The sequence below is a fragment of the Geotrypetes seraphini genome, chromosome 5, assembly GCF_902459505.1.
Source record: "Geotrypetes seraphini chromosome 5, aGeoSer1.1, whole genome shotgun sequence".
Taxonomy (NCBI): Eukaryota; Metazoa; Chordata; class Amphibia; order Gymnophiona; family Dermophiidae; genus Geotrypetes; species Geotrypetes seraphini.
The window spans coordinates 52921143-53449250 of NC_047088.1; the positions used below are offsets into that span (position 1 = coordinate 52921143).

The 528108-nt window shown below is 41.5% G+C and overlaps 2 protein-coding genes across 9 annotated transcripts; one reads left to right on the forward strand and one right to left on the reverse strand.

The window, feature by feature from the left end:
- Nucleotides 1-31911: 31911 nt before the first annotated feature.
- POU3F4 (POU class 3 homeobox 4) lies at nt 31912-63499 on the forward strand. Of its 2 annotated transcripts, none has more exons than XM_033945980.1 (2): nt 31912-33317; nt 63071-63499. In XM_033945980.1, exon 1 carries the CDS (start codon nt 31912-31914, stop codon nt 32995-32997), a length of 1086 nt encoding a protein of 361 aa, XP_033801871.1. In that variant the 3' UTR covers nt 32998-33317; nt 63071-63499. The 2 variants fall into 2 exon arrangements, with proteins under 2 accessions (XP_033801871.1, XP_033801872.1); XM_033945981.1 differs by having other exon boundaries at nt 63117-63499.
- A 176488-nt stretch (nt 63500-239987) lies between these two features.
- On the reverse strand, nt 239988-487158 carry RPS6KA6 (ribosomal protein S6 kinase A6). 7 transcript variants are annotated; one of them, XM_033946591.1, is made up of 22 exons: nt 486759-487158; nt 413698-413757; nt 398592-398708; nt 391200-391281; nt 389762-389842; nt 380852-380931; nt 369272-369378; nt 368951-368988; nt 358129-358271; nt 337154-337224; nt 334665-334753; nt 325392-325450; nt 321183-321285; nt 306382-306506; nt 295844-295966; nt 281728-281817; nt 270170-270331; nt 269824-269985; nt 252792-252868; nt 251629-251746; nt 247912-248052; nt 239988-242961 (listed from the first exon to the last, which is right to left on the reverse strand). In XM_033946591.1, exons 1-22 carry the CDS (start codon nt 486819-486821, stop codon nt 242836-242838), a joined length of 2217 nt encoding a protein of 738 aa, XP_033802482.1. In that variant the 5' UTR covers nt 486822-487158; the 3' UTR covers nt 239988-242835. The 7 variants fall into 7 exon arrangements, with proteins under 7 accessions (XP_033802482.1, XP_033802481.1, XP_033802480.1 ...); XM_033946590.1 differs by having other exon boundaries at nt 295844-295969; XM_033946589.1 differs by having other exon boundaries at nt 325392-325456.
- Between the last annotated feature and the right edge of the window lie 40950 nt (nt 487159-528108).

Below are 528108 nucleotides of genomic sequence, written 5' to 3' on the forward strand. Positions count from 1 at the left end.
TCTCTACCCTGTTTTTCTTCCTCTTTTTTTTTTTTGCCATTTCTGATTGGATTTCCATAATGTTAAGGATAGATGATTAATGTCCATTTACATAAATCACAGATGTGATATACAGTGGAGTATGCATTATGGGTTACCCTTCATCTTCCTTCATTAATATGTGGTTGCCCTGTTCCTAGTTTTGCATTTATGGAGATTACTTAATAGAGTTTTAGTAATAGTGAAAGTTGTTTTTACAGAAGCATAACAGCAGTCACACTTATTAGTTCTTTAATTATTAGTTACCTGGGTAAAATAAAATCTTCCAAAGCATAAAATTGGGGGGGAGGGGGGGAGTTATAGATCCAATTCTGATGTTATGTTTCTTAGGCCTGATATTTAAAAAAAAACAAAAAACCTAAGCTCTTATATCTATTGCTCTGGGTTATGTTCTTAAATATGTGCCCTATTTTCATACAAACCTAGAACCCTAAGAGATTAAAAGGTATTCTAATAAATTTAGGGTCCACTTTACTAAAGTACATTCTGCACTTACCCCCAAATTCTGTATTTAGCACCATATGTTATATGTGCAAATTAGCATCAATAATTGGCAATTAATTCCTCATAATTGATGCTAATTGGCACTAATTAGAAGTTATGCTGGGTAGCCATATTCTATAAAGTGCTTTGTGCAACACCTAGTGTGAAAATCTAAAAAGGAGACATGGCCAGGGGAGGAACATGGGCAGATTGTGGGCGTTCTTACAAGTTATGTGTACTGATTTAGAATGCACCCAAACCATGACCAACTTTGGTGCAGGTATTTAGGCCTGGTTTTCCTTGGCCTAAATGGGTGCACCAAAATGTTATTTCATGTACAAGCGATAAGCATGATTCTATATATGCTACAAGTGTATTCCTTTTATAGAATCACGCTAAGCACCGAAATGATCTTTTTTTTTTAGGCACTATATATAGAATCGGACCAATAGGGGGGATTCTGTATATGGTGCTGAAGAAATCATTGCTGAGCCCCTATTCTATATATAGGGTTCTCCACACTTATAGAATTGGGAGCTCAGTGAGTAAGTTGCACCTGTGGACACAGGACTTACGCTTCATAGAAGCTGGTAAAATTCCCTCTCCCAAAGTTATTTGCAGATGGCCATAATTTTGTTTTTTTGTTTTTTTTTACTTTCTTTTTATTTCTTTTATCAATTAACAATCACACAAGATAACACTGATAATAGAAATAAAGGAAAAAGAGAACTTCCAAAAAAACACAAACAGGAAAATAAAATTTCTATTTCGACCACCATTTGGGATCCAAAATTCACAAACAGTATAAAAAGGAAAAAATATTCAAACATAACACATTTCTATTACCATCTGCCTATCAGCCAACCACGGTAGATTGTGGAAGGGTTACAGAAATCCTCTGCTCTTCCCTTGCCACAAGAAACTCAGACCGCTGCTTAGGTTTAAAGAACATGTATGACTTATTCTCATTAAAAATAACACACAAAAAGCCTCAGAGACCTTTAAAAGCCACAATGTCACTTGTGTGAGGCTAAAAAAGCAGGTCACGCCTCAATCACTGGTCAAAACCCCCAAATGCTTTCGAAAATAATTTTCAATGCAATAAATTCAGTGCAATATTAAGTGAAAAATAACTTCAGTTTAAATCATTGCAGAGACAAAAAAGATAGCGCTAAAAATATAAAGAGGCACTTATCTTTGTTAAAATGCTTCTGACCCCTCATGCTGTATATTGGTTCGAGCTGTAAAGCATCCCATAAAGACTCCACAGTGACTTTTTCAGGCTTTTGCAACTGCTGCACAGCAAAACTGGCTGCACTTTGCACTCCCGATCCAGTGGTTTTAGTCTAATTGAGCTGAATTGTTAATCCAGAATCCATAAAATTTAAAGGTATCTGGGGTAAGGAAATCACCAGGGGTGATACCTCCATCAGAAGAACAAGAGGAGACACACTTCTTCCTGCTGCAATCTCTCCCACTGGCATCGGGCTTCACGGTTGCTGTGAGTGAAGCTTTTGCAAAGGACTAAAGGAGACCCCGCTTCCACTGTCTCCAGACAAACTCAGCTCCAGAGCAGTTGAAGAGAAGATGGCTGCAGAAGAACCAGCTAGGGTCCAACATGCCTCCAGCATGGTTTGTCTCAACAGTGGGCCAGACATTGGGGCTGGAGGAACCTGCCAAACTGATCCCTTCCTCTTCCCCATATTGCTACAGAGCTCTCTAGATCTCTGTCATTGTCAACACACTAGCAGGTATGGAACTCCCATGGCCATCTTGGATCCCAGTGGCCATCATTTTTTAATACCGCACCTATGAAGCAATAATCTGTGGTACTATTTTACATGCTAAACCTCCCCCTGATAAATTTAAAAGCCATCTTTTCTTGATTTTAAATGGAATTGCGGTTCAAATGATCACAACAAACTGGAAAAATCATGACAGGTTCAATTATACATTTTGGTGGACAAATGTATGTAATACATATAAATATGAGAGAATGAACGCAGAATGTTTAGGGTTTACTGTTTTATTTAACAAAATATGGAGTCCATTGGCTTTATTTGCTGTTTTACATTAAAAGATAATATGTTCCCTTCTGATTTTTTCATTACACATCTGGGATGGGATGGGGGGTAGGGTAGGGAAAGGTAATGAAAATATAGATATTAATTCTTCATATTAAAGATGTTTAATATTGTCAATATTAATAATTGATGGAAAGGGGTTGGGTATAGCTATGATTCTATAATATTATTGTTTGAGATAGTGTATTCTTTGTTATATTTTGTTATTTTCAATCTAAATGTATTACACTATTGTAACTAAATAAAATAATACAAATGTTTTAAAAAATATATATATATATATATATACCACGCCTAACTTCTTGGACTGACCCTGATCTATCCATGCCCCTCCCATGGCCATGCTCCATTAAAGATGAACACAAGAACAGTTTGATGTAGTTGCTGAGAAGCATACAGATCCAAGATCCATATGTAAACCCTAGTTGATGGCAGTAATGCATGGCTAATGCACACAAACAAGCTAATACATAACTGCGTTAAAGTGTTTAGTGGTAATATGCCTTTTATCACATGGTAAACCAGGAGTGATAAACCAAGTGTTGCTGAATTTCTCTCACAGGGGGCATGGTATAAAGGAAATGGGCGTGGAAACTTTATTCAGAAACATATTAAACTTACCATGTACTAATGCACAGTTAACGCAGGAGCTCAGCACCCACTAAATTGGAGGTATTAAGATCTTGATTCTATAAAAGATGCCTAAAGTTAGGCCCCTAGATCGACACACCTAGCCAATCTTGGTGCCTAACTTAACACTCCCCCCCCCCCTTTTTATAAAGCCACATTAGGGTTTTTTATCGCCGGCTGCAGCGATAAAAGCTCTGACACTCAGAATTCCTATGTACATCGGAGGTTTTATCGCCATAGCATGCAATAAAAAACCCTAATGTGACTTCATAAAAGGGAGGGTTGATTATTGAAAAAGCTTAATCAGTGCCGATAATTGGCAATTAGCAATTCATAATTGGCTTAAATTAAAATTAATTGGGTAACTGACACCTAACTTGGTAGGTGCCTACGGCTTTCAGGTAGGCACCTAGTAGAAGGTACCTACCAGAAAGTGGGTATGGTTAGGAGTGGATTGTGAATAGATCTTGAGTATATTTTCCATGTAGGCATGGAAACAGGAGTTAGGTGCCTAACATAAATAGGGAGTTCCTATGGTTAGGGTGCCTACTGGCACCTAAGTCCAGTTTAAGTGCTGCTAGATGCAATTCTATAAATGAAACCTAACTTAAGATTTACAGGTGATAAGTGTGCTCTCTCATTAACTGAAAGCATGTACCACACACTAATGAGAATCTTAATGCAAGAGCTGAATTTTTAAAAATACCACAAAGGTCTCCACTTATTGCCACATTAGATTTGCAACTAAAGCATGGTAAAATCTGATGTTAAGCCATATTAACTGCAAATCTTAATGCATTTTAGTAAAAAAAAGGTCCCTACTATACCTGAATGTAATTCACCTTGAACTATCACTGGAAAGGCATGCACCAAATACTAAGAATATACAAATAAAAATAAATATTTGCCTAGACTTGCGAGCCTAGTGCTGAAAAATACATCCCCCAAATTTTTTTTTCCGAAAATCATCTAACTATACATCCTACCACCTGATCATCCAGATCGCTAAATCGTCCATCGTTATAATAGAAAATGGCCATGTTTTATGGCTGTAGTAAAAATGGTCTTAGCATGCAGGAGAAAGAATTTAAAAGTTAGAAGTGGATATCAGCCTCCATGTTTTTATTTTGGAGAAACAAGGGTTTTGACGGGTTTCTTTTTAGGATAAAGAGAGATTCCTTTACTAAACTGTGGCAAAAAGTGGCCTTAGTGCACCCCATACATGGGTCTTTCTCACACGCTAAGGCCACTTTTCCCATGACCAGAAAATGGCCGATTTTTCCATTTTCCAAATTAATGGTCATGTACTAATTTCACCATTACCATGTGCAGGAGCCCCTACTGCGTCCTATTTTGCAGGAGGTAAGGGCCCCCGTGCTAGCCCTACACTAATCAATTACCAAGTGTCAATATGCCACATGTTAACTGATTTGCACTGTCACACTTACTCCCCCATCAGACATTCTCCCTTTCACATAAATAAATGTATTTTTCTGCATGCACTGCATACGTGTAAAGTATACATTTTATTATCGGATGCACATTTTTAACTTGCAGTAAGCACACGCTAATGTTTACCGCCGCTTATTAAAAGGGCTCGAGTCATTTGTCAACAATGATTCACTGAATAAAGGGAGCGGAGTTGATGGTATATATATATATACTGGCAGACAAAGTGGCCCAAAGTTAGAATTTCCCAACAACAACATCCCTAATTGGAACCAGGGCATATTTATCACAATTCACAAACCACTGCATTCATTTCGCTTTTTTGTTTCTTGGTAAAGTACTTTCCACTTTCTTCTGTATTTTAGAAAGTTATCGTTCAACTTATCTTATAAAAACACAATGTTTTCCCTGAGCAGAACAGAGTCTAAAACTGGAAACAGATGCAGTTGTGTCGGGACAGTACTTCACATCTTGCCTGTCTTCTTAAAACTGCTGGAGAGAAAAATACAAGCATAAATGTTAACTGTAGTTCTTTTTCTATTTCTATACACCTCTCACATTCTGAAAGTACTGTATGTTTTAAGAACAAAGTCACTGTCTAGCAATCAAAATAACCAATGTTTTTGGATCAGCACAAAACTGTACAGCATCTAACATCATCCCTTGGTATCATATATTCCATTTAAGAGATCACATCTGCTTTCTGGAAGCTAAATCATAAAGAGTCAATGCTGGTGGTGTTGATTTCCTGCTGATATATTTTTCATATGTTATGCCCTAATGGCAATCTGAATATTTCAAAGTGGTCATTTCAGAAATCATCGGAATTTCAGGTCTGTAGGAGTACTAAAACAACTTGTGCCAAATAAAGTTTCAGAACAAAAAAACCTATGTTTCCTAATTCTATTCATGTGTGTTTGTCCTCAAGACTACCACAGCCTGGTCTAGTAGAAAAATCTGGCATTCAAATTAACCGCCTGCATGTATGTTTGTATTGGGCCACTCCAGCACCTGCTAATCTTTGCAAAGGGCTTTTCCCCGCATCATTTTAGTTGCACAGTTGGATAAGATTTACTTCAGCACTGTGGCTACCGCAGTCTTTTCATGCATAGCTAGTCTTGAAGTAACGGCATGGGAAGAAAAAAAAAAAAAGCAATACAGTTAACTGTAATTACTGTGCAAATAATTTCAAATCAGGATTAACCACGCGGCTGCCCCAAACAAAATATAATCATCACACCAGAAACCTGAAGCAGAATCCAGCTCATGTGACAATCAAAGAATGCAGCAGGTCTGTGCTCAGTCCCTGGTGGATGGTACAGTACTTTTCATGGCAAAACTGTACACAAGTCTAAAACCAGAAACTGCATAGAGTAAGAGTATAGAGTTTCACCAGAGCAAAGAGGGTTTTCAATGCCAATTTTGTAAGAAGTTTCTTATTTAACAAATTGTGAACCCTGCATTTTTTATTTAGCCTTTAAAGTGAGTACTTAACCCCTCTTCTACGAACGCTTAGCATGGAGCAGTTACTGCCGCTGCTGGCATTAAAACCCGTGCTATGTGTTTGTAAAAGAGGGTTAGTGAGTAGAAGGCTTTGCATTAATTTTTCAGGTTGTAGAAAGAAAAAAAAAGGGGAGCTTTTACTGTTTGTTCAACAGGGCCTTTTTAAGTGTTCCTACCTGCACAAATTGTGGCCTTTCTGTGAGTCAACAAGCAGCTAATCCCACATTGCTAGTCTGTTTCTAAACCAGGGAGCCACATGCAGTTATACAAATTACAACTTTTTAAGATATACTAAAAAGTGAGTTAGTTGGAATCAGGGTTGAATTCCAAGAATAAGAACAAGCTTTTGTTTATGTATTGATGGCAATTATTCCATTCCCTCAATAGAACAGGGAAGTGGGGGAGAGAATCTTATTGATATTGCTTTCTCTTGTTGCATGTGTGTGGAGCGGGGAGGGTTATTGAGTGGGGGGGTTGGTTGAAGGGTAGAGTGGTACATTGTACTTATTTTTAGATGGAACTTTTGAAAGCGTTTGTTTTTAAAAAAACCACTCTGATTTCAAGCATGTAGGTAACATGCAAAACTTTTGAATAAACACTCAGTATTATGCAGTCTTGAGAATCGTCCAATAGAGTTCCTAGGGAAAAGATTGCAAGATGCTTGACCCAAGAAGTTGATTCCAGGTCCTGAACTCTTGCAATGCTAACAGTCATCAAGATACCTTTAGATAATTAATACATACACATTAAATAATTTATACAAATGTATAAAGTCCATATACCCTTCCATGCACAATCAATATTGACTATTTATATAAAACATTTTTATACTGCATAAAACCTACACAGTTTACATAAAAACAAACTGCCAACATGCCTAAGATAATCACTAGATCATCACACCAACACCTCTTCAAATATATTGCATCACATAAAAGCATCCACAAACAATTGTACCTTCAACAATTCCTTAAAATCCAATCTAGCTGCATATAAACGCAAAGATCCTGGCAGAGCATTCCAGAGTTTCACATCCCCTACTCTAGTCCTAAAGTGAGTTATTATCCTGTTGTGTTGCAATTTAATCTCATACCTGTTTCTGACCTTAAACTCCTTCTTGGATGATACATTTCTAGCAACCCTTGTAATACAATAGGAGATACATGATTCAGTACCATACCATACCATTCAGTGTTTTATATCCCGCAATTCTCTACAAGGAATCTATGCGGTTTACAATAAGAATTAAATCTAGCTCTTCAAGTTACATTTTTAAGTGAGATCTTGTGGTTGTTAAAGGGACGAGGTGAAAGATAGAAGGTTGGCTATAGAGAGAAGAGATATGTCTTTAGTTTCTTCTGGAAGTCACGATAAGTGGTGAGTTATCTTAGGTATGTTGGCAGTTTGTTCCAGATAAAAGTCTTTGGTATTCAAAGGTAGCCTCAAACATCTTCTTCTGCAGAACTTGTTGAGGTGTGAGAAGTATAATTTGAAACTGTGAATTGAAGTAGTGTGGGACTTTAATAACAGAAGTTAGTCCATTTGAGTTTTCTCCATAGATCACTTTGTGAACCATACAGGCTATCTTGAATCGGATTCTCTTTTTATTGGCAGCCAGTGTAGTTGTTCTAATAGCAGACTTGCCCTCTCATACTGGTTCATTCTGAAAATTAGTCTTGCAGCAGTATTTTATTGTAGTTGTAGGCTCTTGAGTTCTTTTTCTGTAATGCCACAATATAATGAATTGCAATAGTCCCAAGTATGGTATTAACACAGATTGTGCTACTGTCCTGAAACTGACCTGGGTTAGGATTGATTTTATTGTCCTTAGTTGTCTCATCTTACAGAAAATTATTTTCACTGAAGAGGTGATATGTGTGTTGAAGGCTAATTTCAAGTCTAGTGTAACTCCTAGTACTTTGGAGGAATTTTCTGTCTTTAGTCTCTCGCCTATGGACAGTTCTTGTTCTGTACTAGGTAGAGAGTTATGGTCTCCAAACCATAATATTCTTGTCTTTGATTTGTTTAGTTTGTGGAGGTTTCTCAACATTCATTCACTTAAGTCATTGATAGTGTTCTTCAAGTGATGTAGGGTATTACTGAAGGATTCGTTGACTGTACGAAGATATCATCTGCATAGGATAGGATGTTGTCTTGGGTCGAGAGCAGATTATTTCCCAAAGCTCTCAAATAGATATTAAACTGTGCAGGTGATAGTGGAGAGCTTTGTGGAGCACCACAGATGGCCTTATATATTTATTTATTCATTCATTGTTTTCTATACCGTTCTCCCAGGGAAGCACAGAATGGTTTACTTGATTTTATTCAGGTACTCAAGCATTTTTCCCTGTCTGTCCCAGTGAGCTCACAATATATCTAATGTACCATTGCTAGGATTTCTTGTCATCTTTCCAAACTTCATATGTTCTATTTTTAAGAATTGAGAGAGCCATTGTAGTGCAACACTATGAGGAGCATTTTCGACAGGACATCTAAGTCTGAGGTTAGATGTTTGGGGCAAGACGTCCACAAAACCAGTATATTTTCAGAGCTGCCAGACGTCTATCTTTTATTTTCGAAAGCAACCTATGCATAAGTTTTGGTCTTTATAATGTCTATCTTCTTTGGCCATTTTCAAAAATAAAAACTTCCACTTGAAAAATGCACAAAAGATAGTTTTATAGACATACCCAACTACCTTGCCTGATCATGGCAGGGGAATCCCTATCAGCTGAGCCAGTTTAGGGATTCCTGACGGCTCAGCTTATGGGGATTCCTCCTACCAGGATCAGCTGAACTGGCAGAGAGATTCCTTTCTCCCTCCCTTACAGGCATTGATCTCCCAGTTCCCTCCACAGAGAGCCCCCACACTACAGCCCTCCCCCTCAACACCCCTGACATCACAGGCAACACCCCACACACATATATCACCAGACACTCCCATACCTTGCTCTGCAAAATAGGCTGGAGGGAAGCCCATTCCCTCCTACCTACAGGGCCATGTGCTGCGAATAACGGGCTTTCTTTCTCCCATTGCATCTTGGGATATAGTGGGAGGGGCCCAAAGCCTGATTGGCTCAACATCGCAATAGTGGGAAGGGGTCATTGACCACTGGGGGAGTAAGGGGAGATCATGCCTTAATCCCTCCAGTGGTCATCTGGTCAGTTTGGGCAGCTTTGGGGCACTTAGACACAACAAAAAGAGGTCTAACTGATAGCGTCAAAGTTCCCTCTAGGATAGCTTTGATTACTGCTACAGTACATAGAGGTTTAAGCCCACCTGATTCCTGCCCATAACACACCTCCCAACATGCCCCTTTGAGCTCTGGATTCACAGCAGCTTAGAAGTGCACTGCATGTCCAGAAAGTTGGTTTTGATTATCAGCACTTGAATGTCCCTGCTATTAGGATGTCCAAGTGTCAGCTTAGTCTGTTTTTTTGACTTTCAAAGTTTTGATTTTGAGCTTTCATGTGTTCCAAGTTCATTTAATTTGAGAAGAGGGAGTGATCCACTGCATTGAATGCAGCTGAGATGTCAAATTGCAGTAGAATGAATTGCATGCCTTGGCTGAGTTGCTATCTTACTTTAGATGTTAGTTGAAGTAATAGGGATTTGTTGTTGTGCATTGACCTGAAGCCATGTTGTGATTTGTGGAATCCATCTATTTGGTCTATGAATTAAACTAGTTGCATGCTAACACAGAATTTTAGTAGTTTGGCAAGCCATGGAATCCCTGCTACCGGCATGAAATTTTCTACTTTAGATGGGTCAAGCTTTGTGGCTTTAGGTATGGGTAGCAATGCTATAGCTGATATTGATTGGGAATAGAGTCTATTTTCTAAGCATGCGTTTACTAGATTTGTCAACCAAAGCAGAAATTTAGGGGGTACTTGAGTTAACAAGCTAGATGGACATATATCTAAGTAACAATACTTTCTAGATATTCTCTTCAGTCAGCATGAGACCTCTTGTGGGTTGACTGGGTTGAATTTTGACCAGCATCTGTCAGCAGGAATCCCTTCATTCTCATTGCTTTTGGCAGGTTATAGTCCTACGTTATCTTCTGGATTGTGTATAATTGATTTCCTCACAGTTCTGATTTTTTTTCTTGAAAGTAATGTGCTAGATTGTCTGTGTCGGGTTGTTGTAAGGCTAGATCTTCCGTTATGTCTTTAGTAGAGACCAGCAAGTTGAAGATGCTAAAGAAATATTTAGAGCAGTTTTTAGATCGGGCAATTAAGATATCATAGTATGATTTATGATTTTTTTTTATTTGGTTACTGCTAGTTTGTATTATTTTATTTATTTCCTCCAGTTAATGTTCTTTTCTAGTTTTCTAGTTTTTGTTCTTTTCTCCAGATCCTTTCTGCTTTATTTACTTATTTCCTCATGGCATTTAGTTGCTCTGAGAACCATGGGTTATTTTGCTGTTTCAATTTTCTGTATTTTATTGGTACAATTTTTCTAGAACTGTGCTTGCTAGATTTTGTCAGGCAGCAATGCCTTTGTCTATGTCTTTGCTCATTGGCTCTAGTTTTTCAGAAATTTCTACTTCCAGAATTTTTCTGTGGGAATTTTACCACCGAAAGAACGGTACGGTTTAGGGGGTGAAGAACTTAGGTGCACAACAGAAGAGCAGGACTTGGGTGTGACTGTACATGATGATCTTAAGGTGGCCAAACAGGTTGAAAAGGTGACGGTGAAAGCTAGAAGGATGCTAGGGTGCATAGGACGAGGTATGGCCAGTAGGAAAAAGGAAGTATTGATGCCACTGTATAAGTCTCTGGTGAAACCACATTTAGAACATTGTGTACAATTCTGGAGACTGCACCTTTAAAAAGATATAAAAAGGATGGAGTCAGTTCAGAGGAAGACTACTAAAATGGTGTGTGGTCATAATCATAAGGCGCATGGGGACAAACTTAAAGATCTCAATATGTATTCTTTGGAGGAAAGGCAGGAAAAGGGAGATATGATAGAAATGTTTAAATACCTATGTGGCGTAAATGCACATGAGTTGAGTCTCTCATTTGAAAGGAAGCTCTGGAATGAGAGAGCATAGGATGAAGTTGAGAGATGATAGGGTCAGGAGTAATCTAAGGAAATATTGGTAGATGTGTGGAACAGTCTCCTGGTAGAGGTGGTGGAGACAGAGACTGTGTCTGATTTCAAGAAAAGTGGGATAGGCACATGAGATCTCTTAGAGAGGAAGAGATAATGGTTACTGTGGATGGGCAGACATCTTACTTCAGTGATCGTACATCCACAGTTATTTTCAATGAATCTTCATCCCTACCTTCACAGATTTCACATGGGGTTCCACAAGGATCTATTCTTTCACCTTTGCTTTTTAATATCTTTCTGGCACCACTAATGACATTATGCCAATCCGTAGGTTTTCATGTTTTTGCCTACGCCGATGATATACAGCTATTGCATCCATGAAATAATAATAATATAAACAAAATTTCGGCTATTAATGGAAAACTTGATCAAGTTCATCATTGGCTGGATAAAAACAGACTGGCTCTTAATATCAAAAAAACTAACGTTATGCTCTTTCCATGGAAGGATAGTTTTCCTCTTGTTACTCCTATTTCAATTCAAAACGTTCCCCTACAATCAGTCAAAAATACAAAAATTTTAGGGGTAATCTTCGATAATAAACTTAATTATCATGATCACATCAGTAACATTGTGAAAACTACCTTTTATAGGTTACGCAAAATTCGCTCCATCTCTAAATTTCTTTGTCCCAAAGCACTTAATATACTGATTCACTCTTTGGTGATGTCTAAAATCGACTACTGCAATTCTTTATTTAAAGGAATTGCGTTACACGAAATAAAACGATTACAAATTATACAAAATGCATCAATTAAATTAATAACCAAGTCTAAAAAATTTGATCATGTAACACCACTTCTCAAAAATGCTCATTGGCTACCAGTCATTCACAGAATTACTTATAAATTATGTATAATTATTTTTAAAACCCTATATAATAAGACCCCTGCATTTTTATTTAGGTTTTTAATTCCATATACTGCAAAGAGAATTTTACGATCTAGTGAACAAAATTTATTATCTATTCCCTCACTAAAAATTATTAATACGAGACGACAATTTATCTTTTCTTGTACTGCACCGCAGACTTGGAACGCCCTCCCTATTTTTTTACGGGAGGAGAAGGAGTTTGGGAAATTTAAAAATGAGTTAAAAACCTTCCTTTTCAGAGATGCCTTCGCAACTTAATTTTACTACTTTATTGTCTTATTTAACTTTGCTATACTTTTGTTAATTATTACCCCTTTGTATTTTCCCTTTATGTCTTCTCTTTACTTTAAGAATTGTATTTCTTCCCTCCTTACCCATTGTTTAGTAATGTTAATTTAATGTAAATTAGCTTTATTTAAGTATTTGTACGTATTGTATTGTCCCCTAAACAAATGTGAATTTTAAAGTGTACATCGCTTAGAAATCCTGATTAAGCGATTAATCAAGTCTCCTAATAAACTTGAAACTTGAAACTTGATGGGCCATTTGGCCTTTATCTGCCATTATGTTTCTATGTTTCTATGTATTGTTGTTCCAGGGAATTTTATATAAAAGTTCAGGAGATGGTGATCTGAAGGTTTGTGTTTCAGATCTTCTGTTTACTGGTGCCATTTCACTGGATTTTTACGTGGATAATCATTAAGCAATGAAAAGAACATGTCACTTTTCATGAATGAGTAATAGTAAAATATCTCTATCACCAACATGACCAAGGAGCCCTTTAACTAAAGCTTTATATGTAGTATGCAGTAAGAGCTTAATTGGTCATCCCAAGGCCACATAGTAGGAGCCTATTCGGTAATGGAACCTTTGTGCCCAAGTTTTGCTATAGAATACTAGCGTAACCTGGTATTGGTATACCTAACATTTAAACACCTGCATTTATACCAACCATAAAGCTAACATAAGTGTGGGCACCTAAGTGAAGCAGGAACCCACATAGGTAAGGAGTGGCCCAGTGGTAGATCAAATCCCAGCACTGCTCCTTGTGACCCTATGTAAGTCACTTAATCCTCCACTGCCCTATGTACAAAATAAGTACAGTGGTACCTCGGAATCCAAACGCCCCAGAACTCGAACAACTTAAAATCCGAACTTTTTTTTTTTTTTTTAATTAAATTTTGCCCCAGAATCCGAACACTGCTTTGGAATCCGAACGTACGGGAACTGCAAGCTTTGCTCAGTCCAAAGTTTCCCCTCTGACACAGCTTCATGTTTCCGCCTGGGAGGGAAGCTGTGGCCTGAGCACTGCTTGCAGTTGCTGTTGCCAATCTTGCTGCCTCTTCCAGGTGGACCCGATCTTGCTGTTTCTACCACGTGTGCCTGATCTTGCTGTCTCTGCCAGGGGGACCCAATCTTGCTGAGTTTGTGGGACCAAGGAACGGATTAATTCAGTTTCTATTATTTTCATTGGGAAACATTGTGTTGGAACTCGAACGTTTTGGAACTCAAACAGGGTTCTGGAATGGATTAAGTTCAGATTCCAAGGTACCACTGTAGTACTATATATTTAAACCACTTTGAATGTGTAACTACATAAAAGCAATATACAAGTCCCATTCCCATAATTTACAACATTCTATAAGTCATGTGGCAAATAGGATTCCTGCCTATGCCCTGCCTAAGCTCCACCCCTGTGTATGCCCCCTTGCAAATACAGGTATAGTCAGGTATATATGCAGTCAGGTATATATGCAAGTATAGTCAGGTATATATGCAAAATAGCTCTTAGGCAACACATATAATAGAAATCACCTATATACATATAAGCTACTATTATAAACATTTACATGCACAATGGATGCTTAAATGTTAGCATCCTGTTTATAGATTTGCCCTTCATGCAATAAGTACAATTGGAAAAATTCCTTTCATCTTCCCATATATACCCTGTTTCCCTGAAAATAAGACCTCTCCTGAAAATAAGCCCTAGCATGATTTTTAAAGATGCTCCTAATATAAGCCCTACCCCCAAAATAAGCCCTAGTTAAGATCAACCCCCGAAGACCCCCACCGAATGTTCCTGACACTCCCCGACTCCATCCCTGACACCACTAGTGCTGCTCGAATCGCCCAAAAAATCGGACTTGTCAAGTCAGCGATCCCCACCCTGGTGAGACCTGACATACCTCTGCTCTGAGTCCTCCAAAAACAGCTGCCTTCGCTGCTGTTTTTGCAAGCCTTGGAGCGGAGGTATATCAGTCTCATGGTGGGAGGGTCAGTGGGATTCTGCTGCACAAGGGGATGGGTGACAGGGGAGGAAAGATGCTGTACATGGTGAGGGGGCAAGGGAAGGAAAGAACAAGAATTGGGGTGGAGGAGAGGAAGGGAGATATGATTGTTGTACATGAAAAAAAATAAGACATCCACCAAAAATAAGCCCTAATGCGTTTTTTGGACCCAAAATTAATATAAGACACTGTCTTATTTTCGGGGAAACACGGTAGTTACTGCACAGAAAAATCATTTACCACATGGTAAGTATAGTGACAACATGGGTGCACTTACCACCTTCTCTTTAGGGGACACTATCTGCAACAGTGCAGGCTTTACACATTCCCACCTATAATCTCATGATAGTCCACCAGGTTCTATATAGATCAGCCCCGGCATGTTTTGGCACGTTGTGGGAGATCTATAAACCTGGAAGGACACAGATCAGAGGGGGGATGAGATTAACAGTAATTACAGAAACCGGAGTGTGCTAGGTAATTGCAAAAATGAAAACATTTTGTATTGCTGGTGTACATCTGTGGAACAATCTGCCTGGATATCTGAAATTATGCATAGATTGTGTTAACTTTAAGAAGCTATTAAAAACACAACTGTTTGTTGAGGCCTATATGTAAGATGTATGAAAAATTCCCATGTCACTTTGGGCATATGGCCGCCATATATACGCAGATAATGAATGCTGTTTATGTCTATGAATTTTATGGAACTTTATGAATGTTTGATACTGGAAACCACTTAGATTTTAGACAGTATATAAATGTGTCAAATAAATAAACCTCCCAGTTTCTACCCCATAGCAGGGTATGAATTTAGTTTTTTAATTAGTGCATGTCATTATGCTAGCAAGGTAGCAATTATGGCAGCCACGCATACTAATTCACTCAGTAAGGGCCTGATTCTATAAATGGTGGCTTAGTTGGACACTGCTAGGAGCGGCAATTGAGGCCACCTAGAGATGCCTAACTAAAATTCATGCCTAACCTAAATTCAGTCTATTAGCTTAAATGGCATGGTAATTGTCCACGTCATTGAAGTTAATTAAATTTTAAAAAATTAAAAGTTAGGCGCAGAATTCCACACGGTGCCTAGAGACGCCTAAGTGCAGGCGCCTTCTGATGCCTAATGACACCTACCTGAAAAGTAGGCATGGTTAGGGGTGGTTGACATAAGTATGGTTGACATAGGCGACATTAGGCATCTGAGTTAGGCGCTGATATATTAGGCCAGGAAACCCTGGTCTAATATCCCAGCACCCACCACTAGAATGCCTAGCGATGCCTAACACACTTAGGTGCTGCTAGGCATGATTCTGTAAATGGAACCTAGTGGTTGATCGACAATCGTGCCAAGCAGCACTTACGATGTGGGTGCCGCTAGGCGCTGTTTATAGAATCAGGTCCTAATTGCTTGTTACACTTTAGTAAAAGGCCCCCCACCAAGTGGGCTTTTTTTTATTTCAAGATGCACAGAATTTCTGTCAACAATTTTTATATTTTACTATGGGGTCCTTTTATACTTTTTTACTATGGGGTCTGATATAGCGCATACTAAATACTAAGGCGCCCATAGAATATAATGGATGCCTTAGCAATTAGCACACGCTAAATCATTTCAAGTGCCTTAATAATAGGACCCCTATATATTTGTAGTAATCATATTATATGAGAAGAATACAACAATTTTGTATGCTTCGATTATAATTTACTGTAGTCTACAGTTTCAAATTACAAAAATAAAATTGAAGTAGAAAGTAGAAAGAGTTTTTGTATAGTTTCGTATTGTCCAAATGCAAGTACAATACTGTTAGATGAATTACTAAAAAGCTAAGTTTATATCATGAATACCCACAACACATTTGATGTAAAATTTATGTTATCTAAAGATTTTGTCCCTAGACACCACCTAAGAAAGAGACACCCCTAATGCTTCTAGATTAAGACACACACACAAATGCACTTTGGAGTTACTGAAATGTTTTTGATTGCTTCTCAAGAGCAGCCCTGCCATAGAGGTTCAGGTGGTACACTTAAAAAAATGAAGTTTACACGCTCAAGGATTTTAATCTACTTTCCAATTCTGGTCACTGCATAACAAAATAGATGTAGTGGAATCAAAAGAGTACAGAGAAGGATGACCATAATGATAAAGGGGGTGGAATGACTTCCGCCTAAGGAAAGGCTAAAGAGATTAAGACCATTCAGCTTGGAGAAGAGACAGCTGAAGGGAGATATTATTATTGTTATTATTGTGAGCAACCGGTGCCTTGTGTAGTCAGCTGGCCAATAGCAGCCTCATCAGCTCTTCACAGTGCTGCCAAACCATTGTCCAGCTGGGTCAGTGGAGAGGAGTCGTTGACATAAGACTCTGTCTGCATTTCTCCACAATTGCAAAGGTTGCTGTTTGCCATTCCCCATCTCATGAGGCAGGCTGGGCAGTGATGCTGTCCTGGGTGGAAGTGGTTGCAGAGAGACCGTTGGCAACAGGGGAGATTGAATGGTAGAGTCATAACGGAGCTATGACAGAGGTCTATAAATCATGAGTGGAGTGAAACAAGTAAACACAAACTGATTGTTTACTTTTTCAAAGAGAACAAAGGCTAGGGGATATGCTAGGAAGTTTCTGAGGAGCCCTTTTACCTAATAATGACCACATGCCAATTTTTCCATTAGTGTATGATCCCCTACCGCTACCCATTATGTAGGCAGTAAGGACTCACATGCTAATGTACCCATGATGATTACTGCAGAACACACCCACTCTCTGCCCCCAAACCCACTCCCAGTGCTAAAAAATACATTTTACTTTTTAGCCAATGGGTAGTGTACGCCTATCCCAGGATTACCGCGGGAGGCCTCAGTACCCCTCGGTAAGCTTTTTTATTGTTGCTGTGGCAAGCACACATTAATGCAGTGGTTCCCAACCCTGTCCTGGAGGACCACCAGGCCAATCGTGTTTTCAGGATAGCCCTAATGAATATGCATGGAGCAGATTTGCATGCCTGTCACTTCCATTATATGCAAATCTCGCTATACCACGATCAGCTCAGCAACCATGGAAGGAAACCCCCAGCCACGATGTCGGCCGACAGGAGAAATGCCCAGTGGTAGGAGCAAATTTTCCGGGGGGTTCCAGCAAGAGGGACTAGGCATCCCTTCTGCCATTGATCTGAAACATCTTTTAATTATTGTAAACCGCATAGAACTTCATGGTCCTGCGATACATAAACTGTTATTATTATTATACAGGGGGGTTGGTTTCCTGCAGGAGTGACTGGGCTTCCCTCCTGCTATTGATCTTCGAAGGGGGTGGGAGGGTTTCCAGCAGGAGGGACTGGGCATCCCTCCTGTTGGTGATCTTTGGTGGATGGCGGCAGAAGGAATTGGGCACTCCTCCTGCTGTGGATATTCTGGGGGGAGGACTTTGAGTTTCCAGCAGGAGGGACTGGGCATCCCTCCTACCATCCGACTTCGTGGGGGGACAGGTTCCCTGCTACGGCTGCTAAACTGACCACGGCAGGAAGATTCCCTTGCCGCGATCAGTTCAGCAGCCGCGTTTATTTGAATTGTAAGCCAGCATTTTGCTGTCCTACATTTCAGACACTTATTGCAGCCCTAGGGAGACACCTAGGGCCACCTAAGCTCGCCTAAGGCCACTTCCGGGTGAAACCTCAACCACAGCTAGCCTTGGGTGAGCTTAGGTGGCCCTATGCATCTCCCTAGGTTCACGAAAATGCCTACAACGTAGGCTGCCTGCCTCAGGGTGTTTTTTGGGTGTTTTTTTTAGACGTGCGACCCAATTGCCTGATTAGACAGCTGTAGCACGCCTACCGCCACCTACAATCAGGACACCATTGATAGAATATGCCCCATAGTTCTGCAAGTTTCCAGTTTTTTTGTAAGCTATTTTTGCAATGATACGAAAAAAACAGGAAACTCGCTGAACTAAGGGTTCCTTTTACTAAGGTGCACCAGCGATTTTAGCGCACCCAGCAGATTAGCGCGTGCTAACCCCGCGCTACATGGCTAGAACTAATGCCAGCTCAATGCTGGCGTTAGCGTCCAGCACATGCAGCATTGTAGCGCACTATTCTGTGGATTAATGCCCTAACGCTGCTTAGTTAAAGGAGCCCTAAGTGTATAGCACTTGTTGGAGAGTATATTTAACTTGTTGTTTTTTTGTTTTTTTTACCAAGCTATTCAAATCAGTCTCGTAACTGCAGACACCTAGATTTTCAGTGCCCACTTACTGAATTGCTTCCTTGTTGTCCTATTCACACCAAGTCTTCATGACATGTCAGGAGGCTCTAAGAACTCTGACAAGGTTTTCATTTTTCAGGTCCTCATATATCCACAAATCGCACACGCATCTCTCCTGAAACATAGGCTCCATTGGTTCGCAGTGTAATGTGTGTGCATTTTAATATTGTTCATGCGAAAACACAGGCCCCCCCTTTTATCAAGCCGCACTAGGGGTTTTTTATATCGCTGGCCGCTGCGGTAAAAGCTCTGACATTCATAGAATTCCTATGAGCGTCGGAATTTTTACCGCAGCGGCTAGCGATAAAAATCCTTACCACAGCTTGATAAAAGGAGATCATAAAAGGGTGATTTTTTTTTTTTTTTTGACAAAATTTTGAAATTACTTTTCAGACATGATTGAACTATGAAGCTATGGGTTGCTATTTTCATCATTGTAATTCTCATTTTGAGAAACCCTGTAGGTAATGAGGGGCAGATAAATAAGAAGACTGGAAAAGTCAACATCTGGGCGCACAAAAGGCATTTAAAAACACAAAACTGCTGGAAAGGAAGATGACAGAAATTCCTTAAAACCTCAGTTTCATTATGAGCATAGCTGAGGGAGAATGCATTATGAAAATAAGTTTGATGACTACACCAAAAGAACAAAAGGCATCTTCAGTTGTCTCCCTTCTGTGTGTATTTTATAATTTGATCTGCCATCACTGCCTCCTGCCACTCTGAGCAGTGTATCACTTTGATCATTATGCATAGACTACTAGTAGAAAGGTTTCCTTTGGAGTAGTAACACCTCTACGCAGAGAGCTGCAAGGATGCAACAATGGCATTAATCAGATCAAAATAGTAATAATAATAATGACAATACAGGTGAAATGCCCAACATTGCCTTAAAATATATTGTAAGAGCTTGAAATAGGCTTTCAGCAAAGCACTTTCAGTGTATCGTTGGACAACCTTGTGGTTTTCTGTCTACGAAAATATACTGTTTCCCTTCTGGGAAACGTGAACAGAGGTTTCAGAGAGAAAGGAAATTATTAAGCATTCTAGTGGGGTTTTTCCAACAAAAACTAAGATAGAGGTCAATGAATAAGTATGTGCAGGCTGGAACTTAAATCCTCTGGGGTGACTGTAGGCTAATTAATAATTAATGCCAGAGACACAGTGTTTGAAATGCAGATGTGATAACTGGAGGCCTGGCAAAGCGGTTCAGAGGAAGCAGATTTAGATGCCATGGGGAATAGGCACTCCCTTGCCGGCTGGCTCTGAAAGCAGACCTGGGTGCAAAGCAGTGCCTATGGTTTAGATTATATTCCCCCTCAGCTGTTAATTACCTGAACCTACTTTGAAGTTTGTCTCTTTTTATCCTGTGCATGAAAAGAGATTGGTTCAGCCAAGGGACTTAGTGGAATGATCAAATGCATGGGCGGGAGAAAAGGGGATAAGAGAACCTGAAATACAGCTAGAAATATAAATGTAAATAAATGTATATGTTTGTGTATGTGTGTGTGTGTGTATATATATATATATATATATATATATACTGTATATACATATGTCTATCTTTCTTTTTATGTATGTAAACAATGCTTGCTTGTATTACTTGTAAAAGAGGTCCTTAAATATTTCTACTCCTCTCATATGAGGAAAGACTAAAAGGGTTAGGGCTCTTCAGCATGGAAAAGAGATGGCTGAGGGGAGATATGATTGAAGTCTACAAAATCCTGAGTGGAGTAGAACGGGTACAAATGGATCGATTTTTCACTCCGTCAAAAATTACAAAGATTAGGGGACACTCAATGAAGTTACAGGGAAATACTTTTAAAACCAACAGGAGGAAAAAATATTTTTTCACTCAGAGAATAAACTCTGGAATGCATTACCAGAGGTTGTCGTAAGAGTGAAACGCAATGCCAGAGGTTGTGGTAAGAGCATACAACATAGCTGGTTTTAAGAAAGGTTTGGACAAGTTCCTGGAGGAAAAGTCCATAGTCTGTTATTGAGAAAGACATGGGGTGAGGGGGGGGGGGGGAGAGTTGCCCTGGATCGGTAGCATGGAATATTGCTACTCCTTGGGTTTTGGCTAGGTACTAGTGACCTAGATTGGTCACTGTGAGAACGGGCTACTGGGCTTGATGGACCATTGGTCTGACCCAGTAAGGCTATTCTTATGTTCTTATTCTATTCTAATTGAGTAATAACAGCATTAATAGAAATGTAGTTTGGGCCACAGAAATTTGCTGCAAGTCAAGCACCCTGGAATCTGTGTAGCCTGCTTTGTTTAGAAGTACTGTACTACACCTATCTAAGGATGCAGAATTCAGTATAAGTTTCTTTTGTTTACTTAGTGTAAAAATGAGTACCTCTGCTCAGCCTAGGATTAACCATTAAACAAAATAAGCACATGCCTAGGACACCAAGGGGAAGGGGGGCACCACAGAATCTTTCCCCTAGCTATCACACCCTTAACTCTTTCACTGCCGTCTGCCACACCCAATAAGCAACATGAATTTCAGTGTGTTTATAATAATAATAGAAAGACATGACGTTTTATTTTGTGCAATAATGACATTTTTTTCAGCAGTTATTGAGTCTTAAGGTCTTTTCAGTTAAGCAATGGAAGGGTCGAGGAGCACCATTGTTGGGCTTTGCTTAGGGCAGGGGTGTCCAATGTCGGTCCTCGAGGGCCGCAATCCAGTCGGGTTTTCAGGATTTCCCCAATGAATATGTATGAGATCTATTAGCATACAATGAAAGCAGTGCATGCAAATAGATCTCATGCATATTCATTGGGGAAATCCTGAAAACCCGACGGGATTGCGGCCCTCGAGGACCGACATTGGACACCCCTGGCTTAGGGCATAGGTTAGACTTAAACTGGCCCTGCCCCTGCAGTAACCACGTTTAGAACATTAAGCCATGGATACATTTCCAAACCCATGCTTCTATACTCCACTGTTTCTTTAATGTTTTTTCTATGAGGGGGTCGCTGAAAATTTCTCAGCCCAACCAAAAAAGTTGGTGCAGACTCCTTAGAGGGCTATATACTGAGTCCCTCTTTTACAAAGGCACGCTAACGCGTTTTAGCATGCACTAAATCAACACGCGCGCTAACCGCAAACGCGTCAATAGGATAACATGCTTGCGTTAGCATTTAGCGCGTGTTTAGCGTGCGCTAATATTTAGCACACGCTATAAAGCTTAGCGCGCTTTTGTAAAAGAGGGAGTTAGTCTAGTGATTTTCCACTTTTTTTCATTCTGTCAGAAAAATACAGAATGGAAAAAAAAGAAAAAAAAGTGGAAAGTGGCTGAACTGAGTGTATAGCCCTTGATGGAGACCGCCTCAACTTTGTTGGGTGGGCCGAGAAATTTTCTGCGGCCCCTTGTATCTCTGGCTCTATATGGATAGAGATAGATAGAACATTAAAGAAAATAGACCCAAAAACACACACCCATATTATAATAACACGATATTATTTTTTTATGTAAACAAGTGAAACATATACAGCAGAAACTGTCAGTGCTCTATTTGTGTCTGCAAAACCCAGGTTTTGAATTAAAAGAGGACCTGTGATTACTGAGGTCTAAATGAATCGAGACTGGGGAGGGGGAGGGGTATAAAAGATTGGCAGAGAATGAGCAGGCAAAGTTTTTGCACGGTTAAAGAGCACTCAAGTTTGTTTCGAGATGGGAGGCAGTCCCAGTTTGTAAAAGAAAAGAAAATGCCAAATGAATGAAATATCTTCAGCCAAGAGGCGCACACCTGGAGTGAAAGGCTGATTTCTCTTTCACCTTTCTTAGGCATTTACTTCAACTCCTTGAGGTCAAGTGTTTCACTGAGACACAAGTTGCGCACACGAGCGGTGCACTGTGCTCAGATGTGCAGAGTAGAAACACTTAATTCCACAACAGTGAGAGGTATCTCTGCATCTTTTGACAGCGTTCTGGAATTGATACCGACATCAAAGGAAAATATGTAGCTACATTGAAATCGACACCTATAGCTGTAGGATGATGTGAACAAGCGGAATCAGCTGTACACAACCACCCAGTCAGGTGATAATCAGTCAGCCCTGAAGTGGTATGTGGGATTTCAGTCTTACTCCTCTCCTCTATGCCAGCTATTGGGCTTCTTAAGACAATATAGAATTTTGCACTCGAGGTCCCTCTAATCTTGACAGTTTTAGTTGATATTGGGAGCAAAGGCGTCAGAACAATAAAGTCGCGAAAAATAGAACAGAACAAAACAAGCTGTAGAAAAGTGAGGGCAAAGGTATTAAAGCTCCAAACTTTGAAGCTGTCCATTTTGGGAATTGATTTTCTGTCTTAAATTACAAGGTGTTCATTCACTGTGGTAACCGAGTCCCCATGTGTCATATTATATTTGTGCATATTTTCTCTTCACAAGTTAACCATATTGTGTGTCTGTTATACGAGGGGGGGCCACAGAAAAGTTCTCAACCCAACCAAGAAGAGAATGACGTGGAGCCATGAAACTGACAAGTTATTCCACGCTTTTCGTGATACTTTTCGTTTCAATGATAACGAAACGAAATGGAAAGCGTGAAATAACTTGTAAGTTTCGTGGCTCCACGTCATTCTCTTCTTGGTTGGGCTGAGAACTTTTCAGTGGCCCAATGTATGTGTGTGTGTGTATGAATATGAAATCACAGTAATCATAATACAATGATTGCGATAAAATGGCACAGGTTAAATGTATGAAGATGTCTTTTTTGTTTTTCCTGGCAAACTCCTAACTGGGTACAAAACTTGCTTAGGGCATTAACCTGAAACTAATACAAATTGAACTCAGCTAAAATGCTTTAAGGAAGACAGGAAAGGGGAAGGGAAGTGATCCATGTCTGAAAAACAGTTTGGGGGGGGGGGGCAAAAAGAAAGAAAGAAAAATCTTTCTTGAAAATGTAAGAGAACGACAAGAAGGGGATATTCCCACAGGTTCCTACTAGACTGATAATTTTGAAATAATTTGTGTATTCCTATTCAGCCAAACCTGTTGGATGTACAGTATTATTTGCTAATCTCTGTTATCCAGAACTGATTTTCATTATTCCATGGAAAGGAAATGAATCGAAATGAACTTGCATCTTTCTGGAAGACTGGTAAAGAGGCAATTTGAAGTCCTGGAGGATTAGCTACAAGGCCATTGCTTAAAGGTGGTGATGTTTACTTACTGTTAAATAAAGAAGAAAAAAAGAAGCTTCAGAAGCTTAATTAGTAAAATAACTGAAAGAGTATATTGATTTCTTAACATAAATGTTTTCTACTGCCCTGTGGTAGTGTGCAAGGTGGTATTGGGTAGATGGCGTCAGATAAACCAAGCCTTTGCCTGCACAGAGGAAAGCGCTGTGCTGACAGCGACATTTTAATGAAATCGTACCGCTAACACAGACACTGGTCTACGTTAATCCTGCTCACATTGGAAACTGGGAAGGCGAAAGTGGGAGAAACGTGACGAAAAAGGGGAATCGAATTTGCAATTCCTTATGCTACTGGCACATGTTTACATGACCTTTAAAATAAAATTAAAGCTATATCATCAGCAGCTGTAGGCAACTCGCATTAGGAAGGCAATCAAATCAGAACACTAGACTATGAAACATAAATTAAACTGAAAGGGAATTATTCTAATTTACTGGGCTTACTTTCAATTCACTTGTGTACCTCTGGTGATTCCAGGAGAGCTGGTGGCAAAAGCGCACAGATAACATTTGGACTCTGAAGAGATGAGTGACCAAGTATATGAAGTAGATCTTAAACTACTTTAAAGTGATAGATATATAGTCTAAATGGACACGAGGAACTGAAACTATCCGGGGAAGTTTCACCGTATTAACTTTGCCAATGGCGTTTGCAAATCTGTTAAATCATTCAACACCCAACGACTTAATATGCTAAAAAGAGAAGGGTGTAAAAGATGCTGCCCAAAATGGAGGACCAGTATATATAGATTTGCATTGTATGGCAGCAGGACTGATAAACTCAATTTATTATTGAAAAAGAAAAAGATGCAAGACGTGATAACATAAAGCGGATTGATTTGTGTTGGTACATAAAATTCCAGAACTTTTGCGACTGAAGGAACACATTTGGTATCATGCAATTTATCTATCATATTTATTTAAAAAAATAATAATAATTTTTATGAACCTCATCTTTTGCAAATTATTACTTAATAAGAATTTCAGTATAGATGTATATTCATCCGGTTGCTTTTCAAATACTGTTCAAATAGCTGAGGCATATGACAAATCTATAAAGCTAGACATTTCAATCATATTTAATATTTTTTTAATTGCCTACAAACTAAAAAAAAAAATCCTTCATATGCATTCATAAGTTTGGGTCTTTCCAGACTACTTGAGAATACAAACCTATAATCCAAGAAAGCAAATTATGGGCTGCGCTAGCATTTTTAGCATGTGCTAACCCCGCGCTACGAACCAAAAACTAACGCCAGCTCAATGCTGGTGTTAGCATCTAGCGTGGGGAGCAATTTAGCGCACGCTAAAACCGCTAGCGCAGCTTAGTAAAAGGAGCCCTGTATCTTAGAGAAATTTCTAGAGATGTCCCTATTTTTCCGTAGATTATGGTCTAAGATTACAACATGTGGAATAAAATTCCATGTTTCCCTAAATTATGCCCAATTTAAAAAGTTTCAATCAGACATTTAAGAAATACATTCCCAAAGCACTCGGTCACCCTTCTTCAGTGGAAGAACACATAGCTTATATAAAGGAACTTTATTGTCCTTCGTTATTCGAGTGCATTTTAGGTTTCTTCCTACTGAGATAAAATGTCTTACTTAAATAAACTCTTGCGTCCACTACGGATAGGAATGTAATATAGGATGTGTATCAAACAGTGCAAGCCTACACTTAAAAAACTGAAGGAATAGGACCCTAATGTATGAATACATATCCTCATAACTACACCAAATTATTATATACCTTTTTCCTAGAAGTGAAAAGAAGAGAGAAAACGTAAAACGTGCAACAATGGAAAATGAGACCCACGTGAAATCTGTGAAGCGGCCCTAAACCACTAATGTGTGTCAAAAACTACTCAATTGAATGTGGTTTCTATAATATCCTTCTTTAATTCATTTTTGAGAAGGGTCTGCATTGGCCAACCATTGGCTTGGATTTTTAAGGGAGTGGCCACGGGCTAGTGTTAATTTGGCCTAGAATACTAGAAATGCTTCCGAGGTTCTGCCTTTCGCACACATTAGAAAATAAAACAGCAACAAAATCGTTAAACTACTAGTACGCGAAAACGGTGTAGTCTTTGAATCTGATACAGAAACAGTTAAGCTGAGAGAGCTTATAGGACGGTACAGTGCCTTGTCCGGCCTCTGCTGTAATGCAATCCCTGGCCTGTTCTCCTGTTTCATGGATCTCCCAACAGGGAAAGGGTATTATTTGCGTTCCTGTCATTGAATTATCTAAAAAGAAATGCAGAGCCGTATTTGCTCATTTGGCCTACTCTAGAATAACGGGAAGAATCTAATCAAGGCGAAAAATGCTCGCGCGTTTCCTTATTCTCTGCAAAAGGTTCATGAAAACTGGCGAGGGAGCTGTGGCCAACGTCAGTAAGGTATAATTTTACATGGACGCGTGCTGGGTTTTTTGTTTTGTTTTGTTTTTTAATGTGTACGTATACAAGTTGGAAAGAGAAGCGGCCTTCTTAGACCCCTTTTCTATTGCTGTGTAATTCTGTTATAACTCTAATCATTGTCTCAATGCATTTAGGTTCCAACCCATCATTTTAAGGTTTGACAATATGCTCTAAGTTTCATGCTATCTTTTCCCCAGTTTGCCTCCTCATCCTAAACATTAAACTGGGGCTTTTAAATGTGAAAAGAAAAGAAAAAAAAAAACCCACCAAAAACGTATTTAGGATATCTATCCACAGTACCTTCAGTCTACGTTTATGGTTCAGAATCGCCACTGAAATTCAGAGTATTCTGTTCTCTCACTACAGTAGAAGATTTTAATCACAAATGAGATGCAATTTGACTGGAATGACGTCGTGAACTAATAAACAGCCATTTGTTGTGTTTAGGAATAAAGGTCTACTTTGTCCTCTCAGTCAAACACCAACCAAAGAGAAATAGTACAAGCTTGTCAGATGTTGCATTTCAGTTTCGCTAGATTTTGTTTTCTTTCCAAGACCGTTTTTTTTTTTTTTCTTCCCTTAGCCTTTACAAGAAATCTATTCATGCTTTGCAAGTATGATGCCAGCCCAGTATGTCATTATTTAAAGAAGCCTGCACAGAGACAGAACATAGAACCCCTAACGGTGTTCTATGACATTTATATCATAACATATATAGGATGTATGTTTTATATTGCTGCTTGGCTGGCATAAATTAAACAATGCTAGATGTGCGTTTACTGCCTATGCATCAAATGCATCCTCTGTGCTCTTCTGCAAAACGTTTCACAACGGCTGTGTGGTAGGGTGCATAATTTCTGGATGAAATGTAAAAGTGTCCCACAATTGAGTTATTGAGGTCGGTTAGAATTGCTAGGGGGGGGGGGGGGGGAAATGTCATACATTGGTTATACTGAGAGGCATCAACTGGATTTTCGCCTTCCTTTCAGTGGTTTCCCCTCAGAAACACATAATGAAGAAACCTTGGGGGACAAATAAGGCCCTCAATCCTGGAACGTATCTGTAATGCTGGTGAAAGCTTCATGACATGCACATTCTTTCAGCGCTGTTTTGATGGGCGATGGAAATACTGGACTCTGTCAATGTTCTTTCTGGACTGCTTAGCACTGGTTCAGTCGTAGAAATCGATCTTAGCCTTACTTTAAAAAAAATGTGCTGGTGGACTCAGCAAAAAGCACTTTGCAATTTTTTTTATTTTTTTTTTGCATATTATTGGATGTAATGGCAGGAAATAAACGACTTCAGGGCGCAGTCGCTGCCGGCTCAATGTTTCCCCCCCCCCCAAAAAAAAAAAATAAAAAATACTGCAGTTCGAATAGAAACGCCTGCCTTATCAATGAGTGTATCTCCCTTCTCTAAAAGCAGTTTCCACCAAAACAATGTTTAAAAAACAAAAACAAAAACGGACGAGGGCGTATGATTAGTCAGATCAGTCTAGGACTATCCTAATCGTTGCATTCGATTTATAAGGCATGTTATCTAGCAGAAAATCTCCCTCTTCCTATTGGTGCCGGGGCCTAGTGTATATTTCTTGGAAACGAACTGCCTCGAGTAAAAAAAAAAGGAACGATTTTATCGGTTCTGGTTGTCATCTGCTACTAAAATTCTAATTTTTTTTAAAGCGTGTTTACTGTTCTGAGATCATGATTTAAAAGGCTGCTTTTTTTTTTTTTTTTTTTTCCTGGGAGTTAGGTACATCTGACAATGTGATGGGCAGCTGTGTTTTCAGACTAAAATCCCTAACATCCCAGCATACGGGGGTGGAAGTGAAGCACCGCAGCCTGGGCTCAACAGAAACAAATAAAAGATAACTTTTTTTTTTTTTTTTTTTTACGCTTATGATTTCTTTTGTTTTTAAAATGTGCACTTGTTCCCACAAAGCCTCAGCTAACTCGTCCTGTTTCCAAAGTGAACTTGTGCTGAAGGTGAAGTTTTCCGAACAGAGGTCATGACACAGAGTGACAGCTTACTGCTTGGAGCTTCATGCTGTATTAAACACAATCAAAACAAAGCCCTTTTAGGCTCCCCCTCCCTTCCAGATGAATAGTGAACAAATCTTTTAAAAATATATATTATAAAACCTGCAATGAAAATAAACTTAACCTTCATGAGTCTACCTAGCTTAGTAATCTAGTCTTTAATGGAAAACGTTCCTATGCAAGCACATTAAATATGATTTTGTTGTCTTTGGCTTCGATTACAATGCATTAAAAAAAAATATAAAGATATAGAAAGTGTAACAATGATTTTTAAGATGGCCCTTTGCAGTACTTCTAAGACCTCTTTCTATTTAATAAGTAACTTTAAAAGAGACTTTCTGTGTACTTTCTGTGACCCAAAGGCTGGACTCGTCCTGGCCTTCACAGAGAAACTCACACAATTGCAGCTCCTAAACTTCAAAGCTACGTTTCACTCTATAGCAATTTCTTGCAGCTCCTCAAATCCTGTATAGGCTTATTTTCCTATTGTGAATGAGCACTGCTCTTATTCATATCACACATTTGGAAGAAAAAAAAATATATATAAAATGTTCGTATTTCTTGTAATAGACTTAGTTCTATACTAGGACCCAAAAACTGAAAAGCATATTTTATATCCAGAAAATTTGTTGAAGATGACTCATTCTCTGGAGAGAGAGAGAGAGAGAAAAAAAAAATAAGTTACAAAATCTCCAGTTCTTGCAACAGTAGCTTTGCCTGGACTTATTTCTCTCCCATGTCCAGACCGGGTCGTCTATTGAATAAGGTTCTTTTATTCTCAATGGGGCAGGGGATTTGTGGCCATGGTCCCCCTTTTATTCCTCTCTCTATGGAAACCCAGATCATGGGGAGAAATATGCAAGGCTGAATAAAGAAAAGCAGCAGAAAGAACCGCTTGAGAGCGGCATCTGTTACACTTGGGAAGTTAGACTGACAGGAGAGAGCTAGAGAAACCCTCTTCATCAGCTTAGCTAGAGCAAGCAAGATTTAACTATAGGAAGATATAGCCCTTGCAAAAATCCTACCTTCCTGCAGACATCAGAATGTTTCTGCTAGGTAAAGGAATAAGTCACTTCTCATATTTTCTTGAATATGTTTAAATCCATCTGGTGATTCGATAAACGATAATGGACTATGTTCATAAGATAATTTTCAGAAGGTATTTATTATTCAAACGATATTTCAGCACAATGCAATGCCTAATACTAATGTATATACAAAGGAAACTTCTTTTTGCAGCAATGTTAACGTTTTCTAGAACGGTTTATTTTGAGATTAGTATTTTTTTAACATTTAAAAAAGCACTATTTATTGTCTTCATTTACTCCTGTTTCGTTTGTTCTATACTGACCTTTAAATAGACCCTATACAGACTTTAAAATAACTTTCTGACTGCTTACAGAGATTACCTGAAAACTTACAATCCTTTGATCAAGAAGTTATTTCAAAACATGGCCAATGATGCAGAAGAGAATAAAAAAAACCCGCTAACTATTGTTTTAAAAAACGTATATTCCTTCAAACAATCCATGCCATAGTTAAAGTCCTAAATTTTTATACTAGATCATCTTCATGATTATAAACAAATATCAACTTAAGTTGGGAATAAAATACTATTATTCAACTAGAAAATAAATTGTATTTGTACTATAGTTTCTGAGCTCAAGTCTCAGATAATTAATAGGCATTTCAGCCGAAATCCAATTTTATACAAGAAAAAGCTCATTTAAAAACTGCAAACAAATACTTGCCGTTTATGCGAGTCCTTGGCTTTGAGTAATAATCTAAGGAGGAAACAGATGTATAGATATGAAGTGATGGTAAGCTCACCCGATTTGGGGGTTTATTTTGCTTTGTTTTTCCCCCCTCATTTCCTTGAATTTTCTTCAGATCTGTCTTCTTAGGGAAACTAATGCCTTAATGACTTTCTGGTAGCTGCAAGCCGTCTTTTATTTCTGCTAAATATATGAAAATGTATGCAAATTTAAATCAAGCTTAACCTAGGAGCTCTTGCAATATATTTAATGGAATTTCAAACCAATATGGGAACTCTGATGCAGTCTTCTATAAGTGCAAATATAATTACGCAGTCAGGTTACCTTCAGAATTATGCAGGAAAGGTCATTTTTTAACTTCAGGGATTTTCTAAGGTATTAGGTGTTTAATTTTCTTGGCTTGGCCAGTGCGAAAAAATCTAGCATACTTCCATCCCTTGCTTCTTGCTGATAAAACTGAATTATATTGGCCTTGCTTCATTTTTCTGGAATTGAAAACAATACCAAAAAATGCGTTGTTTTTTTCTTTTGTTCTTCACTGTCATCAGTGTACATGAAGTCTACAATATTGCTTTTCTCAATAAATAAAATATATGTCTAAGCTTCCTTTCATAGCTCAATCGATTGTAAAGCTTTTCCACACTATACAGCGGACTATTTTAAGTCTTTAGGTTTCGTTTTTTTGGACAGTCTCACGACCATTGCTTTCGATGGCAAAACACTAGTAGATGCCTGATTCAAGGATCTCGGGAAATGTTTTGCATTTTCTTTCCTGAATAGAAATAACGTCGATGAGATAAGTAAAATCTTCAGATAAGTTGTCATGACACGTGAGCAAGTTTGTTTGGTTGTTTTGTTTGTTTGTTTTTTTCCTTTGAAGAGTGACTTCTTGTGTGACAAAGTTTTGTGGTATATACTGACCTGAAATTACATTTAGCTAGAGTAAGGCTCAAGCTAAATTAAACCATAAGAACAGATTTTCTTATAATAGACTTTTATCGTTCTCACTTCTCCAAACGTTCCCTTTAGGGTTCCTATATATACATTTTCACTCCAATAGGGTTGCTTTTCAATGTTACACTTTTTGAAAAGGCATATAGTTTGCTTGATAAAATAAATTTTAAAAATAAAAACGACTCGTTTCATGTGAATGAGCTGGCGCATTTAAAGTAAATGTGTGTTGTTGTTTTTTAAATCATACCTTAATTGTCTTCATATTTACATTACCATGAGGCTTAGAGAATGGCTATTAATAATATTGATGTTAATTAATCTTGGGTGCAGATATTTAGCCTGTACATGTAATTCTGCTGTACTAGAAATTAATCATAATCATTGCAGTTTTTAAACCGTGCAGTGTCATACTTTCTTTTTCTCTTAATGGAGCTTTAAAAATATACTCGGCCTGCAGTTCGGATTGGAAAGAGTTAAGAAAAGAAGCGCGGCCAGCAAGCACGTAGTAACCAATGGAGCGCTAAGATTGATTCACTTCCTGCTTTAGGAGCGCTTAACTCATGGGTCTCGCGAACCTAATTTGGAACGTGTCCCGCCTGCTCTCGCCCCATTGGTAGAAGGCGAAGCTTCTCCAAGCAAGGAGCCTCGCGGTTGGCCGGCGAGAATGCCACTAAACCGTTTGCCGATTTGGTTCCCTTGCCTGGTAGATGTCAAAGGCTGAAGCTGCTCCCTTTGCCACATTATAACTAGTAGGGGATCTACACACCAACCATGGCCACAGCTGCTTCTAATCCCTACAGCATTCTCAGTTCCAGCTCCTTAGTCCATGCTGACTCCGCGAGTATGCAGCAAGGGAGCCCCTTCCGAAATCCCCAAAAACTTCTCCAAAGTGATTACCTGCAGGGAATTCCTAGCAATGGGCATCCTCTCGGACACCACTGGGTGACCAGTTTAAGTGACGGCAATCCTTGGTCGTCGGCTGTCCCCGGCAGCCCTTTAGACCAGCAGGATGTGAAACCGGGAAGAGAAGACCTTCAACTTGGCGCCATCATTCATCACAGGTCGCCTCACGTTACCCACCATTCGCCCCACACAAATCATCCAAATGCATGGGGAGCCAGTCCGGCTCATAACTCATCGATAACCTCCAGTGGACAGCCTATTAACGTCTATTCACAACCTGGCTTCACAGTCAGTGGCATGTTAGACCATGGGGGTCTGACACCACCTCCACCTTCAGCCACCACGCAAAGCTTGCACCCGGTGCTGCGGGACACCCCAGATCATGGAGATATGGGAGGCCATCACTGTCAGGACCACTCTGACGAGGAAACGCCGACATCCGACGAATTGGAACAGTTTGCAAAGCAGTTCAAACAAAGGAGAATCAAGTTGGGATTCACTCAGGCAGATGTTGGCTTAGCACTGGGGACTCTGTATGGCAACGTTTTCTCTCAGACTACCATCTGCAGGTTCGAAGCCCTGCAGCTGAGTTTCAAGAACATGTGCAAACTGAAACCTCTGCTAAACAAGTGGTTGGAGGAGGCAGACTCGTCCACAGGTAGCCCCACCAGCATTGACAAGATAGCAGCCCAGGGCAGGAAGCGAAAGAAGAGGACCTCCATCGAGGTGAGTGTCAAAGGGGTCTTGGAGACTCATTTTCTTAAGTGTCCCAAACCTGCGGCCCAAGAGATCTCTTCTTTGGCAGACAGCCTGCAGCTGGAGAAAGAAGTGGTCCGTGTCTGGTTTTGTAACAGAAGACAAAAAGAGAAAAGAATGACTCCGCCAGGGGATCAGCAGCAGCACGAGGCTTACTCTCACAACGTGAAAACAGACTCGTCTTGCCACGATCTTTGACTATAGGCTGCGCTCGCAGTCGGGACTGCGGAAAAAAAAAACAAAAAACCACATACACACAAGGATTTTTTTTTTTTTTTTTTAAAGAGGATTTTAACTTATATTCTGGCGGAAACCACCAACAATGGTACAAAACAAAAACCGAAGACTAAGCAGGAGCTGAGCACTCCTCCCCCACTATCTGGCAATATTACTCTGCTGACAAATACACAGTGTTTACTATAAAGCAAGGTTTGTTTTTGATCTCCACTAGGAAGAAAATACAGATGCGTGCCTATGAATAACCATCCAGCGCCTTGGTTATATCAGCTGTATTTCAGGTGAATCTCTGTTTTACAATGGACTAGTTTTTTGCAATTTTTAAAGTTATTTGGCGTATTTAATGTCCGGGGTGTTTTACTACAACCTGTACACAATATTTGTGGATATAATTTGTATCTCTCTAATCGGTTCGGCTATCCATTTTTTTTTCCTCCATATATGTGTTACTTTAGTCCTAGAGGGAAATCGTTATTATTTCCATGAAAACAATGATATGTGTGAGTTCTTATGTGTATCTAACGCTGTGTGCACTCGAAAGCAGGAAATATATATATATTTTTCTTTTCAATCCAGGTTTCTTCATGCGTACAAAGGCAAAAATAATAGCTTACATGTATTGTGTTAATGTGTTACATTTTCTCCCACACTATGTTGGTGTCTCTGTTTTGCGCCACCAAAACGGTTATTTTCGAATAATCTATAAGCATTTCCGGCCACAATAGCAAAACCTATAGAGACAACCCGTGTAAAGACAAGAGAGTGGTTATTTTATTTTCTTCTGGGATTTTTTTTTTTCCCCCCTGGAAAATAAAATACTGTTTAAGTTTTAAAAATTATTAAGCAGGGATGCTCTGTAGTAAAACACCTTCAATTGCGTTTTTCCTTTGGAACCCATCTTGGACGTATTTTAGTTTCAATATTGGAAAAAAAAGCATTCTAATGAATTGACAGGTCCCTGAATTGATTAATGTTGATCATATGTTGGTCTCGTATTCAAGGGTTTCTGAACCTTTATCTTTATTCCAGAATATGGCAAATATTATAACCATTATGACATAGTGCACCTAAAGGGTTCTATTCCACTGACCGTGTGTGCGTGTGTGTGTGTGTGTGTGTGTGTGTGTGTATATGTGTATACACTACACATATATCTATCTCTGTCTAACCATGTGATAGATATAACTGTAGAAATACACACACACACACACACACAAACACACACACATCACTATACTGTAGATATACAACAGAAAACTACATAGTAATTCATGTATCGCTACACTTTCAGCAAAAGACTATATCACAGTATTATTCTGGTTATTAATGTATGTGCACATACCGAGTCTTCTATATTAATGCAAAACCTTATTTACCTACACGTGTGCGTGCGCGTGTGCATGTAGCTACCATCACACATGCAGCCGGTGTTACACACGAAACACACATATCGATTCAAACAATAGGACTCATGCAGGCACATTTTATTTTCGCTAAGATGGAGTAGCCCCTTTAAGCACTTGGCAGCACCACAGCTCAGTTCCAGGCCTCTTAAGCTCTGCTGCTTTGCCTCTATGGAACTGCTGCTGAGAGCCTCAAACCTGCATTCCGCATTCGCTTTCCAGTATCCGATTATTTTATTTCATTTGATATTTATATTTTTCAAGGTTATTTTCGGTTTTAGCGCTAAATCTCAACATTCAGAACCTAGATATTTCTGCCAACTTTATAATTGTACAGTTTTGTATATTAAACGTCTTTTGACGTTATTAATTTAAAGAAAGATCATTTAGTTTATTCATTTAGTAACCGATGTATGATAAACGCTATTTTCATTAAAGGTTGCTTTTTTCAACTATTTTATTCAAATTGCCTATTGCAGTTGCCAACGATTATTTATTTTCAATAAATTCTGCATTATGTTAAAAAAAAAGTTTGAAAAATCAAATGGGTGTTAAAAAAAAAGAAACAATTCTCTGTAATATTTGATTGTTAACCAGTTTTAGTTAAGGGGTTTATATTGATGCAATATTTTATTTGTAGTTAAAGAGCGCGGTTTAAATAAACATTTTTACAAAATGTTGCCTAATTGTGTGGTGTGTACCTGGACAATTTAAAATAAACTCTAGAACATTCCAGATAATACGAATAAGTCTCTTTCGGCTCATTCCATACATTTTTCATATTTTTTTTCTTTTAATACGGACTGGATTTTTGAATATTGACACTATTATTATGTTTAAAAAAGCCGAGAATTGCTACTGTTATTAACAATAGTCAAAACAATATTTTTAAATATCTTAGGCCAACCCATTTGAAATTCTCTTTTGCAATGGAAAACTACTTTTCATGGTTATGATCTGTATTTTCCAGACCATTTACAATTGTATAAGGTAATGGACGTTTGTATTTTTTTCTCCATTTTCATTATTTTGGGGATTTCAGCACGCCTGTGTTTAATATTTGGGACAATCAGAAGAGGGATTTCATCTAAGTCCTTTTGCTGGAGTTTAGAGATCCTGTTCTCCAAACCTTTACTCCCATTTATTTTATTGCCCATGGATTTTTTTTTTTGGGGGGGGAGGGGGAGCAGGAAATAGAATTCTAAGGTTTAAGCAACCCCTCCCCCACCAAAGGAAGACCTGTTTGTTTTAATAACTTGATTTAATGGAAATAGTAATACTTATTTTAGGACTGTTCATATTCGGAGAATTATAATATCACATTTATATATTTACATACATAGATATAGATATAGATATAAATAGATAGATAGATAGATGTATATATACAGTATATATTTATAATTTTTCTAATCATATTGCCCAAGCTTTTAAGAATCCAAAATGAAATCATCCTTGCATGCATGACTATATCTAAAATTGAATATTTTAAATACTTTATGGTTTTAGGTGGCTTGTTCTGTAGAGAAGTACTAAACCAGTACTTTGCATTTTTAAATTCCATATTTACTGTAGGAAATAATGCATCTTTAATCGTAAAGCTTGCTTCTAGCAGCATACTATTATATGCATAGTTGTGCAGTCAATACCTGCATAAATAAATACATTTAATAGGAAGGAAACATGCATGCATCCATTTCAGGATCCAAGCAGTAATCCTTCATCAATACTTAAAGGATCTGTGGTTCGTATAGTATTTGAGCTCATACCAAATGTATCAGTAGGATTTTAATTTTTCAGCTAAGTGTCTCCTATAACAGGGAACAATAGCTGTAGAAACCCAAAGGACCCTATTAGTCAATGCTTTTGTCCCGTGCTGTGCATAAAAAAAAAAAAGTCCATCCACATAGAGCTAGTCAGAGGTCAGCACACCTACAAGGATGAGCTTCCAAAAGAGTTTAAATTCCAAAGATGTTATTCTTACAGATGATAATAGGGAATATGATAAGCTTATGTTGCTATAACATAAATAGGTAAATTATGAATGAATCTTTTGTTTCAATTATCCCTCCCATCTTCTTTCATCTCTACACATTTATTATGGCAGCGATTCCCTCCCCCGTCGCACATATACAATGCACACTTACATACTTCACATACATACAAATTGATCTAAAGGGGGTGGGGAAGGAAAAGAGGAAGTAGAAGGGATGCAAACCAGATTTTCTAGCACACCACTGCTCCTTCTGGCCTACAACTAAAGCATGAATCTGTTTCACTGAGATCTTTAATAGTTTTGTCCCAGGTGAGCAGGAATTGGAATGCTCTAAAGGAACATGCACCAGTTAATCATACCTAATAGGTTGAGACAAAAAAACGCCCCATCTGTATCATCAGTTTACAGCACACTATGAGGGGGTGCTGAGAAGTTCTCAGCCCAACCAACCAACTTCCTAAATTCTGAGCATTATTTTGCCGCTGGGGCTGAAAAGAGAGTGTCATCTTATTTCGTGTAGTGCCAATTTGCAGAAACCAAATTCTACGTTTTGACATTGGCTCAGACCATTGATTGAACCCTATCTAGGTGGTTCTCTTCTTGGTTGGGCTGAAAACTTTACCGCACCCCCCTCCTAAAAATGCAAAGATACGTGGCATTTGGATAGTCAAGAGATATATGAGAGTGTTTTGAAAAGTTTGGTTAAAAAAAAAAAAAAAAGCAAGTTAAACAACGTAGTGTCCATCAAGGGCTATACATTTAGGGGTCCATTTACTAAGGTGCGCGTTAGCATTTAGCTCGCACTAAATCAGTTAGCACGCCTTAGTAAAATGACCCCTTAGTCCAGCAAGTTTCCAGTTTTTTTTCCTATGGTTGGAAAAATAGCTTAGGAAAAAAATGGGAAACTTTCTGGACTAAGTGTATAGCCCTCGATGGAGACTATGTTGCTTAACTTGCTTTTTTACCAAACTTTTCAAACCACCCTCATAAGATCTACCAGAAGTTACTCTGTTTTATGTCTCTAAAACATAGGGCTCCTTTTACTAAGCTGCGATAGCGGTTTTAGCGCGCGCTTAGCATGTGCAGAATTGCCACGCGCGCTAGATGGTAACGCCAGCATTGAGCTGGCGTTAGTTCTCGCCGCATAGTGCGGGTTTAGTGCGCACTAAAATTCTGTGCACGCTAAAAACGGTATCGCAGCTTAGTTAAAGGAGCCCATAGTAATTAAAATATTCTTCAGGAAAAAAAAGTAAACTGTTTTTCAAAATATGTCTGTTCACTGACTTCCCAAATCCCATGTTGTAACTGATGAATGCCTTCATTAAATCAAATGTGCACTGGTACATTATAATATGTTTTAATATCATTTTCTATTATTCTGCTATCCAATACTGTCTACAGGAAGATACTGACTTATAATACCTATCAAATTTAGCTGTGCTTTTAAAAAAATAACAACAGGATTTAGTTTCCTGAAATATGAAAGAAAAAATTCAGTATTCGTTTTTGACAAAAACACCAAACAAATGATATTTTGCATTTAGGAAGTTACTGATTGAATTCTTGTTAAGCTAAAAATGCTAGAACTGGAGCGATTAAATTTATAAGAATGTGACAAAGGGTTTCCTCCCATTTTCTTCCTATGGGATGTACTGTAATTCTTAGCACCGAAGGCCTCAAGGGAATCCGTGAGCAAACTGCATGGATTTTCATGTCATCAGAAGACAGCTGAACTAAGATGAATTTTCAGGCACCTTTCATTAGTATACAGTACTGTAAATCATTCTACTTAAATTAAAAAATATCCTACAGTTTTGAGCTAATCAACAAAGAGAAAGAAGCTCTAGGTTATGGTGAAAATCATGCAAAGCAGGAAGCACTGATGTTATTGCATAAGCATAATAACATATTTCTTTGTGTATGTATCCTTTCAGCTAGCAATGGAAAAGTACACATGACTAATTGTAGAGGCAAATGCACTGAAGGGGTTTTCTCATTTTCTGTCTGGGAAAAAACCTGCTTAGTACATCCAGGCCTGAGTCTGAGTACAATCCTATACTATAAGGTAGGATGCAAATAGAGTGCATTTTGAGCAAGCGTTATATTAGTTTCCACAAATTAAAGCCTTCACGATTCAGAAGGACCAGCGGGGAGTGCGAGTGCATTTTTGGGGGTGGACACAAAGATTTTTACAATCAGTTTGCCACCATGGGAATTGATCAGATCATTATGTTTTGGGAAGTAATGAACTTTCCTTATCTGATTAATAATTATATTTCCTGAAGATCATCAAGAGACTTGCAATTCAAAGGCAAGTAGAAATATTTCATACAGCAATGTGTCAGCAGGGGGGCAGGTGCAACCAGGGAATGAGCAAAGAAAGGAGTTGAAAAGTCACCTATGAAACAGCAACTGTTCATTGGACCATCATATCTAAAAAATGTGGTAGCTAGATTTATTGTAACTGCTTATACCTATTAAATGCTACATTTATGAAGTGCTTTTTTTGTTGTTATTCTGTAAGCAATTTGCATGTCCTGTTGTAATTTTAAAAGCTATTATATAGGGGGTAAATTTATAAAAAAAACACCTAATTTTAGGCACAAAGGCTCTGATTCTACTTATGCCATCTAAAATATCAGTGCCAACTAGTATGGTGCTAAGTGCAATTCTATAAAAGTTACATGTACTCTATAGAGCAGGAATGGGCAACTCCAGTCCTCGAGGGCCGTAATCCAGTCGGGTTTTTAGGATCTCCCCAATGAATATGCATTGAAAGCACTGCATGCAAATAGATCTCATCATGCATATTCATTGAGGAAATCCTGAAAACCCGACTGGATTCTGGCCCTCGAGGACCGGAGTTGCCCACCCCTGATATAAAGCCACGTATAGCACCGCCTGAGCGGCCTTAATCATTGCTAGGCATCCTAACTTTTAGGTGTGCCATATTTGTGCCAGGATTTTCTTGGCCTAAAGTTAGCCACCTAATTTAGGCACACAACAGCCCCTAATCCAAAAATAGGTGACTAACTCAAAAACAAACCCATGAGCCACTCCTAACCATGCCCCACTTCTAACTGCACACTTTGGACTACGAGGGGGGTGCTAAAAGGTTCTCAGCCCAACCAAGATGAGAATGTCTTGGTTATGGTTCAGTCAATGATCTGAAATAATGACAAAACAGAGAATTTTGTTTCTGCAAATTGGCCCTTAATGATATAAGATAATGCTTTTTTCAGCTACAGTGCAAAATAACGCTCAGAATTTTGGAAGTTGGTTGGTTAGCCTGAGAACTTTTCAGCCACCCATCACCCTCCCCCCAAAGGCACCTACTTTTTATAGAATCACATTTTTTGAGATAGGCGCCTACCTTTCAAGTAAGTCCAATTGACGGCAATTATGAGGTGTTAGGTGCCAATTACCTGCACTAATTAGACCTATCAATCAAATAAGGCGCCTACATCTAGGTGCACCTATATAAGCGCCTAACTTTAGGAAGACTTTATAGAATTTGGGGGGTAAAAACACAAATGATATTGTAATCATTTATATGCATAAGTAGCTATTTGCATGCATAAATGTTTATGTTTAATGGTATGTATGTTCCACTCTTTGCTACATCAGTGCGGTTTACAAAATTTAAGAAAAGGAAAAGAACACCAATATTAAAAGATCAGATTAAAAGAACAGTCTATACAAAACAAACAAAAAATCATCTAATGTTTGCTGCAGAATCCGTTAACCAAAGGTTAAGGATACAAAGGTGATGGTGAAAGCTAGAAGGATGCTAGGGTGTAGAGGGAGAGGTATGGCCAGTAGGAAAAAGGAGGTATCGATGCCCCTGTATAAGACTTTTGTGAGACCTCATTTAGAATATTGTGCACGATTCTAGAGGCAGCACCTTCAAAAAGATATAAAAAGGATGGAGTCTGTTCAGAGGAAGGCTAGTAAAATGGTGTGTGGTCTTCATCATAAGGTGTATGGGGACAGACTTAAAGATCTCAATATGTACTGTATACTTTGGAGGAAAGGCGGGAAAGGGGAGCTATGATAGAGACATTTAAATACCTACGTGGCATAAAAGTGCATGAGTCGAGTTTCTTTCATTTGAAAGAGAAGGCATAGAATGAAGTTAAGAGGTGGAAATACTTTTTTTTACAAAAAGGGTGGTAGATGCGTGGAACAGTCTCCAAGAAGAGGTGGTGGAGACAGAGACTGTGTCTGAATTCAAAAGGGCCTGGGATAGGCACGTGGGATTTCTCGGAGAGAGAAAGAGATAATGGTTATTGCGGATGGGCAGAGTAGATGGACCATTTGGCCTTTATCTGCCGTCATGTTTCTATGAGATCAAATATCCAATAAAACATAAAAATAAGAGAATTAAGAGAATTCCAGTCCAAAAATATAAATGGCCTCATACTTCATAAAAGGGTACACAATGGTGCATACTTCAGTGTTTGGGTGGAATATATACAGTAAAAGCAATCACATATATTGATTCTAAAATGCTATCATTTGTGCATGTATTTGCATAATGCAAGCACATTAATTTGCAGCACCTCTCAAATATCAATAATCTGGTATGATTAACATGAAGGTCACTCTAATATCCATATATTGCTAATCAACTTCAGTTCTTATCGCAAATGTATAAGCATGTAGATATAAGTTTCATATAACATGCACTTCAGATTGGAAAGGTGTATATTCTCTTACCCCTCCTAACTCTCTTCACAGTAAATAATACATTTATAGATCCTCAGAAGTACCAACTAGTACTCATACAAATTGATTGTCTCAGGCTTTATGTACTACTTCCTCACCGGATCTTCCATACTTTGCTATTAAATTTATAAATACTTTTTTCCACCTTAGTGTATAAATAGTTTAAATACTTAGCTTAAAACTTGTGGTCATGCTTTCAGGGATTTATACTGCCAACATGTTAATTTTTGAATTAACTATTCAGTGATCAGTTACAGCGGCGTTAAACTTTAGAAAGGGATATGGTGCCTTGATAAAACTCCTTCGGGTGAAACAGGAGAAATCCCTGAAAGCATGACCACAAGTTTTAAGCTAAGTATTTAAACTATTTATACACTAAGGTGGAAAAAAGTATTTATAAATTTAATAGCAAAGTATGGAAGATCTGGTGAGGAAGTACACTTCTCCCTCCATATTCGCGGTTTCAGAAGTCACGGTTTCGATTATTCACGGTTTTTAGCTTGCTGGCTCCTCCCCCCAAATTACATCAGCTTGCATAAAGAAATCGCTGATTCCAAGTATTTACAGAGAAAATCACTGATTCCCAGCACTTTGTTCACCATGTTTTGCATCTCCTTTAGAAACAGGCCAGGTCTCCCACCATGTTATTCACGGTTTCGCCATATTCACAATGGTTTCTAATAGAAAACAGCAAATAACATATACAAAAGTTATTCGCGGTTTTTCAGTATTTGCGGTTCTGTTAATCCCCTACCACAGCGAATATGGAGGGAGAAGTATAGTACATAAAGCCTGACACAATGAATTTGTATGAGTGGTGGTGGTACTTCTGAGGATCTATAAATGTTGTATTATTTACTGTGAAGAGAGTTAGGAGGGGTAATCTGAAGTTGGGCTATACTCTCACAGAAAATTTAACTTGAACTGTTGTGCTGTTTGGTCAATTGATCATATAACATACAGGCATAGGATTCATATGGATCAATGCCGCCACCATTTTATATTGAGCATAAGAATAGCGAGCATTGGCATTGAGCGATGACATCTTGGCCCTGAAGAAGAAATTGAAACGTGTGTCGGAAGGCGTGGTGAATATGGCTTTCTTCTTCTTTGAACTCAGATAAGTTCCTTTGACCATTTTCAAAAAATATACAGAAAAAAAATATAACAAAATATAAGGAAATTTGGATCAATGAAGAATTGTGCTGTATGGAGCTATTAACTCTGACAATTATCTGATGATCCATATGAATCCTATGCCTGCGTGTTATATGAAACTTATATCTGCATGCTTATACATTTGTGATAAGAACTGAAGTTGATTAACAATATATGGATATTGGAGTGATCATGTTTGGCTATGTTTACTAGCACTATAATGTTTTTATAAAATTAAGTAAATTATAAAGATAAATAGGCACCTGCTTTTCTTTCCAAAATAGACTTAAATAGGTGTTTTTTGGGTGCCTTAAACTAGGCGCCTGAATATAAAAGTACACTTAGGGCAGGATCAAGCCAAAGACAAACTAGGCACATGCCTAGTACCCAAATATCTAAGAGGGACCCTCTCAGATATGCTGATTCCCAAGTTAGATTAATTGATTGATTTCCACAATTTCTAGACTACACTGTTCAAAGCTCTCGGCGGTTTTGCGATCTTACATTCATAATAATAAAATTACAAACATATAATAATAAAACACTCATAATCATAAAATAAAAGTCACCTTATATCATGCAGAATACAGTACAGCAACAAATGAGCGCAGGACAATTGCTCCCCATGAATCACGCCCCCGTCAAATACGGGCACTGACAAGTGCGTGCAGGGCAATGGTGCCCCGTCAGTTGTGCTAGTGTTAGGGTAAGGTTTCGATGAGGATTAAATCCTCATCTAAACCTTACCCTAACACTCAATACCAAGTGAATATTTTAAATGTAGTGGGGGGGGTTCTCCCCCCACCTCCCTGAAAAAAAGAGGGTTACTTTGTAACCCTCAAAAAGACAAAATAGTACCTGCTGTATGGAGTTCAATTGACAGGACGGGCCGTGATTGTCCTGCACGCATTTGTCAGGCCACAGCAGGGGTTCCCGTCACCCACCCGGGTTCCCCCCACCCCACCCTCAAAAAAGAGGGTTACTTTGTAACCCTCAAAAAGACAAAATAGAATCCGCTGTATGGAGCACAATTAACGGGGCACCCTTGTCCTGCTCACACTTGTCGGTACGCACATTTGACGGGGCGCGATTTCCTGCACGCATTTGTCAGGCCACAGCAGAACACATCAGACTTACCACCAATTAATAATAATAATAATAATAATAACTTTATTCTTATATACCGCCAACAATCTTGCGCCTCAACATCTTGAAAAAGAAAAGCTTTCAGCAATTTCTAAAATCTCAAATAGTCTTTCATAGTGCATAGTGTTAAGAGAAGTGAATTCCATAATTTAACCCTTGCCACATAGAACATCATAGATCTATACTCCTCAAGACATATATGACCTAAAGGGAGCACATCCAGCATCAAGAACGTGGGGTATAATAAATCCTCAGAGTAGTGGCCGGTGTCAAATTTACATCATTGTTTATAGCTTTAAAAATAAGAATTAATACCTTAAACTGTATGTGTCATTTAACTGGCAGCCAATGCAATTTACTTAAAATTGCTGAAATTTGCCCTAATATGTCAGTTATTGACAGAAAGATGTGGTGGTGGGGAGCATTCAAGACTACATTTAAGATTTTGTTGCCCAGAAGCAGGACGCAAAAGAGTGGAGGTGGCAGAGGTTAGAATATCGCAGGAGAACCCTTTTGAAGTGCACACACCTTTTTAGCCTGGCTATTTGACCCCTTCAAAATTTGGTGCCCTAGGCAGTTGCCTAGGTTGCCCAAGCCTAAATCCAGGTGAGACACCACCACCGCCTACAATTGTCTGAGTCTTTTTTCTACTTCCTGTATATTGTCCTCCAGCGTACAGGAAGAGTTGGCACATGGCCCTTCTTACCTGCTGTTTCCTTCTCTGCTGGTTTTCCTCTGCAATCAGAGCCATATGCGGCACCGTTTGTGAGAGTTTAAAAAATGTATCTATACTGCTATTTTGGGCCCAGTGTACCTGTTTGTTTAAGGGTCATTAATAAGGTTTATCCTGTCCTGATCATATTTTATTTCAGTTTCACTCATCTTTCAATATTTGATTGCCTCAATACATCAAAAATAATATTTTTCCAAAGTACAAACTGCATTTTCTCTCTGCCCATTATTTTCCATTTACTTTAGACAAGTTTTACAGTTTATACATTTGCTTATGTTTTTATCCCACAGAAGACAGATTTAACATTCTGCTTGTTAGTTGCTTATTAGCAATCACTGCTTAGTGTTATGTTTACACCACAGTATTTCATGGCTCAGAAAATTGGAACAACAGTACAGTAATGGAAAAAAATGGTGTCCTTCAAAGTATGACTTTTCTGAAGAAGAGAATAAGTCAATTAGTAGTAAAGGAAGACAAACTTGGACAAATGAGAGTGTTTTCTACTAATGCATTCAGAAAATAGAATTAGTTAGGTTTAGCTGCTACAAAATGGAAGATTGCCCATTTCAACCAATAAATGGGACATAGCAATACACGAGGGGGTGCTGAGAAGTTCTCAGCCCAACTGAGAAGAGAATGACGTGGATACGGTTCAATCAATGACCTGAAACAATGGCAAAAGATAGAATTTAGTTTCTGCAAATTGGCACAATAAAATAAGACACAATACAGTATACCGCAATTTTCTGCAAGGAATCTGTGTGGTTTATAATAAGATTTAGATCAAGTTTTGGAAGTTACATGGTTAGATAATGCTCTTTTCAGCTACAATGGGAAAATAATGCTCGGAATTTAGGAAGTTGATTGATTGGGCTGAGAACTTTTCAGCACCCCCCTTGTACAGAAATTAATACCAGCTGGAGAAAGTGACTAAGTAGAATCAATGAAAGAATAACAGGTCTGTGGAGTAACTGGGAGCAGTGACTTCAAGCCAGTCGAATACAGCGAGGAGACATGGAGCAATGGCAGCTGATCCCCAGATTAGTGAAGGCAGGAAAAAAAAAAAATAGTAAGAAATAAACTATCATTTCAAATGATTTCAAGTACGAGCAATTTTTTTTTTTTTTTTTTTCATTTCCACCATCAAATCAATATGCCAAATTAGAGGTGTTGAGAACCCCCTCCATTCCGTTTTTGCAGGCCTATTTGCATTAACGGATTAGGGTCTTTTACAAACAATAACTAGTGATCTACTCTGTGGTGCTGCAGCGCGGCCCAATTGAAATTCCACCAGCAGGTGATGGAAACAAAGCCTGAGATGCAAAGAACTGAAGTAATTATTGCAGTAAAACTAAAAACATAATTGCATGGCGTGTCATAGAAGAATATTATAACACGGACATGACAACAACCAAAAAGTTGGTCATGCATCTCGGAATTAAGATGTGGTTTTGTACAAAATCACTATATCCAACTGTATCCGATAAAAAAATTGGTGGTGTTTGGTAATGCTCTTTATCTGGAATGTTCTTTCAGTGCATTTCTACTCCATTTGGAATATCCTTTTAAAAGCACGCTGCTTGCATTCTTCCAGGACTCCGAGTTCCAAAGTCAGTTCTGTTCTATTGGGTTTGTACTTTAACATACTAATATTAGAGAAGAAAAATAATCAGCATGGCTTAATTATACTTCACTATGGGCTCTTTTTACTAAGGTGCGCTAGCGTTTTTAGCGCATGCAGGAAATTACCGCACACTACACTGCGCACTACGCTTTTAGAACTAACGCCAGCTCAATGCTGGTGTTAAGGTCTAGCGCACGTGACAATGTAGCACGCGCTTTTTCGCACGTTAAAGCCCTAACGTTGCTTAGTATAAGGAGCCTTATTGCCAGGCAAGCATTCAAATTAAACCAGACATGTTGTTTAGATACTTGGAACATCTAATAACTATTTGATATTGTAGTATCCTGAGCTCCAGAGTTCATCCGCCAAAGACAGATTTCATAATAAATCACTTTGCTACTATCTCAGACTCAGTACATAAGAAAAGTAATAAAAGCTGCCAAAGTTTAGGTCTCAAGATGCCAGGAATATTTAGACACAAAAATGTACCATATTTTCACTCATATGCCGCGCACCCGTGTAAAACGCGCACATGGGTATACCGCACGGGGAACACAAATTTATGTAATAAAATGTTAATTTAGCATGCACACGCGTATACCACGCATGCTAAAACCTCCTCCCGCCTACTCCGAACCGGCATCCTCCCCCCCGCTCGCGTCACCCCCCCCTCCCCCTCTGATCCGAGATAATCTGATCCGGCATTCCCCCTGCGAACCAGCATCCTCCCCCCCCCCCGCTCGCGTCACCCCCCCTCCCCCGCGATCCTACATCCCCCTCAGCACCTCAAATACAACTTTTACCCAATTGGGCACCGGCACCAGCACCAATGCACAGCATGTGCCAGTGCCAGTGCCCGAAGATCCTCCCTCGTTGGTTTCGGCTGGGCTGGGCTGGGCCGGGCAGTGCGAGAGAGATCCTCCTTCTTCCTCTGCCGGGCTGGACTAGGCTTTGAGCATTTGCGCATGCTCAAAGCCTTCTGGTCTCGCTCTCTCCATATTTCAGCCAAATCTTTTGAAGGAGAAAGCCCTAGATATGAGGGGGGTGCTGTAAAGTTCTCAACCCAGCCAAGAAGAGAATGGCATGGCTATGGTTCAATCAATGATCTGAAACAATGTCAAAGCATAGAATTTTGTTCCTGCAAATTGGCACTTAACGAAATAGCACTCTTTTCAGCTATAGTGGCTGAAAACCTTTCAGCACTCCTTTGTACAAGCAAACAGATGAATGGAAAGACAGACATGGCAATAGATGTTTGTAATGAGTCCCATAGTGTTTCAAATAACATTTTTGATCATTTTGAGATGAAATCTGGTAATTTAATCCTATAAACTGTGCTTTTCGGTTGTGCACTGAAGCAGCAAAATATATGTCTACAAATAAAAGTCAAAGTTTTGTGGAATGAAGCTTGCTCATCACCATATTTGCCTGTCTGCTTGTCCTTCCATCAATACATATGTATCTGGAGTCTTCTCCAGGAACAGATCTAGCTGAAACTTGGTAGAAGGGTCTTTTCAAGTGCCAATATTTCTTCCAAATTTCAAATAAATCCAGCAAGAAGTTGAGTCCTTGATATGCTGGGAGTTCAAGATTGCTTTAGATTTGCCAGGAATGGATGAAACAGAGTAAAAAATACAAGGAGATCAATATTTTGTGTGACCGCTAGTGCATAGGAAGGGGGTGCTGAAAAGTTCTCATCCCAACCAGTTTCCTAAATCTGATGTTATATGATTGATTTATATCCCATCCTCCCAGAAGAGCTCAGAATGGGTTACAAGTTAACATACATAATAAAACATAACCAGGTTTACATAATAAAGCATAGCAGGGTTTACATTTTGTCACTGTAGCTGAAAAGAGTGTTATTTTACTTTTGCAAAGTGCCAATTTGCAGACTCTAACAAAATAAACTACAATAACACTCTTTTCAGCTACAGTGGCAAAATAACATCAGATTTACGAAGTTCGTTGGGCTGCAAATTTTTCAGCATCCCCTCATAAAGTGATATGGTTACTTTATCTATATAGCTTTGTGCAGATTTTTGGCTATGGTATACTGTACATTCAAGCTTGAGCACTGAAAATAAACTTAAACTTTTGCATTTAAAGCTATTCATGCTAGTTCTGCATTCAGGTTGGAATGCATAAATTCTTTAACTGCATTGATGCCATGTTCTAAGCACCAATTCTATAAATAATACCTGTGCGTCAAGATGCCATTATAGAATGCCAGCATAAATCAGCATCTGTGTGGCCACTTTTAGACATGCCTATATAAACCGGGACTGCAGCTGGTGTTAGCACCAAAAACACTCTTTCACCAGAACAATGTGTTGGGTGCAAACTTCACTACAACATCTGCCCACAAATCACAGCATGCACAGGCTGGTTCAGACTCAAAAAGGAGGGAAAAGGGAGGTTTCTGAGGCATTTTCCTGCTTTTGGAGTTTGAACCAGTCTGTGCATGCTATGATTTGTGGGCAGATGTTATAGTGAAGTTTGCATCCAGCACGTTGCTCTGGTGAAAGAGTGTTTTGTTTTGTTTTTTTAATATTTATCACTTGGTTTTTACTAACCTGTGTTTTGGGCTATAAATGTTAGCACCTACATGTGGTCCATATGCTTAACTGGGAGTCCCAGTCATACCCTTCTCATGCTCTGCCATGTATATACACCTTGCATTTATTCACTAAGGCAGATGCACATGCATTTTATAGAATACCGCTGGACACTCTGCTAGAATTTATGCAGATTAGTGCTAGTATTCTATAAACTCACATGCATAATCAGCGCATATATTTAAATACCGTATTATACAGTAAATTTTGCCCCATTGAAAACACAGGGCCCAGTATTCAGAAAATGCCATGCCTCTAAATTTATGCTCCCGTTAATCTTCTAAATGTGTGCCCTATTTACAGCCAAACTTAGGTACATAACTTTTTAGCTGAAAATTCATCTTAATTTAGGAGCTTTCAATATATGCTCCTAAATTTAGGCCTGCCATCCATTTGCCTCTTTGGCTTGTCCGCAGGCTTACCAGGGGTTCCATTTCTTTAAAAAATCATTTTGGCCCTCTTTTACTAAGCTGTGGTAGAGGTTTCTACAGCGGTCCGGGACGCTAAATGCTCTGACGCTCATAGGAATTCTATAAGCGTCAGAGCATTTAGCACCCTGGGCCATGGTAGAAACCTCTACTGCAGCTTAGCAAAAGGGGGGGGGAAGGGCATTTTTTTTTTTTAGCATGAGGGGCTTATTTGGGGTCAGAGAGTGACATGTTCGCCTAAATTAGTGTGTGGTCATTAATAGGAAAATGGAAATTGTGGCCATTTTGAAGCCATGCTAAAAAGTGGCCTTAGTGCTTGGGTAACACATGCACTAAAAATAACGTAGGCCACTTTTTAGCACAGCTTTGTAAAAGGGCCCCTTACATTGCCCACAACCACTGCTGACTGAATATGTGCTTTTGAGTAAGTGGAGCAAGAAGCCCCCTTCCCTGGATTAAAAGTGTATACTCAGTGGCATAGAAAGGGGGGGATCGAGGGAGGCGGTCCGCCCTGGGCGCTATGTTGGTGGGAGTGCTGTACCCCCTCCTCCTCTCCATCCCCCGCCTCTTCCCAGTCTTCCCTCCATGTGCGCGACCCCCTTCCCTTCCCCCCATACCCCTACTTGAAGTTGCTGTTCATGGTGATCAACAACGTGCTCTTTGCGCCCCCATTAGCTCTCCCGCTAACGTTACTTCTGGCTGCCGCTCATAGGAAGTGACGTCAGAGGGAGGGCCAACGGGGTCACAAGGAGCGTGTCATTGAGCGCCGCGAGCAACAACTTCAACTAGAGGTGTAAGGGAAAGGGGGCATGTGCAACAGGTGGGATCGGGGAAGGAGCGAGGGGGGGCACTAACCCTCACTACGCCACTGTGTTTACTTATCTAGAACGTTTACTGCTAGTTTTGTTCTGATGATGAAGGGATAAGGACGGTGCATGAAAGCTTATCAGTATTTGCACGTTGGTGTTAAGAATGTTAATCATGTTTGCTGCAAATTTAAAGAGTTCTTGACCGAAAGTTGTCATTTTCAACCTAGCCCCCCTTTTATAAAACTGTAGCGTGGATTCAACGCCGGCCGTGGCGGTAACAGCCCCGACGCTCATAGGAATTCTATGAGCATCGGAGCTCTTGGCGCAGCAGGTGGTGCTGAAAAACACGTTACAGTTTTGTAAAAAGGGGTGGGGCTTAATGTATATCTCAGGCCCCCTTTTATCAAGCTGAGTTAGGTTTTTTTTTATCATCAGTTGCTGTAGTAAAATCTCCAACATTCGTAGTGAGGAAAGGTGTGGCTCACTGGCAGAGATGTTGCCTCTGCAGTCAGATGCTATCAGATCAAATCCCAGTGCTGCTCCTTCTGACCCTGGGCAAGTCACCTAAAGGAAAATTCTATAAGAAGCACCCAAAAGTTAGGTGCTGATATAGGCACCTTTCATCGTGATTCAAGTAAAATTGGGCGCTGTTTAGGGAATCGCACTGAGCGGCACCTATTTTGGAGGCGCCCAATAAATAGGCCAGCTCTAGGCACAACTAAAAGTTAGGCGGCCGTGCGAGCGCTTAAGCACGCTTAAGAGCGGCGGTTCTGTAACAAGATGCCTAACACGAAGCCACGCCCACGCCTGACATGCATTGCGCCTATTTTTTCAAAGGCCGCCTAAATTTTTAGAGGCGCCTTGTTACAGAATCACTCTTTCTTGATAGGCGCCCTAAGTTTCAATTATTGCTGATTAAAAAGCTTAAATGAGCTTGTTATTCAATTTAGATAGGCACCTATCTAGTTGGGCGCCTCCAAAATTGGTGCCTAACATTAGGTGCCGGTTACAGAATTTGGGCCCTAATCCTCCACCACCCTCCACTTTGAATGTCAGCCTTGAAATGCAAAGCCACAAAAAGGCAATGTACAAGTCCCCATTCCCTTCCCTTCATAAGAATTCTATGAGTGTTAGAGCTTTTACCACCGCAGCTAGCGTTAAAAAACCTTAACACAGCTCGATAAAAAGGGGGGGGGGGCCCTTTCGGGGAGGGCCCTTACGGATGTACCCAGATTTAAATATTGTGTCCAGTACTGGTCTCCGCACCTCAAGAAGGACATGGCAGTACTTGAGGGGGTCCAGAGAAGAGCGACTAAACTGATAAAAGGTATGGAAAACTTTTCATACGCTGACAGGTTGGAAATACTGGGGCTGTTCTCCCTGGAAAAGCGGAGACTTAGAGGAGACATGATAGAAATCTTCAAAATCCTGAAGGGCATAGAGAAGGTGGACAGGGACAGATTCTTCAGACTGTGGGGAACCACAAGTACTAGGGGTCACTCGGAGAAATTGAAAGGGGACAGGTTTAAAACAAACTAGGAAGTTCTTTTTTACCCAGAGGGTGGTGGACACATGGAACGCGCTTCCAGAGGTTGTGATAGGCCAGAGCACAGTACAGGGGTTCAAGGAAGGTTTAGATAGGTTCCTGAAGGATAAGGGGATTGAGGGGTACAGATAGAAGCAGAGGTAGGTTATAGAAATGGTCAGGAACCACTTCACAGGTCACAGACCTGATGGGCCACCGCGGGAGCGGACCGCTGAGCGCGATGGACCTCTGGTCTGACCCAGTGGAGGCAACTTCTTATGTTCTTAAATCAAGGCAAAACATGGGGAAAAATGTTTCATCAAATGTATAACAACAGATTGCCTTCTATGTGCTCCAAGTTTATTGATAGTGAAAAGAGGTAAATTTGGTTGCAAAGGAAGTTTGCAAAGTAAGAGGATTGCATACAAAATTTTCTGTTTGAAACAATTTTGTAAGGTGCCCTGTTAAGAACATAAGACTTGCCGCTGCTGGGTCAGGCCAATGGTCCATTGTGCCCAGCAGTTTGCTCAAGCAGCGGCCATTAGGTCAAAGACTAATGCCCTTACTGGGTCTAGCCTTACCTGCGTACGTTCTGATTCAGCAGGAACTTGTCTAACTTTGTTTTGAATCCCTGGAGGGTGTTTTCCCCTATAACATGCATTTGACATAGCTCTTTAGTGTCTCAGCAGCTTTGGGCGAAGTACGAGGGGGTGTTGAAAAGTTCTCAACCCAACCAACCAACTTCCTAAATTCTGAGCGTTATTTTGCCACTGTAGCTGAAAAGAGTGTTATTATATTTTGTTAAGTGCCAATTTGCATAAACAAAATTCTATGTTTTTTTTGACATTGTTGCAAATCATTGATTGAACCAGGCTCCCTCAGAAATCACTTCCAGGTCAGGGAGCCAGGAAGTGACATCAGAGTGAAAGCCAATACCAGCGCAAGCACAAAGCCAGAGAGGCTGCTCACACGCTGGTGAAGATGTAAAGAGGTACACAGTTGAAAAGCGAGAGCATGAGTGTGGCATGGGGATGCAAAAGGAGTGAGGGGGGAGAGGAGGGCACGAGGGGGGTGCCTTGGCGCCTCCTACTCTCGCTACACCACTGCAGGGGTGAATACTTTGGTGGTGAGCTTCAGAGTAATGCAATTTTGTGGCGTGTTGTTTCTAGCCCCTATTTTATACATGAATCCTGCAATCTTATACCTTTGCAATGGTTGGACATGGTGTTTCTTTAAAAGGATATTTCTAAGGGCAATAATGTGCCTATTTCAGAAACAGCTCTTGTGTTTTAGATCTATACAAATTATCACTTAAACAACGAAGCTCTTATTATGCAAAGTTGGGGTATAAATATCTAAAACTGAAAAACCCTGAAATGGCAAGGGGATGTCAGCGGATCCTGTTCTAAGATACTAGCGAAACTGGAGACGTCCCTACCTGGATGCCTCAGTTCCAATTGTGACTATGACTAGAGGCAATGCATTTGTTATTCTTGAAATGTCCGCTCAAGTATATGTTTGAGCCATTGCGTACGCTTTTTAAATTTGTTTGAATAGATGAGACAGAAGAGTCTTTTATATCGTCACAGTTTCCCCTCGACCGTGAAGAAAAGTTTCACTTGAAACATGCATGTCGGGAGAGGTGGTGTAAAGCTATAAAGCTAAGGGCTCCTTTTACTAAGGTGCGCTAGCGTTTTTAGTGCACGCTGCAGATTAGCGCACGCTAAACCCGCGCTGAGCATAAAAACTAATGCCAGCTCAATGCAGCGTGCGTTAAAACCACTAGCGCAGCTTAGTAAAAGGAGCCCCGAGTGGCACTCTAGTATTTTAGATTAAATATCAAAAGTGAGAATATTAGATGAATTATAAAATGAATTAATAAAATTCAATAACATTTGGTGCCCGGCTGCATTCTGAAGGTCCGTACAAAAATATAAAAAATCAGTTATATCTATCTGTAGCTCAGTTGAAAAATGGATCTGAGCTGCAGTGCTATGATTAATTAGCAGACATTGTTGTGTGTGTCAATTCCAATTCGAACATCCTATCTAAAATGCCACTCTAAATGGCCCTTTTACTAAAGCATAGCATGGGCTAATAGCTATTACGGTGCACAAAATGCCATATGATCTATAGCAGGGGTCTCAAAGTCCCTCCTTGAGGGCCGCAATCCAGTCGGGTTTTCGGAATTTCCCCAATGAATATGCATGAGATCTATGTGCATGCTCTGCTTTCAATGCATATTCATTGGGGAAATCCTGAAAACCCGACTGGATTGCGGCCCTCAAGGAGGGACTTTGAGATCCCTGATCTATAGGTATTTAGGACCAGATTCTATAAACGGCATCTAAAGTTAGGCACTTCTTAGGCACCTAACTTACCCTCCCCCCCCTTTAAAAAAAACAACAAAAGAAGTTTTTAGTGCCATGCTCGGCACTGTTCTGACGCTTATAGGAACTCTATGACGATCGGAGCAGTACAGAACATTCCGCGTGCCGGCCGGTGCTAAAAACCTCTTGCGGAGCTTTGTAAAATGGTGAGGGAGGTTAATTGGCAAAATACCTTTAATGTTCCCAATAACTGGGAAAAAATTAATTAGGCAATAGGCACCTATTCAGTTCTATAACAGATAGGTGCCTATCGCCTGGCGCATAGCGGCACCTGACGCCTAAGTGGGCATTTCTATGGGTGGAGCATGACTTAGGCACTACTAAGCATGATTCTCCAAAAACTTAGGCCCCCCTGAAATGTAGGCCTTTAAAACCCTTGCCTAAGTTTTTACCTAGGCGCTGTTAGCTGTGGTTCTGTAAACGGTGCCTAAGTGTGATTGAAACGCAGCCAGCACCATTTTTCTAGGTGCTGGATGATTTAGACATCATTTATAGAATCAGTCCGGCAGTGTACACTGATTCTGGGCCTCTCTTACATAGCCATGGTAGCAGGTTTGCTGCAGCAAATGCACCGAAGCCCACAGGAATTGAACGGGTTTCAGTGCATTTGCTGTGGCAGACTCGTTATGAGCGTCAGAGCATTTAGTGCTCCAGGCCATGGTAGAAACCGCTATCGCAACTTAGTAAAAGAGGCCTAAGAGATGTAGCCAAATATTCTGATAGCAATGCTGAATATGTAGTTCATTATTTTGGAAAATACTAATAATTTGGAAAAGCTCAAACTGTTACAGCAACAAAAAGCACTTCGAAAATCTATTTATATAGCCAAAAAAAGTGATTTAACCAACAGACTTAGGCCCTGTTTTATCAAGCCATGGTAGAGCATTTTAATGCTGGCCAGCGAGGTAAATGCTCTAATGCTCATTCCATTCCTATGAGCGTCGGAACATTTACCTCATCGGCCAGCGCCAAAACACTCTACTGTGGCTTGATTAAAGGAGGCCTTAATGCAGTTTAGTATTGTATTTGCTCATTTGTGGCATTGTCTAAAATACGCAATTTCTACTGCCATAGTTCCTAAAGTAACTGCAGTATTCGGTGGCATCTGAGAAAAGTAGTCATAGTCTAAAAATTAGACCCTTGAATGAGATGAAGCAAGGATGCATAGAGGAAATGTTGGGGTTTGAATTTTTTTTTAGTTTTTTATTGCATATTTATAATATATATATTCCAAAAAGAATACAGGATATGAAATGAATAGAAAAAGTAATTACATAGAATACATTTCAATAACACTTCAATATTCCATCAAGCCTACATCTAGAAAGATAATACCAAGATACATTATAGTAAATATGTAGGAAAATTATTGGAATTAAATCCAAAAATAAAAAGCATATTTCAATTAATAATCCTTAAAAAAAGTCAAGATTTTCCTTCTTCGTGTAATTTAAGAAATTGCTCCAATTGTAATGGATCCCATAAAACAAAATCTTTATCTTGAAGTTTCAACAAGCATTTGCAAGAAAATTTCAGAAAATATGTGGCTCCCAAAGCCAACACCCCAGTCTTTAATGCCAAAAAGGCCTTCCATCTAAGCTGTGCAGCTTTGGCCACATCAGGAAACATAAGAATTTTTGCTCCACAGAATATAGCATTTTTTATTTTTGACATAAGTTTTCACAATTAAAGCCTTATCACTTTTAGTGGAGCATACCATCAAAAGGGTGGACCTAGTCTGGATTACATTTTGAGAGTCTTCTAACAAAACCTGTAAGATCAAAATCTAATCAATTGGTCCACCCATTGCTCAGTAGGAAACATCTTTCCTTGAGGAATATAATAACAATTAGAAATAATCATTGAATCGGCATTTTGTAACCCTAAAACCTGCTTGAGATATTTCCTCAATAGAATTTCAGGGGATAACAAATGAGCAATTAGAAAATTTAATAATCGCAGGCTCTTAGATCGTGCATTATTCTCCAGCATTTCAAATTTTAAATGTAGACTAAGGAAATCTTTAACTGATGATGTGGAGACAGCTTGCAAGGCTGAAACCTGTGTTTCAGCCATAGATAACCGTTTATCCAGGGCAGGATTAATTCATCGAGGGTCCCTAGGCATACAAGTACATTGGGCCACCTGCCCCACCCCACCCCACCATGCGCCCAGGCGGAAACAGGAAGCTGTGTCAGAGGGAAGCTTTGGGCAAGCAGCACCGCTTGCACAATTACAGTTCCTGTTGCTTTTCTTACCCACATTGCTTGCTTGTCTTACTTTCTGTCGATGGAGGTGGGGGCTGCGTTGCCGATCGGGGTGGGGCCGCGTTGTCAATCGATGCTGGAGGGGCCATCTTTGTTTGGAAAAAAACAATGTTGATGTCCTCCTTCATCGGCCCCCCCTGACCATTTCGGACCCTAGGCACGTGCCTACTTGGCCTATTGGTTAATCCTGCCCTGCGTTTATCTAGGATCCTTAAATTAGAGTTTACATTTTCTAATTTTCCAACAACTTCCTGTGAGAAAACCTGATTTTGATTAATGACTGATTTTAACAACACAATGATCATCCAAACATCTTTTAAGGAGATTTCCTGTGCAGCCTGCACTAATCCACAATCTTCTGACACATTTACCCCCTCCTTTACAAAACCTCATTAACTTATAGTGCCGACCACCACAGTAACAGCTCCGATGCTCATAGAATTCCTATGAGCATCAAAGCTGTTACCTCCGTGGCTAGTGTTAAAAATGCTAGTACGGCTTTGTAAAGGAGGGGGTTACTGAAGTAGTAAAAACTTTTGGCATAGAACTATATTAAATCACTAAAGATGTCTGAGGTTCTGGAATACCTAGTGGAGAAAAACATAGAAAAAATGTTGTTTTATTTTAGGGGGAACGAGGAAAATGTTCTTTTTTGCTATACACAACAACCTCAAACAAGTTTACAAAATGAATGCTAAAGGCACCTTCTAGCTCCAGGACATAAGGAGGACAACAGTATTTCATGCATGTATTAACTGCTGATGCATGCAATGCAAATGAGGCCTGTATTACTGCAAATGCATTAAGGCCAATAATAATGAAACTATGATAGCAGTTTCTAGTGCAGAGAGCTGCGCTGAATGGCCCGTGCTGCTCCCGACGCTCATAGGAACTCTATGAGCATCGGGAGCAGCGAAGGCCATTCTGTGCGGCTCACCACGCTAAAAACTGCTAGTACACTTTAATAGAAGAGGGGGTATATCTTTCTGAAATGCAGTCAAGTTTTTGGTGTTAATGCATCTATGTTACCTTTTGTGCATTTTAATTCTCTAAGGTGATTATTTACTGAGCATCACTAAGGTTTTGTATCTAGTGCATGATAGCAGCCAAAATTAAGGTGCATTACACGAGAATCTTCTTTTTTAACTGTTGGGGATATTGCCAGAACTTAGGGGAATCTGCAAGGTGTCCAGAAAAAAAAAACAGGACCCCAACATTTCTCCAAAAACAAATGTACAATTATTAAAAAATTATTACTATTATTGACAGATGTTACTGAAGATGCTGCAAAAACTGGATGATCCCTGTTTTCAGAATGGCATCATTCAAAAGTGACCATTAAGATCTGTTTTAGTAAAATGGCATTTAAAAAGGAGAAAAAAGTCACAATTAAAACTTTGCTGCAAATTAAGGCATACAGCACAAAGCATTTGCTAAGGGAGTTTTCTAATAAAGGATAGACTAATGTATTTTCCAAAGTCTTACTAAATATTTAAACAATTGCAAAGCATTTTGAAACTATGAAATGAGGGCCATAATCAAAAGTAATGTCTAAGTCTGATTTGGATGTAGGGTGCTAGTCACTCAAAGTCGGCAGCGGCAAAATGTCCATTCTTGAAAAGAGCGTCTAAAATATATATATTTTTAAAAATTGTCTCTCTCTACGTCCAGGCGTTTGATTGTCCAGATTGCCACGACGTATAGCTTTATATCAAATTCTCAACCAAAAATTTGTCCAACTCCCAAATGCCCAGAACAAGACCTTTTGGATGTGGGAGGGGCCAGCATTGTGATGGACTGGCCACCCAGACATGGCAACAAAGCAGAGGGGAACTTTATAGGGCACTGCTGTGAACTTCACAAAAAAGGTACCACATAAACATCTCACCAGAACTCCCTTATAGGCTATGGTGAGCCCTTCCCCCAAATACCTCCCAAACCCACTATACCCACCTGTCTACAACCCCAATAGCCTTTATGGCTGCAGGTGGTGCCTATATGGTAGTAAACTAGGGTTGGGGGGGTTTGATGGGCTCACATTTTTACCATTAACATAGTGGTTAGAGTGGCTTATGGACCTGGGTCTTCCTCTCTATGGTTCAGTAGCCCACCCCCCAAAATACTTAAGCCACCTCTATGCAGCTCTACTAGGTTTTCTACAGCAGATACTTATATTCCGGAGGCAGATATGTACGTTTTTATTCTGAACTTTGTGGGGGTGCGAGGGGATCAGTGAACACGGGGGTGGGGGAGTGTGGAGGTCTTTACTTTGTCCCTGCAGTGGTTATCTGATCACTTTCAATACCCTTTTATTTATTTTTTATTTAATTTTCTATGCCATTCTCCCAGGAGAGCTCAGAACGGGTTACATGAATTTATTCAGGTACTCGAGCATTTTTCTCTGTCTGTCCTGGTGGGCTTACTGTCTAGTGTACCTGGGGCAATGGGGGAGTTAAGTGACTTGCCTAGGGTCACAAGGTGCAGTATGGGTTTTTTTTTTTAACCCACAACCCCAGGGTGCTGAGGCTGTAGCTTTAGCCACTGCGCCACACTCTCCCCCTTTTGTCACTTGTACCTGCTTTTACATCATCTAACTCACAACATATAAGTTTCACCTAGGAAGTCTCGTCAAACATTTGATTATCCCTGCAGGATGACTAAGTCTAGGTCGGTCCACATCCCGCTCACATCCAGCCTAAACCACTCCTCCAGAAATGCCCCTTTCAGCTCTGGGTGCACAGCGGGATTCAGAGGCCTAAAAAGTCCCTGGATACGTCCAAAATGCCATTTCGATTATTGACACTTGAACGGCCTGTCTTTTAGGAAGACCAAGTGCCAACTTGGATGGGTTTTTAGACATGTTTAAGTTTTGATTATGAGCCCCATAGGATATATGTAGTTTCCTGAATTGGAGTTGAATAAAATGATAGCAACAAACCAGTCAATTTTTTCATCATAGAGCACTACTAATGGCAATTGGTATGAGGAACCCTGATCTTCTCAATCCCTTGAGCTTTAAAATTCTGTTGCAATTTATGGTATTGTGGATCTGTGGGACTTACATTTAAAGACTTGTCATAGAGGGTATGTGCCAATTAGGTGCCCTCTGGGTCCTCTATATAGGTGCATTGTTACAGAATTTCTGTTTTGTTGTTTGATGCAGTTCTCATGCATAACAGTCAAAGTGCTATAACTGTTAACAAGTTACTGCACTCGTCAAATGTGAAAAGTTACACAACTAACACAGCTTAGTAAATAAGCCATATAATTTTGTGTTCTGTTAATAGTGAACTACTTTTTCATGCATTTGCATCCTTTTACCTTGATAGCACAGATTTGATGTTAACATTTTCAAGCTAATATACAGTAGCTGTGATAAAACTGCTGTTAACATGCATTAATCACTTGTAATCGATAACACAGCCATTTAAGCGGTAGTTATTAAGGTGCAGTAAAGGTCAGGCAAAGCCACGGCCCGATGCACCAGGTCTCCTCTCCCCTTCCCCCATCCCCTTCCCCTTGACCCTTCAAGTACTTCCATCCCATGCCAAAGAACTCCCCCTCCCACAGCACATCCTTCACCTGACACCTCCCCAAATAATTCCTCCTACCCCAAAGGCCCCCAATTACATATCCTCTGCCCAGAATCTCCCCTATTAACTTACCCCTCTGGTTTACCTTTTAAAATCTGCTAGGGATTGCTGGTGTCATTTTGAACCTAGCCCAAGAAGGGGCAGGAGTGAGTGGATCCTGCCCCAAACCCACTAGAAATCAGGAATTTAAAAAGTGAGGCCTTGTGGGGCAGGGGAGCTGAGAGAGGATGGGGGGTGCTTTGTGTCAGAGGTTTAGCAAGGGAGCATAGTGCCCGGGATGGAAGGTGAATGGTGCCCGGCATCTCACCCCCATTGATGAGACGGTCTCTTAAATGCATTCCCTCACATACCTCTTCAAGTCTTTGCCAGCACTAAGAAATGTCTCTTCCCTGCTGCTCACACTGGCTCAAGCCTGTCCTCTGATGTCACTTCCTCAGATTGCCACCGACTTCTGCATTAAAGGAAGCTTCACCAGGAGAAGGGAAACTGGCTTGTGGGGTTTCAGCATCTCTGCTAGCAAAGGTATCTTTAGAGCATGCAGGAGGGGAGAGAATGTGTTGGAAACCCCCCCCCCCCCCCCCAGACCATCCCTGGGCTAAAGTTGGAAGGGCTGACTATTCTCCTGCTTGAGGGGTTCTTTGGGGGGAGTGGATATACTTGGAGGGTAGGAATCTTCAGGATAGGACAGAAATACTAATGGGGTTCTTTGGGGTAAAGGGGATGTCATTGTAGAGTGAAGAGAAGGAGACAGCTCCTGGGATGGGAAAATGCCACCAAGGATTTTGCTGGTGGTATTTTCGAGGAATAACATAGTTTATTGTGTACATCACAAGCTGTTTGGTTGCATTTACATAGTAATGAGCTGTTTTGCATGAATTTGCTACAGTAATACAAACTTGCATTAGTGGTCGTTAACATTCCTTAGGGTGAATCTCTTCCTAAAAGCAGTTTAAAATCCCAATAAATAATTAATTTAAAAACAACATGCATTAAGGGACAAATAACGCGTGTTAGTGCCATAATTGAACCTTCATAACTACCCCCTTATTTTAACACTAACACCACTATTAATGCAATGCAGTTTTTTGGACCACTAAGGCTATCATTTGCCTTCTGGGGCTCAGGTATGCCTCCTTCCCCCTAGTCCTAGATGGGTGAATTTGAGGTTGTGCAGCCCCCAATTTTTTCCTTTCCTTCCCTTTAGCTTCATTTTATTCTGTGCACAAATGTGTTGTTTGCATGCATAAAATTAGCTTATAAGCAAATAAATCACTGTGCAACCTTATATCATTAGTATTTAATATCTTCTAACTACCATATTAGCTGGACCTTCAGCAGTACATCCAATTGGTTTGTTTACCACATTTGGAGATTTTGCATTAAAATTGTCATCGATCCAGATGATATGGTTTTGTTTTGTTTTTTTATAGTTCATCAATTATTATTTTAGCCATATCTTTAGATTTTTCTTAACACTTATCTGATTTAAAAGTTGTCAGCTGGGGTTCTATCTGGCATGTTTCGCCACACGTCTCTATCAAAGCTGTCCCCTGTTTTCACACCGCCCCTCTGTCTTCATCTATTGCTTCTTCACAGTGTGAAAACAGGGGACAGCTTTGACAGAGACGTGTGACGAAACAAGCTAGATAGACCCCAGCTGACATCTTTTAAATCAGATAAGTGTTAAGAAAAATCTAAAGATATGGCTAAAATAATAATTGATGAACCATTAAAAAGAAAACAAAACTATATCATCTGAATCGATGATGATTCTAATGCAAAATCTCCAAATGTGGTAAACTAACTGATTGGATGCACTGCTGAAGATCCAGCTAATAATGCATATACATGAATATACAGTAGGATGAGATTTTTGGGCTAAAAAATGGCCCAAAAATGGGGGTCTCATCCTATATTCGGGTCATCATCTGGCCCATTCCTGGACTTGATGCAGGCCATTGGTAGGTTGAAACGGGATGGATCCCTCCTGTCCCGGCCGATGCTAACAATTTTTATACCCCCCCTCCCCCCACGTACCTCATCTCGCATCCCTGGTGGTCCAGCGATGTATGGGCAGGAGCAAATTTTCCACGCTCCTACCTTGCACTGTGCCCCTCCTTCTGCACCCCTCCTTCTCGCCCTCTGATCTCGCAGCCAGCAGTATGCAGAAGCAAACTTCTTCAGCTCCCGCCCGGCCCTGTGCCACTCCCTGAATGGCTGCCACCAGTTCTTGTGAGACTCATGAGAACTAGTGGCAGCCATTTAGTGAGTGGTGCAGGGCTGGACGAAAGCTCAAGAAGCTCGCTCCTGCATACCACTGGCCACAAGATCAGAGGGCGAGAAGGACGGGCGCAGTACAGGGCAGGAGTGCGAAAAGTTTGCTCCTGCCCTTACACCGCCAGACCACCAGGGATGTGTTAAGAGGTATGTGAGGGGGGGGGAGGGGGGTAAAAAATTGTTAGTATCAGCCAGGACGGGAGATGGGAGGGATTCCTCCTGTCCTGGCCTACCACTAGACCACCAGAGGGGGAAGAGGGGACAGGGCAGGGAGGTGGGACATGTGCAGCGCCTGTAAGGGAGGGGCACGAGATGCAGAGCCTGGCAGGTAGTAAGGGGGGCTGGGTTCAGAGCCTGGCAGGGAGTGGGGCAGGCTGCATAGCCTGGTAGGGCAGGGAGGGAAGGAAGTTGGGTGCAGAGTCTGGTAGGGAAGGGGACTGGGTTCACAGCTTTGCAGGGCAGGGAGGGAAGGAGGCTGAGTGCAGAACCTGGCAAGTAGTGAGGGGGCTATGTGCAGAACCTGGCAGGGAGGGGGGCTGAGTGCAGACTCGGCAGGGGAGGGCGTGAGGGAGGGGACACTGGGTATAGATCTTTGCAGGGCATGGCACTTGATTATTAAGCCCCCCGTCTTATATTTGAGTCAAACATTTTTCCTCCTTTATGTGAGAAAATGGGGGTCTCGACTTATATTCAGATCGACTTATATTTGAGTATATACGGTAGTTGATATAAGATTGCACAGTGATTTATTTGCTTAGAGAGTAAGTGCTGCCAAAAAATATTGGTGTCAACAGAGGACTTTGATAATAAAATTAGCTTATAAACATTTTAAAAAAATGTATTTCCATGGCTAAATGAAACGAAAGAGAAAAAAAAATATATGCCCCTAGATAAGCAGGTTACTTTTAGGTCTCTGTGGCTTCTAAGTGAAAAAGTGGTACAGCGAAACTTCATAGCTGAGGATGACTATGAGATGCATTCTCAAGTGAGAATGGGAAAAGCAAATGTCATTGTGATTATTGTTATCTTTTTATTATTATTATTGTTGTTTTTATTTCATTATCAGTGTCACTAGAGCAGATTACGGCATGCAACGTCTTGTTCTTGTTAGGATCTGTGTCACAAAAAAATGATTTCTGAGCTGTAATGTTTCATACGTTTTTGGAGAACAGTAGATTGCCATAGCATGACCTTTTCAATGTTACAAGGTTTAGGGCTGCTTCAGTAACCTGTAAGGAAGAGGTTTAAATGGACAGCCAATCAAAACACAGAACATTGAAAAGGTTAACATCTATGTCCATAAGTCTATTAAAAGTTTATTGTCTTTCACTTGACTCAGTGGGCATAAAAATCGTGATGTTTCTCTCTCATAACATGGATTGCAGCAAGCAAAGTAAATGGCACAACATGAATCCATCCCAGTGACAAAGACTGCAGTGGAAATACAGAATGGCAGTGCACAAATCCATCCCGCTGACAATGATTGCAAAGGGAAATAAGGAAGGATGCAAATGAAACCTCTGTCTGCGCAGTGCTGCCACTGAAAACCCTGCAGCCGTTCTCGAGTTGCCTAACCTTGAGGAATATGAAGCAGGCGGAGACCAGACTTCTAAAATTCATCTTCCTTTTGAAGCGATTAAGACAATAAACAAAGATATGACATTGCGATGTCCTCTCTGAAGCAGTGCAAAATGTTCCTGTCCTGCTTTGACAACTGTTGGCATAGAAATCCAACAGAGCAAAACGCCCCGTCTACTTATATGTGAAAATCTGCTTCCTGGAAAGTGAAGCATTTAGTATTGTGAAGAATTTAACTAATGAAAAAAAGAAAAAGGATACCCAGAAATAAAGAACAATAAACAGGTTGTGGGTGTGACTTTTCTATTGGAATTCAGATGCATACATGCCTTTGAGTTGAAGTGGCTCTAGGTCAGGGGTCTCAAAGCCCCTCCTTGAGGGCCGCAATCCAGTCGGGTTTTCAGGATTTCCCCAATGAATATGCATGAGATCTATGTGCATGCACTGCTTTCAATGCATATTCACTGGGGAAATCCTGAAAACCCGACTGGATTGCGGCCCTTAAGGAGGGACTTTGAGATCCCTGCTCTAGGTGATCACAAAGTGAGGAACACTCACCCCCCCCCCTCCCCACACACACACACTTGTGGTTTTGTTGGTATGATACAGGAGTGTTTTGTCATTGCCTTCTCTTGCACATGTGAGACACTGCTATAGACATTGCTGAAACTGTCCAGCTTCAGACAAAATGCAATGGAGGATTACTGTAAGTGACTTGCCCCAAACCACAAGGAGAATGCTATGGCACTTTGGCACTACCTTATAGAATGGTGCCTAGTACACATAGAGGGGCATTTTTGATATAACATCTAAATCCAAGTGTAGACATTTTCAGAAGTGTGTCCAGAAATAAGGTAGAAAAAATGGCCATTTTGAAAATGACTATTTCTAGTTCTGCATAGAAAGTCATAGGTCACTATCAGGCTCATCCAAAAACATAGACGTCCAAAAAGCATCCTAAATCGGCACTTGGACGTCCCAAGCGCCAGGACATCCAAGCGCCGATAATTGAAACTGTCTTTCTGTACGTCTAGCAAGGTGTTCCACCCTCTGTACGCTCAGAGCATGAGATGGGATGGTGGAAGCATGTTATGGGCGGGCTTTGGGCGGTCTTAAGGGCAGGTTAGACATGGACGTCTTGTAGTGACAATCAAACATTTTGTAAGACATCCTAGATGGAACTTATACGTTTGGAACTAGACCTATTTTAGAAGGGTCTAAGTGCCACAAAGGAGCCCAAACTGACTAGATAACCACTGCATGCATAAAGATAAGACACCCCACACTCCCCCAGTGCTCACTGATCTCCTCACACCCATAAAGATCAGAATACAAACGTAAATACCTGTCTCCAGAACATCAGCACCTGGTATAGGAGAGCCTGGTATAGGTGTCTTCAGTAGGCTGGTTGGTGGTCTAGTGAACCATAGAGATGAGTAGCAAGTCCCAAAAGCCACTCTAGCCACTATGTTTATGGTGGAAAAAGGTGAGCCCACCAAAAAAGCCCCAAATCCTACTCTTTTGCCATATACGTGCCACCTGCAGCCATAAGGGCTATTGGGGTTGTAGTAGGTTTTTGGGGCAGAGTGGGTTTTGGGGGGCTCACCATAACCTATATGGGAATTCTGGTGAGATGTTTATGTGGTACCCCTTATGTTCACAGCAGTGCCCTCTATGGTGCCCATTACAGGACTGACCCCTCCCACATCCAAATGGTCTTGTTCTGGGCATTTGGGATATGGACAAAATTTTGGTCAAAAATGTGGTATAAAGATAGACATCCTGGTAGTCTGGATATCCCAATGGCTTGGACATATTTCTAAGGGCAATAATTTCATAAAATATATTTCTAGACGTATGGTGGTTTGCCTTTCAAAAATAGGCATTTTCTTATTGCCAACTTTGGACGTTTGGTGCCCTAAGTCCAAATCAGACTTAAATGTATGTTGTGAAAATGCCCTTCCACATCTCTAGAAATAGCAGGACAGTTCCAATTAATACCAAATCAACAACCAATCCTGCACTGATATTTAATATGTTGTTTTTATGGCACCTCAGAAGTAGAAGTTGTCAGCTAACTTTTCTTACTGGCGTCAATGGCTTTGCACCTTAATGCATCTATCTTTTTTAATCACTATCGAAAAAAAAAAAAAAAAAAGTCCAAAGGAAGAGTACACAAAACAAGCCATTTGGAAGTAGGAAGGGCCAGCAGTTTTAGTAGACTGGCTACACTTGTCACAGGTGAGCAGTGGAGCACCTTAGGGGGCACTGCAGTGAATTTCATATAAAAAGGCCCAGATACATATCTTACCATAACCTACTGTATGGTGAGTATTCTATAATTTATCCAATACCTACTGTACCCAACTGTACACCACATCAATAACCCTATTGTCTGTGGGTGTCACCTATATGTATGTACAGTGGGATTAGAATAAATATTAGAAGGCTCATATATTGTAAAGAAAAACAAAAGGGGAGAACTGTGGTGCTCAATCTTGTTATTCACTCAAGACCCGACACATACGTGTTTCGGCTGTGAGGCCTGCTTCAGGGGTCTCTTCCTTAAAGTAAAATGCTGTTTGTAATTGCCCTTTTATAATATACAAACAATATCTGAATTAACGATGAGTGATTCAATAAGATGACTTCAAAAACCAAGCCACTGTGTGCAGGGACAGTTATTTCTCTCCCCTTGATCAAAAGCTGGGATCACTATGGGGCAAAAGTGACTGCGTAGAAGTCTGCACTACTTGCATACATCATTGGTGCCAAAAATCATTAATGATTCGTATTTATTGATTTTAAACATTTATAGACCACCTAAAACTAAGCGGTTTACAAAGATACATACATATAATAAAACAAGACAGCATATAAAACAAAGACATATCTGTTATTCTCTTTCTAACCATCTATTTGTTGTATATTGCCTAACCCAGGGGTGTCCAATGTCGGTCCTCGAGGGCTGCAATCCAGTCGGGTTTTCAGGATTTCCCCAATAAATATGCATGAGATCTATATACATGCACTGCTTTCAATGCATATTCATTGGGGAAATCCTAAAAACCCGACTGGATTGCGGCCCTCAAGGACCGACATTGGACACCCCTGGCCTAACCGCATGACTATCATTTAACTATCCACTTCTAACATATTACACGAAGGCACTGACAGCTGAGTTTTTAATAATTTCTTAAAATTCACACAACCTGTGCAGAGTGGCAAGTTCCCTGGTAGTGCATTCCACAATTTCACACAAGCCATCGAAAACATTGCAGCTCCCAGTTCTCTAACTGCTGTCAACTTCATCCCTCCCTCAGACCTCAACACTCTTCCTGGTTGTTATATTTCCCATAAATTTTGGAAACGCATTGGGGCCAACCAATATAAAACTTGGTGCACTATAGATAACACCTTGCTATTCTAGAAGGTAGCACCTACTGTAGATGCTGTGGATGATGTTGATATGACGTCTAAATCCGCACAAAAATCCAGTGCCAAATATGTCCGTCATAACTGCAAAGTGTCTGTCTTGGTTTTTTTTTTTTTAATGGCCATTTTGCAGATGCATGTTTATCTGTACGAACCACTTTTGAACGTCAAATTCATTTGAGATGCAGGAGGGGCCAGTATGTTTAGTACTAGCCACACTCACATCTCAACAGAGCACTAGGGCCACCCTAGGGGACACTGCAGTGAACTTCACATAAAAAGGCACAGGTATACATCTCACCATAACCCCCTTATAATATATGGTGAGCCCTCCAAAATCCACCCAAAAACTACTGGACCCAATTGTACATCACACCAATAGCCCTTATGCTTACAGATGTCACCTATATGTAGGTACAGTGGAATTTGGGTGGGCTTTGGAAGGTTCATATATTCCACCGTAAGTGTGGTAGTTAGAATTAGAGAATGACACGGTGACAAAATTCATCACCGTTCCCGTCCCCACGGATAACCGCGGGAAATAATCCCATGTCATTTTCTAGTGTCTATTTCAACCTCAGTCCTTCTACACCAGCATTCTTCAAAGCAAAGCTTGAGGTTCAGTGGTTGTGCCCAATTATACTCTGATTCTTCCCTCTCTCCTTAAAGAATGACATGAAGATGGTTTCCCGCGGTTTTCCGCGGGGACGGGAACGGTGATGAATTTTGTCACTGTGTCATTCTCTAGTTAGAATGAGATATGGGCCTGAGTCCCCTTCTTCGCAGCCTACTGCACTGACCACAAGGCTACTCCAGGAACAATTTGAAGCTATTATACAAGCATGTAGGTACTGTTTCATTTACATATTTGAGAGTTGGGAAGAGCTCAGTGATCACTGGGTCACTGGATCAGTGGTCATCTGGTTAGTTTGGTGGTATAGCCCCAGATGTCTTCTGGATGTATTCTTAAATGTTTGATTATGGCAGAAAAATGTCCAAGTCACAAGCCTGCCCTAGTATCACCCATACCACACATGCCCCCTTGAGATTTAGACGCACTGCATACAAGCACCATAGAAACCCATCTTTAGAATACATTTCAAAAACAGTGAATTGGAAGGATTTGGTAAGAAAAACATTCATCTGCACCTTTATGCCACATTTCAGACATTTTTCTTTATTGAAAATGAGCCCCGTAGTGCATAACTACAAGAGGGGTGTAATACATAGGTGGAGCACGGGATGGGCCATGGGCATGTCACAAAACAACAGGCAAAACTTATAGAATACTATCAATTGTGTGCAATGATTGCTGCACCTATCTGAGCCCCCTTATTCAAGTTTTCAAGTTTCAAGTTTTATTAGGATTTTATATACCGCCTATCAAGGTTATCTAAGCAGTTTTTACAATCAGGTACTCAAGCATTTTCCCTATCTGTCCCAGTGGGCTCACAATCTATTTAATGTACCTGGGGCTATGGAGGATTAAGTGACTTTCCCCAGGGTCACAAGGAGCAGCGCGGGGTTTGAACCCTGAGGTTATGGGTTCAAGCCCAGCATTGCTCCCTGTGACCTTGGCCAAATCACTTAACCTTCCATTGCTCCGGGTATTATTAGGTATACTGTGAGTTCACCAGGGCAAATAGGGAGAGATACTTGAGCACATGAATATTAAAAACTGCTTAGATAATCTCCATTGATAGGCAGTATATAAAATCACAAATAATCTCGAGAGAGAGAAAATTCTCAAGGACTAATAAATGCAGTTGGAGATCAGAAAAAAAAAAAAATTATTTCCATCATTTTGGGTGCTACAGCCCTTAGCGAATAGATTTACAGTGGTTCTTAAACCTGTCCTGGGAGACCCCCCCCCCCCCCCCGCCAGTTGGGTTTTCAAGATATCCCTAATGAATATGCATGAGGCAGATTTGCACATAAGAGAGGTGACAGACATGCAAATCTGCCTCTTGCATATTCATTAGGGATATCTTGAAAACCTGACTAGCTGGGGGTGCCCCAGGACAGATTTAAGAACCACTGGAATAGAATTTTCACAGGCATCTGGAAAAGTTCCCTAGACATGTTACATCTTATGAACTCTGCAAGAAAGCTCTCTTTGGAACAATGCAAGTACTATAGCAAGACTCAGCAGTAAATTTGAGAGACTGAGATCATACTCCACATGTCCTGGCTTAGGAATGAGGTTCATTACTGTCATGGTATGTGCAAAACTAACCCAGTGGGAGACATTGCACCCAAAAGAAATGTTGTTTCAATAATAACATGGGCAAACAGCAACACTAGGAAAGGACATTATTTCAGTAGAGTAGGCAGATGACAGAATGGTACTCTGAAGTTAGTGACAAATATTAAAATGAGAAAACAAAATGTATCATTTTTAACTTGTTTGTTAACCTTTATTTCTCTGTGTCCAAGTGAATTAACCTGGAAACTGCTAAATCTCTAGCAGGACAGTATGGAATGATCATCATGGAAGAGATATTAACCACCTTTAGCTATAGGTTGCATCCTGTATAACCATATACAGTTGCAAACTGGAATTGTAAACAAGTGAGTTGGCAGTGCAGAGCTGCCAATTACTAAGGATTTTTTTTTTTTTTAAACAACTTTCATTTTTCTCTCAGCAGAACAATACTGCAAATCAAAAGAGGAGTCATTGAAAATGGCCAACAAATATGAGTTGGGTTAATTCCAGTCCACACTGAAATAGCTGCAAAATGATCTCTTCCATTTTCCAGTAGGTCTGAACATGCTTAATTCAAACTCCACCCTTATCATGGAGTGGCTGACAGCAGGGAGAGATAGGCAGAGCCACTCTTTGTGTTCTGGGAAAGCAATGGGCAGAAACTTGTGTTAATCCGAGACTGGGGTAAAGAAGAGAAAAAAGAAGCAGCTATATGAGTAAACCACACACACTGAGGTCGAGGAAAGCTAGCATTTACATGTGTTATTGGCACCTTAAAGGGGATAGGGCTTTACCCACTGCTTTTTGTGTGTAGTTTACACAATTAAAGTGGTTTACATGGGCCAATGAAGTGTTAAGTGACTTGCTCAGAGTCACATGAAGCTACAGTGGGAATTGAGCTCTCAACCTCAGGGCGCGGAGTTAGCTGCTCTAAACACTAGGCCACTCCTCCATCTTAGCTTTAGGTGGCTCTTTATCGAATTAACTCCTTAGTGCTTTGAATATCTTAACATTCTTTGTGTGAGACTGAGCTATGAATTTGACATTACATTAGGAATTATATTACCTGCATGTACCGACAAGAGGTCATGCAGGGTACAAAAAGAATGCAGAGCATACTCTGGAAAAGACATTAAATAAAACAACCAAAGAAATTATATATTTCTAAAGTGAAGGACTGGCCTAGTGATTAGAGCAGCTGCCTCAGCACTCTAAGGTTGTTAGTTTAATTCCCACTGCAATTCCTTGTGACTCTGGGTAAGTCACGTAACACTTTATTGCCCCAGATACAAAATAAGTATGTCTAAAATATTTAAACCACTGTAATTGTGTAATCACACAGAAAAAGCGGTATACCGTCAATAGCACGCAGGACAAATGTGCCCCGACAATTCCACTCAGTCAAATGCGTGCACCGATAAGTGTGCACATGAAGGGAGTGGGATTTTTGGGGCACAACTGTAAATTTAATGTGTGTGTGTGGGGGGGGGGCGTTGCGGCAATCTTCAAATTGAAAGAGCGTCGATATTCCCATGAAGGAGAGCGTGATTGTGGTGGGGAGTTCACACACACACCCTCAGAGTGGAAGAGCGGAAATGGGAAGGCTTCAGGAGGAGAGCGCGAGTTCTAAGTGTAGTGGGGGGATCCCCCCATACATCCCCCAAATGAGAGCACGAGTGTGTTGCCCCCCCCCCTCTTAGAGCGCAAACAGGAAGGCATAGGGGGCAGTGTGCATTTGTCCTGCGTGCAAATGTCAGGGCAGAATTGTTGGTGCGCTAATGTCCTCGCATTTGACAGGTCACCGAAAAAGCAGTATATCAAGTCCCATCCACTTTACCCCTCAATAATCTTCTAAATAAGGATTAATCATTTGCTAGTCTAATAGATACAGGTAGGGAAGTCTACATTGATATGGCCTGATACACAAAGGCAGTGGGCCCTGATCCTCTCCTGGAAGACAACCAGGCTAATCAGGTTTTAAGGCTAGCCCTAATGAATATACATGAGAGAGATTTGCATATAATGAAGTGACATGCATGCAAATCTGCTCCATGCATATTCATTAGGGCAATCCAGAAAACCCGATTGGCCTGGAGGTCCTCCAGGATAGGGTTGGGGACCACTGCCTAAGGAATAGAAAGGAGGTGGTCTCATGCACTTTTGAGAAAACTAAGTAACATTTGACTTCTAGTAATATTCACTCTATTACTATTCAGAGACTGAAAAAAGCTAGCCAAGATTGCTGGCATATCCCCATGAAAAAATTGTAAAATTAACTCCACACCTCTTTTTACAAAACCGTAGCATGGTTTTTAGTGCCAGCTCCGACGGTCATATGAGCGTCAGCATTCTTACCGCAGCGGCACTATAGGCGCCTCTATAAAGTGTGCCTAATTTTCAAAGACTCACACCTAAGCACCATACTACTCAATATCATTTATAGAATCGGGTCCTTAGTGCTGAAAATCAGAGCCTATATTGGACCCGCCCCTGAAACACCCCTGGAATATCTCCAGGATCACTGGCTAGCATTCAGGCGCTAATCAATTATTTTAAGTCAAGATAATGGGTTATCTCCTGCTGAAAATGAGCAGTTAGCCGCCAAGACACACGTTAACTGGTCATCAACCACTGCTCTGAATATCAGAGGGGATAGCATTTTCTGAATATTTGGCTCTATAAGATTAGGCCTTCCATTCGTTTGCTTAGATTTATGAGCCTAATTTATAAGCCTTGTGCCGAAAATCAGTGCTAAGATTTTAATTTATTTTCTGTACTCTAAATCCACCCCCTGTTGCCATCCACTTTTTATGCTCTTAAATCTAGGAGTTTAGTGAAATTTCTGTATAAAATTATGCCCTCAGCCCTAGTAAATAATTTTCAATGAGGCCAATTTAGGAGCACAGCTCTCAGTGCTAGGAGCATAAATCCTTTGAATATTTGTACCATTATTTATATGCAACTGTTGAACCATCCACCAATATGGTATTTATTATCTAAGATGTCTGACTTAAGAAAACAAAACAAAAAAAAGCAAAGGTTTGACACTGTAGCTATATACCAAAGCAGGGTATTGAAACAGAACTGCCAAGTTCAGGATTATCTCCACATGCCTCAGCACCGAGGCAGGCCTAGAAGAGTCTGCCAAGTCTGTCAGTATGATATCCCTAGAGGCCTATAGGCCTCTCATGTCTTAAACAAACATGTAAATTAAAATGTTTAGAAAACTCTCAGGACCTTGCATCTCAGTACAGTTAGTTATGAAAAAATAAAACACTAAAATGTTAACTTTTTAATTTAGCTTATTCTTGTTTCTTGATATGCCACCTTTCTCACCATAATGTAAAATAAAGCTGTTCAAATGGTTCAAAATGTAAGAGAAAGTGCAAAAATGTTTATAAATGTATTAATAGGAAGAGTTAGTTCTGTTGAAAGGGTAGAAGGAAGGAAAGGTTGAGAAAGGACAGCAGGAGAATAGTAAACTGCTTTAGAGATGTTCCATTGTTGGGTGATGTCCTCATACATGCCAGAGGAGTCAAGTGTCACAGTGGTTAAAGCTACAGCCTTAGCACCCTGAGGTCATGGGTTCAAATCCATGCTGCTCCTCGTGACCCTAAGCAAGTCACTTAATCCCCCCATTGCCCCAGGTACATTAGATAGATTGTGAGCCCACTGGGACAGACAGGGAAAAATGCTTGAGTACCTGAATACATTCATGAAAACCAGCAGTCTCAAACTCAAACCCTTTCCACATTATGGATTTGTAGGTACTTGGAGGGCCTCAGAAAAAATAGTTCATGTCTTATTAAAGAAATGACAACTTTGCACCAGATAAGTACCTACAAATCCAAAATGTGGATTATCTGAAATTATCAGAAGCAATAAAGGAAATATTTCGAAACTATTATAGTTTATAAATCTTTCTTTAATTGCTTCTGATAATTTCAGCTATACGCAGCTGAAAGAAGTGCAACATGCAGAAAGTGAAAAAACTATCAAAGTATCAACTGCAAGAGACAAGATTTTGGACCAACTATTTGGGACCAACTATTTTGAGGCCTCAAAATAGTACCTGGTGGGCCGCATGTGGCCCCCGGGCCGCGAGTTTGAGACTACTGATGTCAACCATTCTGAGACCCCCTGGGAGAACAGTATAGAAAAATAAATAAATAAGATGTAAGTCTTTAAAAAGGCCTTTGAATCTAGCTTGGTTTGTTTCTTTCCTTAGCTCTGGGGGAGGACATTCCAGAACTGTGGGCCAAAATATGAGACGTATGTTCTTCTGGTGCATTCTAATTAGCAGAAGGATGCTGAAAGAAAGGCAAGCAGGTTCTCAAATTCGTATAAGCTGGGTGAAGATGGATTTTCAAAAGGACACACAAATTGGAAATAAGGTATTCAGGTCAGGACATAAGAAAAGCCTTACGGGGTCAGACCAATGGTCCATCAAGCCCAGTAGCCTGTTTTCATAGTGGCCAATCCGGGTCACTAGTACCTGGCCAAAACCCAAAGAGTAGCAACATTCCAGCATCTCAAAGAATAGCAAGATTCCAGAACTCCAATGAGAGCAACATTCCAGAGCTGAGATTGTGATGTCATAATGCCTCATTCCACAGTGCCTCAGAGCCAACCTCATCAGTGATGTTACATAAGAACATATGAATAGCCATACTGGGTCAAACCAATGGTTCATCAAGCCCAGTAGCCCATTCTCATGGTGGCCAATCCAGGTCCTAGTGCTTGGCCAAAACCCAAGGAGTAGTAATATTCCATGCTACTGATCCAGGGCAAGCAGTGGCTTCACCCATGTCTTTCTCAATAACAGACTATGGACTTTTCCTCCAGGAAATTGTCCAAACCTTTCTTAAAGCCAGCTGCGCTATCTGCTCTTACCACAACCTCTGGCAACGCTTTCCAGAGCTTAACTATTCTCTGAGTGAAAAAATATTTCTTCCTATTGGTTTTAAAAGTATTTCCCTGTAACTTCATCAAGTGTCCCCTATGTTCCATTAGTGTTTTAGCAAACAAAACCAATGCTGCAAGAAAATGTACGGGGTACAGTAATTTATTAAAATAGCAAAAGCAAAAAATTAAAATCAAATTGCTTAAAATGCATGAAAGGTATATATGCAAAACAACTGGCCCCAATATTCCTGTGGGCCGGACCCAACACGGTCCATGTTTCGAAGAAACACTCCTTCCTCAGGGGTCCCTACTGGTGGTACACAGAGTATCAGAAAACCAGAATGAATAAGGTAAACAAAATCGGTAGTGAACAGGCAAAAAACTCTCCTGTACAACGTGCTGCACTCAGTGAATCAGATGAAATGGACATCTATGTGCTGGTTATATGGTACAGGAACCTCTGTTTTAAAATCATAAACAAATTATGAACCAGGTCAATATGGGCATATAGATATTTATGTGCTGGAACATAAACACTTTTGTCAATCAATTTAGAAACATTTTTCCAAAGCTGTCATAGAAGCTGATATCCCTTCTCAATTTTGCTTTTAGGGGGTATATCAACCGCTGGGAATTAACCCTTTCAGTGAAGCACTGCTCAATAGGAGCATTCTTCTGACATCTAGATGTTCTGAGGTTTAACCCCAACATTAAGGGCTCCTTTCATGAAGGTGCGCTAAGTGTTTTAGCGCACGCATCGGATGAGCGCATGCTAGCTGAAAATCTACCGCCTGCTCAAAAGGAGGCGGTAGCGGCTAGTGCGGGTGGCAATTTAGCGCTCTATTCCACGCATTAAGGGCCTAGTGCGGCTTTGTGAAAGGAGCCCTACGGTGTTGGGGCACAGATGTGCATCCCCCTCCTGAAATGGTGAACCTCTACCTAGAACATACCCAGAGCACACTCTCTTGCAATATACACATTTTAGAGTTTTAGAGCATATAATGCCAGTATTCAAAAGTCTCCATTGGCTGCCAATCCAATGTAGAATTGATTATAAAATTTTGATGATTGTTCACCAAGCAATCTATGGGGTAACGCCATGGTATTTAAGGCGGTCACTGAAACAATTCTCGAACGCTAAGGTCAGAGTCTGCCATGAGGTTATCAATAGAGGTGTTTGGTGAAACTCACCATAAAAAGACGCAAACAACAGCCATTTCTGTGGTGGGTCCTCTGAAATGGAATGCTTTACACTTCCCCCTCCCCATTCGCGGTTTCTTCACTCACGATTTCACATAATCGCGATTTTTTTCTGGGGAGGGGGAAAATATAAAAAACCCATATTTTTTTACCTCTCTGCCACCTTCCCAGCCTTACCTGGTGGTCTAGAGGGCTTTCGGGGCAGGAGCGATCTTCCTATGCTCCTGCCCCGTGCAGATTGCCATGAGGAAATGGCAGTAGGGAGTTCCCGTCGTAGTCTAGAGACTACGGGAACTCAAAGCAGCCATTTCCTCATGGCGGCAGGGAGGTGGGGGTGGGTCAGAGCCGGATAATTGCGGTTTTTCGCCATTCTCGGTCCGGCTCTGCCCGTATTCCCCGCGAATAACGAGGGAGAAGTGTACTGGGACAGATGGACCCCTGGTCTGACCCAGCAGAGGCACTGCTTATGTTCTTATGTTCTTAAAAAGAAGCAACTGAAAACATATTTGTGAAAGCTTTTTACCAGGTAACTATGTTTTAGACTTTGATAATCTGTTTTATCTAAGTTTTATTAGTCATGTGCTAGTTTTAGTAACAGTTAGAAGAGTTGGGAGGATTAGGTAGAAAAAATATTATTGATTACATGTGTGTACATGACTCTGTTTATGTTTACATTGTAAGCCGCAAATAAATTTTTTAAATAAATAAATAGACATATATTTCATTGCTTTGTAAAATCTGAATTTAGACATTTTTGCATTATACATGCCTATTGTTTTTGCACATCTAAAACCTGAAGAGCAGTTCTAAAACAAAGACTTTAATGTGGACTGCTTTGAAAGACCAATAAAGAGTCCAGAAACCATATAACATAACATAAGGCTTTATTTATATACCGCAAAATGCCTTTCGGTTCAATGTGGTTACAGAAAAATAGATATAACAAAGAAGAAAAAATTTTTAACATTAGAAATTAATAGAACCATTTGTATGCAATACTAAGGCACAAGGAATTTCCCTATCTGTCCAAGATTGGGATCTCAATATAAGCTAAAGTGCCAAGGAAGTAATGGATTAAACTTTGTGTAAGGAAGAAAAGAAAAAAAAAACCTTATATGGTATAGCTTTAGACAGTATATTAAGTGGTAGCTAAGCAATGCAGACAACTCATTTTTTCTTTATCCTCTATAATAATGCGCTTAGCGCACATGCACACTTCAATCTTCATGGCTCCATGCGTCCGTAGCTCCATGGCCAGAGAAATGTTGGAGAGTGCAGCGCATGTGAGTTCGGCGCATGCGCACGTTGGGAGCATGTGCGGTGTGTGCGCATGTTCTGAGCTGACATCAGGGAGAGAAGGAGGCGGCGACGACCGAGCTACGGAGCTAGGGGAGGGAAGGCCACAACCACTGCCGCTCCCTGGTCGCACGGCCTTCTCCTCTGCCTCCACTCTCCCCTCTGGGTGAATTTCAGTTCGTTGGGCTGGTCGAGGATGAGGATTTGTTGGAGGCTAGTGGCACTGCCGCAGAGGGGGTGGGGCGGCCAAAGGAAGGAGAGTAGGGCACAGGTGGGGAACGGGAGGGAGGGAAAGAGACAGAAAGATGGACACACAGACGGTGGTCAAGGAGTGAGAGAGAGAAAGAGACAGAAAGACACACAGACAGCGGCCAAGGGGAGAGAGAGAGAAAGAGACAGAAAGACAGACATACACAGCGGCCAAAGAGAGAGACAGAAAGACAGACAGACAGCGGCCAATGAGAGAGAGAGAAAAAGACAGAAAGACACATAGACAGCGGTCAAGGAGAGAAAGAGACAGAAAGACAGGCAGACAGACAGACAGCGGCCAACGAGAGAGAAAGAAAGAGACAGAAAGACACACAGACAGCGGCCAAGGAGAGAGAGAGAGAGACAGACAGAAAGACAGACAAACAGACAGCGGCCAACGAGAGAGAAAGAAAGAGACAGAAAGACACATAGACAACGGCCAAGGAGAGAGAGAGAGAGAAAGAGACAGACAGACACACACAGACAGCAGCCAAGGAGAGAGAGAAAGAGACAGAAAGACAGACAGACACACAGCGACCAAGGAGCGAGAGAGAAAGAGACAGAAAGACAGACTGACACACAGACAGCGGCCAAGGAGAGAGAGAGAGACAGAAAGACAGACAGACACACAGAAAGACAGACAGACAGTGGCCAAGGAGAGAGAGAGACAGAAAGGCAGACAGACACACAGACAGCAGCCAAGGAGAGAGGGAGAGACACAAAGGCAGATAGACAGCAGCCAAGAAGAGAGAGAGAGAAAGAGACAGAAAGACAGACACACACAGAGAGCGACAGAGGAAGACAGAAAGATAGACAGGCAGTGGCCAAGGAGAGAGAGAGACAGAAAGACACCCAAACAGTGGTCAAGGAGAGACACAGAAAGAAAGAAAGACAGCGGCCAAAGAGAGAGAGACACACAGAAAGAAAGACAGACAATCACATCTATTCTAGCACCCGTTAATGTAACGGGCTTAAAGACTAGTGTGATAATGTGATATCCAGAAAAATACACTCCAAGACACTATGGAATCCTGATAATCTTGTTCTAATCTCATGTCTAATGGTAAAGAATTTCAAAAGTAATATGAAATAGTAAGAAACCCCAGGCAGACAAGTGTAATAAAAAACAAGCTCATTATTGTAGCAATGTGGTCACAGGACTCAACACAGGTCGTGTTTCGGCAAAAGCCTTCTTCAGGAGTCTGTGGTAGTTGTAAACAAAAATACAATGAATACAAAAGGTATATGACAATAATTTCCATGATAATTCTAAATAAAAATGATGAACTTAAAAACACCATGAACAACAAACAATGATTACAATATTCATAATGTGCAAGTGTGAGTGACATCAGTTAAAAGACTGTGTGACATGACTTTGTAAATGTTCTTAATGTGACTTGGAGAAGCAGAGCGAGTGATGTAACAAAAGGATCAATATTGTGTGACATGAGTGAATGAGGCTATATGATATAAATAAACAAGTGAACTAAACTGTAAAGTATGAATCAAAAAGTGACTGAGATACATGCTCGATAAGTTAAAAAAATGATTCAGACCAATATAAGCATTAAAACTGACACAATTACTAATTTATGAAGCACTTGAGTTAACAAGGGGCTGTTACCTTTGGCAGAGCCGAGCACAAGGTCAAGATGTTGGGGGGGGGGGGGGGAGAGGTACGAGTGAAAGAGAAGGGGAGTGATTAAACAAAGAAAATTATTATTACTATAAATGGTTAAAGTGGAATGTGAGGGAAGAAAGATTATTTCTGGGCAGAGCAAGTGGTTGTGGGAGAAAGAAGAGTCTGATAGGTGATTAGGAGGGGTGCAGGTGGTCCTAGGGTGGTGACAGGTTTTGTCAGACTGAGGTATTAGTTGGGGATTAGGAGGTGTGGGGTGTGAGATATTTAGGGGAGGTTTGTGGAGCTTTTCTCAGCGCCCACCCAACTACCCTGAGGCACTATTTGGGGAGGTTGGTTGGGGGGGGGGGGGTTAGTTGTTGGGGTTGGAGTAGAATGGGATTTCTTGTGGGTCACAGCTGTGCAGGGGTAGTAGAGACCTAAAGCTAGGCGGCCATTTTGTTTGAAAATGGGGAATGGAAGTTTAAGGCTCAGATGCAATACCGCATTGAGCCAAGGCGAGGTCTTGAAGTCACCACAAGGCTTGCTTCAATTTAAGTCAATTAAGTTGATTTCAGTATTATGATGTGTTGTAGGATCATTTTTGGTAAGTTTAGAAGCTAGTATATCACCAATTAGACTTTAAAATAAAGGTTAAGGGTAAGGTGGAGGCCATCTGGCAAGAAGTGGCTGGGATGTTAACATTAATGTAAGTTCTTGTTTGAAATTGTTAAAAGAAATTGCAGCCAATTTAATCCCAGTAAGTTTATTCTGTGATTGTCTTTGGGTGCTTTACAAGTGCCAAGGTTATGATATTTCAAAACCCAATAACAGAACATCAATTAATGATTTTGATATATGCATTACAACCCACTAATTCCATTTAAGCTTTTATAAGAACTACACAACAATGTTCTGTACATATGGCTAAGCCGATATGCATCTTACAAAGTACATTTCATTCTTTTGACATAAATCTGAGTCATATGGAAGTCTTGATAAAAATAGCACAAATGATGATTTAAAACTTGTGTTGGACCATCTAAATGTAATAAAAACTTTTCATCTGTTAATAAAAATATATACAGAGATTTAAAACATGATAGGCAAAAACATTGGTTTAAGATTTACAGCAGAATGAAAATATAAAGTACTGAGCACTAATAAAAACAGTTTGAAAAATATTTTGTGGAACAGTCAAAACAGTTTGAAAATCAATCTCAGTGTTTTGCAGGACAACCAAAACAGTTTAAATGCTCCATTGCCAAAACAATTGAAACACTCTAAGAGGCAATAGAATTTAAATCCTTTGTAGGACAATTGAAACAATTAGATATTCCACAGGACAATAAATATTAACTCCCCCTTTTCCCAAACCATAGCGCAGTTTTTAGCGCCGGGTGTGGCAGTAACAGCTCCGACGCTCATAGAATTCCTATGAGCGTCGGAGCCATTACCGACGTGGACGGTGAAAACATCGTGCTTTGGTTTTGTAAAAAAAAAGGGGGGGGGGGCTAAATGCTTTGCAGAACAATTAAAGCAGTTTAAATGCTCCATGACCAGAAACACCAATGGGTATGTGTAAAATCTAAGAAAGCAAAGCAAGAATTAGAACATGCTTTGTAGGCTAAAAGTCTATCTAAAACACATTGAGGCCTCAACTGGCGGCAATCGAACTGAAGACCAAAAAATATACCGTATTTGCCGGCGTATAGGACGACTGGGCGTATAAGACGACCCCCCAACTTTTAGTTAAAATATAGAGTTTTGTGTTATACTCGCCGTATAAGACGACCCCTTCTTCCGCACACCTTCTCTACCGCCCCTGGTGCAGCACAGCCGGCCAGGTTCCCTTACTTTTGTGGCACTTCCCCGACCAACCGACAACAGCCCCGGTCCGACAAACCTCCCTGCCCTTAACCGCGAATCTAAATTACCTTCTTACAGCTGCTGTAAGAAGGTATTTAGATTCGCGGCTACAGGGCAGGGAGGATTGTCGGACCCGGGCTGTTATCGGTCGGTCGGGGAAGTGCCACAAAAGTAAGGGAACCTGGCCGGCTGTGCTGCAACCGGGGCGGGGCGGCCGCCCCTCTCTCTTGGTAGCCACTCGAACCGCGAGGCTACTCTCCTTCTCCTTACCTGCCATACCTGCAGCACAGAGCCGAACGGAAGTCTTCCCGACGTCAGCGCTGACGTTGGAGGGAGGGAGGGCTTTGTTTAAGCTTTGTTTAAGCCCTCCCTCCCCTCCGACGTCAGCACTGACGTCGGGAAGACTTCCGTTCGGCTCTGTGCTGCAAGCAGAGAAGGTAGGGAGAAGAAGAGCCGCGCGACTGAGTACATCCAGCCCCGCAAGTAAGGGCATGTAAACTGTACCCGGCGTATAAGACGACCCCCGACTTTGGGGAGGATTTTAAGGTACTGAAAAGTTGTCTTATACGCCGGCAAATACGGTAAGTTGATTTCAACCTCAGTGTTTGTTATTATGTCAAGTTTGTCATTATGGACTGAGTGAGGCATAATCGTGACCAGACCTCATTAGAATTAGTGTGGACATATAAGCAGGACAGTTAGAATACAAAATTTAAGAAACAAAACATATTAGTTTAAATTTCATCAAACTTGTAAAAAAATTGGAATAAAACTATCAAATTTGAACTTGAAAAGTATTATTTTTGCTGCTGTACTTTCAAGTAATTGTAACCTTTTCGTTGAATTCTTAGAAATACCCAAATTTAAAAAAAAACCCTTTTACAAAACCACGGAAGCAGTTTTTAGTGCAGGCCGGCACGCTGAATGCTCTGCCCTGATCCCGATGCTCTTAGGAACTCTGTGAGTGTCGGGAGCAGTACAGAGCATTCAGCGTGCAGACCTGCGCTAAAAAAAATGCTTTTGCAGTTTTGTAAAAGGGGGTGGGGGAGTGAGTTATAGTAATCTAACACAGAATAAAATCATTGCATGAACAATTTTTTGAATATACTTTAAAGAGAATCAAGCTCAAATCTGATGTAAGAAGCGCAATTGAAGGTACACAGAAGTCAGGAGTTTAATTTGACAGTCTCCTTTCAAGGAGGAGTCTATCCAAAATCCCAATTTCCAAATTGTTCCCTAAACAGCAATCATAAGAACATAAGAATTGCCACTGCTGGGTCAGACCAGTGGTCCACACGGCGGCCCCCAAGGTCAAAAGACCAGTGCCCTAACCGAGACCAGCCCTACCTGCGTTCGTTCTGGTTCAATCATTTTATCATCCAATATGAGGGGCCGCTGAAAAGTTCTCAGCCCAAATAAGAAGATAATGATGTGGAGCCATGAAACTTACAAGTTCTTCCACACTTTTCTTGACACTTTTTGTTTCAATACTAAGAAAAGTGTGGAAGAATTTGTAAGTTTCATGGCTCCACATCATTTTCTTCTTGGTTGGGCTGAGAATTTTTCAGCGGCCCCCCTCGCCTTCCCGCAGGAAGAAACAGATCATGGAAACCTGGGCAAGCAGGCAACCGGTGAAAGGAGACATGAAGCCTGTGATGGGTAGTGCAAAAGCCTTGCTACCTGCAGGTGAACTGGAGAACTGGTTAGATTTCCTAGTCAATACTGGAGGAGGTGGGGCTGCAAACCTCCCTGAGCAGTGCTGGCTCCTTGGATATATGCTATCCAATATAATAGCATGGAGTCCTTAATACGTCCATGTTTTCTTGTGCTATCACAGTGTCTAATGAAAAATTACAGCAGTAGTAATACCAATAAAATTTATAGTACAATTTAATGTAGAAAAAGCATGTTTTTGCTGCTTTAGAACAGCATCCAGAGAATGAATTGTTAGCTATCTTTGGTCCTATTGATCTATCATATGCCTATTAGATTTTTTTTTCTTTTTCTTCACAGTTTAACTGCACAGCATAGGGACATGTTTGTTCACTCCTGTTCTATCGTAGTTCATTATGTGGCTGCCTTTGAAAGTCCATCAGAATGGGTGTTACGAACAGGAATTCACAATGATATAAAGCTAGGCTGGCAATGGTTACATGCAAAGCTCTTGGCTGTACAGTCAATCTGTGAAGGTATTTTTTTCGGTTTCCACCTCCCTGCTTGCTGCTCTTTTGAATTTAAGCTACTCAGATTCCCTTTAAGCCTGCTACTAGCTGCAGGAGATATGAAGCAGCTAGGTAATTAACTGAGCAGGAAGCAGATCAGTAAAAGCCAAAGAAAACCCAACACACTAGTTAAGACTTGAACACCATTGTCGGCTATCCCTCTACCACTCTTTCTACACAATAAAACTGCAATACTTTTCATTAAAGGCTCAACATTATCAGTGATAATTTAAGAAAGATAGATACCGAAATGTAAGAAGAAAGGAGGCATAAAAACCTGTAGCTGATCAATAATCACTGTTTTCATCATCAGCTTTTATCGATTGGTCTCCTTCTTCCTTGAGTCTTAAGCCACTTTTGCACTTCCTCCTACCACTAACATATCTAAAAAAAAAAATAAAAAAAAAAAGTCTTGTCCCCCATTTTACATTATTGGCTATTTTTTGTCCTCCATTTGCATCTTTTCTTCTCTGACTACTTTACCAGTATCTCTTAGCTTTTCCAGGTACTGATACTTGCCTTCTTCTTTCTGTTATCTGAGGGCCTGATTCTATATACAGCACCCCAAAAATCAACACCAACTAGAATGGTGATTAGCTTGATTCTACGAGGTGTGTAGACCTTTATAGACTCGTGCTTAGTGACTGTGTGTGTCACACAACGTAGGCCTGAATGCCTGAGTCTTAGTTGTGTGCACATTAGACGTATTCTGTAACAATGCACATAACTTTTAATAATGCCCACAATCCACCACTAGTCATGCCCCCTTTTCAAATTTGTGCACTTTGATCAGCATATGCTTCTTATAAAAACACACTTTCTGAGTTGTGCATGAAACATTTAATTAGTATTAATTAGCATCAATTAGGAGTTATTACTTGTCAATTATTGACACCGATTAGGCCAATTAATCAAATTGGGTGTGCATATCAGCTCTGCGCACCGATGTACAGTACATGCATAACCTTAGGTGTCATATACAGAGTTTGGGGTAAATGCGCTTAACCATCATTACAATTAGAGTTCTCTTTCATCTACCCACTTTTGGTAAAGCATCAAAGACATATTTATTTCAGAAATGTATTAATGATTTTTCTGTTTCAAATAATCAATCATACAGTAATACCTTTGGCTTAAAAGATACAGTTCCTGTTCTAATCTTATGTAAATGTATTCATATTCCATTAACTGAGAAGAGCCCTCCTGTTGGGATGAATCGTATACAAAATCAAAGATTAGATTAGATTAGATATTTGCAAAGGCAACGAACACAAGGGTGAAGCATGGATGGAACATAGGTTGGGCTCCCACTTATGACTGTAATTTACAGAACACTGTTAGCTATGGGTGTCCCCCTGCCACACTTAGATGTGTGTGTGTGCTTATGGTTGTGTAAGTGCAGCTCCTACATTTTAGGTACATTGATAGCTGGTTATGCTAGTATTCTATAACAGAAGCTACTGTAGATGCCTAAGTTCCTTTATACAATAGGATCCTATGGCAACTCCCTAGTTACCTAAATGTAATTGCCCAGTTATAGAATTGCCCCGTTGCATCCAGTCTGCTTAATAAATGCAAAACTCAATCATTTTAATATAGAAAATCATTTCACAAGCTTCTTCCACAGACTGACTCTCTGCAAAATGAAATATACTGTAAATTATTGCAAATGCAATCATTCATCCTTCAAAGCTGGACGAGGGTGGCCTTGCGGTTCTACATACCTTTAGAGCATGATTTACTAAGCCTTTTCTCCCATTCAGTATCTATGAGCAACATTGCTTAATAAATCGAGCCCTAATTCAAACAAACAGAACACAGCTGACTGAGGCTAGTCCTTAGTCAAACGGAATATGTTCCATTAGCATCCCCTGCTGGTCATGTGACAAACATATACTGCTCAAATGAGAACAGCAGAATAGGATTAAGATTAATGGGTAGAACCACCTTTCCTCCTTTCATACAAAATAGCAGAGGAAAATGCCAGAATCATCATCTATATTAAGGACTACAACTATAACAAGGAATTCAAATTAATTACTTTATCATCAAAGGCTGAAATGATTCAAGTGGACTAAACAAATGATCTTTTAGTTGTCCCTGCTGGGCAAAGGTTCTCTGTATTCTCTCCTATTATACAGTAAGTTACATCATATTATCCACTGGGAACAGTTTCCCATTCCCTAACCATACATTTTGGTGGCCTTTTCTTTTTTTTAAGTGGGGATCCTCTTTTTAGGTGCCCTGATGTGACATAGTGAGAGTTTATTCTATAACTATATATGGAAGCCGAGATGAGGCAGGAATGCAAAAACGGTAACACCATTGTTATGGGAAACTTCAACTATCCAGGGATAGAAACATAGAAAAATTACGGCAGAAAAGGGCCTCGGCCCATCCAGTCTGCCCACACTAATGACCCACCCCCTAACTACCTCCATGAAGACATCCTACATGCCAATCCCTTCTTTTCTTAAAATCTGGCACGCTGCTGGCCTCAATTACCTGTTGTGGAAGATTATTCCAGCGATCAACCACCCTTTCAGTGAAGAAATATTTTCTGGTGTCGCCATGAAATTTCCCACCCCTGATTTTCAACGGATGCCTTCTTGTTGCAGTGGGTCCTTTAAGAAAAAATAGATCTTCTTCCACCTTGATACGTGACATATTTGAACGTCTCGATCATGTCTCCCCTCTCTCTGCGTTCCTCGAGTGAGTATAGCTCCAACTTACCCAGTCGTACCTCATACGGGAGATCCTTGAGTCCTGAGACCATCCTGGTGGCCATTCGCTGAACCGACTCAACTTTCAGCATGTCTTTTTGATAATGTGGCCTCCAGAATTGTACACAGTATTCCAGATGGGGTCTCACCATTGATCTGTACAACGGCATTATGACCTTGGGCTTACGGCTGACAAAACTTCTACAGATACAGCCCATGATTTGTCTAGCCCTGGATGAAGCTTTCTCCACTTTATTGGCAGTCTTCATGTCTTTGCTAATGATCACCCCCCAAGTCACGTTCTGCTACAGTCCTTGTTAAGATCTCACCATTTAGGGTGTAAGTCCTGCATGGATTTTTGCCACCAAGGTGCAAGACCTTGAATTTTTTGGCATTGAAATTTAGTTGCCAAGTCTTTGACCAATGCTCCAGCAGGAGTAGGTCCTGTGTCATACTGTCGGGCATTGAGCTTTTGTCGGGCACTGTGCTTTCGTCTATTGTGCTTTTGTCTACTATGTTGCATAGTTTGGCATCATCAGCAAATAATGTAATTTTACCTCGAAGCCCCTCAACCAAGTCTCTTACGAAGTTGTTAAATAAGATCGGGCGCAAGACCGAGCCCTGCGGCACTCCGCTTATCACCTCCGTCGTATCGGAGAGGGTACCGTTTACCACTACCCTCTGAAGTCTACCTCTAAGCCAGTCCCTAAACCATGCGGTTAATGTTTCACCCAATCCCATTGAGCCCATCTCGCTCAATAACCTGCGGTGAGGGACGCTATCAAATGCTTTGCTGAAGTCTAAGTACACGACGTCCAGGGACTCCCCTATATCCAGTCTTAGAGTTTTGGAAATTCAAAATGCGCTAGGGAAACCTGATTCCTGGAGGCTATACAAGGCTGCTTCATGGAGCAGCTTGTCAGAGAACCGACGAGAGGAAATGCCACTCTGGACCTAATCCTCAATGGGCTAAGAGGACCTGTAAAGGAGGTGGAAGTAGTGGAACCGTTGGGAAACAGCGATCACAATATGATCAAGTTCAAAGTTGAAGTAGGAATATCAAAGGGGAAGAGAACCACAGTGACAACTTTTAACTTCAAGAAAGGAAACTATGAAGAGATGAGAGTAATGGTAAGAAAGAAACTTAGAAACATCTCAAAGAAATCGCAGACTGTGGAAAAAGCTTGGTCTTTATTTAAGGATACGGTGAGTGAAGCGCAAAATCAGTATATCCCCAGATTTAGAAAAGGATGCAAAAAGAACCGAACAAATGACCCGGCGTGGATAACTAAAGAAGTAAAGAAAGCGTTAGGGGATAAGAAAAAATCATTCTGGATGTGGAAAAAGGACAAAACCGGGGAAAACTGGAAAGAGCACAGGAAGCATCAAAAAGAATGTCACCAAGTGGTTAGAAGAGCAAAAAGAGAATATGAAGAGAGGCTAGCCAGGGAAGCACAAAATTTCAAACCGTTCTTCAGATATGTTAAAGGGAAGCAGCCGCCAAGGAAGGAGGTGGGACCACTGGATGAGGGAGATAGGAAGGGAGTGGTGAAGGAGGAAAAAGAAGTGGCGGATAGACTAAATATGTTCTTTTCATCAGTATTTATGAGAGGACACATCCAACTTGCCGTAACCTGAAAAAATCTTCAAAGGAGATCAAGCAGAAAAATTAACATCCATAGAGGTAAGCCTCGAAGACGTACTCAAGCAGATAGATAGATTAAAAACTGACAAATCTCCGGGCCCGGGTGGAATCCACCCTAGGGTACTGAAAGAACTAAAGGAGGAAATAGCGGAACTTCTACAGCAGGTTTGTAATCTATCCCGGAAAACAGGCGTGATCCCGGAGGACTGGAAGATAGCAAATGTTATGCCCATCTTTAAAAAAGAATCGAGAGGTGACCCAGAGAACTACAGACAGGTAAGTTTGACTTCGGTTCCGGGGAAGATGGCGGAAGCGCTGATAAAAGAAAGCATCAACGAGCATCTAGAAAGGAATAAACTGATGAAAACAAGCCAACATGGCTTCTGCAAGGGAAGATCGTGCCTAACGAACTTACTGCACTTCTTCGAAGTAATTAACAAACAAATGGACGAAGGGGCCCCCATATACATCATATACTTGGATTTCCAAAAAGCCTTTGATAAGGTACCCCATGAACGCCTACTATGGAAACTGAAGAACCATGGGGTGGAAGGAGATGTACATAGATGGATCAAAAATTGGTTGGCGGGTAGGAAGCAAAGGGTAGGAGTGAAGGGACACTACTCGGACTAGAGAAGGGTCACAAGTGGTGTACCGCAGGGGTCGGTACTCGGACCGCTGTTGTTCAATGTATTTATCAATGACCTAGAAACAGGGACGAAGTGCGAGGTTATAAAATTCACAGATGACACAAAACTTTTTAGTGGGGTTAGGACTACAAAGGACTGTGAAGATCTACAAAGGGACCTGAACATACTGGGAGAATGGGCAAAAAAATGGCAGATGAATTTTAATGTAGAGAAATGTAAAGTCTTGCATGTAGGAAACAGAAACCTGATGTACAGCTATACAATGGGAGGGCTGGTAATGGGTGAAAGTAGCCTAGAGATGGACTTGGGGGTACTGGTTGATAAAACAATTAAACCATTGGCACAGTGCGCAGCGGCCTCAAAGAAGGCGAAAAAAATTCTAGGTATTATCAAGAAAGGTATAACAACCAGAATGAAGGATGTTATCCTGCCATTGTATCGGGCGATGGTGCGCCCGCATCTGGAGTATTGCGTCCAATACTGGTCGCCGTACCTAAAGAAGGATACGGCAATACTCGAGAGGGTGCAGAGGAGAGCAACACAACTGATAAAGGGTATGGAAAACCTTTCATATGCTGAAAGATTAGAGAGACTGGGGCTCTTCTCCCTGGAGAAACGGAGGCTTAGAGGGGACATGATAGAGACTTACAAGATCATGAAGGTCATAGAGAAAGTGGAGAGGGACAGATTCTTCAAACTTTCAAAAACTACATTTGGAAAAATTAAGAGGGGACAGATTCAGAACCAATTCTAGGAAGTTCTTTTTCATCCAAAGGGTGGTGGACACCTGGAGCGCACTCCAGAGGGTGTGATAGGACAGAGTACGGTATTGGGATTCAAGAAGGGATTGGATGATTTTCTGAAGGAAAAGGGGATTGAAGGGTATAGATAGAGAACTACTATACAGGTCCTGGTCCAGATGGACCGCCGTGTGAACGGACTGCTGGGCGCGATGGACCTCTGGTCTGACCCAGCAGAGGCATTGCTTATGTTAAAAATTGATTTACCACCTTTCTTTCTTGCATATCAAAGCAGTTTATAATACATTGAATAATAATCAGGTACTCTTAAGTATTTTCCCTATTTATGCTGGCAGGCTCGCAATCTAACTATGGTACCTGGGGTAATGAAGGGTTAAGTGATTTACCCACGGTTACAAGGAGCAGCACTGGGCTTGAACCCACAATCTCAGGGTGTTGAGGCAGCAGCATTAACCACTAAGCCACACCTCCCTATTGTAAGACTGCACTGGCATGCCTACATGTGCACAAATGCAGTTCCATGAGCCATAGACCTGGCCTAAGTGCAGTCACATAAATGCAACAGGGACTCGGTATTCTTTAAGTTATCCCCAAGAAGTTTAAGAAAATGCTCAAGACTACACTTTTTATAGAAGCATTCCAATGAATGATGTTTCTGGATAAATATATTATGGAGAGCTGTGAACTAACTGTCTGTATTGAATGATCTGTGATCTTTGATGTTTGTACAAGTCTTGTTTGTTTTACTTTATGTATGTTATTATCTGTAAAGTCACCTAGGAATAGGCGGTTGAGAAATCTTTTAAATAAATAAATAGATTCTATATATGGTGCTCAAAGTTGTACGCAGAACTTAATTGATAAATGAGCTCTTAACTAGCAACATTTGGGTGCTGACGACCAATTGCAGTTCATTGGCATCCTCATAACGTGTATCTGATAAGGAGGCGTGGCCAGTGGCGTAATAAGGGGGGGCAGGGGAGGTGGTCTGCCCTGGGTGCTGTCTTGATGGGGATGCTGGCATCTGTCCTCCTCTCCACCACCCCTATCCTTCCATGCCCTCCCCCCACTACCACACGCGCACGCCCCTTCCCTTCCCCGTACCTCTTTAATGTTCCCGACATGAACAGCCTTCTGCCCTCGCCAGCGTCGGCTCTTCCTCTGACGTCAATTCCTGGACCCGCTCCTAGGGCATGGCATCAGAAGAAAAGGAGCAGATGCTGGCGCGAGCAGCGGAGGTTGGGGTTGCTGCTCACGCTGGAAATGTTAAAGAGGTTACGGGAAAGGGAAAGGTGCACGTGTGTGCATGGCAAGAGGGGGCAGGAAGAAGCAGATGGGGTGGGGCAGAGGAAATGGCGGTGGAGGGGTGCCGACACCCCAGGTGCCTCTCACCCTTGCTACGCCACTGGGCATGGCCAGGGGCATGTCAAAGGGGTTCTGAAAATTGGCATGTGGAATAACAAAATACAGTACTCCCCTAAAATTTGCAGGGGTTCTTTTCCAGGAACCCCCATGAATCTCAGAAAACCACGAATGTTACATAATTCAAATATGCTCTCGTAATGCTTGATGGTTTTTATTTCAATCTACCCCTTGACAAGCATAGATGCCAGTTATCGATACTCATAATTCACCTATTCTTCATTTTCTTATTGATTATGGTACATTATTGTGGTATGTGCTCATTTCTTAACTGTATACAGACATTACATCATTATATCAATATAAGATATTCGGATCTGTTTGTTTCTCCCTTTTACTTTTCCCCCTCTTCTGGGTATACCAACCCTGTATATTATTGATCACCTGAAGTGTAGCATTGATCCCTGTATTTGATATGTATTATCCTAAGTATTGTTGCAATGCTTTGTTGTCATTCTTATGTATTTTCTTTTTCACTTCTGTGTTATGTAAAAGCCTTAATAAAAACTTATTGAACTTAAAAAAAAAAAAAGAAAACCACGAATGCGGTTTTTCGTCTGTCAAAAGGCATGGGAGGCAGGAGAGGGCAGCTAGAAAGACGGGAGAGGGCAGCTGGAGCGCCGGTGGGTGAAGAAAATCACTCGCGATCTGCTCCGACCGCCTCTTCCTGTAGTGAAGTCAGGCTACACCAATCAGGAGCTGCTGTGACACGCAGCTCCTGATTGATGTAGCCCAACTTTACTACAGGAAGAGGCGGTCAGAGCAGACCGCGAATGAGTGAGTCCGCGATTCGTGAACCGCAAATTCGCAGGCGAACATTGTACAGCCTTACTGAGTTTAGCTTGTGCACCAGCATTTACACCAGATTTTATGGTGCCAAAAAAGTTAAATGTGGGATCCACGCTAGACGCTTTTCTAAAAAAAAAAAGTGCAAGCCCTTTATTGCAGTGGTCCCCAACCCTGACCTGAAGGACCACCAGGTTTTCAGGCTTGCCCTAATGAATATGCATGGAGTACATTTCCATGCCTGGCACCTCCATTATATGTAGATCTCTCTCATGCATATTCATTAGGGCTAGCCTGAAAACCCAACTGGATTGGTGGTCCTCCAGGACAGGGTTGGGGACCACTGCTTTATAGAATAGTACTTAGGCCCTGATTCTATAAAAGGCATTTACAGTTAGGCACCTAGATTGGTGAACCTAGCCAATCTAGGCACCTAACTTAACTTTATTAATTGGCTTAATTGGCACTGATATTTGAAAGTGTCATTAAAATCTAATTAAAAATGATTTAAAACAACAACAATTTATTATTTCTATAGCACTACCGAGTGCACGCAGCACTGCACATTGTACATGTAAGAGATGGTCCCTGCTCAGAAGAGATTACAATCTAATTATGACACACAAGACACACAAGACAAAAGGGGAGTCAGAGCAAGTGCTCATGTAGAGGGGGGGGGGGGGGAGAGATGAGGTGGAATCACATAGGACAAAGGGGAATTTGAACTTAGTGCTCAAGAAGAGAACTGGAAGGGGTGAAGAGGTGGTATGGGACCACTGAAGGGATGAAAGATAGATATGTTGGTAGGATTAGGATTTAAACGCAGCTTCAAATAAGTGGGCTTTCAATCTGAATTTGAATACAGCCAGAGACGAAGCCTGACGTAACGAGCCAGGCAGGTTGTTCCAGGCATGCGGCGCAACAAGAAAGAAGGGACTGAGACGGGAGTTGGCAGTAGAGGAGAAGGGTACCGAGGAGGGTAATTTGCTTGTAGGCGCCTACCACTTTGATGTAGGTGTCTACACTGAGGCATGTAGGCATGATTAAGGGCAAATTTGGGGTAAATTTGGGGTGGAGTTTGGCGCTGGTTAGCTGAGGCACACTCAGGCCAAGAAAAACCTGGCCTAAATGGCAGCGCACTTAAGGATTTAACAGCTACTGGCACCTAAGAACGCTTAGGAACCACTAGACATGATTTTATAAATGGCGTCTAGTGGTTGATTAACAATAAAACCTGGAGGTTAGACACCATTTATAGAATCAGGGTCTTAGCACTCAAATTTTGATGTCATTTATAGAAGTCCCTCATCTGTGTGAAAGAGGCAACCCTGGCCCTGCTTCTCCCATGCTCACCCATGTACCCCTTTGCAATTTCTACACTATGCCCACTTACAATTGTCATTACAGAATAGTGCCGAGTCTGCTGTCACTTAAGGACATAAGGGTACCCTTCCCCTTGAAATTGCTAGTATTCTGTACATTTACATACTCAGCGGACATAAGTGGAGGCACCCAGTTATAGAAGGGCTCTGTGTGTGCTATAGCACACGTTACCCACGGAAAGCGGTGCACGTTAATAACCGATATCTAGGAAAGCTAAAATACTGTGCCATGTGTCTTAAGACTTCAAAATTACATTTCAAAGAAATGTTATGGTAAACAGTTGTCATTGACATAGCTTTATAGTTTACATTAAAGGTGGGTTTGCTGTTATGAAATATTGGAAGTAATATTTTTTTTTTTTTCAATTTCAGCTGTAAACCTATTCAAGTAGCCTATTCTGGAGCTTATATAGAAAATAAAATATACTCCATGTGCCTTTTAAGGTGAAATGGAAAATCCAAGCACATTATCTTAGTACTGATGTGATGCACTGATTAAACTACATAATTCACATTGCACACTCACACTGGAGATATTGCATTCAGCGCTTAAATTGGACATGTAACGTGTAACTGCCATGTTACTCATTTAGGGACCTATTTACGACCTGATGTTAGGAGTCTGGTGTGAGTTTTAACACTTGTTAAAAGCTTAAAACATGTTTAACACAGATAATTTTATTTTATTTTTCCTCTAACTCTACTTTTCACTTCTCTATTACCCTCCAGGTACTTTAGTTAGATTGTGAGCCTTCGGGACAGTAAGGGAATTTTTCAAGTACCTTTCTTATTTCTAATCTTAATGTATATTTTCTGTAAACCGCTTAGAACCTAACGGATGTAGCGGTATATAAGAAATAAATTACATTACATTACATAATACAGAGTTGAAAAACTTGAGGAAATTCTCTATAAATTGCCTAAAGTTAGGTGCTGGGATGATGCACACTAACGGGCAGGGCAGGATTAATTCATCGAGGGCCCCTAGGCACAAAAGTACACTGGGCCCCCTGCCCCGCCCCACCCCACCATGCGCCCAGGCGGAAACAGGAAGCTGCATCAGAGGGAGCTTTGGGCAAGCAGCACCGCTTGCACAATTACAGTTCCCGTTGCCTTTCTTACCCGCATTGCTTGCTCGTCTTACTTTCCATCGATGGGGGGGGGGAGGCCAAGTTGCCGATTGGGGTGGAGCCTGCATTGCCGATCGGGGGGGCCTGCATTGCCAATCGATGTTGGAGGGGCCCATCACCATTTGGAAAAAACAATGTTGATGCCCTCCTTCATTGGGCCCCCCTGACCATTTCAGGCCCTAGGCACGTGCCTACTTGGCCTATTGGTTAATCCTGCCCTGCTAACGGGCCTGATTCTATAAAAGGCGCCAACTGGTTGTCACCTAGATCAGGCAGCCCGACTGATCTAGATGCCTAACGTAATTTTTTTTTAAATTGGCGCTAATAATTGAAAAACAGCATTAAAAACGGATAAAAAAACCAATATAACCCCCTCTTTTACAAAAGCCAGCAGCACGGGCTGGCGCGGTAAATGCTCCAATGCCCGTAGGAATTGAATGGGCATCAGAGCATTTGCCAGGCGGCACTCGGCTATGAGGCTTTGTAAAAGGGGGGCCTAAAAATTAATTAATCGAGTCCCATCTAACTCGGTAGGTGCCTATCACCTCGCGCTAGGCATCTACACCAAGGTGCCTACCGGCAACTACATGGAAAATAAGCATGGTTAGGAGCAAAGTTTGGACATGGATTCAATTAGGCACCGGTAGGTGTCTATCTTAGGTGCCATTATATTAGGCCAAGAAAAGCTTGGCTTAAAATACCAGCAGCTAAGTTGATTTAGGCACCACTAGGCCCGTTTCTGCAAACAGCACCTAACTTTGATTGACATGCAGTAGGTGCCCCTTTTCTAGGCATCTGCCGAGTTAGGTGCCATTTTTAAAATCTGGCCATAAGTGCAAATTCTATTTCGGCAATTGCATGTACCACTGTCATTATAGAACAGCAGCATAAATTTGCAGGTAAACGATTAACTTTAGGCATGAACACTTATAGGTATGTATAAATTCTGTCAGCCATTCCAGGACAGAACCTGAAAATCTTAGTTCAGGAGTAGGCAATTCCGGTCCTCGAGAGCCAGAGCCAGGTCAGGTTTTCAGGATATCCACAATAAATATGCATGAGATAGATTTGCATCTCAAGGAGGCAGTGCATGCAAATCCATCTCATACATATTCATTGTGGATATCCTGAAAACCTGACCTGGCTCCGGCTCTCGAGGACCAGAATTGCCTACCCCTGGCCTAGTTCATTTAGCCCAGGTGTCCCCAAAGTCCCTCCTTGAGGACCGAATCCAGGTTTTCAGGATTTCCCCAATGAATATGCATGAGATCTACATGCATGCACTGCTTTCAATGCATATCTCTTTGGGGAAATCCTGTAAACCTGACTGGATTTGACCCTCAAGGTGGGACTTTGAGGACCCCTGATTTAGCCTGAAAACCAGGACTCAGTGATCTAAGTGTCAAAAGCAGCAGAAATGTCAAATTGTGAAAGAATCATATCTTTCCCTTTGCTGAGGTAGGGTTTAATCTCTGCTACCAAAGTTAGCAAATAAAGTTTCAGTGCTATAAAGAGTGCCAATTAACACCAATTATAGTCCATAATTACCATTACCCATGATTTTAATAACACTGCTGCCTAGATAAGGTTTGGGACTTTCCACGTTCTGTTCTGGTACTATTCGCTTTAGTGTGTGTGTGGGGGGGGTGCCTCTCAAGATATTCAAAGGCACTATCCGGAGAATGCCGTTTCATCAGCACTCATCAGGATAGCAGGTGTGTTATTCAGATAAGCACTTTTTAATACTGAGTCGGTTAATGCCTGCATTAAACTCTTGAATGAATTTTATTGAAACGAGATGAAGAAGATGGAAAGGGGCAGGGAGCATACCTTACCGTTACATAGGTTTAGCTTAACATGTATTAAATGCAAATCATGTGGGTAACAGATAGCAACTAATTAAACCTTCAGAGGTTTCAGAGGCATATTCAACTGTAATGGACTTCACATAAAAGGTCCCAGGTACACTGTATAGGGTTACCATATGACTTCAGAAAAAAAGAGGACGGATTGAGACATTAAAAGTAATGGAAGTAAAACCCACATGTCTCAATCTGTCTTCCTTTTATTGATTTGTTGAATGAACATCAAAGAGCTTGAAATCACAGTGACACTAGTGTGCGTTAAGACCATGGTGGGTTTTCTGAAGCAGCCTTGCAGCGAAACGTGTCAAAACCCATACGGCAGCCCAGCTCTGGCACAGATAAGTTTTTCAAAAAAATATTTTGATAAGCGTATAGTAGCAGATGAATTTACGGCTATAATTTGATGTTTCAACAAGTGCTATGATTGAAAAAAAGGAAAACAACCTTTATAGCTGGGGCTGGGGCCCAAAGTCTGGTCTCTTCAGAACTTTTTTCTGAGCACTTAAGAAGATGATACAGTGTATATAATTCTCTACAAATCAGGAATTGGTCATTCTGTTACTTTGTATTGCAATGTCCTTGGTGATTACCCAATACCTAATCTCCCCAGTGAGTGTTGGATATCCTTTTATTGGAGCCATATGGTAACCCTTACACATCTCACCATTACCTCCTTACAATGTTTGGGGAGCTCTCAAAAACCCACCAAAACCCTACTGTACCTAACTATACAGTAGAACAATAGCCCCTATGCCTGTAGGTTTGGGGTGGGTTTTGGAGGGCTCATGTGTACTAGTTAGAGTGGGATATGGGCCTGGGTCCTTATCTCTATAGTCCACTGCACTAACCACTAAGCCAGTGGTCCCCAACCCTGTCCTGGAGGACCACCAGGCCAATCGGGTTTTCAGGCTAGCCCTAATGAATATGCATGAGAGATATTTGCATATAATGGAAGTGATAGACATGCAAATCTGCTCCATGCATATTCATTAGGGCTAGCCTGAAAACCCGATTGGCCTGGTGGTCCTCCAGGACAGGGTTGGGGACCACTGGCTTAGTGGTTAGTGCAGTGGACTATAGAGATAAGGACCCAGGCTCATATTCCACTCTAACTAATACACATGAGCCCTCCAAAACCCACCCCAAACCTACAGGCATAGGGGCTATTGTTCTACTGTATAGTTAGGTACAGTAGGGTTTTGGTGGGTTTTTGAGAGCTAGCCTGAATACCCAATTATCCTGGTGGTCCTTCAGGACAGAGTTGGGGACCACTGCACTAGGCTACTCCAGGAATTAGCTTGTTGCTCTAACAGGACAGGCCATAACATATGAAGCTCTCATACAGGATGGTATATTCTGCCTTTTTTACATTTTTTTTTTGAGGGTGGGGAGTAAGGGGGTGTTTTCAATTACCAGTGGTCATCTGGTTAGTTTGGGTACTTTTTGGCGCTTATTCATTATTGAAGTAGGTCTAGCCTGAAACATCCAATTTTTGCCCTGGACTTTTTCTGCAATGTTCCATTATTGCAGAAAAATGTCTAAAATTATAAACCTACCCTTGTCCCACTCAAAACATGTCCCCAACAGGCTTTCTTGAGATTTAGATGCACTGCATACAAACTGCATAGGAAACCATCTTTAAAAAAAAAAGGTTTCGAAAATAGCAATGTCGGTAACAAAAATCTTATACACGAATACAGGATGTCCGGTGCAGACAGATTCAAAACGAATGCTAGGAAGTTCTTCTTTACCCAATGTGTGGTGGACACCTGGAATGCGGTTCCAGAGGGCGTAATAGGGCAGAGTACAGTACTGGGGTTCAAGAAAGGATTGGACAATTTCCTGCTGGAAAAGGGGATAGAGGGGTATAGATAGAGGATTACTGCACAGGTCCTGGACCTGTTGGGCCGCTGCGTGAGTGGACTGCTGGGCACGATGGACCTCAGGTCTGACCCAGTGGAGGCATTGCTTATGTTCTTATGTACTCGGAGAGACCCCCCAGGAAAGAGATTTGGGAGTACTGGTCAACAAGTCGATGAAGCCATCCGCGCAATGCGCGGTGGCAGTGAAAAGGGTGAACAGAATGCTAGGAATGATTAAGAAGGGGATTAGAAACAGATCGGAGAAGGTTATCATGCCGCTGTACCGGGCCATGATATGCCCCCCTCCCCCCCCCCCCCACCTGGAATACTGCATCCAGAACTGATTGCCGTACATGAAGAAGGACACGGTACTACTAAAAAGGGTCCAGAGAAGAGCGACTGAAATGGTTAAGGGACTGGAGGAGTGGCCGTACAGTGAGAGATTAAAGAAACTGGGCCTCTTTTCCCTTGAAAAGAGGAGACTGAGAGGGCACATGATCGAAACATTCAAGATAATGAAGGGAACAGACTTAGTAGATAAAGACAGGTTGTTCACCCTCTCCAAGGTAGAGAACGAGAGAGCACTCTCTAAAGTTAAAAAAGGGGATAGATCCCATATAAACGTAAGAAAGTTCTTCTTCACCCAGAGAGTGGTAGAAATCTGGAACGCTTTTCCGGAGTCTGTTATAGGGGAAAACACCTTCCAGGGATTCATGACAAAGTTAGGCAAGTTCCTGCTGAACCAGAACAAACGCAGGTAGGGCTGGTCTCAGTTAGGGCACTGGTCTCTGACCTAAGGGCTGCCGCATGAGCAGATGCTGGGCATAATGGACCACTGGTCTGACCCAGCAGCGGCAATTCTTATGATCTTATGTAAAAATGTCCACCTGCCACCTTGTGCCAGTTTGCTCACATTTTTCTCTTTTGAAAACGAGCCCCTAAGCCACTTATCACCTAATTCTTTAAACTCGCAAATCCTTTATTGTATTTAAACGTAGAACAGACGTCAAAACTTGTCAGACAGCGGACCCAGGGGTCTGACAAGTTTTGACTTCTGTTCCACGTTCAAGTACAATAAAGGAATTGCTGCTGCCTTCCTGGTCATTCCTGCTGGCCTCTGCCCTGTGGGAGTGTTTTTGTTTTTCTTGTTTGTTTAAGCTGAATATTACCCTCTAGATCAGGGGTGTCAAAGTCGGTCCTCGAGGGCCACAATCCAGTTGGGTTTTCAGGATTTCCCCAATGAATATGCATGAGATCTATGTGCATGCAATGCTTTCAATGCATATTCATTGGGGAAATTCTGAAAACCCGACTGGATTGCGGCCCTCGAGGACCGACTTCGACACCTGTGCTCTAGATAGATAGATAGATATTAGGGTTCTCAACCCAATCCTCAGGATATACCCATCCAGTTGGGTTTTCAGGATCTCTATAGTGAATACACATGAAATAGATTTGTATACAATGGATACAGAGCAAATATCTTGTGGATATCTTGAAAATCAGACTTGATATCTAGATAGATAGATATTAGGAATTATACATTTCTTTTTCTCCCTCTATTGGCTATGTCACAATCCTCATAAAATGTTGCTGCCAAAAGAGAACAATTGTTTACACATTGGTGCTTCAATAGCTCTATCATTAGGAAGTATGACAAAAATAGAACACACATATTTGGAAAGCACTAGCTAAAAAAAGAAGTCTAAAAAGAAGCATGAACCATCCTGATGGCTTTTGAAACTGAATTATGAGTGCAAAACAATATGTAAATTAAGTCATCTTATCTCCATGAGAAAAGCCTCCCAACCTTTCCATATTCCTCTCAATGCTCTGGGGTACTGTTATTATTTGTGGATTTATACAACACTGAATACCCTTTATAAAAACATAAGACATGACCAGATTGAATTGTTCATGTATAGAATTTTAATCCTCCAGCATGATTTCTGAAAAATGCTCACTGGGAAAACCGCCCCCCCTCAGTATTTAAGAATCAATTTATTCCCAGCAATCTAGGCCTCCAAAAGGTAAATAACAGATAAGTATAAAGTTTTCTCAATTATCTGCTGTCATAAAGGATATATTTAGCTACAATTTGGGAGTTTCACAGTTTTTAAAAGGTTACTTCTAAGTGTTCAAAACAGCTCTGGGGTTAGACATGCTGGAACCTAGAGAAGCAATTTGGGAAGGCTCCTCTGAAGCCCTATCAGCAGGATTTCTCTTTTTCAGTTTTATACTGTACAAGTTTGGCATGGGAGCCTAGGCCTTCTAATACCATTCCTGGTCCAAATAAAAATATTTGGGACAAGCAAAAGGTGAGTTGTAATGTCTATTCTCAGAATCTTCTCCACGTTTGTTCCTACCTACAAATGGTTATTCACCCAATTAGATTAGTTGCTTGTATGTACATCTGAGAGGCCTCTACCCTGAATACATCTACTGTACACTAGCTCAAGACAGATTTAAATTTAATTGGCCTTCTTTTCACTCATGTACCTTTCGCTATTTCCCATAGTACAGGGGTGTCCAATGTCGGTCCTCGAGGGCCGCAATCCAGTCGGGTTTTCAGGATTTCCCCAATGAATATGCATGAGATCTATTAGCATGCAATGAAAGCAGTGCATGTAAATAGACCTCATGTATATTCATTGGGGAAATCCTGAAAATCCGACTGGACTGCGGCCCTCGAGGACCGACATTGGACACCCCTGCCATAGTATAAAATCATGATAGCTGACCCCAGTAAGATTATTTTATCTACTATACTTCTCCCTCCATATCTGTGGTTTCCGTATCTGCGAATTCGCTTATTTGCGATTTTTCGGCTGCTAACTCCACCCCCTAATTTTCATCACTGAACCCGGTGTTTCACATTGGAAATAGCTGCTCCCGGTGGTTCCTGAAGGAAATCGCTGCTCCCTGCATTGTATGGAGCAAATTAGATTATTCACGGTTTATTATCTTTTTCAGGTCTATTTTACTGAAAAGCCACAAATAACATGCAAAAAGTGATTCGAGGTTTTTTGGTATTCACGGCTATGTTCTGCCCGCATCCCCCGCAAATATGGAGGGAGAAGTGTATATCCAGTTTCATTGGAATAAAGTTTTCAAAATGAGTCTGACAACAGTTGCACAAAAAAAGAACATTTCAGGAGTCATTAATTTATAGTGCCCTAAGTATTTGGCACAGGGTAACTGTTTGTTAGTGCGAGGTCACAGTAACAGGGCTGGCATGACAATATGAACTACAGTAATTGCACACCCTGTTATGAGACAGGAAATTGGTTGATTATGGGCAGTGAAGAGAAATGACTTACACATTACAGTTACCCCCCAAATTCTGTATATGGCATCTTAAGCACCGATAATTGGCATTTAACACATTGTAATTGACGCTAATTAGCACTAATTAAAAGTTATGGGGTCCTTTTACTAAGGCACGCTAGCCATTTTAGTGCATGGTAAATATTAGTGCGCACTAAACGCTAATGCATCCATAGACTATAAAGGACGTGTTAGCGTTTATTTCTTTCTTTAGATTTTTATCCCGTCGTCCCAGTAGCTCAGAAAGGCCTACAAGCAAACATTCACAGTGGAGTACATTTGGACAATACAAAGACTATACAGTAGTTTAAGTAGAAGGACTATACGGCAATTTAAGTACAGGTTAAGAATAGACTATACAGCAATTTAAGTAGAGGTTCAGAATGGAGAAGAGAAGGTAGAAGGGAAGGGGAGTTTAAGGGGGGTGAGGGGTAGATTGCGGTTGTAATTTTAGTTGAAGAGGAGGGTCATCCGGAAGGACATCAATGAGTTCTGTAATCTGATTTTGCGGGGGGGAGTTGGTTCCAGAGTTGGGAGATGAAGTGGCTGTAGGAGCATTTGCGGGTGGTTTCTGACAGTAGGGACCTTCCTGGGGGGATGCATAGGCATTTCTCCATTTCCGAGCGGAGGGGGTGGGTGGGGGTGTACAGGGTTAGCTTGGATTCTATGTAGGCAGGGGTGGTGGCGTAAATTCTTTTATGCGCTATTACCAGGGCCTTGAATGTTTGTCTTCTGCGGTCCTGCTCCCGGCGCTTCAGCCGTGATCACAGAACTGAAGTATTTGTTAAGCAATTCAGCCTTTTCTTTATCAGCTTCTACGTATTTCTCCCCTTTAACTTTGAGTCTCACAATGCCACTTTTGCACTTCTTCCTATCATTACTATATCTAAAAAAATGTCTCGTTTCCCTGTTTTACCATTTCAGCTATTTTTTTTTTCCATTTGCATCTTTGCTTTCCTGATTACATGACCAACCTCTCGTAACTCTTATTGCTCACCATCTCAGCTACTACTTTTGAGAACCAAAGCGGCCTTCTTTTCCTCTTACCTTTACTTACTTTCCTCACATAAAGGTTTGTCGATTTTACAATTACCATACTCCTTTCAGTTTTGCCCACTGCATTTCCACTCCTTCCAGACATTCCCATCCAGACAACAATTCCTTGACGTAATCCCCCATCCGAACAAAGTTATTTATTTTTAAAGTCTAGAACCTTTGCTTTTGAATGAGCCCACTCTATACCCATCTTAATATTAAACCGGACCATGCAGTGATCACTGGATTCCAGATGATCACCCACTGTACCATCAGAAACACTTTCCCCATTTGTAAGCACCAAGTCCAGTATGACCCATCCCTTGTGGGTTCCATTACCAACTGCTGGAACAGTTCTCCTTGTAGAGAATCCAGGATCTCCCTACTTCTAGAAGACCCTGCAAAAGGGATACTTCAATCAATATCTGGCATGTTAAAATCACCTTATTAATAAAACGTCCACTTTTACAGCTATATTCTGAATGTCTACAATTAAATCTCTATTCACTTCTATCTGTGAAGGAGACCTGTATATTACAACAATGTAAATACATTTTCTCTTTCTAGATTGGCCCACAGTGTCTCTTCCTTACCCTGTAGATCCTGCAATCATGTGGCATTAATATGACATTTAATATATAATGATATTCATATAAATTATTAAATGGTGCTCAGACCCACAACCTTAAGTGTTTAAGTGTATAAAACAAAACACAGGCTGCCATCAGACCATCAATGTCTGTACCACCTGATATCTTTTTAAATGCACTTGTTTAATAAAAGCAAAATGAACTTATCTTTTATGGTGGTAAATTAGCATTCGAAGGTCATGCGACAGGCAGCTCCGTGTTGTAAAGTGCTTGTGCCAATTATAAAAGACTCCTGGAAGCCATAAAGTACAAATCTTCCCTTCTACTCGAGTTTCGCAAAAAGTGCTTCCTCAGGAAGGGATATCTAGTATTACAAAACAAAACAATCCATGTACCATATTTTCTACCACTTATGTTAACCACTATACCTCTTGATCATACTCAATACTCATATATCTTAATACATTCTTTCATATAAATAATAATTAACATTTACCTTAGTTTAGCCACCAGGGAGGGACTAACCCATACTGCTTCAACTACACAGGCAACTGACAAACAAAGCAACGCCGTTCCTCCCCATTCAAACATATAAACGGGGGGGAATATGTCACTTCCGTTGTCACCACCTATTGTTTATTACCTACTTATCCCCCTTAAGCCTTACTCCATAACTGGATAGCAGCCCTCAAATTTGAAACCAGTCAATCTCATTATTAAGCCAATTCGGGCTTAATGTGTGCCAGTTATATATAAACTGGTGTTCCTTTTCCATCAGAATCTGAGAAACATCCCCCTTACATTACATTACATTAGAGACTTCTATTCCGCCTATACCTTGCAGTTCAAGGCGGATTACAAAAGAGCTAACTGGACATTTCCAGTGAAGTTCCAACAGTTTTGGGGGGGGGGGGGGGTTTGGTTACAAGGGAAGAGAGGTACCTGGATAAATTCCGGAAGATCTTGCAAATTGGATATTAAATTGACTGTACGTTACTGTGTGATATAACAAATAGATTACAGTTAGAGTACAAACAAGATTACGATAAATTTTAGGGATCTGAATACTTCGTTGGTGTTTTGGGGAGGAAGAGATTATTTAAGTGGAGGTTTTGGGGGAGAATTTATCTAGGAGGAGGGGGGAGGGTTGGGTTAAGATATCTGGATAAATTTTTTGAAAAGTAGGGTTTTGATTTCTTTTCAAAAAGTTTTGAAGTCGCCCGTTGCCGACTTGTCGTCAACAGATTGGAGATGGAGTGGTTAAGTTTTGCTGCTTACATAGAGGTAGAAGCACCAACATAGTATAACCTAGATCATCACCCACATGATCCGCTTTGCTCCAATGGGAGACTAGTGGGGCCGATAGACGGCTACATCAAATGTTACTTAGATGTTCTGCTATTCTAATTTTTATAGGGCGCTTGGGGTGACCTATATACAACTTATTACAGGGTCACCTAATAAATTACACCACTGCCTCAGAGGAACAATCCATATTTGTGAGTAATTTAAATTTTTTTCTAGAATGAGGAATATTCGATTCTTGAATTTGTAATATATACCGTCACTATACACACCTACCACACCGTTTATGACCATTCCCCCCCTGAACATTAACTCCCCTGCATTCCACAGGGGTATCCCAGTGACGCAACATTTCACCTACATTGCGTCCCCGCTGAAACGCAAATTTAGGGTATTCTACCAAATTCGGAATTACTTGTAATACAGATATAGACGTAGTGCTTTAGTATATTATCACAATTATAGATTCATATTTATCCCTATTGGTAGTAATATTAAATATATAATACCACTTTCCTCCTTTTCTTCCTCCCCTGTATTTCCTGAACAGATTATAACCTGGTATAACTACATAATCCCAATCATGGTTCTCTCTTCCACCATAGCCTCTAGATCCAGAACCTTGCTTCCCATACTTCAAACATTAATATATACTGCTTTCCAGACATTGCTCCCTTTTCCTATTTCTTTAGAGGTATTTAGTGCTCACTCTCGTATCTGAGGGCTTATACTCATCTGAGGGCTTTGATCACCCTGCCCCAATGATTCTAGTTTAAAGCCCTCTTCAGTAGGTTTTTTTCTGTATTCCCAAAATCATTCATTTAAAATAATGAAACTTTTTTCTAAAGTGTTTTGCCATGATGTGTTGCTTAATGTGCTAAAAGCTGGCATGCATATGTTCATTTGTTTTATTGCTAACAGTTATGATGAATTCCGAATGTTGCTGCTATTTATGCTAGAAGAAACAGAGCTGCAAAGCCTAGAGATAATATGGTCTGAACCATAATGAAGCTTTCTTAAGAAAGCATAGTATATGAAATGCAAGATGGGCCAAGAATGGATAAAAAGTAGGTGTGATTAGGGGTGGAGAATAGTCATCACTAGGCATCCGAGTTAGGCACTGGTAAATTAGGCCTTGCAAGATGGGCCAGGGATGGATGAAAAGCAGGTGTGGTTAGGAGTGGAGAATAGACGTCAGTAGGCATCCGAGCTAAGCACTGGTAAATTAGGCCTTGCAAGATGGGCCGGGGATGGATGAAAAATAGGGGTGGGTAAGGGTGGAGAATAGACGTCACTAGGCATCCGAGTTAGGCACTGGTAAATTAGGCCTTTTAAAACCTGGTCTAATATAGGTGCCGTTAGGTGGGATTCTATAAATGGTACCTAGCGGTTGATTGAAAATTGCACCGAGCAATGCCTACAATGTAGGCACTGCTAGGCACCGTTTATAGAATCTGGCCCTAACTGGCTACTGCAAGGTTAATGTAGGAGCTCTTACTGCATTATTATTTAACAATGACCAGATGCTAATGGCAATATTAACGTGTGATCGTAAATGAAACAAATGCGAAAAAGGCCTTTTCACAGTCACATAATAAGTTGGGAAAGACCTGCATAAAGGTGTGCTAAGCCTATTTCTTTATGCAGCTTAGTAAAAGAGTCCCTTTTCTTATGAACAGAATTTATTTCAGTGTAGCAACAGTAAAGAGAACAAAACTGGTCTATATAAACAAAGACATGAAGAGAGAAGCAGGAATGTAGTAATTTCTCACTAATCAATGTGCATTGATTATATGAGAAACCTTTAATGTTTTGAACATAGAGGTTGATTCTTATGAACAACCTCATGACACCATGGTCTCCTGGAGTTTTTGCCTCGATTGAGCTTGGAAAATATTATTACTGTACCTCCCAGTGTATAAATACATAGCAAAATACTCTTCGATGCTATAATATGAGATTGTTCATGGGATTTTTCCACCTATAGTAGCTGCCTCATCTGTAGAAGACATCTTCATCTCTAGAAGACAGTCGATCAGTCTCTTTTCTATATGTTCCACATTAATTCATTATCTATGCTGTTCACTCCATTAATTCTGCTAGTTTTATTAGCAAAGTCCTCGTGTCTGGTCCTGTAGCAGTGACAAGCGTTTCTAAAAGCTAATCTGACAGCTAATGACTCCATTAAGTGTTGAATACTAATTGGTTTACATCAGGGGCCTGAAATTAATTGATGTAAATAAATTAGCACCTGAGCATGCATTACCTCAGTTATGGAGTTTCAGAAATACCAATGATTTTAAAGCTTACATTTCAAGTGAAACGTTGTAGAATATAAACAAGATAGCATGAGTAATTAAAACACATCAACAAACTAGAAATAAATTCAAAACATGCCTAATAAGGATTATGAACCACTCAATAAAAAGGGCAATTTCTACTCACAAACTCTGTTTACACGGTAATCGCTTGCATACGAGGAGGTATGCCTGACAATTTTTCAGCAGCATTTATCATTCTTATTAATAATGAAACAGTTTACCTCATCGTGAAAAAGCAGCATTCTGATTAAAAAGTTCCGCTGAATATCATTAACAACAGTAACCTTAGGCAAGATAAGTCCCTATAAATGATGGAGAGTAATAGGATTTTTGAAAAAGTATTTTCAGACTTCCAGTGTCAATAAAGGGATGATGTACTAAAGTGTATTAAGAACAGTGCAGTGCTAATCTGTACAAAGCATGCATTAATGTATTTAATGTGGGTCAGTGCTGTGTTAGTTTCGAGAGGGGAAGTTATCAACTGGACTACCATTAAGATTTGTTATTTTACTGTAAACCCAAGCTATTAGTAAGTACCGTAATACTCAAATATAAACCAACCCAAATATAAACCATGATAATCTTTTTTCCCCCCAAAGAGGAGGAAAAAAGATTGACTCAAATATAAGCCGGGGGGGGGGGGGGGGTTATATTCAAGTTCCCTGCCTTGCACCCAGCCTCTCTTTCCTCCCTCCTTCTTTACTTTCTTCCCTTCCTATTCAGCCTGCAATGCCCACTATAGGCCTGCCTGAAGCCCTGGTGGACAAGCAGTGATCTGGGACAGAAGCAACCTTTCCCACATCCTGTCCCGGTTGATTCTAAGCCATTACACCTACCTCCCCCCTGTAGACCTTACCTTTAAAGCCCCACCAGTCTAGCATTGAAGCAGGCCAGGAGTGTCCCGTGAGAGCCACAATCAAAAATGCCTGACAGGAGTTGCTGCTGTAGTCTTGCGAATTCCCGCAGTCTAATGAGACTGCAAAAGGATCTCATGGCAGGCATTTTTGATTGCAGCTCGCACAGGGCAGTAGTGTAGGAAGATCGTTCCTGCCCCGCTTCACCATTAGATCACCAGGGCTTTAAAGGTAAGGTCTACAGGGGTCAGGAAGAAGGGTGGTTTAGAGTCGACCAGGCAAGGCGCGGGAAAAATCGTTCCTGTCCTGACTCACCACTGGACCACAAGTGCTTCAGGCTGACAGGAGGCCTGCAACAGGTCTGGATGGGGGTAGGGGTAGGGGGGGACGCAGACCAGAGAACTCAAATATAAACTGAGCCCCCCATTTATAGTCCCAAAATTCTTCGTTTATATTCAAATACATACAATACGTCTCATTGCATAAAATGGGATCTGTGCTACAATAGCACACATTTATGATAAAATAACCCATCTTAACAGTAACCCACATTGACACCTTCCCCTTTAATACATGTATGTGCTAGTTCATGTTAATGTTAATACATAGTTAACATGTCTTGATGTGCTAAAAATGTCAATGAGCTTTGTTGCATATAAAGAAGCTTATGTGGAGCAGTTCATTAAAGTTAAAATGCATGTACAAGGCAAAAGACCTCTTGAAGCAACATTTTGGATTATGGTACTGTTGGCTCAAGAGAAAGAATGCCTCCCTCCTCCCCCACTTTAGGGAGGCAAACTTAAGTGTATGAAATAAGAAAGGGTTAAGGCAAATCACATGTTTTGCTGCAATTCATATTAACCTCACGTAGGGGCATAAGAACATAAGAATAGCCTTACTGGGTCAGACCAATGGTCCATCAAGCCCAGTAGCCTGTTCTCACAGTGGCCAATTCAGGTCACTAGTACCTGGCCAAAACCCAAGACGTAGCAAAATTCCATACTACTGATACAGGGCAAGCAGTGGCTTCCCCCGTGTCTTTCTCAATAACAAAACTATGGACTTTTCCTCCAGGAACTTGTCCAAACCTTTCTTAAAGCCAGCTACTCTATCCGCTCTTACCACATCCTCTGGCAATGCGTTCCAGAGCTAAACTATTCTCTGAGTGAAAAAAATGTCCTCCTATTGGTTTTAACAGTATTTCCCTGTAACTTCATCGAGTGTCCCCTAGCCTTTGTCATTTTTGTCGGAGTGAAAAATTGATCCGCTTGTAGCCGTTCTACTCCACTCAGAAGTTTGTAGACTTCAATCATATCTCCCCCTCAGCTGTCTCTTTTCCAAGCTGAAGAGCCCTAACCGTTTTAGTCTTTCCTCATACGAGAGGAGTTCCATCTCTTTTACCATCTTGGTCGCGCTACTTCGAACCTTTTCTAGTGCCACTATATCTTTCTTGAGATAAGGAGACCAGAATTGAATGCAATACTCCAGATGAGGTCGCACCATGGAGCGATTCAGCGACATTATAACATTCTTAGTCTTGTTAACTATCCTTTTTAAATAATTCCTAGCTTCCTATTTGCTTTTATGGCCGCCGCCGCCGTACATTGGGCGGAAGATTTCATTGTATTGTATTGTTACTAATTCGGGCTACCATTAAGATCTGCTGTTTTCTGTTAACACTGGTTATTAGTAACTAAGAGATCTTTTTTAAAAAGCTGCATAAAATGGGATCTATTGAAAAATAGCACAAGTTAGCAGTAAAATAACACGTAACAATAGCACAGAATATTAACTGTGCCCCTTAATATGTATTTATACTGTATATGACATAGTTAACAAACTTACCGTGTCATTAATGCAGACTGACACAGAAGTGTATTAAGACTAATACAGTGGTAAAATGAATTTTATGAGTGCTAATGCCACAATAAGCTCAACTCACATTAGTGCATTGGCCCTTTAGTTTGCTGCATTGTCTTGCAGTTTTTTTTAAGATCTTTTCTTTCATAATGACAAAAACTCCGATTAGGTGGAGATATTTTTCCAGCAGGCTCTCGTAGAGGTTCATAATGATGGCTTAAATCGGAAGCGCAGCACTCCTGCAGGGCAATCACATTTTTTAATGCATTTCCACGCTGGATAATAGTTTAAGGGCTACATACTGAGAGACTCGAATAGCATCTCTAGAAGCCTTGCTGATCCTCTTATTTATTTCAGAATGAAAAGGGCAGTTTGGAAAATGTCCAGCATTGCTTGCGCAACAGTCAGTTCAAATTTGAACACGTTATCCGTATGCTCTTGCGATTTGGATCTTTAAGTTCCTACCCCAAAATGAACTTAACAGAATTTGATCAGATTCCTCTTCTGGGTACCGCAACATAAATAATATCACCTGGACAAATGTTATTTAAAAATTGACAAATGGAATATGCCAGCAAAGTTAAGAGGTTTTCTGGAGACGGGGAAAAGGGATTGAGATGGATAAACATACAGGTCATCCTGTTTTCATCCTCTTTCACGTATTAGCAGATTAACAGCCCTGCTTTTTACTTAACATGTCTTGATGTGCTAAAAATGTCAATGAGCTGCATATAAAGAAGCTTATGCGAAGCAGTTCATTAAAGTTAAAATGCATGTACAAGGCAAAAGATCTCTTGAAGCACCATTTTGGATTATGAAGAGAAAGAATGCCTCCCTCCTCCCCCACTTTAGGGAGGCAAAATTAACCCCCTCTTCTACTAAACCGCGCTAGCGGTTATAGCGCGGGGAGCCACGCTGAATGGCACGTGGTGCTCCCGACGCTCATAGGAACTCAAAGAGCGTCAGGAGCAGCATGGGCCATTCAGCGCGGCTCCCCACGCTAAAACCTCTAGCGCGGTTTAGTAGAAGAAGCCCTAAGTGTATGAAATAAGAAAGGGTCAAGGCAAATCACATCTTTTGCTACAATTCATATTTACCTCACTTAGGGGCATAAGTACATAAGAATAGCTTTACTGGGTCAGACCAATGGTCCATCAAGCCCAGTAGCCCATTCTCATGGTGACCAATCCACGTGTTTGGATAGCAGTAAAAATGGAGGATAGGATCTGCTTTTCCTCAGTCACTTTAACCAGGGTTTCCCATCCCAATCCTCAGGACACACCAAACCACTCAGGTTTTCATTATGCCCACAATGAATACGCATGAGTGAAATTTGCATGCAACACTGCATGTAAATCAATCCAGTGGCATAGTAAGGGAGGTGGGGTGGGGGGGGGGACAGTCCGCCCTGGGCGCCATGTTGGTGGGGACACTAGCACCCCTCCTCCTCTCTGTCCTCACCTCTTCCCACTCCTCCCCTCGCCATGCGTGCGCCCCCTTCCCTTCCCTTCCCCCCTACCTGTAGTCATTCGCAGCCACGAGCAAAAACTTTAGCACACTCCTCGCGACCGCATCTTCTCTCCAGCTGACATCACTTCCAGATGCCGCGCAGAGGAAGTGACGTCAGCGGGAGAGACGATGGGGTTCGCGAGAATGTTGACGTTCTTGTTGCTCGCGGCAGTGAACAGCTAGAGGTAGGAGGAAGGGAAAGGAAGGTGGCTTGTGTGCGGCAGGGGGCATTGGGGTTGGACTACGGGGGGAAGGGCAGGGAGGGCCACCACCACCCTGGGTGCCTCTCACCCTCACTATGTCACTGAATCAATCTCATGCATATTCTTGGTGGATATCCTGAAAACCGGACTGGCTGGGTGTGTTCTGAGGACTGGTTAAGAAACCCTGCTTTAGTCACATAAATTCACTTCAATCTCAAAAGAGTCCCTTATAAGAGTAATAACGTGTACAGTGCTCCCCCGAAATTCATGGGGGTTCTGTTCCAGGAACCCCCGTGAATTTAAAAAAACTGTGAATGCGCTTTAGGAGCTGATCGAAGGCAGAAGAGACAGGAGAGGGCAGCTGGGGCACCTGCGGGTGCTGAAAATCATTCTCAGTATTTTCCGACCATCTCTTCCTGGTACTAAAGTCAGGCTACACCAATCAGGAGCTGCTATGACACGCCAGAAAACAGTGCAAATTACTGAGTCTGCAATTTGCGAACCATGAAGTCGCGGGAGGTTACTGTAAATTACCACCAGACCCCTAAATAATTGCACAAAATATTCTGTGAATGAACACTGAGTGAAATAATACTAAAATTAATGTATTTTAATGTGAAGGGGAACTTCGGGAACTTCAGCAGTACCCACTGCTCAGACAACTGGATGCGGCTACATCACCATGTTCCCTCTATTGCATTGAAAACACCACTACGTGAAAACTAGGTGGTAAATAAAAATGTCCAAATCTTTTTTTCTCCATGTTCATTCACAAATTATACTATTACTAGTGTTTAAGCCCGTTAGATTAACGTGTGCTAGATGTCTCCTGCTTTTGAACCTGGGCAGGGGCAGAGGCCGAGCCGGGGTGGGAGGGAGTGACGGTGGGAGAGCAATTTCAAAGCCTCGGCAGCGGCGGCTCCTTGACCAATCCGCGCTTACAACGTCCCCACACTCGCGGTCTGGCTGGCTCCCCCTCCAAAGCCCTTCGCAGCGGCAGCCCCCCCCCCCCCCGCATCCGTCCCTGCGTCCCATGCCTCTCCGAAGGCCGGCTCCCACGAAAATGGTGCCCCTCTGTCCAAAGCCGCAGCGGCAGCCTCCCTCAAGACACATTTCAAATCTGACATATTGTAATCACAAAACAGAAAATAAAATTAATTTTCTTACCTTTTGTTGTCTGGTCATTATTCATACCATGTAGGGGTCCCAGGCTATGGTTGGCTTTTGATAACTCGCTTGCCAGGGCCCCTTCTTTCTTCTTCCCTCCCTCCATCCCTGCAGCTGAAGACAGGCACCTCCCCCCAGTGGTCTGAGACAGAAGGGAGCAGTTAGGAGAGGGTCTGAGGGCAAAGAGGGGCTCAACAGCGCACAACCACCTTTCCTTCCCTCCCTCCATCAGGTGCAGTGAATCCACCAATGTTAAAAGGAGCCGCATCGAAATCGGAGGCCTGCCACTGCCGTAGCACTTTCCCCTCTGCATTGGTCCCGCCCCTTCTCTGACATATGGGACCGCGGCAGAGGGAACGTGTTATGGTGGCGGCAGGGCTCCAACTTCAAAACAGCTCCTTTTAACACCGCCACTGCTGAACTGTACCTGATGGAGGAAGGGAAGGGACGGTGGGGCAAATTTCAGCAACGGCAGGAATTGTTTGGCGGGCCAACACCGTGAAACTTTGTTTCTTTAGACAGCCCCGGTTGTTTACTTGGATTCAATGTCAGCATTAGGGTTCGCCGGCCGTCAGCCGTGAGAGCCGGGTGAGGAAGGCCTCCACAGGCTCGCGGCTAGGTAGGGGGACAACAATGGCGCTTATGCTCAAGCCCCCGCCGCAGCTCCTCTCTCGATCCTGGTGCGGTTCGAGTGAGGAGTCGTGGCGGCGGCTTGAACATAAGCGCAATTGTTGTCCCCCTACCTAGCCGCGAGGCTGCGGCGGGGTTTCCATGGCAACCCTGATTGCGGATCTCAGTGTAGGGCCGGGTCTGGCGGCGCCGTGTAGGGCGGAAGCGGGAGGCGGGACCTCAGCACAGCGCCGCCGGCCCCCAGGAGCTTGAGGCCGGCGGCGGACATGCCTGGCATGGCATGGTGCAGGAGGAACAGTGATCGGTGGCGCGAGGTGGAGAGTAGGTGATGACGTAAAACGCGCGCATGCGCACTCGTGTTTTCGCGACGGATCAGGGAACACGTTTTTTTAGTGCGCATGCGCGGCCTAGCATTTTATTATATTAGATAGCCCTTTAAAGACTTTGAATGTCAATGGAAGGATTATTGATTCCGTTCTCACAGTTGCATTCAAATATATTCAGCGTTTGTAAATAGCAAATTATCTTGATGTTGGCTTGTTCTGAATAAGTCCGATGAGCGCCTCATTTTGACATCTGCTTCGGGGGACTGTAAAAATCTCCTTCACATTAAAATACATTTATTTTAGTATTATTTCACTCAGTGTTCAATCATAGAATATTTTGTGCAATTATTTAGGAGTTTGGTGGTAGTTTAATCACATAAAAGACCTCAGTATCTTTTGGCACCTCTCCTACCACTAAGATTTATTTACATTCACCTAGAATTTCTCTGTGTACAATGATATTGTTTTGATATGGTGCAAGATGCAAGACAATTTCACATAGTCACCGCATCTCATAAAGCATGCAATCAAGTTCTTATCACCATTGCCACTTAAGTGCTGAAATTTGATGCCTGGAAAACATAAGATGTGACCAAGAAGGAGAGATGGATTTGTTAAACAAGTCTGACCTGAAATTGTAAGGCCAATACCCCTCTGCTGACCTGCCACATAAAAGATAATTTGAAATATGCAGGAATTGAGCCATGCTGTGATATGACATTTGCTACACATATTTCTGTTTATCCACACAACATGAGTAACTGTCAGATCCCACAGTGCATATGTACACAGATATAGGATTCTTTGTTTATGCTTTGATAAATTTGCATGTGGTATATATATATATCTTTAATTATAGATAGATAGATATGAATATCTATATCTATCTATGTATCTATCTATGTGTCTATGTATCTATCTATCTACACTGAAAAGGCTTGAGCTAAATCCAAGTGATAATAATAAAAGGAGACTCCAAGAAAAATTTTCTTCCACAGAACAGTAAAATAAAGTTGATCCATTTTAGGGATTCCCTGTATTGTACCTTTCATTATACCAACTCTACTTTCAATATCATTTCTACTATGCTTGCAGGTATTAAGGTTCTTTTAGTCTGTGAGATTATAAATAATTTGCCTTTTTACTTCCGTTGTTTGCCTTCTTATAGCCCTGTATCAGATACCTGCGTGCCTGAATTCACTAAAGAAGCCAACTCAAAATATGATTTACAGAGAAAACTAGACCATGAAGACAGTTCAGAGAATGAGGTTCATTATGACTGCCTTGTGCAACCAATGTGTGCAAAAAGACTGTATAACTCCCCCCCCCCCTTTTTTTTTGTAAGGCACTCTCAGGAAGAGCAAAGAATCTACTTTCAGAGGCTGCAGTGTGTAAGAAAAGGATTGGATCTAGTGTCTGGGACTCAGCTTACAACAGGGGCGTCAAAGTCCCTCCTAGAGGGCCACAATCCAGCCGGGTTTTCAGGATTTCCCCAATGAATATGCATGAGATCTATTTGCATGCACTGCTTTCATTGTATGCTAATAGAGCTTATGCATATTCATTGGGGAAATCCTGAAGACCCGACTGGATTGCGGTCTTCGAGGAGGGACTTTGACACTCCTGGCTTACAACAATTACTGATTGTAGTTCTCCTCTTCTTCCTTTTGTTACTTTTGTTTGTCTGGTGGATGTATGTTTGTTTTTACTGCCATATCCCCATAATGATATATTCTGTTTTTAATCAATTATTTTTATGTCATTGTTTGCTGATAATGAATTTTATTGTTTTATGTCATTGTAAGCTGACAATGAATTTTATTGTACACCACTTTGAATTTCAGATTAAGAGGTAGGTATTACACATATTTTTAATAAACCTTGCTACTCAGAATCATCCCATAAAAAATAGTCCACAAAAGGAGAAGTCAATGTAATAAGCTGTGCAATAGAAATATTCACTGAGCTGCTGTGCAGTCTCCTAAAATAGATGCTGAAAAGGTTTTCCGCCTGATGCATAAAGTAACAGCATGCAGATTACTGCAGTGTTTTAAAAAAAATGTGTGTATTCAAAAATCCTGAAAGTATTGTCATGGTAATATATCAGTTTTCTGCTCTTGGCGTAAGCCTTCTTTTCTTTCTCATTTCCTATAGGTTGAAGAATACACTCTACCTAAGAGTGGTTATTTTGTTAATATCGCCCCAAGAACAGACTGGAAAATCATCCATTACAACTCAATGAACTCTAGATTAACATCTAAACATCTGCTGGTGGCAGGACTTACGTTCTGCAGCTCCTTTGAGAGTTCATTCATTCATCAATAATCAGGAAATACTGAACGGGAATTATATTCATGGGAGGATACCTAGAAAGAAATCACTGCTCTCTTGAAAGAACATCATTGCCTACCTGAGGTTTGCCAAGAGCATCTGAATATCCTGGAAGACTTCCAGAGTAATGTTCTCTGGACAGATGAGTCTAAAGTTGATCTTTATGGTCTGGTCATAATTATCCAAACACTACCTTTTCCAAAGTTAAAACCTCATACTGTCAGACATAGTGGTGTGGAGCTGCTTTGCTACATCAAGTCCTTGATTGTTTTGCTATCTTTGATGGAGCCATAAATTCTGCTTTATATCAGAAATGCAAGCTAGACAACAGCTTGAAGCATTCAACTAAATGACTGTACAACAGATTTTGGTTTTCAGATTGGCGAACACAAAGTCTTTACTTAAACCCTAATGAAATGTTGTGTCAAAATATGAAGCAAGGAAGCCTTTAAATGTCACAGAGTTGAAATAGTTTCGTATGGGAAATGAGCAGAAATTCCTCAAGGGAACATTTGAGACTCATCAAGAACTACAGGAAATATTTGGAGGAAGTTCTTGCTGCTCAAGGAGGCACCATCAATTAACAAATATGTAAAATATTCACATTTTTTTGACAGAAGGATACTTATCGTTGAATCTTTGAAGGTCATGACAAAGCCCAATTTTCTGGATTTCTATAATAAATATTGATTAGAGATATCTTCATACATTGGCCCAAGATTCAGGCTAATTAGCATAGTTAAAATCAGACTTGGATGAGTAGCCCAGTGGTTAGAACAACAGGTGGAGACTAAGGAAAATCAACATTCCAGTTTCATTGATTCCAGTTCCAAGTTCCATTTCCTTGGGCAAGTCACTTTGCCTTCCATCACCTCGAGTATAAATGGAGCTACATTTACTAAAAGGTGCTAGGGTGTATTATTTTACTATAAATCCCATTTAATGTTGAATCTTTGGCTGAATAAACAATCAAAATACATATTTTTTGTCCACGTTTGTTTTTCAATTAAATTACCGGTATCTTTTATGCTTATCAGGATTTAGATTAGAATCCAATCATGTTTTGAGTATAAATTGTGCTACAATACAGAAACCTTTTCTCAGTGATGTATTTCAAATGCCTGCATTAGCCTGTGATATTTACAGAGGATATTTTGTCGAAGTCTCATTCCAAAGCTCAGGATAAGAATGTTTTTGATGAACTCTAGCCAGCTTATATACCAAACAGAAATTGGCCATGTATCTGTCTTCCATGCTGGCCAGCCTTTGAAGCCTCTTTCCCATGTGGCTGTCTTTCCTGTTTTCAGGAATCTTTTGGGACTTCTTTGATGCTTGTTGAACGACAGATTTCATCTTCTAGAATGCAAAGTAGGTTCTTAGAATGGATATTTCTGGGGGGAAAAAGAACCGTTTAGCTGTAATGTGCAATGTTTTTTTAAGTATTCTCCTGGAATGATAGGGGGTGGAAGAGACTGTTGTGTTTGGGATTTTTTTTCTACAAAATGAAATTCAAAGTACGTTTTTTGTTAAAACACATTTATTTTGCAAGTTAAACTATATCCAATTAACTCAATATCATTCCTGTAGAGAAAATAACATAGCCACAGAGGACAGACTTCACTAAGAAGCAGGGAAAATATTACAAAGAGCATTGAGCCTTCACCAGACTTCAAAGACAGAACAAATGCCTTGCACATACTCACCAGAAAATAAAGAAAAAGATCACAGGCCCATAGACTAAAAAAATTCACTTCAGAAGTAGAGAGCCAAGACAAAGAATCACTATAGCCTAGTACATTGGCTTTCACTCTTAGTCTTCAAAGGCAGTCCACAGATCAGGTTTTCAAGATATCCCTAATGAATATGCATGAGAAAGATTCCAACCTTACTACCTCCATTGTAAGTATATAAACCTCTTTCATGCATATTCATTAGAGATATCCTGAAAACATGGCCTATTGGTGGACCTTGAGGACTGAGAGCAAATGCCAAGGGCCGCAATACAGTCAGGTTTTCAGGATTTCCCCAATGAATATGCATAAGATCTATTTGCATGCACTGTTTTCATTGTATGCTAATAGATCTCATGCATATTCATTGGGGAAATCCTGAAAACCCGACTGGATTGCGGCCCTCGAGGAGGGACTTTGACACCCCTGGTCTAGAAGGACTAAGACCCTCATATCTTATCATTTTTACATAAACTTAGTAGATTGCGAATAGGTACATTGTTCTATTTTCAATAAAATTAAGATGTTGCTTCTTTGTGGCTAGTATATACTGATGTTTTTTTTAGCAGTTGTACAGCTAGAACATTTGGGACCTGTGGGAAAAATATTGAGGGGGCCCCAAAGAAATATAAAGACTTCAAGAAAAAATGTAGTTTCTCAATGTGTTCCCCTGAGCAGCAGCACATCAAACTCTCACCCCAAGTATTAGCCTCTCTGAACCCCACTTTCCCCAGAGTAACAGCCATTTTCACCCCTATACCACACAGTAGTCTTTCTTATAGACCCCTACCTTTACCCTAAATCAAATCCCACAAAGTGGTCTCTCATGATTCTCTCACCCACCATTGTCACTCTCATGGCCCAGTTCCTCATCCCATAGTGGGGTCTCTCGTGACCTTCACCCACATCAAATCCCACACAGTAGTCTCATGACCCCCCCCCCCCACCTCCCCAACCATCTCTCTCATGGCCAGCCCCCTCTATTCCCTCTGGTATCCAGTGTTGCTATGGCTGCTAGGCTGCCACTGGTGTCGCTACTTCTGCTTCTGCTGGCAGATAGAAGGGCGTGCTCTGCATGTGGCTGGCATCAGCAATGACTCCACTGACTGAGAGTAAATCAGATGAAGCCCAGAGACACAAGGAAATGTGGCCCGATTAATGTCTTTGAGATGTGTCAGCAAACGAACATGAGAAAACCACTCAGACACCTGTAGTCAACATTGCTCTGAGCCTGAGAAGACAGCAACCATGCCCAAGGCATGGTACTGAGGCACCATACTCTGCTCTCTGAGGAACCAAATAACTGCACAACTGCTGCAACTAATTGAAGCAACGGTAATAAAGTTAGCTCCCCAATCAAGGGAACAGTCACAATGACCACAACTACCTATATGACTATTGTCACCATCTGGGCGATAGATGTAAAGAAGCCTATTGAAGTCATGTAGGGATTCTGATAGAAGAACTTCCTACTCTGGGACTATAATCAGGAGCTCCTACTCTGGGACTATAATGAGGAGCTCTGACCCAAGAAATCAGTAGAACACTGATACTGTGAGTAAAAGCCCAATGTCCATGTCACTGGCTAGTGATAATCATGCCCTTCATGAAGTAGAAGCTCACTTTGATTAGCAATAGAAGATTCAGTAATCCGCATATTGTATGAATATCAGGATTGTCATTTTCCACCGTGTAAAGGATGCCATGGATGTTTAAGAGAGATATACTGTAGTTGGATACACATCCTTACTCTCAACTTTGTCCTAATCACTGGAAAGTACAATACTGTTGCAAGAAGCTGGGAGGAGAATTTTAGAATTGTGCACAAAGTCCCACATGCTTTTGGGCATCAACTGCCACATTGAGTCACATTGTGAAGGAAGTCAAGCTGGTAATATTACTGTCTCATTGTGGTCACAAAGCAAAGTAATCCCTAACTCTTTTTCACCCCCAAGAGACAAACCATGGTCTTTAAAACCTGGAGACCATAGACTGAATGTGAGGCAAAGCTGTGGCATTGCACCACTGCCCCCTCTGTGGCCAGATCTTTCCACCACTGACCATGATCAGGACCTGTGTACAGAACCACTGACCAATCAACCCTCCAGGATAAAAGGAATAGGGTATGGAAAGAAGAACACCCTTCCCCCCACTGTATCCAAACTCTCTGCCCACAAACTGAGGACAATACAGAGGCTGGCTGAGAGAAGCATACCAGAAGGGTCTAGAGAAACAGGGCTGTCACCTTCCAGTCTCTATCAATGCTATGAAACCATGGATATCTACCCTGGAAACATGGTAATCAGTTACCAGTGGATCTGAATAGGTAGAAAAGTAACACCTATGGTCCCACCTTACCTACAGCACTGGCCCCTGTGCCCTCAAGATATAACCTAGAAAGTCAAGTCCATGGATTTAAAAAAAACAAGAAACAAATCATAAGATCTCATCACCAGCTGTCCAAGAAAGAAAATAGAAAACCCAAGCAAGTAGTAAAAGAGTAATAAAAAGAATGGAAATAATTCAGAAATAGAATGAAGCAGTCAGGGATACTGCTGATGGAGAATCATCTCTCTAGGGAGCAAGTAGCCAGACTCAGCCTCTTTATTGCTTTCATATCACTGATAAGATGCTGAAAGTGAAGAATGGAAGACTTCCTTATCATATTAATGACCTTCAAAATGTAATTATAGAACTCTATTAGAAATTTGCTCAACTATTATAAAAAATAAAATTACGGAACAGGTAGACAAACATGGTTTAATGGGATAGAGTCAGCAGGGATCTTGCCTCTCCAATTTGCTTCACTTCTTTGAAGGAGTAAATAAACATGTGGTTGATGTAGTGTATCTAAATGTTCAGAAAGCTTTTGACAAAGTTCCTTATAAGAGACTCCTGAGAAAATTAAAGATTCATGGAATAGGAGGTAATGTTCTATCGTGGATTAGGAATTCATTACTGGACAGAAAACAGAGGGTAGGGTTAAATGGGTGATTTTCTCAGGGGAGGAGGGTAAATAGTGGAGTGCCGCCAGGATCTGTACTGGAACTGGAGCTATTTAACATATTTATAAATGATCTGGAAATTGGAATGAAAAGTGAGTTTATTAATGGCCCCTTTTATCAAGCTGTGCTAGACATTTTTAGCATGGGTTGGCGTGGTAAATGCTCTGACGCTCATAGAATTCCTATGAGCATCGGAGCACTTACCTCGCTGGCCCGTGCTAAAAACCTCTAGCGCAGTTTCATAAAAGGGGGTGGGGAGGGGGAGATAAATATGCAGAAGACAGAAAACTATCCAAAGTTGTCAAAATACATGAGGACTGTGGAAAAATTGCAGGAAGACCTTAGGAAATTGGAAAGCTGGGCATCCAAATAGCAGAAGAAATTTAACGTGGACAAATGCAAAGTGATGTACATAGTTACCTTATGTTAGGGTCCATCTTAGGAGTCAGCACCCAAGAAAAAGATCTTGGTGTCATTGTAGACACTACACTGCAATCTTCTGCCCAGTGTGCAGTGTGGCAAAAAAAAAAAGCAAATAGGATGCTAGGAATTATTAGGAAAGAACATAAGAACATAAGCAGTGCCTCCGCCGGGTCAGACCATAGGTCCATCCTGCCCAGCAGTCTGCTCCCACGGCGGCCCAAACAGGTCACGACCTGTCTGAATCTCCAGAAGGTGTCCCCTTGCCACCTTAGTTTCCCATTTAAGTCCTAGCTTCCCATCGAAGTCCTAACCCTCCGGTCTTGCACATGCACGACCTGGTTGGGTTTCTATACTTATTACCTGGTTAGCTTTCTATACCTGTGATACATCCCAGCACCTCTCTCAGTATCCCACGATCCCTTTATCCCTCAGGAATCCGTCCAATCCCTGTTTGAATCCTTGTACCGTACTCTGCCTGATCACTTCCTCCGGTAGCGCATTCCAAGTGAGAATATTTTAATGCTTCTGTATGCTCTATAGTATGACCTCATCTTGAGTATTGCACACAGTACTCAAAGAGATGGATGAGGGGGAATTCAATTGAGGTCCACAAAATCCGGAGTAGTGTAGAAAGGGTAAGAGTGAGTTGATTTTTCACCCTTTCAAAAACTACAAAAACCAGGGGACGCTCAATGAAATTACATGGAAATTCTTTTAAAACAGATAGGGGGAAATATTTTTTCACTCTTAGAATAGTTGGAACTCATTGCCACAGGATGTGGTTACAGTGGTTAGCACAGCTGGGTTTAAGAAAGGTTTGGACAAGTTCCGGGAGGAAAAGTCCACAGTCTCCTATTGAGACAGACATTGGGGAAGCCACTGCTTGCCCTGGATCAGTAGCATGGAATGTTGCAACTATCTGGATTTCTGCCAGGTGCTTGTGACCTGAATCGACCACTGTGAGAAACAGTAACTGAACTAACTCCACCATTGTTCTAACCCAGTGTGGCTATACATATGTTCTTATATTCTTAATGTGAAAATTGTTAATGTGATCGGAAGGTCACAAATGCAGCTTTAAAAAAGTTTCTATAAAAGGTACAACAGTTAGGGTCTTAGGAAAAAGAAATATTAACTGTCTTACCCTCCCCCCCTTTTACAAAACCTCAAAGGCGACTTTTAGCGCAGGCCGGTGCGCTAAATACTCTGTGCTGCTCCCGATGCTCCGAGGAACTCAATGAGTGTTGAGAGCAGCGCAGAGCATTCAGCGTGCCAGCTGGCACTACAAGTCACTTTTGCGGTTTTGTAAAAGGGGGGAAGGGGGTTAATGCTTGTGCCTGCAACCTTTGTGTGGCATAGTTACAGTACGTAGCTAGTAGAATACAATTAAACATAAAGCCAATTTGGTTAAATTATATCCACTCAAATGTCATGGCTCATGCGTAAACTTTTTTTTTCTGAATGCTTCAAGGACCTAGTTCAAAGGTCTTTTGTACTTTTGAAATTGCAACATTTTAATGATATCAGGCCCTTCTACAAATTGCTTGAGCATTATTCTTCGTTCTGCTATCATTTGTTATATGTTAAAGAGCTATGTAGAGTGGGTTAGCAATCAGTTCACACAGGCTCAAAATTCATGCAAATTGACATGTAGATATTTTTCCTCTAATCATTAAATGTTCTTTAATAAGACATTAAACACTGCTCAGGATGGAGACTTGGTACATCTCAGCTTGGGGGGTGGCAGAGAAAGAAGTATATTGTCTACCAAACCCGGGACCTGATGTTCAAAAGCTTTCCGTGCCAGTAAGACTTGTTAAAGCAATCTTACTGGCAGGGAAGCTTTCTTCCTAATGCACAAAAGGGATCTCTGTGGCGGCTACCAATCCTTGTAGCAGTCACCAAGAACCCTATGCAAATGCATTACAAGGAGTTCATTAGTATTCTAATGAGCTCTCCTTGTGATGCACTAAAGGGAGTGCCCCTCCTTTTATGCACCACTGCAGCTAAATAAAAAAATTAAAAAAACAAGCAAAGCCACAGTTGAACTGGCTGCTCTGCTCTCGCCCTGCCAGCTCATTTGATTGGGATTCTGGAGCTACGATCAGCTGAGCCAGCAGGGAAAGCCACAAACAGCTGAGCTGACAGGATTCATCACAGCCGCTGATCATCTGAGCCGGCACAGGGAAAACAGAGCTGCAATCAGCTGAGCCAGCACCACCACCAGATCAGTTCATTGTGGCTCCGGAGCCCCGATCAGATGAGCCAGCAGGGGAGAGCAGCGGTGATAGGAGAAGAATTGCACCCATGACAGGAGAGATGGGGAAGGAGTTTTGCTTTTCTGAGCAAGGTACCAGGCACAGTTCCCCCCTCTTTTACCCGGCTATTCTGCACAATTAGCATGCATATGATTTGCATGCTATTGTACTGAACATAGCTTGGTAAAAGAAAATTGCTCCCAACCCAACTTTCTTTGCCGGGTTACTCAGAGTTTTGTGCATCCATTCCATTGTGCTCAAATTCCTGAGTATGCAACTTCAAGGGGGTTGTGGATCTCGGAGGAGCATTGGCAGGTCAGGGGTAGTTCCAGGCATGGGATATAGAATACTAGCATTAATGTGCCTAACTGTCTACAGTTAGGCAAATATAATAGAATAATATCCCCCAAACTCCTTAGTTATCCCAATTAATAGATCCTCAGCTGGTTCTCTGGATTTCTTCATGTGTTCACCACATTAGCCATTGTTGTTATAGGATCTATGCAAAATTTTTATTTTTAATTTTTAATTTTCTATCATATATATTTTTAAAATTTATATCATGATTTATTTTAAACAAAGCCACTTATCTGCTTTGAACCATTGTGACCATGTTTCAATTATACTTCCTCAGGGTCGAGGCTTCTCCAGCATTGAAAACAGAAAATTCCAATTAAAAAACATTCCAGCTTCAAGGATACTTATTCTATATAGTCAGTATTTGCTAACTCAAGAGAAATACTTATTTATCTTAAATTTAAAGTTCTGTCTCATCATTTTTTGTTTCTTATCTCTTTCACAGGATTTTTGCCCCACTCAACAGTTTTGCTCCCCCCCCCCACCATCACCACCACTGCCATAAAAATCAGAATAAAAATGTACATACCTGTCTCCAGAACTTGGCATAGGAAAGCCTAGTAGAGCTGCACAGAGGTGGCTTAAGTAGTCTGGGGGAGTGGGCTAGTGAACCATACAGGAGAACCCAGGCCCATAAGCCACTCTAACCACTGCATTCATGGTGAAATATGTGTACCCACCAAAACCCTATTGTACTGCCATATAGGTGGCACCAGCAGCCATAAGGGCTATTGGGATGGTAGACAGGTATGTCTAGCAAGTTTTGGGGGGCTCACCATAACCTGAAAGGGAGTTGTGGTGAGATGTTACGTGACATCCTTTCTGTGAAGTTCACAGCAGTGCCCTGTAAGGTGCCCCACTACTCTGTTGCAATGTCTGGGTGGCCAGTCCATCACTTTGCTGGCCCCTCCCACATCCAAAAGGTCTTTTTCTAGGCGTTTTTTTACTTGGATGAATTTTTGGATGAGATGGGAATATAAAGATAGACGACTTAGCGGTCTGGACGATCAAACGGCTAGACGTAGAAGTAGACGAATCTTAAAAAAATATATATTTTGGACATATTTTTTGAGAATGGACTTTGGACATGTCCGACTTTGGGCAACTAGCGACTTAGACATATTTTTTGATTATGCCCCTCCACGGCTTTTATCCATGCTGAGCTACCAGAGCAGGTAAGTGTCAGAGAATTTCACGAGGACTCTGTACGAGAGTCTGTCATTGGCCTGGAATCCATGCAGACTGTGAGAAGTGCTGCAGGGATGTGTCTGGGCTCACAGAGAATAAAACGGAAAAATGATCTATGCCTGAGAAATGGGAAATTGCAAACTGAGAAGCAAGCTGACCCTGCAAATGAAGAGGGTGGGGTCTCATCTGATGCATAGATGTGAGGGATAGGAAAAAATGGAGGAACAGGTAAGCCAAGGCTATAAAGGAAGAGAGGTGACAATTGAGGACAAACCTGCTGGAAATGGATGGGAAGGGGAAGGGGAAGGGAAAGGGAAAGTAGGGAGCAGATCAAGCTAAGGGAGGAGTGGAGCAGGCAAGAGGATATTAAACTTCCTATTTCCAAAGAAAAAAAAAAGCCAAACTATGCCCAGCAGGAGGGGGGAAAGTGGAAGAGATCTGGAGAATTTGAGACCGCAGGGGGCTTGAAAAAGGTTAGTGGGTCTGGGATGAGCAAGAGAAAGTGTGATGTAGATGGGTTTGGGGGGAAAGGTTAGAGAGAAACCGATGAGGCCCAGCTGGGGGAAAAGTGTGGCATGGATTGCTGGGAGGGAGAAAGACAGGATGGTATGGACAGGCTGTGCAGGAGGAGATAAAGGGAGAGACATATAGATAGAATTGAGGGAAAACTATGGCACTTTGGGTGTTTTTCTAACAGGGTTTTCCCTCATGAGTGTTCCTGAAGGCTGCTTCTCCTGCTTTGCTCTTTTACATCTGGTCAATTACACTCACACAACCCTCCATGCTTTGTTTTCTTGTTTTTTTGTTGTTGTTTTTTTACTTTGGGGGAGAGAGGGGAGGTTAGGCTGTACTGCATTTATGGGTTTAGCATCCCCAATCATTTTGAAAAGTCAGCTTCTATAACTCCTTTGAAACATATTCAAGTATTACCCTAAGTCAGTGCTCCTTTTCAACCCGTTCACTTTACATTGTCTCACCAAGCCATGCAAAATGCACACATCCTGCGTGTCTAAAGCATATGTGCTCTAGGGGGAAACACTTGAAGAATCCCTTGTGTTCAGGACTGTAAATGAGATAGCAGCAGTCTCTCACCAGTTCAGGTATAACATCCCTGCAGTGTATTATATACGCTAGAGCTCAAAAAGGGTTACTTTTAAATGCAAACACAGGCTTCTTATATTGTCTCACTTAGAAAATATGAAAGGAAAGAAGAAAAGATGTCAGAAATATTTAAAAGGGAAACTTTCCAGGGGCAAACTTCTTTTGAAAAAGGACAGTCTACCCATGCTTTAAGCGATCAGAAGCAGGTGCTCTGGGAATGGGAACTTTTTGAAAGAGAGGGGCCCTTGAGCCATGAAGACTCTTTGAAAGGAAGGGAAATTTGCCCATGAGTGCAGACTTTGAAAGCAGAAAATCTCAAAGCAGTGTGAAATCTCTGAAGTAGCACCTTTGGCAACAAAATCATGTATGCATTGCACTGCTAAACTCCTGTATTAACCCATCATTTCCACTGAGGCGGAACGTGAAATAGCACATTCTTGTTGGCCCTTGGAAATCAGCACCTCTAAAGAGGACATCGGTTAATGGTTGATGCCCTGACGTGCCATGTGAATAAAAAGCCAAGGCACAGTTTGAGGAGTAGAAATAGGCATTTTTATTCGATCATATTCCTTTGACCTCTCAATGTCCTCCGTCTCCTTTATACTTCCCACTCAATTGGATCTAGAGCCCTTTGATATGGCACATTCATTTGCAATTACTTGGGGATTTCTTCCTCTGTGCTTTTATATTTCTGTCCCCCCCCCCCCAGTCACTACAGTTCAGTCATTGCACTGATGGTGCGGGGTCAGGGTCTGTGCACCAGTGCTCCTTCTGGAAGCTGGCAATCGCAGATCCCGAATCCAGTTATCCTTAAATAATGAGCATGACGCCCTTATGTTTGTTACATTTCATAATATCAGAGGAGTAGCTTAATGGTTAGTGCAGTGGGCTGAGAACCAGGCACTTGTGATCCTGGCAAGTCACTTCGGGGTCCTTATACTAAGCTACGATAAGAAATGGCCTTAGTGTGCTCCTTCATGGGTCTTTCTCATACGCTCAGGCCATTTCTTCTGTGGCTGTATACTAATGATAGTATTAACGTGTGGCAATTTATAAAATTTACTGTGACAGCACTTAGGCTCGGATTCTATAAAAGGCACCTAAAGTTAGATCCCTAGATCAGCACTCCTAGCTAATCTAGGCACCTAACCCTCCCCCCCCCCTTTTTTTTTTTTTTTTTTTTTTTACTAAACCATGGTAGAGGTTACACCATGGCCCAGGGTGCTAAATGCTTTGACACTGCTCTGACGCACATAGGAGCACGTAAGTGCATATAGTGCCCCAGGCTGCAGTAGAAAACTCTACCGCCGCCTCAAAGAGGGCCTTAATTTTCAGCACTGATAATGGAAAAGTGTCATGAAAATCTAATTAAAAACTGATTTTAAAAAATTAAGTATTTGCTAAGCACCTCTCGGTAGGCGCCTACCACTACAAGGTAAGCATCTACCCAAGGTGCCTACCAGAAAGTAGGAATGGTTAGGGACAGATTGTGGGCAGATTTGGGGCATGGTTTGACTTAGACACCAGTAAGTGCCTAACTCCCTCCTTTACAAAGCCACGCTAGTGTTTTTAGCACCAGCCATCATGTTAACAGCTCTGACATAGATTTCCTATGAGCACCCGAGCTGTTACCACCACGGCCAGTGCTAAAAGCGCTAGTGTAGCTTTGTAAAGGAGGGTGTAACGTAGGCCAAGAAAACCCTAGTCTAAATGGCAGTGCACCTAAGGTTTCAATGCATACTGGCACCTAAGAGAGCTTAGGCATCACTAGATGTGATTCTAGCAGATGTCTCCTAGTCCTAGTAGTTTTATGAATCGCTTGTTCACTCTTTCCAAAAATACTTGGACTAGGGGACATATGATGAAGATACTAAGTAGTAGATTTAAAACAAACCGTAGAAAATATTTCTTCACATAATATGTAATTAAACTCCGGAATTCATTTACTGGAGAATGTGGTGAAATCAGTTAGCTTAGCAGAGTTTAAAAAAGGTTTGGATAATTTCCTAAAAGAGATGTCCATAGGCCATTATTGAGATGGCTTGTGGAAATCCACTGCTTATTCCTAGGATAGGTGGCATAAAATCTGTTTTATTACTTGTTATCTAGCTAGGTACTTGGGACCTGGGTTGACCACTGTTGGAAACAGGACACTGGGCTTGATAGACCTTCAGTCTGTCCCAGTATGGCAATTCTTATGTTCTTATGATTGACAATTGTGCTCAACAGCGCCTACAAGTAAGGCACCATTTATAGAATGAGGACCTTACTTCCAACCATTTCAGAGGTGGCAAGGGGTTCTGCCCTAACCAGTTAGCATGTGGTAATGTAGATATAATATCTGAGAGGTCGTGGCAGCCATTTTGGTCCAGCAGTCACAAAGGGCAGGAGTGAGAGGGCTGTGCTCCTGCCCTCAATGACCACCACTGGAAAACTAGGGATTAAGGTTGGCCTTTGGGGCCTACTTGAAAAATAAGAGATTGGGGTAGGGGGTGTTTTCAAGGGGGAGGGGAGTGGCTTGTGGCCACTGGCTGAGGGGAGGGGGAGAAATGAGAGGTATGCATAGGGGACTTGGGAAGATGCTCAAATTTTTTTTTATAGAAGCTTATGTGGGTCCTGGTCTGATCCATCTGGGACCTGCAAAAGCTATTTGGGTGAATTTAGAACAGTTTATGTGAACTTCAGCTGAATATCGCTAGCACCTGTATAAATGCTGGCTCCTCCCCAACACTGCTCCTTAGCCTACCCCAGACTGGCCCATTTTTTGGGGGGTTGGGTAGTGACAGACAATTTAAGCAGACCACATCCTCTCCTCTTTGCTTAAATCGCTGACTATTGGGCCTTTCTTTTTTTAATTAATTTATAGACATAAATTACTTCTATGCATTTAACTGCAAAGTTTGTGCACTTATACCGCTTTCAAGCCTTTTTAAAATGACTTACTGAAAGGCCAGACAGTTTCAGATCCAAAAGCTTGATTATCATTAAATTATAAAGTAATATTATTTCAGTTTTACCTAGGTTTAGTTTTAGGAAAGAAGAAGAGTGCCAATAGATGAATGTCCTGGGCCTCCAAAATACAGGAGCCTTGAACTAGTAAGAAGCTGAAGGAAAATACAATTTGCTGGCTGGTGGACTTTGGGCCTCCTCCCAAATCTCTGCCCTGGGTCCCAGCGTAATTATCACCAACTGTGGTTTTGATACACAAGTTTTCATATATTATTATTAATGTGCCTTAGTTTCCTAAGATCAAATGCTTATTAATAACGAGTGTATTTTCAAGAATAATAAAATCAAGATTCTGGAATGTTCTTTGTGTTCTCTCCCCTCCCCCCTCCCCCCACCCCCCCGCCCACATACATATACAACTTCCAGTAGATGTTTCCTTGGTTAAATATTTCACTATAGTGAACTTGTTGTTAAACTGTATTGATTGCCATTTGTGAACACAGGGAGTTTTGTAATAAGGATGAGCTTGAAAGTTAATCTGTCATCACCACATCATCTCTGTATTGTGACACAATGCGGTGATGTCCTCTGATGATGTCAGCTGACACAGATCTTAGATGTTGTTTTTTGTTGTTTTTTTTAATGGTTGGTTTGTTTTTACACATGAAGTTCACAATCTAGGTTGTTCTGTTGAAAAACGATCACTGATAGTCACTAGACAATACAGGAAATATGGATAGGCTGCAAGTGTAAGTAATATATTTTATCCTTAAGATATCACCTAGCAATAAGGCTTAACAAAGAGAATGGGATTTCCTTCATAAGCAGTGAATATATATATATATATATATATATATATATGTATGTATGTATATATAAGGTTTATAAATCAGACCCACAGAATTAGAAAGTATCAAATAATGTCTTTGCTTTTTTGTTGGATCAGTCCTACCTGCTTCCCATTCAGTTGTCCAGTTCACTTGGGCCAGAGGACCTTCATGTCAACATTTGGGCCAGAGGACCTTCATGTCAACATTAAGTGTCCTGGTACTAGAAGTGAAACATACCTAGAGCAAAAGAAGTATCTTCCTCTATCAGAATCTAATGTGGTCTCTAATGTGTGGCCCCAGGATAACTTTTTGGCATTGATCTCTATGTATTTAAATATTGATGGCACATGTTTTTAATCTGTTTACTAGGAAGGCTTTCTTGCACAAAAGTTTGCGCTACTATTTACGAGTATCGTAAATAATATGACGTAATAAAGGGACAGTAAGAAGGTTTTGACGACTAGAGCGCAATGTTCTTGAAAGATTACATGGAAGAAGTAATCTGTATATAAAAGCTGGAGAATAATGTAAATGTTGTCATTAACATATTTTTTAAAATACTAATCAAGAAAATTAAATGTTGACCCATTAATGTTCTTCTTTTCTCAGAATTGAGGAAATTTTTGAAACTATGCCAGAAGAACTCCAGTCTCCATGGGAACAAAATAATATGGTATTATGGAACAAATGTAAAGATGAGAAATTTTTCAGTGCAGCAGAAGCAGAAGCCATGGAACAGGATTCTGAAAACATCTTTTACCTTTCGCAAGGAGAATTGGGTCTCCAAGAAGAGAATGATCATGCATGTATGGAAAATAATTATTGGATAGAGTTACGTGGAGGGGCATTTTCGATAGGACATATAAGTCTGAGTTTGGAAGTTTTAGAAAAGATGTCCAGAAATCCTGTAGAGAAAATGTCTATTCTCAAAACAGCAAGACTTCTATTTTATCTTTTCTTTTTTTGAATGGCCTATGTAGACGTTTTGGTCCTTTGAACGTCTATCTTTTTAGCCATTCTTAAATATAAATACATCCTCATGAAAAACATGCAAAAGAAAGTTTTCGTCTAGACATTCTTAGCAAACTATTCAGACAGTTGAGCATAGCAGAGGGGCTCTTCTAAAAAGTACTGTAGTAAATTTCACATTAAAAGTCCCAGGTACAGATGTCACTATATCTTGCTTATATTGTACAGTGAGCCCTCCAAAACCCACCCAAAACTTACTGTACCCACCTGTCCACCACAACAATAGCCCTTATGTCTGCAGGTGTCATCTTAACGTAGATACAGAAGGTCTTTGAAGGCTCATCATACAATATAAGCAAGATATGGTGACATCTGTACATGGAACTTTTAATATGACATTCACTGTAGTAATCTTTTAGAGTGCCCCTCTGCTCTCTGGGCTCAAATGCCTTTGTTTATATCTGAAGCTGCTTGGGCTGAGAATTTTATAGCACCCCCTCATAATACAGGTTAGAATGTACTGCTTATTTTTAACATCTTTGGGCGATGTGAGGGGGTCGGTGCCCACTGGAGGAGTAAGGGGGAGAGAGTTATGCCTTAATTCCTCTAGTGGTCATCTGGTTAGTTTTGGCACCTTTTTAGCATTTACAGGTCTAGCTTAAAAAAAAAAAAACCAGGACCTGATGAGCATCCAAATCCTAAGACTGCTCTAAGCCTACAGAAAACACGCCTCTAGCAAACCCCCTTACGATTTGGATGCTCTAGAGTTAAAACAACCAGAAAGATGTCTGGAAAGTCTATTATGAGAATGCCCACTTGGACGTTTAGACTTGGAAGACGTCCAAGTGCTGGTTTATGCTCTCTATTAGACATCTATCTTTTAAAAAAATGAGCTCAATAGTAACATAGTAAACGAAGACAAAGACCTGGACATGTCCATCCAGGTTGCCCAACAGTCACTCTCATTATTAATTCATGATTAAATAGTCTTTCTATGGCATTTCTGGTTTATATGAGGGGGTGCTGAAAAGTTTTCAGCCCAATCAAGAAGAAAATGACGTGACTATGGTTCAATGAAGGATCTGACACAACGTCAAACAGAGAATTTTGTTTCTGCAAATTGGCACTTAATGAAATAAGATAACATTGCTCAAAATGTAGGAAGTTGGTGGCTGGGCTGAGAACTTTTCATCACCCCCTTGTAGACCCTAGATGTCTATCTGGCACTGTCCTTAGGTTGTGTTGACAGTCAGGGAAATAAACATTAGTGGTTCTCAAACTCTCATTTAGGATTACTCTTTAATCTCAGAAGATTTCAATTTCATTACATAGCCCCATCCTGTAAAAAAGCTCAAGGGCAAAGACAGGACTTACAGGCCCTTAGCTAGACTGGAATGCTACTTTAAAAATAAAAAAAGGCAGTAAAAGATCACAAGACCCAGAAGAGGAAAAGCAATTTGATTATTTTGATAGCTCAATGACATTCCCAAGTCAAGCTTCTGCACCTTAGGCAGGTCATGACTGGGGATAATGAAGAGACAGGGTTCTTGGTCTCAGAGAAGGGATCCCATCTCCACCACCCAGACGTTGTACAATAGACATAAGAACATAAGAATAGCCTTACTGGGTCAGACCAATGGTCCCTCAAGCCCAGTAGCCAGTCCTCACGGTGGCCAATCCAGGTCACAAGGACCTGGCAAAACCCCATAGAGTAGCAAGATTCCGTGTTACTGAACCTGTTTCTTTAATAAAATCTGGTTCTGAATGAACTTGAAGCTGTAAGAAGCAGGGAGAAGTAAGTGCTGCTGAATATCCACCCAATTAGTCGGTTCAAGTTATACTTGTTATTGGTGAGGCTTACCTACAGTAGACAGACATTTTACAAGTTGTACAGCATCAGTGTGTATAACTGCCAATTCTACAATGTTCTTTGATCATAAGAGACAAAATGGTTTTAGGCCATGTTATTCATGGACTTGTACTGTATCTTAAATAGAGTACAACCATGACTGAAGCATGTTGGAATCCCTACCGCAGCAGCTCCCACCCCCACAGAAGCTGGAAGATCCATTCAGTAATAGTTTGGGGGGGGGGGAGGGGTTGGCTCAAAAGGGAGTTAGAAGGCAACTAAGGAATGTAGTTATCATCATGGATTACCGTTAGGAAATGGTATTTTTACCTCTAACTCATGTTATTTTAACACAGATCCCATTTAATGGAACGAGACCTAGTTAGTAATAACTGGGACTAACGGTAAAATAACACATCTTCACAGTAGCCCAGGTTGATAACTACGCCTATAAGCGTATAGAACTGGAAGACATCCCCAAAAGTTAATTTAACCTCTGGAAATATATAGCATTACAATTTAGTGATACATATCCTCGGGCAGCATTCAACCTAGTTAGCTATAAGTCAGGTTGCAGTGCTTCTTTTAATCAATACTTCAGTCGTAATGACACACAAGAACATAACAGATAGATGCTTTATTGCATCTACGGTATAAATCTAGCAAAAGATTGTCTGGTACAATGTAAATTCCATATTTGGTGGAAATCCATCATTTTAATATAGCTTTAAAATAAGTCCTGGATGAAAAATGTTTGGGAATCACAGATCCGCATTATGGAGGGAAAAAGAGGGAGGCAACTTGCAAAGAGCACATTTCTTTTTTACTTACAGACTTTACATCAATGTTGCAAGAGGAAATTGTTCACTTAAAAATTTACTTGGGAAAAGTACACACAAAGGAGTGTACCTGTATTTTTGTGCGCCTACTTTTCTCATGTAAGTCTTCTACATCTATACTCTGCTTCCTGAGAAGCTTCCAGAATATACTTGCACAATTATTCACCTATTTATTATCAACATGTAATTGTGGATATTTGTTATACACACATAATTGTGTATTCTACATGAGAGGAACAATTATCAAAACCTCCATTTCCACCCATAAAAACCTGTTTTATGTGTAGTAATGCATAGACGTTTTGTATTTTATATATAAAAATATATAAAAATAGACCATTGTATAAAAATATGCCATCAGCCATTAATGAGTGTTAGTTCGCTTGCAATAACAGACCATATTAATGGCAGTGTATTAATGCTGATGTTATTACAACGACCTTCCTGAGATATAGTTAAGTTTATTGTGTAGAATCTGTTCTCACTTTTGAGTGTTTTAAAACATATTAGGGCCTGTTCACTAATGTGCAATGTTTGAACTTACAAATTTTTAATTGCCAAAAATAATCATCTTATCTGTGATCCACTACCATGGGCTGCAGCAATCAATCCCTCATCAATAACTTGACCTCCCCTTGGGGCTCCTTTTGCAAAGGTGCGCTAGCGGTTTTAGCACGCTAGCTGCTACCGCCTCCATTTAAGCGGGCGGTAGTTTTTCAGCTAGTGCACGCTATAGCATGTGCTGATCTTGTGCATGTGCTAAAAATGCTAGTGCACTTTCGTAAAAGGAGCCCCTAGTCATTCACGTGGCTAGTTTTGATCAATGCATGGCTCCTAGCATAACACTTTTTATTTCCCATTGTATTTGCACATTTCCTGCTTGTTTTTGTTTGTTGATCCAAATCTTTAAAGGGATATTTCTTGGTTTGGCAAATTCCTGTAGGTGCTGGTGGTCTAGTTTTCAGAATGTTTGACCTATTTTAAGTGTAGAGACTGACTTTGGATATTTATTTTCATACTTCAGTATCTTTTGCACATTTGAATCATTTGATGCTGTTAAGTACAGAACAAAAAAGTGGAAAATATCAGGACTAAATGTATAGCCCTCAATGGAGACAGCTCTAACTTTGTTGGTTAGGCTTAGAACTTTTCAGTGGCTGCTCATATATCTGGTGGCCTATGACTGTGGCTCTGTATAATCTGTTTCTATAAGACCCATTGCTGATTCTTATAAGTTACCTCATGGGCATGGAGAGTTTTCTTGTTCTTATTCACAATTTTTCAAGGTTTTTCTGAAGCCAGTCTATGATCCCAATGCTATATGAATGCACAGGAATTGCAAACTGTTTGATGACCAGAACCTTACTCATTGCTGCTGGCATTTTTCAATCTCACCTTCAGTCTCTTATATTCTTTTCTGATCTTTTCTTTCAGTGATACGTGCTAGATCATGTCTCCTTCCTCTACTCCTATATATATCTTCCTGCTCAAGTTCCTTTTTATTACAGTTTTCAATCAATGAAATATTTTCTGTTTTAGTTAGCTTAGTCTCAATAAAGGTTTTCTTAGCACATTTGCTCTGGTAAGAAATCATTCCTGACACCACCAGGAAAATGTTTTACCATTCTAAATTGTTCTCTTGCGTGATGATCGCTGAAGTTTTGAAGTTTCAAATCACTTACAAATAGCAGGTGTCATATCACCTGTGGGTCCTCAGTATCTTCAGAGTTAAGGCTAAACCCATAAACTCAGATAGTTTATAAGATGCATTCATCACTAGAAAAAAATAAGGGCAGTGACAAAGAATCTCCCTGAAATACTTCTTAATGGATCTTGATGTTAGAAATGATAATTTGTCCATCCTCATTGTTCAAATGGAGTCTAGTTTGCCACAGTTTCAAAGTGAACTTCCTCAGTCAGTTGAGGCAATGTATTATCCAAGAATGTGGGAAACTATCAAACACTTTCTTATAGTTAATCCAGTCTAGACTAAGATTTTAGCCTGTCTAACAGTTAGACTTAATGGTTTTATTCAGCATCAGCTGTTATTTGGTTCAAAATTATCACCTTTCATTAGAGGCCACCAAAACTATCTGAATACTTTCAGCTGAAACTTATCACCTGGTTTCAGCCAAAGCCAAAACCAAAATTAAAGCTTGAGTTTGGTTGTGTGAATGTGAACTCGTTGGTGGATTGTCAGAACCTGCAGTCTGCATCCCCCTGCTAAACCCGAGAGTATCTAAGCCAGAACATCATAATTTAAATAATGTTCTAAATCTTTTGTAAATTGCTAGATTCCTTGCAGAAAATTGTGGTGTATTGTAATGAAATTCCACATTTTACCTCCAAACAAAATAACTTCCAAGCACATGGACCACAGCTAAGGAAAACTGAAAACTAAAAGCCACATTGTTTTTACAGTGGCTGACTTTCAGAGCTACAGCTGACATCATAACTACAGAAAGTTGAATTCCTAAGGAGCACATCATCTCAAATTTAAAGACTTCCTATTAAAATTGTATATCAAAAGCATTTATTTGGAACACTCTACCAAATAACCGGTTGTGCAAGATCATAATTGAATTACTTGCAATCAGATGTAAACAGGACAGGAGCGATGCCCCGTCACAACAGTTATTTTGGAAGCAGAGCTGAAATGGGCAGAAGTAACTGGAGACCAATCCTGCCCCTGTAACACCCATAGACCCCCATGGATTATAAGACTGGCCCAGGGGAAGGGGCAGTTAGGAGGGGTTTAGGAGAAACATAGAAGCATGATGGCAGATAAAGGCCAAATGACCCATCTAGTCTGCCCATCCGCAGTAACCATTATCTCTTTCTCTCTCTAAGAGATCCCACGTGACTATTCCAGGCTTTCTTGAATTCAGACACAGTCTCTGCCTCTACCACCTCTTCTAGGAGACTGTTCTATGCATCTACCACCCTTTCCGTAAAAAAGTATTTCCTTAGATTACTCCAGAGCTTATTATCTCTTAACTTCATCCTCTCATTGCAGAGCTTCCTTTCAATTGAAAGAGACTTGACTCATATGCATTTACACTACGTAGGTATTTAAGCATCTCTATCATATCTCCCCTCCCCACCTTTCTTCCAAAGTATACAGATTGAGATCTTTAAGTCTGGTCCCCATGCACCTTATGATAAAGACCACACACCATTTTAGTAGCTTTCCTCTGGACCAACTCCATCCTTTTTATATCTTTTTGAAGGTGTGGCCTCCAGAATTGCACACAATATTCTAAATCAGGGATCTCAAAGTCCCTCCTTGAGGGCCGCAATCCAGTCGGGTTTTCAGGATTTCCCCAATGAATATGCATTGAAAGCAGTGCATACACAAAGATCTCATGCATATTCATTGGGGAAATCCTGAAAACCCGACTGGATTGCGGCCCTCAAGGAAGGACTTTGAGACCCTTGTTCTAAATGAAGTCTCACCAGAGTCTTTTACAGAGGCATCAATACCTCCTTTTTCTTACTGGCCATACCTCTCTCTATGCAACCTAGCATCCTAGCTTTCACCATCACCTTTTCAACCTATTTGGCCACCTTGATCATCACATGCAATCACACCCAAGTCCCACTCTTCTGTCGCGCACATAAGTTCTTCACCCCTAAACTATACCGTTCACTCAGGTTTTTGCAGCCCAAATGCACAACCTTGCATTAAATTTTAGCTGCCAAATTTCAGACCATTCTTCAAGCTTCGCCAGGTCTTTCTTCATGTTATTCACACCATCCTGTGTGTCTAGTACAGATTTTGGTATCATCTGCAACTCCTATTTGGGAGAGGGGAGGGAGCCAAACAAATGGGACAAAGCGCAGTTTTTCAATTTTCACCCAAAACACATGCTCATTTACAGATGAAACTGGCCAAACATTAAAAATAACCTTTTTGGCCAAAACTGGACAGAAAAAGCATTTGGGGGTCAATTCTGTAACCAAAACCAAAATGTGGTTGGCCTCTACTTGCCATTCAATCTATAACCATGATGTTGATATGATCATACATTCTATCAATATCTTTCCAGCAAACACTTTATAAATTGTGGGTTGACAAGTTATTAGGCAATAATCTATGTGAATATTACTTTGAGTCTCCATTCAGAAGCAGAAGTGTTTCTCCTATTGTATTTCCCTGGTGGTGTTACATTAGGCTGCCTGATTAATTGATTCTTGCAGGTTTCTAGGTCCTGGTAGAGAGATGTTAACTGAGCCAGAAACTGAGCACTCCATCAGGTTCAGCATTTTTTCAGTTTGTGGCTCTTCTTAATCTGTTTTCTAATTCCTTTGTTGTTATTTCATGCCTTTCCATTGTTTTGATATATTTATCTTTTTCAGTTTCTGTCCTATTAGGTGGCATTAATGCTCTTCCCCAATTCCAAATAATATGACATTGGGTTCTCACTAAGGGGTCCTTTTGCTAAAGTGCGGTAGGTTTTGTGAGGTCAGGCACCCTCATATCTGTTAGATGTATTCATAGTCTCTAATTCAAAATACTCTCGTAAAGCATGTGCTCTTTTCATCTACCCGTCATTGAAGGGTTTCAAGTTTAAAAGATGTCACGAACTTACACTGTCATAGCAGGCTGCTCGCTGGGACAAAATTTGAAAAAAACTATTCTCTTCGTCTATTTCATACTTAGATTTCAGAAGGCATTTAAAGACTTACTTATTCTCTAGATTTCTGGGTAATTAATTTTTTTTAAGAGTTCCATTTGCATCTTTTGTAAACTATATAGATCCTCATGGTTATGCAGTCTATAAGTTGATTTTTATGTTATGTTATGTAACTGCAAAGTCATTAAGCCCTCTGCCCTATCCAAGTGGTACCTTGGATTACGAGCATTATCCGTTCCAGGAGCATGCTCGTAATCCAAAAGGCTCATTTATCAAAGCGATTTTCCCCATAGGAAATAATGGAAACTCGCTTTGATACGTTCCCACCCCCCGAGGCCAGCGGTGCTGCTCTATCCCCCCTCCCCCCCATGAGAACCGGCATTGCTCCCCCCGAAGGCCCACCCTGCGATCCGACACCCTCCCCCCCTCGGCGATCCGGCATCCCCCCCGCTGCGATTGGGCACCCCCCCTCTGCTGCTTACTGTCATCTGGGCACCGAATGACCTGTCCTGTGCGTTGGTGTCCGTGCCCGAAGATCGGCCTCCTCTTCTTGCTGGGCCTTGAGCATCTGCGCATGTTCAAGGCCTGCGAGTTCACGTTCTCTCCATGAACTCGCAGGCCTTGAGCATGCGCAGATGCTTAAGGCCCGGCAAGAAGAGGAGGCCGATCTTCGGTCACTGGCACCAACGCACAGGACATGCTGGTGCTGGTGCCCAGATGACAGTAAGCAGAGGCAGAGGGGTGCCCAATCGCGGTGAGGGGTGCCCTATTGTGGCGGGGGGGGGGGGTGCCCGATCACGGCAGGGGGGAGGATGCCGGATCGCGGAGGAGAGGGTGCCAAATCGCGGGGGGAGGGTGCCGGATGCGGGGAGGGGGGGGGGCGCTCGTAAATCGAGCCATGCTCGGTTTCCGAGGCGCCGATTTTGCGAATGTTTTGCTCGTCTTGCAAAACACTCACAAACCGGTGCACTCGTAAACCGAGGTACCACTGTATAATTTATCACACAGGTCAAATACTTACAGCCCAAGTTATGTGCAGTTGCAGATAGCAGGGGAGCAACTGTGCTACCTGCCACTGACTTGTAGATTTTTATATCTTGTAAATTAAGTAATGAACAGAGCAAAAAAAAAAAAAAAAAACAACTGTCCTGCTGGTTTTTCACAACTTTTATTTTCTCTTTGTGTTATTTTACATTAAGGGCTCCTTTTACTAAGGTGTGCTAGCAGTTTTAGCGCGCTTAGCGCACTACAATACCGTACGCGCTAAACGCTAACGCCTCCATAGAGCTTGCATTAGTATTTTTCGTTTAGCGCGTGGTTAGCGTGCGCTAATCTTGCTAGCGCACCTTAGTAAAAGGAGCCCTAAGAGTCCCTACCCACGACGCATGCCATACTTTTTGTAAATAAGATTTAAATGCTTTTTTTTTCTCATCGTGAATTTAGCATACCAGTCTGTTGCCAGTGTAGTAATTAACATTTCAAAAATAAACAAATGTGGGCTAGTTATAAACAGATCTTGAAAATATAAACAAACATATGCAAATAAAGCAATGATATTTATCAACACTGCTGGATGAAGACAGCACAACAGACCTGGAAATTGAGTTTATTCTAGCACTAAAGATTAGTTTATTCTTAGCTGTTAAAAAAACCACGGTTTAGAATAGTCTGGTAGAGTGGCAACAAGAACGAGCACCCCCATCCTTTCATCCATTTTCTCTATAAATGGATGGTGTGATAGGAATTTGCATGCATTTATTTATTCAATTTTCTATACCGTTCTCCCAAGGGAGCTTGGAACGGTTTACATTAATTTATTCAGGTACTCAAGCAATTTTCCCTGCTTACATAAATATATTGGAGTAATCTGAAGAGCAGTTCAGTCTATAACAGCGGAACCTGGAGCGGCCCCCTTCCCCAAAGCAAACACTTCCTCCTCACCAATCCCAAAGGAGACACATAAACCTGTGTGGTGAAACCTGGCCGCAGCCCTGTTTATTGCAAAATAAACATATTTCAATAACATTTTAACATATCATAAATAACATATTACAAACAGCATTAAATAACAGATTATCAAATTACACCAGCACAATGGTATCCCCATTGTGACCCTGATCCCGAGCTACCGTCACAGATGTAAATGGCCCCCGACCCCTCCGTCTAAGCAAGGGTCCGAGGGGTGGCATGTGCCCCACATGCCCCATTGTCCAGGGTCATCCGACCCACCAGGCACGGCTCCCAGGAAAAACTAACGCCAGCTCAATGGAGGCGTTAGCATCTAGCGTGCGCGGCATTGTAGTGCGCACTAAAACCGCCAGTGCAGCTTAGTAAAAAGAGCCCTTAGTTTTATAGACCGAGTCATCAACCAAGAGAGGCTCAACTCGGTTTACAATAATGTAAAACATAATACATACATTTGATAAGAAAAAGTAGACTGAAATAGTTAATTTCCCAAATGTTTAGCAAACAAAAAAGTTTTCAGAACTTTCCGGAATAAAGCAAAAGAACCCTAAACTTCTTAATGTCAGCGGTAAAGCATTCCAGAATTCGGTTAATTTAAAAGCAAAAAGAATGACTAAAAGCTCCTTCTACGAAGGTGCACTAAGCGTTTTAGCGCACCCACCGGATTAGCGCATGCTATAGCGCGTGCTAGCCGAAAATCTACCACCTTCTCAAAAGGAGGCGGTAGCGGCTAGCACGCGCAGCCATTTAGCACGCACTTTTCCGCGCGTTAAGGCCCTAATGCGCCTTCGTAAAAGGAGCCCTAAATCAAGACTTAAAGGTTCTGTTTTTACCACTGAGAGAGGGAAATGTAAGTTTTAATTTTTGAGAACTTCTGGCAAGATGAGATCTAGGAATCAAAGTGGCAAAAATGCCAAATAGGATCGTAAATGCAATGCAAAGGCACTTAAACTGAATTCTGAGATACACTGGAAGCCAATGTAATTGCATCTGGGGTTATATCATTCTTGTTCTGATGTTTCCTTTCCTTTTTTCCTAGTATATTTTATTTTACATTTTTAATTGTAATAATTCTCCCGCCCTTTTATCAAGCTGCATATAGGGTTTCTTTTATTACAGACAGACGCTCTTAGGAATTCTATGAGCGTCAGAACTTTTACCGCAGCAGTCTGTGATTTAAAAAAAAACAAACCTAATACAGCTTGATAAAAGGGGACCTTAATTTTTTTGTTTAGATTTATTCAAGTGTTTACATTGTTTGTTCAAAGTGAGTTACATTAAGGCACATGTGAAGCCAAAGTTTGCTTAAGGAGTCTAGATAGGAAATATGGGATCCAGGTTGGGACATGAATATTTGCCTAAATGGAGCCATCTATGAAAATTTATAAGGATCCTTGAATAACACTTGCAAGTACTTACATATCCAGTGTTAACAGTGATTTTGGTATGAAAAACATTTAAAAAAAGAATAACATCATTCTGCATAGGTTTGTGGATGTCCCCAGAACGTCAAAAATCATAGTGGCGCATCTCCAAATCTATATCCCCCGACAGGTAAACAATCCCATTCCACCCTCCCCCCACCACCAAGAGTTCTGATCCCCCTCTTGACCCCCCCTCTTATCATGTCTGATCCATCTCCAACACCCCATTTAGCAAACCCTGCCCTGGCTACAACAACAGCAGGCCCCCCAGGGTCCTCTCCCATCCCCCATATACACCCACCAGGACTTACCCAAGATAGGACAGCGCTGCTGGATGGCAGCAGTACCTATTCGCAGCTGTTCAGGATATCACCAGGATCTAAGATGGTGCCTCTGCCAGGATCCTGGAAGGCAGAGACACCAGCTTGGATCCTGGTTTCCATCCTAGGCAGCAACAAAGAAGCACCACTGCTACCTAGGAACACTGCCATGGTCCTGGATAGGCCCAGTAATTGTAGGGGGAGATGGAAGAGAGTAGGAATCTGGGGAGCAACCGCTATCATAGCCGGGGTGGGGTTTGGCATATAGGGGATCCACACTTAAGGGGGGGGTGCTTCCGGAGGTTGAGAGGTAGATCAGACATTATGGTGGGATCAGGTGAGGGCAGGCATCTAATAAATAAACTGAGTGCTTTTGGTATGGGTCCAAAAGTGATAGATTGGTCATGAATTGGTTGAGTGGAAGGCAACAGAGAGTAGCGGTCAATGGAGATTGCTCTGTGGCAGTGGCGTACCAAGGGGGGGGGCGGGAGGGGCGGTCCGCCCCGGGTACCAAGCCCTGAGGGGGTGCTCCCGGTCCGGTCCAGTTCCCCCCCCCTGCGCCGGGTGTCGCGTCTGGAAACAGCCTGCAGCAAGATCGCGATGCCAGAGATCTTTGCCTACTTCGACTGTTTCCTCCGCCACGGTCCTGCCCCTCCTCTGATGTCAGAGGAGGGGCGGGACCGCGGCGGAGGAAACAGCCGAAGCAGGCAAAGATCTCTGGCATCGCGCGATCTTGTTGCAGGCTGTTTCCCCAGGGCAGTAGCGTACCAAGGGGGGCGAGGGGGAGGTCCATCCCGGGTGCCGCCTTAGGGGGGGGGTGCACAGCTGGCCCGGTCCCTATCGCGCTCCTACCCTCCCAGCGAAAGCAGCATCGGCGCCATTATCGAAAAAGGTAATGGCGCCAGGCCTTGGAGCACCAAGGCAGACCGCTTCTCCCCCCTCCCAGCCGAAACCCCCGCTGACCATCCTATCTCTCCTCCCCCAAGTGAACCTTTCCGACCCTCCCAGCGAAAGCAGCAAACCTCCCTCCAGTAGCGTCGGCTTTATCCTCCCTCTGCCGCATCACTGATGACGTCATCAGTAACGCGGCAGAGGGAGGAGAAAGCCGCGAAGGAGGTTTGCTGCTCTCGCTGGGAAGGTCGGAAAGGTTCACGGGGGGGGGGGGGAGATAGGAGGGTCAGCGAGGGTTCGGCTGGGAGGGGGGAGAAGCGGACTGCCTCGGTGCTCCATTACCTTCTTCGGGCAGCAGCAGCGTTTACAATTCGCTGCTGTTGCCGGCTTCAGGCCTTGTTCTCTGCCTGGTCCTGCCTACTTCCAGTTTTCATGAAGACAGGACCCGACAGAGAGGAAGGCCTGAAGCGGGCAACAGCAGTGAATTGTGAATGCTGCTGCTGCCCGATGAAGTTCAGGACATCAGGACATCGGGGAAGGAGCAGGAAGAAATCGGCTGCTGGCTTGGGGGTGAGGGTAGGGAAAGAATCGTGGAAGTGGAGAAATCGGCACGATGGCTTTGTGCGGGCTAGGGGGAGAGAGAAAGAAAGGAAAAAATAAAGAGGGGGGGGGCCAGGGGGAGAGAGAAAGAAAGGCAGAAAGAAAGAGGGGGTCAAGGGGGAGAGAAAGAAAGGCAGAAAGAAAGAGGAGGGCCAGGGGGAGAGAGAAAGAAAGGCAGAAAGAAAGAGGGGGACCAAGGGGAGAGAAAGAAAGGCAGAAATAAAGAGGGGGGCCAGGAGGAGAGAGAAAGAAAGGCAGAAATAAAGAGGGGAGCCAGGGGGAGAGAGAAAGAAGAAGGACCAGAAGAAGGACCAGAGACTCATGAAATCACCAGACAAAAAAGTAGGAAAAATGATTTTATTTTCAACTTAGTGATCAAAATGTGTCCGTTTTGAAAATTTATATCTGCTGTCTATATTTTGCACTATGGCCCCCTTTTACTAAACCGCAATAGAGTTTTTTAGCGCAGGGAGCCTATGAGCGTCGAGAGCAGCGTGGGGCATTCAGCGCAGCTCCCTACGCTAAAAACCGCTATCGCAGTTTAGTAAAAATGGAGGGGGAATATTTGTCTATTTTTGTATAGTTGTTACTGAGGTGACATTGCATAAAGTCATCTGCCTTGACCTCTTTGAAAACCCGCGGAATATAAATGATAATTAACATTTTCTCTGCGTACAGCGTGCTTTGTGTTTTTAAAATTTTATTGTTGGTAGATCATTTTGACTTGGCCACAAAGGTAAGGGGGAGGGAGGGAGGGGAACTGCTGAAAGACATCTAGTAATCCTTGCAGGCTTGACTGCAGGGAATTATTTTTGTAAAATCATGTTTTGTTATGTGACTGGCATTATCTAGACTTTAATTTCTATGAATGAATAGAATGAAAATGATATAAAATTACTTGCTTGTTTTTATGTGCGTGCGCTGAAGGAAAGTGGAGAGAGAGTGGGCTGAGGATGCTGAAGGGAAATGGGGAAGAGAGTGGGGAGAAGACGCTGATTTATAAATTGACAATTGTACAGAATATTGTTTCTTTTTATACTTTAATATAAACAATTCAAGGCTTGTGTGGATGGAATCAGGTGGTTTGCGGGGATGGGGACCGAGCTTACGGGGATTAGTCCAATAAAATGGTATTTTTTTATTTCTCATTATTTGTTTTATTTTTATTTGTTAATTTATAAAGTGGTGATTGTTATGTATCAGGTTTTTCAAATTTACATCTACTGTCTTTATATTTTGCACTGTATTAGAGGACATGTGTTACTGTTTTTTGTGGTGTTGCATTGTATCCAGGGTCTGGTTTCTTGGCGGATCAGTTTAACTTTTGTCTACATATTTCTATTTGTAGTTTGTGATTATTCCATTTTGGGCGAGGGTGTATCTCTGTTCTGTGTGTTCTGAAAAAGACATAGTTTTCAGTTGGCATTGACTACAGGACCAATTGACTGTGCGGGATCTGGCTTGTTTAGTTTTACAATGTATGTGTTGGTGTTCTAGTGCTCACTGCAATGTTTAAGATGCAGCCTTTTCCTAGGTACACTCTTGTGGTGCGATATGTAGATTGGTACTAAAAATCATATTTTTCATATAGATGGGGGGGGGGTGTCAAAAAATGATGGGCCCCGGGTGCCACATACCCTAGGTACGCCACTGCTCTGTGGAAAGAGATGTTACCAGTAGTGTGCCTCAAAGTTTGATTTTTGGGCCTGTTCGTTTTAACATTTTTGTAAGCGATATTGCTGAAGGACTGACTGGTAAGATTTGCATTTTTGCAGATGATATAAAAATCTGCAATTGAGTAGACACCCCTGATGGTGTGGAAAACATGAGGAAGGACCTACTGAAGCTTGAGGTATAGTCTGAAATTTGGCAGTTAAGATTTAGAACATAAGAAGTTGCCTCCACTGGGTCAGACCAGAGGTCCATTGCGCCCAGCGGTCCGCTCCCGCGGCAGCCCATCAGGCCTATGTCCCTGACTATTCCTATAACCTACCTCTACTTCTATCTGTACCCATCAATCCCCTTATCCTTTAGGAACCTATCTAAACCTTCCTTGAACCCCTGTAGCGTGCTCTGGCCTATCACAACCTCCGGAAGCACGTTCCATGTGTCCACCACCCTCTGAGTAAAAAAGAACTTCCTAGCGTTTGTTCTAAACCTGTCCCCTTTCAATTTCTCCGAGTGCCCCCTTGTACTTGTGGTTCCCCACAGTCTGAATGATGCTAAAAAATACAAGGTTGTGCATTAGGGCTGCAAAAACCCGAGGGAACATACAGTTTAGGAGATGAAGACCTTTTGTGCACTCAAGAGGAATGGGACTTGGGTGCGATAGCAAATGATGATCTTAAAGTGGCCAAACAAGTTGAAAAGATGATGGCAAAAGCTAGAAGGATGCTTGGGTGCATAAGGAGAGGAATGGCCAGTAGGAAAAAGGAGTTATTGATGCCCCTGTATAAGATTCTGGTGACTCCTCATTTAGAATATTATATCCGATGCTGGATACCACACTTTTAAAAAGAAATACACAGGATGGAGTCAGTCCAGAGGAAGGCTACTAAAATGGTTGGTGGTCCTAAAGATCTCAATATGCATACTTTGGAGGAAAGGCTGGAGAGGGGAGATATGATCGAGACATTTAAATATTTATGTGGCATAAAGGCACATGAGGCAAGTCTCTTTCAACTGAAAGGAAACTCCAGAGTGAAAGGGCATAGGATGAAGTTAAGAGGTGATGGCTCAGGAGTAATCTAAGGAATTGAATGAGCATCGGAGCATTTATCACGCTGGCCTGCGGTAAAAAGCTCTACTGCTGCTTGATAAAAGGAGCCCTATGTTTGTTAATATTTTGGGACTGTTTATTGTTTAAAATTTTTATGTATCACTGGTTTCATGTTTGCTATTTAACTGTTAATTATAATTTTTAGAACTCTATTGCATCTTTCTCCCCTGCTGTATTCTTTGGTATGTACACTATGTAGTAGTTTGCTACTGTTTATGTTCAAAGACAGAACTGTCCATGCTCAAACCCCCAAAAAATCTGAGTTCAGCCAACCTGATATAAACCAGCATCTGAGTTAAGTACAGTCTACTTTGAACTTACAGTTTACTTCTGGTAGAATTCTGCACAAAATATCTGAAAATTCTGGAAATAATATTTCAGAATTCTGCAAAGTTTTTTTTGTAGTGTTTTGCGTAGAATTTTCCTATCCTGAGGCCTGAAATTCCTTCCTGCCTTTTCCTCTCTCAGGTTCCAGCCTCCTCAGTTCTCTCTATCACTCCAACTGCAGTTCTGTCTCCCTCTAAATCCCACCTCTAGCTTATCCTTACTTGGCCCCCATAGTCTGGCATCTCTCTTTCCCTCTCTCCACTGGCTAAGAATTTCTTCCTCCCTTCCTCCCTCTCTGGTCTTGGACACTCTCTCTTCCTCTCTCTACCATCCCCCCCAACCAATGCAGGTCCAGCATTCATGTCCCCTCACCTCATTCACCTCTCTCACTTGCACCCTGAATCCCTTCCCCACTCCCATGGTCTAGCATATCTCTTTCCCTCTCTCTCTCCCTCTCTCTATGATCAAGCATTGTTTCCTTCTCACCCCTTTCTGACCTAGGTTTCCTTCTCATCCCCTTTCCCTTCTACTTAGTGGTCCATCATCCATGTCCTCTCCCCCCCCTCCCCACACACACACTTGCAGTCCATCATACATGTCCCCTCCTCTACCCTCACTTTGCAGGCTGCTTGAATCCTTTTTTAGGCTGTTATGTGGTATAGAAAGTGTTTAATAAATATAAACATATCCCCTCCTCAACCCCCCCCCCCCTTGCAGTCCAAAATCCATGTCCACTTCTTTTCCTTCCCCCTCTCCCAAGGGCCTAACATCCATGCTTCCTCCTTCCCCCTCCACCCCAAATTGTAGTCTAGCATCCATTCCCCCTCCCCTGAGCAGATCTGGCCTCTCTCTGACTGACCTACCCTTCCCCCATCTACTCCTTGAGATCCAACATACCTGTGGGTTTCCCAAAGCAGCAGCAGCAGTAGTGGCAGCCAGCCAGCAGAGGTAATGTTATGAACAGGCCCTGCTGGGGCCTTCTCTCAGCCGAGTCATCCAATTACAGGAAGTAATGTAGCAGCTGCTTCTTTGGGTGGCCCGTTGGTATGTCAGATCTCATGGCGGGGCGGTTGAAGGGAGAGAGGCCAGACCTATGCAGGGGAGGAACAGGGGATAGGAACAGGGGCAGAACAGAAGGTTTGTGCAGAATTCTGCACAGATGGGGAATTTTGCACAAATTCTGCACTGCGCAGTTGCGCAGAATTCCACAAGGAGTAACAGTTACAACCAAAATGGTAACAGAGCAAGAACAATGGATTATAAATATGATAGCTCTATGTTTATTGGGTGAATAAAATAAGATTTACAATTTAAGGAAATATTTTTCAGAAGGATTTGTTCACTGGCATTCTGAAAAAAACTGAATTAGGCATGGCCATGCATTGTATTTTGAATTTTTTGTTATACACAAAATAATACTTTTAATGGAAAAGTTAATGATAATTTGATTGAATTAGACTTTATTATGGCCTATTTACCTTTTAACCTCTACATTGCTACTTCGCCATAGTTGTGGATCTGTTTTGTTTGTTTGTTTTATAATTCCTCTGCTTGTTATACTCGAGATTGTCATGTCAGGTTCCATTATGTCAAATGACATCAGATAAAATAGTGTGATATAACATGATTAATTTAACCCGACACGAGGAGGAATAGCATCATGCATCAAAATTGAAAGTAGGTGAATTTTTATTATTTCTCTAACACTCATGGTTGCACCCATGCAAATCATTTTTTCTATTTATTACTTTTTTTTATGAATGTCAAATAGAAACATGATGGCAGATAAAGACCAAATGGTCTATCCCAGTCTGCCCATCTGCACTATCCACTATTTCCTCCGCTCCCTAAGACATCAAACATGCCTGTCCCACACTTTCTTAAATTCAGACACAGTCTTGGTCTCCACCACCTCTACTGGAAAACTATTCCACGTAGCTACCACTTATTCTGTATTTCCTTAGATTGCTCCTGAGTCTATCACCTCTTAACTTCATCCTATGCCCTCTCATTCCACAGCATCCTTTCAAATAAAAGAGATTAACCTCATGTGCATTTATGCCATATAGGTATTTAAAGGTCTCTATCATATGTGTGTGTTTCTATTCTACACTGCACACAGGCAAGAGGGAATCCAGTAACAGAGCTAAGGCTACCTGACTTTTGAAAGATGCTGCCTCAGACTGGGTATTTCATACAAACAATAGCATCTTAGGGTCAATTTGTCAATCTATATCAGCCTGTCTGTCTATTCTATTGTACATATAGGGGGGGTGTCAATATTTACCATATATACTCAAATATAAGTCAATCTGAATATAAGTTGAGACCCCCATTCCCTCCCCCCCAAAAGGAGGAAAAATGTTTGACTCGAATATAAGATGGGTGCTTAATATTCAAGTGCTCTGTCATGCCCTGCCAGGTTCTGCACCCAACCCCTTCACTCCCTGCCAGGCTCTGCACCCAGCCCCCTTCTATCCTTGACCTGACAGCTCTGAACCCACCCACTCCTCACTCCTTGCCAGGATCTGCACCCTGTCCCTCCTCCCTCACTGCCCTGTACCATCTTCTTGCCTCCCGATACCTTGCAGGCCTCCACAGGGCCTGCTGCGGGACCTGGTGGGCCAACGGTGGGCCAGGATATGAGGGATCTCCCATCTCCCATCCCAGCCGAATCAAAAAATCACCAGCAACCCCCCATCTCCCTCATGCACCCTGACTCTTCTGCAGCTTCGTGGTGTACAGGACTGAAGGAATCCCTTCTACATCTTGTGTCTGCCAAAATTGACAACCACACCTCCTTCCCATCTCCCCCACATACCTTTCGGATCCCTGGTAGCCAGCCGGTGCACAGAGCAAAAGCAATCTTCCTGCCCTCCTGCTCCATTCGAGGCTGCTGGCTGATTGGCTGCTGTGAGTTCTTGCGAGTCAAGGAGGCGGGGGGGGGGGGGGTTATGAATTCAGCCAGGACAGGAGATGGAGGGATCCCTCATGTCCCAGCCCACCGCTAGACTACTGGCTCTTGTGGCAGGCCCTATGGAGGCTTGCAATAGGTCCGGGGGGGAGGGATACATGATAGCCCAAATATAAACCAAGACCCCCATTTTTGGACCATTTCTTTGGCCCAAAAATCTCGGCTTATATTTGAGTATACACAGTAAAGTTATTGAAGCGGCATGAGACTCCTGCGCACTTAAATTGCACTCATCGGGAGCTTAACCAGGCAATGTTGCTAAATATCAGCAGTAATTATCTGTGTAAGAGTGGAAAGAGGAAGGACAGTGGCAGAGTGAGGAAGGAGTCAGGGCTACACAGGCGCTGGCTAGATTCTGTGCCAGTACCTGCATACTTAATCGATAAATATAAAATCCAAATCATAGACTAAACTAAACTAAAACTTAGTTTTATAGACCAAATCATCAACCAAGAGGAGCTTGACTCGGTTTACAATAATGTAAAACATAATACATAAATTTGACAAGAAAAAGTAGACTGAAATAGTTAATTTGGAGACAGAGCAGGCATTACACAGGGTACATGTGAAAGGCAGAGAGGAGGCATGGAAGAGAGGAACAGGAATAAAATTGGTTACTTTGTGATGTGACCCATATGAATAGGGTGAGGGTTGATTGGGAGGACCAGGATTGGGATTGATATCCCCAGCAGAGAGCAAGAGAAGGAGTAAGAGAATATGGGTGAGTGTTGAAGAGATATGGTGGGGAGGGCATGTCCTGTTTGAGATGCACACTGGAAGAGTTGAGATGGCTGGATGAGAGGGAGAAAGTGTTGAAATTTTAGGGCAGAAAAGACAGTGGAAGACAAAAAGTAAGTGATGTGTTCATGGGGGGTTCAGTGATTTGGAGTGAAGAGAGAGATTGAGAAAAGTCAGTAACAGGAGGAGGAGGTGGTGCACAGGAGTCGGGGTGGGGGGGCGGAAGGAGTGTGCACTAGGCACCTCCTCGGTGGACAATGAGATTTATCCTAGATATGGGAGAGTTTCCTAGGCCTAGATTGGTGACATTAGTCAGATTTGTGGGGCTTATGAAACAATGGTGGCATGGTCTAAATTGCCTGGGAGCTATTGTCATAGGATGAGGGTGAGAAGTGACTTATAAGAGCAAACTTACCAGGAAGAGTTCGTGTGTGAGAGGCATGGTTATTTTAGTGCTGAGGGTAAGAAGGTAGGGTTGAGAAAGGGTAAAACTAAAAGACAGAGGAGGAAGTCAGCTACTGTATAAGCACCTTATTAAAAGGAGGCTCCAGAAGGGGTCACTTTGGAGTTAATGAGCAGCAGGTAACAAGCTTGTGTTGAAGCAAATTTCTGTGAGACATGGAAGTTCTTGGGTGATCAAGGTAAAGAAAGTGATGAGTACATTAGTGAGGCAGCTGATTTCCTCACGAGTGACAGATCACATTTCATCTTTACCATTTATTCCTATGGCTGGAGGTCTTTAAGGCTTCATCATTACCCAACTCTCTTTAACATCTATGGGCCTCAATTATTGGATTTCACGCCTTTTATGCATGCAGACAATATTCAGGTCCTCTGCATTATAGACCCCACTGACCCATACCAATTTCTAGTTGAGGGAAGATGAGCCTTTGATATATGAGGTATAGTTACTTTGTTATCGTTCTATGATCTCAATAATCACCTTGGAGCAGCATGTTATACTGCCTGACTTCCAATCAGGATTTTGACCACTTTTTAGCACCTGAAAGAGGCAGTGAATGATATATATTCAATAAACTCCAAACTAACACAACTGACTGATTGACCACTAATAGGCTGATACTTAACCCTGACAAATCCAAATTGCTACTCTTTAGCAGAAATCAGAGCTCAACACTTGCAATTCCTATCCTGCTATCTTCCACACCCATTCCCTTAGTTACCTCCACCAGGGTACTTGGGGTAATTCTAGAATCATCCCTGTCCTTCATGCCTCAGATCTCAGCTGCTTTCCAATAGGCATTCTATAAACTACATCAAATTCACTCTATTCGTACCCTCTTACAACCTTCAGCTCTAAATGTCCTTATCCACAATTTAATCATCGGTCATCTTGAGTATTGTAACTCATTATACAAAGGCATCAATCAAGGATCATAAACGGCTGTAAATCATTCAAAATACTGCCATTAAGCTGATCACTGGGCATTGATCATGTCCCCCTTTCCCCCCCCCCCCCAGTTAAAGCAGTCCACTGGCATTACTTATATGATTCTATTGCTTGTCTTCAAAATTCGTATTGTTGAGGCTCCTAACTCCCTACTGATCATCAAGAGCCCTCAGATCTTCACACCAGAACTGACTTGTCATTCCATCATTTTGCGAAACCATTCTTGACACCACTCATAGTTCTATATTTTCGATATAAGCCCCGGAGATGTAGAACATGTTGCCACCAGCAATTTGGGCATATAACTGACTTTCAGTGCTTGGAAAGACTCTGTTATTGTAAGAAGTGGTGCAATTTGAGAGGTGATTGTGTATATATGTTATCATCTATATGCACTGTATATCAGACTCAAGATTTAGCTTTTGATTAATTGTCCCTGACACAAGCGCTACAGTACTGAAACATAGTGGGTGAGTTTTGAAGTCCAATTTCAAGTCTGAATATATCTACCTGGGACCATCTGTTTTTTGTCACTAATAAAAGACTGTTTTGAGCCTATGTATATCTTCTGATTTTATACTTTGCTATGTTGTTTGCAGCTTATTTTTTTTACCCTTTTTGCTATCCGGTAAATGTGATCCCTCCAAGACCTGAAAAATAACTACTGTACCTGAAAGTACACCACTTCAACAGCCTTCAAGCTTGCTCTTATATATTTAGGTGCAACAGGTATTTTTCTGTTTCTGGAAGGGAGTGTGTGGTGCAGTGGTTAGAGCGGCAAAGATGAGAAGAATGGAATTGTCCAAAAAGAATGATGTGCACTGAAATAGTGTCCACAAACTTATCTGTAGATGTACAAAACTTTTTATTCTTCCAATATCATCGTGGTACAATCAATGATTCAATGACTCGACATGTACATGTTTCGGCCAACGGGCCTGCCTCAGGAGTCTTAAGAATCAATAAGACACTGCATAGATTGTGGACACGACCAGAAAATCGCGTGTTGAATAGTCTCACATCGCAAAAATATGGCGTCTCACGTAAATTTACATGTCGAGTCATCGAATCATTGATTGTACCATGATGATATTGGAAGAATAAAAAGTTTTGTACATCTACAGATAAGTTTGTGGACACTATTTCAGTGCACATAATTCTTTTTGGACAATTCCATTCTTCTCATCTTTGCCATTCTTGCTTGTGGTTTTGTTGTTCCCCTGTTTTAGTGTGCAGTGGTTAGAGCTACAGCCTCGGAACCCTAAGAACATAAGAATAGCCTTACTGGGTCAGATCAATGGTCCATCAAGCCCAATAGCCTGTTCTTACGGTGGCCAATCCAGGTCACTAGTACCTTGCCAAAACCCAAGGGTAAGCAATATTCCATGCTACCAATACAGGGCAAGCAGTGGCTTCCCCCGTGTCTTTCTCAATAACAAACTATGAACTTTTCCTCCAGGAACTTGTCCAAACCTTTCTTAAAACCAGCTACGCTATCCGCTCTTACCACATCCTCTGGCAACGCATTCCAGAGGTTGTGGTTTCAAACCCACACTGCTCCTTGTGACCCTGGGCAAGTCACTTAATCCCCCACTGCCCCAGATACATTAGATAGATTGTAAACCCACCAGGACAGAGAGGGAAAAATGATTGAGTACCTGAATGTAAACCACTTAAGTTATAAGTGGTATATAAATACTAAAAGAAAAAATAATTATTAAAGATAAAGCAGCTAAGTGGGATTTGTATCTAGAGTCCTTGAATCCCAGCCTACTGCATTAACAACTAGGTTGCTCCTCTAGCTTGGTGAGAATGGCCATAATACCTGGCATAGAATGTGGTTTTCCTTTCCAGTTCACTTATAGGGGAGAGGGAGAGGGACAGCAGCCACTGGGGGATTAAGGAAGGGTCATGCCTTAATCCTTCCGATGGTCAGTTGCTCAATTCAAGCAGCTTTTTGTAACTTGGATGTAACCGAAACAGGTCTCGATAGAAATGTCATTTATAGACATAGATGTTTCTTCCATTTGAAAATCCCCATTAGATGTCTTACTTTTGGGCCTTCCCTAGTCCTGCCCACAACACACACCCTCACTTTTGGATGAACAGTAATGTGAAACATCCAAATTCTGACGTTCTAAAATCAGGATTTGGACATTTTTCACAGATGGTTCGTTTTTTTTTTTTAGACATTTTAAGACATCCATCTGTTTTGAAAAGGGGCACCATGTGTTCCGCAGAAGAAAGTGGTGTAGCCGATGCCTTCATTTGATGGTTTTTCTTCATTTTTTCTCTACTTTTTTCAATTTGAATCTCTCATGTTTAGGGACTTTAGCTATTTGCAGGTTAATTTGATTTCTGTTACTCAACTCTTCCTCTTTTTTTTTACTTTATATCTTTTCTGTATAAGGCTTTGTTACTTGATTTGAAACTAGAAATGGTTAAAAATAACCCCCCCCCCCATCCTTTTACTAAGCGGCCCGGAGTGCTAAATGCTCTTACACTGCTCTGATGCTCATAGAAGTCCTATGAGCATTGGAGCAACATTGGAGTATTTAGCATTCCAGGCCGTGGTAGAAACCTCTACCGTAGCTTAGTAAAAGAGGGCCAAAGTTTTTTTTTAAATGAATTTACCCCCTCTTTAATCAAGCTGCACTAGAGGTATTTAGTGTGGGCCAGCAAAGTAAATGCTCTGACACTCATAACATAAATTAAAATTTTATTTATATACCGCTAAACACCTGGTAGTTCAATGCAGTTAACAGAATTATCTAAAGGGTGAGCAAAACTAGCATGTAGTACAGGAACAGCGATCTAAAGGCTGGGGAGATCTGAAGAAGTATACGGATACATAGATCAATGCTCTATCACAAATTTATTGTACAAATGGGTTTTTAGGTTATGTCTGAAGTGCATGTACAAGATGGAGGACAATATAATGGAAGCAGCTCCTGGTTTAAATGGGCTGCCTGGAAGCATAAAAGTTTTGACAAATAAGTTTTTCGCAATTTCCCTTGCAAGGAGGGGGAAGGAAAAGATGGAGTTACTGCGCAAAGAGCGGGTAGGGGTAGCAAATTCAAACACCTCCATCATGTAGCTCAGTAGAAGGCCATGGAGGGCCGTGTACATGAAGCAGCAAAATTTAAAGAGGGGTGGGGGCCTCGATGGGGAGCCAGTGAAGTTGCTTATAATAGGGTGTGACGTGGTCTGAATTCTTCAGCCCAAAGATGAGATGTTCAGCTGAGTGTTGAATCATGCCCTCAAAAGCATTACAACAGACTTCGAATGATTCATCACTCAGCTGAACTTCTCATCTTTGGGCTGAAGAATTCAGACCACGTCACACCCTATTATAAGCAACTTCACTGGCTCCCCTTCTGGATCCTCTCTCAATCAAGGTTCCTTAGCATCTTGGACTACTGTAACACAGTGTTACAGAAGTCCAAGATGCTAAGGACCCGTGATTGAGAGAGGATCCAGAAGGGACGAGGATCAAACTAAGAGCAAATAGATAGCATTTTCCAGAGAGTGGCAAAACCTTTACGTATAACATCATCTACTTGGGCGGTAATGATAAGCTTACAATCTAGTGTCAGTCCCAGGATCTTAATGGTTGATTGTACTGCCAGGGGCTTGCCCTTAACAGTGATGCTGTAGCTTCATTTGAGGTTGAGGGATTTGCGAAAAAGAATTTAGTTTTTCAGAGTTCAGTTTCAGTGTATGATCCCTCATCCAGCCTTCAATTATGTTGATAATCTTATCGACTTGTCAAGTCTCTTTTGAAGGTATGGAAGGAGAAATGTGATGTCATTCGTGTAGCTATAGCTTTTTACTCTTATGGATGCTAGTCAGCTCCCCAGTGAGCACAGGTAGATGCTAAATAAGAGTGGTGACAATGTGGAACCTTGAGGCACTCTGCAGTGCGTGGTCCAGGCAGAGGAAAGTTTGTTGTTTGAGCCCACTTGATATGAGTGGCCCCAAAACCAATACCAATTTCATCTAGGTAGGATAGGAGAATAGTATGGTCAACAGGTTAAAGGCACTGCTGAATAGGTGGTGAATATATATCATTCATTGCCTCTTTCAGGTGCTAAAAAGTGGTCAAAATCCTGATTGGGAGTCAGGCAGTATAACATGCTGCTCCAAGATGATTATTGAGATCATAGAACGATAACAGAGTAGCTATACCTCATATATCAAAGGCTCATCTTCCCTCAACTAGAAATTGTGCATTTTTCTATTTGGTTCCAATTTTATGGAATAGTTTACCTGTAGAATTGAGAAAGGAAGAATGTTTCCTAAATTTTTAAAAGATATTTACAGGCACATTGTTTTAAATTTGCTTTCTTATATTGACAGGATTTGAATTCAATCTGCATTAATTAATTAATTAATTAATTAATTAATATTAAAAAAAAAAAATTAGATTAGATTAAGTATTATGTATTAGAAATGTATTTTATTTCTTTTTTCTTTACTATTCAAATGGAGCTCTTTTCATTACCTTGATTGAATTATGTTGTTAACTGCTTTGATCCTTTTTTGGCTAGTTAAGCAGTATATAAAGATTTTTAATAAACATAAACATAATGGGACTCATAATAAAAATTTTAAAAAACATTCAAAAAGTGGCCTAAATTGGTACTTAGACGATCAAAAAGACAGATTATCCAAGTACTGATAATCAAAGTTGGTTTTAGATGTATCTAAAATAGAGGTCTGCACGGGAACGGGGATCGCGGGAATCCCGCGGGTCCCATGGGGGTCCTGCGGGAATCCTCCCCTAACCCATGGGACTCCCACGGAGACCCCCTTCTGGCCCACAGGACTCCCACGGGGACCCCCCTCTAGCCAACAGGACTCCCACGGGGATGGAAGGCTTTGAAAGCAGGGTTCGTCCATATAATATAATGGACACGTCAGCCTTAGTAAAAGAAGGGGTTTATAAGTTAATTGCCTGAACAGAAAACAAAAAAAGGGTTCCACCAAAGAGATTCCACAAGGAAAATAGCAGCACAAAACAAAAGAAACTGTGAAATTGATGATCCTGTCAGAAGTAATTGCTGCTTTTTATGGGGATGGGCGGGGATGGAGGTAATTCCTTGCGGAGATGGGTGGGGACGGAGAGGATCCTGACGGGGATGGGTGGGGACGGAGAGGATTCTGGTGGGGACGGGTGGGGATGGAGAGGATCCTGGCGGGGACGGGCGGGGATGGGTGGGATTTCTGTCCCCACGCAACTCTCTAATCTAAAACTAGCTTAGGCCTTTACCCTGCCTCTGAATGCCTAGAGCGAAGAGAGGTGTTTTTGGAGGAGGAGAAAGGGTGGGAGGTGGGCTGACCTAGACTTAGTCATACTGCAAGTATAACCAAAAGTTTAATGAGATTGCACAGTCAGAATTTATATGTTTTGACTTAGACCAAGTCAAAACAGGTATAATTTCTGAATAGGGACTGCTGAGATGATCGCAGCTGCTGCGATCAGCTCAGCAGCCCCGGAAACCTGCCCACCCCCCACCCCTGATTGGCCAAGGTGCCTAAGGCCCGCCCATAGGAGGGGCCTTAGGCACCTGGGCCAACAGGAATTGGGCAAGTTGCCTAAAGCCCTTCCTATGGGCAGGGTAGTGGGGGTGCGTTTGGGGGTTCAGGGGGATTCACGGGGGGTGGGGATACATCTTTGGCAGGAGGGCTTGGGATCCTTCCTGCCAGCGATCATGGCTTTGTTGGGGGTGCTGGCAGGAGGGCTTGGGATCTCTCCTGCCAGTTCACGCCAGTTTGAGGGGGGATTAGGCATCTCTCCAGCCACGATTGTTACGGTGGAGGGGGGGGGGGACAGTTACAGGATTCTGCAACCAGCATTGTTTTTTGACAGACGCCGGCTACAGAATCCTGCTTTTAGGCGAAGGACTGGCCCTTCCTTTGCCTAAAAGGTCTGGGTTTGGGCGTTTGGGACTTGGGTGATTTTATGGTCGGGAATGTGTTGTAGGAAAGACTTAATGGCTGTCTGGGTGAGTAGATTGCTGAACATGGAGGCAGGCCATTCTAAAAAAAAACCCCTCATTTTGGACATTTTTTTTGAGAATGGACATTTCCCTGCTGCCAACTTCAGCGTCTAGTGACTTAGGCCAAAAGGGGACTTAGACAGTTTTTTTGATTATGCCCCTCAATAAGCATAAACACGATGATACACAAGACCTTTCAGGAGCTTCACAAAGAAGGGGATAGAAGTGATTGGGAGGTAATTGGTAGGAATTCTATGAGCGCTGGAACATTTATTGTGCCAGCTCGTGCTAAAATCCTGTAGCACAGCTTGTTAAAAGGGGCCCTTAGTGAAGCAAAATAAGTAATTTTACATTGTGACTTTGCAAACTTCAATATACATATCGCCCTAATGACAATGAAAATTGTGATTTAAGATTCATTTAACTGATCGTAAGTTCTTCTACACTTCAATACCTCTAATTTGGTAGGGAGGCTACAAAAGAATGCCCTCTAAGGCATTAGACTGATGTGTATAATCTCAGTGATAATATGGAACTATAATTTCAGTAATATAAAATACTCCTCCATCAAAAACCAAAGTATACTCTGTTTTTTTCAGACCTGGATTCCATTTTTGGAAAATTGCCCCCTACATCAGTGATCAGGTATCCGCTCCACTTTCCAAAACCTCCACGCCAGAAAAAACCTCATTCTGAACATATGCTTCGAACCAGTAAAAGTGTAAGTATTCCCTTGACAGCGAGAATAGACTGAGGTGATCTAATACAATAATACATTGGATACACCATATTAGGTTTCTGCAAGCTTCTCCTCTTAATTTTGTGATGTCATGAATGTCCAAGATTGCGTTGTGCTCACAGTTTTTGTATCAATACACATGTGTGAAACAGCTTAAAGTTAATCATTGTTTTATACATTTTTACTGACAGAAAATCTAGGAGCCGAATGCAATCTTATGCTTTTATGACATCACAAAATTAATGATCATTAGCCCTGGTCTTTAAAATGAATAAATGAGCCTATGAGAGGGAAATCGTGATAATCTGACCATAGGCAGCGGAATACTTTTTTGTTTGGGGAGGCCCAAAGGCTCCGCCCTAGCCCCAGCAGGATCCTGTGGCATGACCTCTTTCTCCAGCTCCTAAGGCCACTTCTGGTGTTAACCACATCTATGGTGACCTTAAGCACCACAAGGCGCCTCTTTAGACAGGACTACGGCATCATTTTAGAAGGCACCTATGGGCACCTCCATTTTTTCAACATCTTTTTAATTGGTGCAGTTAATTACTGCGCCTATTGAACCAATTAAACCAATAAAGTTAGGCAGGGGTTAGAGCCATTAATAGAATTTTCTCCCTTGTGTCTAGCTAAACTAATGCCTGCAGGACAGGCAATTAACGTCATGTTCTCTTAGGCTTCCGTGGCTGGTATCATGCTTGTTGCTGTTTTCCATGTCTCTTTTGGTGGGAAAGTTCATTGGTCACAGAATTTTGTGACTTGAATTTTGGTGACTAGTGAACTATCCCACCAAAATTCAAGTTGGTGACCAACAGATTTTCCTGCCTCATTCACCTAAAGCCCCAACCAATCAGGTTTGAGGACCTACTAGATATAAAGATAAACTGCAGACCTCACAGCATACCATGAAGAAAGCCTCAGCATGATGGCTGAAATGTTGGTTCTACCTAACCATACACAGCAAAACCTGGAAAACTGCAACAAGAATGCAGATAATATTGAATGCAACGCAACCAAGTATTTAAATGATGTCTTTTTGATGGCATGAAAAGGTAAACTGCTGGCACTAAAGACATGTAATTTGTGCCCCAACATTCTTCTACTGGATGTGATTTGTAACAGTGGCTGTTCTTGGCCCATCTCTCTGTCCATTACTGTTTCCACTAAATGTGATATTTGTTCCATATATACCTGATAGGCTTTTCTCTCTATCATTTAAGATTACTATAGCTAATAAAATGATGCAGAAACCTGAAGGGTCAAGATGGACATCAAGGCAGCCAGGAATGGAAGGGAAGAATGAAGGGAAAAAAAGGAGTTTCTTGCGATTTGGTGGGATGTTAGTTGTGCCTGTGCCTTCGGAAAACATAATCTTCAAATGAATGCAAATTCTTTGTGAGTCCTAAGCAGTTGGCGCAACGGCAGCCTTAGATACTGTGCTGCAACTTGTGCAATCAATACAGTGGGAACGAAGCTCCAGCAGGTGTTCAAGTTCTATTATTATTCCATTGGGTATTTTAAGTCCCTCCTTTGAATGTTCTTAAATCAACTCCTACTGTACAGTCCCGAATTCAACACTCTCCAAATCATTAGCATTGCATTGAAGTCTGCGTGGAACTGAAAAATTCCACCTTAGAAATATATTTATTAATGTGGTACTAGTATTAGGCTAGGATTATTCCGGAACTAGTAAGATCATTAACTACACTATATACGGCCCCTTTGTTGAATATGCATTACCTTATTACCCTTTGGAAAGAAAAAAAAAACCATTGGGGTCCTTTTACTAAGGTGTGCTAGACCAGTGTTCTTCAACCTTTTTACACCCGTGGACCGGCAGAAATAAAAGAATTATTTTGTGGACCGGCAAACTAGTAGGACTAAAATTTAAAAACCCAGTTTACGCTCCATTTCCGCGAGCTCAGTCCCTACAAACCATCTGATCCCATCTGCACAAGCCGCAATTATGATTTTATATTGAATGTATTTTATTAAAGTATAAAAAGAAACAATATTCTGAACAATTGTGATTTTATAAATACAAATATACAGAACACGGACCAACAAAACCCCTGTCTCCCCTCCCCTTCACATATATCCCCTCTACTATCAAGAAAACTGAACAAGCCAAGTTCATAGAAATATCATGCTAACAGAATACTGCAGTCCCCAGTTATATCTCTAGCAGGATATATATTTCAAATCTGATATATTCTAATCACAAAATAGAAATAAAATTATTTGTTTCTACCTTTTGTTGTCTCTGGTTTCTGCTTTCATCTTCTTTTCACTCTCTTCCTTCCAGCGTCTGCCCTCTCTGTCTCTTCAATCCAGCATCTGCCCCTTCCATCTACTGTCTGACCTCTCCCCCTTTCTATGCCCCTCTCCCCTTTCCATCCAGCCTATGCCCCTCTCTCCTTTTTACACGATTCACTCCAGCTTTACTGCTCTCTTCATTTTTATCTCTCCTACACCAGAGCTAGCATCTTTGTCCCTCTCAATTTCTCTGCTGACCCTCCCTTCCCATCTCATTCCTATCTCTCCCCTTCCCCTCCTCTAATCTCCCTGCAAACTGTTTCGTTCCTTTTTTCTTCTCCCTTCCCTCCTCCCCCTGTCCAGCAGCATCTCTCCTTCTCCCTCCCTCCAGGTCCAGTAGCAGCTGTCCCTTTTGACCCCTTACCCAGCAGCTTCCCAGACTCCTTTCCCTCCTCCCCTCCCAGCAGCATCTCTCCTTCTCCCTCTCCAGGTCCAGTAGCAGCTGTCCCTTTTTCCCCCTTACCCAGCAGCTTCCCAGACTCCTTTCCCTCCCCCCTCCCAGCAGCATCTCTCCTTCTCCCTCTCCAGGTCCAGTAGCAGCTGTCCCTTTTCCCCCTTGCCCAGCAGCTTCCCAGACTCCTTTCCCTCCTCCCCTCCCAGCAGCATCTCTCCTTCTCCCTCTCCAGGTCCAGTAGCAGCTGTCCCTTTTTTTTTTTCACCATGCCCAGCAGCTTTCTCTCCTCCCAGCAACTCTCCTTACTTGGCAGCCTCTGGTCCTTTGTTGGGTCGCACCGCCTCTGAGGAAAGCGGAAGTTGCATCATCAGAGGCGGCCCGACTCAGCAAAAACTCCAAGGCTTCCTTCCTGAATCGCTGCGCTTGTAAGGAGAGCCGCTGGGAGGGAAGAAAGCACAGTCGGAGGCTCCCCATTCTATCTCCGGCCCTGTGCTCCTCGATCTTGCCGGTCCTGCGCGGACCGGCAGGAAATTGAAGAAGTTAATCTCGCCGGTCCTGCACAGACCGGCAGGAATGGACCGGCGGTTGAAGAACTGTGTGCTAGACGATTTAGCACGTGCTAAATGCTAACACATCCATTATATTCTATGGACACGTTAGCATTTAGCATATGCTAAATTGACTAGCGCGTCTTAGTAAAATAGGGGGATTGTAAGTTATTTGTATCTTGGGTAGTGACCAGTTTATAACTCTAATAAATACTAGGCCTCCAGATGGTCAAAGGGTGAAGCAGAGTATCATGGAAGATATGGATCTATGCACCTGTAATAATGAATCTAGTTTTATATATTCATATTATCCCTTCATGTTCAAGATGCCAGATCCCTATATAAGGGGCTATCCTCTGTCCAGAATTTAGAACACACCTTGTCTGCCTTTATGACTTGCATGTCCTCATATATCGATATATTAATAAACAAATTTGGGGAGCCTATTTGGATTCTTTACCTCCTAGAGGTCGTAGCCTCCTTTTGAATTATTTTGCTTAGCTTTCTTAGTATTCCCTGTACTAGGTCTCCCGGTCAGTCACTACCTATCTTCCTTTTTTTTTTTTTTTTTTTTAGGGGGTGGGTTCTTCTGGATGTAGCCCATGGGCCACAAGAATACTGGCCTTTGGCTTTTGAGAGACCTTTGGGTCGTTATATATTTTGCTGGTGGGGGATCCCGGAGGGATAGTTCAATTTTGTTTTGTTTTGTTTTATTTTTTGGGGGGGTTGGGAGGGGTGGTGGGTGATTGGATTAGCTCTTTGTATTGTTTCTGAAACTTGAGTATTGCTGGATGTTGATTCCTTGTTCTTGTTCTGTTTCTTGCTTTTGTTTTTTCTCACGTTCATAATAAAACTGTTTTTGAACATAATAAACAGTTGTTAAACTAAGCACAGGCAAGAATATATTTATTTCTACATCTGCACTTTAGCCAATATCTGGAAGTTGACCAAAAATGTGTTTTGATCTTTAGAAAAATCAATAGTTGACATCTGCTTCATGTCTGAAAAATCTTCAACAAAATCTAGAAAGCCCTTGATAAGTATGAATGTTGGACACTTTGCTCTAGTTTTGCTTCGTAAAAAGTAGGGACCGTACAGGTCACAGGTCAACCTAGAGAGTAAAGTTCAAGTTGGGAGTTACAAATCCGCTGTGGTTTACATTACTGGAATGAGTGAGCGGACAGTCTGATGCTAGCTTGCATGATCCCCCCAGCTTCAAAGCTGGTCCCAGCCCTGATCCTGACAAATACATTTCTTTATGTGCCCCTTCTGCCATCCCCAAGGCAGGGTCTAGGCAGTCACCTAGCACCTCATATAACAAGGGGGTTTACACTTGGAAAGTACCTTCTTGATGTATCTTCAGGTTTTTGCAGGTCATGTATTAAAATCCTGCATTATAGCATGTTAAGGCTGGTGTTAGTCATCAATGAGTTCCTACCCAGGACAAAGCTAAAATGTACAGTGGACTGCCCGTACTGATGTATTTCTGTTAATTTTTTTTTTTTTTTTTTTTGTTAAGTCCTCATGCTGATGCTTTCTTAGCCTCTCTTTTACTAAGGTGCACTAAATGCTTTTTAGTTCAAAATTTTTTTATTGAGTTTAGTAGATGAAGTACAATAAATGTTAACAAGGCATGAAACAAGCATGCCGTACCAATGCAAAGATTCACAAAATATTATCTACATAATGTAATACAGCAGGCAGACCTATGCCTATCTATAAGGAGGAAAGTAGCAGCACAACATGCAGCCAAAAGTACATGTAAAATCCAAAACACAGAGCACAGAGAGACATCGAAGCCATAACCTATAGGAACATTGGGAGTGAACCATAAAGCAAGAGCCAGGTATAGATGATGATATCCATCTTTCAGCACATGAACTGAATGTCGTCAGCCTGAGTTGCAATAGGAGTTAACCGGACTCCATATTTTAGTATAGGAACTCATGGCCTTATGTTTTTCCACAATAACACTTTCATATTTTACTGTGAGGCATAGCGTATTCCACCATGTGTTGTAATTCACCTTAGACATGTCTTTCCAGCAATGTAATATGTTTTTAAGGGCTAGAAATATCAATATGTTGAGCAGTTGCGCATTGTGATCAGGCAGCGCATGCGGGAGGCCATGATGACCTAGTACAATAATGAACGCGTGTATGTTAGTCTATGGAGACGTTAGCGTTTAGCGTGCACTAATTGGTTAGCACACTTTAGTAAAAGAGGGGGTAAATAGTTTTGGATTGGATTGGATTTATTAATTTGATATACCGCTATTGACAACCAGTTCAAGTTCAATTTATTTAATATACTGCAAATATAAATCAGTTTACAATATAAACAAGTCATTTATTTATTTTAGTAAAAGAGGGGGTTAGTGGGAGGTAAAAGTTAATGCCAAATGTTTTTTGGGTTATTTGACAATATTATTGGTATTCAGTTTTTGGTATTTTTCACAGCCAAGTCCAAAACTTAACACACTTTAGTAAAAGGGCCCCTTAATGTAATTAAAACAGGTTAGCACTGAATGAAAGATTCTTATACCAGCCATATATTTCCATTGGTTTCACCCAGGGAAGAGCAGAGAGTGCATGGCTACTGCGAAATAAAAGCAAAATCCATGATGTCTATATGGAAAATAAGAACATAAGTATTGCCTCTGCTGGGTCAGACCAGGGGTCCATCGTGCCCAGCAGCCCGCTCCTGCGGCGGCCCTCCAGGTCCTTGACCTTTAAGTTCCCACCACCTGAATTGTTTATGCCCTAATCCTGAAGTACCTTGTATAGTACCCCTCTATCTATACCCTGTAATCCCTTTCTCCTTCAAGAAGTCATCCAAGCCCTTTTTGAAACCCATTATTGTACTCTGTCCTATCATCTCTCCTGGAAGCGCATTCCAGGTGTCCACCACCCTCTGAGTGAAGAAGTACTTCCTAGCATTCATCTTGAATCTGTCTCCTCTCAGTTTTTCCGAAGGCCCTCTTGTTTTTGATGTCCCCGCTAGCCTGAAGAGTCTGTCCCTCTCCACCTTCTCTATACCTTTCATGATTTTATAGGTCTCTATCATGTCCCCTCTAAGTCTCCACTTTTCCAAGGTAAAGAGCCCCAGCTTCTCCAGCCTTTCGGTATATGCAAGGTTTTCCATGCTCTTGATCATTTTTGTTGATCTTCTCTGGACCCTCTCGAGCATCACCATATCCCTTCTTAAGGTGCGGCGACCAGTATTGGACGCAGTACTCCAGATGCGGGCGCACCATCGCTCTATACAGCGGCAGGATAACTTCCTTCGTTCTGGTAGTGATACCTTTTTTGATAATGCCCAACATTCTGTTCGCCTTTTTTGAGGCCGCTGCACATTGTTCCGCTGGCTTCATCGTTGTATCCACCAATACCCCCAAGTCTTTTTCAAGTTTGCCTTCCCCCAATACCCTCCCTCCCTTCGTATAGCTGTACAACGGGTTCCCTTTCCCTATGTGCAAGACTTTACATTTCTCTACATTGAAGTAGAAAATCGCTGGACTAACCCCCTCTTCTATTAAACTGCGCTAGCAGTTTTTAGCGCAGTGAGCCGCGCTGAATGGCCCGTGCTGCTCCCGACACTCATAGGAACTCTATGAGCGTCGGGGGCAGCATGGGCCATTCAGCGTGGCTCACTGCGCTAAAAACTGCTAGCACAGTTTAATAGAAGAAGGCGTAAATGTAGAGCCCTCGATTGAGACTGCCCCAATTTTGTTGGTTGGGCTGAGAACTTTTCTGCGGCCCCTCATATGCTACATTGGATGAATTTCTTCAAAAAAATGGTTAAAAAATTCTAATAAAAAACATGAATGGAAGCAGCATGTGGCAAAAACTGAAAACTTGATCCTTTCCCAATGGCCATGTCTCTGACCCTTGCTAAAATTTCAAAAATGAACTTGTGATTTCAATGATCTTTTTAACTAAGGGCTCCTTTTACTAAGCTGCGATAGCGCTTATAGCGCACGCAGGATTTTAGCGTACACGAAACCCACACTACGTGGCTAGAACTAATGCCAGCTCAATGCTGGCGTTAAGGTCTAGCGCGCACAGCAATTCAGCGTGCGCTAAGCGCGCACTAAAACCGCCATCGCAGCTTAGTAAAAGAAGCCCTAAATTACTGTATACTGTATGTTTTAACTGTAAAATGAATTTATTTTTGTTCTTGTGATACAATTTTAAAAAAAAAATCTGGGTTTATCTTTTTTACTTTATTTTGCATTGAAACTTTTAAAGGGAAAAACCACACTGTAATCGTGCTTTATTCTTTCCTTATCAGGCTAAGGTGTTTTAAGAAGAATTTGATCCATATTTTTAGAGTAGAATCTTCTGTTATTTGACTAAATGATGCTACAATTTTTTAGATGGCAGAGCTGATTGAAAATGACTGTTGTCTGAACTGGAGACCCAATATCCTGACCCAGGAAAAGCCTATTATTCAAGATTTGTTGCCCATTTTCAGCACTGTATACATTCGCTCTGACTTCTTTTCTTTTTTTTTTTTTAACATTTCAGAGATGTCCCCTGGGCAATAGCTCAGCACTCACACAGCCTGCAGCCCAGCATACAAATCAAATTACTGTCTGTATGGAATGCCAAAGCAGAAAGCAGCTTGGCATTTCATATTGAAAAGGATCTTTTTACACCATGCCAGTCTTTTTATCCTTCCCTTTCTCAGTCATGATATTTAAATTGAAGAAATTTATTAACATTGGGTTTTGTCATTCACTTCCCACCTGCTTAATTATGGAAGGAGAAAAAATAAAACCCTCTTTTTTTTTTTTTTTTTTTTTTTTTTGCAATTTTAACCTCCACCCCCAATCCTGATGTATATTTCCAGCTGACTTGAAACCAGGGCTGAGATCTGGCAGCATAGGCTTTCTTTTGCAGGAATTTGCCCTTATTTTTAGGCAATTCCCAGTTCATTTATTTCAGTCATTCCAGCAACAACAGAAGGACCAGCACTTAAAACCAAGGGACCTTACAATCATAGGTCTTACAACTGACCTCTAGGATCTGCCAATGTACAAGAGCTTGGATTCTTTCCTTCAGGTACTATGAGTTCTGCCATTGCAATTTCCTTAGCTCTTCCTGAGCCAGGTACTGGAGGCCTGACCTGGAAACCACACCCCAGTCCTCTAAATGCTGGTGCAAAGCATTCCTATTTAGTTACTGGGCTGCCCTTTACAAGATAGTTTTATGAACTGAAACTAAATAGTTTTGGATTGGATTGGATTGGATATACCACTATTGATATACCACTATTTGATATACCACTATTGACAACCAGTTTAAGTTCAATTTCAAGTTCAATTTATGTAATATATCGCTAATATAAAGCAGTTTACAATATAAACAAGTCATTTATTTATTTTAAAAATTTCTTCTCTGTGGATAAGTCACAAAAAAAATATTACATCAGTAAAAGACAAATACAAAACCTTGATTGTTTAATTAATCTGTACTTTTATATAATTATTCTGTCATTTCTCAGAAGGTAGGGGGCTTTGTTCCTTGTGAAATTCTTAATCATCCACCATCCAAGTTTCCAAAGATTTGTGTTCAACAGCATCTAGATAAGGGAAATATAGAGAGACAATGAGAAATCATCAAGCAAATGAATATATCACATGACATAACAGGCAGTGGCAGATGTTACTGTATCAATATACAGGAGCAAAGAAGGGCCAGAGTACAATGACATGATGCATGAGGATACCACTGTTTCCTTCCTCAAAGATCTTATAAAGAAACAATATTAAGGACGAAAATACTGAAGAATGCAATGGGCTAGGGATGTACAGGGTAAGGTAAAAATAAAACTGAAGGTTACTGTTTTTTGTCTCACCCTCTACATATGTTGGTGTGAATTCAGCTCATTAGTATGCTTTAAAAATTTAGCACATGCTAAAGTAGTGATTTTAGAAGATCTATGTACAATTTGTACCTGTAAATACTGCCATTTACATGTGCATATCACACATAGAAACTCTGATTTTAGAAAGCCGGTTGTACTTGTGCAGATTACAAACACACACAAGGAAAACAGTGGGAATGGAAAATGAGCAATCCACAGGAGCCAGCAGGATAAAACAATGCTTGTTTATTTCAGTCCAAGATACACAGTAAAGTGGACCCGACACAGTGCTGTGTTTCGGCGAGCCAAACCGCCTGCATCAAGGGTCACTGTATATAGGACTCCAATGAATCTAACATCACATTTGAATGATGAGATATCAATCCAAAACAAGCAAGAAGTCACGAAACTCATATGTGCAGGTGGTTTGGCTGGTGCCTGGAAAAAAAAAAAACAGGACCCCCTTACATAGTTTCAAAATATTTTGCAATTATTTTATTGATTTGGTTTTATATCTTCTCCTCCCCAAAGAACTCAGAACAGGTCACATTTAGTTTCAAGTTTCAAGTTTGACCTTTATTTGATGAATCGCTTATAACAATATCTAAGCGATGTACAGTGTTAAAAACCATCAGAATGTGGTAATACATTTAATTTACAAAAGTCACTCAAAAGACAGACAGAATTGGACGAACAGGAGGGGGTGGGAGGGAAGGGGAAAAGTTACAATGTTGTTCTTTGTTAGAAATTGACATCTAAGGGAAAGCACATTGGGTAATAATGGGTTAAGATGAGATAGGAAGAGTATGGGAACCTAAAAAGTGATATTTCATATGTCAAACGCGTCTTGAAATAAGTATGTTTTTAAAATTTTCTTAAACGCAACGAGGTCTGTTTCGTTTTTAATGAAATTTGGAAGGGAGTTCCACATTGTAGGGGCTTTTACAGAAAATATATCATTTCGTCTTGTGCCTATGACTCTTAGCGAAGGGACTGAGAGCAATTGGGATGAAGAGGATCTTAAAGAACGAGAAGATTTGTGTGGGACAATCATTTTTGTAATATATTGAGGTTCATTGAAGGTCAATGTTTTGTAAACCAGAAATAGAATTTTAAAGGTAATTCGATGGGTTATAGGAAGCCAGTGTGATTTAATCAGTAAGGGGGTAACATGGTCAAATTTCTTTGCATTATGAATTAATTTGACTGCTGTATTTTGGATGATCTATGACATTTACTATGACTTTCGAATATATATCAGTATAATGTTTTTTTCCTAGTTAATTCATAATTTGTGTGGGCATCTTCGGTCCTTGAGGGCCAGAATCCAGTCGGGTTTTCAGGAATTCCTCAAAGAATATGCATTGAAAGCAGTGCATGCAAATAGATCTCATGTATATTCATTGAGGAAATCCTGAAAACCCAACTGGATTCCAGCCCTCGAGGACCAGATTTGCCCACCCCTGGACTAGACTCTATAAATAGTGCCTAATTCAGTAGGCACCTAGAAAAGTGGTACCTATCATATGTTAATCAAAGTTAGAAACCATTTGTAGAATCATGCCTAGCAGCACCTAAATCAACTTAGGCACCTTTAGGCATCAAAATCTTAGGTATATTAAACCAGGGTCTTCTTGGCCAGGGTTCTCTCCTATGACCTCTTCTCTCTCCATCTCTTCCCTCAGGCCTTGATCTCCTCCCATGGCTTCCACTATCACCTACATGCCAATGATTTTCAGATATACCTCTCCACACCTGAGATTTCACCTAAAATTCAAGAAAAAGCCAGCCTGTTTGGCTGACATTGCTGCTTGGATGTCCCACTGCCACCTGAAACTAAACATGTTCAAGACTAAGCTGCTCCTCTTTCTTCTAAACACTCCACTCCCTCCATTCTCAGTCTCTATAAATAATACTGTTGTTCCTGTCTACTCTGCTCATAAACTTGAAGTCGTCTTCAACACCAGCCTCTCATTTTCTAGGCACATCCAAAAGATTGTTAAAACCTGTCGCCTCTATCTCTACAGCATTATCAAAATTTGCTCCTTCCTCTCTGAGCACACTACCTGGACACTGGTGCACACCTGCATAACCTTATGCTTAGACTACTGCATGTACTTTTAGCAGGTCTCCCATTGATCTGCCTCTCCCGCCCTGCAATCTGTGCAAAACTCTGCTGCATGACTTATCTTTTGCCAATCTCGCTACACATTACCCCTCTCATATCACTTCACTGGTTCCCTATCCACCTTCACATAAAGTTCAAACTCCCCATTACTAACCTACAAGTGTGTTCATTCTGCAGCCCCTCAATATCTCTCCTCTCTTGTCTTTCCTCATAAGCCTCCCCGAGAACTCCTTTCCTCAGATAAGTTGCTTTTATTTGTACCCTTCTCCACTGCCAATTCCAGACTTCACTCCTTTCATCTTGCTGCCTCGTATGCCTGGAATAAATTACCTGAGTCTGTGTAAAACCTACCTTTTTGAGATAGCCTTCAACTCATAAGCCTACTCCCCACTGCCCTTTGCTCACAACCCTAACTGTAACCCTTACTCTGGCATCCTATTTGTCTAGATCAGACATGGACAACTCCGGTTCTTGAGGGCCGGAATCCAGTCGGGTTTTCAGGATCTCCTCCGTGAATATTCATGAGATCTATTTGCATGCACTGCTTTCAATGCATATTCATTGGGGAAATCTGATTGGATTCCAGCCCTCAACCGGATTTGCTCACCCCTGGTCTAGATTGATTAGATTGTGAGCTCATTCTTGACTCTGCACAGTGCTGCGTATGTCTGGAAGTGCTCTAGAAATAATTAATAGTAGTAGTAGAGTTAGGCCTGAAATACTGGCACCTAAGTCAATCCATGCCCAGACTCTGCCACAAATGTGCCCCCTAGCCATGCCTACTTGCTGGTAGGTGCTTCCATGTAGATGCCTTCATTGAAGTGGTAAGTACCGAATCAAGTTAGGCACCTACTGGCTAATTCATTTTTGAACGGTTTTAATTAGATCTTACTGGTGCTTTCAATTATTAGCACCAATTTAAAAACAAATTTGTTAGGTGCCTAGATCAGCTAGGCGCGTTGATGTAGGCACCTACTGTAACCGGATGAGGCATCGTTTATAGAATCAGGCCCAAAGTGTCCTCCTTCAACCTTGACACATTCATGACGTCTTTGATGCTACTGAGCTTTTGGTTGAATGAATTCTGGGATTTCATTGAGAGACCACTTAAATAAATTGAGGAGCATGATAATAACATATATTGAAAAAGCCTGCCCCTTAAATCAATATGTACACAGGGTACCTGGCTAGTGCTATATACCCTCAGGAACATTGAGAGCCCAACTGTTTTGTGAGCTCGAGGTGCAGGAGCACAATTCTGTTGAAAAATAAAGTACTCGGAGATGTTTCAAATTTCAAGCTGAAGTTTCTACTACAGTAAGTCATGTTTGGATTGTTTGGAAAAATATTGGGGTCCCTTTTTTTTCCCCAGACATCATGTATATTCTGAAATACTAATATATACGTATAATTGTTGGCTTTTAAATGTGTATGTTGCCAGGTTGTGCAGGTGGTGTTCTTCTCAATCCTCCCCATCAACGGTAAATGCCAGTGCAGCGAAACTCACATTCTGGAGATGAACGGTGTCATTGAGAGTATTTCGGCATCCTGGAAATGGGATGATTTTCCAAGGGCTGCCAAGCAGGGATCATGTGCATCTATTAAAGAAGAGAAGAAGTGTCTTCAGCAGCAACCTGGCTAACTTACTGAAGAAGGCTTCAAACTAGAATCATTGGGGTCTAGAAGGATGCTAGGGTGCATTGGGAGAGGTATGTCCAGTAGGAAAAAGGAGTATTGATACCCCTGTATAAGATTCTGGTGAGACTTCATTTAGAATATTATGTACAATTTTAGAGCCTGCACCTTCGAAAACATATAAACAGGATGAAGTTAGTCCAGAGGAAGGCTACTAAAATGGTAGATGGTCTTTGTCAAAAGGTGTTTTAAAGATCTCTATGTGTACTTTGGAGGAAAGGTAGAAGAGGGTAAATATGATAGAGACGTTTAAATACCTACGTGTCATAAATGTGCATGAGGCGAGTCTCTCATTTGAAAAGACATTCTGGAATGAGGGGGCAAAGGATGAAGAGGTGATAGGCTCATGATTAATCTAGGGAAATGCTTTTTTATAGAAAGGGTGGTAGATGCCTGAAATAGTGGTAGAGGAGATGGAGACAAACACTATGTTTAAATTCAAGAAAGCATGGGACAGGCGCATGGGATCTTTTAGGAACACCAGGAGACAGTGGATTCTGTAGATGGGCAGACTGGATGGGCCATTTGGCCTTTATTTGCCATCGTGTCTATGTTTAGACTTGTGAAATGGATACTCCCACCAAGCATATACATCAATTCCTGCATTATTATGGAAAAAGCTTTGTATCAGCAAATCCTGGAGGAATGTGTGATGCAGTGGTTGGATCTACAGCCTCAGGACCCTGGGGTTGTGGGTTTAAATCCCGCACTGTTCCTTGTGACCCTGGGTATGTCACTCAGTCCTATAGCTCCAGGTATGTAAGATAGATTTTAAGCCCACCCGGACAGATAGGGAAAATACTTAAGTGCCTGATTGTAAAACCACTTAGATAAACTTTGATAGGTGGTATATAAAAAAACTAAATAAAAAAAAAAATTATATATATATATATATATATATAATTTTTTTTTTATATATATATATATATATTGCCAGAAATTAACACATCCTAACTTGGATGCCAGAATTCCAATGTCTACATTTTGCATAAATTGGGGCTTCACACCAAGCGTTAAACTGCAAAATAACATGATAAGTTTATTTTAATTAAAACAAATTTGTAAAACAAATCCAAAAAATCTGACAATCAGTGGGGGAAAAAAAAGCCCAAATGAACCTACTACATTTGTCCTGTGTTAACTCTTACATGTGTTATAACAGCAACTAGTAGTCTGGAAGGGAGAGTTTTAATATTCTTTGACATGCTCAAGGTACATTTTTACTGTAGAATGGATGACTTAAATACTCTTTGATTTATATATTCAAGGCTGATACAAGAAGTCAGCCCTCCTAGAATAGGGGTGAGCAACCACAGTCCTCAAGAGCCACAACCCAGTTGGGTTTTCAAGCTTTCCATATACAATGGAAGTAGTACATGCAGAGCAATGTCATGCATTGTGGAAATCTTGAAAACCCAACTGGGTTGAGGATCATGGTTGCCCACTCCTGTTCAGGAAAAGTCTTCATCGGTGCCCTTTTCAATTTACTATCAGACACTTAGGGCTCCTTTTACAAAGGCACGCTAGGGCCTTAATGTGTGGAATAACGCGCACTAAATTGCCGTGTGCGTTAGCCGCTACCACCTCCTTTTGAACAGGCAGTAGATTTTCGGTTAGCTTGCGCTATAGCACACGCTAATCCGGTGTGTGCGTTAAAAATGCTAGTGCACCTTTGTTAAAGAAGCCCTTAGACTTCCCATCCTCTGAAGTTTATAATTTAGCCCAAGTAAAGCATATATATCATTGCAAGATATGAGGGGTGTTCAATAATTTATCTACCTGTCCTGTTCAATAATTTATCTACCTGGCCTGTTTTTTTTTAAAAAAAATTGTTTTATTTTTCAATATAGTCCCCTGATAGCTCCAATAAGTCATCTACTTTTCCTGCAATGACTTTAACCCCTTTGAAAAGAATTCTTCTGTCTGACTTTCAGAACAGGAGGTCAGAACTTCCTTGACATCTTCATTACTTGAAAACTGCCGTCCACTGAGAGATTTCTTCAAAACTCAGAACAAGAAATAATCTGAGGGAATAGGTTAGGAGTGTAGGGTGGATGTTTCAGCTTCTGAAACCCTCATTCTCAGATGGAAGCCTGTGATTGTCATGACATGTGCACTGGCGCATTATCATGAAGAAGCTGCTTAGAGTTTTCCTTGTCATTTCTCCTTGATTGATCATTGTGTTGGCGTAACTCTCCCCAGTTAAGGTTGTCTTGTGTGGCATGAACCCTGGAAGCAAAACTCCTTCATCAGCCCAGAAGAGAGTTGACATGACTTTGACTGCTGATTTTTGTCTTGAACTTTTTTGGGATGGGGCATGACTTGTGCTTCCACTGCATTGACTCCATTTTGGTCTCAGGATCTTTGTGATAGACACATGTCTCATCTCCAGTTACCAAATGATGAAAAAAATTCACTTGATCTTCACGAAGTATCTTCAAGTTCTCCAGATTGCACTGGAGCCTTGTGGCCTTCTGATATGACCTCAGCATTCTTAGAACCCATCCTGCACTAACCTTGAATAAACCAACTTTTCATTAATTATTTTGCAAACTGTACCTGCCGAGATGCCCATTTCTTCATCTATTCTGGAAACCTTAATTCATCTGTATTGACAAAATTAAATCCTCGACTGTCTTGCACTTGTAGGTGGAAGTTGTTTCCACAGGCCATTCAGTGTGAGGGTCATCTTCAAAGGACTCTCTACCCCACTTAAACTGCTTGCTCCAAAATTTTACTTTGTAAGATGATGGGGCAGACTCACCATGAACTGCATTCATGCATTCATGGATCTCCTTTGGCTTTCACCCTTCTTTTGTGAGAAATTTTATCACTGAACAGTGATCCAAATCTAGCAGTTTCTTACTTGATTTGCATGAAGACTCTCCTGACATCCTATCTCTTGGAATGTTAGACTCACACTGAGCCACAACTGTGCATGAGTAACCTTGAGACATGTCACAACATGCACAGACTTGTTTCAACACATTTTCTACTCAGTTAGATAAATTATTGAATGCCCCTCTTAATAACACTAAAACTGAAAGGTTGCAATACTAACAAGTTATCAGCAGTACAATGAAAACTATGATTGCACACACTATTCTCATCCATCCCAGAATCATCCTATAAAAATGCATAGTTCAACATCATAGCTTTAAATATATAAATAGTATACATAAAGGCCCATTTTGGATTGAACATAGAAATTAGAATTCAGTCATCCAGGTTTGGACATGTGCAATTCTGGTAGGATTTTAGAAAAGGATCTGCCAGCATAAAACCTATCCTAAAATACATGCAGGAATGCACATAGATGTACAGGGTACAAGCAGTGGGAGCAGCCATTTTACAATTCTCAACATCTAAAAGGCAACTTGGCAATATATACGACTATTCTCAGTGTCGGCACATGCAAATGTAAGCTTGTATTTCTAAACCTAGTCATGTAAGTTCCGATACTTAGATGTGCAATTTGGAAACCTGCATGTCTAAATGCTCCCAATACACTGAAGGAATAGGGGGTGACTTCCCCTTGTCCCTCCTGTGGAGTGTTGCCCAAAATTAGCATTTACAAAAACCTATGCTTACAAGGGACCAGTTGTAAATCCCACTCATAGTTCTCACTCATCATAGACATTCATTCCTTTTTTGAAATGGGGAATGCATGTGTATTTTCGATTCCACCCTAGTCTCACCCAAACCATTCCCACATGCCATATGTACTTATTATAGATTAACATATGAAAATCACAACTTTAAAACTGTTTTTTTTCTGTATTTATATACATATATATATTTACATGTCTAATCTTGAATAAGGCTTCTAAAATAAGTTTCATTTTATTGGCAGCAATCTTGAAAAGCTGTTGACCTCCTAAAATGGACAATTTGAAAATTGCTGCTCACCTTCCCCTACAGGCACAAATATGTGCTGATGGGGCTTTGAGCTTGTGTGGCTGTCAAGATCTATTATTTTGACTGCAGCTGCTCTTTGCTCCCCCCAGAAGCTGCCGCCCTGGACATATACTTTGGGATCCTTTCATTAAGCTGTGGTAAGTGCTAGCGCGTGCTTACTGCAGCTTAAAATGGCTTTGCCATGCGATGTGCTCAGGTGTCCTGTGGCCATTTTGCAACCTGTGTGCACAAATCACAAGCAAAAAAATATATATATATTTTAAATCACAGAGGGGGCAGACGATGCACATTCCAGTGCTAGTCAGTTAAAGGTCAATGATCCTGAGAGGCGTTTGCAAATCAATTGGCTAATGAGCCAATTAGCACCAATAATTGGGTGCTGGCAAATCAATTTTGATGTAAATTAGCAACAATTTGGATCTGCATGTGCAGTTTGCTAGGTGCTATTCTATAAAGACCCACGCACAAATCTTATAGCATGCAACTCAAAAGGGGGCATGGCCAAGGGAGGGGAATTGGCGGGTTATGAGCATTCACTAACGGTGCACATAGTATTATTGAATACAGGGGATCAGTGCCTAATTTATATGCCAGGATTTGCACCAGGTTGCAGTTGGTGTAAATTCTCATGCCAAAATTTGTTGCAGAAATCAGCTCTAAGTGCTATTCTATAAATGGCACATATCTCAGGGCACTATTTATAGAATAGTACTTTGCACTGGCTTTTTTTCATCACCCAAAAGTCCTTAGTATGTCCACATTGCTGCACATTAACAGACTAGCACAGGATTACTCCGCCTACAAAACAGGTGTCAGTGCTCATGTGATAAGTTTTTCTAATGGCTGCATGCTGAAGACCTAGGGCTCCTTTTACTAAGGTGCTCTAGGGCTTTAACGTGCAGAATAGTGTGCGCTACATTGCCGCGTGCGCTAAAACTTAACGCCAGCATTGAGCTGGTGTTAGTTCTAGAAGTGTAGCGTGCGTTGTAGTACGCGGTAATTTCCTGCGTGCGCTAAAAACGCTAGCACATCTTAGTAAAAGGAGCCCCTAATTCATTTTTAAATATTGTCATTTAGGTTATATTACTTTAATGTTAACTTTCTGATGATTCTTAGTACTTAGTCTTGACATTTTTGTATCCTGCCTTGCACCTTATTTAGCAAGTTGGCAGGTAATAAGTACAATATAACACAGCATAACGTTAGCCATTAATAGGGGAAATGAAAAATCAGCCTCTTTCCAGGTGCAGTAAAAATGGCCTTAACACCTGGGAAAAAATCACATAAGAGCATGCTCTGGCCACTTTCTACTGCAGCTTAGTAAAAGAACCCCTTCTTATTGGATTATTATGACCTTTGTCATGATTTGTTAATCACAAATCAGATGTAGGCAGCTTAAACCAGTCCTTTATAGAATCAGTGAATTTCAGCTCATATGCTCAAAGTGGCCTGTTTGAAGATCAGTGTTTTAGTAACATGTTTCAGTTAAAGCAGAAGTACTAGCCAGAAATAAAAAATAAGCACATACATACATAAAACATTTATTATATGTTAGTTGGCAAGTAAAACATTCACATTTGTGTTTCAGTTTATATTTCACTCAGAAAGAGTATTTGAAAGCCATTTTTATTATACGGTTATTAGATAATGCTTAGAGAAGATAAACTCATAACAAGACTGTGAAGGCGCATATGTTACACCTTTAAAAAAAAAAAAAAGGACATGTTTGCTTACGTAGCTTTAGAAAAAGTGCCTCGCTGAAAGCTGCCAAACAAAACTACAGTACATCTGCTGCAATACAGGAGTAACTGTACATGCTCGTAGGTGCTGGTAATAGGTGTGCTTGTTTAATGTATATGTTCTTTTTTTTTTTCCAAATGTATTTTATTGAAGATAATGCAGATGATCATGTTAAGAAGTATCAAGGTCAAAATACAGCAACTACTATGGAGAAGAAAATAAAAAGGTACAAACATTTTCTTTTTTAGTCTCCTGCCCTGCCACCCCCTACCCCTACCCATGATATCCAAAAGAATGTTCAAGCTTGCACCTATATATATATATATATATTCCTGTGTATAGATAGATAGATAGATAGATAGATAGATAGATAGATAGATAGATAGATAGATAGATAGATAGATAGATAGATAGATAGATAGATAGATAGATAGATAGATAGATAGATAGATAGATAGATAAATAGAAACTGATCACAGGTTAAGTAATCTACTATGGGCAATTGGTGTTAAGGAGTTCCAAAATGGTTCCCAAGTACACTGTAGCCTTCTTCCTCCAGGAGTGTCCAAGTTAGGTAGTCGTCACCATTCCATCTGAAGATGCTGTATGAGCAGTGCCCTCCATTGTAATAGGGTTAACCAATGCAGCAGTATAGTCCAAGAGAAGAGATATTTTAAGAAAATCATGCATACCTTTGGGAAACATAGCGTGCCTGCCTCAGAGATATGTTTCTGGATCCTCTTCCAAAAATGCTGGATAACCGTGCAGAGATAAAACATATGACCAAGAGTGGTGTTGGAGTTACCACGTTTGGGGCAGTTCAAGTCCAAGCGAAGGGTCATGCCCGGCTTGTAGCTGATTTCCCAGAGTGGAACTGATAGGTGTAATTGTGACATCATGCGGATGTAACGTTTGAGAGAATCAACCAAAATGACCACACCTAAGTCCGCAGACCAGTGCACACTAAGACGCGTATAATCATAGTTTGGCCATAATTCCTGCAGACTCTTGTGGTGAAATCGTAGGGGAATAGTATCCTGTGAATCTAGGCAGAGCATCTCTTTCAGATGCTCATGGGAGTCAGAAGTCAATGTTAAGAAGGGCAAGGAAAGTACATAGTGATGCAATTGCCAATATGCATATAAGTCCTGATTTGGTAATAAGAACTCCGTTTGTAAAGCCAAGAATAGTCTAAGGGCCCCCCTCTTCAATGAGAACATGATAAAGATAACATACTGTATACTCTGGGTCTTCCAATGTTGAAACGCTCGGGAAGACCTATCTGGCTCAAAGTCCGGATTACCCCAAAGTGGCATCAAGAATGTGTTCATTTATTATTTAGTGGTTTACTAAACTATGTTAGATGCTAATGCAAACCTAACGCACATTAGGTAGCATGTAATATATAGACAGTAGACCTTCCTACCATAACCGGTTAATGCATCTATGTTATTGTGTATAAAAATACCTTGTGATCCCTTACTGCCTACAAAATGTGCGGTGTTAACGGCAACATTAGCTCATAACCATTACAATAAAAAAATCTTTTTAAATAGGGTAGTTTACAGCTGCAGAAAAATTGGCAACGAGAGGGAAAGTCCCATGTACATTTAGGAGGAAATTCTATATAAAGCACCTACAAAATCAACACCACACACACAAAAAAAAGTGCTATTCTATAAGCCATTCTTAAAATTCACCAGGATTCATTCCCTTGTCTCTCCAGGACCTGTAAATACTTTTTTGTAGCATCCCAGGGTACAGATTCCATCATCTCAAAATCGAACTGCAGACCTTTCAAGGCAGCATGGAGTGCTACCACGGAACCATTGGGCTATTCCTAGCAGGTGATTTCATTATTTTTTTACAGGTATGGCCAATTTAATTCTTAAGAAGTGCAGACTGGTAGAAAACAAAATATATTAGGAAGGAAAATTAAGAAACCTAGAGATACATACCACAGAGAAAACATAAGTTGCTAGTTTGAAGAATCCAGCCAATATTTATTTGATGATATCAATCATATCTTAAGCTTCCCAACACAATACAAGAGGGTGTAATGTAATGTAATGTAATTTATTTCTTATATACCGCTACATCCGTTAGGTTCTAAGCGGTTTGAAGAAAATATACATTAAGATTATAAATGAGAAGTAAGAAGGTACTTAAAAAATTCCCTTACTGTCCCGAAGGCTCACAATCTAACTAAAGTACCTGGAAATTAATAAAGAAGAGAAAATAAAGATGGTTGAAAAAGGTGCTGAAAAGTTCTCAGTCCAACCAACCAACTTCCTAAATTCTTAGCATTATTTTGCTACCGTAGCTGAAAAGAGTTTTATCTTATTTTGTTAAGTGCCAATTTGCTGAATCAAAATTCTATGTTTTGACATTGTTTCAGATCATTGATTGAACCATATCCACGTCATTCTCTTCTTGGTTGGGCTGAGAACTTTTCAACACCCCCTCATATAAACCAGCAGAAGAATTTTGAATGAAAGGGAAAGTGATCACTAAGGCAGGGTAAATTTTACTCAAAGATCAACAGAATGTGCCAATAGCATTATTTCACCGCAAAGGCAGTATTTCTGTCAAAATATTAACTACATAGCCAATAAGAATATTTTTTTAATGGGAGATTTAATCCTCTCAGTTTAGCCAGGGGCTAGAGTCCAAATAGTTCAATATTCTCATTGGGGTCAGGTGGAAGACCCATTAATCTTTCTCCCTCCTGTATTATAGAGGTGCTAAATCTCAGGGAAGAAGTAATTGTCTTCAGCTCTTGATTCATGCTCTACATTTGATCTAGGACACAAGAAAGCTAAAAATTCTTCTCATGCTTTAAAATAAAATAAAAATGTTATTGATAAAACTTACAAGGTAATAATTTGATATTTTGCATCGAAGCTAAAGGGAAATTCAGACGCACATCATTAATGTAGCATGAAACATTTTTTTCAATTACAAAAAAGTATCAATTACATACTTTGTTATAATTGCCTGACTGCATAAGACATTCAGCTACTGTACTTACAACTGAACAAGGTTAAGTTAGATTCAGTGATCAAAAATTAGGTACATTATTACTGAAAGAAATCAAATTATATTAAATTTGACACAAAATATAACAATTCAATAACACAGCTATTTTAACCGTCAGTTCACATGAGGCAATTACACTCAGTCAGTGAAATTAAAAACAACTACTGGCAGTGTTACAGCATAAGAACATAAGAACATAAGAAGTTGCTTCCACCGGAATCAGACCAGAGGTCCATCGCACCCAGCGGTCCGCACCCGCGGCGGCCCGTCAGGTCCATGACCTGTCAAGTGTTCCCTGCCCTAAAAAACCTATCCTTACTTCTATCCGTATCCCTCAATCCCCTTATCCTTCAGGAATTTATCCAAACCTTCTTTGAATCCCTGTAGTGTCTTCTGCAAAGGCAGGGGGGGACATGTGGGTAGACCATAAGTGCCATCAGGACTCCCATGTACGCACACGAGTTGCAAAATACTGTAAATTATGCACTATAAGAGCCTAATTCTACATATACCCAAAAATTCAGCACCAACTAGAACGGTGCTTAGCGCAATTCTACAAGGTACGTAAACCTTTTATAGAATTGTGCTAAGTGCTAGTGCATCACATAATGTTTAAGCACACCTATTTAGACCAGCTAAAACCAGGCCTAAATGCCTAAGCCTAAGCTGTGCATGGATCGGCCCAATTCTATAACAATGCACATAAGTTTTAGGAACACCCATGATCTGTCCATGCCCCTCCCCTGCCCACGCCGTGCATGCTTTTTATAGAATTGCGCTTTCCAAGTTGAGTGCATAACTTTTAATTAATGCCAGTTAGCATCAGTTATAAAGTGTTAATTGACAATTATCAGCACTGAAAGCCAAGTAATCAATTAGATTATGAGACTCATTTTCAAAGTACTTAGACACACAAAGTACCAGAGAAACCTATGGTACTATGGACTAGATTCACTAAGGGCATGGATCCGATCCGATCCGTGTCCAGGGGGCTGATTCATGAATCACCCTCATGCAAACGAAGGTGATCAGAATCACGGCTCCAACCAAGCGCCTGGATCACTCTATAGTGATCCCGACGCATGCGCAGACCATCTGCACATGCTTAAAGCAGCAGCGACTTTTTATTTTTCTACTCTTTTCTAACTTTTGCAAGCCCAGCAAGCCCATGGTTTTAACCTGCTTAAACCCACAGGTTAAAACCATGGGCTCGCACTGTAGGGAAGGCGATCGGGCAGAGTGCTGGAAAGTCGGAGGAGGGGGGGAGAGAGAAGGAGAGTCGGGGCAGACAGAGCTGGAAAGTTGGGGGCTGAGAGCAGGAGATCGGGGCAGACAGAGCTGGAAAGTCGGGGGCTGAGAGCAGGAAATCAGGGCAGAGAGCAGAGAAGCAGGCCAGAGAGCAGGGCGGCAGAAGGCAGGGCAGTCAGAAAGGACCTGAGTGACTGGTCCTCAGCAGTCACTTATTTTTGGATCAGTCAGCCCAGTCGGTGTTCTTCATTTTGTTTAGTGAATCGTTGGCTGCCTACATTTGAACGCCCTTCCCCCTCATTTGCATCGGAGGATGATCAGGACAGAGGTTAGTGAACTGGGTCAGAGAGAAATCGGGTCGCAAACCGATCGGTACAAGATTGGTTTGCTTAATGAATCTAGCCCTTTGTGTGTCTAAGCATAGGTGTCAGCATGGAGGAGGCCACAGGGGCCTTAGCCTCCCCCAAAATTGGTGCCTGCCCTCCCACCCATTTCTCGACATTGTATTGTAAATCTTCAGGACAGCTGCTGTGCAGTGTCAATGAGCAGGCCTGCCCTGGAAACCTTCATTCTACTTCTGGGGGAAGGCCTTCTCATTGACGCTGTGCAGCAACTGGCCCGAAGATTTAAAGTACAATGCTGGGAGGAGGAAGTGGGTGGAGGCAGGAGCTGGTGACAGGTCTTGCCTCAGGATTCCGTTGGGGCTAGGACACAGCTCCTGGGTCCCCGCAACCAAACAGCATTCCACTGCCTATGGTCTAAGTGCTTTGAAAATGGGCCCTTGTGTGCACAAATTGATTGGGTGCACCCATTTGCATGCAGAACTTAAGGTGCCATATACAGAAATTCAGGGTAAAGTGACACATTTATGCATGTGCATTTACACTTGCTATTGACACAGTACAAGTGGGCACACCTTAATGTAGGCACGTAAATGCCAGCATAGGTTAGTGTTCTATAATAGAATCTGGGCACCCAAATTCTGTCTAGAATTAGCACTCTGCACTTTGCATCTAGGCATCTAACTTCATATTTCATATTTCACATTCCAATTCGATTTGATATACTGCTAAATCAAAATATATGTACGAGGAGCTACTTTTAGTCTGAAGTTCCCGGCAAAGTGTTGTGTGTCGTATAGTGGGGAAAAAAATTTCTTTTTCTTTTTTTTTGAACCAAAACAATTGCTGGACTGTGTCTGAATTCAAGAAACTGTGGGACAGGCACATGGGATCTCTTAGGGAGAGGAGGAGATAGTGGATGCTGAGGATGGGCAAAATGGATGGGCCATTTCGCCTTTATCTGCCATCCTGTTTCTGTTTCTAACAAAAAACAAAACTCAAAATCAGCATGCCCCATTAATATAAATAAAACTGGCCCAAAACTCTATGCTATGTTCACTGTGAACCACAGACCTATAAAAAGAAAGAAAGCCTTCGCCTTTATATGAAACAAGCAATTCAGGCAATAAAACACAATCACATGCTGAAACTTTAAAAAGGAGAATACGTACTGATTGAAATAATAAATCACTGAATAATGAGAAGGCAGGTAAGTGACTGGAGGGATAAATTGGTTATTTCAATTCTAGATAAAGGAGAAGCAGTGCTTCTATTTTTCTCACGTATATGCTTTTCAGAATTTTAACTTTCATTCCATGGTGCTGGGTGATTGTTACATTGAAATGATATCAAACTGGTGCAGGAGGCAAAAGTCTCTTCCAAATGTGCAAGCGTGCACAACTGGAAGTGACTTTTGCATCCTGTTTCTCTGGTGAAACGCTCAGTTTGTGGATTACTGCCTACTGTTTGTCAATCTCACGCCTTTGAGAGGATTCATAAGGACTCCTGATGAAGACGCCTTGTTTAGGTGTTGCTTAGAGTTGGATGGCGGCGGCATTTGTAAGTAGAAGGAGTTTTTAGATTTTTATAGATTTGTGTAGAGTAATGGCATATGGGAGGAAGACCTGACTAATATATTTACTCTAGGACAGACCCCTGAAGAAACAATTGTGAAACATGTCGGGTCTTGCCGCCAGTCTACCATGAGAACTGATAGTTCGCCATTACTAAGATAAGTAAATTTAAGTATAAAAATTGGAGGAATGATATAAAATTTAAATTAAATAGACCGGTGAGGAGTGCACCACTTGCATCTCCCTGTGATTACACTTCGGTGGGACGGAGGCGTGGTGGTTCTGAGGTCTATTAAACAGACTAGAAAATTATTGAAAACATTCATTAAGATGACATAAGATGTTTACTGAGCACCTTAGAAACCATTTATTTATATATTGAGCCTTGTTTAGGTGTTGAAGCACTGGCCGTGTCGAGCTGAGCTGTAATCCATTTCAAGTGATTCTCCAATAAAGACTGTTTGTTCCTAAGGAAGGACTGTACTTTCGACCTAACTTTTTTTCTGCTTGTGCATTTACTGCGTGGGGTACGTCTTTCCTGTTTCCTTTTAGATCTTTACGGCAGCCAATGTGCAACACCTGATACGGCCGATATTTCAGCATCTCAAAGTGCCTGCCTCAGGTGCCAAACAGCAGCTTGAAAATGTGTACCTGCAAAAATGAAAATTTAAAAGTAGGGTTACCAGATTTTCCTTTTGGAAAATCCAGACCCCCCTAGGCCCGCCCTCAGGCCCACCCATCCCCGCCCCAGTTCCGCCCCCATCCCACCTCAGCCTAACCTCCAATCCCACCCACCCCCTGCCTCCTCTTGTCGGGCAGGACATCCGCACGTGAGCGGATAAGACGCAATGACATCACATCCGCGCGTGCATGTGATGTTATCGTGTCATATCCGCACATGCGCGGATGCCCTCCTGCCCGAAGGAAAGCTTTTCAAAACCTGGACTAAGTGCCGGGTTTTGAAAATCCGTCCAAACCCCTCAAAAGAAGGACATGTCCGAGGTAATCCGGACGTCTAGTAACCCTAATTAAAAGGCTGTTCTTCCTTATTGACGTAGCAATAAAAACAAATGCTGAGCCAACTTATAAGTCCTCGGTTGGGCTCACGCATCTTCATGCTTAACAACCAGCCTGGGATTCAGTGTGACATTTAAAGAGTTTCACCGACTTAAACAAGAATCAATGATATATCTATCACCATTGCAGATTAGCCAAATGATAACTATGGGAGGTCAATAAATTAAAGGCACTTGATTCCTGAAGGAGTGCAACCTGCCTAGCGTATTGGTGCAGCTCGAACCGCCTTGTTGGACAGATTGAATAGACATGTAGGGTTTTTTTTAAAACCGCTTTCATTTACTATGCCGCTAAATTTGGTGACGGGACTAAATCGTGCGAGACAACGGCGCACCGACAACTGAGCGCAGACAACTGAGCACAAGGTTGACGGCGCGCCGAAGAAAAGCACTATTTTAAAGGGCTCCGACGGGGTGTGTGGGGGTGAACCCCCCCCCCCATTTTACTTAACAGACATTGCGCTGGCGTTGTGGGGGGTTTTGGGGGTTGTAACCCTCCACATTATACTTAAAACTGAACTTTTTCCCTAAAAAACAGGCAAAAAGTTTGGTTTCAAGTATAATGAGGGGGGTTACAACCCCCCGAACCCCCCCACAACGCCAGCCCTTTAAAATAGTGCTTTTCTTCGGCGCGCCGTCAACCTTGCGCTCAGTTGTCTGCGTTCAGTTGTCGGCGCGCCGTTGTCTCGCGCGATTTTGTCTATGAACCGCTAAATTTAGGTCTACCATTCATTTGCCCAAATTTATGAGCCTAATTTAGGGATCTTCATACTAACAAAAATGGCAAAAATGTTGTTAGCGCACCCTTGCATTGGATGTTTCCTGGGGTTACCAGATGTCCGGATTTACCCGGACACGTCCTCTTTTTAGAGGACGTGTCCAGGCGTCCGGATGGCTTTTCAAAACCCGGCACTTTGTCCGGGTTTTGAAAAGCTTCCACCTCGGGACCACGTCGGGAGGGCAGCTGCGCGTGCGCAGATGCAATACGGTGATATCACACCTGTGCATGCGCAGATGTCCTCCTGACGCGGCTCCGAGCATGAGAACAGATTGAGGGGGGGGGCAGGGTTGGGGGCGAGGCTGGGGCAGAATGGGGCATGACTTGGGCAAAACGGGGCAGGGCTGGGTGGAACTGGGAAGGCCTGGGGGCAGGGCTATGGGTCCAGATTTTACAATAGTAAAATCTAGTCATCTTAGTGTTTCCTGTATATTAAGGCCATTTTTACCACAGCCTTTAAAATGGCCAAATTTCTATTTTTTATGTTAATGACCATGTGCTAATGTTGCTATTTAAACACAAAAGTCAAGAGGAAGAGAAGCCACCAACCAGGAATATGTCATCAAATGGAGTCTATATTGTGTCTGGATGCAACACGGCCAGTGTTTTGGCACCTCAGTCCCTGTTTTACTAGGGTGCACTAACTGATTAGCGCATGCTAATCGATTTAGCACGCACTAAACGCTAACGCATGCCTGTTAGTCTATGGATGCATTAGCGTTTAGCGCATGCTAATTTGATTAGCACGCACTAATTAGTTAGAGCACCTTAGTAAAACAGGGGGTCAAGAGTCAACCACTTGTTTTTAGCACACTCGATGGCTATGTAAAGTATAATATGTAATTTTTTGTAGAACGTTGTGCAATGCATTTGAGTGAACAGTTAGCTGAGAAGAACACTGAAACAAGTTATCCGAGCTTTTGCAAGAAATCGAAGCTTTTGTGAATATGTATACCCTAGAGGAAAGGAGGGACAGGGGAGATATGATTCAGACGTTCAAATACTTGAGAGGTATTAACTTAACTTAGAACAAAATCTTTTCCAGAGAAAGGAAAATGGTAAAACCAGAGGACATAGTTTGAGGTTGAGGGGTGGTAGATTCAAGAGCGGAGAGGGTGGTGGATACCTGGAATGCGCTCCCGAGAGAGGTGGTGGAGAGAAAAACGGTGACGGAGTTCAAAGAAGCATGGGAAGAACACAGAGGATCTAGAATCAGAAAATAATAGTAAATATTGAAGAACTAAGGCCAGTACTGGGCATACTTGCACGGTCTGTGTCTATATATGGCCTTATGGTTGAGGATGGGTTGGGGAGTGCTTCAATGGCTGGGAGGGTGTAGATGGGCTGGAGTGAGCTTTAATGGAGTCTTCAGCAGTTGGAACCCAAGCACAGTATCGGTTAGAGCTTTGGATTCTTGCCCAGAAATAGCTAAGAAGAAAAAAATTAAAAAAAATTAAAATTGAATCAGGTTGGGCAGACTGGGTGGACCATTTGGGTCTTTATCTGCCGTCATCTACTATGTTACTATGTAACAAATTTTATTCTTTTTATCAAATTTGTTTTTTTAATGTTTGTATATTTTTTTATATATATATATTGCTAATTTCTCCATACAGTTTATGGGTTTTTTTTGCAAATCACCTAGAATCTGAGAGGCCCAGAGTAATCTAGAAATTATGATTTAGGTTAGATTAGATTTTGGAAAATGTGCCATTTTCTGGCTATGGCACAAGTGGCCTTAGCAAGTGGGGGGGGGGAAACGCTACGCTTTTAGGGCTCCTTTTACGAAGCCGCGTTAGCGGTTTAACGCACGTAATAGCATTCGCTAATTTGTCGGCCGCGATAGCCGCTACCGCCTCCTCTTGAGCAGGCGGTAGTTTTTTGGCTAGCGCGGGGGTTAGCGCACGCTAAAAATGTGCGTGCGATAAAGCCGCTAACGCGGCTTCGTAAAAGGAGCCCTTAGTGTGCAATAAGATCACTGTTGCTGTGGCTTTAGTAAAAAGACTCCGTAGAGTGCATTTTAGTAAACTGAATCCACACAAAATTTAAATTATTTTCATTTGAAGCTTGGAAAGACTTTACAGATATTAACATTTCACCCTGCAGAAAATGATCTGCATCTTTCTTACGAAATAATAATAAGAAGAAGAAGAAAACTATATATGGGAAAATAAATGTGACCTTCTTTTGTCTCTAGAATTTTAGTACATATTAAAAAATGCTTTACATCTACAAACCGTATTATTTTACACCCCCACAAAAAAATTTTTGATTCAGAAATCTGATATAAATTTCAACAGAGGGTTTCACCAGCTTCAGCAGTATGATAAATGAGCAGAAGGAGATCCTACAAGCGGAAGATTTAAAATCAAGATGGTGAAACACATCCTTCACCTCGAGAATAGCCACTGCAACTTCCGGCAGTCAGCTCTATGCAAGAGCTCAATAAAATAAAATTAGCTGTAGCTTGTGGGTGAATAAACTCCATCTATTCTGCATGCTGGTGGGCTGTCGATGATGAAATGGTGGATAATTTAGATAAAATCATCAGATTAGAATTGTAGAGGCAGGAGATACAACAGTGTGCATTGAATTCTAATAGCTTCATCACATCTCTCCTGCAGCAGCTGGGCATCTCATCTAATTCCGATTAGAAGAGTGAGCACATGATTCCTTCTGCATAAACTAATGGCTGGTTTGAACAGATTTATACACCTTTTGTTTGGTGCATTGTGAGAAATGATGGTTTGCAATTAGTGAAAGTAGAGCAAAGTCTATAGCTCCTGTTACTGTTTTTGTTGAAGGGGGAAAAAAAATATAACACAGATATTGCACAGCATGAAAAGTACAGTAAATCTTCAAATGAAACTCACTCCACTATACAGCCACATCGGAATTTTATCCCGTTAATAAAATAGGTAAAGTCCCATAGAATGTATTCTTCTCACACTAAAAACAACTTCTCTTTTTAGGAGGTTTTTAGTGAGTTCAACCTAATTACTCAAGTACTAAAAGGTGCCCATGGTTAGAACCTACAGCCCAAAATTTTAATATGAATAGCTGAGGCTACAACCACAAGAATGATTTATATAACATACTAGCAGTAAAAAGTGGGTCTTTCTCATGTGCTAAGGCTATTGTACCACTGGAGTAAAATGGCAAAATTTCCTTCTTTTTTTAAATTAATGGCCATGTAAAATTTTTCAAAGACAAAAAGAACCTGCAGAGGAAAATGTACAAGTTGCAGGAACTTTATTTAAAAATCAATAAAATATTATCCAAAGGATGGCTCTCGTGTACATGGGGACCAGATCCAACACGGTCCGTGTTTTGGAGAAACACTTCTTTCTCAGGGGTCCGAGTTGTCCTTTGTTGCACTAGTTGAGAACCATATGGATTACAGCAATATTGAGTAAAATCCATACACACTCCTGGATAGCGGATGCTCAGTGGTTGCAAAAGTGTTGGGTCCGGTCCCCATGCACACGAGAGCCATCCTTTGGATAATATTTTGATTTTTTAATAAAATCCTTGCAACTTGTACATTTTCCTCTGCAGTTTCTTTTTGTCTTTGTTCTACCTGTTCACTGCAGATTCGTTGGATTTTTCCTTGTTTTTGCTTCATGTAATATTATTCACCAAGCAAACCTCAATGCTCTACCAACAAAAACAAAGGGCCACACAACCAAAAACAAATGGTGGAGTCAATGGTCTGGAGCAGCAAAGTTTATTCAGACAAATTTATCAACTATTGGTTCTGTTTTTAGCCCATTTGCTTGACTAAACTTTGTCACTCTAGACCAGTGGTCTCAAACTCAAACCCTTTGCAGGGCCACATTTTGGATTTGTAGGTACTTGGAGGGCCTCAAAAAAAAATAGTTAATATCTTATTAAAGAAATGACAAATTTTGCATGAGGTAAAACTCTTTATAGTTTATAAATTTTTCCTTTTGTCCAAGTCTTAATAATAATATTGTAATTTATAGCTAAAGAGACATATGATCAAGAAACTGTTTTATTTTACTTTTGTGATTATGATAAACATACCGAGGGCCTCAAAATAGTATCCTGGCGGGCCGCATGTGCCTCCCGGGCCACGAGTTTGAGACCACTGCTCTAGACCATATAATAATGTTGCCATGAGTGCATGGCCATCAAAACAGACTAGCATGTGAGCCCCTATCACCACTCATTTATTAAATGGCAATGGCTCATGTGCTAATCACTTGCTATTAATGGGATTAGATAGTGGAATTGTATCCAATGAGATTATGTTAGGATGTGAGAAAAGGGTGGCAGCTTTGAATTATTTACAGAAGATAAAGATAGTTTTGAGAAGGGAAAAATCTGGGCCCCCATCTTTAGATGTTTGTCTTATGTATGTGGCGAGATGATTGGAAGGGCCATGATTGACCTTTCTGACAGATCTTATTAATTTGTCATTGCCATCAGGGTTGGTTTCAATTGAATGGAAGTATTTGATTATTAAACCAATTCTGAAGGGTAAAGGATATTGTAAATTATAGACCTGTAGCAAATCAGCCTTGGATTTCGAAGTTGGCTGATAAATTATAAGGAGCAGCTGAAAAGTTCTCAGCCCCAACCATCATTCTCTTCTTGGTTTGGTTGAGAACTTTTCAGCTGCCCTTGTAGCATGTCTTTTTTGGAAGATTTCTCTAAATTACCATAGATCAGGCCCAATCAGGCTCAGCTGATTGGGGATTCGCCTGCCACGATTAGCTGAGCCAGCAGGGAGATCCCCGAATCCTCTCTCTCTCCCTTCCACCCACCCACCAATCCCCCCAGTACCCCTCTTAGGAGAGCCCCCTTCACTGAGCCTGACACCCCACACATCCCTCCACACACACACACCAACATCCCAACATCCCCCTTCACTCCCCCCCCCCCCCCTGTACCTTACCTCTTCCTTACTTCCAGTTTTGTTGAGAGGGATCACATCTGTCCTTTTCCAGTTCTCTGGTACCACTTCCGACTCTAAAGAAACATTGCAAAGGTCAGTCAGCAAAGCCATCAGAACTTCTTGAAAATTTCGCAAGTGCAGCACTTTATAGTAATTCTATAACAGTGCCCCTAAATGTAGGTGCCTAGAAGATGCCTATATGTGCCTCTTCTATAAAAGAAAGTAATTGTCTATTTTTATTTATGGAATACTAGCATAAGCAAGTGAAATGTGTACCTATGTATAATGTAAGCATAAGCACTCAAGCACTCAACACTAGCTGTATGACCAGCCTAACTTATAGTATTCTGTAAGTAACCTGTGTAAGTGGTTGTCCTGCCCAGGCTCCTCTCATGTGTACACCTAACTGTATAATACACATTTATGCAAGATATACACATGCTAATAGAAATGTGATTTGGTTAAATTTTGGCATTTTGTGTAAATATATGCACTTATATGCCATTATTCTAATCATTTACATGTGTATTTTCTGCATAAATATTAGCACCTATTACTCCGTTCATGAGACGGATGGGTTTGGAGGTTAGGTGAGGAAAAGAAAGGGTACTTTTGGAGCATATCAGAAACTAACCTAAAAAGGATGACCATCATATAGAATAGATTTATGAGAAGGGAAGGGTTTAAGAAATGTAAGTTTATGAGGAGATGGGAGAAGACTTTAGGGGAAGAATTTAGAAAGATGAAATGGGGAGAAGTATTTGAAGAGGTGGAAAAAGACTTTGGTATTCCGATCAAAGAGAATGCATAGGATCTTACATAGGTAGTAATATTGGCCATCAAGAATTACAGTTATGTACCCAGAAACGGAACTTTTCTACACATATGGTGGATTTGCCTGGAGATTAGGCTTTTTGGAAAAGCATGGTGGAGATATTGAGGGGGCAGGATATAGGTAGATCCTAAAGTCTGTCTGCTGGGATTGGGATTGAGAAAGATTTTAAAAGGGCAGAGAAAAATGGTGAGGATGGGATAAGAAGTAATTTGGGATTGATAGGATTGTTGGATAAGTTAACAGATATGCATAATGATAGATTTCTAAGAAAAGGGGAACACATAGTTATAGAATATTGCTTCAGCACACCTAACTTAAGTGCCAGCATTTACATAAGGTTTCAGCAGGTGTAAGTTTGTTGCCCAAAGTTAATCATATAGGACCAGATTCTACAATATGGCACCTTTATTGGCAGCCAGCTAAAAAAAAAAAACAGCCACAATGATGCTGTATGGAGAATCACAGCGATGTGAAAGGTAGGCACCGGAAATGTACGCCAGGGTTTTAAAGGCCCACATTTCTGGCGCCTATCTTTCACAAGAATCGCGTCTAAAGAGGCACAGCGTGGTGAGCAGGGCAAGGCAAGGCGAGCGGCAAAAGCCTTAAATTTTACCTCGGGGAAGCGGCGAGAGTAGCTCCGCCCACCCCCAACGCATCAGCAGTAGGCGCTTGGGCCCCTCCATAAAAGGAGGCGGGCCAACGGCGCGCAGCCGTTCGGCGCGCGGCGAAGGCGAGCGGCAAAGGCGCTCGCCTTAGCGAGAGCGCCTTTGCGAAGGGCCTCAAGAAGGACCTCTAAACAGAGCCCTTCCACTTTTAACCAGATACACTCCTTTCTTCTCTCACACGAAAGCAGATACTCTCCTTTATCACTCAGGCAAACACACTCAAGCAAACACTCAGACAAGCACACTCTTCTCTTTCCTCTTCTCACATTCAAACACTGTCTTAATCTCAGACACACTCCCAACTTTTATCCCTTAAATTTCTATTTTTAACATTAAAGCTTTCACACTTGGAAATGGCAGGGAGAACACGGAGCGCCAAGACTACTATCAAGTTCAACACTCCAGTATCTGGAGAGACCCGGGGAATGGCCAAGGACTCTACAAAGAAGGAAGAGAGTGCCACTGAGCGGAGGACAGATGTCTCAGTGCTGACCGAGGCCACCCCCTCCCACGGTACGCTACAGTCTCTACGCAGACAGAGGAGATGAGACAGGTAGAAGTAGACGAGGACATTATGCAGGAACTGCGGAGCCTCAGGGAGGAGGTGAAACGCTTGAGGTGCATCAGGGAGGATGAGGCCTTCATCGACGATGCCATCCAGGAACTGTCTCACATCACAGAACGAACCCACGACAAGTCCATCCTTGGTACTCCCAAACCTACAGCTCTAAATTCTACGATTGGAATACAGGAAATGATTGGAGACGCCGGTCCCTGGCAGCTGGTAACCTCCTCTACTGGCAAGCAAAGAACCCCCCCCCCCCATTCTCACTTTCTTCTTCTTTTTCTCTCAAACAGGGCAGTTCTACACCAACCCCACAATTCTCCCTGAAGAACAGATTTCATGTCCTTCAAGAAGGAACTGTCGAAGATGAAACAGAAGGGGCTCAGGAGGATTTCAAACACAGAATATCGGCTACAGTAATCGCTGATCGACCCCCCTCGGAAGGAGCGTAGAGTGGTGGTCATCGGGGACTCCATGCTAAGAGGCACCGAAGGGCCAATTTGCAGACCAGATTTGCAATCAAGGGAAGTCTGCTGTCTCCCTGGAGCCAGGATCAGGGACATCACCATCAGTCTAGACAAACTTCTGAAACCTACTAACCATTTCCCTATGTTTCTTATTCATGTAGGTACCAATGATAACTGCCAGGAGCACATCAGACAGCATCCCTAAAGACTTCGAAGCCCTGGGAAAGAAGCTGAAGCAGACAGGAGCACAGGTGGTCTTCTCGTCAATTCTCCCAGTAAGAGGCAAAGGCAGAGACAGGGAAGAGCGTATCCATTGGACCAACGAGTGGCTTCACGAATGGTGTTTGGAGATGAACTTTGGATTCCTAGACCACGGAGAGGCGGTACAAGGACTACAGGGATCTGACGGACTACACCTGACCAAGAAAGGCAAGAAAGTATTTGGACATCGACTAGCACGCCTACTTCGGAAGGCTTTAAACTAGGTAAGTTGGGGGAGGGTACATACACACATTCCAGAGCAGCAAGGATCCACCCTGGGGAAGCAAGTAGCACCCACACTTCTAAGCCTAAGGTAAGTACCCATAGTATACACAAAAAAATAGGAGCCATACTAACAGGGACAGGCATCTCTTCGCAAGTTTGGAGAGCTATGTATGTTAACGCACACAGCTTGGGCAACAAAATCCTGGAACTAGAAACAGAGATAAGGAATGCTGACCTTGACGTAGTAGCGATATCCGAGACCTGGTTCACAGATTCGCATGGGTGGGATATGGTTATACCAGGCTACAATTTACTTCGTCGGGACAGAGTGGGCAAGTTAGGAGGGGGGGTAGCACTATACACTAAGGATAATATCATAACCACCAGAATCACAGAGGTTAGATACACAGGGGAATCACTCTGGGTGAACCTGGCCAGAAGGAATGAAAAATGCCTTTACCTCGGTGTGGTATACAGGCCTCCAAGACAACAGGAAGACAAAGACAAGGAATTGATAGAAGACATAGAGAACATCACTTTGCGTGGTGACACAGTCCTGTTGGGGGACTTCAACATGTCAGATGCAGATTGGAACACACTCTCTGCAACTACGTGTGGTAGCAGAAGAATATTAACCTCCATTAAGGGTGCACAACTCAAACAAATGGTATTAGAGCCCACAAGGGAACAGGCAATACTGGACCTGGTACTCACCAACGGAGACAGTGTCTCGGAGGTATCAGTGGGGGACACGCTGGCCTCCAGTGACCAAAACATGGTATGGCTCAACCTCAGGAAAGGCTTCTCTAAATCAAACACAGCGACGAGGGTCCTCAACTTTAGGGGCGCAGACTTCGACAACATGAGAGACTTTGTCCATCAAGAGCTGCATAACCATGCAGAAACTGACAATCCGGAAACTATGTGGTCAAATCTGAAATCCATCCTGAACGAGGCAACTAACCGCTACATAAATACAGTAAGCAAACGCCGGAGAAACAAAAGACCACAATGGTTCAGCAAGGAAATTTCGGACCTCATTAAAAAGAAAAAAGAAGCATTTATCACCTACAAACATCTTGGGAAGAGGGAGGCAAAAGAAGACTATCTGGTCAGATCTAAAGCTGTCAAAAAGGCAGTCAGAGAGGCTAAGCTCCGAACAGAAGAAGATCTAGCACGGAACATTAAAAAAGGGGATAAATCCTTCTTCAGGTACATTAGCGACAGGAAGAGAAACAAAGATGGGATAGAACGCCTTAGGCAATCAGACGGAAACTTCACAGAATCTGATTCTACCAAGGCAGAACTACTAAACGAATACTTCTGCTCAGTATTCACCTGTGAAGCACCGGGAGCTGGTCTACAACTACAGACAAGAGACGGCCAAAATGACCTGTTTCAGGATTTCGAGTTTACGCCCAGTAGCGTCTACTACGAACTTTCAAGACTCAAAGTAGACAAAGCCATGGGACCAGACAATCTACACCCCAGGTGCTCAGAGAGCTGTGTGAAGTTCTGGCTGAACCACTATCCGTGCTCTTCAATCTCTCCATGCGCACGGGAAGAGTACCCCTGGACTGGAAAACAGCTAACGTAATTCCACTCCACAAAAAGGGCTGCAGAACAGAAACAGAAAATTACAGACCGGTGAGTCACACATCCATAGTGTGCAAACTCATGGAAACACTGATCAAACAGAAACTCGACAAAATTCTAGACGAAGAAAATCTACGTGATCCCCACCAACACGGATTTACCAGGGGAAGGTCCTGCCAATCAAATCTGATTGACTTCTTTGACTGGGTGACTAGTCATCTGGATGCCGGGGAGTCCCTGGACATGATATATTTGGACTTCAGCAAAGCTTTTGATAGCGTCCCACACCGCAGGCTGTTGAACAAACTAAAATCGATGGGATTAGGGGATACACTCACTACATGGGTTAAGGATTGGTTAAGCGGTAGGCTTCAAAGGGTGATGGTAAACGGTACCCCCTCCAAAACGTCAGACATGACGAGTGGAGTACCACAGGGCTCCGTCTTAGGGCCGATTCTATTCAATTTATTCATAGGAGATATGACCCAAGGGCTTAGAGGAAAAGTATCACTGTTTGCCGACGACGCCAAACTATGCAACATAGTAGGTAAAAGCAGTGTGCCTGACAGTATGGCACAGGACCTACGACAGCTAGAACAGTGGTCGTCAACTTGGCAGCTAAGCTTCAATGCTAAAAAATGTAAAGTGATCAAGTTTCAAGTTTCAAGTTCAAGTTTATTAGGATTTTATATACCGCCTATCAAGGTTATCTAAGCGGTTTTTACAATCAGGTACTCAAGCATTTTTCCCTCTCTGTCCCGGTGGGCTCACAATCTATCTAACGTACCTAATGCACCTAGGTAAAAAAAATCCACACAGAACTTACACACTAAATGGTGAAACCTTGACCAGGACCATGGTGGAACGTGATCTAGGAGTGATCATCAGTGATGATATGAAAGCTGCCAATCAAGTGGAGAAGGCTTCGTCCAAGGCAACACAAATGATGGGCTGCATCCGTAGGGGTTTTGTCAGCAGAAAACCTGAGGTCATAATGCCGCTGTACAGATCCATGGTAAGACCTCATCTGGAGTATTGTGTTCAATTCTGGAGACCACACTACCGGAAAGATGTGCTGAGAATTGAGTCGGTTCAGCGAATGGCTACCAGGATGGTCTTGGGGCTCAAGGATCTCATGTATGAAGAAAGGCTAAAAAAACTGCGGATGTACTCACTGGAGGAACGAAGAGAGAGGGGAGACATGATTGAGACCTTTAAGTATATTACGGGACGTATAGAGGTGAAAGATGATATCTTCTGTCTTACAGGGCCCTTGGTCACCAGAGGGCACTCGCTTAAAGTCAAGGGAGGGAAATTTCATGGTGATACCAGGAAGTACTTCTTCACCGAAAGGGTGGTCGATCATTGGAACGAGCTACCTCAGCAAGTGATTGAGGCCAACAACGTGTCAGATTTTAAGAGAAAATGGGATATTCACGTGGGATCTCTAGGGGAGTAAAAGTCATGGAGTGGGTCATTGATATGGGCAGACTTGATGGGCCGTGGCCCTTTTCTGCCGTCAATTTCTATGTTTCTATGTTTCTATTAAGAACACCTAAGGCCACTTCCAGCGTTAACCAAGCCTACAGTAGCTGTAGGCGCCTCTTTAGTCAGGACAAGGGCACCTTCATTTTTTTTTTACACTGTTTTAATTGGTTTTTAATTGGCACAGTCAATTACTGTGCTGATTAAATCAATTAAAAAGATAAGGTTAGGTGATGACAGAGCGCCTACCACCACCTATAAAATCATGCTTAGCACCAGTTTTTTCTGGCATTGCATTTAGAGTGGGAGATTATATTGCTGTGAAGTGTGGGTAGGCCGAGTATCAATGGTCAGCCACCACAAGTTATGTTAGGGAAAGCTGAAATGTATCAGAGGCAGTTGTAGAACTGGACTTCCCATTTTAGTTGGCTCAATACCACATGGGATTGCTATTCTATGACAATACCTAGATTCTGTTTCAGAATATTGGCACAGAAACTAAACTAAACTAAACCTTAAGTTTGTATACCGCATCATCTCCACAAAAGTAGAGCTCGACACGGTTTACAGGAATTGATATAGAAAGGAACTCCAATGAAGAGAGGAAGGACTTAGTAAAGAGGAAGATAGAGGGACTTAGCATATCGAAGAGGGGGGGGAGTAGTTACATTTTAGAAAAAAGCCAGGTTGGAGGGAGGTCGTACTCCGAAGAGGGGCAGTAAGGCCGTTCCACAGCTCGGTGATCCTGAAGAGGAGGGATGTCCCTAGTTTTCCTGTGTGGGATATGCCTTTTAAAGAGGGGAAGGATAGTTTGAATTTTTGTGTAGATCTGGTGGAGTTAGGATTCGAGGAGATCCAAGATAGTGGGAAGAGAGGAGGAAGGATGCCGTGTAGAGACTTGAAGGCTAGACAGGCGCATTTGTAGTGAACCCTAAGGATTACTGGGAGCCAGTGAAGCTTAGACAAAAGTGGGGAGACGTGGTCGAATTTGCTTTTTGCGAAGATTAGTCACTAAGGGTCTCTTCTATTAAACTGCACTAGCAGTTCGTAGCGTGGTGAGCCGCGCTGAATGGCCCGCGCTGCTCCCAACGCTCATAGAGTCACCATGAGCGTCGGGAGCAGGGCGGGCCATTCAGCGCGGCTCTCTGCGCTAAAAACTGCTAGCGCAGTTTAATAGAAGAGGGGGTAAGCATTATTCTATAAAGGACACTCAGCCCACAGTGCCCTTTAAGAATAGTGCTTAGCATGGATTTTTCCCACCACCTAATTTTGGGCTCCGTTTTACAAAGCTATTCCCAGCTTGGCAAAAGTGACAAAGGCCACAGGAATAGAATGGGCTTTGTCACATTTGCCAATTTGGAACCACAGCCATGGCTTTGTAAAATGAGCCCTATGAGCGCCATTTACTGAATTTGGCTCTTTATGTTTCACTACTCTTTTGGATGTCTTTTTTGAAACCAGGATTATAAAATAATAATCCCTTTAGAAATATTCCATTTTGATTGCCTCCCATTTCTATACACTCATTCTCAGTGATGCAGACTTCTAGCAAATATCTATTTTGTTCTTATGATTGGATACAATAAAAGCTGTCAAACTTTGCACTGAAGCCACAGAACAAATAGGTCCCTTCACTGTCAATTCTACAGTAACATTGCTATATTGGAAAAACAATGACATTATGATCATCTTAGAACTTGGAAGCGTTAAAGTCTTAACTTGATAAAAATGCATCTACCAATAAATTTTGCAAATGGGTAAAAAGAACAGTCACAATAACTGTCATGTACCTTTCCTTTTATTTGACTTCCTTACACATCCAGGGTGGGTGGGTGGGGGAGGGGACTATATTCTTGTCTGCTATACTTAATTATCTATATTATTGAAATTAAATATGTACTCTTCTATTAATTATGGAGAGGAGGGGGGAGAAAATGATTATTTGAATTATTTGAGTATTTAAAGTGTATTCTGTGTAGTGTTTATGTTTAAATTAACATACACTTATTTATTAGCAGTAGGTCGGTCTGATTGGTTTGCTTGTCTCTATCCTCCATTTTGTTCTATTGGGTTAGGGGGAACTTTTTGGTTTTGACTGTCTTTGCAGTTTTCCCTATTCTCGGTTTTTGCATCGTTCTTTTAAATTAATTGTATGGCATTGTTAACATTTGAAAATTAATAAAGATGTATTTAAAAAAAAGAACAGTCAGATACCTCAACCTTTGGGATTTGTTATAAAAAGAAATGAAAGTTGGAATTAGGCCGATTTCAACTCCCCCCCCCCCTCTTTTACTAAACCGCGATAGTGGTTATTAGCGCAGAGACCCATGTTGAATGCTCCGCGCTGCTCCCAATGCTCATAGGAACTCTATGAGCATTGGGAGCAGCGCGGAGCATTCAGCTTGGCTTCCTGCACTAATATCCGCTATCACGGTTTAGTAAAAGAGGGGCTTAAGCCCTCTTCTTTCAAACTGCAAAACAGTTTTTAGCGCGGGGAGCCGCGCTGCATGGCCCACCCTGCTCCCAATGTTCATTGAGTTCCTATGAGTGTCGGCAGCAGCGAGGGCCATTCAGCGGGGTTCCCTGCGCTAAAAACTGCTATCGCAGTTTGATAGAAGAGGCCCTTAGTCACACCTTGGTTTAATTCTTTTGAGGATTCAGTTTGTGCTTTAATACTGGAGGGTATGTTTTTTGCCTATGACTGAAACAGGAAGCTTTCAAAAGTTGTAAAGTTTTTTTGTGAGACTCCCATATATTTCTGAAGCTTTTCCTACACCTCCTCCCCACCCCCAAGATGCTTTAAGATTAGTAGTGGTTACAATAAAAATTAATGAGCAATGGGTATGCTCTGTTTGAACTCTCCTGTATGTTTGATTAGATTATTACCCATTATTCCCATTAATGATTTTGCTTAATATAATAGTCATAATCTAAATGACAGCATAATATAAGCTTAAAGAATTCAAATAAAGATTTATTCCATACCTAATGGCCATTAAGGTAATTCTAGCAAACTAGTTGTGTCTGAATTTCTCAAGTTTCAGTAAGCAAATTATGACTTCTATTGAAAGTTTAAAAATGATAAAACACAATCGAATAAAAGAAAGTATAATATTTCCTATGTGGATATGCAATGGAAACAGTTTGAATTTAATTCAGTTTCAGATTTTGATTTTCATTCACTTTTGGATCTCTTTCATTTGCATCCTTTGAAGTCAATGGTGAAACATTTTTGAACTCTAACAATGGAATTTTCTGTTACCATATATACTCGAATATAAACCGCGATTTATGGACAAAAAAAAAAGTCCAAAAATGGGGAGTCTTGGTTTATATTAGAGTCTTCCCTCTCCACCGCTGCAGCAACCCCTCTGAACAAGCAGACATTTACTGCCGCGATCATCGCATGCCCGCACCCCCCCCCTATGCCCCCACCAGAACGTCAGCTAGTGCTCCCTCTCTCCCAAGCAAGAATAATGCTCACACCCCCGCTCACGCTCCAACCCCCAGCAGAACATCAGCTACTGCTCCCTCCCAAGCCAGAGGAACACCTGCACCCCATCTGCCCACCACCAGAACGTCAGCTAGCGCTCCTTTCTTCCCTCCCTAGCAAGTGAGACTGCATCATCTAGTGGTCTAGCAGCGCGTTGGAGCAGGAGTGATTTCCACTCGCTCCTGCCCATTCTTCCTCCACAATAAAAATGGCCACCAGGACTTCCAGCAGCAATCTTGCCTACAGGAAGTTGCATCAGAAAGTTGAGCTGCGGCACAGAAAAGGACCTGGTGGGGCTGGCCTACAGGCAGTCTGTTTTCACAGTTGCCTCTGTCGGGGACTGCTGCATATCAGTGGATCACAGGGGATGGGGCAGTGAGGGAGAGATGATGGACCTGTTGGGGGGGGAGCAGAAGTGATGGAGAGATGTTGTATCTGTAAGAAGGGAGGAGTAAGAAGCAGAGGAAAGTGAGTGAGAGATCCTGAAGGAAGAGGGGAACAGGTGCTAGAGCTAGGGAAGGGAAAATTGAGGGAAGAGAGAGACAAGTTTGAAGCAAAGAGGAGTGGGGAAAGGGGGGGGGGTCCGGTGCTGCATGAAAGAAAGAAAGAAAGAAACAAAGATGAACTGGATTTGGACCAGGGAGAGAGAGGAGAAGAGATTTTGGATCAGTGGAGGAAGGGATACTTTTAGTTTCATTTATTCATATTATTTCATATCATTGAAACAAAAAGTTTCAGAAAAAGTGTGAAATAACTTGTATGTTTCATGGCTCCACATCATTTTCTTCTTGGTTGGACTGAGAACTTTTTGGCGGCCCTTCATACACCACTGCTGAGAGTGTTGGGGCAATACCAAAACCAGAAACCTTCTTTGATGGTTGTGATTCAGAGCAGCTAAAGCATAAGTTGACAAACTCAAGAACAACAAATTGTCAGGACCATATAGCATTCACCCCAGAATCCCAAAAGAGTTCAAAAATAGAATTGCTAAACTGTTACTAGTAATTATGACGTATCATTAAAAACAGCCATGATACCTGAGGATTGGAGGATGGTCAATGCAACACTTTTTTTTTTTTTTTAAGGATCCCATAATGATTTGGAAATCTATAGAGCTTTGAACACAATTGTGGTGCTGGTCAAACTATACTAAACTAAACTATACTATACTATATTATACTATAAAGAAAACAAAACTGCAGATGATATAGTTGGACACAGCTTAAAGAGAATGAGTCAGCATGGGTTCAGGAAAAGGAAATTTTACCTTAAAAATGTATTGGATATTTTTGAAGAAGTAAAGAAGCAAGTAGGGAGAATGAAATAGCAGAGACACTTCAGCAAATATGCAACCTATCCCTAAAAACTGGAGAGATCCCGGAGGACTGGAAAATAGCTAATGTCACGCCCATCTTCAAGAAGGGTTCGAGGGGCGACCCGGGAAACTATAGGCCGGTAAGCCTCACATCGGTCCCGGGAAAGATGATGGAGGCACTGATTAAGGACAGCATCTGTGACCATATCGAAAAAAATGGACAGCTAAGGTCGAGCCAGCATGGGTTCTGCAAGGGTAGGTCGTGCCTCACAAACTTGTTGTACTTCTTTGAGGGGGTAAACAACCAGGTGGACAAAGGAGAACCCATAGACATAATTTACCTAGACTTCCAGAAAGCCTTCGATAAGGTACCACATGAGCGGTTGCTCAGGAAGCTATGGAACCATGGGGTGCACGGGGAGGTCCACCGATGGATCAAAAACTGGCTGGCAGACAGGAAGCAGAGGGTTGGTGTAAAGGGCCATTACTCGGACTGGCAAGGGGTCACGAGCGGGGTTCCTCAAGGATCGGTGCTGGGACCGCTCCTGTTTAACATATTCATTGACGACCTGGAGGCGGGAACAAAATGCGAGGTCATCAAATTTGCAGATGACACCAAACTATTCAGCAAGGTTGAAACCACGGTTGACTGTGAGAATCTCCAAAGGGATCTTACGACATTGGAAGAATGGGCGAAAAAGTGGCAAATGAGCTTCAATGTAGGGAAATGCAAGGTCATGCATATAGGGAGAAGGAACCCGATGTTCACTTACAAAATGGGGGGATCAATGCTAGGGGTCAGTAATCTGGAAAGAGACTTGGGAGTGATGGTAGACACGACATTGAAGGCGTCGGCACAATGCGCCACAGCCTCGAGGAAAGCAAACCAAATGTTAGGTATCATTAAGAAGGGTATCTCGACCAGAACGAAGGAAGTCATCCTGCCACTGTACCGGGCTATGGTGCGCCCGCATCTGGAATACTGTGTACAGTACTGGTCACCGTACCTCAAAAAGGACATGGCAATGCTTGAGGGAGTCCAGAGAAGAGCAACTAAACTGATTAAGGGTATGGAAAACCTTACATACACTGACAGACTGAAGAAGCTGGGGCTGTTCTCCCTGGAAAAGCGGAGACTCAGAGGAGATATGATAGAGACCTTCAAGATCCTGAGGGGCATCGAAAAGGTTGACAAAGACAGATTTTTCAATTTGAAAGAAACCACAAGAACAAGGGGTCACTCGATGAAATTGAAGGGGGACAGGTTTAAAACAAACGCAAGGAAGTACTTTTTCACACAGAGGGTGGTGGACACATGGAACACCCTTCCGGAGGCCGTGATAAGAAATAGCACAGTACAGGGTTTCAAGGATGACCTGGATAGGTTCCTGGAAGACAAAGGGATTGAGGGGTACAGATAAGAGCAGTGGAAGGTTTAGAGATAACTGTAGAGGTAGGCAATAAAATTAGTCAGGGACCGCTGACCAGGCAATATGCCTGATGGGCCGCCGCGTGAGCGGACCGCTGGGCTGGATGGACCTCTGGTCTGCCCCGGCGGAGGCGACTACTTATGTACTTATGTACTTATGTACTTAAGTAGATAATGGTTAACCAGTTGATATAATGTATTTGAATTTTTAGAAGTCCCTCATGACAGGTTCTTTAAGAAAATAAAAACCATGACCTTTTATGGATTGCAAACTGTCTACAACAGTGTCTCGTAAATTATTTTAGCTCCAGCACACGGAACGGAGCAAATGTTTTTCGCGGCACATTACAATTGAAATTATACCTCTGTAAATGTTCAACGGCATGAACAGCATCTTCCACCTGCTGCTTGTGCCGCCCTCGGTTCCCTTCTGATGTCATGTCCTGGTCCCATGACAGGAAGTGACATCAGTAGGAAGCGGAGGCTGACGTGAGCTGCAGGTGGAAGATGCTGCTCGTGCTTGCAGACATTTACAAAGGTACGTCGGGAGTGGAGAGGCACCGGCGCCAGTGGTGACAGACTCTTGCCCATACACATCAAGACATACACATCATCTATTCTAGTGTATATTTATTTTATGAATTATTTCATATGAAAGAAATTTTTTAAATAAATTCTGGAATCTCTCGTGATACACCTGGAATCTAGCACAGTTTAAGAGACACTGGGCTACAAGATAGGAATAGAGAATAGGACTGAATGGTCAATTATCCACATGGAAAGAAGTCTCATAGAGTTCCTCAAGGGACTTGGTGCTGTTTAACACTATTCATAGATGAGCTGAAGATAGAAGTGATGAATGATGTAATCACATTTGCAAATGGCACAAAATTATTCAAAGTTGTTAAAATGACTGAGGGTTGTGAGGATTTGTAGAATGATCTTGTGAGACTAGAAGACTGAGCATTGAAATGGGCAGATGATTATAGAGATGTCAGTCTCAAGCAATTACTCTGTGAATCCTGTGGCGAAAGGGAAGATCCTCAAGTACCAAGAACTGCAGAAAGATACAGAAATATTCCCCATTGTTTTGGGTGCCACAGGTTTGATTAAAAAGAACTTCCACGTGCACCTGGATAAGCTGCCTATACACGTTACATCTTATGAACTCCAGAAAAGAAGCTCTCTTTGGCACATGCAAGTATTAAGGCACGAATTAGCAGTAAATTTAAGAGACCGAGATCATACTCCACATGTCCTGGATTAGGAGTGAGGTTCATTTCTGTCACAGTATGTACAAAACTTGGAGAAATTGCCTCTAGGAAAAATAATCCCAATCAGGTACAAAATACTGGGTTCTGAGTCAGTGACGTACCAACAGATGGGAGGCACCCAGGGCGGTGGCACAGTGCATGCTCCCCTTCTCTTCTTCCATATCTTTTTAGCTCCACGGCAATAGCAGCATCTCTAATATGCTGCCCGCATCAGTGTTGGCTTTCCCTCTGATGTCACTTCTTAGTTGCGGGACCCAGAACTCACGTCAGAGGGGAGCGCCTCTGAAATAGGCAAGACAGCTTTTTAAACAAGTACTTTGAAAATGCCAAACTGTAAAATCCAAACATTTCAGAGCTAAGGATTTCTTTATTTAGCATATAAACTTTTACTGCAAGAAAGCCCCGCCTTACATCATCTCTTCATATGCATGCAGAATAAATCCAAGCAGAGAAAGAGCCCTTTAAGTAGAACAAATCATAGCACAATTAAAATAAAAAAAAAAATCCAGTCCTAACTATTAAACTTTTTATTGGTAGTGTTGGTGCTCGATACCTGCCTGGTGTATTGATTGTGGCTTTTATTACGATGAGCAGCAGTACAAGTAGGAGAGAGCAATTAGGAATTCCCATCTGTGCACATCTCTAATGGCAACATAACACATCATAAATTAAAGAGAGGGCTTCCAGTTTTAAGCAGCATGGAAGCAAAAAAGCAACACATTTTCTAGGCATTTTTATGGAATGTCATAAATCACGCGATTCTGTCGGGCTTGTTTCCATGCCTGTCATCTTCTTTTAAATCCTCTCTCCCTCAGTTTCAAATAACACCTTTGAACGAAATGGTCCCAAGGAATGTTGGATCAACCAGAAGAATAAGGAGCTATGGTCCATATTCTATAAATAACGCCTTAAGTTAGGTGCCGGTAGGCGGCTAACTTTAAGTGGGAAAAGTCATTTAAAATTGTATTTTTTTTTAAAAATGTATGCGCCTACCAGCTCCTAGAAAACTGGCATCTGAATCGCAGCTACAGAGATGCTTTATGATACCTAACACCACTGTAAGTGTGGCTAATGACGATAACCGCGATTCACATGAAAAGTAGGTGCCAGAAATGTAGGCCTTTAAAACCCTGGCCTACCTTTCCGGTGCCTACCTTTCATGAAGACGTTATTCTATAAACGACACCATTGCGTGATTCACATGTCATCGGAAGCTATTTTTTTAGGTGGCCACTGGCGCCATTTATACAAAGGTCCTACAGATAGGAAAAGTTATATGGTTGAAATTTGGACACTGTGCACTTGCAGTTATACTTTAGATCTATTGATAATGGGCCTGATTTTATAAGAAAACACCTATGTGAGGTCAATAATGATACTGTTTTATTATTCTTTATTTATTCAATTTTAATTGAATTATAACATATTACATGCCTCAGGAAACAGAAAATAGCTATTACATACAAATTATAATACAAACATAAAATCATTAAAAACATGTGTCAAAAATAGTCATATAGCTAAATCCCCTGTAAGTCCTCAAGTAAAGGGGGAGAAAATTAGGAAAAAGAGGCACAACGAAATTAAGAAATAATACTAAGCAATTGGCAGCATCTCAGGTAGGACTGGAACGGAACCCCCATGAGTTTCGGGGGAGTACTGTATATCCAAATGATATCTCTGAAGCCATTAAAATAACTTTTACTAAAATGTAAGACCCGCTTGTCTACCCAAATACAAAGTCACATAAAGGGTTTGGTATAGCCCAGTCACCCATCTGGAATGATTTTGCTGAGACATGCTGCTCCTCATGGACCACAGATAGGTCTACCAGGGATCTCAGAGTCCGTCCTTGAGAGCCGCAATCCAGTCGGGTTTTCAGGATTTCCCCAGTGAATATGCATTGAAAACAGTGCATGCACATAGATCTCATGCATATTCATTGCGGAAATCCTGAAAACCCGACTGGATTGCGGCCCTCAAGGAGGGACTTTGAAACCCCTGGACTCTAAACCATACCCCCCCTCCTTTTTACAAAGCTGTGCTAGCGGCAGCCATGTGGCAACAGCACCAAAGCCCATTCATTCCCAATGGTCTTCAATGCGATGACCATTGGGCCACCACAGTAAACGGCATTGTATAAGAGGGTCAAAGCTTTTGAGAGTGCCAAACCTGGCAAATTAACTTCTCTCTGATTTAAAGTGTAACCGTTCTGCTCTCTCTATTATCATTCACACAGTACTACTGAGCAGAAATGCGGTCACATGTGTGATCTGTGGTCTTTTTGGAAACCCCTGCCATAAGTCATTCTAAGAATGATGCTTGAATGCTGGTTTATTTAAAACTAATGCAATAATATAGGTACTTCCAGAATTACAGGTGCTGCAGGCAGGGCAGGATTAATTCGTTGAGGGCCCCTAGGCACACAAGTACACAAAATTACAGTTCCCGTTGCCTTTCTTACCCGCGTTGCTTGCTTGTCTTACTTTCCGTCGATTGGGGGGGGGGGTTGCCAATTGGGGTGGAGCCCACATTGCAGATCGGGGGGGCCCACATTGCCGATTGATGCTGGAGGGGCACATCGCCATTTGGAAAAAACAATGTTGATGCCTTCCTTCATCGGGCCCCTCCCCCCCCCCCGACCATTTTGGGCCCTAGGCATGTGCCTACTTAGCCTATTGATTAATCCTGCCCTGGCTGTAGGCATAACAGACTATGTAGATAATCTTAGAATATAAATACTACTGTTTGGAGCTATCAAGAACAAGAGGAAATATATACCAGTAACCTGACCCATGGCTTGATACATCAACTGAACTGTGCCTAGCTCCAAACAGTGTAGACTTAGTCAATCTATGAATGGAGGAAACCACACTCAGTGAGGAAAAATGGTTCAGAACAATTCAGTAAAAATTTTATTTAATACAAAGAAATATGATCATGTCACACCTCTTTTACACAAAGCTCATTGGCTACCTATAGAGCATAGGATCACTTATAAAATTCTACTACTAATCTTCAAAATGAAAGTAAATAGCCAGCTAGAATCAATAATAATAAAATGCTAGAGGCGCATGCGCTCTTGAAAATTTGTGAGCGCTGGCGCCCTGAGGTGTGCTTCTGTGGCAACATTCTAAACCTCAGGGCGCATGCGGGGGCTGGAGGCGCACGACTGTGCTCTCTCTCTCTCTCTCCTAACCTCCCGGCTCCAGGGGCATAGGCAGCACCAGTAGTAGCAACCGAGTGGTGGACAGCAGCCCCGCTCCAGCCGTTGACCCTCCACAAACCTCCCGGCTCCAGCGGCGTAGGCAGCACTATAAACACGTTGCTTCGCGCCCTTCTACTGCCGATTTCCTCTGCCGCGTCTCTGATGACATCATCGGAGACAGATGCGGCAGAGGAAATCGGCAGTAGAAGGCCGCAAAGCAGCGTGTTTAAAGTGCTGCCTACGCGGCTGGAGCCCCGAGGTTTGTCGGCAGTGGGAGGGTCAGGAGCAGGCTGGATGGAGCAGGACAACGGCAGTAAAAGAAGGGGGAGGGGCCGAACGGAGCAGGGAAGAGAAGGTAAGAGAAGGGAAAGGAGGGGTGTGGAAAAATGCTGCTACTGTTTCTGCACAGGAAAGGGGGGGATAGGAGGGAAATGCTGTTTCTGCTGCATAGGGAAGTGGGATGGAAATGCTGCTGCACAGGGAAATGGGGAAAAATGACAGACAGACAGCGGGAGGGAGGGAGACAGAAAGAAAGAAAGACACAGGGGCAGGGAGAGGAACAGAAAGACAGACAGAGAAAGGGGACCAGAGAGAGAGTCAGCAGGAGAGGGAAAGGGGGCTGCTTTGGGGGGAGGGGTGTGCTGGGGGGAGACAGAAGGGGCCATGGAGAGATAGGGAAAGGGGGCTGCTTTGGGGGGAGGTGTGCTGGGGACCGACAGCTTTGCTCTGGGGTAGGAAGACAGAAGAGGGCCATGGAGAGACATTTCGGGGGGAGGTGGGTGCTGGGGGCAGACAGCTTTGCTCGGGGGGAGGGGGAGACAGAAGGATACAGACAGCGGCCAAGGAGAGAGAGATAAAGAAACACAGACAGACAGATATCTATTCTAGCACCCGTTAATGTAACGGGCTTAAAGACTAGTTAATTAATAATTTGCTTAACCCCTATAATCAAACTAGGACTCTACGATCTACTGCGCATAATCTCCTTACTGTTCCCTCATTGAAACATATAAATACAATGAGGATCACTATTTTTTCTGTTAATGCTCCTTTTCTCTGGAACAGTATCCTAAATTTAAGGTGATGCTAAAGACATTCCTTTTCCGCGATGCCTTTGTAACCTAAACTGTCCTTTTAAGGACGACTTAGTTTTAAGAAATGTTTCTACTTTCAGTTCCCCAACCTCTTGTTCTTCCCCTTAAGTGTTCTCTTTTCTTTCTATCAATTGTAGTTCCAATCCCTTCTTTCCTTCTGTTCCTGTTCGTGTGTCCTTAAATTGTTTTTTCCCTTGGTTTGTTTTAGGGCTCCTTTTACAAAGCCACGCTAGGGCCTTTAACGTGCAGAATAGCGGCTACCACCTCCCTTTGAGCAGGCGGTAGATTTCCAGCTAGCGTGCACTATAGCACGTGCTAATCCAGTGCGTGTGATAAAACCGCTAGCGCGGCTTTGTAAAAGGAGCCCTTAGATTAAATTATATTTTAATTGGTATATTGTTATGGCATTTTTGTGCACCACCTAGAAGGTTCAAGTGGGTGGTATAATAAATTCTAAATAAACTTGAAACTCAATGAGGGTGAACTATACTGATATGATATCAAGAACAAAAGTCACTCCTATGTGAAAAATGCAAAAATATAAACGTAATATTTTTAATGTGCATAATTCTTGTTTCAAAAAGCGGAATATGCTCAGAGACTTGAAGGCAAAAACAAGGGCAAATCCCAAGAATATCGCCTCACCACCCAGTCATCGCATATGCTTTAAGTACCATCAGAAAAACTTCATATTTGCTGAAAAATCAGCGCCTAATGATAGGCACCGTTTATAGAATTTGCCTGTGATAGCTTTCCCGCCTTTTTCATAGTGTAAATGTTGGCACCCAAATACCAAATTAGGCTCTATTCCACAATGAAATCTGGGCACCAAGATGCTGTTATAAAATACTATCTTAGCATGCAGATTTTGTGTTCTTAATTTTTTAGCACCTTTTATAGAATTAACCTGCACGATGCTGTAAGTCAGGGGTAGGGAACTCCGGTCCTCGAGAGCCGTATTCCAGTCGGGTTTTCAGGATTTCCCCAATGAATATGCATTGAAAGCAGTGCATGCAAATAGACCTCATGCATATTCATTGGGGAAATCCTGAAAACCCAACTGGCTCTCGAGGACTGGAGTTCCCTACCCCTGCACTAGATGGACACAAAGGGAGCAAAGGATAGATTAGAACAATGCAAGGTAGAGACATAAATTCCAGGGATGGGCATCACTGTTCCCTCTAAGCCAGGGGTAGGGAACTCCGGTCCTCAAGAGCAGTATTCCAGTCGGGTTTTCAGGATTTCCCCAATGACTATGCATTGAAAGCAGTGCATGCAAATAGATCTCATGCATAGTCATTGGGGAAATCCTGAAAACCCGACTGGAATACGGCTCTTGAGGACCGGAGTTCCCTACCCCTGCTGTAAGTGAATAATTTTGACTTTGTTAAATAGAAAGCCATGTGAAAGTGCAGAAAATTCAGATTGAAATGACTTAATATAAACTACATGTTTGGAGTCTGGAGAATGAAGAATGATGGTGAAATTATTACATTAAGGGATTTTATATTTTTATTTTATTTTTGTTTTTATTGAATTGTCCCCCTCCTTTACAAAGCCACGCTAGTGTTTTAGTGCCATCCCAATAATAGTTCGGACACTCATAGGAATTCTATGAGCGTCTGAGCTGTTACAACAGCGGCTGGCGCTAAAAATGCTAGTGCAGCTTTATAAAGGAAGGGGTTTATGGGGGGGGGGGTTAGATTTGATTGATGAAAACATGATACCATACTGTGGAGGGGAGCATAACAAAAGAATCATTTAAAACAAATCTGCATTGTGGGTGCAAAAGTAAAGGAGTAAGTGGTGATGTTTTAGTAATGCATTTAATAAAATATGGAGCCTGTTGACTGCATTTGTTAATACGCAATAATAGTAATGTATTTTTCTTTCTTAGATTTCCTTACACATCCAGGGTGGGGGGGAGGGGAGGGAAGGATATTTTGAGGAGGTAATTGAGTATAATGCTATATAAATAATATGATTTAATGTATTCATAATTGAGAGGGGGTGGGAGAAATGGTTGTTTTTGATATTCTATTTGTGTATTGTGGTGCATTTTATGTAATCTTCTAATGTTATATTATTTGTCATGCACTGTTAAAGTTTGAAAAACAATAAAGAATTTATTTATTTTTAAAAAAAAAAAATCTCTTGCAAGCACCAGTTCTTTTGGAGAAACTGCATGAGCTGGCTCTGCCAGTGTTTTGGATCCCCCAAACCCCTCTTTCATGGCAATAAAAAAAACTTTTGGGATTCCTCTTTGGGCATAGCCCAAAGCCATTCCTGAGACCAAACAGCTGCTGTTCCTATGAGCCTCCTATAAATCAATCTCAATTTGTATTCATCAGTATCACATCAACGATGGCTTTCCTCATATATCAGCAGTGGTTCCCAATCAACACTCTTGCTCATTCCAGGAAGTAAATTTTTGGCCAGTCCTGATTTTAAATTTACATCCTAAAGCAGTGCAGTATGTGTACTCCATAATTCTACATACTGAAATCAATGCTACACGTCACATAAAGCAGCTGATAGAGCTGTCAGAGATCCAGGACTGGTCTAAAATCTCCCTCTGACTTGAATCAAACAAGCCCCCATTCAAAGGCTGCCAGGGCACTTTTCACCCTAACACTTCTGTGAGTCTGCAGCTATTTTAAATGTGGTCATAGAATTTCCAACCAAATATTAAAGTTTCATATTGTTGTCTTTTAATTCTAATAGTGAATAAAGTTTGATAGCTTTGCTCCACTGCAAGCTGTTCTATCCTCTAATACACAGTCATACTCAATACAGAGAACTTAAAGTGCCAGAATGTTCTCACCAAAACCATTAAAGTTATGAGAATTCTATAGAATTTTCTGAGAAAGTATAGAGGAGAGGATGGCTGAAGGAACTCGATAAAATCCTAACAAAATAGAGGTTCAGTAAGCTTTATATACTGTATGAGTGTCAACCCTGCTGTAATCTAGTCTCAATTATGCAAAAGGCACATTTAGTACTGGGGTTGGGAGATAATAAGTTAAAATTGAATGTCATGAAAACAGAAATTTTGATGGTCAGCAAAGATGTCTCGCTATGGGAGAATTTAGTGTGTGATTTTGCTGATGAAAAGTTAGTAGTGAAATAAGCTTTTAGAAATTTAAATGTTTTGATGGGTTCTAACTTAACCTTGAAGAATCAGTTATTCCAGGTTGTGCGTATATCATTCTGTCATCTCTGTAGGCTGATGCGATTAAAAACGTCACTTTCACCTTATGATTTAAATTGGTGGAAGTTTGGTTATCAATGATTTATTATGAAAATTAGGTTTAATAATTACATTCCAGTTATTTATTTTAATTCTTTATTTTTGTCAACTTTCATCCAGGGTGAGGGATTTCATTTAGGGGAAGATAGTGGGTAGGGGATGGAATTAAGGGGGGTGTAGATAAGATTGAATTAATTCATATGGAAATTAAATTTGAAAGAATGATTTATATTTGTATGAAATATTATTGTAATTCTTATTGTATTGAATGTATTTTTGTATTATCCTATTGTATTGATTATTTAAGAACATAAGAAGTTGCCTCCGCTGAGGCAGACCATAGGTCCATCCTGCCCAGCGGTCCGCTCCCGCGGCGGCCCATCAGGCCCATTGCCTGAGTAGTGGTCTATACCTATCTATACCCTTCAATCCCTTTTTCTTCTAGGAATCTATCCAAACCTTCTTTGAAACCATTTAATGTTTTCTTGTCTACAACAGCCTCTGGAAGCGCGTTCCATGTATCCACCACCCTCTGAGTGAAAAAGAACTTCCTAGCGTTTGTTCTAAACCTGTCCCCTTTCAATTTCTCCAAGTGCCCCCTTGTACTTGTGGTGGCCCATAATTTGAAAAATCTGTCCCTGTCTACTTTTTCTATGCCCTTCAGGATCTTGAAGGTTTCTATCATTTGATTCTTTCAATAAAAATTGTTATACATAAATTGGGGGTTCAAGCATTTGGCGCTTAGTAGGTTGGATTTTTGCAATGCGCTGTAACTGGGTGTGGGAAAAGTGACATTGAATGCACTTCTGTCACAGTTACTCTGGAAGGAGGTCATTTTGATCATGTTTCTCCAAAATTACATTAGCTGTACTGGTTACTAATTCAATTTAGAATACGATTTAAAGTCCTTGCGCTGATTTTTAAATGTTTGTTCTTGTCAAATCCAGCAATTCAGTTGCATGAACTGGTCTGTGAATTGAGATCTGCAGTAACCAGACAAGCAGTTGTCCCAGATATTTGTAAAATATGACATATTAATACAATATCTTGTGCCTTCTCCATTTCAGGCCCACGGCTATGGAATAACTTGCAGAGCAGTTCTGCTTTTGTACATCTTTACAACAATTCAAGAAAGTTTTTAAAAAGTATTTATTTTCAGAGGCATTTGCTTGTCTATGAAAAGCCTGTCCATCAAATAAAGAGCATTGGAGAGGCAGAAGATAAAGCATACCACGGAGGAGATTAAGGACATTGATTGTAGAGGTGTCAGTCCCAAGAGATTACTCAGTGAATCGCACTGACAGAGGGAAGATCCTCAAGTACCGAGAAATGCAGTCTGAGACTATAGTATGAAAATGTGGCAGAAAGACAGAAATACACTTCTCCCTTCATATTCTTGGGGGTTAGGGGCAGAGCTGGCCCGTGAATATGGAAAAATCGCAAATAACCTTTAGGGACAATTCTGATCCACCCCTACCTCCCAGACCTCTCCACACCTTACCTGGTGGTCTAGCAGTGAAACGAGGTAGGAGCAATCTTCCTACGCTCCTGCCCCTTGCAGAGCCGTCAACAAAAATGCCTGCCTTGAGTTCCCGTGGTCTCACGAGACTACAGCGGGAACACAGCAGCCATTTTTGTTGATGGCTGTGCACGGGGCAGGAGTGTAGGAAGATCACTCCTGCTCCGTTTTACTGCTAGACCACCAGGTACGGTGTGGAGAGGTCTGGTAGGCAGGAGGAGGGCGGGGATGGGTCAGAGTTGGCCACTTAAAAGGAGGAAAGGAACTCAGAATTTTCATGGCTCTGCGCCTTTACAACTTATAATCGCGGGTCACGGCACAGGGCAGGAGCGTAGGATGATCACTCCTGCCCTGATTCACCGTTATGCCACCAGGTATGGCGTGGAGAGGTCCGGGAGGCAGGGGTAGGTCAGGGTTTAGAAACTCGCGAATAACCAAAGTTGTGAGTCCTAAACCTGCAAATTTAGAGGGAAAAGTGTATTTCCCATCATTTTGGGTGCTACAGACTTGATTACCCGGATCACACCTGGATAAATTGCTTATGCACAATGCAAGTACTATGGTGATCATTAGCAGTACATTTGATAGACTCAACATATCCTGGCTTAGGAGTGAGGTTCATTGCTGTCATGGTATGCACAAGCCTAACCCACTTGGAGAAATTGCCCCTGAGATCAAGGTCTTTAAAAGCTTGGAACCAATTTGAGACTTTTTGCCATTATTTTATTTTCTTTTACGAACTATAAAGGAAATTCTATAAACTAGACACTAATGCTGTTTATGTATGCTTTCATTTTTAGAATGTTAGAATATATGCACATATACGCAAAGATTCCACCTAAACTCTATTCTGCAAATATCCACATAACTTACCTAGCACCTATTTTCAAAGTGAGAGTATACAAGGGTGGTGCTTGGGCAGTGTGACATCTACCTATGTGTATAATGTATGGAACACTCAGTTAAGAAAACAGAGGGTAGGGTTAAATGGTCAGTATTCCCAATGGAGAAGTGTAAATAATGAAGCTCCCCGGACCTCTGTTTTTTCAACAAATTTATCAATGATTTAAAGATGGAAATAACTAGTGAGATAATTAAATTTGATGATGACACAAAGTTGTTCAAAATTGTTGAATCGCAAAGGGTTCCACCCAGGAAAAGGATCTAGGTGCTCTCATTGATGATACGAGTGTTGAAGCCCTGTCTTCATGGCGCAGTGGTGGCTAAGAAAACAAATAGAATGTTAGGAATTATCAGGAAAGAAATGGAAAACAAAAATGAGAATCTTATAATGCCTTTGTATTGCTTTATGGTGTAACTGCACCTCAAAAACTGTGTGTAATTCTGGTCACTGCATCTCAAAAAAGATGTAGCTGAATTAGAAAAGGATGACTTTCCTATGAGGAATAGCTAAAGATGTTAGGGTTCTTTAGCTTAGAGAAGAGATGGCTCAAAGGGGATATAATAGAGGTCTACAAAACGCTGAGTGGAGTGGAATGGGTAGATGTGAATTGGTTGTTTACTCTTTCCAAAAATACTAAGACTAGGGGGCATGTAATGAAGCTACTAAGTATTAGATTTAAAACAAAATAGAGAAAATATTTCTTCATTCAACGTGCAATTAAGCTCTGGAATTTGTTGCCAGAGAATGTAATGAAAGGGGTTAGCTTAGAAGGGTTTAAAAAAAAAAAAAAGTTGGATAATTTCCTACATGAAAACTCCATAAGCCATTATTAAGATGAACTTAGGAAAATCTTCTGCTTATTCTATCATAAGCAGCATAAAATCTGTTTTACTCTTTTGAGATCTTGCCAGGTACTTGTAACCTGGGTGGCCACTGTTGTAAACAGAATCCTAGGCATAAAGCAGGGATCTCAAAGTCCCTCCTTGAGGGCCGCAATCCAGTTGGGTTTTCAGGATTTCCCCAATGAATATGCATTGAAAGCAATGCATGCACATAGATCTCATGCATATTCATTGGGGAAATCCTGAAAACCCGACTGGATTGCGGCCCTCAAGGAGGGACTTTGAGACCCCTGGCATAATGGGCCTTTGGTTTGTCCCTGTATGGTAATGCTTATGTTCTTAAGTGGGTTGCTGCTGCATTAGATGCTCACACTTACAACAGGTCTATGACAGAACCTTGGTTCCAGTATAGAATGGGATCCTCTAGAGCAGTGGTTCCCAACCCTGTCCTGGAGGAACACCAGGCCAGTCAGATTTTCAGGATAGCCCTAATGAATATGTATGGAGCAGATTTGCATGCCTGGCACCTCAATTATATGCTGATCTCTCTCATGCATATTCATTAGGGCGATCCTGAAAACCTGACTGGCCTGATGGTCCTCCAGGACAGGGTTGGGAACCACTGCTCTAGAGCAGGGGTAGGCAATTCCGGTCCTCGAGAACCGCAGCCAGATCAGGTTTTCAGGAAATCCACTATGATTATGTATGAGATGGATTTGCATGCACTGCCTCCTTGAGAGAGAGAAGGAAAAAGGGAAGGGAAGGAGACCACAAGAATAACTGGAGTGGCTGACCCGCAAACTCATAAGAACATAAGAATAGCCTTACTGGGTCAGACCAAAGGTCCATCAAGTCCAGTAGCCTGTTCTCACGGTAGCCAATCCAGGTCACTAGTACCTGGCCAAAACCCAAGGAGTAACAATATTCCATGCTACCAATCCAGGGCAAGCATTGGCTTCCCCCATGTCTTTCTCAATAACAAACTATGGACTTTTTCTCCAGGAAATTGTCCAAACCTTTCTTAAAACCAGACAATTTATCAAGTAATCATCAGATAACACATGGACCTGCTATTGCCATTTATGCACACAGGTATGCACTAAGCCAAGTGAAGACCAGTATTCTATACATTTTAAAATGAGGGGTTTTATGGCTCATTATTTTCATAAGTTCACTTTTCTGTGGATTCCTGCCTGGTTAAACACAGCTGAGTTAGCCATCCTCTGACATCAAGAAGCACTTAAGAACCGAGCAGTGCTGCTGGATATCATCACTGACAATGATGGCACTGTCCAATTAGTCATGGATGGAGCTTGGAAGGAGTCATACTTAACTGGTTAACAGTGATATATGTAGTCCACCAACTGGTTAAGTAATCATGTTAGGATAGCAAAAAGGCTGGCCTAACTTAATTTACCAAGCTAACCATACCCTGGTCTGAATATCGGCTGGTATGCAGTTAGCTTCCCAGTGGCCCCTGTAACCCAGATATTCAATGCTGATACCCAGCACTGAATACTGTATCTGGGTTCAGCTGAGCCTGTGTATGTATGTGGCTTAAAAGCCACAGATTGCTGCAAGCTGAATTTTGATTCCTGAATTTTTATGTTTTTTGGGAGGTTTTATTCTAATCCATACCAGCTTCCTTCTGTCATGTTTTTTTTTTTGTTTTTTTTTTTTAGGGGGGGGATTTTGTGTGCTTGTCCAGAGATTACTGTGTACTCCAATTATATAGCCAGCTGTCAGGGGACCCTAATACTTGTTCTGTGTTCCGAATCATACAAAACTCTGCAGTGAGACTGATCTTTGGCATAAAAAAATGGGACCACATAACCCCCTGCTACCAAAAACTCCATTGGCTGCCATTAGAAGCAAGAGTGCTGTTCAAATTTGCCTGCCTTTGTTTCAAATCTGTCCTTGGCATGGCCCCGCTTTACCTGGTCTCCCACTTTAAATTCGATTGTTCCACCAGACCCACACGTAGAATACGTTTGTTCAACCACCCTTCAATACAAAAGATTCCTAAACAGAACGCTAGCCTTCCAAGCAAGTCAACAAAACAACTGGCTAGGCAACTTCATCAAACTCTCCTCATCCTACCTTAACTTCAGAAAACTAATTAAAACAAACCTGTTCAACCGATTTGTAACCAAGAACCCTTAAACCCTCTACTGTACCCCTTTTCACATCTTCCTGTTTCCCCACATTGTGTATTTATGTAACCAAAATCCTCACTGTTATTTTTTTCTACTCGCTGTATCCAAAATCTCAATTGTTATTTTCATTCGCTGACTGTCCAGCTCTTCTTGTTATAAACCGCCTCAAACTACTATGGCTTTGGCGGTATATAAAAATGAAATTATTATTATTATGAGAGGATTTTGGAAGAGACTAATTTTATAGCCATAGACACTAAAAATCATCCATGTACCCACCCCTAGGAGCCACCTTCAGTCCACTGCATCAGGATACTAGTTCCATTAAGGTAGAGAGTCTTCTATTAGAAATGTATATTACTGTAGTGTCCCATGTAGAAGAAGACTTTAATCCCTACAAAAACCCATGTTGTATTATGCAAATAGACTTAACATGTGATGAAAAAAAAAAATCTGATAGTTCTTGAAAGAAGGTGGGATGGGGATTGATACTGAAGGACAATGTTTTATACTGGTCAACAGACATTCTTGAGTTGTGGTAATGTCCTGAGATGGCTAACATCATCTTGCAAACTGAGCAATTTTAAGCAGCAGGGCCTAAGTAAACAGGAGATTTTTATCATATACTAGCTGAAAAGATATCTAGATATGAAGGTATTTTCATATTCCACTTCTGAAACCTAACAGAATCTTATTATGTATCAATATAAATTAGGTAAGCTAATGACACCATCTTGTGGTCAACTGTAAAACAGATATACTTGAGACATCACAGGGTCTTTAGTGCCTTATATTTTTCTTTTATTTACTGCCATTATTAACAAATAATGTTGCTAATAAATTATGTCATCACTTGAAATTGTATGACTATTCTAAGTGATATCAGCCTGCAAAGGATTCCACATGGCCTTTATCTTTCTTTCATAGGATCTAAGTTCCAATTTAATTATGTCTGTTACAACAGCAGCATAAAACTTACATATCCAATTTAAGTTTTAGTATTTAGAACACAAAAATCTCTCAACCTTTTGTGAGCATTAAAAGCCACATTATTTTCTACAAAGAACTACAAACTGTGAAATATTGTCAATGTGAAAGCCCAAATCCCAAACTTTACTGCATTTGCACTGGATATTCCAAACAATTATTTCACATTAGGATGCTCAAATCATGCTTTTCCACAAGCCTTTTTTTTTTTTTTTACATAGAACACACATAATACGATCATATTGTCATGGTATTTGCAATTAGCTTTGCATCTTCTCCTCAGAAAAAAAAAACAATTTCAGCCATGTTTAACCAAGATCCTTACGGATCAAAATCTAGGACTGAAGCTTAACCTAATAGCAGACAAGTTCAAACCTTCTGTCTTCTTTAGGATGTCTATGCATGGAAACTCCCACTGTGAAAACACTTCACTCAAAACAGCACAGATTAAGCTTTTGATCTTACACAGCAGCAGAGATCAGACTTGCAATGTAGAATATTGAAGCTCAGGAAGGGAAAGATATTTCTCAAGTTGAAACTGCGATTTTCTTTCTTCAGGAGTTCTTTGAGATTTACTCAAGTAGTTAGGAACAGTTGCCATCCAAAGCCATTCAGAATGATAATCAGTTTAGAAGGTGTGAAATCAGGTATACTAAGGATGATTTTTAAAATATTTGTATACTGTAACACAGTGGAGAACATTGCTTGCAGGGCTATAGTTAGCAAAGGCAGTAGAATCTGAGGTGCAGCAAAGGGCAGATGTAGTTAAATGATATAATAGGGCCTGACAGCCAAACCTACTCAAAGAACCATCAGCAAAGAATTTTACACTCAGAGAGCTGGAAATTTTCAAATAACCCATTTACCATTTTAAGTTGCTGAAGACATACAGTCCATCTAGATTACAATGAGTCAAGAACATCTGCTGGAAATTCCAAAATTACATGAGGCAAAGTTAAATTATACAAGAAAAGCATCTCTGTTTTTTGTGCGGGCCCAGCATTATGGAATTTGCTTCCACGGTCAATGAAATTGGAAACTTCTTTGCCTAGGTTTAAGAAGTCTTGGAAAGCGTATTTATTTCAGCAGGCTTTTAGATGACAGTTATAGGCTTTATTAGTATGAATGTGGTATGCTTGGGTGTTTGTTTGGGGACTGACTATGGGGAGGGGCTTCCTTTTTTGTGATGGAATCCTCTTCTTTCTTTTTTTACTGTATTTTTTTTTTTGTAAATCTTTATTAATTGTAAAATATAAATAGTGCAATACAATGAATTTAACATAAACAAATCAAGAAACATACTTTAAATATGCAAATAATTTAAAAAACACTCATTTTCTCCCCCCTCAACTAATAAAAGTAGATATACATTTATAATTTCCATACAAAAGAATGCTCCACTTTTGAAGTTGAAAAGCTCACTCTCAACGGAAGAAAAAAGCCTCAAGTTTTTTTTAGGTAAGGCATAAAGCTCAAATCTGCTCCACCAACATCATCGGCTCCAAAAACTTTCTAAGAGGGTGTAGCTTTGCACACCCTCTCCGGAAGTTTTTTGAGCCGATGATGTTGGTGGAGGAGATTCGAGCTTTATGCCTTACCTAAAAAAAACTTGAGGCTTTTTTCTTCCGTTGAGAGTGAGCTTTTCAACTTCAAAAGTAGAGCATTCTTTTGATTCCTTTGATTATTTATTTCCCACTTTCACCAATAATAGATATCATTTCCATACAATAAATAAAATAGAAATAACAAACAATAATACATTTCCCACCACCCTCCCTCCCACTGTATTTTTATTGTAAAACACTTTAGGGTACTTTTATCAAGCTGCGGTAGGGGTTTAATGCGCGTAATACTGTGCATTAAACCACCTGCCGCGCTAGCCGCTAATGCCTGCATTGAGCAGGCGTTAGTTTTTTAGCCGGCCGCGGGGGTTAGCGCGTGATGAAATGTCCAATGCGCTAACCCCGCTAGTGTGGCTTGATAAAAGGAGCCCTTTATTTGCTTTCAGTGAGCATATCAAATAAACAAAACCTGTAACCCGTAAATGAGTTTGAAAAACTGATCATATATCTATATTTATCTCTGTCTACATAGGCAGATATATACGAAGATAAATCAAAAAGTAAAGGCAAAATACATTAATAGTCCCTTTGCAAGGCGACACATTTGTTGTATCGTTCAACTAGTTTCGGCATTCCAGCAGAGAAGTTTTGCAACTGCTTCCGAAACCAGGTTAGCACTGCTTCCTTTATTTATTTATTTATAATATTTATCTGCCTAAAACCTAGGCAGCTTGCAAATAAAACATTTATAATCACTTGAACAAAGTAACATAAAAAAAACCCACCTTTTACATCACCCATAAGCTGTAATAATAATACAGAAAGCTCAGTGGCGTAGTATTGGGGGACACATGCAACCCTCCTCCTCTCCACCCCCACCTTTTCCCACTCCTCCCCTCACCACACACGCGCCCCCATCCCTTTCCCCATACCTCTAGTTCACTGCCATGAGCAATAACTTCAACGTGCTCCTCACAACCACGTCATCTCTCCTGCTGACATCACTTCCGGGTGCTGCGCATAGGAAGTGATGTCAGAGGGAGAGACGATGGGGGTCACAAGGAGCATGTTGGAGATCATGTTGCTTGCGGTGGTGAACAACTAGAGGTACGGGACAAGGGAAGAGGGTGCGCACAGCAGGGGTGATCCTGGAAGGAGTGGGGGGTGGAGACAAGGGCCGGTCAGGGGGAGGTTTGCCAGTAGGAGGACTTGGGATTCCTACTGCCACAATTGGGGTTTTGGCGGGGGGGGGGGGGAGGGTGCCGGCAGGAGGGCTTGGGCTTCCTCCTACCGGTCAGCTATTCGGGGGAGAGTTACTGGCAGGAGGACTTGGGATCCCTCCTTCTGGTAATCGCAAAGTTCGGAGGGGGGATCGCAGCAGGAGAGATTAGACGTCTCTCCTAAGGCGATTGTGAGGGGAGGGGGTAGTTACAGGATTTTGTAACAGACGTTGTTTATGACAGACGCTGGTTATATAATCCTGCTTTCAGGTGAAGGACTGGCCCCACTTTCACCTATAAGGTCTGGTTTTGAGTGTTTGGAACTTGGAATGTGTTGTAGGGATAGACGTAGTGGCAGTCTGGGCGAGTAGATTGCTGAACGTGGAGGTAAGCCATTCTCAAAAAAACCCTCATTTTGGACTTTTTTTTTGAGAATGGATATTTCCCTGCTGTTTACTATCAGCATCTAGGGACTTAGGCCAAAAGGGGACTTAGACATTTCTTTTGATTATGCCCCTCTATTTGTCTGGTCGGACTTTGAGATTTGTGACAGCTAATTATAGTAGGGGTAGCAATCCATGGTTTATTGGATCAAAAGAAACAAAAATCATGGGTGGGATTTGGCATGCTTCAAATCGAAGTCTATGACTTTTTTTTTTTTATAACTGAAGGTATGCAAGACACATTCAACCTCATTAACATGTGGCCTGGGAAAAAAATGTAACAATGATCAACTGGTTAAGATAGTAATTCAAATACCATCTCATGCATGAATTTAAGAAGTTTATATATGTTCATCGTAGATATCCTGAGGTCCTGACTGGTAGGGGGTAGTCTAGGACCGGCATGTAAAAAACTGCCTGAGACAAAACATCAAGCTCCATCTCTAGCATCATTCAAATCCAAGCTAAAAGCCTACTTTTTTGAGGCTGCATTGAACTCCTAATTCCCACTCACCCGTATGATACCTATCATTTTCTTTTCCCTGTCCCATTAGTTCTCTCTGTCCTAATTAGATTGTAAGCTCTTCTGAGCAGGGACCATCTAGCACATGTTGAATGCACAGCACTAAGTATGTCTTTCAGCACTATAGAAATGATAACTAGTAGTAAATGAGCAAAACCATCCTATTAGTAAAAAAAAAACTTCATGCAGGGTGGATCAGTCACAAAGGCCTGGAGTTCACGGATTCATTATGCTAAAGTGACTACCGCCAAAATGTAAGACTCTTTAGGTCTGGCACTTTAGCTTACTGGAATCTAGTAACTCAAAGGGAGCGTTCTTCTGCTGGATCACTACAGTGCTGAGGTGCTAAGGCACAGCACGATGTTTAGTGGGAGGCTTGAGAAGAGGCTTGCACCACATAAATCAAACTAAAGGCTACAGAGAAATTAATTATCTTCTGCATGGGCTGGTAATTGCCAATTATAGTAAAGTGTACCACAAGACAGTTGGATTTTAGACCTAACAGAGAAAAATAGAGAGGTTCAAGCAGCTTGTGTGTGCAGAACAAGAGAAAGGATTTTGGACCTTTCTGTCATACCAGAAAGCAAATCTCTTCCCTTAAAACCATACGATTTTCCTGGTGCCTCATGTAGACGTCAGAAGACTTTGACAGATGTTCTCATGCAGATTTAATGAGATCTGTGTTAGTCTTCTCAACGTTTAAGGCTGCGAAGGCAAGCAACCTGATGCTGGCATATAAAAGTTTCCAATTCTGTGCAATGAGGGTTAGAGAAAATCTCAACCTGATTGGTTATCTGATGAGTAATTCTCAGAGGAGAAGGAACCAGATCCGTCTTAACCATGAAGGAGTTATAAGCATCATAGTTCCCTGGTCACTTCTGGGTTTGAGGAGAGTTTTTGCTATTATAGTATCACAGGATATGCATATTGGATCCTTTTCTCCCAAGTCACATAACCCTCACCCCTGGCACATAATAAGTACCTGCATACAATATGTAAACCAATTTGACTGCAATCACAGAGACAGTGTATGCAAAACCCCTTTCCAATATGGAGGAATACATCTGAGTCAATTTGCTTTGTGTGCTTATGCTCAAACAGAACTGAGGTACTTTTGAATTCAGGGCAAAGGCAAAGCTGATGAGTATCCCTGACTTGTGGAAAATCATGTTTAATACTCTTCATCAGGGACTCAAGAACTTGTACACAAACACCCTCTTTTATCCTTTCAAGTATTTGGTTATGAAGGTCATCTCTTAACAGATAGCCAAGATCCACATCTTGACAGTTTCCTGAGACAGGAGCTTGTTTATCCCAGTGTTTATGTAATAAATTATTGCTAGCTATGCTTGACTTAAGGAAGAACCCTAACCTAAATGTTTCTTAAAATGTGTGCACTTATAGCTGGATAGAAAGAGGCACACAGAGCAATCTGAAGGTTTTAATTTGTTTTAGCGCGGCTACCCTATTATGAAAATTCTTAGTAATATTTTCCCAATGCTTCTGGTTTTGGTTTTGTCTGTTAACTGCTGTGCATGCCCAGAGTCTGTATTCTCTCGAGTACAACACACATTGGTTACATAATGCTGCCTTCTACTGACACCTGCTGGGGAAAAGCTAGTACTGTAGAAATTTCTAACCAATTTTTACTTTACATTATGTTTCCAACATTCTTTTTTCATCTTTCCTCTACAGTACATTAAAAGGACTGAACAAATGTAATTGAAATTTTCATTAATAAACAAACTATTTGTCAGACAGTGCTAAAAGTAATGTGACATTCATTTATTGATTCAGACTTCAGTACTTTAAAAACTTGCTTCTTTAGGAATTGTACTAGTTTCCACTCTGGCTACATAAAAATTTTAGAAAACGTCATGTGAGTGTATGAGACCACATATGGCATCTGGAGAAAGGATCTACCTGGTTTCAAATGTTCATGTCAGAATTTCACTGAAATTTTCATGTTGGCCAAATTAAAATGTATCATGGCATGCAATTACCTTTTCACAGCTAGTCAGGCTGCAGTTTTGGTTAAGGAAATGGAGGAGAGACATGTCATTATGTTTAATTTTTAATGTTACATACTTTACATTTCATGCATCTGCTGTGAAAGTCCCACTACTGGCCAATAAAATAGCTTGGCTTCTCCCACCCCCATACTTGCAGTTACCCTGTCCCTTTACATCTCTCTGGGGCCCACTGTTTATGCTCCAGGGTCCTAATGAAGTAGGAGTGGTCCTGAAACAGGGATCACTCCTTTTGTAATGTAAAGTAACAGCAGAGGAAGTTATCATCTGGGACTGAGGCTTGTAGGGATATCATATCCAGAGCCAGAAGAAAATGACAGATGGTCCTTTCAACAAAATTACATTGGACATTGTATTGTTTTGGATATAAGCAGAGAAAAAATCATTAACTCATTTAAAAATGAAAGACCTACATTTGTTTCTGTCAATAATTTACTTGGGAAGATGACGGAAACCATCTAATCAGCTGAGTTACGGGTATGATAGCAAATTCTCTGCAAGATCATGTGGAAAGCCTTAAAAATTCATTATAACATTCTATATACTTCTGCTACATAATTTAACATTTTACACGCTGTGGTTGGTTCATTCTGTCATAGAATAAAGCATACTGTATAGTAATGTTGCCTAGAGGAAGGGGGCTATAGAGGTGCTGTTGATTAGGGGAAAAGGTTAGAAGAGTTTGGAATAAACTGCTTTGGGGTTAAGGATTGCCAGGGATGAAGTAAATACTACTGGCTGAACCTTAAAACTGTGAAAGGCTGAGGCACAGTAGTTTGCTAAGGAGGGAATGTGAAGTAAAGAATAGATGGTGATGCCCAAGGAAAGGTGTGAGAGCTGGTAGGGAATGAATATACAGGGCAATGGTTTATTCAAATAATTTGGAAGGTGCTGCTATCTAAAGAAAAGTCTACGAAACCACTAAAGACACATTTCTGATGCCAGCTACAGACTAGAGAATAGCATGGTGACAAAACTCAGCACCATGCCTGTCCCTGCGGATAATCGCGTGAAACCATCTCCATGTCTATTCTTTAAGGAGAGAGGGAATAATCAAGAGTATGAATGGGCTCAGCCATTGAAGAATGCTGGTGTAGAAGGACTGAGGTTGAGATAGACACTAAAGAATATTATGATGCCATAATGCCTCATTCCACCAGTGCCTATGAGCCAGCTTCAGTGATGTCACAATAGTTTCATTATCCTATACTTAGCTCTAAAAACAGCGTATGAATGGGCACAGTCACTGACCCTCAAGCCTTGCATTGAAGAATTCTGGTGTAGAAGGACTGAGGTTGACATAGACTCTGAAGAATGACATGGGTTGGTTTCCCGTAGTTATCCATGGGATGGGAAATGGTGGTGAATTTTGTTACTGGGTCATTCTCTGCTACAGACTGTGAGCCTCTACAACACCTTTCTTCCTAGCCGGAACAATTATTTTTTTTTTCTCTTCCTCCTTTGAACTGCCACTTTGGGAAGATAAGCATTCAAGATTGCCTGGATTTAATACCTGAAAAGAGGCAGACAAAAATTCTTCATATACAAATCTAAACTATTATATGTATGTTAATTTGCATTCCTGTTAATGTTGGAGAAGAAGTTAAAAAGTAGTTTTAAAGCAGGAGTCCCCCAACCCATTCCTTTGGGACACAGCAAGCCAGTCTGGTTTTCAAGATATCTACAATGAATATGCATGAGAGAAATTTGTCCACCTTCATACTGTTTTCGTGAACAAAAAAGTCTGTTCTAGAATTCACTTCCTAATCACATGTAATTGTAGATGTTTAACTCCTTTCTTAAAAGTCAAAGCTTGGCTTTTTTGGAAGTGTTTCAGGGGTTTCATTATGTATTTTATGAATCAGGTTTTACCTTGGTGCCACTTATATGAGCACATAACATTTTAGAATAAACCAAAATTTATTGCATTAGCCATTGACGTAGAGCTTGTAAAAAGGTATTAGTTAATCTGTGGGAACCTTCAGCTTTCTGTACCCTTCAATTTACTTCTAGGCCCCAGAATTTCAATACTAAATACTATAGAACACAATTATAACCACCACTCCAAACACATCTCTCAAAACGAGCAAAACATTCAGTGGAAAAAAAGTGATAGGGCAACTCATTACACCAGGAACCAGCAAATAGAAGTGACACTAACAACAATACAGCTGAATAGAGACGCTAAAGCAAGAGAGTAGCTACATAAGAGTTGCCATGGGTCCATCAAGCCCAATATCCTGTTTCCAACAGTGGCCATTCCAGGTCACAAGTACCTAGCAAGATCCCAAAGAGCAAAACATATGTTATGCTGCTTAACTTAGAAATAAGCAGTGGATTTCCCCAAGTCCAACTTAAAACAGCTTATGGACTTCTGTTCTAGAAAATTATCCAAACCTTTTTTAAACCCTGTTAAGCTAACTGCTTTCACTACATTCTCTGGCAACAGATTCCAGAGTTTAATTACACATTGAATAAAGACATATTTTCTGTGGTTTGTTTTAAATTTACTACTTAGTAGCTTCATTGCATGCCCCCTAGGCCTATTAATTTTGAAAAGAGTAAACAAGCGATTCGCAAGGTCTGAATCTAGCAGGCAGTGGCACTGACATCAGTAGCATCGAAAGTAGAGAGGGACATAAAGGAGGTTTTATCTTTTTATATATGGGGGCTACAATAAACCTCTGTTGAAGAAAGATCTGGCAACAGCAACTGAAGTGGCTTCAGGAAATTGATAATTCATCCCAGGAGCTGGACAACTTGTGCCATTGCCTGGCAACCTGTAGCTGATGAGTCAGTCAGCCAAGTACAAATGAACCTGAATCTCTGCTTTCTGCAGGTGTGCTGCTGCTACCACCATAATCTTTGTAAAGGTGTGAAGTGTTGTCAAACCAAAGGGAAGCACCAAAAACTAGAAATGCCTCTCCAGTACGTGGGACCTGAGAAACTTTCTGTGTTCTGGGAAAATGGGAATATGTAAGTTACACCTCCATCAAATCTAGCAAGGCTAGGAATTACCCCGGTGCCACTGAGGCTTTACAGTTGCCTTTTAGAATCTGGGCAACTTTGGTGCCACATTGACAGACTTCAGATCTAGGATGGACTTCCTGTCATCTGAGTCTTTCTTGGGCACAATAAGGTATATCAAATAGCTGCCCATGTCCAATTCTGCACTTGGTATGGACTTCATGGCCTGAATCTACAGAAGTCTTTTTTTTTAACTTGAAAACCATGCTTTTATTGAAAGATAAAATATACAGGCATAGCAATGCATAAGCATCAAATCCAACACTACAAAGTAAAGGCACTAAGCCTGTGAAATACAGAAAACAAAAGGCTAACAAAACAAAACCTGTAGCAACCCCCCCCCCCCCACCCCGCACACAGCCCCAAACGCTGAACAAATCAAGACCCATCCTAAGGAATCTTGAAGAGGAACAGAAAGAAACCAGCAAGGAAGAAATAGAGATAAAAACAAAGAATATTAATGGCAACCCCACTGTTCAAATTGACACAAATGCGGTCAAACTTATGCAGTGTGCCATGTTTACAAGCAGTAATTTTATACATAGTATACCAATGGTGTAGCCTATCCACCACCAAATGCCAGTCAGGTTGCCCTGGCTGCCGTCAACCAAAACCAGCCTAGCAGCTATGAAAAGTAACTTACAGAAACTGACTTCCACATCATCTAGGTTAGGATCGCACCTATGAAGAAATACCACCTCCCATGAGATCTGCATAGTTTTCCCCAAAATCTGAGAGAATTTACCAAAATTAGTTGTCCAGTAACCATTTACCCATGGGCAATCCCACCACATGTGCTTATATGACCCAAGAAATCCACAACCCCTCCTGCAAAACCCCTCCCCCCTTTCCCCATCCAAGCCAGCAATGCAGGGGTGTAGTTCCAGCGCAATAGGACCTTATAACCATTCTCCACCAGAAGGGAGGCCAACCCCAAGGAGGCCACATGTGACCATATCCTCTCCCAATCCAAAGAAATAAATACTTGACCCAAATCTAATTCACAGGTCTTCATGGAAGATAGTGGGGCCCCTCGTCTAGTACTGGGACATTTATAGAGGGCTGAAAGAGCCCCTTTCTGCAGTGCAGGGCCGACCAATTGCTCAAACTGTGTCTTCCCCCCTCCCAAGTCCCAAAGAACCCAAAACTGTTCAACACACATCAAGCCCTTGGCCTCATAATCAGCATGTGAGGCCCCAACCCTATCCACTCCAGGACCTTAAACAAAAAGGACCAAGATACCGTATCGAAATCCTTTTCAGCATTGATAGAAACACCGTGCCCTGTTGCAATCTAAGGACTCTCTCCATCAAAGTAATCACCCTCCATATATTGTCTCCCCACCTGACACCCAGCAATGATGCCAGATTGATCCGGATGTATTAAAAAGGGAGCCCAGCTCATCAAGCTACATGCTAGTAAAGATCTTAGTATCTACCTCTAATAAAGAAATTGGATGGTAAGACACACACAACCTAGGATTCCTTCCCCTCTTTAGGGAGGACCGTAATGCCCGCCAGGTGCTCAAAAAAGGGTAACTGGCTGCCCGGTCATCAGGCATTGAAAAGTTGCAGCAAGGGGGGGTATGGGAAGATCACAAAAACATTTATAAAACTTCAATGTGAAGCCATCCAGCACAGGAGTCTTCCCTACCTTCATAGACTTAAGTGCCTGGCAGGCTTCGATTCGAGTAATAGGTCTATCAAGACATTGAGTGTCTGTCTCTGAAATACAGCCTAAATGTGCAAACTGCATATAGTTTGCAATCTGTCCCTGGTCTGGTTCAACCTATGGTGTATACAACTGCTTATAATAATCAACAAAGTGCGCTCAAATCTCCTCATCCTGTCTTACTATGGCTCCCAACTCTCCCTGGAGAGAGAGAATGCTATTTTGGGTCCAACACACCCGTAGTCTATGGTCCACCAGGCAGCTAGCCTCATTATGAAATTCAAAGTATTTCTGATGCAACAAAAGCAGGTGGTACTTCATCCACTCCAAATCATACTGCTCCAGGGACCTCCAGGTGGACTGCAATCTAGAGTATACCCCTCTATCCCAGGGCTGTCTTTTATGGATCCCTTCCAGGGAAGCAATCAACTTGGTCAGCCTGCGTTCCTTAGCCCGCTGTTGACATTTATGAGATGTTGCCAGTGCAATACGGTGGCCCCGAATAGTTGCTTTCAAACCTTCCAAGACCGCTTCTGGTGAAGCCTCTCTACCAACATTTAGCTCAAAATATTCCCATAACCAGTCCTCAACCTGATGCAACACCTCTGGAGTATCTAATAAGCTATCATTACATCATAAATATTTCTGTCCACTACACTGCTGGGGGGTTGTCAACTGCAGCCAAACGGGAACATGATCAGACCATGTGATTGATTCAATCCAAGCTGCAAGAACCCTCTGGAGCAAGAACCATCCACAGCAGAAAAGTGAGTGTAGTTCTGAACCCTAGGATGAAGCCAGTGCCAGCTATCCTCAACTTGGAGAGTTTGCAAGAAATCCCAAATTTCAAAATCCATTTCCCCATAACTCCCCACCCTTCCCAATTATCTAAGGAGGGTGTTACTGTGAGATTAAAATCACCACCTATTATGAGGGACCCCTCCCCATGGCGTATAATAATCAGGAGAAGATCATACAGGAAGTCTCCCTGACCCTCATTAGGGGCGTACACAAGTCCATTCATTAGGACCACTAATATAAGATACCTACTCCCTGTGGGTCCCATACCACCCTCTGAATCACCACCTTTAATCCCCAGGCAAAGAGGATACCCACACCTCCCTTTTTAGAAAATCCAACTCTAAAGGAGATAGGGAATCTAGCATCAAGAACTACATGTTCATGTGTTCTCAAAAGATGGGTCTCTTGGACCAGACAGAGATCAGTGTGTGCACCAAACTCCCCCAAAAAATGCAGATCTCTTCTGGGGCGAATTAAGCTCACAGGCATTATAGGTAATTATCTTGAAATCCCCCCCCCACCCAGCCATTCCCACAATAAAAAAGCAAAACCCTCTAGCATCCCCCTATTAACCCAATTCCCCCTCCTCCCAAACACCACAATGCAGGAGCGCAGCTGCCTCCCAATAAAATTGAAAGAAGTGTTCATCTTCCAAAGTCCCTGACACAACAAAGACATTCACCCCTATTACCTCCCTTCTATAATAATAAAAGAGAAAATAGAGCACAAATGAACTATCCCTCCCAACCAGTCACCACACGAAACCACGGAGTTCCATACCAACCATCCCACTTCTCCATATGCACTTCAGCCAACATCAAACAAAAATGATAACAACAAATAAATAAATCCACATTCATACCTCACACACTCCAGCCTCACTCATGAAAAAAACTGCAATGAGAGGTCCAGTATGGCTAACAGACATTGTCCAGCGAGCCAAATAAGGAATGCCGAGAATAAAGTCCAGAGGGCCTGCCTAGCTACAAGAGTAGCACCGGATCATGGGCATCCCATCACCTTGCCCGAGGTGGATGAATATGCAGATGATCTGGCCCTACGCTCCACTCTTTGCCACCAAAATCTCACCAGCCATTGCCTAACAGTCCTGGGTTCAGCAACGTCCTCTCCCTCCACAGGAACCTTGATACCCTCCTTCAGTAACAGCTCTCTAACCTCCCGTAGCGTAGATTCTAGTATGCACTCCATTGAATGTCATCAGCAACTCAAAGGGGAAAGTCCATCTATAGCAAACTTTCGCCTGGGCCAATGATTGAGTCACTGGTTTAAAAGTGCATCTTTTCTGCAGGGTGGAGGTGTCCAAATCTTGAATGAGCGCCAGCCGGTGGCCCTCCCAAGTGACCATACCAAGCTCCATTGCTTTCCGCAGCAGATGCTCCTTGAGAGAGAAGCTCTGAAGACACACCACCAAGTTTCTGGGGCTCTCTGTTGGGCGAGGCCCCAGGGTCAGTTGAGCTTGTTTGATACCTGGATCTAGCATGTCCTCCTGAAGGATCCAGCATGTCAGCCTAGTGATGACCTCCCTTGCATCTCGGTAGGCCCCCTGTGACTGGCATTCCCCACACCTTGCTATTTCTACAGGTGTGGTTCTCTAGGTCTTCTAGTTTATTAAGAATGCCTTGGAGCTCTGATCGCACATCTTCCAGGTTGCACTGTGTGCCCACCATTATCTCCTCACAAGAGTCAACCTTTGTCTCCACAGTGTCTATATTGGTCCCCATTTCAGCTAAATCTGACCTGATGTCTTTCAGTACTTCCTATACCGGGGCCCCAACCACAGCGATGTCAGACTTTACCTCAGTGAGCCACTCTTTTATGGCTGCTTTAGTCAGCAACTCAGGGTCAGGCACACTATCCTAGAAGCAGGCAGCATATGTGGGTGATATCATCCATGGAGCCTGGTACGGACAGTTTAAAAGTGTACTGTCACTTTAAGTTTTGAGAAACTTTGCAACTGCATGCACCGTGCATGAACAAATGCCTTCCCGCCCGATGTTTTCTCGCATTACCTCAGCTCATTTTCCGCAGAGCGAAGTACTTTTTTGACTAGACTCCGTTCAGTCTGCATTGCCTTCCCGTTTTTGCATTTTTTCTTAGTTTCTAATTTCTTTTTTTCATTTAATATCTTTTATTTGTTCTTCTATAAAAAAAAAAAAATATATATATATATATATATATATATATATATTATATTTCCTTTTCATTCAAACTCAGGCTTCGGCCTCAGGGTTTTTTCCTCGACGGGTCTCTTGTTTACTTTTTAATTTTGCTGGAACTGAACCCTTATACAAATCATAAAACACCTCTCCTAAATCTTTCATATCCCAAGGCACTTGTAAATCTTGTTCCCAGGCTACTATATTGAATAACATTACAGAAGAGCCTTTGAGCAACTGGTATAAATGAGAAATCAAACCCCTAGAAGTAGCATATGTGATCCATAACTTCTCAAATTCATTGTAATACCTAATTCTAAGTGTTTTATAACCTTCCCTTTGAAACAAAGATGCACTTGTAGATAAAAATAATCTTTAGGAGTAAACCTAAACTTCTCCACTAATGAGTTAAAAGGATATTTGAAATATCTAGGTGTGCAAGTCCCTGGAGACCCTGTTCAGGCATATGTAGTTAATTATGGGCCCTTACTTCAGGCTATAAAGATGGTTTTAAATACCTGGAACAGGTCAGAGTTACCTTGGTTGGGTCATAAGGCCTCAGTTCAAATGAATAGTTTGTCTTGTTTGTTTGTTTTTTTAAATATCTATTTCAGGCTTTGCCTTTACATGTAATTCGCTGATTGTCCAGCCCTCTTTGATGTGAACCACCTAGAAGTCATCTGACTATGGCGGTATAGAAGAATAAAGTTATTATTATTATATACCTTCCTCTGTTATACAGGGCTGGCAAAGACAGCTCTTTCAATTTATTTAGGGGAGAGGATGGTTTAAGATCTTTTGCTTTGTTTTATGAAGCCCAGGTCTTAAAGTGGTATAGGGGTTCCTAATCTTCAAAAGTATTTTGATGATGCTCAGATTCACCATATTTGGGAATGGAATGATTCAGGACATGTCAAACCAAATACTGCTATAGAATGGTGGTAAGTCTATTTGGCCCAGCTGAAGAAGCTTTCCTAGACTAGGGGTGGTGGCCATGTGCTCAGTGCAATATCTCATCCCTACACTCAAACTATAGTGACTTAACAGAAGGTCTAAAGAAGACTATGGGGTCTGGTCTGTCTTTCTAAGCTTAGCCTAATTCATCATGTAACATCTAGCACAGTTGCAGAGCAAAGAAATATATGGTTTTGGGGTTTGTTTGTTTTTTATAAATTAAGCTTACTAATTTTTATTTTTATTTTAAAATATCACGCACAGAAATTATGCAATATCTCTGAAAAATCTTGCAAAACTGATGACCACCGTAAGCATGTTATCCAATAGTCCACGAGATATTACATCATCACATCTCATTGAGTAAGGGAGCCCACAATAAGTGGGGTAATGGGCATTTATTCTTGTGCATGCCTAAACCAACCACAACCTCACGATCACCCACCCCTACAGCCCCAAATACTACAAAGTACTCAGTAATTGATTTTTGTTTAATTATAAGCTTAATGACTATGCATGTAATTTATTTCTTGCTATTCTGTATTTATCATAATTTGATTGCTTTCTTTATGTACTAGCGACCATATTCTATAAACAGCATCCTATTTAGGCGTTGCTAGGTGCCCAAATTGTGGCTGCCCAGTAATGCCTAAGTTCAGGATCTGTGCCGAACTTAATTTAATTGGCTTAATCGTCATGGCAATTGACACCAGTTTTCAATCAAAAAAACACAAAGGAAGTAAAAATTGAACAATTGAAGGCTCCTTTTACTAAGCTGAGATAGTGGTTTTAGCGCGCAGTAGACGCTAACGCCAGCATTGAGCTGGCGTTAGTTCTAACCGTGCAGTGCGGATTTAGTGCACGCAGCAATTCTGCTTGTGCTAAAAACGCTATCATAGCTTAGTAAAAGGAGCCCTTAAAGTTTGGTGCAGAACTCTAAGGATGCCTAGCAATGTCTTAATGGAGGTGCCATGCACAGCTTAGGGATGCCTTATGACACCTATGTTACAAAGTAGGCGTGGTTATGGGAGGAGAATAGGCATGTTTGACTTAGACATCATTAGGCTTCTGAGATAGGTGCCACCAAACGAGAAGCTGACCTAATGGAGTGGTGCCTATGTCTAGGATGCCTAACGATGCCACGTCCACTTAGGCACCACTTGATATGATTCCATAAATAGCAGTTTTTTTGATTGACAACTGCGTTGAGCGGTGCCATTTATAGAAGCAGGCCCTAAGTTTTTATGCACTTTGAGTTTTTGAGTACTGGCCATGGCGGTAACAACTCTGACATAGAATTCCTTTGAGCATCAGAGCTGTTTCCACTGCAGCTGGTACTAAAAACTACACAACAGTTTTGTAAAAAGGGGGGGAGGGGAGGGGTTAATTTTTGTATGTCTGATTTGATCGTTTTACTCCTGCAGTCTTTTAAAGATGAAACATGGCCAATCAAGAGCTTGGGCTTAATTTCATTCTCTGATACTTACTGGTCTGCTCCATTTGTGTGATGATTACTGTTTGCAGATTGCTGCCTCTTTGTGCTTCTGTTATTTGTTGTCAGCCTTTTTATTCATTGATGTAATTCAAGTGCTATGTTTATAATGTAAGATAAGAGTTTATACTATGATGAAAATATATATACTCGTATGTCTAGCTATCTTTGGAACAGTCACTAGGATATTCTAATGGAAGGTAAATATCTAGCAGCACTTGTGCATGGTAAAAAGATCAATATCAATTCTTCACACCAGATATAAATTCACAATTAAAATCAGCCTTAAGAGGAGAGGAATGTAATACAAGGCAAACTTTAATGTCAATATATACAGAGCTTTAAAAAATTAACTGAAATAAATACAATATGATACAAAATCCACAATATGTTCTAAGTAGTAATGATGATAGCTATAATAACTGGACATTGGGACCTTTTGGTTCTGAATTGCCTGTTGAAGTACCTCAAACACATGTCATTAAATTGCACACAATTTTTAGTTAATGCCCATCAGTGTTTTGAGAATTATAGCCAGTCACATGTCTGCAGGTCTTTAATATTATATTTTAGCTATAAACAGAGTATCAGTGTAACAATGCAAAAAGTGCATGAGGAATGCTGACAAAGCAATCTGCAACAAATGGAACATTCAAACATGTTAGCCTGCATTGCAGCAGCCTAAAAGCAAAATACACATCCAATACAGGAAGTACCAAAATGTAATCTGTAATAACCGACAGAAGAGCAGCATAAGCTAATGCTATTCTAACACAAAATAAAACTTCCTTAAAAATTGTCATCAATAAAGGTGTCATTCCAATCAGAACAAATATATATATATATAAATTTGTTTATAGACAGTGTAAATGCTTGACTTAATTTAGGGAAAGATCTTGTTTGTAGAGAGTAGCAATGGCTATTAGTGTATATGACCACGACATCTAATCATGAATTCTATTTGTACATAAAATCTGGCTTCATTTTAATTCTTTTTACTCAGTAGGAATGTAAAGAGGACATACATCCATGGATGATGTACCCTATTCTACAGTTGAGTATCAGAAAGCATGGGACTGTAGTTGATAAACACACATTATTGACCTTACATAAAAATGTGCAGACAATATATATATCTATATTATGGTTTCTTATACATAAATATTTAGCAGAAACATTAGGTATAATGCTAAAGAGCTGTATTATACATTTCTTCCCTTTATATTCTACATTGGTGGTTCATGCGCTGTCACATGGTTCTATGCAAAATCATATGAACTTGATGGCTTGGTTTCTCAAATGACCTGTATAATGGATTGTGTCAAGGATAGAAAAATCAAAGGATTACACATACTGTAAGGATGGTCAGGGGTGGGGGTGGAAACAAGAGTAAAGAATCATCCCAAATGCTTCAAATTGCCCTCAAAAACATTTACAGCACACTATCAAAAAGCTTACATTTTTTACAAGTACAAATCTCCTGTTTTGGTTTTTGTTTTTTAACAAACAACTTTCTTTCAGGACTATTACTTTACATTAATATTTATGGATTGCTGATATGCCCCAGGAGGAGTTCAATTTGATTTAAAATTTAGAAGAGCCAGGTTATAACCAGAGATTACATTATTTCATTAGGGTACATGACATGGATAACGTGGTTTGTGTTCATGTAAGTGTATGATTATGGCATATGGTTTGGAGAGAAGATTGGCTATATCTGGTATTGTACTCTTGATATTACACGTTCTTGTATGGGTGTCTTTTTCCTGGTTTGTAGGGAGCTTGGTCAGCCACAGACTATATCTATAGATGTGTCTTCTGTTTTCACAATCTATTGCGGTTATAAAGCAAGAAAAATCTAATTGTTCTGTACCCTAATGTCTTACGTTATAGCATCTCATATTTCTAATAGGACATCGTTTGTTTTATGCATGTATTCTCTAGTGAAGAAAAGTACTATAACTCATTGTGTTTGAACTCTTCCAGCTGAATTACTGTTTGTAATTAAATATGAGCACTCAATATCCCTGGAACTGAAATGTGACAGTAGAAGTCAAGAAAAGTCAATAAATTCATAGTTCATTTTTACACTTTAAAATATTCCACAGATTCTAATTGACAGAGTGGTGATCAATCAGTACACAACACCAAGAACTCCTATTTTTATTCTGAATTTTAAAAATAGAAAACAAAAGTCAATAGGTCTTATCTTTGAAAACACTTCTTTTTTTTTATAGCAACATTCTCCTTCATAGTACGCATCTCTGGTCATTAATGAGTTTTGGGCAAAGAAGGGATATAGCCCTTCAACAATACCTTTGCCTCATCATTCCAGTGCTAAGCCCATTCCATCATTAAGAAAGTACCATTTTCTCAAGTAATTTCTATTGTTACATGATGGAGAATAATTAGCAGATATGCAATCTGTAGGTCTACATTCACATTTGGTTTAGATTGACTCATGGATTGCAATGAAATTACATAACATATAACATTAAAGCCTTCTTCTATACTGCATAACAGTAAAGATCCATGCGGTTTACAAAAGTAAGGAGACATTCAAGATGGATAAAGTCAATTTACTTAAGGATTTAGTGAACAAATAGGTTTTTAAGTTTTTCCTGCAATGTTGACAAGACCAAGCATTAGAGAGCAAGGAATTTAAATCTTTATCCCACGCTAAAAGATTTTGGTGGTATTTCTTATATTTACATCCTTTGACAGAACATAAGAAGTTGCCTCCACTGGGTCAGGCCAGAGGTCCATCGTGCCCAGCAGTCCGCTCCTGCGGCGGCCCATCAGATCCATGACCTGTAAGGTGATCCTTGTTTAAATCATTTGAGCCCCCTGTCCTTCTGACTATGCCCTATCATAGCCTATTTCTACCTCTATCTGTATCCCTCAATCCCCTTATCTTTCATGAACTTATCCAATCCTTCCTTGAAACCCGGTAGTGTACTCTGTCCTATCACAACCTCCAGAAGTGCATTCCAGGTGTCCACCACCCTCTGAGTGAAAAAGAATTTCCTAGCATTGGTTCTAAACCTGTCCCCTTTCAATTTTTCTGAGTGCCACCTTGTTCTAGTGGTTCCCAGTAGGCTAAAGAATCTGTCCTTTCTACCTTCTCTATGCCCTTCATGATCTTGAAGGTCTCTATCATGTCTCCTCTGAGTCTCCGCTTTTCCAGGGAGAAGAGCCCCAGCCTTTCTAACCTGTCTGTGTATGAAAGGTTTTCCATACCTTTTATCATTTTCGTTGCTCTTCTCTGAACCCTTTCAAGTATCGCCATGTCTTTCTTGAGGTGCGGTGACCAATACTGGACACAGTATTCCAGATGTGGGCGCACCATCGTGCGATACAGCGGCAGGATGACTTCCTTCATCCTTGTTGTAATACCCTTCTTAATAATACCCAACATTCGGTTTGCTTTCTTTGAAGCTACCGCACATTGTGCTGTTGATTTCATTTCACCAGCACACCCAGGTCTTTTTCAAGGGTACTTTCCCAATTTGTAGCTGAAAATCGGGTTCTTTTTCCCTATATGCATGAACTTGCATTTCTCTATATTGAAGCTCATTTGCCATTTTTTTTGCCCACTCTTCTAGTTTAGGTCCCTTTGTAGGTCTTCACAATCTTCCGCGGTTCTAACCCTGCTACATAGTTTCGTGTCATCAGCAAATTTTATGACTTCACACTTTGTCCCTGTTTCTAGGTCGTTTATAAACACATTGAACAGTTGTGGGACACCACTCGTGACCCTCTTCCAGTCCGAGTAGTGGCCCTTCACACCAACCCTTTGCTTTCTGCCTGCCAACCAGTGCTTAATCCATCTGTATACGTCCCCTTCCACCCCGTGGTTCCACAGCTTACTAAGTAGCCGCTCATGAGGTACCTTGTCAAAGGCTTTTTAGAAATCGAGATAAATGATGTCTATGGGTTCCCCTTTTTTTATCTGGCTGTTTATCCCTTCAAAGAAGTGCAGTAAGTTTGTTTGGCACGATCTTCCTTTGCAGAAGCCATGCTGGCTCGCTTTCAGTTGTCCATTTTTTTCTATGTGCTCACTGATGCCGTCTTTTATCAGTGCTTCTACCATCTTGCCTGGAACTGAAGTCAAGCTTACCAGCCTGTAGTTCCCCGGGTCACCCCTCGATCCCTTTTTGAAGATAGGTGTGATGTTTGCAATTTTCCAGTTCTCCGGGATCTCCCCAGTTTTCAAGGATAGGTTACAAATTTGTCAGAGTGTTTCTGCTATCTCGTTTCTTAGTTCTTTTAGTACTCTTGGGTGAATTCTGTCCGGGCCTGGCGATTTGTCGCTTTTCAACCTATCTGTTTAAGGACATCCTCGTGGCTTACCTCTATGTGCGACAGCTTTTCTTCTTGATCTCCACTTATGATATCTTCGGGTTCTGGTACATTGGATGTGTCCTCGTTTCTGAAGACTTGACGAGAAGAACGTTTAACCTGTCAGCTACCTCTTTTTCCTCCTTTACCACCCCTTTCTGTCTCCATCATCCAACGGTCCTACTTCCTCCCTCGCAGGTTGCTTCCCTTTAACGTATCTGAAGAACGTTTTGAAGTTTCTTGCTTCCCCAGACAGCCTCTCTTCGTATTCTCTTTTTGCTTTCCTAACTACTCGGTGACATTCTTTTTGGTGTTTTTTGTGCTCCTTCCAGTTCTTCCCGTTTTGGTCCTTTTTCCATTTTCGGAACGATTTTTTCTTGTCACCTATCGCTTTCTTCACTTCATTTGTTATCCATACCAGATCTTTGGTTTGATTTTTTTTTTTGCACCCTTTCCTAAACCTGGGGATGTACAGGTTTTGTGCCTCTTGCACCATGCCCTTGAATAGGGACCAGGCTTTCTCTACGGTGTCCATCCTTTTTGGGCCGTTTTTGAGCTTCTTCCTCACCATCTTCCTCATAGCATCGTAGTTCCCTTTCTTGAAGTTGAGCGTTGTTGCTGTGGTTCTCTTCGCTTTTGATGTTCCTACTTCCAATTTGTACTGGATCATGTTGTGATCGCTGTTTCCTAGCAGCCCTACTACTTCCACATTCTTTGCATGACCCCCTAGCCCGTTGAGGATTAGGTCGAGAGTGGCATCCCCTCACGTTGATTCCGTGACAAGTTGTTCCATGAAGCAGTCCCTCACAGCCTCTAGGAATTCTGCTTCCCTCGCACAGTTGGAGCTTCCAATACTCCAGTCTATCCCGGGGTAGTTAAAATCCCCCATTACCATCACACTTCCGCTTTTGCATTCCCGCCTCAATTCTGCTTCTAGTTTTTTGTTGTTTGCTTCTGTTTGTCCAGGTGGGCGATAGTACAGCCCCAATTTTATGTCAGCCCCATTTCTTCCTGGTAATTTGACCCATAATGATTCCAATCCTACCGCCTTCGCTGCCGTATCCATTTCGGTCGAGTGAATGGTGTCCTTTATGTATAGTGCTATTACCCTTCTTGTGAGTCCTGTCTCTTCTGTAGAATCTGTACCCTGGCAGTACTACGTCCCATTTGTTTTCTTCAGTCCACCATGTTTCCGTGATTCCAATGATGTCTAGGCCATCTTTTTTTGGCCGTGACTTCCAGTTCTCCCATTTTGGTCCTCAGGCTCCTTGCATTTGTGTACAAGCAAATTAAGTCCTGGTTTTTTTTTCCTGTTGTTTTTCCTTGTGGTTTGCTCCTCTTGTCGTCCCTCTCGTGAGCTGCCAGCCCCTGAATTTTGTTTCATTCCTCCCCTTCCTGTGGTGCGTCTTTTTCGTCCTCAACCTGTTTCCTTGTTTCTGCCTGCCCTTCTAGCTCCTACTGTTTGCTCCTCCTCTTGTTTTTTAGTTTCTCTTGAGCTTTGGGCCCCTGTAGTTTGTCTTTTGTTCCTTCCCAGCAGTTTTTCCTCTCAGTATCTTCACTTGATACTCTTGTCCGAACCATCGACGTCAGGTCGACTATCGTCTTTCCCCTTCTTCTCAGTTTAAAGCCTTCTCTATTCCCTTCCTGATGTTGTTCGCCAGCAGTCTCGTTCCCGCCGTGCTCAGGTGTAGTCCATCCCTCCTGTAGAGCTTGTTCTTCCCCAAAAAAGTTGTCCAGTTCTTCACAAAGAGGAAACCTTCCTCTTCACACCATCTCCTCAGCCATGCGTTTATTGCTTGTAGCTCGCTCTGCCTCTTCACATCTGCCCTTGGTACCGGCAGGATCTCTGAGAATGCTATCTTCTGTGTCCTCAGCTTCAGTTTCCTTCCCAGGGTCTTGAACTGCTCAGTTAGTGTAGTCCTGATGTAATTTCCTCTGTTGACATCGTTGGTTCCAACGTGGATCATCACTACTGTCTCTTCTGTCTCAGCTCCTTCCAGGATCCTCTCGATTCTGTCGGTGATATCTTTCGTTCTTGCCCCTGGGAGACATGTCACTAGCAGGTCTTCTCTCCCTCCTGCCATGTGACTGTCCACTTCTCTCAGGATTGAGTCTCCCTCTATGATTTCAGATTTTCCCTCCTTCCGCTTCCTCTTCGGTCTCAGGTCTGTATCCTTGGTGCGGTTCAGTACTTCTCCCTCAGGGTTTTGGTGAGTCTTTGCCTCCTCTGCTTGCTCGATTTTTCCATAGGGTTCTTCATCCTTGGTGTCTGTCGGTTCCTGTAACTGATCGTCTTGGACGCTTTATATTAACAAAAGTAAAAGAATCGGCTAAATAGCTAGGAATAATACTTAAATAAAAACCAAATGATGGCACCAAGCATAAAATGTATAATGGTCCTTTTAGTTACATGTATTTTGATACAATTAAGCAATGATGAACATGTTATAAAGAATTACATTTTAGAACCCCTTTCTATATTGAACTGAACTTTCATTTCAAGAGATGCCTCTATGTAGCATATTGATCAATGAGCCTCTGTTGTATTTCAGAAGAACAATAATAATAATAATAATAACTTTATTCTTATATACCGCCACAATCTTGCGACTTCTAGGCGGTTTACAATGAAGAGAAACAAGCATTCATTTATCATATACAAAGAAATCTCCAGACAAGAGGACATTACAATCAGCCCAAAGATTGGCCATCAAAGGCAAGTAAAAATAAAAAGTGGGCCTTTAAACTGGCTTTAAAACTTTTCGCACTTCTTTCAACTCGAAGAGTGAGAGGTAGTTGATTCCAAAGATAAGAAACTGAATTATAAAGCAAAAGCCTGAGAGAATCCAACAAGCCATGGAGGGGTGAGGGATAATCATTTGAAAGTCAGGAAAGGAATTAAGAGGTCTTTAGAAAGATAAGGGGAAGTCAAGACTGCGATATAACTAGGAACTTGTTTGTAGTAGGCTCTATGAGAATGGAGCAGGATCCTAAAATTGATATGGTAATTAATTGTAAGCCAATGAAAATGAACAAAAAGGGAGGAAACATGATCTCTATGCCGAGCATTATCAAATGTATACAAACAGACTGACTTCAGTAAAAAAAAAAATCCTGTCTTCAGAGAGTGATCAATACATGTAAACTCAAAAAAGGAGGGCTGAGGAGCCACCTTTGCAATAAGATTTCACCTTCCAGTCACTGCGATATTTATATGTTAGATCACTCTCTGAGACTTGATGGAACAATGTGTCTAATAAATCAATAAATACTTTCAAAAACATTTCAACAGACGAATGTTTTAACAGACTCTCTTATATGTCTTCATTTAGTTTAAATGTATCAAAAGTCCATTGTGTGCAGGGATACGTTGTCAGAGCTAGTTGAATATAATAAAAGTACTTAGCTTGTGAAACCAGTTCAAGGGGTCCCAATGCGGCCCTGTTTCGAATCTGATTCAGGAGACCTGATAAAAGTTGTCAAAAGTACTTCATTCGGTGAATTAGAAAAACAATGAAGTCACTGCAAAATGTACGTTCTAACTATGATTACTTGATCACTGCTCAGCTTACTCTGAAGTTTGCAACTGACTGGAAGGTGAATTTTTATTGCAAAGGTGGCTCCTCAGCCCTCCTTTTTGGAGTTTCATATCTCTGAGCATTACCAAATGGCAAATGGCAGTGCTTTATAGGATCTGAAGATGCTTCTGATACATATTAGATCAGTGGTCTCAAACTCAAACCCTATGCAGGGCCACATTTTGGATTTGTAGGTACTTGGAGGGCCTCAGAAAAAAATAGTTAATGTCTTATTAAAGAAATGACAATTTTGCATGAGGTAAAACTCTTTATAGTTTATAAATCTTAACTTTTGGCTATGTCTTAATAATAATTGTAATTTATAGCTAAAGAGACATATGATCAAGAAACTGTTTTATTTTACTTTTGTGATTATGATAAACATACCGAGGGCCTCAAAATAGTACCTGGTGGGCCGCATGTGGCTCCCAGGCCGCAAGTTTGAGACCACTGTATTAGATAGATCTGAATCTACAATGTTGCCATAGTTTAGCCTAGACCAGTGGTCTCAAACTCAAACACTTTGCAGGGCCACATTTTGGATTTGTAGGTACTTGGAGGGCCGCAGAAAGAATAGTTAATTTCTTCTTTTTAAAGAAATGACAATTTTGCATGAGGCAAAACTCTTTATAGTTTATAAATCTTTCCTTTTGACTAAGTCTTAATAATAATATTGTAATTCATAGGTAAAGAGATATATGATCAAAATGGTTTTATTTTACTTTTGTGATTATGATAAATATACCAAGGGCCTCAAATAGGATCTGGCAGGCCGCATGTGGCCCCTGGGCCGCGAGTTTGAGATCACTGGCCTAGACATAAATAAAGCATGTATTAATGAATAATGGGCTTTGTCTTCCAAGAATTCTTTCAAAATATGCATCTGACAAGGTGAAGAAAATGTTGTCAGGTCTTTTTTTGAATCTTAGCATGCTGTATGCTCCAGACTATTACCTGTCACTTTTTTTTCTAGGTTTAAGATCTACATTGTTAAAGTTTGATCACTGTTTTTAAATTCCAAGTGTTTTCTAAACTGAGCAAACTAAACTGGTGATCACTAATTTTGCAGAATTTGCCCAAGGCATGTCTATTTTGCAGTATAATACATAAAACCTCCCACAATCAAGATGGTAAAACATTCATTAATATAACCCTTATCTTTCAGTAGATGATATACATTTAAGTTAATTAATAAATCAGACAGTTAATTTGATATGCATAATACAATAAGAAATGAGATATCAGCACATAAAGAATAATGAGCAGCAAGATTATTAATCTCAGCCTATTTTAAAACATTTAAGTTCCCCTTAATGAAATGCATTGAAGCAATGCTCAGTGAGGTACTATCTAAATAGAACAATAATAATAAAAAAAAAAAAAATCATCAGGTCATAAATACAAGGTAGAGAAACTACCTTTTATGACTTAGAAGCTATGAGCATGTTCCATATTTAATGATTAAACGCTGACAGTGACAGCAGTTGTAGTCAATGCTGCTCTCTTTATGCATGTGTTAATTTCAATAATTTAATCAAATGGAAGTTTCCTTTCCAGACATGATTATCAGTTTGATACTTAAGGCTAAATCTAATACAGGGTCAAGACAAAACAAGTCAAAGTGTGGCAAAAGGTCAGTCCCATTAGAGAGGCACTTTATGTTGTATGATCCTACGTTTACATTGTTTTGAGTGGATTTACACCATCTAAAAATGTAACTACCTTCCAAATGGTTTTACTCACCCTGAGTTTTAAAATGATTTTGTAAAGCACAAGCAAATTTGTTGCATGTCAGCTGAAGAGCATTACAAGCTTCAGGATACTATCAGCACTGTGGACCTGCTGGCTTATAGAATTGTTCATCTTCATTCTTTTTCTCTATTGCTGGAGAGAGAGGTGTAGTATCAGGGGTGAACTCCCTATTGGACCAATCACCTGAGCGCTGGTGCAGAAGATAATTTTTTTGAAGGGGGAGAGAACACAGAAGAAAGACAGTAAAGAGGGACAAAGGCCCCTCCCCAGGCCAAATATTTGCAGTAGTCTACCTACATACTGTGTAAGTCCATGGCAGACTGATTATTCTAGTCTCATGATGGCTATGCCATGAATTAAAAAAAAAAACAAAAAAACATTCTAACAATTATGTTAAGTATAATAACCAAGGGTGGAGCACTGAAAAAAACCTATATCCTACATGTCCCAAATCATAAAACTAATGCTACAGGATAAAGCTCTTCTTATTCAGAATTATGATATAGCCCCATATCAAAGGGAATAAGCTGAGCCAGTCCTATTGTACTCTTAATGTACCATGGAGAAACAGTCCTATTTGTTCTTCAGAGCAATTAATTAGGAAAAAAAACTACCGGTATGCATTTATCCATCCAATGTAGCAAAACCAGGGCTGACTGACAATTCACTTTGACATGGAGCTATGTCATCACCCTTCCCTTAGAATATAGAAACAAACATAGAAACATGATGGCAGAAAAAGACCAAATGGCCCATCCACAGTTGTGATTGTGATAGAAAATTAATCTCATAATTCCCCCCTCCCCCCCCAATGAATTTAATTCATCAGAGGTATTTAATATTGACATATTTTCCATATTAACACTAAAAGTCAGCATAAAAAGCTCCTACAAATCAGCAATGCAGATTTAAGATATATTTTACAGTAACCCGCTTATACTGTACTCACACCAACAAGTAACAGGTGTAACTCAACAAAGTGCTAGTTTGAAGCTGCAGTGCTGCTGACCCCTTTTGCAGTATTATATTAATTTTAAACAATTATTCCTAAGAGTATGTGCAATTTCAGTGCATTAGAAAACAGGTATGTTCTTCAACAGTAAACAGAGAAGCCTTTCCTAAATCAAACATATGAAGGTATGTAAATTTGGGAATTGACTCCTGATACACCCACAACTCTCCTTGGTGTACAGGAATGTTTTCTTTAATTTATAGGATACAAGATCAATTCCTATACATCAGATTTAGCTATTCTACTTCATAGCATACTTCCCTCCATCTTGTGTATGAGAACTTTATGAGAGAACAAATATCCTCAGCTAAGTTAGGTCCACCCCTGGTGGATCATAATACAATAACCAACATGTGGGCTTGTAAACCTTTAACTGTTCATGTGATGGTTGTGATTCTAGATGAAATACTGACATTGTTTGGCATTTTATTTAATAAATATACACTGTCACCAGTTATGGTCCCTATAAACAACTTCTTAGGATATGAAACCGGCCAAAACTGTACAATAAGTGAAATACTAGTATATGCAACATTATTTTACAAAGGTTTCAGTGTACACAAATGTATCATGATTTTTGTGTTGTATCTTCATGTCTAACTTAAATAAATACCCATATGAATGTGATCCATAAAGCAGATTATGGATAGATTCCATTGAAGCAGTCTTTTGTAAAGGAATTTTACAGAATATTCAAGTATTGGAGCAGGAAAACAGAGATGCCTCTTGATCACAGGTCCAGCAGACAGAGCCATCCAATGAATGTCCTTATTTTTTGTTTGGCTCCAGAGAATTTATAAGTCTGTTGATGTAAGCTTTTTCATACTTCGCCGTTGAGCTAGACTTGATGCTGCAACAGGTTCTAAGACTGGTTGAAACGTCTTATGATTCAGTGCAGAATATGTGGCAGCCATAGCACCCTAAAAAACATACATGGATCTTTCATTTCATGTTTTCACATTATTCAGTTTGTTTTTTTAAATACACACGCCATGCTGCTAGATTATATCAGAACAGAATAAGCTGCATTGAAAAAGTTTCCGTTACATATACTAAGGTGTACATAGTTCATTGTATATTAATTCTCCTTGATATAAAGGGAATGGGACTTGATATATCACCTTTCTGTAGTTACAATCAAAGCTGTACCTAGGGCAATGGAGGGTTAAGTGACTTGACCAGAGTCACAAGCAGCCACAGAGGAAATCAAACCCAGTTCCACAGGTTCTCAGGCAGCAGCACTACCAAGTATACTAGACTTAAAGCTGGTATGAATTCCTAACTCTATTTTACACACATTCAAAAGTCACTGTGCATATCAGCTTATACCAATCCTGCATCTACATACATTTGTCTTTGTAATGCTACAGTTAAATTACAAGATTATGTACAGTTAGATTACAAGAATACGAAGTAGCAAAGAGTCAGCTTTTTTAGATATGATTGCTTTTTTTTCTCCATTTACATCAATCAAGATCAGATATCTCATTGGTGTATGTTAGCATAAAGTTGCCCATTCAGCACCGACATGTAGGAAAGCCAGCTGGATAGCCAGACATACTTTACTAGTAAAGGATTATTTTTAAAAATTTCCTTCATAAATATACACTAGAATAGATGACATGTACGCTGTGTACTCAAGAGTGTTAATGTTATGAGCGCCTGTGTGCATAAGGATACAACCGCAAAGACAAACATCATTCTTTGACGTGATTGGTCCTTGAAAACTAACGGTAAGTAATTTTATTTTTTATGCTGTAGTTTACCTTGGGTCCACAGAAGAGCGACTAAAATGGTTAAGGGGATGGAGGAGTTGCTGAACAGTGAGAGATTAGAGAAACTGGGCCTCTTCTCCCGTGAAAAGAGGAGTCAGAGAGGACATGATCGAAACATTCAAGATAATGAAGGGGATAGACTTAGTAGATAAAGACAGGTTGTTCACCCTCTCCAAGGTAGAGAGAACGAGAGGGCACTCTCTAAAGTTAAAAGGGGATATATTCCGTATAAACGTAAGGAAGTTCTTCTTCACCCAGAGAGTGGTAGAAAACTGGAACGCTCTTCCGGAGGCTGTAATAGGGGAAAACACCCTCCAGGGATTCAAGACAAAGTTAGACAAGTTCCTGCTAAACCAGAACGTACGCAGATAAGGCTAGTCTCAGTTAGGGCACTGGTCTTTGACCTAAGAGCCACCGCGGAAGTGGACTGCTGGGCATGATGGACCACTGGTCTGACCCAGCAGCGGAAATTCTTATGTTAACTTGAGCAACAAAGCAATCAAGGCTTTGTTACCATTTAGATGTTCTTATCTTTGTGAACTTGGATTTTCAGCTCCGACAAAAATTACATTTAAAAAAAAAGAGAATGGTGGATGATGAAATGCGCATTTGCTTGTCAACTATCGAGGCACGTTTTGAGTTCATTTGCATTCAGAAACAAGCACATCCATCGCATTGATTAGCAATTCTATTCTATCTACTTTAGTTTCAATGTTGTTACAATTACCCATACATAGCTTAAAGAACTTTAAATAAATAACTCTCAATTTTAATTTTTTTGTTAGTTTTGCAATTTTATAATTTCAATTATAATGTGCTGTGAAAGACATCTGCTCCATGTAGTATGCCGGAGCCAAAAAAGTTTGAGACACTGCTCTACCTGCAACCAATCACAGCAGCTGTGCTGACTGAAATACTCTTCAATGGAGAATCAAATTCTTTGTTGTACAATGTGAAGTGAACTTGAAGTAAAAGTCTAAATACACCTAATGCAAAGCTGTCAAAACAATGCTGAAATAAAGTATTCAAAGGTACAGATTGGGAAAATGCTATAATGAAATTTCAGTGTGTGCTGGAATATCTTCTTGGGGCACTACCATATTCATTATGGCAAGTGGTAACTGTCACTCTCTCAAACAGGCTGTAACAGTAGGTATACAAGGCTGTTCAAAAAGTATTAGACCTTTATTCATAAAAAATACTCGTATCCTTCAAAGTAGTCTGTTTGGGCTGCCACACACTTCTTCCAACGGTTCTGCCACTGTCGGAAGCAGCACTGGAATGCCTCTTTTGAGATTGCTCACAACTGGTCCATCACATTCTGCATGATGTCTTCTCTTGACTGAAATCTGGTCTCTTCCAAGGTCGTACCCATAAACCCAGGACTCATCGCCAGTGATCACTGTGCTGAGGAAGTTGGGATCTCTGTTCACAGTCTCCAGTATGTCCTGTGCAATCTCCAAATGGAGTTGCTTCTGCTCGATCGTTAGCAGCTTTGACACGAACTTTGCTGAAATTCTCCTGAAGCCCAAATCCTCTGTCAAAATAGAATGAATAGATCCAACGCTGATGCTTGCCTCATCTGCAAGTTCTCTGATCATGATTTGACGATCATGCATCATGAGGGTCCTCACTTGGTCAATGACGATCTCATTTCTGGATGTTGAGGGCCTACCAGAACGTGTTTCACTCTCCACTGATATGCGGCCATCTCTGAAGCAGTTATGCCACTCCTTTATCTGTGTGGTGCCCATTGCTTCGTCTCCAAAGGCCTGTTGAATCTTGCTGATAGTTTCCACTTGGGAATCGCCAAGCTTTACACATAATTTAATGCAGTATCGTTGTTCAACTTTTTCTGTCATTTTGTCAAAAATGAAAATCGGATGGCACTCACTTACACTTACTTACTCATCAGCAGTCTGCCAGCGACCGACAGCTTCTGTAGGCAGGAAAAAATTCAAGCATGCGTATTAGGGTCACCTACATACGTGCACCAAACCATGTCTCCCTAGCTTTATTTGTTTACGCAAGAAAAATTTAAGGTCTGATACTTTTTGAACAGCCCAGTTTAGAAAACTGTTGAGGAGGGTCATCATGAGGCCTTAGATTACTTTAAAAGAACTACGGAATCTCTTGCTGAGAGTCTAGAAAAGTTTAAAGTTACTATGGTCTGTATGGAAAGGTAGCAAGACAGACAGACACTACTGAAGAAAAGGCATACCAGATGTCATATCATTTGCAATGAAATACTTAGCTGACACTGCATGCATGTTGAAAGAAACGAATTGCTGTAGTATGGAGAAAACCAGGAAGTAAAAATGTTACTAAAGAGTATATGCCTATCACAGGTCTGCTCTGGAAAATAACTAGAGGGTAAAAACTCTTATCTTACAGGAGAAAAAAACACTAGCAAAAAAACAAGCTTAGATTAATGTGCTACAAAATACCTTCAATGACCACTAAACACCAAATATATAAAGAGGAGCAAAATTTTTAACTGAAGAAGAGAACCCTACATGCTGACACACTCATACAAAGACGGTTTAATTCACACACACAAACTTAACATTGCAGTACTGTGCAGTTTCACAGGAACAGTTCAACTGACGTTTGTAATCCAAACACAGCTTCTTTGGTCTCTTCGACGTTGTACTCAAATCTCAACAAGCGAATATCCTCGTTTCACAAATCATGCTGCGTCAGGAGACACCCACCTCCAATCAAACAACTGCACTGGACTGGAGGTGGGCATCTCCTGACACAGCGTGATTTGCGAAACGTCAGTTTAATTGTTCCGGTGAAACTGCACAGTACTGAAAAATTAAGTTCGGGGGTATGAACTAAACCGTCTTTGTATGAGTAAGTCAGCATGTAGGGTTCTCTTCTTCAGTTAAATTTTGTTCCTCCTCTTTATATATTTGGGGGCCTGATTCTCCAAAGTGCGTCCCGATTTTAGGCAGCTGTAGGCGTCCTACAGCTGTCTAATCAGCCAATCGGGATGCATGTTTTTTTTAAAAATGTTCCCCAGGCAGGCCGCCTATATTGAAGGCGCCTCCGGGAGCCTAGGGAGGCTCGCAAGACGCCTAAGCTCGCCTAAGGGCCTTAGGCGGGCCTTAGGCAAACCTAGGCGGCCCTACGCGTTTCCCTAGTAGAGGAAGAGACGCTTACAATGTAGGCCAACAAAATGCTAGTCTACATTGTAAGTAGACGCGGCCGCTATACTTATTGCGGCAAGGGATCTCTCTGCCACTATAAGTATAGCGGGCCGCGGCCGCCTGTCCGATCGCTGGTAGGAAGGTGCCCAAACCCTCCTGCCAGAAGATGCCCCCCAACAATATCGATCGCTGGCAGGAAGGTGCCCAATCCCTCCTGCCCGAAGACGCACCCTGCCCCCCCCGCGCTAACAGCCCCCAAACCTCCACTCCACAAAAACTAACCTTTTCTTTTGGCCAGACGGGTCTTGCCCGTCCAACCGGCAGGCCCGCCTCGTCGAAATGAGGCGGGCCCGCCCCTTCCCGGCCCATCCCGCCGAAGCCTAAGGCCTGATTGGCTCAGGCTCTAGAAGCCTGGACCAATCAGGCCTTAGGCATAGCGGGTCCGCCCATCCCCACTAAGTCTAAGGCCTGATTGGCCCAGGTGCCTAGATTGCCCCCCCCCCCAAAGCCAGTGTTAACCATGTTAATTTTTTTAACATGAGTTAAATAACAAATTGAATTGCATTATTGACTCGTTAATTGTTCAGCCCTATGCATTGTTGATATTTTTCTAGAACCTGGGAAACTGGGTTTGATTTTCCAGCAGCTCCTTGTGACCCTGGGCTAGTCACCTAACCTTCCATTGCCCCATGTGCATAAAAAACAGATTGTGACAGAGAAAGTACCCGCACATAATAAAAGTAAACTGCTCTGATTGAACCATAGAAAGGTGGTATATCAAATCCCTTTACCCTTTTTCAGTAACTATGCTCTCTTAATAAATATACTGGGGACAAATTTCCCATCTTCCCTTCAACCTCTTATGTGATACAAAATTAATATTTGCTTTATCAAGGAGACTTCAAAATAAAACATGCTGCTTCAAAATAAAACATATTACCTTTACTAGATGTGGCGCATCGTGTCTGTTAAGCTGGTAATGAGGCAACTGATCCCTACAGGCTATCCAAGAGTGTTTCAGAACTTGTTTTGCTGTGTATCGCTGATGTGGATCTACATGCAGCATATGAGATAGTAAATCCTAGATTTTGAAATAGAATCAAGGTATATAAGTACTATTTTTTAAAAACTTTACAACATGCATTAAACAAAACTAAATTATTTTCAGACTTTGTGAATATTTGTCAATTATGCTATATTATTACATGACCTATGAATCTGGATTAAAAACAGATCAAATTAAAATTTATCACATAAGTATGCTAACATATTCAATAAAGAAACAGGTAGCTTTTAAGTTTCTTTCTATTTTAGTAATTTTAAAATACAATTAAACTATTACAGAACTATACATGTAAGATTATTACATGAGCATGCAAAAGTCCCTCAAGTTTTGATATGTCTTATTCCTTAAATTACTTAGACAAAAGCAAATTGTAAGAGTGCCTTCGAGATGTCCGATCCATTCTAAGGGCTCCTTTTATCAATCCGCAGTAGAGCTTTTTACCATGGGCCGGCAAGGTAAATGCTCTGACACTCATATTAATTGAATGAGTGTTGGAACATTTACCTCACCGGCCCATGATTAAAAGCTCTACTGTGGTTTGATAAAAGGAGCCTAAAGACATTTAACAAAAGTGTTCCAAATAAAATGATACAGCTTATACTTATAATTTGAAATTTGTCCCATATCTATTTAAAACAAGTGCTTTAGAGCATACAATTTTAAAAGGCAACTATAAGCAACTTGTACTTTCTTTTTGAAAATTGTTCTCATAAAGCTTAACAATCAATTTCCACTACTGAAATCTTTTCCTAAATACTTTCATTGTTTAAGAGAAATGAAGAATGATTGGTCATACTAGTAGGACAGAACAATTAAGAAAGATCTTTATTTATATAAGAAATAAATTACATTACATTACATTACATTTGTTAGGCAATTACAGTATTTGCTGTGTATTGTAAATATTGCTGAAAATTACATCTGTACTTTTCCTATTTGTATTATTTTTAAATTTTGTATGCTCTGTAATTATTTTCCTATTTTTGCATTTTAGTCAAACTACGTGACATAATGTAGTATCACAACAACTTGAACATACATATTTTAGGCAGGAGACTGGTATATAACAAATTAAAGGAGAACGTTAGCAACGTGAACTATTGTTAAGATGGGTTATTTTACAATTAACTTGGGTTATTAGAAACTAGGTCCTTGACTGGTTTATTTCATTTCTTAAAGACTACTTTCACATTTACCCATGCAAGTACCACATCTTTCTCTTTTCCTTTAAATTGTGGAGTCCTGAAAGGATCTATCTTGTCACCTCTTCTATTCAATATTTTTCTCGGTCGACTGGGAACCTACATTTCTACATACATCTATGTTGATATCCTCCTAGTGCATTATATACCAAACCTAAAGTTATAAATCTTTTTTAAAATTTTATTTTTATGAAATTTACATTTTTACCAAGCATTACCTCTTGTATAGAAAGAATGGAGATAGTCATCCAAAATTTTTTTAAAAAGGAAAGCCATTCAAAACTATCGACTTATCCTTCTAAAGTCCACAATAGCAGGATCCAGAATACAAAAAAGCAGATTATTCAAAGAAAGAAAAATAAAAAGGAAAAGCAGCCAACTAAAAACAAGAGAGACATATTTTACATCTGAGCTCTAAATATTACCTTCCTCATGACGTTTTTAAGATAAGAAGGTGGTCAATTGTGCAGGCTCAAAGAAAACATATTTTATGGAACAGTAATTAACTATACATTTACATGGCTATTTTAAGAAAATTGTCCCACCAAAGTGACTCCTGTTTTCAAAAGCAAAAATTGTCTTCTACGTTTCTGAGTTTCACGAAACGCATCAGGAAATATTTGAATTTGGAAACCTAGGAATTCTTTTTGTCTATTTCTAAAGAATAACTTCAAAATCCATACTTTATCTGGCAAAAGTGCCACTGATGCCACCAAAGTAGAAGGTTGAGCTATTTCCTTGTCAGAGGCCTCCAATATATCCGATATATCTAATTTTGGTACATCTTGACATTGGTCTACTGATTGTTCAATTTGTTGCACTTTTATTAGTAGATAAAGTTATAAATCTTTGTCCCTTACAATCCCGTGTAGATACTGTAGCTACTTGGGTTTAGAGAAAACTGTTTAATTCTCAATACTGAAAAGACAGTTACATGCTGGGTCTCTAACTCTCTGGTATAACCCAACTGCCGGTGGAGTCCTTCAGATATCTAAGTCCTTCAGATATCTAAGTGTTATCATCAACTCCTGTCTGACTTTAACCAAACAAATCTCTCTAGTATTTTTTTTTTTTTTTTGCATTATACCAACTGCATCCAATTCGGTTTTTCCTTAACTCATTTGCTTTACACACTCTCTACCATACTTACAGGTCATTGCATTTAGATTACTATAATGTGGTCTCTGCAGGTCTACTTCAATCTGTTATTTAAAAAAAATTGCAATCGCTACATAATACTGCAGCTTGTTTACAACGCAAAGCAAAACTTTGGAATCATGTTACTGGATAACAGTTTGTTTTGTCGCCTACATTGGCTTCCTGTTTTCTCTAGAATATAGTTTAAGATCCTGATCTTAAACCTTAGAGTACTTTAGGATGGCATCATATCTGTCTAACCTTCACAGATACTATATTCATTGAATGACTATGGATTAATTCTCCTCCCTCTATAGGACGCCCAGTCTCAGAAGCCATCTAAGCAGTTTTTTGTGAACTGCACACGGGCATCCTATATAGAACTGCTTCTGCTCTCATGGACAGATGCCTAAGCCCGCCTAACACAGGCACCGGTTAGAGAATCAGGTTCCCGCTGAGCTTATCATGGTAAGGGATCTCCCTGCCACGATAAATTTAGCAGTCCCTCCTGCCAAACACCTCCCCACCCAATAAAGTAGCTCCTCCCCCCGGAATCCCCTTTGCCTATCCAGCCCACCCACCTTATATTGATGGCTGGCCGGAGGCATCCATCCTGCCTCCAGCCGGCTGGCCCGCCTTTACTCGAATGGCAGGCCTGTCCCTTCCCAATGCATTGTGGGATGCACCGGGGAGGGGCCTTAGGCCCTGATTGACCCAGGCGCATAAGGACGGGGGCCTTAGGCACCTGGGCCAACCAGAATCTTAGGTCCCTCTCTGGAATGCACTGGGAGTGGCCTAAGATACTGAATGGCCAGATCCCGTAGGGGGGTGGTGTAAAGAAACAGGGCTGCTTCTACTCTTTCTAGCCTTCCGCTGAGTCAGTAGATGTCTACTTTCCCTGTCCCACTTCTTCTTATTTTGGCTTCCTTTTAGGTTGGAAACTCATGAATATTACTGGTGTTTAAGTGCACATTGGAACACAGGGCCCTGTCCAAATGGATGCTAGTGCTGTCACCATTATTCTTCATATTTTGGATAAGTGGGAAGAAGGGTGGAAGTCTTCTATCTGTTTCAGCAATTTTTAAGTATTAAAAATTGAATCATTCTGGATAAGTTTGGTAAGCACTGCTTCTTTTTGATGTAAATCCTCTTGAACTAAATGGTATTAGAGTGATTCAGAAATCTTGTACTAGATTAGATTAGATGATACCGCATTATAAAACTAAACAGTGATAAAATAACATTTTTATACCTTTGCTGCATCTGAAACTGTGTCCCAGTTACCTCCACTTAAAGAGAAGTTTCCACTACCTATTCGAAGAAGAATTTCTTCAGAAGTATCATTAGGTCCATTAGCAAAAGGAGTATAGCTATCAAAATAAAAACATTCTTCAGTACAACAGAAAAAAATACATGTCTCAGCAGAGAATACATTTCTTGGATAATACTGTATAATGTGAATCAAACATGTTTTGAAACAATGCAAAAATTAGGGTTCCATACAATAGATGTAATGAAACATTTTGTTCTCAGAGATCAAAAAATACAGAAAGGCAAAGATCCATAGAAATCAAAGTGAATGAAGGAGCTAAAGTGATATGAAATGAACACAAACCCCCCCCCAAAAAAAACAAACAAACAAAAAAACAACCAAACAAACAAACTAACACTATAGGAAGCTTGATTATATTTTCAAAAAGAATTACATTATATATGTAATCCAAAACAAACTGATATTCAGAAGTCAATATTCAACAGTGTAGCCACCACTTCACTTTAAACTTTAGAAGTTTGGCATGACAATTATACATACAAGCAGCAGTATTTACACATGTACTCACTGCAGTGTGACTGCAGTCTGTTTATCCAGGTAACCCAATGATTACTTGAGTTTTTTCATTAAATTTAAGGTGGTTTACGCTAGTCAGAAGATTTGAATAGTATATGTTGTTTTGTAGAACTATACTACTATTGGTGAAGTCTTCTAAGTCTTGAGGAAGTGGCGGAAGAACCATGAAACATTGACTAGAACTACTGTTACATGTTTAGCTGACTCACTTTGATAATCTTCTGACCTACTTAACTACAAGAATAGTAATACAGCGGGCAATTAAACTTTGATTTTTGGATCTTGGCAGTTGATATGTTTGATACACCATTTAATGCAGATGTGGTTGGAGGCTGATAGGGTATAATATTTCTCACCACAGTCCTGAGGCTTTTTCTTTCATTCTTAGTGGTGTGTTCAACTATTGTGGGGTGTTTATTGTGTTAGTATCATATCCCCTACTTCCTTGGTTTTCTTTAGTACTTGTTGTTCCATAATATATTGTACATTAGCTCTCAATCTTTGCAAACATTAATAACCCAACACACAAATAGATATTACATTATAAATATAAAAAGAAATCTTACCCAGCCAGCATTGTATATAAGAGGACACCCAAGCTCCATATATCACAAGCAGCATCATAGCCTTGTCTCATGAGAACCTACAAAAGCAATCAGAGATACTCAACATTTTCATCAGTTTTTATTCTCTGATGCAGAGTAAGCAAAATACATTATTTATAAGTCTCATCATTGTTAGTTATATTCAGAGAGCAGATACTTGTAATAGTCATGCTTTATTATAAAACTGTTACATATGGAAGTGCATTTTCGATAGGATGTCTAAATCAGTGTTTAGACGTTTTGCAGAACACACACAAAATTTCAATACTAAACATGCCCATTTTGACACTGCAAAACATCTATCTTGTTTTTTTGAAAATGGGTGTGTTTGTGCTCTGTGTGTTTATCTTTTGAAAAAACCCCAAACAAACATTTACAAAAGAAAAACACAGAACAAGCCACTGGGATATAGGAGGATCCAGCATTCTTAGTAGACTGTCCACACAGACATCCCAGCAGAGCAGTGGGGTGCCCTATCAGGTACTGCAGTGATTATAACATAAAAAGTCCTAGGTACACATCTCATCATAGCTCACTTATAGCATATGGTGAGCCCTCCAAAACCCAATGGACCCAACTGTGCAACACACTAATAGCCCTTATGCTTGCAGGTGACATCTATATTTGGATACAGTGAGATTAGTGTAGTGGTTAGAGATGGGGACTCAGGCCCATACTCTATGGTTCACTTCCACGCCCACCAGGTTACTTCAGGAACCTGCTTGCTGCTCTACTAGGACTGGCAATAACATCTGAAGATGTCATACAAGCAGGTATATACTGTTTCATTCACATATTTAAGGGGTGCGAGAGGGAGTCAGTGACCACTGGGGAAGTGTGTGTGTGTGGAGGGGGTCATGCTTATATCTCTTCAATGATCAATTTGGGCACCTTTTTTGGCACTTATTCGTTGTAATGTGATAACATTATAGACGTTGTATAGATGTCTATGTGATGCTTAAAAGGCGATTCGGTAAAGCACATCTAACTTTAGGTGTTGTTTAGATGTCCAGCTGAGCGTGATTCTATAATGCATAGCTGTCCAGCTGAGCATGATTTTATAATGCATAGACGCATCTAAATAGACGTCCTTTACAGATTCGCCTTTTAGGCGTCACATAGACGTCTATAACATTATCACATCTCATTATTATTTTTTTTTTTAAGTTCAATCAATTTTATTAAATTTTTGTAAACAGTACAGAACATAAAAGGTGAAACATGAAACATAACATAAAATAAAATAAGAGCAACAGATCTTGTGTTTCAGTGAAACAAACAGCGAGATATGTATAGGTAATTAATTAAATAACTATAACTATATTGTGCAGGCAAGGTTCAATAGGGTCATGAGACTTATTAATTATAATAAATAAAATCCAAAATCTAAAAGATCATGTCCCTATTTAGTACAAACATAAACACATTGGGTTATTACGATTCACAGTATGCCAAGACAGGTGACCATACTTTGTTGTAAGAGTGAAAAGAATTAGTCTTGTCAGCGGCTATTGATTCATATTTAGAAAAAAGACAAACAGTATTCCACCAAGTATTATAATGTAACAATGAAAAGTCTTTCCAATTAGATAGTATGATTTGGACTGCTATAAGAATTAAACATTTAAGCAATCTAGCTTCATATTTATCTAGGCGAGTATTCTGTAGGGCATTAGCCCCATATATAACTATAGCAACAGAAATGGTCTCATCAATATGCAATATTTGACTAACAGTGTTCCAGACATCTGACCAAAATGACTGAAGGTGAGTACAATGGTAAATCATGTGATCCAAAGTTCCTACTGCATCCATACATGACCAACATTTGTTTGAAGTAGAAGGCCCTATTTTGGACAATTTGAGTGGTGTCCAGTAAGCTCTGTGATATAGGAACAGTACAGTGTGCCAAATGGCAGATGATTTTAAGGCTCTGAATGATGTTAACCAAATTTCTTCCCAATCATGCTGTTCCACAGGGACCAAAATATCGTGAGCCCAAATATCATACAACACTACAGGAGGCTTGAACTTGTGTTTGTGTAGTAGTTTATACCAGGCCGATGCTTGGCCAGCAGTAGTGTCAATAAGGGCAGCCCACTCCACAATAGTAGGTGCAACAGTCAACAGTTTTGTTTTCTTGAGATATGCAGTTAGACAATGTTTCATTTGAAGCCATTCATAATAGTGAACAGGTTCTAGATTAAAAGACCTAGATAAAGTACCATAATCAATACATTTGAGATCAGACAATAACTGATCAAGGGTCCATATGCCCTTCTTGCGCCATGACTTCCATTCAATATAACGACCTTGAATCTGTACTTCAGGATTCCGCCATATAGGTGAGCTGGTGGTACTGTTCCATTTTATAGGAGCTATGTTATCTATCTCTCGGAGAGCTGTTATTGTGGAAGTGAGGATAACGTTGTTACAAATCCTGCGCGTACCTTGAACAAAAGGTAATAATCTGAGATTTTCTTCGGGCAGCAAAGTGCGTTCCAATTTTAACCAAGCAGGTGTAATCGAGTCTGTGCTATTATGGATCCATTGAGACCCTTGCCTGCATAGAAAGGCCACATGGTATTCGTAAAGACTAGGAAAATTAACTCCTCCGTTTTCCTTGGTACATTTCAACTTCCTTAGGGCGATACGAGGCGTTTTATCATTCCACAAATATTTAACTAAAGCAGATTCAAATTTTTTATAAGCAGACAAAGGAAATAAAAATGGTAACATAGACAATATGTATGTGATCTTTGGCGCCAATATCATCTTAATAGAATCCAAACGTCCCCACCAGGACAATTTCAATGGTGACCATCTGGTAGTGGTTTTGTTGATGATGTCTGTTATATAAGAGATATTGAAATCACGAGTCTCATCTAATGAGACACCAAAATAAATCCCTAAGTATTTCAATTTAGTAGGGGCATATTTGAGACCCATTGATTTTATATCTTCACCACACGGTAGTCCGGAGAGCGGCATGACTTCAGATTTAGTCGGATTAAGTTTATATCCAGATACTGATGAGTATACATTTATTGTTTTTAGGACAGCCGGTATGGAATCTAAAAGAGTGTAGATCTGTATATCATCTGCATATGCTGTCAATTTGAAACTTAAGTCAGCTAGCTGAAAACCACTGATGTTAGTGTTGGTTCGAATATCAATTAACAATGGTTCCAGAGCTAGGTTAAACAAAAGTGGTGACAAAGGACACCCTTGTCTAGTTCCTCTTGATGGTTGAAATGAGTCAGACAGAACATTGTTGATGCGAAGTCTGGTTGTCGGATGAGAATATAAAACTCTAACCATTCGAAGAAAAGAGTCCTTAAAGCCAAACCAGGTCAAAGCTTGAAATAGAAAAGACCATTCCACCCTATCGAAGGCTTTTTCCGCATCCAGACCAATGGTGACATAGGATGAAGGCAGATCAGATGTTAGTGATATAATATGAGAAAATAGGCGAGAATTGTCACTGGCGAGGCGTCCCTTCATAAATCCATTTTGATCTGAATGAATTAGTTTAGATAGAACAAGCTGTAGTCTGGTCGCCAATAATTTCGCATAAAGTTTGGCATCAATATTTATCAATGACAAGGGTCTGTAATTCGAAACATACAAAGGGTCTTTGTCCGGTTTCGGTAAGACAATTATCAGGGCTTCGGTAAAAGAGCCCTCCGCTAGCCCTTGATCAATGAGATGGTTCAAATACTCTAGTAAAAATGGTAATAATGTGTCCTGGAAGGCTAAATAGAACTCCACTGGTAATCCATCTGGTCCTGGAGCTTTTCGTTTAGCCATATTTTTCAAAGTCTCCTTAAGATGATCCAGTTCTATAGGAGCAGTCAAAAGTTCATTGTCTGATTCATCCAGTTTGGGCCCATCAAGACGTAATAGATATTTTTCTATTAATGAAGTGTTAGGATTATCAGACTTGTACAAGTCATTATAGAAGCAGTGGAACTGTTGGCAAATTTCCGTATCAGTAGTTACAATCTCATCCTTAATCGTTTTTATGGCTGGTATGGAAGTTTTTTCCATTTTCAATTTCAAGTATTGAGCCAGTTGATGACCAGCCTTATTGGAAGTAGCATAATAGTGCGAGGCTTGGATAAGAACCTCCGAAGCAGCTGCGGTGCTCAGTTGTAAATTATATTCATATCGTAGTTTATTCAGCTCAATTTGAATAGCAATGTCATTAGGGACCGCTATGTGTGCTGCTTCCAAGGACGAAATACGTAATTCCAATCCATGCATTTTTCTTTTATGTTCGGATTTTCTCCTAGCAGAGTAAGAGATAATTATTCCCCTAATATATGATTTAAATGCATCCCACGTGGTCTGCCAAGAAGTCTCTTCCACTTTGTTAGTGGTAAAATAATCAGTGATATGAGTAGAGATGTGATCTGTAAAAGAGGTATCCTGTAGGAGCGATGAATTAAACCTCCAGATACCAGGAGTTGACGGAGGAACGAGGTCCTTCAAGGTGAGCGTTATAGATGAGTGATCCGATACTGTTAACGGCTGTATATCTGTGGAGTCAACTTTATGCAATAAAGTATAGCTGAGTAAAAAGAAATCGATCCTTGAGTAGGATGCATGTGGTGGTGAAAAGAAGGTATAAGCTTCCTCAGTTTGATGTTGTAATCTCCAAGGATCTATCAATTTTAGTTGATATAAAAGATCCTGCAGGCAGTGCCAAGCTCTGGACTTCTTATAAGTGGTCTTAGATTTCCTGTCTTTCTCCGGGTTCAAAATCAAATTGAAATCTCCTCCTACTATCACAGGGTGGGAAGCTGACGTGTTGATGTCATCAGCCAAAGATTCAAAATATACTGGGCAGTCCTGATTAGGAGCATAAATGTTATAAGTGTTGATAGTATGATTACCAACTTTTAGTGTGACACGAAGCCATCTGCCCTCCGTGTCATGTGACGAGGAAATAATACTAACATCTGCTCGTTTTCTAATCAAAGTAATAACTCCATTTTTCCTTCCTGCAGAGGGAGAAAATAGAGGGGAATACGCCCATTTTGGTGCAACCTTTAAAGCTTCAGTACCAATCAGATGAGTTTCTTGGTAAAATATTATATCAGGACTATACTGCTCAGTATAGCGTAGCAGTTTTAGCCTTTTCACTGGATTGTTGAACCCTTTCACATTTAGGGAAAAACATGTTAATGACATTGAAACATGACCTTACAAATACAAAGTGATATAGCATGTATTAGGAAAAGTACTGAGGACATAATAATCCTGTAATTGAAAATGTTCAGGTTAAAACATAATGACCATGAGTACCCTGCACAAACAGAAAGCAACAAGATCCGTAATAGTATAATAAACTGCATCAAACAGTGGCAAAACTCTATGGGTCAGAAAGCTGACAAGGAAGTAAAGCCTGAAACACAGACTCCACAAGTGCAATTAAGAGAAAATATTGACTGCAATGTCATAATATGAAAAACAAGAAAAACATGAAATACATGAAAAACAGCAGGACATCTATGTTACATATGGCATAGATATAAAGTGAAATCAGAAAAATATACAGCACAGCAGATGCATAACAATTAGGTTTTATCTATTGCAGTAGGTTTCACAGACTCAATGAAATCAGCAAGCTCAGCAGGATTAATGTAATCTTTAGTTGTGTTATTGAAAGTAACTCTCATACGTGCCGGATACAGCATACCAAACTTGGCACCCATATTTTTAAGCTGAGGTCTGTATGATAGCAGTAACTTTCTTTTCTTTGCTGTTTCTTTAGCCAAATCTGGAACAATCAAAAGCTTATTTCCTTCAAATGTAATAGGAGAGTGTAGTTTGGCTTGCTGCATGATTTTAAGAACTTGCTGATGCCTCAGCAAGGTAACCAATACTGGTCTGGGATATTTCCTGTGAAACACGTTGGGCTGAGGCAGGCGAAAGGCACAATCAAAATCCAATTTAGTGTCATCCTTCATTTTCAAGACTTGGGGCAGTAAAACTGCCAAGAAATCCACCAGGTCACAAGCTTCTCTCCCTTCTGGTAAGCCTAGAAGACGAAAACTCGATCTTCTGGCGCGGTTGTCAGCGTCTTCGAGGGCCCGTTCGAGCGCGGCCACGCGGCTCGTGGTTTTAGGCAAAGATTTTATTGCCGATTCAGTAGCCACAGTTCTTGTTTCTAATAACGCCATTGATGATTGCACAGCCGTTAGTTCTTCTCTCAGTGTAGTAAATTCGTTTTTGAGGTCTCCCACGTCCTGCTTAGTTTCCAGGAGAAGTTCTTTAATAGTTTTCAGCTCCCCCAAGATGGCCGCGGTAGCCGAGTCGTCAGTCTTGCCGGCATCTGTTTTGGATGGCGACGAAGGTTCAGCGCTTTTGCGCTTATGGGGCTTACCGGCAGACATTCGGGTGCGTGTGGGGAGAAAAATTTCGCGAAAATAACGCGATTAAGCAGCCTTTTGATTGATTATTGATCCTGCACTATCGGAGCTCGTGTCACCGGCTACCTAACTCATCGGGCTCGCTAGCGCCCCCCACATCTCATTATTATGATGTCATTGGAATGGTGATTTTATGCTGTTTTTCATTAAAATTGTATGAAGTGAAATGCTAGTATCACTATTATATTTTATTTATCTTGTAATCTTTATTTTTTTTTTAGTTTGCTTCTGTCACAGGGAGCAGAGTGGGATTCAAATCAACAATGTCAGGGTACTAAGGCTGTAGCTTTAACCATTGCACCACACACATTCAGATAGTAAACTGAATGTCAATTCCAAAGCCACGCTTCTATCCTCATGATTTCCAAGCAGTCATTTCTCTAAGAGAAATATCAAACATGTATGTTGAACATTTGTCCAATTCCTATTTTGGTCTTTATGTTCTCCAAAGTACATGGAAGAAAATAAATAAAGAAATAAAAATAATAATAATTATATATATATATATATATATATATATATATATATATATATATATATATATATATATATATATATATATAGCATATTAAATCATCATCTTTTTAAAAAGAGGACTGCTAGCATATGCAAGTCTACTTTTGAGCGTGACTTGGGCACTAGGCTTCAGTTCGGTGACTTAGGCATCACTTAGGCATGCTTGAGGTGACCTCATATAGGTAAATGGGGCATCTATTTTTTTGTTGTTGTTTAATAATGCATTATTTGTGGCAGCGAAAAGGGCGAACAGAATGCTAGGAATGATCAAGAAGGGGATCACGAACAGATCAGAGAGGGTTACCATGCCGCTGTACTGGGCCATGGTGTGCCCTCACCTGGAGTACTGCATCCAGCACTGGTCGCGGTACATGAAGGAGGACAGGGTACTACTCGAAAGGGTCCAGAGAAGAGTGACTAAAATGGTTAAGGGGATGGAGGAGTTGCCATACAGTGAACGATTGGAGAAGCTGGGCCTCTTCTCCCTTGAAAAGAGGAGACTGCGAGGGGACTGCGAGGGAAACATTCAAAATACTGAAGGGAATAGACTTAATAGAGAAAGACAGACTGTTCATCCTCTCCAAGGTAGGGAGAACGAGAGGACACTCTCTAAAGTTGAAAGGGGATAGATTCTGTACAAACGTAAGGAAATTCTTCTTTACCCAGAGAGTGGAAGAAAACTGGAACGCTCTTCTGGAGTCTGTAATAGGGGAAAACTCCCTCCTGGGTTTCAAGACAAAGTTGGACAAGTTCATACTAAACTGATGAGACTGGACTCATTTGGAGCACTGGTCTTAACCTTGGAGCCAGCGCATGAGCGGACTGCTGGGCAAGATGGACCATTGGTCTGACCCAGCAGCGGCAAATCTTATGTTCTTATGTGCAAAGCACATGAAAAAATGTATACCTCTATATTGCATACTAAAGCTTATATTTTCTGGCCTAAAGAGGACTCCAGGTTGATATAAAGGTCAAAATATGTTTAATAATGCATTAATCAAAGCATATGAAAAAAATATATATATTGCATATTATAAAGCTTCTATTTGTTGGTCTAAAGAAGACTCCAGGTTGATATTAAGGTCAAAATATGTTTAATACTGCATTACTCAATCAAAGTTTGACATCATTGTAACATCATCAATATGCACCTGGATGGCAGATTATCACTAAAAGAAATTGGAAGATGTGCTTGGGGTATCTGACCATCCTTGGGATTTGAACCCATTATTTCAGAAGACAGAAGAGCTACCTTTAATTACTGAGCCATAGGTATTTCCTTTTAGTCAGGGGTTCCTACCATAACAGCTTAGGAGATCCTAGCCATTTCAGGATAAAAATAATTTTACTTCTGGACCCTGGAAAGGGCAGAGTGCTGATAAAAATTGCAAAGTCCACCATCCATACTATCTTATGAGAGAAAATAAGAAGCTGCAAAGGTACTGGAGAGGGGAGGATGGATTTGAACCCATGGCCTTCAGAAGATGGAAGAGGTGCCTTTAACCACTGAGCCTTTATGTGAAGAAAATCAATAAAAACAAGAGAAAAAAGAAGCCGATATGGTTCTCCAACCTAGTGGCTGAGAAAATAAAGGCGAAAGAGTTGGCGTTCATGAAATATAAAAAAACCCAAGAAGAGGAGAGCAGAAAGGACTACAGGGTGAAACTGAAAGAAGCCAAGAGAGAGATACGTTTGGCGAAGGCACAGGCGGAAGAACAAATGGCTAAAAATGTAAAAAAGGGAGATAAAAATTTTTTCAGATATATTAGTGAAAGGAGGAAGATAAAAAATGGAAATGCTAGGCTAAAAGATGCTGGGAACAAATATGTGGAGAGTGATGAGGAGAAAGCAAATGTGCTAAACAAATACTTCTGTTCTGTGTTCACAGAAGAAAATCCTGGAGAAGGACCGAGATTGTCTGGCAAAGTTACACGAGAAAATGGAGTAGATTCTGCGCCGTTCACGGAGGAGGGTGTTTATGAGCAACTTGAAAAACTGAAGGTGGACAAAGCGATGGGACCAGACGGGATCCATCCCAGGATACTAAGGGAACTCAGAGAGGTTCTGGCGAGTCCTATTAAAGACTTGTTCAACAAATCTCTGGAGACGGGAGTGATTCCTGGGGATTGGAGGAGAGCGGATGTGGTCCCTATTCATAGAAGTGGTCACAGGGATGAAGCAGGAAACTACAGGCCAGTGAGCCTCACTTCAGTTGTTGGAAAAATAATGGAAGTGTTGCTGAAAGAAAGGATAGTGTATTTCCTTGAATCTAATGGGTTACAGGATCCGAGGCAACATGGCTTTACAAAAGGTAAATCGTGCCAAACGAACCTGATTGAATTTTTTGATTGGGTGACCAGAGGGCTGGATCGAGGACATATGCTAGATGTAATTTACTTGGATTTCAGCAAAGCCTTTGATACAGTTCCTCATAGGAGGCTGTTGAACAAACTTGAAGGGCTGAAGTTAGGACCCAAAGTGGTGAACTGGGTCAGAAACTGGCTGTCGGACAGATGCCAGAGGGTGGTGGTTAATGGAAGTTGCTCGAAGGAAGGAAAGGTGACTAGTGGAGTCCCTCAGGGTTCGGTGCTGGGGCCAATCCTGTTCAATATGTATGTAAGTGACATTGCTGAAGGGTTAGAAGGAAAAGTGTGCCTTTTTGCAGATGATACCAAGATTTGTAACAGAGTAGACACCGAAGAGGGAGTGGAAAATATGAAAAAGGATCTGCAAAAGTTAGAGGAATGGTCTAATGCCTGGCAACTAAAATTCAATGCAAAGAAATGCAGAGTAATGCATTTGGGGATTAATAATAGGAAGGAACCGTATATGCTGGGAGGAGAGAAGCTGATATGCACGGACGGGGAGAGGGACCTTGGGGTGATAGTGCCCGAAGATCTAAAGGCGAAAAAACAGTGTGACAAGGCAGTGGCTGCTGCCAGAAGGATTCTGGGCTGTATAAAGAGAGGCGTAGTCAGTAGAAGGAAGAAGGTGTTGATGCCCCTGTACAGGTCATTGGTGAGGCCCCACTTGGAGTATTGTGTTCAGTTTTGGAGACCGTATCTGGCGAAAGACGTAAGAAGACTTGAGGCGGTCCAGAGGAGGGCGACGAAAATGATAGGAGGCTTGCGCCAGAAGACGTATGAGGAGAGACTGGAAGCCCTGAATATGTATACCCTAGAGGAAAGGAGAGACAGGGGAGATATGATTCAGACGTTCAAATACTTTAAGGGTATTAACGTAGAACAAAATCTTTTCCAGAGAAAGGAAAATGGTAAAACCAGAGGACATAATTTGAGGTTGAGGGGTGGTAGATTCAGGGGCAATGTTAGGAAATTCTACTTTACGGAGAGGGTGGTGGATGCCTGGAATGCGCTCCCGAGAGAGGTGGTGGAGAGTAAAACTGTGACTGAGTTCAAAGAAGCGTGGGATGAACACAGAAGATTTAGAATCAGAAAATAATATTAAAGATTGAACTAGGCCAGTTACTGGGCAGACTTGTACGGTCTGTGTCTGTGCATGGCCGTTTGGAGGAGGATGGGCAGGGGAGGGCTTCAATGGCTGGGAGAGTGTAGATGGGCTGGAGTAAGTCTTAACAGAGATTTCGGCAATTGGAACCCAAGCACAGTACCGGGTAAAGCTTTGGATTCTCGCCCAGAAATAGCTAAGAAGAAAAAAAAAAAAAAAATTGGTTGGGCGGACTGGATGGACCATTCGGGTCTTTATCTGCCGTCATCTACTATGTTACTATGTTACTATGAGCCACATGTGCTTTCATCTAGGTAAGGGCTCCTAAGTTGTCACAGTGTTGTCAAGATTGTGCATCAGACACATCCATTTGCTCTGAAGGATAGCTATTCTGTGAGTAGTGCATTTCCTTTTATGTTCTTAACCTTTTGGAAATGAGGTTTAGTATGCAATATATATATATTTTTTCATGTGCTTTGCTTCACTAATGCATTATTAAACATATTTTTCTATCATTAGCAAATGAGTCCTCTTTAAAAATAGAAGTTTAATATAAAATATATATACTTTTTGATGTGCTTTGATTGAGTAATGTGTTATTAAACATATTTTAACCTTAATATCAACCTGGAGTCCTCTAAAACCCAAAAATAAAAGTCCCGTTCACTTATAAACAGATGCCTAACTGATGCCTAAGTCCTGTCCACCTGACTAGGTGTCTACCTAGCGCCTAGCTCACGCACAAAAGTAGATCTAGTTTTGCAACATCTATATTTTAGGCTTGAGGTAGATGCGTTCAGACGCCGAGTGGCATATGATTCTATAGATGGATGTCCACATCAAAGCCACACCTACTTTTTAGGTGCAGCTTTTTTTGCTGGACATCTACAAAATTATGGACGTCTATTTGTAGAATCGCATCCAGCATTTAGATGTCTAAATTCCAATTAATGCTTGTTAAAGTCATTAACTGGGCTTATCACCCAATTTATCTGGATGCCCATATTGTGGACACCTAAAGTTAGATGTCCTCCACAGAATCTAGACCATGGTGCCCTGGATATATTCTTAAATGTTCAATTATGGCAGAAAAAGTCTAAGTCATAAGCCCGCCTTAGTCCCACCTATACCATGCATGTAATGCACTCCCTTGAGATTTAGGAAAACAGCATAGAAATCCATCTAGAGCAGGGGTAGGGATCTCCGGTCCTCGAGAGCCGTATTCCAGTCAGGTTTTCAGGATTTTCCCAATGAATATGCATGAGATCTATTTGCATGCACTGCTTTCAATGCATATTCATTGGGGAAATCCTGAAAACCTGACTGGAATACGGCTCTCGAGGACCGGAGTTCTCTACCCCTGATCTAGAGAATAGGTTTAGAAAATAGTGAATTTAAAGGGTTTGGCGAGAAAAACGTCAATCTGCCCCTTATGCCACTTTTTAGATGTTTTTCTTTTTTGAAAATGCACTCCATGGTCTTATAAAGAGAGTTTCCTTTCTTTGAATATTACTCTATCACTTTGATGTTTTCTTCGAATTCTGCTTGCTATTTGGATAGCCCTCCACTGTCCGTGCTTCCCAGGTGACTAGTGTATGGACTTGATTTCTCCAATGCCAATACGATGGGGGACCTGAAGAAATCCAACACTGCAGAATATATTTATGTGCTAGGAGACACACCTTATGGCACATTAGGATCCCTCCCTTACCCACCCATACATGTATTTGTTAATATTTTTATTATACTTGTAATTTGTATTGGGAGGGGAGGGAAGGGAGGGTTTTAAATTTTTAGTAATAATTGTTATACATATTATGTAGTACATATCTTTTCTGATCTTATTGTACATAAATTTAGAATGATATAATGTATTTACAGTGATACATGAAGGGAAATCAAGTGTATATTTTATGAGATCGTATAACTTTTTATGATACACTTGTTGTAGTATGAAAAATGAATAAAAAAATTTTTTTAAAAAAGGATCCCTCCCTTAGGTAACCCCTTGAATGCCCCTGGCACATTCAGCACCAACTATGTTGCTGTTTCTGTTCCCTCCAAGAAGCCGTTAGGGTAGCACACTATATCGCACCAGAACTTTTGCATACACCAAGTCCAAAAAGAGTGGGCAATAATATTGGGTTCACTATGACATTTAAAAATAATGGAGAATCAATGTCTCCTATTTTGTATAGTTGCACCTGAGTAAGATATGCTCTATGGAGCACCCAAAAATAACAATCCCATAGTTCTGCTCTGCCAATCAACCAATGGATTCCACTAATAGTCATCCCAATGTCTCACTTGCTCAAATTTAGGGTAAGATTTCCTTCCCATCCCACTTTTAGAGTCTGCGAGTCGTTACGTCTCTCCAATGGATACAAAGCCTTATGAAGGAGCTGATACAGACATGTTAAAATCCACTACACAAAGGCTGTAAGTTTGCAGCCCATGTGATGTTGAAGTTGCTCTACTGGCAGGAATCTCACATAGTGTATAACTTGGTAATAAGCAAAGGTATCCCCCCACCACTGACCTAAAGATTCTCTTAATCTCTCAATGGGTGGGACTGATGAGCCCGCTGCCAAAACAGAGGCACCACAAGCAGCATCCTTCTTGGCCACCACATTGATCCTGTAAAACTTGGTGAATGTATGAAAAGAGGACCAGGTAACGGCTCTGCATATCTCTTCCAGAGAAACAGCCAATGACTCTGCCCAAGAGGACAAAACACCTCTGGTAGAATGAGCCTGCACCACGAGGGGGGGGGGTCATCTTTGCCACATAAGCTGCAGAAATGGCCATGCAAATCCACCTGGACATGGTAGCCTTAGAAGCCGGCCTACCTTTGCAGGTAGGATCCGCCAGAACAAACAGGTGGTCAGAGAGGCGAAACTCGTTAGTGATCTCCAGATATTGCAATAAAAGTCTGTGCATGTTCAAGGACCGTAACACCTGGTTCTGCTTCCTTGAACCAGAGGAAGCAAAAGCAGGAAGCTGAACTTCCTGATTCACATGGAAAGTGGAAACCACTTTCGGAAGAAAAGAAATAACAGTACGTAGCATCACAGTGGGATTCGCAATACGCAGAAAGGGATCCCTGCAGAAAAGAGCCTGGAGTTCCAAGATCCTTCAGACTGAGGTAATAACTACCAGAAAGACCATATTGATCATTAGATCAAGAGACGCCTGCTCCAGAGGCTCATACAGCGGATGAACCAGAGAATGAAGAACCAGATTAAGATTCCAGGTCGGACGGGGAAATTATAACAGAGGCCGAAGCTGTAGAGCGCCCCACAGAAAACTAGCTACATCATGGTCACTGTTTTTCTTATCAAGCAGCTCAGTACGATAAAGATTTTTGCCCATTATTGATTAGATGTACATATTATACACATAATAGAAAGCTTCTGAAGACAAATTTTTGACTAACTAATCTCTGTATATTACATTTTCTTTCTTTGTATTTTCTCATAGCATAATCTTTTGTTAACCACACTGAACTTGGTGTTATGTAGTCTAGAAATTTGTTATTATGTTATGTAGATGAGCTGCCAAGGAGCCCCTAAAGGAAGGAAGGAAGGAAGGAGGGCCCATACATGAAAGACTGGCAATCTGTACATGGAGCAAAGCAACTACTAGACCCTTCTTCAGGCTATCCTACAGAAACTCCAGGACCCAAGGAATTGAAGGGAGATGGGTCCACCGGTGCAATGGCGCACCAAACCTGCTAATACCTCCAAGCCTTCGCATAGGCTGCCATTGTGACTTCCTTTTGTTGTAAAGCAATGTGACCATCACAGCTGAAGAATAGCCCCAGCTATTTACGGCTGCGCACTCAAGAGCCATGCCGTAACACCAAACGGTCTGGATCCTGCATCGCAATCAGACCCTGTTTAAGAAGGCAAAAATGACAAGGTAGCCAGAGCCCCTGATCATGCTGGAGCTGAACCAAGTCGGCATACCACGGCCATCTCGGCCAATTGGGTGCAAATAGAATCACCGGACCATCGTGGGCTGATATCCAGAGGAAAGACATAGAGGCCAGAGCTGAACCAGAGCCAGGGCTGAACCAGAGCATCCATGCCTTTGCTGCTGGCCTTGTGACGTTGACTGAAGAATTGATAGTCTATTTTGTTGGTCGAAGTCACCATGATGAATTGTCAGTGCAACGATCAAAAAGGGGTGCCTCAGCAAATTATTGGATGTAAGCATGAGGTGCTTGTTAGGTGGCCATTTTCTGAGCATTAATGCAAAATAAAAAATATTTTTAAATACCAGTGAAAATAAGTTGAGAAATAAGGAAGTGGATAGGATCTAAAATTGATTATATATTTATTAGACAACAGTACTCTATTATAAAGTATTGGTTTATATAACAGCAGTCTGACATTAGCACCAACTCTGAATCACTACTACTACTACTACTAATACTACTAATCATCACTTATATAGCGCTGAAAGGTGTACGCAGCACTGTACATTTTGACATTTATAGGTGGTCCCTGCTCAGAAGAGCTTACAATCTAACTTGAACAGACAGATATGACATATAGAGTTGGGGATGCAGAACCCAAGGTGAGAGGACTTAGGAGTCAAAAGCACTCTCAAAGAGGTGGGCTTTTTTATTTATTTATTTATACAATTTTATAATATTTACCAAGCATAGAGATCTTGTACAGAAAAGTGCGATCAAAAACCAAATTAACTTAATTTCCAAAATTGAAAAAACACATTTGAACTTAGAAATATAAAAAGACATAAAATAGACTCAATTGATCACACACTAGTCCTCAATAACTGGAACCAAGATTTAAAGAGTAGAGCAAAATTAATTTAAAAAAAAAAAAATTTTTCGAGGAAAGGCGTATGTCTACTGCAGTACAAAGAGCTAAACTTCATTAGGCACAGCTATTCCTTTCTCAAGATGTTTCATTGAGAGGAAACTTATCAAATGAGATGGATCTGTAAAGATAAACTTCAAAGAACAGTATCCGACTACACATTTGCATGAGGTGGGCTTTTAACTAGGCCTTGAACACTGCCAGAGATGGAGTCCACCATAGGGATTCGGGCAGCTTGTTCCAAGCATAGGCGCAGCAAGGCAGAATCAGAGACAAGGTAGCCAATTTTAGCAATCTAAATGGCTAAACATTAATTGGCATCTTTTAGTTATACTATGAGGCATATAATCAAAACTTTGAAATGTCCAAATACCAACCCAAGTTGGCACTTGGATGTCCTAATAGCACAGACGTCCAAGTGCCAATAATCAAAACCATATTTCTGAATAATGGGCTTAGAAGGAAGGTGGGGGGAGGGTTGCATTTATATTTATAATATACACTGATAAGATGTTCAAGTGGTCTAATTAATAGTGTTTATTATGAATTTTGTACACTTGATGAAAGTTTAAAAATGAATAAAGAATTAAAAAAAAAAAAAAAACCATAGGACATCCAGCAGGACTTCCAAGCCTCTGAACGTTCAGAACCCAAAGGGGCGCTTTGGGAGGTGTGTTAGATGGGAATCGGGTGGATTTACACCCAGACATCCTGAGGGAATAATCAAATCTTTCCCAGGACATTCTAGGCAGAAATTACATGCCGGGACTTGGATCACATTTAGATTTGCCTAAGTGCCCCAAAGCTGACCAAACTGACAAGATTACCACCGGAGAGTTTAAGGCATGACCTTCCTTACTCCCCTACTGGTCACAATCCCCTCGCACCACCCAAAGAGAGAAAAAAAATCCAGTAGGTTTCCCATCAGCTAATCGTGGCAGGAGAACCCCGATCAGCTGAGCCAGTTTCCTGGAGTCCTGTTGGCTCGACTGATTGTGGATTACCCTGCCAGGATCAGCTGAACCAGCAGGGAGAATGTGATTCCTCTCTCCCTCCCTTACACCCACTGATCCCCCCCCAGCCCCCCTCCTCAGAGAGCTGCTGTTCTTAGAGGCCTCTACATCTCCCTCCTCCAACATCCCTGACAGCACCTGACATCCCCCAATATCACCCTGACATCCCCCACATCACCCGACACCCCTCTGGCATTAGCCAACTCCCACATCACCCAACACCTCCCCAGCATCAGCCAACAATCCCCATCACCCACCCCCTGACATTAGCCATACCCCCCATACCTTCCAATGCAAAAAGCACACTCCCTCCCACTAATAGGGCCTCTTCAGAATGTTGGGCCTTCCCCCTCACAAAGCATCTTGGGATGCAATGGGAGGGGCCTAAGGCCCTAATTGACCCAAAATGCAAACAACCCATCTAATTATTAAGATAAGCTTTTAACCATTTCCTATAAACTAAGTAATCGGAAAGAGAGAACTACTTGAGTACCTGAATGTAAACAGCTTAGGCTAGAAGCAGTGTACAAATAATTAAAAAATAATAATAATAATTCTAATCTTGATCGGCAGGGAATTCCAGACTTTGAGCGACTAAGTAGAAAATTCAGTAACAGGACATTGGTGCTTTATCAAGAAATCACATCAGTTTTTCTTTTCTGTCCCAGAGTGTCATATGTTTAGGTAGGCATTTGAAATTTTTGAAGAATACCTCTGGTGCTACAAAGTTGGCAGTGTAACAGGGTGTTAAAAGAAGTCCATTCTCGCCTCGAAGCTGTTTTGCAAACCCAAAATCACAAATTCTGATTGAGTCGGCATTGCTAGAGTCATCCATGTATAAAATATTACTAGGCTTAAGGTCCCGATGTACTACCTTAAAAAAAAAAATACAAAGCAAAAAAAAAAAAAAAATTACAATCAGTTATGTCTATTCTAATGGTATCAAACAAGAGCTGTCTAGTACACTGTATGTCAAGCTGTCTAAAATAGTCTGCTATGATATGAAAATGGTTTGCTAAAAAAGGTGCTAACATAAATAATATCTTGACTACACTTACCCCTTGACAATGTAGATAGTCTACTGTTTTAGTTATTGTATACAACACTGCACTGGCTTCCCTTTCAGAGAAATATTTCTGTCTGAGAATCCGGTCAAGTAACTCTCCTCCCTTCATCAGTTCAGTAACAAGATAAACATATCTCCCATCATCATCATATACCTGTAGAGATTGCAAGCAAAAATATGATCAGCTGACAACCTTTGAGAGAGAGAGATATTCTTACATATCTGAATCTAAAGGCAATAGCATTTGTATGTTAAGGGGATATTTTTACAAAAGAGCACTATGCCAAGCTACAAAAACATGCCTATTTAATGTTATTTTAAAAAGTAAAGTATATGCCAGCACCAGCCCTCATAGTATGCAAATTCTTTTGCACAAATTTAGACCTGCTCTGAAAATGATATAAATGTATACATGCATACTTGTGTATTTTATGAAATATAAAACTCAGGGTCTTGTGTCAACCCAACCTCTAAAAAGTCTCAATGTCACCAGGTTGGCTGCTGCACCTCTGAACATTGGTGAGAGGCTGTCAGCATTTTAGAGGGAGTAGGAATGGATTTCCTCGGACCACTTGGTGTTGGGCATCATCCGAGAGGGTCACAGGATTGAGTTTTATTGTCCTTCAGCAGTTTGTTTCTAGCTTCACCAGCTGGATGGCTGGAAAAAGAGGCCAGGGTCCAAGTGACAGTTGAGGCTCTTGGATATTTGAGCCATAGAATCGGTACTGAAGGAGAATCGGGCTCTGGCAGATACATATACTTCATTGTAGCCTAATATCCTCAACATTTGATGAGATGAAACCTGCTGACTCTTGTACTTCTGAAAATAAAGATATTGCTGCAGACGAAATGCTTAAGCCTGGGTCATGTCTAGCTGGGCTCCTAGGAATGCTAATATTTGTGAAGGGTTTAATTGTGATTGAGTAGTTGATAACAATTTCTAGTAGCTCCAGCACTCAATATCACATAGATATCTTTGCCCATTTTTGAGATGTTCTCTTGACCAATCACCCAGAAGGAAATGTGTACCCCTAGTCTGCATGAAGAAGCTGTGACAGCTGCTAACCACTTTGCAAATACTCTTAATGCTCCCATGAAGCCAAACAGCAGTACTTCCCCACTGTGAACCTCAGATATTTCCTGTAATTTGGATGTATCTGTTTGTAGATATAAGTATTCTTTAAGTCCATAGAACATAATCTCTTTTTTGAATCATGGGTATTACTGTGCCTAGGAAATCATCTTAAACTTTTGTTTGGTCAGGTTCTTTTGGGGGTCTTTAGATCTAGGATGTGATAATATTCATTCCTCTTCCCTTGTTTTCTTTGTGTGTATCTGGAATAAAATCTCTTCCCTCTTTTCCCTGATGGAATGGATTCAATCTCATTAATCTGGAAGACAGAAGAGGTTCTTTGGTAAGCAATTCCTGATGCTGAGAGCTTAAATCCGATGTTTTTTTGTGGGAAAATTCAGAGGAATATATTTCAAATACAGAAAGTAACCTATTGAATTAATTTGGAGAATCTACAAGTCTGAGGTTATAAGGGGGACCTCTTGCTTGTAATATATGCAACCTCCCTTCTACAGGATGGTTATCCAGAATGGTTACTAAGAATAAGGTTATACTCTGCCAAAGTCAGTTAAAAACTCATCCCTGGTTTTGACTAGGGAGTTGGTTGGGACTTTTAGACCCTCTTTTGTCTTGGGATGACAGCAAGGTCCCTGAGCTCTTTTGGAGTAGCATGAGCACTTGATACCTAGGGTTCTGAAAGTAATAGAACCTCTGTCCCCCCTCTGCTAAAATATCTGCAGGAAGATTAGTCAAGTGAGGTGCACCTTCTCTCTGAAGGTGAACTCCCCAAAGCATGACATGTCTACCAGCTTTGCTAACTTCAGGTTTGAGGACTATGGCCTGTGGCCATGTAAGTCTGCACACCAGTTCCCATTATGGAAACTTTGGTATTTTTGATATGGTGTCCAGAAATTCTTCTAACAATGTATTTTTCCACACTCCCATTCTTTGGCTACCAGCTGGAGGAGTTCAGTGGCTTTCTCAAGGGAGAATGTTAGCAAACTCCACTACATTGCACACAACATTCCTTAATTGCAAGCTCATGTACAATTGTTAAAAAGCTAGGTGGACTGTATATAAAGCATTCTGACAAAATTTTTTCCCAAAAGATTTCAAAGGTCCTTGCCTCTCTCCCCAGGATTACCAAAGAGTGAGACTTCGTACTCTTGGCTCATATGAGACCAGATTCAACCACCATTGAATGGGGAGGAAGCTGTAACGTCTTAAATCCTAGAGCCTTTTGGATTCTGTAGACAGAGTTAACCTTCTTACTCATTTTCTCTCTCTTTTTTTTTTTTTTTTTTGGGGGGGGGTCTCCAATATCTTCATCTATACTTGCTTGACAATTCTGTGAATTTAACACTCCCGTCCCTTCCCCTACTAAGGAAGCTTGGAGAATACCTTGAGCTCATTCTCAGTTTCTAATTGAAATGGGGTAGACTTAGTCATGTCCCTAAAAGAAATTCTTGAAATGAGAGCTCCACTGGTGGAGATTTACATGGTTGAGAGGATCTGAAGGTAGAGTAGACACCTCCCACCCTATCATCATGTCTGGTTCTTTTTCAGATACTCATCAACGCTCAGACTCAAAAATGCTCCACAGGAGAGGTCTGAGGCTCTACCTGCCTCAAATTACTGATCTGCTGGTCAAACCTGAGCCTTTGGCATCAAGGCATCTAGGATCTTCTGTGCACTGAGAATGTTTCTTCCTCCAGTGGAATGGTGCAGTGGTTAAAGCTACAGCCTCAGCACCCTGAGGTTGAGGGTTCAAACCCTGCACTACTCCCTGTAACCCTGGGCAAGTCACTTTATCCTCCACTGCCCCGGGTACATTAGATAGACTGTGAGCCCACCAGAACAGATACGGAAAATGCTCAAGTACCTGAATGTAAACTGCTTTGAGTATGGTTGTAAAACTACAAAAGGGTAGTATACAAGTCCCAATCCCTTTCCCTTACTTGCAAGATATGTACCAATTTAAACACCCTTGAAGACCTCCGTGTTGATGCTTCTCTTGAAGGGAGAAAATGGGTTTCAAGTATCAGCTGTTCTGACTTAAACTTTGACTGCAATGCTTTCAAAGACGTAGCTCTGCACTAAGTAAATAAATACTCCATATGTTCTTTGAACTTCCATATGAAAGTGTGAAGGCTGCCATCGACAAAGACTGGGGCAATATAGTCAGGATGGCCATGTCTCCATGATACACTTGGGATATATTGGAAGCCAAGTTCTTGTTTCTTTGAGGCGTTATACCCTTTACAATATCAAGAAGGATGTGTGGTGGTCACTTAGTGTGTGCTTCAAGGATACCAATGACCTCAGTGCCTCAAAATGCTAGACACTGTGCTTCAAGGGGTATCAATGTTGTTGAGCCTTGGCCTCCACCCAATGTCTAGCATCTACATCCCTTGGTGCTGATGAAAATGGAGGACAAATCCTTCTTATTCAAGAAGGGGACTGTCTGATAACTGTCCCAGTGGATCCTATTGACATTAGATACTGAGGGTGATTGATGCATTCTTGATGCTGACACATCCTCCAGTGTCCAATGCAGTTTCCAGAATCATGAAGCCTGATGTTTTCAATGCCAATGGACCAGACTTATCTGCACTAAAAATTATTTTGTACTAGTTCTCTCTACTTTTAAGCCCCCTCCATTACAAGAGGAGGGATTATGATTGGGTCCCAAGAACTGCAGGCACCAATCACGAGTATCCACAATGGATACAGTCCTGTAATTCCTTTCTTAAAAACACTAGGAGCTTTTTTCTCAACATTTTTTTCCTCAGCATGTCCATAATAATAGGCAATGTGAAATCAAACAACTATATTTTGAAAAATAACCCAGCCCAAGGCCTAAATGCAACCTGAAATGGACCTGTGGAAAAAACAAACAAAAAACTTAAGGTACACTAAAAGGGATCAGAATTAGACCCTATGTGACATAGATAAGACTTATGCAGTAGTGGAGAAACATAAAACAGAAAAAGAATTTTCATGAAATCAATCACAATGAGAATTCTGGTGCGAGTTGACGTGAGCACAGAAGAGTACGACTGTACTGCTCCAAGGAAAAATGTTAACTGGATAAGTCTTGCATGACAACAGCAGGTGGGAAGGTAAGTGCATGTATAGTACAATGCTCTCAACAGCTTAAGTTATGATATAATATCCTGCTTGTCTTTGGAGAAAGTAAAGCATAGTTACTTACCGTAATGGCCATCAGGCAGATATTCTCACAGATGTGCAATGTCATCCATGGAGCCCGGTACAGACAGTGCTAAATTGTAATGTCACTTTAAGCTTTAGAAAGCTTTCAGACTACCCATACTGTGCATGTGCGAGTGCTTTATCACCCGATGCCAGCTTGCGAGGTCATCAGTTCCATGCCCAAGTGAAGAAGCCAACTAGGGGAGGTGGGGGGGATGTGAGAATATCTGCCTGCTGTCCCCAGATAACACATGTTATGGTAAGTAACTGTGCTTTATATCCTTGGACAAGCAAGCAGCATATTCTCACAGATGGAACTCCTAGTTTAACCAAAGGGGATGGAGGAAGAGTTGGCTTCCAAAGAAAACATAAAAGGTTAGTGTCACGCAACAAATCAGCTATATTGTCTGATATGATTTGGTGGAGAGCAAGGCAAGGAAATGAAGAGAGGACTAATGTGTGGTATACAACCATCCTCAGCAAGAGTGAAAGGGAAGAAACCAACAAACCAATGCGTATGTAGTCTCTGAATAGTAGCTGACCTCATAGCAGCAGGCAAATCCAAGCAGAGGAGAGGGATACTCTGGAAAGATATAGGAAGAAACAGTAGATTGGATACTGGCAAGAGACATGTTTAAGGGTGACCAGACCAAAAGGCTAATTGTTGCCATTCTTGTCCCACGTCGTCACAAAATGGAAATGAAAAGGAAAGCTGCAAAGCAAAACGGAAGCATGGTTCCCATTAAAAAGAGTAATGTTATAGGCAAAACAGGAAAGAAAAGATAGGGAGGAGAGAAAACTATTGACAGGAGAATGTAGAGAAGTTGGAATGAAAAACTGGCTGACTGGGAGTGAGTCTATATATCAGAAGTAGTATCCCAGAGGTTGCTTGAGAGTAGAGAATGACAAGGAGACAATGACAAGGAGACACATTTTTCCCATCCCCGTGGGAACTCATTTTCCCATCCCGTCCTGGAGAGTTCTTTTCCTGTCCCATTCCTGCAAGCTCTGTCCTCATCTGCACAAGCCTCAAACACTTTAAGTATTTGAGGCTTGTGTGGTTAAGGCAGAACTTAGAATAGGACAGGGACAGTAATAAAACTCGTGGGGATGGGGCAGGGAAATTGAGTTCCTGTGGGGACAGGGACAAATTTGTTCCTGTGTCATTCTCTACTTGAGAGCTCTGGTATGTCTTGTAAATAGAAGAAAGCCAGCACTCAAGGATTACCGAGCAGAAGTAGCACTTCTCAAAATATCTGGGGAAAACAGCCGACTAGCAAAAGCAGAAACAGTTGGAGATTAGAAATTACTGAAGTGAACAGTGGATGGAATTCCCTGAATGCTCTTGTTAATGAAGTAAGCAAAGGAAGCTCAGGGAGAGGAATATGGCTGAAAAGCAATATTTGAGGTGAATGCATGCATAACATCTGGCCTACTGAGATATTGTGTTGGAGAACTTGGTTCAGAATCCTGAGGACTAAGCAAGATAAATTGGACTATTTCCTAGTTAAGCAAATATGGTAGGAAAGGTGCAAAGAAGAGAGCAACCATGAACCTGGATGCGATTGGTGGAGGATTATATAGAAAAAGGAACTGTACACCGAAGGAAGCTAATTCCAGAATGATCAGATGGCTTCCAGAAGTAGGTATGAAAGAAGAAAGGGGTCAGATAGTAAAGTCAAAGTCCTTCTGGATATGAAAGACAATATTATGTGTATTTACTAGGAGTGATCTGGGATTTGAGCCTTAGGCCTTTGTACCAAATACCATGACCTTACCTCTGAGCCAAGTTCTCACAACTGAAGATAATATGAAACTGAAGATGTATTTTTGCTACCTCTTGTACCTTCTGCCCCTTTGTTGTCAGTCTTGTTACTTCCCCCCCCTCACTGAATTATGTGATGGGTTTTCTTTTTTAAAATTCCCTTTTTAATATCTGTTTTTAAATGTATTTTATTTACTGTAAACCATCTAGATATATTTGATGGACGGTATATCAAGAAATTAATAAACTTGGAAACATATGGTCCTGTGAGTTAGAGTTTTTACTTAGGACTTTGTTTAGAAGCAAGAAACAAAGTTAGGGCCACCAATGGAAGAATGATGTTGGCTAGGTAGCAAAAGAATGTGAGAAACAATCGTGCAACCTAAGTTGAAAATCTAGGTTATCTGAATTGGAGGAAACATGACGATACATGGAATTTCATAAAAGTAGAAGATAAAAAGATTGGCAGTGGAACAGAAATGTCTACTAGGCCAGTATGGAAAAAAGTAGAAATTTGGTAAGAAAAGCATTCTGTGTGTCTTGTAGAAATACAGATAGAATAAGCAAGGAGAAAGCACATACTGCTTGAGGTATGTGATCAGATGGTTCAGTGGAAGAACAAGAACATACGTAGTGTAGTAATAAAACATAGTACTACATAAACTGGAATCCAACAGAGCACTCATTGGTATTTACTGCATACATGGTAAGTCCTAATGTTTAAAGGAGGACATACAGATATCAAAATGATAGTAAACAATGGAACTTGAAACTAATAAGTAAATATAACTCATTACAGAGGTAGGAACATGCAATCGAGAAGGCTCGAACTGTTAAGGCATTTGGGTACAAGATGCCATTTGAGTTATTTATTTATTTTTTGACTCCATAGAGAGTAACAACAAAAAAAAAAAAAATGCAAATACCAGGTATATTTCAAGGTGTTGAGTGGGATATAAAAGTATTACCACTCTAGAATTAGAGTAATATATGAGGAGATGAGAATTTTAATAGATGAACGCCTCAATCCAAAGCTTTGGTATCAGCAATAGTGAATAGGTAATACATTGCCCAAGAATAAGAGGTGCATGTATCCATAAATGGATAGCAGAGACCTGTAAAACATGTAGAAAATATGAAGCTAGACCACAGATGAAAACAGATTAGCTTGGAAACAGAGATCATCATTTAGAGATCCTTAAACAATTACTACAAAGTATTAAAAAAAGGTGTGGACTCTCATTCAATCTCTCCATCCTTTATAAAACGTTTCTTTCCCTTCTTCGGTCCTTTTATTTGGTCTATGATAAAAAATAGTTTAACAACAGGCATCATGCCAAAAGAATTGAAAGAGGCAATCATCCGACCAATAATTAAAAATCCTAAAGACCCAATCTCTTCTGAAACAAACTATCGACCAATTTCCAACCTGCCATTCCTCACTAAGCTAATAGAAAAAGTTGTTTTCAATCATGTAAGCAACTTTATTGAAAAAACTCATATATTACATCCGAACCAGACCGGCTTTAGAGCCAATTATTCCACAGAATACTCAATGATAGGTCTTACAACCAATATTCAATATTACTTGGATCATCATAAATCAGTACTTTTAATCTCACTTGACCTATCGGCAGCATTTGATACCATCGATCATCATTTACTTCTTAACAGATTATCTGCCATAGGTATCTCAGAACAAGTCTTAAACTGGTTTAACTCATATTTTCAGGACAGGTCATCCAAAGTTATTTTCAATAATACATCATCAAGTAATTATACAAACTCATATGGTATCCCTCAAGGCTCAATTTTGTCTCCTCTTTTATTCAATATTTTCCTAGCTCCACTTCTTACACTAAGCCAATCCATACGCAGATGACATCCAGCTTATACATCCATTAAACACTGGCGATTCAAACGAGTTAATGAACATAAATAGTAAGTTAAAACAAATTAGCCAATGGTTAAAAGACAATATGCTATCCCTTAATCCATCTAAATCTTCAATAATGTTCTTGCCATGGAAAAAAGATATTACACTTGCAGCAAAAAAAATTTTTGGACAGTTTTCCATTACAAAAAGTAACGACGACCAAAATATTGGGAATATTATTGGATCACGAGCTCTCCTACCACGATCAGATTAGCTCCGTAGTCAAGAATTGTTTTTACATACTTCGTCTTATCAGATCTTTAGCCAAAGTTTTAGAACCTAAAGCTCTAAATATTTTAATTCAGTCTTTGATAATCTCTAGGTTGGATTATTGCAATACATTATACCAAGGCATAACACAGAAAGAAATACGAAGGTTGCAAAATATACAAAACACTGCAATAAAAATTATTACCAATTCAAAAAAAATATGATTATGTCACCCCTCTTCTGCGAGAAGCGCATTGGCTACCAATCCCACATAGAATAACATACAAAATTGCGCTGCTAACATTCAAAATTCAGAAAACTAATACTCCAATATTTTTATATCTATATTTAATACCTTATTCCCCAGCTAGATCTCTTAGATCAGCAGATCAGTATTTGCTGACCATTCCATCATTGAAAGTGATTAGCACTAGAAGAACTACAACCTTTTCTATTTTGGGACCTCAGATCTGGAACAAACTTCCAACCTCTTTACGCGCCGAAACCTCTCTAGAGAAATTGAAAAGTAATTTAAAAAGCTACCTTTATAAAGATGCATATGAATCTTAGATTAGATAATTTTTTCTCTTTTTATGATCCTCCTACTAACTCTTAGATTAAGTTTTCTTTTAAATATGTATTTTAGATCAAGTTTCCCAAAAAATCAATGTTGTTTTTTTTACCCTTCCTAATGTTGTTCTTCTCTAAATGTTTTTTCTTTTGTTTTTATTTTTATTTTAAACAAATGTAGTTTATCCTTGTATTCCTTATGTATTTTTAATCATCTATGGATATGCTTGTATGTTTATTGTTCAAATGGTTTTATTTATTTCCCCAAATTTATTTTTGTTATACGTATTGAAAATATTTGATATTGCGTTTAAATCAAAATCTCAATAAACTTGAAACTTGATTAATAAGATGTTAAATGGTATCCTCCTCCCCTACAGCTACTCCCAGTCCTCCAGGTTCTTTAGAATAAAGAAGTAGTAGGAATAGAAGCCTGAGCTTGACGTGGGAGCAATGTATATAATTTTGTTGTTATCAGCTCAACAGATGGTCAGTAGGGTGAGATAGTCTGAAGGAAGTATTGAAGTCTCAAGAAAGCATAGTCAATATCCTCTGGGTTTAATTGACAAGGTTATCAGCATTGATGGTACATTGGTAGATGTTCTGTGGCTGAAGAACCTGATTGGCTCTGCGAAGAATTTGGTCAACTTGCCTATGGCAAGGGAAAACACGTTGCATGTATGTGGAGCAGTGGAAGTTTTACAAGGCAATCATGGACATTAATGTCAAGGTCATAGATAGACGAGGAGATGGATCAGATGGATGTCTGAAGAATCCAGAAGAAAAGAATTTAGAGTCGGGGGAGTTCTATTTGAGTAGTATGCACCCCCTTCTCCCTCCCTTTGGAAGCGTGCACTGTTCTCCAGGGTGCTTAGAGGTGTCATGGCATTCTTCTTGAGGCATGGAGATGTTCTAGAGGAGTGTAGAACAAGTAGATCAACAGAAGTAAAGGCGAGCCAACTTTAAAGGCTCTACAACCATAGTGGATCCCTTTGGTTAAAAATAGTGTTGCTGCAGAATTTAAAGGCAAATGTCCCACGAAAGTATGAGAGGTAGATGAGGCGATCCAAACAATAGATTCTATACCCAGAGTGAATCCCTGCTCTTCCCTCTATCCAGTTTCTTGCTGTTATGATAAGTAGAGTTGTTGATGATGGGTAGAAGAAGTGATCCATCTTTAACAGGTTCTACACCCAAGATGGATTAATCTATGGAACAGGAAATATTTGGTAAATGATCCTGAACGTAAATGTCCATGACAGCCAAAAAAGATGTCTCATAGAAAAGACATAGTCGATGCTCTGGATGAAACACAAATGTATCAAAAGCTGATCTTGCCATAAACTGTCTAGTTTGAAGAAGGCTGCGAGTAGTCTTCTGAAAATAACTCTAGAAGTCAACCCGGCTATGCGCTCTAGAAGCATGTCAAAAAATTTGAGCTGAATTTTTTTTTTTTTTTTTTTTAAAGCTGAAGTTTGAGGCTTCTGAAGTTTATTTGTAGATCCAATGTTTACATTAAAGCCATATGCAGCAAGGATTTTTGGTACCGGAAATCTGAATGTATGATAGTCAGTTGGTACCGGTAGGCAGATTGATGACTGGTATCGCAGTGATGTACTATGCTTAGGATAGGCCAGTACCAAGGGAGACAGTGGAGGCACCGATGCTCTTTAATGTATTTGAGTCACAGAAATAGCAATGGAGCATCAATGGAGTTCAAAGAGCGAGAATAGAATGGTACCATAAGCCTCTGAAGCTATTTAAGCTAGGCCAGTACCAAGTAGAGAAAGAGGACAGCCCTACACCGTACAGTTCCGACTACATACGGTGAGAAGGATGCACAGGTACCATGTGCCATGCAGGCAGGATCATAGGTGCAGCAGGGTGTTGAAGCATTGGTAACCCCAAAAAGAGGAACGCTTCAGAAACGACATCCTGCATCGATGAATGATGGCGTCGATGAGAGGCATGCATCAAGTGACTTTATGCTGGTAATACCTATGACACTGTGATGATATCGATGTCCAATAGGGATCAGTACCACATAGAAGTCCAAGTTCCTGGGTACTCAACACCAGGCCTAACATCATCTTCGAAAAATAAATATGAAGGAACACAAACAAAACATTTTGTTGACTGTTGGAGTGATGTGTTTTTTTGTTTTTTTAAGCCCTGGAAGATCAGGAACAGTTCCAGTGGAAAGGAAAAAAGTACGGAGTACCATGGGTCAAGTAAAAGGTAGATTGAAAAGCTGTTGACACCATTGATAGGGGCAAAGGCTTTAAAACTGCCTACAGGCCCCAATGGTGAACAAAGAAAATTTTGTTCGGAAATAAAAGTTTTAAAGGAAAAAAAAACTAAGATGAAGAAAATAATGAAAATGAAGTGAGAAGGCAAACTTGACAGGATGAAGTCCAAATATGTCCTCTTCACTCTGCGGAAAACAAAAAACTGACAACCTCATGAGCTGACAGGAAGGCACTCACATATGCATGGTGTGGGCAGTCTCAAAGCTTTCTAAAGTTTAAAGTGACAGTACAGCACTGTACGTACTGGGCTCCGTGGATGATGTCATCCATCTGTGAGAATATGCTGCCTATTGTCCAAAAATAAACAACATTACAGATATGTCTGGGCATAGTACTTCATGGATATTGTGAATGACAGAAAGAATCCTAAAAGTGCATCACACAAGACAAACACATGCAAATTGTCCAGACTGACACTGCTGTTACAGTATGATTTAATACATTGTACCTGAATCTTTTTAACATGGATACCTACATCTTTTAAAGTGATAATATTAGGATGCTGTCCATACCGCATTAAAATCTCAATTTCTTCTGAGGGATCTCTCTTACTTTTGTCAATGATCTGTTGGGGAAAGAGGGAGAGGGGAACAACATTTTTGGAAAGAAAGATATTTTATTTCCTATTCACAACAGAAAATCTAAAAAGTTATCCTATCAAAAATTTTAATAAAAACAAGGTCCATAAGATATTTATCGTCATCATATTCTATGATTTGTCTCCATACTGTCCCCTATATACAACATTCAATTTGTGGTGCACAGAGGACATTCATGAACTTTAGGGACAGACACATTCACATTAGGGAGTTCTCTAAACAGAGAACCTAAAAGGTAAGTTAAAAAGGCACCTGTTTTTATAAAGGCAACAAAGCTGCTTATGTGACTTTATAAAATACAGTAAGTACATACAATAAACATATGAGCCAACATGATTTACAATTGTAATAAAATAACAATTAATATAAAAGAAAATTGTGCCTATATATTAATGTGGTTGACAATTTTTATAAAAACAGCAGTTAATAAGATAAAATATAAAAATAAGACAAAAAATTAAGAAGAGAGAAAAATTGTCAGAAAACCTTCAATGAAAGCAGCTGCTGCATGCTCTCCTAGTCCAAAATCCTTCTAAAGGTCCTGTTGAAAGAAGTTTTCAATTTCTTTCTGAATCTTTCTACTGAGCCTTCCACTCTCAAATAGTGAGGCAGGGCATTCCAAAAAGCTGATTCAAGGTTTCAGCAGACAGGGTAATTCTTTATATTATGGCAGTAGACAAAATGATTTACATCATCTTCAATTGGTACAAAATACTTCAATAAAAATGATTACAGGAAAAATAAATTTGACCATGTTACTCCACTACTGACGACAGCTCATAGGGGAGAGTGTGGCGCAGTGGTTAAAGCTATAGCCTCAGCACCCTGGGGTTGTGGGTTCAAACCCACGCTGCTCCTTGTGACCCTGGGCAAGTCACTTAATCCCCCCATTGCCCCAGGTACATTAGATAGATTGTGAGCTTGCTGGGACAAACAGGGAAAAATGCTCGAGTACCTGAATAAACGCAAGTAAACTGTTCTGAGCTCTTTTGGGAGAACGGTATAGAAATTGAATGAATTGGCTACCAATTAAGCATTGTTTCACATATACGATTCTACTTTTAGTTTTCAAGACACAAATTAATTGATCTCCTAATCATCTAAAAAACGATTTGATAACATATTTACCATCTCGTACACTTTGTTCTCTTCAATTTTCTTACGATTCCTTTTAAAGAATTCTATAATAGTTCTTCAAGTGAGCACTGAGGGAGATACGGAATCCACTCAGCACCAGCTCAGCGTGCAAGTTTTGCACTTTTGATTGGAGCACTTGAGCACTTTAACCCATCTCTTCAGCTGCACATAAGTAAATTTTTCTTTTCTGCATATTTGATTAATAATCCATTATTTAATGGTTAATATCATGAGTGTCATTTCAAACATTGAATAAGCTACCATTGATTTAAAAAAATATAAATAAATATAAATAAAATTTTTTATCAATGGTTAGTAAATTTATAAATAGTGGAGGTTTTTGATCGATGAAAGAAACCCAACACCACATGATTACAGGGAGAAAAAGTATATGTTCCCTTGGTGGTGCATCCGAGATCTTTTCCTCCACTTAGGTTTATCTATTATTATCAACTTGGTGTAGTATCTTGTTTGAATAATAGTTGATATATATCTTTCACTATCCTGTTAGAAGAAAACTAAGAACAGTTCTGGAATCAGCATAAAAAAAGTGACATAATATCACATATTAGTTTTCAGTCAACCAAAATCATGCAGACTAGTGATATAGAATTTGATTTTGAGGTATTCTTCCTCTGAGTTTTTCATTTTGATTGATCCATCTAAAGAATGACATGGGGACTAATTTTTTCCCATCCACATAGGAACTCATTTTACCGTCCCAGCGAGTTCTTATCCTGTCCCTGCCCCATTCCTGCAAGCTCTGTTCTCATCTGCACAAGCCTCAAACACTTTAAAATCATAAGTGCTTGAGGCTTGTCTGGTTAAGGCAGAGCTTACAGGAATGGGGTAGGGACAGGGACAGCAATAAAACTCTCGGGGATAAGACAGGAAAATTGAGTTCCTGTGGGGACGTGGACAAATTTGTCCCCATGTCATTCTCTGATTCCTTTTACACAAGCATCCATTAGAGATCACATTTTTTTGGTTACTAGTCCACAACTTTAGAATGCTCTTCCAAATCTTACTTAATTGGAATCGAATCTTGAACATTTTAAAACTCTTTTAAAAACGTTTTTGTTTGCGGATGCGTTTGGTTAACAAAACAATAAATTCTTGACCAATGCAGGCCTTGAGAGGATTAATCTGAAACTAGGAGCACATATCACCTTTTAATTTTATCTTTATTTACTTTATTATTAATAATGCAGTTCCATTTCCTGTTATTTTTAATCTAATTAAAAATATTTTAATCATAAGTAAACCGCATAGATATTTTGCCAATGCGGTATATCAAAAACTAAATAAACTTGGAGACTTGAAAATTTAGTGATGACTAGTGTCGCACTAAGCTCTTAAAAGATTGGAAACAGTGAGAAAGTTATCATTTAGGGAGCATAAAGTTTGTGAAAGAATATAAGGTATAAGGAGTTATTCCCTTCAATAAGCCCTGAAGATCCAAGCTTTACTTTCATGGCTCCTATATTGTGGAACTAATTTCTTTCTAAGATCTGATCAGAGCTCTCCTTTACATAGTAGATGGCGGAAGATAAATAATAATAATAATAACTTTATTCTTCTATACCGCCACAATCTTGCGACTTCTAGGCGGTTTACAATCAATGGTCCATCCTGATTCAAAGCCCCAACCTGATTCAATCTAAAAATTTGTTGTTGTTTTTTTCCTTCTTAGCTATTTCTGGGCGAGAATCCAAAGCTCTGCCTGGTACTTTTCTTAGATTCTTAGAGTCTCCGTCAAAGATCACTCCAGTCCATCTACACCATCCCAGCCATTGAAGCTCTCCCCAGCCCATCCTCCACCAAACGACCATATAAAGACACAGACCTGCAAGTCTGCCCAGTACTGGCCTTAGTTCTTCAATATTTACTATTATTTTCTGATTTTAGATCCTCTATGTTCAACCCATGCTTTTTTGAACTCTATCGCCGTTTTCATCTCCACCACCTCTCTCGGGAGCGCATTCCAGGCATCCACCACCCTCTTCGTAAAGAAGGATTTCCTTACATTGTCCTTGAGTATACCACCTCTCAACCTCAAATTATGGCCTCTGGTTTTACCATTTTCCTTTCTCTGGAAAAGATTTTGTTCTATGTTAATACCTTTCAAGTATTTGAACGTCTGAATCACATCTCCCCTGTCCCTCCTTTTCTCTAAGGTATACGTATTCAGGGCTTCGTCTCTCCTCATACGACTTTTGGCGCAAACCTATTTTTTGTTGCCCTCCTCTAGATCGCTTCAAGTCTTTTTGTGTCCTTCACCAGATACAGTCTCCAAAACTGAGCACAATACTCCAAGTGGGGCCTCACCATCGACCTGTATAGGGGCATCAACACCTTCATTCTTCTATTGGTTAAGCCTCTCTTTATACAGCCCAGCATCCTTCTGGCATCAGCCACCGCCTTGTTGCACTGTTTTTTCACCTTTAGATCTTTGGACACTATCACCCCAAGGTCCCTCTCCCCATCCATGCATATCAGCCTCTTACCTCCCAGCATATACAGCTCTTTCCGATTATTAATCCTCAAATGCATTACTCTGCATTTCTTTGCATTGAATTTTAGTTGCCAGATATTAGACCATTCCTCTAACTTTTGTAGATCCTTTTTTCTTATTCAGGAACACCAACTCTTTTGCCTTTATTTTCTCCACCACTAGTTTGGAGAACCATGTCGGCTTCCTTTTTCGCTTGTTTTTATTTATTTTCTTTGTATAAATTTCCGTAGCCATTTTTATTGCTCCTTTCAGCTTAGATCACTGTTTTTCCACTTCTCTTATGGCTTCCCATCCTAACAGCTCTTTCTTCAGGTACTCTTCCATTTTATTAAAGTCCGTACGTTTGAAATCTAAGACTTTTAGTATTGTGTGGCCGCCCTCCACTTTAGCCGTTATATCAAACCAAACCATTTGATGATCGCTACTTCCCAGGTGAGCACCCACTCAAACATTAGAGATACTCTCCCCATTTGTGAGGATCAGATCCAATATCGCTTTTTCCTTCATGGGTTCTGTCACCATTTGTCTCAGCAGAGCCTCTTGAAAGGCATCCACAATCTCCCTACTTCTTTCCAATTTCGCAGATGGAACTTCCCAGTCCACATCCGGCAGGTTGAAATCTCCCAACAGCAGCATCTCCTCTTTCTTTCCAAACTTTTGGATATCCACAATCAGATCTTTATCAATTTGCTGCGATTGAGTCGTTGGTCTGTAAACTACACCCACGTAGATAGAAATTCCATCTTCTCTTTTCAGAGCGATCCATATCGCTTCTTCCTCTTCCCAGGTCGCTTGGATATCAATTTTTACATAGAGAGCTATTCCTCCACCTTTTTGACCATCTCTGTCCTTTCTAAAAAGATTATATCCCGGTATCTATTAAGGCTCATTTTTTTTCCTCTCAAGCTTTTCTTTCTGCAAATGTGAAAACTAAGGTTTTAATAGTGACTGCAGGCAGCGATACCCATGGACAGAAGATTCACTCATGTTTAGTTCTCTTTACAATCTCCCTATCTAATATATTATAGAGTAATTATACGCCCTTTTCTTTTTTCTCTTTAACATTACAGCAATAAAGTATAACTTAGGCTTCATGTGTTCTTCCTCTCCTTCTCCAGTTATTACTTTATTGTAAATTGCTTAGATTATTTAATATATACCACAGGTAAAATACAATTACATTGAAATGTGAAATAAAAAGTGAAAATAAATATTCTAGGGCCTTAGAGCACAGATGCTATTTCAAATGCATACTAAACAGATTTAATGAGCACACCATGTTTTAGTACATAGGCCATTTTAAATATAGTTTATTTCCCATATTTCTTCCTATGTTTCTGCTAAAATTTTTAAATCTATTACTGTAATATAAACTTCAAGCACATATGGCAAGGCATATTACTTGGCTGTACATAATATAGTTTACCTGCTGCAGGTTTAACATTACAAAGGTTTTAGCTTCTGCTTTTAAAACTCATTTTTCAGATAAAAATTATTACCCTTCTCCTCTACTGCCAATTCCAGATTTTGTTCATTTCATCTCGCTCCCCCTTATGCCTGGGAAAAAAATACCCACGTTCATGCATCACAGCCGTTCCTTTACCTTGTTCAAACGTAGGCTGAAACTCCACCTTTTTGAGATAGCCTTCAGCTTATAACCCTACTCACCAATGCCCTCTGCTCACCACCCTAGCCAATAGTTTAACCATCCCACTAACTGTAACCCCTACCCTGGCATCCTATTTGTCTATCTTGATTGATTAGATTGTGAGCTCATTCAAACAGGGACCATCTTCTTCATGACTGTTCAATGCTGTGTATAACTGGTTTTACTAAGAACTTAAGAATTGCCGTTGCTGGGTTAGACCAGTGGTCCATTACACCCAGCAGTCCACTCACGTGGCGGCCCCAAGGTCAAAGACCCGTGTCTTAACCGAGACCAGCCCTACCTGCATTCGTTCTGGTTCAGCAGGAACTTGTCCAACCTTGTCTTGAATCCCTGGAGGGTGTTTTCCCTTATAACAGACTCTGGGAGAAGAACTTCTTTACGTTTGTACGGAATCTATCCCTTTTTAACTTCAGAAAGTGCCCTCTTGTTCTACCTATCTTGGAGAGGGTGAACAACCTGTCTTTATCTACTAAGTCTATTCCCTTCATTATCTTGAATGTTTCGATCATGTCTCCTCTCAGTCTCCTCTTTTCAAGGAAGAAAAGGCCCAGCTTCCCTAATCTCTCACTGTACGGCAACTCCTCCAACCCCTTAACCATTTTAGTCACTCTTCTCTGGACCCTTTTGAGTAGTACCGTGTCCTTCTTCATGTATGGTGACCAGTGCTGGACGCAGTAGTCCAGGTGAGGGCGTACCATGGCCCGGTACAGTGGCATGAAAACCTTCTCCGATCTGTTCGTGATCCCCTTCTGATTCCCAGCATTCTGTTCGCCCTTTTCGCCGCCACCGCACATTGCACAGATGGCTTCATTGACTTGTTGACTAGTACTCCCAAGTCTCTTTCCTGGGGGGTCTCTCCAAGTACTGCCCCAGACACCTTGTATTTGTGTATGGGATTTTTGATACCGACATGCATTACCTTACACTTATCCCACTCTAGAAATAAGTAGTACAAGTTGGAATAATACAAACCTGTTAAGAGTACTTTAAGGAAAATACCTGCAATATTTAAGAATTCTGCATATTTAATAAGTTAATTTAGAGGGCAATTTAAAAATAAGTTTATGAAAACAAAAAACAAACAAAACAAGATAAAGCAAATCCTATCACAGAAAACAGCACTGTGTACATCTATTGTAGTGGTGCTATAGAAATAAGAATAGTAGTAATAAAACTGAAAAAAGGAATAATATTTTAGAAATGCAGTGTGGACCAAAATATAAAGTATAAAATATGTCTTAATATGCCCTAATCTTGACATGATGCTACTAATTTTATTTTTATTAGAAATTATTAAACAATATAAAAAGTAAAATATTCTATTCTGACAGGGAGGTAGAAATTAAAAAAACTCTCAAAGAAAACAATCTCAAAGAAAAATATCACTCCTAATCATTAAAAATATAAAGAAATGATGGAAGGAAAAATCCAAATAACTGTATCCTAAGAAGTCAAAGAAGAAAATTTTAAGAAAGAAAGAAAAGATGTTTCCTGCATTGAGGTCTATATCGAACACCTTCCTCTATCCCTCCACCAGAGGTATTTTTAATAGAAGCAAAAATATAATAAGCTTTAGAGAGGGATGATGAGTCACAAGACAAGACCTCTACCATATACTGTTTTAACACTTAACAATGCTACTAAATTAACCTTTCTCCCTCTTCCACTTACTATGACATATTAACACTGTCATTAGGACTATACCGAACATTCATATTTAATTCAGACCCAAATGTATTATTCATATTAGGACAAATAGTGATTTAAATTTGAATATGAATAATCTGGGGCTCTACTGTTCTAAATCTTATTGAAATAAACACTTCATCTCTGCTTTCATGTTGCTTCTTCTATTTGTTATGTTAAAGCGCAATACCCATTAATCAAATTTGGCATTTGTATTTAGCTGAATAGTAAAATATGTATTTGGTACAGCTATAATTGCATGATAGATCTATTCCAGGAGTGCCCAATACATTGATCACGATCAACTGGTAGATTGCGAAGGCAATGCGAGTCGATCGCGGAGCCCATCCCAGGCTCCATGATAGACTCGCTTTGCCTTCACGATTTACCGGGCCAATCAGCCTTCCTCTTCCCGATGCCAATTTTGCTGTCAGAGAGGAAGTTCTGGGCCAGCCAATCACTGCCTGCAGAATTGACATTGGGGAGAGGAATGCTGGTCGGCCCGACGCTTCTATCTGCAAGGAAAGCTTGGGGCAGCAGTGGCTTAGGGGCCTGTTCCCCGATGGCGGAAGCAGTGGCTTGGGTAAGGGCAGAAAGAAAGAAATGGGACAGGCAGGGAAACTGAAAGAATGAAGGGAAACAGAATGAAGGGAAACAGAATGAAAGAAAGGGGGGACAGGGAGGGGGAGAGAGAGAGAGAAAGAAAGAAAAAGTTGGGGAAGGGAATGAGGTCTGGACAAGAGGAAGCATACAGGAGGCTGAAAGAAGGGAAGAAATACTGGATGCACAGTCAGAAGAAGAAAGTGCAATCAGAGACTCATGAAATCACCAGACAAAGGTAGGAAAAATGATTTTATTTTTAATTTAGTGATCAAAATGTGTCCGTTTTGAGAATTTATATCTGCTGTTTATATTTTGCACTATGGCCCCCTTTTACTAAACCACAATAGCATTTTTTAGTGCAGGGAGCCTATGAGCGTTGAGAGCAGCTCCCTGCACTAAAAACTGCTATTGCGGTTTAGTAAAAAGGGAGGGGGTATATTTGTCTATTTCTGTATGGTTGTTACTGAGGTGACATTGCAGAGTCATCTGCCTTGACCTCTTTGAAAAAATATCGGAATATAAATGATAATTAACACTTTCTTTGCGTACAGTGTACTATGTGTTTTTTAAAATTTTATTGTTGGTAGATCATTTTGACTTACCGTATTTGCCGGCGTATAGGACGACTGGGCGTATAAGACGACCCCCCAACTTTTAGTTAAAAAATAGAGTTTTGTGTTATACTCGCCGTATAAGACGACCCCTTCTTCCTTCTCCACCCCTTTGTATTCCCCCATGTGCTTTCAGCGTTCTTCTCCCTCCTCTGTCTTCAAGTGCTTTCAGAGTCCTTCCCCCCCCCCCCTTCTCTACCGCCCCGGGTGCAGCACAGCCAGCCAGGTCCCCTTACTTTTGTGGTACTTCCCCGACCGACCGACAACAGCCCGGGTCCGACAAACTTCCCTGCCCTTAACCGCGAATCTAAATTACCTTCTTACAGCTGCTGTAAGAAGGTAATTTAGATTCGCGGCTACAGGGCAGGGAGGATTGTCGGACCCGGGCTGTTATCGGTCGGTCGGGGAAGTGCCACAAAAGTAAGGGGACCTGGCCGGCTGTGCTGCAACCGGGGCGGGGCGGCCGCCCCTCTCTCTTGGTACTCTCTCTCTCCTTACCTGCCATGCCTGCAGCAGAGCCGAACGGAAGTCTTCCCGACGTCAGCGCTGACGTCGGAGGGAGGGAGGGCTTTGTTTAAGCTTTGTTTAAGCCCTCCCTCCCCTCCGACGTCAGCGCTGACGTCGGGAAGACTTCCGTTCAGCTCTGTGCTGCAAGCAGAGAAGGTAGGGAGAAGAAGAGCCGCGCGACTGAGTACATCCAGCCCCGCAAGTAAGGGCATGTAAACTGTACCCGGCGTATAAGACGACCCCCGACTTTGGGGAGGATTTTAAGGTACTAAAAAGTCGTCTTATACGCCGGCAAATACGGTAGTCATTTTAAAAGTAGCTCGCAAGCCCAAAAAGTGTGGGCACCCCTGATCTATTCAGTATGTAGCAAGTTAGCAACAAGAATCTATGGAGGTTATTTACTAAAAGTTACCACACATTAACATCATTATTGTACACGATCTGTGGCTCAGTCCATTGTATAAAACAGATCTTGAAGCAAATAATGAACCATAGCAGCATTAGCACGTACTGTTAAGCCCACTACAAAGATTCTATTTATAACACCTTTAAATAGTGCACAAAATAAAGAGACATATTGAATATAAGGAGGACAACTTTGTTAAGTGGCACAATTAATATCATAAGGGAGATAATTTATGTATTTAAGATGATAATAGAATGAATTTCAAGTGATCTGTATGATTCAATTGATGTAATATTGCATACCTGATGTAAGATGAAAAATGAATAAAGAATTGGAAAAAAAACCAAAACAAACAAATTATCACACCATTATTTACTATCACAATTAAACAGGTACATCTGTACACATCCAAGGCAGATGAAATAGTAAATGTAATATATTCATGTCACTTAACTTACAAGAGACTTCTTATTTTGCATTCTGGTAGATCTTTGCATTTGGAATTAGCTCACCCCTGTGCTTATTCTCATTTTTCGTTTTATCATAAAGCATATGGGGACAGACTTAGAGACCTTAATATGTATACTCTGGAAGAAAGATGGGAGAGAGGGGATATGATAGAGATGTTTAAATATCTCCTTGGCATTAATGTTCAGGAGATGAGTCTTTTTTAATGAAGGAAACCTCAGGAAGGAGAGAGTACAGGATGAAGTTAAGGAGGTGATAGGCTCAGGAGTAATCTAAGGAAATACTGTTTTACAGAAAGGGTGGTAGATGCGTGGAATAGTTTCCTGGTCAAGGTGGTTAGGACAAAGACTGTGTCTGAGTTCAAGAAAGTGTGAGACAGGCAAGTGGAATCTCTTAGGGAGAGGAGGATGTTGTGGATGGGCAGATTGGATGGGCTATTTAGCCCTCATGTGCTATCATGAGTCCCTTCCTATAGTAGATTGCTTAATGATGTGTTGAAATTTAGGACAGCCAATTGAAACTTTGTTTAGTTAGTTTTATTTTAGAATATCATTGTGTTTTGCTAATTATTCATTGATGTGTCATTATGTGAGTTTTATTTGTTTGTTATTAATTATGTAATGCATTCAGTGAAAGGTATTAATATAAAACCAAGGCCCAGAATCACTAAAGATTGCGATTCAATTGCTGTTGGCCAATTCTCTGGCCGATTTTGAAACAGCGAATGATTCACTATCTTGTTTGCATGCAAATGATTTGCACAGAGATGCAAATCATTTGCATGCAAACTCCCCAACTCAATCGTTTAGTGAGCGATTGAGTCGGGGCAGAGCCCTGACAGTAGTGACAGGAGAAGCAGCCTCCTATCACTGCTGTCAAGGCTTCTGTCACCCGCCCGCTGCCAAATTTATGGCAGGAGGGATGCCTGGTCCCTCCTACCATCGGCCTCCTCTTTGCCCGCACCCACGCTGAACACCCATTTAAAAATATGGCAGGAGGGAAGCCCACTCCTTCCTTCCCCCCAAAAACAAATGGCAGGAGGGATGCCCACTCCCTCCTGCCACCGGACAGCAGAGGCGGAGGCCACCTCTCCCTAACCCCATTCCTTTACCAAGTTGGAGCAAGAGGGGTGCTCAGTCCCTCCTGTGTCCTCCTCCAATGCAATGCGTTCCTTAGGCCCTGCCACGGTACATCATGTGATGCACGGGGAGGGGCCTAAGACCCTGATTGGCTCAGGGACTTCCTTAGGGAGCGCCGATGACAGGAGGAAGTGGGCATCCCTCCTGCCATTTTTTTGGGTTCGCGGAGGAAGGAAGGGAGGGAGCGCTTTGTTTGGGGGAAGGCTTTTTTTTCATTGGCCATATATTTTGCGTGTGTAATAAATGCAAAATATCAGTACCATTTAAAAAAAACAAGAAAAAAAACTCCACCCAAAACAGGCAGACCTGTTGGTAACACAGTTACCGACAGGTCTGCAGCAGTCAGATTTTAGGATAGTAAAACCCAATTCAAAATAGCCAAGCAATTGTTAGTGAATCAATCGCATGGCTATTTTGCATGGGGTTTTACTAATTTCATAGGTGGATCAGATCGGAGATTCATTGGACAGCAGTTTAGTGAATCAGGTCAGGGAACATGAACGATCGCAAAACCAGTTTTGCGACCATCGTTACAGATTAGTTAGTTTTGTGAATCTAGGTCCAAATCCTTTTCAGAGAAGAGAAAATAGTAAAACTAGAAGGCAGGGAGATAGACTTAGGAGTAATATTAGGAAATTATTTTTCACGGAGAGGGTGGATGATGCCTGGAATGTCCTTCCAAGGGAGGTGGTAGAAAGGAAAACGGTGACAGAATTTAAAAAAAAAAGTATGGGATGAACACAGAGGATCTCCAATTAGAAAATGAATGGTATAAACTGAGGAACGAGGCTGGTATTGGGCAAACTTACACGATCTGTGCCCCATATAAGGAAATTCAGTGTAGGATGGGATAGGGAGGGCATTGATGGAACCTCCAGTAACGTGAAACATGAGGATGTTGCTGGGCAGACTTTATGGTATATATATTTCACAAATGACAAGGTGGTTCGATAGGTTGGTGTGAGCTTCAATGGTAACTCCAGTAGTTGGAACCTAAGGACAGTACCCAGTTAACTTTATGGTCTATAGCCCAGAAATATCAAAGAAAAAAGACAATTTAATTTAATCATGATTTATAAAGCATGTAACTAATGGGCAGACTGGATGGACTGTTCATATCTTTATCTGCTGTCATTTAATATGTTACTATGTCAGCAGGATGGGCTAAAACAAACAAATACATAAAACAAAAAGGCCCAAACTAAGCTCACCGATCGTATCCCGACTAGTTTGCGAGCCTTCTCCGACCCGATTCACTAACCTTCTGCCCGATCTGATCCGCACATTCAAATGAGGGGAAATGGCATGCAAAGTAGGAAGGCAGTGATTCACTAAACAGAAGAAGAAACACCTATTGGGCTGGCTGATCCAAAAAGAAGTGAATGCTGAGGACCAGTCACTCACGTCCTTGCTGACTGTCCTGCTCTCTGCTGCCCTGAAATCCGAGCCCTGAAACCATCAAAATAAAACATCTCCCTTGTGCAAAAAGCACCCTGCTCTCTGTCACCCTGCCTCTCTGCCGGCCCGCAGTTTTAATCTGAAGATTTAAAGCGTGTTCTGTTCCATAGTCTGGCTGCAAAGCGAAAGTCCTAAAACAACAGTAATTTGAGTTGTTGGGCAAGCAATTTTTAACTAGCAAAGCCCTGAAGAATTCAATCAAAAACTGCTAGCATATAATGAAGTGCATTCCACTTGTTAACCTCTAATCTCTAACTATGAATGTTCCTCACAATTTATGGAATTTTTCTAATTCATTGTAAACCGCATGGAACTTCACGGTCCTGCAATATATAAACTGTTGTTATTTTTATTGTTGCTACTATCAGATATTCACCGCTACACTCTGTAATTCGATGTCTGTGCAATTTATCTTCATTGTAAACCACCTAGAAGTCGCAAGATTGTTGGCGGTATATAAGAATAAAGTTATTATTATTATTATTATTGGTAACTTTCCCCCTGTAGTGCTGATTGGGTGGACATTATAAAGTGGGAGGGGCTCCCCAAGTCACTGCCTAAATGCAGAGCGGGAGTGGGGCTCATGAAGTTGAAATGCTTCCTCCGCATGCGTCTCAATCGCTCTACAGCGATCTGTGGGATCGCTTGTGGGCACGTCCGATCAAATCATTTGCATGGGGACTCTTTAGTGAATTGCTCACCCAGCAAGACTCAGCCCACGTATCGGATCGGAAAAGTGAGTTTAGTGAATCTAGGCCAAAGAATGTTATTTTGCTGCTTATACGATTGGCATGGAAGAGTCTTGGCAGCCAGTGTTTAAGCATGGGTGACTTGGGCCCATGCAGATTAGCGGGTGCAGCTCTGGTCATCTTCTTTAGTAAACTGGATGGGCTATGCAGGTACTTTATCTGCCATCATTTAAATTTTTGTACACACTATATAGCATAATATCATAATATCCAAAAATCCAATAGCAGCAGCATTTCATCTTAGTTCACTTTAAATATTAACACAATGTAAACTGCTTTGATTTTTCGTAAGAATAGCAGTATAACAAATTTCTGAATAAATTAAAACAAAAAGTTATTTTCTTAAAGGAAAAAAGCTCCTTTTCATGCTTTGCTATATGTTGTCCTCTTCCTTTAAGTTATTTCTCCTCCACCCCCTTATTGAGTCTACCAGGGTTTCACTAAGATTAAGCAGTTCTATTGGGAGAGCAAGGCCAGAGATTCAAAATGACTGAGGCATCAACAGAAAAATATTTTGTGTACAAAGTTCAAAATCAAAGAGATAATATGCTTTTGTTAAGTTACATTATTCTCCCTTACATGCAACATCATATCTCTAAACCCAGTCAGCTGGGTTTTTAAGATAGCCACTATAAATATGTATGATACACGAAGATTATTCAAAAGGTTTCCGCACTTTCATGTTTTCATCAAAAACATTCTTTTCTGATGGCATTAAGAAGTTAGTAGGACACTGGGAAAAATGTATCACAAAACGGTGATTATGTGGAAAAGTTATGAAATTTGCTTTTGAGATATTTAATAAATAGTGTTTAAAAAAATAAGTGTGGAAACTTTTTGAAGATCTTCATAGATTTGCATATCAAGGGGGCAAGGTATACAATTCTGACTCATGCCCCAAGGACTAGGTTGAGAAGCACTGCTCTAAATTAAGCAAATTGACTAAGCTTATTTTTGAATCTTAAACCATGGGATACATTTGTTTTTAGAACTAATTAGTAACAAAGTGAAGGCATGCAGATAAACCAATTATTAAGTCTTTACCTTGACAGCGAACTCCATGTTTGTAATTATATGTACGCATCGCTTACATACAGAGTAGGAGCCAACCCCAATATCCTCCTTCAGTTCATACATATCAGTAAATCGTGCACCATTTCCATGAAACTGCTTAACAAATAAAATATGATATTTAGAAAATATAACAAGTAAAAACAACCTACGTTTAACCAGCTCCTAAACTGGGACAGATCCTTTATAAGATGCTTGTTGGATATTGACAATCTTTTTTCTAAAGGGTTGGGGGAGGGGAGATACTAAGCTATGGTTAAATATGGTATTTTACCATAGCTTAGTTTGCCACAGGAGTCACTAATCTATGATGACTCAGTACAATAGGTTACTGATCCCATGATAAAATGAATAACGCAACTTGTGATAAATCTCGCAAGCTGTGTTAATCAGTTCCAGAAGGACAAAGGACTGCTAATTCACAGTCTGATGCTCCTAAACCTTCTTAACAGAGTTTTAGTTTCTCAATATGAGCACACCTTTCATTTCTTCTCCCCATGAAGATCCCCAAACTCCTGAAGGCCTTCTGTAATTATATTGCAGCTTGACCCCTAGTGGTAGTACTACAAGACCACCATCAGTGGTTGACAGCACTATTTTGAACCTTGTGCAAGTGGAAATAAGAACAAGGAGAAATTAGGTTCTTACCTGTTAATTTTTTTCTTTTAAGACTCTCCAGACCAGCCCAGTTCACTGATAGGTAATAGCCCACCAGCAGATGGAGACTGAGACAAAATCTTTTGGATGTAATACAAGTAGCTGTGCTTCCCCCCAATATATTCAGTCTGTCAAATTGCCAAGCAGAACTAAGAAGTAATAAGTATAATAGTATCAACACTCCGAACAGGAGTAACAACTAACTGTTGAAATTTGCATAGAAAAAGCCCCTTCAGCAAACGTCCACACAGCTTGCCAGCTATGCCAGATGAGCCAAAACCGCTGTTCTTTTTAATCTCCCTGACCCTAGAAAAATACTAGAATCCGCAGAAAAAAAAACACACTCTTCACGCGCATCCTAAAAGAACAACAGACTGGGCCAGTCTGGAGAGTCTAAAAGGAAGAAAATAAGCAGATAAGAACCTAATTTCTCCTTCTTTAGCAACTCTCCAGACCAGCCCAGTTCACTGATGAGAAATACCAAAGCAGTACCCATCATGAGTGAGACCCCCAGAGGGCAGCCACCAGAACACGCTCACCAAACACTTTGTCCCGAAGCGCCTGAACGTCTACACGGTAGTGTCATACAAAGGAATGGAGAGAACACCAAACTACAGCTTTACAGATACCCATTGGAAGTACAAGAAAAGACTCAGCCCAAGAAGCTGTCTGACTCTGAGTGGAATGAGCCTTGAGAAATTCCGGAACAGGCTTCTTATGAAGAAGGTATGTGGAAGCGATAGTCTCCTTGATCCAGTGTGCAATGGTAGCCTTGAAAGCACCTCCCCCCTTACAAGGACCCACTAAAAGGACAAAAAGATGATCCGATTTCCGGAACTCCTCGGTCCGCTGAACATAAGAGCGAAGATTCCGACAGACATCCAACTTGCACAACTGCCTTTGCGCCGAAGAGCCCTCCCGACTACCCAAGACCAGAAGGACCACAGACTGATTGACATGAAAAGGTGCAACCGCCTTTGGCAGAAAGGAAGGAACAGGCTACAGAACAACATGCTCCCTAGAAAACTCCAGGAAGGGAGGCCTACAAGAGAAAACTGCAACTCAGAAAAGCATCTCGCAGAAGTAATGGCCACCAGGAAAACCACCTTGTGAGTAAGGTCCTTCAATGAGTAGGAACCCAGGGGCTCAAAGGGAAGGCACACGAGCATAGACAGAACCAGATTGAGATCCCAGGCCAGAACCGAAGGTCGCACTGGAGGCCAAAGCAATTTGGCCGCTCTCAAAAAGCGAACCACGTCCGGATAAGAAGTTAAATGCTTAGCCTGCAGCAAACCGCGAAATGCAGACAAAGCTGTAAGTTGAACCCAGAGAGAAGACCAGGCCAGGCCCCTGTCCAGGCCATCCTGAAAGAACTCCAAGATGTGAGGCAAAGAGTGCGAGAGGAAACCACTCCATGTGCAGCACACCACTCCTCAAAAATATGCCAAACACGCCAAGCACATAAGACCGAGAAGTGGAAAGCCTCCGGGACCCCAAGAGAGTGGAGATCGCTATTAGAGAATGACACGGTGACAAAATTCATCACCGTTCCCGTCCCCACGGATAACCGCGGGAAACCATCTTCATGTCATTCTTTAAGGAGAGAGGGAAGAATCAGAGTATAATTGGGCAAAACCACTGACCCGCAAGCTTTACTTTGAAGAATGCTGGTGTAGAAGGACCGAGGTTGAAATAGACACTAGAAAATGACATGGGATTATTTCCCGCGGTTATCCGCGGGGACGGGAACGATGATGAATTTTGTCACCGTGTCATTCTCTAATCGCTATCTGAATAACCTTTTTTTATTTTTACCTGGGCGCTCCCTCTCAAGAGCCAAGCCGTAAGACAAAATGGACCCGGATCGAACATTGGAATGAGGCCCTGAATCAGAAGATCAGGTGAGAGGGGGAGTGGGAGAGGATCTGCCATGAGAAGATGAACCAGATCTGTGTACCACAGGTGCCTGGGCCAGTCTGGAGCCACCAGGATCACGTGGCCGGGGTGCCGAGCAATGCAACTAACTCTGCCCACCATCGAACATGGAGGAAACACGTAGAGGCCTTTCACTAGCCAAGTCTGTACCAGAACATCCAGTCCATTGGCCTGAACATCCCGGCGCCGACTGAAGAACCGGGGTGCTTTGGCATGACACTTGTGGCCATCAGGTTCAGGACTGGGTGACCCCAAGTCTGCACAATCAACTCGAAGGCTGCGGGATGGAGACAACACTCTCCGGGATCTAGCATGTGACGACTCATGAAGTCTGCTTGGACATTCTCCACTCCCCTGAAAGGATCCCTCCAAGCTCAGTCTGGCACCAGACAGGGACAAGAAGGGCACTAAACAACTTTCAACAGTCCTACACTAACCCAGGAAAGACTGGCACAGCTTACCACACCTGCTTGGAGACTGAGAACAGACTGAATATATTAGGGGGAAGCACAGCTACTTGTATTATAGCCAAAAGGTTTTGTCTCAGTCTCCACCTGCTGGTCATGGTGAACTATTACTCATCAGTGAACTGGGAAGGTCTGGAGAGTTGCTAAAGAATTGGTGTTTGGTCTTGTCCGAGACCCACTATACCACCAGAGAATTGATAAAGACAGGCCTATGGAAAGTGGAATATAAGAGGTGGGGAGGGGAGAGGGGTCTGATCTCTCTGGTGGAAGCACTCTTCATTATGGAAAGCTCTGGCCTTTTAAGATGGCTTTTGAAGCTCCTGGGAAGGAAAAATAATGCCAGCTTTAAAAGTTGGCTTTATATTTCTATGAATAAACAGTTTGTAGAGTTCAATGCATGAAGTGCTTTGCATACATACAGTATGTAGGGTTACCATATGGCTCAAGAAAAAGGAGGATGGATTGAGATATCCGGGTTTTACTTCCACTGAAAACAATGGAAGTAAAATCCGGATATCTCAATCTGTTCTCCTTTTTCTGGAGCCATATGGTAACTCTATACATATGCATGCTTTGCATTTCAATATTATGCAGGCTTGTTCATTCACTAACATGCATTATAGCAAAATAATACATTAATTTGCCATTTAAGTTATATTAAGAGAATAATGCATGGTTTTTGCCCTTTAATGCAATAAATAACACCCTAAGGGAGATTCAGGAGACATTTCTCAACAAAAAAAGAGAAACGTCTTTACTGAATCTGATCTCAAGTTGTCTTCAATGAAAACACATATACAGTGGTGTACAAAAGTCCTGGTTGATGCATTTTAAGCTATGTAATCATTTGTTATGTATTATATTATTTAATTTTCCATTCTACTATCATATGTTCAGTTACTATACATGTACATTTGTATTTGTTTCAAAAGAGAAGGTAGACTGTAGAAATATTAAAATTTACATCAACTATAAATGTTAATTTAAGACAAATCTACTCCATGAATACAACAAATATGAATCAGAATAAGCTATTTCAGTTAAATCTCTTAAGTACAGTCTATTCTGCATTCTCAATTTATTACACATAAATATTTAAGAATGCAAACAAGTACTGAAAACATGATAAGAATAGCTCATGCAATACATTCTAACCCTTCTGCATGCATACATGTGTAAGTGTATGTGTATTTATCTGTGATGTCTCTGACCTGGAAAATTGAGAGGAAGGACAGTTTGAATGGAGTGGTACCCTAGTATTATGCTGGTTTGCAAAAAAATAATAAAATGAAACCATGTGTAATAAATATACAGCAGAGTCCTGATTATCCAGCATATCATACTTAAAGGTGCCCCATATATTTTACAGAATGTAGTAATTCTACTTCACTATGTAAAAAGCAAGTTAGAGAGAACGTGAACTCGCAGGCCTTGAGCATGCGCAGATGCTCAATGCCCAGCAAGAAGAGGAGGCAGATCTTCTGGCACCGGCACCAACCCACAGGACATGCCGGTGCTGGTTCCCAGGCCCAGAAGACGGTAAGAAGCAGCAGGGGGGTGCCGGATCGCGGGGGGGGGGGGAGGGGGCCAGATCGCCGGGGGGGGGGGGGGTGCTCGTAAATCGAGCCACGCTCGGTTTCCGAGGTGCCGATTTTGCAAATGTTTTGCTCGTCTTGCAAAACACTCACACACCGGTGCACTCGTAAACCGAGGTACCACTGAATAGTAATTAAAGCTTAGACTCACCTTTTCTCTCCCTTACAGTACTCACTGTTGTTACTTATACCTAGGGAGGTATGTGCAGCTATCTTTAAATATTTGTTATGAATATGCAAAAATGTATAGCATTGTTACTAGTGGTGTGCCATTTTTATAAGTGATATTGCTGCAGGGCTGTCAGGTAAGATTTGTCTCTTTGCGGATGATACCAAAATCTGCAATAGAGTAGACATCCTGGATGGTGTGAAGAACATGAAGACAGACCTAGTGAAGCTTGAAGAATGGTCTGAAATTTGGCAGCTAAAACTTAATGCTAATAAATACAAGGTCATACATTTGGGCTGCAAAAACCTGAAGGATTGGTACCAGTGGGGGTGAAGAACTTATGTACATGACAGAAGAGCGGGACTTGGGTGAGATTGTATGTGATGATTTTAAGGTGGCCAAACAGGTTAAAAAGATGACGGAGAAAGCTAGAAGGATACTAGGGTGCATAAGAAGAGGTAAGGCCAATAGGAAAAAAGGAAGTATTGATGTCCCTGTATAAGGCTCTGGTAAGACCTCACTTAGAATATTATGTACAATTCTAGAGACCGCACATTCAAAAAGATATAAAAAAGATGGAGTCGGTCCAGAGGAAGGCTACTAAAATGGTACATGGTCTTCATTATAAGGCGTATGGGGACAGACTTAAAGATCTCAATATGGATACTTTGTAGGAAAGGCGGGAAAGGGGAGATATGATAGAAATGTTTAAATATCTACATGGCTTAATGTGCATGAGTCAAAGCTCTTTTAATTTGAAAGGAAGTTCTGGCATGAGAGAGCATAGGATGATGTTAAGTGGTGATAGGCTCAGGAGTAATCTAAGGAAATACATTTTCACAGAAAGGGTGGTGGATGTGTGGAACGGTCTCCTGGAGGAGGTGGTGGACACAGAGGCTGTGTCTGAATTCAAAAAACAAATGTTTAAAAAGACTTCTAAAATGTATGAAGTCACAAAGCCAGAGGAGTACCTGGAGTACTGCGTCCAGCACTGGTTGCCGTACATGAAGGAGGACACGGCACTACTCGAACGGGTCCAAAGAAGAGCGACTAAAATGGTTAAGGGGTTGGAGGAGTTGCCGTACAATGAGAGATTGGAGAAACTGGGCCTCTTCTCCCTTGAAAAGAGGAGACAGAGGGGAAATGATCGAACCATTCAAGATAATGAAGGGAATAGACTTAGTAGATAAAGACAGGTTATTCATCCTCTCCAAGGTAGAGAGAACGAGGGCACTCTCTAAAGTTAAAAGGGGATAGATTCCGTACAAACGTAAGGAAATTCTTCATCCAGAGTGGTAGAAAACTGGAACGCTCTTCCGGAGTCTGTCATAGGGGAAAACACCCTTCAGGGATTCATGACAAAGTTAGACAAGTTCCTGCTGAACCAGAACATACGCAGGTAGAGCTAGTCTCAGTTAGGGCGACGGTCTTTGACCTAAGGGCCGCCGCGTGAGCAGACTGCTGGGCACGATGGACCACTGGTCTGACCCAGCAGCGGCAATTCTTATGTTCTTATGAGGGATAGGCATGTGGGATTTCTTAGAGAGAGAAAGAGATAATGGTTATTGCGGATGGGCCGTTTGGCTTTTATCTGCCATCATATTTCTATGTTTTTATGTTAGAATGACCTTGTGGACTAACTGTCCACTTGTTTCTTGGGCAGTATGTTTTTTTGGACACAAGCTAGTTGTGATGAGGAACTAAGGAAATGATCTCCCGCCCAGGCTTTTATTTTGAAACAGTTTGCTTTATGCTGAGGGAAGCATGATTTTAATTATTTGATTTGTGTTGCTGTTGCCCATGGAAGGTGTGGGAGAATTCTGCAAAATAAAATGGAAAAAGAGTGGAGCTTTCATCTCTGCACTGGGAAGCCCCACCAAAATAAAGTTGTGCATGGGGCAACAGCATTAACAGAAGTCTGGAAAAAGAACCCATTGCCTTTTTATTTTGGAAAGCACAGACAAACAATGGTCTGTGAATAACGCAGTGGTTGAAGTTACAATCTAGAAATAGTCAATACTTTGATGGTAAAACATCAGGACTGTGAAAGAATGTCATATCTAACAATATGTCATAATATATCAGTGTTAAATATTGTCATTTACATTATTGTAAAGATGAAAATATGAAAAAGAGTATAATTTGCAAAAATAGCAAAGTTACTTACTTGTAATAGGTGTCATCCAAACACAGCAGGCAGATATGTGGGTGACGTCATCCATGGAGCCCCGGTATGGAAAGTCAACAAGTGCACTGTCATTTTAAAAACTTGAAGACCGTCCAACCCACGCATGCATCTGTGCCTTCCCAGCTGGCTCATGGAACCATCAGTTCAGTAACAAAGCTAGAAGCCAACTAGGGGAGGTGGGAGAGTTGTGAGACTATCTGCCTGCTGTCCTCGGTTAACACCTGCTACAGGTAACTATCATATTTTTTTGCTCCATAAGACACACATTTTTTTCCACTCAAAAGTGGGTGGAAATGTCTGTGCGTCTTATACAGCGAAGTTACCTTTTTAAAACACCCCCACTCCATTGTACCTTTTTAAATGTCCCTTATAGCCTGATGGTCCAGCGGAGTATTGGCCAGCAGGAGCGAGTTTTCCTACCTGGGCCTGCTCTGCTTTATGAATGGCTGCCGCCAGTTCTTGTGGGATTCGCGATAACTGACAGGAGCCATTCAGAAAGTAGCATGGGCCTAGGCAGGAACGAGCTTCTGATCCCTTCCCCGCTGCTTGTCACCCGCCCGCCACCGCCTTCAACTTCATGCTCGGCGTCCTGCACGTCCTGCTGCCCTGCTTTTGCTAGGGAGGCACACAGGGGCAAAGCCAGTGGGGTCCAATCTCGGGGCTGGGGGAGCGCAAAGTGTGCGGGCAGAAAACAAAGAGCAGAGCGAGTGAGATTGCAAGGTTCTGCAGAGATGTGTGTGTGTGGGGGGGAGGGCTGGTTGCATTGCGATCCTGGGGGCTTTTGTCTGGAGAAGGGAAAGATCGCATGTATAGGAGTCAGAAGGCTCATCCGCATGGATGTTGAAGTCACCGAGAATAAGGGAGGGAGAAGAGAGTTCAAGAAAGGAGGAGAGCTAGGAGTCAAACTCGTTGAGGAAGGAGGAGAGGGATTTGTCAGGGGGTCGGTAAGTAACCGCTACTCTGAGAGACAGGGGGGCAAATAGACGGATGGAGTGAACTTCAAAGGAAGGAGAACAGCGAGACTGAGGCAGAAGAAGGGGTTGATATTTACAAGATGGTGAGTGTAAGAGTCCAACACCGCCTCTGTGACCATCCGGGCAAGGTGTGTGTGTGAGAAAAGGTACCCTCTCCATGACACAGGGTGGCAGCTGAAGCGGAGTCTTCAGGGCAGAGCCAGGTTTCAGTTAGTGCTAGAAGGTGGAGCTTTTTAGAGATAAAGAGATCATGCTGTAAGTTTGTTGGATATGGAGCGGGGTTTCCACAAGGCACATGAGAAGGGCATGAAGGAACGAGGAAGGAGGGGAACAGAAATAAGATTTGTTAGATTACAGTGTGATCCCCACGAATAGGCCGAGGGATGATTGGGAGGACCGGTTTTAGGATCGATGTCCCCAGCAGAGAGCAAGAGAAGGAGGATATGAGAGAGTGTGGGAGAGGCATGGGGCTACGCAGTGGTAGAGATGCATATAAGTAGAGTGGGGATCTCTGTATGAATAGGAGAGAGTGTAGTAGCTGTAAGGCTGAGAAGAGGGTGGGGGAGAAGAGAGAGGGTGAGGTGGTAAAACTGAAATGTGACTGGTGTGATGGTTGGAGGTTAAGTGGTTTAGGGGAGAGGAGCACAATAAAGCTCACCAGATAAATGGGATTGATAGCCAGCAATCACTGGGGCTCACTGCCATACTCCTGCAGCTCCTGGCATCATCCCACCATGTTATAACAGTGGATAGGCTCCAGAATGAACAGCTACACAGCCATAGCTCCTTACGCTATCCAGCAATTGAATGGCTCACCATGGTCATTCCACAAAGCCAGAAAAAAACAAAGGTCTGGCACAAAATGGCATACCCATTGCTCGTGCAGTTACCGTCACGTAAGAAAAGTTTGAAGTAATGCCAGCAGCGCCAAATATGAACCATAGAAGACATGCCTCCAGGTATCAGCCTCCAACAAGAAAAGAATTACTGAACCGTATCCCAAACCCAAACTGCCAAAATTCCCTCAAAAATTTTTTATACACACATGCATCCATATATACACCCCCTCCCTTCTCATCCTCCGAAAAATTGCCTTCCCGCTCTTACCTTCTCAGTGCTCACCATATCCAGCTCCTCCTACTTCTCACAACCCTCCAATCACTTTCCCAGTCACCCATTCACCCCAGCAATAGTCCTTTTCCCTCTAACACCACCTCAATAACACCCCCCCCATACACACACACACAAATAACCCTACCAATGCCTCCCCTTCCAAACCTAACATGCTTACTGGGGTTCAGCCGTGTTTTTAGTCCCCAGCCAATTACTGTGGGCCTTTTTGTGTGGTCATTTTTGGCATTTTTGGCAATTTGAGTACTCAATGTCATATGTTATACAATTACAGACCCCTGACACACTGAAACATAGCTGTGTCAGGTCATTACGAGTGCCTGAATTAATCTGATGTTTGATTTTTAATAAATCCTTGCATCCTGCTGGACTCCCAGGATCTCTTTTCATTCCTCAACTTGGTCATGATCAATGCTGTTTTTAGTTCCTAGAACATTTACCACGCTTTAAAAAATATCTTGATAATAATAAAGCTTGACATGATTAATGTAAATAGTGGAGCAGCAAAGTTTAAAAAACAATATTAAATCAATACCGGTCTCCGCCCGTTCGGGTGTTTTGTTGTTTGTCTGTTTGGGGTTTTTTTTCCTGTATACTGAAAATGCTATATCACTTGCTCTGTTTGTTTGGACTTTCTCATTTAATAAACTGATTTGGAAAAAAAAATAAACTTATTTGACAATTATAATTAACAAATGAAGCCAATCACAGGTATTTTTAAGGAAAAAATTTGGACCAGGAGAGGGAATAAGCACCTCTGGATGAAGTACAGCAGAAAATAGCACAAATGGCCCCAAAAACAGATGTGAAGGAACAACATTTATTAATGGACCTGCCACAGGCCATGTTGTAGCAAAACGTCTGCATCAAAGGTCAGCTAGATGAATGTTCCAACAGAATTGTACCATTTAGCTCAACCAGGGTAAATCTGGGGTGCATCTAGCTCATGTACTTGTTAAAACATCATGCCCAGATACCTTGATTAGCATTAGTCAAAACAGGGCTGTGTGGTACAATAGTCTGTGATCAAGATTATTCATAATGCAGGTATCTGCCTAAACATGGCCTATCTTGGGTCCATTAACAAATTTTGTTTCTACAAACCATTTCATAGAGCCATTTGTGCTATTTTCTGCTGTGTAAGGATAAAATTTAACATTTGTATTAGTATGGTTCTTCAGAAAAAGCAATTATTTAAAGAGATATATATATTTATTCCACTGACCAAACAGATATACTATGATTTCAAAGCTATACAAAGTAGATAAAGAAACAATTGGCATAATATGGCATGCTCATTCTTGCAATGAATCCTATCATAAAACAAACTTGTGCAATATTATTAGATGTTATAAATCTTCAATACTCAACAAAAAGAAAAGAAATGCAAATTACCTGGACTACAGGCAATACGCTACTGAGGGAGGAGATTTTATGTTCTTCTATGGTAGATGTTGCAACAAAGCTAAATCCTTTGAAAAGCTGGTGTGCATTAGCACTTGGAGGAACTCCTGGAGAGTCTGGATATTCAAGATGCAAATAATGGAAGAATTACATTACATATTTACTTATTAATGAAAAAACCCCTCTTTTTGGCAATGTTTTAATATTGATTTTTTTCGAGAAACAATCATCAATACACCTCATTGAGGTAAGACAGGGTAGATAAAAATCAATGATTAAAAAAGGTGGATTTTTTAAAATTGATTTTTCCTCAGAAAAGCAGATTTTCTAGTTTTCTATTTAAGATATCATAGTCCAAAAGTTATTCATCATGAAATAATAACTATTTTTTAATTATGTAGCATGAAGCTGTATATTCATGCAATGTTTAAATTTTTGGGTAAATGAATTCCAATAATCCATTCATACTGTCATAATTTTTCTATCTAGAAGATATTGTCATAGATGCATGGTTTGGCATTTCTCAAAACTGTGAATTTGTGACTGCAGAGATAACATGCTTCTTCATAGCAAAAATGTTATAAAATATACAGAATTGAGAAAAAGACCTTAGCCTCATTGCTCCTTTGCAAATTGATGTATACAGAATCAACCCCTTACCTCTTAAGTGCTAAGTTTATATATCTGCACAAGAAGCTAAGTGTGAGGAGGGAGGGTCAAGCAATATAAATGAAAGTGAAACCTTTTGAGCAAATCTTGGGATCTTTGTGTATATAGCCTGAGGTTTATCATATTATAAACCTATAATGATAGCATGTCATAAGAGAGATCCAGTTTGGGAATATTTTAATGAAGTTCCTCTACTAATGAGTAAGACACGCATGCATGCAAAATGAGCTGGGGGTTGGAAGAGAGGGAAAGAGAGAGGCCCCTGCACATGCTGGGATTGAGTGGGTAGGGAGGGAAAGAGATGCCCACCCACTTTGGGCTCAGGCCCACCATAAATTGACTGCCTGTCTACGACACTGGGTCTAAAGCAGAGGTATCCAACCTGCGGCCCAAGGAATGCATGCGGCCCCGTGAAGTATTTTGTGCGGCCCCAGACGAGGGCGATGCAATGTTTTCCTCTGTTGCCCCCGGGTGTTTACCATCTTGCCGGCTCCCTCCTCTGTCTTGCAGCAGCATTTGCACGTTTGTGTGGAGCTAGAAACATTTTTTTCCGGCCAATGCGGCCCAGGGAAGCCAAAAGGTTGGACACCCCTGGTATAAAGGGTAAAAATGTTAAGCTAAGTCTTGATAAGTGAAGTAAAGTCCACAATGATCCTGTTGTATGTGCTTGCATAACAGAAGAAGGGAATGTCTTTCTTGTAGAAACAATTGATATCTCAGGACATGCACATACAGCAGAATATTTACAAGAAGTAACAGCAAAAGCTATAATAAAATGTGAACAAAAATTCAAATGTCTTGTATGCAGTTTAGTCACAGACAAAGGCCGCAAATGTATCCAAGATGAGAAGAAATTTAGAAGAACTTAAAGAAAATGCCAAGTTAGTAACATATGGCTGCAGTGATCATTTACTGCACCTCCTAGCCAAAGACTTCAGTGTCATTGAAATTGCTAAATACATCCATAATAATAATTTTGCAGCAGCAGTTCTGAAAAGAATAGATGGAACCAAGCTAACACTACCACAAGATGTTAGATGAAACTCTTTAGTGGACTATTTTGAGCAGTATATCCAAAACTGGCCTATTCTGATGACAGTTTGTGAACAAATTCAAGAGAAAATAGATGGCACTTTTACGACCAAAATCCTTAACATCAGGTTTAAGATAAATGTTGAAGATATGCTGAGAATCCTGAAACCCATTTCTGAAGCTTTAATCAAAATACAGAAAAATAGCTGTTTTATTGCTGATGATGTTGAAATTTGGAAAATACTAAGTGAGTATTTAAAAACAACTGCACAATGACAGAATTAAATTACAAGCATTAAAAAAAACAACAAATGGGACAAGCACCATCTCTAGCTCATTTTCTTGCAAATATTGTCAATATCCAGTACCAGGGCCAAACATTAAGGGCTCCTTTAACAAAGCCGTGCTAGCGGTTTTAGCGCATGCACCAGATTAGCGCACGCTAGCCAAAAATCTACCGCCTGCTCAAAAGGAGGTGGTAGCAGCTAGCGCGCGCTATTCTACACATTAAAGCCCTAGCGCGGCTTTGTAAAAGGAGCCCTAAGTGTTGACGAAGAGGCTTTAGCTATGACATGGGTATCCAGGAATCATCCATCTGTAATGCTAACTATGATAAATTTCAGCACTATGAGTAAAGGGGAACCATTCAAGAAATATATGTTTGCCAAGGATGTTTTAAAGAAAGACACACCAGTGAACTTGTGAAGGTCCCTCTTAAGCACTTGTATTTAGATACTTTGAAGTAATGAGTTCACTTTTAAACAGCAGTAGCTTCTGCTGACATAGAATATTGTTTTGTTTTTTATGTTCTTATTAAGGTAATGATTATTTTTCTCCTTTCAATAAAGTACAGTAGAAAAGTTGTCCAAATATGAATGAATAACCTATTAAACAGGAGATAAATAATTATGAAATTACTGTGAATTATGTATTTCTAATAGTATACCGTATATACTCGAATATAAACAGAAATTTGGGGGTCTCGGTTTATCTTCAAGTTTACACTTGAGTACTTCTCTAACAAGTTTTAAATATATCAAAATTTAAACCTACTAGGGGTCTGGCTGTAGGGAATGGAGTTGCAGGGTCAGGGGCAGGCCCGACATGCGAGGCAGGCAGCTGATACCAGCCACTGCAGTCGTCCATGTTGTTTGCTGGCCACGGGGAAGTGGGGCATGAGGAGTCAGCGGAGCTTCTGGATTGCGATCAGCCCTGCCTTCAATCCTGGTCCCACTAAATTGGCTGGCAATGATGTAGCATGGGTCTTTGGGGGCCTTCCCTCTTGCTAAGTCGCTATAGGCTCTGCCAGTCTCAATCCCACCCCCTCTGATGTTACTTCCTGATTTTGATGGGTAGGATCGAGACCGGCAGAGCAATTTAGCAAGAGGGAAGGCCCCAGCTGCAGCTGGCATCATCATTGCCAGCTGATTTAGTGGGATCGAAGGTAGGGCTGATTACTATGTATATGCGCTACTGACTCCTTACTCCCTCTTCCTCCCGGCAAAAAGTAAGGACGACCACCGTGGTGGCCACAGGGATAAATTAACTGCCTGCCTCACATGTTGGGCCTGCCCCAGACCCGCAACTCCATTCCCCACAGCCAGAGCCCCAGGTAAGTGGTGTTGAAAATGTCAAAGGGAAAAGGTGATGGGAAGAGATTTTGGATGAAGGTGGAGGAAGTGAGAGAGAGATGAGGTGTTGGAGGAAAGAGGGGAGAGGATATGCTGGATGGAGGGGGCAAAAGAGTAGAAACTGGTTAGGAGAGTAAAAATAAAGGGGGAAGAGAGGGAAAGAGAAGATGCTGGAAGGAGGAGAGAGGGAAGAGTTAACAAAAAAACTGGAGAATAATGGGATAAGGGAGATGGAAAGACTGTAAAAGGAAGCAGATAGAGATAAAGAAAAATAAATAAGAACATAAGAATAGCCTTAGTGGGTCAGACCAATGGTCCATCAAGCCCAGTAGCCCATTCTCATGGTGGCCAACCCAGACTATGTACAAGATGCAGGCACTGTTTATTTCAAATTTTAATGGTATATACAATCTTATTACCAAACCATGGATCCGACCATGTTTCGGACAACACGCCTTCTTTAGGGGTCCGTGGTAGATAAGGTGTTATGACAAACAGCGTTAAAAGGAACAAACGAGTGCCCAAAGAAAAGTAGTGCTGGGTTATAAAAAAACGTTGCGAATGCAGTAAAAAAAAAAAAAAATCCCCAGCAAATGAAGCTACAGGTTTATAGAGAGCCCAGACAAGGACAATAGCTAACATATTGCTCCATGCCCTTGTCTGGGCTCTCCTTAAACCTGTAGCTTCATTTGCTGTGGTTTTTTTTTTACTGCATTCGCAATGTTTTTTTTTATAACCCAGCACTACTTTTCTTTGGGCACTCGTTTGCTCCTTTTTACGCTGTTTGTCATAACATCTTATCTACCACGGACCCCTGAAGAAGGCGTGTTGTCCAAAACACGGACCGTGTCAGGTCCCTGGTTTGGTAATAAGGTTGTATATACCATTAAAATTTGAAATAAACAGTACCTGCATCTTGTACATAGTCTGCAGTTGTTTTTGGGTTTTTTGCTTTGCTGCTTGGTTTGCTGAAGTTCCTGTTGGATTTTTCTTTTGCTTGCGTTTTCAGCTTTGGAATATATGCATCACAGATATTTGTATTATGTTTACCGTAGTGACTTACTTAGCTGATGGGGAGGGTAAGTGAGCAGTCTTTATAGATTGGCTTACCATGATAACCCAAATTTCTAACCTCGGTTTATATTCAAGTCAACCATTTTCCCCCTTTTTGCAAGGATAAAAAGATTCCTCAGTTTATATTTGGATCAGTTTATATTTGAGTATATGCAGTAACCAAATCAATCATTTTTTATAAAACTGTAAAATTATTCTGAAAAGTTATTTTTCAAAAAAAGAACCCTTCATCTGGTTGTAAATATTAAGATTAAACCAGCAAGAATGAATATTTCTGTAGAAAACCATGCTGTAAATCAAATCTTTCTGATTAGTAACTTAAATCAAATCTACCCTGAGGTAAGATATCAATTTGTTCCCTGAATATTGTTAGTTCTGCATGCTGGTGACTTGACACTTGGGCACAGAAAAATATCATACAGCAGGAAAATGGTAAACAAAACTGAAACTTTAGGATAATCATCATCTGTTGTAGACTGGTTATAGAGTGCTTAGGATATACAGGTAAAGCAAAGTTGCTTACCTGTAACAGATGTTCTCCGTAGACAGCAGGGTAATGCAGCCACACTTGATGGTGAAGTCTCTGACCGAGCCTGGTGTATCAGTTCCCTCCCCTAGCTAAAGTAAACTTTAAGCTTTTTGAGTATGTGCAGGATTGCTTTACTCCTAGAGCCCCCTCCCCTCCTCTTGTCAGGTTCGTCTCTAGCAATAGAAGAGGAGACGAGGGGATGAAGGCTGCATTCCCCTGATGTCTACGGGGAACATCTGTTACAGGTAAGCAACTTTGCTTTCTCCGGAGACAAACAGGATATGCAGCCACACTTGATGATGAGTCCCAAGCTGAAAAAGCATTCGAGAGGAGGAAAGAGTTCAAATTGCAAAGAGGTTACACAAAACTGATTGACCAAACCTAATATCTTGAGCCGAACTTTGGTCTAAGCAAGAGTGCTTGGCGAAAGTATGCACAGAAAAATAGGTAGCTGCTTTACAAATATCCTGGATTGAGATGGACTTCAGGTTATCTATTGAAGTCGCTGTAGCTCATGAGCTATGTGCCCCATTTGAACCCGGGGGGCTTAAAATGAGCTCTCATGTAGAAACCATGTATGCGGTGCATGGTCCATGAAGAAATGGGTTTCTTTTTTGCTGGTTGTTCACAGCTAGCTGGATTAAATGACCTGAATAGTTAAGTCTAGTTGTGGAAATGAGAAGTTGCCTTCAGGTAGAAAAGAAGTGCTCTTTTGCAATCTAAGGAATGAAGATGCTCCTCTGCCTCAGAGGAGTGTGGAGGTGGAAGAATGATAGTAACGGGATGGTCTGAGTAAGGTGGAAATCCGAAATCACCTTATGAAGGAGCTTAAGATGAGTCTGTAAAAGCACTTTATTTGTATAATATGTGACTTAAAGCTTGAAGTTCACTAACTCTTCTAGTTGAAGTGAGTGCAATAAGAAAAGCTATTTTTCAGGAAAGGAAAAGAAGCGGATCCCAACGGTTCAAAAGACACCGTCATTAATAGTTCCAAAACTACACTGAGGCCCCAGGATGGCATACAGCCCTTAGTGAAATTGAAAGAGTGGTAAGACCCACTATAAAATGACAAATGAGAGGATGCTGTGAAAGTAGTTTACCATGCAGTAATGAATAGTACACCGAGATGGCTGACAAATAAAGTCTTACCGAATTTGCTTTGAGTCCTAAATCAGACAAAAGCAAGAACTAGGTGAAGATATGGTCCAGTGGGCAATGAAGAGGCTCTTGACCTTCAGCTTGTGCCCCAAGACAAAAATCTGGTAGGATTTTCTTGTAGAAAGACATCTTGCAGTACTGGTTGAGAAAGAGGAAGGTTGATTATGAATGAATTGTTAAATTCAAAACCATATGATTGAGACTGCAGGGATTGGGGATGCAGTAGGTGGCTGTTTTGCTGAGAGAGAAAAGAAGGATGGTCCCGTAAGGAAATTGGAGGAGCATCCAGAAGATGTAAAAAAAGTAGATTACCATAAATGTCTGGGCCACCCGGGTGCAATGAGTACGAGTTGTGCCTTGTCCGCAAGAACTTTCTGAAGCATCCTGGAAAAGAAAGGCAAAGGTGGGAAGGCCTAGATAAGACTGTGGGCCCACAGAATGGAAAAACAACTCTTGCCAGTGCATGTAGCGCTGGGCATAGAGAGCAAAACAGGTGGCATTTTATGTCGAGTGGTGAAGCGAATAGATCCACTTGAGGAGCCCTCCATTGTTGGAAGATGTCACCGAGGCCTGCAGGATTGGGGGTCCACGTGTGCAGATTAAGTATGCTGCTGAAGGAGTCTGCCAGGATATTGTGTTCCCATGGAATACAGAATGCATGAAGGTCCATATGAGAGAGAGACAGCATAGGTGCACAGAAGGCAAGCTGTTCTGCAGAGAATAAGGGATTTGGAATTCCCTTGTTTATAAAATATGGACACTAGATTGCCTGACTGAAAGACGGTTTCCCCCCGAAAAAGCCATCGGTGAAAGGTTTGAGTGCAGAAAAAAATACTTGGAAGTCTAAATAATTGATATGCAGAGACTATTCGCTGGGTGACCAGTGGCCCTGCATTTTGAGGTTGTCTAGGTGCATCCCCCAACTTTGATTGGAAGCATCAGTGGGGTTGGTTAGGGAAGGTGATGGAAACTGGAAAGGACATCTTCTGTGTAGGCAGGGGGAATGGATCTATCACAACAGGGAATTTTTTAATGTTGAAAGGTAGAGGAATCAGGTGTGATAGCGAGTGGAGACATTGACTCCAGTGAAGTTTGAGGTGCTACTGTAATGGATGCCTGTGAAGTCTGGCATGCTGTACCAGGGAGAGTGAAGCTGTCATGTGGTCCAGTAAGCATAAGATCATCCGAGCTGGTAGGGAAGTTGATTGTGTTTCTTGGTTTACCAGCTTGAGGATGGCCTGATGTCTGTCTCGAAGAAGATAGGCTCATGCAGAGATGGTATCTGAAAGTGCTCCAATGAATGTGAGGGAACAAATTGGAGTGAACTTGGATTCCTCAAAACTGATGATGAAAACCAGTGTTTACGGTGTGTGCACTGTAGTGTAAAAGGTGAGAAGTAGATTGACTTTGAAATGGGCCACTAAGTAGCTAATCGTGGAAGTATGGAAACACAACATAATGATGTTGGGGCGTTTTTTGTTTTTTTTCAAATGTGCCATTACCAGCGCTAGGCAATTGGTAAATACCCAGTTTGCTGACAATAGGCCAAAAGGTAGAAAGAACCTTGTAGAGAAAAATGCTTGTTGAGAAATTTGAAGCGCAAAAAAACCCAATGAGATGGATAGAAGGAACATGAGTGTAGGCACCTTTGAGATCCAGGGCAGTTAACCAATCTTACTGTTTGAGGAGGGGAAAAATCGGAGGAAAATATATCATTCTGAATCCTTCTCTTGGTATACAAGCAATGAGAGGTCTGAAGTCAAGGATTGGCCTGAGTTCTTGGTGTTTGTAGGGAGGAGAAAAAACTTTGAGTAATCTGCAGAGGTGGTACTTCCTCTATGGCATTGGTCTGCAGAAGAAGAGCTAGTTCTGCTGCATGCTGAGATATGTGTTGAGGAGGAATTATTGATGATGGCGGGTTTTGAGAGAGAAGAGGGGATAGGAAATTCAATAGGTATCCCTGAAGCACAATGCTGAGGACACATTGGTCTGCCGTGAATTGCTCCCAAGTGAAAAAAAAAATGAGTTAGCTGTCCACCCTCTAGTCGATTATGTTTACCCCAAAGAGGCAGTCCCCTAACAGGGATCATCCATCAATCTGTCGTGAAGATCCACTCTAACGTCTGTCACCCTTAGTCACGCTATGCATAATTATATCAGAAGCAGCATGTGTTGTTGATATTAAGTGATATGTGGAGTCTTGTAGAGCCACATGAAGGTTAGGCATGGTTTCTGGGGAAGCTGTACTGAGTTGCTGTAGGAGCTGAAGTGCCATGATCTTTGAGGAATCAACTTTAACGCAACAAAATTTATATCCCGAGATCTTATATAACCCAAATCTTTGAGGAAAGCATAGCAGCATGGAAAAGACATCAACCCTGTCCTGGAGGAACATTGGTGGGACAGCTGAAGATTATGACCAGGCACTTTTTGTACCTTCAGATTTTAGCACAAGACACTTAGAAGCCATAGAGACTGACAAGGCTTCTGCCCATTATCCATTCGGGGGTCCGGCAAGACCTAATGACCTGGTAATGAAAATTTTTATTTATTTAATTTTTCAGAGTAGAGTCTTGCAGGATTGAATGAAATCCCTACTCCCAGATGTGGGGTGAGGACTGAGATTTAATTTAAAAAAGAAACCACTGGAATAGTGATCTAGGTCAACATTAATGAGATCTTCCTGATCTAAGTACTTCCTGATAGGCTCTTAAGTCAGAGAAGAGCTTATGGGGATACAAGGGTCCCACGCCACCTCCTGTGGAATATCCCTTAGGTGATCTGTGGGACATTGTTGAACATAGGTCTGACTCTGCTGAAGTTCTAATGCAGGAATAAGAGGAACAGGGACAGAAGGTTGAAGCAGAGGCCATTATCTTGCCTAATGCAAGAGAGGGAGGGAACAACGCTTTAAAGGTACATGTTCTGGTGCTAGAGTAAGCGAAGAGGTAACTTGTGGTTTTGTTTTGTTTTTTAGCCAGGATTTGTGTTAAGGGAAGAACTTTCAGTGTTAGCAGCAGAGAGGTCTGTGAGGCCAAAGCAGGGCCCGCAGGAACTCTCACTGAAGTCATCCATACCAATGGCTCAGTCCCTGCATCCTTTTCCAAGGGACGTGCCGTCAAAGCCTTACCGGAACAGAGGAGTCGTTTGACCCCTGTAAGCCCGGGAGTTTCTGTGTTATATAAGTTGCTGCCAGTGCTGGGGTTTTTCATTTTTATCAGCTGAGGGAGAACAGCCTTTTCCTCCCCTGCAGGACCGAAGCAAAGTCCTGAGGGGAGGGAGCCACTAGTGTTTCCTCTGCTGAAGACCAGGAGTTTCTTCGTTGTATAAGTTGCCACCGGCGCTAGGGTTTGATTTAAGCCAACTGAGATGGAATGGCACTTCCCTTCCCAGTCGGACCAAAACAGAGCCAAAAGTACTTCTTATTGTTTTGCTGTGTTTCCTCTGTTCTGATCTCTGAAAACCTCAGAACTTCTCCTTTGTATAAGGTGCCGCTGGTGCTGAGGTTTGATTTCAGCCAGCTGAGGCGGAATGGCACTTCCCTCTGGACCGAAACAGAGCTCTGAGAGGAGGGAGGCAAAAGTACTTCCTGCTGCTTCGTTCTCTCTTGTATAAGATGCCTCCAGTGCTGGGGTCTGATTTTAGTCAGCTGAGGCGTCATGGCACTACCCTCCCCCGCCAGACTGAAACAGATCTGGTTGTGTTATATTGGTTTTATATATTTTTTTGAAGAGTAGGGTTTTTGTTTCTTTTTTTAAAGGTTTTGTAGTCTGTGGTCGAAATCCGCAGATTGGTGAGTTGTCTGTCCAATTTTGCTGCTCTGGTGGTCAGTAGGTTGTCATACAGTTTTCTTCATTTGACATTTTTGATTGGCGAGTGTGTGAATAGTGTGTGGGTTCTCCTGTGTCTGGTTGAGGTGGATTGAATTGGTCGGTTGTTCCAGTAGGTTGGGCTGTCTCCGTTTATAGCTTTAAATAGTAGGCAGTGGAATTTAAAGTGTACTCTGGCTTGTATTGGGAGCCAGTGTGAGTCGTGGTATGCCTCTGTGATGTGGTTGTATTTTTCCAGTGAATAGATGAGTCTTAGGGCTGTGTTTTGTATTGTTTATAGTTGTTTTATCGTGGTCACAGGGCAGGGGAGATATAATATGTTGCAGTAGTCTATTAGGCCTAGGATTAGAGACTGTACCAAGAGTTGAAATTGTTTTCTGTCAAAGAATTTTCAAACTTGTCTTAGTTTTCTCATAGTTTGGAATGATGTTTTTATTATTTTGTTGATTTGTGGTTGCATGGTACAGCCTCTGTCAATCAGCACTCCAAGGAGTGGGTTGTATGGGGTATGAGGATCGAGTTTATTACTATGTTTGTTAAGGTTGGGGTTTTGTTGTTTTCTAGGAGGATGAAGTTTGCTTTGTCACGGTTAAGTTTTAGTTTGTGTTCTGTCATCCATGTTGCTACTGTTTCAAGTGTTCTGTGTATTGTGCCTACCAAGGAGGGCACTGGTTGGTCAAAGGGGAGGAGAATGGTGATGTCATCTGCATAGCTGGAGAAGGTTAAGCCTTGTTTGTCTAGGCAGGAGTTAGGGAAGCAATGTATAGGTTGAAGAGTGTGGGAGACAGAGGTGATCCTTGGGATACTCCGCAGGGTTTGGACCATGGTTCTGATTTTTCTTTGTTTGTTTACGTGAGTTGTAAGTTATTTTTTTGAGTAATTGATTTGCTTTTGTTTTTGGTCCAGTTGATTTTGAAGGAGTAAGTATAGTGATCTGACCAGAGGGAACGGTACCAGTTTCCGTTTGATGTTTGGATGTCTGGTTGTATGGGCTGTTGGGACATGTGGGCTGCAATATCGAGTTGGTGTCCTTTTTCATGTGTGGTTTGAGGGTCTACTATCTTGCATGTTAAGGCCTCGAGGTATGATAGTAAGGTTTCTACTTGTTTGCAGGATTGGTTTTCGAGGTCTCCTAGGATTAAGTTGTACGTTGTCATTAGTGAGTTTCGGTATATAAAATCATACACCAAAGTCTTTCAACCTTTCAGTATTGATGCTTCCTCTATAGACATTGATGAGTCTTGAGAACCTGTTGGATGTGTCTCCATCAACAAGTCAAAGCCTCAGATTTATGTTTATCAAAGAAATGCCAAAATCTGAAAAACTAGAAAACAACTAGGGATGTAAATCTCTACTAATGAGTCTTTATTAGTGACTGTATGACTGAACATGGTCTGAGCTTTGGCTCCACGAGCCTGCATCAGGGGTCAATAAAGTAATATCTACAACAAAATATATACATTTTAAAACAGATAGAAAAACATATAAAAGATTTTTAACCCTTTCAGGACCATAAGGATCGTAGGCCAATTTTTGTGGTTTTGACGACATTTTTATGGTAAAAAGGGCTTGCAGATGCCAAAAAATTGATTTTTTTTGTGAAATATCATTATTTTTTTTTTTTTAAATCAAACTTCTGGCTTATGGACAGTGTGGCAAGTGAATCTTCTCGTCGATCTGGCAACGACGCTAATGAATGAATGTCGGAACCAGTTTGTTTACATAAAGGCAGTATCATATGGAATCCGTACATATCAAATTTAGAACTGTAGACTATCCCAATCAAAATTTATAGGATTTTAAAGTTATGGGACAAATATGTCCCTTGGTCCTGAAAGGGTTAAAAGAACATCAAGACAACATATGTTTGTACTGTACATATATTAACAATGAAAAAAAATCTAAAAATTAAAATAATGAAAATAAAGAATAAAAATTCATGCTGAATGTCAAATAAGATTGTTTATATATGTAAACTAATATTTTAAACTTTGAATTATGAGGATTAAGTGATATAGGCCCCAATTCACTAAAGTCAGCGATCGTCACTAAACCTGTTTTCACAGGTTTAGCGACAATTGCTGCTAACTGACGTGTTTTCCCCCTCGATCGCCCATTTTCCTATCCGGCCATGCAAATTTGTAAAATCCCATGCAAAATAGCCATGCGACTGATTCATTAACAATTGCTTGGCTCTTTTGCATCGGGCTTTACAATCCTAAAATCCGATTGCTGTAGACCTATCGGCGACAGGTCTGCCTAGTTTTTTTTTTTTCATTTTTTAAAAATGGCACTGATATTTTTTGTGTATTAGCACACGCAAAATATCTGCCCAATAAAAAATTGAAAAAAAGCCCTCCCCCTCCCTTCCTCCTTGAACCCCCCCAAAAATGGCAGGATGGATGCTCACTTCCTCCTGTCGTCGGGCCCCTCCTACAGCTGTCACCATCACCCTCCCTTTAATTCGGGAGCAGGAGGGGTGCTCAGTCCCTCCTGCTCCTCCACCGGCCGCCGTCAGCAATGAAAAGCATGGGGATGGCCTAAGGCATTGATTGGCTCAGGTGCCTCAGGCTCCTCCCTTGGGAGGGGCCTGAGGCATCTGAGCCAATCAGAGACTTCCTTAGGAAGGAGCCTAAGGAAGTCCCTGATTGGTCTACTATTTTGTTTGCTTCTTTGGCCACCGCCACATATTGGGCGGAAGGTTTCAGCATATTGTCCACGATGACACTCAGATCTTTTTCTTGAGCACTGACCCTAGCATCTGGTAACTATGATTTGGATTATTCTTACCAATGTGCATCACTTTGCATTTGCCACATTAAATTTCATCTGCCATTTGGACACCCAGTTTTCCAATTTCTTAAGCTCTTACTGCTGTTTTTCACAATCTGTATGTGTTTTAACAACTTTAAACAGTTTAGTGTCATCTGCAAATTTAATCATCTCGCTCGTATTTCAATTTCTAGATCATTTATAAATAAGTTAAAATAGCACTGGTCCTAGTACAGATCCCTTCAGCACACCACTATGTACCCTCCTTCACTGAGAAAAATGGTCATTTAACCCTACCCTTTGTTTTCTGTCCAATAACCAATTCTTAATCCACAATTGAACTTTACCTGCTATCTTATGACTCTTTAATTTTCACAGGAGCCTTTCATGAGGAGCTTTGTTAAAAGCTTTCTGGAAATCTAGATATACTACATCAAGCGTCCTTCCTTTATTCACACCTTCAAAGAAGTCATGCAAATTGGTGAGGTAAGACCTCCCCCTCGGCTGAACCCATGCTTACTCTGTCTCATTAAATCATGTTCTTAAACATGTTCTAGCTAAGATTTAATGCTAAGAAATGCAAGGTCATGCATTTGGGAATTGTACAGTTTAGGGGGTAAAGAACTTTTGTGCATGAAAGAGGAATGAGACTTGGGTGCGATAGTACATGTATGTGATGATCTTAAGGTGAACAAACAGGTTGAAAAGGTGACAGCGAAAGTTAGAAGGAAGCATTGGGAGCATAGGAAAAAGGAAGCATTGATGCACCTGTATAAGCCTCTGGTGAGACCTCATTTAAAATATTGTGTACAATTCTGGCAACTACACCTTCAAAAAGATATAAACAGGATTTAGTCGGTCCAGAGAAAGGCTACTGAAATGGTCAGAGATAGACTTAGATCTCAATATGAATACGTTGGAGGAGATGCAGGAGACAGAAGATATGATAGAGATGTTTAAATACCTATGTCAACATACTATGGTGCACAACTAAAGGCAATCAATCAATCTTCAGGAATCATCAGAATACCACCCAGGTAATATAACCTTACTGGGGCAATCTCCATTGATTCTGCTTCATTTTTGAAAATATTTTTAATTATGTGATTTTCTAAGCAGCTAAAGCAGGTACAATTTAAATAGTTTTTCTTCTTAGTAATAAAAATTACTTATCTTTGCAACTACACCTCCTCCGACGTGTATCATGTTTCAGATACTTTATTCAGGGAATGAGGTGAAAACCTCCCGCAGTTTTACTTGTGAAGTCATCCAGTTCTGAGTTGCTTATGAGCTGCATCTGTTTAAAAGGTTATATTACATGGTTGGTATTCTGACGATTCCTGAAGATCAACTGATTTCCTTTAGTTGTGCACCATAGTATGTTGTTGTATGAATGTGATATATCATAGCCAAACAATAGAACAAGTGTGATTCATTAGTAAATACCTATGTGGCATAAATACACACGAGGCAAGTCTTTTTCAATTGAAAGAAAACTCCAGAGTGAGAGGGCACGGGATGAAGTTAAGAGGTGATAGGCTCAGGAGTAATCTAAGAAAATACTTTTATACAGAAATGGTGGTAGATGTGTGTAATAATCTCCCGGTTGAGATGCTGGAGACAAAGATTGTGTCTGAATTCAATAAAGTGTGGGACAGGCACATGGGATCTATTAGGGAGAGGAGAAGATTGTGGATGCTGTGGATGGGCAGACTGGATGGGCCATTTGACTTTTATCTGCTATAATGTTTGTATGCAGATTTATATAAACCCTTTCTCATGCTAAACCAAAGCATGATTTTTACCTCCAGCTATCCTAGCTGTGGGACACCTTTGAGTAGAAAGTTGAACAGCAATCCAAAAGTGTAGTATACTATTTTGCATGTGCTCTGGGCAACACATTTTGGCTGGGACAGCGAGTTATAAATCAGCTAATACATACAATAAAAATTAGAAAATAGTTTGTAATATGGAGCAGCATTTAGCATAGTCCAAGCTGAAATCAGATTAGTTTCATCTGAAACCCTAGCCATGTCTGACTATTTTCTGACTATGTGAATGTAGTACATATTCTCCAATAAAAAAAAAGAAAGTTACCTTTCGGCGTTTTTGCTGTAAATTCTGGATCAAAGCAAAATGTATCTTCTGGCTTTCCAGAAGCAGGTTTAAATGGAGGCTGAATTTCCGTTCTGAATAGCTTCTGCAAATCATTACAAAATACATCTATTTTTTAATTTTGCTGGTTACATTTACAAGCACCTCTAAGAACCTGCCTGAGTCAACTTACAATAAAAAATAAAATCATACAAAAAAACATAGTACAAAAACATTCCATTACTCTCATAATTAACCAATGAAATACGGTCCAGTTAAATTTAAAGTACACTAAATTAATTCCATCTCATACAAAATCCATGGAAAACAGAAAGACCTCAATTTTACATACAAAGTATTTGTGCTTCTCTATTCAGGAATTATATGCATGAAAATTATTGTCTTAGCTGAGATACAAACTGAAGAGGTTACATATCAAATAGAGATAACCTGATATTAATCAAGAGGCTGATGTAATAAACTATAATAGCCAAAGCACAGGAGATTACTTTCAGTTTAGTGCTGATTTTTGTACATTGGATTATTTTTTCTCTAGCAATGGTTTTAGCGTGCATCTATTAATTGGGAAGTAATGCATTTCACTAATCATTATAATTAACATATAAAATGCATGCTAATGAGCTGCATACAAAATTGCTTCTCATGTAGTAAAGTCAATAAAGTTTGTGCTATATTTTTCCCTTGTATCACTGCATGGTGCAACTGCCCCTTAAGTACTGTATACTGTTTTAGTCACATCATCTCAAAAAAAGATATAACAGAATTAGAAAAGTTACAGAGAAGGGTGCCAAAAATGATAGAAAGAATGGAACAACTTCTCAGTGAGGAAAAACTAAAGAGGCTAAGGCTCTTCATTTTAAAGAAAAGAGAGCTGAGGGGAGATACAGTAGAGGTCTATAAAATACCAAGTGAAGTAGAATGGGTAGATGTGAATCACATGTTTATTCTCTCCAAAATTACAAGGACTAGTGGGCCAGGCAGTGAAGCTACTAAGAAGTAAATTTAAAACAAATCAGAGAAAACATTTCTTCACTGAACATGTAATTAAACTAAGGAATTTATTGCCAGAGAATGTGGTAAAAAGTTAGATTTTAAAAAAAGGTTTGGACAAGTTCATAAATCAGGGTCCTCAGATCCAGTCCTTGAGGTTAACAACCCAACCTGGTTTATAGGATTTCCTCACTGATGCAAATCAATCTCATACATATTCATTGTAGAAATCCTGAAAGCCAGGCTGGGTTGTGAACTTTGAGGACTGGATTTGAAGACCCCTGCCATAAGTCATTATTAAGATGGATTTGGAAAAGTCTGGTGCTTAATCCTGGGATAAGTAGCATAAAATATGTTTCACTTTTTGGGGATCTTGCCAGACACTTGTGACCTAGATTGGTCTTCTAACTGAATTCTGTGCAAATCCAACAAAACCAGTCAACATCCCTCAATCACTTCAATCAAATCTCATTGGCAAAACTCGAATCAAATTTGGAATCAATTCACCCCACCACCTCAGCTCATGACCCATGACCACACTCCCTTCTATACTCAGTGAAAGGTCCTTTCCTCAAATCAATCCTTCCCTTAATCAATGCCTCATTGTGTAAAGGGGAAGTTGCACCACCTTGGAAAGCTGCAGTGATCAAACCATTGCTGAAGAAACCCTCCCTAGATCTAGACACATCAAGCAACTATAGGCCAGTTTCCAATCTTCCCTTCACATCAAAGCTCATAGAAAAACAGTGCTCCACCAAATAACTACATTCATCAAGAGTCAGAATGCCCTCTCCACTTACCAATCTGGATTCAGGAGCTTTCACAGCACCAAAACAGTACTGCTAGATTTAATAGATGACTGCTGGAGCTACATGGACAAAGGTCAGGATGTACTTCTCATCCAACTAGACTTGAGTGCAGCCTTTGACACATTTGACTATGAGATACTACTATCCAGATTATCTGCCTAGTCGATGGCCCGGTGGCCACAGGAGACAGCCCAAAAGCATTAATATTCCAATAGCATACCTAAATTATGGAATCAACTCCCTCCTGCCATTGATAACCTACTACCCTTCCGGAAAGCAGTAAAGATGCTTCTTTTCATGGACAGGATCAATTCTGGTCTCAAACTAACAGAACCTTGCTTCAAAGTACCTTACCTCAGAATACCTGTGCCTGCTAACCAGTTCTTCTACCGTTCACTGCAGACTAGAGAGTTGCGCGGGGACAGAAATCCCACCCGTCCCCGCCAAAGTCCCACCCGTCCCCGTGAGGAATCCCACCCGTCCCCACCCGTCCCCCTCCATCCCCACCCGTCCCTATAAACTACAGAAATAGTTATTTCATTTAATTATGCTACTGAATTAAAGGCTCTGGTAGAAACCCATTTACAAATAAGCAAAAATACTTTATTAATTTGGAAATATTAATTGGGAAGAATACATACTTTGTAAACGGGTTTCTACCAGAGCCTCTAATGTTTATAAATTTTTATCAACACAACTAATATACTACTTTATCCTAAAGCAAAAAGAAATAGAATTTTTTTTCCTACCTTTGTTGCCTGGTTTCTGCTTTCCTCATGTTCTCATTCAATTCCTTCCATCCACTGTCTCTCTTCTCTCTGCGTCTTCCATTTGCTCTGTTACTGTGCCTCCCTTTCTCCCTCCTTCCAAATTGGTCTGGCACCCATCTTCTTCCCTCCGCTCCCCCAATAGTCTGGCATCTCTGTCTTCTTCCCTGCCAGCGTCTTCTCCCCCATTTCCTTTCAGTGTCCTTCTCCCCCCCATCTTCCCCATGTCCTGTAAGCATCCTTCTCCCCCCTCTGTCTTCCCCATGTGCTTTCAGTGTCCTTCTCCCCCCTCTGTCTTCCCCATGTCCTTTAAGCGTCCTTCTCCCCCCCTTTCTTCCCCATGTCCTTTCAGCATCCTTCTCCACCTCTTTGTCTTCCCCATGTGCTTTCAGTGTCCTTCTCCACCCCTTTGTCTTCCCCAGTGCTTTCAGCGTCCTTCTCCCCCTTCAGTTTTACCTTAAGTGCCTTTTCCTCTCCACTCCACCTTTCCTCCATTTCTCCCTCCCTGCCCCTTACCTTTGTGACGCTTACCCGCCCAACTGACAACAGAACAGGCCCGGTCCAACAAACCTCCCTGCCCTGTAGCCGCGAATCTAAATTACCTTCTTACAGCAGCTGGAGTATTGAAGCTGCTGTAAGAAAGTAATTTAAATTTGCAGCTACAGGGCAGGGAGGTTTGATGGACCGGGCCTGTTGTCGGTCGGTCGGGGGACCTGGCTGGCTGTGCTGCACCCGGGGCGGACCGTCCCCCCGCCTTGTACCACTGCCTTTTCCCTGCCTCCCCTGCCGCAGCACACAGCCGAACGGAAGTCTTCACGATGTCAGCGCTGACGTCGGAGGGAGGGAGGGCTTTGCTTAAGCCCTCCCTCCGACGTCAGCGCTGACATCAGGAAGACTTCCGTTCAACTGTGTGCTGCGGCAGGGCAGGTAGGGAGATGAGCCTCGCGGCTGAATACATCCAGCCCCGCAGGAATCCCGCGACCCTCGGAGGCGTCCCCACGGGATCCCCGTGACACTAGAGGGCGTCCCCATGGGGTCCCCGCGACCCTAGAGGGCATCCCCACGGGATCCCCATGACCCGAAGGGGGAACCCACGGGATTCCCGTCATCCCCGTTCCTGTGCAGCTCTCTACTGAAGACATGTTAATACCCATTCGTGACTCTATGGTTTCATTTCCTTAGATTCTGCAAAGCATGTGTTCTTAGTCACATTCTCTATAAGTTGTAATTTTTTGATTCTATAGCTTTGTGGCTTGATCCTGTAGCGTACGTATCTCTGTTACTGAAAACTCTGTGCATGTATCTTTGTAACCCGTTCTGGGCTCCTGGGGAGGATGGGCTATAAAAATGAATGAAAAAATAAATTGGCCACAATTGTAAACAGGATACTGAACTTGATGGACTTTCAATCTGTCCCAGTATGGCAATACTTATGTTCTTTTTTTTTTTTTTGGCACTAGTAGCACACTATTAGTTTATTACATCAGAACCAATAAATAGAAGTTAACAAACTTGTTTTAAATCTAATAGATTCCTAATGTAGTCTTATTGAATCAATGAATTGTGTGCTACTAGAAAGCTAAACTCCATTAGGACTGAAGTTGTATATTATTGTACAAACTCACATTCCAGTCAATAGTTGCAAAAAATGGATGCCTCTTGATTTCTTCAACACCATCTGGACCTGCACCTTTGAAGAAGAATATTTAGGTACATGTAAATGCAACAGTAACCTAATATCTAAGTCTTCATTGATTAAAAAAAAAAAAAAAAATCTGTTACAAATAATTTTCATTTCTGCATTATATAGGCACAAATATGTTATAAAGTGCTGACAATCTACAAACTGCTGCAATTTGACAGGCAAATATGACAGTATGAACATTTATAGAGCATTATTATATCCATTCTGTGATATGAGATGATGCTTTCAGATGCCTAAGTAGTATCAAACATATTTACTGTATATAAGGACTAACATGCTCGTAATAATAAAAACATAGACGTCCAAAAGCATCCAAAATCGGCACTTTGACATCCTAATCACCAGGACGTCTAAGTGCCGATAATTAAAACCGTCTTTCTGTACATCTAGCTAGGTGTTCCAGCCTCTGTATGTTCAGAACACAAGATAGGTGTGGTGAAGACGTGCTATGGGCACGCTTTGGGTGGTCTGAAGGGTGGATTAGACATGGACATCTTGTAGTGATAATCCTGGATACTAGACCTGCTTTAGAAAGGTTTAAGTGCCACAAAGGTGCCTAAACTGACTAGATGACCATTGCATGCATCAAGGCAAGACACTCCACACTTCCCAAGTGCTCACTGACCCCCCCTCATACCCACAAAGATCAGAATATAAATGTACATACCTGTCTCCAGAACATCAGCATCTGGTATAGGAAAGCCTAGTAGAGCTGAACAGGTGTCTTAAGTAGCCTGGTGGGTGGGCTAGTGAACCATAGAAAGGAACAGGAAGTCCCATAAGCCACTCTAACCACTACATTTATGGTAGAAAATGTGAGACCACCAAAATCCTCCCAAACCCTATTCTACTGCCATATAGGTCCCAACTGCAGCCATAAGAGCTATTAGGGTTGCAGACAGGTGGGTATAGTGAGTTGGGGGGGCTCACCATAACCTATAAGGGAGTTCTGATAAGATGTTTATCTAGCAAACTTTATGTGAAGTTCACAGCAGTGCCCTCTAAGGTGCCCCACTGCTCTATTGCCATGTCTGGGTAGCCAGTCCATCACAGGACTGGCCAGTCTCATGTCCAAATGGTCTTGTTTTGGGCATTTGGGACTTGGATGAAATTTTGGTCAAAAATGTGGTATAAAGATAGACATCTTGGAGGTCTAGGCATTCCAATGGCCTGGACGTCCAAATAGAGGTTTTTTTAAAAAAATATTTCTACACTATGGCCGTTTGCCTTTCTTTTTTTTTCAAATTCTTTATTCATTTTTCATCTTGCATCAAGTACACAATATTACATCATTTGAAACTTTTACACATTACTTGAAAATCATTCAATTATGATTTTACATACATAAATTTATTCCCTCCCCACCCACTCTTCCCACAAGTAATTGAATTCAAAATATCATATAAATATTGTATTCTCATCTATTAATAAGACCAATAATATAACTTTCTACCCTCCCCCCTCCCCCTACATATAAATGTACTTTCAGTGGAAAATGATGTCTTTCAAAAATAGACATCTTCTTACTGCTGATTTTGGACATCTAGCTCCATACGTCCAAATCGGACTTAGGCGCATGTTTTGAAAATGCCCCTCTAAGTGTAATGAAGGAAATAAAACTTGACATTAATGTTATTAAGCAAACAAGCATAAATGTCACTTACTATTAACATGGCTACATGACTATCATTACAGTGTTCGACCAGGGCAAATTTAAGCATACTTTTCACGACTTTTAACTACTTTTAATTTTAACTAGGATAGAACAGTTGTCAATCTGAAATGAGGGTTTTCTGCAAATGATATAGAGGATAAAGATGAAACCCCACATAGGCAAACACAGTGGACAAAAAGTGAAGTTACAATAAAGACAGATGATTCAGTGGAAAAATAAGAAGTTTTTAATCCTCATCTCTTTGGCTATATATCGGCAAAACATTGCCTGCATCATAAGTCAAAGGATTCTAATGATGTATCACTTTGCAACATCTGGTGATTGACAAATACCTAAACAGCCAAATTAGACAGTTATACAGATTTAGTGCAAGACTCTTACCACATCATTGACTTATTTTCGAGAAGTGTTTTTAATGTTGATCCTTGAACTGCTGACTATTTGCCTATGGGGCTCATAAAAAAAGAAGTCTAAAAAGTGGCCTGATCGTCCAAGTACTCATAACCATAGCTGGTTTTAGACGTATCTAAAACCAGCTTAGGCCTTTTTCTGCCTCTAAACGCATAGAGCGAAAAGAGGCGTTTTAGATGAGGGAAAAGGACGGGAGGTGGGCCGATGAGCCATCTCTCCTGTAGCGATCCACTCCCCCCCACCCGACAACAATCCGAGCAGGAGGGAGCCCAAGCCCTCCTGCCCCAGAGACCCCCCCCCTCCCACCCGCCAGATGATCCGGTCAGGAGGGAGATCAAGCCCTCCTGCCCCAGCGACTACACCACCCTGCCGATCCAATCTGGGCAGAAGGGAGCCCAAGCCCTCCTGCCCAGCGACCACCCCACCCTGCCGTTCCGATCTGGGCAGGAGGGAGCCCAACCCCTCCTGCCCAGGCGACCCCCCTACCCCCCCACCCTCACTGATACGGGCAAGAGGGATCCCAGGCCCTCCTGCCTTTGGCGCACCCCCCTCCCACGATCACCCCCCTGAACCCCCGATCGCTCCCCACCACCCGCCGACCCCGTGACCCCCCCGCCAACCCCTCGACACCCCCCCATACCTGCAAAAAAGCCTTTAAATTTAGTTCCAAATGAATCTGACCCCTCCCACTCGACAAAAAATGTAAAAGCAACAGTACAACCTATTTGTATAACAGTTTCAGATGTTACGGGCAGGTTTATAAGGGTTTCCCATTCAGTGTAAGAAGGGTTATGGTGAGATGTGTATCATGGACCCATTATGTGAAGTTCACTTCAATGCCCCTGAAGTGCCCCACTGCTCTGCTGGGATGTCTGTGTGGCTAGTTTACTAAAAATGTTGACTCATTCTACATCCCAAATGGCTTGTTTTGTGCTTTTTTGCTTTTGACATTTTGTTTTCTAAAATGATTTAAAAAGATAGATGGACATCTGAAAAACTGTCCTTTTAAAAAAAACCAACAAAACAGACATTTTGCAGTTCTGAAAATGGGCATGTTTAGTACTAGATTTTTGTGTCATCTGTAAAACGTCCAAACACAGATTTGGATGTCTTATCAAAAGTGACCCTATATATCCACATGCTCACCTTTATCCACATATTTATTCACACGTTCAAATAAATGAAGCAAATTAGTGAGGCAAAACTTTCCTTGACTGAATCCATGCTGACTTTGTCCCATTAAACCATGTTTGTCTTTGTGTTCCATAACTATATACTTTATAATAGTTTATGCTATTTTGTCCGGCATTGAAGTCAGGCTTTCTGGTCTGTAATTTCTTACATTATCCCTGGAACCTTCTTAAAAATCGGCATTACACTGGACACCCTCCAATCTTTAGGTACTATTGATGATCTTAACGATAGGTTACAGATCACTAAGAAATCATCAATTTCATGTTTTAATTCTTTCAGTACCATAGGGTGCATACCTTTTGGTCCAGATAATTTACTATTCCTTAATTTGTCATTTTGGCTCAGTACATCTTCCAAGGTCACCGATATTTCTTTTAGTTCCTCCATATCATCACCTTTGAAAACCATTTCTGGTACAGGTAGATCTCTTAGCATCTTCTTCCATAATGACCAAAGCAAAGAATTCAGTCTCACCACTATGGCCTAGTCATCCCTCAGTGCCTCTTTTGCTCCTTGATGATCTAATGGTCCTATAGATACCTAAAAAAGTCATTACTATGAGTTTTTGCCTCTGTGGCAAGTTTCTCTTTATATTCTCTTTAAGCCTTCTTTATCACAGTGCTTTGCATCTAACTTGCCAGCACTTTATGCTGCTTTTCATTTCCTTCATTTGGATCATTTTTTTCATTCTTTGAAGGATGTTCTTTTGGCTCTAATAGCCTCTTTCACATTACCTTTCAACCATATTGACTGTCGTTTGTTCTTCTTTCCACCTTTATTAATACATTGCATATATCTGGTCTGGACTTCCAAGATGGTATTCTTAGAGTGTCCATGTCTGATTTAAAGTCTGAACCTTTATGGCCAATCCTTTTAGCTTCTTTTTAATCATTTTCCTCATTTTATCACAGTCACCCTACCACACAGAAGACAAAAGAGTTCTAATAGTACCTAGTCAACCCAACCATACAAATCCTCTTGGCCAAAAATATAAATTTCCTAACAAACATACTAAAAGCTATAGTACTTGGAATCCATTTGCAACTCAGCAACATTACCATCCCTAACACGACATATGAATCCTTTTTAGTGATCATTATGACTTTAGCATTTCAATATAGATAACTTTTGTAGAAGGTTGTCTTTTAGTCTTTGATACACAAGGCAAGAAGATTTTTAACTTTAACTAAAAGCTCTCCCCCTCTGACTTCCAGGTACCACTGAAATTCTAAGTACCCTGCTAAGGAAGTAAAATTAGATGTTCCAGTGCAACAAAAAAATGACTGGCTGCCTTAAGAAAGATAGAAGAACTAGAAAAGGTTAAAAAAAAAGCGACCAAGATGATAAAAGGGATGAACACCTCTCATATGAGGAAAGACTAAAAAGGTTAGGGCTCTTCAGCTTGGAAAAGAGACAGCTGAGTGGTGTAGAATGGGTACAAGTGGATCAATTTTTTTACTCCATCAATATTTACAAAGATTAGGGGACACTCAATTAAGTTACAGGGAAATATTTTTAAAATCAATAGGAGGAAATATTTTTTCACTCGGAGAATAGTTAAGCTCTGGAAAAGAGACAGCTGAGTGGTGTAGAATGGGTACAAGTGGATCAATTTTATACTCCCATCAAAATTTACAAAGACTAGGGGACACTCGATTAAGTTACAGGGAAATACTTTTAAAACCAATAGGAGGAAATATTTTTTTAACTCTGAGAATAGTTAAGCTCTGGAACACGTTGCTAGAGGTTGGGGTAAGAGCAGATAGCATAGCTAGTTTTAAGAAAGGTTTGGATAATTTCCTGGAGGAAAAGTCCATAGTCTGTTATTGAAATAGACATGGGGGAAGCAGCTGCTTGCTCTGGATCGGTAGCATGGAATGTTGATACTCTTTGGGTTTTTGCTAGGTACTAGCCACCATGAGGACAGGCTACTGGGCTAGGTGGACCATTGGTCTGACCAAGTAAGGCTATTCTTATATTCCTAAGCATAGCTGAAAAAGCCTAACTTTGGCTCACAGCTAGTTCACCTCCCCCTTCTCCCCTGAGCTGTTACCAATAAAACAAGGCTACCCTACACACACAAAGCCCTAATCCCTGCACAGGACAAAAACTGCCTGTACCTTCAACATGAAAAAGACTGGCAGAGGAGGAGGTGAACTTACCCCTGAGAGAGAGAGTGTGCATGTGTGTATGGGGGAGGGGGCAAGGGGAAAGAGGAGAGAGAGAGTTGTGGCTATACTCTTGAGGAAGAGGATATATCCTCTTCAGCCTCAATATATACCCTCTTCTGCCTCAATTAAGAGTGGGGCCCTAGCCTAAACCCTGGAATCTATCCCTTGACTAGATGTTGACTGCAAGGCTAAGAGCCATAGCCTGGGGCAACTAGCCCTGAAGAAAGCAAAAACAAAGAAATACCCTGCTGCACCTGTCCACTTGCACCATCTGTTGGAGGCAAAGAAGTACTGGAATGTTCCTGGATGCACCTCTACTTATATAGATGTCATCAGGCTTGCCAAGTTTTCTACCCCCATCTGCTGTTAAAAGGGACAGGGGACATAACGCAGAGAGGTCTGGACTGGTTTAGCAAGATGATGAAGAAAGAATAATATGAAACTTAAATCCACAAGGAAACATTTCTGCCAAGCAGATTTTGTTTAGAACAGAATTTCAGCACAAAACCTGTACGTCCCCAGGTTTAGGAAAGGGTGCAAAAAGAATCGAACAAAAAACCCGGTGTGGATAACAAATGCAGTGAAGAAGGTGATAGGTGACAAGAAAATATTGTTCAGAAAATGGAAAAAGGACCAAACTGAGGACAACCAGAAGGAACACAATAAACACCAAAAGGAATGTCACTGAGTGGTTCGGAAAGCAAAAAGAGAATATGAAGAGAGGCTGGCTGGGGAAGCGAGAAACTTCAAACCATTCTTCAGGTACATGAAGGGGAAGCAACCGGCGAGGGAGGAAGTGGGACTGTTGGATGATGGAGACAGAAAGGGAGTGGTAAAGGAGGAAAAAGAGGAAGCTGACAGGTTAAACAAGTTCTTCTCGTCGGTCTTCACGAGCGAGGACAAATCCAATGTTCAAGAACCCGAGGAAATCATAAGTGGGGATCAAGATGAAAAGCTTGAGCAAATAGAGGTAAGCCAAGAGGATGTCCTCCGACAGATAGATAGATTGAAGAGCGACAAATCACCGGGCCTGGACGGAATCCACCCAAGGATACTAAAAGAACTGAGAAACGAAATAGCGGAAACACTCCAGCAAATTTGTAACCTATCCTTAAAAACTGGGGAGATCCTGGAGGACTGGAAAATAGCAAATGTCACGCCTATCTTTAAGAAGGGATCGAGGGGTGACCCGGGAAACTACAGGCCGGTGAGCTTGACTTTGGTTCCGGGTAAGATGATGGAAGCACTGGTTAAGGACAGCATCTGCGAGCACATAGAAAAAAATTAACAGCTGAGGGCAAGCCAACACAGCTTCTGCAAGGGAAGGTCATGCCTCACGAACTTACTGCACTTCTTTGAAGGGATAAACAGCCAGATGGACAAAGGGGAATCCATAGACATCATTTACCTTGACTTCCAAAAAGCCTTTGACAAGGTACCCCACAAAAGGCTGCTTAAGAAGCTGTGGAACCACGGGGTGAAAGGGGATGTCTACCGATGGATTAAACACTGGCTGGCAGGCAGGAAACAGAGGGTTGGAGTAAAGGGCCAATACTCAGACTGGCAATGGGTCACGAGCGGAGTTCCGCAAGGGTCAGTGCTGGGAACGCTCCTGTTTAATATATTTATAGACGACCTGGAGACGGGGACAAAATGTGAGGTTATTAAATTTGCAGATGACACCAAATTCTGCAGCAGGATTAGAACCACGGAAGACTGTGAAGACCTGCAAAGGGACCTAACGAGACTGGAAGAGTGGGCAAAAAAAGTGGAAAATGAGCTTTAATATAGAGAAATGCAAGGTCATGCATGTAGGGAAAAAGAACCCGATGTTCAGCTATAAAATGGGGGGATCATTGCTAGAGGTAAGTAACCTTGAAAGAGACCTGGGTGTGTTGGTGGATACAACAATGAAAGCATCGGCACAATGTGCAACAGCCTCAAAGAAAGCAAACAGAATGTTGGGTATCATCAAAAAGAGTATCACGACCAGGACGAAGGAAGTCATCATGCCGCTGTATCGTGCAATGGTGAGCCCGCATCTGGAGTACTGCATCCAGTACTGGTCGCCATACCTCAAAAAGGACATGGCGATACTTGAGGGAGTCCAGAGAAGAGCAGCTAAATTGGTAAGAGGTATGGAAAACTTTTCATACTCTGACAGGTTGGAAAAGATGGGGCTATTCTCCCTGGAAAAGCAGAGACTTAGAGGAGACATGATAGAAACCTTCAAAATCCTGAAAGACATAGAGAAGGTAGACAGGGACAGATTCTTCAGACTATTGGGAACCACAAGTACAAGGGGGCACTCGGAGAAATTGAAAGGGGACAGGTTTAGAACAAATGCTAGGAAGTTCTTCTTTACTCAGAGGGTGGTGGACACATGGAACACGCTCCCGGAGATTGTGATAGGGCAGAGCACGTTACGGGGGTTCAAGGAAGTTTTAGATAAATTCCTGAAGGATAAGGAGATTGAGGGGTACAGATAGAAGTAGAGATAGGTTATAGGAAAAGTCAGGGACCACCTAACAGGTCATGAACCTGATGGGCCGCCGCGGGTGCGGACTGCTGGGCACGATGGACCTCTGGTCTGACCCAGCGGAGGCAACTTCTTATGTTCTTAGATAAAGACATTAAGACATACCAGGGAAAGCATTGATAAATTTATGCATAGTCAAATTTTTGACTGGATCAAGTGACCAAAGTTTAAAAGTATTTTAAGGCAACATTGTTTACTTTCCTCCATAATATATATTTAATTTTTCTCCTGAGATGATTGACTATGTAAACCAGGTTCTCTTTCTAGGTGGGAAAATCTTTGTACCTTTCAGTGCTATCTGAAGGGCACTGGAAGTCCTAGGCAAACCTTCTGTAGAGTACCCCGCCCATCCCCCAGGATTGGCTTAAGGCCAGAATCTCCCCTTCCCCTTTCTACCTCCATTCTTAAGGAGGTGGAAATTTTCTACTAGTTTCTTATCTCCCCACCTTCTTCTCTCTCTGCTTCTGAACTATTGCCACCCCAACCCCATCTTCCTGTGCCAATCTGATCTTAAAAAAAGGGCTAGCACTGTGTGAACCCTGTAAATACAGGTCTGTGCTTAAGTGCTACTGGGTTCTATCCCCTTTGACAGGAAGCTAGCCGCTGAAAGAGGCGAGACAAGGTAGCATGTGAGCCCGGGCCTATGTTACAGGGCCCATACATCATTAGAAGTTCTTTTCAGGGCCAGCACAGAGAAGGGAAGGGGTAGGCACTGCTGCATCCTCCTCCTCAAATTCTATTGTCCTAAATAAATGTTTTTTTCACCTAGTGGCATGGGCCAATGTACCCTTAGGTCTCACTCTTGCAGTGGTATTGTTCTTTCCTTTCTCCTAGAGGTTGATAAAGCACTTCTGCAACACATTCACTGAATTGGAATCTTAAACCACAGTAGTCTCTCTCTAATTGTCATAGCTTGAGCAAATTCATACTATGAAATCAGAAAAAATAAGCATTTACTTACCTGTAATAGAATGCACTCTAAGACTGGAAGGAAATATCAGTCCTCATGTTATATATGCATGAAGACTGATATCCTGCTTGACCTCTGAGAAATAATATGCTCACAAGGCTGAAATTCCCACTAAGTACCTACAGTGATGGACTGCAGTTGGTAAAAGTGTGTTCTAAGTTTGTGCAATTTACTTGTTCAACTTGTAAAGCTGTTTTAATACATGATTTGAATGGGGGAAAAAAAAAGCTCACCTAATCTGTTTGAAGGATTTCTTTTAAATAACATCCGTAAGAGACTCTGAGCTTCAGGGCTAAGGAACTGTGGCATGCCTAATTTGGATCTGTGAAAAAGGGAGGAAAGAATATTTCAACATATATGCACCTCAAGTAAAACTTAATTTCTTTTGGCTTCAACTCGTATTGGTAGCATTTCTAAAACATCTTATTTATAGTTTAAGATACTTAAGATATTTATAGCTTAAGATTTATAGCTTAAGATAGCTTAAGATATAACAATATTTGTTTTGTCATTTGAATTTTAGAATATCATATTTTTTATTGGACTATAACATGTAATCAATATACAGTGCTAGGGCAGCTGTAGTCCAGCTCCATAGGCAGCTCCAGAGGGCAGTGTGTGCAGGTCCACACTACCCTGGGTTCTGATTTCTGAGGAAGTGTTTGACCAGTAAAGTGAGCATGGGCCAATTGGGCCATGTTGATAATTCCAAAGGAGGAAACTTAGGCTATTCATACTGAGCATCACCCGGTCAAGAAAAATCGCTCCCACCATGGTATTGTTTACTATGATGTTGGAGCATTTTGTATTTGGGTCCATATGGAGCATGTTTCACAGTGCTCCTCAAATGATAGGAAGTCTCATCAATTAAAAATATTTTTGTAAATATGAAAAGCCACTCAAGTTCACACAATAGGTGCGATCCCCCCACCCCAAAACTTCAAACAAATACTTAAAAACCCAACAAACAAGGGGGAAAAAACCCCTCAGGAATTTGCACTTTAAAGGAGTTGCTCAACATGTATTTTCCAAATTAAAAATACTTAAGATATCTACAGAACTTTTTTATTATTTTAGTCCTGCAAATTTTTGTATAGTGGTTCAAACTTTGTGTATTCACTAATTATTTTAACTTCTTGTTTTTTAGGGCTTTCAAAATGCTCTTTAACTGCACTTTAGGTAGTTCAGAATGCAACTGCCTGACAAATTTTTGGATGTTCATGTTATATTAACATTTTTTTTTTTTTTATTATTTATTCATTTTAAAACTTTCATCAAGTGTACAAATAATCATAATAAACACAATTACTCTGAGCACTTGAACAACTTATCATTATAATCTATAAATAGAAATGTAACCCTCTCCCCACCCTCCCTCAAATCCTCTATTCATAAGATCATATACTTGAAACCCTCCCCCCACCCAATACCAAATGGTGCATAATCAATAGAAAAATGGCATTTAATCATGACAAAAAGATGTTAATGGCTCCCATATTTTAATAAAATTTTTATAATTTCCATTTTGTACCGCTTTTTAACATTTCCTTTTTTGATGCAACTACATTGGCTGCCTATACTCTGGTGGATTTGTTTTAAAATATTGGTTTTAAATTGTAATGCCCTTCTTGACAAAACTCCCATCTTGCCTTATATGCTCACCTATGCTCTGAGATCCAATAATCAGTACCTCTTAGAGGTTCCTATTTTCACGCATCCTACATTTGCATGAATATAGAAATTCACTGTTCACTGCTGCTAGACTTATATGTAAGTAGATCTTTTCTCTCATATCAAAAACATTTAGAAACATTTTTATTTCAACAGGCTCATCTTTGAAGCTATGAGTATGATTATGTATCTGTTTAGTGTTGTTCTGTTTTCATTATGTATGTGATTTTGTAAAGGGATGGGAGGAAAGGAAAACTGAAAGTTGTTTCATAATATGATTATTACTGAGGGCTCCTTTTACTAAGCTGCGATAGTGTTTTTAGCGCATGCATAATTTTAGCGCACGCTAAACCCACGCTACACAGCTAGAACTAATGCCAGCTCAATGCTGGTGTTAGCATCCAGTGTGCGCAGCAATTCTGCATGCACTAAGCACGCGCTAAAACCGCTACAGCAGCTTAGTAAAAGGAGCCCTGAATATATTATGATTTTGCTGTATTATATTGGTTTTTAATGTTTTAATGGAAAATATTTCAAAGCTTTTGGGGCATTGTAGCAGTATATCAAATGTCAATAAAAGGTAGAGATAAAGAAATTTATATAAAAAAATAAGGTATTCAAGGGTTGAATAAGCTTTTTTTGTCAAACTTGGACCATGTTGGGAGCCAAATACAGTGGCTCAATCTATGAAAGGTAATATACTCCACCATCAGACATCTATGGTTTTTCTACATTTATTCACCATTTATGAACAATTGGAGCTGGAACTGGCTTTGTTTATAGGACATCAATGGTGCAATGATTAAATTATGGGATGACAAGCCTTTGATTCACATGAACGCCGGATCAGTCTTTCAATGAATATGAGCACAATTATTAGAATTTTTTAAAAGAATGCTTTTCAAATATTGTTGAAATTACCTAACCTGGTGGGGAGGGGCTGGGGGAGAGGATTTTTTTTTCTTTGTTAAAATGATTTTATGCATTCTATATTTGACTTTTCATAATGCTGATTAACTGGTTAATTTAAAGGATAAAACAAGATACTTACTTTAGTATCATATTCATAGTTTCATTCCTATCTTTACCTTGGAAAGGTAACGTACCAGTAAGCATTTCAAACTGAAAAATAAAACCATTAGCATATTAGCTATATTATAAAACCTATAATAATAATAATGTACACTGAGATGTTTAACTTACTGTTCTCTAAATTATTCACGTACAAAGATGATGGGTGCTATCCAACTGGTAACGGTTAAGGTTTATTGACTTACATTCTACCCTTTCCAAGGAGGAACACGTGGAGGGGCATAATCGAAAGGGACATCTAAGCCCGTTTACGTCCATCTCGCAAGTCGTCCAAAGTTAAGAAGAGCCTAAGACACATTTTCAAAAGATACGTCCAACTTTTTTTTACTTTCAAAAATCGTCTAATTATATGTCCTGCCAATCTGATCATCCAAGCCACTAAATCGTCCATCTTTATACCACATTTCAGTCCAAGTCCAAAACGCCTAGAACAAACCCTGTTGGACGTGGGAGGGGTCTGCAAAGTGATGGACTGCACACCCAGACATGCCACCTAAATAGTGGGGTACCTTACAGGGCACTGCTGTGAACTTCACAAAAAGGGTGCCATGGCTTCTCCTCACTACAGCTCTCTTATAGGTGATGATGAGCCCCCCAAACCACCTCCAGAATCCCCTAAACCCACTTATCTACCTCCCCAATAGCCCTTATGGCTGCAAGAGCCACTTATAAGCCAGTAAAAAGGGGTTTTGGGGGTGTATAGGGCAGTGCACATGTTTAAGTATCAATGCAGAGATTACATGGGCTTATGGGCATGGGTCCTCCTCTCTGTGGATCCCTAACCCACCCTCAAGACGACTTAAGCTGCCTCTGGGCTGGACGACTAGGCTTTCCTATGCCAGGCGACCAGGTAATAATGGACTGGAGGCTGAAATTTAAAGTTGTGAGATCACTGGGGTAGTGTGTGGGGGTCTGTGTTATGTGTTTGCAGTGCTTATCTGGTGACTTTAGGTAGGGTTTTGTGACTTAGTCTAAGTCACAACGTCCAAGTTTCGTTGATACTGGGCTGTATAGCTTTCGGTTATACATGATGTACGACTAAGTCTAAGCTAGCCCATGTCCCACCCAACTCCCGCCCTCGACACGCCTCCCGAAACGCCCCGTTTAGCTTTGGACGTTGAGCGGCACTATGAAGGCCTAGGTCATTTAGAAATACGTCCAAAACCTGTTTTTTATTTTCAACGCTTGGACGTTTTTGAGAAATGTTCGTCCAAGTGCCGACTTAGGCCAGTTTTTGGACGTTTTTCTCTTTCGATTATGAGCCCCATAATGTATATAAAGCATAATTTAACACATATTCATAAACAAAATCCAATAAAAATATATTAAAACTTCAAAAAGCCATAACAGCTACTAAACTCAAGCAGCATATTTTACACAAATGTCCCTCAGTAACTGTGCTGTGTATAATACAAAAATTAGCTTTAGTTGAATCCACAAGAACTCCATAGGTCAATCTAAACAAATGTATGTTCAATTGTTTCTTACAAGGTGCAGAGGCAGTTTGCACTCTAATGTCCAGTGGTAGCTAGTTCCACTCTCTTAGTCATGCAATAAAGAATGTACATCTGGTAGTCTCTGAAAAACAGAAAACTCACAAAAAGGGAACCATAAGAAAACACTATCTGACCACAGAGATCTAGCAGGTGTACAGAGGTGTAGCAGGTACAACCCATCTGCCAAATGATTCACTAAGGTTATGATGTAGCACCTGATGGAGCAAATAATATCTTAAATTGGTTCTTGAGGAAAGCAGAACACTATAGTAAGCTTCACAAATGATATGGAATCTTAATAGGACAACCAGAAAGTGAAATTTATTGTGAAATGTCTGGATTCAAATTATAGCTAACCAGCAAGACCTCAGTTTTGGAGATATTTAAGACAAGTTTGTTCTTCCTGATACAGTCAGAGATGGTCAAATATATAAAAGATATAGGGGTCCTTTTATCAAGGCGCGGAATATCGTACCGTACGTTAAACTGCCTGACGCGCTAGTTGCTAACGCCTCCATTGAAGAGGCATTAGTATTTTGGCTTGCCGCGGAATGAAATGTCCGACGCGCTAACCTCCGTAGCGCACCTTGATAAAAGGAGCCCATAGAAACAGGGACAGCTGATGAGAGAAATAATTGAATGTCATCTGCAGCAATGGACTCCTAATAATTTTAGCAAATGACACAGCAGAATTAAATACAAATTTTAAAGGAACCCTATGGTACTCCAGATGCTAACAGTCTAGAGAAAGATAACTTACCACCAACATGGACCTCTTGCTTTCACCCATACAAAAATGACTCACTGTAGTATGTTTTCCCAAAAGCTAACAATCTTAGCCGTTGTATAAGGATGAAATGGTGCACAGTATCAAATGTGACAGAGATGCCAAGCCAAAAAAAAAAAAAAGAATTTGCTAACGAATGACATCTAGTATAAGGACAAGGGGACTCAATGTTGTGAGTCTTGCAGAAGCCATACTGAAATGGGTCCAAAACCTTGCTGGTTTCTGGGTTTCACTGCGTCTTGTCAGATAGAAATCAAGTTTCAGCCACCATGCTGTGGCTTTCTTCAGGGTTTGCTGTGAGGCCTGCAGTTTGTCTTTATACAGTAGGTCCTCAAACCTGATTAGTTGGGTTTTGAGGTGAATGAGACAAGAAAGTCTGTTGGTCACCAGTTTGAATTTTGATGGGAAAATCAGTTGGTCTCTTTTTCCCATAAAATGGAAAAGTCTCTGGTGGGTTTAAAGATATTCTCCCTGTAAAAATGGCTTATATGCTCTCTTAGGGTTTCTGCAGCTGCATCATGCTTGTTGAAAGTCAGTTGATCACAAATTTGAACTCTGGTAGGAAAATCACTCCAAAACCAGTACCATTTATAAATAGTGCTCCAACTGAACAAAGACTACCTTCACCAAATCAGGTAATGAAGAAATTGGAAAAAGACTGGAAGGGACATTTGGGTCTAAAGTGAGATTTTTCAACAGACAATTTGTGACCAGCTTTGAAACATCAGGAATCAACCCTCTATCAAGGATATATTCACAAGAGCAGATTGGTTTAAGCTCTAAACTAGAGAATGACACGGTGGCGGTTTAGCCGCGGGTAACTCGCCAAAAACGGGGAATGAAAATTAGCAGCCTCTGCGGGGACGGGACAAGGCCCTCACCGCCCCGTGGAGCGGTGAATAGTCTTGTCACCGCAGTGAGGCATAAAGGATCGTGCGGTTCCCGCAGCCCCCACCCGCCCGCCGGCTCGATCGTTTAACCAGCTTCCTCTCTCCACCTCACCTTAGTTTGCCAGCTTTCTTTTTCGGCGACCGGAACGCTTTCAAAAGAGCCGCGCACGCGCGGCTGCTCAGTATTCAATCTTCTGCTCTGACCCAACCGGAAACAGGAAGTTGCAGCAGAGTAGAAGATTGAACTTTGAGCAGCCGGGCGTGCCGGGCGCCGAAAAAGAAAACCGGCAAACTAAGGAGAGCTGGAGAGCAGTAGCGTACCAAGGGGGGGGGGGGCGGGAGGGGCGAAAAAGGTAATGGCGCCAGGCCTTGGAGCACCGAGGCAGACCGCTTCTCCCCCCTCCCAGCCGAACCCCCGCTGACCCTCCTATCTCTCCCCGCCCCCAAGTGAACCTTTCCGACCCTCCCAGCGAAAGAAGCAAACCTCCCTCCAGTAGCGTTGGCTTTCTCCTCCCTCTGCCGCATCACTGATGACGTCATCAGTGACGCGGCAGAGGGAGGAGAAAGCCGCGAAGGAGGTTTGCTGCTCTCGCTGGGAGGGTCGGAAAGGTTCACGGAGGGGGGGAGATAGGAGGGTCAGCGGGGGTTCGGCTGGGAGGGGGGAGAAGCGGTCTGCCTCGTGCTCCATTACCTTCTTCGGGCAGCAGCAGCGTTTACAATTCACTGCTGTTGCCGGCTTCAGGCCTTGTTCTCTGCCGGGTCCTGCCTACTTCCTGTTTTCATGAAGACAGAACCCGACAGATAGGAAGGCCTGAAGCGGGCAACAGTAGTGAATTGTGAATGCTGCTGCTGCTCCCCGATGAAGTTCAGGACATCAGGACATCGGGGAAGGAGCAGGGAGAAATCGGCTGCTGGCTTGGGGGTGAGGGTAGGGAAAGAATCGTGGAAGTGGAGAAATTGGCACGATGGCTTTGTGGGGGCTAGGGGGAGAGAGAAAGAAAGGAAAAAATAAAGAGGGGGGCCAGGGGGAGAGAGAAAGAAAGGCAGAAATAAAGAGGGCTCAGGGGGAGAGAGAAAGAAAGGCAGAAATAAAGAGGGGGTCAAGAGGGAGAGAAAGAAAGGCAGAAAGAAAGAGGAGGGCCAGGGGGAGAGAGAAATAAAGAGGGAGGCCAGGGGAAGAGAGAAAGAAAGGCAGAAATAAAGAGGGGGGCCAGGGGGAGAGAGAAAGAAAGGCAGAAATAAAGAGGGGAGCCAGGGGGAGAGAGAAAGAAAGAGGGGGGGGGGGCAGGAGAAGAAAGAAGAAGGACCAGAAGAAGGACCAGAGACTCATGAAATCACCAGACAAAAAGGTAGGAAAATTGATTTTATTTTCAACTTAGTGATCAAAATGTGTCCGTTTTGAGAATTTATATCTGCTGTCTATATTTTGCACTATGGACCCCTTTTACTAAAATGCAATAGCGGTTTTTAGCGCAGAGAGCCTATGAGCGTCGAGAGCAGCGTGGGGCATTCAGCATGGGGCATTCAGCGCAGCTCCCTGCGCTAAAAACCGCTATCGCGGTTTAGTAAAAAGGGAGGGGGAATATTTGTCTATTTTTGTATAGTTGTTACTGAGGTGACATTGCATAAAGTCATCTGCCTTGACCTCTTTGAAAACCCGCGGAATATTAATGATAATTAACATTTTCTCTGCGTACAGCGTGCTTTGTGTTTTTAAAATTTTATTGTTGGTAGATCATTTTGACTTGGCCACAAAGGTAAGGGGGAGGGAGGGAGGGGAGCTGCTGAAAGACATCTAGTAATCCTTGCAGGCTTGACTGTGCAGGGAATTATTTTTGTAAAATCATGTTTTGTTATGTGACTGGCATTATCTAGACTTTAATTTCTATGAATGAATAGAATGAAAATGATATAAAATTACTTGCTTGCGGGGACCGCGTGTTCCGGCTCACACAAGGAAGGAGGGGGTGAAAGGGAAAAAGTTTATCTTCCTTGGAAATAGATTCTGAAGTGACCTCATCAAAGAAGACCAGCACCAAATGTACAAGAAATCCCTTAAACAATGTCAAAAGAGCCCAAAATAGAAAACTGCTACTGCCTTGAGACTCCATTATTGAAGGAATCAACTTGAAATCACAGAAGAGACAGGAAAAGGTTAAATGCCTCATGGAATCCTCAGGTACAAAACACAAACCAAATTGTGAATGAAATCAGAGCAGACAGTAAGAATTATAAAATTGATGTCATTATCCATCTGGAAAAAAAGGCGTACTAGAAATAATGCCTCAGCAATACAATTTTCAGAAGTTCTATTTGCTCATGGTAAGGGAGAAGAGAGACTGCTAGTGATGGTGGGGGACTGATAGAAGATATGAAAGAAGGGTGGTAGAAAGGAACAGATGGTAAAGGAGGGAGGGAAGGGTGGTGGTGGAAAGGAATAGAACAGACATTGAAAGAGGGTAGAGAGGAACAGACCCTGAAAGGAAATGTGGAAGGCAGAGTGGGGAGAAGACACTGGAAGGGAAGAAGACAGATGCCAGACTATGGGGGAGCGGAGGGAAGAAGATGGGTGCTAGACGGGGACGGTGATGGGGCGCTGAATGGGATGGCAGTGGCGGTGACGGGGCGGTGAAAGGGATGGCAGTGACGGTGACGGGGCGGTGAAGGGAACGGCGGTGACGGGGCGGTGCAGAGAATGGTGGGCAGGGGACGGTGCAGTGACGGGGACAGATTTTTCCCCCGTGTCATTCTCTACTCTAAACTCCTCAAGGCTCTGATCAGTAGAGACTATGAAGCTCCTACACATCCTATAAGACACATTAGTAGTTCAAACTTTAGGAAGACTTCATGGCTCCAGCATCATAGGCACAGCTGATCTGGAGGGCTAACATAATTTATGGTCTGAATTGATAGTCCCAATGGGGACTAGGTAAGGACTGGGGGTCCCCTCAGAAAATATATATATTATGTAAGTTTTATAAAAGCAGAATTTTGCATACACTGTGAAATGTTAGCCATAAGAACAGAGTTTTGCTGTAGAATCAAATCCTTGGCAATTAAATGTTATGCTTACAGTCTTGACTATCACTGAGAATTTAACATTATGTGGATTAAATTGTTTACAGTTTCATTGCTCTGTGCCCTGATAAAGAAGCAAGTATAACTGCTTGCTTATGAAATGTACATTCTGGATATCTCCAAAGCTAATATGAACAAGCAATATAGAAAAGGGAACAGGGGCATGGCCTTTAGATGCAGAATGGGTGATGGATAAACAGAATCAAATATGCTCTACTATGATAAAAGGAATGGGGTGACTTCCCAATAAGGAAAAACAAAAGTGGCTAGAGCTCTTCAGCTTGCAGAAGAAACGGCTCAGGGGTGATATGATAGAGGTCTATAAAATACTGAATGGAGTGGAAAGGGTAGATGTGAATTGCTTGTTTATTTTTTCCAAAAAAACTAGGACTAGAGGGCATATGATGAAGCTACTATGTAGTAGATTTAAAACAAACCAGAGAAAATATTTCTTCACACATAATTAAATTGGGATTTGTTGCCGAAGAATGAGGTGAAATCAGTTAATTTAGCAGGGTTAAAAAAATGTTTGGATAATTTCCAAAAACAAAAGTCCATAGGCCATTATAAAGATGGCTTGGGAAAATTCACTGCTTATTCCTAGGATAAGCAGCATAAAATCTGCTTTACTACTTGGGATCTATCTAGATACTTGGGCCTTGGGTTGGCCACTGTTGGAAACAAGATAGTGGTCTGTCCCAGTATGGCAATTCTTACGTCTGTGTCTCATATATGTCAATTCGGTTTAGAATGGGCGGGGACGGGTTTTGATGGGAACTATAGAAATTTTAACGTGAGGAGGGTGCTGGGTAGACTCTATGGTCTATATCTCACAAAGAGAGAGATGGTTTTGATAGGATGGAGCGAGCTTCAATGGCAACTACAGTAGCTGCAACCAAAGGACAGTACTGGGCAGAAATTACGGCTAATGGCCCAGAAATCTTGCCACTAAATACAGACTTCTAATTTGGGAACTTTCTTTAGGATATCAAATACTTAGATGCCTTCTAACCTTATTCTGGTGTATTTTGTGATGCAGCTTCTTCTCTGGAGCTGGCCAATGGAATGAAAAGATAAGGAAGGTGAAAGATTTACTATCCGTGTTCTCATATATTTACTTTTAAGTATCTATGTTTTGTTGCCCTTTTTCTTTTTGAGGCATGCTTGTAGGACTACAACTTTGGTTGAAATACTGGAAAGCAATCTATAGAAACAATATACTATATATATGTGATCATCTCTAGGAAAAAGTGACTAAAGTAGCAGATCCAAAATTTTGAGAATGGCTGATTTTTCATGTCATGGGTCCACAAGCAGTCTAAAAATGTTACATGTTTGAATTTCTATCGCTTTTAAATTTTTCAAATAAACAGATGGTGCTTGGACTATTATATTACAAATTGTATGCTCTAAAATAATTAATAAAAATCTCTTTTTTGTTTCTGCATACACAGTCCATCAATGAGCTACAGTAAAAAGAGATTATGTACTTACCCAGGTAAGCTCTTTTTCAGTAGATAGGTGAGACATTCTAGACAATAGGGTTATTTCCCTATAGCCGCGTGCTGCTGCAGAAGGAATCCACTCTGGATTTTTCACTCTGCCTGTATTATACTTCACTGGGCTCTCTAGCTCCACCTTCAGTTAGTACCCAAGCACATAGAGCTACCCAATACATGTGAAGTAGAGGCATCTGTAGCAACAGGCTTAAACAAATTGTTCTGCTCAAAAGTAACTAAACAGTACCATTAACTGCCAACACTGGCTTCCAGGAGCTCAGAAACTACTCCCCAATAAATTGAAACATATATACAAATTCTTCCCAGCCCTCAAGGGCTGACAGGCATCCACGAATCAGCTTGGAGAAGCATAGACTGAAAACTGTAAACAGGCTCAGGAAGGACAGGGCGGGAGTCTAGAACAGTGTTTTTCAACCTTTTAAAACCTATGGACCGGCAGAAATAAAAAAATTATTCTGTGGACTGGCATTGGTCTGTGGACCGGCGGTTGAAGAACACTGGGCTAAGTCGTGCGCCCATTTCTACCCAATGTCCACCCCAGACCCTGCCCCCATAATAGTACTAATTGCACCTTGCACATCCCTTGCCTCATCTGGAAGCCTTCCCTCTGACATTGTAACGTCAGAGAGAAGACTTCCAGTTCAGGCGCAGGATGCCCATAGGAGCCACTGCCCATGGCTTTGTGCACTGAATCAGTTAGGAAGAGGGAGCTGGCTCGAAGATAACGCACCATCGATTGCACTGTGAACCGGCGATTGAAGAACATTGTTTTGGGCCTGATGCACGTGCTGGCCCTGTGGACCGGCAATAAATTTCTGTGGACCGGCACTAGTCCATGGACTGGTGGTTGAAGAATACTGGTCTAGAATGTCTCACCTATCTACTGGAAGAGAGCTTACCAGAGTAAGTACATCATCTCTTTTTCCAGTGCAATAGGTGAGACATTCTAGACCAGGCGGTCAGGGTCTTTTCCGACAATGCAATGGCAGTAACCTATTTCAATCACCAGGGAAGGACTAAGAGTACTCTTCTGGCTCAGGAAGCCCGCCTTCTTTTTCTTTGGGTGGAGCGTCACCTCCTAGCGCTGAAGGCAGCACATGTGGTGGGAGTAGACAATTTTCAAGCAGACTTCCTCAGCAGACAGAATCTGGATCTGGGCGAGTGATTCCTGTCTCCAGAGGCGTTCCAAGTGATAGTGGGGGTCGATGCTCTGGTGTAGCTGTGATCTCAGGATTCTCCTGTATGTTTTTCCTCCTTGGCTGAGGGTCATTCAGTGGGTCATGGCTCATCCAGGCTTTGTCATTCTGGTGATTCCAGAATGGCCTCAGAGACCATGGTACACAGATCTGATGAGGCTGTGCAAGGGTTGCAGCCTTTGGCTGAGCACCCATCCAGACCGTCTCACACAGAGTCTGGTATCATTGGAGGATCCGGGTCACTTTGCTCTTACGGCATGGCTCTTGAGCGCAGCCTTAGAGCATAAGAGATAATCTGCCCTGGTTGTTGATACTATTCTGAAGTCTAAGCAGTTATCAACGGTGTGCCCAGGACCAGGTGGACCCTTATTCAGCTCCGATCTTGCTAATTCTCGCTTTTCTTCATGCTAGATTGGATAAAGGCCTCACTGTGTCTTCTCTTTGGGTCCAAGTGGCCGGGCTCTTCTGTTTCAGATCGAGCATCGGTCTTCCTTGGCATCTCATCTTGATATCGCTAGATTCTTGAAGGGGGCTCTTTATGTCCAATTGCCGGTTAAGCATCCTTTTCCTTCCTAGGACCTTAACTTGGTGTTTTCTAGCCTTTCCAATGCTCCTGTTGAGTCCCTTTGAGATGCTACCTTCTTGGACTTGATGCGCAAGACCATTTTTCTAGTTGTCAAGTTGTCATTACTTCGGCACGTCATATGTCAGAACTGCAGGCTTTGTCTTGCAGGGACCCTTTCCTCCATATTGTGGAGGTGGGGGTCTCCCTTTGAATGTTTTTTTTCCTTCTTGCCGAAGATAGTTTCATCTTTCCATGTCAAGCAAGAAGTGTTTGCTTGCCTTTCAACTGACAGGTTCCAAGTTACAGGACTTCTTGTTGAAGAAACTGGATGTGCGCAGAGCTCTTCTGCATTATTTGGAGGTCACTAACAAGTTTCATCTCTCTGACTATTTGTTTGTGCTGATTCATTCAGTTAAGCAGGGTGCTTCTGCTTCCAAAGCCATGATTTCCAGATGGAATCCTTAAGGCCATTTCGTCAGCCTACATTCTTATGGAGAAACGGAAACCTATTTCTGTTAAGGCACATTCTACCAGGAATGTTTCTTCTTTATGAGCCGAAGCTAGATCTGTCTCCTGAGGGGATTTGCAGAGCAGCAATGTGGTCTTCTCGTTACACATTTGCCAAGTTCTACAGAATGGACGTGGTGGCATGACAGGACTCCACCATTGGGTCCTCAGTCTTAAGGGTTGGCTCAGCAAGCCAGAATGGTACTGCTTTTGTATGTCCCTACTGTCTAGAAAAAGGCTGCCCAAGTCCGGTCCTCAAGTTCTACTGGCAGGCCAGGTTTTCAGGATATCCACAATGAATATGCATGAGAGAGATTTGCCTGCACTGCCTTCTTGGAATGCAAATCTCTCTCATGCATGTTCATTGTGGATATCCTGAAAACCTGGCCTGCCAGTAGATCTCAAGAACCGGACTTGGGCAGCCTTTTTCTAGACAGTAGGGACATACAAAAGCAGTACCATTCTGGCTTGCTGAGCCAACCCTTAAGACTGAGGACCCAATGGTGGAGTCCTGTCATGCCACCACGTCCATTCTGTAGAACTTGGCAAATGTGTAACGAGAAGACCACATTGCTGCTCTGCAAATCCCCTCAGGAGACAGATCTAGCTTCGGCTCATAAAGAAGAAACATTCCTGGTAGAATGTGCCTTAACAGAAATAGGTTTCCGTTTCTCCATAAGAATGTAGGCTGACGAAATGGCCTTAAGGATTCCATCTGGAAATCATGGCTTTGGAAGCAGAAGCACCCTGCTTAACTGAATGAATCAGCACAAACAAATAGTCAGAGAGATGAAACTTGTTAGTGACCTCCAAATAATGCAGAAGAGCTCTGCGCACATCCAGTTTCTTCAACAAGAAGTCCTGTAACTTGGAACCTGTCAGTTGAAAGGCAAGCAAACACTTCTTGCTTGACATGGAAAGATGAAACTATCTTCGGCAAGAAGGAAAAAAAACATTCAAAGGGAGACCCCCACCTCCACAATATGGAGGAAAGGGTCCCTGCAAGACAAAGCCTGCAGTTCTGACATATGACGTGCCGAAGTAATGACAACTTGACAACTAGAAAAATGGTCTTGCGCATCAAGTCCAAGAAGGTAGCATCTCAAAGGGACTCAACAGGAGCATTGGAAAGGCTAGAAAACACCAAGTTAAGGTCCTAGGAAGGAAAAGGATGCTTAACCGGCAATTGGACATAAAGAGCCCCCTTCAAGAATCTAGCGATATCAAGATGAGATGCCAAGGAAGACCGATGCTCGATCTGAAACAGAAGAGCCCGGCCACTTGGACCCAAAGAGAAGACACAGTGAGGCCTTTATCCAATCTAGCATGAAGAAAAGCGAGAATTAGCAAGATCGGAGCTGAATAAGGATCCACCTGGTCCTGGGCACACCGTTGATAACTGCTTAGACTTCAGAATAGTATCAACAACCAGGGCAGATTATCTCTTATGCACTAAGGCTGCGCTCAAGAGCCATGCCTTAAGAGCAAAGTGACCCGGATCCTCCAATGATACCAGACTCTGTGTGAGACGGTCTGGATGGGTGCTCAGCCAAAGGCTGCAACCCTTGCACAGCCTCATCAGATCTGTGTACCATGGTCTCTGAGGCCATTCTGGAATCACCAGAATGACAAAGCCTGGATGAGCCATGACCCACTGAATGACCCTCAGCCAAGGAGGAAAAACATACAGGAGAATCCTGAGATCACAGCTACACCAGAGCATCGACCCCCACTATCACTTGGAACGCCTCTGGAGACAGGAATCACTCGCCCAGATCCAGATTCTGTCTGCTGAGGAAGTCTGCTTGAAAATTGTCTACTCCCACCACATGTGCTGCCTTCAGCGCTAGGAGGTGACGCTCCACCCAAAGAAAAAGAAGGCGGGCTTCCTGAGCCAGAAGAGTACTCTTAGTCCTTCCCTGGTGATTGAAATAGGTTACTGCCATTGCATTGTCGGAAAAGACCCTGACTGCTTGGCCCTCCAGAGTCTTCTGCAATCTCATCAGAGCTGTTCAAATGGCTTTGAGCTCCAAACTGTTGACTGTCCACTTTCACTGAGAGGACATCCAATACCCCTAAACAGGACAATGATTGCAATGTGCTCTCTAGCCCAAAAGGCTGGCTTCTCTCATCACCACGATCCAAGAGGCAATGTGTAGTGGTACACCCCTGCGGAGTGATTGCTGGAGAAGCCACCAGTCCATGCTAGATCAGGCTTCCAGAGTCCAAGATAGATGGGTCTGCAAGGCATCCCTGTGCAGAGTCCAGCAAGACAGCAAAGCATGCTGAATAGGACGAATGTGTGTCCTCGCCCAAGAAATCACATCCAGCGTGGCAAACATGGATCCCAGAACCTCAAGATAATCCCATGCTAAAGGAGCTGGCTACTCTGGAAGGGAAGAAATCTGGGCACACAGTTTCTGACTGTGGGCTTCTGAAAGATAGACTTGGCCCATCGCTGTGTTGAAAAGGATTCCCAGGTATTCCAGCGATTGTGTGGGCGTCAGATGGCTCTTCCTGAAGTTAACAATCCAGCTCAGGGCTTCCAGCACCTGGAGCATCCGCTCTACCATGTGTCATCCCTTGGCCAAGGGGGGTGCTCTGATCAGCCAGTCATCCAAGTAAGGGTGAACCTGGAGACCCATCTTTCACAGGTAAGCCACCACTACAACCATCACCTTGGTGAAGGTCTAGGGTGCTGTCACTAGCCCAAATGGCAGTGCCGATAACCACAAGAATTTGCAGTGGGCTGGAAAAATAGGAATGTACTGGTTTATTCACTTTTCCTAATCCCAAAAACTGCCGTTGTAAAAAGTTTTTTGACCGATCTTTGGCTTTTCAAACAGGTAAAGTTCAAGTATGGTTATACGATGTGATTCAACAGTCTGCATCTTATTGCACTTTTAGAAAATTAGTTAAGACCTATTTGTTCAAGAAATTTGTTACCTGATTGACTATGTTATAGTCTTCATTCTGTATTTTTATTATTGGAATATTGTACTGTGCCTTTTAAAGTGCTTTGTATTATCACTGGAATGTTCATTCTTCTTATTTTGTGAACCGCCTAGAACTTTTTGGGTGTTAGCGGTATAGAAAATAAAGTTATTATTATTTCCGTGAGATCCAGGGAGGCAAGAAACTCTCCTGGGACCATTGCAGCAACCTTGAAAGATTCAAATCAAATCTAAAAACCTTCTTATTTAAAGATGCATTTGACCTATAAAAGCTAAATACCTATCATCTACCACAGACGTAATTCCCCCCTCCTATATGTGTTATCCTTTATGTCTCCCTATCCTATTAAAAACTGCATTTCTTCCCTTTTACCACCTTGTAACTGCTGTTATTCAGTAATGTCTATTTGTACATGTATATTGTCTGTTAACGACTTTCGTTCTATATTACTCCATTATTTTTTTATGTATAATTTTATCTCTGTAAACCACTTAGAAAATGGATAAGTGAAATAACAAATTTTAATAAAACTTGGAAACTTGGCGATAACCGAATGCATGGCCTCCATTCGGAATTGAGGAATCTTGAGAGCTGCATTCACGTGCTGAAGATCCAGAATAGGCCTCCAATCTTCTGAGCCTTTCTTTGACACGATAAAGTAAATGGAGTATCTGCCTGAGACTGAGAGGTCGGGTGGTACTGGCTCTATAGCTTGAATACCCAGCAAGTGCTGAACAGCAGCTTGAACCCTAAGCGCTTTGTCCGGGAGACCTGAAGGATATTCCACAAACCAATTTGTTAGGGGTCAAGCAAATTCCAAATAATGTCAAGAAGTGTTGAGAGCCGGCCCCCTATCCGAAGAGGAGTATCCGTCAGCCTGGTGTCATTGAGCCTTTCTGGAAGAGGGTGCAGAGGTGGAAGGCTGGGAATGCCTGTAGCCAGTGTATCATCATCAGGAGCCCTGGGAAAATCTCTACGATATGGCATTTGCATACAGTCTGGAAAACCTTGAGCCATGAAAATTAAGAGCATCCAGAACCCCTAAAAGATCTTTGTCTACAAATCGGGCAGAGTCTTAGGGCGATGGTTCATCAACGAATCCATAAGGTCGTCCAGACCTTTGCCAAACAATAACTGTCCCTTAAAAGGCAGCCTAGCCAAAGTAGCCTTGGAACTGGAATCACCAGCCCATTGGCAAACCCACAGCATTCAGCAGGCAGAGATGGAGTACGCCGACACCTTTGCCAAAACTCTCATTTGATCATAAAATGCATCTGCCATATAATCTGTCCCAGTCAACAGAAGTTGAGGAGGGGGGGATCCACTGTCTCACTCTCCAGGGTCCGTAGTCGAGCGAGACAGGTGCATGCCACAAACGATATCACCGAAGCAGCCTTGATACCTAAAGTAGCTGCATCAAAAAGTCTCTTGAGGACCACATCCACAGAGCAGCCCTGCATGTCTTTTATCACACCACCACCCTCACTGGGGAGAGAGGTGCCATTAGTCACCTGTGCCACCAAAGAATCCACCCTGGGCTGACCCAAAAGCTGTTGACACTCCTGTGCCACAGGTTACAAGCAGGACATAGCTCTAGCAATTTTCAGAGAACCCTCCAGAGACTCAAACTGCTCCAAGATCAGAATACTCATATCAGGGTGCCAAGGAAAGGTAGCTGACTGCGAGAATACAACATAGCATAGTCGGCTGAGTGACTAAATTCAACTCCTGCAATGACTCAGAAATGAGGTCTGGCAGGGCCGCAGACTTAAATAAGCACAAGACAGTAGGATCATCTACAGGATCTAAGACCGCAGAGGGATCTGCAGATCCAGCATAAAGCCCCTGATCTCCCACTGTAGAAAGTGTTGTACCTGCAAACAAGTGATCAGTAAGGGAAATATTAGCATCTGAGCCCCCCAGATCAGGATCAAGTAGCACAAAAGCCACAGCAGGCCATGTTCAGAGGCACCATGCCACTAAGACGCTGCAGAGGCGGATTGAGACTGTTCAGGGGGTGAAAACTTGATATGAAACTCTGACCACAAAAATTTGATAAATTTAGAAAAAGTGTCCGGCTCCTGGGGTGGAAAGTCACTCTTAGAAGCCTTGCATTTGAGTTTCTTTGGCTGCAGAGGGTCCGCAGCCTGGCTGATGGAAGCATCAACTGTGCCAAGCCCTGAAAACAACAACGGCCACCCCTGTTGGGCTAGCTGAGCATTTGGGAGTAGGGGAGCTCAGCAGGAAAGAAGCTAAGTTGGGCACTGTAGCTCCCCCCAGCTGCGCTACATGGCATAAGGATGCTCTAAAAATGCTACATTTGCACAATTCTGGCAAGAATCCACATGGGGAGAATCTAAAGACTCCATCCCAGCAGATTTCCAGACAAAATTTCCAGTTTTGAAGACGCAGGGAACTTTAGAAAAAAGATCACTAAAAATGCAAGATGTCAAAAAATTCATGCTAAAATTGCAATATTTTTTACACTTCCCAAACAGTAAAAACAGCAATTTTAGGATTTTTCAGGAGGGGGAACATCCAGAAACCTTCAAAACACCACTTTTCCAACCTCCCCTGATTTATTCACTGTGACCAGACAAGATCAATGCTGCAGCCTGCTTTCAGTTCTCTCACAGTAGCTGGATAAGATACATCACTGCCACAATGCTGGGAATGCTTCTGCAAAGCTGATTTTCAGGCTGCCAGTCAAACCCTATGTCTGCCTGCACCTCCACTCCTGCAGGCCAATGGACGCACACTGGGACAGGCGGAAGCCTGACGACGCAGCCGGCACCCTTCGAGACCCCACCAAGACTCCTAAGGGTGCTTAACAGCCTGCACTCGACCCCTGATTAACAGGTAACACCACCTTAGTGATAGCCCTGAGCTCCAGAGAAACTATGCAGACTGGCTAACAGGTACCCAGAGGGATCGACCTGTCAGCTAAAGACTGAAGTCTGTGAATTCTCAAGCAAACAGAACTTCAAAAATGCTCCAGCACTAAAATACCCGAAAAGGAGACTAAATTACATTGCATTAAAATAATAAAATGGGGAGAGCAGAACAAACATCCTGCAGGCACGCATGCAGAAGGAAACAACTAAAGGTGAAGCTGGAGAGCCCAGTGAAGTATAACACAGGCAGAGTGAAAAATCTGGAGCGGATTCTTTCCGCAGCAGAACACGGCTATACGGAAATAACCCTACTCTCTAGAACAGTGTTTCTCAACTCAGTCCTGGAATACCCTCTTGCAATTCAGGTTTTCAGGATATCCACAATGAATATGTATAAACCTACTTTGCATACACTGCCTTCATTATGTGAAAATTTATTTCATGCATATTCATTATGGCTATCCTGAAAACCTGACTGGCAAGGGGGTACACCAGGACCAAGTTGAGAAACACTGGTCTAGAATGTCTCACTTATTGCACTGGAAGAACAGTTTAGTTTTCTTTCCTTCATAACAAGATAGGCAGGAGATTGGTGTGATACTAGGAGACAATTTCTAAATAGGGGCAGGGAAGAGCGTTGTGTTGGTATGTGCAAATACCAAAAAATGGCTGTAATAAATGCAAAACCCTTTCCCCCAATGGTGCTGTTAAGTTCCTATCTTTGATGCAATACTATTATAACTATCTCTTCTAAGCTATGTGGATCAGAAGACAGCTAGGTTACCGCAATGAATGAGACATCAGCAGCATTGCTGTCAACTGAGGTAGGTAAGAATGTTGAGATTTATGGTGTAAGCAGGAGCCTCCAAAATCCTTGCACTAAAAGGAACACCAAATGCTAATATGCACATGGCTATCCTGTTTGTTGACAGACACCACTTCTGGGTATGGTCTTATATGAATGGCTTAGCATTTTATAGTTGTGGGGATGTATATGTGCCCAGCTATGCATGGGGTAAACTAGGTTATAAAGTGACTTCAAAGAATGCATAATTTCTACTGCTGCTGCTACTACTACTGCTGCTAGTTATCATTTCTATAGTGCTACTAGACAGTGCTGTACATCAAAACATAGAAGAGACAGTCCCTTCTCAAAAGAGACAGACAAACTAGACAAGAAGGTGCATCTATACACAGAGCTCAGATGGGGGAATTACAGGTGGGTTAGAATTTGGAATTGAAAGCAGCATCACAGAAGTGGGCTTTGAGTATGGATTTGAATACTGACAGAGAAGGAGCTTGACATGCCTTTCTCATTCTCCTCTCTCCTTGTGCCTGTTGTGAGCTCTTAAAATCCCCTCAACCTTAATCCAAAAGAGAAGCTCAAAACCTGGAACAGAATTGGCTGGGTTTGGTTCTGGCAGTGCTTCCCAAGCATACTGTTTTGGGGATAGCCAGCACTTCCTCTTTTCTTAGTTCAATCCTGCTTGAATTGGGCCAGGCTCTGCAATATGGGAAGCTAAGCTTTCAGCCCATCTTCCTGAGGGATATGGGGAAGAAGAAAAGCTACAGATACTATTTTGGAGTCTGTTTCAGCTCCCCCTCACACTGTTAATTTGTTTCATTGGTCTATTTGATTCTTCTTTATCTTTCAATAACCAGGACTCCCAATTGCTTAAAAAAGGGTTCTATTGGTTGAGACATATTCGATCCATTAGTTCTTTTTTAGACTCTCAGGCTTTACATACTCTTCTACATGCATTTGTCCTTTCTAGGACTGACTACTGTAACTTAGCATATTGTGGTATTTCTTCTGTTAGTTTACACGGTCTTCAAACATTGCAGAAATCTGCAGCTAGATTTCTCTGCAAAGCTAAACTCTATGACCACGTTTCTCAACTGTTGATTCGTCAACACTAGCTTTCAGTACAGGTGCTTTTTCAAAATATTATCTCTCACCTTTAAAGTTTTACATATAGGCCAACCATCATATCTAGCTTTAATTACTATTCCTTACACACCAGCACAAGCACTGTGCTCCCTAGATTCTAACAGATTAGTTCTTCCACCATCCATATTAGCCCGTTATGAATCCACCCTTGCTGCTGCCTATTTTTTCATCTCCCCATTTCTCTGGAACAATCTTCCACCACACATAAGTGCAAAACTTTCATTTCCTAGATTTAAATCACTTTTAAAAGCATTTTACTTTCAAAGAGCTTTCAATGTTTCCATAGACTGAAGACTCATAACAGCTTGATTTGAAGTATTGGCTGGAGAACTGCAGCAAGTTATTTTAGATATGAAGTTTATTTTTATATAGTTTTGAATGGATTTCCAGTGTGATTGTTTTACTTTACTTTCTTAATCTGGCATTCCTTTTCTTTTAATATAAATTGTTTGTTTTGTAAGCTGTTGTGACTTTTGACACTCAGCGGGGTATCAAGTACACAATAAATATAAACATTACCCCAAGGTTGCGAGACAAGACAGGGAGGATGAGGGCATTGCTCAAAGAATAGAGAACAGGGAAAGAGGAGAGATGGGCTTAGGTAGGAAGATAATTTCCAAATTATCCTTTGCTTGATTTCTTTTTCTTTGCATGAATGCTGTGGAAAAACGTACTTCCCTTACTCAATTAGTGTCAATCTTCTCAGACATATCTGATCAATTTCTTTGACTGGGTGGCCAGAGAATTGGATAAAGGGAGCCCTCTACATTGTGGTGTATTTAGATTTTAGCAAATCCTTCCATTGTGTTCCACACAAACATCTAATAAATAAACTGAGTGCCCTCAGTATGGTCTCCAAATAACGGACTGGGTCAGGAACTAGTTGAGCAGAAGGTGACAGAGGGTAGTGGTCAATGAAGATCACTCTGAGGAAAGGAATACTACCAGAGGTGTGCCTCAAAGTTTGGTTCTTTGACCTGTTTTTTTTAAATATTTGTAAGCGATATTGCTGAAGGGTTGTCTGGTAAGATTTGCCTCTTTGTGGATGATACCAAAATCTGCAATAGAGTAGACACCCCTGATGGTGTGGAAAACATGAGGAAGGACCTAGTGAAGCTTGAAGAATGGTCTGAAATTTGGCAGCTTAATCTGAGGGAACAGTACATTTTAAGGGATAAAGAACTTTTGTGAATGAAAGAAGTGCAGGTTTGATAGTATGTGATGATCTAAGGTGGGCAAACAGGTTGAAAAAGCGACGGCAAATAAATAAATTTAAAAAAAAGAAATAAATTTTTAAAAAAAAAGAAAAAGCGACGGCAAAAGCTAGAAAAATGCTTGGATGCATAGGGAGAGGAATGGCCAGTAGGAAAAAGAGGCATCGATGCCCCTGCATAAAACTTTGATGAGACTTCATTTAGAATATTGTGTGAGACAATTCTGGAGACCGTACCTTCAAAAAAGATATAAACAGGATGGAGTCAGCCAGAGGAAGGCTACTAAAATGGTCAGTGGTGTACATCATAATGTGTAGAGGACAGAGTTAAAGATCTCAATATGTACTCATATACTTTGGAGGAAAGGCAGGAGATGGGAGATATGATAAAGACGTTTACATACATACATGACGTAAATACGCATGAGGCGAGTCTCTTTCAATTTACAGGAAACTCTAGAGTGAGAGGGCATGGAATGAAGTTAAGAGGTGATAGGCTCATGAGTAATCTAAGGAAATACTTTTTTACAGAAAGGATAGTAGATGCATGGAACAATTTCCCGGTAGAGGTGGTGGAGACAAAGACTGTCTGAATTCAAGAAAGCATGGGTCAGGCATGTGAGATCTTTTAGGAACGGGAGATAGCAGATGGTGCAAATGGGCAGACTGGATGGGTCATTTTGCCTTTATCTGCCTCATGTTTCTGTTTCAAAGCAAAATGTAAATTACTTATGTAAAATTATATTTAAAATGGGTGCATCATAATCTAGATTTTTCTTTTGAGAATGCAATAAATATACTCTAATAATAATGAATAATGAAACTCTATTCCCCTTCAATAAGAATATTGGTTTTTCTTCTTTTTTCCTTTTTTGTTAAAATTTAAGAGGAGGAGGAAAAATCTCAAGTGCTCTCTGGAAAGCAAGTAATGAATTTCGTCCTCTGTGATCAGAGCTATCATTGGTCAGTAAAAACTCCTCTACTTTATCTTTATGGATATTAGCAAAAAAGCTCTAAGGCTTAAAAATCCTTCAAACTTTCCACATTTCAGCTTACTGTATATACTCGAATATAAACTGAGATTTTGGGCCCAAAAATGGGGTCCTCGGTTTATATTTGGGTCAGCACTGACCAAGTCCCTCCTGAATCTGTTGCAGGCCTCTGCTGGGCCTGCTGTGAAACCTGGTGGTCCAGCAGGGGGCCGGGACAGGAGAGATCCCTTATATCTCCTGTCTGGCTGAGTCTACTAACTTTTACCTCCCTCCCCGGTGTTCCTTTTTATGAATTTTTACCTCCCTCCCGCCTCCCCCTGGTGGTCCAGTGACTTTCCTTCGCTCCTATTCATGCAGGGCGACTAGCTGATTGGCTGCTGTCCTGGCCCACTGCTGGACCACCAGGACTTACAGCAGGCCAAGTGGAGGCCTGCAAGGCATTGGGAGGGAGGGGGACAGGGTACAGAGACTGGCAGGGAAGGGAGTGAGAGGGACTGGGTGCAGAGACTGGCAGGGGAAGGAGGGGGAACAGGGTGCATGCAGAGCCTGGCAGGACAGGGCAAGGTAAGGCACTATACTTGAATATTAACCCCTCCCCCCTCGTTTATATTTGAGTCAACCTTTTTTCTTCCTTTTGGGGGGGGGGGGAAAGGTTGCCTCAGTTTATATTTGGGTCGGTTTATATTCAAGTATATACCGTATGCATGCTATAAACTTTTAGTAGCCACTTAGCTGGATTGAAAATGATCCGGTGCTCACTGGAGACTTTATTAGAATATATTTATAGCATTGTTTACAATTTAATCCAGTTATATTAGTTAATACTGGTAATCTTTGAGAATACAAACTATACTTGTATGGAAAAAGAGGAGACAGGCACTGCAACATACCATAAGTACACCAAACGACCACCAATCTGCACTCTGTGTGTGGCCACGTCTGTTTACCACTTCTGGAGCCATGTATTCTACTGTGCCACAAAATGAGTAAGCCTTCTTTTCTTGGTCTACTGATTCCTTGCTTAATCCAAAGTCTATAAAAAAAATAACTGCATTATAAAAATGCATCTAATAATCAACATTTTCAATATATAATGTTCCATCAGTCACTGAAAAACTAAGTAGCAGCTACTTTGCTCTCAGATATTTAATAATGATATGATGAAATAACAGAAATACATTGGCTAGATCAGGGGTCTCAAAGTCCCTCCTTGAGGGCTGCAATCCAGTTGGGTTTTCAGGATTTCCCCAATGAATATGCATGAGATCTATGTGCATGCACTGCTTTCAATGCATATTCACTGGGGAAATCCTGAAAACCCGACTGGATTGCGGCCCTCAAGGAGGGACTTTGAGATCCCTGGGCTAGAGCTATGCTTTGATCCTAATAATCCTAACCTTTTAATTCACATAAACTGTAATCATGCTAAAGTTAACTGAATTCTAAAGCACAGTAACCATGAGTCAGAATTTCTGCCTTCCATTCTTTTTCTCAACCAAGAATGATAATTTTAAGTCCCCCACCCCACATACAAAAGGGGATAAACTACATTAAGGGACAGAATCATTCTTGGATTTTGAACAGGGAAAGAGAAAGGGGATGGGACTTGATATACTGCCTTTCTATGGTTACAATCAAAGTGGTTTACATATTATACACAGGTATTTATTTTGAACCTGGTGCAGTGCGGGATTAAGTGACTTGTTCAGAGTCACAAGGAGCTGCAGTGGGAATTGAAACTAGTTCCCCCTGGTTCTCAGGCTGCTACACTAACTATTAGGCTGCTACTCCACTCCAGGATATGGCAAGGTCTCACTTCTATTGAAATTTCCTTAGAAGGGATTTAGTGCTTATTAAATTCAACTACCAATTTTAGGAACCATTTAAACAATGTAAAATCCTGTAAAACAAGCATTTAACTTCACAAGTCAGAAACATGTTTTAAAAGGCCTTTCAAGAGGTCTTTGTAGTTTGCTATTGCTCGCCTTTCCCCGCTGCCAGACTTCCCACCCCCGCCCTGCACTGTAATTCTTTCTGGCTGCTGGCAGCTTCAGCGCTGTAAGCACACTGCCTTTGACCTCCTCAGAAGTCTTCTGTCTACAGCGTTCTGCCTATGCAGGAAGAGGAAGTTTGCAACAGACAGGCTTCTGGGGCAGGTCAAAGGCAGCATGCTTACAGTACTGATGCTGCTGGCAGCCAGAAAGGATTACATTGCAGGAAATGGGAGGAGAGTGTTTTGTGGTAGTATTAGGGACGGGAAAGTGATACCAAATCCTGAAATGCAGTAGGAGGAGATAGAGCAATGCAGGTGACATCACATGGTGAAGAGAGACAATGTCTTGAGTTCAGGCACCTGAAGCATGTGAGCTGAAGAGGTTCATATGCGTGTGACTTGGAATGTCTGAAATGGCTGTGGTATATTTGGCTGCAAATACATTTGTTTATCTACACATTTTGTACGTATTTAAAACATCAAAAATTTTGCAAGCCTTTGTACAATGTCAGCTTTTCAGGTAATCTCCCAACTTGGATGTCCCTTGTTTGACTCAATTTTCCTATGCACAAGGGAACTTTTAAATCTACTGAGGACAGGGAATATCTATTCAGCTTTAGCTAATCCCAAGAGATTACGCTAAATACAGGGTTTCTTCAATAAGAACCATTATAGTAAAATCAACTGATATGGATATTTAAACAAAACACTTAGCTAGATGATGAGAAAATGCTAAATTTTTGAGCGTGTGGAAGCATAGATTTTGGTCACCAAACTGCCTGTTTCTGGTAATTCAGAAGTCCTGAGTTCCAAGAACTTGTCCTCCTAACTTATTTATGTGTTACTGATAGTCCTACCTTCAAAGAATTCCCCATTGTAGTTATAATTTGTAAGTATGCTATGGTTTCACTAATGCTGCCTTATCTTTGAAGGTGTTTAGCTTTTATGAAGTAGGCCCAAGGGACTGTAATTTCTGATAGGCATTTACCAGTTGTATAGTCTACAATTACTAAAGAGAAAAGGTTACACATTACACTGGCCTTGTAATATAACCCAGAAGATGACTAGTCACCATGACTTCGCCTCTAGATCCTGCAATGAAATATGAAACTAGAAGGAATGATTGCTATGAGGTTCATTGTATTTACCATTTAGAACAGGGGTGTCAAAGTCCCTCCTCAAGGGCCGCAATCCAGTTGGGTTTTCAGGATTTCCCCAATGAATATGCATGAGATCTATTAGCATACAATGAAAGCAGTGCATGCAAATATATCTCATGCATATTCATTGGGGAAATCCTGAAAACCCGACTGGATTGCAGCCTCGAGGAGGGACGTTGACACCCCTGCTTTAGAACAAGGAAGCAGAGAGCACAAAGTATGCTCATATCAGATAGTCCCATGCTACAAAAATGTGGCATAAAAGGGAACTACAATATAGTATGAAGGATGGAGAGACAAAGTGTGGCTGCCTGCAGCATGCCTATCAGGACATGCTTCAAGGTACAATCTCTCTGACTCATTCATTAAGAGCCAATTAAAATACAGCAGATAAATACAGCATAAGAACATAACAGCAGTAATACTGGGATGGACCGAAGGTCCATCAAGGCCAGTATCCTGTTTCCAACCCAGGTGCCAAGTATCTAGCTAGATCCCAAGTAGCAAAATGGATTTTATGCTGCTTATCCTAGGAATAAGCAGTGGATTTCCTCATGCCATCTCAATAATGGCCTATGAACTTCTCTCTTAGGAAATTATCCAAACCTTTTATAAAACCCGCTAAGCTAACTGATTTCACCACATTCTCCAGTAATGAATTCCAGACTAGAGTTTAATTACACGTTGTGTGAAGAAATATGTTCTCTAGCTTGTTTTCAATCTACTACTTAGCAGCTTCATCGCATGTCCCCTAGTCCACAGTTTCTCAACACGAGAAACGCAAGCCGCTTGGGAGGGGGGGGTACGCAGCATGGGTCTCCTGCCCCCCTTCCTCTAGAGGCATTCCCCCCTCTGCCAAATCTGACCCGGAAGGCTTCCTTACGATGTCAGAGATGACATTGGAGGGAAGCCTTCCGGGTCAGCCGGGATGACCCTACAGTCTGGGTAACATCAAGCTAACTCAAGCGATGAAAGCTCTCCATCGTCTGCCACCCTGTCCAGAGTCTATACAAGGCACTGGCGCTAGCTTAACTGATGCAGAGCCTTTGAGTCTATCTGCTCGTGAAGTCCAAACGTGTCAAAGTGAGCAGAGCCGACAGGACCTTCCTGGGTGTGTGGACGTGATGGCTCTTTGTTGAAGTTAGTGCCAATGTCAGGCCCTGTGTGGGTATGGCAGTGGTGGGCGGCAGAAGGAGGAAGGTTAGAGAAGAAATGCTGGACTTGCCGGAAGTGGAAGGAGGAAAGAGGGAGCGATGTTGGACTGAGGGATGCAGGGGAATGGAGAGAGTTGGTAAGGCTGGCTGGTTGGCTGGGTGTGGAGAAATGTTGGACATTGATGGATAAGAAGAGGAGAAGGGATATGCTTCTTAAGGGATGGAGAAGAAGGGAAGAAAAAGGAGGAAATGCACATGGATGGAGGGGATGGAAGCAGAACTGAAGAGAGAGAGAAGATCTGCACATGGATGAAGAGAAAAAGAAGAGAGAGGAAGGAGGTACAAATGGATAAAGTGGAATGGAAAGAAATAGAGAGAGGAGATGCACATGGGGAAAAGGAAGAGGGGAAAGGATGCAGGAAGGAAGGGGCATGAATTTGGGACACAGAATGGAGGAAGGGAATAGAAAAGGAGAATTGTTGGGCATGAGTGTGTGAGAGGGAAAGAGATGGTGCACATGGGGAAAGAAAGAAATAGGAAAATTGTTGGGCATATAGAAAGAGAAGTGAGGTAGAGATGCACGGGGAAGAGAAGGATGAGAGGGAGAAATGTTGGATATGGTTGTGGAGAGGGAACAGTGGGACAGATTGAAAGGGATGCAAGGGGGTGGAATGTTGGGCAAAGTGGTAGAGGGAATGGAAAGTGGCATTTGCTGGAGAGGGGTGATAGAAGGAGAAATGTTGGGCATGGGGCTAATGGACAGTGATGCTGCATATGATATGGGGGATGAGAGAGGGAGAAATGTTGGATGTGGCAGTAGAGGGGGTAGGAGATATGCACCCTGAATCTTTCTCTCTCTCCCTTTCCCCACTCCCTTTGCAATAAGGGAGGGAATGACAGAAAGACAGTTGGACAGTAAAAGAAAGAGGGAGACATGTTGCCAATGGGGGTGGAGGAGAGAGGAAGAAAACATAGAAACATGATGGCAGATAAAGGCCAAATGGCCCATCTAGTCTGCCCATCCGAAGAACCATTATCTCTTTCTCTCTCTGAGAGATCCCATGTGCCTATCCCAGGGCCTCTTGAAATTCAGACAGTCACCGTCTCCACCACCTCTTCTGGGGACACTGTTCCATGCATCTACCACCCTTTCTATAAAAAAGTATTTCCTTAGATCACTCCGGAGCCCATCACCTCTTAACTTCATCCTATGCCCTCTCATTGCAGAGTTTCCTTTCAAATGAAAGAGACTCGACTCATGCGCATTTACATTATGCAGGTATTTAAAAGTCTGGATCATATCTCCCCTCTCCTGCCTTTCCTCCAAATTATACAGATTGAGATCTTTAAATCTGTCCCCATACGCCTTATGACCAAGACCACGCACCATTTTAGTAGCCTTCCTCTGGACCGACTTCATCCTTTTTATATATTTTTTGAAGGTATGGCCCTCCAGAATTGTACACAATATTCTAAATGAGGTCTCACCAAAGTCTTATATAGGGGCAACAATACCTCCTTTTTCCTACTGGCCATACCTCTTCCCTATGCAACCTAGCATCCTTCTAGCTTTCGCTGTCACCTTTTCAACCTGTTTGACCACCTTAAGATCATCCATACAATCACACCCAAGTCCCATTCTCCTGTCGTACTCATGGAGGGACAAAGAGAGATGTTGGTTGGGGGAAGGGAATGAGGTCTGAGGAGAGGAATATGCAGAAGGCAGAAAGAAAGAAATGTTGGATGCACAGTCAGAAGGAATTGCAACCAGAGACTTATAAAATCACCAGACAACAAAGGTAGGGAAAATTATTTTATTTTCAATTTAGTGATCAAAATGTGTCAGTTTTGATAATTTATATCTGCTGTCTATATTTTGCACAATATTTGTCTATTTTTTTGTAGCTGTTCCTGAGGTGACATTGCATATTTTAAAGTCATCTGCTTTGACCTCTTTGAAAAAAAAATGAATATAAATGATAATTAACATTTTCTCTGCATATAGTGTGCTTTTTGTTTTTTAATTTTGTGGTTGCCATTATGTATTGCTAATAAGATGATATTGTGTGTATATGAAAAATGAATGTAAGAAATTGCATTACAATTAGTACTATAATTAGTACTATTATTATGGGGGTGGGGTCAGGGGCTAAGCTTGGGCAGGGATACTCGGTTGATATTTGTTAGACATAGAGGGTACTTGGTTAGAAGAAGTTGAGAAACCCTGCCCTAGTCCTAGTATTTTTGGAAAGAGTGAACAAGCTATTCATATCTACCCTTTCCACTTCACTCATTATTTTATAAACCTCTATCATATCACCCCTGAGCCATCTCTTATCCAAGCTGAAGAGCCCTAACCGCTTTGACCTTTCCTCATAGGGAAGCCCTTCTCTGTACCTATTCTAATTCCGCTATATCTTTTTTCAAATATGATGACCAGAACTGCACATAGTATTTGAGGTGCGGCCGTACCATAGAGCGATCCAAGAGCATTATAACTTTATCACCTTTGTTTTCCATTCATTTCCTGATAATTCCTAACATTCTATTTGCTTTCTTAGCAGCCGCCGTATACTGAGCTGAGGGTTTCAACATATCCTCAACAATGACACCCAGATTCTTTTCCTAGGCAGTGATTCCTAACACAGAACCCATCAAATAGCTATAGTTTGGGTTCCTCTTTCCCACATGCATCACTTTGCACTTGTTCACATTAAACATCTGCCATTTTGATGCTTAGTCTTCCAATCTCACAAGGTCCTCTTGCAATTTAACAACTTTAATTAAATTTGCTGATTACAGAAAGTTGTTTATCTCACTAGTTATTCCTATCTCTAGATCATTGATTAAATATGTTGAAAAGAAGTGGTCCCAGCACAGACCCCCCTGGGAAACCCCACTATTTAAATCTCCACCACCCTTGAAAACCTCAGTATCACTCTTCTTACTCAGGAAACAATTTTAACCTTCGTTTGGCTAAAATGCTTAATTAAAGTGAATGATAATAAATTCAACACTAGTTAGAGATAACGGAGGATTTTCTAAAGGAGGAGGAAAAAGCCTCAGACTCGTGCCTATTGCTGCCAATTAGCAAGCAGATAGGCTTCAATTCCACAATTTCACCTCTGGAACCCTTTTTAAAAATCGGTGCCACATTGGCCACCCTCCAGTCTCTCTGCTATGTCTTTGTCTTCCCTGAGAGTCCCTTTTATTCCTCGGTCATCTAGTGGTCCCACCGATTCTCTTCCCAACTTCTTGCTTTTAATATACCTAAAAAGGTTTTTACTGTGTGTTTTTGCTTCTAGTGCAATCTTCTTTTCAAAACAAGACCTAGCCAAAGATATAATTGACACTGACACAGTTTCAAAGATCATGCCTATCCAAATACAAGCTTAGCAAGAAAGTCAAATGTAACTCTCTCAATGTGGTACAACATTCAGTATGTTGTATCGAACAGATAGATGATTTCCTATGAGCCCCAGGCAATCTAATATACTTTAGGGACTACAGAAGCTATGATGTGCATAGGGCAATGTTCCATCTAAGCTGTATGGCTAAATAGCCACACAGCTGTTCAGCCCTACTGCGCAGTCAGTGAGGATGAGAGAGAGAAAGGGCAGGCAGATGGGGAAGAGAGAAAGGGGCAGATGCTGATGGAATTTATTTTGTACCTAGGGCAATGGAAGGTTAAATGACTTGCCCAGAGTCACCAAGGAGCTGAAGTGGGAATCAAACCTAGTTCCCTAGGTTCTAAGGTCACTGCACTAACCACTAGGCTACTCCACAACTCCAGGGAGAAGAAAGAGAGGGGAAGACACTGAATGGAAAAGGGAAGAAGAGAGGGACAGATGCTGGATGGGAGCAGGAGAGGGAGCCTACACTGGATAGAAGGGGGTATAGAAAGAGGGAATATGCTGGATGGAAGGGGAGATAAAAGAAAAGAGCAGATGGGGAAGAAGACAGAGATACTAAGATAGTGAGGGAATTATAGGACATGTAATAGGAAAGCAGGGGTAAGGAAAAGAGATGGCAAATTGTAGGTAGACACAGTGAAAAGAGGAAAATTGAAAACTGAATGGTAAAAAAGAATTTAATTTAATTTCTATTTTTAATTTGTTGTTACTTTAAACTGGACAATGGTCTGTGTTCTGCATGTGTGAAAGAGACCTGTTTTTCTGGCTTGTTTAGTTTTCCAAATAAGTGTATTGATATTCTAGCACCCACTATAGTGCTGTCTTTTCCTAAGTAGGTCCTTGTTGTGTGACTCATGGAAGTTATGGTATGTTGGAATTGCTCTGTAGGTCCTGAGCGACATGTAGTATTTTGTATTATACCTGGTATTAGGATTTTGTTTTGGGATTTACACCACAGCTTCCCAAGTAATAGTTCAAGGCAAGTTACATTCAGGTACAGTAGACATTTTCCTGTCTCTGGAGGGCTTACAATTTAAAGTTTTGCATCAGATGCAATGGAGAGTTAAAGTGACTTGTCCAAGATCTCAAGGATAATCAATGGAATATGAACCCTGGCTTCCCTGGTTCTCAATCTGCTGCTCTAACTATTAGGTACAGTTTATAGAGATAATGCCTAACAGCAAATTAAAGGCTCGCAGAGCTGAAGCCTGGTGGCCATCTGGAAACCTACCTAAAATACTGATAGGTAATGGCTGCCAATAACCTCAGAATTTCTGTTACAGTACTACTGAACAGTACTGTTCACATGGTCAACAGGAAGATGCTGGACTGGAGAGCTAGGGCTGACTGAGAGCCAAATATTGAAGTACCTGCATATATTTCCAGAATACTGTAATGCTATTTTGTCTTGTATGTTGTATCATTTTGCCATGCATTATTTTGATTTTTTTGGTAAAGAATTCCCTGGAATTTATACAGTTATTTACCACTGTCACTAACAGAGGTACTTGGGGAGGCAGCTAGTAGACAATAAAGAGGTTCTTCCCAGCTGTGTTAAAAAGTACCCCTACAGTCCCCCTCCTTTTAAAAATAAAAAAGTGGTGCTCATATATGGGGAACAATGTGCTTTTAAGCTGTGCTAAACATCCAGTAGAATTCAGAGTAGCTATATAAAAGTACAAGCGAACAAGTAGGGAAAGCATGCAGAGTATGGCTCATCTCCAACGTGTGTACGTGTGTGTGCACTTGTGCATGCGTCACCTAGACAGCCAACAGTACCATGATGCAATCCAAAGATCGCAGCCATTGAAAACATACTTTACAGGCCACAGTTGCTAATATATGGGCTATGACATGCCTGGAAGACAAGGAATGCCGAAACATTAATGTAGAGAAAGGTGCAAACAGATCTTCCCCTTAAGGAAAGCTCATTTCCCAATACAGTACTTAGACCATAATGCACAATACTCCTGCACCACGGTAAAATTTACTGTGGCGGGAGTGATTTTTCCATATTGGGTGATGCTCAGCATGAATAGCATGCAAATTAAATGCATGCTATTCCTGTGGAGCAGTCCTGATAAAAGGGGGAGGAACTGTGACTGACACTTGCACAGAAGTGCAATCGCTAGGCAAAGGTCCTCCCCACCGCCATCCCTCCTGTCAGGCTTGCCGTGCTACTGCGGTTGGTTCAGCTGATTGCAGCAAGGGAATCCTTAATCAATTGAACCAGCAGGACTTCCCAAAACCACCGATCGGCAGCTTTGGAGAGTCCTGCTGCCTCAGGTGATAGGGATTCCTCAGCCGTGATCAGCTGAACCACCTTTTCTTTTAAACGGATGTGTGTGTGTTGTGTGAGCACAATAGCTGTGCTTATTATAAAAATAAATAAAAGGCTGCACCCTCTCACCGTGCCCCATCCTACCTCCTGCTGAATCCTACACTGGCCTTGGACACACACACATCCCGACACCCCCACACACCCTGTACCTTTTTTTTTTCCCAAATCGGCAGAAGGAATGCCTACTCCCTCCTGCATGAAGGATCCCCCCACACCTTCCATACCCTTTTTTTTCCAAATCAGCAGGAGTGATGTCTAAGGCCCTACCCCTGGGAGAGGCCTTAAGCACCTCAGCTAATCTGGGCCTTAGGCCCCCTTCCAGTATCCCAGGATGTACCAGGAAGGAGGAAGGGCTGCCATTTTGAAGAGGTGAGCCTGTCGACAAGAGGGAGTGGGCATCCCTCCTGCTGATTTTCATCTAAAAGGTATGGGATTGTCGAGGGGGTCCCAGGGCTCCCGGACCATATGGCCAGGTGGGGAGTGGGTCTTCAGGCCAGTGCTGTGTTTTCTGCAGTGGGGGGCTCGGAGGGAGGGGAGAAGGGGTGTCGGTGGGGGGGTCTTTTTTGTTTTAAATAGGCACAGTTTGTATTGTGTTGTGAATCCCGAACAGCAATGCCCATTTTAAAAAAAACCAAAAAACAGCTGAACGGGGGATTCCCTTGCCAGCTCCAAAGCAGGAGCCAGCAGGAGAAACCTCGATTCAGCAAAGCCTGCAGCGAGGTCTGAGCTGTCACATAGCCTTACTTTCCTGTAAATGCCTGAGCCAGGCACTGACAAAAAAGTAAGGCTATGACAGCTCAGACCCTGCCATTAAAGTTTGCAAAGGAAACAACTGTTTCCCCTACTGTGTTTTACATGGAGTGCTCATTATAATACTAATGAGCTCCTTGTAATGCATTAGAATAGGATTCTTGGAGGCTGCTACAATGAACGATCGGTAGCAGCCACGGAGAACCCTTTTGTGCACTGGCAGGACAGCTTTCTGTGCCAGTAAGAGTGCTTTAACGACTTTTACTGCCACACATGAGGAAATTTTTAATTTGAAAATTCCCTTAAAGGACAAGACAAAGTATTTTGAGCAGATCAAGGGAAGAGAATTGGGCCCCCTAAAATAATGCTATAATAAAGAATAATTTAATCTGAAAGTAAATAGACAAAAGAAGAATAGATGATTGTACAGTGTAAGAAAGGGACACTTTTCAGCAACTGAAAAATAAAATGGGGTATTTCAAACAACTATTGACAATATTGCTGCCTGGTTACTTAGCTTCAAAATTCCTAACCTTCAACTTGGGAAGCTACTTGAACTAAGCACAAGCCTGTCACATGATCAAGGCTCCCTTCTAAGGAATGACGGGTGCATGCAAATTTTTTTTCGTGTAAGTGACAGGTTCTAAAAATCAGATTTGCATGTATTTTTGTGAGCAACCATGTAAAATCTGTGAATTATGCTTCTAAAATGTATTAGCAATTACTCATATGCTCTGCTTAGAGGGAACATAGCATATGACCCATCTTTGACAACACGTTATTGGAGAATGATTTAATCTGCACAAGTTATGATACAAATCTATTAGACTACACATCACAGTACTATAAAGTATATTACAAATAGTAAAAATGATAAATTGTGGTAATAAGATTTACCTACCTGTTAACTTGATATGTCCTGCTTCATCAAGTAAAATGCTGAAAATTAAAATTCACATTCACCAATACACATAACATAGGAATATCTCAAATCAAGCATTCATAGAAAATTAGATATAAGAATCTCTAACATTTATATATTGTATCTTAATAGTGTTATATGTAACTAGTTATACAAAAATTGAATATAAGATTCATGCAAAATTTATATTTTTTTAAATTAATTTTAATAAAACTATGCACAAATATAATAAAGATTGCAAGGCACAAATAAAATTTTTAAAAAATATACAAATCAAATAAAGAAATCATTTTACATTACTTTTCTGGCTTCAGGTCCCTGTATACAATTCCCAGGCTGTGTAGATGATCCAATGCAAGGGCCAGTTCTGCGAGGTAGAATTTCACATCTTCCTCTGTAAACATAACCTAATAAGAACTGTATAGATTTACCTTCAGATCTCTGCTTTAGATTCTAGTAATGAACACAAAACATTATTCAATGGTTTTTCCTATCCTAACATACAATTAAAGATTGACTCTGATACATTATTATTATGCTTTTGTGACATTATGGAAAAAAAAGGTGTACTATAAATATACTGTTACTTATTGGATTCTAAATCATTCTCTCCCTTCTCTCTGTATTATTAAACTTTTGTGACATTATGCAAAAAAGGTGTACTAGAAATACTCGTATACTGTTACTTATTAGGTTCTAAGCCACTCTCTCCCTTCTCTCTGTCCCATTCATTTAGAACAGGAAATCTTTTTTTCTTCCAAATATATTGACAGAATCCCCAATGATTTACTAGTACCAAAATATCATACAGAAAATCCAATCAATCAAAACACAAAAAGCATGATTGCAGTGGAACAGCAAAGACACTTACCTATATCAAGTATTCTTCGAGGCCAGCAAGCAAACGAGTATATTCTCATATGTGGGTGATGTCATCCACAGAACCTGGTTTAGACAGTACCAAGTGCCCTGTCACTTTAAATCTTTAGGCAGTACCCATACTGTGCGCATTTCAGTGCCTTCCCACTTGACATCGACTCATGGGACTATCAGCTCAGTAACAAAGCTAAATAGCCAACAAGGGGAAGTGGGCAGGTTGTGAGAATATATGCCTGCTGTCCTCAGAGAACACAACTTTGAGGTTGCTTTAAACTCCTAACTCCCACTCGCTGTTAGGCATTCATGCCTGATGAGCTCCCTAACCACCTACTTGTCATGTTTGTCTGTTAAGTAGAGTGTAAGCTCTTCAGATCAGGGACCATGTACAGTGCTGTGTATATCTAGCAGTGCTGTGGAAGTGTGTGGTGCAGTGGTTAGAGCTACAGCCCCAGTACCCTGGGGTTGTTGGTTAAAATCCCACATTGCTCCTCATGACCCTGGGCAAGTCACTTAATCCAAGCAATTGTTGTATACAGGCTTTGCGAGAGAAAATATCAATTCAAAAACAAAAATACTCTCTTCATTTACTAATTCTTTATAACTCTTTCAAATGTAGACTGAAAATGTCAGTGTGATAGCGTGGTTACTCTTTTCTGATAGTCTCTCACTATTTTGGAGCTCTAATACGTAAGAGGAGAAACCTCAGATCCCAGGTTGGTGCCAGCTATTCAACTCATCCTGCAAACCTTTTATGGGACAATCTTCATTGGTTTAACCTCCACCCTCCAATTAAATGTTTAAATATTTTAACTTGTGTTTGTACAATTTCAAAACAGTTCTTCTTCTTACATGCTATTCTTAAGAGTACTTAGCTCATTATTCTGTTTTGTTGTCCGTTGCCAACGAAGGCTGCCCGTGTTTCGCATTGGCTGCGTCAGGGCTCTGGACAAAAGTATCTCCGAAATCTAATTTGCAGCTGCTTTTCTCTGCATTTGAAAGAGTTATAAAGAATTAGACAGTGGAGAGAGTATTTTTGTTTTTGAATTGATATTTTCTCTCACAAAGCCTGTATACAACAATGGCTTGGATTGACTATTATTTGTATAGATACTGTATTGCATTTTTGTTAGCTTTGAAAACTCAAAAAAGATTTTAAAAAAAGAAAGAAAGAAAGAAAGTGCAGAGAGTATTTTTGGTTTTCAAGTCACTTAATCCCCCAGTGCCCCAGGTTCATTAGATAGAGCATGAGCCCACCAGGACAGATAGGGGAAAATGCTCGAGTACCTGAATAATTTGTAATCCATACAGAATTGTAGGATATACAGTAGTAGTAGTAGTAATAGTAGTAGTATATATGGAACTCCCAAGCTGCCAGGATCATGACTCTGGAGAAGGATAATGGATATATAAACATGATCCTGGCAAAACCCAAGTGGATTGGAGAGAAAGTTGGCATTCAGGAAGTAAAAAGGTACTGCAGAACTGCTTGTCTAAATTAACTGTCTCTTCTGGAGTTTTGTTCTAAATAGTAGTGAGAAGTCAAGGTATGGATTGGGGACGAAGAGGCCACTTTGAAAATGTCCTCAATGGATATAGAGAGGAAATGAGCTACTAAAACTACCATACCTTGGACATTGTGGGTTGTTATACGGCTCTGGAGTGTCATCCCAGCTTGAGGGGGGTCATCAGGGGGAATTAGAGAGGAGGAGATTGGGGTGTGAATGGAGGATAGGAACAGCATTTTACAAAGCTGCTCCCATTCAATGGTGGGGTACAGGAGCACATTTTTTTCCCTCATATACAGCTTTCTAAAATCACTGTTCTCGCTGGATGTGGAGAGAAGTAGACTGTATTTTACAAGAGAATCTGTGTTTGGCAGAGCTGTTATAAGCTACAGAAAGGATTGTGTACATCCTGACCTAGATATCTGAGCTGTCATGCCGTTTCCAAAACTAGGCTCTTATCCAGAGATATGAAGTGTCATGCAGGTGTTCCATGAAGAAGTAGCCAAATAGTCATGCTCCAATGGCATTGTCTTGCCATGTGGTGGCTCTAGCCTAATGATTAGTGCAGAGGCTTGACAACCAACAGAATTAGGTTCAATTTCCACTGCAGCTCCTTGTGATGCTGGATAAGTCACTTAACTCACCATTGCCCCAGGTATAAAATAAGTGCCTGTGTATAATATGTACACCACTTTGCAACCACAGAAGTTTGGTATATCAAATCCCATCCTCTTTTCCCTCTCTCTTTTCGGTCAACTCAATTAATTAATTTAGATGTCTGTGTCAAGGCAGAATGATTAGCTATCCTTGCCCTGAAACATTAGTCATAAAAGACAGTTGGACAGTTGCACATTGTGTTCAGTTCTGGTCACCTTATCTGAAGAAAGATATAGCAGAACTAGAAAAGGTTCAAAGAAGAGTGACCATAATGATAAAGGGGATATAATTCCTTTTGCATGAGGAAAGACTAAAAAGGTTAGGGCTCTTCAGCTTGGAAAAAAGACTGCTCAGAGAGAATATGATTGAAGTCTACAAAATCCTGAGTGGTGTAGAACGGGTACAAGTGGATCAATTTTTTACTCCATCAAAAATTACAAAGACTAGGGGACACTCAATGAAGTTACAGGGAAATACTTTTTAAAACCAATAGGAGGAAGTATTTTTTCACTCAGACTAGTTAAGCTCCGGAACGCATTGCCAGAGGTTGTGGTAAGAACGGATAGCATAGCTGGTTTTAAGAAAGGTTTGGACAATTTCCTGAAGGAAATTCCTGGAGTTTGTTATTGAGACAGACATGGGTAAAGCCACTGCTTACCCTGGATCGGTAGTATGAAATGTTGCTACACTTTGGGTTTTTGCCAAGTACTAGTGACCTGGATTGGCCACTATGAAGATGGACTACTGGGCTAGATGGACCATTGGTCTGGCCTTGGGAATTAAACAATGGCTGAACAATGTGAAACAATTCCCCCTAAGTCACTACCACTATAACCAATCAAAATGACAGTACACTTTTTGATTATCCGTGATGGGTTCCATGGATGACATCACCCATATGTGAGAACAACCAATCTGCTTTTCCTTGGATTATCATCGAGTGCATTTCTTGAAGCTGCTCAGCACCCTCTTTGATATGGAGGGAAAACAGCTGATGCAAAATTAATAACTGTAATAACCGGCCAGGGTCACTATGGGGATTTATGTGGGAGGAATAAGGGAGGTGAACGGGTAGCCGCAGGGAGAACGCTGATTGAGGTACCCATGAGTGATATGATTGAGAATGCAGAGATATGGATTGGGATGGTGAATGTCCAGTCATTGAAGGGAAAAACTGGTCTGGTGAATTAACTGATTGAGTATTATGACTTGGATGTGTTTGGGGTTACTGAGTCGTGGTTGGAAAATTCAGATGTGGTTGTGGTAAATGACTGTTGTCCTCCACTATACGCATGGCATTGGGCATGTAGAGAATTTAGAAAGGGAGGTGGAGTGATTCTCTTTCAGAAGAAAGAACTTTTAATGACGGTAGTTTATCAGGGTACAGTGGATGGAATGGATGTGCTGGTAGTAAAAAGTAGGGAACTTGCATTTTGCTTGGTTTACTGACCCCCAGGTATATTATTGCTGGATAGCTCAGGGATTCTGCCTCACTAAAATTTCCCTGCACCAGGAAAAAGAATTGGATATCATCGGTGTAAAGCTGATATGAAACACCAAGACTCAATAATAGTTTGCAGAGAGGCACCAAGTACAGATTAATCAATGCAGCGGACAAGGAAGACCCTTGCTGGGACCCCTGTCCTAACCTTTCTACAACATGACAGACTTCTAATAAATTCCAATTCTCGTATTGGTTTTACATATGACTTAGGATAATTGATGATGAGTCACACTATCATCTGAATGGTCAAATAGATAAATCATTGCATGCTTGACTAGCCAATCATTCCAACAGGGAAACGTGTACCCTCAGTCTGCATGACCACTAATCATTTAGTAAACTCAAGATATGATGCAAGACCAAATAGCAGTATGCAGTACTGGTAATGATTTTTCCCTATGATAAAATCACAGATACTTCCTGGATGCATTGAATATGAGTATATAAATCCTTTAGAGCTCCTTTAGCAGAAGTGGAATAAGGGAACCTAAGGAAGCCATCCTTAATTTTAGTGAGTTATTGGTTCAGGGCCCTAATATCTAGAATTGCACTGTATCTTCTTGTCTTTTTTCATGACCAGAAAATACTTGGGATTAAAATTCCTGCCCTCTGCCATGGAGAAACAGGCTTGAAGCATTAGCTTGTAAGAGGGAAGAGAATTCCTTTATAAATATTTCCTGATAGTGAGAGTTTAACCTTGATACTTTTGGTAGCCAATTTGGAAGTTTGTGTGCTTTTATATTTTAGATTGCCAGCAGCAGAGTAAGTTAGGCAAAAAATGAATTAAGTTTTCTCTGTCCTTGAAAAAGTCTAAGTGAAACACATTGGCAAAGGGATAAACTGCCTTAAAATTAAGTTATTAAACTCTATTGAATCTGCTTAAAGAGATATAATAATAATTAAGATAATGCTAAAAATGCTAAGCAGCGATTAATGAGGATCTCCACCACCATGACTTATGCTACTTGGGTGGTAATCTGAAAATGTATATTGATGTGGTAAAATACAACGCTATCTGAGGTGGTTTATTGAATTCTTTAGTTCCTTTGAGAAATCAATGAATATATAAAGAAGATGGCTCAAATGCAAACTACAAAAGAATTGCTTTTATAAGTGCCATCTGCTTGCAAAAAAAATGAGCCTTCCTCCAACAGGTAAGCTGCTGGGAATAGATACAGGAAAATAGTTACTTACCTTTAGCGGATGTTCTCCAAGGATAACAGGATAGTCAGTCTTACATGCAGGTGATATCATTCCAATGGAACCCATGTGGAAACACTTCCCAGCTTGTTTACACCACTGAATATTTTGTAGACCTCAATCATATCCCTCCTTCGGCAGTCTCTTTTCCAAACCATAGAACCTTTACATCGCTAGCCTTTCCTCTTGAGAGGTGTTCCATCTTCTTTATCATTTTGGTCGCTCTAAGGGCTACTAAATAGCAAAATTCCCATGGTAAGTGCTTACCTATATTTGGGGCAGTCTTTTGGCAGAGACCAGATGTGGCCAGTTTTGACTAACTAGCACACAACTAACAGCAACTAGAGCTAGGCATATCTTCTTTGTATATTTCTCAAAAGACAATTCCAATTTAAGATTAACAAACAAGGCATTCCTCAGAGTAGCAGCCAAATAGGCAAAAGAGGATGGTTATGTAATTTCAAACTATATCCTTTGTAAACTCAGAAAGCAAAGCTCATTACCTTCTTATACTTCTTTCTTGAAAAGTGGCATCACCTGACCCTTAACGGGTAGGGTAAGAGGGAAGAGGATGGCAGATATTGTCCAAAGTTCAGTTGGGCCACCGGGGATCTTGGATAGATAGGGCATCTGAGATGAAATGCTATACCTTTAATTATCCATTAGAATCTTTTTTTGCAGCCCATAGCTTTCCCACTATCCTTTAACACAATGGTTAACTAGCGTGGGAAAATTAGAAGTAAACTGCCACACTAATGAACAACTCAGCTTATTACATTGGCTCCTCTACGTGGCTCCACCAGGTGCATTTCTTGGTTATCTTCTTTGACATTTTCAAAATTCTCACCACAGTAAAAAAAAATATAAATTATTCATTTATGGAAAAATAAGGCTTGCCAATGCCATTGCATGAGCCAATATTGAAACAAAAATGCAGTCACAAACTATAAGAAATCTTAAAACATTTTTTTATATTTTTATATTTCTGAATTGCCCTTCCAGAGAAAAAATAGAACTCAGAACAAAAGATTAGATTCTTACCTTGATAATCTTGTTTCTGTTCACATACACAGGAGTCTAAACTAACTGTGAATCTGTAAAAAGGTGTCACTAAGATCTTGACTTGAACTTCTCCCCTTCTGCTGTGGAGAGCATCTCCCTCTTCAGTTGGTACCAAAGCAATCAAACTCCAATGAAACAGAATAAAAGAGAAGGAGGGGTATGGGGAGCTTCCCCGGCAACAAACATTCTGTTCTGCTCTGAAACTTAGGCAATAGAACAATGATAAATAAACATTTAACAAATTTAACACTGAAACACAAATTAAGCACATGAGTAGCTAGGAACCAACCAATAGAATAGGGGCTGAGGAGTCCATCTCAATCTATTTTGAGTCAAATCAATGGGTTTTGAGGCAGAAATAGAAGTTAGAAAAACAGATTGATTTTAAAATCCAAGATGGCCACCATCGCGAATTTGCGCCAAAACCATCAAAAATAAACAAAAACTGAAAACAATAAATAGTGATTTAGGGTCTGTGGAGGTGGGGGACCTGAACTCTATCCACAGAAACTATGAAAAACAAAGTTTAAATTGATCTACAAGCCATCCTTGAAGTTCCCATAGGAAATAATGGAGGTACTCACAGTCTCTGTAGTGTCGTTGCCTGTCAGCATTTTTAAAGCAGCTGAGTGGAAAAAAATTGACTTTCTGCCTCAGAAACAGCTCCAAATGCACAGAATTAAAGATCTTCGTACTGCCAGCTGGCCAGAGACCAACTACAACCTCCACCCCAATGGATCCTCTGCCACGCGGTTGGGGGCAGGAAAGGCAGCCTGCCCCTTTAAACCCGGGTAGGTTTCTATCCATACGCACACAGCCTGTGCTAGAAACCTGTGACAGCGTCACTAGCAAGCAGACTCCCACGGGAAGTCCCAAGTACTTGAAGAAGGTGGCACACAGCAGGCTGGCTCCACAGATCCACCAGAGTTTCTCTATGAAGCTGCAGTCCAACACCGCTGTACTGTGTCCTTTTCTCCAACAGGGGACCACCAGGGAGGGGTCTCAAGGAACTGAAGCCACCAACCACAAATTTAAGCAAAAAAATAAGAAGCAGAAGCAGACCAACTGCAAAAGACTTCTGCACAGACTGCTTGCAGAAATTGAAACTGGGATTGTTTACTAATTCTCAGGCTACGGAGGTGGAGCATGTGTTCAGAAAAGATCTGGATTTCTACAACAACCGGACTATGAGTTGGGATTGAACACCTAGTGTATGGAATCCGGAAGGGCGTAACAGAATCGCAGTTATTGGGAATCAACAGCTAAAATACAAACTCCTGTGTACATGTAACAGAATATTACTTTTAAAATTCTTACAATACCAAACACTAGATTCATGACCATCTATCATATGGTGAAACAGAATCACTAGGAGCCACAAACAAAAACAAGAAAATCTGAACAACTCATCAGAGAAACTGTTGATAATTAAATGTTATATTATGGGAAAAAAAACTATATTCTAAACCATTGACTGAATGTGACTCTTCCATCTTATTGATATTGGAGAAATAAGATTCATAGACTGATATGCTAGGAGTCAAGATCTGCATATTACTCTAATAAGAAACAAAAAGATTTTTTGAAGATATGGACACCCTAGCTGAATATCTTATCCCCAATGGCAAAATGCCAAATATTGAATAAGTTACAGGCTAAATCTAAAACTGTCGATCCTTGTTCTTCAGAATCTCAAGGGGAGCAGGGATGGGAGGAGGGAAGGAGGGCTAGGGAAGGCTAACAGGATGAGGGGAGTGCTTGTGAGATAATTATACTGGGCAGTTGTTATTTCTTTTTTGTATCTTGTAGGTTTGGAGCCAAGGTCATAAGAGTACAGTCTTGCATTAATTTGGAATTTTGGGTTGAACTTTGTTATACCACATTACCTCTACATTATCTGTTTCAGCATGGTTTTGCAGTGCCCGATGGACAAAGTCTCCCATGCTTTTGAAGTTAGTGCCCTTAAAGTTGAGGACCTTGATTGATGTGTTTGATTTAGTGAAACCTTTCCTGAGGTTGAACCATATCATGTTGTGGTCACTGGAGGCCAACGAATCGCCTACCGAGACCTCCGTGATACTTTCTCCGTTGGTGAGTATCAGATCTAATATCGCCTGATCCCTAGTGGGCTCTAATACCATTTGTCTGAGTCTTGCTCCCTTAATAGCTTTCTGCTGCTGCTGGTCGTAGTGGAAAGTTTGTTCCAATCCACATCAGGCATATTGAAATCTCCTAACAACACTATGTCTCCACGCAAAGTGATATTCTCTATGTCTTCGACTAATTCTGTATCCATGTCATCCTGTTGTCTTGGAGGTCTGTATACAGGCATTTGTCCTTCCCCCTAGCCAAATTCACCCAGAGGGATTCCCTGGTGTACTTGACATCTATGATTTTGGTAACTTTAATGTCCTCTTTAGTGTATAGTGCTACCCTTCCTCCCATTTTGCCCTCTCTGTCTCGACGAAGTAAGTTGTATCCCAGTATAGCCATATCCCACCCATGGGAGTCCGTGAACCAGGTCTCAGATATCGCCACCACATCTAGGTCAGCATTCCTCATTTCCGTCTCTAATTCCAGAATCTTATTGCCCAAACTGTGGGCATTAACGTACATAGCCCTCCATACCTTGTGTTTGCTATGTCTCTGTGGAGATATCCCTGCTTGGGCTAATTGGACTCCTATAGTACTGTTTGCAATGTGTTTTCTTACCTCAGTCTCAGAAATGTACTGTGTACTTACCTCAGACTCAGAAATGGATTGGCAACTTACCTCTCCTGGTTGGCTATTTATGCCAGTACGTGAGTGTGTACCCGCCCTCAACTTACCTAGTTTAAAGCCCTACGAAGTAGGCGGGTCGGTGTCCAAAGACGTTCTTACCCCTTCTGGTCAGGTGGAGCCCGTCTGGTCCCTGTAGTCCTTGCAGTGCCTCTCCATGGTTCCCAAAGATTCAGTGCAGTGGCCAGGGAGGAGGTAGGTGGGGGAGTCAGGAGCTGGAGAAAGTGGTCTGAGGATACCACTGGTGGGGTGGGGTTTGAATTGGTGCAGGCTCTGGTGTTGGGGTGCAGTTGGGTGAAGAGGGTTAAAGTGGCAGATGTTGGAATGGGGAGGGGGAGAGTTGCAGTACCTTGGGGAGGGGCAGGGGAGAGATGAGAGAGAAATTGGTCCTGGAGTAGGGTACAAGAGAAAGGGTAAAAAATGAAGAGAAGCTGGGTGGGGGTAGAATATAGGGACAGAAAGAATGACCTTGGAGGCAATGGAAGGAAGGATAGATAGGAATGGAGCTGGGACTGAAAGGGTGATAAATGCAGTGGAGGATCGATGAGGGCCAAAAGGGTACATAAGACTAAGGAAATGGTGATGACTAGTACCTGGAGCAAATAGAAGAAAGCAAGATATACAGACAGACAGGGGGCAAAGAGAGAGAGACAAAAAAAAAGAAAGACAGACGGGGGCAGGGAGAGAGACAGAGAGAAAGAAAGGGGGCTTCGAGAGAGAGAAAGAAAGAAAGAATGGGGAAGGGAGAGAGACAGAAAGAAAGAAATTCTGCATATCTATTCTATGTATATATTTCAGGTTGTCTACGTTAGGTGGATTTATCTGTTTTGCAATTTGTACATGTTCAAATTTCCATTTCATATATATATATGAAATAGAAATAAAAATCTGAACATGTACAAATTGCAAAACAGATAAATCCACCTAACGTAGACACAACCTGAAATTCAGATGGGGCCCCACCCAGGAACCCCGGCAACCCTTGAACCCAACCTAAGGGAACATATATGGAATTCTTAGTGATTCTGGTCAAAGACAGGAATCCAGCTTACCAGTAACTGAAGAGGCAATCTGCGAATCGGCAAACAGATGGGCAGGAGTTCAGCCTCCAGAGGAAATTTACAAGAAGGAAGATTAGCAGAGGTAAGAAACCTAATCTTTCATTCTTGTACAATCCCTCTGGAGGTTGAACTCGTGGGATGTATTAAAGCAGTCAAAATTCTCAGGGGGGGCCCAATGAGCTTGCCGTCAGAATGGAAGCACCAAAAGCCACATCACCCCTAGCTGCTCCATCAAGCCGGTACAACCCGATAAAGGCATGAATCGAATTCCATATAGCCGCCCTACATCCCTCCTGCCTTTTTCTTCAGGGGAGAGAAGGGAGAGGTTTTTCCTGGCTTCCCTCCTGCCATCTTTTTGGAGTTTGGGGGGACGGTGGCTCAAGGATGCTAGCATAGGGGGGGTCTTTAATGGGATAGATGATATGTGTTTAAGTGGTGTGTGTTTAAGTTGCACACATTTGTTCCATTAAAGAAAACCAGAAGCCCTGACAGCAGTGACAGGAGGCTGCTTCCCCTGTCAGTACTGTTAGGGCTCTGAACATGTGTCAATCGCTCACTGAATGATTGAGTTGGTAGGTTTGCATGCAAATCATCTGTATGCAAACTTGATAGTGAGTCAATCGCTGTTGGAAAATCGGCTAGAGAATCGGCCAACAGCGATTGAGTCACTATCTTTAGTGAATCTAGCCCATAGTGTCAGACTATAACTGGTTCTGACTGAACTCAAGAGAGCAGGAGGCAATTGCTGGGCAAAATAAACAAAGCTTGTTAATTTTATGGATGCTTAAAATTATACATACAATTCTTCAATTATGTGCACTAGTAAAAAAATGTATCTCTTAGAATAAAATGAAGAGTCCTGAAAATAGGATCACACATTTAAAGAGAAAGAAAATAAGAATGCTTTGCCACCTGCCATCCCTTATATTTAAGCACTGCAAAAAGCTATGGTTTAAGGATGTGATTAAAAGTGTTATGTTCTTCTAAGCCTTAATATTTATGTTTAACACTGAGTGGAGTTTGTTCTGAATTGTTAGAACTACATAGTTAAACAGTTTGTCTAAGCTAACAATGCCATCAACAAAATCAGTTAACCAAGTAAGCATTTCAATTCCCTACACTGTTAACAGCCCTCTAAGCCTTTCCAGAATGTGCATCATAATTAAAAGGTACCTTGAAAAAGAGCAAAATCATGTCCATGAATATAATAGCAAATTAAAATTCAGGAACTTACCTCTTTGGATAATCGTGTGAATACATCTCCTCCCCTGAGAAAATCCAGTATTAAATAGAGCTTTCCTTCTGTCTGAAAAGCTGATATACATAAATATATATTTTAAAAAATCAGATTCTTTAATTACTTGCAAGGTGATGTTCTTCTGGCAAATTTCTTGGTTGATTAAAGTATTTTATAATGCAGAGTAAGTGGGCAGGTCAGAGTTGAACTACAATTTGGAGTCACTCTTTAAAATCTTAAAAAAAATCTAAATACCATATTTACTAAGCTGTCTTAGCTATTAACAAAACAGTTAACATCCACTAACTGCAATAACACTTCATTAACTGTTAACACAAATTAATTCCCAAGTTAAGAGCTAATGCAGAATGAGGCAGAGAATGGATGAAATAGATGGAAACTGTCCCCCACTTTTACAAAACTGCGATAGCAGTTTCAAGGGCAGGAAACCGCACTGAATGGCCCGCGCTGCTCCTGACATTCATAGGAGTTCAATGAGTGTCAGGAGCAGCGCGGCTTCCTGCGCTAGAAACTGCTACTGCAGTTTCATAAAAGGAGGCCTGTCTTTCAGTTAACATGAAGGTAGTTACTGTGCATTAAAATGCAGCAGATACTAGCACATTTAAATCACCAAAACACAAACAATCAATTTTTTCATATTATCTGTGATGCAGTTAATACATGGTATGGAAACTAGGGCATCTGTTTACTGAAGTACAGTTTTTACACTTTCCATGTTTTAACAGCAAAAGCTAGCACGCAATAAGTACCGAGGGGGGGGGAGGGTTAGCAGAAAAAGTACATGGGGGGAGGGATAAAAAATGATTTCTATCAGCCGGGCCGGGAGACAGGAGGTATATCTCTCCTGTCCCGGCCCAGCCTACCACTAGACCACCAGAGGTGGAAGAGAATGTGGGACAGGGTGCAGAGCCTAGCAGGGAGAGGGGGACAGGGTGCAGTGCAGAGACTGGCAAGTATTGAGGGGGGCTGGCTGCATAGTCTGGCAGGGAGGGGGGCTGGCTGCATAGCCTGGTAGGGCAGGGAGGGAAGGGGACTGGGTGCAGAGCCTGGTAGGGCAGGGAGGGAAGGGGACTAGGTGCAGAGCCTTGCAGGGTAGGTAGGGAAGGGGGCTAGGTGCAGAACTTGGCAGGGAAGGGGGTTGAGTGCTGACTCTGAGCCTGGCAGGAGAGGGCGTGAGGGAGAGAACACTGGGTGCAGATCCTGGCAGGGCATGGCACTTGAATATTAAGCCCCCGTCTTATATTCGAGTCAACCATTTTTCCTCCTTTGGGGGGGGAATGGGGGTCTCGACTTATATTCAAGTATATACAGTAAGTATTCTCAGAGGACAGCAGTATAGAAATCCTCAAAGATGGATAGCATCATTCAGAAAAGCTCATGCCATTATTGAGATGGCTTGCAGAAATCTACTGCTTATTCCTAGGAGAAGCAGCATGAAATCTTTTTGCTACTTGGGATCTAGCTAGGTACTTGGGACCTGGATTGCCCACTGTTGGAAACAGGTTACTGGACTTGACAGACCTTCGGTCTGTTCCAATATAGCAATTCTTATGTTCTTAAGTCAAACGTTTTGATTGCACTTAGCCATGCATGCCTGTTCCCTCCTGCATTGCCACATAGGATAATGTACAATCATGATAAGAGTCACAACCCAGCTGGATTTTCAAGATTTTATGAATATGCACAAGATTGATTTGCATGTACTGTTTCAATTGTATGCACAAAGATTTCATGCATATTCACTTTGGAAATCTTGAGAATCCAACTGGGATGTGTCCCTTGAGGACCGTGCTTGCCTGTCTCTGTGTTAGTCCATCACAAGCTTCACTAGAAAACATCTTGGGAATCTAGGAAGGTTTGTGGTGATTTCTATTCTTTTGTCCTTGCAGAACACCTGCTATAGATAAACTAGTTTTTTTCTGGAGGACAAGCAGGATAGTGAAATACTCAGAATTCCCTAGCTACAAGCTGCCATCAATTAAAAACAAAAAAGAAAGGGAATAAGACAACCAGTGGTACAGCAACAGACAGATTCCTAAACTGTTTTTGGTAGCAACAAGCCTTATTTTTATTTTTTTTAAGGCAGCCTGGAACTGAAAGAAATGGGCCTACGGGGATGGATTGGATTCTAATCCTCAAATTCTGAAGGATTGTTCAGCCAAACCTACTTTCACATCAGGAATCCCTTTCTAGATAATAGTGCAAAGTGCAAGGTAAATGTGTGGACATAAGTCCATGTTGCAGTTCTGCAAATCTCTTGTGGAGATTGACATCAAGTAGGTTACCTAACTAATGACCTTCTAGATTTGGCCTGCTTGGCTATAAATGAAGAAAATACAGTCTACTAACCAACTAGCAAGTGGGTGAGTGTTAATGGACACCCCCACCCTCTTTGGATCAAAACAAACAATAAGCTAGGTGGACTTTCTATAGGCTTTAATTCACTCCAGGTAAGTCAAAAGTCACTTTGCACACTTCAGATTGCAATAGCTTTCGCCCTTCTAGGTTGGAGGTCTGGGAAAAAAAATTGGTTAAACTACTGACTGGTTAAGATGAAATTCCAATACTACCTTAGGAAAGAATTTAGGATGGTTCTCAGACCCACTCTATTGATGAAAGACTCTGTTTAAAGTGAATCAGTTCTTACAGCCTGAAGCTTACACACACTGCAAGCTAAAATTTCTGTCAAAAACAAAAGACCTTTTAGGTCAGGTACTTCAGAGCTGAGAGAAGTGGCTCACATGAACCTATCAGGTGGGCAACATCACAGAAATATGATGGCAGATAAAGGCCAAATGGCCCTTTCAGTCTGCCCATCTGCAGCATCTCCTCTCCAAGATACTGCAGGTAGCTTAATGGAGACTTCAACAGAAGCAAGCCCCATATGAATCAGACAACTAAAGGCTGTACAGAGATAGGGTATATCTTTAAGCAGTTGGCACTTGTCATATGGGAGATAAACCCAACAAATCTGGTTTTGAGACCCGACTCCGAGATGTAGAAGGTATTCAAGAAGCTTTTGTGTGAGGCAGGAAAAAAAAAGATCTAGGGCCCTATTGTAACAGCAGACAGCAAATCTCTTCCATTTAAAACTGTACAAATGCTTAGTAGAATCTCTTCTGGAAGCCAACAAAATTTGAAAAACACTGTCAGGCAAGTCCAGAGAAGTCAATGTTAACGAACTGTGAGTGACAGGGAATCGATGCTAGGAAAAAACAACATTTCATGATCCTTTGCGATAAGTATTGAGAAACATTCCAGTCTCATGGGACTTCTAAAGGAGAGTTCCAACAGAAGAGAGAATCAGACATGCCTTATCCAATATGGGACAATGAAAATCATGGTTCCCTGGTTCTGTTTGAGTTCAGAAGAGTTCTTGCTATCATAGGAATCAAAAGGACAGGCAAATAGAAGACCCTAATGAAGGAGGAAGAGATCCGAGACTGGTTTATTATGTGTACCTATCCTAGAAGAGAACTAAGGAAACTTTCTTGTTGAATAGGCAAATAGATTTATTGAGGTCACACTCCGCTCTTGAAAAGCCTTGCAGGCAACACTTTCATCCAAGGATGGGTGGGGAGGGGAGATGAACAGAACCTGGCTCAATTTGTTTGGCAGATGTTTTCCTTGCATGCCATATATGGGCCCCTGATGGGACATCACATCAGTAAAGTTCCATTTACACATTCTGGAAATCTCCCAACACAGGAGATACAATCCTGTTCCTCCCTGCTTGTTCACATAGTGAAAGAATAATTGTTTGTCTCTCTGAATTAAGATAACTTTATTTTTATTTTGTTGAAGCAACAAAAGCAGGGCAGTACACAATAGTAATGAAAAGAAAACAGGAAGAGAATCCAATTTCCAAACGGACAGAAGAACAATAAGAAGAGAGAGGAGAAAGAAAAAAAAGGGAAGGAAAAAGAGAATACATTGGTCTATCTATGTTCACTAACTCATACCACAGGCAGTCCCAAGAGCCTTAGTGATGAGGTGGGTTTTCAGGGAGATTTTAAACTTGGTAAAGGAATCTTTGAGGTGGAGCAAAGATGGTAAATTCCACAAAACAGAGGCAACAAAGAAAAAGGCTGAGTCTCATGTGGTCTCAAAACAGGCCACTGATGGGGGAGGGATGAAAAGATGAAGAGTACTGGATGAGTGGAGGAGGCAGGAGGAAGATGAACGCAAGACAAGAAAGATAAGCCAGAGTAGATTGCCCTTTGTGCAATAATTAGTAGTTTAAAGTGGATAAATAAAATGACAGGAAGCCAATGTTGCCTTAAAAGAAGAGGAGTTACACAGTCGCATCTGGAAGCATGACAAAGGTGTCCAAAATGTATTTCACACTGATTGGAGGCATTTTATTTGACCTTAGGGGAAGCCCTGCAGAATCTATTACAATAATCTAACATAGATGTGCTATAAGCATCAAGAAGAATAGGTTCGGTTTCAAGAAATAAATAAACAGACCTAAATTATCATAGTGCCTGAACTTCATGAGCAGCCATCGACAAAGGTGCAGTCATCACAGCAGAAGTGGCAACATCATCTTGAGTTACTTGGGGTAACTAACAGCAAGATCTCAGGTCTGTGGAGGCTGTCACACCATCTCCAACACCACAGAGGATGAGTGGTCCTCATGTTAAGAGTGCTTAAAGGACACTAGTGACCTCAGCACCTCAGAGCTGTGGTTCAACATTTTCACATCTGTGAACACAGAATACAATGAAAAGGGTCAGGGTCAGGCCCCTGGATTGCAGGCATCAACTAAGTATCTGCGATAGATATAGTCCTGTTGCACCAAGAGTTCTTCTTGTAGCTACCGGAGGCCTTCTTTTGTGACACACTGTCTGGAAAAATAGCTTCAGCAAAATTAAATGACTCGATGTTGGAAGAAAACCCAAATGGATGCTTGAGGTTTACGCAGCCTACACCAAGACAAAATCAAAAATTAAGGAAACTTCAAACAACTGAAAACCCTAACTAGAAAAGTTAGCAAGAAGGATATCACAGGACTGCAACAGACTTACATGAATTTCAGAGAAGGCCCTGAGATGACCATGACCAAAAATATGCCCAAGTTGCTCCATGGATAATGAATGACTAATATGGTCCTGTATGACAGCAATGGACAAGAATAGGAACAAAAGCTGGTTAAGTGCTCTCAAAAGCTCTCTTATGTACTGAAGAAAAGTTCCCTTACAAATTTCATCAGATGATTTCTCCAACGACAAGCAGGATAGTGAAATCCTCATAAAGGATGACAAGTTTACATATTAACATAAATTATGGCAGATAAAGACTTGCACAGTCCATATAGTCTACAAAGGAGTCACATTCAATATCAATTTGTACGAGGGATGTTCAATAATTTATCTACCTCAAAAGGAAATAAGAGTTTAACCCCTTTGAAAATAATTCTTCTGTTTGACCTTCAAACCAAGACATCACAACTTCATTGATGTCTTTAATCACTTGAAAACTGTTGTCCACGGAGAGATTTCTTCAAAACTTGGAACAGGAAATAATCAGAGGGAGCCGAGGGTGGATGATTCTGCTGCTGAAACCCACATTCTCGGATGGCAGCTTATGATTGTCGTGACATGTGCACCAGTATTCTGTCATGAAGAAGCAGCATGCCTGCTGTGAATTTTCCTCGTCTTTTCTTCCTGATTGATTCCCGCAAAGTGATCATTGTGTTGGTGTAACTCTCACCAGTTATGGTTTTCTTATGTGGCATGAATTCCAGAAGCAAAATCCTTCATCATCCCAGAAGACAGTTGCCATGACTTTGCCTGCAGATTTTTCTGTCTTGAACTTTTTGGGAATGAGGGATGACTTCTGCTTTCACTGCATTGACTCCATTTTGGACTCAGGATCTTTGTGATAGACTCAAGTCTCATCTCCAGTCACCAAACGATGAAAAAAAATCACTTGGTCTTCAAAGAGCATCTCCAAAAGTTCTCCTGACAGCACTGGAGCCTCATGGCCTTCTGACATGGTGCCAGCATTCTTGGAATCCATCTTGACTAACCTTGGATATGCCCAATTTTTCATGAATTGTTTTCCAAACTGCACCTGCAAAGACGCCCATTTCTTCAGCTATTTGGGAAACCTTAATTCATCTGTTTGACAAAATTAAATCCTCGACTTTCTTGCACATTTCTGTGGAAATTGCTTCCACATGCTGTCCAGTGTGAGGGTCATCTTCAATGGACTCTCTATCCCACTTAAACTGCTTGCTGCAAAATTTTACTTTGTAGGAAGCTGGGGCAGACTCACCATAAACTGCAGTCATGCATTCATGGATTTCCTTTGGCTTTTTCCCTTCTTTTACGAGAAGTTTTATCAGTGAACAGTGCTCCAGATCTAGCAGTTTCTTACTTGATTCACATGAGGACTCTCCTGACATCCAGTCCCTTGGAATGTTAGACTCGCACTGGGCACTGAGCCACAACTGTGCATGAGTAACCTTGAGACTTGTCACAACATGCACAGACTTGTTTCAACATGCTTGCTACTTTCTTTCATACTCAGGTAGATAAATTACTCATAATTAAACCAACAGCATTACTAACAACAATTTACTAGCTAATTTCATCTTTAAGATACCTCCTCCTCTCCCAGTGTGATACACAGCACCTGCACTCATAGCATACAATATGAATGTGATATAAATACTCATACTTCATCTTGATCTGTGACTGTCATGTTCAGGATACAGACCATAAAAGTCTGCCCAGCACTAGTTTTATTTCTCAATTACTGGAGTTGCTATTGAACCTACATTGATCTGTCTTTCCTTATACTAGACAAAAAGCTGTCCAAGTTTTGTCAATACTGACTTTACTCCCTCCCCCCCTCCCCCCACTGCAGGATCTTAATTTGGTGTGTCCAAGTTCTATTTTAGCTCTTATATCAAACCATACTGTATGATGATCACTACTGTCCAGGTAAGCACCACTGGGGCATTAGATATACTTTCTCCATTTATTTAATCACAATTGGCATGAATGCACTTACCAGTTCTTCTTGAGAAGGCAGTAAGGGCACTCATGCTAACTGTGAAAAGTGTTACAGACAGAGGCAAAACATATAATTTCTCTTTTTCAGAGAGCCATTTCTGTCTCTAAAACTTTAAATTCTGTCTCACCACAGCTGCAGTGCTTGGTGCTGTAAGCGCAGCTGGTAACAGTTCGTATTCAACACCCAGTCTCATTCTTTTCATGTCTATGGTCTACACAGCGCTCAACATCTGTTAGAAACATCCCAGATAGCTCAGGCGGAAGCGCTTAAATGCTGTGGCATATTCTCCCCGAAGCAACTGAAAGCCATCATTCTTAGCCGCATTAAGCTGTCCCCTGGTTTACAGCAGGGGTGTGGAAATCGATTGAGCTTGAAGACAGTTGCATTTCTGCGGGCGTGTGGCAGCAAATCGACAGCTCCTGAGAGCAAAGTCTTCCTCTGTACGACCTTCAATTCCATTTTTGTCAACAGCCGAGCAAAGGTAGCAACCCAAAGTCTGGGTCTTATTGCGGTGCAGTGGGAACAGGTACAGCATTGGTTGGAAAGGCTTCCGAAGGGTTAAGGTTGCTCCAGCAGCGTCCAAGGCACAGTAAACACGCTGCTTCGGGCCTTCTACTGCCCTAATTTCCTCTGTCGCGTCTCTGATGATGTCATCAGGGATGTGGCAGAGGAAATCAGGCCAGTAAAAGGACCGAAGTAGTGTATTTACTGTGCCTCGGACGCTGCTGGAGCAGGGAGGTTAGGTGCGGCTGGGAGGGTCAACGGGGGTTTTGAGTGTGCTGGGTAGGGTCGGCGGCGGGGTGGGGTGGGGGGGAGAGTCGCGGCGTGTTACCTGCTGTGAGTCAGGCCAAGCTGGCAAGCCCTCCTCCTGGCATCCTCCGCCTTTGCCTTAGCACGCATGCGCACTCTGCCGGCCACATCCCGACAGATCAGGAGGACTCAGGGAACACGGCTTAAGAGTGCGCATGCGCGCTTAGCATTTTATTATTCTAGATATCAGATGAGAGACTGTATTCTGAAGAATTTGAAGCTTGATATATATTACAGCAACCTATGCAAAGGCTATTATAAATAACTAATTGTGATGAAATGCAAATCTACACAATCATTTCAAATCAATTCAAATGAAAAGTATGTGATAAATTCAATTTTCATATCAGTAGTTTCCAAAAGACACTGGGGGTCTTTTACTAAAAGCGCATTCTAACTGCCACAGAACTCATTTTATTCCTGTGGGACCTGCTGCAGATAACATGAGCTAATCTTTAGTAAAGACCCTCACTGTGAATTAAGGTGTGAATTAAGGTGAATTAAGGTGTTTGTGTACATCCAAAATCAAAAAATTCCTAAGATTTTTATTGAGGATTCAAATGCAATAGTAGCATTATGAATATTTACATTTAGTAAAAGATTTTAACCCCGTCTCCGCCCCCCCCCCCCACCACCATCATCTCTTTTTACAAAACCACATTAGGCTTATTTATCGCCAGGCGGTATTAGATCCTGTGCTCATAGAATTCCTAGGAGCCTATGAGCATCGGAGCTAATACCACCATGGCTGGCGATAAAAAAAGCCTAACGCAGCTTCATAAAAGACCGCCTTAATTTGCTCAATACTTCTTTAAAAGAGGAGTAATTTTAAGGCAGTTAAAGATATGAACAATAAATTCCCTCAAACATAATATCCTAAGATATATAAAATCTGTCTGAAATAAGATATATATACTGAAAATAACATGCCAATATTTTTTTTTTATTGAAGGTTTTTTGTATTTATGTTTTTTTCACAGTCTAACACTTGATCATCCAGTTTTATTAACTAACTTTAACTAGACAGATAAAATGTAGAATATTACTAACCATAGTGCAATTTGACAATAAATGGATGATTTACTTCCACTAGTATATCCCTCTCCATCTTCGTGCGAACACGATCTCGAACTGAAAAGTAAAATATGCAACAGAAAATCAGATAAATAAAAGTTTTTCTGACAGGTTTTGGAATGACCAGCTGATGAGTTTTGATATTTTTGTATAATCTTTCTATTGATAATGCAGAATAGGTAGATGTACAGTTTGTGCACAAAAACCTTTATAAATGATTTAATTTTATATTTTTGGATTAATATTGTCAAATTAAATTGTGATTCCTTTATCCATCAAGCCCTGCCCTGCATTCTTTATGCAAATGTTATACCCATCCTTTCATATCAATATTCATAAACATCCCTCTCTCCTTCCAACTCTCCACTCTAACCTCACTGCCCTAAAACCCCCCAAAAACTATATGCAGGTTTGCATTGTTGATTCAACTTCAGCAAACTATAAACCCACGCCAAGCCCCAAGATATACAGTATCTCACTTACAATGTAATTTACTAATTTTATATCTAACTCTTCCAACTACATTATCTCCACTATTTACCCTTCCACACAGACCAACTGTTAAATCTCTTTCCACTTTATGAATATACATTTTCTTGTTGCCAGCAGTCCAAAACTCACAAACCTTTACTTTCCTCTTCACATTTAGATTTCTTAACCTGAACTTCTGCATTGGCCTTTTATCATTCTTCTTATTAAATTTTTTACCACCTTGAGAACAGAACTTCCCCTTGAAAGATTCAAACGGGAAGGGTACAGTTTAGGGAGTGAAGAACTTATGTGCACAACGGAAGAGCCCCTTAAATTCCCTAAAAGAAGTTTACACTCATATAGCCCCCTGCCATAAACACATGTCTACCCTCCTCATTCTTAAATATTGCCTTCACCTCAAATTTAAAATTATTCATGTATCAGAATACCAGCTCCTTACTCAGCTTTCTTCTCTTTATAGGAAAATGAATACCAGCATCATTTAAGTGACAATATTAACCTTGCATCATGGCTTTCAGTTCCCAGCCTTCACAGAACTTTCACTTGCCTGCACAGTGCACACTCCCTTATTTCAAATCCTAGCATCTCCTAACCTAAAGGCCGTGGGATTCTAATGATTCTCCAGTCCCCTCCCCCACCACCCTGGACTGAGATCCATGCTTTCCTTCTACCCCTGGTCACATATATACATTTTCAACCCACCCCAATGAGCTTCCCTATTCTACCACTACTATTCTACTCCAATGGTTTACTGAACCTGCAGTTGACACATTATTTAAAACTTACTAAAAAAAAAGCAGCTGAACAGCAAATGTGAAAAAATATAATTCACATGCTATGACAGAACAGAGAAAAACTGAAAAAAAAATCCAATCAAACATATGCAGAGAGACAGTGATCTGGATACAGACCACACACCTACCTTTTAATGAAGCTTTTTTCAATACTTTCATTGCATAAAGGTGTTCAGCATCAGGACCAACTATTTTCCTTACAAGAAAAACCTAGAAAAATAAGATACTTTTTCAAATACTGCTTAAACCTTTACAAACATTGTCCAAAATTTGGCTTGAATACTCCATCTACCTCATTGCTACCCAATGTAATCTAAAGTCTGCATATTGCAGCTAAAACAGTAGCTTACTGTGTGTTAATTTGGCACAGCTGATAAAACACATCACCTCAAGAGGGGGCATTAAATGCAACTACATTATCTGTAATGCCATTAAATGCATACTGAAGCAGACACAGAAAGGCTCATAGAACCTGTTCAGTGTGCTGTTCTGCCAAAAAATTAACCTGAAAAAATCCCACCAACATGCTATATGCAATGAGCATGCAAAATACTGTTGTGTTAATCTGCAGCTCATTGCAAAATGTCACCCTTCCTGTCAATTACCAAATACGGGAAAAATTTCCTTCATGTGGCTCCACCCAGTGTATCATTTTCCAAGATGGCAGTGTAGGAAGCTTGAGAGAGTGGGCTTCACTCCTGTCTTCTTTAAAGTACAAATTGGAGAGGAGTTAGAGGGATTCTGGGGAAGTAGTCAGATAGGTTGTGGGTGCACTAGACACCAGGGACATTATACGAGGTCTGACAATTTCATGAACTTGCCTCTATGCACTTACGTTAGCAGCACTGTACAAACAACTTAGAGGAGAAGCTTCCGCCCACAGACGCACGCGACTGCAGGCAGACTACAGCAGGTTGAGCAAGTTGCTCTGTAAACTTAAAACACGCTGCGAAGGTAAGGGGGAGGGAAGGAGATGCTCGAACCATGAGAGGGATGCTGAAGGGTGGTGAGGTGGCAAGAGGGAAGGGTGGTGGTGGAAAGGAACAGACTCTGAAGGGGGGTGGAGAGGAACAGACGTTGAAAGGAAATGGGGAACAGAGAGTGAGGAGAAGGCGCTGAAGGGAAATGTGGAAGACAGAGAGTGGGGAGAAGACGCTGAAGGGAAATGGGGAACAGAGAGTGGGGAGAAGACGCTGGAAAGGAAGAAGACAGATGCCAGACTATGGGGGGAGCGAAGAGAAGAAGATGGGTGCCAGACTAATTGGGGGGTGGGGGATAAAGGGAGAGGCACAGTAACAGCAAATGGAAGACGCAGAGAAAAGACAAACAGTGGATGGAAGGAATTGAATGAGAAGATGAGGAAAGCAGAAACCAGACAACAAATTTCTATTTATTTTCTTTTTTTTTTGCTTTAGGATAAAGTAGTACACTTCCCCCTCCGTATTTGCGGTTTCAGCATTTGTGGTTTCGATTATTCACGGTTTTTAGCTTGCTGGCTCCTGCCCCCAAATTACATCAGCTTGCATAGAGAAATCCCAGCGTTTACAGAGAAAATCGCTGATTCCCAGCACTTTGTTCACCGTGTTTTGCCTCTCCTTCAGAAACAGACCAGGTCTCCCACCATGTTATTTGCGATTTCACCATATTCACAATGGTTTTTAATAGAAAACAGCAAATAACATATAAAAAAAGTTATTCGCGGTTTTTCAGTATTTGCAGTTCTGTTAATCTCCTATCACAGCGAATACGGAGGGAGAAGTGCATATTAGTTGTGTTGATAAAAATTTATAAACAAAGCCCTGCCAGCTGAACTTTGATTTATAAGGAAGGGATAAGCTAAACATTGCAGTACTGAGGCTTGTATGGATGCTATGGGACAGTAGTTGCAGGGACGGGACAGAGACAGTGGTCACGGGGACGAGGCAGGGACAAATTTTTTCCCCGTGTCATTCTCTAGTTCAGGGGTGGGAACTCCGGTCCTCAAGGGCCGAAATCCAGTCGAGTTTTCAGGATTTCCCCAATGAATATGCATTGAAAGCAGTGCACACAAATACATCTCATGCATATTCATTGGAGAAATCCTGAAAATCCGACTGGATTCCGGCCCTTGAGGACCGGAGTTGCCCACCCCTGCTCTAGTACCAAGTTCTTTATCAGAATTCGGTCTTCTGCAGTGAAAACCATTTTGATAGAGATTGTATACAAACTTTCATCTACTTCTGCGCGTATCCCTTAGCAACAATTCATTTTCACAAGGTAGTGTTGTGGTGCAGTGAGAAATATTTACATTTTACATCAACTTTATTCAGGACACAATGCACTAAATTTCATAAGAATCGGCTGAGTTATGTGGAAGATATGACAAAAAACATTTTGGTGTGTGGCTTTTCGGTTCACAATTAGATACACAAATTACACTGGCCAATTGTTAGACCTGATTCTAGGTCTATTTGACCTACTGAATCCAAAACTGGCACCAGTTTTCTCCTATTAGCTCTAGTTTTTGAGATACAAAACTATGTGTATCTCAAAAATAGTATAGCATGTGCCATATACTATTCTTCATGCTGCTCGCCAATTTAAAAATCAGGATATTTTAATGTAGTGTTTAAATTAATATCTTTTAAGCATGAAGAAAACATTAAAAATTAAAAAAAAAGTGTACAACATGAAAATCTACTTATTTCATCCCAAACACACTAGTTTATGATACAAACTTTCCAGTCATTCAATATACAAGAAGCTCCTTTTGTAAGACTTCCGAGAGTGGGATCTGCAAGGATAATCCCACATAACATTCCAACAATAGTCTGTCATCATGTGTGCATCCCATCTTCCTTGGTATTTGGCTTCCATTGTTTTTATGTCTTGGTGAAATCTTTTACCTTGCTCTTCACTTAAGTCACCAAGGTTCTCTGGAAAGCGACCTAAGTGACTGTGCAGATAATGGACTTTAACACTAATATTACAGCCAAGCCTGTTGAAATGAAAGAGCATATCCTCTACTAATTGTGTGTAGTTGGCTGCCTTCTTGTTGCCAAGAAAGTTTTTCACAGCAAGGCCAAATGAAGACCAGGCACATGATTCAATTTCATTCATTGATACTATGAAATGTGGGTCATTTATAAGTTGTCTGACCTATGGACCATCAAAAATTCCTGCATTCAGTTTTTCCATGGTAAGTCCAGGTAACATGCACTATGTATTCAATGCACGAACCGTCTTTATTCAAAGCCTTTACAAATTGTTTCATCAGGCCTAGCTTTATATGTAGTGGTGGCAGTATAATTCTCTCTCATGCATCCAAAGGTTCATATTACATTTTGTCCTCCAACCACCATATATTCCCTTGGAGGCCAATTTTTTTTGCACAATGTTTATATTTGGCTCTACTGTCCTAAAGGCATAATAAGCAAGGATACTTTATGTAGCCACCATACCTAAGAAATGAGCTGCTGCGGTTTATCCAATCAAATTTTCTGAATCACCACCCCAAATAACCCCAGAATAGGTTAAAAAAAACAAACCCCAAGGCATCATGAAATTTTAATTTTGTTGGTCTATGTCATATGTAATTTTTCTACATAATCACTCTCCTTTTCAACACACTTCTTATACTGTTGCACAAACTTCTTTATTCAATTGGAAAAAAATGTTTTTGGTTGAGACATCAGTCAGAAATCCATCACTTCTTTGACCTCATCATCACTTCCAAATATTCGTCCTCTCAAAGAGTTCTTCATGGGTCCAAACACATGTTAATCAGAAGAAGCAAGATCAGGGCTGTATGGAAGATGATGTTAAGATGTGAAATCTCAATCTCCGAATGGTGTTAAGTGTTGTAGTGGCCATGTGAGGGCATGCATTATCATTATGGAGAATAGCACCTTTAGATAAAAATCCTCTGCAGTGGCTCCATATTTTGGGCTTCAGCTCCTCCTCCAACATTGCACTGTAGTGGGCACTATTCACTGTTTCACCCTTTTCTTGATAGTGCTCCAAAATTGGTCCATTCATATCTCAGAATGAGAGTGAACAGGACCTTTCCAACGGAGGATTGAGACTTCAACTTCTTGACTGAAGATGATGTGCGACACCATTGTGAGGACTGCTTCTTGATTTCAGGCTCATAGTGATGCATAGTGATTTCAGGCATAGTGATCATTGCAGGTTTCGTCCCCTGCAATGATATGTGCCAGGAAGCCTTCTCCTTCATTGTTATACTGCGCCAAAAAAGGCTATGGAAGTCTGCACATGAATCATGTTGTGCTCATCACTCAGCATCCTAGGCACCCACTATGCAAACAACTTGCGATACTTGAGAACCTCTGTAACAATGGTATGTGAGAATCCAATACTGACATCCAATTTCCTTCCCAGAACTTCTAAAGAAATGTGCCTGTTTTCACCAATAATGGCATCGGCATGATCCACCTTCTCATCAGTGATGGCTGTGCAGGGAAGATCAGAGTGTTCCTCATCATATATTGATGTTCACCCATTTTTAAATCCATCTACCAATTCATACAATCTTCTCTCACCAATGCAGGCATCTCTATACAGTTGCAGAATTCTTCTAGGAATTTCACGAGGTTTCACACCCTCAGATCACAAAAATCTGATGACTGCTCACTGCTCCTCTACTGTGCAAACAGCTAATTAAGCTGATTAAGCACACCATGCCATCTATTAGGCAGTGTCGACACATCCTCTAAGACTGTATCTTCCCTGCATGGGAGTTTGAAATGCCAAGGGCATTCGTTACATGAAATACTGTCAATCTGCAACATATAGATGTTTAGACTTAGGCATTTCTTTCTGTATGTATGTATGTCTTTCTTTCTCTCTCCCTGCCGACTTTCTTTCTTTATGTCTGTCTTTATTTCTGTCTCTTTCCCTTCCTTTTACCTCCCCCCTGTTTTACCCCTTCCCTGCTCCCCCTATCCAGCAGTAGCCCTTCTCCCTTCCTTTTACCTCCCCCTGTCCAGCATACCCCTTCTCTGCTCCCCTGTCTAGCAGTAGCCCTTCTCCCTTCCTTTTACCTCTCCCCTGTCCAGCAGCACCCCTTCCCTGCTCCCCCTGTCCAGCAGTAGCCCTTCTCCCTTCCTTTTACCTCCACCCGTCCAGCAGCACCCCTTCCCTGCTCCCCCTGTCCAGCAGTAGCCCTTCTCCCTTCCTTTTACCCCCCTTTTCCAATAGCACCCCTTCCCTGCTCCCCCTGTCCAGCAGTAGCCCTTCTCCTTTCTGTTTACCTCCCCCCCTGTCCAGCATCACCCCTTCTCCCTTCCCCCTTCCTTTTAACTCACCCCTGTCCAACAGCACCTCTTCCCCTGCTCCCTCCATCCTGCAGTAGTCATTCTCCCTTCATTTTACCTCCCCCCATCCAGCAGCACCCCTTCCCTGCTCCCCCTGTCCAGCAGCACTCCTTCTCCCTTCCCTGCTCCCCCTGTCCAGCATCTGCTAGGCCGGGCATCCTCGGGGCTTTTGCTAGGCACGGTGCCATGGATCACGGACCCATCGAGTTTGAAGTACGCATGCACACTAAGGGTTTTATTATAGCGGATATATATATACCCCAAAGAAAGAGAAACAGCACTCTACACTTTGGAAAATAAAAAGAAAATAGTGTAAATTTACAGTAAATCTGCATTTTCTGTAAATGAAATTAAAAATAAAATTATTTTTTCTACCTTTGTTGTATGGCTATTTTATTCTTATGTTCTTTCAGGGTCTTTAGTCTATCTGCTTTTTCTCTCTTTCACTTCCTCTCCTATATCTATCGCTGACTTTAACCTTTTTCTTTCAGTTTTTCTCCATTTATTTTTCTGCATCTCTATCTGCTTCTATTTACAGCTTTCCATCTCCCTCATCCTATTATTCTCCAGGTTTGTTTGGGGGTTTTTGCTAACTCTTCCCTCTCTCCCACTTCCAGCATTTCTTTCTCTCTCTTTCTCCCTTTATTTTCACTCTTCTAACCAGTATCTACTGTCTTGCCCTCTTCATCTACGGCCCAGAAATATTAAAGAAATACCAAAGAAAAAAGTACTTTAAATTGCCATTATATAACTTAACTTATATTCTGCTTCTTTGCATGAAAAAGAACAAGGTAGATAACTAAATGAATGAAAACAGAATACAAACGTAATAAAACAATATCCATAAAAATGCAAACATTCAATACCCATACATATGCAATCAAAAAGTTTACTTGCCATTTTAAATGATAGTACATAAAAGATTTAATAAGTTCCTATATGACATCCGAGATACACAGGCCCCCTTTTACTAAACTGCGCTAGCAGTTTTTAGCGCCGGGAGCTGCGCTGAATGCTGCACACTGCTCCCGATACTCATAGGAACTCTATGAGCATTAGGAGCAGCGCGGGGCATTCAGCGTGGCTCCCTGCACTAAAAACCGCTAGCATGGTTTAGTAAAATGGGGCTACAGTTATTTATCTTTTGAAAATTTGACCACACACAGCTAATATGTTATTTTGGTATACAGGATGTCAGATAAGGTAAGGAAGTAACATTGAAACAACTACCAGTAAGTAAAGTTGTACTGATTATTCTATTAACAGATCAATGAAAGGAGTTCCACCATAGTTCATGTCAATGTTTCTTCCTGACTGGTTTCCCACACCTACACTAGAGGAAGCTGGGCTGCTATCCTCCAATTTGGAGATCATACCTGTGTTGTGCGTTCATGAGATCATCAAATGGGGAGGAGAAGAGAAAGGAATAACTATTTATTTTCTTGCATACCACCTACAAGCCTGAAAGCTATAGAAGCATGTACATTCAGCTATAGCAGTGGTCTCAAACTCGCGGCCCGGGGGCCACATGTGGCCCGCCAGGTACTATTTTGAGGCCCTCGGTATGTTTATCATAATCACAAAAGTAAAATAAAACAGTTTCTTGATCATATGTCTCTTTAGCTATAAATTACAATATCATTATTAAGACTTAGCCAAAAGGAAAGATTTATAAACTATAAAGAGTTTTACCTCATTCAAAATTGTCATTTCTTTAATAAGGCATTAACTATTTTTTTTCTGAGGCCCTCCAAGTACCTACAAATCCAAAATGTAGCCCTGCAAAGGGTTTGAGTTTGAGACCACTGAGCTATAGTGAGTATTTTTCTGTCCCTAAAAGACTCACAATTTGAGCTTATATCTGAGGTAATGAAAGATTAAAAGAGTTTTGCCCAAGATTACAAGGAGCTCCAGCAGGATTTAAATGAGGCTCCATTTTGTTTCTCAGCCAGCTCTTCTAACCATTAGGCTTCTCTTCTACTCTATAAGTTGTCTTTATAAGTTCTTCCCCTTAAACTATTACTTTTTAAATGTTTACACATTCTTAAGTAAAATCTAATCATTTTCATATTTTAGTTTGACTTATTTGCTACAGCACTGAGAGTTCTAGCCTAGCACAGCTACAAAAGTCAACATTACTGAAAATGATAGCATGAAAAGATGCTAATTTTTTCACTTTGTTTATACAGTCTTTAAACAACTTACTTTTCCAAATGATCCCTGTCCAAGAACCTTAAGTAATTCAAACTGTGCAGGATCTGCCTTCTCACAACCTTCTTTTACAAGATGAGTGATAGGAATCTCTTTCACACTTCCTTCTTCCTACAAAAATGGTCAAGTTCAAAATAGTATTACCCAACCAAACAAGATTGATGAACAGTTACCAACACTGAAAATCAGCAACATAGCAAAAGGATTAGACTAAGGTTTTCTTTAATAGTTGTTTCTGGAATATCTGAATGGAAACACAAATGAATGACCATGAACATTTTACCTAATGAAGAGAAAATATACCGGAATGCATAAAGGCTAACACAGTGTTATTGTGCATTAGTTCTTCTGTCTGGTTCTTCTGTCCTACAAGGATGTACCAATTACCAGTTGTATAATATCACTCTTTATCCAAATCAGTTTCTACTTTTTTTTATATTATTTCCCCAACTACCTGGGTAGATAAGCATCAAGATCAATGCTGCATTAGCCCTAGGCACTTGTATGTCTGCTCATAACTGGTATGATGCAATAAAAATGTTAATGAATTACATCAAATGCAAAATGTATGTAAACAACTTATAAATATTAAAATGAGGTTAAGACAAAACTACATTCAGCAATACAGGTTTTTACATTATTGGCAGGTTCACACACAAGTACGTATGCCCCAAGCAGAGCTTAAAACAAGGCCTAATAGACCAATATATTCTCCACTTTAGGGTCTCCATTTACCCTGGAGGTCACATAGTGGCCATATCCAATCCAGCAGCAGTACCTAGCCCTTCATCGATCCCAATTGCTGGCTTACTTCAACCAAAGTTGGGCCATGGTGAATGGGGGCAAAAAGGAGACAATCCTCCTGCACAGACACCACCACCATAAAGCAGTTACTTACCATAACAGGTGTTATCCAGAGTCAGTAGGCAGATATTCTTAAATATGGGTGATGTCATCCGCAAAGCCCCAGTACGGACAGATGCAAAAGTGCATCGGCACTTTAAGAACTTTAGAAAGTTTGCGACCGCACCATGCATGCGCGAGTGCCTTCCCACCCAATGTAGACATGTGGCTCCTCAGTTCAGTAAGCCAGCTAAGAAGCCAACCAGGGGAGGTGGGTGGGTTATGAGAATATCTGCCTGCTGTCCCTGGATAACACCTGTTACGGTAACTGTGCTTTATCCCAGGACAAGAAGGCAGCATATTCTCAGATAGGGGTGACCTCCAAACTAACCAGAATGGGATGGGGGGAAGATTGGCCTTTAGGAAAACAAATTTTGCAATACTGCTTGGCCGACGTGCCCATCCCATCTAGAAAAAGATTCCAGACAGTAATGAGAGGTGAAAGTATGAACTGAGGACCAAATAGCAGCTTTACAGATCTCATCATCAATAGGGGTAGAGTGGAGAAAAGTTACAGAAGCTGCCATTGCTCAAACCTTATGGGCTGTGACACAACTCTCCAGTTGTAGCCCAGCCGGAGCATAACAGAATGAAATGCATGCAGCCAACCAATTGGAAATCATTATCTTTGAAACAGGATGACCCCACTTGTTAGGATCAAAGGAGACAAAAAGTTGAGATTTTCTATGCGGCTTTGTCCTGTTGAGATAGTAGGCTAATGCCCACTTACAATCCAAAATGTGAAGAGACGTTTCTCTTGAATGAGAATGAGGCCTAGGGAAGAATACTGGATGAACAATTGATTGATTAATATGAAAACTAAGTGACAACCTTAGGAACAAACTTTGGATGAGTGCAAAGCACAACCTTGTCATGGTGGAACACTGTGAATGGTGGGTCCACTACTAGCGCTTGAAGTTCACTCACTCTTCTCACAGAAGCGAGAGAAATGAGAAAAACAACTTTACAAGTAAGGAATTTGAGATGAGCCATAGACATTGGTTCAAATGGAGGCTTCATCAACTTAGCAAGAACCACATTGAGATCCCAAACCACTGGAGGTAGTTTGACATTGAAAAGTCCTTTCATGAATCTGGAAATAAGAAGATGAGCAGTAAGAGGTTTACCATCCACTGGTTAATGAAAGGCAATGACAGCACTAAGATGGACACTAATAGATATGGATTTGAGGCCAGAGTCAGATAAATGAAGGAGATAATCCAAAATTGAGGAAACATATGGATTTCGGATCCTAGTGATGAAGGAGACACCAAGCAGAAAAACGGGTCCATTTTTGCTGATAACACTGCTGAGTGGTCGGTTTTCTGGAAGCTTCCACAATTAGTCTGACAGGCTGAGAAAGGTGGAGATCAGTTGGGCTCAGCCCGAGAAGTACCAAGCTGTCAGGTGTAAAGACTGAAGGTTGAGATGTAGAATAGAGCTGTGACTCTGCATGAGAAGAGATGAAAAAAATTGGCTCCTTGATGCTGAGTTGAAGTAGAATGGAGAACCAAGGCTGTCTGGGCCACCAAGGAGTTATTAATATTATAGTGGCCGACTCCTGCTTGACTTTGACAAGTGTCTTGAGAATGAGAGGGATGGATGGAAACGCATAGAGAAACTTGTGCATCCAATCCAGAAGAAAAGCGTCTGCCTCCAGACAATGAGGAGAGTACAATCTGGAGCAGAAATGGGACAACTTGCTGTTGTGGGGGGGACGCAAACTCCCATTGAGAGACAATGGGATGGAGAGCTGATGAATTGAGCGTCCATTTGTGACATTGAAGAATTCTGCTGAGTTTGTCTGCTAAAAATTTCTGTTCCCCCTGAATATAGATTGCTTAGAGTAAGATGTTGCAATCGCCCAAAGCCATATCTTCTGAGCCACTTGACAAAGAAGGAGAGAACCCGTCCCTCCTTGCATGTTTATATAGTACATAATGACTTGATTGTCCGTACGGAATAGGACAGGATTGACTACTAAATGCTGAAAAGTTCTGAGATCATAGTAAAACACTCTGAGTTCCAAAAGATTTATGTGAAAGTGTTGTTCTCTGGAGGACCAATGACCTTGAGTGCGAAGGCCATCCAGATGAGCTCCCCAAACATAGGTTGACAAATCCATGGTTAGAACATTTTGAAAAGGAGGCATGTGAAATAAAAGACCTCTGGAAAGATTGTAAGAGCTCATCTACCACTGAAGTGATCGCCGAAGAGAAGAGGTGACAGAAATGTGTTGCGAGAGTAGGTCAAGTGCCTGAGACCACTGTGAAGCCAGAGACATTTGAGGCATCAGGAGATGAAGCCTCACAAGGGGAATTGTGGACTGTAGAAGCCATGTGACCCAGAAGAACATCATGCGCCTGGCTGAAACTGACTAAGCTGGGCAATCTGATGACAAAGTTGGATTAAAGTGTCCCAAAGCTGTTGAGGAAGAAACGCCTTGAGTTGAGTGGTGTTGAGCATAGGTCCGATAAACTGAAGCTTCTAAGATGGCTGATTTATCACTAAGAGCACACCTTGAGACGAAGGATCTTTGATGAGCCAGTCGTCTATGTAAGGGAAGACTTGAAGGACCTGAGATCTTAAGGCCGCTGCTACCACCACCAGGCACTTGGTGAAGACTCTGGGAGAGGATACCAGGCCAAAAGGTTAAGGACCCGGGTTACGCATCGAACCTCAACATACAGGGTATTTCATGCTAGTAACTCATACACAGACATGTAATTTAATCAAAATAATATTTATTCAATTTATATTCAATTAAGCTTCAGGTTCAAATTAGAATTAAGATTATATTGCAAATTAATTATATGAATTACATTCATTACCAATTCCATAAATAATCTGTGTGTGAGGGGGGTCAGTCCCAAATCTCTCCCCTGAGCAGAAGCTGGTGCTTGCTTATGTACTCTCGCAATGACCAATTATACATCATTTGAATCTTCCAATGGTCAGCTAGCACATCACTGTACAAGGCTGGGTTTATTTGAATAAAGGAATTCCTAAGCACCACTGCTGACAATTTATTAACAATTTGCAAAACTTGTTTTTTCTAGAAAGAAAGAATATATTTATTCCAGTATTTTTCTTATGTCTTAAACGATGAATCAAATATACCCCTTTGACTAACTTTCACTTATGCTGGAAAAGTGCTTTTTCTGTGTCTGAGCTCCACTTAATGAAAATATCTAATATTCTCCTATACTGGGTTTAAAAAGCCCCCCTTAACATCTAGGAAGTCAAGAAGACTCTTGTAATGTCACAGACTTAAGAGTTTCTATGGTAACCTAGCTTAAAGGTCAGATAAGATAAACTCCACATGTTGCATCTGGGATTTCCAAATTTAAAGTTTTATAATATAAGTTTTATATGCACATTTCATATGTAAAGACACACACAAAATTCATACTCTTAATCTGGGGCCCCAACCACTCATTCAAGAATTATTAAAGTATGCAGCTGCGACAGGCCAGAGTAAAAACAGGAACTTCTCTATAGCAATCAGGTCAAAGGCCAAACCAAATCTGTCAGCTAGTTCTTTGGACATAGCCTTAAACACTAGACAAAGAAACCTAAAAAGGTGGGAATCTGAAATATGTGTTTACTGAACAAAGAGAGGAAGAACTCCTATAAATTTACCTCTTCAGATATTTTATGTATGTACCCAAGTTCCCTTATGGTCCTGCTTTACCTAGTAATTTACATAAATACTGAATTCCCATTTTCCTTCGCTATATATCGTTTCATGGTGTTTTGTGATCTATATTCTAAAAGTTTTATTGTATTTGGATCAGGACATAGAAAGGTCTCTGTCACGCCCCATTTATTCTGCACTATTCGTGCTAACCAGGCCTTCCACAAGGTAGAACTTTGTATTGATAGTGGTAGTGTGCCACTTGAATTCTGAGGTACTTCCTGTAAGCCAGATGAATGGGGATACGAGTATAGGCTTCCTTGAGATCTAAAGAGCATAGCCAATCATTTTGAGAGGGGATATAGAGTGGCTAGAGACATCATCTGAAATTTTTCTTTGACAAACTCTGAGATCTAAAATAGGTCGGAGACCTCCTGTCTTCTTCGGGATTAAAAAATAGTGGAAATAAAACCCCCAGTTCTGCTGATCCGCAGGAACCTTTTCAATGACATTAAGGAAAAGGGAATTGATTTCATGATGAAGGGAGGAATAGTGAGGGTTCAAAGCAGATTCTCTTGGAGGATGATCTGGAGGAACGGTGAGAAAATGAAGAGTAACCCTATCAATTGATCTGTAGAACCCAGAGATCTGAGGTGATCAACTCCCAACAATGAAAATAAAGTTGGAGACTACCTCAGATTGGCTAAGAGAGAGGATGATGTAAAGGAATTGCAACTATGTTCTCGAGTAGCCCATCAAAAATACTGGATCGACTTAGCAGGAGCAGACGCTTGAGGTTTCTGAGGGTGTTATTGCTTCTGTTTCTTCTGTTATGGCCTGGACAGAGCAGAAAATTTAACCGAAAAACACCTCTGATATGAAAAGGAGGGCTTGAATGGTCTTACTGTGGAAGGCTGCGATTTAGGTTTAAGTAAAAAATCCCAATACTTTTTGTGGGCCGAGAGCTTCTGAGTAACATTCTCCATTGAGTCTCCAAAAAGCTCATCCCCAGACAGGGGATGTAGGCCAACCAGTCTTGAAGGTTAACCTTCATATCAGCAACCCTGAGCCAGGCTAATCTCATGGCCACAGATATAGATATTTTGAAAAGCAGGCAATTGCTTAACTACATATTTCAGGTAGCATGTGAAATAGAAGTTGTAATTAATGATTCGATTTGCCAACATGGAGTTTTGGTAAAGATGTCTACCAAACCTGTCCATAGTACGTCCCTCTTGACCTGGCGGGACCAAGGTGTAAACTTTGGACAGGGTAGACTTTTTCAATGTGGACTCCACCACCACAAGACTGATGAGACAGTTGAGGTTTGTCAAAACCTGGACTGGAAATAATCCTGTATAGAGAGTCCAGTTTCCTGAGAGCAACAGGAACAGAGAGAGGAGAATCCCAACTTTTATGAAGGGTTTTTTTCAAAATTCCATGCAAAGGAAGTTTGATAAGCTCCTTAGGAGGTTGATCATAGTCCATAGTTTCCAAAAATTCAGCACTATATTTGGAATCTGCCTCTAGCTTGATAAACAGATCCTTACCCAACTGTTTAGTGAAGCGAGTGAAGGAAGGTCTCTTCATAGGGGATGTCTCTCTAAGAGGAGTCTTAGATGGATATTATGGCTCAGGAGAGTCATAGGCCTCTATGGTCGAATAAGAAACGTCACTATTGGAATCCATTTGAAGATCAGAGTCAATAAGCAGTGATGGAGATCAATGCTGCCACTTGGAACGGTGTCGGTCTAATGAGGAAGGTGATGCAGGATGTTTATGTTTCTCTGGATGTTTGGAGGAAATATGTTTTGACATGCAAGAACACTTGCTAGACTGAGAACGTCAAGGAGAAGAAGAATGATGCTTCGATGAACTGGAGGCACAATGCTTTGATGTATGGCTGGATGATAACCGGTGTGGAGAGACATGATGATGCATCGATAAAGCAGTGGCGGTACCGGCACCCTGTGTGGTGTGACGCTCAGGCTGGGCCAGTATCGGAGGAATCTGTCAGGGTAATAAGCCAAAAAACATATCCCCATACTCCGCAGGAGAGCATCGAGCTTCTCTTGGAACTGTGGCTTCATCTCCGGTACCAACTGTGCCGAGACTCATTCCAGAGAGGATAACTGGATGATGATGACCCCTCAACTTGGAAATGAGTCGCATAGGGGGTCTTCATTTGGTCGGCATGATTGGACTCGATGCCATAATGACCTACGACACCGTTTGGGAAGCTGGTGGCTTTTTAGCTGGCTTACTATAAGGAGCGATGACCTGCGACACCGGAGTCGATGTCGGTGCATCGGACGACACTGAGGGTTTCGACATCAATGAATGCAATGCATCAGCTCCTTCCATGCCGACACCGAACAACTTCTCCTGCTATAGAATGTGGCTCTTAATGGTGCGTTTTTGAAAACTGGAACAAAGCACGCAAGACTCAATGCAATGTTCCAAGCCAAGGAACTGTATACACCAATTATGGGGGTCGGTGATGGAAATTGTCCTTTGGCATCTGCTGCACTTTTTAAACCTATTAACAGACAGGACATGGACAAGAAAACCACCTCCAAACTGAACTCAATGGTTGAGGTGAGAAAGAGGCCCCACTGTCAAAATGCCCAAAGGCAAAAAAAAAGGGAAGAAAAAATTATCCCGAGTACCTTTTTTTCTTTTAAGGAAACAAAGAAAATTAAATGCGTGAGCGGGAAGACAAGGGCTGAAAAATGAATGAACATTTAAGAGAAAGACTTCTTAGCTCTGTGGAAAACTAAGAACTGAGGAGCTGCGCGCCTGCGGGCATGAAGGCACTTGCACATGTGCGGTACAGTCAGTCGCAAACTTTCTAAAGTTCTTAAAGTGATGATGCACTTTTGCAGCTGTCCATAACAGAAATCTCTGGATGACATCACCCATAAGTGATGCTGCCTGCTTGTCCTGGGATAATATATCATACTACAGACTGACTTTCTACAGTCTCTCTCATAGAGACAAAAATCCATATAAGATCAGCTGGTAATATTTTGGATTTCTAACACCATTTGAGAAGGATAAAGGACAAGCCTCTTCTGCCTCCATCCATCATTGGTCATCTTTGAATAGGGGATTGGTGAAGGGGACTTGATAATAATAATAATAACTTTATTCTTATATACCGCCAACAATCTTGCGACTTCTAGGCGGTTTACAGTGAGGTGAAACTGTACAGTCAGCGAATTACAGAGTATAACAGTGACCATCTGATATTAACAACATTAATGATAACAACAGTTTATGTACTGCCGGACCGGGAAGTTCCGTGCTATTTACAATGAGTTAGAAAAGTTTCATTAATTGATTGGGACATTCATAGTTTAGAGATTAGAGGTTAACAGTTTGCAAGATCAGATATGGGTGGAATTACGAAGGGGGCTATTGTCCTTGTTCGTCACCTATGTAATTCAAGAACAGGTATGTTTTTAGGTGTCTCCTAAATTCGCTATAGTTGTTTGAGTGTGTGATTAGTTTTCCTAGGTCTTTGCCCCATAAGGCTGCTTGGTACGATAAAAGTTGTTGATGATGTCTCTTATATCTGCATCCTCTAGCCCGGGGGTCGGCAACCTGCGGCTCCAGAGCCGCATGCGGCTCTTTTCCACCTTTGCTGCGGCTCCGGTAGTGTGTCACGCAGGCATGCAGCTTACAAGTCCGGCGTCGCGGCGGGAAATAGCCATGCTGAGCAGTGAGCTCAGCACATACACAGATGAAAGCCTTGCTTGCTGATTGGCCCCGCCCCGCCGTGCCGCCGGACCAATCAGCAAGCAAGGCTTTCATCTGTGTAGTGCTGAGCTCACTGCTCAGCATGGCTATTTCCCGCCGCGACGCTGGACGTGTAAGGTGCACGCCTGAAAAAGAAATCATCCTGGCCGGGGTCGGTGTCATGCTCCGGAGATCTACAGCCTTCCTATCTCCCTCTCCCTTCTACCTGCTTCCAGCCACATCCCCTGCTCCGCGGCTCTCTTCGGCAACTCAGCAGCAGCGATCGACACAAGCTTCTGACGTCGGGGCCTACCCTCTGCGAGTCCCGCTTGTTTCAACTTCCTTTTTCCACAAAGGCGGGACTCGTAGAGGGAAGGCCTCGATGTCGGTAGCTTGTCTTGATCACCGCTGCTGACAAGTTGCTGAAGAGAGCCGCGGAGCAGGGGGGTTTTGCCAGGTGCAGGTAGAAGGGAGAGGGCCAGATGCAGGACTCGTGGGTGAGGGAGCAGAAGAGAGAGAGAAAGAGAGAGGGGAGGGAAATAAAAGGAAATATTTCATACTGGGCTGGGCCGGAGTGAAGGGAGGATGGAAAGATTCTGGCTACAGGATGCATTAACAAAGGAAAAGGGGGGAAAGCTGAAAATGGAGATAGTGACACAAAGAAGAGAAAGAGTAAGCAGGACCTACTGAATAAGGATAGAGATACAGAGGGGACATGAAGAGGAGGTGAAATAGAGACATAGAAGTAATGCTGAAAAAGTGGGGGGGGGATAAAGACATTGAAAGGGCAAATGGTGAACATGGGGTAAAGACAAGGACAGAGACAAATGAAGATTCTGAAAAAGTGGTGAGATAGGGATATAGGTGAGATGGACACAAAGAAGGGTGATGCTGGAAAATAGGTGGAATGCTAATTCTGACAGACACAGAAGGGAAATGCTGGATCAAGGAGAGATGGAGCTCAGGCTGGATGGAATGAGGAGAAATGCCTTGTTGGCCCGGAACTTCCTCTCCTACGTCAGAATTGACGTCAGGGAGCGGAATGCTGGTCAGCGCAACACTTCTGCAGGGAAAGCTTGGGACGGCGGTGGCTTGGGGGCTGTTCCCCGATTGCGGTGGCAGCAAACCGAGTGGCTTGGGGGACGGCACGGAGACAGAAAGAAGGGGGAACAGGGAGACAGAAAGAAAAAGTTGGGGGAGAGAATGAGGTCTGGAGGAGAGGAAACATACAGGAGGCTGAAAGAAAGGAAGAAAGATTGGATGCACAGTCAGAAGAAGAAAGTGCAACCAGAGACTCATGAAATCACCAAATAGCAAAGGTAGGAAAAATGATTTTATTTTCAATTTAGTGATCCTGTATATAGCATTAAGATAAGAAACAATATATGCAGTGTTAGATTTGTTTTATAATGGTTTTGCGGCTCCAAGTTTTTTTTTCTTTTCGAAAACGGGTCCAAGTGGCTCTTTATGTCTTAAAGGTTGCAGACCCCTGCTCTAGCCGGTGGGGAAACAAATTTCAGGTGTGTGCTTCTCTCATGTCTGTTAGTTGGGAATGAGAAGAGGTCTATTATATATTTAGGGGCTAGACCTGATAATACCTTAAAGCAGAGACATCCTAGCTTGAACTTCGTGCGAGCCTCCATTGGCAGCCAGTGCAGGAGTCGGTAGGAAGGGGTTATGTGATCGGATTTCTTCAACCCGAAGATCAACCTGACTGCTGCATTTTGTATAAGTTGTAGTCTCTGCATTTGCTTCCGAGAGATTGCCAGATGGGTAATGTTGCAATAATCAAGGTGGCTTAGTATTAGGGACTGTACCAGAATTCTGAATGCTGAGGTGTCGAAGTATGCTCTAATGGACCTAAGTTTCCAGAGGGTAAAAAATCCTTTTCTGACTAGGGAGTCTACATGGTCTTTCATAGTTAGACCTTGATGGGATATGGAGGAGGAGGATAGGATTACTTGACCTCCAGCTTTCTCATGAGAAAGCAAAGTTACTAATCTGAAGCAGATGTTCTCCAAGGACACCAGGATGAATATCCACACATATGATGGGTGACATCATCCAAGCATGGCAAGCACTTCCAAGAATTCTTCTGAAACCTTTTGGAAGTGGTCTACTGTGCATGTCTTTCTGCCTCCCACTATCATATTAGACTGAGCTGGTCCTGCACATTAAATGATAATCAACTCTAAGGGAAGGTGGGCAAGACTGTGGATTGTATTCATCCAACTGACCTCAGAGAATACCTACTACAGGTGAATAATTTCACTTTCTCCACTTAGATAGGATTTTAGATAGTGGTGGGGAGGAGCCAGCTGCCTGGTACATGTAGGTACCAATGACATAGGAAAATGTGAGAGAGAGATTCTGGAAGCCAAATTTAGGCTCTTAGGTAGAAAGCAGAAATCCAGATCCTCTGGGTAGCATTTTCAGAAATGCTCCCCGTTCCACGTGCAAGACCCAAGAGGCAGGCAAAGTTCTTAAATCTTAATGTGTGGTTGAGACGATGGTACAGAGATGATGGATTTAGATTTGTTAGGAACTGGGCAAATTTCTGGGAAAGAGGAAGCCTATGCACATGTATGTCATTTAAACATCATATCTCCCCTCTCCAGCCTTGCCTCCAAAGTATACATACTGAGATCTTTAACTCTGTCCCCTACGCCTTATGATAAAGACCACACACCATTTTAATAGCCTTCCTCTGGACTAACTCCATCTTGATTATATCTTTTTGAAGGTGCAGTCTCCAGAAATGTACACAATATTCTAAATGAGATCTCACCAGAGTCTTATATAGGGGCATCAATACCTCCTTTTTCCTATTGGCATACTTCTCCCTATGCACCCTAGCATCCTTCTACTTTCACCATCACCATTACAACCTGTTTGGCCACCTTATGATTATCACATACAATCGCTCCCAAGTCCCACTTCTCTTTCGTGCACAAAAGTTCGTTACCCCCTAAACTGTACTGTTCCCTCGAGTTTTTGCAGCCCAAATGCATGATCTTACATTTCTTAGCATTAAATCTTAGCTGCCAAATTTCAGACCATTCTTCAAGCTTTGCTAGATCCTTCCTCATGTTATTCACATCATCAGGGGCGTCTACTCTTGCAAATTTTGGTATCATTCACAAAGAAGCAAATCTTACCTGACAGCCTGTTAACAGATTAAGGGAGTTCCCCTCCCCCATGCACATATTATACCCTGGGCAGCAGGAGAAGCTAATCAAATGTAGAACTACAGGTCACAGCATGCACTGGGCTATGGAGCTCAGTGTCGCGTCACAGGGGTGGGACTCACAGGAGAGAGGTATTTCTACCCAGGTTGGGTTCATTCTAGAGAGGTCCCCGACTGAGAAAGAGGAACTCTCAAGTTTTCCCTAGACATGGGGAGAGGCAGGCTTTGGGAAAACAGACTAATGCCTGTAGGAGTTTGGCTGAGGTAAGCCACATTTATTCCATTTTGTAAGAGGAAAATGATAACAAATAAAAGTGTGTCTTGGTTGTATATGTGCTGACCTCTCTGGGCAAGCCAGCCAAATCAGGCTACTCTCCCACACAGCCCTTCAGCAATATCGCTTATAAGAATGTTAAAAAGAACAGACCCAAAAAAACGAACCTTGAGGTACACCACTGGTAACATCCCTTTCCTCAGAGAGATCTCCATTGACCATTACCCTCTGTCACCTTCCACTCAACCAGTTCCTGACCCAGTCTGGGGCCCATCCTAACACTGTCAAAGGTTTTGCTAAATCTAAATATCCACACCTAGCGCCAGGAAAATGGGAATATGCAGATAGGCTTCTGTCAGATCTAGGGAGGCCAGAAATTCCCTTGGCACCACTGAGGCAATGATTAACCAGACCACTTCCCATGCGGAAGCAGGATCTCTTGAGGGCTGCATTTACCGACTTCGGATTCAGACTTGGTCGCCAGTCTTCCAAATCTCTTTTGGGCAAGATGAAGTATATGGAGTATCTGCCCAAGCCCCATTTCTATGTCATCTACATCTGTAAACCTCTTTATCTTCGCCAGTACTCTGGCTGCTGTTTCTGGTCTTCTTGCTGGAGAATTTACAAGCAGATCCAGGAGGAGCTGGAAGAACTCCAGCTTGTATCCCTCCTGAAAGACCTCCCCCTTGGGAGGGGGGAGGGGAAGCTACAGGCCTGGGGTCATTGCTACTTTTTGGAGGCTGCAATAGAGCAGGATTTAGATGCCCGGGGCACCTGGCACTCCCAAATTTCTACCTCCGAACTTGAAATGCCTTCGGATTAGAGACTGGTCAAAAGTACTGATGAAAGCATCTTGAGTCAGAAAAATTGCTCCAAATGGATCCTCTGGAGGTCTGAGGTCTATTGTCTGATAAAGATATTGAATTACAATCCGCCACACTGGCTAGATTATCAAGGCCCTTGCCAAAGAGCAATTCCCCTTTAAAGGGAAGGTTGCTAATGTTACCAGAGAAGTTGAATCACCCGCCCACTACCTGATCCAGAACATTCTTCAGCAAAGATGGCATTTTCAGAGACCTTGCTCAAGACCCTGAAAAGGTCATTCAGGGCATCCACCAAATAATCAACCCCTGCCCAAAGGAACTGGTGATTTGAGTTTAGTCCAGATCCATCACCTGGCTGATTCTGGAATAGCATTCCCAGGGGACAAATGATGCCACTGCTACTGCCTTTAGATCAATCGTCATGGCCTCAAAATATCTCTTGATGACAAAATGTAAGCTGCGGTCCTGGGAGTCCTTCAGAACCGCTCCACCTACACTAGAAGGGAGGTACATTTAATAACCTACACCACCAGTGAAACCACCTCTGGTATATTAAACAGCTGTTAGAACGCGGCATCCATCAGGTACAGCTTCACTATGGACTTAGCTACCCTAAGGGCCTCTCAGAGGCCTCCTAGTGATTAATTAGCATCTTAGTAATATCTGAATGTGAATGGAAGCATGTCGCCTGTGCCTTAGTGCTGGCTCACGAGCAAGCACTGGGTAGTAGAGGTCCGAGGTTGTTCCAACTTTAACTCCCGGAGGGATTCTGCGATTCTTCCCTGCAATGTGGATGACTTAAAACAGCCTGCACACTGAAAGATCCTCTCCCAGATCCAGGACTGCAACCTGATCGTGGTCTAGCCCCCCTAGCTAAGGTGCTGCATCACCAAGCACAGAGAACTCTGACTGTGAAAGCAAAGGCATTGACTATGAACCCTTGTCATCTGAGTACTGCTCCGCCTGAGTCCCTGCCACTTGCACATGACTGTTGAGGAGATTCTGTGCACTTATAGGGGAACAAGACTAGTGCAACTTCTACCAAAATACTCCAAAGGGTCTGGCCTGTTTCTATAGCTTAAAAACGCCTCATATAGCATATGGATAAAATTTGTCAGGATAGTATTTCAAATACAAACAAAAAATACTGATGCTTCAATGATTCAGCTTTAGACCTCGATCGTCAATGCCATGGAGATCAAGGTGGTAAAACAGAGCATTGCTCAGACTGAGTAGGTACTGGATGTGTCAAAGCAAACACCTGTGGTGCTTGGGCTTTTAAGATATCAGCTAATTCCCTCTGAACAAACTCCCCTATTTGATCTTGTATAGATGGCACTGGTATCAAAGAGATGGGCACAGCTGTCTTAGGGAGTGTGGAGTGTTGAGGCACTGGAGACGTCGATGACGAGGCACGTCCCAAAGGTAACAACTTGAAGAGAAGGTGACCTCATCTTGATGCATCAACGCTTGAGATGCATCGATGGAGTAGACACTTGAGAAGAGGTCGCAGTATGCTTGGATATAGAGGAATGTTTATGCTTTTTAGCCGACTCCCCCAACAGAGATAGCACAGACAAAGCCAACATGGCACGCTGAAGTAGGATGAATGGTATTGGCATCCAAATTCACCGACATCCTCGATGTGCCTGAAAACTCCCCAAAGAGTTTCTCAAACTGGAGTTGATGAGCTCTAAGTGAACTCTTTTGAGGCTTAGAGCAGTGCGGGCAGGAATCCGGTCAGTGTTCAGGACCAAGGCACTCAACACACCAGTTGTGTGGGTCAATCAAAGAGATGACTCTGTTGCACTAAATGCAGTGCTTGAAGCCACTAGAAGGCTTGTATATCAAAGGAAAAATAGATGATGCAAAATCAAATGACTCAATTGTCCTGGGAGGTAGAGTAAAAGTTAATTAAAAAAAAAAAATGATCAATGCTCCCAGCCTGCTGAAGACGGAAAGAAACCAAAGCAGCAGACAAACCCAACCTATTTATCCATAAAGAACACATCAGCTTAAACATTTGAGCTCTCTCTCTCTCTCTACTAGTTAGCAGCATGACCTCAGAATTTGCAGTGCTTGAAGAGGAGCATCTTAAGTTCTAGATAGGCACAAAGGAAATGACATTAGTACTGAGTTAAAACAGAAGACCGGAAAATACACTAATAAGCTTACACAGACTTTATGGATGTTGGTTGTAGTATGATTCTTGCTCTATAGTCTATACAAACAATATTAAAGCCTAAGAGGAGTGTTTAGGAATGACACAGTTTTAGCCTAACACCTTGAACTGGATTATAAGTACGTGAAATACCTTTTGTCATTAGTTAGTTCTGAATTAGGTAGCATAAGCTTAAATTTATAATAACCTTCTATACAAGACAAAAAAAATAAGTAATCACAAATGGTCACAGCTCTAGAGAATGAGTTACATCTTAGCTAATGATTTTGCTAAATCTGAATTCAATACAAATTCATCCTACTTAAATTAACAAAGCAATCAGTTAAAAACAAATATTTTAATTAAAACTTACATGATAAGAATAGGACTCCCCTTCTTCCATGGGCTCTTCAACCATTTTAAGACCATTCAGCTGCAAAATCATTAAAATAAAGTAAACTTTGGTAACACAGGATAACAAACAGTATCCTTGACTAGCACTCTATAGTATTCTTAGCTGTTCATAAATGGGAAAAAAAAGAAGCTGTCTGCACATGCCTGATATTTTTAGGAGGTGGTCTGTCTATCATGAGAAGAACATTAATTAAACAAAACTAAAATAACTTAGCAAACATAGGGTGAGGCTACCAAATTAAATGAGAATTTGCTACACTGATTACTAAGCTGTAGTAAGAAAAAGCAGCAATTAAAGTAACTCCACCCTGCCATGGTTCACACACCCCTTAGGGACAAAGCTAACCACCTCAAAACATCAAAGGAAATGTTGTATATTGGTTACAGTTAAATTATTTAAAAATTTCATTTTAAAAAATTCAGATTAAGACTGAATATTTGAACATGAAAGATGTACTATTGGTCAATCAAAGAGATTCATTAATTTTTCAATACAGAATTATCTGAAAAAGATTTGAAATCTTAGCAGTAACATTTACAACCTACTGAAAACAAAATTTTACTTACATTTGTGCTAGACAGTATCAAAACTACTTCAGTTTTTAAGACTCATAAACTGAGTAATTAATTTAAGACTCATTTGGATAAACATTTATCAAATCAGGCTCAATAAATCTTCCACAAAATACAAAGGTTTGGAGATAGTAGCTTAATCCTAACCCATAAAAATTACAGAAATATGAACCAGTTGGCAAACACCCATGCTTCACTGTGAAGCGTCCTTTTTGACACAAAGAGTGGAGTGTTTTGTTTTGGTTGTTTTGTTTTTTTTAAATAAGATTGTTTTTTAAATAAGATTGTTCAGTGGGCTGCTGCACACTCATATAGAAAACTATATTTTCATTTATTTTAAGAAAGCAAGTTAGTGATACCTAATGTCTCTGTCAACAATTATTAAGTCAAAACCAGACAACCTAAATATCTCAAACCTCTCTTTTTAATAGGAAAACATATAAAGGAAACAAGCACTGTATGATTTATAAACAATATTCTTTAAAATTCATTTACTGATCTAGTAAAAGTATACTACTTAATTGCACTAAATAAATATGCTCAATAACTTGTTGGTTTCACATGTATAATATGCATCAGAGATACCAGGAGTTGATATATACCAGGATGGGTAGCCAGCCTGTACCTAAGCCTTTGCCTACACTCATCTAGGAGGAATTATATCTCTGTTTCTCTCACCTGGGTTAAATGAGAGCCGTCTTCCCTCCTTGTCTTTTGTTAAATGTGTGTGTGTGCTACAGTACTATGTCTCCTGCATATGGGTGTGCCTTGCTGGGATCAACCCAGAGAACTGGGAGTTTATATGCCCTGCTTCTGGGCTGGACCAGTGCTGGGTCATTATTTTCATTACCTGTGCTATTCTTCCTCTCCACTTGCCTGTGACTCAGATTTCAGCTGGTCATATGCCTTGTATTTTTGGATGACTTATCTTGTGCTTTACGTCCTATGGAACCTTGCCTCATGTTTTAATATCTTGTTTCTAGATCTTGCCTGGATTAATGAACTACTCCAAAAGTGAATGCAGTTAACTTGCCCGTTGTTCCAAAGGTTAGTGTTGTATGGAATATCCCTTTGGAGAGACAGCAACAGAAATTAAAATGCCTTTAGATTGCATTGTGAAGCTGTATTCATTGTTTACTCTTCGAAGTGCACTCATTCCTAGTGAATGCCCAAATCCTAACCTGATTACTCTCATCAATTGCATCCATACACTATATATCCCTTTTATTTCCAATATAGCACTTATTAAATCAAATATTTCAATTATGATTAATCGCCCAATTAAAAATTTTGATCACATCTTAAGACATTAGAACACAGTTAACTGGATAGTGGCAATATTCAGCCTGCTACTCAATTAGCTACCAGCCCTCCTCCCCCCCCCCCCTTTTTACAAAACCATAGGACAATTTTAGCACTCAAAGGAATTCTATTCTATGAGTGTCAGAACTGTTACTGCTGTGGCCAGCGTTAAAACCACATTACAGTTTTGTTAAAAAAAAAAAAAAAGGGGGGGGCAGGTAAAGTTAAGATAGCAAATAAAACCTGTTCTAACTTTAACTGGGTAGTGACCTGAATATTCAGGAGAGGGGGAGGAGCCACAGCTCTTTCCCAGAGTATCCACCCCCTTCTGAAGACCTCCCTGCAACCCTCCTGTTGCTCAAAATACATTATAGCTGAGGGAATTAAACTGTAACAGTCCAGGCCTTCCTATTTGTCCTACTCCTAATCATTAAATTTTGTGGTAATGGACACAATTCAATAGAAGTTATAGTAGATTTTTTAAACAAAAAATTAGGCCAGATAGCAAAAGTTTTCTAAAGTTAACAGCAGAGTGAGTGGAGGATATTGATTAAGAAGCTTATATCCCTGAAGCATTTGAATGAGACAATGTAACAACTTAATTTTTATACTACACTAATTTTTCAAGACATGACCCAGTGGCGTACCTAGCATATGTGACACCCGGGGCCCATCATTTTTTGACACCCCCCCATCTATATGAAAAATATGATTTTTAGTAACAATCCACATATCGCACAACAAGAGTGTACCTAGGAAAAGGCAGCATCTTAAACACTGCAGTTAGCACTAGAACACCAACACATACATTGTAAAACTAAACAAGCCAGATCCCGCAGTTAGTTGATCCTGCAGTCAATGCCAACTGAAAACTATGTTCTTTTCATACACACAGAACATAGATACACTCTCACCCAATATGGAATAATCACAAGCTAAAAATAGAAATATGTAGACAAAAGTTAAACTGAACCGCCAAGAAACCAGACCCTGGATACAATGCAACACCACAAAAACAGTAACACATGTCCTCTAATACAGTGCAAAATATAAAGACAGTAGATGTAAATTTGGAAAAACTGATACATTACAATCACCACTTTACAAATTAACAAATAAAAATAGAACAAATAATGAGAAATAAAAAAATACCATTTTATTGGACTAATCCCCTTAAGCTCGGTCCCCATCCCCGCAAATCACCTGATTCCATCCACACAAGCCTTGAATTGTTTTATATTGAACTTATTATATTAAAGTATAAAAAGAAACAATATTCTGTACAATTGTCAATTTATAAATCAGCGTCTTCTCCCCACTCTCTCTTCCCCATTTCCCTTCAGCGTCCTCAGCCCACTCTCTTTCCACTTTCCTTCAGCGCACGCACATAAAAACAAGCAAGTAATTTTATATCATTTTCATTCTATTCATTCATAGAAATTAAAGTCTAAATAATGCCAGTCACATAACAAAACATGATTTTACAAAAATAATTCCCTGCACAGTCAAGCCTGCAAGGATTACTAGATGTCTTTCAGCAGCTCCCCTCCCTCCCCCTTACCTTTGTGGCCAAGTCAAAATGATCTACCAACAATAAAATTTTAAAAACACAAAGCACACTGTACACAGAAAAAATGTTAATTATCATTTATATTCCGGGGTTTTTCAAAGAGTCAAGGCTGAGATGACTTTATGCAATGTCATCTCAGTAACAACTATACAAAAATAGACAAATATACCCCCCTCCCTTTTTACTAAACTGCAATAGTGGGTTTTAGCGCAGGGAGCTGCGCTGAATGCCCCACGCTGCTCTCGACGCTCATAGGCTCCCTGCGCTAAAAAAACGCTATTGCGGTTTAGTAAAAGGGGGCCATAGTGCAAAATTAGACAGCATATATAAATTCTCAAAAAGGACACATTTTGATCACTAAATTGAAAATAAAATCATTTTTCTTACCTTTGGTAATTTCATCAGTCTCTGCTTGCACTTTATTCTTCTGACTGTGCATCCAATATTTCTTCCCTTCTTTCAGCCTCCTGTATGCTTCCTCTCCTCCAGATCTCATTCCCTTCCCAAACTTTTTCTTTATTTCACCCTGCCCCCTTCTTTCTTTTACCCTGCCCCCTTCTTTCTTTTGCTTTCTCGCCATACCCCCTTTCTTTCTGTATGTCTGTCTTTCTCTCTCTCTCCGTGCCCCATTTCTTTCACCCTGCCCCCTTCTTTCTTTCTCTCTCCACGCCCTCTTACATAGTAACATAGTAGATGGCGGCAGATAAAGACCTGAATGGTCCATCCAGTCTGCCCAACCTGATTCCATTTAAAAATTTATTTATTTTTTTTTCTTCTTAGCTATTTCTGGGCAAGAATCCAAAGCTTTACCCGGTACTGTGCTTGAATTCCAACTGCCGAAATCTCTGTTAAGACTTACTCCAGCCCATCTACACCCTTCCAGCCATTGAAGCCCTGCCCAGCCCATCCTCCACCAAACGGCCATACACAGACACAGACCGTGCATGTCTGCCCAGTACTGGCCTAGTTCAATATTTAATATTATTTTCTGATTCTAAATCTTCTGTGTTCATCCACAATTTTGGAGTAGTCTGTGTAAGCTTATTAGTGCTTCTTTGAACTCGGTCACAGTTTTACTCTCCACCACCTCTCTCGGGAGCATATTCCAGGCATCCACTACTCTCTCCGTAAAGTAGAATTTCCTAACATTGCCCCTGAATCTACCACCCCTCAACCTCAAATTATGTCCTCTGGTTTTACCATTTTCCTTTCTCTGGAAAAGATTTTGTTCTACATTAATACCCTTCAAGTATTTGAACGACTGAATCATATCTCCCCTGTCTCTCCTTTCCTCTAGGGTATACATATTCAGGACTTCCAGTCTCTCTTCATACATCTTCTGGCGCAAGCCTCCTATCATTTTCGTCGCCCTCCTCTGGACCGCCTCAAGTCTTCTTACGTCTTTCGCCAGATACGGTCTCCAAAACTGAACACAATACTCCAAGTGGGGCCTTACCAATGACCTGTACAGGGGCATCAACACCTTCTTCCTTCTACTGACTACGCCTCTCTTTATACAGCCCAGCATCCTTCTGGCAGCAGCCACTGCCTTGTCACATTATTTTTTTTCGCCTTTAGATCTTCAGACACTATAACCCCAAGGTCCCTCTCCCCGTCCGTGCATATCAGCTTCTCTCCTCCCAGCATATACGGTTCCTTCCTATTACTAATCCCCAAATGCATTACTCTGCATTTCTTTGCATTGAATTTTAGTTGCCAGGCATTAGACCATTCCTCTAACTTTTGCAGATTCTTTTTCATATTTTCCACTCCCTCTTCGGTGTCTACTCTGTTACAAATCTTGGTATCATCTGCAAAAAGGCACACTTTTCCTTCTAACCCTTCAGCAATGTCACTCACAAACACATTGAATAGGACTGGCCCCAGCACCGAACCCTGAGGGACTCCACTATGTTACTTCCTTCGAGCAACTTCCATTAATCACCACCCTCTGGCGACTGTCCGACAGCCAGTTTCTGACCCAGTTCACCACTTTGGGTCCTTCAACTTCAGCCCTTCAAGTTTGTTCAACAGCCTCCTATGAGGAACTGTATCAAAGGCTTTGCTGAAATCCAAGTAAATTACATCTAGTGTATGTCCTCGATCCAGCTCTCTGGTCACCCAATCAAAAAATTCAATCAGGTTCGTTTGGCATGATTTACCTTTTGTAAAGCCATGTTGCCTCGGATCCTGTAACCCATTAGATTCAAGGAAGTACACTATCCTTTCTTTCAGCAACACTTCCATTATTTTTCAAACAACTGAAGTGAGGCTCACCGGCCTGTAGTTTCCTGCTTCATCCCTGTGACCACTTTTATGAATAGGGACCACATCCGCTCTCCTCCAATCCCCAGGAATCACTCCCGTCTCCAGAGATTTGTTGAACAAGTCTTTAATAGGACTCGCCAGAATCTCTCTGAGCTCCCTTAGTATCCTGGGATGGATCCCGTCTGGTCCCATCGCTTTGTCCACCTTCAGTTTTTCAAGTTGCTCCTCCGTGAACGATGCATAATCTACTCCATTTTCTCGTGTAACTTTGCCAGACAATCTCGGTCCTTCTCCAGGATTTTCTTCTGTGAACACAGAACAGAAGTACGGTATTTGTTTAGCACATTTGCTTTCTCCTCATCACTCTCCACATATTGGTTCCCAGCATCTTTTAGCCTAGCAATTCCATTTTTTATCTTCCTCCTTTCACCAATATATCTGAAAAGATTTGTATCTCCCTTTTTTACATTTTTAGTCATTTGTTCTTCCGCCTGTGCCTTCGCCAAACGTATCTCTCTCTTGGCTTCTTTCAGTTTCACCCTGTAGTCCTTTCTGCTCTCCTCTTCTTGGGTTTTTTTATATTTCATGAACGCCAACTCTTTCGCCTTTATTTTCTCAGCCACTAGGTTGGAGAACCATATCGGCTTCCTTTTTCTCTTGTTTTTATTGATTTTCTTCACATAAAGGTCCGTAGCCATTTTTATCGCTCCTTTCAGCTTAGACCACTGTCTTTCCACTTCTCTTATGTCCTCCCATCCTAACAGCTCTTTCTTCAGGTACTTTCCCAAGTTTGATTTAGGTCCTAAACAGACATGTTTTCTCAGGATCAAACTTGAACTACAGAAATCAGTATCCATGTTTTTGGAATACTGAGATTCAGCGGTAAATATGCACCCTTTCCCCACAAAGATATACCTGAACAAGGTCTTAGAGATGTGGTTCAGGGGAGATGAAGTAACATAATGCTAGGAAAAATGGTGCAGAAAAGTGAATCAGAAGGGGCAGAGCTTAACAAACAAACCGAGCAGACAAATGGCATGAGAGCATTGCCAGAATGGTCTTTACAACGAAGTTAATCAGCCTTTTACTGGTAACCTTCACTACAAATCAGATACAACCAGTTCCCATTTACCCTACAGGTGTCATCTTAAAAAAAAAAAAAAAAACAGTAAATCAGACTCAATCTCTACCTCTTTACTGAGCAAAAAAAGGCCAGAACATGATCCCTGCTTTCTGGAAAATATGGTGCTGAAAAGCAGACTCGCAGTTAGAACTGCTTATAGCTGAAATGTGGTCATCAAAAACATTATAATGGAACAAGTCGAAGAAAGTAAATCCGATTTGAAATTGAAACATTAAATGCAAATGCACTTCACTGCAAAGACCAGGGGTGTCTAACCTGTGGCCAGAGGGCCATATGCGGCCCCCGTGAAATATTTTGTGTGGCCCCGGTCGAGGGCGATACAGTGTTTTCCTCTGCTGCTCCAGGGTGCTTACCGTCTTGCCGGCTCCATCCTGTATCTTGCTGCAGCGTTTGCGCATTTGTGCGGCCTCAGAAACATTTTTTTCAGCCAATGCGGCCAAGGGAAGCCAAAAGGTTGGACACCCCTGGCATAGACACTCTTGAAAAACAAAATTGGGATACTCGACAAAATTTGCCATCCTAGATAAACATGAACAAGTCATTATCCACATGCAGAGATCTTGAAAACCTATCAAATCGCATCGCAGAAACAACATTAGAATCCCTAGGGAAGGACAGAAGAGCCTGCCCTCAAACCCGAGGTCCTATAAAAAAAATGGCATCAGAATGCATCACCATAACCACTTGGTAAAACTGGGTAAAAATATGAAGAGAGGACCAATTAGTTACCCTGCAAAGTTCATCAGAATGAATTGCACTTCTCATCAAGAGTGCTTTAAGCGAATTTGTGTACGATCTGATCTTTGTGCTCTAAACCTGTTGGATGAAAAGCAGGCAATCTAACCTCCCAGCTGACATGAAAGACTGGAGACCACTGTCGGCAAGAAGAAAGGTACAGTATGGAGGAAAAACACCTGTGTCTGTAATACAGAGAAAGGGTTCCCTGCATGAAAGAGCACAAAGCTCCAAAATACGCTATGCTGAGACAATGGTGACCAGAGAAACCATCTTGATTGGTAGGTCCAGAAGAAATTCATCCTATAGTAGTTCAAAAGGGGCATCACCAAGGCCCTGCAAAATGATGGTAAGATTCCACAAAGGGAAAGGAAGACGCAAGGGAGGATGCAGACGAAGCGCCCCACATCCCCAATACACCTGAACACATCTTGAAGAGCAGTAAGTAAACTAGCGCCTCTGCACATTCGGAAACATGAAAGGCCTGCAACCAGAACTTTCAGAGAGGCCAATGCCAGAATTTTGTCTAAACCCTCCTGAAGGAAAGCCAGGACTACCGAACTGGGAACCTTCTCAGGTTCCACCAAATTCCTAGCACCCCACTGTGGGAAAGTCTTCCAGGTTTTGGCAGAAGAAGCCATAGGAGAGGGTTACTTTGAGCGCAAAGGAGTCAAAATAACTACCTCCGAATAACCACTCACCATCAAGGCTACGCACTCAAGAGCCATGCCATAAGACCATAATGCCGTGGGTTTTCCATGGACACCGGTCCCTGACTGAGAAGATATCGATGAAGAGGGAGACGGAGCGTCTTGTCCCACTGAAGATGTACGAGATCTGCATACCACGTGTGGCGAAGTCAATCCAGAGCCACTAGAGACACCAGGCCAGGATGCGTCATTCTCCAGCAGATGGCCTGATCAACCAGAGGCCACACGGAGACATCATGCAGGTACTCGTGAGCCAGCAAGGGCCAAACCAAAGCATCCAGCCCCAGCTTCCTCGTTGGTCAATGACCAAAAAGGCACCCGGCCTTCGAGATCTCTGCCGAAGCCGACAAGACCTTCTGGGGAAAACCCCAGCTCTTGTAAGATCAGACGGAATGCCTTCCTGCGAGAGGACCATGCTTCTGAGACCAGGAACTGTCAGCCAAAGAAGACTGCCGGAACATTGTCGATTCTAGCCCCATGGGAAGCTGAGAAAGAAAGAAAATGCACTTCCACCCAGTGGAACGCCGTCGATCTTTCTGGCCCAAGAGAGAGAGAGAACACTAGAACTCCCTCGTGATGTACATATGCTACTGCTGTGGCGTCAAAGAAACTTGCACCGCTGGCCTTTCTGCTGAAGCGCCAGATGATTGGTCAACCAACATTGTGAACCAGGAGTCCACTGTCCCTGAGTGGAATGAGCCCCTTGCAGTGAGCCCGCAACCCAATATGCTGGCATCCATCATAAGAATCATCCACTTTGAAAACCAAAAAAGCCAGCCCTGGCCGAGAGCCACCCCCTGAAGCCACCAGCTCAAATTGCTGCTAACTGGCTCCAACCAGGGGAGCGGCATCTGAAGAGAGAAACTCAGCGGAGATCACCAAGACAGGAGGGACTCCCGTCAAGAGCGCATGGGTGCTCTGGCCCAGGAGATCATCTCCAACAAGGCTGGCCAAATCCCCATAATGTGCAGAAAACCCAGGCTGAGAGAGTCAGACAGTCAAAGAGAACTGTGATCTGTTGATAAAAGTTTTGTCCACTGTCCCTGAGAAGGAACATATCATTCTGTCTGGAGACAAAAAGAAGCCCCAGAAACTCTAAAGACTGGGAGGATTCTAAGCGTCTCTTCCTGAACTTGCTAATGCCTGCAGCAGAGCCACTAAAATCCCCACCATACCTTCGTACCCAATGAGACCCAGATCACCCGCTGTCCCAGGAAGGGTGGATTTGGTCCCTCTGCAGGTGGAAAGCTGCCTCAACTACAAGCACTTTGATGAAAGTGCACGAGTCATTGTGAGGCTCATGGGGTAGAGCTGCACTTGAAATGCTGTTGAGGAACATGGGAACAGAAACCTGCGATGCCCTGGGCAGATGGAAATATGAAGGAAAACCTCTGTGGAATCCAATGGCACTAGAAACAGCTAGCACCGTGTACTCCATTGTCCATTCAGAAAAAGGGAATTCTCAAGAAATGGGTGACCGATTGTAGATCCAGAATATATCTCCAATCCTCTGAGCCTATCTGGCATGAGGAACTATCAAAAGTATCAGACTAAGCTCCCATTCGTGGTCTGGAACAAGTTCCAGCATCCCAAAGACTATGATATATTGCAGAATATCACAGACCCTGGACTCTGTTGCGGTCGACTTGCCACAGTCCAGAAACCAAGTCAGAGGTGAGCAAAGAAGGACTAATAAGTGTCCAATGAAAGTCGAGTCCACTCCTGACAAAACTGTAGAAGACAGCCTTTGAGTGCGGAAGCCATGCCTGATCCCTGGTGGCATTGGCACGTACTTCTCTTTTTTGTGTGTGTGTGAGGCGGAGCCACTGCACAGGAATCTGAGGATACCTGGAATTGGAACTGTGGCAACGTGAGCAGCAAAGAATGATCCAAGGAGTTCGGCGCTCAGACACTGCACCAGCAGAGAATGTACCAAGAACTCAAATGAGATCATAAAGGGTGCCCGGCACCGCAGCCACACCAACCAGCACCAGCGGAGGACAGGCATGCACCTCCACAGAGGACGCATTGTGCAGGCAGGAATGACAGACAGACGCGCAATAAAGGAAGTGGCCACCAATACTCAGCTACCTGGGGATGCTAGAAAGAAATAGTTTGCAACATAAAATCCACCTTGCGATCCTGAGAGTCCTGAAACCTCACTCCCCCTTAACTAGGAAGGGCTGTACAATGGAAAACCTGTGCCATAGCAGAATCTACCTCAGGCTGTTCAGACCTGCCAAAAATCAGGATTCAGATGATAAAGTGTAGACATAGCTTTGGCATATCGGAAAGAGCTTTCCGGGGATCACATTGTTCTGAAATCAGACCAAGGAACTGTGGACTGAATGGAAAAAGGAACAGGAGAACGGTCCAGGACCGAAGCCAGAGAATTGGAAGGTGGAAATTCCAAATGGATCTCTTTGAGAACATCAGCAGTAAAGAGGAACACAACAGCCCACTGCAAATGTGAAGAAAGATCAGCACCTCCAAATCTGGATGCTGAGGGCGGCCAAGGAGACCAGTCTCAGCAAAGGCATCAGCCAGATCCAAATTAAATACAGTGGCAGGAGACAGAAGAATCATAAAAACTACATGGCAACTTCTGCAATCGAGGTCAAGCATGACCAGACAAGAGAGCTCCCAAACAGGAAGCTTCACAGATGCCATAGACTGAAAAAGCCACAATGCGCCCACTCCACAACTATGGCAGGGCTCTGTTGAGGTAATTATGTCATGTCAAAAGAGTCCGCAGACTCGGAACGCAGGCGTACTGCTCCAGACTCCAAACAGTCTCCGAGCAAAATTTTCTTTGGAAGGCCTGGCTCCGCAGCTCAAGAGGACACGGAAGAGATGAAGTACAAAGCTCCCGTTCCATTCCCTGCTACACTATGGATATATGGTACACAATTGCTGATCCGGTGCTCATAGAGCACAATCGATGTCCACATTCAATAGATCAGTGGCTGGGGAGTCCATCCCAATCAATTGAGTCAAATTGAGGAGTTTTTGAGGCAGAAATAAAAGTTAGAAAAAAAAATCGATTTTAAAATCCAAGAAGGCCGCCGTCATGAATTTGCACTAGAGAGCTGCACGGGAACGGGGACGACGGGAAACAAAGCCCTCCCTCTCTCCGACATCAGCGCTGATGTCGGGAAGACTTCCGTTTGGCTCTGTGCTGCAGGCAGTGCAGGTAAGGAGGAGAGTAGCCTCGCGGTTCGAGTGGCTACCAAGGGAGGGGGCGGTCCGCCCCGCCCCGGTTGCAGCACAGCCGGCCAGGTCCCCTTACTTTTGTGGCACTTCCCCGACCGACCGACAACAGCCCCGGTCCGACAATCCTCCCTGCCCTGTAGCCGCGAATCTAAATTATCTTCTTACAGCAGCTGTAATAAGGTAATTTAGATTCGCAGTTAAGGGCAGGGAGGTTTGTCGGACCGGGGCTGTTGTCGGTCGGTCGGGGAAGTGCCACAAAAGTAAGGGGACCTGGCCGGCTGTGCTGCACCCGGGGCGGTAGAGAAGGAGGGGGGAGAAGGACGCTGAAAGGCCATGGGGAAGACGGGAGGGGGGGGAAGGACTCTGAAAGCACTTGAAGACAGAGGAGGGAGAAGGACGCTGAAAGCACATGGGGAATACAAAGGGGTGGAGAAGGACGCTGAAAGGCCATGGGAAGGGTGGGGGGGGAAGGACTCTGAAAGCACTTGTGGAAGACAGAGGGGGGAGAAGGATGCTGAAAGCACATGGGGAAGACAAAGGGGTGGAGAAGGGCGCTGAAAGGACATGGGGAAGACGGGAGGGTGGAGAAGGACGCTGAAAGGCCTTGGGGAAGACAGAGAGGGAGAAGGATGCTGAAAGGACATGGGGAAGCAGAGGGGGGAGAAGGACACTGAAAGCACATGTGGAAGACAGAGGGGGGAGAAGGACGCTGACAGGACATGGGGAAGATGGGGGGAGAAGGACGCTGAAAGGAAATGGGGAAGAGAGAGTAGGGAGAAGACGCTGGCAGGGAAGAAGACAGATGCCAGACTATGGGGGGAGCGGAGAGAAGAAGATGGGTACCAGACCAATTTGGAAGGGGGAAGAAAGGGAGAGGCACAGTAACAGAGCAAATGGAAGATGCAGAAGGAAGAGAGACAGTGGATGGAAGGAATTGAATGAGAACATGAGGAAAGCAGAAACCAGGCAACAAAGGTAGGAAAAGAATTATATTTCTTTTTTTTTATTTTGCTTCAGGATAAAGTAGTATATTAGTTGTGTTGATAAAAATTTATAAACATTAGAGGCTCTGGTAGAAACCCGTTTGCAAAGTATGTATTCTTCCCAATTAATATTTTCAAATTAATAAAGTATTTTTGCTTATTTGTAAATGGGTTTCTACCAGAGCCTTTAATTCAGTAGCATAATTAAATGAAATAACTATTTCTGAAGTTTATAGGGACGGGCGGGGACGGAGGGGATTCCTCGCGGGAACGGGTGGGGACGGAGGGGATTCCTCGCGGGGACGGGTGGGGACGGAGGGATTCCTCACGGGGACGGGTGGGGATGGGTGGGATTCCTCACGGGGACGGGTGGGGACGGGTGGGACTTTGGTGGGGACGGGTGGGACTTTGGCGGGAACGGGTGGAGACGGGTGGGATTTCTGTCCCCGCGCAACTCTCTAATTTACACCCAAAATGGCAAAACTAAACAAAATCTGAAAATAAAAAATAGCAATTTGGGGTCTGGGGAGGTGGGGGACCTAAACCCTACCCTCAGAAACTGTGAAAATGACTTTTAAATTGTTTTATAAGCCACTCCCGAAATTCCCATAGGAAATAATGGAGGTACTCAGAGTCTCAGCAGTGCCTGTCAGCGATTTTAACAGCAGCTGAATGGAAAGAAATGAATTTCTGCCTTAGAAACAGCTCCAAATGACCAGAGTAGAAGATCTTCAGACTGCCAGCTAACCGAACATAGACTATGACCTCCACTCCCACGTATCCTCGTCCATGCTGTCCGGGGCAGGAAAGGCGCATACAGCCTGCATTTGAAACCTGTGACAAGGTCACCAGTCAGCAGACTCCCGGGGAAATGGAACCCGAACCTATAAATGGTGTCACACAGTAGGCTGGCTCCACAGAGCTTTTCTGTGAAGCTTCAGTCCAGCACCGCAGGAACTGCATCCTTTCCTCCGACAAGGGACCACCGGGAAGGGTTCTCAAGGCACTGAAGCCACCAAGAAATGAATTTTAAGCATAAAAATTAAGAAGCAGAGCAACTGCAAAAGACTTCTGCACAGACTGCTTGCAGAAAATGAAACTAGATTTGTTTTCCAGCTCTCAGGATAAGGATGTGGAGCATGTGCTCAGAAAAATTGTGGATTTCTGTAATATCTGGACTGCAGGTTCAGATTAAACACCTAGCATATGGAATGCGGAAGGGACATGACAGAATATTTTTCTAAAACCATTTTTAAATGGTGTTTTGCACTTAACTTAGGTACCAATAGGGCACCTATTGGCACTTAAGTTAAGGTGGCCTATGTATTTATCTCAACATCTTAAAAAGAGTGCAAGACAGAAAGAATGTATAAGAGGAAGTGCCATCTCCCTCCCTTTCTCACACCTTAGAAGTATAATGACCCCTTAAAAAATGTAAGGCTTTGAAGCAATGGTCCTCTCAATATGAGTAAAATATTTCCTACTAAACTTTTGAGAGGTCTAAGCTAGCCATATATATTTAATAATTTATTTAAAAAATTTTGAAAATTTTTATTCTGCTTAAGACCTAAGTAAGTACCTGAGTACCTGAGTACCTGATTGTAAAAACCGCTTAGATAACCTTGATAGGCGGTATATAAAATCCTAATAAACTTGAAACTTGAAACTAAGAGGGGCATAATCAAAATCATCGCCTAATTCTGATTTTGGCCTAAGTCCCTCGGCGCACAAAGTAGACAGCAGGGAAACGTCCATTTTCGAAAAAAAGGTCAAAAATGTGGATTTTTCAAGAATGGCCTAACTGTACATTTAGCAGTTTAATCACCAAGACTGTCTTTTTGATCGTCCAAGTACCAACTTAGGCCGGTTTTTGGACTTTTTAAAAAATTATTAAAAATTCACAAACTTTAAACAGAATTTAACAAACATGATATATAGGTAATCCAGCCGCAGTGAACAGTAACACATTACTACTGTTCATTAGATCTCAAAACTGCCAAGTCCTATAAACCACATATAAAATACAGTGGTACCTTGGATTATGAGCATAATCCGTTCCAGGAGCATGCTCGTATATCAAAGCAAGTTTCCCCATAGTAAGTAAGGGAAGCTTGCTTTGATATGTGTCCACCCCCCACCTTCCCCCCCCCCCCAAGGCCAGCAGCACTGCTCCCCCCCACGAGAACCGGCATTGCTCCCCCCGAAGGTCCCCCCCCATGAACCGGCACCCTCCCACCCTGCGATCTGGCACACACCCCCCCCCCCCCCGCCACCATCGGGCACCCCCCCCCCCGCCGCGACCTGAGGTCTCCCCAACCCACCCGAACCCTCTTCTTACTTTTCTGTAGCCTCCGCAGCGGCACCGGCACCAGCATGTCCTGTGCGTGGTGCCGGTGCCTGAAGATCTGCTTCCTGTGCTGGGCCTTGAGAGTTCACGTTCGACGTGAGAGTTCCCGTTCGACGTGAACTCTCAGGGCTTGCACAGGAAGCAGATCTTCAGGCACCGGCACCACGCACAGGACATACTGGTGCCGGTGCCGCTGCGGAGGCTACAGAAAAGTAAGAAGAGGGTTCGGGTGGGTTGGGGGGACCTCAGGTCGCGGCGGGGGGGTGCCCGATGGCGGCGTGGGGGGGTGCCGGATCCCAGGGGAGGCGCTCGCAAATCGAAGCGCGCTCGGTTTCTGAGGCGCCGATTTTGCGAATGTTTTGCTCGTCTTGCAAAACACTCGCAAACCGGTGCACTCTTAAACCGAGGTACCACTGTATATGGAAAAGGTGAAAATTTGGGGTAACAAAGCCTGTCAAGTTTATCTTCTGAGTTACTCTCAATTTCTTGTTGTTTATGTATGCAAAGCACAATTATAAGCATAAGCCATTCCCAAGTAATTTCAGCCTTCTAGAAAGCACAATTATGGCACCCTACCCTGGAGCATTTTACTGAAATAGCAAAATATTCTGAAAAGTCTATTTTTTGTTTTTGTTTTGTTTTTAAGTCACCACCCTGCAGTCAAAGAACAATAGTTATTTCCTGAATCCTCCCTGTTGAAATGTTTCAACTAGGTCAGTGCAGAAAGGATTCTACCCCCAAAACAACTAATGGGATTGCAAATGAATTCCACCCTCAAATACACCATGGGCTAGATTCACTAAGCTCACCAATCGTGTCCTGCCCAGTTTGCAACTTCCAACCCGATTCACTAACCTTCTACCTGATCCGATTCGCACATGCAAATGAGGGGAAATGGCACGCAAAGTCGGAAGGCAGCGATTCACTAAACAGAAGATGGAACGATGGCCGATCCAAAAAGAAGCTACTGCTGAGGACCTGTCACTCACATCATTGCCAATTGTCCTGCTCTCTGCCGCCCTAAAATCCCAGCCCTGCAGCCCTAAAATAAAACATTTTAAACACATCTCACTTGTGCAAAAGGCACAAGAAGAAAAGCTCTGCTGACTCTCTTGCTCTCTCCCACCCTGTCCCTGCAGTGCAAGCCATTGGTTTTAACACACGGTTTTAACCCGTGGGTTAAAAGCACGTTCTGTTCCTGGTGCAATGTTTTCTGTTCCAGCGTGCTCTGTTCAATTTCTGAGATGGTTGAGAAGGGAGCTCTGGACCACTTGAAATGGAATGACGATTCAGACAGTAATTTAAACTACTGGATCCAGTTTAGACTAGAGTAATAAAAAGTTAATACACTTTTTTAAATTGAAATTTGTACTTTATTATCTTGTAAGAATTTATAGTCTCAGCAGCGTAACTAACTATTTAAAAGTATTAATTGTATTTGTCATTGGAGTGTTGAACTAAGAAAGAACTTTACACCACACATAATTTACTGTTTATTGTTTGTTTTAAAATTTAATTCTGGCACAGGTTAAAAATTACAAGGCATAAAAATGTTGGTTAGTAGTAAAGGAATTGTGTTAAGCATACTACATATGTATTTAACATAAGAACTTAAACCGTGCCTCTGCTGGGTCAGACCTGAGGTCCATCATGCCCAGCAGTCTGCTCACGCGGCAGCCCATCAGGTCCAGGACCTGTATACTAGCCCTCTATCTATACCCTTCTATACCCTTTTCCTTCAGAAAATTGCCAATCCCTTCTTGAACTCCAATACCGTACCCTGTCCTATCACTCCCTCTGGAAGCGCGTTCCAGGTGTCCACCACCCGTTAGGTGAAGAAGAACTTCCTAGCATTGGTTCTGAATCTGTCCCCTTTTAATTTTTCGGAATGCCCTCTCGTTCTTGTAGTTGTCGAAAGTTTGAAGAATCTGTCCCTCTCCACTTTCTCTATGTCCTTCGTGATCTTATAAGTCTCTATCACATCCCCTCTAAGTCTCTGCTTCTCCAGCGAAAAAAGCCCCAGTCTCTCTAATCTTTCAGCGTGAATGTTTTCCATACCTTTTATCAAACATGTCGCTCTCTTCTGAACCCTATCGAGTATCGCCATATCTTTCTTTAGGTACGGCGACCAATATTGGACGCAGTACTCCAGATGCGGGCGCACCATCGCCCGATACAGCGGCAGGATAACTTCTTTCGTTCTGCTTGTAATACCCTTCTTGATTATTCCTAGCATTATATTCGCTTTCTTAGCAGCTGCTGCGCATTGTGCTGACGGCTTCATTGTCATGTCCACTATTACCCCCAAGTCCCTTTCTTGGGAACACTCGCTCAATAACAGCCCTCCCATTGTGTAGCTGTACCTCGGGTTTCTGCTTCTCTACATTGAACTTCATCTGCCATCTCATCGCCCACTCCCCTAGTTTGTTCAGGTCCCTTTGTAAATCTTCGCAGTCCTCTTTAGTCCTAGCCCCATTAAATAGCTTGGTGTCATCTGCAAATTGTATTACTTCGCTCTTCGTCCCCGTTTTTAGATAATTTATAAATACATTGAATAGCAGCGGTCCAAGCACCGACCCCTGCGGAACACCACTCATGACCTTCCTTCAGTCCAAGTAGTGGCCCATCACTCCTACCCTCTGCTTTCTGCCCGCAAACCAATTCTTGATCCATCTGTGTACGTCTCCTTCCACCCCATGGTTCTTTAGTTTCCGAAGTAGGCGTTCATGGGGTACCTTGTCAAAGGCTTTTTGGAAGTCTAAGTATACAATGTCTATGGGGTCCCCTTTGTCCATCATTTGTTAATTCCTTCGAAGAAGTGCAATAAGTTCGTCAGGCACGATCTTCCCTTGCAGAAGCCATGTTGGCTTGTTTTCATAAGTTTATGCCTCTCTAGATGCTCCTCGATGCTATCTTTTATCAGCGCTTCCGCCATTTTTCCCGGAACCGAGGTCAGACTTACCGGTCTGTAGTTCCCCAGGTCACCTCTCGATCCCTTTTTAAAGATGGGCGTAACATTGGCTATCTTCCAATCCTCCAGGATCACGCCTGTTTTCAGGAATAGATTACAAACCTGCTGTAGTAGTTCCGCTATTTCCTCCTTTAGTTCTTTCAATACTCTAGGGTGGATTCGGTCCAGGCCCGGCGATTTGTCAGTTTTTAATTTTTCTATCTGCCTGTGTACGTCCTCAAGGCTTACTTCCATGGATGTTAATTTCTCTGCTTAGTCTCCTTTGAAGATTTGTTCAGGTTCCGGTATGTTGGATGTGTCTTCTTTTGTAAACACTGACGAAAAGAACATGTTTAGTCTTTCCGCCACTTCTTTCTCCTCCTTCACCACTCCCTTCCTATCTCCATCATCCAGTGGTCCCACCTCCTCCCTAGCCGGCTGCTTCCCTTTAACATATCTGAAGAACGGTTTGAAATTTTGTGCTTCCCTAGCTAGCCTCTCTTCATATTGTCAAAACTTGTGTTGGTCCATGGTGATTTAACCACTGCCAGTTTATTCAAACTGACAACCCCATCACCAAGAGATCACACCCAATAGCCAGACAAGTCCTGCCACAGACGGGTAGGTGGGTTTCTTAGCCAAGATTTCCAAGCCTTAAGTGGATTTCTTTATAGTTCCCAAGCCACAGTCACACTTTATTCATTGCATAATGTTATGAAATTTATCTTCAATGAGTTGAATTGTTGATTCTGTAAATATATATTGTCGATAGATACAAGGGTACAGTCGTATATATAAAAAAATACAAAAAAAAAAAAAGTACTGTATATTTAGTTTAGCAGAAAAACCACATTCATACCAAATCAAAGCAAAAAAGACTTTTATATATAGGCCAGACATCACGTGCTTTAACAATTAGATTGACAGAACATAAAAGCTGCTTGAATACTCATAAACTGTCAGCCCCGATGATAGCTCATTGTGTAGAACCTCAACACAATTTTAATAATCTGAGCTGTTGGGTAATTGATAAACTGGTTCCATCGTTAAGTTGAGGAGATATTAGAAGACTATTATGACAAAAGGAACAGCAATGGATTAGTCAATTACAAACCTTGGATCCTTTAGGTTTGAATACATTTTATGAATGGCAACCGTTTTACTGAGAGAATAAGATCCTTGATGTTAAGTTTTTCAACAACAGCTTTACTGAAACAAAAATGCCTGTGATTCTATGTCTTTAACAACAATACATTGGCCCTGTCATATATTTTGTTTTTCACTGATGTTTTTTTTATTATTTCTTTGTTATATTTTTGCTTTTTGCTTTTTCTTTTTTATGAAAGCAATGGTTGATTTATAGTTTTTTTTTCCTTCTTACCGGCTGGTGCTTAGCATTTCACGCATCGCTTTCGTGAATACATAATGATGCCTGGCTCTCTTTTTTAGAATGAGCTAGGCGCGTCTCTCAGTCCCGCAGCCATTTTGATGGATGCCATTTCTGCTTGTTTGCGGTGTGACAGCGCTTGGAGAGAGTAATATCAAGTAAACTACATACTTGTTTTCACCTGAAGTAACCTTGATAGGGCGAAACAAAAGTGTTTTCTGCCAGGAAGAGGAATAAGCATTCTAGAATATTAGATGAAGAAACTGCTTCTGCTTTGAGAAGAGAGTTTTTCAAGATAAGTTTACCAAAGCCTTCACACACGCTTTAATATTAATTGAAATATTTTTTTGCTCCTAGCTGTAGTCATTACACAATTGTTTTATGCAAAATTAACCCTTTGCTCATACACAGTGATGAATATGACAGAAAATGAATTTTGAAAATTAAGCCTATGAAATGAAAGGAGAGATTGAATAAATATATTTGTACGGAGTTTTTTTCAGACCAGTGATGATAAGGGTGGCTTAGGGTACTGTGTAGTCCTGGCTACCCGTGTATGAGGTCTGTTTTTCTCTGTTTTTTGTACTTATTACTTTTCTGTCTTTTTTGCTTTGATTTGGTATGAATATGGTTTTTCTGCTAAACTAAATATACAGTACTTTTTTTGTGTATTTTTTAATATATATTGTCGACCAGTTACTGTGCTTGGTGCAGGCAGAATTGCAAAAATGTGGTCTTCAGAAATCCAACAAGTGTCCATCCTAGAAGGTCAACGAAATGAGTAAATTGGACCATGAGGATGCATGAAATTTATGAGTGCATCATACTCTTCAATTGATGTCTCGCAAATGTTTCCAACCCATTTGTTATTATAAACACATGCTATGTATTGCTCAGGTTGAAGATTTTCTATTTTTAGAGAAGCATTAACTGGAGAGTCATCCAGTGAACCAATAGTTGCAATGAATGATGAACAATCATTTGATACTCGACTCACATGTATCTTATGTATCCCATCAGGGATAAACTGATGATTTCCACGAGTTCCAGCAATTGTAGAAGCAGTTCCAAATCTTCCTTCTTGATTGAATTTAGCAGACTCAATCTCTTCTTTTGAAACAAACAAAAACTTGATTTTTGTCAAATTTTGGTCACAAAACTTAAACAGGTCACTTGGTGAAAGAATTTGGTCTTCTTTTGGCCGTTGTAAGCTTGCACATGCTGCTAACCTTTTAGCAGTTCAAATTTCATCACAGTGTGACTTACCATGGCTAATGCCAAAGAAATTCCATTCAGCATGAATGCCAAAGTCAGAATAGTGATAGCAGAGATTAACAAAGTTTTTAAAGTTTTTGTATTGTGCAGCAGAGCTATCACTGAAATATATTATGTACTTAACATTTTCAGAAAGTAAGAATCAACTTTTCCAAAAAAAGTACACTGCCTCTGTATCATGCCTTAAGCTGTCACTAACGATACAAACACTCAGGCATTGAATTTCACTGTTAAGGTGGAAATAGAAGACAAAAGGGTGCAAAGTGGCTTGGCTATTTTCCCAATGGAAACCCTGAACAGCATCTTGAAAAACAAGGAATAATTTTCAGCAAAATCCATTAGAATAACAAGTTCATCAGGATTTAAATTTTCTTTGACTGTTTTCAAATAATGTGTTTGATGTTTCGAAATGTAATGATGTATTGAAAGATATGGAATCTTTTCAGCAAGCACAGCTATAAAATATTTGACCGCCATTTGTTTCACATCTAGAGTTGCACGATCTATTTGGACCCACTGCTTGAATTCAATCATTTCTTCAGGATTAATATCCTTGTATTCATTGAAAAGGTAGGCTTCAAGTGCACCTTTAAGAAGACACTCATGACACCTGTGGAGCATACAATTTTTTGACTCCAAATTGCAAACTGTTTTTCCCATTATATCCTTATAATCATCCTTGACTATGCTGCTTGAAAGCATCAGCTTAACATTCTGATGTGCAGAGCATACACAAACTGAGTGCATTCCAGATGAACCAACAATGACACACCATTTTGGTCTTAATTCACAGAACTTTGAGAAACTCAACTCTGAGCCATTTTTATTGCAATATTCAACAAACATCTCTTTCAGATTGCTTAGCAGCAATCTCTTTTGCTTTTGAACTTTTTCCTCCCCATCAACTCTGATTGAAATTATTCATTTTTCTAGGACTCATCATCTTCACAAAAGTTGGACACCTTTTTTGTCACATCATCTGAAAGTGATTTGCCTTTTTTTTTTACTTGGCATTGCTAGTATGCCACTTTCTATTTTAAGCTGTCTTGCTTGTCTAACAATTCTTGTTGAAATTTAGAAGACATTTTTTCAATAGACCAGCTCTTTGGAACTAGTGTAAGGATTTGTCATTTTTCTGCACGACTTGAAGTCAAGTTTAGTTTTTCTTTTAAGCAAAGTAAAAGTTCAGCATAATCTGAACAGGTTTGACATTGATGACTGCAGTTACTGCAAGGTCTTTGCAAAACTTCATCAGGTTCAAAACCACCCACAGAGGTAATATGACGACTCAGTGAGGTTTGTGCTTGAGAAACTTTGAATGGCTTAGTGTCATAAGTTAGGGTACCTACTTGCCAAGTTTCATTAAAATTGAAGATGGTAAGGTGGGGACCCCAGTATAACTAACCATAAATCTAGGGAAAAAATAAAAACAAATTGTAAGAACACTAAAATGTATTATTTTGATTCACCATGTCAGTAGCCATGTCAAAAATGCAAACAAATGAAGGCAAAGCAAAAAAATCCTACACACTTGCACAGAAAATTATAAAGCACATTAATGAACCTTAGTAAAGCAACTTTAGTAAAGACTACATAATATAGTTTTGTGTTATAAATATTCACCCTGTGGCATAAAACTAATTTAATTGGAAAGGGAATAGATGAGTCCCTGATGTTTTTCAAGCTCATATACCAGCTTATAAAATAAAATAAAAGACAGAGAGAGAGAGAGACATCAGATAGCTCGGGAAACAATGGTTTCTAACTGTTTATACAGACATCTAGTACAAAGATGGCATTTAAGTCTTAGGAATAACACTTAGCAAATTAATTGTATTACAGAATGTGCTGCCTCTACTACAGAAGAAAGAGAGAGAGATCAGGAGGGATGCCCAGTCCCTCCTGCCAGAACTCACACCCCCCATGTATTGTCAGCAGGAAGGATGGCCAGTCCGTCCTGCCGGAACCCAAGTACCCACCTTCCTGTATATCGCCAGCAGGAGGGATGGCCAGTCCCTCCTGCCAGAACCCCCCCCCCCCAATACATCGTCAGTGATGTACAGGGGCGGAGACGGGCGGCCACATCTGCTTAAAATGTACGCTTCTACCAATGGCCTAGGGAGACATGTTTGGCTGCCTAGGTCTAGTTAAGGCTACTTCTGGGCCAAGCCACGCCCACTCCTAGTCTTAGGCAAGTTTAGGTGAGCTTGCGCGTCTCCCTAGGCTCCTGGCACCTCGGGAGGTTTTTTTTTAAAGAAAACGTGTATCCCGATTGGCTTGGTAGGCAGCACTTGGCCGCCTACAATCGGGACGCTGTTTATAGAATCCGGGCCTTAGTTTAGTGTGCTCATGAATGCTGCGATGAGAGTTAACACCCTGGTTGTCCGAGGGCTTCAGACAAAAGAGTTGTCTGAGGGCTTCAGAAAGAAGATTGTAGCAGCTTATAAATCTGGTTAAGGGATTAGAAAGATCTTGAATGAATTTGACATTAGCCATTCCATGGTCTGGAAAATAGTGTACAAATGGAAGACTTTCCAAACAACTGCCAACATGCCCAGGTCTGGCCATCCAAGCAAGCTGACCCCCAGTGCAGACCACAAGATGCTAAAAGGTCTCCAAAAACCCTAAAATGTCATCACAGGACCTACAGCAGGCTCTTGCTACCATTGATGTGAAAGTGCATGCCTCTACAATCAGAAACATTTTTATTTCTCTAAATCTAGTATTGGTTTAAGTGAGGTTTGGGCACTTGTATCAGTCTTTGAGAAAGTTTCAGATATTGGTCTTGTTTGGGAGATTGGGTAAAAATACGAGGGTTATGTATTTTGTCATGGAATGTATTGGGCAACTCTCTTCACTAATCAAAAGAACTAAGAGCCTTGCATCGTCATCAAGTAGATACTGTTTGCTTGCAAGAGACCTACTTTTCTGAACATCAAAAACTACAGAAGCAAAAGGAGAAAAAGGTAATTTTTGTGTTCTGCCATGCATGGAGTGGAAAGGCAGTAGTTTAGCCAGACATACTGTTTTGGGTGGGCCTGAGTCCAAAGTGGGTGGGTACACAATTCCATATCCCCCTTCACCGTTGCAACCCTCAAAAAAATACGAGTGTGTAAAGGGGTACCCAAGCCCCGTCAACTGAAGAGATCCTCTGGTGGCCAGAACAAGTCATGCCCCTACCTGCTGGCAGCAGTATTGTATATGCCCAGTCGCACCAGCCTCTCCCATCCTGCACATGCATGAAAAAGCATGTATGTGGAGGAGACAACGCCACCACCTGTAACAAGTTACCTTTACTGGCCACAGGAGGACTTTGGGGGCAAACAGTTTGATCCTCTAAGAGACTAATCAGGTATATGATCACCTTTTGGATAGGACCTCAATACATAGAACAGGTTTGCCAGGATGCAACAGAGGTCTTCCTTATCTACTAGACATTGGGCAGGTTTTCGATATGTATCACTCTTGAAAACTCTCACGTATACACTAGTTAAATTGTACCAACTTGAAACTGCAAGACTTCCAAAGCTTTCTGCACAGTGCAACTCAAACTTAGAGAGCCAAATTGTGATATAGATATGGAAGGCATATTGTTTGAGAGGCAGCTCAGCATTAGGTGCTAGACTCCCAAGCACAGCAGCTGCCTGAGAGTGACTTGAGACACAGAGACAAACTGATTGAGGGGGGAGGAGTGAAAGAAAGACTGGAGGAGATCAAGGCCATAGTGATAAGTGAAATAGAGGCAATTATCTCTTTGCATCACCTATTGAGGGGGTGCTGTAACATAAGATGAAATATGCTTTGTGAAAAAGAGAGTGCCGACTCCTGTCCATGACTTGCGGAGGCACTTTAAAGATTGATTTTACTAAGATATTTTTGTCCACAGATATAATAGAGAAAGAGCCTTATTAAATCACTTTCTCAAAGAATTATGCAATAGTAACTTGCATGCTCTCTCTCTCTCTATTCTCTTCCTTCTTTCTTTCTTGCTTTCAGTATGTCAACATAAATTCAGAAATTTTGAATGTAACATTATGCATATTGTGATGATATAGTTTATACTTTTAGTTATAGCCCCCTCCCCCCTTTAACAAGGTAGGTTAGAATACTTCATTCACTAAGAGCATTCTGAAAATGCCTCAGAATATGAAATCTATGGGCATATTAGGTATTGTAGGTAAATTTTTATTATGATATAAACTTCAAATTCAAGATGTGTTAGGCAGTTTAAATTAGCTAAAATGTCATTGAAAGCCCTCATGTATACTTGTCCTGTTTTGTTTTAAAACTATGCTATTCTAAGCAGGTTTTACCACGTACAACTTCTGCAAATGTGCTTCAGTACTGTAGGTGTAAATTTCTTTTTCTAGGGGTTTAATCATAGTATACATGACAGCCTGTTATAGCCATTGTAGTAATAAACATAGAAAGTAAGGAAAATACTGTGTTTAAACAGTTGCCCTAGGTGTAATTGAAAACCAAAATCAAGTTACCTGTGGCGTTTTTGAAGATACCATTACTAAAGTGCCACAGTAAAATAGCTGTTAAGTGCTTAAAAGATAACAATTCTGGCACTGCACTTACAGCAGTAATCTAAGCAATAATACACAACAGGGGATGTGTTATAATATAATTACACACACCTGAAGTTGTTGCTGGATATGAGCTCACAAGCCATAAGTTGCTGAATGAACTTTGAATGATTTTAAACTGTTTTTTAAATGTATTCATTCTGAATTTCTCAGTATGAAGTACAATAGCATGTGACATTATAAAGGCTTGTTTAAATCTTTCTGCAGGAGTGGTTAAAATGAATAGGCATTAGGAGGGTAAAGCACTAACCTGTGATAATTTTGAACAGTTACTATTGGGTACTTTTTGTTAAAGTATGTAGTTTAAGTGCACAGTAACAGGTCCAGGGATGCTGTTATCAGGAGAAATCAAAATCTTGTTCCCATTCTAACCTGTTCTGAATGAAAAAGGAGGTTAGTACAGGGGAAACCTGCAGGGCTGGAAACATTGTTTAGCAGGTTGGCTTCCATTTATTTGGAATCTATGGTAGTACAATAACCACATGATCACAGTTAAGAACTGGCAGGAATGCTGCACTCTAGCCTGGACTGTATACTTTAGAGGCTTATTATCTCACTAGTAAGACTTCTGACAAAAACAAACCAGTCATCAACAAAATGAGACTGTTCAGGGCATAAGATGCTTTTATTATTATTATAACAAATGGCCTCAAGGTTGCTGCAGTAGTAGATAAGGCACTTCAATATCTTTCACCAGAACATTAACTACCAGAAAGTATCCTCTGAACTGGGTATGCATCTATATACAGTATATAAAAGTGTGTAAGCATGCGTGTAAGCGTGGACAGATTTCAACCAAACTTGATATACGTATGACTATGTGGAGAAAAATACTGTGGGGGTGGAAGGGGGTGACATGTAAAAATTATCAAAAACAACATATTTTAGTGTCTACCCCAGTGTTTTCGGCCTCACTGACATGAATACTCAGCATAACTCTGAAACGCATGGAGAGATTTCAACAAAAATTGGTATACATATGATTTACTATCCGGGGAAAAATATTGTAGGGGTGGGAAGGGGGTGACATGTAAAAATTATTGGAAACAACAGTTACTGACACTCCCGATAACGTTTAAGTCCAAGTTCAGCCCCATAGAGAGGGACATTCTTGTGGGATGGGGGGGCATGTGTGGGGTGGTGCAGTGGTTGGAGCTACAGCCACAGCACCCTGGGATTCTGGGTTCAAAGTCCACACTGCTCCTTGCGACCCTGGGCAAGTCATTCAGTCCCCCTTAGCCTCAGGTACTTTAGATAGATTGTGAGCTCACCGGGACAGATAGGGAAAATACTTGAGTACCTGATTGTAAAACAGCTTAGATAATCTTGATAGGCGGTTTATAAAAACCTAATAAACTTGAAACTTGAAATATCTGGGCAACGCCGGGTAATCATGAAGTTAAGTAATAAAATATTCAGTGATCTGGGGGCTGATACAGGAACACGTCTACCAGACAGCAATATCTGACGTTGAAGACCTTAAACAGTGTTTCATCTCTGTTTGGACTGAGCTGAAGTAAAAATTATGTTCTTACCTGTTAATTTTCTTTCCCTTAGACGCAGCAGATGAATCCAGAGACCAATGGGATAGCTCACATCTACCAGCAGGTAGAGATAGAGAAACTGATTAACAGGTGGTCCTATTGGCTGGCACTCCTCCTGTTTATCCAGTATAGCTCCTTGCCCAAGCATCCGTAACCATCAATAGGCATAGCATGTAAAAAACTTCTTTCCCATAACAAATCTCAAAATGCAATAATACAGAAAACAACCTGCCTTAATAACAAACTGCGAAAGTTGCAAAAGAAAAAAAACGAGAGACAATATCCAGAAAGGGTGGGGCTCTGGATTCATCTGCTGCGTCTAAGGGAAAGAAAATTAACAGGTAAGAACATAATTTTTTCTTCCCTAGCAACAGCAGCAGATGAATCCAGAGACCAATGGGATGTAGCAAAGCAATCCTCACTCAAGGGTGGGAAGCAAACGCCGCCTCCGCAACAACTGAAGCACAAAACGCCCCTATCGCATGCACCCCCACATCCAAGCAGAAATGCGGAGAAAAACCACTCTCGGAAGACCAATTAGCCGCGAGACAAATCTCCTCCAAGGAAAAACCTCTGGGCTGAGCCCAAGAAGTAGCCATCGCTCCGGCGGAATGGTCATGAAGTTCTTTCGCCAACCGCTTCCCTGCCAGCAAGCAAGCATAAAGAATGTCCTCCTGGACCCATTGAGCGATGGAGGCTTCGGACGCCGCCATACGTTTGAGGCGTCCCTTGAAGAATACAAAAAGGAGATATAAACAACTAAAAGTTGTTAGAAACTGAGCTCGCGGAGAACGCTACGTACGTATCAAAAAATGCAGTGAATAAAAGCACTGCTCCCAATTTCTCCTCCCAGGAAGAAGGAAGGAAAAGCAAGCATGACATAAAAGAAAGGATGACAGCCCCCTAGAAAGAAATAGTGGTACCATCCGAACTGATACCCCATATTTCGGAAATCAGAAATAGGAATCCACATTAAACAAGGCCTGCAACATAGAAAACTGCCGAGCTGAAGCCATGTCCACAAGAAACCCCATGTTCAACGGCACAGCCCTTTAGAGTCCCATAAGACAAGGATGAAATGAAGCCTTCGGTAAACTGAGAAGAAGTACGTGAAGATTGTACTCCAAACCGGGCTTTCTAAGAGGCGCATGAATATACCGCACTCTGTTTAGGAACTGAACTACGTGAAGCTGAGAAGTAAGCGAAGAGCAATATACCTAGCCCTTGTAACAAGCCAAGAATGGCACTAGAAGCTGAAGGGAATTGAACGCTAAGCCCTCAGCAATACACTTGTGCCAAAAAGGAACTCTGGAGTGGTCCAAACGTTAAGAAGCACCCAAGAAAGGAAAAACCTCCAAAAGGAAGTAGAAGCCACAGGACCGTAGCACCTGGATAAGAGATGAAACAACCTGCTTCGTATAACCCTTACACGTCAGCCATGATTTTTCAAAAAACTAGCTCGTTATACTAAAGTAGTACAAATATCCATGTTGATCGGACCCTAGGCGAGCAAAGCCAGAGATACCAGGAAACTTCTTAGTCCGGCTGTCGAAAAACTCATCAAATCCGCATAGTAAGGATGGCGCCGCCAATCCAGAGATTCTACAAATACTGTGCCCGGAAAGCAAGCTCGAGATGGCAAATCCAAGCCATCATCAGCCAGCGGAAAACACTGAAAAAGAGAAGGCAGAGGCGAGAAAGGAGCCATGCAGCTACCCCCTCTAACTCCCACTCCCTGGGCCCGCCGAAGAAGCTAGGAAGCTTAGAATTGAGAGACGAGGCCATGAGGTCTAGGTCAAGGAGATCTCATGTCCATAAAAAGAGCTAGAACGCCTGAGCCACAAATCTCAATAACCAGGATGCAGAAGATTACACTATTACTAACATGCACACTTTCCAGAGCGTACACAGCGCTGTACACTGTAACATACAAGAAATGGGCCATGCTCAGATTCCGCGGAGAGAAAGTCTATCCAAACTCTTATCCTGATCCGTAAAAGGATCTACCAACAGAAGACGAAGATGAGAGTCCACCCATTGAAGCAGACCAACTTCACCTGCCAACTGAGTACAACACCTACTGCCCAAGCTGTAGAGAAATACCCCCATCCTAATACTGACCAAAAGGACCCTCAGCGGCAATCCGGAAGAATGATCTGAAGCTCCAAAAAGGTAGCCTGACCCTGCTCAAGAGTAGAAGAATGAACAAGTACTGAGCCGCCTCTGAAGACCAGACTCCTGGAGCTGAGGATGGAAGCCACCGAGCCCCCCAACCCGACAGCCCGGGATGGTCGGTGGTCATGAGCTAGTCCAGCAAAGACCGAGGCATGCCTTGAAAAGAGAAATCGTGCTGAGCCACCAAATCATACAGAGCGATGCAGGAGGAGTATACCAAATAATTGGAGCCCTGAGATACCGGGAACCACCGGAACAAAAGCGACTGCTGTAGCGTAAGAAGGGGAAAGCAAGCCGGATCCCAGAAACTGTACAGAATCCCATACTCTTGGTCATGGTAAGCGAAGAAGAATACCAATCTGAGAACAAGACCCCACACCCAAGTCTCCGGAAAGAAACACATGTCTCTCCTATATGAATAAAAACATTACCCCGATATACCTATAAATAGTACAGGAGAAAAGAGCGCTGTGTAAATCCGAAGATGCACGTGTAAAGAACTGAGGAAAAGATACCACCCTTTTCGTGTCAGTCAAATGGCCCGACTGGAAGTCGTCCGAATCAAGCAGGCAGTCAAGAAGAAATTAGATGAATCGCCTGGTAGCGCCAAAACGGTACCACCGCCCACATCACCTAAAACGTTCGTGAAGCCTTGGGTAAGCGAAATGGCATGTGCCAAAACCGAAAGCGCTGCTCCAAGAGAGGCAGGCAAACCAAGTGCCGATTCGGAGTCCATAGAGAAAATGTAAATATACTCCCAGGTTGTCTTCAGAAATGTGTAACCCCGAGAAACTAATTCAGCCGAATGGGATCCAGCCTGCCCAATGCCCCCGTCTCGGGCACCATGCAGTAAGTGGAACAACGTCCCTTAGTTCCCGAAGAACTACAAGAACTGTCCTGAGGACCAGTAACACTGAAAAGGGAAACACAAAACATAGAGACTCCAAGAACGAACTGGAAACCTGAGGAGGATGCAAATATGCAAGCATCCTGAAAAATCTTCACAGCCCCCTGACCTGACATTATAGCATCTTCTCCCTCATGAGAAAGCCTGAAGAGTCATTGGAAGAAGTCAAGATCCCCTCAGAATGAAGTGCAGAAGGTCAGGGAATGGCAGGATGAGACTGTAGGATCTGCAAGAAGATTCTCCTAGGAAAAATCAAGTTTCACAATGTAAAGAGGAATGGACACCTGGAATGCGCTTCCAGAAGATGTAATAGGACAGAGTACGGTACCGAGGTTTAAGAAAGGATTAGACAATTTCCTGCTGAAAAAGGGGATAGAAGGGTATAGATAGAGGATTACTACACAGGTCCTGGACCTGTTGGGCCACCGCGTGAGCAGGCTGCTGGGCACAATGGACCTCAGGTCTGACCCAGCAGAGGCATTGCTTATGTTCTTATGTTCTTATACTAGAACCATGAAAACAGTACTAACCCCATGCAACATGAGCGAAATATGTATGTCCTTTAAAGTGAATACGTACTAGACTCAATCAAGATGCTGCATCTACCGCCCCGTGGAAAACAACAGCATCCTTACAGGTATCAGACAAAGCTCACATCGCTAATGAGAGCTTCAGGGATGAGGCTAACAGCCACATAGCGTGTGATCCTCCGCGGGTTTGATAGAATAGGTAACTGGCTCCTGGTTAAAAGGAGCTGTACAGCCCTTCCTGTCTAGTCGGGGGGCCCATCTAGCATGTGCCATGAGAAAATGGTGACAGGAGAAACCAGCGTGATAAGCATGGAAATCTGAAGTCCAGGCCCCCTCAGAAATAGAGAAAGAGAGTCCTGGCCGCAGGAAGATGCGCAGTGTCATTATGCCCATAGAGACAGCCCGAACTTGGAAACTGTTTGTACTACCTTTAGGCATATATATCCTGTGCCACTACTAGACACATGCAGCTCAGCACAGAGGCCCAAATAAGGACAGTTACCAACAGACAAAGGCTCAATCTGCAGGGACCCCAAGAGAGACAATGAGATACCTGTGTGAAATACAGGGCACTATCTTACTGCTGATCTCACCGTGCCGTGAGTTGCCGTATGTCGCCCCAGTCCGGAGACAAATCGAGACTAGGTGACCTAGCCCAGGTCAGAGTCTCTCTGGTAAACCCCTTGAGTGCTAACCCCAGAGTCCGATTAAACAAGCAGCTTCCTTCAAGGAAGTACAGCAGGAACACAGACATATAAATCTGCCCAAGCTTGTCCCAAAGCTGGTGAAACAAATACAACTTGTCTGAACCGGAAAGGAGAGAAGCCCCGGCATACCCTGACCAAAGTCAGCTGGAAACAAACTACCGGAACGCTGCAGCTCTCCCGCCATTGCCAGAGACCCAAGCGCACGCCTGATTCTCGCTGACACGTGGTCGCTGCATCAACGCTCCTAGAAACGTAGTCAGATTCGAGCCCCGCAAAATTTACCCTGCCGCGGCTTGCATAGAAAGAAAATCAGACTCGGAGAATAAGCAGAAGAACGGCCCATAGCGCCGGAAAAAAACATGTCCCATCTCATGCACGCTGCTATAAACCGGCACCTGCACAATCAGCTGCACATGACCGTGACAAACACCGATGAAAGAGAACCTCAGAATAAACAGGACTACTGCTGCACTGAAACCCAACAATGAGAACAAGTACGAGCATGAAATCGCACCGCTACTGCCGCGCTGTAACCAACAAGGAAACCAAGCGCGTGCATGCAAAGGGCAGGAAATCCCGGCTCCCTCCACGGATTTCTAGTCATAAAACTTAGCCTCAATAAAATATCCATACCTTAAATGTACGATGACCGAACCCACTGTACTAAGACTCCCAAACAGAACCTGAAGTTCAAACAATCGTAAAAGCCAGACATACTCACAAGCTTGTTGTTAGGGCCGGTTGAAGCCAGTTTGCAGCAAAAGCATGGCAGAATGTAGCAACTGTGGTCTCTTTTTTTTTTTTTTTTAACAGAGAAGGGAAAGAAGAAAAAAATTGAGACCCAGTCAGACCCTCTAGCAATGGAGGGAGGGTGAGACAGGGACCTGGGGGGGCCCAGGTGTAACCCCTAAAGCCGGCACCGTTCAGCCGGACACCCCTGTCTCACTGAAGAGAAAATCTCAACAGGAGAAATAGCCTTGCCAGCTCACTGAAGAGAAACCTCAACAGGAGAAACAGAATGGCAGTCTCACTGAAGAGAAACCTCAACAGGAGAAAATAAAGTTCCAGTCACAGCCAGAATTCAGGAGCTAGTTGAATAGTGACCTTTTCCTGCTGGGAGATAGAGAATACTGGATAAACAGTAGGAGTGCCAGCCAATAGGACCACCTGTTAATCAGTTTCTCTATCTCCGCCTGCTGGTAGATGTGAGCTATCCCATTGGTCTCTGGATTCATCTGCTGCTGTTGCTAGGGAATCAGGATTCAGAGCATCACTGACAAGTCCATTGATCAGTGGCAACCAAGGCTGAGGGTATGCCTTCATGCAAAGGGAGCGTACTTTGAATATCTGCTTAATTGAAACATTACTTTTTGATGTTACATTTTTCTGCAAGATGCACCATAAAACTTTTTGATCTGTTTTTATTCAGTTCACAATTTATTTTCACAAGGTACTGTTGTGGGAAATATTTACAATAATTTACATTAACTTCATTCAGGGCACGATGCACTACATTTCATAAGAATCGGCAGAGTTCTGTGGAAAATATGACAAAAACACATTTCAGTGTGGGGTTTTTTCAGTTCAGTGTATATAGGATGGTTGTATGATAGCACAAACATTAAGGGGTCCGTTTATCAAGCTGCAGTAGGGGTTTAACGCACGTAATATTGCATTAAACCGCCTGCTGCGCTAGCCACTAATGCCTGCATTGAGCAGATGTTAGTTTTTTAGCCAGCAGCAGGGGTTAGCACATGATGAAATGTCTGACGCACTAACCCCGCTAGCGCGGCTTGATAAAAGGACCCCTAAATCTTTGGTTAAACATAGAAGCAGATTTTACAAAGGGTATACAAATGGGAGTCGAGACATCCAGGTTGAGACATCTCAAGTTCTGCTAATGTTTTAAAATAGGATCTGATGATGTAGAGTCTATTTCACCATGTAGTTTCTGTGCTGGTTAAATGTGTCAGGATTATTTATTTTAGATTCATAATTGTCTAAAATATCAACAGGTCGATATGGGCACAAACAGCTGTTATGAAATAGCAACATAAAACACCAAAATGCTTGTCAGGCAAATTTAGGAACATAACTTTTTCTCCAAAGCTGTGCCAGTTTTTTCTATTTGAGGGGGGGGGGGAGACAAATGGAATGATCTCTTCTAATTCCAGCAGAGCACTGCTCAATAGGAGCATTTTTCTGAAACCCAGACATCCAGGATAGCAGGTATAAATCCACACACACCTTTTATGAAATTAGAAGCACACATTTTTAGCTCTCCTTCTCCCTATCATTTACAAAACAAAACCACATGAACATGCCACATGAACATTTATGGGTCCTTTTACTAAAGACAACAGCGCAGTAAATACTCAGACGCCTACAGGAATTGACTGTGTGCCAAATCAATAGCAAACACCACTGCATGCTGAGGAGCATGGATGATTCTCTACACTACTTTATAATTCCCTCCCATTTTTTTTCCTTTCTGCTATGCCAAAACACTGTGGAAGAGCCAGACTGCCTCCACCCTGAACAGCCAGGTCTCCAGTCAGCAATACTCTGACATTTTGGGGCGGACCCGCTATTATGGATGAATCAGAGAATGCCTTTCCATTAGTGCTGCCCAATTTCCGATTCAAATCGATTCACTTTGGGTAAATCAATTTGAATCGATTCATAAAAGGAAAAAAAGGGAAAAAAAAAATCAGGCTCGCCAATTCGTTGACCAACCCTCCTTCCCGTTCCTACAGGTCTCCTAAAGCAGGAGCGGCAGCGCTGCCTCTTGCTGGCCATCCACTGCCGCTTTTGCTCCTGCTTTAGTGGGCGAAAGAGGAGGGTCAGTCAGGAAGTGCTGCATAGGCCTTTGTAGCATCCTCCGGCTTCACCCTTGGCCTCCCGGTCTTACCTTCAGCTAATTAGGGCAGCCTGAAGAGGATCGCAGATGCTGTAGCAATCCTAAGAGGCTGCCGTCATCCTCCCTCTGCCGTGATCACGCCCCCGACGTAAGAGGAGGGGTGGGACCGTGGCAGAACGTGCTGCGGAGGTGAACAGCAGCCTGTTATGATCGCTACAGCATTGGCAATCCAATTCAGGCTGCCCTAATTAGCTGAAGGTAAGACTGGGAGACCAGAGGGGAAGCCAGAGGATGCTACAAAGAAAGGGAAAACATGCAGGCCTTTGGAGGGGGGGGGGAAGCCTGGTGTAGAAGTACACAGAGACTTGCTTATGCCAGACTGAGAGGTGAAAAGAAATAATGGGTCTAAAAACAGAGGAGAAGGCAAGAGATGGTGGACAATGGGATTTAGGGAGGGAAGGAACAGAAAGGGAGAGAAGTTGGACTTAAGGGATAGTGTAGAGGGAGGGGGGATAGAGATACTGGATAGTTGGGAAGAGAAAATGAGAGATGGTGGATCTGGGGAAGGTAGGGTCCATCGCTTCTGCTACTGTGGGGATGGAGACAAAAAAAAGGAAAGATGCCAGACCTCTGGGGAGGAAAAGGAAAGGGAGAATAGAGATGGAAATGGATGGTTGGCACAGAGAAAGAAGAAAACGGCAAATAGGTATGAGACTCTGGCAAGTGAGTTATCAGAAGATGCTTGTCCCAGAGCCTGGGACCAACATGATTTGAATAATGATCAGACAACAAAAGGTAGAAAAAATAATTTTATTTTCTGTTTGTGATTACAATATGTCAGATTTCAAACGTGTATCCTGCCAGAACTGGTGTTAGACCACAAACGTGAGCTAGGATTTAACAGAGAGAGGAAAAGTCTTTTTTGTTTGTTTTATTTACACCACAGTACCAGTGTGGGTAGGAGAGGGCAAAGGGGGTGGGATTGGTGAAGAGGCTATAAAATAAACCTACCAGGATGTTTGAAAAATAACACCCAATTGGGCAGGAAAAGCAAATCAAAAAATCAATTCAATAAGCTGAAATCAAATCGAAATTGTTTTTCCTGAATTGGGCAGCATTACTTTCCATTGGGCAGTGATACATCACTGAGCTCCGTTATCCCTAACCCCCACAAGTACTTTGAGAAATGGCTGCAGACGTTGGATATGAGCAGCAGTTCTCAATGGAAGAAGGTACAGTACAGCTGATAGAGAGCCTACTTGATTCATCACGCTCTAATATCAAGGCAGCTTCTTAGAAAGCTTTGAAGTCAGTGAAGGCGTCCCTGTAGATTGTGGTTCCACCCTGGTAAAACATGGGGTCATTACTCTCAAAGAAGTATGGGTAGCAATGGACTCTAAGCACAAGCTCTGCATGTTGTTTGTGCAAATTGACACTCAAAATGTGGCTCAGACCCAGCTTATTGACTCTTCTACCCTTATAAAGTTACTAATAAGAAAATTGTTACTTTAGAGCAAGAGGTGAGACAAGTCCAGAGCATACAAGCAAACTTAGCTGTGGCCAAGACAAACTTAAATCGTAAAATAAAGCAAGATATCTGCTGTAACTTGAGACTTGAATTTTCACCTAAGGATGAATTCTCTAAATACTTATAAAATGCTTTGAAATTTTCCGATAATACTATGCCTCATTTAACCAGTGCTAATTATATTGCTTCTTCTAATGTAAGGCAAAGTAATCCACCTTCAGCAGCTTGTTTGGAGGTGACTTTGTAACTGGTACATGTACTTTGATAATTTATTTTGTTTTCTCCCAGGATAGAGATACTTATGTGTTTATATTTTCATTACCAACAAGTTGCCTTTTTTGGAAGTAAGATACATATTTTTCCTGATGTTTTTAAGACGACTCAAGAGCACGTAGAACTCAATTCCTCGCTCTTGGGCATGAAACGTTCTTCCTGGGTGCTAAATTTTTTTTAATATTTCTGTGTAAATGTATAATCCAGCTGAAGGAGGCATCTTTTTACTTTTATTCAGAGTTGGTCTATGAACTTAGCAGCAGGAGTTCTAGCTGGTAATATACCTACCCTCCCCCCCCCCCCCCCCCACACACCCCTTCCAAGCATCGGAGCATTTAGCGCCCTGGGCCATGGTAGAAACATCTATTGCAGTTTAGTATAACAGGGCCATAGGGAATTAAATTTTTATCTGAGTAATAAGTGATGATTTTCCTTTGAGAGAGAGAGAGAGAGAGAGAGTGTAAGTACAGCATGCTGCTGAGAGCAGAGCAACAAAAACTCCAAGATGGAAATATGGGAACTGGAATGGCAAGAGCTTTGGCTAACAATGCAACAGAATCCTGTGAAGTCAGAGGATTACCAGCCCTGGGAGTGGGGCACATTTAAGGAAAAGGCCAAAAAAGAAGGCCATGAATTAAGTACATAATGTACATAAGTACAAGCAAGCACCTGAGGTAGCCAAAGAGATACCGGAAGAAAGTTTATAGTTTATTTAGTTATAGCCTCCTTTTAACAAGGTGGGTTACAACACTTCATTCACAATAAGTATTACAAACAACCATAAATACAGACATACTGTACATAAATTTCATCCACATATCATACAAATTCAGCAGGTAAGATAAGTGCTCAGCACCCATATTTTATTTCACAAAAAAGATCTCTTCAAAAGCTTCTTAAAAACAGTCACATCTTTTTTGCTTTCTAATGTAAAATGGAATATGATCTGGACCAGCACAAGCAAATGCTCCCACTCTAGTTGCTTGTAACCTTGCCTACCTTGCTTGCAAATGGAATACGTTTTTATTTTGAAAGCTTGAATCTCTTTTCTTAACTTTCTCCTTTAATAATAATAACTTTATTCTTGTATACCGCCATACCCAGGGAGTTCTAGGCGGTTCACAGCAATTTATCAAATTATCAACATATCAGAGTTTACAGATAACAACAATAAAGAACAATTGACATAGAATGATGTCGTTAAGGTTAGCTGGAGAAGGGAAGAAAAGGTTGAGGGTAGTGGGAAGGGATATTACAGTAAGAAGGAGAGAGAGGGGATTTCAGTGCATAGTAGAGAGGGGAGTTCAGTGCATTGTAGAGGATGGGGTGTCAGGGGTTGTGTCCGTGGAAAAGGTGAGTTTTGAGTAGCTTTCTGAAGTTGAGTTAGGTGGGGGCCTCGAGCACCATTTGGGCTAGCCATGGGTTCAGTTTAGCCGCTTGAAAGGCGAAGGTTTTGTGGAAGAACCTTTTGAGGTGACATAGTTTTAGTGAGGGGAAGGCGAACAGATGAATTCTGCGGGAGATCTTAGTGTTGCAACTCAGGTAGAAGTGAGGGTTGAGGTAGGTTGGGGATAAACTGAGTACTGTTTTGTAGCAGAAGCAAGCAAACTTGAATATGACTCTGGATTCAAACGGTAGCCAATGAAGTTTGAGATAGAAAGGGGTGATGTGTTCCCATTTATTCAGGCCAAATATAAGGCGGACAGCGGTGTTTTGAATTAGTTTTAGTCTCCTGATGGTTTTTTTTGTGGCGCCCAAGTAGATAATATTGCAATAGTCCAGGATGCTGAGAATGGAGGATTGTACCAGCAGTCGGAAAGAGGAGTCGTGAAAGTGTTTTTTTATGGTGCGGAGTTTCCAGAGTACTGAGATGCTTTTCCTGACTGTAAGATCAGTGTGTTTCTCTAGGGATAGATGTTTGTCTAGCGTGACTCCCAGTATTTTTAAGGTTTGTTCAAGGGGGAAGGCTGAACCGTTCACTTGAATTGTGGTGTCTTCGATTTTGTCATGGGGGTGGCTAGGAAGAATTTAGTTTTGTCGGGATTTAATTTTAATCTGAAGGATAACATCCAGAGTTCTATCTGATTAAGTAAGCTTGAGAGTGAGGAGAGCAACTCTGGGGTGAAATTGGTTAGTGGGACGACTATTGTAATGTCGTCTGCATAGATGAAGAATTTGCGCTTGGAGCTTTGGAGGAGGTATCCCAGGAAGGCGAGGTAGACGTTAAACAGGGTGGGGGACAGAGGGGAACCCTGTGGGACACCACAGGAGTTGTCCCAGCTATATGAGTAAGAGTCGTTCTTGAACACCCTGTATGATCTGTTTTTTAGGAACCCATGGAACCAGTTTAGGACCTGGCCGGAGATGCCGATGTGTTAAAAGCAATCAAGGAGGATGGTGTGGTCGACAAGGTCGAAGGCACTGCTCAGGTCAAGTTGCACGATCAGGGCGCTAGAGCCTTGGCTAAAGAGTGTGGGCAGGTGATCGAGTAGAGAGGCTATGATGGTTTCGGTGCTGTGGTCCGAACGAAAGCCCGATTGGTTTTCATTTAGGATATTAAATTTTTCCAGATATGTGTTGAGTTCAGCGTTTACCACCCCTTCTGCTATTTTGGTGAATAGCGGGATGCTCGCGATGGGTCTGTAATTAGACGGGGCGTTGGAGGGTTCTTTAGTGTTTTTTATAATAGGAGTTATTGTGATTTGACCTTGCTCAGGAGGGAAATTTATGTGGGCTATGTTAGATTGGGCTAAGTTAGATTTCAATAAATCAGTATAAAAGATATAAGGCAGAGTGAGTCTCCCAGAGGGAGCAAGTTATGTAACAGGCCAAAAGTCAGTGGGCTTCAGGAAATTAAGCGCCTTAACAGTAAAAACCCAGAAACCTGACAAGTGGCTGAGCATCAGAAGAAAATGATTCCTGGGCAAAGTAGTAATTAACAGTCCAAGCTCAAAAGCCCCAATAAGGAAAAGGGGACTTTTGATGAGAAACAGGTAGAAGTTTAACGCCATGCTCAGGAACACACCAAGAGGTGGGAGAACATCAATCCTAGGGGTTTGGAGGTGACTGAAGAATTGGTTGTCTGTCATGCAGTCTATACCAGATGAACCGACAGAACCATTGGAGGATTACCAGGTAGAGGCTCAAGCCCCACCTTAAACTGAAATAATCCAATCTAAGAAGAATTACTATTCCAAACAAATAAAAAAAAGCTAAAAATTCATCTGTATTATATGCCATAGTGAAAAAATTGACTACGCAGCAGAGTCACAATTGACTGTACAATTACCTTCTACCCAATCCATTGCCTCTCATTTCACTACAAAAGTCCAAAAGATCAGAAGTTGCATTTCTAAAGTAAGTGCCGTCAGCTCTCTTTGTTCAGATGATTCTGTTATAAACTCATCATTTAATCCAGCTGAAATTTCAAGCCTTCCTCTGTCTAAATGTTCAAGATTTAACCTACCCACCCTTCAGGATCTACAGAGAACCTTAACCACACTAAACATAAAAAGTGCTAAATCAGAGATTATTACTCCTCTCTTTCTGAAATGATTTTTTTCACTCTGGTTCAGATATTTTAAATCTGATAAGTTCTTGTTTAACTACAGGAACATTTCCAAAAGCACGGAAAGAAGCAATCATTTACCCAATAATTAAAGACCACAAAGTTAGTGCACATGAAGTTGCAAATTACTGACCCATTTCAAATACCCCTTTCTTGGCTAAGCTTACAGAAAAAATAGTTTTCCGTCAAATCTCAGACTTTGTTGAGCAAACAAATGTACTACATCCACACCAAACAGGGTTCCGTCAATATCATTCCACAGAACTTTCGCTCATTGGGTTGATTACAAAAATTCTTTATCATCTCGATTACCACCAGTATGTTTTACTCATTTCCTTAGATTTATCATCTGCATTTGATACAATTGATCATAAGCTCCTATAGGCCCATCTGAAGGATATTGGAATTACTGGCCAGGTCTTGGATTGGTCGTTCCTCTAAGGTAGTGTTTAATAAAACTTCATCAGACCCAATTTCAACAGATTATGGTATCCCACAGGGTTCGATTTTATCTCCCTTACCTTTTAATATTTTTCTTGTACCCCTTTTAACGTTGGGACAATCCATTGGCTTTACAATGTTTGCCTATGCAGATGATGTGCAATTAATTTGTCCAATAGATTTAAGCGACTTAACTGAAATAAATCTTAAACAAAAAATTTGAAAAAAAATCAATGCTCTCTTTGAACATTGAAAAGTCTAAATTAATGATTTTTCCCAACAAAGAAGGACTCTCTCTTTTATCATTACATTTAAAACTCAATCTCTTAAAGTTGTGTCATCCTTAAAATTTTTGACATCATTTTTGACAGTAAACTCAATTATCATCTCCATATCAGCATAGTTGTTCAGCGCTGTTTTCACCGGCTACGAATGATTAGATCTATATCCAAAGTGTTAGAGCCTACTTCTTTGAATATCTTGATCCACTCCCTTGTGATTTCCTGTATTGATTACTGTAATGCGCTCTATAAGGGCATAACTAAAAAAGAAATAAGACGACTCCAAATTATACAGAACACTTCAGTGAAGATCATATTTAACGCAAAGAAATTTGATCATGTTACTCCCCTCCTTTATAAAGCACATTGGCTGCCAGTGGAACATAAAATTACATACAAAATTCTTTTACTGACGTTTAAAACTAGACAAAATAGTCAACCAGAATTTATCAATAACCCTTCTTATTTCTAAATCTTCTAAATCTTTAAGATCTTCATCTAAAAACTTGCTATCTGTTCCATCTCTGAAGTTTATCAATTCAATGAGGTCTACCATTTTTTCTGTCAGCGCGCCATCTCTTTGGAATAATACTCCAGTTCACTATCAGGAAGAATCAAATCTTAACCATTTTAAAATGAAACTAAAAACATTTCTATTTCTTGATGCTTTCGAGACCTAAATGCCCTTTTTAGGGCTACGTAGTTTTAATCTACTTTTGGATACCCTCCATTTTGTCCTTTCCCTATATGTTCTTTTTCTCACTTGATAAATTATAGTTCTATCCTTTTTCCCATTTTGTTCCTGTTTGTTTTTATAATGTTTCTAAATGTTTTGAATTATGACTATTGTTTTAAAGGATGTTTGGGAGGAGTGTGTGGCGCAGTGGTTGAAGCTACAGCCTCAGCACCCTGGGGTTGTGGGTTCAAATCCAGCGCTGCTCCTTGTGATCCTGGGCAAGTCACTTAATCCTCCATAGCCCCAGGTACGTTAGATAGATTGTGAGTCCACCGGGACAGATAGGGAAAATGCTTGAGTACCTGATTGTTAAACCGCTTAGATAACCTTGATAGGCGGTATATAAAAACCTAATAAACTTGAAAACTTGAAACTTGTATAGTTACCCCGTATATGTTTATAATATAATGTTCACCACCTAGAAGGCCGATTGGGCGGTTTATAAATTTTTTAATAAACTTGAAACGTAAGATCTATGTAAGTCGCAATGATTCCCAGTTGACATTTGTGGGGCATAAGAAACAATATGGTATGGTATTTAGCTAGTCAACTGGATGAGGCTGACCACTATATTAAAGAGTTAAAGATTAGAAATATGTTGGCATGTGGCTCAATTAAGAAGACCCTCCAGAGACAGCTGGTAGAGATTAAGGAATAGCTCAGACAGCATAACCTCCTCATAGAAGAGCTGCAGAAAGACAAGAGGCATCTTATGGGGAATGTCCAAGCGCTCAGAGGAGAAGGAAGTAACCTGCAGGGTACAGGACTTGCAATACAGTTGAAGGAAAGTGTGCCAACTGACCATTACAGGAAAATGGAGAAAAGGCTGACCGAGGATACAGCCACTAAAATGAAGGAGCAATAAGAGGTCCAAGAGTTGACAGACCAAGAGCCTGTTGACAGTCCAAAGTGTGGACTATTGAGCCTGGCTAGAGTGTGCCAGGCTAATGCAAGTGAGTGGGATACTGACTCAGCAGTTGGAATATCTGCAGGAGATAGAACCTGTGAATATAGTGCTCAGGAAAGCCCTAACACAAATGGATCATGAGGTCACCGGCCCAGAAAGCCAGATGACCCTGATGGGAGCCTCCCTAGAAAAGCTGACAGGAAAGCTGCAAGAGAAAAAATGGACAGAGTGCTGAGTTGCAGGAGCTTCGAAAGAGGAGGGCAGTGCTAGAGAGCAGGGCCAGTTGGCCAAAATCCAAGCACAGATCACCCAGATGAAAGTCTCCAGGGAAGAGACTTTAAAAGAGTTGGATTATATAGTTACCCAACACCACAAGCAGGTTCAGGTTCAGTTGGTTCAGTTGGAGAAACAGCTTTAGGGTATTTAGAAGAGAATGATAAAGGAGCAAGTACAAAGAGCTCAGGCTCTGGCCCAAAACCGAGACATGTCTCTGCAGGTGATAGACTTACAGAGACAGATAAAGTTAAGGAGACCATGATGGGGTCTTACAGATGGCCAGCCAAGCCCTGGAACAGGTTCGAGTACAGCACCGAGCAGAGCAGAACCCTCGGAAACTTTTCTTCATATTAATCTACCGAGCTACCTCCTCCCCTATGTCTGTACTAGACGAACTAAGAACCATTATAAGTGACCTCTCAGTCAACATAAACAAATTATCATCTTAGGAGACTTTAACTTTGCTGAATACCCAGACATCACCGGTACACCAAGGGAATTCACAAAAACACTGTCTTACCTAGGTTTCATCCAACAAGTCCATTCCCCCACCCACTCCTCCGGGAACACTCTAGATCTGATCTTCATCTCCAAAGGCCCGCCACTCGACATCAAACCAACCCTGCTAACAATCTCTCAGGTCCCCTGGACTGACCACCAGCCTACACGTCAAGACCAAAGGGCCCATAGAAAATTCAGCATCACAAAAAGCAACCACACTCGACCCAAAGTCAGAAATTTTTAGCAAGAGTCAAAAAAGTCAAAACATACACAAGATCTTTCTCATCACCCTGGTTCAAAGAAAGCCTGAGAGAACAGAAAAGGAAAAAATTAGGAAAGCGGAAAAAAACCTGGTGCAAAACACACAACGCCGAGGACAAATCCACCTGGAAAAGCCTCTTGAAAGATTATAAACTAGCTACACTCAAAACAAAAAAGGCATATTTCACAAACCTAACATCCAAAATCCCCAACAGATCAAAGGCTATCTTCTCACTGTTGAAAAACCTTTTCACCTCCTCCCAAGGACCACACCACATCCACTAATCAAACTTAGATAGTGAATCCCTCGCAAAGTTTTTCCATGACAAGATATCAAGTTAGGAGAATCCTTAGACTTAGAAGCTGAAAGGAAAGGATAAGTTTTTTGTCTCTGTCTATGCTGGAAGTAATCAAATGCAAAATGTTCTGTTTACTCTCTTAATGGTTTGGGAAGAGGTCATTTAATTTATGTTAACTAGGTTAGTTGTCTGAGACATGAAGGCTCAACCCCCCACAGCTCTTAACACCTTTAAGATTTAAACAATGAAGTACATATCCTGCTCACGCACCCCCTCCCCTCTCTTGTCCATCCCCCTTTTCCTGTGATGGTTACCACTGACCCATGTGAAAGGATATATAACTGAATGTATTCTGGAAATAAAACAGGTAATTTCTTTGGGCCTTCTGTGAATCCTTCTTACCTAAGGAAATTGCCTCCAGACGTCTGTAATAGATGACAGAATGTTTTGCAGGACGATTTCGGGACCAAGAAACGGATCCTGTTCGTTTCAGAAGCCAAAGCTCTGCCAAGTATCCCAAATACTATATAAAATAACAACCTACACAAGATAGATTCTCTAGACAACTTCATACCAGTTTCCATTGTCAACCTAAAAAGCACAATAGTCTCCCTACACCCCACAACATCAATCCTGGACCCTTGTCCATCCACCACACTTCTAGCTACCAGCGAATCCTTCCTGAAGTTTCAAGTTTATTAAGTATTTGATTAATCGCTTACTCAAATATCTAAGCGATGAACAAATTATTCAATTTACAGATAATACAGGGGTTATAAAAGACAGATGGACACTGAACAAAACATATTAAATTAACGACTAACAGAATAAACAGAAAAGGAAAACAAAGGGAAAGGCAGGGTAATGAAATACAATAATAATGATAGAAAGAAGGTCGATTATGGTAAAAAACAATAGGAGGGAAATAAAAGAAGTAGCTTTATGAAAATAAGCAAAAGTAGGCTGGGACTCCTAAATATCATAAGCGTCTTTGAAAAGAAAGCTCTTAAGTTTACTTTTAAATTTATCTAAGTTCTTTTCTTCTTTGAGATAAATAGGGAGGGAGTTCCAAGTTTGTGGAGCTGTAACAGAGAAGATAAAGTGCCGCCGTGTAGATGTTGGTCAATAGATCTCAGTGATCTGATTGGGGTATAAGGGATCAATAACTTGTAGATGAACTCCATCTTACCTCTAATTAACGAGTCCATACAATCTGGCATAATACCACAGAGCTGGAAATCTGCTATAGTAAGACCACTCTTTAAAAAAAACCATCATGGACCCAGACAATCAAAGCAGCTATAGGCCAGTCTCAAATCTCCCATTCATCTCAAAAATGCTAGAAAAGATTGTACTCACACAACTACAAGACTTCATGGAAACAAACACCACCCTCTCCAACTTCCAATCATGATTCAGGAAACACCACAGCACAGAAATGGTGCTTCTAGATATCGTAGATGACTGTTGGAAAATCATTGATGAGGGGAAAGACGCTCTGCTGGTCCTATTAGACCTGAGCACCGCCTTTGATACCATCGATCACTCACTCCTCCTATCCAGACTACACTCCATTGGAATCCATGATGTCACACTGGCATGATTCTTCTCCTTCTTACATGAAAGGTCTCAGAAAGTATTATCGGAGCCAAAACCTCTCGACTACGGAGTGCCTCAGGGTGCACTACTATCCCCACTCCTCTTTAACATATATGTCAAACCAGTACTCAACATCATAGAAAAACACCAAATCAAAATACACTCGTACACAGATGACATACAGCTCTAGCTTCCCCTAGGTCAACACAGAGATGTACAAATGGAAAAACTGCACTGCTGCCCTAACAGAAATAAAAAACTGGATGACTGCAAATAAACTACAGCTCAATGCGTAAAAACAGAACTTCTCTGGATACCTAAGGACTCCTGCGCATACCCCCACTCATTTATTTCCTGGGGAAATGACACTTTTACAGCCAAAGATAAAGTCCGCAGCCTAGGAGTGACTCTCGACTCAAATTTGTCACTCTCAGACCATGTATCAAATTTAGTATCTTCATCCTTCTATTACCTCCGCCAACTAAAATGCATCCATGCTTACTTTTCAGAAAACGATTTCGCCCAGCTACTAAATGCGTTTGTAATATCCCGCTTAGATTACTGCAATGCTCTACTAGTGGGCTTACCAGCAAAAACACTCTCCCGTCTACAAGGTGTGCAAAACGATGCAATCTGACTCTTAAAAAATTTGGGCTTCCGCAACCATGTCACCCCTGCACTAACATCCATGCACTGGTTCCCTATCCAAAAATGATGCGCCTTTAAAGCCTTAATGCTAGCTTTCAAAACTTTCCACAAAATGATAGCAAACTACATAGCAACAAAACTTCAAAATTACGTCCCCAACCGATCACCGAGATCCCAAACAGAAAAACGTCTGGTCCTGCCGCCAGGCCGCTCACTCACATCTGTGACAGCCCGAAGACGCTCATATTCTCATTATGTGGCACGTCATCCCCTCATCCATAAGATCACTAGACAGTCTTTGGAACTTCAGAAAAGCCGTGAAAACTTTCCTCTTTATAAACCCAGCTCCTTGAAGACCCAGGTCTACACCCCAGACGGATGAATCCCAAAGACACCACCTAATATACCAAACGGAATCTCGTTAAAATTTGCATGCTACCGCAAATATAACCTGAATTACTACCACATTCTCTTACAACAAAGATGCACCCACCTGCAAAGAAAACCTATTTCATTTCCTAATATATCAACACTGAAAATGCTGCAATTTAAACCACCCTATGCCACTAAGTCTGTATTTACATTACATTACATTAGGGATTTCTATTCCACCATTACCTTGCAGTTCAAGGCGGATTATAAAAGAATTATCCAAGATGTATTACAACAAGAACTTACAAAAAAAAAAAAAAAAATTGGTCATTTTCAAAGAGAGTAAGAAATGGGTAAGGTTATTTGTTTGGGGTAGTTGGCTTTAGTGAGAAGTGGAGTTTGAGACTTGCGGTATTATTTCTTTTTTCAGTGTTTTCTTGAAGAGTATGGTCTTTATTTCTTTTCTAAAAGTCTTGTAGTCGAGGGATGCCGTCAGTAGATTGGCGATTTGGTTGTCTAGTTTGGCTGCTTGAGTGGCCAGGAGGCCATCATATAGTTTTTTTCCGTCTAAATGTTATATCTATACTGCAATTGCTGTAATCTATATCCTTGTCCATGCTGTAAATACTGTAAAGTCTATGTCTCACTAAAATTTGTCCTACCCATAATATGAATGTACTCCTGTAATCCGTTCTGGGCTCCTTTGGGAGGACGGGCTAAATAAATGACTAAATAAATAAATAGATACCTAGACCCACTGTATCATTTCCTCTACCATAATCTCCCCAATCCTGAAATGTCCTGTCTAAATTAGATTGTAAGCTCTTCTGAGCATGGACTGTCTATTGTATGTTAAAATGTACAGCGCTGCATACACCTTTCAGCGCTATAGAAATAATAAATAGTAGTAGGCTAGGACTGGGCACCAGGAGGTGTTAGCTTGCACAGTTATAGAAGTGGCTCAGTGGCAAACCATGTGGGACCCAGGAGAGCAGTCAAGAAAAGAAGGGCCATAGCATATAAGAGAATGGCATACCCCATTTTGAGAAGAAATGCCAAATGTCCAGTGTCCCAGAATTCTGGAAAACTGTCAGTGGGAACACATAAACCCTAAAGGAGTTGCTACAAGCCTATGAGGGGGCCAACATGAAGCAACTAACAAACATTACCATAATGGAGAATCCATCAAACACAGTTACTTATAGTAACAGATGTTATCCAGGGACAGCTGGCAAATATTTTCAGTTGTGGGTGATGTCATCCACGGAGCCAAGTACGGACAGTGAAAAGTGTAGTATCACTTTAAGCTTTTGCAAGCTTTTAGACTGCCTGCCCCGCGCATATACGATTGCCTTCCCACCCGACGCCAGTTTGCAAGGTCATCAGTTCTATGCGCAAGCGAAGAAGGCAACTAGGGGAGATGGGAGGGTTGTGAGAATATCTGCCTGCTGTCTCTGGATAACACCTGTTACAGTAATAACTGTGGTTTACCCTTAGACAAGCAGGCAGCATATTCTCATATGTTGAACTCTCTAGCTTTAATAAAAGGGATGGAGGAAGAGTTGGGACTCTCTAGCTTTAATAAAAGGGATGGAGGGAGAGTTGGGGGTCCAAGAAACCAGAAAAATTCAAGTTATCTCGCAAAAACCTTGACCTAATGTCTGATACGAGAGCAGGGAGGCAAAGGAAGGAACATAATGGGAAAAAATGAATAGAGAAACTCCATGCTCTACTAGAAGTAAAAGGAGGATTCGAGAAAATCTATGTATGGAGGCTAAGACTGAGTAAATAATAAACAACCTCCTATAGGCAGGTGAATCTAAATATAGGTGATAGAGACACTAAAAAGATTCAAGAATCAAATAAGAAAGGACTACTAGCAAATGCACCCATATGGAGTAGCAGACCAAATGAACAGTTGAAACCTGTCATGTCCAGAATAGATACGTATGAAAAGGGAAAGGGATTTCATAAGCAACGAAAGCATGATTCTCCTGAAAAGAATAGCCATGGAGGATAAAAAGGAGGAACTATCCTAGAAGGAAAGAAAAGACGTTGCTATGACGTATAAAATTAGAACAACATAATGGCTTACTGTGGAGAAAATAACTTCCTGATAAAAAATATTTTTTAATCTCGAAGGCTGAAAAAGGATTATATTAAGCCTTAAAATGAGAAAATCAGTAGAGAACAGGAAGGTGAAGCATATTACACAAGTAATATGCCAGTACACACAAAATCCCCTCAGAGATTTAGTAAAGAAAGTGTAAACGGATTTGTTTAATATCCTTCTAAAAACAAAAAGTTGGTTTAAGTGTTTTTTTGTAGTTTTTTTAAAGGCTTCTCATGTACTGAAAAAAAAGAGGAGCTTAGTAAGGTTAGAACGCTTTTAAAATTGGGACCTGAACCCATGAAAGTATGTTTCTAGAAGGAAAGTATTTGAACTTTTAACTACTGTCCCTCATTAACGTCATATTAGAAACTTGGGAATCAAAATATATAAAATTGTACCCAAGAGTAAGGAACATAGAACCGAGCCATGATGGATGTGGCCCTGAGTAAGTGCCACATGAAAACATATGTATCTAAGAAAGTGACCCAAAAAAACAAACTAAACAACCCGTGCCATTGAACTCCTGTACCCTCTTACTTTGCTAAGGAAGAGGAATCATGGGTAACCCAAGCTTATCCATGTGGTACCCCCCAAAAATCTAAGAAATTACTCCTGAGCCAGTAGCATCAACTGAAGGTAAGGAGATACAGTCGAACAGAGAGTGACCTACTAAATAAAAAGAGGCAATGTGCCTGCAGAGTTGAGGTACTAAATAGAATCTTCTTGGGAAGCAATAGGGGTAGTTCAAGAAAAGTGGTCACAAGTATCAGAAAACACAAGGAGAAGATGAGCAACCAGAAAAGGGAAACATGAGTGTTGCACTGAGAAGTACGCAATGGAGAAAAACTAAACGATGAGAACTAAAATTGCTGGAGCAGAAGCGTAATACCAGAGGTTCAGCAAGAAACCAAAGTAGACTCAGAATAAGGTCTTCTTGTGTGTGAATTCTAGAAACAGAACCTAGAGAAACGTACAAGAACATTTCCCTCACCCGCACCCATTGAAGGAACTACGAGTAGAATGAAATGTACACCACAATATTTCAAACAGAAATATAGAAGAATAATGGCAGGAAAATTTCAAACAAACCAACCACTCTGCCCCTCCGCAGCAGCCCTGAACTCCTTCTTCTCTAGGTAAAAGCAAGAAGTAAATTAACCCTGCTAGATCACTAGGAAATGGTTGTAGCAAGAGATCACACAAGGTCATCAACTAAGATTTTTTTTTTTTTTTTAAGTAATGATTGCCAGGTCATTTAGACATTTAGAATGATTCCGATGGTGGATCAAGATTACAGGCTTTTTTCAGTGCCACTATGGAGGGGTTCTGAGGCTTCTCATGAGGAATAGAGAAAACTGAAAAACTGGAATGAATCCTACAGAGAGATGTGTCTGTACAATGTTTGCAGGAACGAATATACTATCGGAAAGAGATAAAAAGGAGGCAACCTAGGAGTGGTCAAGAGCAGGGGTAGGCAATTCCGGTCCTTGAGAGCCAGAGCCAGGTCAGGTTTTCAGGATATCCACAATGAATATGTATGAGATGGATTTGCATTCACTGCCTCCTTGAGATGCACATCTATCTCATGCATATTTATTGTTGATATCCTGAAAACCTGACCTGGCCCCGGCTCTTGAGGAGTGAAATTGCCTGCCCCTGGTCCAGAGCAGTGGGGTTCCCAACCCTGTCCTGGAGGCCCACCAGCCAGTCAGGTTTTCAGGATAGCCTTAATGAATATGCATGAAAGAGATTTGCATGTAATGAAGATGACAGGAGTGCAGATCTGCCCCATGCATATTCATTAGGGCTATCCCAAAAATCTGACTGGCTGGTGGTCCTCCAGGACAGGGTTGGGGACTATTGGTCCAGAGGTCACAACATGTAAACAATGTTAGACGAGATCCCAGCATACTGCAGAAAAGTATAACAGATAGAACAGTAACACACTGAAAGAAGATCAATATAAAATCCAAGGACCTGTGACAAAGATACGGCTTGGTTTCAGTACTGGAATGATACCCAATGGAAATATGCGATGCTATAAAAACTTGCATACGTTCATTGCGCCCAAACATGTCCATTTTCTCTGCCTAGAAATTGAAAATGAAACTGAAAAATAGAACAAGAACAGGTTCAGAATTATAATCTTAATCTATTTGAATTTGGGTAGTGCACACTGATGTTCAAATATACAACCCTATGACTTTAGACCATGTGCGTGAAACCTTCGGTCCAGAAACTCTGTTTGATAAAAACTGAAGTAATGGAAAAAAATTTTAAAAATCCTAAAAAGGATGTAGTGATCAACCCCTCACCTATAGCCACTCCAAACCTCCGGGTTCCTTTACAATAAAAAAGGAGATGGAGTAAAGGATGTGATAGATAATGTCAATTAAACAATAGGAAAAACATGTTTAGGGAAAGATATTTTTAGGTAATTATATGAGCATCCTGGAAAAGTACTGCATGAACTTTGATGGTACAGTGGGAGGCGTGCTTCAGTAAAAAACCTTCATAGCATTTTCCTTAGCTTCATTGATTAATATGGAGAAAGAGAATGTCCAAAAAGCACAGTTACTTACAGTAACAGGTGTTATCCAGGGACAGCAGGCAGATATTCTCACATGTGGGTGACGTCATCCACGGAGCCCCGATGCGGACAGCCTTGCAAGCAGACTTGCTTGTAAAACTTTTAGAAAGTTTGCGACTGCCGCACCGCGCATGCGTGAGTGCCTTCCCGCCCGACGTAGGGCGCGTGTCTCCTCAGTTCAGATAGCTAGCTAAGAAGCCAATACCAGGTGGGTGGGTTGTGAGAATATCAGCCTGCTGCCTGGATAACACCTGTTACGGTAAGTAACTGTGCTTTATCCCAGGACAAGCAGGCAGCATATTCTCACATATGGGTGACCTCCAAGCTAACCAGAATGGGATGGTGGGAGTGTTGGCAATTTAGGAGAATAAATTTTGTAAAACTGCCTGGACGAAATGGCCATCCCGTCTGGAAAAAGAATCCAGACAATAATAAGAGGTGAAGGTATGAACCAAAGAACAAGTGGTAGCTTTGTAGATTTCCTTAATAGGAGTAGATCTAAGGAAAGCAACTGATGCCGCCATGGCTCTGATTTTGTGGGCTGTGACTCACCCTATAGATGCAGTCCAGCCTGACCATAGCAGAAAGAGATGCAAGCAGCCATCCAGTTGGAGATGGTGCACTTGGAAATTGGATGTCCCAACTTGTTTGGATCAAAGGAGACAAAAAGCTGAAGAGCAGATCTGTGTGGCTTAGTGCTTTGCAAGTAGAAAGCCAAAGCACACCGACAGGTCATAGTATGAAGAGCTGTTTCTCTATGATGAGAAAGAGGCTTTGGAAAAAACACTGGAAGTACAATGGATTGATTGAGATGAAATTCTGAAACCATTTTAGGCAAGAATTTAGGATGAGTACGGAGAACCACTCTGTCATGATGGAATACTGTGAAAGGTGGGTCCGTTACTAAAGCTTGTAGCTCACTGACTCTGCAGCAGACATGAGAGCAAAGAGAAAAACCCACTTTCCAAGTGAGATATTTGAGAAGAGCCGAAGCCATTGGTTCAAAAGGAGGCTTCATCAATTGAGCAAGAACAACATTGAGATCTCAAACCACTGGAGGTGGTTTGGCTTGACATTGAAAAGTCCTTTCATAAATCTGAAAACCACAGGATGAGCAGAAAGGGATTTCCCTTCTATAGGCTGATGGAACGTAGCAATTGTAATGAGATGGACTCGAATGGTTGTGGATTTGAGACCTGATTGAGATAAATGCAACAGGTAATCCAAACTGAAGACAAAGAGATGGATTGAGGCTCCTTGTAATGAATGGAGCACCAAGCAGAAAATCTAGTCCAGTTCTGGTTGTAACATTGACTGGTAGTAGGCTTTCTAGAAGCCTCTAAAATGCCCTTGACAGATTGAGAAGACTGTAGAGTGGCAGTTAGGTTGAGAGGTACCAAACTGACAGGTGTAGAGACTGCAGGTTGGGATGAAGTAGAGACCCTGGGCTCTGTGTAAGCAGAGAGGGAAACACTGGTAGAAGCAGTGGCTCCCTGCTGAGTTGAAGTAGAAGGGAGAACCACGGTTGTCTGGGCCACCAAGGAGCTATGAGAATTGTGGTGGCATGTTCATGTTTGAGTTTGACGAGTGTCTTGAGAATGAGAGGAAATGGAGTAATACATACAGAAACTGATGCGTCCATTCCAGACGAAAAGCATCTGCTGCGAGGCAATAAGGAGAGTATATCCTAGAGCAGAACTGAAGCAGTTTGTTGTTGTGGGGAGACGCAAAGAGATCTATCTGAGGGGTCCCCCACTGAGAAAAAATGTGATGGAGAGGCGAGGAATTGAGTGTCCATTCGTGAGGTTGTAGAAGACGACTCAATTTGTCCGCCAGACAGCTTTTCTCTCCTTGAATATAGACCGCTTTTAGAATGGTATTGTGAAGGATTGACCAATTCCACACCTTTAGAGCTTCCTGGCAGAGAGGGAGAGATCCTGTGCCTCCTTGCTTATTGACGTAGTACATGGCAACTTGATTGTCTGTCCGAAATAGGACTACTAGAATGTGGAGAAGATGCTGAAAAGCTTTGAGAGCATTGAAGGTCGCTCTGAGTTCCAACAGATTTATGTGACACTGACAATCTATGGTGGACCAGTGGCCTTGAGTATGGAGAACATCGAGATGAGCCCCTCAAGCGTAGGTCGAGGAATCTATCGTGAGGACTTGCTGATGAGGGGGCGTTTGAAACAGTAAACCTCTGGAGAAATTGAAAGAGAGCATCCACCAGTGGAGAGACTGTCTCAACGAAGGAGTAACTGTAATGTACGGAGAGAGTGGGTCGAAAGCATGCGCCCACTGAGATGCCAGAGACCACTGAGGAATTCTGAGGTGAAGTCTGGCAAAGGGAGTCACATGAACTGTAGAGGCTATGTGATCTAGGAGAACCATCATGTGTCTCGCTGATAGTGAAGTGAGGGATGGCACTTTGTGACAAAGTTGAATGAGAGCATCCTGACGTTGAGGAAGGAATGCTCTGAGGTGCACAGTGTCCAGTACAGCTCCCATAAACTGTAAGATTTTGAAAGGGTTGGAGCTGGGATTCTGGAAAGTTGATTTTGAATCCCAATTGTTGGAAAAACCAAATAATCCATTGGGTCGCTACAAGAACCCCCTGAGATGTTGAATTGTTGATTAGCCAGTCGTCCAAGTATGGGAGCTGCTGCCACCACTACCAAGCACTTGGTGAAAACTCTGGAAGATGATCTAGGCCAAAACACAGCACTTTGTACTGAAAATGATGATTTCCCACCTGAAATACGAGATCCAGGGAGAATAACCAATCAGTTTGATCTAGAAGAGGATACAATAATGCTATAGACAGCATTTGAAATTAATCTGCTGTTCCAGAGGAACCTCCTCGATGACATGGGTCCAGAAAGATTGAAAAGATACTCTTTTGTAATTGGAAGGAAGTGCATAGAGATGCCTTCCCAGATGAGAGTGAGGTCCCATCCTTGGTAGAAATGATGGAAACGACCCCCTATGGAAAAAAGAGATGAGAGAGGTAGAACGAGTAAGGTTATGCTCTCTGTGTAAGTTGGTTAAAAAGACTGAGAAATGGCAGCCTCAACAGCAGCAATGGCAGCAGGAGTCTGAGGTTTATGCTGCTGCCATTGCTGCTGTTGAGGCTGCTGTTTCTTAAGAGGCGGCCTTGAATCAGGTGCTGCCTTCTGAGGGAAACGACTTTGGGAAGATGGAGGAGACGTATAACCCTTAGCTGTGGAAGGGTTTGGGTTTGATCTGCTGATGAAGGCAAATGACTTCTCATGCTCAGACAAGTGCTTTGTAATTGCCTCAATAGATTCATCAATGGGATGTTGGCCAGTCGATCGTGTAGATTTGGGTCCATATCTATGTTATGGAGCCAGACGAGAAGGCGCATCACCACCAAGAAAGCAGTGGCCCTGGAGAACATCTCAAAAGCATTATATGCAGCCTGGACCATATATATATATGCAAAGTTGTCCAAGAGTGGAATGCATATGCTGGAACTCTGTCAGGCGATACTCTGGAAGGTACTTAAATAAAGTGGGCATAGCATTGACTCAATACTTGAGATATGATGTAAAGACAAAGTTGTAGTTTAAAATTCTATTTGTCATCATATAATTTTGATACAGGTGTCGGCCAAATTTATCCATAGCCCTTCCCTCTCGGCCAGGTGGGACTGTGGCACAGACCTTAGCCGGATTGGTTGTTTTTAAGGAAGACCCAACAAGAAGAGATTGATGGGATAGTTGAGACTTTTCAAATCCCGTACATTGAACCATTTGAAATCGAGATTCCAGTTTTGCTGGCACGGCAGGAATGGAATATGGTGTAGCAAGATTTCTTTTGAAAGTTTGAGTGAGAATGCCATTCAAGGGTAATTTTAAGGAATCTTAGAGACACAGTGCGCAGCAGCCTCTAAGAAGGCGAACAGAATGCTAGGTATTATCAAGAAAGGTATTACATCCAGAACAAAGGAAGTTATCCTGCCATTGTATCGGGCGATGGTGCACCCGCATCTGGAATACTGCGTCCAATATTGGTCGCCGTACCTTAAGAAGGATATGGCGATACTCGAGAGTGTACAGAAAAGAGCGACAAGACTGATAAAAGGTATGGAAAACCTTTCATATGCTGAAAGACTAGAGAAACTGGGGCTCTTTTCCCTAGAGAAGCGGAGGCTTAGAGGGGACATGATAGAGACTTACAAGATCATGAAGGGCATAGAGAAAGTGGAGAGGGACAGATTCTTCAAACTTTCGAATACTACAAGAACGAGAGGGCATTCGGAAAAATTAAGAGGTGACAGATTCAGAACCAATGCTAGAAAGTTTCTTCTTCACCCAAAGGGTAGTGGACACCTGGAACGCACTTCCAGAGGGTGTAATACAGGGGTGCCCAACACGTCGATCGCGATCGACCAGTAGCTCAGGAAGGCAACGCGAGTCGATCGCGGAGCCTATCCCGGGCTCCATGATCGACTCATGTTGCCGTCCTGATCTACCGGGCCGATCAGCCTTCCTCTCTAGTGTTCTCTCTAGGGCCTTTTAGCTGGGCGGTCCACCCAGCTGTCATCTGCTGCTGCCGCCGCTGCTTAACATTAAAAAAAACAAAAAAAAACGGTTTGGAGATTTCAGCCCGTAGCGAACTTATGCTCCGTGGCTCTAACGTGTGCGTGCCGGCTTCCCTTCTCTTCCCTCCAAAACCGGAAGTTATGTCCGGGGGGGGAGAAGGGAAGCCGGCACGCACATGTTGAGAGCCCTGAAGCAAGCGTTCGCTATGGGCTAAGGCGGGAGACAGGTTAGTGAAGCATTTGCTCTTCTTGCTGCCGGGTCCTGCCTACTTTCTGTTTCCGCGAAGGCAGGACCCGGCAGCATTTCCCCTAATAGGTCGATCGCAATCTTGGGCCAATCAGCCTTCCTCTCCCCGACGGCAGAATTGACGTCGGGGAGAGGAATGCTGGTCGGCCGAAGCAGGGAGAGCTTGGGGCGGCGTCGGCTTTCGGGCCTGTTATTGGTGGCGGTTTGGGTCCTGGTCCCCGATGGCAGTGGCTTGGGGGAGGGCAGGGAGAAAGAAAGAAAAAGGGCAGGCAGGGAGACAGAAGGAAAGAAGAGAAACAGAAAAAAAAGAAAGGGAGGCAGAGAGAAAGAAAGGAAAAGTTGGGGGAGGGAACGAGGTCTGGAGGAGAGGAAGCATTCAGGCTAAAAGAAGGGAAGAAAGATTGGATGCACAGTCAGAAGAAGAAAGTGCAACCAGAGACTCATGAAATCACCAGACAAGGTAGGAAAAATGATTTTATTTTAAATTTAGTGATCAAAATGTGTCTGAATTTATATCTGCTGTCTATATTTTACACTAAGGTCCCCTTTTACTAAACCGCAATAGAGTTTTTTAGCGCAGGGAGCCTATGAGCGTCGAGAGCAGCGCTGGGCATTCAGCGCAGCTCCCTGCGCTCTAAAAACTGCTATCGTGGTTTAGTAAAAAGGGAGGGGGGTATATTTGTCTATTTTTGTATGGTTGTTACTGAGGTGATAGTGCTTTGACCTCTTTGAAAAACCCTGGAATAGGAATGATAATTAACATTTTCTATGCGTACAGTGTGCGTTGTGTTTTTTTTAAATTTTATTGTTGGTAGATCATTTTGACTTGGTCATTTAAAAAAGTAGCTCGTAAGCCCAAAAAGTGTGAGCACCCCTGGTGTAATAGGTTAGAGTACGGTATTGGGGTTCAAGAAGGGATTAGTTGATTTCCTGAAGGAAAAGGGTATAGAGGGGTATAGAGAGAGGATTACTATACAGGTCCTGGACCTGATGGGCTGCCGCGTGAGCGGACTGCTGGGCGTGATGGACCTCTGGTCTGACCCAGCAGAGGCACTGCTTATGGTTCTTATGAATCCGTAGGAGGATGAGGTATACCCAATTCTTCCAAATACTCCATAGAGTATGTTGGATCAGACTGCAAAGTGATGTTAAGATCTTTACTCATTTGGCATAAAAATTGAGTAAAGGACATCGAAGCAGAAGAACGGAGATCTCGTTGAGTCGAAGGCGACCGGGAACCCCTCGTAGTATGTCTCATGGCAGAGAAAAAGGGTGAAGCCGCTGTGGAATATTGATATCTGAGATCGGAATCCTTAGGCAAAAAAGAACCAGCTGGTGATGAAAAAATACAGGAGAAGGACTCAACTGACGAAAATGGTTCTGCCGTAGATTTCCTCGAGAAGGAAGGCGACTATCTCGAGGATTGTCTATGCCTCGAGAAACAAGGTTTGTCTCGAGAAGAGGACCTGGGACTCAATGGATACCTCAACAGATGGTGTGGAGATGAACTGTGCCTCAGAGAACAAGGTAGTGATCTTGAATGCAGTCTCAATGAGGAATGTCGAGGAGTCCTTGCCCTGTGCCTCGAAGAAGGCAATGCCTTATGCGTAGAGGTAAGGCTGGAAGTTGGAGATCGAAGTCAAGACACTGATAAGAACTCAGCTCCTTGTGCAGATGTATCTTGAGACACTCGCAAAGACTCAACTCCTTGCATAGAGTGTGTAGATTGATCTCGAAGCACTCTGAAGGACTTGACTCCTTGTACAGAATGTGTTGGGTTTTCTCAAGGCACTCTGAAGGACTCAACTCCTTGTATAGAGTGTATTGGTTTTTCTTGATGCACTCTTAAGGACTCGACTTCTTGTATTACTCCTGAGTGCTCAGACTGGCCTGCAGGAAGCAGGGTCGAGGCAGGAGTTAAATCGGCAAGCATGTTACCTGATGCAGAATAACCTCCAATATACTCTGCAAAGCCGGCACCAAGACCACTGGAGCTGGTTCAACTGGTGTGGCTATAGACTCCGAGGAAGACGACCTTGAGGAAGAGTGTTGCCTCGATTTCAAGACATGTGTTCTGGAGATCTTCAGACCCACCGGACCCACTGGTTCTAGAGGTGGTATGTCCATTAGGGTTGGCTTAATAATCGTACCTGATGGAGACACCAAGGAAAATGACGCCCTAGGGGAAAAGTTAGCTGAGCTCCCCGAAGACTTCCCCATCGAGGAAGGTTTGATCGAGGTTGAGAGCGGAGCAGGAATGGGATTCAAGGCCTTAGGCAAAGGCCGAGCCATTTCTGGACTTCACGACATCAATTGTTAAGTGTAGCACAGCGGGTGGCCAACTCCAAATGTGGTCAGGCTATACTTTGTAACCCTGTGACCGGCCGGGACTGGAATGAAATACGTGTGCGGCAAAATCAGAGCCCGCAGGCAGAAGCCGCGAGTAGGCCCCGCCATGACATGAAGAAAATAAGAAAAACTAATTTTTTTTGCTACCTTTTTTTGCTACCATATGAAAGCAGAAGGACCATCGACTTGAGGAATGTTGATGCAAAGCAGAGCAACGTGTTGGACAGAGGCTGAAGCAGTACTCGAAAAATGTAAAGGGGTGAAACTCCCCGATGTCTTCAGTACCACTCCAATGAAAGGGAACTTTCCCCTAAACTGCAGCTGATGTGATGCTCTGTCAAGAGTAAGTAGGTCATAGTCGATGTAAACGATGCAAAGCAGTGCGCTTAAAGTCATCGACCCTGGAACAAATATCCTGCATCGATACCTGAGACTGAGTGAGCATCAATGGTGCTGCAGGGTGTCAATGGGTGGGAGACCTCAAAGAGGATGCATGCCAAGTAGAAGACACAACCTGCATAGAAGGAGAAACGTCGGTGTCGATGTGGAGGTATTCCTCATCGATTTACCCACATACCTCTGGATGCAGGATCGGAACCATCATGTTGCCCCAGCTACTGCACCAAAATACTGCATTAAAGCTAGATATTCATTGATGCTACAATGTAAGAAGAGCCTGGAGAAGGTATCGTTGCTGAATATGTTATACTTAGCATGGACTGATATCGATGGAGATCAATGCATGAAGAGGAGGCACCAAGACCATATAACATCAAATGGTATCGAAGGTGTTATGCCACTATTTTCTGACAGGTGGAATGATCAGTAACACTCAGGAAAGCACCCAGACAATATAAAGCATAAACAATAACACTTTATTATACACATATAAGAATTAAATATAAATTATCCTCACCTTGACCCCAGACCCCATCCTCACTATTGTGAACCCCTACAATAGATGGATGGAAAGACCAAAGGACTGTCCCGTGAGACGTGGCCAACCGTCATGGATTCTACTGTCAGGGTCAGAATCCCAGTCTTATATAGGATGTCATAGTAAAAGCATAAACAGCTGGTCCTGCTGTTACAATTAGTCCTGCTCTTTGGTTCTGTGTTTAGACAACACCCAGGTCAGGATGTCAGAAGGAGGTGTTTGCAGAAATTGTTTTCCCATGAGACTGGTTTCACTGTCCCTTTGAAGATCAAGGAGGTTAGGATGTTTACTGTCCCTTTCTTTTTGATGTAGTTTCCCATCTGTCTTTACTGAGGTTATTTGAGCGGCAAGGAGGTGTTGTAGTTTATCCAGTTGTCATTCAAATAAAGGAAGTCAGGATAGGTGTTGCACTGTCTCTTTGATGCTATCAAGAAGGTGTTACAGAGGCCATCTGTTCTTTTGGTGTGATCAAGGAAGTCAGATCAAAGAGGTCAGGATCTACAATAAGCAATGTTATTGTAGAGACCATCTGGTCTTGGGGGTCAGAAGTTCAGGTCAGCAGATTTGAGAATACATATTAGTAAACAAACTTATCAGTAATATGCTGGGTCAGCAGACTTGAGAATACATAAACAAAATTATCAGTAATATGCTGGAGCATAACTGGCATAACATTCCACCCTTGGATTCTTAAGTCTGTTCCCATAAAAAGTCCTCCTAATAGCTAAACACCTTTTGTGCCATATCACAGCCTCTAGTAATAGCATCCCACCCATGGAGTGCAGTGGTAGCTTCAATATTGCCACAGAATGCAAGTTAGTATTTCATAAGTTGCATTCTTTGCCCACTGCAACATACTAACATTCTGTAAACATACTGAAAAGGGAGCTTGACTAGCAGGAATCACAAGTTCAACAGTACCAAGGACACAATGTTTCATTTCAAAATTTACACCATTTTCTATCTAAGGGTACAGAATGTGATGTGGTTTTTAAATCAATGCAATAAAGTTAATTATTTGTGATATCATTAACGAAATGTAACATTAACTGATCATATCGTAGCGTTAGTTCATAATTATGTACAGTATTTGTCACCCATTCACCTTCCCTTCTAAATACAACTGCTACTCTGGAGCCAAAATATGCTTCTTTGCCAGCCAGTATTTCAGAAACAATAGTATCTATTCTACTTTTAAGCAAAGGTAAAATGGGAAAATTAATTTTCCCTTCATAATTTATTTCCTTATGTGCTAAACCTGGTGTCCTTGCATTCCCTAATATTTCTTGCTAATTAGGCCTTTCTCTTGAAAGTATCACGTATTGGGAATCATGAAAATTAATAACCTTATTAATATTATATTTGTGCTCTTACTCATGGCATACATTTAGGGTAGCTTCATATTCACCATCGATCACCGCAGTTATCTGGTATCCCGTTTTTCTTAGCACCTTTGGTTAGGGTCTGGCTATGCTCCGGTTTCAATAGGCTTGCTATGCCACTCACATGCCTTCACTCATGTAAGTTTCAGGCCCCACCTCCAGAGACCAGCCCTAATGTGAAGTGGCAGGATATAGGCTCACTTCTATTCCCCAGTTGGTGCCACATAACAGCCTCATGGCACGGCACTGTATGTCTGGTTGCGTCTTCATCTTCTCGGTCTGGTGAAATTTTCTCTTAACCCAGCATGTTAGCCAAATCATCAGAATGAGAGAGCAGAGCTGACCAATTTTATCACAAAAGGATGAAAGTCTATATAGAATAACATTTCCCAGTACGTGATTTTTCAAGGAAAATATTTCCTCATGATTGTTTATCTTCAATGCTTTAATTACATTAAACCCCCCTAGTGGTAAAAGAGAGTATAAGAGAAAAAGGAGAAAAACCACTTTATGTACAGAAGGTGATAACATGTGACACAATACTTGTGTGTAAGGTAGTATTTGTGTGAGATAAGAGAAACAACACTAATGTACTTAAAGGTATTCTGTAGGACATTCAGAAAATACACCTTTTTATGTTCTGGACATAATTATGATGTCATTTAAGAGAGACCATACACACGTACAGAATGTGATAACATTTGACACAATACTTGTGTGTAAGGTAGTCTTTGTGTGAGATAAGAGAAACAACACTAATGTACTTAAAGGTATTCTGTAGGACATTCAGAAAATATACCTTTTTATATTCTGGACATAATTATTATGTCATTTAAAAGAGACCATACACACGTACAGAATGTGATGACAAAATAACTTATGTCAGAGATGTGCACTGCACTGTTTATACCTGGTAAGTTAAATAAAGAGAGACTAATTTTTTTTTATTTTATTTAGCAAATATCAAATACCAATGAACACCATTTTACCAGGTATAAAGCTTTCTAATTATTTCTCTTCAGATATCCTTTTATAATATAACCCCTAACTAAATTATCATTGGGCTGTATAAAAACATAGAAACATAGTAAGATGACGGCAGAAAAGGGCCAAGGCCCATCAAGTCTGCCCACTCTATAGACCCTTTGCCCTGACCCATGTAGGGATCCCACATGGGCGTCCCCTTTATTCCTAAAATCTAGCATGCTGCTGGCCTCTATTACTTGTGAGCCATAGCATAAAATCATTGTGAGCATGGTTTTCATAAGATACTTTCTGGTATGTGGGGAAATCTTTTTTGGAAAGGGATATGGTACCATTTGGACTAATAGAAGGGGTGGAATAAACTCTGGAAATGGCCAATGTGCAATGTTGGGGTACCCCATAAGCTAAAACAGACAACACATAACAGAAACAGACAAACACAGAGCTCCGGCATGCTTTCTTCCATCAGTAATGATTCAGGGTTGAATTTAATCTGTAAATAAGCACACTATTAATCAAAAGAGTCACAAACAAATGTGGTATCCATTGGATTCCCACTATCAGGTCACATTGCTGGAAGTATTTTAAATGTGGCACAGTGAAATTGGTTCTCCGGACCATGTCTTAGATAATAAGCTTCTAAAAGAAAGAGAGAGATAGAAACTTAAGTTAATTGCTCTATATAGTTTTACTGGTCTTCTTTTCTATTTTCTTCCATTTCAAAGCTCTGTCACTCAATCGTAAGAGAATGCACGCAGGGAATTTTTATTCTATAAAATATACAAGAGCGGTTTACGTGCAGTTACAGTGGTTCACAATATTAGTGTTTTAGGTAAAAGACACATTTGCAAAATTACTTGGAGTGCAACTTCCTTATACTATCTAACAAAACTTTATACATTATAAAGGTCACTTAGCAATATTTCTACAGTTTAGCTTTCTCTATCACCTCTAGGCATCTGTAAGTATTTTTTGTGGTAGTCTGGTATATGTATATTGCCTTCCTTGCCAAGTGAATGCAAATTGTTCTGGACATTGCTCCACTATAGGGATAGTAAAAATGCAAGCTGTCATGTTAACCCTTTTTTGGATATCTGGCAAGGAATCCCATAGATTAATCCCATATTGGTAATTGTCCAATTTTAAAATTTGTAAAATTTTTTCTTCCTGCTTGTATAATTTTCCTCCCAATCCTGATATTTATATTCCTACACCCCAGCGTCCACTACAGCTTGTACCTGTTGCTCCCCAGGTTACTACTAAATATTTATCTCTGGACACTGTTCTAATTTGGTCCAGGCACACACTGAGGCTCGGCATTCACATTATTGATTCTCCCAACACTTCCACCCTTTTAAATCAGGATAAAGAATGGAAGCAGTTTCCTCAGGGGGAGCCGTTGGCACCCTCTCTCCTTTGTTTACGTGTGCTTGAGGCATAGATTTCTTTCCCAGTCCTCTACTTTTATACATTCCCCATAATGTCCTTGTATTTTTTCCATCTATTTCTTCCCTCTTTACACCATCTTTTATTAATGCCAAAAACATATTCCTCCGAGACACCCGCTTAGCCCTGTTTGAATTGGATTGTCCTGTTCTCTTTTTATCAAAAGTATTTTGAGGTCCCCAGTCCCCCCGATCTCCTAACTGTCGGATCGCTTCTAAGGCTTCCAAAATAGTCCTGTCTATTTGATTGATCAACAAAGTTATCTTTACCTGTTTGTATGCTGGTGCAGCATACTTAATCATTTTATTTCTCATGGACTCAGTAAAAGGTAATGACATATATGTGTCAGCGTGACCTATTACTAAGGCTGCCTTCATAGACTCCTCCTTAATTCTCATTTGAGCATCTTTTAATGTATACCAAATCTTATCATTTGAGGGCCAATCAGATTCAAGTGGATATCGCCTCGTGTCACCCCTACTAATTATCTCTAATAAAGACCATTGGGCATTTTTTGCAGGATAAGGATCCTCCCGTAGTGCATTTTGTATTGCTATTTCTTGACTAATTTGAACAAATTTAGGGGCATCTGTGGCATCCCACATAATCCCTGCTGCGCCCATCTCCTGTACCCGAATTATCCATGGCATTAGTGGTTCCCCAGGCTGCTGTGTAAAGCGTGCCATCGTATTCATGACTTCGTGCTGAGTAAAGTCTTCCACAACATCATTTCTCCTCACTGGCTTTGCTTCTGAACTATCTAAATTTGAATCACAAATTTCCCCATCCCGTTTGTTTGGATTCCAATTATCCGGCAGATGATAATTTAAGATTTTAACTTTTCTGTAACTCACTTTCCGCCTCCGTTTTTTGTATTTATATCGTGCATATCGCACGGCCTTACCTATTAACAACTTATTCTGACATTGCAGCATTCTAAAGGCATGCAGTTGATTACACCTATTCTTTTCCGGAACTTTTCTTGATTCCGGAACTTGGAGGCGAGGAGGATGGCAGTTTGAGTGCAGAGCTCCTCTCCCTGGACAATCTGCCTGCTTTTAAATATCAGCAGAAGTGGGAGATCAATTGCTTTTACACCCAGCAGCAACGGGACCAACCCACCAAAAACCCACAGTCCCGATCCTGCAAAAATATGAGCTCCACCCTCTCTGCAGTCCGCTAGGAAAATCAACTGCTTTTACACCTAAGCAGCAGCAGGACCAGCCACCACTACCAAGAGCCCTTTGCCCCGATCCAGCCAGGCATGTGAGCTTCTCCCTCTGCAGTCCATTGGAGAGATCAATCTACCTGCTTTTAAATATCAGCAACAGTGGGAAATCAACTGCTTTTACACCTCAGCAGCAGCGGAACTATCCGCAACTACCAAGAGCCCACAGACCCGATCCAACCAAGAGTGTGAGCTCCACCTCCCTCTGCAGTCCACTAGGAAGATCAACTGTTTTTTACACCTAAGCAGCAACAGGACCAGCCACCATTACCGAGAGCCCTTTGCCCTGATCCAGCCAAACAAGTAAGCTCTTCCCCCAGCATTCCGTTGGAAAAATCCATCTGCTTGCTTTTAAATATCATCAGAAGTAAGAGATCAACTGCTTTTACACCTAAGCAGCACCAAGACCAGCCGCCACTATCGAGAGCCTTTGTCCCAATCCTGCCAGGCGTGTGTGCTCTTCACCATACAATTCGTTGGAGAGATCAATCTGCCTGCTTTTAAATATCAGCAGCATTGGGAGATCAACTGCTTTTACACCTAAACAGCACCAAGACCAGCCGCCACTATCGAGAGCTCCTCCCCTTATATCCCGTTTAAGAGATCAATCTACCTGCTTTAAATATCAGCAGCAGTAGAAAAACAACTGCTTTTACATACAAGCAGCAGCGAGACCTACCGCAACCACCAAGAGCCCACAGACCCGATCCTGCCAGGATTGTGAACTCCTCCCCCTGCAGTCCATTGGAGAGATCAATCTGCCTGCTTTTAAATATCAGCAGCAGTGGAGATCAACTGCTTTTACACCTAAGCAGCAACGAGACCAGCCACAACCACCGAGAGAACACAGACCCGATCCTACCAAGAGTGTGAACTCTTCCCCCCCTGCAATCCGCTATGAAGATCGACTGTCGGCTCCGGGCGGCTTTCCCGCAGAGGAGAGAATCCTGCATTCATCGTGGGCCTCATCTGGGGCAGCCTCCTTGGAGCGGCTGGGGCACGGGCAGTGTGTCTGGGAGGGAATGCATGGATGGGAGAACATCGCAGGGGAGGAGACATAGACATCCTGGGACTGTCGGCCAAGTCTCTTCCCTGAAGAAGCCCTTTTTCTGGAAACTAAAATCTTGTTAAAATGTTTATTTTATTTTTATTTTTCCTCTAACTCTACTTTTCACTTCTCTATTACCCTCCAGGTACTTTAGTTAGATTGTGAGCCTTCGGGACAGTAAGGGAATTTTTCAAGTACCTTTCCTATTTCTAATCTTAATGTATATTTTCTGTAAACCGCTTAGAACCTAACGGATGTAGCGGTATATAAGAAATAAATTACATTACATTACATTACATTACATTTTCCAGCTCTCCTGATTTCAATTGTAATTCCTGTTTAGCTTCATGCAAATTCCTCCAATCTGACAAAATCATCCTTCCTTGTCTAGAAATTACTTCTTGCTCTTCTCCTTTTGAGATTTTCACCTTTTGTAAGGAGGCACATAATTCATGTGGATCCCCACTTCCAAAAGTACAGGATTCACACAATCCTGCTTCTACAGACCACTCAGTGGTCATTAATTTTCCCATAATTTCATTCCCATTTGGAATGGAGGGATTGGGAGCCTGCTCCTCCACCCCTTGTTTTCTAGGTAACTTTCCTGACCACATGATTACCCCACTTCCTGGTACCAATTTGTTATGCCACTATTTTCTGACAGGTGGAATGATCAGTAACACTCAGGAAAGCACCCAGACAATATAAAGCATAAACAATAACACTTTATTATACACATATAAGAATTAAATATAAATTATCCTCACCTTGACCCCAGACCCCATCCTCACTATTGTGAACCCCTACAATAGATGGATGGAAAGACCAAAGGACTGTCCCGTGAGACGTGGCCAACCGTCATGGATTCTACTGTCAGGGTCAGAATCCCAGTCTTATATAGGATGTCATAGTAAAAGCATAAACAGCTGGTCCTGCTGTTACAATTAGTCCTGCTCTTTGGTTCTGTGTTTAGACAACACCCAGGTCAGGATGTCAGAAGGAGGTGTTTGCAGAAATTGTTTTCCCATGAGACTGGTTTCACTGTCCCTTTGAAGATCAAGGAGGTTAGGATGTTTACTGTCCCTTTCTTTTTGATGTAGTTTCCCATCTGTCTTTACTGAGGTTATTTGAGCGGCAAGGAGGTGTTGTAGTTTATCCAGTTGTCATTCAAATAAAGGAAGTCAGGATAGGTGTTGCACTGTCTCTTTGATGCTATCAAGAAGGTGTTACAGAGGCCATCTGTTCTTTTGGTGTGATCAAGGAAGTCAGATCAAAGAGGTCAGGATCTACAATAAGCAATGTTATTGTAGAGACCATCTGGTCTTGGGGGTCAGAAGTTCAGGTCAGCAGATTTGAGAATACATATTAGTAAACAAACTTATCAGTAATATGCTGGGTCAGCAGACTTGAGAATACATAAACAAAATTATCAGTAATATGCTGGAGCATAACTGGCATAACAGAAGGTGCCACAGGTGTCGAAGCACGAGTGCCTGAAAAGGTGATGTGCTTCAGAAACAACAACTTGTATCATCCATAAAGCCATGCATCAAATAGATTTAATGCTTAATTGGCAGAGCGTCCACTGCGATGCATCTGCATCGACATGATTAAGACATTGATTACAGAAAGGCATGCATCAAATATACTCTATGCTAATATGCCACCAATGCAGGTAGATGATGGTATCAACATCTACCTGTACTGACAAGTCCCAGTCGCTGTAAGTCTGACTCCAGACCTACATTCTGAAATAAAGAAAAAAAGAAAAAAACCCCAAGAGAAGAAAAACTATGACATTCATTAATAGTATTTGACTTCCCGGAGTCAGATGCAGTCAGAAAGAATGAGACGAGGTGGTAGTAGAAAAAAAGCCAAAAATCCATCGATAATCACGGAGGAACTAAGGAAGGAAATTTGTGTGAAGGCCGCCGAACACCGAAGGAAGTTTGAAGAAAGTCCAACATTTATTTTATCTTCTACTTTTCTTCTTTGTTTATTTTCTAAAAGAAAAGACATCAATGGATAAAAGAAACATGAAAATCTCTGAATGAATGAATGAAAGAAAGAAACAGGAAGGCCACTCGACAGAGTAACAAGAGATACAGTACGTCTTCTTCACTCTGTGGAAAACGAAAAACTGACAACCTTGTGAGCTGGCATCAGGCAGGAAGGCATGCCCAGTGCGGGAAGTCTAAAAGATTGCAAAAGCTTAAAGTAATACTACACTTTTCACTGTCCGTACCAGGCTCCATGAATGACGCAACCCAAATGCGAGAATAAGTTGCCTGCTGGTCTAAGGATAAGCTTTATATTGGTGGTTCACCCAGAGCCTGTATAAGAGCGGAGACTAAAGGCTACTAGCCCAAAGTTTATGCTGCATCAAGAATGCATAGAACCCAAAGAGCACCAGAGGGGGGGAGGGGGAGGGTGCAGGTGAAGCCCCAGCATCAAGGGCTGGTAAAGATATCCTTGGCTTACAGGAGTCATTGCTGGACTTGCTGATTAATCCAGGAAGTTTATTAACATAGGCTCCTTGAATGAAAGCTGAGAAGCCAATGAGATATTTGAAACATTCCTCTACTGTGGGAAGATCAGGGCAAGTCCAACCATTGAGCATGACTGCATTCTGAAAATTCAGCTATGCTGAGGGGTATTGTTAATCCAAAATATGTAGAAACCTGTGTAATGACCTTTTGCTGTGCTGGGGTAAAGTTATGGAATTCCCTGGTAGGACAGTTAAGGAAATGTGTTGACAAAAGAACTTTTAGAAAATTCTTAAAAACACAACTATCTGTTACTGCTTATTTATAGGGTCTGACTCACTTTGATTGAAGATTTATTGTCAATTTAAATCTTGATGTCCGATTGTCCTTTTGCAATGTTTTAAGTATTATGAATGTTTTGATCTTATATAAATCACCTAGGGCTAGACGGTATAGAAATTTTAAAAATAAATAGTTGCCTAGGGTAGCAGTTTCTTAAAGGGATTGGGAGTAGTTGCAACCAAGTCAAAACTGTAAGTACTGATAGCTACAGGGAGAAAGAACCATTGGATTATACATTGAGTATAAGATTTGTCAGCTCATGATTCTTGAGGCTATTAAAATAATATTTTTCCTTTTTTTATTGGAAAGGGGTGTGAGGGTTGCTAAGAACAGCCATACTGGGTCAGACCAGCCCAGTATTCTGTTTCCAACCCAGGTCATAAGTACCTGGCAGAAATCCAAATAGTAGCAACATTCCATGCTACTGATCCCAGATCAAGCAGGGAGGGAGAGAAAAATGTTGCACATCATAATGGGGGAAGGAAGGGAAAGATGCTGCATGAAGGGGAAGTTTGACCCAGGGAGAGAGAGAGGGGATGATAGACAGTGGGAAAGAAACAAATGTTGGACATGACAGTAGAATGTAGAAAAAAAAATTATTTTCTATTTTGTGATTACTATGTCAGATTTGAAATGTGTATCCTCCAGAGCTGGTTTTAGATAGCAAGTGGAGCTAGGACCTAACAGACAGGAAAAGTATTTTTTGTTTATTTATACCACAGCGCCAGTGTGGGGTTGGAGAGAGAAAAGGGGGTGGGGTGAGTGTAAAGGCTACAAAATAAACCCGCTAGGATGTTTGTAAAAAACAAAATAAAACCATCCAGGAAGAGCAGATTGAATTGAAAAATATTTTTACCTGAATCGGGCAACACTACTGCCCATAACAGCAAGGATCAAGTGTAAATTAGACTTCACTACCTTTAAGTTCCTGAGAGGGAATGTCCCAGCTACCTAACAATGTTGGTTATCCTACTCCAGGGTGCCTCCAACAGATATTACACCAGAAAACTTTTCTACTTAAAATTCCCAGCATGCAAATAAAGTATACCAGGCAAATTACCTTATCCATCCAATGTCAATTAGCAAAATGCTAGAACCAACTACCATTTACACTATGATCTTATGACCGCTACATCAGATTCAGAAAACTTTTAAATGCATTTCTCTACCAAGACAGGGAGCCAACCCTGAAGGAACTGAAATGGGAACTGTAAAATCCCATTTCTAAACTGTCTAATGCAACTTCTGGGACAAAATGAAGAGCCAACAATGACCTTCTTGTACCTATGTATTTGAAATATGACCTAACTGTATGTTGTACTGATATACACCTGTACTAGCAACCCTATTGAATGTCATACCATTATATCTAAGGAGAGAAGAGTTGAGCAGCTAAAGAAAAAGAACAAGGGGTACTGGTCTGATGAAAAACAGGAAGGAAAAGATCTCAGTAATGCTAGCACAGGTTATTTATTCAACCTTCCTTAAACTACTAAATGTACTAAATGTGACTAATCATATAATACTTTTATCTTTTAAAAAAATATTTTCTTAATAAAATATTTTATGTATTCAGTGATTACAAGCAGAGTTGGAACAAATTATGTCCTATCCATCACAAAAAAGGAAAATATGAAAATACTCAAGAGTCCACCTTATGTGCAAAACCAGCAGTAAATTTTCTAACTCAGCAAAGCTGAAACAATTCCAATCTCAGTTATTTCATCACATAAGTAAAGATCAGCACAAAAACTGGCTTCTTATACAAAACCAGTGGGTACTTATCTGGGATGAAGAAAGTACTTGCATATACAGCACTGCATAGGTCTAGTAACACTATAGAAATTAGTAGTAGTAGAAATGAAAGCAGTGACCATATCTGGGTTTAAGCCAGTTCGGAAGCATAAAGGAGCAAAAGAGAAGGACCCGGACAGCAAGAAGAAATAATTGACAAAGTGTGTTTGTTATTTTTGTTCACTACTTAAACAAGCACTTCAGATTAAACAAACCTTTTTTGGTTTGCCATTACCCTTCTGCATCACAGTGATACTGTTTTTGGATGGAATAGTTGTTTTATGCATAACCCTTCCTTATGTTTCTGTAAATTATTAGTAATTTTCTGTAATTTACAAGTCTGATAGAATTCTGAGATGTTATATTTTTATGTAGAGATTTATTGATAATGTAAACTATCAATGTGTGCCGTAAAGAGCGTATAACAAATGCTTTTAACTAAATAAACTCACTCTGATTCTGGCTTTGATTGAGTTACTAAGTGTAAGTGAAGAGTATGGATTGTTTGCCAACTGCTCTTCAGTGACACTGGTGCCAATTTGGATCCATCAACTGAAGTATATATATGAAAGGGATGCTGAAAAGTTCTCAACCCAACTAACCAACTTCCTAAATTCTGAGCGTTATTTTGCCACTGTGGCTGAAAAGTGCCTAGTTGCAGGAATAAAATTCAAAGTTTTGACATTGTTTCAGATCACTGATTGAACCATATCCTTATTCTCTTCTTGGTTGGGCAGAGAACTTTTTAGCACACCCTCATATACTCTAGGTCTAGGACTGTGCAAGAAGGGGTTACAGATGCAAAAAAAAAAAAAAAAGTACAGCTGAGATGCCCAATACCACTGGTGATCATAGATCTGGGCAGCATGAACTAATTTAAGTTGTGGTACCCTCTAGCAATTATTGCAAACAGATTAGAGCAGTGTTTTTCAACTTTTTTACACCCGTGGACCAGCAGAAATAAAAATTATTTTGTGGACCGGCAAACTACTAGGACTAAAATTTTAAAAACCCATTTCCGCCCCATCTCCGCGAGCTCGGTCACCTCAGTAACTACAGAAAAATAGACAAATATAGTGCAAAATATAGACAGCAGATATAAATTCTCAAAACTGACACGTGATTTCATGAGTCTCTGGTTGCGTTTCCTTCTGTCTGTGTATCCTTTCTTTCATTTCTTTCTTTATGCACTCAGGCCCAAGAATTGTCCCTTTCTAGTCCCTCCCTCTTTCCTTCCTATGTCCTTAGTGCCCCCGGTGCCTCCTTCCCATGTCTTTAGTGCCCCCAGTGCCTCCTTCCCATGTCCTTAGTGCCCCCAGTGCCTCCTTCCCATGTCCTTGGTGCCCCTTCCTGTCTTTAGTGCCCCCAGTGCATCCTTCCCATGTCCTTAGTGCCCCTTCCTGTCTTTAGTGCCCCTAGTGCATCCTTCCCATGTCCTTAGTGCCCCCAGTGCCTCCTTCCTATGTTCCTCTCACTGCCTTCCACACTTTGTCCCACCCCCACCCCCGAAGCCAGCCAGCCTGCCTGTCTACCTCTCTCCCTCCCACCCTCCCTGGCCAAAGCCAGCCTGCTTGCCTTCCTACCTCCTTCCCTCCCTGCCGCAAAAAAAGCCTCCCTCCTTCCTTCCCCCGGGTTGGCTACTATCTTACCGCCCTGCTGCTGCTACTGCTAAAGCCAACAGGAAGTCTTCTTTCCGACGTCAATTCTGACATTGGAGAGGACGTTCTGGGCCAGCCAGGCATCGATTGGCTGGCCCAGAACGTCTTCTCCGTCAGAACTGACGTCGGTAAGAAGACTTCCTGTCGGCTTTAGCAGCAGGGCGGTAAGATAGCAGCCGACCCGGGGAAAGGAAGGAGGGAGGCTTTTTTTTTTTTTTGCGCAACAGGTAGGGACAGGAAATGATCGCCTGTCCCCGAGCACAGCTTCGGGACAGGAGGTCTGAAAATGGGACCTATGGTCACCTTAATCTTGCCGGCCCTGTGCAAACCGGCAGAAATTTCCTGTGGACCGGCACCGGTCTGTGGACCGGCGGTTGAAGAACAGTGGATTAGAGCACATGTGTCAAACTCAAGGCCCGCCTGGCCATTTTATGCGGCCACGGTGTGATGTGGCATTTTCATTGCCGCCCCCAATGTTATTTTCTAGCTGGCTCCCTCCTCCTCACTGCCGCAGTGTGCAAAAAGCCGCGGGCAACAGTTCCTATGCGCATCCTGTGCCTGAACCGGAAACCTCATCTCTGGCGTCACAACGTCAGAGGAAATGCTTCCAGATGAGGCACGGGATGAGCGAGGAGCCACTGCCCGCAGCTTTGCGAATACTGCCACAGTGAGGAAGAGGGGAGCTGGCCAGAAGATAACATCAAGGGCGGCAATGAAACGCCACATCACACCGTGGGCCGCATAAAATGGTCAGGTGGGAGTAGGCAAGAAGGTAAGATACCCACCAGATGGAGGGAGGGAAACAACAAAGGTAGGGGGAATTATTTTATTTTCAATTTAGTGATTGAATTGTATCAATTTTGAGAATTTACATCTGCTGTCTATATTTTGCACTGCTTAGGAAGAAATACATTTGTTTGTATTTCTCTGGGGTTGTACTGCATGCAGTCTTGAATCTTAGGGCTTTGTTTGTATATAAGCACTTTTAGTTTTGGGTCCTGTATTTGCATAGGGGTTGTCTATGTTCTGGCAGGAATGAATGTTGAGAAGCATACAGTGTGCTTTGTGTAGTTTAATTTTGTGGGTTACCATTATGTGTTGTTAATAAGATTATATTGTGTGTGTGTATATATGAAAAATGAATGGAAAAAATTGTTTTACAATTAGTACTATTATGGGGGCGGGGTCTGGCTCACGACATAGCCTGCGCTTTGGATTTCGGCCCCTTAATGTGACTGAGTTTGACACCCCTGGATTAGAAGAACTACTTGAAGATTTTTCAAAACAAGGTGACATTTTTAATACACACTAAGTTTTAATTATGGTAGCTGAAGTATTTATTTTCTAAATGTAATATGTTAAATACATTTAACACTGCATTTCTAAAGAAAGTCCTCAAACAATACAACAATATATGCTTTATTTCAACCTGATAGCTACTTTATCTTCTAGCTAAATTTCAGCTAACACCCAAGTCTTGATTAACAATGATCTCATCCTACATCTCCAAGTACTCCCTTGTTATTGGAGGCTCACTCACTCAGGCTCTTTGCTGACAGAGAAAAAGATGGTAAAAGCTGCCTACAGATTTCTATGTCGCCCCCTGATTTTTGGCTCGAGCTCCCTTTCTCCTGATTTTTGGCTCAAAGGATTTTAGAAAATGCAAGAAGAGAACGAATAAAGCTAAGAAACCTGGAAGACAGAAATGCATGCACACTGGTTCCGTGCAGTAACCTAGTGACAGATCTACTTAAAGAAACTGCAACAACTTTCACCCCCGGCTTCACAGAAGAGGACGCAATAGCCTAGTACTGTAGTTCCGCATGCTCTAGGCTGACATACACCCACGGAAGGATAGCAGTCCTCCTCCCCCCCCTCTCCCGAGCATCCTGGTGCCGGGGAACTCGCATATGCTGACGCACAACTTGCTGCAGTGACAGCGGCTTTAGGTTTCATCGCTTTTCCGCAGCCGAACACGGGAGCACGGATTCATTCCGCCCAGTACACGCGGAACACACATGCCGCAGACAAAACAAGGGGAATAAACCCCCAAAGTAAACAATTCGTAGTGCTCGTTTGCCCTTAGTAGCATAAACTTATACCATATTGAATGTACATCAAGCAGCAACAGCTCCCTCCCACTAGACCTCTAACTAAAGATTCATATTGGGGGGGAAAGGGGGGGGGCAGTAGAAAGTCCTGGAAGATAATACACGTCTCCCCTCCCTCCCACTCCCCCCCCCCCCCAAAAAAAAAAAAAAAGACCACCACAAGACAGAACGAAAGATATTGGAAATCTACAGCCCCCATACCGAAAAAGTGTCCAGAACACGCCAGGGAAAAACAAAGTGCCCCCCCCCCAGCAGAAGGCGACATGCACCACTACTTACCTCAGCGCTGCCCCCGTACATCTCCATTTTATACCAGGGATCCTCCAGCTGGGCAAAAGGCATCCCAGTCAGGGGCAGCCGCAGCCACGCATTCCTCACAGTCCGTCCCGGGACACGCAGAGACGGCGGCGAGTCACAGCCGCCGACTACTTCCCCGCCTCGTCAGAGACACCGCGAGCCACGGAGCCAGGCAGCGCTTCTCCCCATGGAGAAGGAGGAGGTGTCGACGGCGGCGGCGGCGGCGCTGGCAAAAGCCGGGACTCGCTTCCCTTTCGCTCACACCCACGCGACCGCTCGATCTCGCCGCCGAGAAACCCGTCTCTGGCAATATGGCCGCGGCCGTTACCTGTGCAGCCTGGAAACCGAGCGTCGCCTGACGTCACGATGACGTCACCGCCGCGAGGAGATTCCCCCATCCTGACTACCGAAGGGATGAAAAAAAAAGGAAACAACGTGACAACGGCGGAGCGTCGCGTGGAATGCCAATGGGCTCGCCGTGCGTTGCGTCACCCACCCCCCCCCCCCTAGGAAAAAAATTAGAAAAAGGGGCACAGGTCGCTGTGGTCTGAAGCTCGTGCTTGGAAAGGATGTTTTTCATTATTCTGTTTTTTTTTATGTTGAGGGGGGTTTGCATTCAAATGGGTATTTGGCGATGTTCTGTTATTCTTGACTTTCAAATTCTTTCCGCCCGAAAGATAAGGTAAAGTCGACAAGCAGAGAATGGGTTTAACGAGATAACCCAGAACATTAACGGAGGATAGACAATGACGGAAACAAAAGAAAACTTAAGCGTGACATTCGTGGTTTTTCATAAACCGCAAAGAGCTCTGTGTAATTATACTTAAAAACAAAACACACACACGTCATACAGATTACCAAATTAGGGCCTATGCTGGTTTTGCATTCGTTTTGTTGTGTTTGCAATTGGTTAATCCTGCTACTGAAACTATGGATCTGAGAAACGTCCTAATGAAGATTGCGCGAACTTTGAAGTTGTTAAAGAAATATGACAGCAAGCTAGATGTGTGTAGAATTTTGCTTTCACTCCGCCCCGTCTCGAAAATCTGATTATGATTCGTTTACACTGTATCATCTACAACAGGCTTGTCTAACTTTATTTCCGTCGGGTTTAGCATGACATTTTATATTTTGTAACACTGAAAGGGCCAAATTAGGAGCATCTGGAATGAAGCTCTCGTTTTGAGAATTAAAGTATACACTGACTTTCTCTCTGAGAATACCCAGGGGGGAAGATTCTCAAATGCTTGCTGTAAAATCTGATGGGCCACTGCAGCATCCACTACTGTAACAATTTAAAAAAGGGGAGTCATTCTTTTAAAAAACCACACATGCAAATGAGGTTCACAAAGGGTCACTAAATTTCCATGTGCCGCTGGTGATAACAATCGGCACATGCCATAAACCCACACACACCCTCTGGCAGCAACTCCTTCCTGCCACCACCATTGTGCCCCTGCTGACCCCACACACACACCTTGTTTATGAAAGCAGCTGGAGGGATGCCTACTCCCTCCAGCTAGCAGGCCCACCTCTTCAAAATGGTGGGCCTTCCCCTCCCCACTGCATCCGGAGATGCACTAGGAGAAGTCTAAGGCTCTGATTGGTCGAGGTTGCTTAAGGGCCTTCCCATGGTGAGAGGGGGGTTGCTTGACAGCAGAAAAATTTTCTGGCAGGTCTTACCTGTCAAGCCTTATTTTCCTGTCAATGCCTGAACCAATCAGTGCTCAGGCACTGACCAGAAAGTAAGGCTAGGACAGCTCAGAACTGCCGGAATAATTTGCTCACATATGTATGACAGCAAGATTAGGGAATCACTTGGCTATAATAGAGAATCGCCCAGAGTGCTCATTTAAATATGAATGACCTTGTTGTAATACATTTGCATGGGAGAGTCGGAGACTGCTAGGAAGCTCAGAAAAGACCACGGTAAGACATTTTGATAATTCACTGCTAAAATACAGGAATGCAAAACCAGCTGGATCCGGTTTATTGACCATGTTAAAGTTTTGAGAATCTTCCTCTGTCTCTCTCTGTCTTATATTCTTCCCCATCCGCCTTCACCCATCTCTCTCTCTCGTGTAACACACACCCACCAGCATGTAGTTTTGCTCAGCTTCTGTTCTACTCCTTTAATTTCTGATAGCATAGCTATGGGGAGTGGGCAGCAGTTTCAGTTTAGGCCCATCCAGTGGTAGTGCAAATTAATAGTGTGTAGATGGTGAGGATCCCCAAGCCCTGCCAACTAAAAAGTCTTCTGCGAAACCTCCCTGCAATGTTGAAACCTCAGGGCAGGCCACTGCCTGCTTCCAGCCACTAACATTGAGAGTTCCTCATGCTTAGAAGCAGAGAAATACCATTTAGCCCAGTGGTCTCAAACTCAAACCCTTTACAGGGCCACATTTTGGTATTTGGAGGGCCTCAGAAAAAATAGTTAATGTCTTATTAAAGAAATGACAATTTTGCATGAGGTAAAACTCTTTATAGTTTATAAATCTTTACTTTTGGCTAAATCTTAATAATAATATTGTAATTTATAGCTAAAGAGACATATGATCAAGAATCTTTTTTATTTTACTTTTGTGATTATGATAAACATACCGAGGGCCTCAAAATAGTACCTGGCAGGCCGCGAGTTTGAGACCACTGGTCTAAAATGAAGTGCACAAACTTAGCAAATTGGCTTTCTGTATTGTGAACATGAACTATACCGCACACATTGAGTCTATGCTGAAAACTTGCACATAAAATGTTTTTCATGTGTACATGATCCAGCAAAAATTAGAACATTAGTCACAGAGTATTTTACAGTGAATGGTTATTAATATTTCTATTAGAAAATACAATAGCTTTCAGCCTTTGCTGTGGTGCACTTGATTTTCTGATTCTCTTTTTTCTCAATCTCTGTTCTATTTTTTATTTCTCTCTTTCTGATGTCCTTTTATCTTATCTTCTTTACTTGATTCTTTGGTGTGGGTTTTTTTTTTCTTCATTTTCTCCTTTTCTTCTCCTCTCATTGGGTCTTGATCTTATCTTCCTATCTTCTCTCTACCTGTTCGCCTATCCCCATTTCTGCTGTTTCCTCGTCCCTTCCCTCTTACCTTATCTTTCTGAATTCCCCTTAGTCCCAGTCCCTATCCTGTCCACATATATACACATCCCCCTAGTTTACTTGGCTTCTACCCCTATTTCTATCTCTCTCTTCCAGCTCCTTGTTCTTCCACTCTTCCCCTGTCTCTGCCCTCGATTCAAGGACTCATCTTCCCTCTCATCAGTCCCTAGCAAGCACTCCCCATGTTATCTACCCCCTACATCTTTTCTCTCTCAGCATCTATCCTTTGCTTTCCCCCTCCCCTGTTCTTCTAGAGCACATGTGTCAAACACAAGGCCCGCAGGTTGAATCTAGCCTGCCTTGCCGTTTTATGTGGCCCGGGGCAGTGCTCCCGGAACTTCCTCTTTTCACGGCCCAGCATGTTTTCTCTCCTGCGCCAGTCCAATGTTGCCGTCATGCTGAAAAATCTGTCAGCCTTGGCAGTAATTCACCAATGTTGTACGCAGCTCCCCTTCCTGCTTTCCGTCTGCCATGGTCTGTCTCCAATGACGTAAATTCCTGTTTCCACTCGGGTGGACCATGGCAGACGGAAAGCAGGAAGGAGAGTCGCGGACAATGTTGTTGAATTACTGCTGAGGTTGGCAGCTTTTTCAGCGTGACAGCAACATCGGACTGCCATGGGAGGGAAGACATGTTGGACTGTGAGAAGGGGAAATTCCGGGAGCACTGCCGCGGGCCACTTTTTCAGTGTGATGGTGACAGAGAGAACGGGAAGGACATGTTGGGCCAACGAAACCTCCTGGACTAACTGGTTTTTTGTTTGTTTTTTAAAGTGGGGAGGGTATTAAAACAGTGCCAGATTGGGCGTGGAGGGAGAGCTTATGGGGCCAGAAACAGAGGAGAGAGAGCGAGAGATGGATGGACAACTTGAGAAATTGAAGGTGGACAAAGCGATGGGATCCATCTCGGGATACTGGGATACTGAGGGAGCTTAGAGAGGTTCTGGTGGGTCCTATTAAAGACTTGTTCAACAAATCTCTGCAGACAGGAGTGGTTCCTGAGAATCGGAGAAGAGATGTGGTTCCTATACACAAAAGTGTTCATAGAGATGAAGCAGGAAACTACAGGCCAGTAAGTCTCACTTTGGTTGTTGGAAAAATAATGGAAGTGTTGCTGAAAGAAAGGATAGTGAACTTCCTAGAATCTAATGGGTTAAAGGATCTGAGGCAACATGGCTTTACTAAAAGTAAATCGTGCCAAACGAACCTGAGTGAATTTTTGTTTGGGTGGTCAGAGAACTGGATAAAGGACATATGCTAGATGTAATTTACTTCGATTTCAGCAAAGTTTTTGACACGGTTCCGCATAGGAGGCTCTAGAACAAACTTGATGGGCTGAAGTTAGGACCCAAAGTGGTGAACTAGATTAGAACCTGGTTGTTGGACAGGCGCCAGAGGGTGGGGGTTAATATTAGTCACTCGGAGAAAGGAAAGGTGAGCAGTGGAGTCCCTCAGGGTTCGGTACTGGGGCCGATCCTGTTCAATATGTTTTTGAGTGACATTGCTGAAGGGTTAGAAGGAAAGGTTTGCCTTTTTGCAGATGCTACCAAGATCTGTAACAGAGTAGACAATGAGGATGGAGTGGAAATGCATTTGGGGACTGGTAATCAGAAGAAGCCGTATGTGCTGGGAGGTGAAAGGCTGATATGCACAGATGGGGAGAGAGACCTAGGAGTGATAAGTGTCCGAACATCTTAAGGTGAAGAAACAGTGTGACAAGGCGGTAGCTGTTGCCAGAAGGATGCTGGGCTGCATAAAGAGAGGTGTAACCAGTAGAAGAAAGCAGGTGTTGATGCCCCTGTACAGGTCATTAGTGAGGCCCCACTTGGAATATTGTCTTCAGTTTTGGAGACCGTGTCTGGCAAAAGACATAAGAAGACTTGAAGTGGTCTAGAGGAGGGCAACGAAAATGGTAGAAGGTTTGCGCCATAATATGTATGAAGAGAGACTGGAAGCCCTGAATATGTACACCCTAGAGGAAAGGAGGGACAGGGGAGATATGATTCAGACATTCAAATACTTTAAAAGTATTAACATAGAAAGGAAAATGGTAAAACCAGAGGACATATTTAAGGTTGAGGGGTGGTAGACAAGAGCAATGTAAGGAAATTCTTCTTTACAGAGAGGGTGGTAGATGCCTGGAATGCGCTCCTGACGGAGGTGGTGGAGAGAAAAACGGTGACAGAGTTTAAAAAAGCATGGGATAAACACAGAGGATTTCGAATCAGAAAAAATTAAGACCAGTACTGGGCAGACTAGCATGGTCTATGTCCGTATATGGCCATTTGGTTGAGGATGGGCTAGGGAGGGCTTCAGTGGCTGGGATGGTTTAGATGGGCTGGAGTGAGCTTTGATGGAGACTTCAGTAGATGGAACCTAAGCATCTGGCCCAGCAATAGCTAAGAAGAAGGAAAATTTTAAATTGTCAGTAACTTAGAGAGTGGGTAGGGTTGGGCAGACTGGATGGACTATTCGGGTCTTTATCTGCTGTCATCTACTATGTTAGGCCTGGGGGTGGAAGGGAGAGAGAGATGCAGCATCTCTTTTTTTCCTCCCATCTCATTGTTCAGTTTCAAGGGGGGGAGGGAAGAAGAAGAACAACAGGAAAGAGAGTGAACAAAATGTTGGACCACGGGGAGAGTGGAGAAGAGATGTGGTAATGGGGAGTAGATAGAAGGCAATAGGAGGCTGGGAAAGAGTGAGATGGGAAATGGAATAACTAGGGACTAAGAGGAGATGAAGATGCCCACCCTCTCCTGCTGCAAATATTTAAAAAAAAAAAAAATCCTACCTGACCAGAACCCCCACCACAGCATGAGAGATGTTCACTCTGTTCTCTGCTAGAAGTGACCCTCTCCCCCCCCCCCCCCCCCCACTTACCTGACATGAGCTGGCAGGACGGAGACGGACATCCTCATTGCAGTTGCTGCTGCATCATCTAAACCAGTGGTTCCCAACCCAGTCCTGGAGGACCACCAGGCCAGTCGGGTTTTCAGGATAGCCCTAATGAATATGCATGAGAGAGATCTGCATATAATGGAGGTACCAGGAAAGCAAATCTGCTCCATGCATATTCATTAGGGTTATCCTGAAAATCCGACTGGCCTGGTGGTCCTCCAGGACAGGGTTGGGAACCATTGATCTAAACTGGGTATTCCCCTCCCCGGTGCATCTTGGGATGCCTGAGGCTCTGATTGGCCCAGGGTGTTTAAGGCCCCTCCTATGGGACACAATAGAGTTGACAAACAGGACCGTAAAATGGAGGGGATTTTATCAGTGAAAGTTAAGTGTGAGTCAATTAGAACACCAAGATATTAGAAAGAAGTTACAGGAGGCTGGGTTGCATCAAATAAAATAGGTATAATGGACAGTGGTGGAATATGATTTGAGACCCAACAAATAACAGTTTTATCAGAATTGAAAACCAAATCATTGTCCCACAACTAGTTCACTACAGCCTCCAGACATCTTTGTAGAGGACCTAAATTAGAAACAGATGGATCAGTATGATATATTTATTTATTCAATTTTCTATACCGTTCTCCCAGGGGAGCTCAGAATGGTTTACATGAATTTATTCAGGTACTCAAGCATTTTTCCCTGTCTGTCCTGTACCTAGGGCAATGGGGATATTAAGTGACTTGCTTAGGGTTCAAGGAGCAACACCCCCTTTTTACAAAACTGCAGAAGCAATTTTTAGCACAGGCCAGAACACTGAATACTCTGCACAGCTCCTGACACTCAGAGGAGATTGAGAGGGGACATCATCAAAACATTCAAGGTACTGAAGGGGATAGACTTAGTAGATAAGGACAGGTTGTTCACCCTCTCCAAGGTAGGGAGAACAAGAAGGCACTCTCTAAAGTTGAAAGGGGATAGATTCCGTACAAATGTAAGTAAGTTCTTCACCCAGAGAATGGTAGAAAGCTGGAATGCTCTTCCAGAGACTGTTATAGGGGAAAACACCCTCCAAGGATTCAAGACAAAGTTAGACAACTTTCTGCTGAACAAGAACGTGCGCTGGTAGGGCTAGTCTCAGTTAGGGTGCTGGTCTTAGACCAGAGGGCCGCTGTGTGAGCGGACTGCTGGGCATGATGGACCACTAGTCTGACTCAGCAGTGGCAATTCTTATGTTCTTATGTTCCTATGAGCATTGAGAGCAGTGCAGAGCACTATGCTAAAAACCACTTCCGCTGTTTTGTAAAAAAAAAAAAAAAAAAGGGGGGGTGGGGGGGGGTAAGTGACTTGTCCAGGGTCACAAGGAGCGGTGTGGGGATGAGGCTGTAGATTTAACCACTGCACCACATTCAACAGAATGCATCACCTCCATAGATATATGCTGCGATATTGAAAGACTGGATGAAAGTGACCAGCAGGCTAAGAAAGATGTTGAACAAAGGAGCTAGGATAGACCCTTGTGGGACGCCATAAGTGAGATCAAAAGATGAAAAGGTTACTGTAAATGATCATTTATTAATTTAATATAATTTAACATATTTATATTCCACTTTAACTGAAAGTTCTAAGCAGAGTATACAACACAGAAGATTAGTACAGTCATATGTCAATGAATATTCCAAAAGATAAATTTATACGGTATATCAAGGACCACTAAGTTCCATCTTCAAACAATGATAAAAATAATCTCAAACAACTAAAAGAAAGAGAATAACATACACTTTAATTACAATTAGTATTCATACTAAGGACATCAAATAATCAAAAATTAATAAGTTGTTATCAAATATTTCAGAAAAAGCCAAGTCTTTGCACTCTAGTGGAAAGACATATACAGTTTATCTTGTACTTCTTAATATCTCACATCTTGGTTGGAAGAAAATCTACTGCTTATTCCTGGGAATAGGCAAGATAACATCTATCTGCTTTATGGGATTCTTTCTGCCAGGTACTTGTGACCTGAATCAGTGATTGCTAGGAAAAAGGTACTGGGCTTGATGGATCTTTGGTCCAATCTAGTATAGCAGTTCTTATGTTCTAATAATGTACAACATTTCATTCAGCAAGCAATCCTGAAAAACTACTGTTTACTTCTAGAATGCATTTGCTTGTGAACACTCATTCTAGAAGTAAACAGAATATGGTGGAAACACATATTTCTTCAGAATGTTGGGCAAACATATGGAATAATGTTTCTTAGCCTATGGGACAGATGCAGCAAACATTTTTCTCATAGACTCAGCTTGAGAGTTCTGGACCCATATGTTCACAAATAGAGGAAAACTATGAAAAATCTCACTCCACAAAAATAAATACCCGACTTGTGCTCTCACTTAGCACTGATGAAATCAAAAGGAAATTCATGCCCAGTGTATTGCTGATGAAAAAAAACTGTTGTAGACTGATAAAACTACACGTGGACAGCCTTGACTTGTATGATCTGCCACCAGACTCTCTTTTGAAGGTATCATTGACACAGTCTATAATATCAGCATATTCTAAATAAATATCACATTTGAATTCTCTCCTGCCCTTATATGTCTGAAAACAGATTTAATTGCATGCAGGAAGCATGTTAATACACTTAATGCATCAAACTGGTTCAAGAGTATGAAACAATTGTGTTCCACTTACATCACTCTAGCAAGTAGACAGAAATATAGCTTGCAAGAGCTCTGGCTGAAGGACAAATGGCTAAAACAAGGAGTAGCCTAATGTTTAGTGCAGAAGGATGGTGAACTGGGTTCAATTCCCACTGCAGTTGTTTGTGACCCTGGGCAAGTCACTTAACCTTCTATTACCCCAGGTACAACACTTAGATTGTGAGCCCACTAGGAACAGAGAGGATACCTGCATATAATATATGTAAACTGCTTTGGTTATAGTCAGAGAAAAGCAATATATCAAATCCATGACCCTTTACCCTGTTACAGATCTGCTTTCTCATTAGTATAATCACAAGATACAGGATTGCACCACTCCTTATACTGGTGATGTACTTGTCAATACTCTCTGCCTCCATCTGCTGGTTGGGGGGACATAATTCACTCATTTGGACTGATCTAGTGGGACTCAAGGAAAGGGAAATTGGCAGGTAAGAACAAATTATACCTCACCTCAGATTGTTTCGCACTGTTAACCAACTCTTTTGATCAACTAGTGCCTTTTTTCTGTTTGTTTGGATTTTTTTAGCCAATAGGGAAAGAGACCTTATAAAATAATATTGGTCTTTTCCCCCTTACCAATTCCCTCATAATTCTGTACCCAATTAAAAATATTTTCATCCAGTTTAAATTAAACAAATATTATGACTACAACTTATTTCTATAGCACTACTAGGCATTCACAGCACTGTAGGCACACCCTATGTACACTTTTCATGTACCCTCAAGAAAAATACCAAAGGAAGACCCAAGAGGTGTGGCTCACTAGTAGAGCTACTTCCTCTGCACCCAGAGGTTGTAAGATCAAATCCCAGTGCTGATCTTTGTGATCCTGGACAAATCACTTAATCCTCTAATGCCCATCACTTTGAATCAAGTTTATCAAGTTTCAAGTTTATTAAAATTTTTGATTAATCGCTTAATCTTGCTTCAAAGCGATGAACATACATAATAGGAAATAATTAAAATTACAATTTTAAAATTAAAAATAAAACATTAATTCATTCATGTCAGCTTTGAAATGCTAAAGTCACAAAAAGGCAGTATACAAGTCCCCCTCTTCCTTTAACTTGTCATTTTTTTCTAATACAACTGGCTAAATTAGTTTCTTGCATTGCTATACGCTTGCTTTATTTATTTATTATTATTACAGAAAAGACTCTACATCATCAGATCTTTTGCTAAAGTACCACTGAAACTAAGTATATTCTTAGCTGGATGTCTCAATTCCAACCTACCCCAACACTCTGGTTATGATAGGCCCCCTCCAAGAACTACTTCAGATCCGATGGTCCACCAGAAGCAAAAGGAGGAGTCAACCTCATGTGCTCCTGCCCCTAGTGGCTACATCATTAAAATGGCTGCCATGACCTCTCATAGTGGGTCTAGGACAGTTCAGTGCAGCCATTTCAGTGTGGCCTGTTCATTGCAGCCCATCCATTGCGCCCAGTTCAACATGGCCATTTCATTGCTGGTGAGAGCTTACCTTGCTGAAGCTGCCATTCCATCAGACAAATATCTTGGTGAAAGAGGGAGTATATCAAAGAAAGCTTGCCCCTCTTCCCCCCTCCCCCACTGCTGCTTAAGTCTCAATTTGGTGAATGGAGGAGCATTGCCCCCCCCCCACTGATGCTTAATGCCCAAATAGACTGGTGAAAGAAGGGCATTGCCCCCTCACTTCCCCCACTGGTGCTTCAGACCCAATTACTTCAAGGTTTTAAAAGAGGAGGGCAATGCCCCCTCATCCCCTACTGGTTACCTGAGACGCATGGGGACAGCATCTGTCAGATTCAGCTCTTTAGGTGAGCTAGGGGGAGGGGCGACAGCAAAATGGGGCGGACTCAAGACACCTTGTGAGCTGCCTGTTCAGATGAGTTGGGTGGGAGGTAACTCAGCATGATGAAAACGCCTGCTCTTAAAGGGCTATGATGGAAGTGCTGTGATTAACCATCCCACACTGAAATGGCCGTGCTGAAGCAGCTGCAATGAAATGTCCCTTACAGTACCGCTCCGGATGCCATCTTGGTGAGAGCACAGGCACCCATCCTCCTCTCTGCCAAGCGTGCGCACTGCTTCCCTCCCCCCGGTACCTCTGTAATATTCCTGGTGTGAGCAGCAACCCCCAACCTGCTGTTGTGCCAGCGTCGGCTTTTCCTTGGCGTCACTTCCTGGGCCCGCGCCTAGGAAGTGACGTCAGAGGAAGAACCATTGTTGGCGCGACAGCAGGTTGGGGGCTGCTTCCTGCACCAGAAATGCTACAGAGATACGGGGAAGGGAAGCGGCGTGTGTGTGGCAGGAGGGGGCAGAGAAGGAGCGTGGGGAGGTGGGGAGGGGCAGAGAAGAGGGCAGGAGAGGGGTGCCGCCACCCCGGGCGTCTCTCACCCTCGCTACCCCATTGTAAGAATCACATCTTGACATTTTTCACACCTTTTCAGTAGTTTTCTACTACGCGGGGCACTGTGTGTTCTTAGGGGTTCTTTTATCAGGCTGCGGTAGGGGTTTAACGCGCATAATACCGCGTATAAAATGATTGAATAGTTATAATATTTGTATTATTATATTGTATTGTTACAATGTTTGACTACATTTGAAAACTAATTTAAAAAAAAAAAATATATATATATATATAAATCTACAAGGCTTTATCAGCAGTCAAAATTACAACTGTTTACATTCTGGAATCAGCTGTAAGCTTGACATGATGTTTTATTTCAGGCTATATATTTAAAGCTGACACAGGAGATTAAAAATTGAAAACAAGTGCAACAGACTTAATTGGAGGGTTTGACAGCTTGTGGTGCTCAAATTATTAATGCTGTGTGAACTTGCACCTGTTGTACAGCCAGATGAAATTGAATTAAGGAACTGTAGTGCATAATATTCAAATTACCAAAACAGAAATCTGGATTGATACTATAGTGAAACATTGATATCCTGCTTTCATATAAATATCATTGCTAGGCCCATCACAGAGTAAGAATAAAAAGTAAATATATTTGAATTGTCTGACCCTTGGGAATGAGATACTTTAAGTCCATAAAAGGTGGATTCACTTTTCAGTCAGGAATCTCTCTGAAAATAGTAACATAATTGTCCATTCATAAGGGTGTAACTTAGAATACCTAAAGTCAGTGGCGTACCTAGCATATGTAAATCAACACTTTCAAATGGTGACTACTATGTATGTAGGACAGAATAGTAATAAAGTTTTGCAGAAAAATATCTGTGAGACAAATATCAACTCTAAATATGCTCAAAAAGAAGGAAAAAAGCCTCAGAAAGAGGTCCTCCCATCGCCACAAAGGTGGATATCAAGGTGGTTAGATGGTAACCTCACAGGCAAAACCTTCATTAATATGAGTTATTTGAGCAAAAAACTTGTGCTTCACATGTATAAACTAATAGATAGAGGAAAAACCACTTATCTTAAACTGATCGGCACACCGACGGAGGCCAGCGTTTCACCGACAAGTTGCATCAGGGTGTGACCCAACCGATCAGTCTTAAGAGAGCGGAAACTACCGCTTCAAAAGAGTCCAAAAAAGATGGCTGCCATAGCATATGGTACCTAGCATATGTGACACCCAGGGCCCATCATTTTTTGGCACCCCCCTCATCTGTACGAAAAACATGATTTTTAGTAACAAGCCACATGTCACATAAGTACCTAGGAAAAGGCAGCATCTTACATACTGCTGTGAGCAGTACAACATCAATACACCCATTGTAAAACTAAACAAACCAGACCAGTACAGATCAATCCTACACCGTCAATCCTAACAGAAAACCATGTCTTTCAAACACACAGAACACAGAAAACACCTTCGCCTAGTATGGAATATGTCATCACAAACTAACCCCTCCCCCTTTTACAAAACTGTAGTGTGGATTTTAGCAATGGTGGTAACAGCTCTGACGCTCATAGAATTCTGAGCATCAGAGCTGCTACCACCACAGCTGGCGTTAAAAAACACTCCACAGTTTTGTAAAAGGGGTGATAAAATAGAAATACATAGACAAAGGTTAAATTGAACCAGCAAGAAGCTGGACTCTGCATAAAATGCAACACCACAGAAACAGTGACATATGTCTCCTAAAGCAATAAATAAATAGAAAATTTTTGTTCTACCTTTGTCTTCTCTGGTTTCTGCTTTCCTCATCTTCTTGTTACTGTCTTCCTTCCATCCACTGTCTACCATCCCTTTGCCCCTCCCTATATGGCATCTTCTCTCCTTCTGTGCCCCTTCCAGAAACTGTATGCCTCCCCCTTCCATCTCTCCTCTAGACCCCCCCTCCTTTGGTCTGGCATCCATCATCTTCCCTCTGTTCCCTCATGGTCTGGCATCTTTCTCCTTTCATCTCTCTTTCCCTCCCCCCTGTGGTTTTTAGCATATCTCTCTTTTCATTTCCTCCACTCAGATCTGATATCTCTGTTTCCTTCCCCGTTCTCTGGCATCTCTCCTCTCTCTCTTCCCTTTCCTTCTCTGTTCTTCCTTCTTTATTTTCTGCCTCCATTTAAATTAAATTCTTTCTTACTATGCAGTCCTCAGTTTCCCTCTTTTCACTATGTCTACCCACAGCATGCCACCCCTTTCCTTCACCTCTCCACTATCTCACTAACTCTATCTTCTTCCCCCATCCAGCATATGTCTTTTTTCTTTATCCCTCCTTCCATCCAATATGTGTTCTCTTTCTCCACTTCCATTCAGCATTTGCTCTCCCTTCTCCCCACTTCCATCATCTGACCTCTTCTCTCTCCCCTTTCTACTCACTTGCCCCCTTCTCTCAATCTCTCCATCCATCACAGGCCCATCTTTTTTCCTTCCTCACCTTTCCAATTTTGTCAACAAGATCTGCAATGCCGCCCCCCCCTACCCCTCCCAGGACAACAGGCCTGGTCCGACAAACCTCCCTGCCTATGGCCGGCAATGTCTATATGGCTGCCGTAAAGGTTGTCTCTGATGCAACTTCCGGTTGTGTCAGAGATGACCTTTACGGCAGCCACACGCAGCTTCAACGCTCTAGCTCAGGGAGGCCCACACTTTTTGGGCTTGCGAGCTACTTTTAAAATGACCAAGTCAAAATGATCTATCAACAATAAAATTAAAAAAAAACCCACAAAGCACACTGTATGCTGAGAAAATGTTAATTATCATTCCTATTCTGGGGTTTTTTCAAAGAGGTCTAGGCAGATGACTCTATGCACTGTCACCTCAGTAATAACCATACAAAAATAGACAAATATACCCCCTCCCTTTTTACTAAACCACAATGGCAGTTTTTAGTGCAGGGAGCTGCGCTGAATGTCCAGCGCTGCTCTGGACACTTATAGGCACCCTGCGCTAAAAACCGCTATTGCGGTTTAGTAAAAGGGGGCCACAGTGCAAAATATAGACAGCAGATATAAATTCTTAAAACGGACACATTTTGATCACTAAATTGAAAATAAAATCATTTTTCCTACCTTTTTGTCTGGTGATTTCATGAGTCTCTGGTCCTTCTAGTCCTTCTTCTTTCTCCTCCTGACCCCCCCCCCTCTTTCTTTCTGCCTTTCTTTCTCTCTCCCCCTGGCCCCCCCCCCTCTTTCTTTCTGCCTTTCTTTCTCTCTCCCCCTGGCCCCCCTCTTTCTTTCTCTTTCCCCCTGGCCCCCTCTTTCTTTCTGCCTTTCTTTCTCTCTCCCCCTGACTCCCTCTTTATTTATGCCTTTCTTTCTCTCTCCCCCTGGTCCCCCTCTTTATTTTTGCCTTTCTTTTTTCTCTCTCCCTGGCCCCCTCTTTATTTCTGCCTTTCTTTCTCTCTCCCCCTAGCCCCCACAAAGCCATCGTGCTGATTTCTCCACTTCCACGATTCTTTCCCTACCCTCACCCCCAAGCCAGCAGCCGATTTCTCCCTGCTCCTTCCCTGAGCCAGGCCCGGCGCGTACAAACGTCGGGCCCACAAAAGTCTTCACTTCCGGGGTCAGTTCTAACGGGGAGGACGTTTTTTTTTTTAAAGTGCTTGTGCTCTATACTCTGTTTGTGCAAGTCAATAAGCTTTTCTTATACAACTTTAAACTTTTGTACTTAGCTTTAGCTATTTCTTCATTCTTTTTTTGAACCTCAGGAAGGACCTTAAGGTTCAACCAGTTTCGCCCAAAGGCTTTTTCAAGAATGGGTCCCCTACAAATAAGAGGCAAGAGTTGGTAAATGCATCCGTTTCATTGTTCTAAAACTTTAAACTAATCCCTCACTATCTTAGCAGTTCTAGTTTTAGAAGTGAAAATACCCCTTTTGTTTTGCTCCACAGCATCCCGACATGTGTTCTTCTATGTAAAGATGGCCACGGCATTTTATAGTTCTGTTTAAATCAGGTGACTCATTAACTACCTCACTGATGACATCAGTTCAGTGGGAGCAGCCTAACCTAGTGTCATCCATTCTATTTCTAAATTTAAGTATGCACCGTATTCAGAGTGTATATCCAGCGTTGTTTTTTGAAATTTAATCTGTTCTCAATGTAACCACTCTCCCACCCTTCTTTTATACAATCTATGACCCTCCATCTTAAATTATCTATGGTGTGAGCTTTTTCTATCCAGTGCTGGACTAGAGGTGCCTGGATGCTCTCTGTAGCTGGATATACACTCTGAATACGGAGGATTAAATTTAGAAATAGAATGGATGACACTAGTTTAGGCTCCTCCCACTGAACTGATGTCATCAGTGAGGTAGTTAATGAACAAAAGCCAGAAAGAGAAACAAGCCTTCAAATAATTTGGCTGGTGGTTGGCTGGAACTGAAGACCATGGAGGCACTTAGAAATGTACTATCTGAAAAAAAAGATTGCTTAGAAATTAGGCGCTGTGAAGTTTATCATATGCCGTTGTGGATTGATGGTGTAATGTTAGTTTATAGCATTTTAGCATATAAGGTTTTATCAATTTAAAGAAATGTTGCAGTATTTTGGTCCAAAGTCAAATATGCACACAGCATGGCATAATTATACTGGACTGTGTCACTTAGCAACCAATATTTCTTCAAAAATGTTTAGAGTATGATTTCTTTTTGTGAGTTGTCTGGATTATCACAGCACAACATCCAGTAGTAGTTTCCCTTTCTTCCTAAACTTCTACCTATACTTTTTACCATTCAAATACTGACAAATGTTCTACTCCATACAACTCTTGAAATGACAAATGATCTACTCTTTACAACTTTAGTAATGACAAATATTCTTCCATTGTAACCCCCCCCCCCTTCATAAATCTTTTGTAATCCGCCTTGAACCGCAAGGTAATGGCAGAATAGAAATCTCTAATGTAATGTAATGTAGTTGGCTATCATACTTTCATTCCAGAAACCTTGGTAGCAACACTCCATTAACTGAATGTCCTGGTGAAAACGTTCTCCTTGTTCATCACTCACCATACCAAGATTTTCCGGAAAAAAGTCAAGATGTGAATGCAAAAAGTGTATTTTTAATGACATGTGAAAGCCAAGTTTCTGATCTGAGTCAAGGAGATTCTAAACTCCTTCCTTGTATGAAGGAGACTTGTGGTTGCCCAGGAAGTTTTCCACTAACCACTTGAATGCATCCCAAGCTTCAAGCTCAGCTGCTGAGAATGATTGCTTAAAATCTTCATCTTACATAACATACTTGATCTGTGGGCCTATAAATATCCCTTCCTTCAGTTTTTCAGTGCTGATTTTTGGAAATTTCTTAACAAGATATTGAAAACCTGGTGAGTTTGCTTTACCCATGGCCTTTACCAGGTTCTTCATCAACCCCAGCTTGATATGAAGAAGTGGAAGAAATATTTTATGAGGATCCACCAATAGTATAAATTTCACACATGTCCCTGGTTATAGGTATCCTTCAGCTGCAAGACAAGCTTGACATAATGTTCAGCTATAGATCTGCTATCCTACAAGCACAGGAAACAGCAGTATTTAGTGAATCCTCCTTGCATTCCCATTAGCATGTCAATGACTTTCAGATCACCATAAAATGTTTCACTGGTGTGTTTTATAACTGATTGCTTCTAGTAAATTCTTCATATTCTTCATAAGACTTCTTTAGATGAGCAGAATGGGCAATTGGTATACTTGGTTTGGGATTTCTGTTGTGCAGTAACATTGCCTTCAAGCTTCTCTGTGAAGAATCAATGAAGAAACACCATTCATCTGGACAATGCACTTATGACAAACTGTTGAAGAGCCCGTTGATGTCATGACAAAAGCACAATGAGCCATTTACAGTGAAAAATGTTAGGATTCCTTTTTCTGTAATGAGTTATATTAGCATCTTTTGCAAGCAAGTGCTTTTGCTTAAGCCTTGAAGCAAGAAGTTCTGCTTTTTCTTTTGAAAGATTTAGATCACGATTAAGATCATTGAGCTCAGCTTGTTCTGAGTCTTTATTTGATAAAGATAGGCATACATGTGTGTCATTATAAAATTAGGCCCGGATTCTGTAACAGGCACCATTGTCAGCAACTGCCTTAAAAACGACCACCAATCACATGTAAATCATTCAATGATGCTGGGTACAGAATCGCGCCTATGGTAAAGTTGATAGCCACACCCACTATGGCATTAAGCGGACTTAGGTGCCTATGGAGGCATGATTCTGGCACCAATTTCTTGAAACAAAGTTAAAAGCATTTTTTTTTTAAACTGAGTTTGGGCCCCTACCAGTGCCTAAAAAGCCGGCAATGTTTAGACAATCCAAGCCTTAATGCCTACACCATTCTACACTATTTACCGTATTTTTCGGACCATAAGCCACACCCACCTGTAGAGGAGGAAAATCCAAGAAAAGAAAAATTTGGTTCACAATTTTTTTCTTCTTGGCCTGCAGCCCAAAGCCCAAAACAGCCCAAAGAAGCAGCTCAAACCCCTCCCCCCGGTACCTTTTTTAAGAAGCGGTGGTCCAGCGCGGTCTCCTGCTGGACAGCTGCCTTTCTCTGCAGAGCAACGCACAATGCAGGAGCGCAACCTATACAATGCAGGACTGCAGCCAATCACAGAGCAGTGCGGGACCAAGAAAGAAGCACAAAGGTCGCGCTCCTACGTTGTGCATTGCTCTGCAAAGAGGCAGCCATCCAGAAGGAGACCACGCTGGACCACCACCATTTAAAAAAGGTACCGGGAAGGGGGGGGGGAGTGCAGTGTATTCGATCCATAAGACACCCCCCCTCTTTAGGGTGGAAAAATCTTCTGGTCCGAAAAATACAGTAAGTGCACCTGTAAATTAGCTAAATGTATAATCTATGCATATACTGGCCAATACTGTACTAACCACATGCATACTGGCCCAAGATGCACCATCATTTCAAAATATTTATTTTATAACATGTCACATAAACATGAAAATGTATTTACAATAATTCTCTAAGAAAGCAGATCAGGCCTCTGTAACAGAAAAGAGGAGACAGAATCTGCGTCTGATAACTAATAAATATCTTGTCTTTGTTTTATTGGGAATTACTATTACAATGGACTGGCTCATCTGCCTCCTCCTCTTTCATTCTCTATGTAACACTTCCCCCCTCTTAGGCCTCTCACCTTCCCCCTTTACACCTAACTCTTTAATCTCTCCACTGTAGTTCCTCTCTCATCTTTCTTCCTGTAAACCGTGCCGAGCTCCTCATTCGTGGAGATGGTGCGGTATATAAACCCAAGGTTTAGTTTAGTTTAGTTTAATTAGCAGATGGTGAAACAGCTGCTTTTTGTAACTTTATTTATTTTAAAAATTTATATACCGCCTAAACTCTAAGCGGTTTCCAAGTATCAAACATTCATAAAACCCAGAAACTGTTTACAACTACATTAAACATATTGTCTAGACCAGTGTTCTTCAACCTTTTTGCACCCGTGGACCGGCAGAAATAAAATAATTATTTTGTGGACCGGCAAACTACTAGGACTAAAATTTAAAAACCCCGTTTACGCCCCATCTCCGCGAGCTCGGTCCCCGCAAACCATCTGATCCCATCTGCACAAGCCGCAATTATGATTTTATATTGAACGTATTTTATTAAAGTATAAAAAGAAACAATATTCTGAACAATTGTGATTTTATAAATACAAATATACAGAGCACGGACCAACAAAACCCCTGTCTCCCCTCCCCTTCACATATATCCCCTCTACTATCAAGAAAACTGAACAAGCCAAATTATTACAGAATGCTACTTAGAAATATCATGCTAACAGAATACTGCAGTCCCCAGTTATGTCTCTAGCAGGATATATAATTCAAATCTGATATATTCTAATGACAAAATAGAAATAAAATTATTTTTTTCTACTTTTTGTTGTCTCTGGTTTCTGCTTTCATCTTCTTTTCACTCTTTTCCTTCCACCATCTGCCCGTTCCATCCAATGTCTGCCCTCTCCCCCTTCCATATGTATCTGACTTCTTTCTATGCCCCTCTTCCTTGTCCATCCTCTTCTCTCCTTTTTACATCATTCATTCCAGCTTCACTGCCTTCTTCATTTTTATCTCTCCTACACCAGATCTAGCATCTTTATCCCTCTCTCATTTCTCTGCTGACCCCCTTTCCAGCATCAATGTCTCTCTACTTTCTCATTCCTCTCTCTCCCCTTTCTCTCATCTGATCTCTCCATTCCACCCTGACCCCCTTCCCCTCCTGTAATCTCCCTGCCAGCTGTTTCCTTCCTTTTTTCTTTCTCCCTACCCTCCTTCCTTTTTTTCTTTCTCCCTTCCCTCCTCCCTCTATCCAACATTAACTCTCTTCCCATCCCTTTCCCTTCTCCCCTCCCAGCAGCATCTCTCCTTCTTCTCCCTTTCCTCCTCCCTCTATCCAACAGTAACTCTCTTCCCATCCCTTTCCCTCCTCCCCTCCCAGCAGCATCTCTCCTTCTTCTCCCTTCCCTCCTCCCTCTATCCAACAGTAACTCTCTTCCCATCCCTTTCCCTCCTCCCCTCCCAGCAGCATCTCTCCTTCTAACTCCCTTCCCTCCTCCCTCTATCCAACAGTAACTCTCTTCCCATCCCTTTCCCTCCTCCCCTCCCAGCAGCATCTCTCCTTCTTCTTCCTTCCCTCCTCCCTCTATCCAACAGTAACTCTCTTCCCATCCCTTTCCCTCCTCCCCTCCCAGCAGCATCTCTCCTTCTTCTCCCTTCCCTCCTCCCTCTATCCAACAGTAACTCTCTTCCCATCCCTTTCCCTCCTCCCCTCCCAGCAGCATCTCTCCTTCTTCTCCCTTCCCTCCTCCCTCTATCCAACAGTAACTCTCTTCCCATCCCTTTCCCTCCTCCCCTCCCAGCAGCATCTCTCCTTCTAACTCCCTTCCCTCCTCCCTCTATCCAACAGTAACTCTCTTCCCATCCCTTTCCCTCCTCCCCTCCCAGCAGCATCTCTCCTTCTTCTCCCTTCCCTCCTCCCTCTATCCAACATTAACTTTCTTCCCATCCCTTTCCCTCCTCCCCTCCCAGCAGCATCTCTCCTTCTTCTCCCTTCCCTCCTCCCTCTATCCAACATTAACTCTCTTCCAATCCCTTTCCCTCCTCCCCTCCCAGCAGCATCTCTCCTTCTAACTTCCTTCAAGTCCAGTAACAGCTCTCCCTTTTCCAGCACCTTCCCAGCCTCCTACAGTGGCTTCCTCCCCTTCCAGCAGCTCTCGGTACTTGCCTGCAGGAAGTTGCCAGTAAATCACTGCCCTGGCAAATAGGAGAGCTGGTGGGAGGGGAGGAAGTCACTATGAAGGCTCCCCAGGATCTTGTTCGCACACGCTGACCATCTCCCTCCACCTGCACCTGAATCTGAAGCTCTCTCTGGTCTAATCGCAACTTCCCCGTGGCCCTCTTCAGCAACTCGGCAGGGGTGTCGATCAAGACACGCTGCCGACGTCGGGACCTTCACTCTCTGAGTCCCGCCTATTTTGTTTCAACTTCCTGTTTCCGAACAGGCGAGACTCACAGAGGGAAGGCCCCGATGTTGGCAGCCTATCTTGATCGCCTGAGGCTGGGAGGAACATTAGTCAGCAGGAACCGCAGTCAGGAGGAACCGCAGTCGGCAGGAAATTTAACTGCCGACTTGATCTCGCCGGCCCTGCGCGGACCGGCAGAAATTTTCTGCGGACCGGCACCAGTCCGCGGACCGGCGGTTGAAGAACTGTGGTCTAGACACAACATATATTATTCTCTGCAGCCTACATGTAGGCAACAACAGACAGCTGGAATATTAAAAGTTTCCTAAAATTAAAGCATATATTGTTCACTGTGGCCTCTAAATAGGGGCATCAACAAACAGCTTTTAATAATTTCTTAAATTTAAAGCAATCTGTACATAATCTTAAATGTTCCACCAACGCATTCCACAGGGACACACTGGCCACTGAAAACATTCTGGATTTTGTGACCACATAACGTGCTCCAATTTCCATATTCGCTATTAATTTCATGCCTCCCTCTGATCTCAACGCTCTTCTAGGTTTATAGACCTCACACAAAGGACTCCTTTTACAAAGCCGCGCTAAACCTCCGGCCGTGCTAGCCGCTACCGCCTCCTCTTGAGCAGGCAGTAGTTTTTCAGCCAGCACGGGGGTTAGTGCATGATGAAAAGTCGCTAATGCGGCTTCGTAAAAGGAGCCCTAAGTTTGAAACCAAGCAGGAGCCAACCTATATAGAACCTGGTGCACTAAAGATATCACCTTATATTGCACCTGTTGTTTTATAGGTAGCCAGTATAGTTGAATGAGAGCAACAGTGCCAAGTAAACAAGTATTTGGAGATATAGATCTCCTATAAGAGCCATAGAAGACACAAGTTGCTTCTCAGCAACAATGCCAAATAAAGGGCTACAGTAATGATTTTAAATCCTTATGGAGAGAGATCTTGAATTAAAGGGTGTGACAAACCCATTGCCAGCCCTGGCTTTGTCTCAGGGAAGAGCAGAAATAAAACACGGCCCCTGATTAGAAGATCTGACTAGGTTAGCAGCGCAGCTATGGAAGTGGCTGACTACCCCTATGATAGTGAGGCAGAGCAAGACACTTATGAGATTAGTATCACTAGTCAGAATGTCTGTTGTCAGAGTAAAACCTGTACTAAACCAGCTAAGTTTCCAGTTGTTAAAATGTAGCCTGTTCCTTTAAGGAGAGGTCAGTGCAGGGAGTCCAAGTTGAGCCATGCTTGTTTTCAAGGGAGCTACAGTCCATCCCCCTTCCTAGGAGAAGAGGGTGTGGCTATGAATTACTTAGGGAGAAAGCTTTGAAGCGACAAGAGACAGGACAGCAGGCAGGAAGCTGAGGAGAAGAGCTTCCCTCAAGACTATGGAATAGGCAGGATTGTGAAATAGCTGAAGAGGAACCACTGTTGGGACCAGCCACACAGTGCTCAGAGTTTAGAGAACCCTTGGACACAGGTGAACTTTCATTACAACTGCCATTGTCACAGGACTGCATGGAAGTTGAGGCCTGAACCAGGAATAGAAATAAATACTGGCTGTTTGCAAGTAAGCACCGTGGGAGGTTTTTTTTTCTCTTGAAAGAAAAAGCTGTACTTTCCTTCCAAGGAAAGGACAGAGGCATGTTTGTTTGCATTTGACTTTCTTTTGTTGGGACTTTTCTTTCTTTTCCCAGGCTGGTTAAAGCCTAATGAAATTCAATGTTTGTACTGAGTTATCTGCTGAACAGCATTTGTCATTATTTACCTATCTCAGATAATCTCATTAAGCACTGCTGGAGCTAACCTGACAGAGGCTTCTGAAACCCCAAGTTGGAGAGGGTTTGAAAGTTGGTGCGGTTTATGTATGCTTGAACTGTGTTATAAGAACAGTATATTTTCCTACTGCTGGTTCAAAGCTGTTCAAGCCTTGTAGCACAAGCAATCTGCAGGGCAGGACTTTTTGGACTGAAAGCTTGAAAGTTTTGCTGCCTGTTATTTTTTTTTCCTTGATTAAAGTTTCTGAGTTCACTTACCTGTAAGAAGGTGGGAGAAACCTTTTGTACTGAAATAACTTTCACCTGGTTCCCTGTTGAAGAGAACGCCCTCCAAGGAGCTGCAAAGCCCAGGGAAGATAAAAGGGTTTTGTTCTGCATTACTTTTATTTTGTTACCAAAATGGAGTGTTGACCTTTTTGTGTTTTGCCAGTTTATTTTCATGCTTTATTAAAATGACTACTTTAAATGTTGACCAGTTAAAGGTCTAAATAAAATTCAAACCTTATGATTGGACATTGTTTCCTGGGAATCCTATTTCATGTGCACTACATAGCATTTGTTGAATAGACCAGGTGGTTGCCTGTTTTGAAACTCCTGAAGGGCCTCCTCATTTTTCCAGGAGAAGCTACACCAAGCTTGAGAAAGTCGCTGTTAGTACCGCCTGCAGACCTAGGCAACAAGGGTTACTTTCAGAGGTTTCTGTTAAAAAGATAGCCTAGTTGTTCCTCAAGCAGTCAATCTCTAACAAGAGAAACTTTGCTTCTCACTGAATGTATATTCAAATAGGCACATGGGATAGGGATGTAATCATCATACATAACATTTTGTATGCATGGAACAGACCTAATTGTCCACTCTGTCTACTATGCAAATTTTGAGAAGTAGGTCTCCTTCCATAGAAAACTGGAATTGGTTATAAACTAAAAGTAGAACAATCGATAAGTGTTCTGGGATGTAAATAAGTCCTTGAATCCCTAACTAATTTTATAAGAGAGTAATGTACTGGAATAACGCTCAACTGAATCAATTCTAGCTCCCCAAAGCTGACCCATCCAGATAAAACAGCATAACCTTGTAAAATTAAATTAACTACAAATTAAGTTACACATGTTTCACAAACTATATCTGAGAAATGTACAATTACATTAACCCCCCCCCCCAACCACTTAAGAAAATTAAAACAACCAATAATATGAACTCAATTATTAAAATCTTTACTCTCTCAAACAGTGTTTCAGTTGATAGTTACAACTCACTGTTCCCAATCTCAGTTAAAATACAAGTGGCTCCTAAGGTCACTATGGAGCAGAGTAAAGCTTCCACACCCAGCACAACCTTGGGAAGGTTCACACACTGTCAGATGCTGTCAGCAGTAGTATAGTGTGGGAAGTTGGTGCCCGGCATCGCTGTCCCGTGCAACCCCCTCCCAATGTGCTCTTTACCACCACCCCAATATTGTCACGCCCCTGTACCTCTTCATACCTTCACCAGCAGCAAGCAGGCTGGAATAACCTTCCTTCTGATACCACTTCCTGGTCTCACAAACAGGAACTGACAGAGTGAGGAACGAGGCCAGCGCGAGCAGCCCATAGGACAGCCTGTTTGCTGCTGGTGAAGATTTTGAGGTAGGGGATGTCAGGGCAGTAGGAAAGAGCTGAGAGGGGGAAAAGGAGAGGTGCCAGTGCCAGTGCCCCTGCCAAGTCAGCGCCCGGGGTGATCCCCCACCCCCCTTTGCTATGCCATGGCCAGATGGAAACCCAAATAGTAGCAACATTCCATGCTGCCGATCCCAGGGCAAGTAGCGGCTTCCTCCATTTCTGTCTCAATAGAAGACTATGGACTTTTCCTCCAGGAACTTATCCAAACCATTTTTAAACCTAGTTATGTTAACTGCTGTTACCACATCCTCTGGCAACGAGTTCCAAAGTTTAATTATTCTTTGAGTGAAAAAATAATTTCCTCCTATTTGTTTTAAAAGTATTTCAATGTAAATTCATGGAGTGTCCTCTAGTCTTCATAATTTTTGAAATTGTAAAAGAAAAAAAAAAATTAATTCACTTTTACCTGTTCTATATCACTCAGGATTTTATAAACCTCAATCATATTCCCCCTCAGCCATCTCTTCTCCAATCTGAAGCGATCTAATCTCTTTAGCCTTTCCTCATACTAGAGGAGTTCCATCCCCTTTATCATTCTGGTCGCTCTTATTTGAACCTTTTCTAATTCCACTATATCTTTTTTGAAATACAGCAACCAGAACTGAATGCTGTACGCCAGGTGAGGTTGCATCATGGAGCGATACAAAAACATCATAATATTTTCGGTCTTATTTACCATCCTTTTCTTAATAATTCGTAGCATTCTGTTTGCCTGTTTTGCCTGCCGCTGTGCATTGGGTAGAAAGTTTCAGATACCATTTATATTAGGTGCTGGTGTCCCAATGACTAACTGGGCACATTGGGCTGAATTAAAGATTGTCCAGCCTTGTTTGGCTAGCCATCTGGGTACCGGCACTGAATATTAGTGGTACCCAGAGGATCTGGTGCTCTCCAATGAACCGGGATTTTCAATACAAGTATGCAGGTATAAGTTTCAGCACTTAATAACTGTTTCTAAATCAGCCTGCAGCAGCCAGTGATTGGAGAACACTGACTACAATAGGTTTGTGTACTAAATAATCAGCAAAACAGGAGCCATTGCCCTAAACATTCAGACTTGACTCACTAGGGTTACTATATTTGTGAAGACACATGACCCCACCCACTCTCTACCCATTTCCTTGGTCGGTTGGTCCCCCTTCTCATCTTCTGTACCCTTTTAGTGCTTCTCTCTCTTCCTTCCTCCACCACAGAGTGCTTCTCTATTTCTCTCTATCCTTCCAACCCCCCTTTCCCCCCTCCTGTGTGTGTTTCTCTCTCTCCTTCCAACCAACCAGACTCACTTAACCTGCCAGACAGGCCTGGCCATATGAATGCCTACATTTCCCCAGCTCTTCCAATCTAGGTATAGCATGCCAGCCAGACTCAGCTGTTAGTATGACATATTCTCATAGCCTGCTCGTTCTAGTATCCATCTTTACCCTTTAGTATGTCTTTAAAAAAAATATTTACTCAATTTTTAAACTACAGAAGTGCACAATAATTAATACACTTACATAGAATATTAAAATTAAAGCACATTATAGTATGTCTTTTTTATTTGTCTCCCTTTTTATTTTTCTATTATGTTGTTATTACCTTTGAAGCATTTGTACAAATGTTTTTATTTTATGTAAACCGCCAAGGTACTTGGGCGGTATATCAATTACAATAAAATTGAACTAGTGAGGTTCAAGGTCCCTTATGTAATCTGTCACATTAACCCAACTGGGTAAGCACCTGTGTTTCTGCTAGAACTTCTGCTTATTACAGTATTGCAGATTAGGTCTATCTGCCAGACTGAAAGTGGTGCACCTTGGATCACTAATGCCTAAGATTTTTACCACATACGGGGAAAAACTCTGACAACAGGAAAAACAGGTTAGAGAAGTGCCTGGCTTTTCACATCACAGACTCTGTTACGTGTCATCTAGGATCACACATTACATATAAACATGATGGCAGATAAAGGCCAAATAGCCCATAGAGGCTGCCCATCCACAGCATCCACTATATACTCCTCTCCCTTGCTTTCTTGTTCTCCTTCTTGCTCTTGAATTCAGACACAGTCTTTGTCTCCACCACTTCTATGTATTTCCTCTGAATATCTACTTATTGTATTTCGCTGAATGTCCAGCACTCTTAATTGTAAACCGCCTAGAAGTTGCAAGATTGTGGCGGTATAGAAGAATAACGTTGTTATTATTATTATTATTATTATCAGGAGATTATTTCACGCATCTACCACCCTTTTTGTAAAAAAAATTCTTCCTTAGATTACTCCTGAACCTAACACCTCTTAGCTTCATCCTATGCCCTCTCATTCTGGAACTTCCTTTCAAATGAGAGACTCGCCTCATGCACATTTATGCCACATAGGTATTTAAGATCTCGATCAAAATCATATCTCCCCTTTCCTGCCTTTCCTCCAAAGTGTACATATTGAGATCTTTAAGTCTGTCCCCATATGCCTTACGATGAAGATCACTGGCTATTTTAGTGGCCTTCCTCTGGACCAACTCCATCCTGTTTATATTTTTTTGAAGGTACGGTCTCCAGGATTGTAGACAATATTCTAAATGAGGTCTCACCAGAGTCTTATGAAGGGGCATCAATACCTCCTTTTTCCTACTAGCCATACCTCTCCCTATGCACCCTAGCATACTTCTAGCTTTTGCCACCTTTTCAATCTGTTTGGCCACCTTAGGATCATTACATACTATCACACCCAAGTCCCACTCCTCTTTTGTGCCTGCATTACTCTGCTGCCAAACTGCATACTTATTGAAAGGAAAGGATAGGTTTTCTATCTCTGTCTATGAAAGAACACATTTAAAAAGGACACACATATTTTATGTCTTTTGTTCCTGCCTGTGCTGGAGGTAATCAAATGCAGAATGTTTGTGTTTACTTTCTTAATGGTTTGGGAAGAGGTCATTTAATCATGTTAACAAAGTTTCGTCTTTAAGACAATAAAGACTCAAACCCCCCTGCCATGTACATATCCTGCTCACACACCCCCTCCCCTCTCTTGTCCATCCCCCTTTTCCTGTGATGGTTACCACTGACCCATGTTCAAGGATATATAAATGAATGCAGACTAATAATAAAACAGGCTATCCCTTTAGAACTCTGTCTGGTATCTTTCTTTCTAAGGGGAATTGCCTCCAGACGTCTGTAATAAATGATAGAATGTTTGCAGGACGATTTCGGGACCAAGAAATGGATCCTGTTCGTTTCACTTATCTTGGCTTTTCTGACCTATACTGTGCATTCACTGTTAACTTTTGGTGCTTGTATTACTTGTTAACAAATTACATGTTTGTTAGTCTTGTCTCTGACCTATACTGTGTATGTGCTCCTGTAATCTGTTCTAGGCTTTTTTGGGAGGATAGGCTAAAAAAACCCACCAACAAATAAATAAATAAAAGTTTTTTGTACCCTCTAAACCAGTGTTTTCCAACCGCTGTTCCGCGGCACACTAGTGTGCTGCGAGATGTTGCCTGGTGTGCCGTACGGTCAGGGCCGCCATCAGGGCAGTACCACCAGTCTAGGGAGAGGGGCGGTCCGCCCCACGTGGACAGGAGAGAGCTGGACGGGGGACCCGCGGAGTTCAATACATCTCGAGCCGCGAGGCTCGTCTTCTGTTCCTGCCTGCCCTGCAGCTAACATATAGCCGATCGCAAGCGTTCCCCGATGTCAGCGCTGACGTCGGAGGGAGGGCTTAAGCAAAGCCTGCCCTCTGACGTCAGCGCTGACGTCGGAGAATACTTCCGTTCGGCTATTTGTGCGCGGCAGGGCAGGCAGGAAGCAGAAGACAAGCCTCGCGGCTTGAGCTTCGTTTTGCTGAGAAAGTTGCAAAGATGAGCTGGGAGGCAAACACGGAACACAAAAGGGGGGAGGGAGTGCGTTTTGGACACAAGGCATGAACTTGGGAGAGAGGAAGGGAGGGAAAGAGATGCTGAGGTGGGGGAGGGAATGGGTTTTTGGACACAGAAGGCATGGACTTGGGAGAGAGGAAGGGAGGGAAAGAGATGCTGAGGTGGGGGAGGGAATGAGTGTTTGGACACAGAAGGCATGGACTTTGGAGAGAGGAAGGGAGGGAAAGAGATGGTTGTGTACACGGGGAATAGAAGAAAGGAGAATTTTTGGTCATAGGGAGGGAGTGAGGTACAGATAGTGGCATACCAGGGTGGGGGGGGGCGGTCTGCCCCACCCCGGGTTTACGTCCCAAGGGGGTGCACAGCTGGCCACCCTCCAGTGTTGTCCCTAGGCCGGCAAACTGCGGCTCTTTAGCCACTTGAGTGCCACCGCCACCAACGGTGTTGTTGGCGGTGGCAGCATTATAAAATACTTTCTTTGTGTTTATTTGATTCCTATTCAAGAGTATTACTTTATATATAGTCAATATAGGCACAGAGTTAAATTTTTTAACATTTTCTAATGGTGGTGTGCCTCGTGATTTTTTTCATGAAACAAGTGTGCCTTTGCCCCAAAAAGGTTGAAAAACACTGCTCTAAACTGTACTATTCCCTCAGGGTTTTACAGCCCAAATATATAACCTTGCATTTCTTAGCATTAAATCTTAGCTTCCAAATTTCAGACCATGCTTCAAGCTTCCCTAGGTCTCTCCTCATGTTACTGACACCATCATGGGTGTCTAATCTATTGCAGATTTTGGTATCATCCGCAAAGAAGCAAATCTTACCCAAGAGACCTTCTGCAATATCGCTTACAAAAATGTTAAAATGAATAGACCCAAGAACTGAAACTTGAGGCACACCACTGGTAGCATCTCTTTCCTCAGAGTGATTGCCATTGACCACTATCTTCTGTTATCTTCCACTCAACCAGTTCCTGACCCAGTCCATTACTTTGGGGCCCATCCAAAGGGCACTCAGTTTATTTATTAGACATCTGTGTGGAACACTGTCAAAGGCTTTGCTAAAATCTAACTACATCTAGCACACTCCCTCTATCCAATTCTCTGGCCACTCAATCAAAGAAATTGATCAGATTTGTCTGACAAGACCTGCCTCTAGTGAATCCATTTTGCCTCGGGCCCTGTAATCCACTGGATTCCAGAAATGTCATTATTTTCTGTTTTAAAAGTGTTTCCATGGAGAAACTGGAATAGACTCAATTACTGTTTCTGGTGGAACTCTGTGTGCCACATATATAAAATGGAAAGGACATTATAGCAAATTTATAGCTTTTGGACATTATAGCTGTCCAAAAAGGAAATTATAGCAAATTTCATGATGTGTGGAGGCCATTGATAGATTATTGCAAAGATTAAAAATATTCTTCCCTGATTATAATATATGACATATATAAAATGAGGGGGGTACAATATTTTAGGATGATACGATCAAATGTAAGAATTCAAGTGTTTTTAAATGTTCAATTGTTAAACATCATTTACTGTACTTGATTTTAAGATATGAAATGAATAAAGATTAAAAAAAAAAAAAGTGTTTCCATTAATTTACATACCACAAAACTCAGACTTACTGGAGAGTAAGGAGGGAACTAGAGAGGTGAGAAAGAAAATAAATGATGGATGCATCTATGAGCAGTGTGTAGAGGTATTAGTACTGTAAGTACTTAAAAGAGCCAAAGCCCAAGCTCATAGAGAATCACCCAATATATTATTAGACCAATATCAAGACTTGTCAGGTACTTGTGACCTGGATTGGCCACTGTGGAATTGGAATACTGGGCTATGGATCATTGGTCTGACCCGGTGTGGCTATTTTTATGTTCTTAAGACATCAGATATGCACATTTTCCAAAGCTCACTTATTCCAGTTAATAAATTTAAAATACAAAGGGGTCAATATTCAGCCGGCAGTGGTGAGCATTTTTCTGACCCCTGCAGGCATTATTCCCAGATATTCAGCGTTGGACCATGTTCAGGCTTCGGCACTGAATATCCGGTTTATGTGGAACCAGCTAATGCATAGCCAGTTAAGCCAATATTCAGAACTTAAGTGGTTATGAGTTAACAAAGTTAGGATGTTCATTTATGTACTTACCTTAACCAGTTATGTCCTGAATATTGGACAGCTGCTGATTCCCCCCTCCCCCCGCATAAACCCCCAAATAGTTGTTACTTAGTTATCACTACTGAAAATTAGCAGTTTGCGCCTAAATGCCATTGAAAATTAGTGGATAACCCCAAACAAACGATTTAACCAGTCAGTGGCTAGTTAAATCATTTTGAATACTGACTGGAATGTTTTTCAACCTTTATTTACTGGGCATTTTATTTTTCCTTTTATGTAGGTTCCAGTTTTTCTGCTTACTTCTGTTTTGTCTTCTGCTAATTTTCTAGTTTCTGCTGTTCATTTCCCATTTCGTCTCCCTCCTCCATCAGACACAAATCTCACCTTTTTAGTTCCTTCCTTTTAGTTTCTTCTTACCCTCTCTCTTCCACATTTTAGTTTTACCTAATTTTCTCACCTCCTTCCTAGCCCATCTCTACACTCTTATCTCTCCTTAGTCCTTCTTAGTCCATTCCCGCTCTCTCTTATTCCCTTCTGTATTTCACCAACTCTCAATTTCTAATCTCTAATTGAAAAAACAGGGGCTAAATTTCAGCAAAAAAAATATCTATGCAAATGTATAATTATGTGTTTTATGAGACTTCTCAGTTAAGTTCTTTTTTTTTTTTTTTTAAGGTAGTTGCGTTCCAGCCCAAGACCTAGGAACTACCTGAAAATACATATCAAGTGATTTATGGATTAGGCTGTCTAGTCTAGACACTGATATTTCTTAATCTAGTTGCCTTTAGTCTGTGGAATCTTGGATCTCCCCATATGTGAACTATAATTTGATATGATTGATTGGAATCTCAATTTACTAGCAATATATTGTAGATATTATTTCCTCCAAAGGATTACTTTTTTCTTAATGTTTCATTTGCAATAATAATAAGAATAATAATAAGTGTTTTGAACTGTCCCCGATGACACTGACATGCTCTTTCACAAATTTCCACTTGGTCCAAGCCAGGGGAAACAAAATGCATGTGTGTATACATTTGATTAAAAAAAAAAAAAAGCAAACATGCTCCACCCGAAATGCCTATGGGTGGAACACTCTTGAAACTATGTTTACCTGTAGGTGTGTATTCACCACATAATTTTATTATAATAGGCACTTTTCATAGGTAAACATGCTTTACACACAGAAAATGCTTTATAAAAATTACCCCTTATATGGGTATGTAACATTCTACCATTCTCTAATTTCTAACTGGGGGAACGAAAGGCACATTCCAGCTCCTATATGAGGACTATAAGCCACATTCAGCAGCAGGCCCCAGAACTCAGTTTTGCATCAGCTGATTACCCTGACCCATGAACATGCCAAGGAAAAAAGGGTGTAGGTTGTGACTGTTGCTGAGCAGTGGCCTAATCTGGTTCACTATCCAGATTTTTTGCAACCCTTGGCTGATTAACTGGCTCCAGGGGGGTGAAAGGGACCAGAATCAGCAGCTACACATTGGCTGCTGATATCTTGTTCTTCTATTCACACTGGCCTTTTACCTCACCCATCCCACCCAGCACCACAATAGCCACTAGTCTTGTCTGGGCTGGGAGAATGGACAGGTGAAAGAGAGTCTTAGCTGCAGCATAGCAAAATAGGGTTGATCTTTTCAAGAGAACACAGAAGATGATGTTTTCAATCATGATGGAAAAAAAAATGACAATAGCCCTCTTGATCCCCGTTGAGAGAAGATGGGCAAATAATGGCTTGCACAGACAGAGCAAGTCTACTACTCTCCACCACAAGTTGGCTCATGTGCAAAAGAAGTCCACTCCTGCTCTTTCACTGACCAGAATGTCAACTTGTGAATAAGTCACTTTGTGGAAACCAGAAAATTGCAGCAAAACATCAAGGACAAGGCTTGCATGGCCAGTTGTCTTATTACATTGGCAGCTTGTATGGCTTATTCCTTTGATGTTTGTTTTTTGAGAAAGATAACTACTATATTAATCATATGAGCTATGTGTCCCAGTTAAAGCATGGACCATTACCTGATATTTGAACCATACTGTTTGCATTGGCAGAATGAATTATGTCCACTGGTATCTCTGAAATATTGGGTATCCTGATGCGGCTATGTAGATGTCAATACACATCATCATAGGACATATTCCCTAGATTTCAAATAGGAACTCAATTTATTTTTGAGCATAAATGGAATCACTTCATTCTTCTATTGCAAGGCAATATAGTAGTTATCATTAATATTCTGTGGATTACAATCTGTTTGCTAAAATTCTGTTGGTATTAAATTGATGTTGCAGCTATGACCCATTCACTTACAAAGAATAGGTACAGTCTGTTTGAAAGATTATTCTTGGATTGAAGTGAGGGAAGTTATATCATAAATGGCTGTGCTTGATCAGGTTTGGGTATATACGGTTCTAACCAAAGCTATTTACATATTATATACAAGTGCTTATTTGGACCTGGGACAATGGTAGCAGCCAAAAAAGCAAACAAGATGCTAAGAATTATTAGGAAAGGGATGCTAAATAAGACTAGGAATACTATAATGCTTCTGTATTGCTTCATGGTGCAACCTCACCTTGAGTATTTGCTTCAATTCTGGTCATCATATCTTAAAAAAAGATATAGCAGAATTAGAAAGGTTCAAAGAAAAGCAACCAAAATGATAAAGGCAATGGAACTCCTCTCATATGAGGAAATGCTAAAGAGGTTAGGGCTCTTCAGCTTGGCATAGAGGCAGCTGAGGGGAGGGGGGGATATGATTGGGGTCTACAAAATCCTGAGTGGTGTAGAACAGGTAAAAGTGAATTGACTTTTAAAAAATCTTTCAGAGTACAAAAACTAGGGGGACCACTCAATGAAATACTTTTAAAACAAATAGGATGAAATATTTTTTCACTCAACAAATAATCAAGCTCTGGAACTCATTCCTGGTAGATATAATAACAGCAGTTAGCATATCTGGGTTTCCTGGAGAAAAAGTCCATAGCCTGCTATTGAGATAGATATAGGGAAAGCCACTGCTTTTTCTAGGAATGGTAATGTGGAATGCTACTATTATTTGGGTTTCTGCCAGGTACTTGTGACCTGAATTGGCCACTGTGGAAAAAGGATACTGGGCTAGATGGATTATTGATCTGACCCAATATGGCTATTCTTATGTTGATACAAGTTAATATCAGGCTTTAAACTTTCTGTGGTATCTTCATTTAAGACAAATATTATAAGCGCTAATATTAGAAAGCCTTAAGGTAAACACCTCACAAACCTTGGCAGTGCAGCGTGTATGAATATCAAACTTTCACATACCATGGGTAAGCACGGAAATCTACTAGTGATAAGCATAATCCATGGTGAAAGCATTACAATTATAAAATATTTTCTTTATTATTATATCAATAGGAATGGAATTTAAGAAAATTAAAAAATTCCAAGCAGTTGTACTATTTCATCACTCCATGAACTGAAGTATATGTCTTCATTTGCTTTGTTTAGCTTAAGCCCACACACTGGCTTCTCCACAAACTCCCTTTGGCATGCAGCACATCAGATTGCAAGGAAGAAACCGATGTGTTAATCACCACCGAAACAAATGGATGACAAAATAGTTCTAAGACAAAATAATAGCAATATTGAAAGGATACTGTCTGGGTCTATAAGGATCAAACCCCTAATTTTGGGAACTGAGGTTGCTGATCTATGAACAAGTTTGGGGGTGCCTATCTAGTGAACCCCAAAAAGTAGACATCTCTGGAAGCTCTTCATTGGACCAACACAATATGCTCTAAAATGAAACCAGTGTACAAGAAAGCCCAACCATTTCTTTGGCTCATCGGTCTTCTGCTTTGGCCCAGTCTGCTTCTACAGTGCTGTTTCTAAGTTCCTGACCTAAGTTTGGTTTTACACTGTCATTTACTCATTCATGAGCTCAAGGGATCTAGAGAGGTGCAGCATAAAATTCAGCAGCAGCAGCAGCTGATGGTTTGCTGTGCATCTCAGAGGGAGAATATAAAGTTTTCTCCTCAGGTCTTACTGGGTACCTTCATGCAGTGACTTCACTCTAGTCTTCACCTAATCTCAGCAGGGTGACTATTCAATTGAAGCACGGCTGGAAAGAAAATGAAGAATACATTGGCTGTATTTCAACCAATATAAAATGTACCAGCCCAGGTAACCATAGTGCAGACACCATGGATGAAGATAACAGCCCTACAACAAACACCATGGTGGACTTGTTCATGGTTACTGCAGCAGAAGATAAGCCACAGAAGTTAAAGAAAATGATGAGGATTAAATACAATTAAAGGGATTCAGGTAGATAAAGAAGAGATAGTATACTACCTTTTACAAACCTTATATTTTAAACAAAGGGGTACAAGAATTTGCCAAAATCAGAGGAAAAGAAAAACATTGCAAAAACCTGTAAAAAGAATGTGAGGCAAATTTAAGATTCTTAATTTTTGAAAACCAGAAAAGATGTATATGGGTGATAACATCTTAACACAATTGAGGGCTTCTGTAGAAAAAGAAATGTAGAGAAAGAGAAGACCTAGGCAGATGTGTTAGAATAATATATGCTGGAAAAAGCCAAACTATGATCCTCAGAAGGAAAGAGAAGAAAAATGTGATAGATAACTTGAAAAGAAGCATGAGAGAGCATCCACACATAAAGAAGAGATTCCAGAAAATAAAACAAATAGAAAGGCTGATGCAGAGAGCAAGGAAATCTGGAAAGCAGCATCAGGACAAAGGCTGATAAAGGAGGAAGAGGTGGCTCAGAAGAGCACTAGGAAAAAAGAGGGGAAAGCAATTGAAGGAGGAGATCTAGAACTGCAGGAGAGCTAATATGTCAACTGAAAAGGAAGAAGAAAAGCATGAGAAAGGTGCAGGAATTAATGTTGGGGGCTCAGTCTATTTGGAAATAGATAAATATACTTGCTTGCAGAAAGGGAAAAAATGTCCAAGTTGAATTTGATACCTAGAACCAATGGCCACAACCTGTATAAAAAGGTACAACTGATATCACAGAAATAACTGAAGCAATTCTATGCAGGAACAGATGAAGGGAATAAACTCCTCCATCTTGGAAAAAAAATGCACTGAAGGAAAAATAAAATCTCTGTGAGCAGAGGTGATGAATACTTAAAAGGATCAAGATCACCACAGATATGAAGATGATCCAATCCATCAAACTGAAAACAGGATGGAGTAAGACCTTAAAGTCATATGTGGTGATAATAAATTAAAAGGAGCTGCCAATGCACAAAAATGCAGAGATATGAAGAAAAAAAAGATATATAAAAATAAAACAGTTGTACAGGGAACTGGGAAAGAGCATTAGTACAGTAAAAATATCAGAAACGAAATCAAAACAAACATGCTAGAGAAAATGTATTCAAGAAACCTTGTAAAGTATAATTGAGAAACAGAATGCATATAGAAGAACTTGGAAAAGGCAAATACTAATGTTATGGAATGACCTGAAGAAAACACAAGAGTTCAAGAGCAAGTTTAAAAAATTGCCCCAAATCGACTCAATTAACATCAGTCCACCAAGACCTTGCAGATTTCAAAAAAACAATTGGTCAGGCAGCCAGACTTACCACCACAATGGTCCAGGCAATATTCCCACAACTTGTCTATAAGCTATTTATTGTAATAGGTGCTGATAGAATATAGTCATATGGAGTCCAATAATAGAAGGGAGCACGTGGAAACAAGGACCATTTAATGCTGAATAAAGTCATCATGGTCAGTACTAAGAAAAACAAAAATCTCAGCATAGCATGGATTAACCATAAAGAAAGCCTTTGATAGCACAACCTTTATTAATAAATTGCCGGGATTGATCATCAAGTTCACAATGAAAATATGGCAAATCACATTTCATCTGAAGTACAAAGATAGCTTGTCATTTGTAACATCAAAATCCAGCAAGGCATATTTCAAGGAGTCACCTTGGCTCTGATTCTATAAAGTCCAGTTAAAGGTAGGTGCCGATAGAGAAAAAGAAGGAAAAAGCCTCAGAGAAATAAATTATACCTTTTGAATTACTATCAATAGGCCTCAAGGCTTACCTAACAGCTGTTGTCATCAGTGACGTAAGATATGATTCATTCATTTAAGGAAATGAAAACATGCCGTGGCCATCTTTTGACTAAAGATATTCTGTCGGGATGCTGTGGAGCAGAATAAAAGGGGTAATTGGTTTGTGAAATTGAATTATATATTCTTCAAAATTATTGCAAGCTGTTCACCATTTTGCCTTAAATCTACAGGGAAGCCACAAACAGCAGCAAAAACAAGGTCTAATAGACTTTCAAATAACTCACTCTGTCTCAGGCACTGGACTAACAATGAATATCAATAAACTGTGAGAGGGGGATCCTCAGTGTGAAGGCTCAGCGAAGGGAGAACAATCTCCAATGCTCACATATTCGGGTGAAGGTCTAATAATCTCCACCTGCACACCATCATCGGGTCCATCCCGTGTGCACAAACCAACCAAATAATCAAGTGAACAAATTATAAGTGATAATAATAAATCACATTTTCACAGTGCCAAAAAAAGAAAACAGACAGAGTGAGGTACTTTGAAAGTCCCCCAGCCGACTCCCAGGAAAAAAATAAAGCAGACTTAGCTTGCAGACATAGTCCGAAGATGACAACAATGGCGGGGCAACAAAACCCACTGTCAAAGTCAGGTTCTACCAGCCCGGTTTCAGAGACTCTGGGTCCCTTCCTCAGGAACCTGTAGGATTGAACGGACAGCAATCATTCAGCCATGAGCGGCAACAGAAGCAAACAAGCCAGCAAGGGGAGGAGCTCCTCTTCCTCCCCTTGCTGGCTTGTAGATTGCTTCCCAGTAGATTTAAGGCAAAATGGTGAACAGCTTGCAATAACTTTGAAGAATATATAAATTCAATTTCACAAACCAATTACCCCTTTTATTCTGCTCCGCAGCATCCCGACAGAATATCTTTAGTCAAAAGATGGCCACGGCGTGTTTTCATTTCCTTAAATGGCTGAATGATTGCTGTCCATTCAATCCTACAGGTTCCTGAGGAAGGGACCCAGTCTCCAAAACCGAGCTGGTAGAACCAGACTTTGGCAGTGGGTTTTATTGCCCCGCCATTGTTGTCATCGGTAGTCAATAACTGGGATGCATTCAAAGCTTTTATTAGAGGCTGCATAATTTCTTTCTCAGTAGCGATACGGAAGAAGAAGTTGTTGGAATTAGAGGCCTCCATTAAACTCACAGAAAGGGAACACATACAGTCTTCTGGAGATTTTAACATCCTATCTAAGCTTCGTGATCTTCGTTTGCAGCATGGTCTTCTCTCTGGACAGGTGGCCTCTCATCAGTTCTTCTTTAAAAATGCTACTTATTTGGAAAATAACCATTGTGGCCATTCATTAGCGCAATACCTGAAAGGTAAATCCAACAAAACCTTCGTATCCGCACTTTACAAACCGGATGGCTCCACTACTACGGAATCTGCTTCTATTGTGCGTTTGTTTCAGCACTTTTATGGTGAATTGTACTCCTCTGAATTAGAGAAGGATAGCTCTGCGGCTTCTTTTCTGGAATCCCTTCCACATGATACTTTATCTGAAGATCATATTAAGCTCCTTGATCTTCCACTTACTGTCTCTGAAATTTCTACTGCAATATATTCTCTGGCGAAGAAAAAAGCTCTGGGGCCAGATGGATTAAATGCGGAATTCTACCATGCATTTTTATCGCATCTCCTCCCCCACCTTTTTGATCTGTTTACATCATTCATACAGAACAAACGAGGGGAGGGATCCTTTACAGACGCTACCATCATCGTTCTCCCCAAACCTGGGAAAGACGCCTTGGATGTTAAGAATTACAGACCTTTAACCCTCATTAACTCTGATGCTAAAATTTTCGCAAAAGTTATTGCGGCTATGATCCAACCAATGTTGCACACCATTATATCTACTGATCAGACAGGGTTTATGACATGTCGTCTTTCCAGTGACAACACATGATTATTTGCCAATGTCATACATTACTCTGACTCTATCTCCACTCCTATGATTGCGATGGGTCTGGATTAGAGAATAACACGGTGGCGGTTTACACGCGGCTACTGCATTTAGCCGCGGGTAACCCGCCAAAAACGGGGAATGAAAATTAGCAGCCTCTGCGGGGACGGGGACAAGGCCATCACCGCCCCGTGGAGCGGTGAATGGTCTTGTCACCGCAGTGAGGCATAAAGGATCGTGCAGTCCCCGCAGCCCCCACCCGACCGCACGTCGGCTCGATCGTTTAACCAGCTTCCTCTCTCCACCTCACCTTAGTTTGCCGGCTTTCTTTTTCAGCGACCGGAACGCTTTCCTTCTGCTCTGACCCAACCGGAAACAGGAAGTTGCAGCAGAGCAGAAGATTGAACTTTGAGCAGCCGCGCATGCGCGGCTCTTTGAAAGCGTGCCAGTCACCGAAAAAGAAAACCGGCAAACTAAGGAGAACTGGAGAGCAGAAGCGTACCAAGGGGGGGGGCGGGAGGGGCGAAAACGGTAATGGCGCCAGGCCTTGGAGCACCGAGGCAGACCGCTTCTCCCCCCTCCCAGCCGAACCCCTGCTGACCCTCCTATCTCTCCCCCCCAAGTGAACCTTTCCGACCCTCCCAGCGAAAGCAGCAAATCTCCCTCCAGTAGCGTCGGCTTTCTCCTCCCTCTGCCGCATCACTGATGACATCATCAGTGACGCGGCAGAGGGAGGAGAAAGCCGTGAAGGAGGTTTGCTGCTCTCGCTGGGAGGGTCGGAAAGGTTCACGGAGGGGGTTCGGCTGGGAGGGGGGAGAAGCGATCTGCCTCGTGCTCCATTACCTTCTTCGGGCAGCAGCAGCGTTTACAATTCACTGCTGTTGCCGGCTTCAGGCCTTGTTCTCTGCCGGGTCCTGCCTACTTCCTGTTTTCATGAAGACAGGACCCGACAGAGAGGAAGGCCTGAAGTGGGCAACAGCAGTGAATTGTGAATGCTGCTGCTGCCCGATGAAGTTCAGGACATCGGGGAAGGAGCAGGGAGAAATCGGCTGCTGGCTTGGGGGTGAGGGTAGGGAAAGAATCGTGGAAGTGGAGAAATTGGCACGATGGCTTTGTGGGGGCTAGGGGGGAGAGAGAAAGAAAGGAAAAAATAAAGAGGGGGGCCAGGGGGAGAGAGAAAGAAAGGCAGAAATAAAGAGGGGTCAGGGGGAGAGAGAAAGAAAGGCAGAAATAAAGAGGGGAGCCAGGGGGAGAGAGAAAGAAAGAGGGGGGGGGGGCAGGAGAAGAAAGAAGGACCAGAGACTCATGAAATCACCAGACAAAAAGGTAGGAAAAATGATTTTATTTTCAACTTAGTGATCAAAATGTGTCCGTTTTGAGAATTTATATCTGCTGTCTATATTTTGCACTATGGCCCCCTTTTACTAAAACGCAATAGCGGTTTTTAGCGCAGGGAGCCTATGAGCGTCGAGAGCAGCGTGGGGCATTCAGCGCAGCTCCCTGCATGAGAGAGATTTGCATATAATGGAAGTGACAGGTATGCAAATCTCTCTCATGCATATTCATTAGGGATATCTTGAAATCCTGACTGGCTGGGGGGTCCCCCAGGACAGGTTTGGGAACCACTGCGCTATATCTTTCATGAGATAAAGCGACCACAACTGAACACAATACTCAAGGTGAGGTCGCAACATGGAGCAATACAGAGGCATTATAACATTCTTAGGGCTCCTTTTACTAAGCTGCGATAGTGTTTTTAGCGCACACAGAATTTTAGTGTACGCTAAACCCGCGCTATGAGGCTAGAACTAACGCCAGCTCAATACTGGCATTAGCGTCTAGCGCGCGCGCGCTAAAACCACTAGCACAGCTTTATAAAAGGAGCGCTTAGTCTTGTTAACCATCCCTTTTTTAAATAAATCCTAGCAGCTTGTTTGCTTTTTTGGTTGCCACTGTGTGGAAGGTTTCATCATATTGTCAACAATGATGTCCAGATTTTCTTCTTGGATGCAAACTTTCAAGGTGGACCCTAGCATCTGGTAACTATGATCCGTGTTATTCTTCTCAATGTAATCACTTTGCATTGTCCACATTAAATTTCATCTGCCATCTGGATGCCCAGCCTTCCAATTTCCTAAGGTCTGCATACAATTTTTCACAATCTGCATACGTTTTAACAATTTTGAACAGTTTAGTGTCATCTTCAAATTTAATCACCTCACTCGTTGTTCCAATTTCCAGATCATTTATAAATAAGTTAAATAGCACTGGTCCCTAAATGCTTAAAAACAAATAAGAAACATCAGTTACACTGAAGTTTTAGCTTTGTCATATTAGAACATTTCTTGACACCTGAAATTATCCTTGGAAGTTCAAGTAGAAATTAATTTGCACATGATTTAGAGAAATAAGATAACATGTAAATAAAACTTAAGACAGCACTTTTGCTTTTACAGGCATTAATCAGAGAAGGAAGAAACTTACCCCCCACAGATGCCATTTTGCATCATTTTATTTCTCAAATTATATTTGGGATGAACATATACAGTTAAAAGCACAGAGCTCTTTAACCTAGAAATTGTGGTTCATATCAGATAATTAAAATGTATCCAGATATATCTTTTGAATCCAAACCTGGTATCAATAATTTCTTTTAAATCATAGGTATTAGCAAAGTTCTCCATAAATTATCCTTTTTAAGTGTAAGATAAAATCACTCTTAAGTATATTTTCTTTTAGCCTGAATAACTTAAGGTACTCTTTTACTAAAGTACGAGAAAAGTGCAAAGACTGTGAGATAACTGTTAGGGGTGTTCTCAGCCTTTTCTCATACTTTTAAAGCACAGATAAAAAAAACCAACTCCTAAGCATTAACTGTATTGATAGCATTGATGTATTTACTGCATCATAGTTAGGAGGCAGTAAATGCATCTGTAGTCTCTGCAACAGTGACAACACACTGTAGTTAGCTGCAATGTGTAGTCCACATTTGTTCCTTCCTTACTCATTTTCTGGCACATAATAAAGCATTTAGGTAGCACATGAAGTGGAGTGTGTTGTTGGCATGGCTGTACACTAAGTTACAATTCACTAAATCATGCAACTAGTAAAAGGGCTTTTTAAAACAGAATCTTTAGACGCTGATCTTGAAGTGCAAGTCTCTGAAGAAATGTAAATCTGTTTTGTTTTTCTATTGATGATTGGTTAAGGCATTTCCTGCTGTAATGTTTTAATGTGACTAATGTTATTGTTTTT

Coding starts and splice junctions, on each gene's coding strand:
- POU3F4 (XM_033945980.1), top strand. CDS start 31,912: ATGGCCACAGCTGCTTCTAATCCCTACAGCATTCTCAGTTCCAGCTCC.
- RPS6KA6 (XM_033946587.1), bottom strand. CDS start 486,821: ATGCCTTTTGCCCAGCTGGAGGATCCCTGGTATAAAATGGAGATGTAC. Junction 389,843..391,199: donor GAAAAAAGCTTCATTAAAAG/GTAGGTGTGTGG, acceptor TTTACTTTTCAG/TTCGAGATCGTGTTCGCACG. Junction 242,962..247,911: donor ATGCGCCACATCTAGTAAAG/GTAATATGTTTT, acceptor TATGTTTTTTAG/GGTGCTATGGCTGCCACATA.